This window comes from Pongo pygmaeus, chromosome 1 (assembly GCF_028885625.2).
Source record: "Pongo pygmaeus isolate AG05252 chromosome 1, NHGRI_mPonPyg2-v2.0_pri, whole genome shotgun sequence".
Classification (NCBI taxonomy): Eukaryota; Metazoa; Chordata; class Mammalia; order Primates; family Hominidae; genus Pongo; species Pongo pygmaeus.
In genome coordinates this window covers 20,493,510-20,981,096 of record NC_072373.2, presented here as the reverse complement: position 1 = coordinate 20,981,096, position 487,587 = coordinate 20,493,510, and the positions used below count along the sequence as shown (strand labels likewise).

The 487,587-nt window shown below is 58.8% G+C and overlaps 2 protein-coding genes, 133 non-coding genes and 3 pseudogenes across 135 annotated transcripts; 4 read left to right on the top strand and 134 right to left on the bottom strand.

Annotated features, from left to right (window-relative positions):
- Positions 1 to 8,096: 8,096 nt before the first annotated feature.
- Positions 8,097 to 8,216, bottom strand: LOC129022513 (5S ribosomal RNA; annotated as a pseudogene).
- A 2,149-nt stretch (positions 8,217 to 10,365) lies between these two features.
- Positions 10,366 to 10,484, bottom strand: LOC129022427 (5S ribosomal RNA). Its single transcript, XR_008496419.1, has one exon. It is a non-coding gene; the product is annotated as a 5S ribosomal RNA (ribosomal RNA).
- A 2,205-nt stretch (positions 10,485 to 12,689) lies between these two features.
- LOC129022422 (5S ribosomal RNA) lies at positions 12,690 to 12,808 on the bottom strand. Its single transcript, XR_008496418.1, has one exon. It is a non-coding gene; the product is annotated as a 5S ribosomal RNA (ribosomal RNA).
- A 2,188-nt stretch (positions 12,809 to 14,996) lies between these two features.
- LOC129022263 (5S ribosomal RNA) lies at positions 14,997 to 15,115 on the bottom strand. Its single transcript, XR_008496326.1, has one exon. It is a non-coding gene; the product is annotated as a 5S ribosomal RNA (ribosomal RNA).
- Positions 15,116 to 17,291: 2,176 nt separating this feature from the next.
- Positions 17,292 to 17,410, bottom strand: LOC129022262 (5S ribosomal RNA). The gene has a single exon (XR_008496325.1). It is a non-coding gene; the product is annotated as a 5S ribosomal RNA (ribosomal RNA).
- A 2,195-nt stretch (positions 17,411 to 19,605) lies between these two features.
- Positions 19,606 to 19,724, bottom strand: LOC129022256 (5S ribosomal RNA). The gene has a single exon (XR_008496324.1). It is a non-coding gene; the product is annotated as a 5S ribosomal RNA (ribosomal RNA).
- A 2,177-nt stretch (positions 19,725 to 21,901) lies between these two features.
- LOC129022248 (5S ribosomal RNA) lies at positions 21,902 to 22,020 on the bottom strand. The gene has a single exon (XR_008496323.1). It is a non-coding gene; the product is annotated as a 5S ribosomal RNA (ribosomal RNA).
- Positions 22,021 to 24,177: 2,157 nt separating this feature from the next.
- Positions 24,178 to 24,296, bottom strand: LOC129022242 (5S ribosomal RNA). Its single transcript, XR_008496322.1, has one exon. It is a non-coding gene; the product is annotated as a 5S ribosomal RNA (ribosomal RNA).
- A 2,163-nt stretch (positions 24,297 to 26,459) lies between these two features.
- Positions 26,460 to 26,578, bottom strand: LOC129022220 (5S ribosomal RNA). Its single transcript, XR_008496308.1, has one exon. It is a non-coding gene; the product is annotated as a 5S ribosomal RNA (ribosomal RNA).
- A 2,193-nt stretch (positions 26,579 to 28,771) lies between these two features.
- On the bottom strand, positions 28,772 to 28,890 carry LOC129022401 (5S ribosomal RNA). Its single transcript, XR_008496405.1, has one exon. It is a non-coding gene; the product is annotated as a 5S ribosomal RNA (ribosomal RNA).
- A 2,153-nt stretch (positions 28,891 to 31,043) lies between these two features.
- Positions 31,044 to 31,162, bottom strand: LOC129022209 (5S ribosomal RNA). Its single transcript, XR_008496298.1, has one exon. It is a non-coding gene; the product is annotated as a 5S ribosomal RNA (ribosomal RNA).
- Positions 31,163 to 33,357: 2,195 nt separating this feature from the next.
- LOC129022198 (5S ribosomal RNA) lies at positions 33,358 to 33,476 on the bottom strand. Its single transcript, XR_008496290.1, has one exon. It is a non-coding gene; the product is annotated as a 5S ribosomal RNA (ribosomal RNA).
- Positions 33,477 to 35,631: 2,155 nt separating this feature from the next.
- On the bottom strand, positions 35,632 to 35,750 carry LOC129022187 (5S ribosomal RNA). The gene has a single exon (XR_008496281.1). It is a non-coding gene; the product is annotated as a 5S ribosomal RNA (ribosomal RNA).
- Positions 35,751 to 37,926: 2,176 nt separating this feature from the next.
- LOC129022328 (5S ribosomal RNA) lies at positions 37,927 to 38,045 on the bottom strand. The gene has a single exon (XR_008496370.1). It is a non-coding gene; the product is annotated as a 5S ribosomal RNA (ribosomal RNA).
- A 2,194-nt stretch (positions 38,046 to 40,239) lies between these two features.
- On the bottom strand, positions 40,240 to 40,358 carry LOC129022176 (5S ribosomal RNA). Its single transcript, XR_008496270.1, has one exon. It is a non-coding gene; the product is annotated as a 5S ribosomal RNA (ribosomal RNA).
- A 2,154-nt stretch (positions 40,359 to 42,512) lies between these two features.
- Positions 42,513 to 42,631, bottom strand: LOC129022324 (5S ribosomal RNA). The gene has a single exon (XR_008496366.1). It is a non-coding gene; the product is annotated as a 5S ribosomal RNA (ribosomal RNA).
- Positions 42,632 to 44,825: 2,194 nt separating this feature from the next.
- Positions 44,826 to 44,944, bottom strand: LOC129022165 (5S ribosomal RNA). The gene has a single exon (XR_008496259.1). It is a non-coding gene; the product is annotated as a 5S ribosomal RNA (ribosomal RNA).
- Positions 44,945 to 47,102: 2,158 nt separating this feature from the next.
- On the bottom strand, positions 47,103 to 47,221 carry LOC129022323 (5S ribosomal RNA). Its single transcript, XR_008496357.1, has one exon. It is a non-coding gene; the product is annotated as a 5S ribosomal RNA (ribosomal RNA).
- A 2,194-nt stretch (positions 47,222 to 49,415) lies between these two features.
- Positions 49,416 to 49,534, bottom strand: LOC129022154 (5S ribosomal RNA). The gene has a single exon (XR_008496248.1). It is a non-coding gene; the product is annotated as a 5S ribosomal RNA (ribosomal RNA).
- Positions 49,535 to 51,708: 2,174 nt separating this feature from the next.
- LOC129022147 (5S ribosomal RNA) lies at positions 51,709 to 51,827 on the bottom strand. Its single transcript, XR_008496242.1, has one exon. It is a non-coding gene; the product is annotated as a 5S ribosomal RNA (ribosomal RNA).
- Positions 51,828 to 53,983: 2,156 nt separating this feature from the next.
- Positions 53,984 to 54,102, bottom strand: LOC129022140 (5S ribosomal RNA). The gene has a single exon (XR_008496241.1). It is a non-coding gene; the product is annotated as a 5S ribosomal RNA (ribosomal RNA).
- A 2,161-nt stretch (positions 54,103 to 56,263) lies between these two features.
- Positions 56,264 to 56,382, bottom strand: LOC129022133 (5S ribosomal RNA). The gene has a single exon (XR_008496239.1). It is a non-coding gene; the product is annotated as a 5S ribosomal RNA (ribosomal RNA).
- A 2,198-nt stretch (positions 56,383 to 58,580) lies between these two features.
- LOC129022116 (5S ribosomal RNA) lies at positions 58,581 to 58,699 on the bottom strand. The gene has a single exon (XR_008496235.1). It is a non-coding gene; the product is annotated as a 5S ribosomal RNA (ribosomal RNA).
- Positions 58,700 to 60,857: 2,158 nt separating this feature from the next.
- Positions 60,858 to 60,976, bottom strand: LOC129022496 (5S ribosomal RNA). Its single transcript, XR_008496445.1, has one exon. It is a non-coding gene; the product is annotated as a 5S ribosomal RNA (ribosomal RNA).
- Positions 60,977 to 63,130: 2,154 nt separating this feature from the next.
- Positions 63,131 to 63,249, bottom strand: LOC129022317 (5S ribosomal RNA). Its single transcript, XR_008496355.1, has one exon. It is a non-coding gene; the product is annotated as a 5S ribosomal RNA (ribosomal RNA).
- Positions 63,250 to 65,443: 2,194 nt separating this feature from the next.
- On the bottom strand, positions 65,444 to 65,562 carry LOC129022108 (5S ribosomal RNA). The gene has a single exon (XR_008496230.1). It is a non-coding gene; the product is annotated as a 5S ribosomal RNA (ribosomal RNA).
- A 2,176-nt stretch (positions 65,563 to 67,738) lies between these two features.
- Positions 67,739 to 67,857, bottom strand: LOC129022104 (5S ribosomal RNA). Its single transcript, XR_008496225.1, has one exon. It is a non-coding gene; the product is annotated as a 5S ribosomal RNA (ribosomal RNA).
- Positions 67,858 to 70,015: 2,158 nt separating this feature from the next.
- On the bottom strand, positions 70,016 to 70,134 carry LOC129022389 (5S ribosomal RNA). Its single transcript, XR_008496400.1, has one exon. It is a non-coding gene; the product is annotated as a 5S ribosomal RNA (ribosomal RNA).
- A 2,194-nt stretch (positions 70,135 to 72,328) lies between these two features.
- LOC129022098 (5S ribosomal RNA) lies at positions 72,329 to 72,447 on the bottom strand. Its single transcript, XR_008496224.1, has one exon. It is a non-coding gene; the product is annotated as a 5S ribosomal RNA (ribosomal RNA).
- Positions 72,448 to 74,605: 2,158 nt separating this feature from the next.
- LOC129022386 (5S ribosomal RNA) lies at positions 74,606 to 74,724 on the bottom strand. The gene has a single exon (XR_008496399.1). It is a non-coding gene; the product is annotated as a 5S ribosomal RNA (ribosomal RNA).
- A 2,194-nt stretch (positions 74,725 to 76,918) lies between these two features.
- Positions 76,919 to 77,037, bottom strand: LOC129022279 (5S ribosomal RNA). Its single transcript, XR_008496333.1, has one exon. It is a non-coding gene; the product is annotated as a 5S ribosomal RNA (ribosomal RNA).
- Positions 77,038 to 79,211: 2,174 nt separating this feature from the next.
- LOC129022340 (5S ribosomal RNA) lies at positions 79,212 to 79,330 on the bottom strand. The gene has a single exon (XR_008496375.1). It is a non-coding gene; the product is annotated as a 5S ribosomal RNA (ribosomal RNA).
- A 2,154-nt stretch (positions 79,331 to 81,484) lies between these two features.
- On the bottom strand, positions 81,485 to 81,603 carry LOC129022313 (5S ribosomal RNA). The gene has a single exon (XR_008496354.1). It is a non-coding gene; the product is annotated as a 5S ribosomal RNA (ribosomal RNA).
- A 2,194-nt stretch (positions 81,604 to 83,797) lies between these two features.
- LOC129022092 (5S ribosomal RNA) lies at positions 83,798 to 83,916 on the bottom strand. Its single transcript, XR_008496222.1, has one exon. It is a non-coding gene; the product is annotated as a 5S ribosomal RNA (ribosomal RNA).
- A 2,176-nt stretch (positions 83,917 to 86,092) lies between these two features.
- Positions 86,093 to 86,211, bottom strand: LOC129022087 (5S ribosomal RNA). The gene has a single exon (XR_008496221.1). It is a non-coding gene; the product is annotated as a 5S ribosomal RNA (ribosomal RNA).
- A 2,158-nt stretch (positions 86,212 to 88,369) lies between these two features.
- Positions 88,370 to 88,488, bottom strand: LOC129022380 (5S ribosomal RNA). The gene has a single exon (XR_008496396.1). It is a non-coding gene; the product is annotated as a 5S ribosomal RNA (ribosomal RNA).
- Positions 88,489 to 90,682: 2,194 nt separating this feature from the next.
- Positions 90,683 to 90,801, bottom strand: LOC129022273 (5S ribosomal RNA). Its single transcript, XR_008496329.1, has one exon. It is a non-coding gene; the product is annotated as a 5S ribosomal RNA (ribosomal RNA).
- Positions 90,802 to 92,977: 2,176 nt separating this feature from the next.
- Positions 92,978 to 93,096, bottom strand: LOC129022083 (5S ribosomal RNA). Its single transcript, XR_008496220.1, has one exon. It is a non-coding gene; the product is annotated as a 5S ribosomal RNA (ribosomal RNA).
- A 2,154-nt stretch (positions 93,097 to 95,250) lies between these two features.
- On the bottom strand, positions 95,251 to 95,369 carry LOC129022335 (5S ribosomal RNA). The gene has a single exon (XR_008496374.1). It is a non-coding gene; the product is annotated as a 5S ribosomal RNA (ribosomal RNA).
- Positions 95,370 to 97,532: 2,163 nt separating this feature from the next.
- On the bottom strand, positions 97,533 to 97,651 carry LOC129022078 (5S ribosomal RNA). Its single transcript, XR_008496216.1, has one exon. It is a non-coding gene; the product is annotated as a 5S ribosomal RNA (ribosomal RNA).
- Positions 97,652 to 99,847: 2,196 nt separating this feature from the next.
- LOC129022075 (5S ribosomal RNA) lies at positions 99,848 to 99,966 on the bottom strand. The gene has a single exon (XR_008496215.1). It is a non-coding gene; the product is annotated as a 5S ribosomal RNA (ribosomal RNA).
- A 2,158-nt stretch (positions 99,967 to 102,124) lies between these two features.
- LOC129022490 (5S ribosomal RNA) lies at positions 102,125 to 102,243 on the bottom strand. Its single transcript, XR_008496443.1, has one exon. It is a non-coding gene; the product is annotated as a 5S ribosomal RNA (ribosomal RNA).
- Positions 102,244 to 104,416: 2,173 nt separating this feature from the next.
- LOC129022361 (5S ribosomal RNA) lies at positions 104,417 to 104,535 on the bottom strand. Its single transcript, XR_008496385.1, has one exon. It is a non-coding gene; the product is annotated as a 5S ribosomal RNA (ribosomal RNA).
- Positions 104,536 to 106,712: 2,177 nt separating this feature from the next.
- On the bottom strand, positions 106,713 to 106,831 carry LOC129022289 (5S ribosomal RNA). Its single transcript, XR_008496344.1, has one exon. It is a non-coding gene; the product is annotated as a 5S ribosomal RNA (ribosomal RNA).
- A 2,195-nt stretch (positions 106,832 to 109,026) lies between these two features.
- On the bottom strand, positions 109,027 to 109,145 carry LOC129022073 (5S ribosomal RNA). The gene has a single exon (XR_008496214.1). It is a non-coding gene; the product is annotated as a 5S ribosomal RNA (ribosomal RNA).
- Positions 109,146 to 111,308: 2,163 nt separating this feature from the next.
- On the bottom strand, positions 111,309 to 111,427 carry LOC129022063 (5S ribosomal RNA). Its single transcript, XR_008496209.1, has one exon. It is a non-coding gene; the product is annotated as a 5S ribosomal RNA (ribosomal RNA).
- Positions 111,428 to 113,602: 2,175 nt separating this feature from the next.
- LOC129022405 (5S ribosomal RNA) lies at positions 113,603 to 113,721 on the bottom strand. The gene has a single exon (XR_008496407.1). It is a non-coding gene; the product is annotated as a 5S ribosomal RNA (ribosomal RNA).
- A 2,176-nt stretch (positions 113,722 to 115,897) lies between these two features.
- LOC129022270 (5S ribosomal RNA) lies at positions 115,898 to 116,016 on the bottom strand. The gene has a single exon (XR_008496328.1). It is a non-coding gene; the product is annotated as a 5S ribosomal RNA (ribosomal RNA).
- Positions 116,017 to 118,185: 2,169 nt separating this feature from the next.
- On the bottom strand, positions 118,186 to 118,304 carry LOC129022280 (5S ribosomal RNA). Its single transcript, XR_008496335.1, has one exon. It is a non-coding gene; the product is annotated as a 5S ribosomal RNA (ribosomal RNA).
- A 2,174-nt stretch (positions 118,305 to 120,478) lies between these two features.
- On the bottom strand, positions 120,479 to 120,597 carry LOC129022395 (5S ribosomal RNA). Its single transcript, XR_008496402.1, has one exon. It is a non-coding gene; the product is annotated as a 5S ribosomal RNA (ribosomal RNA).
- A 2,174-nt stretch (positions 120,598 to 122,771) lies between these two features.
- Positions 122,772 to 122,890, bottom strand: LOC129022394 (5S ribosomal RNA). Its single transcript, XR_008496401.1, has one exon. It is a non-coding gene; the product is annotated as a 5S ribosomal RNA (ribosomal RNA).
- Positions 122,891 to 125,085: 2,195 nt separating this feature from the next.
- On the bottom strand, positions 125,086 to 125,204 carry LOC129022057 (5S ribosomal RNA). Its single transcript, XR_008496208.1, has one exon. It is a non-coding gene; the product is annotated as a 5S ribosomal RNA (ribosomal RNA).
- A 2,157-nt stretch (positions 125,205 to 127,361) lies between these two features.
- LOC129022050 (5S ribosomal RNA) lies at positions 127,362 to 127,480 on the bottom strand. The gene has a single exon (XR_008496204.1). It is a non-coding gene; the product is annotated as a 5S ribosomal RNA (ribosomal RNA).
- Positions 127,481 to 129,643: 2,163 nt separating this feature from the next.
- On the bottom strand, positions 129,644 to 129,762 carry LOC129022044 (5S ribosomal RNA). The gene has a single exon (XR_008496203.1). It is a non-coding gene; the product is annotated as a 5S ribosomal RNA (ribosomal RNA).
- A 2,194-nt stretch (positions 129,763 to 131,956) lies between these two features.
- Positions 131,957 to 132,075, bottom strand: LOC129022042 (5S ribosomal RNA). Its single transcript, XR_008496202.1, has one exon. It is a non-coding gene; the product is annotated as a 5S ribosomal RNA (ribosomal RNA).
- Positions 132,076 to 134,231: 2,156 nt separating this feature from the next.
- On the bottom strand, positions 134,232 to 134,350 carry LOC129024261 (5S ribosomal RNA). Its single transcript, XR_008497052.1, has one exon. It is a non-coding gene; the product is annotated as a 5S ribosomal RNA (ribosomal RNA).
- Positions 134,351 to 136,528: 2,178 nt separating this feature from the next.
- LOC129024191 (5S ribosomal RNA) lies at positions 136,529 to 136,647 on the bottom strand. Its single transcript, XR_008497040.1, has one exon. It is a non-coding gene; the product is annotated as a 5S ribosomal RNA (ribosomal RNA).
- Positions 136,648 to 138,815: 2,168 nt separating this feature from the next.
- Positions 138,816 to 138,934, bottom strand: LOC129024113 (5S ribosomal RNA). Its single transcript, XR_008497029.1, has one exon. It is a non-coding gene; the product is annotated as a 5S ribosomal RNA (ribosomal RNA).
- Positions 138,935 to 141,111: 2,177 nt separating this feature from the next.
- On the bottom strand, positions 141,112 to 141,230 carry LOC129024031 (5S ribosomal RNA). The gene has a single exon (XR_008497018.1). It is a non-coding gene; the product is annotated as a 5S ribosomal RNA (ribosomal RNA).
- Positions 141,231 to 143,398: 2,168 nt separating this feature from the next.
- LOC129023991 (5S ribosomal RNA) lies at positions 143,399 to 143,517 on the bottom strand. The gene has a single exon (XR_008497005.1). It is a non-coding gene; the product is annotated as a 5S ribosomal RNA (ribosomal RNA).
- Positions 143,518 to 145,673: 2,156 nt separating this feature from the next.
- On the bottom strand, positions 145,674 to 145,792 carry LOC129023942 (5S ribosomal RNA). The gene has a single exon (XR_008496982.1). It is a non-coding gene; the product is annotated as a 5S ribosomal RNA (ribosomal RNA).
- A 2,178-nt stretch (positions 145,793 to 147,970) lies between these two features.
- On the bottom strand, positions 147,971 to 148,089 carry LOC129023899 (5S ribosomal RNA). The gene has a single exon (XR_008496967.1). It is a non-coding gene; the product is annotated as a 5S ribosomal RNA (ribosomal RNA).
- A 2,168-nt stretch (positions 148,090 to 150,257) lies between these two features.
- Positions 150,258 to 150,376, bottom strand: LOC129023854 (5S ribosomal RNA). The gene has a single exon (XR_008496953.1). It is a non-coding gene; the product is annotated as a 5S ribosomal RNA (ribosomal RNA).
- A 2,177-nt stretch (positions 150,377 to 152,553) lies between these two features.
- LOC129023808 (5S ribosomal RNA) lies at positions 152,554 to 152,672 on the bottom strand. The gene has a single exon (XR_008496934.1). It is a non-coding gene; the product is annotated as a 5S ribosomal RNA (ribosomal RNA).
- A 2,168-nt stretch (positions 152,673 to 154,840) lies between these two features.
- LOC129022372 (5S ribosomal RNA) lies at positions 154,841 to 154,959 on the bottom strand. Its single transcript, XR_008496394.1, has one exon. It is a non-coding gene; the product is annotated as a 5S ribosomal RNA (ribosomal RNA).
- Positions 154,960 to 157,137: 2,178 nt separating this feature from the next.
- Positions 157,138 to 157,256, bottom strand: LOC129023727 (5S ribosomal RNA). Its single transcript, XR_008496882.1, has one exon. It is a non-coding gene; the product is annotated as a 5S ribosomal RNA (ribosomal RNA).
- A 2,157-nt stretch (positions 157,257 to 159,413) lies between these two features.
- Positions 159,414 to 159,532, bottom strand: LOC129023653 (5S ribosomal RNA). The gene has a single exon (XR_008496869.1). It is a non-coding gene; the product is annotated as a 5S ribosomal RNA (ribosomal RNA).
- Positions 159,533 to 161,695: 2,163 nt separating this feature from the next.
- On the bottom strand, positions 161,696 to 161,814 carry LOC129022499 (5S ribosomal RNA). Its single transcript, XR_008496449.1, has one exon. It is a non-coding gene; the product is annotated as a 5S ribosomal RNA (ribosomal RNA).
- Positions 161,815 to 164,006: 2,192 nt separating this feature from the next.
- Positions 164,007 to 164,125, bottom strand: LOC129023599 (5S ribosomal RNA). Its single transcript, XR_008496857.1, has one exon. It is a non-coding gene; the product is annotated as a 5S ribosomal RNA (ribosomal RNA).
- A 2,158-nt stretch (positions 164,126 to 166,283) lies between these two features.
- On the bottom strand, positions 166,284 to 166,402 carry LOC129022484 (5S ribosomal RNA). Its single transcript, XR_008496442.1, has one exon. It is a non-coding gene; the product is annotated as a 5S ribosomal RNA (ribosomal RNA).
- Positions 166,403 to 168,555: 2,153 nt separating this feature from the next.
- On the bottom strand, positions 168,556 to 168,674 carry LOC129022267 (5S ribosomal RNA). Its single transcript, XR_008496327.1, has one exon. It is a non-coding gene; the product is annotated as a 5S ribosomal RNA (ribosomal RNA).
- A 2,168-nt stretch (positions 168,675 to 170,842) lies between these two features.
- Positions 170,843 to 170,961, bottom strand: LOC129022365 (5S ribosomal RNA). Its single transcript, XR_008496391.1, has one exon. It is a non-coding gene; the product is annotated as a 5S ribosomal RNA (ribosomal RNA).
- Positions 170,962 to 173,140: 2,179 nt separating this feature from the next.
- LOC129023559 (5S ribosomal RNA) lies at positions 173,141 to 173,259 on the bottom strand. Its single transcript, XR_008496842.1, has one exon. It is a non-coding gene; the product is annotated as a 5S ribosomal RNA (ribosomal RNA).
- Positions 173,260 to 175,451: 2,192 nt separating this feature from the next.
- LOC129023521 (5S ribosomal RNA) lies at positions 175,452 to 175,570 on the bottom strand. The gene has a single exon (XR_008496828.1). It is a non-coding gene; the product is annotated as a 5S ribosomal RNA (ribosomal RNA).
- Positions 175,571 to 177,746: 2,176 nt separating this feature from the next.
- Positions 177,747 to 177,865, bottom strand: LOC129023482 (5S ribosomal RNA). Its single transcript, XR_008496814.1, has one exon. It is a non-coding gene; the product is annotated as a 5S ribosomal RNA (ribosomal RNA).
- A 2,172-nt stretch (positions 177,866 to 180,037) lies between these two features.
- LOC129023433 (5S ribosomal RNA) lies at positions 180,038 to 180,156 on the bottom strand. Its single transcript, XR_008496804.1, has one exon. It is a non-coding gene; the product is annotated as a 5S ribosomal RNA (ribosomal RNA).
- A 2,157-nt stretch (positions 180,157 to 182,313) lies between these two features.
- On the bottom strand, positions 182,314 to 182,432 carry LOC129023390 (5S ribosomal RNA). Its single transcript, XR_008496792.1, has one exon. It is a non-coding gene; the product is annotated as a 5S ribosomal RNA (ribosomal RNA).
- A 2,157-nt stretch (positions 182,433 to 184,589) lies between these two features.
- Positions 184,590 to 184,708, bottom strand: LOC129023339 (5S ribosomal RNA). The gene has a single exon (XR_008496773.1). It is a non-coding gene; the product is annotated as a 5S ribosomal RNA (ribosomal RNA).
- Positions 184,709 to 186,885: 2,177 nt separating this feature from the next.
- LOC129023285 (5S ribosomal RNA) lies at positions 186,886 to 187,004 on the bottom strand. The gene has a single exon (XR_008496755.1). It is a non-coding gene; the product is annotated as a 5S ribosomal RNA (ribosomal RNA).
- A 2,157-nt stretch (positions 187,005 to 189,161) lies between these two features.
- LOC129023233 (5S ribosomal RNA) lies at positions 189,162 to 189,280 on the bottom strand. Its single transcript, XR_008496726.1, has one exon. It is a non-coding gene; the product is annotated as a 5S ribosomal RNA (ribosomal RNA).
- Positions 189,281 to 191,441: 2,161 nt separating this feature from the next.
- On the bottom strand, positions 191,442 to 191,560 carry LOC129023195 (5S ribosomal RNA). Its single transcript, XR_008496702.1, has one exon. It is a non-coding gene; the product is annotated as a 5S ribosomal RNA (ribosomal RNA).
- A 2,176-nt stretch (positions 191,561 to 193,736) lies between these two features.
- Positions 193,737 to 193,855, bottom strand: LOC129023129 (5S ribosomal RNA). The gene has a single exon (XR_008496689.1). It is a non-coding gene; the product is annotated as a 5S ribosomal RNA (ribosomal RNA).
- Positions 193,856 to 196,032: 2,177 nt separating this feature from the next.
- Positions 196,033 to 196,151, bottom strand: LOC129022294 (5S ribosomal RNA). Its single transcript, XR_008496346.1, has one exon. It is a non-coding gene; the product is annotated as a 5S ribosomal RNA (ribosomal RNA).
- A 2,178-nt stretch (positions 196,152 to 198,329) lies between these two features.
- Positions 198,330 to 198,448, bottom strand: LOC129022288 (5S ribosomal RNA). Its single transcript, XR_008496343.1, has one exon. It is a non-coding gene; the product is annotated as a 5S ribosomal RNA (ribosomal RNA).
- A 2,163-nt stretch (positions 198,449 to 200,611) lies between these two features.
- Positions 200,612 to 200,730, bottom strand: LOC129023094 (5S ribosomal RNA). The gene has a single exon (XR_008496666.1). It is a non-coding gene; the product is annotated as a 5S ribosomal RNA (ribosomal RNA).
- A 2,196-nt stretch (positions 200,731 to 202,926) lies between these two features.
- LOC129023060 (5S ribosomal RNA) lies at positions 202,927 to 203,045 on the bottom strand. The gene has a single exon (XR_008496654.1). It is a non-coding gene; the product is annotated as a 5S ribosomal RNA (ribosomal RNA).
- A 2,157-nt stretch (positions 203,046 to 205,202) lies between these two features.
- On the bottom strand, positions 205,203 to 205,321 carry LOC129022480 (5S ribosomal RNA). Its single transcript, XR_008496441.1, has one exon. It is a non-coding gene; the product is annotated as a 5S ribosomal RNA (ribosomal RNA).
- A 2,171-nt stretch (positions 205,322 to 207,492) lies between these two features.
- LOC129022434 (5S ribosomal RNA) lies at positions 207,493 to 207,611 on the bottom strand. Its single transcript, XR_008496424.1, has one exon. It is a non-coding gene; the product is annotated as a 5S ribosomal RNA (ribosomal RNA).
- Positions 207,612 to 209,790: 2,179 nt separating this feature from the next.
- LOC129022308 (5S ribosomal RNA) lies at positions 209,791 to 209,909 on the bottom strand. The gene has a single exon (XR_008496351.1). It is a non-coding gene; the product is annotated as a 5S ribosomal RNA (ribosomal RNA).
- Positions 209,910 to 212,103: 2,194 nt separating this feature from the next.
- LOC129023009 (5S ribosomal RNA) lies at positions 212,104 to 212,222 on the bottom strand. The gene has a single exon (XR_008496626.1). It is a non-coding gene; the product is annotated as a 5S ribosomal RNA (ribosomal RNA).
- A 2,179-nt stretch (positions 212,223 to 214,401) lies between these two features.
- LOC129022305 (5S ribosomal RNA) lies at positions 214,402 to 214,520 on the bottom strand. The gene has a single exon (XR_008496350.1). It is a non-coding gene; the product is annotated as a 5S ribosomal RNA (ribosomal RNA).
- A 2,193-nt stretch (positions 214,521 to 216,713) lies between these two features.
- Positions 216,714 to 216,832, bottom strand: LOC129022416 (5S ribosomal RNA). Its single transcript, XR_008496415.1, has one exon. It is a non-coding gene; the product is annotated as a 5S ribosomal RNA (ribosomal RNA).
- Positions 216,833 to 219,011: 2,179 nt separating this feature from the next.
- On the bottom strand, positions 219,012 to 219,130 carry LOC129022955 (5S ribosomal RNA). Its single transcript, XR_008496614.1, has one exon. It is a non-coding gene; the product is annotated as a 5S ribosomal RNA (ribosomal RNA).
- A 2,173-nt stretch (positions 219,131 to 221,303) lies between these two features.
- Positions 221,304 to 221,422, bottom strand: LOC129022353 (5S ribosomal RNA). The gene has a single exon (XR_008496380.1). It is a non-coding gene; the product is annotated as a 5S ribosomal RNA (ribosomal RNA).
- A 2,179-nt stretch (positions 221,423 to 223,601) lies between these two features.
- On the bottom strand, positions 223,602 to 223,720 carry LOC129022912 (5S ribosomal RNA). Its single transcript, XR_008496596.1, has one exon. It is a non-coding gene; the product is annotated as a 5S ribosomal RNA (ribosomal RNA).
- A 2,179-nt stretch (positions 223,721 to 225,899) lies between these two features.
- LOC129022881 (5S ribosomal RNA) lies at positions 225,900 to 226,018 on the bottom strand. Its single transcript, XR_008496587.1, has one exon. It is a non-coding gene; the product is annotated as a 5S ribosomal RNA (ribosomal RNA).
- A 2,182-nt stretch (positions 226,019 to 228,200) lies between these two features.
- LOC129022836 (5S ribosomal RNA) lies at positions 228,201 to 228,319 on the bottom strand. The gene has a single exon (XR_008496577.1). It is a non-coding gene; the product is annotated as a 5S ribosomal RNA (ribosomal RNA).
- Positions 228,320 to 230,474: 2,155 nt separating this feature from the next.
- Positions 230,475 to 230,593, bottom strand: LOC129022784 (5S ribosomal RNA). The gene has a single exon (XR_008496560.1). It is a non-coding gene; the product is annotated as a 5S ribosomal RNA (ribosomal RNA).
- A 2,158-nt stretch (positions 230,594 to 232,751) lies between these two features.
- On the bottom strand, positions 232,752 to 232,870 carry LOC129022706 (5S ribosomal RNA). The gene has a single exon (XR_008496519.1). It is a non-coding gene; the product is annotated as a 5S ribosomal RNA (ribosomal RNA).
- Positions 232,871 to 235,036: 2,166 nt separating this feature from the next.
- Positions 235,037 to 235,155, bottom strand: LOC129022635 (5S ribosomal RNA). The gene has a single exon (XR_008496499.1). It is a non-coding gene; the product is annotated as a 5S ribosomal RNA (ribosomal RNA).
- Positions 235,156 to 237,308: 2,153 nt separating this feature from the next.
- Positions 237,309 to 237,427, bottom strand: LOC129022414 (5S ribosomal RNA). Its single transcript, XR_008496413.1, has one exon. It is a non-coding gene; the product is annotated as a 5S ribosomal RNA (ribosomal RNA).
- A 2,178-nt stretch (positions 237,428 to 239,605) lies between these two features.
- On the bottom strand, positions 239,606 to 239,724 carry LOC129022581 (5S ribosomal RNA). Its single transcript, XR_008496477.1, has one exon. It is a non-coding gene; the product is annotated as a 5S ribosomal RNA (ribosomal RNA).
- Positions 239,725 to 241,879: 2,155 nt separating this feature from the next.
- Positions 241,880 to 241,998, bottom strand: LOC129022541 (5S ribosomal RNA). The gene has a single exon (XR_008496461.1). It is a non-coding gene; the product is annotated as a 5S ribosomal RNA (ribosomal RNA).
- Positions 241,999 to 244,154: 2,156 nt separating this feature from the next.
- LOC129022540 (5S ribosomal RNA) lies at positions 244,155 to 244,273 on the bottom strand. The gene has a single exon (XR_008496460.1). It is a non-coding gene; the product is annotated as a 5S ribosomal RNA (ribosomal RNA).
- Positions 244,274 to 246,412: 2,139 nt separating this feature from the next.
- On the bottom strand, positions 246,413 to 246,531 carry LOC129022410 (5S ribosomal RNA). The gene has a single exon (XR_008496408.1). It is a non-coding gene; the product is annotated as a 5S ribosomal RNA (ribosomal RNA).
- A 2,159-nt stretch (positions 246,532 to 248,690) lies between these two features.
- Positions 248,691 to 248,809, bottom strand: LOC129022476 (5S ribosomal RNA). The gene has a single exon (XR_008496440.1). It is a non-coding gene; the product is annotated as a 5S ribosomal RNA (ribosomal RNA).
- Positions 248,810 to 250,986: 2,177 nt separating this feature from the next.
- LOC129022533 (5S ribosomal RNA) lies at positions 250,987 to 251,105 on the bottom strand. The gene has a single exon (XR_008496458.1). It is a non-coding gene; the product is annotated as a 5S ribosomal RNA (ribosomal RNA).
- A 2,153-nt stretch (positions 251,106 to 253,258) lies between these two features.
- Positions 253,259 to 253,377, bottom strand: LOC129022469 (5S ribosomal RNA). Its single transcript, XR_008496439.1, has one exon. It is a non-coding gene; the product is annotated as a 5S ribosomal RNA (ribosomal RNA).
- Positions 253,378 to 255,550: 2,173 nt separating this feature from the next.
- Positions 255,551 to 255,669, bottom strand: LOC129022518 (5S ribosomal RNA). The gene has a single exon (XR_008496455.1). It is a non-coding gene; the product is annotated as a 5S ribosomal RNA (ribosomal RNA).
- A 2,157-nt stretch (positions 255,670 to 257,826) lies between these two features.
- On the bottom strand, positions 257,827 to 257,945 carry LOC129022461 (5S ribosomal RNA). The gene has a single exon (XR_008496436.1). It is a non-coding gene; the product is annotated as a 5S ribosomal RNA (ribosomal RNA).
- Positions 257,946 to 260,122: 2,177 nt separating this feature from the next.
- Positions 260,123 to 260,241, bottom strand: LOC129022464 (5S ribosomal RNA). Its single transcript, XR_008496437.1, has one exon. It is a non-coding gene; the product is annotated as a 5S ribosomal RNA (ribosomal RNA).
- A 2,155-nt stretch (positions 260,242 to 262,396) lies between these two features.
- LOC129022455 (5S ribosomal RNA) lies at positions 262,397 to 262,515 on the bottom strand. The gene has a single exon (XR_008496434.1). It is a non-coding gene; the product is annotated as a 5S ribosomal RNA (ribosomal RNA).
- Positions 262,516 to 264,688: 2,173 nt separating this feature from the next.
- Positions 264,689 to 264,807, bottom strand: LOC129022419 (5S ribosomal RNA). Its single transcript, XR_008496416.1, has one exon. It is a non-coding gene; the product is annotated as a 5S ribosomal RNA (ribosomal RNA).
- Positions 264,808 to 266,989: 2,182 nt separating this feature from the next.
- On the bottom strand, positions 266,990 to 267,108 carry LOC129022374 (5S ribosomal RNA). The gene has a single exon (XR_008496395.1). It is a non-coding gene; the product is annotated as a 5S ribosomal RNA (ribosomal RNA).
- Positions 267,109 to 269,265: 2,157 nt separating this feature from the next.
- On the bottom strand, positions 269,266 to 269,384 carry LOC129022445 (5S ribosomal RNA). Its single transcript, XR_008496428.1, has one exon. It is a non-coding gene; the product is annotated as a 5S ribosomal RNA (ribosomal RNA).
- Positions 269,385 to 271,558: 2,174 nt separating this feature from the next.
- Positions 271,559 to 271,677, bottom strand: LOC129022287 (5S ribosomal RNA). The gene has a single exon (XR_008496342.1). It is a non-coding gene; the product is annotated as a 5S ribosomal RNA (ribosomal RNA).
- Positions 271,678 to 273,822: 2,145 nt separating this feature from the next.
- On the bottom strand, positions 273,823 to 273,941 carry LOC129022451 (5S ribosomal RNA). The gene has a single exon (XR_008496433.1). It is a non-coding gene; the product is annotated as a 5S ribosomal RNA (ribosomal RNA).
- Positions 273,942 to 276,114: 2,173 nt separating this feature from the next.
- LOC129022321 (5S ribosomal RNA) lies at positions 276,115 to 276,233 on the bottom strand. The gene has a single exon (XR_008496356.1). It is a non-coding gene; the product is annotated as a 5S ribosomal RNA (ribosomal RNA).
- Positions 276,234 to 278,415: 2,182 nt separating this feature from the next.
- On the bottom strand, positions 278,416 to 278,534 carry LOC129022284 (5S ribosomal RNA). Its single transcript, XR_008496341.1, has one exon. It is a non-coding gene; the product is annotated as a 5S ribosomal RNA (ribosomal RNA).
- A 2,157-nt stretch (positions 278,535 to 280,691) lies between these two features.
- Positions 280,692 to 280,810, bottom strand: LOC129022439 (5S ribosomal RNA). The gene has a single exon (XR_008496426.1). It is a non-coding gene; the product is annotated as a 5S ribosomal RNA (ribosomal RNA).
- Positions 280,811 to 282,984: 2,174 nt separating this feature from the next.
- Positions 282,985 to 283,103, bottom strand: LOC129022231 (5S ribosomal RNA). Its single transcript, XR_008496317.1, has one exon. It is a non-coding gene; the product is annotated as a 5S ribosomal RNA (ribosomal RNA).
- A 2,164-nt stretch (positions 283,104 to 285,267) lies between these two features.
- Positions 285,268 to 285,386, bottom strand: LOC129022124 (5S ribosomal RNA). Its single transcript, XR_008496236.1, has one exon. It is a non-coding gene; the product is annotated as a 5S ribosomal RNA (ribosomal RNA).
- Positions 285,387 to 287,568: 2,182 nt separating this feature from the next.
- Positions 287,569 to 287,687, bottom strand: LOC129022069 (5S ribosomal RNA). The gene has a single exon (XR_008496210.1). It is a non-coding gene; the product is annotated as a 5S ribosomal RNA (ribosomal RNA).
- A 2,139-nt stretch (positions 287,688 to 289,826) lies between these two features.
- Positions 289,827 to 289,945, bottom strand: LOC129023964 (5S ribosomal RNA). Its single transcript, XR_008496996.1, has one exon. It is a non-coding gene; the product is annotated as a 5S ribosomal RNA (ribosomal RNA).
- A 2,196-nt stretch (positions 289,946 to 292,141) lies between these two features.
- Positions 292,142 to 292,260, bottom strand: LOC129023455 (5S ribosomal RNA). Its single transcript, XR_008496808.1, has one exon. It is a non-coding gene; the product is annotated as a 5S ribosomal RNA (ribosomal RNA).
- Positions 292,261 to 294,456: 2,196 nt separating this feature from the next.
- LOC129022980 (5S ribosomal RNA) lies at positions 294,457 to 294,575 on the bottom strand. The gene has a single exon (XR_008496620.1). It is a non-coding gene; the product is annotated as a 5S ribosomal RNA (ribosomal RNA).
- Positions 294,576 to 296,771: 2,196 nt separating this feature from the next.
- LOC129022345 (5S ribosomal RNA) lies at positions 296,772 to 296,890 on the bottom strand. Its single transcript, XR_008496379.1, has one exon. It is a non-coding gene; the product is annotated as a 5S ribosomal RNA (ribosomal RNA).
- A 2,178-nt stretch (positions 296,891 to 299,068) lies between these two features.
- On the bottom strand, positions 299,069 to 299,187 carry LOC129022503 (5S ribosomal RNA). Its single transcript, XR_008496450.1, has one exon. It is a non-coding gene; the product is annotated as a 5S ribosomal RNA (ribosomal RNA).
- Positions 299,188 to 301,360: 2,173 nt separating this feature from the next.
- On the bottom strand, positions 301,361 to 301,479 carry LOC129022302 (5S ribosomal RNA). The gene has a single exon (XR_008496348.1). It is a non-coding gene; the product is annotated as a 5S ribosomal RNA (ribosomal RNA).
- A 2,194-nt stretch (positions 301,480 to 303,673) lies between these two features.
- LOC129022298 (5S ribosomal RNA) lies at positions 303,674 to 303,792 on the bottom strand. Its single transcript, XR_008496347.1, has one exon. It is a non-coding gene; the product is annotated as a 5S ribosomal RNA (ribosomal RNA).
- Positions 303,793 to 305,986: 2,194 nt separating this feature from the next.
- Positions 305,987 to 306,105, bottom strand: LOC129022429 (5S ribosomal RNA). The gene has a single exon (XR_008496423.1). It is a non-coding gene; the product is annotated as a 5S ribosomal RNA (ribosomal RNA).
- Positions 306,106 to 308,266: 2,161 nt separating this feature from the next.
- LOC129022448 (5S ribosomal RNA) lies at positions 308,267 to 308,385 on the bottom strand. The gene has a single exon (XR_008496431.1). It is a non-coding gene; the product is annotated as a 5S ribosomal RNA (ribosomal RNA).
- Positions 308,386 to 310,542: 2,157 nt separating this feature from the next.
- LOC129022537 (5S ribosomal RNA) lies at positions 310,543 to 310,661 on the bottom strand. The gene has a single exon (XR_008496459.1). It is a non-coding gene; the product is annotated as a 5S ribosomal RNA (ribosomal RNA).
- Positions 310,662 to 312,840: 2,179 nt separating this feature from the next.
- Positions 312,841 to 312,959, bottom strand: LOC129022006 (5S ribosomal RNA). Its single transcript, XR_008496191.1, has one exon. It is a non-coding gene; the product is annotated as a 5S ribosomal RNA (ribosomal RNA).
- A 3,996-nt stretch (positions 312,960 to 316,955) lies between these two features.
- On the top strand, positions 316,956 to 319,148 carry LOC129006812 (dual specificity protein phosphatase 5-like; annotated as a pseudogene).
- An 83-nt stretch (positions 319,149 to 319,231) lies between these two features.
- Positions 319,232 to 319,356, top strand: LOC129023896 (small nucleolar RNA SNORA51; annotated as a pseudogene).
- Positions 319,357 to 352,706: 33,350 nt separating this feature from the next.
- LOC129034019 (ferritin heavy chain-like) lies at positions 352,707 to 361,297 on the top strand. The gene is made up of 4 exons (XM_054483391.2): positions 352,707 to 352,729; positions 353,441 to 353,502; positions 354,357 to 354,399; positions 360,807 to 361,297. Exons 1-4 carry the CDS (start codon positions 352,707 to 352,709, stop codon positions 361,237 to 361,239), a joined length of 561 nt encoding a protein of 186 aa, XP_054339366.1. The 3' UTR covers positions 361,240 to 361,297.
- Positions 361,298 to 402,904: 41,607 nt separating this feature from the next.
- Positions 402,905 to 414,099, top strand: RHOU (ras homolog family member U). The gene is made up of 3 exons (XM_054448191.2): positions 402,905 to 403,461; positions 405,126 to 405,184; positions 410,706 to 414,099. Exons 1-3 carry the CDS (start codon positions 403,200 to 403,202, stop codon positions 411,159 to 411,161), a joined length of 777 nt encoding a protein of 258 aa, XP_054304166.1. The 5' UTR covers positions 402,905 to 403,199; the 3' UTR covers positions 411,162 to 414,099.
- Positions 414,100 to 487,587: the final 73,488 nt, after the last annotated feature.

Below are 487,587 nucleotides of genomic sequence, written 5' to 3'. Positions count from 1 at the left end.
GGTTGGCCACATCTCTGGAATTAGAATGCTTTCAGTCAGGCAGGAGACTCTCATTAGAATGCCTGGAGTTGGCCAGGAATCTTTCCCATTAGAATGCCTGGGTTCACCCAGGTTTCTTATTTATTAGAATACTTGGAAGTGCGCAGGTGTATTTACTATTAGAATGATTGGGGTTGCCCAGGTGTCTCTATCATTGGAATGCCTGGGGTCAGCCAGAAGTCTCTCCTGTTAGAATGCCTGGGGTTGTTCAGGTGTCTCTATCATTGCAATGCCTGCTGTCAGCCAGGAGTGTCTCCCATTAGAATGCCTGCCTTCGCCCAGGTGTCTCTATCATTAGAATGCCTGGAGTCATCCTGTTGTGTATCATTAAGATGCCTGCGGTCAGCCAAGATTCTCTCTTATTAGACTGCCTGGAGTCGCTCAGGTGTCTCTATCATTAAAATGTTTGTAGTCACCCAGTTGTCTCTATCATTACAATGCTCATGATCAGCCAGGTATGTCTCCCATTAGAATGTCTGGGGTCACCCAGGTTTCTCTATTACTACAATGCCTGTGGTCGGACAAAAGTTTCTCACATTAGATTGCCTGGGGTCATCCAAGTGTCTCTCTTATTAGTGTGCCCGAAGTCGCCCTGGAGTCTCTCCCATTAGAAAGCCTGGGGTCTCCCAGATGCCTCTATCATTTCAATCCCTGGGGTCTGCCAAAAGCCTCTCCCAAAAGAATGCCTGGGGTTGCTGAGGTGTCTCTATCATCAGAATGCTTGTGCTCAGCAAGCAGTCTCTCTCATTAGAATGTTTTGGGTGGCTTAAATGTCTCTATCATTACAATGACTAGGGTCAGACAGGCATCTCTTTAATTAGAATGCCTGTGGACACAGATGAGTCCCCATTATTATAATGCCTAAGGTTGCCCAGGTGTCTCCATCATTACAATGCCTAGGGTCGGCAAAGAGTTTCTCCCATTAGAATGCCTGGGGTGGCCCAGATGTCTCTATCATTAGAATGCCTGGGGTCAGCCAGGAGTCTCTCCCATTAGAATGCCTGGTGTCACCCAGGTGTCTGTATCATTAGAATGCCTGGCATTGGCCAGTAGTCTCTCCCACTAGAATGCCTGGGTTCACAGAAGTGTCTCTATCATTAGAATGCCTGGGGTTGTAGGGGTCGGGCAGACTCTCTTTCATTAGTATGCCTGGGGTCACCCAGTGTCTCTATCATTACAATGCCTGGGATGGGCTAGGAGTCTTTTCCATTGAAATACTTGGGGTGCCCTGGTGTCTATATCATTGGAATGCCCGGGGTCAGCCATGAGCCTCTCCCATTAGAATGTGTGGTGGCCCCGAAATGTCTCTGTCATTTGAATGCCCAGGGTAAGCCAAAAGTCTCTTTCCCATTAGAATGCCTGTGGTCTCCTGGGTTTCTCTATTATTAGAATGCCTGGGGTCAGCCGGAGTCTCTCCTATTAGAATGCCTGAGGTTGCCCAGGTGTCTCTATCATTAGAATGCTGGGGTCAGCCAGGAGTCCCTCCCATTAGAATGCCTGAAATCGCCCAGCTATTTCTATTATGAGAATGCCTAGTGTGGTCCAAGAGTCTCTCACATAAAATTCCTGTGGTCACCCAGGTGTCTCTGTCACTAGAATGCCTGGGGTTGCTAAGGTGTCTCTATCATTAGAAGGTTTGGAATCAGCCAGGAGTCTCTCCAATTAGAATCCCTGGAGTTGCCCAGGTGTCTCCTATTAGAATGCCTGTGTTATTTCAGGGGTCTCTATCATTAGAATGCCTGCAGTCAGCCAGGGGTCTCTCCCATTAGAATGCATGGGTCGCCCAGCTGTCTCTATCATTAGAACGCCTGGAGTCAACCAGGACTGTCTTCCATTAAACTGCCAGGGGTGGTCCAGATGGCTCTATCATGAGAATGCTTTGAGTTTTCCAGCAGTCTCTCTCATTAGAGTGCCTGGGGTTGCCTAGGTGTCTTTATTATTAGAACAACTAGGCAGGGGCGGAGTCTCTTCCCCTTAGAATGCCTGGGGTCGCCCAGGTGTCTTTATCATTAGACATAATATGTCTATCATTAGACATAAAATGCCTGGCGTTAGCCAGAAGTTTTTCCCATTAAAATGCCTGGGTTCTTGGAGGCGGAGGTTGCAGTGAGCCAAGATTGTGCCATTGCACTCCAGCCTGGGAGACAACAGCGAGACTTTGGGAAAAAAAGAAAGCCTGGCTTCATCCAGGTGTCTCTGTCATTAAAATGCCTTTGAATGGCCAGGAGTCTTTCCCATTAGAGTGCCTTGGTCGCCCAGTGTCTCTATCATTATGATTCCTGGGGTTGGCCAGGAGTTTCTCCCATTAGAATGCTTGGGGTTGCCCAGGTGTCTTTATCATTAGAATGCCTGGGGTGGTCCAGGTGTTGCTATCATTAGACTCCCTGGGGTCAGCAAAAAGTGTCTCCCATTAAAATGCCTGGGGTCACCCAGGTGTCTCTATTATTAAAATTCCTGCGATTGTCCGGGAGTCTCTCCCATTAGAATGCCTGCAGTCGCCCAGGTGTCTCTATTATTAGAATGCCTGGAGTCGCCCAGGAGTCTCTATCATTAAAATGCCTGTGGTCAGCCAGGAGTCTCTCCCATTAGAATGCCTGGGTCGCCCATGTGTCTCTATCATTACAATACCTGGAGTTGGCCAAGAGTCCTTCTCATTAGAATGCCTGAGGTCACTGAAGTGTCTGCATCATTAGAATGCTTGGGGTTGCCCAGGTGTCTATCATTACAATGTCTGCGGTCGGCCAGGAGTCTCCCCCATTAGAATGCCTGGATTTGCCCAGGTTTATCTATCATTAGAATGCCCGGAGTCACCCAGGTGTCTCTATCATTAGAATGCTGAAGTCGCCCAGGTGTCTCTATCATTAGAATGCCTGAGGTCGCCCCGTTGTCTTTATTATTAGATTGCCTAGGGTGGGCCAGAAGTCTCTCCCATTAGAATGCCTGTGTTTGCCCAGGTGTCTCTTTCATTAAAATGCATGGGGTTGGCCAGGGGTCTCTCCCATTAGGATGCCTGGGCTCTCCCAGATGTCTCTATCATTAGAATGTCTGTTGTCGGCCAGCAGTCTCTTCCATTAGAATGCCTGGGGTCGACCAGGTGTCTCTATCATTAGAATGCCTGCGGTCATCCAGGTGTGTTTATTCTGAGAATGCCTGGGTTCAGCCACGAGTCTCTCCCGGTAAAATGCCTGGAGTTGCCCTAGTGTCTCTGTCATTAGAATGCCTGGAGTCAGCCAGGAGTCTCTCTCTTTAAAATGCCTGGGGATGACCAGGTGTCTTTATTATTAGAATGCCTTTGGTCGGTTAGGACTTTCTCACATTATAATGCCTGAGTTTGCTCAGCTGTCTCTATCATTAGAATTACTAGAGTCAGCCAGTGGTCTCTCCCATTAGAATGCCTGGAGTTGCCAATTTTTCTCTATTAGAATTCCTGGGGTTGACCAGTAATCTCTCCTATTAGAATGCCTGGGATCGCCCATGTGTCTCTATCATTAGAATGCCTGGGGTTGCCCAGGTAACTTCATTACTAGAATGCCTAGGGTCATCCAGGGTTCTCTCCCATTGGAATTCCTGGTGTGGACCAGGTGTCTCTATCGTTACAATACCTGGGGTCATCCAGGAGTCTCTCCCATTAGAATGCCTGGGGTTGCCCAGGTGTCTATCATTACAATGCCTGGGGTCGGCTAGGAGTCTCTCCTATTAAAATGCCTGGGGTTGCCCAGTTGTCTTTATTATGAGAATGCCTTGAGTTGGCCAAAAGTTTTTCCCAATAGAATGCCTGGGGTGGCCAAAGCGTTTCCATCATTTGAATGCCTGGAATAGGTCAGGAGTCTCTCCCATTGGAAAGCCTGGGGCTGCCCAGGTGTGTCTATCATTCAAATGCCTGGGGATGCCCAGGTGTCTTTATCATAGGAATGCCTGGGATAGGCTAGGAGTTTCTCCCCTTAGAATGCCCAAGGTCGCCCAGCTGTCTTTATCATTAAAATGCCTGGGGTCGGCCAGGAGACTCTTCCATTAGAATGCTTGGGGTCACCAAGTTGTCTCTATCATTAGAATGGGTGAAGTAGGCCAGGAATGTCTTCCATTAGAATGCTTGAGATTTGCTTATGCATCTCTATCATTAGAATTCCAGTGATAAGCCAGAAGTCTCTTCCATTAGAATGCCTGGGGTTGCCCAGGTGTCTCTAACATTAGAATGGCTGGGTTCGGCCAGGAGTCTCTCCCATTAGAATGCCTGGGGTCCCCCAGGTATCTCTGTCTTCAGAATGCTTGGGGTCAGCCAGGAGTCTCTCCCATTAGAATGCCTGGGGTCCCCCAGGTATCTCTGTCTTCAGAATGGTTGGGGTCAGCCAGGAATCTTTCCCGTTAGAATGCCTGGGGTTGCCCAAGTGTCTCTAACATTCAAATGCCTCAGGTCGTCCAGGTGTCTCGATCAGTAGAATGCCTGGGCTTGGCCAGGAGTCTCTCCCATTAGAATCCCTGAGGTTGCCAAGGTGTCTTTATCATTAGAATGCCTTGGTTGCTCAGGTGTCTCTATTATTAGAATGCCTGGGGTTGGCCAGGAGTCTCTCTTATTAGAATGCCTGGAGTCATTTAGGTGTCTTCATTAAGAGATTTTATGGTGTGGGCCAGGAGTCTCTTCCATTAGAATGCCTGGTTTTGACCAGGTGTCTCCGTCATTAGAATGCCTTGGATTGTCTAGCGTCTCTATTATTAAAATGTGTGTTGTTAGCCAGGGGTCCCTCCTATTAGAACGCCTGGAGTTGCCCAGATGTCTCTATCATTAGAATGTTTGGAGTCTGCTAGAACTCTCTCTCATTAGAATGCCAGGGGTGGTCCAGCTGTCTCTATCATTACAATGCCTGGGTTCAGACAGGAGTGTCACCCATTAGAATGCTTAAAGTCGACCAGGTGTTGCTATCATTAAAATTCCCGGGGTCGCCCAGAAGTCTTCCCCATCAGAATGCCTGTTTTTGCCAAGGTGCCTCTATTATTAAAATACCTGGAGTTGGCCAGGAGTTGCCCCCATTAGGATTCCTGGGTTCACCCATGTGTCTCTATCATTAGAATAACTGGGATCAGCCAGGAGTCTCTCCCATTAAAATGTTTTTGGTCTCCCATGGGTCTCTACCATGAGAATGTCTAGGGTAGGCCAGGAGTCTCTCCCATCAGAATGCCTGGGGTTGCCCAGGTGTCTCTATCATTAGAATGCCTGGGGTTGGCTGGGTGTCTGTCCCCTTAGAATGCCTTGGGTCGTCCAGATGTCTCTATCATTACTATGCTTGGAGATGGCCAAAAGACTCTCCCACTGGAATGCCTGCAGTCGCCCAGGTATCTTTATCATTAGAATGCCTGTGGTCGGCCAGGGGCCTCTCTTTTCAGAATGCTTGGGGTCGCCCACGTGTCTCTATCATTACAATGACTGGGGTTGACCTGCAGTCTCTCCTATTAGAATGCCTGGAGTTGGCCATGGGTCTCTCTCATTAGAAAACAGGCAGTCAATCAGCTGTCTCTATTATTAGAATGACTGAGTTCGCTCCAGTGTCCCTATCATTAGAATGCATGGAATCGGCCAGAGGTCTCACCCATTTGAATACCTGGGGTCACCCAGGTGTGTCTATCATTAGAGTGGCTGTGGTCAGCTGAGTCTGTCCCATTAGAATGACTGGTGTTGCCCAGATGTCTGTATCATTAGAACGCCTGTTGTTGGTCAGTAGTCTCCCTCGTTAGAATGCCTGGGTTTGCAAAGTTGTCTCTTATTATAATTTCCAGGCTGTAGAAGAGTCTCTCCCATTAGAATGCCTGTGGTCTCCCAGGAGTCTCTATCATTAGAATGCCTGAGGTCGGCCAGGAGTTTCTCCCATTAGACTGCCTCAGGTCGCCCAGGTGTCTGTATCTTTAGAATGCCTAGGGTCAGCCAGAAGTCTCTCCCATTAGAATGCTTGGAAATACACGTGTCTCTGTCATTACAATGCCTGGGGTCTCCCAAATATCTCTGTCATTACAGTGTCTGGGTTAGGTCAGGATCTTTCTTATATGAATGCCCGTGGTCGCCCAAGTGTCCCTGTCATTAAAATGCCTGAAGTCGCCCAGGTGTCTCTACAATTAGAATGTCTGGGGTCAGCCAGAAGTGTCTTTCGTTAGAAAGCCTGGAGTCACCAAAGTGTCTCTATCATTAGAATGCCTGGCATCGGCCAGAAGTTTCTTTCATCAAAATGCCTGTGGTCGTCAAGGTGTCTGAATCACTGGAATGACTGGCGTTGGCCAGAAGTCTCTCTTATCAGAATGCCTGGGGTCTCCCAGGTGTCTCTGTTATTGGAAGACTTGAGGTCGGCCAAGAGCCTCTCCCATTAGAATGCCTGAAGTCTCCCAGGTGTCTCTAGCATTAGAAGGCCTGACATCAGTCAGGGGCCTCTCCCATTAGAATGCCTGGGGTCTCACAGGTGTCTCTATCATTAGAATGCATAGAAAGCCGGAAGTCTCTCCCATTAAAATAGCTGTCCCTTCTGTCGGTCTCTTTACCTTTTCCCCTCCCCTGTCTGCTTCGATCGCTGCCTCTCTCCCTCCCTCGGTTTCTATCTCTCCATTCATATCGTCCTAGCTCTTCTTGAAGTCGTGTGTGTGTGTGTGTGTGTGTGTGTGTGCGCGAGCTCTCGGGTGTGCCTGTGTGTGGGGGAGTGGATTTCCTCCTGGTGGTGGTGGGATGTGTGTGTGTGTGACGCGCGTGTGCCCGCGCGCGAGAGAGCACCCAGCTGTGTCTTTGTGTGGGGGAGTAGATTTGCTCCCGGTGGTGGTGGGGTGTGTCTGGGTTTCTCACAGCCCCTCTCACCCGGGATCAGGCCGCCGCCTCTAGTACCAGCCCGGGGAAAGCAGGGCCACAACCCGAACCACTACCGCCCACGCCCTCTTGCCCACCGACCGGGTATTGGTCTGGACAAGCGACAGTTGTGGGGGCGTTGTGAGAAAAAGCCCCGGCGCGGCTGGGCCGGCTATACGCCCTTGGGCCAATCCTGACGACTCTGGATGGTTGGGGCAAGAGGGGGCCTCGCAGGAGCCCCTGAGCGGCGAGGTATCCAAAACGATACCTCCGCGACAGGGCGGAGGAACGGAAGGGGTCCCAGGATCGTGGACCCTGGGCCCTGCCGCCTCGGAGCGCTCCCTCTTCCGAGAAGGCCCGATGTGGCGGAAGCTCAGGAGCTCGGGAGACAGGGGAAGGCCGCGGGCGAGCAGATCGGGGGTCAACGATCCGAGCCCCGCGGCCCCGTACTGGCGGTGACAGCTGGAATGCGGTCCGCATGGCTGGATAGGCTCTAGGGGAAGCCAGGCACGTCTTCTGGCGTCTACGACCATATCAACTTGAACGCGCCTGATCTCGGAAGCAAAGCAGGGTCGGCTCTGGTTAGTACTTGGATGGGAGACCGCCTAGGAACACCGGGTGCTGTAGGCTTTTTTTTTTTTTTCCTTTCTGATTTTTCTTTCCTTTTCTTCCAGACAGAAACTCGCTCTGACGCCAAGCTGGAGTACAGAGGAGCGATCTCGGCTAACTGCAAGCTCCTCCCGGGTTCACGCCCTTCTCCGGCCTCAGCCTCCCGAGTAGCTGGGACTACAGACGCTCGCCACCACGCCCGCCTAATTTTTTCTATTTTGCGTAGAGACGGGGTTGCACCTTGCTAGACGGAATGGTCTCGATCTCCTGACCTGGTGATCCACCCGCCTCGGCCTCCCAGAGTGCTGGGCTTACAGGCGGGAGCCACCGCGCCCGCCAGGCCTCTTGGAGGCTTTTTTGGCTTCCCCGCTGCCTCCCTTCCTCCTACAGTCGCCAGGCTTCCCAAATTCCTCTGACTCTGCTCCCGCGTTATAGACAACCTACACTACCAACACAACTAGGGACCTCCTACTTGGGGACCCAGCTACTCGGGAGGCTGAGGCCAGAGAAGGGCGTGAACGCGGGAGGCGGAGCTTGCAGTGAGCCGAGATGGCGCCGCTGCACTCCAGCCTGGGCGACAGAGCGAGACTCCGTGTGGAAGAAGTGGAAAGAAAAAGCAAAAAGCCAAAGAAAAAGCCTACAGCACCCGGTATTTGGAGGCGGTCTCCCATCCAAGTACTAACCAGGCCCGCCGCTGCTTAAGCTTCCGAGATCAGACGAGATCGGGCGCGTTCAGGGTGGTATGGCCGTAGACGCCGAGACAGGCGCCTGGCTGCCCCAAGAGCCCGGCCCAGCCATGCCCGCCGGATTGCAGCCGTCACCGCCTGCCCGGGGCCGCGGGGCTCGGATCGGGGACCCCCGAGCCGCTCGCCCGCGGCCTTCCCCCGGCTCCCCAGCTCCCGAGCTTCCACCACATGGGGCCCGCTCGGAACAGGGAGTGCTCCGAGGCGTCAGGGCCCAGGGCCCAAGATCCCGGGACCCCCTCCTGGTCCTCCGCCCTGCCGCGGAGGTGGCGTTTTGGATCCCTCGCCGCTCAGGCGCTCCCGCGAGGCCCCCTCTAGCCCCACCCACCCAGAGCCGTCAGGGCTGGCCAAGGGCGACCAGCCCGCCGGGCCGCGCGGGGCCTTTCTCTCCCAACGCCCCCAGCACGGTCGCGTGTCCCGACCAAGGCCCGTCCGGCCGGTGGGCAAGAGGGCGCGGGGGCGGGTAACGGGTCGAAGGGGGTGGCCCTGCTTTGCCCCGGGCTGCCACTAGAGGCGGCGGCCTGATCCCGGGTGAGAGGGGCTGAGAGAAACCCAGACACACCTCGCCACCACCAGGAGCAAATCCACTCCCCGACACACAGACACACCCGGGCGCGCTCGCACGCGCGGGCGCGCGCGCGCACGCACACAGAGAAACAGACACACACACAGACTCACCCACTCAGACGCACACACACACACAGACACACACACACGTACACACACACACGCGGCTTGAAGGAGAGCAAGGACGAGATGGATGGAGAGATAGAAACCGAGGGAGGGAGAGAGACAGCGATCGAGAGAGACAGGGGAGGGGGAGAGCGAAGGAGACAGACAGAGAGGCTGAGAAAGAGACAGGGACAGAGAAAGAGAGAGAGACAGAGAGACAGAGGGAAGACGACAGAAGTAGCGCGAGGTCCAGGGGAAAACCTAGAAGAGAGAGGCGGAGGGAGCTAGAGAGCGAGAGCGATAGAGCCTTGGAGAGGAAGCGCCCGTCTCCCGTAGGCAGCGCCCTTTTGAGCAGGCCGGGATAGGGTGGAGGGGGCTTGGGCTGCGCCAGAACACGGGGGCCAGGCGGTCCCTGTGAGAGGACCAACGGAGCGCTGAGACGGGCTTTTACTTGGCTGAATTGCTTGCTTTGGAGGTGGGTTTCGTAGGTTCCTTCCTTTCTTGGCACCACCCTGTGCTCTGGGTGCCTTGCGGCGGGCCCCGGGATTTGCAGAGTGCGCCCGCCCGCCCGTTTGGCGGGAGCCGTGGCACCGGGCGGGGCCGGAGGCCTGGGTCTCTGGCGTGTCCTCGGGACTGGTGTTGACACGAAGTGGGGGGCCGTTGGGAATCCGGGTGCACAGGGACTGTTTTCCTGGTGGCTGGCGAAGCAATGTCCTTCCCCCGGGTGAAGCAGCCCGTGCGTTCCGGAGCCGAGGTCTGGGCTGGCGCCTGTGGCACCCGCTGCCCCTGCCCGCCCCTTCCCCCGCTTTGGAAGGTTGCGACGACGGCGCGCCGCCCGGTGGGTGAATTGAATGGCCTGGGCGTTCCGGGAGCGGGAAGGCACCGCGAACGGCAGGGGACCCGCGCCTGCGGCTCTGGGGTCCGGCCCCCTGCCCTCCCAGGCTGGAGCCGGGCTCCTGGCGGGGCGGCGGCGAGGCGGAAGCGGTGGGATGCTGCTGCCCGGCGTGCAGTAGGGGCGGACCCCCAGGAGGAGGTCCCCGGCTTGGCTGCGGCGGACGTGTAGGTGGGCGATAAAGGGGGAGCCGAGTGAGGGGAGGTTGGGGAGCATGGCGACCGTAGGGGGAAGGGAGGCAGCGGGGAAGCCAAAAAAGCCTGCAGCAGGCCGGGCGGGCGCGGTGGCTCCCGCCTGTAATCCCAGCACTGTGGGTGGGAGGCCGAGGCGGGTGGATCACCAGGTGAGGAGGTGGAGACCATCCCGGCTAACAGGGTGAAACCCCGTCTTTACGCAAAATGCAAAAAAAATCAGCCGGGCGTGGTGGCGGGCGCCTGCAGTCCCAGCTACTCGGGAGGCTGGGGCCGGAGAAGGGCGTGAACCCGGGAGGCGGAGCTTGCAGTGAGCCGAGATGGCGCCGCTGCACTCCAGCCTGGGCGGCAGAGCGAGACTCCGTCTGGAAGAAGAGGAAAGAAAAAGCAAGAAGCCAATGAAAAAGCCTACAGCACCCGGTATTCCCAGGCGGTCTCCCATCCAAGTACTAACCAGGCCCGCCGCTGCTTAGCTTCCGAGATCGGACGAGATCGGGCGCGTTCAGGGTGGTATGGCCGTAGACGCCGAGACAGGCGCCTGGCTGCCCCAAGAGCCCGGGCCAGCCATGCCCGCCGGATTGCAGCCGTCACCGCCTGCCGGGGCCGCGGGGCTCCGATCGGGGACCCCCGAGCCGCTCGCCCGCGGCCTTCCCCCGGCTCCCCAGCTCCCGAGCTTCCACCACATGGGGCCCGCTCGGAACAGGGAGTGCTCCGAGGCCTCAGGGCCCAGGGCCCACGATCCCGGGACCCCCTCCTGGTCCTCCGCCCTGCCGCGGAGGTGGCGTTTTGGATCCCTCGCCGCTCAGGCGCTCCCGCGAGGCCTCCTCTTGCCCCACCCACCCAGAGCCGTCAGGGCTGGCCAAGGGCGACCAGCCGGCCGGGCCGCGCGGGGCCTTTCTCTCCCAACGCCCCCAGCACGGTCGCGTGTCCCGACCAAGGCCCGTCCGGCCGGTGGGCAAGAGGGCGCGGGGGCGGGTAGCGGGTCGGGGGAGTGGCCCTGCTTGGCCCCGGGCTGCCACTAGAGGCGGCGGCCTGAGCCCGGGTGAGAGGGGCTGAGAGAAACCCAGACACACCCCGCCACCACCAGGAGCAAATCCACTCCCCCACACACAGACACACCCGGGCGCGCTCGCACGCGCGGGCGCTCGCTCGCAGACGCACGCACGCGCGCGCACACACACACACACACACACAGACTCACCCACTCAGACACACACACACACACACACACACAGACTCACCCACTCAGACACACACACACACACACACACAGACACACACACACGTACACACACACACGCGGCTTGAAGGAGAGCAAGGACGAGATGGATGGAGAGATAGAAACCGAGGGAGGGAGAGAGACAGCGATCGAGAGAGACAGGGGAGGGGGAGAGCGAAGGAGACAGACAGAGAGGCTGAGAAAGAGAGAGGGACAGAGAAAGAGAGAGAGACAGAGAGACAGAGGGAAGACGACAGAAGTAGCGCGAGGTCCAGGGGAAAACCTAGAAGAGAGAGGCGGAGGGAGCTAGAGAGCGAGAGCGATAGAGCCTTCGAGAGGAAGCGCCCGGCTCCGGTAGGCAGCGCCCTTTTGAGCAGGCCGGGATAGGGTGGAGGGGGCTTGGGCTGCGCCAGAACACGGGGGCCAGGCGGTCCCTGTGAGAGGACCAACGGAGCGCTGAGACGGGCTTTTACTTGGCTGAATTGCTTGCTTTGGAGGTGGGTTTCGTAGGTTCCTTCCTTTCTTGGCACCACCCTGTGCTCTGGGTGCCTTGCGGCGGGCCCCGGGATTTGCAGAGTGCGCCCGCCCGCCCGTTTGGCGGGAGCCGTGGCACCGGGCGGGGCCGGAGGCCTGGGTCTCTGGCGTGTCCTCGGGACTGGTGTTGACACGAAGTGGGGGGCCGTTGGGAATCCGGGTGCACAGGGACTGTTTTCCTGGTGGCTGGCGAAGCAATGTCCTTCCCCCGGGTGAAGCAGCCCGTGCGTTCCGGAGCCGAGGTCTGGGCTGGCGCCTGTGGCACCCGCTGCCCCTGCCCGCCCCTTCCCCCGCTTTGGAAGGTTGCGACGACGGCGCGCCGCCCGGTGGGTGAATTGAATGGCCTGGGCGTTCCGGGAGCGGGAAGGCACCGCGAACGGCAGGGGACCCGCGCCTGCGGCTCTGGGGTCCGGCCCCCTGCCCTCCCAGGCTGGAGCCGGGCTCCTGGCGGGGCGGCGGCGAGGCGGAAGCGGTGGGATGCTGCTGCCCGGCGTGTAGTAGGGGCGGACCCCCAGGAGGAGGTCTCCGGCTGGGCTGCGGCGGAGGTGTAGGTGGGCGATAAAGGGGGAGCAGAGCGAGGGGAGGTTGGGGAGCATGGTGCCCGTAGGGGGAAGGGAGGCAGCGGGGAAGCCAAAAAAGCCTGCAGCAGGCCGGGCGGGCGCGGTGGCTCCCGCCTGTAATCCCAGCACTGTGGGTGGGAGGCCGAGGCGGGTGGATCACCAGGTGAGGAGGTAGAGACCATCCCGGCTAACAGGGTGAAACCCCGTCTCTATGCAAAATAGAAAAAAAATCAGCCGGGCGTGGTGGCGGGCGCCTGCAGTCCCAGCTACTCGGGAGGCTGGGGCCGGAGAAGGGCGTGAACCCGGGAGGCGGAGCTTGCAGTGAGCCGAGATGGCGCCGCTGCACTCCAGCCTGGGCGGCAGAGCGAGACTCCGTCTGGAAGAAGAGGAAAGAAAAAGCAAGAAGCCAATGAAAAAGCCTACAGCACCCGGTATTCCCAGGCGGTCTCCCATCCAAGTACTAACCAGGCCCGCCGCTGCTTAGCTTCCGAGATCGGACGAGATCGGGCGCGTTCAGGGTGGTATGGCCGTAGACGCCGAGACAGGCGCCTGGCTGCCCCAAGAGCCCGGCCCAGCCATGCCCGCCGGATTGCAGCCGTCACCGCCTGCCGGGGCCGCGGGGCTCCGATCGGGGACCCCCGAGCCGCTCGCCCGCGGCCTTCCCCCGGCTCCCCAGCTCCCGAGCTTCCACCACATGGGGCCCGCTCGGAACAGGGAGTGCTCCGAGGCCTCAGGGCCCAGGGCCCACGATCCCGGGACCCCCTCCTGGTCCTCCGCCCTGCCGCGGAGGTGGCGTTTTGGATCCCTCGCCGCTCAGGCGCTCCCGCGAGGCCTCCTCTTGCCCCACCCACCCAGAGCCGTCAGGGCTGGCCAAGGGCGACCAGCCGGCCGGGCCGCGCGGGGCCTTTCTCTCCCAACGCCCCCAGCACGGTCGCGTGTCCCGACCAAGGCCCGTCCGGCCGGTGGGCAAGAGGGCGCGGGGGCGGGTAGCGGGTCGGGGGAGTGGCCCTGCTTGGCCCCGGGCTGCCACTAGAGGCGGCGGCCTGAGCCCGGGTGAGAGGGGCTGAGAGAAACCCAGACACACCCCGCCACCACCAGGAGCAAATCCACTCCCCCACACACAGACACACCCGGGCGCGCTCGCACGCGCGGGCGCTCGCTCGCAGACGCACGCACGCGCGCGCACACACACACACACACACACAGACTCACCCACTCAGACACACACACACACACACACACACAGACTCACCCACTGAGACACACACACACACACACACACACAGACACACACACACGTACACACACACACGCGGCTTGAAGGAGAGCAAGGACGAGATGGATGGAGAGATAGAAACCGAGGGAGGGAGAGAGACAGCGATCGAGAGAGACAGGGGAGGCGGAGAGCGAAGGAGACAGACAGAGAGGCTGAGAAAGAGACAGGGACAGAGAAAGAGAGAGAGACAGAGAGACAGAGGGAAGACGACAGAAGTAGCGCGAGGTCCAGGGGAAAACCTAGAAGAGAGAGGCGGAGGGAGCTAGAGAGCGAGAGCGATAGAGCCTTCGAGAGGAAGCGCCCGGCTCCGGTAGGCAGCGCCCTTTTGAGCAGGCCGGGATAGGGTGGAGGGGGCTTGGGCTGCGCCAGAACACGGGGGCCAGGCGGTCCCTGTGAGAGGACCAACGGAGCGCTGAGACGGGCTTTTACTTGGCTGAATTGCTTGCTTTGGAGGTGGGTTTCGTAGGTTCCTTCCTTTCTTGGCACCACCCTGTGCTCTGGGTGCCTTGCGGCGGGCCCCGGGATTTGCAGAGTGCGCCCGCCCGCCCGTTTGGCGGGAGCCGTGGCACCGGGCGGGGCCGGAGGCCTGGGTCTCTGGCGTGTCCTCGGGACTGGTGTTGACACGAAGTGGGGGGCCGTTGGGAATCCGGGTGCACAGGGACTGTTTTCCTGGTGGCTGGCGAAGCAATGTCCTTCCCCCGGGTGAAGCAGCCCGTGCGTTCCGGAGCCGAGGTCTGGGCTGGCGCCTGTGGCACCCGCTGCCCCTGCCCGCCCCTTCCCCCGCTTTGGAAGGTTGCGACGACGGCGCGCCGCCCGGTGGGTGAATTGAATGGCCTGGGCGTTCCGGGAGCGGGAAGGCACCGCGAACGGCAGGGGACCCGCGCCTGCGGCTCTGGGGTCCGGCCCCCTGCCCTCCCAGGCTGGAGCCGGGCTCCTGGCGGGGCGGCGGCGAGGCGGAAGCGGTGGGATGCTGCTGCCCGGCGTGTAGTAGGGGCGGACCCCCAGGAGGAGGTCTCCGGCTGGGCTGCGGCGGAGGTGTAGGTGGGCGATAAAGGGGGAGCAGAGCGAGGGGAGGTTGGGGAGCATGGTGACCGTAGGGGGAAGGGAGGCAGCGGGGAAGCCAAAAAAGCCTGCAGCAGGCCGGGCGGGCGCGGTGGCTCCCGCCTGTAATCCCAGCACTGTGGGTGGGAGGCCGAGGCGGGTGGATCACCAGGTGAGGAGGTAGAGACCATCCCGGCTAACAGGGTGAAACCCCGTCTCTATGCAAAATAGAAAAAAAATCAGCCGGGCGTGGTGGCGGGCGCCTGCAGTCCCAGCTACTCGGGAGGCTGGGGCCGGAGAAGGGCGTGAACCCGGGAGGCGGAGCTTGCAGTGAGCCGAGATGGCGCCGCTGCACTCCAGCCTGGGCGGCAGAGCGAGACTCCGTCTGGAAGAAGAGGAAAGAGAAAGCCTACAGCACCCGGTATTCCCAGGCGGTCTCCCATCCAAGTACTAACCAGGCCCGACCCTGCTTAGCTTCCGAGATCAGACGAGATCGGGCGCGTTCAGGGTGGTATGGCCGTAGACGCCGAGACAGGCGCCTGGCTGCCCCAAGAGCCCGGCCCAGCCATGCCCGCCGGATTGCAGCCGTCACCGCCTGCCGGGGCCGCGGGGCTCGGATCGGGGACCCCCGAGCCGCTCGCCCGCGGCCTTCCCCCGGCTCCCCAGCTCCCGAGCTTCCACCACATGGGGCCCGCTCGGAACAGGGAGTGCTCCGAGGCGTCAGGGCCCAGGGCCCACGATCCCGGGACCCCCTCCTGGTCCTCCGCCCTGCCGCGGAGGTGGCGTTTTGGGTCCCTCGCCGCTCAGGCGCTCCCGCGAGGCCCCCTCTTGCCCCACCCACCCAGAGCCGTCAGGGCTGGCCAAGGGCGACCAGCCGGCCGGGCCTCGCGGGGCCTTTCTCTCCCAACGCCCCCAGCACGGTCGCGTGTCCCGACCAAGGCCCGGCCGGCCGGTGGGCAAGAGGGCGCGGGGGCGGGTAGCGGGTCGGGGGGGTGGCCCCGCTTTGCCCCGGGCTGCCACTAGAGGCGGCGGCCTGATCCCGGGTGAGAGGGGCTGAGAGAAACCCAGACACACCCCGGCACCACCAGGAGCAAATCCACTCCCCCACACACAGACACACCCGGGCGCGCTCGCACGCGCCGGCGCTCGCTCGCACACGCACGCACGCGCGCACACACACACACACACAGACTCACCCACGCAGACACACACACACACACACACACAGACTCACCCACTGAGACACACACACACACACACACACAGACACACACACGTACACACACACACGCGGCTTGAAGGAGAGCAAGGACGAGATGGATGGAGAGATAGAAACCGAGGGAGGGAGAGAGACAGCGATCGAGAGAGACAGGGGAGGGGGAGAGGGAAGGAGACAGACAGAGAGGCTGAGAAAGAGACAGGGACAGAGAAAGAGAGAGAGACAGAGAGACAGAGGGAAGACGACAGAAGTAGCGCGAGGTCCAGGGGGAAACCTAGAAGAGAGAGGCGGAGGGAGCTAGAGAGCGAGAGCGATAGAGCCTTCGAGAGGAAGCGCCCGGCTCCGGTAGGCAGCGCCCTTTTGAGCAGGCCGGGATAGGGTGGAGGGGGCTTGGGCTGCGCCAGAACACGGGGGCCAGGCGGTCCCTGTGAGAGGACCAACGGAGCGCTGAGACGGGCTTTTACTTGGCTGAATTGCTTGCTTTGGAGGTGGGTTTCGTAGGTTCCTTCCTTTCTTGGCACCACCCTGTGCTCTGGGTGCCTTGCGGCGGGCCCCGGGATTTGCAGAGTGCGCCCGCCCGCCCGTTTGGCGGGAGCCGTGGCACCGGGCGGGGCCGGAGGCCTGGGTCTCTGGCGTGTCCTCGGGACTGGTGTTGACACGAAGTGGGGGGCCGTTGGGAATCCGGGTGCACAGGGACTGTTTTCCTGGTGGCTGGCGAAGCAATGTCCTTCCCCCGGGTGAAGCAGCCCGTGCGTTCCGGAGCCGAGGTCTGGGCTGGCGCCTGTGGCACCCGCTGCCCCTGCCCGCCCCTTCCCCCGGTTTGGAAGGTTGCGACGACGGCGCGCCGCCCGGTGGGTGAATTGAATGGCCTGGGCGTTCCGGGAGCGGGAAGGCACCGCGAACGGCAGGGGACCCGCGCCTGCGGCTCTGGGCTCCGGCCCCCTGCCCTCCCAGGCTGGAGCCGGGCTCCTGGCGGGGCGGCGGCGAGGCGGAAGCGGTGGGATGCTGCTGCCCGGCGTGTAGTAGGGGCGGACCCCCAGGAGGAGGTCTCCGGCTGGGCTGCGGCGGAGGTGTAGGTGGGCGATAAAGGGGGAGCAGAGCGAGGGGAGGTTGGGGAGCATGGTGACCGTAGGGGGAAGGGAGGCAGCGGGGAAGCCAAAAAAGCCTGCAGCAGGCCGGGCATGCGCGGTGGCTCCCGCCTGTAATCCCAGCACTGTGGGTGGGAGGCCGAGGCGGGTGGATCACCAGGTGAGGAGGTAGAGACCATCACGGCTAACAGGGTGAGACGCCGTCTCTACGCAAAATAGAAAAAAAATCAGCCGGGCGTGGTGGCGGGCGCCTGCAGTCCCAGCTACTCGGGAGGCTGGGGCCGGAGAAGGGCGTGAACCCGGGAGGCGGAGCTTGCAGTGAGCCGAGATGGTGCCGCTGCACTCCAGCCTGGGCGGCAGAGCGAGACTCCGTCTGGAAGAAGAGGAAAGAGAAAGCCTACAGCACCCGGTATTCCCAGGCGGTCTCCCATCCAAGTACTAACCAGGCCCGACCCTGCTTAGCTTCCGAGATCAGACGAGATCGGGCGCGTTCAGGGTGGTATGGCCGTAGACGCCGAGACAGGCGCCTGGCTGCCCCAAGAGCCCGGCCCAGCCATGCCCGCCGGATTGCAGCCGTCACCGCCTGCCGGGGCCGCGGGGCTCGGATCGGGGACCCCCGAGCCGCTCGCCCGCGGCCTTCCCCCGGCTCCCCAGCTCCCGAGCTTCCACCACATGGGGCCCGCTCGGAACAGGGAGTGCTCCGAGGCGTCAGGGCCCAGGGCCCACGATCCCGGGACCCCCTCCTGGTCCTCCGCCCTGCCGCGGAGGTGGCGTTTTGGGTCCCTCGCCGCTCAGGCGCTCCCGCGAGGCCCCCTCTTGCCCCACCCACCCAGAGCCGTCAGGGCTGGCCAAGGGCGACCAGCCGGCCGGGCCTCGCGGGGCCTTTCTCTCCCAACGCCCCCAGCACGGTCGCGTGTCCCGACCAAGGCCCGGCCGGCCGGTGGGCAAGAGGGCGCGGGGGCGGGTAGCGGGTCGGGGGGGTGGCCCCGCTTTGCCCCGGGCTGCCACTAGAGGCGGCGGCCTGATCCCGGGTGAGAGGGGCTGAGAGAAACCCAGACACACCCCGGCACCACCAGGAGCAAATCCACTCCCCCACACACAGACACACCCGGGCGCGCTCGCACGCGCCGGCGCTCGCTCGCACACGCACGCACGCGCGCACACACACACACACACAGACTCACCCACGCAGACACACACACACACACACACACAGACTCACCCACTGAGACACACACACACACACACACACAGACACACACACGTACACACACACACGCGGCTTGAAGGAGAGCAAGGACGAGATGGATGGAGAGATAGAAACCGAGGGAGGGAGAGAGACAGCGATCGAGAGAGACAGGGGAGGGGGAGAGGGAAGGAGACAGACAGAGAGGCTGAGAAAGAGACAGGGACAGAGAAAGAGAGAGAGACAGAGAGACAGAGGGAAGACGACAGAAGTAGCGCGAGGTCCAGGGGGAAACCTAGAAGAGAGAGGCGGAGGGAGCTAGAGAGCGAGAGCGATAGAGCCTTCGAGAGGAAGCGCCCGGCTCCGGTAGGCAGCGCCCTTTTGAGCAGGCCGGGATAGGGTGGAGGGGGCTTGGGCTGCGCCAGAACACGGGGGCCAGGCGGTCCCTGTGAGAGGACCAACGGAGCGCTGAGACGGGCTTTTACTTGGCTGAATTGCTTGCTTTGGAGGTGGGTTTCGTAGGTTCCTTCCTTTCTTGGCACCACCCTGTGCTCTGGGTGCCTTGCGGCGGGCCCCGGGATTTGCAGAGTGCGCCCGCCCGCCCGTTTGGCGGGAGCCGTGGCACCGGGCGGGGCCGGAGGCCTGGGTCTCTGGCGTGTCCTCGGGACTGGTGTTGACACGAAGTGGGGGGCCGTTGGGAATCCGGGTGCACAGGGACTGTTTTCCTGGTGGCTGGCGAAGCAATGTCCTTCCCCCGGGTGAAGCAGCCCGTGCGTTCCGGAGCCGAGGTCTGGGCTGGCGCCTGTGGCACCCGCTGCCCCTGCCCGCCCCTTCCCCCGGTTTGGAAGGTTGCGACGACGGCGCGCCGCCCGGTGGGTGAATTGAATGGCCTGGGCGTTCCGGGAGCGGGAAGGCACCGCGAACGGCAGGGGACCCGCGCCTGCGGCTCTGGGCTCCGGCCCCCTGCCCTCCCAGGCTGGAGCCGGGCTCCTGGCGGGGCGGCGGCGAGGCGGAAGCGGTGGGATGCTGCTGCCCGGCGTGTAGTAGGGGCGGACCCCCAGGAGGAGGTCTCCGGCTGGGCTGCGGCGGAGGTGTAGGTGGGCGATAAAGGGGGAGCAGAGCGAGGGGAGGTTGGGGAGCATGGTGACCGTAGGGGGAAGGGAGGCAGCGGGGAAGCCAAAAAAGCCTGCAGCAGGCCGGGCATGCGCGGTGGCTCCCGCCTGTAATCCCAGCACTGTGGGTGGGAGGCCGAGGCGGGTGGATCACCAGGTGAGGAGGTAGAGACCATCACGGCTAACAGGGTGAGACGCCGTCTCTACGCAAAATAGAAAAAAAATCAGCCGGGCGTGGTGGCGGGCGCCTGCAGTCCCAGCTACTCGGGAGGCTGGGGCCGGAGAAGGGCGTGAACCCGGGAGGCGGAGCTTGCAGTGAGCCGAGATGGTGCCGCTGCACTCCAGCCTGGGCGGCAGAGCGAGACTCCGTCTGGAAGAAGAGGAAAGAAAAAGCAAAAAGCCAAAGAAAAAGCCTACAGCACCCGGTATTCCCAGGCGGTCTCCCATCCAAGTACTAACCAGGCCCGACCCTGCTTAGCTTCCGAGATCAGACGAGATCGGGCGCGTTCAGGGTGGTATGGCCGTAGACGCCGAGACAGGCGCCTGGCTGCCCCAAGAGCCCGGCCCAGCCATGCCCGCCGGATTGCAGCCGTCACCGCCAGCCCGGGGCCGCGGGGCTCGGATCGGGGACCCCCGAGCCCCTCGCCCGCGGCCTTCCCCCGGCTCCCCAGCTCCCGAGCTTCCACCACATGGGGCTCGCTCGGAACAGGGAGTGCTCCGAGGCGTCAGGGCCCAGGGCCCACGATCCCGGGACCCACTCCTGGTCCTCCGCCCTGCCGCGGAGGTGGCGTTTTGGGTCCCTCGCCGCTCAGGCGCTCCCGCGAGGCCCCCTCTTGCCCCACCCCCCCAGAGCCGTCAGGGCTGGCCAAGGGCGACCAGCCGGCCGGGCCGCGCGGGGCCTTTCTCTCCCAACGCCCCCAGCACGGTCGCGTGTCCCGACCAAGGCCCGTCCGGCCGGTGGGCAAGAGGGCGCGGGGGCGGGTAGCGGGTCGGGGGGGGTGGCCCCGCTTTGCCCCGGGCTGCCACTAGAGGCGGCGGCCTGATCCCGGGTGAGAGGGGCTGAGAGAAACCCAGACACACCCCGCCACCACCAGGAGCAAATCCACTCCCCCACACACAGACACAGCCGGGCGCGCTCGCACGCGCGGGCGCTCGCTCGCACACGCACGCACGCACGCGCGCGCGCACACGCGCACACACACACACACACACACAGACTCACCCACTCAGACGCACACACACACACACAGACACACACACACGTACACACACACACGCGGCTTGAAGGAGAGCAAGGACGAGATGGATGGAGAGATAGAAACCGAGGGAGGGAGAGAGACAGCGATCGAGAGAGACAGGGGAGGGGGAGAGGGAAGGAGACAGACAGAGAGGCTGAGAAAGAGACAGGGACAGAGAAAGAGAGAGAGACAGAGAGACAGAGGGAAGACGACAGAAGTAGCGCGAGGTCCAGGGGGAAACCTAGAAGAGAGAGGCGGAGGGAGCTAGAGAGCGAGAGCGATAGAGCCTTCGAGAGGAAGCGCCCGGCTCCGGTAGGCAGCGCCCTTTTGAGCAGGCCGGGATAGGGTGGAGGGGGCTTGGGCTGCGCCAGAACACGGGGGCCAGGCGGTCCCTGTGAGAGGACCAACGGAGCGCTGAGACGGGCTTTTACTTGGCTGAATTGCTTGCTTTGGAGGTGGGTTTCGTAGGTTCCTTCCTTTCTTGGCACCACCCTGTGCTCTGGGTGCCTTGCGGCGGGCCCCGGGATTTGCAGAGTGCGCCCGCCCGCCCGTTTGGCGGGAGCCGTGGCACCGGGCGGGGCCGGAGGCCTGGGTCTCTGGCGTGTCCTCGGGACTGGTGTTGACACGAAGTGGGGGGCCGTTGGGAATCCGGGTGCACAGGGACTGTTTTCCTGGTGGCTGGCGAAGCAATGTCCTTCCCCCGGGTGAAGCAGCCCGTGCGTTCCGGAGCCGAGGTCTGGGCTGGCGCCTGTGGCACCCGCTGCCCCTGCCCGCCCCTTCCCCCGGTTTGGAAGGTTGCGACGACGGCGCGCCGCCCGGTGGGTGAATTGAATGGCCTGGGCGTTCCGGGAGCGGGAAGGCACCGCGAACGGCAGGGGACCCGCGCCTGCGGCTCTGGGCTCCGGCCCCCTGCCCTCCCAGGCTGGAGCCGGGCTCCTGGCGGGGCGGCGGCGAGGCGGAAGCGGTGGGATGCTGCTGCCCGGCGTGTAGTAGGGGCGGACCCCCAGGAGGAGGTCTCCGGCTGGGCTGCGGCGGAGGTGTAGGTGGGCGATAAAGGGGGAGCAGAGCGAGGGGAGGTTGGGGAGCATGGTGACCGTAGGGGGAAGGGAGGCAGCGGGGAAGCCAAAAAAGCCTGCAGCAGGCCGGGCATGCGCGGTGGCTCCCGCCTGTAATCCCAGCACTGTGGGTGGGAGGCCGAGGCGGGTGGATCACCAGGTGAGGAGGTAGAGACCATCACGGCTAACAGGGTGAGACGCCGTCTCTACGCAAAATAGAAAAAAAATCAGCCGGGCGTGGTGGCGGGCGCCTGCAGTCCCAGCTACTCGGGAGGCTGGGGCCGGAGAAGGGCGTGAACCCGGGAGGCGGAGCTTGCAGTGAGCCGAGATGGTGCCGCTGCACTCCAGCCTGGGCGGCAGAGCGAGACTCCGTCTGGAAGAAGAGGAAAGAAAAAGCAAAAAGCCAAAGAAAAAGCCTACAGCACCCGGTATTCCCAGGCGGTCTCCCATCCAAGTACTAACCAGGCCCGACCCTGCTTAGCTTCCGAGATCAGACGAGATCGGGCGCGTTCAGGGTGGTATGGCCGTAGACGCCGAGACAGGCGCCTGGCTGCCCCAAGAGCCCGGCCCAGCCATGCCCGCCGGATTGCAGCCGTCACCGCCAGCCCGGGGCCGCGGGGCTCGGATCGGGGACCCCCGAGCCCCTCGCCCGCGGCCTTCCCCCGGCTCCCCAGCTCCCGAGCTTCCACCACATGGGGCTCGCTCGGAACAGGGAGTGCTCCGAGGCGTCAGGGCCCAGGGCCCACGATCCCGGGACCCACTCCTGGTCCTCCGCCCTGCCGCGGAGGTGGCGTTTTGGGTCCCTCGCCGCTCAGGCGCTCCCGCGAGGCCCCCTCTTGCCCCACCCCCCCAGAGCCGTCAGGGCTGGCCAAGGGCGACCAGCCGGCCGGGCCGCGCGGGGCCTTTCTCTCCCAACGCCCCCAGCACGGTCGCGTGTCCCGACCAAGGCCCGTCCGGCCGGTGGGCAAGAGGGCGCGGGGGCGGGTAGCGGGTCGGGGGGGGTGGCCCCGCTTTGCCCCGGGCTGCCACTAGAGGCGGCGGCCTGATCCCGGGTGAGAGGGGCTGAGAGAAACCCAGACACACCCCGCCACCACCAGGAGCAAATCCACTCCCCCACACACAGACACAGCCGGGCGCGCTCGCACGCGCGGGCGCTCGCTCGCACACGCACGCACGCACGCGCGCGCGCACACGCGCACACACACACACACACACACAGACTCACCCACTCAGACGCACACACACACACACAGACACACACACACGTACACACACACACGCGGCTTGAAGGAGAGCAAGGACGAGATGGATGGAGAGATAGAAACCGAGGGAGGGAGAGAGACAGCGATCGAGAGAGACAGGGGAGGGGGAGAGGGAAGGAGACAGACAGAGAGGCTGAGAAAGAGACAGGGACAGAGAAAGAGAGAGAGACAGAGAGACAGAGGGAAGACGACAGAAGTAGCGCGAGGTCCAGGGGGAAACCTAGAAGAGAGAGGCGGAGGGAGCTAGAGAGCGAGAGCGATAGAGCCTTCGAGAGGAAGCGCCCGGCTCCGGTAGGCAGCGCCCTTTTGAGCAGGCCGGGATAGGGTGGAGGGGGCTTGGGCTGCGCCAGAACACGGGGGCCAGGCGGTCCCTGTGAGAGGACCAACGGAGCGCTGAGACGGGCTTTTACTTGGCTGAATTGCTTGCTTTGGAGGTGGGTTTCGTAGGTTCCTTCCTTTCTTGGCACCACCCTGTGCTCTGGGTGCCTTGCGGCGGGCCCCGGGATTTGCAGAGTGCGCCCGCCCGCCCGTTTGGCGGGAGCCGTGGCACCGGGCGGGGCCGGAGGCCTGGGTCTCTGGCGTGTCCTCGGGACTGGTGTTGACACGAAGTGGGGGGCCGTTGGGAATCCGGGTGCACAGGGACTGTTTTCCTGGTGGCTGGCGAAGCAATGTCCTTCCCCCGGGTGAAGCAGCCCGTGCGTTCCGGAGCCGAGGTCTGGGCTGGCGCCTGTGGCACCCGCTGCCCCTGCCCGCCCCTTCCCCCGGTTTGGAAGGTTGCGACGACGGCGCGCCGCCCGGTGGGTGAATTGAATGGCCTGGGCGTTCCGGGAGCGGGAAGGCACCGCGAACGGCAGGGGACCCGCGCCTGCGGCTCTGGGCTCCGGCCCCCTGCCTCCCAGGCTGGAGCCGGGCTCCTGGCCGGGCGGCGGCGAGGCGGAAGCGGTGGGATGCTGCTGCCCGGCGTGTAGTAGGGGCGGACCCCCAGGAGGAGGTCTCCGGCTGGGCTGCGGCGGAGGTGTAGGTGGGCGATAAAGGGGGAGCAGAGCGAGGGGAGGTTGGGGAGCATGGTGACCGTAGGGGGAAGGGAGGCAGCGGGGAAGCCAAAAAAGCCTGCAGGAGGCCGGGCGGGCGCGGTGGCTCCCGCCTGTAATCCCAGCACTGTGGGTGGGAGGCCGAGGCGGGTGGATCACCAGGTGAGGAGGTAGAGACCATCCCGGCTAACAGGGTGAAACCCCGTCTCTACGCAAAATAGAAAAAAAATCAGCCGGGCGTGGTGGCGGGCGCCTGCAGTCCCAGCTACTCGGGAGGCTGGGGCCGGAGAAGGGCGTGAACCCGGGAGGCGGAGCTTGCAGTGAGCCGAGATGGCGCCGCTGCACTCCAGCCTGGGCGGCAGAGCGAGACTCCGTCTGGAAGAAGAGGAAAGAAAAAGCCTACAGCACCCGGTATTCCCAGGCGGTCTCCCATCCAAGTACTAACCAGGCCCGACCCTGCTTAGCTTCCGAGATCAGACGAGATCGGGCGCGTTCAGGGTGGTATGGCCGTAGACGCTGAGACAGGCGCCTGGCTGCCCCAAGAGCCCGGCCCAGCCATGCCCGGCGGATTGCAGCCATCACCGCCAGCCCGGGGCCGCGGGGCTCGGATAGGGGACCCCCGAGCCGCTCGCCCGCGGCCTTCCCCCGGCTCCCCAGCTCCCGAGCTTCCACCACATGGGGCTCGCTCGGAACAGGGAGTGCTCCGAGGCGTCAGGGCCCAGGGCCCACGATCCCGGGACCCCCTCCTGGTCCTCCGCCCTGCCGCGGAGGTGGCGTTTTGGGTCCCTCGCCGCTCAGGCGCTCCCGCGAGGCCCCCTCTTGCCCCACCCACCCAGAGCCGTCAGGGCTGGCCAAGGGCGACCAGCCGGCCGGGCCGCGCGGGGCCTTTCTCTCCCAACGCCCCCAGCACGGTCGCGTGTCCCGACCAAGGCCCGTCCGGCCGGTGGGCAAGAGGGCGCGGGGGCGGGTAGCGGGTCGGGGGGGTGGCCCCGCTTTGCCCCGGGCTGCCACTAGAGGCGGCGGCCTGATCCCGGGTGAGAGGGGCTGAGAGAAACCCAGACACACCCCGCCACCACCAGGAGCAAATCCACTCCCCCACACACAGACACAGCCGGGCGCGCTCGCACGCGCGGGCGCTCGCTCGCACACGCACGCACGCACGCGCGCGCGCACACGCACACACACACACACACACACACACACACAGACTCACCCACTCAGACGCGCACACACACACACAGACACACACACACGTACACACACACACGCGGCTTGAAGGAGAGCAAGGACGAGATGGATGGAGAGATAGAAACCGAGGGAGGGAGAGAGACAGCGATCGAGAGAGACAGGGGAGGGGGAGAGGGAAGGAGACAGACAGAGAGGCTGAGAAAGAGACAGGGACAGAGAAAGAGAGACAGACAGAGAGACAGAGGGAAGACGACAGAAGTAGCGCGAGGTCCAGGGGGAAACCTAGAAGAGAGAGGCGGAGGGAGCTAGAGAGCGAGAGCGATAGAGCCTTCGAGAGGAAGCGCCCGGCTCCGGTAGGCAGCGCCCTTTTGAGCAGGCCGGGATAGGGTGGAGGGGGCTTGGGCTGCGCCAGAACACGGGGGCCAGGCGGTCCCTGTGAGAGGACCAACGGAGCGCTGAGACGGGCTTTTACTTGGCTGAATTGCTTGCTTTGGAGGTGGGTTTCGTAGGTTCCTTCCTTTCTTGGCACCACCCTGTGCTCTGGGTGCCTTGCGGCGGGCCCCGGGATTTGCAGAGTGCGCCCGCCCGCCCGTTTGGCGGGAGCCGTGGCACCGGGCGGGGCCGGAGGCCTGGGTCTCTGGCGTGTCCTCGGGACTGGTGTTGACACGAAGTGGGGGGCCGTTGGGAATCCGGGTGCACAGGGACTGTTTTCCTGGTGGCTGGCGAAGCAATGTCCTTCCCCCGGGTGAAGCAGCCCGTGCGTTCCGGAGCCGAGGTCTGGGCTGGCGCCTGTGGCACCCGCTGCCCCTGCCCGCCCCTTCCCCCGGTTTGGAAGGTTGCGACGACGGCGCGCCGCCCGGTGGGTGAATTGAATGGCCTGGGCGTTCCGGGAGCGGGAAGGCACCGCGAACGGCAGGGGACCCGCGCCTGCGGCTCTGGGCTCCGGCCCCCTGCCCTCCCAGGCTGGAGCCGGGCTCCTGGCGGGGCGGCGGCGAGGCGGAAGCGGTGGGATGCTGCTGCCCGGCGTGTAATAGGGGCGGACCCCCAGGAGGAGGTCTCCGGCTGGGCTGCGGCGGAGGTGTAGGTGGGCGATAAAGGGGGAGCAGAGCGAGGGGAGGTTGGGGAGCATGGTGACCGTAGGGGGAAGGGAGGCAGCGGGGAAGCCAAAAAAGCCTGCAGGAGGCCGGGCGGGCGCGGTGGCTCCCGCCTGTAATCCCAGCACTGTGGGTGGGAGGCCGAGGCGGGTGGATCACCAGGTGAGGAGGTAGAGACCATCCCGGCTAACAGGGTGAAACCCCGTCTCTACGCAAAATAGAAAAAAAATCAGCCGGGCGTGGTGGCGGGCGCCTGCAGTCCCAGCTACTCGGGAGGCTGGGGCCGGAGAAGGGCGTGAACCCGGGAGGCGGAGCTTGCAGTGAGCCGAGATGGCGCCGCTGCACTCCAGCCTGGGCGGCAGAGCGAGACTCCGTCTGGAAGAAGAGGAAAGAAAAAGCCTACAGCACCCGGTATTCCCAGGCGGTCTCCCATCCAAGTACTAACCAGGCCCGACCCTGCTTAGCTTCCGAGATCAGACGAGATCGGGCGCGTTCAGGGTGGTATGGCCGTAGACGCCGAGACAGGCGCCTGGCTGCCCCAAGAGCCCGGCCCAGCCATGCCCGCCGGATTGCAGCCGTCACCGCCAGCCCGGGGCCGCGGGGCTCGGATCGGGGACCCCCGAGCCGCTCGCCCGCGGCCTTCCCCCGGCTCCCCAGCTCCCGAGCTTCCACCACATGGGGCCCGCTCGGAACAGGGAGTGCTCCGAGGCGTCAGGGCCCAGGGCCCACGATCCCGGGACCCCCTCCTGGTCCTCCGCCCTGCCGCGGAGGTGGCGTTTTGGGTCCCTCGCCGCTCAGGCGCTCCCGCGAGGCCCCCACTTGCCCCACCCACCCAGAGCCGTCAGGGCTGGCCAAGGGCGACCAGCCGGCCGGGCCTCGCGGGGCCTTTCTCTCCCAACGCCCCCAGCACGGTCGCGTGTCCCGACCAAGGCCCGGCCGGCCGGTGGGCAAGAGGGCGCGGGGGCGGGTAGCGGGTCGGGGGGGTGGCCCCGCTTTGCCCCGGGCTGCCACTAGAGGCGGCGGCCTGATCCCGGGTGAGAGGGGCTGAGAGAAACCCAGACACACCCCGGCACCACCAGGAGCAAATCCACTCCCCCACACACAGACACACCCGGGCGCGCTCGCACGCGCCGGCGCTCGCTCGCACACGCACGCACGCGCGCACACACACACACACACAGACTCACCCACGCAGACACACACACACACACACACAGACTCACCCACTGAGACACACACACACACACACACACAGACACACACACGTACACACACACACGCGGCTTGAAGGAGAGCAAGGACGAGATGGATGGAGAGATAGAAACCGAGGGAGGGAGAGAGACAGCGATCGAGAGAGACAGGGGAGGGGGAGAGGGAAGGAGACAGACAGAGAGGCTGAGAAAGAGACAGGGACAGAGAAAGAGAGAGAGACAGAGAGACAGAGGGAAGACGACAGAAGTAGCGCGAGGTCCAGGGGGAAACCTAGAAGAGAGAGGCGGAGGGAGCTAGAGAGCGAGAGCGATAGAGCCTTCGAGAGGAAGCGCCCGGCTCCGGTAGGCAGCGCCCTTTTGAGCAGGCCGGGATAGGGTGGAGGGGGCTTGGGCTGCGCCAGAACACGGGGGCCAGGCGGTCCCTGTGAGAGGACCAACGGAGCGCTGAGACGGGCTTTTACTTGGCTGAATTGCTTGCTTTGGAGGTGGGTTTCGTAGGTTCCTTCCTTTCTTGGCACCACCCTGTGCTCTGGGTGCCTTGCGGCGGGCCCCGGGATTTGCAGAGTGCGCCCGCCCGCCCGTTTGGCGGGAGCCGTGGCACCGGGCGGGGCCGGAGGCCTGGGTCTCTGGCGTGTCCTCGGGACTGGTGTTGACACGAAGTGGGGGGCCGTTGGGAATCCGGGTGCACAGGGACTGTTTTCCTGGTGGCTGGCGAAGCAATGTCCTTCCCCCGGGTGAAGCAGCCCGTGCGTTCCGGAGCCGAGGTCTGGGCTGGCGCCTGTGGCACCCGCTGCCCCTGCCCGCCCCTTCCCCCGGTTTGGAAGGTTGCGACGACGGCGCGCCGCCCGGTGGGTGAATTGAATGGCCTGGGCGTTCCGGGAGCGGGAAGGCACCGCGAACGGCAGGGGACCCGCGCCTGCGGCTCTGTGGTCCGGCCCCCTGCCTCCCAGGCTGGAGCCGGGCTCCTGGCCGGGCGGCGGCGAGGCGGAAGCGGTGGGATGCTGCTGCCCGGCGTGTAGTAGGGGCGGACCCCCAGGAGGAGGTCTCCGGCTGGGCTGCGGCGGAGGTGTAGGTGGGCGATAAAGGGGGAGCAGAGCGAGGGGAGGTTGGGGAGCATGGTGACCGTAGGGGGAAGGGAGGCAGCGGGGAAGCCAAAAAAGCCTGCAGGAGGCCGGGCGGGCGCGGTGGCTCCCGCCTGTAATCCCAGCACTGTGGGTGGGAGGCCGAGGCGGGTGGATCACCAGGTGAGGAGGTAGAGACCATCCCGGCTAACAGGGTGAAACCCCGTCTCTACGCAAAATAGAAAAAAAATCAGCCGGGCGTGGTGGCGGGCGCCTGCAGTCCCAGCTACTCGGGAGGCTGGGGCCGGAGAAGGGCGTGAACCCGGGAGGCGGAGCTTGCAGTGAGCCGAGATGGCGCCGCTGCACTCCAGCCTGGGCGGCAGAGCGAGACTCCGTCTGGAAGAAGAGGAAAGAAAAAGCAAAAAGCCAAAGAAAAAGCCTACAGCACCCGGTATTCCCAGGCGGTCTCCCATCCAAGTACTAACAAGGCCCGACCCTGCTTAGCTTCCGAGATCAGACGAGATCGGGCGCGTTCAGGGTGGTATGGCCGTAGACGCCGAGACAGGCGCCTGGCTGCCCCAAGAGCCCGGCCCAGCCATGCCCGCCGGATTGCAGCCGTCACCGCCAGCCCGGGGCCGCGGGGCTCGGATCGGGGACCCCCGAGCCGCTCGCCCGCGGCCTTCCCCCGGCTCCCCAGCTCCCGAGCTTCCACCACATGGGGCTCGCTCGGAACAGGGAGTGCTCCGAGGCGTCAGGGCCCAGGGCCCACGATCCCGGGACCCCCTCCTGGTCCTCGGCCCTGCCGCGGAGGTGGCGTTTTGGGTCCCTCGCCGCTCAGGCGCTCCCGCGAGGCCCCCTCTTGCCCCACCCACCCAGAGCCGTCAGGGCTGGCCAAGAGCGACCAGCAGGCCGGGCCGCGCGGGGCCTTTCTCTCCCAACGCCCCCAGCACGGTCGCGTGTCCCGACTAAGGCCCGTCCGGCCGGTGGGCAAGAGGGCGCGGGGGCGGGTACCGGTTCGGAGGGGTGGCCCCGCTTTGCCCCGGGCTGCCACTAGAGGCGACGGCCTGATCCCGGGTGAGAGGGGCTGAGAGAAACCCAGACACACCCCGCCACCACCAGGAGCAAATCCACTCCCCCACACACAGACACACCCGGGCGCGCTCGCACGCGCGGGCGCTCGCCCGCACACGCACGCATGCACGCGCGCGCGCACACGCACACACACACACACACACAGACTCACCCACTCAGACGCACACACACACACACAGACACACACACACGTACACACACACACGCGGCTTGAAGGAGAGCAAGGACGAGATGGATGGAGAGATAGAAACCGAGGGAGGGAGAGAGACAGCGATCGAGAGAGACAGGGGAGGGGGAGAGGGAAGGAGACAGACAGAGAGGCTGAGAAAGAGACAGGGACAGAGAAAGAGAGAGAGACAGAGAGACAGAGGGAAGACGACAGAAGTAGCGCGAGGTCCAGGGGGAAACCTAGAAGAGAGAGGCGGAGGGAGCTAGAGAGCGAGAGCGATAGAGCCTTCGAGAGGAAGCGCCCGGCTCCGGTAGGCAGCGCCCTTTTGAGCAGGCCGGGATAGGGTGGAGGGGGCTTGGGCTGCGCCAGAACACGGGGGCCAGGCGGTCCCTGTGAGAGGACCAACGGAGCGCTGAGACGGGCTTTTACTTGGCTGAATTGCTTGCTTTGGAGGTGGGTTTCGTAGGTTCCTTCCTTTCTTGGCACCACCCTGTGCTCTGGGTGCCTTGCGGCGGGCCCCGGGATTTGCAGAGTGCGCCCGCCCGCCCGTTTGGCGGGAGCCGTGGCACCGGGCGGGGCCGGAGGCCTGGGTCTCTGGCGTGTGCTCGGGACTGGTGTTGACACGAAGTGGGGGGCCGTTGGGAATCCGGGTGCACAGGGACTGTTTTCCTGGTGGCTGGCGAAGCAATGTCCTTCCCCCGGGTGAAGCAGCCCGTGCGTTCCGGAGCCGAGGTCTGGGCTGGCGCCTGTGGCACCCGCTGCCCCTGCCCGCCCCTTCCCCCGGTTTGGAAGGTTGCGACGACGGCGCGCCGCCCGGTGGGTGAATTGAATGGCCTGGGCGTTCCGGGAGCGGGAAGGCACCGCGAACGGCAGGGGACCCGCGCCTGCGGCTCTGGGGTCCGGCCCCCTGCCCTCCCAGGCTGGAGCCGGGCTCCTGGCGGGGCGGCGGCGAGGCGGAAGCGGTGGGATGCTGCTGCCCGGCGTGTAGTAGGGGCGGACCCCCAGGAGGAGGTCTCCGGCTGGGCTGCGGCGGAGGTGTAGGTGGGCGATAAAGGGGGAGCAGAGCGAGGGGAGGTTGGGGAGCATGGTGACCGTAGGGGGAAGGGAGGCAGCGGGGAAGCCAAAAAAGCCTGCAGCAGGCCGGGCGGGCGCGGTGGCTCCCGCCTGTAATCCCAGCACTGTGGGTGGGAGGCCGAGGCGGGTGGATCACCAGGTGAGGAGGTAGAGACGATCCCGGCTAACAGGGTGAAACGCCGTCTCTACGCAAAATAGAAAAAAAATCAGCCGGGCGTGGTGGCGGGCGCCTGCAGTCCCAGCTACTCGGGAGGCTGGGGCCGGAGAAGGGCGTGAACCCGGGAGGCGGAGCTTGCAGTGAGCCGAGATGGCGCCGCTGCACTCCAGCCTGGGCGGCAGAGCGAGACTCCGTCTGGAAGAAGAGGAAAGAAAAAGCCTACAGCACCCGGTATTCCCAGGCGGTCTCCCATCCAAGTACTAACCAGGCCCGACCCTGCTTAGCTTCCGAGATCAGACGAGATCGGGCGCGTTCAGGGTGGTATGGCCGTAGACGCCGAGACAGGCGCCTGGCTGCCCCAAGAGCCCGGCCCAGCCATGCCCGCCGGATTGCAGCCGTCACCGCCTGCCGGGGCCGCGGGGCTCGGATCGGGGACCCCCGAGCCGCTCGCCCGCGGCCTTCCCCCGGCTCCCCAGCTCCCGAGCTTCCACCACATGGGGCCCGCTCGGAACAGGGAGTGCTCCGAGGCGTCAGGGCCCAGGGCCCACGATCCCGGGACCCCCTCCTGGTCCTCCGCCCTGCCGCGGAGGTGGCGTTTTGGGTCCCTCGCCGCTCAGGCGCTCCCGCGAGGCCCCCTCTTGCCCCACCCACCCAGAGCCGTCAGGGCTGGCCAAGGGCGACCAGCCGGCCGGGCCTCGCGGGGCCTTTCTCTCCCAACGCCCCCAGCACGGTCGCGTGTCCCGACCAAGGCCCGGCCGGCCGGTGGGCAAGAGGGCGCGGGGGCGGGTAGCGGGTCGGGGGGGTGGCCCCGCTTTGCCCCGGGCTGCCACTAGAGGCGGCGGCCTGATCCCGGGTGAGAGGGGCTGAGAGAAACCCAGACACACCCCGGCACCACCAGGAGCAAATCCACTCCCCCACACACAGACACACCCGGGCGCGCTCGCACGCGCCGGCGCTCGCTCGCACACGCACGCACGCGCGCACACACACACACACACAGACTCACCCACGCAGACACACACACACACACACACACAGACTCACCCACTGAGACACACACACACACACACACACAGACACACACACGTACACACACACACGCGGCTTGAAGGAGAGCAAGGACGAGATGGATGGAGAGATAGAAACCGAGGGAGGGAGAGAGACAGCGATCGAGAGAGACAGGGGAGGGGGAGAGGGAAGGAGACAGACAGAGAGGCTGAGAAAGAGACAGGGACAGAGAAAGAGAGAGAGACAGAGAGACAGAGGGAAGACGACAGAAGTAGCGCGAGGTCCAGGGGGAAACCTAGAAGAGAGAGGCGGAGGGAGCTAGAGAGCGAGAGCGATAGAGCCTTCGAGAGGAAGCGCCCGGCTCCGGTAGGCAGCGCCCTTTTGAGCAGGCCGGGATAGGGTGGAGGGGGCTTGGGCTGCGCCAGAACACGGGGGCCAGGCGGTCCCTGTGAGAGGACCAACGGAGCGCTGAGACGGGCTTTTACTTGGCTGAATTGCTTGCTTTGGAGGTGGGTTTCGTAGGTTCCTTCCTTTCTTGGCACCACCCTGTGCTCTGGGTGCCTTGCGGCGGGCCCCGGGATTTGCAGAGTGCGCCCGCCCGCCCGTTTGGCGGGAGCCGTGGCACCGGGCGGGGCCGGAGGCCTGGGTCTCTGGCGTGTCCTCGGGACTGGTGTTGACACGAAGTGGGGGGCCGTTGGGAATCCGGGTGCACAGGGACTGTTTTCCTGGTGGCTGGCGAAGCAATGTCCTTCCCCCGGGTGAAGCAGCCCGTGCGTTCCGGAGCCGAGGTCTGGGCTGGCGCCTGTGGCACCCGCTGCCCCTGCCCGCCCCTTCCCCCGGTTTGGAAGGTTGCGACGACGGCGCGCCGCCCGGTGGGTGAATTGAATGGCCTGGGCGTTCCGGGAGCGGGAAGGCACCGCGAACGGCAGGGGACCCGCGCCTGCGGCTCTGGGGTCCGGCCCCCTGCCCTCCCAGGCTGGAGCCGGGCTCCTGGCGGGGCGGCGGCGAGGCGGAAGCGGTGGGATGCTGCTGCCCGGCGTGTAGTAGGGGCGGACCCCCAGGAGGAGGTCTCCGGCTGGGCTGCGGCGGAGGTGTAGGTGGGCGATAAAGGGGGAGCAGAGCGAGGGGAGGTTGGGGAGCATGGTGACCGTAGGGGGAAGGGAGGCAGCGGGGAAGCCAAAAAAGCCTGCAGCAGGCCGGGCATGCGCGGTGGCTCCCGCCTGTAATCCCAGCACTGTGGGTGGGAGGCCGAGGCGGGTGGATCACCAGGTGAGGAGGTAGAGACCATCACGGCTAACAGGGTGAGACGCCGTCTCTACGCAAAATAGAAAAAAAATCAGCCGGGCGTGGTGGCGGGCGCCTGCAGTCCCAGCTACTCGGGAGGCTGGGGCCGGAGAAGGGCGTGAACCCGGGAGGCGGAGCTTGCAGTGAGCCGAGATGGTGCCGCTGCACTCCAGCCTGGGCGGCAGAGCGAGACTCCGTCTGGAAGAAGAGGAAAGGAAAAGCAAAAAGCCAAAGAAAAAGCCTACAGCACCCGGTATTCCCAGGCGGTCTCCCATCCAAGTACTAACCAGGCCCGACCCTGCTTAGCTTCCGAGATCAGACGAGATCGGGCGCGTTCAGGGTGGTATGGCCGTAGACGCCGAGACAGGCGCCTGGCTGCCCCAAGAGCCCGGCCCAGCCATGCCCGCCGGATTGCAGCCGTCACCGCCAGCCCGGGGCCGCGGGGCTCGGATCGGGGACCCCCGAGCCCCTCGCCCGCGGCCTTCCCCCGGCTCCCCAGCTCCCGAGCTTCCACCACATGGGGCTCGCTCGGAACAGGGAGTGCTCCGAGGCGTCAGGGCCCAGGGCCCACGATCCCGGGACCCACTCCTGGTCCTCCGCCCTGCCGCGGAGGTGGCGTTTTGGGTCCCTCGCCGCTCAGGCGCTCCCGCGAGGCCCCCTCTTGCCCCACCCCCCCAGAGCCGTCAGGGCTGGCCAAGGGCGACCAGCCGGCCGGGCCGCGCGGGGCCTTTCTCTCCCAACGCCCCCAGCACGGTCGCGTGTCCCGACCAAGGCCCGTCCGGCCGGTGGGCAAGAGGGCGCGGGGGCGGGTAGCGGGTCGGGGGGGGTGGCCCCGCTTTGCCCCGGGCTGCCACTAGAGGCGGCGGCCTGATCCCGGGTGAGAGGGGCTGAGAGAAACCCAGACACACCCCGCCACCACCAGGAGCAAATCCACTCCCCCACACACAGACACACCCGGGCGCGCTCGCACGCGCGGGCGCTCGCTCGCACACGCACGCACGCACGCGCGCGCGCACACGCGCACACACACACACACACACAGACTCACCCACTCAGACGCACACACACACACACAGACACACACACACGTACACACACACACGCGGCTTGAAGGAGAGCAAGGACGAGATGGATGGAGAGATAGAAACCGAGGGAGGGAGAGAGACAGCGATCGAGAGAGACAGGGGAGGGGGAGAGGGAAGGAGACAGACAGAGAGGCTGAGAAAGAGACAGGGACAGAGAAAGAGAGAGAGACAGAGAGACAGAGGGAAGACGACAGAAGTAGCGCGAGGTCCAGGGGGAAACCTAGAAGAGAGAGGCGGAGGGAGCTAGAGAGCGAGAGCGATAGAGCCTTCGAGAGGAAGCGCCCGGCTCCGGTAGGCAGCGCCCTTTTGAGCAGGCCGGGATAGGGTGGAGGGGGCTTGGGCTGCGCCAGAACACGGGGGCCAGGCGGTCCCTGTGAGAGGACCAACGGAGCGCTGAGACGGGCTTTTACTTGGCTGAATTGCTTGCTTTGGAGGTGGGTTTCGTAGGTTCCTTCCTTTCTTGGCACCACCCTGTGCTCTGGGTGCCTTGCGGCGGGCCCCGGGATTTGCAGAGTGCGCCCGCCCGCCCGTTTGGCGGGAGCCGTGGCACCGGGCGGGGCCGGAGGCCTGGGTCTCTGGCGTGTCCTCGGGACTGGTGTTGACACGAAGTGGGGGGCCGTTGGGAATCCGGGTGCACAGGGACTGTTTTCCTGGTGGCTGGCGAAGCAATGTCCTTCCCCCGGGTGAAGCAGCCCGTGCGTTCCGGAGCCGAGGTCTGGGCTGGCGCCTGTGGCACCCGCTGCCCCTGCCCGCCCCTTCCCCCGGTTTGGAAGGTTGCGACGACGGCGCGCCGCCCGGTGGGTGAATTGAATGGCCTGGGCGTTCCGGGAGCGGGAAGGCACCGCGAACGGCAGGGGACCCGCGCCTGCGGCTCTGTGGTCCGGCCCCCTGCCTCCCAGGCTGGAGCCGGGCTCCTGGCCGGGCGGCGGCGAGGCGGAAGCGGTGGGATGCTGCTGCCCGGCGTGTAGTAGGGGCGGACCCCCAGGAGGAGGTCTCCGGCTGGGCTGCGGCGGAGGTGTAGGTGGGCGATAAAGGGGGAGCAGAGCGAGGGGAGGTTGGGGAGCATGGTGACCGTAGGGGGAAGGGAGGCAGCGGGGAAGCCAAAAAAGCCTGCAGGAGGCCGGGCGGGCGCGGTGGCTCCCGCCTGTAATCCCAGCACTGTGGGTGGGAGGCCGAGGCGGGTGGATCACCAGGTGAGGAGGTAGAGACCATCCCGGCTAACAGGGTGAAACCCCGTCTCTACGCAAAATAGAAAAAAAATCAGCCGGGCGTGGTGGCGGGCGCCTGCAGTCCCAGCTACTCGGGAGGCTGGGGCCGGAGAAGGGCGTGAACCCGGGAGGCGGAGCTTGCAGTGAGCCGAGATGGCGCCGCTGCACTCCAGCCTGGGCGGCAGAGCGAGACTCCGTCTGGAAGAAGAGGAAAGAAAAAGCCTACAGCACCCGGTATTCCCAGGCGGTCTCCCATCCAAGTACTAACCAGGCCCGACCCTGCTTAGCTTCCGAGATCAGACGAGATCGGGCGCGTTCAGGGTGGTATGGCCGTAGACGCCGAGACAGGCGCCTGGCTGCCCCAAGAGCCCGGCCCAGCCATGCCCGCCGGATTGCAGCCGTCACCGCCTGCCGGGGCCGCGGGGCTCGGATCGGGGACCCCCGAGCCGCTCGCCCGCGGCCTTCCCCCGGCTCCCCAGCTCCCGAGCTTCCACCACATGGGGCCCGCTCGGAACAGGGAGTGCTCCGAGGCGTCAGGGCCCAGGGCCCACGATCCCGGGACCCCCTCCTGGTCCTCCGCCCTGCCGCGGAGGTGGCGTTTTGGGTCCCTCGCCGCTCAGGCGCTCCCGCGAGGCCCCCTCTTGCCCCACCCACCCAGAGCCGTCAGGGCTGGCCAAGGGCGACCAGCCGGCCGGGCCTCGCGGGGCCTTTCTCTCCCAACGCCCCCAGCACGGTCGCGTGTCCCGACCAAGGCCCGGCCGGCCGGTGGGCAAGAGGGCGCGGGGGCGGGTAGCGGGTCGGGGGGGTGGCCCCGCTTTGCCCCGGGCTGCCACTAGAGGCGGCGGCCTGATCCCGGGTGAGAGGGGCTGAGAGAAACCCAGACACACCCCGGCACCACCAGGAGCAAATCCACTCCCCCACACACAGACACACCCGGGCGCGCTCGCACGCGCCGGCGCTCGCTCGCACACGCACGCACGCGCGCACACACACACACACACAGACTCACCCACGCAGACACACACACACACACACACACAGACTCACCCACTGAGACACACACACACACACACACACAGACACACACACGTACACACACACACGCGGCTTGAAGGAGAGCAAGGACGAGATGGATGGAGAGATAGAAACCGAGGGAGGGAGAGAGACAGCGATCGAGAGAGACAGGGGAGGGGGAGAGGGAAGGAGACAGACAGAGAGGCTGAGAAAGAGACAGGGACAGAGAAAGAGAGAGAGACAGAGAGACAGAGGGAAGACGACAGAAGTAGCGCGAGGTCCAGGGGGAAACCTAGAAGAGAGAGGCGGAGGGAGCTAGAGAGCGAGAGCGATAGAGCCTTCGAGAGGAAGCGCCCGGCTCCGGTAGGCAGCGCCCTTTTGAGCAGGCCGGGATAGGGTGGAGGGGGCTTGGGCTGCGCCAGAACACGGGGGCCAGGCGGTCCCTGTGAGAGGACCAACGGAGCGCTGAGACGGGCTTTTACTTGGCTGAATTGCTTGCTTTGGAGGTGGGTTTCGTAGGTTCCTCCCTTTCTTGGCACCACCCTGTGCTCTGGGTGCCTTGCGGCGGGCCCCGGGATTTGCAGAGTGCGCCCGCCCGCCCGTTTGGCGGGAGCCGTGGCACCGGGCGGGGCCGGAGGCCTGGGTCTCTGGCGTGTCCTCGGGACTGGTGTTGACACGAAGTGGGGGGCCGTTGGGAATCCGGGTGCACAGGGACTGTTTTCCTGGTGGCTGGCGAAGCAATGTCCTTCCCCCGGGTGAAGCAGCCCGTGCGTTCCGGAGCCGAGGTCTGGGCTGGCGCCTGTGGCACCCGCTGCCCCTGCCCGCCCCTTCCCCCGGTTTGGAAGGTTTTGACGACGGCGCGCCGCCCGGTGGGTGAATTGAATGGCCTGGGCGTTCCGGGAGCGGGAAGGCACCGCGAACGGCAGGGGACCCGCGCCTGCGGCTCTGGGGTCCGGCCCCCTGCCCTCCCAGGCTGGAGCCGGGCTCCTGGCGGGGCGGCGGCGAGGCGGAAGCGGTGGGATGCTGCTGCCCGGCGTGTAGTAGGGGCGGACCCCCAGGAGGAGGTCCCCGGCTGGGCTGCGGCGGAGGTGTAGGTGGGCGATAAAGGGGGAGCAGAGCGAGGGGAGGTTGGGGAGCATGGCGACCGTAGGGGGAAGGGAGGCAGCGGGGAAGCCAAAAAAGCCTGCAGGAGGCCGGGCGGGCGCGGTGGCTCCCGCCTGTAATCCCAGCACTGTGGGTGGGAGGCCGAGGCGGGTGGATCACCAGGTGAGGAGGTGGAGACCATCCCGGCTAACAGGGTGAAACCCCGTCTCTACGCAAAATAGAAAAAAAATCAGCCGGGCGTGGTGGCGGGCGCCTGCAGTCCCAGCTACTCGGGAGGCTGGGGCCGGAGAAGGGCGTGAACCCGGGAGGCGGAGCTTGCAGTGAGCCGAGATGGCGCCGCTGCACTCCAGCCTGGGCGGCAGAGCGAGACTCCGTCTGGAAGAAGAGGAAAGAAAAAGCCTACAGCACCCGGTATTCCCAGGCGGTCTCCCATCCAAGTACTAACCAGGCCCGACCCTGCTTACCTTCCGAGATCAGACGAGATCGGGCGCGTTCAGGGTGGTATGGCCGTAGACGCCGAGACAGGCGCCTGGCTGCCCCAAGAGCCCGGCCCAGCCATGCCCGCCGGATTGCAGCCGTCACCGGCAGCCCGGGGCCGCGGGGCTCGGATCGGGGACCCCCGAGCCCCTCGCCCGCGGCCTTCCCCCGGCTCCCCAGCTCCCGAGCTTCCACCACATGGGGCCCGCTCGGAACAGGGAGTGCTCCGAGGAGTCAGGGCCCATGGCCCACGATCCCGGGACCCCCTCCTGGTCCTCCGCCCTGCCGCGGAGGTGGCGTTTTGGATCCCTCGCCGCTCAGGCGCTCCCGCGAGGCCCCCTCTTGCCCCACCCACCCGGAGCCGTCAGGGCTGGCCAAGGGCGACCAGCCGGTCGGGCCGCGCGGGGCCTTTCTCTCCCAACGCCCCCAGCACGGTCGCGTGTCCCGACCAAGGCCCGTCCGGCCGGTGGGCAAGAGGGCGCGGGGGCGGGTAGCGGGTCGGGGGGCTGGCCCCGCTTTGCCCCGGGCTGCCACTAGAGGCGGCGGCCTGATCCCGGGTGAGAGGGGCTGAGAGAAACCCAGACACACCCCGCCACCACCAGGAGCAAATCCACTCCCCCACACACAGACACACCCGGGCGCGCTCGCACGCGCGGGCGCTCGCTCGCACACGCACGCACGCGCGCACACACACACACACAGACTCACCCACTCAGACACACACACACACACACACACAGACTCACCCACTGAGACGCACACACACACACACACGGACACACACACACGTACACACACACACGCGGCTTGAAGGAGAGCAAGGACGAGATGGATGGAGAGATAGAAACCGAGGGAGGGAGAGAGACAGCGATCGAGAGAGACAGGGGAGGGGGAGAGGGAAGGAGACAGACAGAGAGGCTGAGAAAGAGACAGGGACAGAGAAAGAGAGAGAGACAGAGAGACAGAGGGAAGACGACAGAAGTAGCGCGAGGTCCAGGGGGAAACCTAGAAGAGAGAGGCGGAGGGAGCTAGAGAGCGAGAGCGATAGAGCCTTCGAGAGGAAGCGCCCGGCTCCGGTAGGCAGCGCCCTTTTGAGCAGGCCGGGATAGGGTGGAGGGGGCTTGGGCTGCGCCAGAACACGGGGGCCAGGCGGTCCCTGTGAGAGGACCAACGGAGCGCTGAGACGGGCTTTTACTTGGCTGAATTGCTTGCTTTGGAGGTGGGTTTCGTAGGTTCCTTCCTTTCTTGGCACCACCCTGTGCTCTGGGTGCCTTGCGGCGGGCCCCGGGATTTGCAGAGTGCGCCCGCCCGCCCGTTTGGCGGGAGCCGTGGCACCGGGCGGGGCCGGAGGCCTGGGTCTCTGGCGTGTCCTCGGGAGTGGTGTTGACACGAAGTGGGGGGCCGTTGGGAATCCGGGTGCACAGGGACTGTTTTCCTGGTGGCTGGCGAAGCAATGTCCTTCCCCCGGGTGAAGCAGCCCGTGCGTTCCGGAGCCGAGGTCTGGGCTGGCGCCTGTGGCACCCGCTGCCCCTGCCCGCCCCTTCCCCCGGTTTGGAAGGTTGCGACGACGGCGCGCCGCCCGGTGGGTGAATTGAATGGCCTGGGCGTTCCGGGAGCGGGAAGGCACCGCGAACGGCAGGGGACCCGCGCCTGCGGCTCTGGGCTCCGGCCCCCTGCCCTCCCAGGCTGGAGCCGGGCTCCTGGCGGGGCGGCGGCGAGGCGGAAGCGGTGGGATGCTGCTGCCCGGCGTGTAGTAGGGGCGGACCCCCAGGAGGAGGTCTCCGGCTGGGCTGCGGTGGAGGTGTAGGTGGGCGATAAAGGGGGAGCAGAGCGAGGGGAGGTTGGGGAGCATGGTGACCGTAGGGGGAAGGGAGGCAGCGGGGAAGCCAAAAAAGCCTGCAGCAGGCCGGGCATGCGCGGTGGCTCCCGCCTGTAATCCCAGCACTGTGGGTGGGAGGCCGAGGCGGGTGGATCACCAGGTGAGGAGGTAGAGACCATCACGGCTAACAGGGTGAGACGCCGTCTCTACGCAAAATAGAAAAAAAATCAGCCGGGCGTGGTGGCGGGCGCCTGCAGTCCCAGCTACTCGGGAGGCTGGGGCCGGAGAAGGGCGTGAACCCGGGAGGCGGAGCTTGCAGTGAGCCGAGATGGTGCCGCTGCACTCCAGCCTGGGCGGCAGAGCGAGACTCCGTCTGGAAGAAGAGGAAAGAAAAAGCAAAAAGCCAAAGAAAAAGCCTACAGCACCCGGTATTCCCAGGCGGTCTCCCATCCAAGTACTAACCAGGCCCGACCCTGCTTAGCTTCCGAGATCAGACGAGATCGGGCGCGTTCAGGGTGGTATGGCCGTAGACGCCGAGACAGGCGCCTGGCTGCCCCAAGAGCCCGGCCCAGCCATGCCCGCCGGATTGCAGCCGTCACCGCCAGCCCGGGGCCGCGGGGCTCGGATCGGGGACCCCCGAGCCCCTCGCCCGCGGCCTTCCCCCGGCTCCCCAGCTCCCGAGCTTCCACCACATGGGGCTCGCTCGGAACAGGGAGTGCTCCGAGGCGTCAGGGCCCAGGGCCCACGATCCCGGGACCCACTCCTGGTCCTCCGCCCTGCCGCGGAGGTGGCGTTTTGGGTCCCTCGCCGCTCAGGCGCTCCCGCGAGGCCCCCTCTTGCCCCACCCCCCCAGAGCCGTCAGGGCTGGCCAAGGGCGACCAGCCGGCCGGGCCGCGCGGGGCCTTTCTCTCCCAACGCCCCCAGCACGGTCGCGTGTCCCGACCAAGGCCCGTCCGGCCGGTGGGCAAGAGGGCGCGGGGGCGGGTAGCGGGTCGGGGGGGGTGGCCCCGCTTTGCCCCGGGCTGCCACTAGAGGCGGCGGCCTGATCCCGGGTGAGAGGGGCTGAGAGAAACCCAGACACACCCCGCCACCACCAGGAGCAAATCCACTCCCCCACACACAGACACACCCGGGCGCGCTCGCACGCGCGGGCGCTCGCTCGCACACGCACGCACGCACGCGCGCGCGCACACGCGCACACACACACACACACAGACTCACCCACTCAGACGCACACACACACACACAGACACACACACACGTACACACACACACGCGGCTTGAAGGAGAGCAAGGACGAGATGGATGGAGAGATAGAAACCGAGGGAGGGAGAGAGACAGCGATCGAGAGAGACAGGGGAGGGGGAGAGGGAAGGAGACAGACAGAGAGGCTGAGAAAGAGACAGGGACAGAGAAAGAGAGAGAGACAGAGAGACAGAGGGAAGACGACAGAAGTAGCGCGAGGTCCAGGGGGAAACCTAGAAGAGAGAGGCGGAGGGAGCTAGAGAGCGAGAGCGATAGAGCCTTCGAGAGGAAGCGCCCGGCTCCGGTAGGCAGCGCCCTTTTGAGCAGGCCGGGATAGGGTGGAGGGGGCTTGGGCTGCGCCAGAACACGGGGGCCAGGCGGTCCCTGTGAGAGGACCAACGGAGCGCTGAGACGGGCTTTTACTTGGCTGAATTGCTTGCTTTGGAGGTGGGTTTCGTAGGTTCCTTCCTTTCTTGGCACCACCCTGTGCTCTGGGTGCCTTGCGGCGGGCCCCGGGATTTGCAGAGTGCGCCCGCCCGCCCGTTTGGCGGGAGCCGTGGCACCGGGCGGGGCCGGAGGCCTGGGTCTCTGGCGTGTCCTCGGGACTGGTGTTGACACGAAGTGGGGGGCCGTTGGGAATCCGGGTGCACAGGGACTGTTTTCCTGGTGGCTGGCGAAGCAATGTCCTTCCCCCGGGTGAAGCAGCCCGTGCGTTCCGGAGCCGAGGTCTGGGCTGGCGCCTGTGGCACCCGCTGCCCCTGCCCGCCCCTTCCCCCGGTTTGGAAGGTTTTGACGACGGCGCGCCGCCCGGTGGGTGAATTGAATGGCCTGGGCGTTCCGGGAGCGGGAAGGCACCGCGAACGGCAGGGGACCCGCGCCTGCGGCTCTGGGGTCCGGCCCCCTGCCCTCCCAGGCTGGAGCCGGGCTCCTGGCGGGGCGGCGGCGAGGCGGAAGCGGTGGGATGCTGCTGCCCGGCGTGTAGTAGGGGCGGACCCCCAGGAGGAGGTCCCCGGCTGGGCTGCGGCGGAGGTGTAGGTGGGCGATAAAGGGGGAGCAGAGCGAGGGGAGGTTGGGGAGCATGGCGACCGTAGGGGGAAGGGAGGCAGCGGGGAAGCCAAAAAAGCCTGCAGGAGGCCGGGCGGGCGCGGTGGCTCCCGCCTGTAATCCCAGCACTGTGGGTGGGAGCCCGAGGCGGGTGGATCACCAGGTGAGGAGGTGGAGACCATCCCGGCTAACAGGGTGAAACCCCGTCTCTACGCAAAATAGAAAAAAAATCAGCCGGGCGTGGTGGCGGGCGCCTGCAGTCCCAGCTACTCGGGAGGCTGGGGCCGGAGAAGGGCGTGAACCCGGGAGGCGGAGCTTGCAGTGAGCCGAGATGGCGCCGCTGCACTCCAGCCTGGGCGGCAGAGCGAGACTCCGTCTGGAAGAAGAGGAAAGAAAAAGCCTACAGCACCCGGTATTCCCAGGCGGTCTCCCATCCAAGTACTAACCAGGCCCGACCCTGCTTACCTTCCGAGATCAGACGAGATCGGGCGCGTTCAGGGTGGTATGGCCGTAGACGCCGAGACAGGCGCCTGGCTGCCCCAAGAGCCCGGCCCAGCCATGCCCGCCGGATTGCAGCCGTCACCGGCAGCCCGGGGCCGCGGGGCTCGGATCGGGGACCCCCGAGCCCCTCGCCCGCGGCCTTCCCCCGGCTCCCCAGCTCCCGAGCTTCCACCACATGGGGCCCGCTCGGAACAGGGAGTGCTCCGAGGAGTCAGGGCCCATGGCCCACGATCCCGGGACCCCCTCCTGGTCCTCCGCCCTGCCGCGGAGGTGGCGTTTTGGATCCCTCGCCGCTCAGGCGCTCCCGCGAGGCCCCCTCTTGCCCCACCCACCCGGAGCCGTCAGGGCTGGCCAAGGGCGACCAGCCGGTCGGGCCGCGCGGGGCCTTTCTCTCCCAACGCCCCCAGCACGGTCGCGTGTCCCGACCAAGGCCCGTCCGGCCGGTGGGCAAGAGGGCGCGGGGGCGGGTAGCGGGTCGGGGGGCTGGCCCCGCTTTGCCCCGGGCTGCCACTAGAGGCGGCGGCCTGATCCCGGGTGAGAGGGGCTGAGAGAAACCCAGACACACCCCGCCACCACCAGGAGCAAATCCACTCCCCCACACACAGACACACCCGGGCGCGCTCGCACGCGCGGGCGCTCGCTCGCACACGCACGCACGCGCGCACACACACACACACAGACTCACCCACTCAGACACACACACACACACACACACAGACTCACCCACTGAGACGCACACACACACACACACGGACACACACACACGTACACACACACACGCGGCTTGAAGGAGAGCAAGGACGAGATGGATGGAGAGATAGAAACCGAGGGAGGGAGAGAGACAGCGATCGAGAGAGACAGGGGAGGGGGAGAGGGAAGGAGACAGACAGAGAGGCTGAGAAAGAGACAGGGACAGAGAAAGAGAGAGAGACAGAGAGACAGAGGGAAGACGACAGAAGTAGCGCGAGGTCCAGGGGGAAACCTAGAAGAGAGAGGCGGAGGGAGCTAGAGAGCGAGAGCGATAGAGCCTTCGAGAGGAAGCGCCCGGCTCCGGTAGGCAGCGCCCTTTTGAGCAGGCCGGGATAGGGTGGAGGGGGCTTGGGCTGCGCCAGAACACGGGGGCCAGGCGGTCCCTGTGAGAGGACCAACGGAGCGCTGAGACGGGCTTTTACTTGGCTGAATTGCTTGCTTTGGAGGTGGGTTTCGTAGGTTCCTTCCTTTCTTGGCACCACCCTGTGCTCTGGGTGCCTTGCGGCGGGCCCCGGGATTTGCAGAGTGCGCCCGCCCGCCCGTTTGGCGGGAGCCGTGGCACCGGGCGGGGCCGGAGGCCTGGGTCTCTGGCGTGTCCTCGGGACTGGTGTTGACACGAAGTGGGGGGCCGTTGGGAATCCGGGTGCACAGGGACTGTTTTCCTGGTGGCTGGCGAAGCAATGTCCTTCCCCCGGGTGAAGCAGCCCGTGCGTTCCGGAGCCGAGGTCTGGGCTGGCGCCTGTGGCACCCGCTGCCCCTGCCCGCCCCTTCCCCCGGTTTGGAAGGTTGCGACGACGGCGCGCCGCCCGGTGGGTGAATTGAATGGCCTGGGCGTTCCGGGAGCGGGAAGGCACCGCGAACGGCAGGGGACCCGCGCCTGCGGCTCTGGGCTCCGGCCCCCTGCCCTCCCAGGCTGGAGCCGGGCTCCTGGCGGGGCGGCGGCGAGGCGGAAGCGGTGGGATGCTGCTGCCCGGCGTGTAGTAGGGGCGGACCCCCAGGAGGAGGTCTCCGGCTGGGCTGCGGCGGAGGTGTAGGTGGGCGATAAAGGGGGAGCAGAGCGAGGGGAGGTTGGGGAGCATGGTGACCGTAGGGGGAAGGGAGGCAGCGGGGAAGCCAAAAAAGCCTGCAGCAGGCCGGGCATGCGCGGTGGCTCCCGCCTGTAATCCCAGCACTGTGGGTGGGAGGCCGAGGCGGGTGGATCACCAGGTGAGGAGGTAGAGACCATCACGGCTAACAGGGTGAGACGCCGTCTCTACGCAAAATAGAAAAAAAATCAGCCGGGCGTGGTGGCGGGCGCCTGCAGTCCCAGCTACTCGGGAGGCTGGGGCCGGAGAAGGGCGTGAACCCGGGAGGCGGAGCTTGCAGTGAGCCGAGATGGTGCCGCTGCACTCCAGCCTGGGCGGCAGAGCGAGACTCCGTCTGGAAGAAGAGGAAAGAAAAAGCAAAAAGCCAAAGAAAAAGCCTACAGCACCCGGTATTCCCAGGCGGTCTCCCATCCAAGTACTAACCAGGCCCGACCCTGCTTAGCTTCCGAGATCAGACGAGATCGGGCGCGTTCAGGGTGGTATGGCCGTAGACGCCGAGACAGGCGCCTGGCTGCCCCAAGAGCCCGGCCCAGCCATGCCCGCCGGATTGCAGCCGTCACCGCCAGCCCGGGGCCGCGGGGCTCGGATCGGGGACCCCCGAACCCCTCGCCCGCGGCCTTCCCCCGGCTCCCCAGCTCCCGAGCTTCCACCACATGGGGCTCGCTCGGAACAGGGAGTGCTCCGAGGCGTCAGGGCCCAGGGCCCACGATCCCGGGACCCACTCCTGGTCCTCCGCCCTGCCGCGGAGGTGGCGTTTTGGGTCCCTCGCCGCTCAGGCGCTCCCGCGAGGCCCCCTCTTGCCCCACCCCCCCAGAGCCGTCAGGGCTGGCCAAGGGCGACCAGCCGGCCGGGCCGCGCGGGGCCTTTCTCTCCCAACGCCCCCAGCACGGTCGCGTGTCCCGACCAAGGCCCGTCCGGCCGGTGGGCAAGAGGGCGCGGGGGCGGGTAGCGGGTCGGGGGGGGTGGCCCCGCTTTGCCCCGGGCTGCCACTAGAGGCGGCGGCCTGATCCCGGGTGAGAGGGGCTGAGAGAAACCCAGACACACCCCGCCACCACCAGGAGCAAATCCACTCCCCCACACACAGACACACCCGGGCGCGCTCGCACGCGCGGGCGCTCGCTCGCACACGCACGCACGCACGCGCGCGCGCACACGCGCACACACACACACACACACACAGACTCACCCACTCAGACGCACACACACACACACAGACACACACACACGTACACACACACACGCGGCTTGAAGGAGAGCAAGGACGAGATGGATGGAGAGATAGAAACCGAGGGAGGGAGAGAGACAGCGATCGAGAGAGACAGGGGAGGGGGAGAGGGAAGGAGACAGACAGAGAGGCTGAGAAAGAGACAGGGACAGAGAAAGAGAGAGAGACAGAGAGACAGAGGGAAGACGACAGAAGTAGCGCGAGGTCCAGGGGGAAACCTAGAAGAGAGAGGCGGAGGGAGCTAGAGAGCGAGAGCGATAGAGCCTTCGAGAGGAAGCGCCCGGCTCCGGTAGGCAGCGCCCTTTTGAGCAGGCCGGGATAGGGTGGAGGGGGCTTGGGCTGCGCCAGAACACGGGGGCCAGGCGGTCCCTGTGAGAGGACCAACGGAGCGCTGAGACGGGCTTTTACTTGGCTGAATTGCTTGCTTTGGAGGTGGGTTTCGTAGGTTCCTTCCTTTCTTGGCACCACCCTGTGCTCTGGGTGCCTTGCGGCGGGCCCCGGGATTTGCAGAGTGCGCCCGCCCGCCCGTTTGGCGGGAGCCGTGGCACCGGGCGGGGCCGGAGGCCTGGGTCTCTGGCGTGTCCTCGGGAGTGGTGTTGACACGAAGTGGGGGGCCGTTGGGAATCCGGGTGCACAGGGACTGTTTTCCTGGTGGCTGGCGAAGCAATGTCCTTCCCCCGGGTGAAGCAGCCCGTGCGTTCCGGAGCCGAGGTCTGGGCTGGCGCCTGTGGCACCCGCTGCCCCTGCCCGCCCCTTCCCCCGGTTTGGAAGGTTTTGACGACGGCGCGCCGCCCGGTGGGTGAATTGAATGGCCTGGGCGTTCCGGGAGCGGGAAGGCACCGCGAACGGCAGGGGACCCGCGCCTGCGGCTCTGGGGTCCGGCCCCCTGCCCTCCCAGGCTGGAGCCGGGCTCCTGGCGGGGCGGCGGCGAGGCGGAAGCGGTGGGATGCTGCTGCCCGGCGTGTAGTAGGGGCGGACCCCCAGGAGGAGGTCCCCGGCTGGGCTGCGGCGGAGGTGTAGGTGGGCGATAAAGGGGGAGCAGAGCGAGGGGAGGTTGGGGAGCATGGCGACCGTAGGGGGAAGGGAGGCAGCGGGGAAGCCAAAAAAGCCTGCAGGAGGCCGGGCGGGCGCGGTGGCTCCCGCCTGTAATCCCAGCACTGTGGGTGGGAGGCCGAGGCGGGTGGATCACCAGGTGAGGAGGTGGAGACCATCCCGGCTAACAGGGTGAAACCCCGTCTCTACGCAAAATAGAAAAAAAATCAGCCGGGCGTGGTGGCGGGCGCCTGCAGTCCCAGCTACTCGGGAGGCTGGGGCCGGAGAAGGGCGTGAACCCGGGAGGCGGAGCTTGCAGTGAGCCGAGATGGCGCCGCTGCACTCCAGCCTGGGCGGCAGAGCGAGACTCCGTCTGGAAGAAGAGGAAAGAAAAAGCCTACAGCACCCGGTATTCCCAGGCGGTCTCCCATCCAAGTACTAACCAGGCCCGACCCTGCTTACCTTCCGAGATCAGACGAGATCGGGCGCGTTCAGGGTGGTATGGCCGTAGACGCCGAGACAGGCGCCTGGCTGCCCCAAGAGCCCGGCCCAGCCATGCCCGCCGGATTGCAGCCGTCACCGGCAGCCCGGGGCCGCGGGGCTCGGATCGGGGACCCCCGAGCCCCTCGCCCGCGGCCTTCCCCCGGCTCCCCAGCTCCCGAGCTTCCACCACATGGGGCCCGCTCGGAACAGGGAGTGCACCGAGGAGTCAGGGCCCATGGCCCACGATCCCGGGACCCCCTCCTGGTCCTCCGCCCTGCCGCGGAGGTGGCGTTTTGGATCCCTCGCCGCTCAGGCGCTCCCGCGAGGCCCCCTCTTGCCCCACCCACCCGGAGCCGTCAGGGCTGGCCAAGGGCGACCAGCCGGTCGGGCCGCGCGGGGCCTTTCTCTCCCAACGCCCCCAGCACGGTCGCGTGTCCCGACCAAGGCCCGTCCGGCCGGTGGGCAAGAGGGCGCGGGGGCGGGTAGCGGGTCGGGGGGCTGGCCCCGCTTTGCCCCGGGCTGCCACTAGAGGCGGCGGCCTGATCCCGGGTGAGAGGGGCTGAGAGAAACCCAGACACACCCCGCCACCACCAGGAGCAAATCCACTCCCCCACACACAGACACACCCGGGCGCGCTCGCACGCGCGGGCGCTCGCTCGCACACGCACGCACGCGCGCACACACACACACACAGACTCACCCACTCAGACACACACACACACACACACACAGACTCACCCACTGAGACGCACACACACACACACACGGACACACACACACGTACACACACACACGCGGCTTGAAGGAGAGCAAGGACGAGATGGATGGAGAGATAGAAACCGAGGGAGGGAGAGAGACAGCGATCGAGAGAGACAGGGGAGGGGGAGAGGGAAGGAGACAGACAGAGAGGCTGAGAAAGAGACAGGGACAGAGAAAGAGAGAGAGACAGAGAGACAGAGGGAAGACGACAGAAGTAGCGCGAGGTCCAGGGGGAAACCTAGAAGAGAGAGGCGGAGGGAGCTAGAGAGCGAGAGCGATAGAGCCTTCGAGAGGAAGCGCCCGGCTCCGGTAGGCAGCGCCCTTTTGAGCAGGCCGGGATAGGGTGGAGGGGGCTTGGGCTGCGCCAGAACACGGGGGCCAGGCGGTCCCTGTGAGAGGACCAACGGAGCGCTGAGACGGGCTTTTACTTGGCTGAATTGCTTGCTTTGGAGGTGGGTTTCGTAGGTTCCTTCCTTTCTTGGCACCACCCTGTGCTCTGGGTGCCTTGCGGCGGGCCCCGGGATTTGCAGAGTGCGCCCGCCCGCCCGTTTGGCGGGAGCCGTGGCACCGGGCGGGGCCGGAGGCCTGGGTCTCTGGCGTGTCCTCGGGACTGGTGTTGACACGAAGTGGGGGGCCGTTGGGAATCCGGGTGCACAGGGACTGTTTTCCTGGTGGCTGGCGAAGCAATGTCCTTCCCCCGGGTGAAGCAGCCCGTGCGTTCCGGAGCCGAGGTCTGGGCTGGCGCCTGTGGCACCCGCTGCCCCTGCCCGCCCCTTCCCCCGGTTTGGAAGGTTGCGACGACGGCGCGCCGCCCGGTGGGTGAATTGAATGGCCTGGGCGTTCCGGGAGCGGGAAGGCACCGCGAACGGCAGGGGACCCGCGCCTGCGGCTCTGGGCTCCGGCCCCCTGCCCTCCCAGGCTGGAGCCGGGCTCCTGGCGGGGCGGCGGCGAGGCGGAAGCGGTGGGATGCTGCTGCCCGGCGTGTAGTAGGGGCGGACCCCCAGGAGGAGGTCTCCGGCTGGGCTGCGGCGGAGGTGTAGGTGGGCGATAAAGGGGGAGCAGAGCGAGGGGAGGTTGGGGAGCATGGTGACCGTAGGGGGAAGGGAGGCAGCGGGGAAGCCAAAAAAGCCTGCAGCAGGCCGGGCATGCGCGGTGGCTCCCGCCTGTAATCCCAGCACTGTGGGTGGGAGGCCGAGGCGGGTGGATCACCAGGTGAGGAGGTAGAGACCATCACGGCTAACAGGGTGAGACGCCGTCTCTACGCAAAATAGAAAAAAAATCAGCCGGGCGTGGTGGCGGGCGCCTGCAGTCCCAGCTACTCGGGAGGCTGGGGCCGGAGAAGGGCGTGAACCCGGGAGGCGGAGCTTGCAGTGAGCCGAGATGGTGCCGCTGCACTCCAGCCTGGGCGGCAGAGCGAGACTCCGTCTGGAAGAAGAGGAAAGAAAAAGCAAAAAGCCAAAGAAAAAGCCTACAGCACCCGGTATTCCCAGGCGGTCTCCCATCCAAGTACTAACCAGGCCCGACCCTGCTTAGCTTCCGAGATCAGACGAGATCGGGCGCGTTCAGGGTGGTATGGCCGTAGACGCCGAGACAGGCGCCTGGCTGCCCCAAGAGCCCGGCCCAGCCATGCCCGCCAGATTGCAGCCGTCACCGCCAGCCCGGGGCCGCGGGGCTCGGATCGGGGACCCCCGAGCCCCTCGCCCGCGGCCTTCCCCCGGCTCCCCAGCTCCCGAGCTTCCACCACATGGGGCTCGCTCGGAACAGGGAGTGCTCCGAGGCGTCAGGGCCCAGGGCCCACGATCCCGGGACCCACTCCTGGTCCTCCGCCCTGCCGCGGAGGTGGCGTTTTGGGTCCCTCGCCGCTCAGGCGCTCCCGCGAGGCCCCCTCTTGCCCCACCCCCCCAGAGCCGTCAGGGCTGGCCAAGGGCGACCAGCCGGCCGGGCCGCGCGGGGCCTTTCTCTCCCAACGCCCCCAGCACGGTCGCGTGTCCCGACCAAGGCCCGTCCGGCCGGTGGGCAAGAGGGCGCGGGGGCGGGTAGCGGGTCGGGGGGGTGGCCCCGCTTTGCCCCGGGCTGCCACTAGAGGCGGCGGCCTGATCCCGGGTGAGAGGGGCTGAGAGAAACCCAGACACACCCCGCCACCACCAGGAGCAAATCCACTCCCCCACACACAGACACAGCCGGGCGCGCTCGCACGCGCGGGCGCTCGCTCGCACACGCACGCACGCACGCGCGCGCGCACACGCGCACACACACACACACACACAGACTCACCCACTCAGACGCACACACACACACACAGACACACACACACGTACACACACACACGCGGCTTGAAGGAGAGCAAGGACGAGATGGATGGAGAGATAGAAACCGAGGGAGGGAGAGAGACAGCGATCGAGAGAGACAGGGGAGGGGGAGAGGGAAGGAGACAGACAGAGAGGCTGAGAAAGAGACAGGGACAGAGAAAGAGAGAGAGACAGAGAGACAGAGGGAAGACGACAGAAGTAGCGCGAGGTCCAGGGGGAAACCTAGAAGAGAGAGGCGGAGGGAGCTAGAGAGCGAGAGCGATAGAGCCTTCGAGAGGAAGCGCCCGGCTCCGGTAGGCAGCGCCCTTTTGAGCAGGCCGGGATAGGGTGGAGGGGGCTTGGGCTGCGCCAGAACACGGGGGCCAGGCGGTCCCTGTGAGAGGACCAACGGAGCGCTGAGACGGGCTTTTACTTGGCTGAATTGCTTGCTTTGGAGGTGGGTTTCGTAGGTTCCTTCCTTTCTTGGCACCACCCTGTGCTCTGGGTGCCTTGCGGCGGGCCCCGGGATTTGCAGAGTGCGCCCGCCCGCCCGTTTGGCGGGAGCCGTGGCACCGGGCGGGGCCGGAGGCCTGGGTCTCTGGCGTGTCCTCGGGAGTGGTGTTGACACGAAGTGGGGGGCCGTTGGGAATCCGGGTGCACAGGGACTGTTTTCCTGGTGGCTGGCGAAGCAATGTCCTTCCCCCGGGTGAAGCAGCCCGTGCGTTCCGGAGCCGAGGTCTGGGCTGGTGCCTGTGGCACCCGCTGCCCCTGCCCGCCCCTTCCCCCGGTTTGGAAGGTTGCGACGACGGCGCGCCGCCCGGTGGGTGAATTGAATGGCCTGGGCGTTCCGGGAGCGGGAAGGCACCGCGAACGGCAGGGGACCCGCGCCTGCGGCTCTGGGCTCCGGCCCCCTGCCCTCCCAGGCTGGAGCCGGGCTCCTGGCGGGGCGGCGGCGAGGCGGAAGCGGTGGGATGCTGCTGCCCGGCGTGTAGTAGGGGCGGACCCCCAGGAGGAGGTCTCCGGCTGGGCTGCGGCGGAGGTGTAGGTGGGCGATAAAGGGGGAGCAGAGCGAGGGGAGGTTGGGGAGCATGGTGACCGTAGGGGGAAGGGAGGCAGCGGGGAAGCCAAAAAAGCCTGCAGCAGGCCGGGCATGCGCGGTGGCTCCCGCCTGTAATCCCAGCACTGTGGGTGGGAGGCCGAGGCGGGTGGATCACCAGGTGAGGAGGTAGAGACCATCACGGCTAACAGGGTGAGACGCCGTCTCTACGCAAAATAGAAAAAAAATCAGCCGGGCGTGGTGGCGGGCGCCTGCAGTCCCAGCTACTCGGGAGGCTGGGGCCGGAGAAGGGCGTGAACCCGGGAGGCGGAGCTTGCAGTGAGCCGAGATGGTGCCGCTGCACTCCAGCCTGGGCGGCAGAGCGAGACTCCGTCTGGAAGAAGAGGAAAGAAAAAGCAAAAAGCCAAAGAAAAAGCCTACAGCACCCGGTATTCCCAGGCGGTCTCCCATCCAAGTACTAACCAGGCCCGACCCTGCTTAGCTTCCGAGATCAGACGAGATCGGGCGCGTTCAGGGTGGTATGGCCGTAGACGCCGAGACAGGCGCCTGGCTGCCCCAAGAGCCCGGCCCAGCCATGCCCGCCGGATTGCAGCCGTCACCGCCAGCCCGGGGCCGCGGGGCTCGGATCGGGGACCCCCGAGCCCCTCGCCCGCGGCCTTCCCCCGGCTCCCCAGCTCCCGAGCTTCCACCACATGGGGCTCGCTCGGAACAGGGAGTGCTCCGAGGCGTCAGGGCCCAGGGCCCACGATCCCGGGACCCACTCCTGGTCCTCCGCCCTGCCGCGGAGGTGGCGTTTTGGGTCCCTCGCCGCTCAGGCGCTCCCGCGAGGCCCCCTCTTGCCCCACCCCCCCAGAGCCGTCAGGGCTGGCCAAGGGCGACCAGCCGGCCGGGCCGCGCGGGGCCTTTCTCTCCCAACGCCCCCAGCACGGTCGCGTGTCCCGACCAAGGCCCGTCCGGCCGGTGGGCAAGAGGGCGCGGGGGCGGGTAGCGGGTCGGGGGGGTGGCCCCGCTTTGCCCCGGGCTGCCACTAGAGGCGGCGGCCTGATCCCGGGTGAGAGGGGCTGAGAGAAACCCAGACACACCCCGCCACCACCAGGAGCAAATCCACTCCCCCACACACAGACACAGCCGGGCGCGCTCGCACGCGCGGGCGCTCGCTCGCACACGCACGCACGCACGCGCACGCGCACACGCGCACACACACACACACACACACAGACTCACCCACTCAGACGCACACACACACACACAGACACACACACACGTACACACACACACGCGGCTTGAAGGAGAGCAAGGACGAGATGGATGGAGAGATAGAAACCGAGGGAGGGAGAGAGACAGCGATCGAGAGAGACAGGGGAGGGGGAGAGGGAAGGAGACAGACAGAGAGGCTGAGAAAGAGACAGGGACAGAGAAAGAGAGAGAGACAGAGAGACAGAGGGAAGACGACAGAAGTAGCGCGAGGTCCAGGGGGAAACCTAGAAGAGAGAGGCGGAGGGAGCTAGAGAGCGAGAGCGATAGAGCCTTCGAGAGGAAGCGCCCGGCTCCGGTAGGCAGCGCCCTTTTGAGCAGGCCGGGATAGGGTGGAGGGGGCTTGGGCTGCGCCAGAACACGGGGGCCAGGCGGTCCCTGTGAGAGGACCAACGGAGCGCTGAGACGGGCTTTTACTTGGCTGAATTGCTTGCTTTGGAGGTGGGTTTCATAGGTTCCTTCCTTTCTTGGCACCACCCTGTGCTCTGGGTGCCTTGCGGCGGGCCCCGGGATTTGCAGAGTGCGCCCGCCCGCCCGTTTGGCGGGAGCCGTGGCACCGGGCGGGGCCGGAGGCCTGGGTCTCTGGCGTGTCCTCGGGACTGGTGTTGACACGAAGTGGGGGGCCGTTGGGAATCCGGGTGCACAGGGACTGTTTTCCTGGTGGCTGGCGAAGCAATGTCCTTCCCCCGGGTGAAGCAGCCCGTGTGTTCCGGAGCCGAGGTCTGGGCTGGCGCCTGTGGCACCCGCTGCCCCTGCCCGCCCCTTCCCCCGGTTTGGAAGGTTGCGACGACGGCGCGCCGCCCGGTGGGTGAATTGAATGGCCTGGGCGTTCCGGGAGCGGGAAGGCACCGCGAACGGCAGGGGACCCGCGCCTGCGGCTCTGTGGTCCGGCCCCCTGCCTCCCAGGCTGGAGCCGGGCTCCTGGCCGGGCGGCGGCGAGGCGGAAGCGGTGGGATGCTGCTGCCCGGCGTGTAGTAGGGGCGGACCCCCAGGAGGAGGTCTCCGGCTGGGCTGCGGCGGAGGTGTAGGTGGGCGATAAAGGGGGAGCAGAGCGAGGGGAGGTTGGGGAGCATGGTGACCGTAGGGGGAAGGGAGGCAGCGGGGAAGCCAAAAAAGCCTGCAGGAGGCCGGGCGGGCGCGGTGGCTCCCGCCTGTAATCCCAGCACTGTGGGTGGGAGGCCGAGGCGGGTGGATCACCAGGTGAGGAGGTAGAGACCATCCCGGCTAACAGGGTGAAACCCCGTCTCTACGCAAAATAGAAAAAAAATCAGCCGGGCGTGGTGGCGGGCGCCTGCAGTCCCAGCTACTCGGGAGGCTGGGGCCGGAGAAGGGCGTGAACCCGGGAGGCGGAGCTTGCAGTGAGCCGAGATGGCGCCGCTGCACTCCAGCCTGGGCGGCAGAGCGAGACTCCGTCTGGAAGAAGAGGAAAGAAAAAGCCTACAGCACCCGGTATTCCCAGGCGGTCTCCCATCCAAGTACTAACCAGGCCCGACCCTGCTTAGCTTCCGAGATCAGACGAGATCGGGCGCGTTCAGGGTGGTATGGCCGTAGACGCTGAGACAGGCGCCTGGCTGCCCCAAGAGCCCGGCCCAGCCATGCCCGGCGGATTGCAGCCATCACCGCCAGCCCGGGGCCGCGGGGCTCGGATAGGGGACCCCCGAGCCGCTCGCCCGCGGCCTTCCCCCGGCTCCCCAGCTCCCGAGCTTCCACTACATGGGGCTCGCTCGGAACAGGGAGTGCTCCGAGGCGTCAGGGCCCAGGGCCCACGATCCCAGGACCCCCTCCTGGTCCTCCGCCCTGCCGCGGAGGTGGCGTTTTGGGTCCCTCGCCGCTCAGGCGCTCCCGCGAGGCCCCCTCTTGCCCCACCCACCCAGAGCCGTCAGGGCTGGCCAAGGGCGACCAGCCGGCCGGGCCGCGCGGGGCCTTTCTCTCCCAACGCCCCCAGCACGGTCGCGTGTCCCGACCAAGGCCCGTCCGGCCGGTGGGCAAGAGGGCGCGGGGGCGGGTAGCGGGTCGGGGGGGTGGCCCCGCTTTGCCCCGGGCTGCCACTAGAGGCGGCGGCCTGATCCCGGGTGAGAGGGGCTGAGAGAAACCCAGACACACCCCGCCACCACCAGGAGCAAATCCACTCCCCCACACACAGACACAGCCGGGCGCGCTCGCACGCGCGGGCGCTCGCTCGCACACGCACGCACGCACGCGCGCGCGCACACGCACACACACACACACACACACACACACAGACTCACCCACTCAGACGCGCACACACACACACAGACACACACACACGTACACACACACACGCGGCTTGAAGGAGAGCAAGGACGAGATGGATGGAGAGATAGAAACCGAGGGAGGGAGAGAGACAGCGATCGAGAGAGACAGGGGAGGGGGAGAGGGAAGGAGACAGACAGAGAGGCTGAGAAAGAGACAGGGACAGAGAAAGAGAGACAGACAGAGAGACAGAGGGAAGACGACAGAAGTAGCGCGAGGTCCAGGGGGAAACCTAGAAGAGAGAGGCGGAGGGAGCTAGAGAGCGAGAGCGATAGAGCCTTCGAGAGGAAGCGCCCGGCTCCGGTAGGCAGCGCCCTTTTGAGCAGGCCGGGATAGGGTGGAGGGGGCTTGGGCTGCGCCAGAACACGGGGGCCAGGCGGTCCCTGTGAGAGGACCAACGGAGCGCTGAGACGGGCTTTTACTTGGCTGAATTGCTTGCTTTGGAGGTGGGTTTCGTAGGTTCCTTCCTTTCTTGGCACCACCCTGTGCTCTGGGTGCCTTGCGGCGGGCCCCGGGATTTGCAGAGTGCGCCCGCCCGCCCGTTTGGCGGGAGCCGTGGCACCGGGCGGGGCCGGAGGCCTGGGTCTCTGGCGTGTCCTCGGGACTGGTGTTGACACGAAGTGGGGGGCCGTTGGGAATCCGGGTGCACAGGGACTGTTTTCCTGGTGGCTGGCGAAGCAATGTCCTTCCCCCGGGTGAAGCAGCCCGTGCGTTCCGGAGCCGAGGTCTGGGCTGGCGCCTGTGGCACCCGCTGCCCCTGCCCGCCCCTTCCCCCGGTTTGGAAGGTTGCGACGACGGCGCGCCGCCCGGTGGGTGAATTGAATGGCCTGGGCGTTCCGGGAGCGGGAAGGCACCGCGAACGGCAGGGGACCCGCGCCTGCGGCTCTGGGCTCCGGCCCCCTGCCCTCCCAGGCTGGAGCCGGGCTCCTGGCGGGGCGGCGGCGAGGCGGAAGCGGTGGGATGCTGCTGCCCGGCGTGTAATAGGGGCGGACCCCCAGGAGGAGGTCTCCGGCTGGGCTGCGGCGGAGGTGTAGGTGGGCGATAAAGGGGGAGCAGAGCGAGGGGAGGTTGGGGAGCATGGTGACCGTAGGGGGAAGGGAGGCAGCGGGGAAGCCAAAAAAGCCTGCAGGAGGCCGGGCGGGCGCGGTGGCTCCCGCCTGTAATCCCAGCACTGTGGGTGGGAGGCCGAGGCGGGTGGATCACCAGGTGAGGAGGTAGAGACCATCCCGGCTAACAGGGTGAAACCCCGTCTCTACGCAAAATAGAAAAAAAATCAGCCGGGCGTGGTGGCGGGCGCCTGCAGTCCCAGCTACTCGGGAGGCTGGGGCCGGAGAAGGGCGTGAACCCGGGAGGCGGAGCTTGCAGTGAGCCGAGATGGCGCCGCTGCACTCCAGCCTGGGCGGCAGAGCGAGACTCCGTCTGGAAGAAGAGGAAAGAAAAAGCCTACAGCACCCGGTATTCCCAGGCGGTCTCCCATCCAAGTACTAACCAGGCCCGACCCTGCTTAGCTTCCGAGATCAGACGAGATCGGGCGCGTTCAGGGTGGTATGGCCGTAGACGCCGAGACAGGCGCCTGGCTGCCCCAAGAGCCCGGCCCAGCCATGCCCGCCGGATTGCAGCCGTCACCGCCAGCCCGGGGCCGCGGGGCTCGGATCGGGGACCCCCGAGCCGCTCGCCCGCGGCCTTCCCCCGGCTCCCCAGCTCCCGAGCTTCCACCACATGGGGCCCGCTCGGAACAGGGAGTGCTCCGAGGCGTCAGGGCCCAGGGCCCACGATCCCGGGACCCCCTCCTGGTCCTCCGCCCTGCCGCGGAGGTGGCGTTTTGGGTCCCTCGCCGCTCAGGCGCTCCCGCGAGGCCCCCACTTGCCCCACCCACCCAGAGCCGTCAGGGCTGGCCAAGGGCGACCAGCCGGCCGGGCCTCGCGGGGCCTTTCTCTCCCAACGCCCCCAGCACGGTCGCGTGTCCCGACCAAGGCCCGGCCGGCCGGTGGGCAAGAGGGCGCGGGGGCGGGTAGCGGGTCGGGGGGGTGGCCCCGCTTTGCCCCGGGCTGCCACTAGAGGCGGCGGCCTGATCCCGGGTGAGAGGGGCTGAGAGAAACCCAGACACACCCCGGCACCACCAGGAGCAAATCCACTCCCCCACACACAGACACACCCGGGCGCGCTCGCACGCGCCGGCGCTCGCTCGCACACGCACGCACGCGCGCACACACACACACACACAGACTCACCCACGCAGACACACACACACACACACACACAGACTCACCCACTGAGACACACGCACACACACACACACAGACACACACACACGTACACACACACACGCGGCTTGAAGGAGAGCAAGGACGAGATGGATGGAGAGATAGAAACCGAGGGAGGGAGAGAGACAGCGATCGAGAGAGACAGGGGAGGGGGAGAGGGAAGGAGACAGACAGAGAGGCTGAGAAAGAGACAGGGACAGAGAAAGAGAGACAGACAGAGAGACAGAGGGAAGACGACAGAAGTAGCGCGAGGTCCAGGGGGAAACCTAGAAGAGAGAGGCGGAGGGAGCTAGAGAGCGAGAGCGATAGAGCCTTCGAGAGGAAGCGCCCGGCTCCGGTAGGCAGCGCCCTTTTGAGCAGGCCGGGATAGGGTGGAGGGGGCTTGGGCTGCGCCAGAACACGGGGGCCAGGCGGTCCCTGTGAGAGGACCAACGGAGCGCTGAGACGGGCTTTTACTTGGCTGAATTGCTTGCTTTGGAGGTGGGTTTCGTAGGTTCCTTCCTTTCTTGGCACCACCCTGTGCTCTGGGTGCCTTGCGGCGGGCCCCGGGATTTGCAGAGTGCGCCCGCCCGCCCGTTTGGCGGGAGCCGTGGCACCGGGCGGGGCCGGAGGCCTGGGTCTCTGGCGTGTCCTCGGGACTGGTGTTGACACGAAGTGGGGGGCCGTTGGGAATCCGGGTGCACAGGGACTGTTTTCCTGGTGGCTGGCGAAGCAATGTCCTTCCCCCGGGTGAAGCAGCCCGTGCGTTCCGGAGCCGAGGTCTGGGCTGGCGCCTGTGGCACCCGCTGCCCCTGCCCGCCCCTTCCCCCGGTTTGGAAGGTTGCGACGACGGCGCGCCGCCCGGTGGGTGAATTGAATGGCCTGGGCGTTCCGGGAGCGGGAAGGCACCGCGAACGGCAGGGGACCCGCGCCTGCGGCTCTGGGCTCCGGCCCCCTGCCCTCCCAGGCTGGAGCCGGGCTCCTGGCGGGGCGGCGGCGAGGCGGAAGCGGTGGGATGCTGCTGCCCGGCGTGTAGTAGGGGCGGACCCCCAGGAGGAGGTCTCCGGCTGGGCTGCGGCGGAGGTGTAGGTGGGCGATAAAGGGGGAGCAGAGCGAGGGGAGGTTGGGGAGCATGGTGACCGTAGGGGGAAGGGAGGCAGCGGGGAAGCCAAAAAAGCCTGCAGCAGGCCGGGCATACGCGGTGGCTCCCGCCTGTAATCCCAGCACTGTGGGTGGGAGGCCGAGGCGGGTGGATCACCAGGTGAGGAGGTAGAGACCATCACGGCTAACAGGGTGAGACGCCGTCTCTACGCAAAATAGAAAAAAAATCAGCCGGGCGTGGTGGCGGGCGCCTGCAGTCCCAGCTACTCGGGAGGCTGGGGCCGGAGAAGGGCGTGAACCCGGGAGGCGGAGCTTGCAGTGAGCCGAGATGGTGCCGCTGCACTCCAGCCTGGGCGGCAGAGCGAGACTCCGTCTGGAAGAAGAGGAAAGAAAAAGCAAAAAGCCAAAGAAAAAGCCTACAGCACCCGGTATTCCCAGGCGGTCTCCCATCCAAGTACTAACCAGGCCCGACCCTGCTTAGCTTCCGAGATCAGACGAGATCGGGCGCGTTCAGGGTGGTATGGCCGTAGACGCCGAGACAGGCGCCTGGCTGCCCCAAGAGCCCGGCCCAGCCATGCCCGCCGGATTGCAGCCGTCACCGCCAGCCCGGGGCCGCGGGGCTCGGATCGGGGACCCCCGAGCCCCTCGCCCGCGGCCTTCCCCCGGCTCCCCAGCTCCCGAGCTTCCACCACATGGGGCTCGCTCGGAACAGGGAGTGCTCCGAGGCGTCAGGGCCCAGGGCCCACGATCCCGGGACCCACTCCTGGTCCTCCGCCCTGCCGCGGAGGTGGCGTTTTGGGTCCCTCGCCGCTCAGGCGCTCCCGCGAGGCCCCCTCTTGCCCCACCCCCCCAGAGCCGTCAGGGCTGGCCAAGGGCGACCAGCCGGCCGGGCCGCGCGGGGCCTTTCTCTCCCAACGCCCCCAGCACGGTCGCGTGTCCCGACCAAGGCCCGTCCGGCCGGTGGGCAAGAGGGCGCGGGGGCGGGTAGCGGGTCGGGGGGGGTGGCCCCGCTTTGCCCCGGGCTGCCACTAGAGGCGGCGGCCTGATCCCGGGTGAGAGGGGCTGAGAGAAACCCAGACACACCCCGCCACCACCAGGAGCAAATCCACTCCCCCACACACAGACACACCCGGGCGCGCTCGCACGCGCGGGCGCTCGCTCGCACACGCACGCACGCACGCGCGCGCGCACACGCGCACACACACACACACACACACAGACTCACCCACTCAGACGCACACACACACACACAGACACACACACACGTACACACACACACGCGGCTTGAAGGAGAGCAAGGACGAGATGGATGGAGAGATAGAAACCGAGGGAGGGAGAGAGACAGCGATCGAGAGAGACAGGGGAGGGGGAGAGGGAAGGAGACAGACAGAGAGGCTGAGAAAGAGACAGGGACAGAGAAAGAGAGAGAGACAGAGAGACAGAGGGAAGACGACAGAAGTAGCGCGAGGTCCAGGGGGAAACCTAGAAGAGAGAGGCGGAGGGAGCTAGAGAGCGAGAGCGATAGAGCCTTCGAGAGGAAGCGCCCGGCTCCGGTAGGCAGCGCCCTTTTGAGCAGGCCGGGATAGGGTGGAGGGGGCTTGGGCTGCGCCAGAACACGGGGGCCAGGCGGTCCCTGTGAGAGGACCAACGGAGCGCTGAGACGGGCTTTTACTTGGCTGAATTGCTTGCTTTGGAGGTGGGTTTCGTAGGTTCCTTCCTTTCTTGGCACCACCCTGTGCTCTGGGTGCCTTGCGGCGGGCCCCGGGATTTGCAGAGTGCGCCCGCCCGCCCGTTTGGCGGGAGCCGTGGCACCGGGCGGGGCCGGAGGCCTGGGTCTCTGGCGTGTCCTCGGGACTGGTGTTGACACGAAGTGGGGGGCCGTTGGGAATCCGGGTGCACAGGGACTGTTTTCCTGGTGGCTGGCGAAGCAATGTCCTTCCCCCGGGTGAAGCAGCCCGTGCGTTCCGGAGCCGAGGTCTGGGCTGGCGCCTGTGGCACCCGCTGCCCCTGCCCGCCCCTTCCCCCGGTTTGGAAGGTTTTGACGACGGCGCGCCGCCCGGTGGGTGAATTGAATGGCCTGGGCGTTCCGGGAGCGGGAAGGCACCGCGAACGGCAGGGGACCCGCGCCTGCGGCTCTGGGGTCCGGCCCCCTGCCCTCCCAGGCTGGAGCCGGGCTCCTGGCGGGGTGGCGGCGAGGCGGAAGCGGTGGGATGCTGCTGCCCGGCGTGTAGTAGGGGCGGACCCCCAGGAGGAGGTCTCCGGCTGGGCTGCGGCGGAGGTGTAGGTGGGCGATAAAGGGGGAGCAGAGCGAGGGGAGGTTGGGGAGCATGGTGACCGTAGGGGGAAGGGAGGCAGCGGGGAAGCCAAAAAAGCCTGCAGCAGGCCGGGCGGGCGCGGTGGCTCCCGCCTGTAATCCCAGCACTGTGGGTGGGAGGCCGAGGCGGGTGGATCACCAGGTGAGGAGGTAGAGACCATCCCGGCTAACAGGGTGAAACCCCGTCTCTATGCAAAATAGAAAAAAAATCAGCCGGGCGTGGTGGCGGGCGCCTGCAGTCCCAGCTACTCGGGAGGCTGGGGCCGGAGAAGGGCGTGAACCCGGGAGGCGGAGCTTGCAGTGAGCCGAGATGGCGCCGCTGCACTCCAGCCTGGGCGGCAGATCGAGACTCCGTCTGGAAGAAGAGGAAAGAAAAAGCCTACAGCACCCGGTATTCCCAGGCGGTCTCCCATCCAAGTACTAACAAGGCCCGACCCTGCTTAGCTTCCGAGATCAGACGAGATCAGGCGCGTTCAGGGTGGTATGGCCGTAGACGCCGACACAGGCGCCTGGCTGCCCCAAGAGCCCGGCCCAGCCATGCCCGCCGGATTGCAGCCGTCACCGCCTGCCGGGGCCGTGGGGCTCGGATCGGGGACCCCCGAGCCGCTCGCCCGCGGCCTTCCCCCGGCTCCCCAGCTCCCGAGCTTCCACCACATGGGGCCCGCTCGGAACAGGGAGTGCTCCGAGGCGTCAGGGCCCAGGGCCCACGATCCCGGGACCCCCTCCTGGTCCTCCCCCCTGCCGCGGAGGTGGCGTTTTGGGTCCCTCGCCGCTCAGGCGCTCCCGCGAGGCCCCCTCTTGCCCCACCCACCCAGAGCCGTCAGGGCTGGCCAAGGGCGACCAGCCGGCCGGGCCTCGCGGGGCCTTTCTCTCCCAACGCCCCCAGCACGGTCGCGTGTCCCGACCAAGGCCCGTCCGGCCGGTGGGCAAGAGGGCGCGGGGGCGGGTAGCGGGTCGGGGGGGTGGCCCCGCTTTGCCCCGGGCTGCCACTAGAGGCGGCGGCCTGATCCCGGGTGAGAGGGGCTGAGAGAAACCCAGACACACCCCGCCACCACCAGGAGCAAATCCACTCCCCCACACACAGACACACCCGGGCGCGCTCGCACGCGCGGGCGCTCGCTCGAACACGCACGCACGCACGCGCGCGCGCACACGCGCACACACACACACACACACAGACTCACCCACTCAGACGCACACACACACACACAGACACACACACACGTACACACACACACGCGGCTTGAAGGAGAGCAAGGACGAGATGGATGGAGAGATAGAAACCGAGGGAGGGAGAGAGACAGCGATCGAGAGAGACAGGGGAGGGGGAGAGGGAAGGAGACAGACAGAGAGGCTGAGAAAGAGACAGGGACAGAGAAAGAGAGACAGACAGAGAGACAGAGGGAAGACGACAGAAGTAGCGCGAGGTCCAGGGGGAAACCTAGAAGAGAGAGGCGGAGGGAGCTAGAGAGCGAGAGCGATAGAGCCTTCGAGAGGAAGCGCCCGGCTCCGGTAGGCAGCGCCCTTTTGAGCAGGCCGGGATAGGGTGGAGGGGGCTTGGGCTGCGCCAGAACACGGGGGCCAGGCGGTCCCTGTGAGAGGACCAACGGAGCGCTGAGACGGGCTTTTACTTGGCTGAATTGCTTGCTTTGGAGGTGGGTTTCGTAGGTTCCTTCCTTTCTTGGCACCACCCTGTGCTCTGGGTGCCTTGCGGCGGGCCCCGGGATTTGCAGAGTGCGCCCGCCCGCCCGTTTGGCGGGAGCCGTGGCACCGGGCGGGGCCGGAGGCCTGGGTCTCTGGCGTGTCCTCGGGACTGGTGTTGACACGAAGTGGGGGGCCGTTGGGAATCCGGGTGCACAGGGACTGTTTTCCTGGTGGCTGGCGAAGCAATGTCCTTCCCCCGGGTGAAGCAGCCCGTGCGTTCCGGAGCCGAGGTCTGGGCTGGCGCCTGTGGCACCCGCTGCCCCTGCCCGCCCCTTCCCCCGGTTTGGAAGGTTTTGACGACGGCGCGCCGCCCGGTGGGTGAATTGAATGGCCTGGGCGTTCCGGGAGCGGGAAGGCACCGCGAACGGCAGGGGACCCGCGCCTGCGGCTCTGGGGTCCGGCCCCCTGCCCTCCCAGGCTGGAGCCGGGCTCCTGGCGGGGCGGCGGCGAGGCGGAAGCGGTGGGATGCTGCTGCCCGGCGTGTAGTAGGGGCGGACCCCCAGGAGGAGGTCCCCGGCTGGGCTGCGGCGGAGGTGTAGGTGGGCGATAAAGGGGGAGCAGAGCGAGGGGAGGTTGGGGAGCATGGCGACCGTAGGGGGAAGGGAGGCAGCGGGGAAGCCAAAAAAGCCTGCAGGAGGCCGGGCGGGCGCGGTGGCTCCCGCCTGTAATCCCAGCACTGTGGGTGGGAGGCCGAGGCGGGTGGATCACCAGGTGAGGAGGTGGAGACCATCCCGGCTAACAGGGTGAAACCCCGTCTCTACGCAAAATAGAAAAAAAATCAGCCGGGCGTGGTGGCGGGCGCCTGCAGTCCCAGCTACTCGGGAGGCTGGGGCCGGAGAAGGGCGTGAACCCGGGAGGCGGAGCTTGCAGTGAGCCGAGATGGCGCCGCTGCACTCCAGCCTGGGCGGCAGAGCGAGACTCCGTCTGGAAGAAGAGGAAAGAAAAAGCCTACAGCACCCGGTATTCCCAGGCGGTCTCCCATCCAAGTACTAACCAGGCCCGACCCTGCTTACCTTCCGAGATCAGACGAGATCGGGCGCGTTCAGGGTGGTATGGCCGTAGACGCCGAGACAGGCGCCTGGCTGCCCCAAGAGCCCGGCCCAGCCATGCCCGCCGGATTGCAGCCGTCACCGGCAGCCCGGGGCCGCGGGGCTCGGATCGGGGACCCCCGAGCCCCTCGCCCGCGGCCTTCCCCCGGCTCCCCAGCTCCCGAGCTTCCACCACATGGGGCCCGCTCGGAACAGGGAGTGCTCCGAGGAGTCAGGGCCCATGGACCACGATCCCGGGACCCCCTCCTGGTCCTCCGCCCTGCCGCGGAGGTGGCGTTTTGGATCCCTCGCAGCTCAGGCGCTCCCGCGAGGCCCCCTCTTGCCCCACCCACCCGGAGCCGTCAGGGCTGGCCAAGGGCGACCAGCCGGTCGGGCCGCGCGGGGCCTTTCTCTCCCAACGCCCCCAGCACGGTCGCGTGTCCCGACCAAGGCCCGTCCGGCCGGTGGGCAAGAGGGCGCGGGGGCGGGTAGCGGGTCGGGGGGTTGGCCCCGCTTTGCCCCGGGCTGCCACTAGAGGCGGCGGCCTGATCCCGGGTGAGAGGGGCAGAGAGAAACCCAGACACACCCCGCCACCACCAGGAGCAAATCCACTCCCCCACACACAGACACACCCGGGCGCGCTCGCACGCGCGGGCGCTCGCTCGCACACGCACGCACGCGCGCACACACACACACACAGACTCACCCACTCAGACACACACACACACACACACACAGACTCACCCACTGAGACGCACACACACACACACACGGACACACACACACGTACACACACACACGCGGCTTGAAGGAGAGCAAGGACGAGATGGATGGAGAGATAGAAACCGAGGGAGGGAGAGAGACAGCGATCGAGAGAGACAGGGGAGGGGGAGAGGGAAGGAGACAGACAGAGAGGCTGAGAAAGAGACAGGGACAGAGAAAGAGAGAGAGACAGAGAGACAGAGGGAAGACGACAGAAGTAGCGCGAGGTCCAGGGGGAAACCTAGAAGAGAGAGGCGGAGGGAGCTAGAGAGCGAGAGCGATAGAGCCTTCGAGAGGAAGCGCCCGGCTCCGGTAGGCAGCGCCCTTTTGAGCAGGCCGGGATAGGGTGGAGGGGGCTTGGGCTGCGCCAGAACACGGGGGCCAGGCGGTCCCTGTGAGAGGACCAACGGAGCGCTGAGACGGGCTTTTACTTGGCTGAATTGCTTGCTTTGGAGGTGGGTTTCGTAGGTTCCTTCCTTTCTTGGCACCACCCTGTGCTCTGGGTGCCTTGCGGCGGGCCCCGGGATTTGCAGAGTGCGCCCGCCCGCCCGTTTGGCGGGAGCCGTGGCACCGGGCGGGGCCGGAGGCCTGGGTCTCTGGCGTGTCCTCGGGACTGGTGTTGACACGAAGTGGGGGGCCGTTGGGAATCCGGGTGCACAGGGACTGTTTTCCTGGTGGCTGGCGAAGCAATGTCCTTCCCCCGGGTGAAGCAGCCCGTGCGTTCCGGAGCCGAGGTCTGGGCTGGCGCCTGTGGCACCCGCTGCCCCTGCCCGCCCCTTCCCCCGGTTTGGAAGGTTGCGACGACGGCGCGCCGCCCGGTGGGTGAATTGAATGGCCTGGGCGTTCCGGGAGCGGGAAGGCACCGCGAACGGCAGGGGACCCGCGCCTGCGGCTCTGGGCTCCGGCCCCCTGCCCTCCCAGGCTGGAGCCGGGCTCCTGGCGGGGCGGCGGCGAGGCGGAAGCGGTGGGATGCTGCTGCCCGGCGTGTAGTAGGGGCGGACCCCCAGGAGGAGGTCTCCGGCTGGGCTGCGGCGGAGGTGTAGGTGGGCGATAAAGGGGGAGCAGAGCGAGGGGAGGTTGGGGAGCATGGTGACCGTAGGGGGAAGGGAGGCAGCGGGGAAGCCAAAAAAGCCTGCAGCAGGCCGGGCATGCGCGGTGGCTCCCGCCTGTAATCCCAGCACTGTGGGTGGGAGGCCGAGGCGGGTGGATCACCAGGTGAGGAGGTAGAGACCATCACGGCTAACAGGGTGAGACGCCGTCTCTACGCAAAATAGAAAAAAAATCAGCCGGGCGTGGTGGCGGGCGCCTGCAGTCCCAGCTACTCGGGAGGCTGGGGCCGGAGAAGGGCGTGAACCCGGGAGGCGGAGCTTGCAGTGAGCCGAGATGGTGCCGCTGCACTCCAGCCTGGGCGGCAGAGCGAGACTCCGTCTGGAAGAAGAGGAAAGAAAAAGCAAAAAGCCAAAGAAAAAGCCTACAGCACCCGGTATTCCCAGGCGGTCTCCCATCCAAGTACTAACCAGGCCCGACCCTGCTTAGCTTCCGAGATCAGACGAGATCGGGCGCGTTCAGGGTGGTATGGCCGTAGACGCCGAGACAGGCGCCTGGCTGCCCCAAGAGCCCGGCCCAGCCATGCCCGCCGGATTGCAGCCGTCACCGCCAGCCCGGGGCCGCGGGGCTCGGATCGGGGACCCCCGAGCCCCTCGCCCGCGGCCTTCCCCCGGCTCCCCAGCTCCCGAGCTTCCACCACATGGGGCTCGCTCGGAACAGGGAGTGCTCCGAGGCGTCAGGGCCCAGGGCCCACGATCCCGGGACCCACTCCTGGTCCTCCGCCCTGCCGCGGAGGTGGCGTTTTGGGTCCCTCGCCGCTCAGGCGCTCCCGCGAGGCCCCCTCTTGCCCCACCCCCCCAGAGCCGTCAGGGCTGGCCAAGGGCGACCAGCCGGCCGGGCCGCGCGGGGCCTTTCTCTCCCAACGCCCCCAGCACGGTCGCGTGTCCCGACCAAGGCCCGTCCGGCCGGTGGGCAAGAGGGCGCGGGGGCGGGTAGCGGGTCGGGGGGGTGGCCCCGCTTTGCCCCGGGCTGCCACTAGAGGCGGCGGCCTGATCCCGGGTGAGAGGGGCTGAGAGAAACCCAGACACACCCCGCCACCACCAGGAGCAAATCCACTCCCCCACACACAGACACAGCCGGGCGCGCTCGCACGCGCGGGCGCTCGCTCGCACACGCACGCACGCACGCGCGCGCGCACACGCGCACACACACACACACACACACAGACTCACCCACTCAGATGCACACACACACACACAGACACACACACACGTACACACACACACGCGGCTTGAAGGAGAGCAAGGACGAGATGGATGGAGAGATAGAAACCGAGGGAGGGAGAGAGACAGCGATCGAGAGAGACAGGGGAGGGGGAGAGGGAAGGAGACAGACAGAGAGGCTGAGAAAGAGACAGGGACAGAGAAAGAGAGAGAGACAGAGAGACAGAGGGAAGACGACAGAAGTAGCGCGAGGTCCAGGGGGAAACCTAGAAGAGAGAGGCGGAGGGAGCTAGAGAGCGAGAGCGATAGAGCCTTCGAGAGGAAGCGCCCGGCTCCGGTAGGCAGCGCCCTTTTGAGCAGGCCGGGATAGGGTGGAGGGGGCTTGGGCTGCGCCAGAACACGGGGGCCAGGCGGTCCCTGTGAGAGGACCAACGGAGCGCTGAGACGGGCTTTTACTTGGCTGAATTGCTTGCTTTGGAGGTGGGTTTCGTAGGTTCCTTCCTTTCTTGGCACCACCCTGTGCTCTGGGTGCCTTGCGGCGGGCCCCGGGATTTGCAGAGTGCGCCCGCCCGCCCGTTTGGCGGGAGCCGTGGCACCGGGCGGGGCCGGAGGCCTGGGTCTCTGGCGTGTCCTCGGGACTGGTGTTGACACGAAGTGGGGGGCCGTTGGGAATCCGGGTGCACAGGGACTGTTTTCCTGGTGGCTGGCGAAGCAATGTCCTTCCCCCGGGTGAAGCAGCCCGTGTGTTCCGGAGCCGAGGTCTGGGCTGGCGCCTGTGGCACCCGCTGCCCCTGCCCGCCCCTTCCCCCGGTTTGGAAGGTTGCGACGACGGCGCGCCGCCCGGTGGGTGAATTGAATGGCCTGGGCGTTCCGGGAGCGGGAAGGCACCGCGAACGGCAGGGGACCCGCGCCTGCGGCTCTGGGCTCCGGCCCCCTGCCCTCCCAGGCTGGAGCCGGGCTCCTGGCGGGGCGGCGGCGAGGCGGAAGCGGTGGGATGCTGCTGCCCGGCGTGTAGTAGGGGCGGACCCCCAGGAGGAGGTCTCCGGCTGGGCTGCGGCGGAGGTGTAGGTGGGCGATAAAGGGGGAGCAGAGCGAGGGGAGGTTGGGGAGCATGGTGACCGTAGGGGGAAGGGAGGCAGCGGGGAAGCCAAAAAAGCCTGCAGCAGGCCGGGCATGCGCGGTGGCTCCCGCCTGTAATCCCAGCACTGTGGGTGGGAGGCCGAGGCGGGTGGATCACCAGGTGAGGAGGTAGAGACCATCACGGCTAACAGGGTGAGACGCCGTCTCTACGCAAAATAGAAAAAAAATCAGCCGGGCGTGGTGGCGGGCGCCTGCAGTCCCAGCTACTCGGGAGGCTGGGGCCGGAGAAGGGCGTGAACCCGGGAGGCGGAGCTTGCAGTGAGCCGAGATGGTGCCGCTGCACTCCAGCCTGGGCGGCAGAGCGAGACTCCGTCTGGAAGAAGAGGAAAGAAAAAGCAAAAAGCCAAAGAAAAAGCCTACAGCACCCGGTATTCCCAGGCGGTCTCCCATCCAAGTACTAACCAGGCCCGACCCTGCTTAGCTTCCGAGATCAGACGAGATCGGGCGCGTTCAGGGTGGTATGGCCGTAGACGCCGAGACAGGCGCCTGGCTGCCCCAAGAGCCCGGCCCAGCCATGCCCGCCGGATTGCAGCCGTCACCGCCAGCCCGGGGCCGCGGGGCTCGGATCGGGGACCCCCGAGCCCCTCGCCCGCGGCCTTCCCCCGGCTCCCCAGCTCCCGAGCTTCCACCACATGGGGCTCGCTCGGAACAGGGAGTGCTCCGAGGCGTCAGGGCCCAGGGCCCACGATCCCGGGACCCACTCCTGGTCCTCCGCCCTGCCGCGGAGGTGGCGTTTTGGGTCCCTCGCCGCTCAGGCGCTCCCGCGAGGCCCCCTCTTGCCCCACTCCCCCAGAGCCGTCAGGGCTGGCCAAGGGCGACCAGCCGGCCGGGCCGCGCGGGGCCTTTCTCTCCCAACGCCCCCAGCACGGTCGCGTGTCCCGACCAAGGCCCGTCCGGGCGGTGGGCAAGAGGGCGCGGGGGCGGGTAGCGGGTCGGGGGGGGTGGCCCCGCTTTGCCCCGGGCTGCCACTAGAGGCGGCGGCCTGATCCCGGGTGAGAGGGGCTGAGAGAAACCCAGACACACCCCGCCACCACCAGGAGCAAATCCACTCCCCCACACACAGACACACCCGGGCGCGCTCGCACGCGCGGGCGCTCGCTCGCACACGCACGCACGCACGCGCGCGCGCACACGCGCACACACACACACACACACACAGACTCACCCACTCAGACGCACACACACACACACAGACACACACACACGTACACACACACACGCGGCTTGAAGGAGAGCAAGGACGAGATGGATGGAGAGATAGAAACCGAGGGAGGGAGAGAGACAGCGATCGAGAGAGACAGGGGAGGGGGAGAGGGAAGGAGACAGACAGAGAGGCTGAGAAAGAGACAGGGACAGAGAAAGAGAGAGAGACAGAGAGACAGAGGGAAGACGACAGAAGTAGCGCGAGGTCCAGGGGGAAACCTAGAAGAGAGAGGCGGAGGGAGCTAGAGAGCGAGAGCGATAGAGCCTTCGAGAGGAAGCGCCCGGCTCCGGTAGGCAGCGCCCTTTTGAGCAGGCCGGGATAGGGTGGAGGGGGCTTGGGCTGCGCCAGAACACGGGGGCCAGGCGGTCCCTGTGAGAGGACCAACGGAGCGCTGAGACGGGCTTTTACTTGGCTGAATTGCTTGCTTTGGAGGTGGGTTTCGTAGGTTCCTTCCTTTCTTGGCACCACCCTGTGCTCTGGGTGCCTTGCGGCGGGCCCCGGGATTTGCAGAGTGCGCCCGCCCGCCCGTTTGGCGGGAGCCGTGGCACCGGGCGGGGCCGGAGGCCTGGGTCTCTGGCGTGTCCTCGGGAGTGGTGTTGACACGAAGTGGGGGGCCGTTGGGAATCCGGGTGCACAGGGACTGTTTTCCTGGTGGCTGGCGAAGCAATGTCCTTCCCCCGGGTGAAGCAGCCCGTGCGTTCCGGAGCCGAGGTCTGGGCTGGCGCCTGTGGCACCCGCTGCCCCTGCCCGCCCCTTCCCCCGGTTTGGAAGGTTTTGACGACGGCGCGCCGCCCGGTGGGTGAATTGAATGGCCTGGGCGTTCCGGGAGCGGGAAGGCACCGCGAACGGCAGGGGACCCGCGCCTGCGGCTCTGGGGTCCGGCCCCCTGCCCTCCCAGGCTGGAGCCGGGCTCCTGGCGGGGTGGCGGCGAGGCGGAAGCGGTGGGATGCTGCTGCCCGGCGTGTAGTAGGGGCGGACCCCCAGGAGGAGGTCCCCGGCTGGGCTGCGGCGGAGGTGTAGGTGGGCGATAAAGGGGGAGCAGAGCGAGGGGAGGTTGGGGAGCATGGCGACCGTAGGGGGAAGGGAGGCAGCGGGGAAGCCAAAAAAGCCTGCAGGAGGCCGGGCGGGCGCGGTGGCTCCCGCCTGTAATCCCAGCACTGTGGGTGGGAGGCCGAGGCGGGTGGATCACCAGGTGAGGAGGTGGAGACCATCCCGGCTAACAGGGTGAAACCCCGTCTCTACGCAAAATAGAAAAAAAATCAGCCGGGCGTGGTGGCGGGCGCCTGCAGTCCCAGCTACTCGGGAGGCTGGGGCCGGAGAAGGGCGTGAACCCGGGAGGCGGAGCTTGCAGTGAGCCGAGATGGCGCCGCTGCACTCCAGCCTGGGCGGCAGAGCGAGACTCCGTCTGGAAGAAGAGGAAAGAAAAAGCCTACAGCACCCGGTATTCCCAGGCGGTCTCCCATCCAAGTACTAACCAGGCCCGACCCTGCTTACCTTCCGAGATCAGACGAGATCAGGCGCGTTCAGGGTGGTATGGCCGTAGACGCCGAGACAGGCGCCTGGCTGCCCCAAGAGCCCGGCCCAGCCATGCCCGCCGGATTGCAGCCGTCACCGGCAGCCCGGGGCCGCGGGGCTCGGATCGGGGACCCCCGAGCCCCTCGCCCGCGGCCTTCCCCCGGCTCCCCAGCTCCCGAGCTTCCACCACATGGGGCCCGCTCGGAACAGGGAGTGCTCCGAGGAGTCAGGGCCCATGGCCCACGATCCCGGGACCCCCTCCTGGTCCTCCGCCCTGCCGCGGAGGTGGCGTTTTGGATCCCTCGCCGCTCAGGCGCTCCCGCGAGGCCCCCTCTTGCCCCACCCACCCGGAGCCGTCAGGGCTGGCCAAGGGCGACCAGCCGGTCGGGCCGCGCGGGGCCTTTCTCTCCCAACGCCCCCAGCACGGTCGCGTGTCCCGACCAAAGCCCGTCCGGCCGGTGGGCAAGAGGGCGCGGGGGCGGGTAGCGGGTCGGGGGGCTGGCCCCGCTTTGCCCCGGGCTGCCACTAGAGGCGGCGGCCTGATCCCGGGTGAGAGGGGCTGAGAGAAACCCAGACACACCCCGCCACCACCAGGAGCAAATCCACTCCCCCACACACAGACACACCCGGGCGCGCTCGCACGCGCGGGCGCTCGCTCGCACACGCACGCACGCGCGCACACACACACACACAGACTCACCCACTCAGACACACACACACACACACACACAGACTCACCCACTGAGACGCACACACACACACACACGGACACACACACACGTACACGCACACACGCGGCTTGAAGGAGAGCAAGGACGAGATGGATGGAGAGATAGAAACCGAGGGAGGGAGAGAGACAGCGATCGAGAGAGACAGGGGAGGGGGAGAGGGAAGGAGACAGACAGAGAGGCTGAGAAAGAGACAGGGACAGAGAAAGAGAGAGAGACAGAGAGACAGAGGGAAGACGACAGAAGTAGCGCGAGGTCCAGGGGGAAACCTAGAAGAGAGAGGCGGAGGGAGCTAGAGAGCGAGAGCGATAGAGCCTTCGAGAGGAAGCGCCCGGCTCCGGTAGGCAGCGCCCTTTTGAGCAGGCCGGGATAGGGTGGAGGGGGCTTGGGCTGCGCCAGAACACGGGGGCCAGGCGGTCCCTGTGAGAGGACCAACGGAGCGCTGAGACGGGCTTTTACTTGGCTGAATTGCTTGCTTTGGAGGTGGGTTTCGTAGGTTCCTTCCTTTCTTGGCACCACCCTGTGCTCTGGGTGCCTTGCGGCGGGCCCCGGGATTTGCAGAGTGCGCCCGCCCGCCCGTTTGGCGGGAGCCGTGGCACCGGGCGGGGCCGGAGGCCTGGGTCTCTGGCGTGTCCTCGGGACTGGTGTTGACACGAAGTGGGGGGCCGTTGGGAATCCGGGTGCACAGGGACTGTTTTCCTGGTGGCTGGCGAAGCAATGTCCTTCCCCCGGGTGAAGCAGCCCGTGTGTTCCGGAGCCGAGGTCTGGGCTGGCGCCTGTGGCACCCGCTGCCCCTGCCCGCCCCTTCCCCCGGTTTGGAAGGTTGCGACGACGGCGCGCCGCCCGGTGGGTGAATTGAATGGCCTGGGCGTTCCGGGAGCGGGAAGGCACCGCGAACGGCAGGGGACCCGCGCCTGCGGCTCTGGGCTCCGGCCCCCTGCCCTCCCAGGCTGGAGCCGGGCTCCTGGCGGGGCGGCGGCGAGGCGGAAGCGGTGGGATGCTGCTGCCCGGCGTGTAGTAGGGGCGGACCCCCAGGAGGAGGTCTCCGGCTGGGCTGCGGCGGAGGTGTAGGTGGGCGATAAAGGGGGAGCAGAGCGAGGGGAGGTTGGGGAGCATGGTGACCGTAGGGGGAAGGGAGGCAGCGGGGAAGCCAAAAAAGCCTGCAGCAGGCCGGGCATGCGCGGTGGCTCCCGCCTGTAATCCCAGCACTGTGGGTGGGAGGCCGAGGCGGGTGGATCACCAGGTGAGGAGGTAGAGACCATCACGGCTAACAGGGTGAGACGCCGTCTCTACGCAAAATAGAAAAAAAATCAGCCGGGCGTGGTGGCGGGCGCCTGCAGTCCCAGCTACTCGGGAGGCTGGGGCCGGAGAAGGGCGTGAACCCGGGAGGCGGAGCTTGCAGTGAGCCGAGATGGTGCCGCTGCACTCCAGCCTGGGCGGCAGAGCGAGACTCCGTCTGGAAGAAGAGGAAAGAAAAAGCAAAAAGCCAAAGAAAAAGCCTACAGCACCCGGTATTCCCAGGCGGTCTCCCATCCAAGTACTAACCAGGCCCGACCCTGCTTAGCTTCCGAGATCAGACGAGATCGGGCGCGTTCAGGGTGGTATGGCCGTAGACGCCGAGACAGGCGCCTGGCTGCCCCAAGAGCCCGGCCCAGCCATGCCCGCCGGATTGCAGCCGTCACCGCCAGCCCGGGGCCGCGGGGCTCGGATCGGGGACCCCCGAGCCCCTCGCCCGCGGCCTTCCCCCGGCTCCCCAGCTCCCGAGCTTCCACCACATGGGGCTCGCTCGGAACAGGGAGTGCTCCGAGGCGTCAGGGCCCAGGGCCCACGATCCCGGGACCCACTCCTGGTCCTCCGCCCTGCCGCGGAGGTGGCGTTTTGGGTCCCTCGCCGCTCAGGCGCTCCCGCGAGGCCCCCTCTTGCCCCACTCCCCCAGAGCCGTCAGGGCTGGCCAAGGGCGACCAGCCGGCCGGGCCGCGCGGGGCCTTTCTCTCCCAACGCCCCCAGCACGGTCGCGTGTCCCGACCAAGGCCCGTCCGGGCGGTGGGCAAGAGGGCGCGGGGGCGGGTAGCGGGTCGGGGGGGGTGGCCCCGCTTTGCCCCGGGCTGCCACTAGAGGCGGCGGCCTGATCCCGGGTGAGAGGGGCTGAGAGAAACCCAGACACACCCCGCCACCACCAGGAGCAAATCCACTCCCCCACACACAGACACACCCGGGCGCGCTCGCACGCGCGGGCGCTCGCTCGCACACGCACGCACGCACGCGCGCGCGCACACGCGCACACACACACACACACACACAGACTCACCCACTCAGACGCACACACACACACACAGACACACACACACGTACACACACACACGCGGCTTGAAGGAGAGCAAGGACGAGATGGATGGAGAGATAGAAACCGAGGGAGGGAGAGAGACAGCGATCGAGAGAGACAGGGGAGGGGGAGAGGGAAGGAGACAGACAGAGAGGCTGAGAAAGAGACAGGGACAGAGAAAGAGAGAGAGACAGAGAGACAGAGGGAAGACGACAGAAGTAGCGCGAGGTCCAGGGGGAAACCTAGAAGAGAGAGGCGGAGGGAGCTAGAGAGCGAGAGCGATAGAGCCTTCGAGAGGAAGCGCCCGGCTCCGGTAGGCAGCGCCCTTTTGAGCAGGCCGGGATAGGGTGGAGGGGGCTTGGGCTGCGCCAGAACACGGGGGCCAGGCGGTCCCTGTGAGAGGACCAACGGAGCGCTGAGACGGGCTTTTACTTGGCTGAATTGCTTGCTTTGGAGGTGGGTTTCGTAGGTTCCTTCCTTTCTTGGCACCACCCTGTGCTCTGGGTGCCTTGCGGCGGGCCCCGGGATTTGCAGAGTGCGCCCGCCCGCCCGTTTGGCGGGAGCCGTGGCACCGGGCGGGGCCGGAGGCCTGGGTCTCTGGCGTGTCCTCGGGAGTGGTGTTGACACGAAGTGGGGGGCCGTTGGGAATCCGGGTGCACAGGGACTGTTTTCCTGGTGGCTGGCGAAGCAATGTCCTTCCCCCGGGTGAAGCAGCCCGTGCGTTCCGGAGCCGAGGTCTGGGCTGGCGCCTGTGGCACCCGCTGCCCCTGCCCGCCCCTTCCCCCGGTTTGGAAGGTTTTGACGACGGCGCGCCGCCCGGTGGGTGAATTGAATGGCCTGGGCGTTCCGGGAGCGGGAAGGCACCGCGAACGGCAGGGGACCCGCGCCTGCGGCTCTGGGGTCCGGCCCCCTGCCCTCCCAGGCTGGAGCCGGGCTCCTGGCGGGGTGGCGGCGAGGCGGAAGCGGTGGGATGCTGCTGCCCGGCGTGTAGTAGGGGCGGACCCCCAGGAGGAGGTCCCCGGCTGGGCTGCGGCGGAGGTGTAGGTGGGCGATAAAGGGGGAGCAGAGCGAGGGGAGGTTGGGGAGCATGGCGACCGTAGGGGGAAGGGAGGCAGCGGGGAAGCCAAAAAAGCCTGCAGGAGGCCGGGCGGGCGCGGTGGCTCCCGCCTGTAATCCCAGCACTGTGGGTGGGAGGCCGAGGCGGGTGGATCACCAGGTGAGGAGGTGGAGACCATCCCGGCTAACAGGGTGAAACCCCGTCTCTACGCAAAATAGAAAAAAAATCAGCCGGGCGTGGTGGCGGGCGCCTGCAGTCCCAGCTACTCGGGAGGCTGGGGCCGGAGAAGGGCGTGAACCCGGGAGGCGGAGCTTGCAGTGAGCCGAGATGGCGCCGCTGCACTCCAGCCTGGGCGGCAGAGCGAGACTCCGTCTGGAAGAAGAGGAAAGAAAAAGCCTACAGCACCCGGTATTCCCAGGCGGTCTCCCATCCAAGTACTAACCAGGCCCGACCCTGCTTACCTTCCGAGATCAGACGAGATCAGGCGCGTTCAGGGTGGTATGGCCGTAGACGCCGAGACAGGCGCCTGGCTGCCCCAAGAGCCCGGCCCAGCCATGCCCGCCGGATTGCAGCCGTCACCGGCAGCCCGGGGCCGCGGGGCTCGGATCGGGGACCCCCGAGCCCCTCGCCCGCGGCCTTCCCCCGGCTCCCCAGCTCCCGAGCTTCCACCACATGGGGCCCGCTCGGAACAGGGAGTGCTCCGAGGAGTCAGGGCCCATGGCCCACGATCCCGGGACCCCCTCCTGGTCCTCCGCCCTGCCGCGGAGGTGGCGTTTGGGATCCCTCGCCGCTCAGGCGCTCCCGCGAGGCCCCCTCTTGCCCCACCCACCCGGAGCCGTCAGGGCTGGCCAAGGGCGACCAGCCGGTCGGGCCGCGCGGGGCCTTTCTCTCCCAACGCCCCCAGCACGGTCGCGTGTCCCGACCAAAGCCCGTCCGGCCGGTGGGCAAGAGGGCGCGGGGGCGGGTAGCGGGTCGGGGGGCTGGCCCCGCTTTGCCCCGGGCTGCCACTAGAGGCGGCGGCCTGATCCCGGGTGAGAGGGGCTGAGAGAAACCCAGACACACCCCGCCACCACCAGGAGCAAATCCACTCCCCCACACACAGACACACCCGGGCGCGCTCGCACGCGCGGGCGCTCGCTCGCACACGCACGCACGCGCGCACACACACACACACAGACTCACCCACTCAGACACACACACACACACACACACAGACTCACCCACTGAGACGCACACACACACACACACGGACACACACACACGTACACGCACACACGCGGCTTGAAGGAGAGCAAGGACGAGATGGATGGAGAGATAGAAACCGAGGGAGGGAGAGAGACAGCGATCGAGAGAGACAGGGGAGGGGGAGAGGGAAGGAGACAGACAGAGAGGCTGAGAAAGAGACAGGGACAGAGAAAGAGAGAGAGACAGAGAGACAGAGGGAAGACGACAGAAGTAGCGCGAGGTCCAGGGGGAAACCTAGAAGAGAGAGGCGGAGGGAGCTAGAGAGCGAGAGCGATAGAGCCTTCGAGAGGAAGCGCCCGGCTCCGGTAGGCAGCGCCCTTTTGAGCAGGCCGGGATAGGGTGGAGGGGGCTTGGGCTGCGCCAGAACACGGGGGCCAGGCGGTCCCTGTGAGAGGACCAACGGAGCGCTGAGACGGGCTTTTACTTGGCTGAATTGCTTGCTTTGGAGGTGGGTTTCGTAGGTTCCTTCCTTTCTTGGCACCACCCTGTGCTCTGGGTGCCTTGCGGCGGGCCCCGGGATTTGCAGAGTGCGCCCGCCCGCCCGTTTGGCGGGAGCCGTGGCACCGGGCGGGGCCGGAGGCCTGGGTCTCTGGCGTGTCCTCGGGACTGGTGTTGACACGAAGTGGGGGGCCGTTGGGAATCCGGGTGCACAGGGACTGTTTTCCTGGTGGCTGGCGAAGCAATGTCCTTCCCCCGGGTGAAGCAGCCCGTGTGTTCCGGAGCCGAGGTCTGGGCTGGCGCCTGTGGCACCCGCTGCCCCTGCCCGCCCCTTCCCCCGGTTTGGAAGGTTGCGACGACGGCGCGCCGCCCGGTGGGTGAATTGAATGGCCTGGGCGTTCCGGGAGCGGGAAGGCACCGCGAACGGCAGGGGACCCGCGCCTGCGGCTCTGGGCTCCGGCCCCCTGCCCTCCCAGGCTGGAGCCGGGCTCCTGGCGGGGCGGCGGCGAGGCGGAAGCGGTGGGATGCTGCTGCCCGGCGTGTAGTAGGGGCGGACCCCCAGGAGGAGGTCTCCGGCTGGGCTGCGGCGGAGGTGTAGGTGGGCGATAAAGGGGGAGCAGAGCGAGGGGAGGTTGGGGAGCATGGTGACCGTAGGGGGAAGGGAGGCAGCGGGGAAGCCAAAAAAGCCTGCAGCAGGCCGGGCATGCGCGGTGGCTCCCGCCTGTAATCCCAGCACTGTGGGTGGGAGGCCGAGGCGGGTGGATCACCAGGTGAGGAGGTAGAGACCATCACGGCTAACAGGGTGAGACGCCGTCTCTACGCAAAATAGAAAAAAAATCAGCCGGGCGTGGTGGCGGGCGCCTGCAGTCCCAGCTACTCGGGAGGCTGGGGCCGGAGAAGGGCGTGAACCCGGGAGGCGGAGCTTGCAGTGAGCCGAGATGGTGCCGCTGCACTCCAGCCTGGGCGGCAGAGCGAGACTCCGTCTGGAAGAAGAGGAAAGAAAAAGCAAAAAGCCAAAGAAAAAGCCTACAGCACCCGGTATTCCCAGGCGGTCTCCCATCCAAGTACTAACCAGGCCCGACCCTGCTTAGCTTCCGAGATCAGACGAGATCGGGCGCGTTCAGGGTGGTATGGCTGTAGACGCCGAGACAGGCGCCTGGCTGCCCCAAGAGCCCGGCCCAGCCATGCCCGCCGGATTGCAGCCGTCACCGCCAGCCCGGGGCCGCGGGGCTCGGATCGGGGACCCCCGAGCCCCTCGCCCGCGGCCTTCCCCCGGCTCCCCAGCTCCCGAGCTTCCACCACATGGGGCTCGCTCGGAACAGGGAGTGCTCCGAGGCGTCAGGGCCCAGGGCCCACGATCCCGGGACCCACTCCTGGTCCTCCGCCCTGCCGCGGAGGTGGCGTTTTGGGTCCCTCGCCGCTCAGGCGCTCCCGCGAGGCCCCCTCTTGCCCCACCCCCCCAGAGCCGTCAGGGCTGGCCAAGGGCGACCAGCCGGCCGGGCCGCGCGGGGCCTTTCTCTCCCAACGCCCCCAGCACGGTCGCGTGTCCCGACCAAGGCCCGTCCGGCCGGTGGGCAAGAGGGCGCGGGGGCGGGTAGCGGGTCGGGGGGGTGGCCCCGCTTTGCCCTGGGCTGCCACTAGAGGCGGCGGCCTGATCCCGGGTGAGAGGGGCTGAGAGAAACCCAGACACACCCCGCCACCACCAGGAGCAAATCCACTCCCCCACACACAGACACAGCCGGGCGCGCTCGCACGCGCGGGCGCTCGCTCGCACACGCACGCACGCACGCGCGCGCGCACACGCGCACACACACACACACACACAGACTCACCCACTCAGACGCACACACACACACACAGACACACACACACGTACACACACACACGCGGCTTGAAGGAGAGCAAGGACGAGATGGATGGAGAGATAGAAACCGAGGGAGGGAGAGAGACAGCGATCGAGAGAGACAGGGGAGGGGGAGAGGGAAGGAGACAGACAGAGAGGCTGAGAAAGAGACAGGGACAGAGAAAGAGAGAGAGACAGAGAGACAGAGGGAAGACGACAGAAGTAGCGCGAGGTCCAGGGGGAAACCTAGAAGAGAGAGGCGGAGGGAGCTAGAGAGCGAGAGCGATAGAGCCTTCGAGAGGAAGCGCCCGGCTCCGGTAGGCAGCGCCCTTTTGAGCAGGCCGGGATAGGGTGGAGGGGGCTTGGGCTGCGCCAGAACACGGGGGCCAGGCGGTCCCTGTGAGAGGACCAACGGAGCGCTGAGACGGGCTTTTACTTGGCTGAATTGCTTGCTTTGGAGGTGGGTTTCGTAGGTTCCTTCCTTTCTTGGCACCACCCTGTGCTCTGGGTGCCTTGCGGCGGGCCCCGGGATTTGCAGAGTGCGCCCGCCCGCCCGTTTGGCGGGAGCCGTGGCACCGGGCGGGGCCGGAGGCCTGGGTCTCTGGCGTGTCCTCGGGACTGGTGTTGACACGAAGTGGGGGGCCGTTGGGAATCCGGGTGCACAGGGACTGTTTTCCTGGTGGCTGGCGAAGCAATGTCCTTCCCCCGGGTGAAGCAGCCCGTGCGTTCCGGAGCCGAGGTCTGGGCTGGCGCCTGTGGCACCCGCTGCCCCTGCCCGCCCCTTCCCCCGGTTTGGAAGGTTGCGACGACGGCGCGCCGCCCGGTGGGTGAATTGAATGGCCTGGGCGTTCCGGGAGCGGGAAGGCACCGCGAACGGCAGGGGACCCGCGCCTGCGGCTCTGGGCTCCGGCCCCCTGCCCTCCCAGGCTGGAGCCGGGCTCCTGGCGGGGCGGCGGCGAGGCGGAAGCGGTGGGATGCTGCTGCCCGGCGTGTAGTAGGGGCGGACCCCCAGGAGGAGGTCTCCGGCTGGGCTGCGGCGGAGGTGTAGGTGGGCGATAAAGGGGGAGCAGAGCGAGGGGAGGTTGGGGAGCATGGTGACCGTAGGGGGAAGGGAGGCAGCGGGGAAGCCAAAAAAGCCTGCAGCAGGCCGGGCATGCGCGGTGGCTCCCGCCTGTAATCCCAGCACTGTGGGTGGGAGGCCGAGGCGGGTGGATCACCAGGTGAGGAGGTAGAGACCATCACGGCTAACAGGGTGAGACGCCGTCTCTACGCAAAATAGAAAAAAAATCAGCCGGGCGTGGTGGCGGGCGCCTGCAGTCCCAGCTACTCGGGAGGCTGGGGCCGGAGAAGGGCGTGAACCCGGGAGGCGGAGCTTGCAGTGAGCCGAGATGGTGCCGCTGCACTCCAGCCTGGGCGGCAGAGCGAGACTCCGTCTGGAAGAAGAGGAAAGAAAAAGCAAAAAGCCAAAGAAAAAGCCTACAGCACCCGGTATTCCCAGGCGGTCTCCCATCCAAGTACTAACCAGGCCCGACCCTGCTTAGCTTCCGAGATCAGACGAGATCGGGCGAGTTCAGGGTGGTATGGCCGTAGACGCTGAGACAGGCGCCTGGCTGCCCCAAGAGCCCGGCCCAGCCATGCCCGCCGGATTGCAGCCGTCACCGCCTGCCGGGGCCGTGGGGCTCGGATCGGGGACCCCCGAGCCGCTCGCCCGCGGCCTTCCCCCGGCTCCCCAGCTCCCGAGCTTCCACCACATGGGGCCCGCTCGGAACAGGGAGTGCTCCGAGGCGTCAGGGCCCAGGGCCCACGATCCCGGGACCCCCTCCTGGTCCTCCCCCCTGCCGCGGAGGTGGCGTTTTGGGTCCCTCGCCGCTCAGGCGCTCCCGCGAGGCCCCCTCTTGCCCCACCCACCCAGAGCCGTCAGGGCTGGCCAAGGGCGACCAGCCGGCCGGGCCTCGCGGGGCCTTTCTCTCCCAACGCCCCCAGCACGGTCGCGTGTCCCGACCAAGGCCCGTCCGGCCGGTGGGCAAGAGGGCGCGGGGGCGGGTAGCGGGTCGGGGGGGTGGCCCCGCTTTGCCCCGGGCTGCCACTAGAGGCGGCGGCCTGATCCCGGGTGAGAGGGGCTGAGAGAAACCCAGACACACCCCGCCACCACCAGGAGCAAATCCACTCCCCCACACACAGACACACCCGGGCGCGCTCGCACGCGCGGGCGCTCGCTCGAACACGCACGCACGCACGCGCGCGCGCACACGCGCACACACACACACACACACAGACTCACCCACTCAGACGCACACACACACACACAGACACACACACACGTACACACACACACGCGGCTTGAAGGAGAGCAAGGACGAGATGGATGGAGAGATAGAAACCGAGGGAGGGAGAGAGACAGCGATCGAGAGAGACAGGGGAGGGGGAGAGGGAAGGAGACAGACAGAGAGGCTGAGAAAGAGACAGGGACAGAGAAAGAGAGACAGACAGAGAGACAGAGGGAAGACGACAGAAGTAGCGCGAGGTCCAGGGGGAAACCTAGAAGAGAGAGGCGGAGGGAGCTAGAGAGCGAGAGCGATAGAGCCTTCGAGAGGAAGCGCCCGGCTCCGGTAGGCAGCGCCCTTTTGAGCAGGCCGGGATAGGGTGGAGGGGGCTTGGGCTGCGCCAGAACACGGGGGCCAGGCGGTCCCTGTGAGAGGACCAACGGAGCGCTGAGACGGGCTTTTACTTGGCTGAATTGCTTGCTTTGGAGGTGGGTTTCGTAGGTTCCTTCCTTTCTTGGCACCACCCTGTGCTCTGGGTGCCTTGCGGCGGGCCCCGGGATTTGCAGAGTGCGCCCGCCCGCCCGTTTGGCGGGAGCCGTGGCACCGGGCGGGGCCGGAGGCCTGGGTCTCTGGCGTGTCCTCGGGACTGGTGTTGACACGAAGTGGGGGGCCGTTGGGAATCCGGGTGCACAGGGACTGTTTTCCTGGTGGCTGGCGAAGCAATGTCCTTCCCCCGGGTGAAGCAGCCCGTGCGTTCCGGAGCCGAGGTCTGGGCTGGCGCCTGTGGCACCCGCTGCCCCTGCCCGCCCCTTCCCCCGGTTTGGAAGGTTTTGACGACGGCGCGCCGCCCGGTGGGTGAATTGAATGGCCTGGGCGTTCCGGGAGCGGGAAGGCACCGCGAACGGCAGGGGACCCGCGCCTGCGGCTCTGGGGTCCGGCCCCCTGCCCTCCCAGGCTGGAGCCGGGCTCCTGGCGGGGCGGCGGCGAGGCGGAAGCGGTGGGATGCTGCTGCCCGGCGTGTAGTAGGGGCGGACCCCCAGGAGGAGGTCCCCGGCTGGGCTGCGGCGGAGGTGTAGGTGGGCGATAAAGGGGGAGCAGAGCGAGGGGAGGTTGGGGAGCATGGCGACCGTAGGGGGAAGGGAGGCAGCGGGGAAGCCAAAAAAGCCTGCAGCAGGCCGGGCGGGCGCGGTGGCTCCCGCCTGTAATCCCAGCACTGTGGGTGGGAGGCCGAGGCGGGTGGATCACCAGGTGAGGAGGTGGAGACCATCCCGGCTAACAGGGTGAAACCCCGTCTCTACGCAAAATAGAAAAAAAATCAGCCGGGCGTGGTGGCGGGCGCCTGCAGTCCCAGCTACTCGGGAGGCTGGGGCCGGAGAAGGGCGTGAACCCGGGAGGCGGAGCTTGCAGTGAGCCGAGATGGCGCCGCTGCACTCCAGCCTGGGCGGCAGAGCGAGACTCCGTCTGGAAGAAGAGGAAAGAAAAAGCCTACAGCACCCGGTATTCCCAGGCGGTCTCCCATCCAAGTACTAACCAGGCCCGACCCTGCTTACCTTCCGAGATCAGACGAGATCGGGCGCGTTCAGGGTGGTATGGCCGTAGACGCCGAGACAGGCGCCTGGCTGCCCCAAGAGCCCGGCCCAGCCATGCCCGCCGGATTGCAGCCGTCACCGGCAGCCCGGGGCCGCGGGGCTCGGATCGGGGACCCCCGAGCCCCTCGCCCGCGGCCTTCCCCCGGCTCCCCAGCTCCCGAGCTTCCACCACATGGGGCCCGCTCGGAACAGGGAGTGCTCCGAGGAGTCAGGGCCCATGGACCACGATCCCGGGACCCCCTCCTGGTCCTCCGCCCTGCCGCGGAGGTGGCGTTTTGGATCCCTCGCCGCTCAGGCGCTCCCGCGAGGCCCCCTCTTGCCCCACCCACCCGGAGCCGTCAGGGCTGGCCAAGGGCGACCAGCCGGTCGGGCCGCGCGGGGCCTTTCTCTCCCAACGCCCCCAGCACGGTCGCGTGTCCCGACCAAGGCCCGTCCGGCCGGTGGGCAAGAGGGCGCGGGGGCGGGTAGCGGGTCGGGGGGCTGGCCCCGCTTTGCCCCGGGCTGCCACTAGAGGCGGCGGCCTGATCCCGGGTGAGAGGGGCTGAGAGAAACCCAGACACACCCCGCCACCACCAGGAGCAAATCCACTCCCCCACACACAGACACACCCGGGCGCGCTCGCACGCGCGGGCGCTCGCTCGCACACGCACGCACGCGCGCACACACACACACACAGACTCACCCACTCAGACACACACACACACACACACACAGACTCACCCACTGAGACGCACACACACACACACACGGACACACACACACGTACACACACACACGCGGCTTGAAGGAGAGCAAGGACGAGATGGATGGAGAGATAGAAACCGAGGGAGGGAGAGAGACAGCGATCGAGAGAGACAGGGGAGGGGGAGAGGGAAGGAGACAGACAGAGAGGCTGAGAAAGAGACAGGGACAGAGAAAGAGAGAGAGACAGAGAGACAGAGGGAAGACGACAGAAGTAGCGCGAGGTCCAGGGGGAAACCTAGAAGAGAGAGGCGGAGGGAGCTAGAGAGCGAGAGCGATAGAGCCTTCGAGAGGAAGCGCCCGGCTCCGGTAGGCAGCGCCCTTTTGAGCAGGCCGGGATAGGGTGGAGGGGGCTTGGGCTGCGCCAGAACACGGGGGCCAGGCGGTCCCTGTGAGAGGACCAACGGAGCGCTGAGACGGGCTTTTACTTGGCTGAATTGCTTGCTTTGGAGGTGGGTTTCGTAGGTTCCTTCCTTTCTTGGCACCACCCTGTGCTCTGGGTGCCTTGCGGCGGGCCCCGGGATTTGCAGAGTGCGCCCGCCCGCCCGTTTGGCGGGAGCCGTGGCACCGGGCGGGGCCGGAGGCCTGGGTCTCTGGCGTGTCCTCGGGACTGGTGTTGACACGAAGTGGGGGGCCGTTGGGAATCCGGGTGCACAGGGACTGTTTTCCTGGTGGCTGGCGAAGCAATGTCCTTCCCCCGGGTGAAGCAGCCCGTGCGTTCCGGAGCCGAGGTCTGGGCTGGCGCCTGTGGCACCCGCTGCCCCTGCCCGCCCCTTCCCCCGGTTTGGAAGGTTGCGACGACGGCGCGCCGCCCGGTGGGTGAATTGAATTGCCTGGGCGTTCCGGGAGCGGGAAGGCACCGCGAACGGCAGGGGACCCGCGCCTGCGGCTCTGGGCTCCGGCCCCCTGCCCTCCCAGGCTGGAGCCGGGCTCCTGGCGGGGCGGCGGCGAGGCGGAAGCGGTGGGATGCTGCTGCCCGGCGTGTAGTAGGGGCGGACCCCCAGGAGGAGGTCTCCGGCTGGGCTGCGGCGGAGGTGTAGGTGGGCGATAAAGGGGGAGCAGAGCGAGGGGAGGTTGGGGAGCATGGTGACCGTAGGGGGAAGGGAGGCAGCGGGGAAGCCAAAAAAGCCTGCAGCAGGCCGGGCATGCGCGGTGGCTCCCGCCTGTAATCCCAGCACTGTGGGTGGGAGGCCGAGGCGGGTGGATCACCAGGTGAGGAGGTAGAGACCATCACGGCTAACAAGGTGAGACGCCGTCTCTACGCAAAATAGAAAAAAAATCAGCCGGGCGTGGTGGCGGGCGCCTGCAGTCCCAGCTACTCGGGAGGCTGGGGCCGGAGAAGGGCGTGAACCCGGGAGGCGGAGCTTGCAGTGAGCCGAGATGGTGCCGCTGCACTCCAGCCTGGGCGGCAGAGCGAGACTCCGTCTGGAAGAAGAGGAAAGAAAAAGCAAAAAGCCAAAGAAAAAGCCTACAGCACCCGGTATTCCCAGGCGGTCTCCCATCCAAGTACTAACCAGGCCCGACCCTGCTTAGCTTCCGAGATCAGACGAGATCGGGCGCGTTCAGGGTGGTATGGCCGTAGACGCTGAGACAGGCGCCTGGCTGCCCCAAGAGCCCGGCCCAGCCATGCCCGCCGGATTGCAGCCGTCACCGCCAGCCCGGGGCCGCGGGGCTCGGATCGGGGACCCCCGAGCCCCTCGCCCGCGGCCTTCCCCCGGCTCCCCAGCTCCCGAGCTTCCACCACATGGGGCTCGCTCGGAACAGGGAGTGCTCCGAGGCGTCAGGGCCCAGGGCCCACGATCCCGGGACCCACTCCTGGTCCTCCGCCCTGCCGCGGAGGTGGCGTTTTGGGTCCCTCGCCGCTCAGGCGCTCCCGCGAGGCCCCCTCTTGCCCCACCCCCCCAGAGCCGTCAGGGCTGGCCAAGGGCGACCAGCCGGCCGGGCCGCGCGGGGCCTTTCTCTCCCAACGCCCCCAGCACGGTCGCGTGTCCCGACCAAGGCCCGTCCGGCCGGTGGGCAAGAGGGCGCGGGGGCGGGTAGCGGGTCGGGGGGGTGGCCCCGCTTTGCCCCGGGCTGCCACTAGAGGCGGCGGCCTGATCCCGGGTGAGAGGGGCTGAGAGAAACCCAGACACACCCCGCCACCACCAGGAGCAAATCCACTCCCCCACACACAGACACACCCGGGCGCGCTCGCACGCGCGGGCGCTCGCTCGCACACGCACGCACGCACGCGCGCGCGCACACGCGCACACACACACACACACACACAGACTCACCCACTCAGATGCACACACACACACACAGACACACACACACGTACACACACACACGCGGCTTGAAGGAGAGCAAGGACGAGATGGATGGAGAGATAGAAACCGAGGGAGGGAGAGAGACAGCGATCGAGAGAGACAGGGGAGGGGGAGAGGGAAGGAGACAGACAGAGAGGCTGAGAAAGAGACAGGGACAGAGAAAGAGAGAGAGACAGAGAGACAGAGGGAAGACGACAGAAGTAGCGCGAGGTCCAGGGGGAAACCTAGAAGAGAGAGGCGGAGGGAGCTAGAGAGCGAGAGCGATAGAGCCTTCGAGAGGAAGCGCCCGGCTCCGGTAGGCAGCGCCCTTTTGAGCAGGCCGGGATAGGGTGGAGGGGGCTTGGGCTGCGCCAGAACACGGGGGCCAGGCGGTCCCTGTGAGAGGACCAACGGAGCGCTGAGACGGGCTTTTACTTGGCTGAATTGCTTGCTTTGGAGGTGGGTTTCGTAGGTTCCTTCCTTTCTTGGCACCACCCTGTGCTCTGGGTGCCTTGCGGCGGGCCCCGGGATTTGCAGAGTGCGCCCGCCCGCCCGTTTGGCGGGAGCCGTGGCACCGGGCGGGGCCGGAGGCCTGGGTCTCTGGCGTGTCCTCGGGACTGGTGTTGACACGAAGTGGGGGGCCGTTGGGAATCCGGGTGCACAGGGACTGTTTTCCTGGTGGCTGGCGAAGCAATGTCCTTCCCCCGGGTGAAGCAGCCCGTGCGTTCCGGAGCCGAGGTCTGGGCTGGCGCCTGTGGCACCCGCTGCCCCTGCCCGCCCCTTCCCCCGGTTTGGAAGGTTGCGACGACGGCGCGCCGCCCGGTGGGTGAATTGAATGGCCTGGGCGTTCCGGGAGCGGGAAGGCACCGCGAACGGCAGGGGACCCGCGCCTGCGGCTCTGGGCTCCGGCCCCCTGCCCTCCCAGGCTGGAGCCGGGCTCCTGGCGGGGCGGCGGCGAGGCGGAAGCGGTGGGATGCTGCTGCCCGGCGTGTAGTAGGGGCGGACCCCCAGGAGGAGGTCTCCGGCTGGGCTGCGGCGGAGGTGTAGGTGGGCGATAAAGGGGGAGCAGAGCGAGGGGAGGTTGGGGAGCATGGTGACCGTAGGGGGAAGGGAGGCAGCGGGGAAGCCAAAAAAGCCTGCAGCAGGCCGGGCATGCGCGGTGGCTCCCGCCTGTAATCCCAGCACTGTGGGTGGGAGGCCGAGGCGGGTGGATCACCAGGTGAGGAGGTAGAGACCATCACGGCTAACAGGGTGAGACGCCGTCTCTACGCAAAATAGAAAAAAAATCAGCCGGGCGTGGTGGCGGGCGCCTGCAGTCCCAGCTACTCGGGAGGCTGGGGCCGGAGAAGGGCGTGAACCCGGGAGGCGGAGCTTGCAGTGAGCCGAGATGGTGCCGCTGCACTCCAGCCTGGGCGGCAGAGCGAGACTCCGTCTGGAAGAAGAGGAAAGAAAAAGCAAAAAGCCAAAGAAAAAGCCTACAGCACCCGGTATTCCCAGGCGGTCTCCCATCCAAGTACTAACCAGGCCCGACCCTGCTTAGCTTCCGAGATCAGACGAGATCGGGCGCGTTCAGGGTGGTATGGCCGTAGACGCCGAGACAGGCGCCTGGCTGCCCCAAGAGCCCGGCCCAGCCATGCCCGCCGGATTGCAGCCGTCACCGCCAGCCCGGGGCCGCGGGGCTCGGATCGGGGACCCCCGAGCCCCTCGCCCGCGGCCTTCCCCCGGCTCCCCAGCTCCCGAGCTTCCACCACATGGGGCTCGCTCGGAACAGGGAGTGCTCCGAGGCGTCAGGGCCCAGGGCCCACGATCCCGGGACCCACTCCTGGTCCTCCGCCCTGCCGCGGAGGTGGCGTTTTGGGTCCCTCGCCGCTCAGGCGCTCCCGCGAGGCCCCCTCTTGCCCCACTCCCCCAGAGCCGTCAGGGCTGGCCAAGGGCGACCAGCCGGCCGGGCCGCGCGGGGCCTTTCTCTCCCAACGCCCCCAGCACGGTCGCGTGTCCCGACCAAGGCCCGTCCGGCCGGTGGGCAAGAGGGCGCGGGGGCGGGTAGCGGGTCGGGGGGGGTGGCCCCGCTTTGCCCCGGGCTGCCACTAGAGGCGGCGGCCTGATCCCGGGTGAGAGGGGCTGAGAGAAACCCAGACACACCCCGCCACCACCAGGAGCAAATCCACTCCCCCACACACAGACACACCCGGGCGCGCTCGCACGCGCGGGCGCTCGCTCGCACACGCACGCACGCACGCGCGCGCGCACACGCGCACACACACACACACACACACAGACTCACCCACTCAGACGCACACACACACACACAGACACACACACACGTACACACACACACGCGGCTTGAAGGAGAGCAAGGACGAGATGGATGGAGAGATAGAAACCGAGGGAGGGAGAGAGACAGCGATCGAGAGAGACAGGGGAGGGGGAGAGGGAAGGAGACAGACAGAGAGGCTGAGAAAGAGACAGGGACAGAGAAAGAGAGAGAGACAGAGAGACAGAGGGAAGACGACAGAAGTAGCGCGAGGTCCAGGGGGAAACCTAGAAGAGAGAGGCGGAGGGAGCTAGAGAGCGAGAGCGATAGAGCCTTCGAGAGGAAGCGCCCGGCTCCGGTAGGCAGCGCCCTTTTGAGCAGGCCGGGATAGGGTGGAGGGGGCTTGGGCTGCGCCAGAACACGGGGGCCAGGCGGTCCCTGTGAGAGGACCAACGGAGCGCTGAGACGGGCTTTTACTTGGCTGAATTGCTTGCTTTGGAGGTGGGTTTCGTAGGTTCCTTCCTTTCTTGGCACCACCCTGTGCTCTGGGTGCCTTGCGGCGGGCCCCGGGATTTGCAGAGTGCGCCCGCCCGCCCGTTTGGCGGGAGCCGTGGCACCGGGCGGGGCCGGAGGCCTGGGTCTCTGGCGTGTCCTCGGGAGTGGTGTTGACACGAAGTGGGGGGCCGTTGGGAATCCGGGTGCACAGGGACTGTTTTCCTGGTGGCTGGCGAAGCAATGTCCTTCCCCCGGGTGAAGCAGCCCGTGCGTTCCGGAGCCGAGGTCTGGGCTGGCGCCTGTGGCACCCGCTGCCCCTGCCCGCCCCTTCCCCCGGTTTGGAAGGTTTTGACGACGGCGCGCCGCCCGGTGGGTGAATTGAATGGCCTGGGCGTTCCGGGAGCGGGAAGGCACCGCGAACGGCAGGGGACCCGCGCCTGCGGCTCTGGGGTCCGGCCCCCTGCCCTCCCAGGCTGGAGCCGGGCTCCTGGCGGGGCGGCGGCGAGGCGGAAGCGGTGGGATGCTGCTGCCCGGCGTGTAGTAGGGGCGGACCCCCAGGAGGAGGTCCCCGGCTGGGCTGCGGCGGAGGTGTAGGTGGGCGATAAAGGGGGAGCAGAGCGAGGGGAGGTTGGGGAGCATGGCGACCGTAGGGGGAAGGGAGGCAGCGGGGAAGCCAAAAAAGCCTGCAGGAGGCCGGGCGGGCGCGGTGGCTCCCGCCTGTAATCCCAGCACTGTGGGTGGGAGGCCGAGGCGGGTGGATCACCAGGTGAGGAGGTGGAGACCATCCCGGCTAACAGGGTGAAACCCCGTCTCTACGCAAAATAGAAAAAAAATCAGCCGGGCGTGGTGGCGGGCGCCTGCAGTCCCAGCTACTCGGGAGGCTGGGGCCGGAGAAGGGCGTGAACCCGGGAGGCGGAGCTTGCAGTGAGCCGAGATGGTGCCGCTGCACTCCAGCCTGGGCGGCAGAGCGAGACTCCGTCTGGAAGAAGAGGAAAGAAAAAGCCTACAGCACCCGGTATTCCCAGGCGGTCTCCCATCCAAGTACTAACCAGGCCCGACCCTGCTTACCTTCCGAGATCAGACGAGATCAGGCGCGTTCAGGGTGGTATGGCCGTAGACGCCGAGACAGGCGCCTGGCTGCCCCAAGAGCCCGGCCCAGCCATGCCCGCCGGATTGCAGCCGTCACCGGCAGCCCGGGGCCGCGGGGCTCGGATCGGGGACCCCCGAGCCCCTCGCCCGCGGCCTTCCCCCGGCTCCCCAGCTCCCGAGCTTCCACCACATGGGGCCCGCTCGGAACAGGGAGTGCTCCGAGGAGTCAGGGCCCATGGCCCACGATCCCGGGACCCCCTCCTGGTCCTCCGCCCTGCCGCGGAGGTGGCGTTTTGGATCCCTCGCCGCTCAGGCGCTCCCGCGAGGCCCCCTCTTGCCCCACCCACCCGGAGCCGTCAGGGCTGGCCAAGGGCGACCAGCCGGTCGGGCCGCGCGGGGCCTTTCTCTCCCAACGCCCCCAGCACGGTCGCGTGTCCCGACCAAAGCCCGTCCGGCCGGTGGGCAAGAGGGCGCGGGGGCGGGTAGCGGGTCGGGGGGCTGGCCCCGCTTTGCCCCGGGCTGCCACTAGAGGCGGCGGCCTGATCCCGGGTGAGAGGGGCTGAGAGAAACCCAGACACACCCCGCCACCACCAGGAGCAAATCCACTCCCCCACACACAGACACACCCGGGCGCGCTCGCACGCGCGGGCACTCGCTCGCACACGCACGCACGCGCGCACACACACACACACAGACTCACCCACTCAGACACACACACACACACACACACAGACTCACCCACTGAGACGCACACACACACACACACGGACACACACACACGTACACGCACACACGCGGCTTGAAGGAGAGCAAGGACGAGATGGATGGAGAGATAGAAACCGAGGGAGGGAGAGAGACAGCGATCGAGAGAGACAGGGGAGGGGGAGAGGGAAGGAGACAGACAGAGAGGCTGAGAAAGAGACAGGGACAGAGAAAGAGAGAGAGACAGAGAGACAGAGGGAAGACGACAGAAGTAGCGCGAGGTCCAGGGGGAAACCTAGAAGAGAGAGGCGGAGGGAGCTAGAGAGCGAGAGCGATAGAGCCTTCGAGAGGAAGCGCCCGGCTCCGGTAGGCAGCGCCCTTTTGAGCAGGCCGGGATAGGGTGGAGGGGGCTTGGGCTGCGCCAGAACACGGGGGCCAGGCGGTCCCTGTGAGAGGACCAACGGAGCGCTGAGACGGGCTTTTACTTGGCTGAATTGCTTGCTTTGGAGGTGGGTTTCGTAGGTTCCTTCCTTTCTTGGCACCACCCTGTGCTCTGGGTGCCTTGCGGCGGGCCCCGGGATTTGCAGAGTGCGCCCGCCCGCCCGTTTGGCGGGAGCCGTGGCACCGGGCGGGGCCGGAGGCCTGGGTCTCTGGCGTGTCCTCGGGACTGGTGTTGACACGAAGTGGGGGGCCGTTGGGAATCCGGGTGCACAGGGACTGTTTTCCTGGTGGCTGGCGAAGCAATGTCCTTCCCCCGGGTGAAGCAGCCCGTGTGTTCCGGAGCCGAGGTCTGGGCTGGCGCCTGTGGCACCCGCTGCCCCTGCCCGCCCCTTCCCCCGGTTTGGAAGGTTGCGACGACGGCGCGCCGCCCGGTGGGTGAATTGAATGGCCTGGGCGTTCCGGGAGCGGGAAGGCACCGCGAACGGCAGGGGACCCGCGCCTGCGGCTCTGGGCTCCGGCCCCCTGCCCTCCCAGGCTGGAGCCGGGCTCCTGGCGGGGCGGCGGCGAGGCGGAAGCGGTGGGATGCTGCTGCCCGGCGTGTAGTAGGGGCGGACCCCCAGGAGGAGGTCTCCGGCTGGGCTGCGGCGGAGGTGTAGGTGGGCGATAAAGGGGGAGCAGAGCGAGGGGAGGTTGGGGAGCATGGTGACCGTAGGGGGAAGGGAGGCAGCGGGGAAGCCAAAAAAGCCTGCAGCAGGCCGGGCATGCGCGGTGGCTCCCGCCTGTAATCCCAGCACTGTGGGTGGGAGGCCGAGGCGGGTGGATCACCAGGTGAGGAGGTAGAGACCATCACGGCTAACAGGGTGAGACGCCGTCTCTACGCAAAATAGAAAAAAAATCAGCCGGGCGTGGTGGCGGGCGCCTGCAGTCCCAGCTACTCGGGAGGCTGGGGCCGGAGAAGGGCGTGAACCCGGGAGGCGGAGCTTGCAGTGAGCCGAGATGGTGCCGCTGCACTCCAGCCTGGGCGGCAGAGCGAGACTCCGTCTGGAAGAAGAGGAAAGAAAAAGCAAAAAGCCAAAGAAAAAGCCTACAGCACCCGGTATTCCCAGGCGGTCTCCCATCCAAGTACTAACCAGGCCCGACCCTGCTTAGCTTCCGAGATCAGACGAGATCGGGCGCGTTCAGGGTGGTATGGCTGTAGACGCCGAGACAGGCGCCTGGCTGCCCCAAGAGCCCGGCCCAGCCATGCCCGCCGGATTGCAGCCGTCACCGCCAGCCCGGGGCCGCGGGGCTCGGATCGGGGACCCCCGAGCCCCTCGCCCGCGGCCTTCCCCCGGCTCCCCAGCTCCCGAGCTTCCACCACATGGGGCTCGCTCGGAACAGGGAGTGCTCCGAGGCGTCAGGGCCCAGGGCCCACGATCCCGGGACCCACTCCTGGTCCTCCGCCCTGCCGCGGAGGTGGCGTTTTGGGTCCCTCGCCGCTCAGGCGCTCCCGCGAGGCCCCCTCTTGCCCCACCCCCCCAGAGCCGTCAGGGCTGGCCAAGGGCGACCAGCCGGCCGGGCCGCGCGGGGCCTTTCTCTCCCAACGCCCCCAGCACGGTCGCGTGTCCCGACCAAGGCCCGTCCGGCCGGTGGGCAAGAGGGCGCGGGGGCGGGTAGCGGGTCGGGGGGGTGGCCCTGCTTTGCCCTGGGCTGCCACTAGAGGCGGCGGCCTGATCCCGGGTGAGAGGGGCTGAGAGAAACCCAGACACACCCCGCCACCACCAGGAGCAAATCCACTCCCCCACACACAGACACAGCCGGGCGCGCTCGCACGCGCGGGCGCTCGCTCGCACACGCACGCACGCACGCGCGCGCGCACACGCGCACACACACACACACACACACAGACTCACCCACTCAGACGCACACACACACACACAGACACACACACACGTACACACACACACGCGGCTTGAAGGAGAGCAAGGACGAGATGGATGGAGAGATAGAAACCGAGGGAGGGAGAGAGACAGCGATCGAGAGAGACAGGGGAGGGGGAGAGGGAAGGAGACAGACAGAGAGGCTGAGAAAGAGACAGGGACAGAGAAAGAGAGAGAGACAGAGAGACAGAGGGAAGACGACAGAAGTAGCGCGAGGTCCAGGGGGAAACCTAGAAGAGAGAGGCGGAGGGAGCTAGAGAGCGAGAGCGATAGAGCCTTCGAGAGGAAGCGCCCGGCTCCAGTAGGCAGCGCCCTTTTGAGCAGGCCGGGATAGGGTGGAGGGGGCTTGGGCTGCGCCAGAACACGGGGGCCAGGCGGTCCCTGTGAGAGGACCAACGGAGCGCTGAGACGGGCTTTTACTTGGCTGAATTGCTTGCTTTGGAGGTGGGTTTCGTAGGTTCCTTCCTTTCTTGGCACCACCCTGTGCTCTGGGTGCCTTGCGGCGGGCCCCGGGATTTGCAGAGTGCGCCCGCCCGCCCGTTTGGCGGGAGCCGTGGCACCGGGCGGGGCCGGAGGCCTGGGTCTCTGGCGTGTCCTCGGGACTGGTGTTGACACGAAGTGGGGGGCCGTTGGGAATCCGGGTGCACAGGGACTGTTTTCCTGGTGGCTGGCGAAGCAATGTCCTTCCCCCGGGTGAAGCAGCCCGTGCGTTCCGGAGCCGAGGTCTGGGCTGGCGCCTGTGGCACCCGCTGCCCCTGCCCGCCCCTTCCCCCGGTTTGGAAGGTTGCGACGACGGCGCGCCGCCCGGTGGGTGAATTGAATGGCCTGGGCGTTCCGGGAGCGGGAAGGCACCGCGAACGGCAGGGGACCCGCGCCTGCGGCTCTGGGCTCCGGCCCCCTGCCCTCCCAGGCTGGAGCCGGGCTCCTGGCGGGGCGGCGGCGAGGCGGAAGCGGTGGGATGCTGCTGCCCGGCGTGTAGTAGGGGCGGACCCCCAGGAGGAGGTCTCCGGCTGGGCTGCGGCGGAGGTGTAGGTGGGCGATAAAGGGGGAGCAGAGCGAGGGGAGGTTGGGGAGCATGGTGACCGTAGGGGGAAGGGAGGCAGCGGGGAAGCCAAAAAAGCCTGCAGCAGGCCGGGCATGCGCGGTGGCTCCCGCCTGTAATCCCAGCACTGTGGGTGGGAGGCCGAGGCGGGTGGATCACCAGGTGAGGAGGTAGAGACCATCACGGCTAACAGGGTGAGACGCCGTCTCTACGCAAAATAGAAAAAAAATCAGCCGGGCGTGGTGGCGGGCGCCTGCAGTCCCAGCTACTCGGGAGGCTGGGGCCGGAGAAGGGCGTGAACCCGGGAGGCGGAGCTTGCAGTGAGCCGAGATGGTGCCGCTGCACTCCAGCCTGGGCGGCAGAGCGAGACTCCGTCTGGAAGAAGAGGAAAGAAAAAGCAAAAAGCCAAAGAAAAAGCCTACAGCACCCGGTATTCCCAGGCGGTCTCCCATCCAAGTACTAACCAGGCCCGACCCTGCTTAGCTTCCGAGATCAGACGAGATCGGGCGCGTTCAGGGTGGTATGGCCGTAGACGCCGAGACAGGCGCCTGGCTGTCCCAAGAGCCCGGCCCAGCCATGCCCGCCGGATTGCAGCCGTCACCGCCAGCCCGGGGCCGCGGGGCTCGGATCGGGGACCCCCGAGCCCCTCGCTCGCGGCCTTCCCCCGGCTCCCCAGCTCCCGAGCTTCCACCACATGGGGCTCGCTCGGAACAGGGAGTGCTCCGAGGCGTCAGGGCCCAGGGCCCACGATCCCGGGACCCACTCCTGGTCCTCCGCCCTGCCGCGGAGGTGGCGTTTTGGGTCCCTCGCCGCTCAGGCGCTCCCGCGAGGCCCCCTCTTGCCCCACCCCCCCAGAGCCGTCAGGGCTGGCCAAGGGCGACCAGCCGGCCGGGCCGCGCGGGGCCTTTCTCTCCCAACGCCCCCAGCACGGTCGCGTGTCCCGACCAAGGCCCGTCCGGCCGGTGGGCAAGAGGGCGCGGGGGCGGGTAGCGGGTCGGGGGGGTGGCCCCGCTTTGCCCCGGGCTGCCACTAGAGGCGGCGGCCTGATCCCGGGTGAGAGGGGCTGAGAGAAACCCAGACACACCCCGCCACCACCAGGAGCAAATCCACTCCCCCACACACAGACACACCCGGGCGCGCTCGCACGCGCGGGCGCTCGCTCGCACACGCACGCACGCACGCGCGCGCGCACACACGCACACACACACACACACACAGACTCACCCACTCAGACGCACACACACACACACAGACACACACACACGTACACACACACACGCGGCTTGAAGGAGAGCAAGGACGAGATGGATGGAGAGATAGAAACCGAGGGAGGGAGAGAGACAGCGATCGAGAGAGACAGGGGAGGGGGAGAGGGAAGGAGACAGACAGAGAGGCTGAGAAAGAGACAGGGACAGAGAAAGAGAGAGAGACAGAGAGACAGAGGGAAGACGACAGAAGTAGCGCGAGGTCCAGGGGGAAACCTAGAAGAGAGAGGCGGAGGGAGCTAGAGAGCGAGAGCGATAGAGCCTTCGAGAGGAAGCGCCCGGCTCCGGTAGGCAGCGCCCTTTTGAGCAGGCCGGGATAGGGTGGAGGGGGCTTGGGCTGCGCCAGAACACGGGGGCCAGGCGGTCCCTGTGAGAGGACCAACGGAGCGCTGAGACGGGCTTTTACTTGGCTGAATTGCTTGCTTTGGAGGTGGGTTTCGTAGGTTCCTTCCTTTCTTGGCACCACCCTGTGCTCTGGGTGCCTTGCGGCGGGCCCCGGGATTTGCAGAGTGCGCCCGCCCGCCCGTTTGGCGGGAGCCGTGGCACCGGGCGGGGCCGGAGGCCTGGGTCTCTGGCGTGTCCTCGGGACTGGTGTTGACACGAAGTGGGGGGCCGTTGGGAATCCGGGTGCACAGGGACTGTTTTCCTGGTGGCTGGCGAAGCAATGTCCTTCCCCCGGGTGAAGCAGCCCGTGCGTTCCGGAGCCGAGGTCTGGGCTGGCGCCTGTGGCACCCGCTGCCCCTGCCCGCCCCTTCCCCCGGTTTGGAAGGTTGCGACGACGGCGCGCCGCCCGGTGGGTGAATTGAATGGCCTGGGCGTTCCGGGAGCGGGAAGGCACCGCGAACGGCAGGGGACCCGCGCCTGCGGCTCTGTGGTCCGGCCCCCTGCCTCCCAGGCTGGAGCCGGGCTCCTGGCCGGGCGGCGGCGAGGCGGAAGCGGTGGGATGCTGCTGCCCGGCGTGTAGTAGGGGCGGACCCCCAGGAGGAGGTCTCCGGCTGGGCTGCGGCGGAGGTGTAGGTGGGCGATAAAGGGGGAGCAGAGCGAGGGGAGGTTGGGGAGCATGGTGACCGTAGGGGGAAGGGAGGCAGCGGGGAAGCCAAAAAAGCCTGCAGGAGGCCGGGCGGGCGCGGTGGCTCCCGCCTGTAATCCCAGCACTGTGGGTGGGAGGCCGAGGCGGGTGGATCACCAGGTGAGGAGGTAGAGACCATCCCGGCTAACAGGGTGAAACCCCGTCTCTACGCAAAATAGAAAAAAAATCAGCCGGGCGTGGTGGCGGGCGCCTGCAGTCCCAGCTACTCGGGAGGCTGGGGCCGGAGAAGGGCGTGAACCCGGGAGGCGGAGCTTGCAGTGAGCCGAGATGGCGCCGCTGCACTCCAGCCTGGGCGGCAGAGCGAGACTCCGTCTGGAAGAAGAGGAAAGAAAAAGCCTACAGCACCCGGTATTCCCAGGCGGTCTCCCATCCAAGTACTAACCAGGCCCGACCCTGCTTAGCTTCCGAGATCAGACGAGATCGGGCGAGTTCAGGGTGGTATGGCCGTAGACGCTGAGACAGGCGCCTGGCTGCCCCAAGAGCCCGGCCCAGCCATGCCCGGCGGATTGCAGCCATCACCGCCAGCCCGGGGCCGCGGGGCTCGGATAGGGGACCCCCGAGCCGCTCGCCCGCGGCCTTCCCCCGGCTCCCCAGCTCCCGAGCTTCCACTACATGGGGCTCGCTCGGAACAGGGAGTGCTCCGAGGCGTCAGGGCCCAGGGCCCACGATCCCGGGACCCCCTCCTGGTCCTCCGCCCTGCCGCGGAGGTGGCGTTTTGGGTCCCTCGCCGCTCAGGCGCTCCCGCGAGGCCCCCTCTTGCCCCACCCCCCCAGAGCCGTCAGGGCTGGCCAAGGGCGACCAGCCGGCCGGGCCGCGCGGGGCCTTTCTCTCCCAACGCCCCCAGCACGGTCGCGTGTCCCGACCAAGGCCCGTCCGGCCGGTGGGCAAGAGGGCGCGGGGGCGGGTAGCGGGTCGGGGGGGTGGCCCCGCTTTGCCCCGGGCTGCCACTAGAGGCGGCGGCCTGATCCCGGGTGAGAGGGGCTGAGAGAAACCCAGACACACCCCGCCACCACCAGGAGCAAATCCACTCCCCCACACACAGACACAGCCGGGCGCGCTCGCACGCGCGGGCGCTCGCTCGCACACGCACGCACGCACGCGCGCGCGCACACGCACACACACACACACACACACACACACACAGACTCACCCACTCAGACGCGCACACACACACACAGACACACACACACGTACACACACACACGCGGCTTGAAGGAGAGCAAGGACGAGATGGATGGAGAGATAGAAACCGAGGGAGGGAGAGAGACAGCGATCGAGAGAGACAGGGGAGGGGGAGAGGGAAGGAGACAGACAGAGAGGCTGAGAAAGAGACAGGGACAGAGAAAGAGAGACAGACAGAGAGACAGAGGGAAGACGACAGAAGTAGCGCGAGGTCCAGGGGGAAACCTAGAAGAGAGAGGCGGAGGGAGCTAGAGAGCGAGAGCGATAGAGCCTTCGAGAGGAAGCGCCCGGCTCCGGTAGGCAGCGCCCTTTTGAGCAGGCCGGGATAGGGTGGAGGGGGCTTGGGCTGCGCCAGAACACGGGGGCCAGGCGGTCCCTGTGAGAGGACCAACGGAGCGCTGAGACGGGCTTTTACTTGGCTGAATTGCTTGCTTTGGAGGTGGGTTTCGTAGGTTCCTTCCTTTCTTGGCACCACCCTGTGCTCTGGGTGCCTTGCGGCGGGCCCCGGGATTTGCAGAGTGCGCCCGCCCGCCCGTTTGGCGGGAGCCGTGGCACCGGGCGGGGCCGGAGGCCTGGGTCTCTGGCGTGTCCTCGGGACTGGTGTTGACACGAAGTGGGGGGCCGTTGGGAATCCGGGTGCACAGGGACTGTTTTCCTGGTGGCTGGCGAAGCAATGTCCTTCCCCCGGGTGAAGCAGCCCGTGCGTTCCGGAGCCGAGGTCTGGGCTGGCGCCTGTGGCACCCGCTGCCCCTGCCCGCCCCTTCCCCCGGTTTGGAAGGTTGCGACGACGGCGCGCCGCCCGGTGGGTGAATTGAATGGCCTGGGCGTTCCGGGAGCGGGAAGGCACCGCGAACGGCAGGGGACCCGCGCCTGCGGCTCTGGGCTCCGGCCCCCTGCCCTCCCAGGCTGGAGCCGGGCTCCTGGCGGGGCGGCGGCGAGGCGGAAGCGGTGGGATGCTGCTGCCCGGCGTGTAATAGGGGCGGACCCCCAGGAGGAGGTCTCCGGCTGGGCTGCGGCGGAGGTGTAGGTGGGCGATAAAGGGGGAGCAGAGCGAGGGGAGGTTGGGGAGCATGGTGACCGTAGGGGGAAGGGAGGCAGCGGGGAAGCCAAAAAAGCCTGCAGGAGGCCGGGCGGGCGCGGTGGCTCCCGCCTGTAATCCCAGCACTGTGGGTGGGAGGCCGAGGCGGGTGGATCACCAGGTGAGGAGGTAGAGACCATCCCGGCTAACAGGGTGAAACCCCGTCTCTACGCAAAATAGAAAAAAAATCAGCCGGGCGTGGTGGCGGGCGCCTGCAGTCCCAGCTACTCGGGAGGCTGGGGCCGGAGAAGGGCGTGAACCCGGGAGGCGGAGCTTGCAGTGAGCCGAGATGGCGCCGCTGCACTCCAGCCTGGGCGGCAGAGCGAGACTCCGTCTGGAAGAAGAGGAAAGAAAAAGCCTACAGCACCCGGTATTCCCAGGCGGTCTCCCATCCAAGTACTAACCAGGCCCGACCCTGCTTAGCTTCCGAGATCAGACGAGATCGGGCGCGTTCAGGGTGGTATGGCCGTAGACGCCGAGACAGGCGCCTGGCTGCCCCAAGAGCCCGGCCCAGCCATGCCCGCCGGATTGCAGCCGTCACCGCCAGCCCGGGGCCGCGGGGCTCGGATCGGGGACCCCCGAGCCGCTCGCCCGCGGCCTTCCCCCGGCTCCCCAGCTCCCGAGCTTCCACCACATGGGGCCCGCTCGGAACAGGGAGTGCTCCGAGGCGTCAGGGCCCAGGGCCCACGATCCCGGGACCCCCTCCTGGTCCTCCGCCCTGCCGCGGAGGTGGCGTTTTGGGTCCCTCGCCGCTCAGGCGCTCCCGCGATGCCCCCACTTGCCCCACCCACCCAGAGCCGTCAGGGCTGGCCAAGGGCGACCAGCCGGCCGGGCCTCGCGGGGCCTTTCTCTCCCAACGCCCCCAGCACGGTCGCGTGTCCCGACCAAGGCCCGGCCGGCCGGTGGGTAAGAGGGCGCGGGGGCGGGTAGCGGGTCGGGGGAGTGGCCCCGCTTTGCCCCGGGCTGCCACTAGAGGCGGCGGCCTGATCCCGGGTGAGAGGGGCTGAGAGAAACCCAGACACACCCCGGCACCACCAGGAGCAAATCCACTCCCCCACACACAGACACACCCGGGCGCGCTCGCACGCGCCGGCGCTCGCTCGCACACGCACGCACGCGCGCACACACACACACACACAGACTCACCCACGCAGACACACACACACACACACACACAGACTCACCCACTGAGACACACACACACACACACACACAGACACACACACGTACACACACACACGCGGCTTGAAGGAGAGCAAGGACGAGATGGATGGAGAGATAGAAACCGAGGGAGGGAGAGAGACAGCGATCGAGAGAGACAGGGGAGGGGGAGAGGGAAGGAGACAGACAGAGAGGCTGAGAAAGAGACAGGGACAGAGAAAGAGAGAGAGACAGAGAGACAGAGGGAAGACGACAGAAGTAGCGCGAGGTCCAGGGGGAAACCTAGAAGAGAGAGGCGGAGGGAGCTAGAGAGCGAGAGCGATAGAGCCTTCGAGAGGAAGCGCCCGGCTCCGGTAGGCAGCGCCCTTTTGAGCAGGCCGGGATAGGGTGGAGGGGGCTTGGGCTGCGCCAGAACACGGGGGCCAGGCGGTCCCTGTGAGAGGACCAACGGAGCGCTGAGACGGGCTTTTACTTGGCTGAATTGCTTGCTTTGGAGGTGGGTTTCGTAGGTTCCTTCCTTTCTTGGCACCACCCTGTGCTCTGGGTGCCTTGCGGCGGGCCCCGGGATTTGCAGAGTGCGCCCGCCCGCCCGTTTGGCGGGAGCCGTGGCACCGGGCGGGGCCGGAGGCCTGGGTCTCTGGCGTGTCCTCGGGACTGGTGTTGACACGAAGTGGGGGGCCGTTGGGAATCCGGGTGCACAGGGACTGTTTTCCTGGTGGCTGGCGAAGCAATGTCCTTCCCCCGGGTGAAGCAGCCCGTGCGTTCCGGAGCCGAGGTCTGGGCTGGCGCCTGTGGCACCCGCTGCCCCTGCCCGCCCCTTCCCCCGGTTTGGAAGGTTGCGACGACGGCGCGCCGCCCGGTGGGTGAATTGAATGGCCTGGGCGTTCCGGGAGCGGGAAGGCACCGCGAACGGCAGGGGACCCGCGCCTGCGGCTCTGGGGTCCGGCCCCCTGCCCTCCCAGGCTGGAGCCGGGCTCCTGGCGGGGCGGCGGCGAGGCGGAAGCGGTGGGATGCTGCTGCCCGGCGTGTAGTAGGGGCGGACCCCCAGGAGGAGGTCTCCGGCTGGGCTGCGGCGGAGGTGTAGGTGGGCGATAAAGGGGGAGCAGAGCGAGGGGAGGTTGGGGAGCATGGTGACCGTAGGGGGAAGGGAGGCAGCGGGGAAGCCAAAAAAGCCTGCAGCAGGCCGGGCATGCGCGGTGGCTCCCGCCTGTAATCCCAGCACTGTGGGTGGGAGGCCGAGGCGGGTGGATCACCAGGTGAGGAGGTAGAGACCATCACGGCTAACAGGGTGAGACGCCGTCTCTACGCAAAATAGAAAAAAAATCAGCCGGGCGTGGTGGCGGGCGCCTGCAGTCCCAACTACTCGGGAGGCTGGGGCCGGAGAAGGGCGTGAACCCGGGAGGCGGAGCTTGCAGTGAGCCGAGATGGTGCCGCTGCACTCCAGCCTGGGCGGCAGAGCGAGACTCCGTCTGGAAGAAGAGGAAAGAAAAAGCAAAAAGCCAAAGAAAAAGCCTACAGCACCCGGTATTCCCAGGCGGTCTCCCATCCAAGTACTAACCAGGCCCGACCCTGCTTAGCTTCCGAGATCAGACGAGATCGGGCGCGTTCAGGGTGGTATGGCCGTAGACGCCGAGACAGGCGCCTGGCTGCCCCAAGAGCCCGGCCCAGCCATGCCCGCCGGATTGCAGCCGTCACCGCCAGCCCGGGGCCGCGGGGCTCGGATCGGGGACCCCCGAGCCCCTCGCCCGCGGCCTTCCCCCGGCTCCCCAGCTCCCGAGCTTCCACCACATGGGGCTCGCTCGGAACAGGGAGTGCTCCGAGGCGTCAGGGCCCAGGGCCCACGATCCCGGGACCCACTCCTGGTCCTCCGCCCTGCCGCGGAGGTGGCGTTTTGGGTCCCTCGCCGCTCAGGCGCTCCCGCGAGGCCCCCTCTTGCCCCACCCCCCCAGAGCCGTCAGGGCTGGCCAAGGGCGACCAGCCGGCCGGGCCGCGCGGGGCCTTTCTCTCCCAACGCCCCCAGCACGGTCGCGTGTCCCGACCAAGGCCCGTCCGGCCGGTGGGCAAGAGGGCGCGGGGGCGGGTAGCGGGTCGGGGGGGGTGGCCCCGCTTTGCCCCGGGCTGCCACTAGAGGCGGCGGCCTGATCCCGGGTGAGAGGGGCTGAGAGAAACCCAGACACACCCCGCCACCACCAGGAGCAAATCCACTCCCCCACACACAGACACACCCGGGCGCGCTCGCACGCGCGGGCGCTCTCTCGCACACGCACGCACGCACGCGCGCGCGCACACGCGCACACACACACACACACACACAGACTCACCCACTCAGACGCACACACACACACACAGACACACACACACGTACACACACACACGCGGCTTGAAGGAGAGCAAGGACGAGATGGATGGAGAGATAGAAACCGAGGGAGGGAGAGAGACAGCGATCGAGAGAGACAGGGGAGGGGGAGAGGGAAGGAGACAGACAGAGAGGCTGAGAAAGAGACAGGGACAGAGAAAGAGAGAGAGACAGAGAGACAGAGGGAAGACGACAGAAGTAGCGCGAGGTCCAGGGGGAAACCTAGAAGAGAGAGGCGGAGGGAGCTAGAGAGCGAGAGCGATAGAGCCTTCGAGAGGAAGCGCCCGGCTCCGGTAGGCAGCGCCCTTTTGAGCAGGCCGGGATAGGGTGGAGGGGGCTTGGGCTGCGCCAGAACACGGGGGCCAGGCGGTCCCTGTGAGAGGACCAACGGAGCGCTGAGACGGGCTTTTACTTGGCTGAATTGCTTGCTTTGGAGGTGGGTTTCGTAGGTTCCTTCCTTTCTTGGCACCACCCTGTGCTCTGGGTGCCTTGCGGCGGGCCCCGGGATTTGCAGAGTGCGCCCGCCCGCCCGTTTGGCGGGAGCCGTGGCACCGGGCGGGGCCGGAGGCCTGGGTCTCTGGCGTGTCCTCGGGACTGGTGTTGACACGAAGTGGGGGGCCGTTGGGAATCCGGGTGCACAGGGACTGTTTTCCTGGTGGCTGGCGAAGCAATGTCCTTCCCCCGGGTGAAGCAGCCCGTGCGTTCCGGAGCCGAGGTCTGGGCTGGCGGCTGTGGCACCCGCTGCCCCTGCCCGCCCCTTCCCCCGCTTTGGAAGGTTGCGACGACGGCGCGCCGCCCGGTGGGTGAATTGAATGGCCTGGGCGTTCCGGGAGCGGGAAGGCACCGCGAACGGCAGGGGACCCGCGCCTGCGGCTCTGGGGTCCGGCCCCCTGCCCTCCCAGGCTGGAGCCGGGCTCCTGGCGGGGCGGCGGCGAGGCGGAAGCGGTGGGATGCTGCTGCCCGGCGTGTAGTAGGGGCGGACCCCCAGGAGGAGGTCTCCGGCTGGGCTGCGGCGGAGGTGTAGGTGGGCGATAAAGGGGGAGCAGAGCGAGGGGAGGTTGGGGAGCATGGTGACCGTAGGGGGAAGGGAGGCAGCGGGGAAGCCAAAAAAGCCTGCAGCAGGCCGGGCGGGCGCGGTGGCTCCCGCCTGTAATCCCAGCACTGTGGGTGGGAGGCCGAGGCGGGTGGATCACCAGGTGAGGAGGTAGAGACCATCCCGGCTAACAGGGTGAAACCCCGTCTCTATGCAAAATAGAAAAAAAATCAGCCGGGCGTGGTGGCGGGCGCCTGCAGTCCCAGCTACTCGGGAGGCTGGGGCCGGAGAAGGGCGTGAACCCGGGAGGCGGAGCTTGCAGTGAGCCGAGATGGCGCCGCTGCACTCCAGCCTGGGCGGCAGATCGAGACTCCGTCTGGAAGAAGAGGAAAGAAAAAGCCTACAGCACCCGGTATTCCCAGGCGGTCTCCCATCCAAGTACTAACAAGGCCCGACCCTGCTTAGCTTCCGAGATCAGACGAGATCAGGCGCGTTCAGGGTGGTATGGCCGTAGACGCCGACACAGGCGCCTGGCTGCCCCAAGAGCCCGGCCCAGCCATGCCCGCCGGATTGCAGCCGTCACCGCCTGCCGGGGCCGCGGGGCTCGGATCGGGGACCCCCGAGCCGCTCGCCCGCGGCCTTCCCCCGGCTCCCCAGCTCCCGAGCTTCCACCACATGGGGCCCGCTCGGAACAGGGAGTGCTCCGAGGCGTCAGGGCCCAGGGCCCACGATCCCAGGACCCCCTCCTGGTCCTCCCCCCTGCCGCGGAGGTGGCGTTTTGGGTCCCTCGCCGCTCAGGCGCTCCCGCGAGGCCCCCTCTTGCCCCACCCACCCAGAGCCGTCAGGGCTGGCCAAGGGCGACCAGCCGGCCGGGCCTCGCGTGGCCTTTCTCTCCCAACGCCCCCAGCACGGTCGCGTGTCCCGACCAAGGCCCGTCCGGCCGGTGGGCAAGAGGGCGCGGGGGCGGGTAGCGGGTCGGGGGGGTGGCCCCGCTTTGCCCCGGGCTGCCACTAGAGGCGGCGGCCTGATCCCGGGTGAGAGGGGCTGAGAGAAACCCAGACACACCCCGCCACCACCAGGAGCAAATCCACTCCCCCACACACAGACACACCCGGGCGCGCTCGCACGCGCGGGCGCTCGCTCGAACACGCACGCACGCACGCGCGCGCGCACACGCGCACACACACACACACACACAGACTCACCCACTCAGACGCACACACACACACACAGACACACACACACGTACACACACACACGCGGCTTGAAGGAGAGCAAGGACGAGATGGATGGAGAGATAGAAACCGAGGGAGGGAGAGAGACAGCGATCGAGAGAGACAGGGGAGGGGGAGAGGGAAGGAGACAGACAGAGAGGCTGAGAAAGAGACAGGGACAGAGAAAGAGAGAGAGACAGAGAGACAGAGGGAAGACGACAGAAGTAGCGCGAGGTCCAGGGGGAAACCTAGAAGAGAGAGGCGGAGGGAGCTAGAGAGCGAGAGCGATAGAGCCTTCGAGAGGAAGCGCCCGGCTCCGGTAGGCAGCGCCCTTTTGAGCAGGCCGGGATAGGGTGGAGGGGGCTTGGGCTGCGCCAGAACACGGGGGCCAGGCGGTCCCTGTGAGAGGACCAACGGAGCGCTGAGACGGGCTTTTACTTGGCTGAATTGCTTGCTTTGGAGGTGGGTTTCGTAGGTTCCTTCCTTTCTTGGCACCACCCTGTGCTCTGGGTGCCTTGCGGCGGGCCCCGGGATTTGCAGAGTGTGCCCGCCCGCCCGTTTGGCGGGAGCCGTGGCACCGGGCGGGGCCGGAGGCCTGGGTCTCTGGCGTGTCCTCGGGACTGGTGTTGACACGAAGTGGGGGGCCGTTGGGAATCCGGGTGCACAGGGACTGTTTTCCTGGTGGCTGGCGAAGCAATGTCCTTCCCCCGGGTGAAGCAGCCCGTGCGTTCCGGAGCCGAGGTCTGGGCTGGCGCCTGTGGCACCCGCTGCCCCTGCCCGCCCCTTCCCCCGGTTTGGAAGGTTGCGACGACGGCGCGCCGCCCGGTGGGTGAATTGAATGGCCTGGGCGTTCCGGGAGCGGGAAGGCACCGCGAACGGCAGGGGACCCGCGCCTGCAGCTCTGGGGTCCGGCCCCCTGCCCTCCCAGGCTGGAGCCGGGCTCCTGGCGGGGCGGCGGCGAGGCGGAAGCGGTGGGATGCTGCTGCCCGGCGTGTAGTAGGGGCGGACCCCCAGGAGGAGGTCCCCGGCTGGGCTGCGGCGGAGGTGTAGGTGGGCGATAAAGGGGGAGCAGAGCGAGGGGAGGTTGGGGAGCATGGCGACTGTAGGGGGAAGGGAGGCAGCGGGGAAGCCAAAAAAGCCTTCAGCAGGCCGGGCAGGCGCGGTGGCTCCCGCCTGTAATCCCAGCACTGTGGGTGGGAGGCCGAGGCGGGTGGATCACCAGGTGAGGAGGTGGAGACCATCCCGGCTAACAGGGTGAAACCCCGTCTCTACGCAAAATAGAAAAAAAATCAGCCGGGCGTGGTGGCGGGCGCCTGCAGTCCCAGCTACTCGGGAGGCTGGGGCCGGAGAAGGGCGTGAACCCGGGAGGCGGAGCTTGCAGTGAGCCGAGATGGCGCCGCTGCACTCCAGCCTGGGCGACACAGCGAGACTCCGTCTGGAAGAAGAGGAAAGAAAAAGCAAAAAGCCAAAGAAAAAGCCTACAGCACCCGGTATTCCCAGGCGGTCTCCCATCGAAGTACTAACCAGGCCCGACCCTGCTTACCTTCCGAGATCAGACGAGATCGGGCGCGTTCAGGGTGGTATGGCCGTAGACGCCGAGACAGGCGCCTGGCTGCCCCAAGAGCCCGGCCCAGCCATGCCCGCCGGATTGCAGCCGTCACCGGCAGCCCGGGGCCGCGGGGCTCGGATCAGGGACCCCCGAGCCCCTCGCCCGCGGCCTTCCCCCGGCTCCCCAGCTCCCGAGCTTCCACCACATGGGGCCCGCTCGGAACAGGGAGTGCTCCGAGGAGTCAGGGCCCATGGCCCACGATCCCGGGACCCCCTCCTGGTCCTCCGCCCTGCCGCGGAGGTGGCGTTTTGGATCCCTCGCGGCTCAGGCGCTCCCGCGAGGCCCCCTCTTGCCCCACCCACCCGGAGCCGTCAGGGCTGGCCAAGGGCGACCAGCCGGTCGGGCCGCGCGGGGCCTTTCTCTCCCAACGCCCCCAGCACGGTCGCGTGTCCCGACCAAGGCCCGTCCGGCCGGTGGGCAAGAGGGCGCGGGGGCGGGTAGCGGGTCGGGGGGCTGGCCCCGCTTTGCCCCGGGCTGCCACTAGAGGCGGCGGCCTGATCCCGGGTGAGAGGGGCTGAGAGAAACCCAGACACACCCCGCCACCACCAGGAGCAAATCCACTCCCCCACACACAGACACACCCGGGCGCGCTCGCACGCGCGGGCGCTCGCTCGCACACGCACGCACGCGCGCACACACACACACACACAGACTCACCCACTCAGACACACACACACACACACGCACAGACTCACCCACTGAGACACACACACACACACACACGGACACACACACACGTACACACACACTCGCGGCTTGAAGGAGAGCAAGGACGAGATGGATGGAGAGATAGAAACCGAGGGAGGGAGAGAGACAGCGATCGAGAGAGACAGGGGAGGGGGAGAGGGAAGGAGACAGACAGAGAGGCTGAGAAAGAGACAGGGACAGAGAAAGAGAGAGAGACAGAGAGACAGAGGGAAGACGACAGAAGTAGCGCGAGGTCCAGGGGGAAACCTAGAAGAGAGAGGCGGAGGGAGCTAGAGAGCGAGAGCGATAGAGCCTTCGAGAGGAAGCGCCCGGCTCCGGTAGGCAGCGCCCTTTTGAGCAGGCCGGGATAGGGTGGAGGGGGCTTGGGCTGCGCCAGAACACGGGGGCCAGGCGGTCCCTGTGAGAGGACCAACGGAGCGCTGAGACGGGCTTTTACTTGGCTGAATTGCTTGCTTTGGAGGTGGGTTTCATAGGTTCCTTCCTTTCTTGGCACCACCCTGTGCTCTGGGTGCCTTGCGGCGGGCCCCGGGATTTGCAGAGTGCGCCCGCCCGCCCGTTTGGCGGGAGCCGTGGCACCGGGCGGGGCCGGAGGCCTGGGCCTCTGGCGTGTCCTCGGGACTGGTGTTGACACGAAGTGGGGGGCCGTTGGGAATCCGGGTGCACAGGGACTGTTTTCCTGGTGGCTGGCGAAGCAATGTCCTTCCCCCGGGTGAAGCAGCCCGTGCGTTCCGGAGCCGAGGTCTGGGCTGGCGCCTGTGGCACCCGCTGCCCCTGCCCGCCCCTTCCCCCGGTTTGGAAGGTTGCGACGACGGCGCGCCGCCCGGTGGGTGAATTGAATGGCCTGGGCGTTCCGGGAGCGGGAAGGCACCGCGAACGGCAGGGGACCCGCGCCTGCGGCTCTGGGGTCCGGCCCCCTGCCCTCCCAGGCTGGAGCCGGGCTCCTGGCGGGGCGGCGGCGAGGCGGAAGCGGTGGGATGCTGCTGCCCGGCGTGTAGTAGGGGCGGACCCCCAGGAGGAGGTCTCCGGCTGGGCTGCGGCGGAGGTGTAGGTGGGCGATAAAGGGGGAGCAGAGCGAGGGGAGGTTGGGGAGCATGGTGACCGTAGGGGGAAGGGAGGCAGCGGGGAAGCCAAAAAAGCCTGCAGGAGGCCGGGCGGGCGCGGTGGCTCCCGCCTGTAATCCCAGCACTGTGGGTGGGAGGCCGAGGCGGGTGGATCACCAGGTGAGGAGGTAGAGACCATCCCGGCTAACAGGGTGAAACCCCGTCTCTACGCAAAATAGAAAAAAAATCAGCCGGGCGTGGTGGCGGGCGCCTGCAGTCCCAGCTACTCGGGAGGCTGGGGCCGGAGAAGGGCGTGAACCCGGGAGGCGGAGCTTGCAGTGAGCCGAGATGGCGCCGCTGCACTCCAGCCTGGGCGGCAGAGCGAGACTCCGTCTGGAAGAAGAGGAAAGAAAAAGCCTACAGCACCCGGTATTCCCAGGCGGTCTCCCATCGAAGTACTAACCAGGCCCGACCCCGCTTAGCTTCCGAGATCAGACGAGATCGGGCGCGTTCAGGGTGGTATGGCCGTAGACGCCGAGACAGGCGCCTGGCTGCCCCAAGAGCCCGGCCCAGCCATGCCCGCCGGATTGCAGCCGTCACCGCCTGCCGGGGCCGCGGGGCTCGGATCGGGGACCCCCGAGCCGCTCGCCCGCGGCCTTCCCCCGGCTCCCCAGCTCCCGAGCTTCCACCACATGGGGCCCGCTCGGAACAGGGAGTGCTCCGAGGCGTCAGGGCCCAGGGCCCACGATCCCGGGACCCCCTCCTGGTCCTCCGCCCTGCCGCGGAGGTGGCGTTTTGGGTCCCTCGCCGCTCAGGCGCTCCCGCGAGGCCCCCTCTTGCCCCACCCACCCAGAGCCGTCAGGGCTGGCCAAGGGCGACCAGCCGGCCGGGCCTCGCGGGGCCTTTCTCTCCCAACGCCCCCAGCACGGTCGCGTGTCCCGACCAAGGCCCGGCCGGCCGGTGGGCCAGAGGGCGCGGGGGCGGGTAGCGGGTCGGGGGGGTGGCCCCGCTTTGCCCCGGGCTGCCACTAGAGGCGGCGGCCTGATCCCGGGTGAGAGGGGCTGAGAGAAACCCAGACACACCCCGGCACCACCAGGAGCAAATCCACTCCCCCACACACAGACACACCCGGGCGCGCTCGCACGCGCCGGCGCTCGCTCGCACACGCACGCACGCGCGCACACACACACACACACAGACTCACCCACGCAGACACACACACACACACACACACAGACTCACCCACTGAGACACACACACACACACACACACAGACACACACACGTACACACACACACGCGGCTTGAAGGAGAGCAAGGACGAGATGGATGGAGAGATAGAAACCGAGGGAGGGAGAGAGACAGCGATCGAGAGAGACAGGGGAGGGGGAGAGGGAAGGAGACAGACAGAGAGGCTGAGAAAGAGACAGGGACAGAGAAAGAGAGAGAGACAGAGAGACAGAGGGAAGACGATAGAAGTAGCGCGAGGTCCAGGGGGAAACCTAGAAGAGAGAGGCGGAGGGAGCTAGAGAGCGAGAGCGATAGAGCCTTCGAGAGGAAGCGCCCGGCTCCGGTAGGCAGCGCCCTTTTGAGCAGGCCGGGATAGGGTGGAGGGGGCTTGGGCTGCGCCAGAACACGGGGGCCAGGCGGTCCCTGTGAGAGGACCAACGGAGCGCTGAGACGGGCTTTTACTTGGCTGAATTGCTTGCTTTGGAGGTGGGTTTCGTAGGTTCCTTCCTTTCTTGGCACCACCCTGTGCTCTGGGTGCCTTGCGGCGGGCCCCGGGATTTGCAGAGTGCGCCCGCCCGCCCGTTTGGCGGGAGCCGTGGCACCGGGCGGGGCCGGAGGCCTGGGTCTCTGGCGTGTCCTCGGGACTGGTGTTGACACGAAGTGGGGGGCCGTTGGGAATCCGGGTGCACAGGGACTGTTTTCCTGGTGGCTGGCGAAGCAATGTCCTTCCCCCGGGTGAAGCAGCCCGTGCGTTCCGGAGCCGAGGTCTGGGCTGGCGCCTGTGGCACCCGCTGCCCCTGCCCGCCCCTTCCCCCGGTTTGGAAGGTTGCGACGACGGCGCGCCGCCCGGTGGGTGAATTGAATGGCCTGGGCGTTCCGGGAGCGGGAAGGCACCGCGAACGGCAGGGGACCCGCGCCTGCGGCTCTGGGCTCCGGCCCCCTGCCCTCCCAGGCTGGAGCCGGGCTCCTGGCGGGGCGGCGGCGAGGCGGAAGCGGTGGGATGCTGCTGCCCGGCGTGTAGTAGGGGCGGACCCCCAGGAGGAGGTCTCCGGCTGGGCTGCGGCGGAGGTGTAGGTGGGCGATAAAGGGGGAGCAGAGCGAGGGGAGGTTGGGGAGCATGGTGACCGTAGGGGGAAGGGAGGCAGCGGGGAAGCCAAAAAAGCCTGCAGCAGGCCGGGCATGCGCGGTGGCTCCCGCCTGTAATCCCAGCACTGTGGGTGGGAGGCCGAGGCGGGTGGATCACCAGGTGAGGAGGTAGAGACCATCACGGCTAACAGGGTGAGACGCCGTCTCTACGCAAAATAGAAAAAAAATCAGCCGGGCGTGGTGGCGGGCGCCTGCAGTCCCAGCTACTCGGGAGGCTGGGGCCGGAGAAGGGCGTGAACCCGGGAGGCGGAGCTTGCAGTGAGCCGAGATGGTGCCGCTGCACTCCAGCCTGGGCGGCAGAGCGAGACTCCGTCTGGAAGAAGAGGAAAGAAAAAGCAAAAAGCCAAAGAAAAAGCCTACAGCACCCGGTATTCCCAGGCGGTCTCCCATCCAAGTACTAACCAGGCCCGACCCTGCTTAGCTTCCGAGATCAGACGAGATCGGGCGCGTTCAGGGTGGTATGGCCGTAGACGCCGAGACAGGCGCCTGGCTGCCCCAAGAGCCCGGCCCAGCCATGCCCGCCGGATTGCAGCCGTCACCGCCAGCCCGGGGCCGCGGGGCTCGGATCGGGGACCCCCGAGCCCCTCGCCCGCGGCCTTCCCCCGGCTCCCCAGCTCCCGAGCTTCCACCACATGGGGCTCGCTCGGAACAGGGAGTGCTCCGAGGCGTCAGGGCCCAGGGCCCACGATCCCGGGACCCACTCCTGGTCCTCCGCCCTGCCGCGGAGGTGGCGTTTTGGGTCCCTCGCCGCTCAGGCGCTCCCGCGAGGCCCCCTCTTGCCCCACCCACCCAGAGCCGTCAGGGCTGGCCAAGGGCGACCAGCCGGCCGGGCCGCGCGGGGCCTTTCTCTCCCAACGCCCCCAGCACGGTCGCGTGTCCCGACCAAGGCCCGTCCGGCCGGTGGGCAAGAGGGCGCGGGGGCGGGTAGCGGGTCGGGGGGGTGGCCCCGCTTTGCCCCGGGCTGCCACTAGAGGCGGCGGCCTGATCCCGGGTGAGAGGGGCTGAGAGAAACCCAGACACACCCCGCCACCACCAGGAGCAAATCCACTCCCCCACACACAGACACAGCCGGGCGCGCTCGCACGCGCGGGCGCTCGCTCGCACACGCACGCACGCACGCACGCGCGCACACGCACACACACACACACACACACACACACACAGACTCACCCACTCAGACGCGCACACACACACACAGACACACACACACGTACACACACACACGCGGCTTGAAGGAGAGCAAGGACGAGATGGATGGAGAGATAGAAACCGAGGGAGGGAGAGAGACAGCGATCGAGAGAGACAGGGGAGGGGGAGAGGGAAGGAGACAGACAGAGAGGCTGAGAAAGAGACAGGGACAGAGAAAGAGAGACAGACAGAGAGACAGAGGGAAGACGACAGAAGTAGCGCGAGGTCCAGGGGGAAACCTAGAAGAGAGAGGCGGAGGGAGCTAGAGAGCGAGAGCGATAGAGCCTTCGAGAGGAAGCGCCCGGCTCCGGTAGGCAGCGCCCTTTTGAGCAGGCCGGGATAGGGTGGAGGGGGCTTGGGCTGCGCCAGAACACGGGGGCCAGGCGGTCCCTGTGAGAGGACCAACGGAGCGCTGAGACGGGCTTTTACTTGGCTGAATTGCTTGCTTTGGAGGTGGGTTTCGTAGGTTCCTTCCTTTCTTGGCACCACCCTGTGCTCTGGGTGCCTTGCGGCGGGCCCCGGGATTTGCAGAGTGCGCCCGCCCGCCCGTTTGGCGGGAGCCGTGGCACCGGGCGGGGCCGGAGGCCTGGGTCTCTGGCGTGTCCTCGGGACTGGTGTTGACACGAAGTGGGGGGCCGTTGGGAATCCGGGTGCACAGGGACTGTTTTCCTGGTGGCTGGCGAAGCAATGTCCTTCCCCCGGGTGAAGCAGCCCGTGCGTTCCGGAGCCGAGGTCTGGGCTGGCGCCTGTGGCACCCGCTGCCCCTGCCCGCCCCTTCCCCCGGTTTGGAAGGTTGCGACGACGGCGCGCCGCCCGGTGGGTGAATTGAATGGCCTGGGCGTTCCGGGAGCGGGAAGGCACCGCGAACGGCAGGGGACCCGCGCCTGCGGCTCTGGGCTCCGGCCCCCTGCCCTCCCAGGCTGGAGCCGGGCTCCTGGCGGGGCGGCGGCGAGGCGGAAGCGGTGGGATGCTGCTGCCCGGCGTGTAATAGGGGCGGACCCCCAGGAGGAGGTCTCCGGCTGGGCTGCGGCGGAGGTGTAGGTGGGCGATAAAGGGGGAGCAGAGCGAGGGGAGGTTGGGGAGCATGGTGACCGTAGGGGGAAGGGAGGCAGCGGGGAAGCCAAAAAAGCCTGCAGGAGGCCGGGCGGGCGCGGTGGCTCCCGCCTGTAATCCCAGCACTGTGGGTGGGAGGCCGAGGCGGGTGGATCACCAGGTGAGGAGGTAGAGACCATCCCGGCTAACAGGGTGAAACCCCGTCTCTACGCAAAATAGAAAAAAAATCAGCCGGGCGTGGTGGCGGGCGCCTGCAGTCCCAGCTACTCGGGAGGCTGGGGCCGGAGAAGGGCGTGAACCCGGGAGGCGGAGCTTGCAGTGAGCCGAGATGGCGCCGCTGCACTCCAGCCTGGGCGGCAGAGCGAGACTCCGTCTGGAAGAAGAGGAAAGAAAAAGCCTACAGCACCCGGTATTCCCAGGCGGTCTCCCATCCAAGTACTAACCAGGCCCGACCCTGCTTAGCTTCCGAGATCAGACGAGATCGGGCGCGTTCAGGGTGGTATGGCCGTAGACGCCGAGACAGGCGCCTGGCTGCCCCAAGAGCCCGGCCCAGCCATGCCCGCCGGATTGCAGCCGTCACCGCCAGCCCGGGGCCGCGGGGCTCGGATCGGGGACCCCCGAGCCGCTCGCCCGCGGCCTTCCCCCGGCTCCCCAGCTCCCGAGCTTCCACCACATGGGGCCCGCTCGGAACAGGGAGTGCTCCGAGGCGTCAGGGCCCAGGGCCCACGATCCCGGGACCCCCTCCTGGTCCTCCGCCCTGCCGCGGAGGTGGCGTTTTGGGTCCCTCGCCGCTCAGGCGCTCCCGCGATGCCCCCACTTGCCCCACCCACCCAGAGCCGTCAGGGCTGGCCAAGGGCGACCAGCCGGCCGGGCCTCGCGGGGCCTTTCTCTCCCAACGCCCCCAGCACGGTCGCGTGTCCCGACCAAGGCCCGGCCGGCCGGTGGGTAAGAGGGCGCGGGGGCGGGTAGCGGGTCGGGGGAGTGGCCCCGCTTTGCCCCGGGCTGCCACTAGAGGCGGCGGCCTGATCCCGGGTGAGAGGGGCTGAGAGAAACCCAGACACACCCCGGCACCACCAGGAGCAAATCCACTCCCCCACACACAGACACACCCGGGCGCGCTCGCACGCGCCGGCGCTCGCTCGCACACGCACGCACGCGCGCACACACACACACACACAGACTCACCCACGCAGACACACACACACACACACGCAAAGACTCACCCACTGAGACACACACACACACACACGGACACACACACACGTACACACACACACGCGGCTTGAAGGAGAGCAAGGACGAGATGGATGGAGAGATAGAAACCGAGGGAGGGAGAGAGACAGCGATCGAGAGAGACAGGGGAGGGGGAGAGGGAAGGAGACAGACAGAGAGGCTGAGAAAGAGACAGGGACAGAGAAAGAGAGACAGACAGAGAGACAGAGTGAAGACGACAGAAGTAGCGCGAGGTCCAGGGGGAATCCTAGAAGAGAGAGGCGGAGGGAGCTAGAGAGCGAGAGCGATAGAGCCTTCGAGAGGAAGCGCCCGGCTCCGGTAGGCAGCGCCCTTTTGAGCAGGCCGGGATAGAGTGGAGGGGGCTTGGGCTGCGCCAGAACACGGGGGCCAGGCGGTCCCTGTGAGAGGACCAACGGAGCGCTGAGACGGGCTTTTACTTGGCTGAATTGCTTGCTTTGGAGGTGGGTTTCGTAGGTTCCTTCCTTTCTTGGCACCACCCTGTGCTCTGGGTGCCTTGCGGCGGGCCCCGGGATTTGCAGAGTGCGCCCGCCCGCCCGTTTGGCGGGAGCCGTGGCACCGGGCGGGGCCGGAGGCCTGGGTCTCTGGCGTGTCCTCGGGACTGGTGTTGACACGAAGTGGGGGGCCGTTGGGAATCCGGGTGCACAGGGACTGTTTTCCTGGTGGCTGGCGAAGCAATGTCCTTCCCCCGGGTGAAGCAGCCCGTGCGTTCCGGAGCCGAGGTCTGGGCTGGCGCCTGTGGCACCCGCTGCCCCTGACCGCCCCTTCCCCCGGTTTGGAAGGTTGCGACGACGGCGCGCCGCCCGGTGGGTGAATTGAATGGCCTGGGCGTTCCGGGAGCGGGAAGGCACCGCGAACGGCAGGGGACCCGCGCCTGCGGCTCTGGGGTCCGGCCCCCTGCCCTCCCAGGCTGGAGCCGGGCTCCTGGCGGGGCGGCGGCGAGGCGGAAGCGGTGGGATGCTGCTGCCCGGCGTGTAGTAGGGGCGGACCCCCAGGAGGAGGTCTCCGGCTGGGCTGCGGCGGAGGTGTAGGTGGGCGATAAAGGGGGAGCAGAGCGAGGGGAGGTTGGGGAGCATGGTGACCGTAGGGGGAAGGGAGGCAGCGGGGAAGCCAAAAAAGCCTGCAGCAGGCCGGGCGGGCGCGGTGGCTCCCGCCTGTAATCCCAGCACTGTGGGTGGGAGGCCGAGGCGGGTGGATCACCAGGTGAGGAGGTAGAGACGATCCCGGCTAACAGGGTGAAACGCCGTCTCTACGCAAAATAGAAAAAAAATCAGCCGGGCGTGGTGGCGGGCGCCTGCAGTCCCAGCTACTCGGGAGGCTGGGGCCGGAGAAGGGCGTGAACCCGGGAGGCGGAGCTTGCAGTGAGCCGAGATGGCGCCGCTGCACTCCAGCCTGGGCGGCAGAGCGAGACTCCGTCTGGAAGAAGAGGAAAGAAAAAGCCTACAGCACCCGGAATTCCCAGGCGGTCTCCCATCCAAGTACTAACCAGGCCCGACCCTGCTTAGCTTCCGAGATCAGACGAGATCGGGCGCGTTCAGGGTGCTATGGCCGTAGACGCCGAGACAGGCGCCTGGCTGCCCCAAGAGCCCGGCCCAGCCATGCCCGCCGGATTGCAGCCGTCACCGCCTGCCGGGGCCGCGGGGCTCGGATCGGGGACCCCCGAGCCGCTCGCCCGCGGCCTTCCCCCGGCTCCCCAGCTCCCGAGCTTCCACCACATGGGGCCCGCTCGGAACAGGGAGTGCTCCGAGGCGTCAGGGCCCAGGGCCCACGATCCCGGGACCCCCTCCTGGTCCTCCGCCCTGCCGCGGAGGTGGCGTTTTGGGTCCCTCGCCGCTCAGGCGCTCCCGCGAGGCCCCCTCTTGCCCCACCCACCCAGAGCCGTCAGGGCTGGCCAAGGGCGACCAGCCGGCCGGGCCTCGCGGGGCCTTTCTCTCCCAACGCCCCCAGCACGGTCGCGTGTCCCGACCAAGGCCCGGCCGGCCGGTGGGCAAGAGGGCGCGGGGGCGGGTAGCGGGTCGGGGGGGTGGCCCCGCTTTGCCCCGGGCTGCCACTAGAGGCGGCGGCCTGATCCCGGGTGAGAGGGGCTGAGAGAAACCCAGACACACCCCGGCACCACCAGGAGCAAATCCACTCCCCCACACACAGACACACCCGGGCGCGCTCGCACGCGCCGGCGCTCGCTCGCACACGCACGCACGCGCGCACACACACACACACACAGACTCACCCACGCAGACACACACACACACACACACACAGACTCACCCACTGAGACACACACACACACACACACACAGACACACACACGTACACACACACACGCGGCTTGAAGGAGAGCAAGGACGAGATGGATGGAGAGATAGAAACCGAGGGAGGGAGAGAGACAGCGATCGAGAGAGACAGGGGAGGGGGAGAGGGAAGGAGACAGACAGAGAGGCTGAGAAAGAGACAGGGACAGAGAAAGAGAGAGAGACAGAGAGACAGAGGGAAGACGACAGAAGTAGCGCGAGGTCCAGGGGGAAACCTAGAAGAGAGAGGCGGAGGGAGCTAGAGAGCGAGAGCGATAGAGCCTTCGAGAGGAAGCGCCCGGCTCCGGTAGGCAGCGCCCTTTTGAGCAGGCCGGGATAGGGTGGAGGGGGCTTGGGCTGCGCCAGAACACGGGGGCCAGGCGGTCCCTGTGAGAGGACCAACGGAGCGCTGAGACGGGCTTTTACTTGGCTGAATTGCTTGCTTTGGAGGTGGGTTTCGTAGGTTCCTTCCTTTCTTGGCACCACCCTGTGCTCTGGGTGCCTTGCGGCGGGCCCCGGGATTTGCAGAGTGCGCCCGCCCGCCCGTTTGGCGGGAGCCGTGGCACCGGGCGGGGCCGGAGGCCTGGGTCTCTGGCGTGTCCTCGGGACTGGTGTTGACACGAAGTGGGGGGCCGTTGGGAATCCGGGTGCACAGGGACTGTTTTCCTGGTGGCTGGCGAAGCAATGTCCTTCCCCCGGGTGAAGCAGCCCGTGCGTTCCGGAGCCGAGGTCTGGGCTGGCGCCTGTGGCACCCGCTGCCCCTGACCGCCCCTTCCCCCGGTTTGGAAGGTTGCGACGACGGCGCGCCGCCCGGTGGGTGAATTGAATGGCCTGGGCGTTCCGGGAGCGGGAAGGCACCGCGAACGGCAGGGGACCCGCGCCTGCGGCTCTGGGGTCCGGCCCCCTGCCCTCCCAGGCTGGAGCCGGGCTCCTGGCGGGGCGGCGGCGAGGCGGAAGCGGTGGGATGCTGCTGCCCGGCGTGTAGTAGGGGCGGACCCCCAGGAGGAGGTCTCCGGCTGGGCTGCGGCGGAGGTGTAGGTGGGCGATAAAGGGGGAGCAGAGCGAGGGGAGGTTCGGGAGCATGGCGACTGTAGGGGGAAGGGAGGCAGCGGGGAAGCCAAAAAAGCCTGCAGCAGGCCGGGCGGGCGCGGTGGCTCCCGCCTGTAATCCCAGCACTGTGGGTGGGAGGCCGAGGCGGGTGGATCACCAGGTGAGGAGGTGGAGACCATCCCGGCTAACAGGGTGAAACCCCGTCTCTACGCAAAATAGAAAAAAAATCAGCCGGGCGTGGTGGCGGGCGCCTGCAGTCCCAGCTACTCGGGAGGCTGGGGCCGGAGAAGGGCGTGAACCCGGGAGGCGGAGCTTGCAGTGAGCCGAGATGGCGCCGCTGCACTCCAGCCTGGGCGGCAGAGCGAGACTCCGTCTGGAAGAAGAGGAAAGAAAAAGCCTACAGCACCCGGAATTCCCAGGCGGTCTCCCATCCAAGTACTAACCAGGCCCGACCCTGCTTAGCTTCCGAGATCAGACGAGATCGGGCGCGTTCAGGGTGGTATGGCCGTAGACGCCGAGACAGGCGCCTGGCTGCCCCAAGAGCCCGGCCCAGCCATGCCCGCCGGATTGCAGCCGTCACCGCCTGCCGGGGCCGCGGGGCTCGGATCGGGGACCCCCGAGCCGCTCGCCCGCGGCCTTCCCCCGGCTCCCAAGCTCCCGAGCTTCCACCACATGGGGCCCGCTCGGAACAGGGAGTGCTCCGAGGCGTCAGGGCCCAGGGCCCAGGATCCCGGGACCCCCTCCTGGTCCTTCGCCCTGCCGCGGAGGTGGCGTTTTGGGTCCCTCGCCGCTCAGGCGCTCCCGCGAGGCCCCCTCTTGTCCCACTCACCCAGAGCCGTCAGGGCTGGCCAAGGGCGACCAGCCGGCCGGGCCTCGCGGGGCCTTTCTCTCCCAACGCCCCCAGCACGGTCGCGTGTCCCGACCAGGGCCCGGCCGGCCGGTGGGCAAGAGGGCGCGGGGGCGGGTAGCGGGTCGGGGGTGTGGCCCCGCTTTGCCCCGGGCTGCCACTAGAGGCGGCGGCCTGATCCCGGGTGAGAGGGGCTGAGAGAAACCCAGACACACCCCGGCACCACCAGGAGCAAATCCACTCCCCCACACACAGACACACCCGGGCGCGCTCGCACGCGCGGGCGCTCGCTCGCACACGCACGCACGCACGCGCGCGCGCACACGCACACACACACACACACAGACTCACCCACTCAGACGCACACACACACACACAGACACACACACACGTACACACACACACGCGGCTTGAAGGAGAGCAAGGACGAGATGGATGGAGAGATAGAAACCGAGGGAGGGAGAGAGACAGCGATCGAGAGAGACAGGGGAGGGGGAGAGGGAAGGAGACAGACAGAGAGGCTGAGAAAGAGACAGGGACAGAGAAAGAGAGAGAGACAGAGAGACAGAGGGAAGACGACAGAAGTAGCGCGAGGTCCAGGGGGAAACCTAGAAGAGAGAGGCGGAGGGAGCTAGAGAGCGAGAGCGATAGAGCCTTCGAGAGGAAGCGCCCGGCTCCGGTAGGCAGCGCCCTTTTGAGCAGGCCGGGATAGGGTGGAGGGGGCTTGGGCTGCGCCAGAACACGGGGGCCAGGCGGTCCCTGTGAGAGGACCAACGGAGCGCTGAGACGGGCTTTTACTTGGCTGAATTGCTTGCTTTGGAGGTGGGTTTCGTAGGTTCCTTCCTTTCTTGGCACCACCCTGTGCTCTGGGTGCCTTGCGGCGGGCCCCGGGATTTGCAGAGTGTGCCCGCCCGCCCGTTTGGCGGGAGCCGTGGCACCGGGCGGGGCCGGAGGCCTGGGTCTCTGGCGTGTCCTCGGGACTGGTGTTGACACGAAGTGGGGGGCCGTTGGGAATCCGGGTGCACAGGGACTGTTTTCCTGGTGGCTGGCGAAGCAATGTCCTTCCCCCGGGTGAAGCAGCCCGTGCGTTCCGGAGCCGAGGTCTGGGCTGGCGCCTGTGGCACCCGCTGCCCCTGCCCGCCCCTTCCCCCGGTTTGGAAGGTTGCGACGACGGCGCGCCGCCCGGTGGGTGAATTGAATGGCCTGGGCGTTCCGGGAGCGGGAAGGCACCGCGAACGGCAGGGGACCCGCGCCTGCAGCTCTGGGGTCCGGCCCCCTGCCCTCCCAGGCTGGAGCCGGGCTCCTGGCGGGGCGGCGGCGAGGCGGAAGCGGTGGGATGCTGCTGCCCGGCGTGTAGTAGGGGCGGACCCCCAGGAGGAGGTCCCCGGCTGGGCTGCGGCGGAGGTGTAGGTGGGCGATAAAGGGGGAGCAGAGCGAGGGGAGGTTGGGGAGCATGGCGACTGTAGGGGGAAGGGAGGCAGCGGGGAAGCCAAAAAAGCCTTCAGCAGGCCGGGCAGGCGCGGTGGCTCCCGCCTGTAATCCCAGCACTGTGGGTGGGAGGCCGAGGCGGGTGGATCACCAGGTGAGGAGGTGGAGACCATCCCGGCTAACAGGGTGAAACCCCGTCTCTACGCAAAATAGAAAAAAAATCAGCCGGGCGTGGTGGCGGGCGCCTGCAGTCCCAGCTACTCGGGAGGCTGGGGCCGGAGAAGGGCGTGAACCCGGGAGGCGGAGCTTGCAGTGAGCCGAGATGGCGCCGCTGCACTCCAGCCTGGGCGACACAGCGAGACTCCGTCTGGAAGAAGAGGAAAGAAAAAGCAAAAAGCCAAAGAAAAAGCCTACAGCACCCGGTATTCCCAGGCGGTCTCCCATCGAAGTACTAACCAGGCCCGACCCTGCTTAGCTTCCGAGATCAGACGAGATCGGGCGCGTTCAGGGTGGTATGGCCGTAGACGCCGAGACAGGCCCCTGGCTGCCCCAAGAGCCCGGCGCAGCCATGCCCGCCGGATTGCAGCCGTCACCGGCAGCCCGGGGCCGCGGGGCTCGGATCGGGGACCCCCGAGCCCCTCGCCCGCGGCCTTCCCCCGGCTCCCCAGCTCCCGAGCTTCCACCACATGGGGCCCGCTCGGAACAGGGAGTGCTCCGAGGAGTCAGGGCCCATGGCCCACGATCCCGGGACCCCCTCCTGGTCCTCCGCCCTGCCGCGGAGGTGGCGTTTTGGATCCCTCGCGGCTCAGGCGCTCCCGCGAGGCCCCCTCTTGCCCCACCCACCCGGAGCCGTCAGGGCTGGCAAAGGGCGACCAGCCGGTCGGGCCGCGCGGGGCCTTTCTCTCCCAACGCCCCCAGCACGGTCGCGTGTCCCGACCAAGGCCCGTCCGGCCGGTGGGCAAGAGGGCGCGGGGGCGGGTAGCGGGTCGGGGGGCTGGCCCCGCTTTGCCCCGGGCTGCCACTAGAGGCGGCGGCCTGATCCCGGGTGAGAGGGGCTGAGAGAAACCCAGACACACCCCGCCACCACCAGGAGCAAATCCACTCCCCCACACACAGACACACCCGGGTGCGCTCGCACGCGCGGGCGCTCGCTCGCACACGCACGCACGCGCGCACACACACACACACACAGACTCACCCACTCAGACACACACACACACACACGCAAAGACTCACCCACTGAGACACACACACACACACACGGACACACACACACGTACACACACACACGCGGCTTGAAGGAGAGCAAGGACGAGATGGATGGAGAGATAGAAACCGAGGGAGGGAGAGAGACAGCGATCGAGAGAGACAGGGGAGGGGGAGAGGGAAGGAGACAGACAGAGAGGCTGAGAAAGAGACAGGGACAGAGAAAGAGAGACAGACAGAGAGACAGAGTGAAGACGACAGAAGTAGCGCGAGGTCCAGGGGGAATCCTAGAAGAGAGAGGCGGAGGGAGCTAGAGAGCGAGAGCGATAGAGCCTTCGAGAGGAAGCGCCCGGCTCCGGTAGGCAGCGCCCTTTTGAGCAGGCCGGGATAGAGTGGAGGGGGCTTGGGCTGCGCCAGAACACGGGGGCCAGGCGGTCCCTGTGAGAGGACCAACGGAGCGCTGAGACGGGCTTTTACTTGGCTGAATTGCTTGCTTTGGAGGTGGGTTTCGTAGGTTCCTTCCTTTCTTGGCACCACCCTGTGCTCTGGGTGCCTTGCGGCGGGCCCCGGGATTTGCAGAGTGCGCCCGCCCGCCCGTTTGGCGGGAGCCGTGGCACCGGGCGGGGCCGGAGGCCTGGGTCTCTGGCGTGTCCTCGGGACTGGTGTTGACACGAAGTGGGGGGCCGTTGGGAATCCGGGTGCACAGGGACTGTTTTCCTGGTGGCTGGCGAAGCAATGTCCTTCCCCCGGGTGAAGCAGCCCGTGCGTTCCGGAGCCGAGGTCTGGGCTGGCGCCTGTGGCACCCGCTGCCCTGCCCGCCCCTTCCCCCGGTTTGGAAGGTTGCGACGACGGCGCGCCGCCCGGTGGGTGAATTGAATGGCCTGGGCGTTCCGGGAGCGGGAAGGCACCGCGAACGGCAGGGGACCCGCGCCTGCGGCTCTGGGGTCCGGCCCCCTGCCCTCCCAGGCTGGAGCCGGGCTCCTGGCGGGGCGGCGGCGAGGCGGAAGCGGTGGGATGCTGCTGCCCGGCGTGTAGTAGGGGCGGACCCCCAGGAGGAGGTCTCCGGCTGGGCTGCGGCGGAGGTGTAGGTGGGCGATAAAGGGGGAGCAGAGCGAGGGGAGGTTGGGGAGCATGGTGACCGTAGGGGGAAGGGAGGCAGCGGGGAAGCCAAAAAAGCCTGCAGGAGGCCGGGCGGGCGCGGTGGCTCCCGCCTGTAATCCCAGCACTGTGGGTGGGAGGCCGAGGCGGGTGGATCACCAGGTGAGGAGGTAGAGACCATCCCGGCTAACAGGGTGAAACCCCGTCTCTACGCAAAATAGAAAAAAAATCAGCCGGGCGTGGTGGCGGGCGCCTGCAGTCCCAGCTACTCGGGAGGCTGGGGCCGGAGAAGGGCGTGAACCCGGGAGGGGGAGCTTGCAGTGAGCCGAGATGGCGCCAATGCACTCCAGCCTGGGCGGCAGAGCGAGACTCCGTCTGGAAGAAGAGGAAAGAAAAAGCCTACAGCACCCGGTATTCCCAGGCGGTCTCCCATCCAAGTACTAACCAGGCCCGACCCTGCTTAGCTTCCGAGATCAGACGAGATCGGGCGCGTTCAGGGTGCTATGGCCGTAGACGCCGAGACAGGCGCCTGGCTGCCCCAAGAGCCCGGCCCAGCCATGCCCGCCGGATTGCAGCCGTCACCGCCTGCCGGGGCCGCGGGGCTCGGATCGGGGACCCCCGAGCCGCTCGCCCGCGGCCTTCCCCCGGCTCCCCAGCTCCCGAGCTTCCACCACATGGGGCCCGCTCGGAACAGGGAGTGCTCCGAGGCGTCAGGGCCCAGGGCCCACGATCCCGGGACCCCCTCCTGGTCCTCCGCCCTGCCGCGGAGGTGGCGTTTTGGGTCCCTCGCCGCTCAGGCGCTCCCGCGAGGCCCCCTCTTGCCCCACCCACCCAGAGCCGTCAGGGCTGGCCAAGGGCGACCAGCCGGCCGGGCCTCGCGGGGCCTTTCTCTCCCAACGCCCCCAGCACGGTCGCGTGTCCCGACCAAGGCCCGGCCGGCCGGTGGGCAAGAGGGCGCGGGGGCGGGTAGCGGGTCGGGGGGGTGGCCCCGCTTTGCCCCGGGCTGCCACTAGAGGCGGCGGCCTGATCCCGGGTGAGAGGGGCTGAGAGAAACCCAGACACACCCCGGCACCACCAGGAGCAAATCCACTCCCCCACACACAGACACACCCGGGTGCGCTCGCACGCGCCGGCGCTCGCTCGCACACGCACGCACGCGCGCACACACACACACACACAGACTCACCCACGCAGACACACACACACACACACACAGACTCACCCACTGAGACACACACACACACACACACACAGACACACACACGTACACACACACACGCGGCTTGAAGGAGAGCAAGGACGAGATGGATGGAGAGATAGAAACCGAGGGAGGGAGAGAGACAGCGATCGAGAGAGACAGGGGAGGGGGAGAGGGAAGGAGACAGACAGAGAGGCTGAGAAAGAGACAGGGACAGAGAAAGAGAGAGAGACAGAGAGACAGAGGGAAGACGACAGAAGTAGCGCGAGGTCCAGGGGGAAACCTAGAAGAGAGAGGCGGAGGGAGCTAGAGAGCGAGAGCGATAGAGCCTTCGAGAGGAAGCGCCCGGCTCCGGTAGGCAGCGCCCTTTTGAGCAGGCCGGGATAGGGTGGAGGGGGCTTGGGCTGCGCCAGAACACGGGGGCCAGGCGGTCCCTGTGAGAGGACCAACGGAGCGCTGAGACGGGCTTTTACTTGGCTGAATTGCTTGCTTTGGAGGTGGGTTTCGTAGGTTCCTTCCTTTCTTGGCACCACCCTGTGCTCTGGGTGCCTTGCGGCGGGCCCCGGGATTTGCAGAGTGCGCCCGCCCGCCCGTTTGGCGGGAGCCGTGGCACCGGGCGGGGCCGGAGGCCTGGGTCTCTGGCGTGTCCTCGGGACTGGTGTTGACACGAAGTGGGGGGCCGTTGGGAATCCGGGTGCACAGGGACTGTTTTCCTGGTGGCTGGCGAAGCAATGTCCTTCCCCCGGGTGAAGCAGCCCGTGCGTTCCGGAGCCGAGGTCTGGGCTGGCGCCTGTGGCACCCGCTGCCCCTGCCCGCCCCTTCCCCCGGTTTGGAAGGTTGCGACGACGGCGCGCCGCCCGGTGGGTGAATTGAATGGCCTGGGCGTTCCGGGAGCGGGAAGGCACCGCGAACGGCAGGGGACCCGCGCCTGCGGCTCTGGGGTCCGGCCCCCTGCCCTCCCAGGCTGGAGCCGGGCTCCTGGCGGGGCGGCGGCGAGGCGGAAGCGGTGGGATGCTGCTGCCCGGCGTGTAGTAGGGGCGGACCCCCAGGAGGAGGTCTCCGGCTGGGCTGCGGCGGAGGTGTAGGTGGGCGATAAAGGGGGAGCAGAGCGAGGGGAGGTTGGGGAGCATGGTGACCGTAGGGGGAAGGGAGGCAGCGGGGAAGCCAAAAAAGCCTGCAGGAGGCCGGGCGGGCGCGGTGGCTCCCGCCTGTAATCCCAGCACTGTGGGTGGGAGGCCGAGGCGGGTGGATCACCAGGTGAGGAGGTAGAGACCATCCCGGCTAACAGGGTGAAACCCCGTCTCTACGCAAAATAGAAAAAAAATCAGCCGGGCGTGGTGGCGGGCGCCTGCAGTCCCAGCTACTCGGGAGGCTGGGGCCGGAGAAGGGCGTGAACCCGGGAGGCGGAGCTTGCAGTGAGCCGAGATGGCGCCAATGCACTCCAGCCTGGGCGGCAGAGCGAGACTCCGTCTGGAAGAAGAGGAAAGAAAAAGCCTACAGCACCCGGTATTCCCAGGCGGTCTCCCATCCAAGTACTAACCAGGCCCGACCCTGCTTAGCTTCCGAGATCAGACGAGATCGGGCGCGTTCAGGGTGCTATGGCCGTAGACGCCGAGACAGGCGCCTGGCTGCCCCAAGAGCCCGGCCCAGCCATGCCCGCCGGATTGCAGCCGTCACCGCCTGCCGGGGCCGCGGGGCTCGGATCGGGGACCCCCGAGCCGCTCGCCCGCGGCCTTCCCCCGGCTCCCCAGCTCCCGAGCTTCCACCACATGGGGCCCGCTCGGAACAGGGAGTGCTCCGAGGCGTCAGGGCCCAGGGCCCACGATCCCGGGACCCCCTCCTGGTCCTCCGCCCTGCCGCGGAGGTGGCGTTTTGGGTCCCTCGCCGCTCAGGCGCTCCCGCGAGGCCCCCTCTTGCCCCACCCACCCAGAGCCGTCAGGGCTGGCCAAGGGCGACCAGCCGGCCGGGCCTCGCGGGGCCTTTCTCTCCCAACGCCCCCAGCACGGTCGCGTGTCCCGACCAAGGCCCGGCCGGCCGGTGGGCAAGAGGGCGCGGGGGCGGGTAGCGGGTCGGGGGGGTGGCCCCGCTTTGCCCCGGGCTGCCACTAGAGGCGGCGGCCTGATCCCGGGTGAGAGGGGCTGAGAGAAACCCAGACACACCCCGGCACCACCAGGAGCAAATCCACTCCCCCACACACAGACACACCCGGGCGCGCTCGCACGCGCCGGCGCTCGCTCGCACACGCACGCACGCGCGCACACACACACACACACAGACTCACCCACGCAGACACACACACACACACACACACAGACTCACCCACTGAGACACACACACACACACACACACAGACACACACACGTACACACACACACGCGGCTTGAAGGAGAGCAAGGACGAGATGGATGGAGAGATAGAAACCGAGGGAGGGAGAGAGACAGCGATCGAGAGAGACAGGGGAGGGGGAGAGGGAAGGAGACAGACAGAGAGGCTGAGAAAGAGACAGGGACAGAGAAAGAGAGAGAGACAGAGAGACAGAGGGAAGACGACAGAAGTAGCGCGAGGTCCAGGGGGAAAACTAGAAGAGAGAGGCGGAGGGAGCTAGAGAGCGAGAGCGATAGAGCCTTCGAGAGGAAGCGCCCGGCTCCGGTAGGCAGCGCCCTTTTGAGCAGGCCGGGATAGGGTGGAGGGGGCTTGGGCTGCGCCAGAACACGGGGGCCAGGCGGTCCCTGTGAGAGGACCAACGGAGCGCTGAGACGGGCTTTTACTTGGCTGAATTGCTTGCTTTGGAGGTGGGTTTCGTAGGTTCCTTCCTTTCTTGGCACCACCCTGTGCTCTGGGTGCCTTGCGGCGGGCCCCGGGATTTGCAGAGTGCGCCCGCCCGCCCGTTTGGCAGGAGCCGTGGCACCGGGCGGGGCCGGAGGCCTGGGTCTCTGGCGTGTCCTCGGGACTGGTGTTGACACGAAGTGGGGGGCCGTTGGGAATCCGGGTGCACAGGGACTGTTTTCCTGGTGGCTGGCGAAGCAATGTCCTTCCCCCGGGTGAAGCAGCCCGTGCGTTCCGGAGCCGAGGTCTGGGCTGGCGCCTGTGGCACCCGCTGCCCCTGCCCGCCCCTTCCCCCGGTTTGGAAGGTTGCGACGACGGCGCGCCGCCCGGTGGGTGAATTGAATGGCCTGGGCGTTCCGGGAGCGGGAAGGCACCGCGAACGGCAGGGGACCCGCGCCTGCGGCTCTGGGCTCCGGCCCCCTGCCCTCCCAGGCTGGAGCCGGGATCCTGGCGGGGCGGCGGCGAGGCGGAAGCGGTGGGATGCTGCTGCCCGGCGTGTAGTAGGGGCGGACCCCCAGGAGGAGGTCTCCGGCTGGGCTGCGGCGGAGGTGTAGGTGGGCGATAAAGGGGGAGCAGAGCGAGGGGAGGTTGGGGAGCATGGTGACCGTAGGGGGAAGGGAGGCAGCGGGGAAGCCAAAAAAGCCTGCAGCAGGCCGGGCATGCGCGGTGGCTCCCGCCTGTAATCCCAGCACTGTGGGTGGGAGGCCGAGGCGGGTGGATCACCAGGTGAGGAGGTAGAGACCATCACGGCTAACAGGGTGAGACGCCGTCTCTACGCAAAATAGAAAAAAAATCAGCCGGGCGTGGTGGCGGGCGCCTGCAGTCCCAGCTACTCGGGAGGCTGGGGCCGGAGAAGGGCGTGAACCCGGGAGGCGGAGCTTGCAGTGAGCCGAGATGGTGCCGCTGCACTCCAGCCTGGGCGGCAGAGCGAGACTCCGTCTGGAAGAAGAGGAAAGAAAAAGCAAAAAGCCAAAGAAAAAGCCTACAGCACCCGGTATTCCCAGGCGGTCTCCCATCCAAGTACTAACCAGGCCCGACCCTGCTTAGCTTCCGAGATCAGACGAGATCGGGCGCGTTCAGGGTGGTATGGCCGTAGACGCTGAGACAGGCGCCTGGCTGCCCCAAGAGCCCGGCCCAGCCATGCCCGCCGGATTGCAGCCGTCACCGCCAGCCCGGGGCCGCGGGGCTCGGATCGGGGACCCCCGAGCCCCTCGCCCGCGGCCTTCCCCCGGCTCCCCAGCTCCCGAGCTTCCACCACATGGGGCTCGCTCGGAACAGGGAGTGCTCCGAGGCGTCAGGGCCCAGGGCCCACGATCCCGGGACCCACTCCTGGTCCTCCGCCCTGCCGCGGAGGTGGCGTTTTGGGTCCCTCGCCGCTCAGGCGCTCCCGCGAGGCCCCCTCTTGCCCCACCCCCCCAGAGCCGTCAGGGCTGGCCAAGGGCGACCAGCCGGCCGGGCCGCGCGGGGCCTTTCTCTCCCAACGCCCCCAGCACGGTCGCGTGTCCCGACCAAGGCCCGTCCGGCCGGTGGGCAAGAGGGCGCGGGGGCGGGTAGCGGGTCGGGGGCGGTGGCCCCGCTTTGCCCCGGGCTGCCACTAGAGGCGGCGGCCTGATCCCGGGTGAGAGGGGCTGAGAGAAACCCAGACACACCCCGCCACCACCAGGAGCAAATCCACTCCCCCACACACAGACACACCCGGGCGCGCTCGCACGCGCGGGCGCTCGCTCGCACACGCACGCACGCACGCGCGCGCGCACACGCGCACACACACACACACACACACAGACTCACCCACTCAGACGCACACACACACACACAGACACACACACACGTACACACACACACGCGGCTTGAAGGAGAGCAAGGACGAGATGGATGGAGAGATAGAAACCGAGGGAGGGAGAGAGACAGCGATCGAGAGAGACAGGGGAGGGGGAGAGGGAAGGAGACAGACAGAGAGGCTGAGAAAGAGACAGGGACAGAGAAAGAGAGAGAGACAGAGAGACAGAGGGAAGACGACAGAAGTAGCGCGAGGTCCAGGGGGAAACCTAGAAGAGAGAGGCGGAGGGAGCTAGAGAGCGAGAGCGATAGAGCCTTCGAGAGGAAGCGCCCGGCTCCGGTAGGCAGCGCCCTTTTGAGCAGGCCGGGATAGGGTGGAGGGGGCTTGGGCTGCGCCAGAACACGGGGGCCAGGCGGTCCCTGTGAGAGGACCAACGGAGCGCTGAGACGGGCTTTTACTTGGCTGAATTGCTTGCTTTGGAGGTGGGTTTCGTAGGTTCCTTCCTTTCTTGGCACCACCCTGTGCTCTGGGTGCCTTGCGGCGGGCCCCGGGATTTGCAGAGTGCGCCCGCCCGCCCGTTTGGCGGGAGCCGTGGCACCGGGCGGGGCCGGAGGCCTGGGTCTCTGGCGTGTCCTCGGGACTGGTGTTGACACGAAGTGGGGGGCCGTTGGGAATCCGGGTGCACAGGGACTGTTTTCCTGGTGGCTGGCGAAGCAATGTCCTTCCCCCGGGTGAAGCAGCCCGTGCGTTCCGGAGCCGAGGTCTGGGCTGGCGCCTGTGGCACCCGCTGCCCCTGCCCGCCCCTTCCCCCGGTTTGGAAGGTTGCGACGACGGCGCGCCGCCCGGTGGGTGAATTGAATGGCCTGGGCGTTCCGGGAGCGGGAAGGCACCGCGAACGGCAGGGGACCCGCGCCTGCGGCTCTGTGGTCCGGCCCCCTGCCTCCCAGGCTGGAGCCGGGCTCCTGGCCGGGCGGCGGCGAGGCGGAAGCGGTGGGATGCTGCTGCCCGGCGTGTAGTAGGGGCGGACCCCCAGGAGGAGGTCTCCGGCTGGGCTGCGGCGGAGGTGTAGGTGGGCGATAAAGGGGGAGCAGAGCGAGGGGAGGTTGGGGAGCATGGTGACCGTAGGGGGAAGGGAGGCAGCGGGGAAGCCAAAAAAGCCTGCAGGAGGCCGGGCGGGCGCGGTGGCTCCCGCCTGTAATCCCAGCACTGTGGGTGGGAGGCCGAGGCGGGTGGATCACCAGGTGAGGAGGTAGAGACCATCCCGGCTAACAGGGTGAAACCCCGTCTCTACGCAAAATAGAAAAAAAATCAGCCGGGCGTGGTGGCGGGCGCCTGCAGTCCCAGCTACTCGGGAGGCTGGGGCCGGAGAAGGGCGTGAACCCGGGAGGCGGAGCTTGCAGTGAGCCGAGATGGCGCCGCTGCACTCCAGCCTGGGCGGCAGAGCGAGACTCCGTCTGGAAGAAGAGGAAAGAAAAAGCCTACAGCACCCGGTATTCCCAGGCGGTCTCCCATCCAAGTACTAACCAGGCCCGACCCTGCTTAGCTTCCGAGATCAGACGAGATCGGGCGCGTTCAGGGTGGTATGGCCGTAGACGCTGAGACAGGCGCCTGGCTGCCCCAAGAGCCCGGCCCAGCCATGCCCGCCGGATTGCAGCCATCACCGCCAGCCCGGGGCCGCGGGGCTCGGATAGGGGACCCCCGAGCCGCTCGCCCGCGGCCTTCCCCCGGCTCCCCAGCTCCCGAGCTTCCACCACATGGGGCTCGCTCGGAACAGGGAGTGCTCCGAGGCGTCAGGGCCCAGGGCCCACGATCCCGGGACCCCCTCCTGGTCCTCCGCCCTGCCGCGGAGGTGGCGTTTTGGGTCCCTCGCCGCTCAGGCGCTCCCGCGAGGCCCCCTCTTGCCCCACCCACCCAGAGCCGTCAGGGCTGGCCAAGGGCGACCAGCCGGCCGGGCCGCGCGGGGCCTTTCTCTCCCAACGCCCCCAGCACGGTCGCGTGTCCCGACCAAGGCCCGTCCGGCCGGTGGGCAAGAGGGCGCGGGGGCGGGTAGCGGGTCGGGGGGGTGGCCCCGCTTTGCCCCGGGCTGCCACTAGAGGCGGCGGCCTGATCCCGGGTGAGAGGGGCTGAGAGAAACCCAGACACACCCCGCCACCACCAGGAGCAAATCCACTCCCCCACACACAGACACACCCGGGCGCGCTCGCACGCGCGGGCGCTCGCTCGCACACGCACGCACGCACGCGCGCGCGCACACGCACACACACACACACACACACACACACACAGACTCACCCACTCAGACGCGCACACACACACACAGACACACACACACGTACACACACACACGCGGCTTGAAGGAGAGCAAGGACGAGATGGATGGAGAGATAGAAACCGAGGGAGGGAGAGAGACAGCGATCGAGAGAGACAGGGGAGGGGGAGAGGGAAGGAGACAGACAGAGAGGCTGAGAAAGAGACAGGGACAGAGAAAGAGAGAGAGACAGAGAGACAGAGGGAAGACGACAGAAGTAGCGCGAGGTCCAGGGGGAAACCTAGAAGAGAGAGGCGGAGGGAGCTAGAGAGCGAGAGCGATAGAGCCTTCGAGAGGAAGCGCCCGGCTCCGGTAGGCAGCGCCCTTTTGAGCAGGCCGGGATAGGGTGGAGGGGGCTTGGGCTGCGCCAGAACACGGGGGCCAGGCGGTCCCTGTGAGAGGACCAACGGAGCGCTGAGACGGGCTTTTACTTGGCTGAATTGCTTGCTTTGGAGGTGGGTTTCGTAGGTTCCTTCCTTTCTTGGCACCACCCTGTGCTCTGGGTGCCTTGCGGCGGGCCCCGGGATTTGCAGAGTGCGCCCGCCCGCCCGTTTGGCGGGAGCCGTGGCACCGGGCGGGGCCGGAGGCCTGGGTCTCTGGCGTGTCCTCGGGACTGGTGTTGACACGAAGTGGGGGGCCGTTGGGAATCCGGGTGCACAGGGACTGTTTTCCTGGTGGCTGGCGAAGCAATGTCCTTCCCCCGGGTGAAGCAGCCCGTGCGTTCCGGAGCCGAGGTCTGGGCTGGCGCCTGTGGCACCCGCTGCCCCTGCCCGCCCCTTCCCCCGGTTTGGAAGGTTGCGACGACGGCGCGCCGCCCGGTGGGTGAATTGAATGGCCTGGGCGTTCCGGGAGCGGGAAGGCACCGCGAACGGCAGGGGACCCGCGCCTGCGGCTCTGGGCTCCGGCCCCCTGCCCTCCCAGGCTGGAGCCGGGCTCCTGGCGGGGCGGCGGCGAGGCGGAAGCGGTGGGATGCTGCTGCCCGGCGTGTAATAGGGGCGGACCCCCAGGAGGAGGTCTCCGGCTGGGCTGCGGCGGAGGTGTAGGTGGGCGATAAAGGGGGAGCAGAGCGAGGGGAGGTTGGGGAGCATGGTGACCGTAGGGGGAAGGGAGGCAGCGGGGAAGCCAAAAAAGCCTGCAGGAGGCCGGGCGGGCGCGGTGGCTCCCGCCTGTAATCCCAGCACTGTGGGTGGGAGGCCGAGGCGGGTGGATCACCAGGTGAGGAGGTAGAGACCATCCCGGCTAACAGGGTGAAACCCCGTCTCTACGCAAAATAGAAAAAAAATCAGCCGGGCGTGGTGGCGGGCGCCTGCAGTCCCAGCTACTCGGGAGGCTGGGGCCGGAGAAGGGCGTGAACCCGGGAGGCGGAGCTTGCAGTGAGCCGAGATGGCGCCGCTGCACTCCAGCCTGGGCGGCAGAGCGAGACTCCGTCTGGAAGAAGAGGAAAGAAAAAGCCTACAGCACCCGGTATTCCCAGGCGGTCTCCCATCCAAGTACTAACCAGGCCCGACCCTGCTTAGCTTCCGAGATCAGACGAGATCGGGCGCGTTCAGGGTGGTATGGCCGTAGACGCCGAGACAGGCGCCTGGCTGCCCCAAGAGCCCGGCCCAGCCATGCCCGCCGGATTGCAGCCGTCACCGCCAGCCCGGGGCCGCGGGGCTCGGATCGGGGACCCCCGAGCCGCTCGCCCGCGGCCTTCCCCCGGCTCCCCAGCTCCCGAGCTTCCACCACATGGGGCCCGCTCGGAACAGGGAGTGCTCCGAGGCGTCAGGGCCCAGGGCCCACGATCCCGGGACCCCCTCCTGGTCCTCCGCCCTGCCGCGGAGGTGGCGTTTTGGGTCCCTCGCCGCTCAGGCGCTCCCGCGAGGCCCCCACTTGCCCCACCCACCCAGAGCCGTCAGGGCTGGCCAAGGGCGACCAGCCGGCCGGGCCTCGCGGGGCCTTTCTCTCCCAACGCCCCCAGCACGGTCGCGTGTCCCGACCAAGGCCCGGCCGGCCGTTGGGCAAGAGGGCGCGGGGGCGGGTAGCGGGTCGGGGGGGTGGCCCCGCTTTGCCCCGGGCTGCCACTAGAGGCGGCGGCCTGATCCCGGGTGAGAGGGGCTGAGAGAAACCCAGACACACCCCGGCACCACCAGGAGCAAATCCACTCCCCCACACACAGACACACCCGGGCGCGCTCGCACGCGCCGGCGCTCGCTCGCACACGCACGCACGCGCGCACACACACACACACACAGACTCACCCACGCAGACACACACACACACACACAGACTCACCCACTGAGACACACGCACACACACACACACAGACACACACACACGTACACACACACACGCGGCTTGAAGGAGAGCAAGGACGAGATGGATGGAGAGATAGAAACCGAGGGAGGGAGAGAGACAGCGATCGAGAGAGACAGGGGAGGGGGAGAGGGAAGGAGACAGACAGAGAGGCTGAGAAAGAGACAGGGACAGAGAAAGAGAGAGAGACAGAGAGACAGAGGGAAGACGACAGAAGTAGCGCGAGGTCCAGGGGGAAACCTAGAAGAGAGAGGCGGAGGGAGCTAGAGAGCGAGAGCGATAGAGCCTTCGAGAGGAAGCGCCCGGCTCCGGTAGGCAGCGCCCTTTTGAGCAGGCCAGGATAGGGTGGAGGGGGCTTGGGCTGCGCCAGAACACGGGGGCCAGGCGGTCCCTGTGAGAGGACCAACGGAGCGCTGAGACGGGCTTTTACTTGGCTGAATTGCTTGCTTTGGAGGTGGGTTTCGTAGGTTCCTTCCTTTCTTGGCACCACCCTGTGCTCTGGGTGCCTTGCGGCGGGCCCCGGGATTTGCAGAGTGCGCCCGCCCGCCCGTTTGGCGGGAGCCGTGGCACCGGGCGGGGCCGGAGGCCTGGGTCTCTGGCGTGTCCTCGGGACTGGTGTTGACACGAAGTGGGGGGCCGTTGGGAATCCGGGTGCACAGGGACTGTTTTCCTGGTGGCTGGCGAAGCAATGTCCTTCCCCCGGGTGAAGCAGCCCGTGCGTTCCGGAGCCGAGGTCTGGGCTGGCGCCTGTGGCACCCGCTGCCCCTGCCCGCCCCTTCCCCCGGTTTGGAAGGTTGCGACGACGGCGCGCCGCCCGGTGGGTGAATTGAATGGCCTGGGCGTTCCGGGAGCGGGAAGGCACCGCGAACGGCAAGGGACCCGCGCCTGCGGCTCTGGGCTCCGGCCCCCTGCCCTCCCAGGCTGGAGCCGGGCTCCTGGCGGGGCGGCGGCGAGGCGGAAGCGGTGGGATGCTGCTGCCCGGCGTGTAGTAGGGGCGGACCCCCAGGAGGAGGTCTCCGGCTGGGCTGCGGCGGAGGTGTAGGTGGGCGATAAAGGGGGAGCAGAGCGAGGGGAGGTTGGGGAGCATGGTGACCGTAGGGGGAAGGGAGGCAGCGGGGAAGCCAAAAAAGCCTGCAGCAGGCCGGGCATGCGCGGTGGCTCCCGCCTGTAATCCCAGCACTGTGGGTGGGAGGCCGAGGCGGGTGGATCACCAGGTGAGGAGGTAGAGACCATCACGGCTAACAGGGTGAGACGCCGTCTCTACGCAAAATAGAAAAAAAATCAGCCGGGCGTGGTGGCGGGCGCCTGCAGTCCCAGCTACTCGGGAGGCTGGGGCCGGAGAAGGGCGTGAACCCGGGAGGCGGAGCTTGCAGTGAGCCGAGATGGTGCCGCTGCACTCCAGCCTGGGCGGCAGAGCGAGACTCCGTCTGGAAGAAGAGGAAAGAAAAAGCAAAAAGCCAAAGAAAAAGCCTACAGCACCCGGTATTCCCAGGCGGTCTCCCATCCAAGTACTAACCAGGCCCGACCCTGCTTAGCTTCCGAGATCAGACGAGATCGGGCGCGTTCAGGGTGGTATGGCCGTAGACGCCGAGACAGGCGCCTGGCTGCCCCAAGAGCCCGGCCCAGCCATGCCCGCCGGATTGCAGCCGTCACCGCCAGCCCGGGGCCGCGGGGCTCGGATCGGGGACCCCCGAGCCCCTCGCCCGCGGCCTTCCCCCGGCTCCCCAGCTCCCGAGCTTCCACCACATGGGGCTCGCTCGGAACAGGGAGTGCTCCGAGGCGTCAGGGCCCAGGGCCCACGATCCCGGGACCCACTCCTGGTCCTCCGCCCTGCCGCGGAGGTGGCGTTTTGGGTCCCTCGCCGCTCAGGCGCTCCCGCGAGGCCCCCTCTTGCCCCACCCCCCCAGAGCCGTCAGGGCTGGCCAAGGGCGACCAGCCGGCCGGGCCGCGCGGGGCCTTTCTCTCCCAACGCCCCCAGCACGGTCGCGTGTCCCGACCAAGGCCCGTCCGGCCGGTGGGCAAGAGGGCGCGGGGGCGGGTAGCGGGTCGGGGGGGGTGGCCCCGCTTTGCCCCGGGCTGCCACTAGAGGCGGCGGCCTGATCCCGGGTGAGAGGGGCTGAGAGAAACCCAGACACACCCCGCCACCACCAGGAGCAAATCCACTCCCCCACACACAGACACACCCGGGCGCGCTCGCACGCGCGGGCGCTCGCTCGCACACGCACGCACGCACGCGCGCGCGCACACGCGCACACACACACACACACACAGACTCACCCACTCAGACGCACACACACACACACAGACACACACACACGTACACACACACACGCGGCTTGAAGGAGAGCAAGGACGAGATGGATGGAGAGATAGAAACCGAGGGAGGGAGAGAGACAGCGATCGAGAGAGACAGGGGAGGGGGAGAGGGAAGGAGACAGACAGAGAGGCTGAGAAAGAGACAGGGACAGAGAAAGAGAGAGAGACAGAGAGACAGAGGGAAGACGACAGAAGTAGCGCGAGGTCCAGGGGGAAACCTAGAAGAGAGAGGCGGAGGGAGCTAGAGAGCGAGAGCGATAGAGCCTTCGAGAGGAAGCGCCCGGCTCCGGTAGGCAGCGCCCTTTTGAGCAGGCCGGGATAGGGTGGAGGGGGCTTGGGCTGCGCCAGAACACGGGGGCCAGGCGGTCCCTGTGAGAGGACCAACGGAGCGCTGAGACGGGCTTTTACTTGGCTGAATTGCTTGCTTTGGAGGTGGGTTTCGTAGGTTCCTTCCTTTCTTGGCACCACCCTGTGCTCTGGGTGCCTTGCGGCGGGCCCCGGGATTTGCAGAGTGCGCCCGCCCGCCCGTTTGGCGGGAGCCGTGGCACCGGGCGGGGCCGGAGGCCTGGGTCTCTGGCGTGTCCTCGGGACTGGTGTTGACACGAAGTGGGGGGCCGTTGGGAATCCGGGTGCACAGGGACTGTTTTCCTGGTGGCTGGCGAAGCAATGTCCTTCCCCCGGGTGAAGCAGCCCGTGCGTTCCGGAGCCGAGGTCTGGGCTGGCGCCTGTGGCACCCGCTGCCCCTGCCCGCCCCTTCCCCCGGTTTGGAAGGTTGCGACGACGGCGCGCCGCCCGGTGGGTGAATTGAATGGCCTGGGCGTTCCGGGAGCGGGAAGGCACCGCGAACGGCAGGGGACCCGCGCCTGCGGCTCTGGGGTCCGGCCCCCTGCCCTCCCAGGCTGGAGCCGGGCTCCTGGCGGGGCGGCGGCGAGGCGGAAGCGGTGGGATGCTGCTGCCCGGCGTGTAGTAGGGGCGGACCCCCAGGAGGAGGTCTCCGGCTGGGCTGCGGCGGAGGTGTAGGTGGGCGATAAAGGGGGAGCAGAGCGAGGGGAGGTTGGGGAGCATGGTGACCGTAGGGGGAAGGGAGGCAGCGGGGAAGCCAAAAAAGCCTGCAGCAGGCCGGGCGGGCGCGGTGGCTCCCGCCTGTAATCCCAGCACTGTGGGTGGGAGGCCGAGGCGGGTGGATCACCAGGTGAGGAGGTAGAGACCATCCCGGCTAACAGGGTGAAACCCCGTCTCTATGCAAAATAGAAAAAAAATCAGCCGGGCGTGGTGGCGGGCGCCTGCAGTCCCAGCTACTCGGGAGGCTGGGGCCGGAGAAGGGCGTGAACCCGGGAGGCGGAGCTTGCAGTGAGCCGAGATGGCGCCGCTGCACTCCAGCCTGGGCGGCAGAGCGAGACTCCGTCTGGAAGAAGAGGAAAGAAAAAGCCTACAGCACCCGGTATTCCCAGGCGGTCTCCCATCCAAGTACTAACCAGGCCCGACCCTGCTTAGCTTCCGAGATCAGACGAGATCGGGCGCGTTCAGGGTGGTATGGCCGTAGACGCCGAGACAGGCGCCTGGCTGCCCCAAGAGCCCGGCCCAGCCATGCCCGCCGGATTGCAGCCGTCACCGCCAGCCCGGGGCCGCGGGGCTCGGATCGGGGACCCCCGAGCCCCTCGCCCGCGGCCTTCCCCCGGCTCCCCAGCTCCCGAGCTTCCACCACATGGGGCTCGCTCGGAACAGGGAGTGCTCCGAGGCGTCAGGGCCCAGGGCCCACGATCCCGGGACCCACTCCTGGTCCTCCGCCCTGCCGCGGAGGTGGCGTTTTGGGTCCCTCGCCGCTCAGGCGCTCCCGCGAGGCCCCCTCTTGCCCCACCCCCCCAGAGCCGTCAGGGCTGGCCAAGGGCGACCAGCCGGCCGGGCCGCGCGGGGCCTTTCTCTCCCAACGCCCCCAGCACGGTCGCGTGTCCCGACCAAGGCCCGTCCGGCCGGTGGGCAAGAGGGCGCGGGGGCGGGTAGCGGGTCGGGGGGGGGTGGCCCCGCTTTGCCCCGGGCTGCCACTAGAGGCGGCGGCCTGATCCCGGGTGAGAGGGGCTGAGAGAAACCCAGACACACCCCGCCACCACCAGGAGCAAATCCACTCCCCCACACACAGACACACCCGGGCGCGCTCGCACGCGCGGGCGCTCGCTCGCACACGCACGCACGCACGCGCGCGCGCACACGCGCACACACACACACACACACACAGACTCACCCACTCAGACGCACACACACACACACAGACACACACACACGTACACACACACACGCGGCTTGAAGGAGAGCAAGGACGAGATGGATGGAGAGATAGAAACCGAGGGAGGGAGAGAGACAGCGATCGAGAGAGACAGGGGAGGGGGAGAGGGAAGGAGACAGACAGAGAGGCTGAGAAAGAGACAGGGACAGAGAAAGAGAGAGAGACAGAGAGACAGAGGGAAGACGACAGAAGTAGCGCGAGGTCCAGGGGGAAACCTAGAAGAGAGAGGCGGAGGGAGCTAGAGAGCGAGAGCGATAGAGCCTTCGAGAGGAAGCGCCCGGCTCCGGTAGGCAGCGCCCTTTTGAGCAGGCCGGGATAGGGTGGAGGGGGCTTGGGCTGCGCCAGAACACGGGGGCCAGGCGGTCCCTGTGAGAGGACCAACGGAGCGCTGAGACGGGCTTTTACTTGGCTGAATTGCTTGCTTTGGAGGTGGGTTTCGTAGGTTCCTTCCTTTCTTGGCACCACCCTGTGCTCTGGGTGCCTTGCGGCGGGCCCCGGGATTTGCAGAGTGCGCCCGCCCGCCCGTTTGGCGGGAGCCGTGGCACCGGGCGGGGCCGGAGGCCTGGGTCTCTGGCGTGTCCTCGGGACTGGTGTTGACACGAAGTGGGGGGCCGTTGGGAATCCGGGTGCACAGGGACTGTTTTCCTGGTGGCTGGCGAAGCAATGTCCTTCCCCCGGGTGAAGCAGCCCGTGCGTTCCGGAGCCGAGGTCTGGGCTGGCGCCTGTGGCACCCGCTGCCCCTGCCCGCCCCTTCCCCCGCTTTGGAAGGTTGCGACGACGGCGCGCCGCCCGGTGGGTGAATTGAATGGCCTGGGCGTTCCGGGAGCGGGAAGGCACCGCGAACGGCAGGGGACCCGCGCCTGCGGCTCTGGGGTCCGGCCCCCTGCCCTCCCAGGCTGGAGCCGGGCTCCTGGCGGGGCGGCGGCGAGGCGGAAGCGGTGGGATGCTGCTGCCCGGCGTGTAGTAGGGGCGGACCCCCAGGAGGAGGTCTCCGGCTGGGCTGCGGCGGAGGTGTAGGTGGGCGATAAAGGGGGAGCAGAGCGAGGGGAGGTTGGGGAGCATGGTGACCGTAGGGGGAAGGGAGGCAGCGGGGAAGCCAAAAAAGCCTGCAGCAGGCCGGGCGGGCGCGGTGGCTCCCGCCTGTAATCCCAGCACTGTGGGTGGGAGGCCGAGGCGGGTGGATCACCAGGTGAGGAGGTAGAGACCATCCCGGCTAACAGGGTGAAACCCCGTCTCTATGCAAAATAGAAAAAAAATCAGCCGGGCGTGGTGGCGGGCGCCTGCAGTCCCAGCTACTCGGGAGGCTGGGGCCGGAGAAGGGCGTGAACCCGGGAGGCGGAGCTTCCAGTGAGCCGAGATGGCGCCGCTGCACTCCAGCCTGGGCGGCAGAGCGAGACTCCGTCTGGAAGAAGAGGAAAGAAAAAGCAAAAAGCCAAAGAAAAAGCCTACAGCACCCGGTATTCCCAGGCGGTCTCCCATCCAAGTACTAACCAGGCCCGACCCTGCTTAGCTTCCGAGATCAGACGAGATCGGGCGCGTTCAGGGTGGTATGGCCGTAGACGCCGAGACAGGCGCCTGGCTGCCCCAAGAGCCCGGCCCAGCCATGCCCGCCGGATTGCAGCCGTCACCGCCAGCCCGGGGCCGCGGGGCTCGGATCGGGGACCCCCGAGCCGCTCGCCCGCGGCCTTCCCCCGGCTCCCCAGCTCCCGAGCTTCCACCACATGGGGCTCGCTCGGAACAGGGAGTGCTCCGAGGCGTCAGGGCCCAGGGCCCACGATCCCGGGACCCCCTCCTGGTCCTCGGCCCTGCCGCGGAGGTGGCGTTTTGGGTCCCTCGCCGCTCAGGCGCTCCCGCGAGGCCCCCTCTTGCCCCACCCACCCAGAGCCGTCAGGGCTGGCCAAGAGCGACCAGCAGGCCGGGCCGCGCGGGGCCTTTCTCTCCCAACGCCCCCAGCACGGTCGCGTGTCCCGACTAAGGCCCGTCCGGCCGGTGGGCAAGAGGGCGCGGGGGCGGGTACCGGGTCGGAGGGGTGGCCCCGCTTTGCCCCGGGCTGCCACTAGAGGCGACGGCCTGATCCCGGGTGAGAGGGGCTGAGAGAAACCCAGACACACCCCGCCACCACCAGGAGCAAATCCACTCCCCCACACACAGACACACCCGGGCGCGCTCGCACGCGCGGGCGCTCGCCCGCACACGCACGCATGCACGCGCGCGCGCACACGCACACACACACACACACACAGACTCACCTACTCAGACGCACACACACACACACAGACACACACACACGTACACACACACACGCGGCTTGAAGGAGAGCAAGGACGAGATGGATGGAGAGATAGAAACCGAGGGAGGGAGAGAGACAGCGATCGAGAGAGACAGGGGAGGGGGAGAGGGAAGGAGACAGAGAGGCTGAGAAAGAGACAGGGACAGAGAAAGAGAGAGAGACAGAGAGACAGAGGGAAGACGACAGAAGTAGCGCGAGGTCCAGGGGGAAACCTAGAAGAGAGAGGCGGAGGGAGCTAGAGAGCGAGAGCGATAGAGCCTTCGAGAGGAAGCGCCCGGCTCCGGTAGGCAGCGCCCTTTTGAGCAGGCCGGGATAGGGTGGAGGGGGCTTGGGCTGCGCCAGAACACGGGGGCCAGGCGGTCCCTGTGAGAGGACCAACGGAGCGCTGAGACGGGCTTTTACTTGGCTGAATTGCTTGCTTTGGAGGTGGGTTTGGTAGGTTCCTTCCTTTCTTGGCACCACCCTGTGCTCTGGGTGCCTTGCGGCGGGCCCCGGGATTTGCAGAGTGTGCCCGCCCGCCCGTTTGGCGGGAGCCGTGGCACCGGGCGGGGCCGGAGGCCTGGGTCTCTGGCGTGTCCTCGGGACTGGTGTTGACACGAAGTGGGGGGCCGTTGGGAATCCGGGTGCACAGGGACTGTTTTCCTGGTGGCTGGCGAAGCAATGTCCTTCCCCCGGGTGAAGCAGCCCGTGCGTTCCGGAGCCGAGGTCTGGGCTGGCGCCTGTGGCACCCGCTGCCCCTGCCCGCCCCTTCCCCCGGTTTGGAAGGTTGCGACGACGGCGCGCCGCCCGGTGGGTGAATTGAATGGCCTGGGCGTTCCGGGAGCGGGAAGGCACCGCGAACGGCAGGGGACCCGCGCCTGCGGCTCTGGGCTCCGGCCCCCTGCCCTCCCAGGCTGGAGCCGGGCTCCTGGCGGGGCGGCGGCGAGGCGGAAGCGGTGGGATGCTGCTGCCCGGCGTGTAGTAGGGGCGGACCCCCAGGAGGAGGTCTCCGGCTGGGCTGCGGCGGAGGTGTAGGTGGGCGATAAAGGGGGAGCAGAGCGAGGGGAGGTTGGGGAGCATGGTGACCGTAGGGGGAAGGGAGGCAGCGGGGAAGCCAAAAAAGCCTGCAGCAGGCCGGGCATGCGCGGTGGCTCCCGCCTGTAATCCCAGCACTGTGGGTGGGAGGCCGAGGCGGGTGGATCACCAGGTGAGGAGGTAGAGACCATCACGGCTAACAGGGTGAGACGCCGTCTCTACGCAAAATAGAAAAAAAATCAGCCGGGCGTGGTGGCGGGCGCCTGCAGTCCCAGCTACTCGGGAGGCTGGGGCCGGAGAAGGGCGTGAACCCGGGAGGCGGAGCTTGCAGTGAGCCGAGATGGTGCCGCTGCACTCCAGCCTGGGCGGCAGAGCGAGACTCCGTCTGGAAGAAGAGGAAAGAAAAAGCAAAAAGCCAAAGAAAAAGCCTACAGCACCCGGTATTCCCAGGCGGTCTCCCATCCAAGTACTAACCAGGCCCGACCCTGCTTAGCTTCCGAGATCAGACGAGATCGGGCGCGTTCAGGGTGGTATGGCCGTAGACGCCGAGACAGGCGCCTGGCTGCCCCAAGAGCCCGGCCCAGCCATGCCCGCCGGATTGCAGCCGTCACCGCCAGCCCGGGGCCGCGGGGCTCGGATCGGGGACCCCCGAGCCCCTCGCCCGCGGCCTTCCCCCGGCTCCCCAGCTCCCGAGCTTCCACCACATGGGGCTCGCTCGGAACAGGGAGTGCTCCGAGGCGTCAGGGCCCAGGGCCCACGATCCCGGGACCCACTCCTGGTCCTCCGCCCTGCCGCGGAGGTGGCGTTTTGGGTCCCTCGCCGCTCAGGCGCTCCCGCGAGGCCCCCTCTTGCCCCACCCCCCCAGAGCCGTCAGGGCTGGCCAAGGGCGACCAGCCGGCCGGGCCGCGCGGGGCCTTTCTCTCCCAACGCCCCCAGCACGGTCGCGTGTCCCGACCAAGGCCCGTCCGGCCGGTGGGCAAGAGGGCGCGGGGGCGGGTAGCGGGTCGGGGGGGGTGGCCCCGCTTTGCCCCGGGCTGCCACTAGAGGCGGCGGCCTGATCCCGGGTGAGAGGGGCTGAGAGAAACCCAGACACACCCCGCCACCACCAGGAGCAAATCCACTCCCCCACACACAGACACACCCGGGCGCGCTCGCACGCGCGGGCGCTCGCTCGCACACGCACGCACGCACGCGCGCGCGCACACGCGCACACACACACACACACACACAGACTCACCCACTCAGACGCACACACACACACACAGACACACACACACGTACACACACACACGCGGCTTGAAGGAGAGCAAGGACGAGATGGATGGAGAGATAGAAACCGAGGGAGGGAGAGAGACAGCGATCGAGAGAGACAGGGGAGGGGGAGAGGGAAGGAGACAGACAGAGAGGCTGAGAAAGAGACAGGGACAGAGAAAGAGAGAGAGACAGAGAGACAGAGGGAAGACGACAGAAGTAGCGCGAGGTCCAGGGGGAAACCTAGAAGAGAGAGGCGGAGGGAGCTAGAGAGCGAGAGCGATAGAGCCTTCGAGAGGAAGCGCCCGGCTCCGGTAGGCAGCGCCCTTTTGAGCAGGCCGGGATAGGGTGGAGGGGGCTTGGGCTGCGCCAGAACACGGGGGCCAGGCGGTCCCTGTGAGAGGACCAACGGAGCGCTGAGACGGGCTTTTACTTGGCTGAATTGCTTGCTTTGGAGGTGGGTTTCGTAGGTTCCTTCCTTTCTTGGCACCACCCTGTGCTCTGGGTGCCTTGCGGCGGGCCCCGGGATTTGCAGAGTGCGCCCGCCCGCCCGTTTGGCGGGAGCCGTGGCACCGGGCGGGGCCGGAGGCCTGGGTCTCTGGCGTGTCCTCGGGACTGGTGTTGACACGAAGTGGGGGGCCGTTGGGAATCCGGGTGCACAGGGACTGTTTTCCTGGTGGCTGGCGAAGCAATGTCCTTCCCCCGGGTGAAGCAGCCCGTGCGTTCCGGAGCCGAGGTCTGGGCTGGCGCCTGTGGCACCCGCTGCCCCTGCCCGCCCCTTCCCCCGCTTTGGAAGGTTGCGACGACGGCGCGCCGCCCGGTGGGTGAATTGAATGGCCTGGGCGTTCCGGGAGCGGGAAGGCACCGCGAACGGCAGGGGACCCGCGCCTGCGGCTCTGGGGTCCGGCCCCCTGCCCTCCCAGGCTGGAGCCGGGCTCCTGGCGGGGCGGCGGCGAGGCGGAAGCGGTGGGATGCTGCTGCCCGGCGTGTAGTAGGGGCGGACCCCCAGGAGGAGGTCTCCGGCTGGGCTGCGGCGGAGGTGTAGGTGGGCGATAAAGGGGGAGCAGAGCGAGGGGAGGTTGGGGAGCATGGTGACCGTAGGGGGAAGGGAGGCAGCGGGGAAGCCAAAAAAGCCTGCAGCAGGCCGGGCGGGCGCGGTGGCTCCCGCCTGTAATCCCAGCACTGTGGGTGGGAGGCCGAGGCGGGTGGATCACCAGGTGAGGAGGTAGAGACCATCCCGGCTAACAGGGTGAAACCCCGTCTCTATGCAAAATAGAAAAAAAATCAGCCGGGCGTGGTGGCGGGCGCCTGCAGTCCCAGCTACTCGGGAGGCTGGGGCCGGAGAAGGGCGTGAACCCGGGAGGCGGAGCTTCCAGTGAGCCGAGATGGCGCCGCTGCACTCCAGCCTGGGCGGCAGAGCGAGACTCCGTCTGGAAGAAGAGGAAAGAAAAAGCAAAAAGCCAAAGAAAAAGCCTACAGCACCCGGTATTCCCAGGCGGTCTCCCATCCAAGTACTAACCAGGCCCGACCCTGCTTAGCTTCCGAGATCAGACGAGATCGGGCGCGTTCAGGGTGGTATGGCCGTAGACGCCGAGACAGGCGCCTGGCTGCCCCAAGAGCCCGGCCCAGCCATGCCCGCCGGATTGCAGCCGTCACCGCCAGCCCGGGGCCGCGGGGCTCGGATCGGGGACCCCCGAGCCGCTCGCCCGCGGCCTTCCCCCGGCTCCCCAGCTCCCGAGCTTCCACCACATGGGGCTCGCTCGGAACAGGGAGTGCTCCGAGGCGTCAGGGCCCAGGGCCCACGATCCCGGGACCCCCTCCTGGTCCTCGGCCCTGCCGCGGAGGTGGCGTTTTGGGTCCCTCGCCGCTCAGGCGCTCCCGCGAGGCCCCCTCTTGCCCCACCCACCCAGAGCCGTCAGGGCTGGCCAAGAGCGACCAGCAGGCCGGGCCGCGCGGGGCCTTTCTCTCCCAACGCCCCCAGCACGGTCGCGTGTCCCGACTAAGGCCCGTCCGGCCGGTGGGCAAGAGGGCGCGGGGGCGGGTACCGGGTCGGAGGGGTGGCCCCGCTTTGCCCCGGGCTGCCACTAGAGGCGACGGCCTGATCCCGGGTGAGAGGGGCTGAGAGAAACCCAGACACACCCCGCCACCACCAGGAGCAAATCCACTCCCCCACACACAGACACACCCGGGCGCGCTCGCACGCGCGGGCGCTCGCCCGCACACGCACGCATGCACGCGCGCGCGCACACGCACACACACACACACACACAGACTCACCTACTCAGACGCACACACACACACACAGACACACACACACGTACACACACACACGCGGCTTGAAGGAGAGCAAGGACGAGATGGATGGAGAGATAGAAACCGAGGGAGGGAGAGAGACAGCGATCGAGAGAGACAGGGGAGGGGGAGAGGGAAGGAGACAGAGAGGCTGAGAAAGAGACAGGGACAGAGAAAGAGAGAGAGACAGAGAGACAGAGGGAAGACGACAGAAGTAGCGCGAGGTCCAGGGGGAAACCTAGAAGAGAGAGGCGGAGGGAGCTAGAGAGCGAGAGCGATAGAGCCTTCGAGAGGAAGCGCCCGGCTCCGGTAGGCAGCGCCCTTTTGAGCAGGCCGGGATAGGGTGGAGGGGGCTTGGGCTGCGCCAGAACACGGGGGCCAGGCGGTCCCTGTGAGAGGACCAACGGAGCGCTGAGACGGGCTTTTACTTGGCTGAATTGCTTGCTTTGGAGGTGGGTTTCGTAGGTTCCTTCCTTTCTTGGCACCACCCTGTGCTCTGGGTGCCTTGCGGCGGGCCCCGGGATTTGCAGAGTGCGCCCGCCCGCCCGTTTGGCGGGAGCCGTGGCACCGGGCGGGGCCGGAGGCCTGGGTCTCTGGCGTGTCCTCGGGACTGGTGTTGACACGAAGTGGGGGGCCGTTGGGAATCCGGGTGCACAGGGACTGTTTTCCTGGTGGCTGGCGAAGCAATGTCCTTCCCCCGGGTGAAGCAGCCCGTGCGTTCCGGAGCCGAGGTCTGGGCTGGCGCCTGTGGCACCCGCTGCCCCTGCCCGCCCCTTCCCCCGGTTTGGAAGGTTGCGACGACGGCGCGCCGCCCGGTGGGTGAATTGAATGGCCTGGGCGTTCCGGGAGCGGGAAGGCACCGCGAACGGCAGGGGACCCGCGCCTGCGGCTCTGGGCTCCGGCCCCCTGCCCTCCCAGGCTGGAGCCGGGCTCCTGGCGGGGCGGCGGCGAGGCGGAAGCGGTGGGATGCTGCTGCCCGGCGTGTAGTAGGGGCGGACCCCCAGGAGGAGGTCTCCGGCTGGGCTGCGGCGGAGGTGTAGGTGGGCGATAAAGGGGGAGCAGAGCGAGGGGAGGTTGGGGAGCATGGTGACCGTAGGGGGAAGGGAGGCAGCGGGGAAGCCAAAAAAGCCTGCAGCAGGCCGGGCATGCGCGGTGGCTCCCGCCTGTAATCCCAGCACTGTGGGTGGGAGGCCGAGGCGGGTGGATCACCAGGTGAGGAGGTAGAGACCATCACGGCTAACAGGGTGAGACGCCGTCTCTACGCAAAATAGAAAAAAAATCAGCCGGGCGTGGTGGCGGGCGCCTGCAGTCCCAGCTACTCGGGAGGCTGGGGCCGGAGAAGGGCGTGAACCCGGGAGGCGGAGCTTGCAGTGAGCCGAGATGGTGCCGCTGCACTCCAGCCTGGGCGGCAGAGCGAGACTCCGTCTGGAAGAAGAGGAAAGAAAAAGCAAAAAGCCAAAGAAAAAGCCTACAGCACCCGGTATTCCCAGGCGGTCTCCCATCCAAGTACTAACCAGGCCCGACCCTGCTTAGCTTCCGAGATCAGACGAGATCGGGCGCGTTCAGGGTGGTATGGCCGTAGACGCCGAGACAGGCGCCTGGCTGCCCCAAGAGCCCGGCCCAGCCATGCCCGCCGGATTGCAGCCGTCACCGCCAGCCCGGGGCCGCGGGGCTCGGATCGGGGACCCCCGAGCCCCTCGCCCGCGGCCTTCCCCCGGCTCCCCAGCTCCCGAGCTTCCACCACATGGGGCTCGCTCGGAACAGGGAGTGCTCCGAGGCGTCAGGGCCCAGGGCCCACGATCCCGGGACCCACTCCTGGTCCTCCGCCCTGCCGCGGAGGTGGCGTTTTGGGTCCCTCGCCGCTCAGGCGCTCCCGCGAGGCCCCCTCTTGCCCCACCCCCCCAGAGCCGTCAGGGCTGGCCAAGGGCGACCAGCCGGCCGGGCCGCGCGGGGCCTTTCTCTCCCAACGCCCCCAGCACGGTCGCGTGTCCCGACCAAGGCCCGTCCGGCCGGTGGGCAAGAGGGCGCGGGGGCGGGTAGCGGGTCGGGGGGGGTGGCCCCGCTTTGCCCCGGGCTGCCACTAGAGGCGGCGGCCTGATCCCGGGTGAGAGGGGCTGAGAGAAACCCAGACACACCCCGCCACCACCAGGAGCAAATCCACTCCCCCACACACAGACACACCCGGGCGCGCTCGCACGCGCGGGCGCTCGCTCGCACACGCACGCACGCACGCGCGCGCGCACACGCGCACACACACACACACACACAGACTCACCCACTCAGACGCACACACACACACACAGACACACACACACGTACACACACACACGCGGCTTGAAGGAGAGCAAGGACGAGATGGATGGAGAGATAGAAACCGAGGGAGGGAGAGAGACAGCGATCGAGAGAGACAGGGGAGGGGGAGAGGGAAGGAGACAGACAGAGAGGCTGAGAAAGAGACAGGGACAGAGAAAGAGAGAGAGACAGAGAGACAGAGGGAAGACGACAGAAGTAGCGCGAGGTCCAGGGGGAAACCTAGAAGAGAGAGGCGGAGGGAGCTAGAGAGCGAGAGCGATAGAGCCTTCGAGAGGAAGCGCCCGGCTCCGGTAGGCAGCGCCCTTTTGAGCAGGCCGGGATAGGGTGGAGGGGGCTTGGGCTGCGCCAGAACACGGGGGCCAGGCGGTCCCTGTGAGAGGACCAACGGAGCGCTGAGACGGGCTTTTACTTGGCTGAATTGCTTGCTTTGGAGGTGGGTTTCGTAGGTTCCTTCCTTTCTTGGCACCACCCTGTGCTCTGGGTGCCTTGCGGCGGGCCCCGGGATTTGCAGAGTGCGCCCGCCCGCCCGTTTGGCGGGAGCCGTGGCACCGGGCGGGGCCGGAGGCCTGGGTCTCTGGCGTGTCCTCGGGACTGGTGTTGACACGAAGTGGGGGGCCGTTGGGAATCCGGGTGCACAGGGACTGTTTTCCTGGTGGCTGGCGAAGCAATGTCCTTCCCCCGGGTGAAGCAGCCCGTGCGTTCCGGAGCCGAGGTCTGGGCTGGCGCCTGTGGCACCCGCTGCCCCTGCCCGCCCCTTCCCCCGGTTTGGAAGGTTGCGACGACGGCGCGCCGCCCGGTGGGTGAATTGAATGGCCTGGGCGTTCCGGGAGCGGGAAGGCACCGCGAACGGCAGGGGACCCGCGCCTGCGGCTCTGGGGTCCGGCCCCCTGCCCTCCCAGGCTGGAGCCGGGCTCCTGGCGGGGCGGCGGCGAGGCGGAAGCGGTGGGATGCTGCTGCCCGGCGTGTAGTAGGGGCGGACCCCCAGGAGGAGGTCTCCGGCTGGGCTGCGGCGGAGGTGTAGGTGGGCGATAAAGGGGGAGCAGAGCGAGGGGAGGTTGGGGAGCATGGTGACCGTAGGGGGAAGGGAGGCAGCGGGGAAGCCAAAAAAGCCTGCAGCAGGCCGGGCGGGCGCGGTGGCTCCCGCCTGTAATCCCAGCACTGTGGGTGGGAGGCCGAGGCGGGTGGATCACCAGGTGAGGAGGTAGAGACCATCCCGGCTAACAGGGTGAAACCCCGTCTCTATGCAAAATAGAAAAAAAATCAGCCGGGCGTGGTGGCGGGCGCCTGCAGTCCCAGCTACTCGGGAGGCTGGGGCCGGAGAAGGGCGTGAACCCGGGAGGCGGAGCTTGCAGTGAGCCGAGATGGCGCCGCTGCACTCCAGCCTGGGCGGCAGAGCGAGACTCCGTCTGGAAGAAGAGGAAAGAAAAAGCCTACAGCACCCGGTATTCCCAGGCGGTCTCCCATCCAAGTACTAACCAGGCCCGACCCTGCTTAGCTTCCGAGATCAGACGAGATCGGGCGCGTTCAGGGTGGTATGGCCGTAGACGCCGAGACAGGCGCCTGGCTGCCCCAAGAGCCCGGCCCAGCCATGCCCGCCGGATTGCAGCCGTCACCGCCAGCCCGGGGCCGCGGGGCTCGGATCGGGGACCCCCGAGCCCCTCGCCCGCGGCCTTCCCCCGGCTCCCCAGCTCCCGAGCTTCCACCACATGGGGCTCGCTCGGAACAGGGAGTGCTCCGAGGCGTCAGGGCCCAGGGCCCACGATCCCGGGACCCACTCCTGGTCCTCCGCCCTGCCGCGGAGGTGGCGTTTTGGGTCCCTCGCCGCTCAGGCGCTCCCGCGAGGCCCCCTCTTGCCCCACCCCCCCAGAGCCGTCAGGGCTGGCCAAGGGCGACCAGCCGGCCGGGCCGCGCGGGGCCTTTCTCTCCCAACGCCCCCAGCACGGTCGCGTGTCCCGACCAAGGCCCGTCCGGCCGGTGGGCAAGAGGGCGCGGGGGCGGGTAGCGGGTCGGGGGGGGGTGGCCCCGCTTTGCCCCGGGCTGCCACTAGAGGCGGCGGCCTGATCCCGGGTGAGAGGGGCTGAGAGAAACCCAGACACACCCCGCCACCACCAGGAGCAAATCCACTCCCCCACACACAGACACACCCGGGCGCGCTCGCACGCGCGGGCGCTCGCTCGCACACGCACGCACGCACGCGCGCGCGCACACGCGCACACACACACACACACACACAGACTCACCCACTCAGACGCACACACACACACACAGACACACACACACGTACACACACACACGCGGCTTGAAGGAGAGCAAGGACGAGATGGATGGAGAGATAGAAACCGAGGGAGGGAGAGAGACAGCGATCGAGAGAGACAGGGGAGGGGGAGAGGGAAGGAGACAGACAGAGAGGCTGAGAAAGAGACAGGGACAGAGAAAGAGAGAGAGACAGAGAGACAGAGGGAAGACGACAGAAGTAGCGCGAGGTCCAGGGGGAAACCTAGAAGAGAGAGGCGGAGGGAGCTAGAGAGCGAGAGCGATAGAGCCTTCGAGAGGAAGCGCCCGGCTCCGGTAGGCAGCGCCCTTTTGAGCAGGCCGGGATAGGGTGGAGGGGGCTTGGGCTGCGCCAGAACACGGGGGCCAGGCGGTCCCTGTGAGAGGACCAACGGAGCGCTGAGACGGGCTTTTACTTGGCTGAATTGCTTGCTTTGGAGGTGGGTTTCGTAGGTTCCTTCCTTTCTTGGCACCACCCTGTGCTCTGGGTGCCTTGCGGCGGGCCCCGGGATTTGCAGAGTGCGCCCGCCCGCCCGTTTGGCGGGAGCCGTGGCACCGGGCGGGGCCGGAGGCCTGGGTCTCTGGCGTGTCCTCGGGACTGGTGTTGACACGAAGTGGGGGGCCGTTGGGAATCCGGGTGCACAGGGACTGTTTTCCTGGTGGCTGGCGAAGCAATGTCCTTCCCCCGGGTGAAGCAGCCCGTGCGTTCCGGAGCCGAGGTCTGGGCTGGCGCCTGTGGCACCCGCTGCCCCTGCCCGCCCCTTCCCCCGCTTTGGAAGGTTGCGACGACGGCGCGCCGCCCGGTGGGTGAATTGAATGGCCTGGGCGTTCCGGGAGCGGGAAGGCACCGCGAACGGCAGGGGACCCGCGCCTGCGGCTCTGGGGTCCGGCCCCCTGCCCTCCCAGGCTGGAGCCGGGCTCCTGGCGGGGCGGCGGCGAGGCGGAAGCGGTGGGATGCTGCTGCCCGGCGTGTAGTAGGGGCGGACCCCCAGGAGGAGGTCTCCGGCTGGGCTGCGGCGGAGGTGTAGGTGGGCGATAAAGGGGGAGCAGAGCGAGGGGAGGTTGGGGAGCATGGTGACCGTAGGGGGAAGGGAGGCAGCGGGGAAGCCAAAAAAGCCTGCAGCAGGCCGGGCGGGCGCGGTGGCTCCCGCCTGTAATCCCAGCACTGTGGGTGGGAGGCCGAGGCGGGTGGATCACCAGGTGAGGAGGTAGAGACCATCCCGGCTAACAGGGTGAAACCCCGTCTCTATGCAAAATAGAAAAAAAATCAGCCGGGCGTGGTGGCGGGCGCCTGCAGTCCCAGCTACTCGGGAGGCTGGGGCCGGAGAAGGGCGTGAACCCGGGAGGCGGAGCTTCCAGTGAGCCGAGATGGCGCCGCTGCACTCCAGCCTGGGCGGCAGAGCGAGACTCCGTCTGGAAGAAGAGGAAAGAAAAAGCAAAAAGCCAAAGAAAAAGCCTACAGCACCCGGTATTCCCAGGCGGTCTCCCATCCAAGTACTAACCAGGCCCGACCCTGCTTAGCTTCCGAGATCAGACGAGATCGGGCGCGTTCAGGGTGGTATGGCCGTAGACGCCGAGACAGGCGCCTGGCTGCCCCAAGAGCCCGGCCCAGCCATGCCCGCCGGATTGCAGCCGTCACCGCCAGCCCGGGGCCGCGGGGCTCGGATCGGGGACCCCCGAGCCGCTCGCCCGCGGCCTTCCCCCGGCTCCCCAGCTCCCGAGCTTCCACCACATGGGGCTCGCTCGGAACAGGGAGTGCTCCGAGGCGTCAGGGCCCAGGGCCCACGATCCCGGGACCCCCTCCTGGTCCTCGGCCCTGCCGCGGAGGTGGCGTTTTGGGTCCCTCGCCGCTCAGGCGCTCCCGCGAGGCCCCCTCTTGCCCCACCCACCCAGAGCCGTCAGGGCTGGCCAAGAGCGACCAGCAGGCCGGGCCGCGCGGGGCCTTTCTCTCCCAACGCCCCCAGCACGGTCGCGTGTCCCGACTAAGGCCCGTCCGGCCGGTGGGCAAGAGGGCGCGGGGGCGGGTACCGGGTCGGAGGGGTGGCCCCGCTTTGCCCCGGGCTGCCACTAGAGGCGACGGCCTGATCCCGGGTGAGAGGGGCTGAGAGAAACCCAGACACACCCCGCCACCACCAGGAGCAAATCCACTCCCCCACACACAGACACACCCGGGCGCGCTCGCACGCGCGGGCGCTCGCCCGCACACGCACGCATGCACGCGCGCGCGCACACGCACACACACACACACACACAGACTCACCTACTCAGACGCACACACACACACACAGACACACACACACGTACACACACACACGCGGCTTGAAGGAGAGCAAGGACGAGATGGATGGAGAGATAGAAACCGAGGGAGGGAGAGAGACAGCGATCGAGAGAGACAGGGGAGGGGGAGAGGGAAGGAGACAGAGAGGCTGAGAAAGAGACAGGGACAGAGAAAGAGAGAGAGACAGAGAGACAGAGGGAAGACGACAGAAGTAGCGCGAGGTCCAGGGGGAAACCTAGAAGAGAGAGGCGGAGGGAGCTAGAGAGCGAGAGCGATAGAGCCTTCGAGAGGAAGCGCCCGGCTCCGGTAGGCAGCGCCCTTTTGAGCAGGCCGGGATAGGGTGGAGGGGGCTTGGGCTGCGCCAGAACACGGGGGCCAGGCGGTCCCTGTGAGAGGACCAACGGAGCGCTGAGACGGGCTTTTACTTGGCTGAATTGCTTGCTTTGGAGGTGGGTTTGGTAGGTTCCTTCCTTTCTTGGCACCACCCTGTGCTCTGGGTGCCTTGCGGCGGGCCCCGGGATTTGCAGAGTGCGCCCGCCCGCCCGTTTGGCGGGAGCCGTGGCACCGGGCGGGGCCGGAGGCCTGGGTCTCTGGCGTGTCCTCGGGACTGGTGTTGACACGAAGTGGGGGGCCGTTGGGAATCCGGGTGCACAGGGACTGTTTTCCTGGTGGCTGGCGAAGCAATGTCCTTCCCCCGGGTGAAGCAGCCCGTGCGTTCCGGAGCCGAGGTCTGGGCTGGCGCCTGTGGCACCCGCTGCCCCTGCCCGCCCCTTCCCCCGGTTTGGAAGGTTGCGACGACGGCGCGCCGCCCGGTGGGTGAATTGAATGGCCTGGGCGTTCCGGGAGCGGGAAGGCACCGCGAACGGCAGGGGACCCGCGCCTGCGGCTCTGGGCTCCGGCCCCCTGCCCTCCCAGGCTGGAGCCGGGCTCCTGGCGGGGCGGCGGCGAGGCGGAAGCGGTGGGATGCTGCTGCCCGGCGTGTAGTAGGGGCGGACCCCCAGGAGGAGGTCTCCGGCTGGGCTGCGGCGGAGGTGTAGGTGGGCGATAAAGGGGGAGCAGAGCGAGGGGAGGTTGGGGAGCATGGTGACCGTAGGGGGAAGGGAGGCAGCGGGGAAGCCAAAAAAGCCTGCAGCAGGCCGGGCATGCGCGGTGGCTCCCGCCTGTAATCCCAGCACTGTGGGTGGGAGGCCGAGGCGGGTGGATCACCAGGTGAGGAGGTAGAGACCATCACGGCTAACAGGGTGAGACGCCGTCTCTACGCAAAATAGAAAAAAAATCAGCCGGGCGTGGTGGCGGGCGCCTGCAGTCCCAGCTACTCGGGAGGCTGGGGCCGGAGAAGGGCGTGAACCCGGGAGGCGGAGCTTGCAGTGAGCCGAGATGGTGCCGCTGCACTCCAGCCTGGGCGGCAGAGCGAGACTCCGTCTGGAAGAAGAGGAAAGAAAAAGCAAAAAGCCAAAGAAAAAGCCTACAGCACCCGGTATTCCCAGGCGGTCTCCCATCCAAGTACTAACCAGGCCCGACCCTGCTTAGCTTCCGAGATCAGACGAGATCGGGCGCGTTCAGGGTGGTATGGCCGTAGACGCCGAGACAGGCGCCTGGCTGCCCCAAGAGCCCGGCCCAGCCATGCCCGCCGGATTGCAGCCGTCACCGCCAGCCCGGGGCCGCGGGGCTCGGATCGGGGACCCCCGAGCCCCTCGCCCGCGGCCTTCCCCCGGCTCCCCAGCTCCCGAGCTTCCACCACATGGGGCTCGCTCGGAACAGGGAGTGCTCCGAGGCGTCAGGGCCCAGGGCCCACGATCCCGGGACCCACTCCTGGTCCTCCGCCCTGCCGCGGAGGTGGCGTTTTGGGTCCCTCGCCGCTCAGGCGCTCCCGCGAGGCCCCCTCTTGCCCCACCCCCCCAGAGCCGTCAGGGCTGGCCAAGGGCGACCAGCCGGCCGGGCCGCGCGGGGCCTTTCTCTCCCAACGCCCCCAGCACGGTCGCGTGTCCCGACCAAGGCCCGTCCGGCCGGTGGGCAAGAGGGCGCGGGGGCGGGTAGCGGGTCGGGGGGGGTGGCCCCGCTTTGCCCCGGGCTGCCACTAGAGGCGGCGGCCTGATCCCGGGTGAGAGGGGCTGAGAGAAACCCAGACACACCCCGCCACCACCAGGAGCAAATCCACTCCCCCACACACAGACACACCCGGGCGCGCTCGCACGCGCGGGCGCTCGCTCGCACACGCACGCACGCACGCGCGCGCGCACACGCGCACACACACACACACACACACAGACTCACCCACTCAGACGCACACACACACACACAGACACACACACACGTACACACACACACGCGGCTTGAAGGAGAGCAAGGACGAGATGGATGGAGAGATAGAAACCGAGGGAGGGAGAGAGACAGCGATCGAGAGAGACAGGGGAGGGGGAGAGGGAAGGAGACAGACAGAGAGGCTGAGAAAGAGACAGGGACAGAGAAAGAGAGAGAGACAGAGAGACAGAGGGAAGACGACAGAAGTAGCGCGAGGTCCAGGGGGAAACCTAGAAGAGAGAGGCGGAGGGAGCTAGAGAGCGAGAGCGATAGAGCCTTCGAGAGGAAGCGCCCGGCTCCGGTAGGCAGCGCCCTTTTGAGCAGGCCGGGATAGGGTGGAGGGGGCTTGGGCTGCGCCAGAACACGGGGGCCAGGCGGTCCCTGTGAGAGGACCAACGGAGCGCTGAGACGGGCTTTTACTTGGCTGAATTGCTTGCTTTGGAGGTGGGTTTCGTAGGTTCCTTCCTTTCTTGGCACCACCCTGTGCTCTGGGTGCCTTGCGGCGGGCCCCGGGATTTGCAGAGTGCGCCCGCCCGCCCGTTTGGCGGGAGCCGTGGCACCGGGCGGGGCCGGAGGCCTGGGTCTCTGGCGTGTCCTCGGGACTGGTGTTGACACGAAGTGGGGGGCCGTTGGGAATCCGGGTGCACAGGGACTGTTTTCCTGGTGGCTGGCGAAGCAATGTCCTTCCCCCGGGTGAAGCAGCCCGTGCGTTCCGGAGCCGAGGTCTGGGCTGGCGCCTGTGGCACCCGCTGCCCCTGCCCGCCCCTTCCCCCGCTTTGGAAGGTTGCGACGACGGCGCGCCGCCCGGTGGGTGAATTGAATGGCCTGGGCGTTCCGGGAGCGGGAAGGCACCGCGAACGGCAGGGGACCCGCGCCTGCGGCTCTGGGGTCCGGCCCCCTGCCCTCCCAGGCTGGAGCCGGGCTCCTGGCGGGGCGGCGGCGAGGCGGAAGCGGTGGGATGCTGCTGCCCGGCGTGTAGTAGGGGCGGACCCCCAGGAGGAGGTCTCCGGCTGGGCTGCGGCGGAGGTGTAGGTGGGCGATAAAGGGGGAGCAGAGCGAGGGGAGGTTGGGGAGCATGGTGACCGTAGGGGGAAGGGAGGCAGCGGGGAAGCCAAAAAAGCCTGCAGCAGGCCGGGCGGGCGCGGTGGCTCCCGCCTGTAATCCCAGCACTGTGGGTGGGAGGCCGAGGCGGGTGGATCACCAGGTGAGGAGGTAGAGACCATCCCGGCTAACAGGGTGAAACCCCGTCTCTATGCAAAATAGAAAAAAAATCAGCCGGGCGTGGTGGCGGGCGCCTGCAGTCCCAGCTACTCGGGAGGCTGGGGCCGGAGAAGGGCGTGAACCCGGGAGGCGGAGCTTCCAGTGAGCCGAGATGGCGCCGCTGCACTCTAGCCTGGGCGGCAGAGCGAGACTCCGTCTGGAAGAAGAGGAAAGAAAAAGCAAAAAGCCAAAGAAAAAGCCTACAGCACCCGGTATTCCCAGGCGGTCTCCCATCCAAGTACTAACCAGGCCCGACCCTGCTTAGCTTCCGAGATCAGACGAGATCGGGCGCGTTCAGGGTGGTATGGCCGTAGACGCCGAGACAGGCGCCTGGCTGCCCCAAGAGCCCGGCCCAGCCATGCCCGCCGGATTGCAGCCGTCACCGCCAGCCCGGGGCCGCGGGGCTCGGATCGGGGACCCCCGAGCCGCTCGCCCGCGGCCTTCCCCCGGCTCCCCAGCTCCCGAGCTTCCACCACATGGGGCTCGCTCGGAACAGGGAGTGCTCCGAGGCGTCAGGGCCCAGGGCCCACGATCCCGGGACCCCCTCCTGGTCCTCGGCCCTGCCGCGGAGGTGGCGTTTTGGGTCCCTCGCCGCTCAGGCGCTCCCGCGAGGCCCCCTCTTGCCCCACCCACCCAGAGCCGTCAGGGCTGGCCAAGAGCGACCAGCAGGCCGGGCCGCGCGGGGCCTTTCTCTCCCAACGCCCCCAGCACGGTCGCGTGTCCCGACTAAGGCCCGTCCGGCCGGTGGGCAAGAGGGCGCGGGGGCGGGTACCGGGTCGGAGGGGTGGCCCCGCTTTGCCCCGGGCTGCCACTAGAGGCGACGGCCTGATCCCGGGTGAGAGGGGCTGAGAGAAACCCAGACACACCCCGCCACCACCAGGAGCAAATCCACTCCCCCACACACAGACACACCCGGGCGCGCTCGCACGCGCGGGCGCTCGCCCGCACACGCACGCATGCACGCGCGCGCGCACACGCACACACACACACACACACAGACTCACCTACTCAGACGCACACACACACACACAGACACACACACACGTACACACACACACGCGGCTTGAAGGAGAGCAAGGACGAGATGGATGGAGAGATAGAAACCGAGGGAGGGAGAGAGACAGCGATCGAGAGAGACAGGGGAGGGGGAGAGGGAAGGAGACAGAGAGGCTGAGAAAGAGACAGGGACAGAGAAAGAGAGAGAGACAGAGAGACAGAGGGAAGACGACAGAAGTAGCGCGAGGTCCAGGGGGAAACCTAGAAGAGAGAGGCGGAGGGAGCTAGAGAGCGAGAGCGATAGAGCCTTCGAGAGGAAGCGCCCGGCTCCGGTAGGCAGCGCCCTTTTGAGCAGGCCGGGATAGGGTGGAGGGGGCTTGGGCTGCGCCAGAACACGGGGGCCAGGCGGTCCCTGTGAGAGGACCAACGGAGCGCTGAGACGGGCTTTTACTTGGCTGAATTGCTTGCTTTGGAGGTGGGTTTCGTAGGTTCCTTCCTTTCTTGGCACCACCCTGTGCTCTGGGTGCCTTGCGGCGGGCCCCGGGATTTGCAGAGTGCGCCCGCCCGCCCGTTTGGCGGGAGCCGTGGCACCGGGCGGGGCCGGAGGCCTGGGTCTCTGGCGTGTCCTCGGGACTGGTGTTGACACGAAGTGGGGGGCCGTTGGGAATCCGGGTGCACAGGGACTGTTTTCCTGGTGGCTGGCGAAGCAATGTCCTTCCCCCGGGTGAAGCAGCCCGTGCGTTCCGGAGCCGAGGTCTGGGCTGGCGCCTGTGGCACCCGCTGCCCCTGCCCGCCCCTTCCCCCGGTTTGGAAGGTTGCGACGACGGCGCGCCGCCCGGTGGGTGAATTGAATGGCCTGGGCGTTCCGGGAGCGGGAAGGCACCGCGAACGGCAGGGGACCCGCGCCTGCGGCTCTGGGCTCCGGCCCCCTGCCCTCCCAGGCTGGAGCCGGGCTCCTGGCGGGGCGGCGGCGAGGCGGAAGCGGTGGGATGCTGCTGCCCGGCGTGTAGTAGGGGCGGACCCCCAGGAGGAGGTCTCCGGCTGGGCTGCGGCGGAGGTGTAGGTGGGCGATAAAGGGGGAGCAGAGCGAGGGGAGGTTGGGGAGCATGGTGACCGTAGGGGGAAGGGAGGCAGCGGGGAAGCCAAAAAAGCCTGCAGCAGGCCGGGCATGCGCGGTGGCTCCCGCCTGTAATCCCAGCACTGTGGGTGGGAGGCCGAGGCGGGTGGATCACCAGGTGAGGAGGTAGAGACCATCACGGCTAACAGGGTGAGACGCCGTCTCTACGCAAAATAGAAAAAAAATCAGCCGGGCGTGGTGGCGGGCGCCTGCAGTCCCAGCTACTCGGGAGGCTGGGGCCGGAGAAGGGCGTGAACCCGGGAGGCGGAGCTTGCAGTGAGCCGAGATGGTGCCGCTGCACTCCAGCCTGGGCGGCAGAGCGAGACTCCGTCTGGAAGAAGAGGAAAGAAAAAGCAAAAAGCCAAAGAAAAAGCCTACAGCACCCGGTATTCCCAGGCGGTCTCCCATCCAAGTACTAACCAGGCCCGACCCTGCTTAGCTTCTGAGATCAGACGAGATCGGGCGCGTTCAGGGTGGTATGGCCGTAGACGCCGAGACAGGCGCCTGGCTGCCCCAAGAGCCCGGCCCAGCCATGCCCGCCGGATTGCAGCCGTCACCGCCAGCCCGGGGCCGCGGGGCTCGGATCGGGGACCCCCGAGCCCCTCGCCCGCGGCCTTCCCCCGGCTCCCCAGCTCCCGAGCTTCCACCACATGGGGCTCGCTCGGAACAGGGAGTGCTCCGAGGCGTCAGGGCCCAGGGCCCACGATCCCGGGACCCACTCCTGGTCCTCCGCCCTGCCGCGGAGGTGGCGTTTTGGGTCCCTCGCCGCTCAGGCGCTCCCGCGAGGCCCCCTCTTGCCCCACCCCCCCAGAGCCGTCAGGGCTGGCCAAGGGCGACCAGCCGGCCGGGCCGCGCGGGGCCTTTCTCTCCCAACGCCCCCAGCACGGTCGCGTGTCCCGACCAAGGCCCGTCCGGCCGGTGGGCAAGAGGGCGCGGGGGCGGGTAGCGGGTCGGGGGGGGTGGCCCCGCTTTGCCCCGGGCTGCCACTAGAGGCGGCGGCCTGATCCCGGGTGAGAGGGGCTGAGAGAAACCCAGACACACCCCGCCACCACCAGGAGCAAATCCACTCCCCCACACACAGACACACCCGGGCGCGCTCGCACGCGCGGGCGCTCGCTCGCACACGCACGCACGCACGCGCGCGCGCACACGCGCACACACACACACACACACACACAGACTCACCCACTCAGACGCACACACACACACACAGACACACACACACGTACACACACACACGCGGCTTGAAGGAGAGCAAGGACGAGATGGATGGAGAGATAGAAACCGAGGGAGGGAGAGAGACAGCGATCGAGAGAGACAGGGGAGGGGGAGAGGGAAGGAGACAGACAGAGAGGCTGAGAAAGAGACAGGGACAGAGAAAGAGAGAGAGACAGAGAGACAGAGGGAAGACGACAGAAGTAGCGCGAGGTCCAGGGGGAAACCTAGAAGAGAGAGGCGGAGGGAGCTAGAGAGCGAGAGCGATAGAGCCTTCGAGAGGAAGCGCCCGGCTCCGGTAGGCAGCGCCCTTTTGAGCAGGCCGGGATAGGGTGGAGGGGGCTTGGGCTGCGCCAGAACACGGGGGCCAGGCGGTCCCTGTGAGAGGACCAACGGAGCGCTGAGACGGGCTTTTACTTGGCTGAATTGCTTGCTTTGGAGGTGGGTTTCGTAGGTTCCTTCCTTTCTTGGCACCACCCTGTGCTCTGGGTGCCTTGCGGCGGGCCCCGGGATTTGCAGAGTGCGCCCGCCCGCCCGTTTGGCGGGAGCCGTGGCACCGGGCGGGGCCGGAGGCCTGGGTCTCTGGCGTGTCCTCGGGACTGGTGTTGACACGAAGTGGGGGGCCGTTGGGAATCCGGGTGCACAGGGACTGTTTTCCTGGTGGCTGGCGAAGCAATGTCCTTCCCCCGGGTGAAGCAGCCCGTGCGTTCCGGAGCCGAGGTCTGGGCTGGCGCCTGTGGCACCCGCTGCCCCTGCCCGCCCCTTCCCCCGGTTTGGAAGGTTGCGACGACGGCGCACCGCCCGGTGGGTGAATTGAATGGCCTGGGCGTTCCGGGAGCGGGAAGGCACCGCGAACGGCAGGGGACCCGCGCCTGCGGCTCTGTGGTCCGGCCCCCTGCCTCCCAGGCTGGAGCCGGGCTCCTGGCCGGGCGGCGGCGAGGCGGAAGCGGTGGGATGCTGCTGCCCGGCGTGTAGTAGGGGCGGACCCCCAGGAGGAGGTCTCCGGCTGGGCTGCGGCGGAGGTGTAGGTGGGCGATAAAGGGGGAGCAGAGCGAGGGGAGGTTGGGGAGCATGGTGACCGTAGGGGGAAGGGAGGCAGCGGGGAAGCCAAAAAAGCCTGCAGGAGGCCGGGCGGGCGCGGTGGCTCCCGCCTGTAATCCCAGCACTGTGGGTGGGAGGCCGAGGCGGGTGGATCACCAGGTGAGGAGGTAGAGACCATCCCGGCTAACAGGGTGAAACCCCGTCTCTACGCAAAATAGAAAAAAAATCAGCCGGGCGTGGTGGCGGGCGCCTGCAGTCCCAGCTACTCGGGAGGCTGGGGCCGGAGAAGGGCGTGAACCCGGGAGGCGGAGCTTGCAGTGAGCCGAGATGGCGCCGCTGCACTCCAGCCTGGGCGGCAGAGCGAGACTCCGTCTGGAAGAAGAGGAAAGAAAAAGCAAAAAGCCAAAGAAAAAGCCTACAGCACCCGGTATTCCCAGGCGGTCTCCCATCCAAGTACTAACCAGGCCCGACCCTGCTTAGCTTCCGAGATCAGACGAGATCGGGCGCGTTCAGGGTGGTATGGCCGTAGACGCCGAGACAGGCGCCTGGCTGCCCCAAGAGCCCGGCCCAGCCATGCCCGCCGGATTGCAGCCGTCACCGCCAGCCCGGGGCCGCGGGGCTCGGATCGGGGACCCCCGAGCCCCTCGCCCGCGGCCTTCCCCCGGCTCCCCAGCTCCCGAGCTTCCACCACATGGGGCTCGCTCGGAACAGGGAGTGCTCCGAGGCGTCAGGGCCCAGGGCCCACGATCCCGGGACCCACTCCTGGTCCTCCGCCCTGCCGCGGAGGTGGCGTTTTGGGTCCCTCGCCGCTCAGGCGCTCCCGCGAGGCCCCCTCTTGCCCCACCCCCCCAGAGCCGTCAGGGCTGGCCAAGGGCGACCAGCCGGCCGGGCCGCGCGGGGCCTTTCTCTCCCAACGCCCCCAGCACGGTCGCGTGTCCCGACCAAGGCCCGTCCGGCCGGTGGGCAAGAGGGCGCGGGGGCGGGTAGCGGGTCGGGGGGGGTGGCCCCGCTTTGCCCCGGGCTGCCACTAGAGGCGGCGGCCTGATCCCGGGTGAGAGGGGCTGAGAGAAACCCAGACACACCCCGCCACCACCAGGAGCAAATCCACTCCCCCACACACAGACACACCCGGGCGCGCTCGCACGCGCGGGCGCTCGCTCGCACACGCACGCACGCACGCGCGCGCGCACACGCGCACACACACACACACACACACAGACTCACCCACTCAGACGCACACACACACACACAGACACACACACACGTACACACACACACGCGGCTTGAAGGAGAGCAAGGACGAGATGGATGGAGAGATAGAAACCGAGGGAGGGAGAGAGACAGCGATCGAGAGAGACAGGGGAGGGGGAGAGGGAAGGAGACAGACAGAGAGGCTGAGAAAGAGACAGGGACAGAGAAAGAGAGAGAGACAGAGAGACAGAGGGAAGACGACAGAAGTAGCGCGAGGTCCAGGGGGAAACCTAGAAGAGAGAGGCGGAGGGAGCTAGAGAGCGAGAGCGATAGAGCCTTCGAGAGGAAGCGCCCGGCTCCGGTAGGCAGCGCCCTTTTGAGCAGGCCGGGATAGGGTGGAGGGGGCTTGGGCTGCGCCAGAACACGGGGGCCAGGCGGTCCCTGTGAGAGGACCAACGGAGCGCTGAGACGGGCTTTTACTTGGCTGAATTGCTTGCTTTGGAGGTGGGTTTCGTAGGTTCCTTCCTTTCTTGGCACCACCCTGTGCTCTGGGTGCCTTGCGGCGGGCCCCGGGATTTGCAGAGTGCGCCCGCCCGCCCGTTTGGCGGGAGCCGTGGCACCGGGCGGGGCCGGAGGCCTGGGTCTCTGGCGTGTCCTCGGGACTGGTGTTGACACGAAGTGGGGGGCCGTTGGGAATCCGGGTGCACAGGGACTGTTTTCCTCGTGGCTGGCGAAGCAATGTCCTTCCCCCGGGTGAAGCAGCCCGTGCGTTCCGGAGCCGAGGTCTGGGCTGGCACCTGTGGCACCCGCTGCCCCTGCCCGCCCCTTCCCCCGGTTTGGAAGGTTGCGACGACGGCGCGCCGCCCGGTGGGTGAATTGAATGGCCTGGGCGTTCCGGGAGCGGGAAGGCACCGCGAACGGCAGGGGACCCGCGCCTGCGGCTCTGTGGTCCGGCCCCCTGCCTCCCAGGCTGGAGCCGGGCTCCTGGCCGGGCGGCGGCGAGGCGGAAGCGGTGGGATGCTGCTGCCCGGCGTGTAGTAGGGGCGGACCCCCAGGAGGAGGTCTCCGGCTGGGCTGCGGCGGAGGTGTAGGTGGGCGATAAAGGGGGAGCAGAGCGAGGGGAGGTTGGGGAGCATGGTGACCGTAGGGGGAAGGGAGGCAGCGGGGAAGCCAAAAAAGCCTGCAGGAGGCCGGGCGGGCGCGGTGGCTCCCGCCTGTAATCCCAGCACTGTGGGTGGGAGGCCGAGGCGGGTGGATCACCAGGTGAGGAGGTAGAGACCATCCCGGCTAACAGGGTGAAACCCCGTCTCTACGCAAAATAGAAAAAAAATCAGCCGGGCGTGGTGGCGGGCGCCTGCAGTCCCAGCTACTCGGGAGGCTGGGGCCGGAGAAGGGCGTGAACCCGGGAGGCGGAGCTTGCAGTGAGCCGAGATGGCGCCGCTGCACTCCAGCCTGGGCGGCAGAGCGAGACTCCGTCTGGAAGAAGAGGAAAGAAAAAGCCTACAGCACCCGGTATTCCCAGGCGGTCTCCCATCCAAGTACTAACCAGGCCCGACCCTGCTTAGCTTCCGAGATCAGACGAGATCGGGCGCGTTCAGGGTGGTATGGCCGTAGACGCTGAGACAGGCGCCTGGCTGCCCCAAGAGCCCGGCCCACCCATGCCCGGCGGATTGCAGCCATCACCGCCAGCCCGGGGCCGCGGGGCTCGGATAGGGGACCCCCGAGCCGCTCGCCCGCGGCCTTCCCCCGGCTCCCCAGCTCCCGAGCTTCCACCACATGGGGCTCGCTCGGAACAGGGAGTGCTCCGAGGCGTCAGGGGCCAGGGCCCACGATCCCGGGACCCCCTCCTGGTCCTCCGCCCTGCCGCGGAGGTGGCGTTTTGGGTCCCTCGCCGCTCAGGCGCTCCCGCGAGGCCCCCTCTTGCCCCACCCACCCAGAGCCGTCAGGGCTGGCCAAGGGCGACCAGCCGGCCGGGCCGCGCGGGGCCTTTCTCTCCCAACGCCCCCAGCACGGTCGCGTGTCCCGACCAAGGCCCGTCCGGCCGGTGGGCAAGAGGGCGCGGGGGCGGGTAGCGGGTCGGGGGGGTGGCCCCGCTTTGCCCCGGGCTGCCACTAGAGGCGGCGGCCTGATCCCGGGTGAGAGGGGCTGAGAGAAACCCAGACACACCCCGCCACCACCAGGAGCAAATCCACTCCCCCACACACAGACACAGCCGGGCGCGCTCGCACGCGCGGGCGCTCGCTCGCACACGCACGCACGGACGCGCGCGCGCACACGCACACACACACACACACACACACACACACAGACTCACCCACTCAGACGCGCACACACACACACAGACACACACACACGTACACACACACACGCGGCTTGAAGGAGAGCAAGGACGAGATGGATGGAGAGATAGAAACCGAGGGAGGGAGAGAGACAGCGATCGAGAGAGACAGGGGAGGGGGAGAGGGAAGGAGACAGACAGAGAGGCTGAGAAAGAGACAGGGACAGAGAAAGAGAGACAGACAGAGAGACAGAGGGAAGACGACAGAAGTAGCGCGAGGTCCAGGGGGAAACCTAGAAGAGAGAGGCGGAGGGAGCTAGAGAGCGAGAGCGATAGAGCCTTCGAGAGGAAGCGCCCGGCTCCGGTAGGCAGCGCCCTTTTGAGCAGGCCGGGATAGGGTGGAGGGGGCTTGGGCTGCGCCAGAACACGGGGGCCAGGCGGTCCCTGTGAGAGGACCAACGGAGCGCTGAGACGGGCTTTTACTTGGCTGAATTGCTTGCTTTGGAGGTGGGTTTCGTAGGTTCCTTCCTTTCTTGGCACCACCCTGTGCTCTGGGTGCCTTGCGGCGGGCCCCGGGATTTGCAGAGTGCGCCCGCCCGCCCGTTTGGCGGGAGCCGTGGCACCGGGCGGGGCCGGAGGCCTGGGTCTCTGGCGTGTCCTCGGGAGTGGTGTTGACACGAAGTGGGGGGCCGTTGGGAATCCGGGTGCACAGGGACTGTTTTCCTGGTGGCTGGCGAAGCAATGTCCTTCCCCCGGGTGAAGCAGCCCGTGCGTTCCGGAGCCGAGGTCTGGGCTGGCGCCTGTGGCACCCGCTGCCCCTGCCCGCCCCTTCCCCCGGTTTGGAAGGTTTTGACGACGGCGCGCCGCCCGGTGGGTGAATTGAATGGCCTGGGCGTTCCGGGAGCGGGAAGGCACCGCGAACGGCAGGGGACCCGCGCCTGCGGCTCTGGGGTCCGGCCCCCTGCCCTCCCAGGCTGGAGCCGGGCTCCTGGCGGGGCGGCGGCGAGGCGGAAGCGGTGGGATGCTGCTGCCCGGCGTGTAGTAGGGGCGGACCCCCAGGAGGAGGTCCCCGGCTGGGCTGCGGCGGAGGTGTAGGTGGGCGATAAAGGGGGAGCAGAGCGAGGGGAGGTTGGGGAGCATGGCGACCGTAGGGGGAAGGGAGGCAGCGGGGAAGCCAAAAAAGCCTGCAGGAGGCCGGGCGGGCGCGGTGGCTCCCGCCTGTAATCCCAGCACTGTGGGTGGGAGGCCGAGGCGGGTGGATCACCAGGTGAGGAGGTGGAGACCATCCCGGCTAACAGGGTGAAACCCCGTCTCTACGCAAAATAGAAAAAAAATCAGCCGGGCGTGGTGGCGGGCGCCTGCAGTCCCAGCTACTCGGGAGGCTGGGGCCGGAGAAGGGCGTGAACCCGGGAGGCGGAGCTTGCAGTGAGCCGAGATGGCGCCGCTGCACTCCAGCCTGGGCGGCAGAGCGAGACTCCGTCTGGAAGAAGAGGAAAGAAAAAGCCTACAGCACCCGGTATTCCCAGGCGGTCTCCCATCCAAGTACTAACCAGGCCGGACCCTGCTTACCTTCCGAGATCAGACGAGATCGGGCGCGTTCAGGGTGGTATGGCCGTAGACGCCGAGACAGGCGCCTGGCTGCCCCAAGAGCCCGGCCCAGCCATGCCCGCCGGATTGCAGCCGTCACCGGCAGCCCGGGGCCGCGGGGCTCGGATCGGGGACCCCCGAGCCCCTCGCCCGCGGCCTTCCCCCGGCTCCCCAGCTCCCGAGCTTCCACCACATGGGGCCCGCTCGGAACAGGGAGTGCTCCGAGGAGTCAGGGCCCATGGCCCACGATCCCGGGACCCCCTCCTGGTCCTCCGCCCTGCCGCGGAGGTGGCGTTTTGGATCCCTCGCCGCTCAGGCGCTCCCGCGAGGCCCACTCTTGCCCCACCCACCCGGAGCCGTCAGGGCTGGCCAAGGCCGACCAGCCGGTCGGGCCGCGCGGGGCCTTTCTCTCCCAACGCCCACAGCACGGTCGCGTGTCCCGACCAAGGCCCGTCCGGCCGGTGGGCAAGAGGGCGCGGGGGCGGGTAGCGGGTCGGGGGGCTGGCCCCGCTTTGCCCCGGGCTGCCACTAGAGGCGGCGGCCTGATCCCGGGTGAGAGGGGCTGAGAGAAACCCAGACACACCCCGCCACCACCAGGAGCAAATCCACTCCCCCACACACAGACACACCCGGGCGCGCTCGCACGCGCGGGCGCTCGCTCGCACACGCACGCACGCGCGCACACACACACACACAGACTCACCCACTCAGACACACACACACACACACACAGACTCACCCACTGAGACGCACACACACACACACACGGACACACACACACGTACACACACACACGCGGCTTGAAGGAGAGCAAGGACGAGATGGATGGAGAGATAGAAACCGAGGGAGGGAGAGAGACAGCGATCGAGAGAGACAGGGGAGGGGGAGAGGGAAGGAGACAGACAGAGAGGCTGAGAAAGAGACAGGGACAGAGAAAGAGAGAGAGACAGAGAGACAGAGGGAAGACGACAGAAGTAGCGCGAGGTCCAGGGGGAAACCTAGAAGAGAGAGGCGGAGGGAGCTAGAGAGCGAGAGCGATAGAGCCTTCGAGAGGAAGCGCCCGGCTCCGGTAGGCAGCGCCCTTTTGAGCAGGCCGGGATAGGGTGGAGGGGGCTTGGGCTGCGCCAGAACACGGGGGCCAGGCGGTCCCTGTGAGAGGACCAACGGAGCGCTGAGACGGGCTTTTACTTGGCTGAATTGCTTGCTTTGGAGGTGGGTTTCGTAGGTTCCTTCCTTTCTTGGCACCACCCTGTGCTCTGGGTGCCTTGCGGCGGGCCCCGGGATTTGCAGAGTGCGCCCGCCCGCCCGTTTGGCGGGAGCCGTGGCACCGGGCGGGGCCGGAGGCCTGGGTCTCTGGCGTGTCCTCGGGACTGGTGTTGACACGAAGTGGGGGGCCGTTGGGAATCCGGGTGCACAGGGACTGTTTTCCTGGTGGCTGGCGAAGCAATGTCCTTCCCCCGGGTGAAGCAGCCCGTGCGTTCCGGAGCCGAGGTCTGGGCTGGCGCCTGTGGCACCCGCTGCCCCTGCCCGCCCCTTCCCCCGGTTTGGAAGGTTGCGACGACGGCGCGCCGCCCGGTGGGTGAATTGAATGGCCTGGGCGTTCCGGGAGCGGGAAGGCACCGCGAACGGCAGGGGACCCGCGCCTGCGGCTCTGGGCTCCGGCCCCCTGCCCTCCCAGGCTGGAGCCGGGCTCCTGGCGGGGCGGCGGCGAGGCGGAAGCGGTGGGATGCTGCTGCCCGGCGTGTAGTAGGGGCGGACCCCCAGGAGGAGGTCTCCGGCTGGGCTGCGGCGGAGGTGTAGGTGGGCGATAAAGGGGGAGCAGAGCGAGGGGAGGTTGGGGAGCATGGTGACCGTAGGGGGAAGGGAGGCAGCGGGGAAGCCAAAAAAGCCTGCAGCAGGCCGGGCATGCGCGGTGGCTCCCGCCTGTAATCCCAGCACTGTGGGTGGGAGGCCGAGGCGGGTGGATCACCAGGTGAGGAGGTAGAGACCATCACGGCTAACAGGGTGAGACGCCGTCTCTACGCAAAATAGAAAAAAAATCAGCCGGGCGTGGTGGCGGGCGCCTGCAGTCCCAGCTACTCGGGAGGCTGGGGCCGGAGAAGGGCGTGAACCCGGGAGGCGGAGCTTGCAGTGAGCCGAGATGGTGCCGCTGCACTCCAGCCTGGGCGGCAGAGCGAGACTCCGTCTGGAAGAAGAGGAAAGAAAAAGCAAAAAGCCAAAGAAAAAGCCTACAGCACCCGGTATTCCCAGGCGGTCTCCCATCCAAGTACTAACCAGGCCCGACCCTGCTTAGCTTCCGAGATCAGACGAGATCGGGCGCGTTCAGGGTGGTATGGCCGTAGACGCTGAGACAGGCGCCTGGCTGCCCCAAGAGCCCGGCCCAGCCATGCCCGCCGGATTGCAGCCGTCACCGCCAGCCCGGGGCCGCGGGGCTCGGATCGGGGACCCCCGAGCCCCTCGCCCGCGGCCTTCCCCCGGCTCCCCAGCTCCCGAGCTTCCACCACATGGGGCTCGCTCGGAACAGGGAGTGCTCCGAGGCGTCAGGGCCCAGGGCCCACGATCCCGGGACCCACTCCTGGTCCTCCGCCCTGCCGCGGAGGTGGCGTTTTGGGTCCCTCGCCGCTCAGGCGCTCCCGCGAGGCCCCCTCTTGCCCCACCCCCCCAGAGCCGTCAGGGCTGGCCAAGGGCGACCAGCCGGCCGGGCCGCGCGGGGCCTTTCTCTCCCAACGCCCCCAGCACGGTCGCGTGTCCCGACCAAGGCCCGTCCGGCCGGTGGGCAAGAGGGCGCGGGGGCGGGTAGCGGGTCGGGGGGGGTGGCCCCGCTTTGCCCCGGGCTGCCACTAGAGGCGGCGGCCTGATCCCGGGTGAGAGGGGCTGAGAGAAACCCAGACACACCCCGCCACCACCAGGAGCAAATCCACTCCCCCACACACAGACACACCCGGGCGCGCTCGCACGCGCGGGCGCTCTCTCGCACACGCACGCACGCACGCGCGCGCGCACACGCGCACACACACACACACACACACAGACTCACCCACTCAGACGCACACACACACACACAGACACACACACACGTACACACACACACGCGGCTTGAAGGAGAGCAAGGACGAGATGGATGGAGAGATAGAAACCGAGGGAGGGAGAGAGACAGCGATCGAGAGAGACAGGGGAGGGGGAGAGGGAAGGAGACAGACAGAGAGGCTGAGAAAGAGACAGGGACAGAGAAAGAGAGAGAGACAGAGAGACAGAGGGAAGACGACAGAAGTAGCGCGAGGTCCAGGGGGAAACCTAGAAGAGAGAGGCGGAGGGAGCTAGAGAGCGAGAGCGATAGAGCCTTCGAGAGGAAGCACCCGGCTCCGGTAGGCAGCGCCCTTTTGAGCAGGCCGGGATAGGGTGGAGGGGGCTTGGGCTGCGCCAGAACACGGGGGCCAGGCGGTCCCTGTGAGAGGACCAACGGAGCGCTGAGACGGGCTTTTACTTGGCTGAATTGCTTGCTTTGGAGGTGGGTTTCGTAGGTTCCTTCCTTTCTTGGCACCACCCTGTGCTCTGGGTGCCTTGCGGCGGGCCCCGGGATTTGCAGAGTGCGCCCGCCCGCCCGTTTGGCGGGAGCCGTGGCACCGGGCGGGGCCGGAGGCCTGGGTCTCTGGCGTGTCCTCGGGACTGGTGTTGACACGAAGTGGGGGGCCGTTGGGAATCCGGGTGCACAGGGACTGTTTTCCTGGTGGCTGGCGAAGCAATGTCCTTCCCCCGGGTGAAGCAGCCCGTGCGTTCCGGAGCCGAGGTCTGGGCTGGCGCCTGTGGCACCCGCTGCCCCTGCCCGCCCCTTCCCCCGCTTTGGAAGGTTGCGACGACGGCGCGCCGCCCGGTGGGTGAATTGAATGGCCTGGGCGTTCCGGGAGCGGGAAGGCACCGCGAACGGCAGGGGACCCGCGCCTGCGGCTCTGGGGTCCGGCCCCCTGCCCTCCCAGGCTGGAGCCGGGCTCCTGGCGGGGCGGCGGCGAGGCGGAAGCGGTGGGATGCTGCTGCCCGGCGTGTAGTAGGGGCGGACCCCCAGGAGGAGGTCTCCGGCTGGGCTGCGGCGGAGGTGTAGGTGGGCGATAAAGGGGGAGCAGAGCGAGGGGAGGTTGGGGAGCATGGTGACCGTAGGGGGAAGGGAGGCAGCGGGGAAGCCAAAAAAGCCTGCAGCAGGCCGGGCGGGCGCGGTGGCTCCCGCCTGTAATCCCAGCACTGTGGGTGGGAGGCCGAGGCGGGTGGATCACCAGGTGAGGAGGTAGAGACCATCCCGGCTAACAGGGTGAAACCCCGTCTCTATGCAAAATAGAAAAAAAATCAGCCGGGCGTGGTGGCGGGCGCCTGCAGTCCCAGCTACTCGGGAGGCTGGGGCCGGAGAAGGGCGTGAACCCGGGAGGCGGAGCTTGCAGTGAGCCGAGATGGCGCCGCTGCACTCCAGCCTGGGCGGCAGATCGAGACTCCGTCTGGAAGAAGAGGAAAGAAAAAGCCTACAGCACCCGGTATTCCCAGGCGGTCTCCCATCCAAGTACTAACAAGGCCCGACCCTGCTTAGCTTCCGAGATCAGACGAGATCAGGCGCGTTCAGGGTGGTATGGCCGTAGACGCCGACACAGGCGCCTGGCTGCCCCAAGAGCCCGGCCCAGCCATGCCCGCCGGATTGCAGCCGTCACCGCCTGCCGGGGCCGCGGGGCTCGGATCGGGGACCCCCGAGCCGCTCGCCCGCGGCCTTCCCCCGGCTCCCCAGCTCCCGAGCTTCCACCACATGGGGCCCGCTCGGAACAGGGAGTGCTCCGAGGCGTCAGGGCTCAGGGCCCACGATCCCAGGACCCCCTCCTGGTCCTCCCCCCTGCCGCGGAGGTGGCGTTTTGGGTCCCTCGCCGCTCAGGCGCTCCCGCGAGGCCCCCTCTTGCCCCACCCACCCAGAGCCGTCAGGGCTGGCCAAGGGCGACCAGCCGGCCGGGCCTCGCGGGGCCTTTCTCTCCCAAAGCCCCCAGCACGGTCGCGTGTCCCGACCAAGGCCCGTCCGGCCGGTGGGCAAGAGGGCGCGGGGGCGGGTAGCGGGTCGGGGGGGTGGCCCCGCTTTGCCCCGGGCTGCCACTAGAGGCGGCGGCCTGATCCCGGGTGAGAGGGGCTGAGAGAAACCCAGACACACCCCGCCACCACCAGGAGCAAATCCACTCCCCCACACACAGACACACCCGGGCGCGCTCGCACGCGCGGGCGCTCGCTCGAACACGCACGCACGCACGCGCGCGCGCACACGCGCACACACACACACACACACAGACTCACCCACTCAGACGCACACACACACACACAGACACACACACACGTACACACACACACGCGGCTTGAAGGAGAGCAAGGACGAGATGGATGGAGAGATAGAAACCGAGGGAGGGAGAGAGACAGCGATCGAGAGAGACAGGGGAGGGGGAGAGGGAAGGAGACAGACAGAGAGGCTGAGAAAGAGACAGGGACAGAGAAAGAGAGAGAGACAGAGAGACAGAGGGAAGACGACAGAAGTAGCGCGAGGTCCAGGGGGAAACCTAGAAGAGAGAGGCGGAGGGAGCTAGAGAGCGAGAGCGATAGAGCCTTCGAGAGGAAGCGCCCGGCTCCAGTAGGCAGCGCCCTTTTGAGCAGGCCGGGATAGGGTGGAGGGGGCTTGGGCTGCGCCAGAACACGGGGGCCAGGCGGTCCCTGTGAGAGGACCAACGGAGCGCTGAGACGGGCTTTTACTTGGCTGAATTGCTTGCTTTGGAGGTGGGTTTCGTAGGTTCCTTCCTTTCTTGGCACCACCCTGTGCTCTGGGTGCCTTGCGGCGGGCCCCGGGATTTGCAGAGTGCGCCCGCCCGCCCGTTTGGCGGGAGCCGTGGCACCGGGCGGGGCCGGAGGCCTGGGTCTCTGGCGTGTCCTCGGGACTGGTGTTGACACGAAGTGGGGGGCCGTTGGGAATCCGGGTGCACAGGTACTGTTTTCCTGGTGGCTGGCGAAGCAATGTCCTTCCCCCGGGTGAAGCAGCCCGTGCGTTCCGGAGCCGAGGTCTGGGCTGGCGCCTGTGGCACCCGCTGCCCCTGACCGCCCCTTCCCCCGGTTTGGAAGGTTGCGACGACGGCGCGCCGCCCGGTGGGTGAATTGAATGGCCTGGGCGTTCCGGGAGCGGGAAGGCACCGCGAACGGCAGGGGACCCGTGCCTGCGGCTCTGGGGTCCGGCCCCCTGCCCTCCCAGGCTGGAGCCGGGCTCCTGGCGGGGCGGCGGCGAGGCGGAAGCGGTGGGATGCTGCTGCCCGGCGTGTAGTAGGGGCGGACCCCCAGGAGGAGGTCTCCGGCTGGGCTGCGGCGGAGGTGTAGGTGGGCGATAAAGGGGGAGCAGAGCGAGGGGAGGTTCGGGAGCATGGCGACTGTAGGGGGAAGGGAGGCAGCGGGGAAGCCAAAAAAGCCTGCAGCAGGCCGGGCGGGCGCGGTGGCTCCCGCCTGTAATCCCAGCACTGTGGGTGGGAGGCCGAGGCGGGTGGATCACCAGGTGAGAGGTGGAGACCATCCCGGCTAACAGGGTGAAACCCCGTCTCTACGCAAAATAGAAAAAAAATCAGCCGGGCGTGGTGGCGGGCGCCTGCAGTCCCAGCTACTCGGGAGGCTGGGGCCGGAGAAGGGCGTGAACCCGGGAGGCGGAGCTTGCAGTGAGCCGAGATGGCGCCGCTGCACTCCAGCCTGGGCGGCAGAGCGAGACTCCGTCTGGAAGAAGAGGAAAGAAAAAGCCTACAGCACCCGGAATTCCCAGGCGGTCTCCCATCCAAGTACTAACCAGGCCCGACCCTGCTTAGCTTCCGAGATCAGACGAGATCGGGCGCGTTCAGGGTGGTATGGCCGTAGACGCCGAGACAGGCGCCTGGCTGCCCCAAGAGCCCGGCCCAGCCATGCCCGCCGGATTGCAGCCGTCACCGCCTGCCGGGGCCGCGGGGCTCGGATCGGGGACCCCCGAGCCGCTCGCCCGCGGCCTTCCCCCGGCTCCCCAGCTCCCGAGCTTCCACCACATGGGGCCCGCTCGGAACAGGGAGTGCTCCGAGGCGTCAGGGCCCAGGGCCCAGGATCCCGGGACCCCCTCCTGGTCCTTCGCCCTGCCGCGGAGGTGGCGTTTTGGGTCCCTCGCCGCTCAGGCGCTCCCGCGAGGCCCCCTCTTGTCCCACCCACCCAGAGCCGTCAGGGCTGGCCAAGGGCGACCAGCCGGCCGGGCCTCGCGGGGCCTTTCTCTCCCAACGCCCCCAGCACGGTCGCGTGTCCCGACCAGGGCCCGGCCGGCCGGTGGGCAAGAGGGCGCGGGGGCGGGTAGCGGGTCGGGGGGGTGGCCCCGCTTTGCCCCGGGCTGCCACTAGAGGCGGCGGCCTGATCCCGGGTGAGAGGGGCTGAGAGAAACCCAGACACACCCCGGCACCACCAGGAGCAAATCCACTCCCCCACACACAGACACACCCGGGCGCGCTCGCACGCGCGAGCGCTCGCTCGCACACGCACGCACGCACGCGCGCGCGCACACGCACACACACACACACACAGACTCACCCACTCAGACGCACACACACACACACAGACACACACACACGTACACACACACACGCGGCTTGAAGGAGAGCAAGGACGAGATGGATGGAGAGATAGAAACCGAGGGAGGGAGAGAGACAGCGATCGAGAGAGACAGGGGAGGGGGAGAGGGAAGGAGACAGACAGAGAGGCTGAGAAAGAGACAGGGACAGAGAAAGAGAGAGAGACAGAGAGACAGAGGGAAGACGACAGAAGTAGCGCGAGGTCCAGGGGGAAACCTAGAAGAGAGAGGCGGAGGGAGCTAGAGAGCGAGAGCGATAGAGCCTTCGAGAGGAAGCGCCCGGCTCCGGTAGGCAGCGCCCTTTTGAGCAGGCCGGGATAGGGTGGAGGGGGCTTGGGCTGCGCCAGAACACGGGGGCCAGGCGGTCCCTGTGAGAGGACCAACGGAGCGCTGAGACGGGCTTTTACTTGGCTGAATTGCTTGCTTTGGAGGTGGGTTTCGTAGGTTCCTTCCTTTCTTGGCACCACCCTGTGCTCTGGGTGCCTTGCGGCGGGCCCCGGGATTTGCAGAGTGCGCCCGCCCGCCCGTTTGGCGGGAGCCGTGGCACCGGGCGGGGCCGGAGGCCTGGGTCTCTGGCGTGTCCTCGGGACTGGTGTTGACACGAAGTGGGGGGCCGTTGGGAATCCGGGTGCACAGGGACTGTTTTCCTGGTGGCTGGCGAAGCAATGTCCTTCCCCCGGGTGAAGCAGCCCGTGCGTTCCGGAGCCGAGGTCTGGGCTGGCGCCTGTGGCACCCGCTGCCCCTGCCCGCCCCTTCCCCCGGTTTGGAAGGTTGCGACGACGGCGCGCCGCCCGGTGGGTGAATTGAATGGCCTGGGCGTTCCGGGAGCGGGAAGGCACCGCGAACGGCAGGGGACCCGCGCCTGCAGCTCTGGGGTCCGGCCCCCTGCCCTCCCAGGCTGGAGCCGGGCTCCTGGCGGGGCGGCGGCGAGGCGGAAGCGGTGGGATGCTGCTGCCCGGCGTGTAGTAGGGGCGGACCCCCAGGAGGAGGTCCCCGGCTGGGCTGCGGCGGAGGTGTAGGTGGGCGATAAAGGGGGAGCAGAGCGAGGGGAGGTTGGGGAGCATGGCGACTGTAGGGGGAAGGGAGGCAGCGGGGAAGCCAAAAAAGCCTTCAGCAGGCCGGGCAGGCGCGGGGTCTCCCGCCTGTAATCCCAGCACTGTGGGTGGGAGGCCGAGGCGGGTGGATCACCAGGTGAGGAGGTGGAGACCATCCCGGCTAACAGGGTGAAACCCCGTCTCTACGCAAAATAGAAAAAAATCAGCCGGGCGTGGTGGCGGGCGCCTGCAGTCCCAGCTACTCGGGAGGCTGGGGCCGGAGAAGGGCGTGAACCCGGGAGGCGGAGCTTGCAGTGAGCCGAGATGGCGCCGCTGCACTCCAGCCTGGGCGACACAGCGAGACTCCGTCTGGAAGAAGAGGAAAGAAAAAGCAAAAAGCCAAAGAAAATGCCTACAGCACCCGGTATTCCCAGGCGGTCTCCCATCGAAGTACTAACCAGGCCCGACCCTGCTTACCTTCCGAGATCAGACGAGATCGGGCGCGTTCAGGGTGGTATGGCCGTAGACGCCGAGACAGGCGCCTGGCTGCCCCAAGAGCCCGGCCCAGCCATGCCCGCCGGATTGCAGCCGTCACCGGCAGCCCGGGGCCGCGGGGCTCGGATCGGGGACCCCCGAGCCCCTCGCCCGCGGCCTTCCCCCGGCTCCCCAGCTCCCGAGCTTCCACCACATGGGGCCCGCTCGGAACAGGGAGTGCTCCGAGGAGTCAGGGCCCATGGCCCACGATCCCGGGACCCCCTCCTGGTCCTCCTCCCTGCCGCGGAGGTGGCGTTTTGGATCCCTCGCGGCTCAGGCGCTCCCGCGAGGCCCCCTCTTGCCCCACACACCCGGAGCCGTCAGGGCTGGCCAAGGGCGACCAGCCGGTCGGGCCGCGCGGGGCCTTTCTCTCCCAACGCCCCCAGCACGGTCGCGTGTCCCGACCAAGGCCCGTCCGGCCGGTGGGCAAGAGGGCGCGGGGGCGGGTAGCGGGTCGGGGGGCTGGCCCCGCTTTGCCCCGGGCTGCCACTAGAGGCGGCGGCCTGATCCCGGGTGAGAGGGGCTGAGAGAAACCCAGACACACCCCGCCACCACCAGGAGCAAATCCACTCCCCCACACACAGACACACCCGGGCGCGCTCGCACGCGCGGGCGCTCGCTCGCACACGCACGCACGCGCGCACACACACACACACACACAGACTCACCCACTCAGACACACACACACACACACGCACAGACTCACCCACTGAGACACACACACACACACACACGGACACACACACACGTACACACACACACGCGGCTTGAAGGAGAGCAAGGACGAGATGGATGGAGAGATAGAAACCGAGGGAGGGAGAGAGACAGCGATCGAGAGAGACAGGGGAGGGGGAGAGGGAAGGAGACAGACAGAGAGGCTGAGAAAGAGACAGGGACAGAGAAAGAGAGAGAGACAGAGAGACAGAGGGAAGACGACAGAAGTAGCGCGAGGTCCAGGGGGAGACCTAGAAGAGAGAGGCGGAGGGAGCTAGAGAGCGAGAGCGATAGAGCCTTCGAGAGGAAGCGCCCGGCTCCGGTAGGCAGCGCCCTTTTGAGCAGGCCGGGATAGGGTGGAGGGGGCTTGGGCTGCGCCAGAACACGGGGGCCAGGCGGTCCCTGTGAGAGGACCAACGGAGCGCTGAGACGGGCTTTTACTTGGCTGAATTGCTTGCTTTGGAGGTGGGTTTCGTAGGTTCCTTCCTTTCTTGGCACCACCCTGTGCTCTGGGTGCCTTGCGGCGGGCCCCGGGATTTGCAGAGTGCGCCCGCCCGCCCGTTTGGCGGGAGCCGTGGCACCGGGCGGGGCCGGAGGCCTGGGTCTCTGGCGTGTCCTCGGGACTGGTGTTGACACGAAGTGGGGGGCCGTTGGGAATCCGGGTGCACAGGGACTGTTTTCCTGGTGGCTGGCGAAGCAATGTCCTTCCCCCGGGTGAAGCAGCCCGTGCGTTCCGGAGCCGAGGTCTGGGCTGGCGCCTGTGGCACCCGCTGCCCCTGCCCGCCCCTTCCCCCGGTTTGGAAGGTTGCGACGACGGCGCGCCGCCCGGTGGGTGAATTGAATGGCCTGGGCGTTCCGGGAGCGGGAAGGCACCGCGAACGGCAGGGGACCCGCGCCTGCGGCTCTGGGCTCCGGCCCCCTGCCCTCCCAGGCTGGAGCCGGGCTCCTGGCGGGGCGGCGGCGAGGCGGAAGCGGTGGGATGCTGCTGCCCGGCGTGTAATAGGGGCGGACCCCCAGGAGGAGGTCTCCGGCTGGGCTGCGGCGGAGGTGTAGGTGGGCGATAAAGGGGGAGCAGAGCGAGGGGAGGTTGGGGAGCATGGTGACCGTAGGGGGAAGGGAGGCAGCGGGGAAGCCAAAAAAGCCTGCAGGAGGCCGGGCGGGCGCGGTGGCTCCCGCCTGTAATCCCAGCACTGTGGGTGGGAGGCCGAGGCGGGTGGATCACCAGGTGAGGAGGTAGAGACCATCCCGGCTAACAGGGTGAAACCCCGTCTCTACGCAAAATAGAAAAAAAATCAGCCGGGCGTGGTGGCGGGCGCCTGCAGTCCCAGCTACTCGGGAGGCTGGGGCCGGAGAAGGGCGTGAACCCGGGAGGCGGAGCTTGCAGTGAGCCGAGATGGCGCCGCTGCACTCCAGCCTGGGCGGCAGAGCGAGACTCCGTCTGGAAGAAGAGGAAAGAAAAAGCCTACAGCACCCGGTATTCCCAGGCGGTCTCCCATCCAAGTACTAACCAGGCCCGACCCTGCTTAGCTTCCGAGATCAGACGAGATCGGGCGCGTTCAGGGTGGTATGGCCGTAGACGCCGAGACAGGCGCCTGGCTGCCCCAAGAGCCCGGCCCAGCCATGCCCGCCGGATTGCAGCCGTCACCGCCAGCCCGGGGCCGCGGGGCTCGGATCGGGGACCCCCGAGCCGCTCGCCCGCGGCCTTCCCCCGGCTCCCCAGCTCCCGAGCTTCCACCACATGGGGCCCGCTCGGAACAGGGAGTGCTCCGAGGCGTCAGGGCCCAGGGCCCACGATCCCGGGACCCCCTCCTGGTCCTCCGCCCTGCCGCGGAGGTGGCGTTTTGGGTCCCTCGCCGCTCAGGCGCTCCCGCGAGGCCCCCACTTGCCCCACCCACCCAGAGCCGTCAGGGCTGGCCAAGGGCGACCAGCCGGCCGGGCCTCGCGGGGCCTTTCTCTCCCAACGCCCCCAGCACGGTCGCGTGTCCCGACCAAGGCCCGGCCGGCCGGTGGGCAAGAGGGCGCGGGGGCGGGTAGCGGGTCGGGGGGGTGGCCCCGCTTTGCCCCGGGCTGCCACTAGAGGCGGCGGCCTGGTCCCGGGTGAGAGGGGCTGAGAGAAACCCAGACACACCCCGGCACCACCAGGAGCAAATCCACTCCCCCACACACAGACACACCCGGGCGCGCTCGCACGCGCCGGCGCTCGCTCGCACACGCACGCACGCGCGCACACACACACACACACAGACTCACCCACGCAGACACACACACACACACACACACAGACTCACCCACTGAGACACACACACACACACACAGACACACACACGTACACACACACACGCGGCTTGAAGGAGAGCAAGGACGAGATGGATGGAGAGATAGAAACCGAGGGAGGGAGAGAGACAGCGATCGAGAGAGACAGGGGAGGGGGAGAGGGAAGGAGACAGACAGAGAGGCTGAGAAAGAGACAGGGACAGAGAAAGAGAGAGAGACAGAGAGACAGAGGGAAGACGACAGAAGTAGCGCGAGGTCCAGGGGGAAACCTAGAAGAGAGAGGCGGAGGGAGCTAGAGAGCGAGAGCGATAGAGCCTTCGAGAGGAAGCGCCCGGCTCCGGTAGGCAGCGCCCTTTTGAGCAGGCCGGGATAGGGTGGAGGGGGCTTGGGCTGCGCCAGAACACGGGGGCCAGGCGGTCCCTGTGAGAGGACCAACGGAGCGCTGAGACGGGCTTTTACTTGGCTGAATTGCTTGCTTTGGAGGTGGGTTTCGTAGGTTCCTTCCTTTCTTGGCACCACGCTGTGCTCTGGGTGCCTTGCGGCGGGCCCCGGGATTTGCAGAGTGCGCCCGCCCGCCCGTTTGGCGGGAGCCGTGGCACCGGGCGGGGCCGGAGGCCTGGGTCTCTGGCGTGTCCTCGGGACTGGTGTTGACACGAAGTGGGGGGCCGTTGGGAATCCGGGTGCACAGGGACTGTTTTCCTGGTGGCTGGCGAAGCAATGTCCTTCCCCCGGGTGAAGCAGCCCGTGCGTTCCGGAGCCGAGGTCTGGGCTGGCGCCTGTGGCACCCGCTGCCCCTGCCCGCCCCTTCCCCCGGTTTGGAAGGTTGCGACGACGGCGCGCCGCCCGGTGGGTGAATTGAATGGCCTGGGCGTTCCGGGAGCGGGAAGGCACCGCGAACGGCAGGGGACCCGCGCCTGCGGCTCTGGGCTCCGGCCCCCTGCCCTCCCAGGCTGGAGCCGGGCTCCTGGCGGGGCGGCGGCGAGGCGGAAGCGGTGGGATGCTGCTGCCCGGCGTGTAGTAGGGGCGGACCCCCAGGAGGAGGTCTCCGGCTGGGCTGCGGCGGAGGTGTAGGTGGGCGATAAAGGGGGAGCAGAGCGAGGGGAGGTTGGGGAGCATGGTGACCGTAGGGGGAAGGGAGGCAGCGGGGAAGCCAAAAAAGCCTGCAGCAGGCCGGGCATGCGCGGTGGCTCCCGCCTGTAATCCCAGCACTGTGGGTGGGAGGCCGAGGCGGGTGGATCACCAGGTGAGGAGGTAGAGACCATCACGGCTAACAGGGTGAGACGCCGTCTCTACGCAAAATAGAAAAAAAATCAGCCGGGCGTGGTGGCGGGCGCCTGCAGTCCCAGCTACTCGGGAGGCTGGGGCCGGAGAAGGGCGTGAACCCGGGAGGCGGAGCTTGCAGTGAGCCGAGATGGTGCCGCTGCACTCCAGCCTGGGCGGCAGAGCGAGACTCCGTCTGGAAGAAGAGGAAAGAAAAAGCAAAAAGCCAAAGAAAAAGCCTACAGCACCCGGTATTCCCAGGCGGTCTCCCATCCAAGTACTAACCAGGCCCGACCCTGCTTAGCTTCCGAGATCAGACGAGATCGGGCGCGTTCAGGGTGGTATGGCCGTAGACGCCGAGACAGGCGCCTGGCTGCCCCAAGAGCCCGGCCCAGCCATGCCCGCCGGATTGCAGCCGTCACCGCCAGCCCGGGGCCGCGGGGCTCGGATCGGGGATCCCCGAGCCCCTCGCACGCGGCCTTCCCCCGGCTCCCCAGCTCCCGAGCTTCCACCACATGGGGCTCGCTCGGAACAGGGAGTGCTCCGAGGCGTCAGGGCCCAGGGCCCACGATCCCGGGACCCACTCCTGGTCCTCCGCCCTGCCGCGGAGGTGGCGTTTTGGGTCCCTCGCCGCTCAGGCGCTCCCGCGTGGCCCCCTCTTGCCCCAACCCCCAGAGCCGTCAGGGCTGGCCAAGGGCGACCAGCCGGCCGGGCCGCGCGGGGCCTTTCTCTCCCAACGCCCCCAGCACGGTCGCGTGTCCCGACCAAGGCCCGTCCGGCCGGTGGGCAAGAGGGCGCGGGGGCGGGTAGCGGGTCTGGGGGGGTGGCCCCGCTTTGCCCCGGGCTGCCACTAGAGGCGGCGGCCTGATCCCGGGTGAGAGGGGCTGAGAGAAACCCAGACACACCCCGCCACCACCAGGAGCAAATCCACTCCCCCACACACAGACACACCCGGGCGCGCTCGCACGCGCGGGCGCTCGCTCGCACACGCACGCACGCACGCGCGCGCGCACACGCGCACACACACACACACACACACAGACTCACCCACTCAGACGCACACACACACACACAGACACACACACACGTACACACACACACGCGGCTTGAAGGAGAGCAAGGACGAGATGGATGGAGAGATAGAAACCGAGGGAGGGAGAGAGACAGCGATCGAGAGAGACAGGGGAGGGGGAGAGGGAAGGAGACAGACAGAGAGGCTGAGAAAGAGACAGGGACAGAGAAAGAGAGAGAGACAGAGAGACAGAGGGAAGACGACAGAAGTAGCGCGAGGTCCAGGGGGAAACCTAGAAGAGAGAGGCGGAGGGAGCTAGAGAGCGAGAGCGATAGAGCCTTCGAGAGGAAGCGCCCGGCTCCGGTAGGCAGCGCCCTTTTGAGCAGGCCGGGATAGGGTGGAGGGGGCTTGGGCTGCGCCAGAACACGGGGGCCAGGCGGTCCCTGTGAGAGGACCAACGGAGCGCTGAGACGGGCTTTTACTTGGCTGAATTGCTTGCTTTGGAGGTGGGTTTCGTAGGTTCCTTCCTTTCTTGGCACCACCCTGTGCTCTGGGTGCCTTGCGGCGGGCCCCGGGATTTGCAGAGTGCGCCCGCCCGCCCGTTTGGCGGGAGCCGTGGCACCGGGCGGGGCCGGAGGCCTGGGTCTCTGGCGTGTCCTCGGGACTGGTGTTGACACGAAGTGGGGGGCCGTTGGGAATCCGGGTGCACAGGGACTGTTTTCCTGGTGGCTGGCGAAGCAATGTCCTTCCCCCGGGTGAAGCAGCCCGTGCGTTCCGGAGCCGAGGTCTGGGCTGGCGCCTGTGGCACCCGCTGCCCCTGCCCGCCCCTTCCCCCGCTTTGGAAGGTTGCGACGACGGCGCGCCGCCCGGTGGGTGAATTGAATGGCCTGGGCGTTCCGGGAGCGGGAAGGCACCGCGAACGGCAGGGGACACGCGCCTGCGGCTCTGGGGTCCGGCCCCCTGCCCTCCCAGGCTGGAGCCGGGCTCCTGGCGGGGCGGCGGCGAGGCGGAAGCGGTGGGATGCTGCTGCCCGGCGTGTAGTAGGGGCGGACCCCCAGGAGGAGGTCTCCGGCTGGGCTGCGGCGGAGGTGTAGGTGGGCGATAAAGGGAGAGCAGAGGGAGGGGAGGTTGGGGAGCATGGTGACCGTAGGGGGAAGGGAGGCAGCGGGGAAGCCAAAAAAGCCTGCAGCAGGCCGGCCGGGCGCGGTGGCTCCCGCCTGTAATCCCAGCACTGTGGGTGGGAGGCCGAGGCGGGTGGATCACCAGGTGAGGAGGTAGAGACCATCCCGGCTAACAGGGTGAAACCCCGTCTCTATGCAAAATAGAAAAAAAATCAGCCGGGCGTGGTGGCGGGCGCCTGCAGTCCCAGCTACTCGGGAGGCTGGGGCCGGAGAAGGGCGTGAACCCGGGAGGCGGAGCTTGCAGTGAGCCGAGATGGCGCCGCTGCACTCCAGCCTGGGCGGCAGAGCGAGACTCCGTCTGGAAGAAGAGGAAAGAAAAAGCAAAAAGCCAAAGAAAAAGCCTACAGCACCCGGTATTCCCAGGCGGTCTCCCATCCAAGTACTAACCAGGCCCGACCCTGCTTAGCTTCCGAGATCAGACGAGATCGGGCGCGTTCAGGGTGGTATGGCCGTAGACGCCGAGACAGGCGCCTGGCTGCCCCAAGAGCCCGGCCCAGCCATGCCCGCCGGATTGCAGCCGTCACCGCCAGCCCGGGGCCGCGGGGCTCGGATCGGGGACCCCCGAGCCGCTCGCCCGCGGCCTTCCCCCGGCTCCCCAGCTCCCGAGCTTCCACCACATGGGGCTCGCTCGGAACAGGGAGTGCTCCGAGGCGTCAGGGCCCAGGGCCCACGATCCCGGGACCCCCTCCTGGTCCTCGGCCCTGCCGCGGAGGTGGCGTTTTGGGTCCCTCGCCGCTCAGGCGCTCCCGCGAGGCCCCCTCTTGCCCCACCCACCCAGAGCCGTCAGGGCTGGCCAAGAGCGACCAGCAGGCCGGGCCGCGCGGGGCCTTTCTCTCCCAACGCCCCCAGCACGGTCGCGTGTCCCGACTAAGGCCCGTCCGGCCGGTGGGCAAGAGGGCGCGGGGGCGGGTACCGAGTCGGAGGGGTGGCCCCGCTTTGCCCCGGGCTGCCACTAGAGGCGACGGCCTGATCCCGGGTGAGAGGGGCTGAGAGAAACCCAGACACACCCCGCCACCACCAGGAGCAAATCCACTCCCCCACACACAGACACACCCGGGCGCGCTCGCACGCGCGGGCGCTCACCCGCACACGCACGCATGCACGCGCGCGCGCACACGCACACACACACACACACACAGACTCACCTACTCAGACGCACACACACACACACAGACACACACACACGTACACACACACACGCGGCTTGAAGGAGAGCAAGGACGAGATGGATGGAGAGATAGAAACCGAGGGAGGGAGAGAGACAGCGATCGAGAGAGACAGGGGAGGGGGAGAGGGAAGGAGACAGACAGAGAGGCTGAGAAAGAGACAGGGACAGAGAAAGAGAGAGAGACAGAGAGACAGAGGGAAGACGACAGAAGTAGCGCGAGGTCCAGGGGGAAACCTAGAAGAGAGAGGCGGAGGGAGCTAGAGAGCGAGAGCGATAGAGCCTTCGAGAGGAAGCGCCCGGCTCCGGTAGGCAGCGCCCTTTTGAGCAGGCCGGGATAGGGTGGAGGGGGCTTGGGCTGCGCCAGAACACGGGGGCCAGGCGGTCCCTGTGAGAGGACCAACGGAGCGCTGAGACGGGCTTTTACTTGGCTGAATTGCTTGCTTTGGAGGTGGGTTTCGTAGGTTCCTTCCTTTCTTGGCACCACCCTGTGCTCTGGGTGCCTTGCGGCGGGCCCCGGGATTTGCAGAGTGCGCCCGCCCGCCCGTTTGGCGGGAGCCGTGGCACCGGGCGGGGCCGGAGGCCTGGGTCTCTGGCGTGTCCTCGGGACTGGTGTTGACACGAAGTGGGGGGCCGTTGGGAATCCGGGTGCACAGGGACTGTTTTCCTGGTGGCTGGCGAAGCAATGTCCTTCCCCCGGGTGAAGCAGCCCGTGCGTTCCGGAGCCGAGGTCTGGGCTGGCGCCTGTGGCACCCGCTGCCCCTGCCCGCCCCTTCCCCCGGTTTGGAAGGTTGCGACGACGGCGCGCCGCCCGGTGGGTGAATTGAATGGCCTGGGCGTTCCGGGAGCGGGAAGGCACCGCGAACGGCAGGGGACCCGCGCCTGCGGCTCTGGGCTCCGGCCCCCTGCCCTCCCAGGCTGGAGCCGGGCTCCTGGCGGGGCGGCGGCGAGGCGGAAGCGGTGGGATGCTGCTGCCCGGCGTGTAGTAGGGGCGGACCCCCAGGAGGAGGTCTCCGGCTGGGCTGCGGCGGAGGTGTAGGTGGGCGATAAAGGGGGAGCAGAGCGAGGGGAGGTTGGGGAGCATGGTGACCGTAGGGGGAAGGGAGGCAGCGGGGAAGCCAAAAAAGCCTGCAGCAGGCCGGGCATGCGCGGTGGCTCCCGCCTGTAATCCCAGCACTGTGGGTGGGAGGCCGAGGCGGGTGGATCACCAGGTGAGGAGGTAGAGACCATCACGGCTAACAGGGTGAGACGCCGTCTCTACGCAAAATAGAAAAAAAATCAGCCGGGCGTGGTGGCGGGCGCCTGCAGTCCCAGCTACTCGGGAGGCTGGGGCCGGAGAAGGGCGTGAACCCGGGAGGCGGAGCTTGCAGTGAGCCGAGATGGTGCCGCTGCACTCCAGCCTGGGCGGCAGAGCGAGACTCCGTCTGGAAGAAGAGGAAAGAAAAAGCAAAAAGCCAAAGAAAAAGCCTACAGCACCCGGTATTCCCAGGCGGTCTCCCATCCAAGTACTAACCAGGCCCGACCCTGCTTAGCTTCCGAGATCAGACGAGATCGGGCGCGTTCAGGGTGGTATGGCCGTAGACGCCGAGACAGGCGCCTGGCTGCCCCAAGAGCCCGGCCCAGCCATGCCCGCCGGATTGCAGCCGTCACCGCCAGCCCGGGGCCGCGGGGCTCGGATCGGGGACCCCCGAGCCGCTCGCCCGCGGCCTTCCCCCGGCTCCCCAGCTCCCGAGCTTCCACCACATGGGGCTCGCTCGGAACAGGGAGTGCTCCGAGGCGTCAGGGCCCAGGGCCCACGATCCCGGGACCCACTCCTGGTCCTCCGCCCTGCCGCGGAGGTGGCGTTTTGGGTCCCTCGCCGCTCAGGCGCTCCCGCGAGGTCCCCTCTTGCCCCACCCCCCCAGAGCCGTCAGGGCTGGCCAAGGGCGACCAGCCGGCCGGGCCGCGCGGGGCCTTTCTCTCCCAACGCCCCCAGCACGGTCGCGTGTCCCGACCAAGGCCCGTCCGGCCGGTGGGCAAGAGGGCGCGGGGGCGGGTAGCGGGTCGGGGGGGGTGGCCCCGCTTTGCCCCGGGCTGCCACTAGAGGCGGCGGCCTGATCCCGGGTGAGAGGGGCTGAGAGAAACCCAGACACACCCCGCCACCACCAGGAGCAAATCCACTCCCCCACACACAGACACACCCGGGCGCGCTCGCACGCGCGGGCGCTCGCTCGCACACGCACGCACGCACGCGCGCGCGCACACGCGCACACACACACACACACACACAGACTCACCCACTCAGACGCACACACACACACACAGACACACACACACGTACACACACACACGCGGCTTGAAGGAGAGCAAGGACGAGATGGATGGAGAGATAGAAACCGAGGGAGGGAGAGAGACAGCGATCGAGAGAGACAGGGGAGGGGGAGAGGGAAGGAGACAGACAGAGAGGCTGAGAAAGAGACAGGGACAGAGAAAGAGAGAGAGACAGAGAGACAGAGGGAAGACGACAGAAGTAGCGCGAGGTCCAGGGGGAAACCTAGAAGAGAGAGGCGGAGGGAGCTAGAGAGCGAGAGCGATAGAGCCTTCGAGAGGAAGCGCCCGGCTCCGGTAGGCAGCGCCCTTTTGAGCAGGCCGGGATAGGGTGGAGGGGGCTTGGGCTGCGCCAGAACACGGGGGCCAGGCGGTCCCTGTGAGAGGACCAACGGAGCGCTGAGACGGGCTTTTACTTGGCTGAATTGCTTGCTTTGGAGGTGGGTTTCGTAGGTTCCTTCCTTTCTTGGCACCACCCTGTGCTCTGGGTGCCTTGCGGCGGGCCCCGGGATTTGCAGAGTGCGCCCGCCCGCCCGTTTGGCGGGAGCCGTGGCACCGGGCGGGGCCGGAGGCCTGGGTCTCTGGCGTGTCCTCGGGACTGGTGTTGACACGAAGTGGGGGGCCGTTGGGAATCCGGGTGCACAGGGACTGTTTTCCTGGTGGCTGGCGAAGCAATGTCCTTCCCCCGGGTGAAGCAGCCCGTGCGTTCCGGAGCCGAGGTCTGGGCTGGCGCCTGTGGCACCCGCTGCCCCTGCCCGCCCCTTCCCCCGGTTTGGAAGGTTGCGACGACGGCGCGCCGCCCGGTGGGTGAATTGAATGGCCTGGGCGTTCCGGGAGCGGGAAGGCACCGCGAACGGCAGGGGACCCGCGCCTGCGGCTCTGTGGTCCGGCCCCCTGCCTCCCAGGCTGGAGCCGGGCTCCTGGCCGGGCGGCGGCGAGGCGGAAGCGGTGGGATGCTGCTGCCCGGCGTGTAGTAGGGGCGGACCCCCAGGAGGAGGTCTCCGGCTGGGCTGCGGCGGAGGTGTAGGTGGGCGATAAAGGGGGAGCAGAGCGAGGGGAGGTTGGGGAGCATGGTGACCGTAGGGGGAAGGGAGGCAGCGGGGAAGCCAAAAAAGCCTGCAGGAGGCCGGGCGGGCGCGGTGGCTCCCGCCTGTAATCCCAGCACTGTGGGTGGGAGGCCGAGGCGGGTGGATCACCAGGTGAGGAGGTAGAGACCATCCCGGCTAACAGGGTGAAACCCCGTCTCTACGCAAAATAGAAAAAAAATCAGCCGGGCGTGGTGGCGGGCGCCTGCAGTCCCAGCTACTCGGGAGGCTGGGGCCGGAGAAGGGCGTGAACCCGGGAGGCGGAGCTTGCAGTGAGCCGAGATGGCGCCGCTGCACTCCAGCCTGGGCGGCAGAGCGAGACTCCGTCTGGAAGAAGAGGAAAGAAAAAGCCTACAGCACCCGGTATTCCCAGGCGGTCTCCCATCCAAGTACTAACCAGGCCCGACCCTGCTTAGCTTCCGAGATCAGACGAGATCGGGCGCGTTCAGGGTGGTATGGCCGTAGACGCCGAGACAGGCGCCTGGCTGCCCCAAGAGCCCGGCCCAGCCATGCCCGCCGGATTGCAGCCGTCACCGCCAGCCCGGGGCCGCGGGGCTCGGATCGGGGACCCCCGAGCCCCTCGCCCGCGGCCTTCCCCCGGCTCCCCAGCTCCCGAGCTTCCACCACATGGGGCTCGCTCGGAACAGGGAGTGCTCCGAGGCGTCAGGGCCCAGGGCCCACGATCCCGGGACCCACTCCTGGTCCTCCGCCCTGCCGCGGAGGTGGCGTTTTGGGTCCCTCGCCGCTCAGGCGCTCCCGCGAGGCCCCCTCTTGCCCCACCCCCCCAGAGCCGTCAGGGCTGGCCAAGGGCGACCAGCCGGCCGGGCCGCGCGGGGCCTTTCTCTCCCAACGCCCCCAGCACGGTCGCGTGTCCCGACCAAGGCCCGTCCGGCCGGTGGGCAAGAGGGCGCGAGGGCGGGTAGCGGGTCGGGGGGGGTGGCCCCGCTTTGCCCCGGGCTGCCACTAGAGGCGGCGGCCTGATCCCGGGTGAGAGGGGCTGAGAGAAACCCAGACACACCCCGCCACCACCAGGAGCAAATCCACTCCCCCACACACAGACACACCCGGGCGCGCTCGCACGCGCGGGCGCTCGCTCGCACACGCACGCACGCACGCGCGCGCGCACACGCGCACACACACACACACACACACAGACTCACCCACTCAGACGCACACACACACACACAGACACACACACACGTACACACACACACGCGGCTTGAAGGAGAGCAAGGACGAGATGGATGGAGAGATAGAAACCGAGGGAGGGAGAGAGACAGCGATCGAGAGAGACAGGGGAGGGGGAGAGGGAAGGAGACAGACAGAGAGGCTGAGAAAGAGACAGGGACAGAGAAAGAGAGAGAGACAGAGAGACAGAGGGAAGACGACAGAAGTAGCGCGAGGTCCAGGGGGAAACCTAGAAGAGAGAGGCGGAGGGAGCTAGAGAGCGAGAGCGATAGAGCCTTCGAGAGGAAGCGCCCGGCTCCGGTAGGCAGCGCCCTTTTGAGCAGGCCGGGATAGGGTGGAGGGGGCTTGGGCTGCGCCAGAACACGGGGGCCAGGCGGTCCCTGTGAGAGGACCAACGGAGCGCTGAGACGGGCTTTTACTTGGCTGAATTGCTTGCTTTGGAGGTGGGTTTCGTAGGTTCCTTCCTTTCTTGGCACCACCCTGTGCTCTGGGTGCCTTGCGGCGGGCCCCGGGATTTGCAGAGTGCGCCCGCCCGCCCGTTTGGCGGGAGCCGTGGCACCGGGCGGGGCCGGAGGCCTGGGTCTCTGGCGTGTCCTCGGGACTGGTGTTGACACGAAGTGGGGGGCCGTTGGGAATCCGGGTGCACAGGGACTGATTTCCTGGTGGCTGGCGAAGCAATGTCCTTCCCCCGGGTGAAGCAGCCCGTGCGTTCCGGAGCCGAGGTCTGGGCTGGCGCCTGTGGCACCCGCTGCCCCTGCCCGCCCCTTCCCCCGGTTTGGAAGGTTGCGACGACGGCGCGCCGCCCGGTGGGTGAATTGAATGGCCTGGGCGTTCCGGGAGCGGGAAGGCACCGCGAACCGCAGGGGACCCGCGCCTGCGGCTCTGTGGTCCGGCCCCCTGCCTCCCAGGCTGGAGCCGGGCTCCTGGCCGGGCGGCGGCGAGGCGGAAGCGGTGGGATGCTGCTGCCCGGCGTGTAGTAGGGGCGGACCCCCAGGAGGAGGTCTCCGGCTGGGCTGCGGCGGAGGTGTAGGTGGGCGATAAAGGGGGAGCAGAGCGAGGGGAGGTTGGGGAGCATGGTGACCGTAGGGGGAAGGGAGGCAGCGGGGAAGCCAAAAAAGCCTGCAGGAGGCCGGGCGGGCGCGGTGGCTCCCGCCTGTAATCCCAGCACTGTGGGTGGGAGGCCGAGGCGGGTGGATCACCAGGTGAGGAGGTAGAGACCATCCCGGCTAACAGGGTGAAACCCCGTCTCTACGCAAAATAGAAAAAAAATCAGCCGGGCGTGGTGGCGGGCGCCTGCAGTCCCAGCTACTCGGGAGGCTGGGGCCGGAGAAGGGCGTGAACCCGGGAGGCGGAGCTTGCAGTGAGCCGAGATGGCGCCGCTGCACTCCAGCCTGGGCGGCAGAGCGAGACTCCGTCTGGAAGAAGAGGAAAGAAAAAGCCTACAGCACCCGGTATTCCCAGGCGGTCTCCCATCCAAGTACTAACCAGGCCCGACCCTGCTTAGCTTCCGAGATCAGACGAGATCGGGCGCGTTCAGGGTGGTATGGCCGTAGACGCCGAGACAGGCGCCTGGCTGCCCCAAGAGCCCGGCCCAGCCATGCCCGCCGGATTGCAGCCGTCACCGCCAGCCCGGGGCCGCGGGGCTGGGATCGGGGACCCCCGAGCCCCTCGCCCGCGGCCTTCCCCCGGCTCCCCAGCTCCCGAGCTTCCACCACATGGGGCTCGCTCGGAACAGGGAGTGCTCCGAGGCGTCAGGGCCCAGGGCCCACGATCCCGGGACCCACTCCTGGTCCTCCGCCCTGCCGCGGAGGTGGCGTTTTGGGTCCCTCGCCGCTCAGGCGCTCCCGCGAGGCCCCCTCTTGCCCCACCCCCCAAGAGCCGTCAGGGCTGGCCAAGGGCGACCAGCCGGCCGGGCCGCGCGGGGCCTTTCTCTCCCAACGCCCCCAGCACGGTCGCGTGTCCCGACCAAGGCCCGTCCGGCCGGTGGGCAAGAGGGCGCGGGGGCGGGTAGCGGGTCGGGGGGGGTGGCCCCTCTTTGCCCCGGGCTGCCACTAGAGGCGGCGGCCTGATCCCGGGTGAGAGGGGCTGAGAGAAACCCAGACACACCCCGCCACCACCAGGAGCAAATCCACTCCCCCACACACAGACACACCCGGGCGCGCTCGCACGCGCGGGCGCTCGCTCACACACGCACGCACGCACGCGCGCGCGCACACGCGCACACACACACACACACACACAGACTCACCCACTCAGACGCACACACACACACACAGACACACACACACGTACACACACACACGCGGCTTGAAGGAGAGCAAGGACGAGATGGATGGAGAGATAGAAACCGAGGGAGGGAGAGAGACAGCGATCGAGAGAGACAGGGGAGGGGGAGAGGGAAGGAGACAGACAGAGAGGCTGAGAAAGAGACAGGGACAGAGAAAGAGAGAGAGACAGAGAGACAGAGGGAAGACGACAGAAGTAGCGCGAGGTCCAGGGGGAAACCTAGAAGAGAGAGGCGGAGGGAGCTAGAGAGCGAGAGCGATAGAGCCTTCGAGAGGAAGCGCCCGGCTCCGGTAGGCAGCGCCCTTTTGAGCAGGCCGGGATAGGGTGGAGGGGGCTTGGGCTGCGCCAGAACACGGGGGCCAGGCGGTCCCTGTGAGAGGACCAACGGAGCGCTGAGACGGGCTTTTACTTGGCTGAATTGCTTGCTTTGGAGGTGGGTTTCGTAGGTTCCTTCCTTTCTTGGCACCACCCTGTGCTCTGGGTGCCTTGCGGCGGGCCCCGGGATTTGCAGAGTGCGCCCGCCCGCCCGTTTGGCGGGAGCCGTGGCACCGGGCGGGGCCGGAGGCCTGGGTCTCTGGCGTGTCCTCGGGACTGGTGTTGACACGAAGTGGGGGGCCGTTGGGAATCCGGGTGCACAGGGACTGTTTTCCTGGTGGCTGGCGAAGCAATGTCCTTCCCCCGGGTGAAGCAGCCCGTGCGTTCCGGAGCCGAGGTCTGGGCTGGCGCCTGTGGCACCCGCTGCCCCTGCCCGCCCCTTCCCCCGGTTTGGAAGGTTGCGACGACGGCGCGCCGCCCGGTGGGTGAATTGAATGGCCTGGGCGTTCCGGGAGCGGGAAGGCACCGCGAACGGCAGGGGACCCGCGCCTGCGGCTCTGGGCTCCGGCCCCCTGCCCTCCCAGGCTGGAGCCGGGCTCCTGGCGGGGCGGTGGCGAGGCGGAAGCGGTGGGATGCTGCTGCCCGGCGTGTAGTAGGGGCGGACCCCCAGGAGGAGGTCTCCGGCTGGGCTGCGGCGGAGGTGTAGGTGGGCGATAAAGGGGGAGCAGAGCGAGGGGAGGTTGGGGAGCATGGTGACCGTAGGGGGAAGGGAGGCAGCGGGGAAGCCAAAAAAGCCTGCAGCAGGCCGGGCATGCGCGGTGGCTCCCGCCTGTAATCCCAGCACTGTGGGTGGGAGGCCGAGGCGGGTGGATCACCAGGTGAGGAGGTAGAGACCATCACGGCTAACAGGGTGAGACGCCGTCTCTACGCAAAATAGAAAAAAAATCAGCCGGGCGTGGTGGCGGGCGCCTGCAGTCCCAGCTACTCGGGAGGCTGGGGCCGGAGAAGGGCGTGAACCCGGGAGGCGGAGCTTGCAGTGAGCCGAGATGGTGCCGCTGCACTCCAGCCTGGGCGGCAGAGCGAGACTCCGTCTGGAAGAAGAGGAAAGAAAAAGCAAAAAGCCAAAGAAAAAGCCTACAGCACCCGGTATTCCCAGGCGGTCTCCCATCCAAGTACTAACCAGGCCCGACCCTGCTTAGCTTCCGAGATCAGACGAGATCGGGCGCGTTCAGGGTGGTATGGCCGTAGACGCCGAGACAGGCGCCTGGCTGCCCCAAGAGCCCGGCCCAGCCATGCCCGCCGGATTGCAGCCGTCACCGCCAGCCCGGGGCCGCGGGGCTCGGATCGGGGACCCCCGAGCCCCTCGCCCGCGGCCTTCCCCCGGCTCCCCAGCTCCCGAGCTTCCACCACATGGGGCTCGCTCGGAACAGGGAGTGCTCCGAGGCGTCAGGGCCCAGGGCCCACGATCCCGGGACCCACTCCTGGTCCTCCGCCCTGCCGCGGAGGTGGCGTTTTGGGTCCCTCGCCGCTCAGGCGCTCCCGCGAGGCCCCCTCTTGCCCCACCCACCCAGAGCCGTCAGGGCTGGCCAAGGGCGACCAGCCGGCCGGGCCGCGCGGGGCCTTTCTCTCCCAACGCCCCCAGCACGGTCGCGTGTCCCGACCAAGGCCCGTCCGGCCGGTGGGCAAGAGGGCGCGGGGGCGGGTAGCGGGTCGGGGGGGTGGCCCCGCTTTGCCCCGGGCTGCCACTAGAGGCGGCGGCCTGATCCCGGGTGAGAGGGGCTGAGAGAAACCCAGACACACCCCGCCACCACCAGGAGCAAATCCACTCCCCCACACACAGACACAGCCGGGCGCGCTCGCACGCGCGGGCGCTCGCTCGCACACGCACGCACGCACGCGCGCGCGCACACGCGCACACACACACACACACACACAGACTCACCCACTCAGACGCACACACACACACACAGACACACACACACGTACACACACACACGCGGCTTGAAGGAGAGCAAGGACGAGATGGATGGAGAGATAGAAACCGAGGGAGGGAGAGAGACAGCGATCGAGAGAGACAGGGGAGGGGGAGAGGGAAGGAGACAGACAGAGAGGCTGAGAAAGAGACAGGGACAGAGAAAGAGAGAGAGACAGAGAGACAGAGGGAAGACGACAGAAGTAGCACGAGGTCCAGGGGGAAACCTAGAAGAGAGAGGCGGAGGGAGCTAGAGAGCGAGAGCGATAGAGCCTTCGAGAGGAAGCGCCCGGCTCCGGTAGGCAGCGCCCTTTTGAGCAGGCCGGGATAGGGTGGAGGGGGCTTGGGCTGCGCCAGAACACGGGGGCCAGGCGGTCCCTGTGAGAGGACCAACGGAGCGCTGAGACGGGCTTTTACTTGGCTGAATTGCTTGCTTTGGAGGTGGGTTTCGTAGGTTCCTTCCTTTCTTGGCACCACCCTGTGCTCTGGGTGCCTTGCGGCGGGCCCCGGGATTTGCAGAGTGCGCCCGCCCGCCCGTTTGGCGGGAGCCGTGGCACCGGGCGGGGCCGGAGGCCTGGGTCTCTGGCTTGTCCTCGGGACTGGTGTTGACACGAAGTGGGGGGCCGTTGGGAATCCGGGTGCACAGGGACTGTTTTCCTGGTGGCTGGCGAAGCAATGTCCTTCCCCCGGGTGAAGCAGCCCGTGCGTTCCGGAGCCGAGGTCTGGGCTGGCGCCTGTGGCACCCGCTGCCCCTGCCCGCCCCTTCCCCCGGTTTGGAAGGTTGCGACGACGGTGCGCCGCCCGGTGGGTGAATTGAATGGCCTGGGCGTTCCGGGAGCGGGAAGGCACCGCGAACGGCAGGGGACCCGCGCCTGCGGCTCTGGGCTCCGGCCCCCTGCCCTCCCAGGCTGGAGCCGGGCTCCTGGCGGGGCGGCGGCGAGGCGGAAGCGGTGGGGTGCTGCTGCCCGGCGTGTAGTAGGGGCGGACCCCCAGGAGGAGGTCTCCGGCTGGGCTGCGGCGGAGGTGTAGGTGGGCGATAAAGGGGGAGCAGAGCGAGGGGAGGTTGGGGAGCATGGTGACCGTAGGGGGAAGGGAGGCAGCGGGGAAGCCAAAAAAGCCTGCAGCAGGCCGGGCATGCGCGGTGGCTCCCGCCTGTAATCCCAGCACTGTGGGTGGGAGGCCGAGGCGGGTGGATCACCAGGTGAGGAGGTAGAGACCATCACGGCTAACAGGGTGAGACGCCGTCTCTACGCAAAATAGAAAAAAAATCAGCCGGGCGTGGTGGCGGGCGCCTGCAGTCCCAGCTACTCGGGAGGCTGGGGCCGGAGAAGGGCGTGAACCCGGGAGGCGGAGCTTGCAGTGAGCCGAGATGGTGCCGCTGCACTCCAGCCTGGGCGGCAGAGCGAGACTCCGTCTGGAAGAAGAGGAAAGAAAAAGCCTACAGCACCCGGTATTCCCAGGCGGTCTCCCATCCAAGTACTAACCAGGCCCGACCCTGCTTAGCTTCCGAGATCAGACGAGATCGGGCGCGTTCAGGGTGGTATGGCCGTAGACGCTGAGACAGGCGCCTGGCTGCCCCAAGAGCCCGGCCCAGCCATGCCCGGCGGATTGCAGCCATCACCGCCAGCCCGGGGCCGCGGGGCTCGGATAGGGGACCCCCGAGCCGCTCGCCCGCGGCCTTCCCCCGGCTCCCCAGCTCCCGAGCTTCCACCACATGGGGCTCGCTCGGAACAGGGAGTGCTCCGAGGCGTCAGGGCCCAGGGCCCACGATCCCGGGACCCCCTCCTGGTCCTCCGCCCTGCCGCGGAGGTGGCGTTTTGGGTCCCTCGCCGCTCAGGCGCTCCCGCGAGGCCCCCTCTTGCCCCACCCACCCAGAGCCGTCAGGGCTGGCCAAGGGCGACCAGCCGGCCGGGCCGCGCGGGGCCTTTCTCTCCCAACGCCCCCAGCACGGTCGCGTGTCCCGACCAAGGCCCGTCCGGCCGGTGGGCAAGAGGGCGCGGGGGCGGGTAGCGGGTCGGGGGGGTGGCCCCGCTTTGCCCCGGGCTGCCACTAGAGGCGGCGGCCTGATCCCGGGTGAGAGGGGCTGAGAGAAACCCAGACACACCCCGCCACCACCAGGAGCAAATCCACTCCCCCACACACAGACACAGTCGGGCGCGCTCGCACGCGCGGGCGCTCGCTCGCACACGCACGCACGCACGCGCGCGCGCACACGCACACACACACACACACACACACACACAGACTCACCCACTCAGACGCGCACACACACACACAGACACACACACACGTACACACACACACGCGGCTTGAAGGAGAGCAAGGACGAGATGGATGGAGAGATAGAAACCGAGGGAGGGAGAGAGACAGCGATCGAGAGAGACAGGGGAGGGGGAGAGGGAAGGAGACAGACAGAGAGGCTGAGAAAGAGACAGGGACAGAGAAAGAGAGAGAGACAGAGAGACAGAGGGAAGACGACAGAAGTAGCGCGAGGTCCAGGGGGAAACCTAGAAGAGAGAGGCGGAGGGAGCTAGAGAGCGAGAGCGATAGAGCCTTCGAGAGGAAGCGCCCGGCTCCGGTAGGCAGCGCCCTTTTGAGCAGGCCGGGATAGGGTGGAGGGGGCTTGGGCTGCGCCAGAACACGGGGGCCAGGCGGTCCCTGTGAGAGGACCAACGGAGCGCTGAGACGGGCTTTTACTTGGCTGAATTGCTTGCTTTGGAGGTGGGTTTCGTAGGTTCCTTCCTTTCTTGGCACCACCCTGTGCTCTGGGTGCCTTGCGGCGGGCCCCGGGATTTGCAGAGTGCGCCCGCCCGCCCGTTTGGCGGGAGCCGTGGCACCGGGCGGGGCCGGAGGCCTGGGTCTCTGGCGTGTCCTCGGGACTGGTGTTGACACGAAGTGGGGGGCCGTTGGGAATCCGGGTGCACAGGGACTGTTTTCCTGGTGGCTGGCGAAGCAATGTCCTTCCCCCGGGTGAAGCAGCCCGTGCGTTCCGGAGCCGAGGTCTGGGCTGGCGCCTGTGGCACCCGCTGCCCCTGCCCGCCCCTTCCCCCGGTTTGGAAGGTTGCGACGACGGCGCGCCGCCCGGTGGGTGAATTGAATGGCCTGGGCGTTCCGGGAGCGGGAAGGCACCGCGAACGGCAGGGGACCCGCGCCTGCGGCTCTGGGCTCCGGCCCCCTGCCCTCCCAGGCTGGAGCCGGGCTCCTGGCGGGGCGGCGGCGAGGCGGAAGCGGTGGGATGCTGCTGCCCGGCGTGTAATAGGGGCGGACCCCCAGGAGGAGGTCTCCGGCTGGGCTGCGGCGGAGGTGTAGGTGGGCGATAAAGGGGGAGCAGAGCGAGGGGAGGTTGGGGAGCATGGTGACCGTAGGGGGAAGGGAGGCAGCGGGGAAGCCAAAAAAGCCTGCAGGAGGCCGGGCGGGCGCGGTGGCTCCCGCCTGTAATCCCAGCACTGTGGGTGGGAGGCCGAGGCGGGTGGATCACCAGGTGAGGAGGTAGAGACCATCCCGGCTAACAGGGTGAAACCCCGTCTCTACGCAAAATAGAAAAAAAATCAGCCGGGCGTGGTGGCGGGCGCCTGCAGTCCCAGCTACTCGGGAGGCTGGGGCCGGAGAAGGGCGTGAACCCGGGAGGCGGAGCTTGCAGTGAGCCGAGATGGCGCCGCTGCACTCCAGCCTGGGCGGCAGAGCGAGACTCCGTCTGGAAGAAGAGGAAAGAAAAAGCCTACAGCACCCGGTATTCCCAGGCGGTCTCCCATCCAAGTACTAACCAGGCCCGACCCTGCTTAGCTTCCGAGATCAGACGAGATCGGGCGCGTTCAGGGTGGTATGGCCGTAGACGCCGAGACAGGCGCCTGGCTGCCCCAAGAGCCCGGCCCAGCCATGCCCGCCGGATTGCAGCCGTCACCGCCAGCCCGGGGCCGCGGGGCTCGGATCGGGGACCCCCGAGCCGCTCGCCCGCGGCCTTCCCCCGGCTCCCCAGCTCCCGAGCTTCCACCACATGGGGCCCGCTCGGAACAGGGAGTGCTCCGAGGCGTCAGGGCCCAGGGCCCACGATCCCGGGACCCCCTCCTGGTCCTCCGCCCTGCCGCGGAGGTGGCGTTTTGGGTCCCTCGCCGCTCAGGCGCTCCCGCGAGGCCCCCACTTGCCCCACCCACCCAGAGCCGTCAGGGCTGGCCAAGGGCGACCAGCCGGCCGGGCCTCGCGGGGCCTTTCTCTCCCAACGCCCCCAGCACGGTCGCGTGTCCCGACCAAGGCCCGGCCGGCCGGTGGGCAAGAGGGCGCGGGGGCGGGTAGCGGGTCGGGGGGGTGGCCCCGCTTTGCCCCGGGCTGCCACTAGAGGCGGCGGCCTGATCCCGGGTGAGAGGGGCTGAGAGAAACCCAGACACACCCCGGCACCACCAGGAGCAAATCCACTCCCCCACACACAGACACACCCGGGCGCGCTCGCACGCGCCGGCGCTCGCTCGCACACGCACGCACGCGCGCACACACACACACACACAGACTCACCCACGCAGACACACACACACACACACACACAGACTCACCCACTGAGACACACACACACACACACACACAGACACACACACGTACACACACACACGCGGCTTGAAGGAGAGCAAGGACGAGATGGATGGAGAGATAGAAACCGAGGGAGGGAGAGAGACAGCGATCGAGAGAGACAGGGGAGGGGGAGAGGGAAGGAGACAGACAGAGAGGCTGAGAAAGAGACAGGGACAGAGAAAGAGAGAGAGACAGAGAGACAGAGGGAAGACGACAGAAGTAGCGCGAGGTCCAGGGGGAAACCTAGAAGAGAGAGGCGGAGGGAGCTAGAGAGCGAGAGCGATAGAGCCTTCGAGAGGAAGCGCCCGGCTCCGGTAGGCAGCGCCCTTTTGAGCAGGCCGGGATAGGGTGGAGGGGGCTTGGGCTGCGCCAGAACACGGGGGCCAGGCGGTCCCTGTGAGAGGACCAACGGAGCGCTGAGACGGGCTTTTACTTGGCTGAATTGCTTGCTTTGGAGGTGGGTTTCGTAGGTTCCTTCCTTTCTTGGCACCACCCTGTGCTCTGGGTGCCTTGCGGCGGGCCCCGGGATTTGCAGAGTGCGCCCGCCCGCCCGTTTGGCGGGAGCCGTGGCACCGGGCGGGGCCGGAGGCCTGGGTCTCTGGCGTGTCCTCGGGACTGGTGTAGACACGAAGTGGGGGGCCGTTGGGAATCCGGGTGCACAGGGACTGTTTTCCTGGTGGCTGGCGAAGCAATGTCCTTCCCCCGGGTGAAGCAGCCCGTGCGTTCCGGAGCCGAGGTCTGGGCTGGCGCCTGTGGCACCCGCTGCCCCTGCCCGCCCCTTCCCCCGGTTTGGAAGGTTGCGACGACGGCGCGCCGCCCGGTGGGTGAATTGAATGGCCTGGGCGTTCCGGGAGCGGGAAGGCACCGCGAACGGCAGGGGACCCGCGCCTGCGGCTCTGTGGTCCGGCCCCCTGCCTCCCAGGCTGGAGCCGGGCTCCTGGCCGGGCGGCGGCGAGGCGGAAGCGGTGGGATGCTGCTGCCCGGCGTGTAGTAGGGGCGGACCCCCAGGAGGAGGTCTCCGGCTGGGCTGCGGCGGAGGTGTAGGTGGGCGATAAAGGGGGAGCAGAGCGAGGGGAGGTTGGGGAGCATGGTGACCGTAGGGGGAAGGGAGGCAGCGGGGAAGCCAAAAAAGCCTGCAGGAGGCCGGGCGGGCGCGGTGGCTCCCGCCTGTAATCCCAGCACTGTGGGTGGGAGGCCGAGGCGGGTGGATCACCAGGTGAGGAGGTAGAGACCATCCCGGCTAACAGGGTGAAACCCCGTCTCTACGCAAAATAGAAAAAAAATCAGCCGGGCGTGGTGGCGGGCGCCTGCAGTCCCAGCTACTCGGGAGGCTGGGGCCGGAGAAGGGCGTGAACCCGGGAGGCGGAGCTTGCAGTGAGCCGAGATGGCGCCGCTGCACTCCAGCCTGGGCGGCAGAGCGAGACTCCGTCTGGAAGAAGAGGAAAGAAAAAGCCTACAGCACCCGGTATTCCCAGGCGGTCTCCCATCCAAGTACTAACCAGGCCCGACCCTGCTTAGCTTCCGAGATCAGACGAGATCGGGCGCGTTCAGGGTGGTATGGCCGTAGACGCCGAGACAGGCGCCTGGCTGCCCCAAGAGCCCGGCCCAGCCATGCCCGCCGGATTGCAGCCGTCACCGCCAGCCCGGGGCCGCGGGGCTCGGATCGGGGACCCCCGAGCCCCTCGCCCGCGGCCTTCCCCCGGCTCCCCAGCTCCCGAGCTTCCACCACATGGGGCTCGCTCGGAACAGGGAGTGCTCCGAGGCGTCAGGGCCCAGGGCCCACGATCCCGGGACCCACTCCTGGTCCTCCGCCCTGCCGCGGAGGTGGCGTTTTGGGTCCCTCGCCGCTCAGGCGCTCCCGCGAGGCACCCTCTTGCCCCACACCCCCAGAGCCGTCAGGGCGGGCCAAGGGCGACCAGCCGGCCGGGCCGCGCGGGGCCTTTCTCTCCCAACGCCCCCAGCACGGTCGCGTGTCCCGACCAAGGCCCGTCCGGCCGGTGGGCAAGAGGGCGCGGGGGCGGGTAGCGGGTCGGGGTGGGTGGCCCCGCTTTGCCCCGGGCTGCCACTAGAGGCGGCGGCCTGATCCCGGGTGAGAGGGGCTGAGAGAAACCCAGACACACCCCGCCACCACCAGGAGCAAATCCACTCCCCCACACACAGACACACCCGGGCGCGCTCGCACGCGCGGGCGCTCGCTCGCACACGCACGCACGCACGCGCGCGCGCACACGCGCACACACACACACACACACACAGACTCACCCACTCAGACGCACACACACACACACAGACACACACACACGTACACACACACACGCGGCTTGAAGGAGAGCAAGGACGAGATGGATGGAGAGATAGAAACCGAGGGAGGGAGAGAGACAGCGATCGAGAGAGACAGGGGAGGGGGAGAGGGAAGGAGACAGACAGAGAGGCTGAGAAAGAGACAGGGACAGAGAAAGAGAGAGAGACAGAGAGACAGAGGGAAGACGACAGAAGTAGCGCGAGGTCCAGGGGGAAACCTAGAAGAGAGAGGCGGAGGGAGCTAGAGAGCGAGAGCGATAGAGCCTTCGAGAGGAAGCGCCCGGCTCCGGTAGGCAGCGCCCTTTTGAGCAGGCCGGGATAGGGTGGAGGGGGCTTGGGCTGCGCCAGAACACGGGGGCCAGGCGGTCCCTGTGAGAGGACCAACGGAGCGCTGAGACGGGCTTTTACTTGGCTGAATTGCTTGCTTTGGAGGTGGGTTTCGTAGGTTCCTTCCTTTCTTGGCACCACCCTGTGCTCTGGGTGCCTTGCGGCGGGCCCCGGGATTTGCAGAGTGCGCCCGCCCGCCCGTTTGGCGGGAGCCGTGGCACCGGGCGGGGCCGGAGGCCTGGGTCTCTGGCGTGTCCTCGGGACTGGTGTTGACACGAAGTGGGGGGCCGTTGGGAATCCGGGTGCACAGGGACTGTTTTCCTGGTGGCTGGCGAAGCAATGTCCTTCCCCCGGGTGAAGCAGCCCGTGCGTTCCGGAGCCGAGGTCTGGGCTGGCGCCTGTGGCACCCGCTGCCCCTGCCCGCCCCTTCCCCCGGTTTGGAAGGTTGCGACGACGGCGCGCCGCCCGGTGGGTGAATTGAATGGCCTGGGCGTTCCGGGAGCGGGAAGGCACCGCGAACGGCAGGGGACCCGCGCCTGCGGCTCTGGGGTCCGGCCCCCTGCCCTCCCAGGCTGGAGCCGGGCTCCTGGCGGGGCGGCGGCGAGGCGGAAGCGGTGGGATGCTGCTGCCCGGCGTGTAGTAGGGGCGGACCCCCAGGAGGAGGTCTCCGGCTGGGCTGCGGCGGAGGTGTAGGTGGGCGATAAAGGGGGAGCAGAGCGAGGGGAGGTTGGGGAGCATGGTGACCGTAGGGGGAAGGGAGGCAGCGGGGAAGCCAAAAAAGCCTGCAGCAGGCCGGGCGGGCGCGGTGGCTCCCGCCTGTAATCCCAGCACTGTGGGTGGGAGGCCGAGGCGGGTGGATCACCAGGTGAGGAGGTGGAGACCAGCCCGGCTAACAGGGTGAAACCCCGTCTCTACGCAAAATAGAAAAAAAATCAGCCGGGCGTGGTGGCGGGCGCCTGCAGTCCCAGCTACTCGGGAGGCTGGGGCCGGAGAAGGGCGTGAACCCGGGATGCGGAGATTGCAGTGAGCCGAGATGGCGCCGCTGCACTCCAGCCTGGGCGGCAGAGCGAGACTCCGTCTGGAAGAAGAGGAAAGAAAAAGCAAAAAGCCAAAGGAAAAGCCTACAGCACCCGGTATTCCCAGGCGGACTCCCATCCAAGTACTAACCAGGCCCGACCCTGCTTAGCTTCCGAGATCAGACGAGATCGGGCGCGTTCAGGGTGGTATGGCCGTAGACGCCGAGACAGGCGCCTGGCTGCCCCAAGAGCCCGGCCCAGCCATGCCCGACGGATTGCAGCCGTCACCGCCAGCCCGGGGCCGCGGGGCTCGGATCGGGGACCCCCGAGCCGCTCGCCCGCGGCCTTCCCCCGGCTCCCCAGCTCCCGAACTTCCACCACATGGGGCTCACTCGGAACAGGGAGTGCTCCGAGGCGTCAGGGCCCAGGGCCCACGATCCTGGGACCCCCTCCTGGTCCTCCGCCCTGCCGCGGAGGTGGCGTTTTGGGTCCCTCACCGCTCAGGCGCTCCCGCGAGGCCCCCTCTTGCCCCACCCACCCAGAGCCGTCAGGGCTGGCCAAGGGCGACCAGCCGGCCGGGCCGCGCGGGGCCTTTCTCTCCCAACGCCCCCAGCACGGTCGCGTGTCCCGACCAAGGCCCGTCCGGCCGGTGGGCAAGAGGGCGCGGGGGCGGGTAGCGGGTCGGGGGGGTGGCCCCGCTTTGCCCCGGGCTGCCACTAGAGGCGGCGGCCTGATCCCGGGTGAGAGGGGCTGAGAGAAACCCAGACACACCCCGCCACCACCAGGAGCAAATCCACTCCCCCACACACAGACACACCCGGGCGCGCTCGCACGCGCGGGCGCTCGCTCGCACACGCACGCACGCGCGCACACACACACACACACACAGACTCACCCACTCAGACACACACACACACACACACACACAGACTCACCCACTGAGACACACACACACACACACAGACACACACACACGTACACACACACACGCGGCTTGAAGGAGAGCAAGGACGAGATGGATGGAGAGATAGAAACCGAGGGAGGGAGAGAGACAGCGATCGAGAGAGACAGGGGAGGGGGAGAGGGAAGGAGACAGACAGAGAGGCTGAGAAAGAGACAGGGACAGAGAAAGAGAGAGAGACAGAGAGACAGAGGGAAGACGACAGAAGTAGCGCGAGGTCCAGGGGGAAACCTAGAAGAGAGAGGCGGAGGGAGCTAGAGAGCGAGAGCGATGGAGCCTTCGAGAGGAAGCGCCCGGCTCCGGTAGGCAGCGCCCTTTTGAGCAGGCCGGGATAGGGTGGAGGGGGCTTGGGCTGCGCCAGAACACGGGGGCCAGGCGGTCCCTGTGAGAGGACCAACGGAGCGCTGAGACAGGCTTTTACTTGGCTGAATTGCTTGCTTTGGAGGTGGGTTTCGTAGGTTCCTTCCTTTCTTGGCACCACCCTGTGCTCTGGGTGCCTTGCGGCGGGCCCCGGGATTTGCAGAGTGCGCCCGCCTGCCCGTTTGGCGGGAGCCGTGGCACCGGGCGGGGCCGGAGGCCTGGGTCTCTGGCGTGTCCTCGGGACTGGTGTTGACACGAAGTGGGGGGCCGTTGGGAATCCGGGTGCACAGGGACTGTTTTCCTGGTGGCTGGTGAAGCAATGTCCTTCCCCCGGGTGAAGCAGCCCGTGCGTTCCGGAGCCGAGGTCTGGGCTGGCGCCTGTGGCACCCGCTGCCCCTGCCCGCCCCTTCCCCCGGTTTGGAAGGTTGCGACGACGGCGCGCCGCCCGGTGGGTGAATTGAATGGCCTGGGCGTTCCGGGAGCGGGAAGGCACCGCGAACGGCAGGGGACCCGCGCCTGCGGCTCTGGGGTCCGGCCCCCTGCCCTCCCAGGCTGGAGCCGGGCTCCTGGCGGGGCGGCGGCGAGGCGGAAGCGGTGGGATGCTGCTGCCCGGCGTGTAGTAGGGGCGGACCCCCAGGAGGAGGTCTCCGGCTGGGCTGCGGCGGAGGTGTAGGTGGGCGATAAAGGGGGAGCAGAGCGAGGGGAGGTTGGGGAGCATGGTGACCGTAGGGGGAAGGGAGGCAGCGGGGAAGCCAAAAAGCCTGCAGGAGGCCGGGCGGGCGCGGTGGCTCCCGCCTGTAATCCCAGCACTGTGGGTGGGAGGCCGAGGCGGGTGGATCACCAGGTGAGGAGGTAGAGACCATCCCGGCTAACAGGGTGAAACCCCGTCTCTACGCAAAATAGAAAAAAAATCAGCCGGGCGTGGTGGCGGGCGCCTGCAGTCCCAGCTACTCGGGAGGCTGGGGCCGGAGAAGGGCGTGAACCCGGGAGGCGGAGCTTGCAGTGAGCCGAGATGGCGCCGCTGCACTCCAGCCTGGGCGGCAGAGCGAGACTCCGTCTGGAAGAAGAGGAAAGAAAAAGCCTACAGCACCCGGTATTCCCAGGCGGTCTCCCATCCAAGTACTAACCAGGCCCGACCCTGCTTAGCTTCCGAGATCAGACGAGATCGGGCACGTTCAGGGTGGTATGGCCGTAGACGCCGAGACAGGCGCCTGGCTGCCCCAAGAGCCCGGCCCAGCCATGCCCGCCGGATTGCAGCCGTCACCGCCAGCCCGGGGCCGCGGGGCTCGGATCGGGGACCCCCGAGCCCCTCGCCCGCGGCCTTCCCCCGGCTCCCCAGCTCCCGAGCTTCCACCACATGGGGCTCGCTCGGAACAGGGAGTGCTCCGAGGCGTCAGGGCCCAGGGCTCACGATCCTGGGACCCCCTCCTGGTCCTCCGCCCTGCCGCGGAGGTGGCGTTTTGGGTCCCTCGCCGCTCAGGCGCTCCCGCGAGGCCCCCTCTTGCCCCACCCAACCAGAGCCGTCAGGGCTGGCCAAGGGCGACCAGCCGGCCGGGCCGCGCGGGGCCTTTCTCTCCCAACGCCCCCAGCACGGTCGCGTGTCCCGACCAAGGCCCGTCCGGCCGGTGGGCAAGAGGGCGCGGGGGCGGGTAGCGGGTCGGGGGGGTGGCCCCGCTTTGCCCCGGGCTGCCACTAGAGGCGGCGGCCTGATCCCGGGTGAGAGGGGCTGAGAGAAACCCAGACACACCCCGCCACCACCAGGAGCAAATCCACTCCCCCACACACAGACACAGCCGGGCGCGCTCGCACGCGCGGGCGCTCGCTGGCACACGCACGCACGCACGCGCGCGCGCACACGCACACACACACACACACACACACACACACAGACTCACCCACTCAGACGCGCACACACACACACAGACACACACACACGTACACACACACACGCGGCTTGAAGGAGAGCAAGGACGAGATGGATGGAGAGATAGAAACCGAGGGAGGGAGAGAGACAGCGATCGAGAGAGACAGGGGAGGGGGAGAGGGAAGGAGACAGACAGAGAGGCTGAGAAAGAGACAGGGACAGAGAAAGAGAGACAGACAGAGAGACAGAGGGAAGACGACAGAAGTAGCGTGAGGTCCAGGGGGAAACCTAGAAGAGAGAGGCGGAGGGAGCTAGAGAGCGAGAGCGATAGAGCCTTCGAGAGGAAGCGCCCGGCTCCGGAAGGCAGCGCCCTTTTGAGCAGGCCGGGATAGGTTGGAGGGGGCTTGGGCTGCGCCAGAACACGGGGGCCAGGCGGTCCCTGTGAGAGGACCAACGGAGCGCTGAGACGGGCTTTTACTTGGCTGAATTGCTTGCTTTGGAGGTGGGTTTCATAGGTTCCTTCCTTTCTTGGCACCACCCTGTGCTCTGGGTGCCTTGCGGCGGGCCCCGGGATTTGCAGAGTGCGCCCGCCCGCCCGTTTGGCGGGAGCCGTGGCACCGGGCGGGGCCGGAGGCCTGGGTCTCTGGCGTGTCCTCGGGACTGGTGTTGACACGAAGTGGGGGGCCGTTGGGAATCCGGGTGCACAGGGACTGTTTTCCTGGTGGCTGGCGAAGCAATGTCCTTCCCCCGGGTGAAGCAGCCCGTGCGTTCCGGAGCCGAGGTCTGGGCTGGCGCCTGTGGCACCCGCTGCCCCTGCCCGCCCCTTCCCCCGGTTTGGAAGGTTGCGACGACGGCGCGCTGCCCGGTGGGTGAATTGAATGGCCTGGGCGTTCCGGGAGCGGGAAGGCACCGCGAACGGCAGGGGACCCGCGCCTGCGGCTCTGGGGTCCGGCCCCCTGCCCTCCCAGGCTGGAGCCGGGCTCCTGGCGGGGCGGCGGCGAGGCGGAAGCGGTGGGATGCTGCTGCCCGGCGTGTAATAGGGGCGGACCCCCAGGAGGAGGTCTCCGGCTGGGCTGCGGCGGAGGTGTAGGTGGGCGATAAAGGGGGAGCAGAGCGAGGGGAGGTTGGGGAGCATGGTGACCGTAGGGGGAAGGGAGGCAGCGGGGAAGCCAAAAAAGCCTGCAGGAGGCCGGGCGGGCGCGGTGGCTCCCGCCTGTAATCCCAGCACTGTGGGTGGGAGGCCGAGGCGGGTGGATCACCAGGTGAGGAGGTAGAGACCATCCCGGCTAACAGGGTGAAACCCCGTCTCTACGCAAAATAGAAAAAAAATCAGCCGGGCGTGGTGGCGGGCGCCTGCAGTCCCAGCTACTCGGGAGGCTGGGGCCGGAGAAGGGCGTGAACCCGGGAGGCGGAGCTTGCAGTGAGCCGAGATGGCGCCGCTGCACTCCAGCCTGGGCGGCAGAGCGAGACTCCGTCTGGAAGAAGAGGAAAGAAAAAGCCTACAGCACCCGGTATTCCCAGGCGGTCTCCCATCCAAGTACTAACCAGGCCCGACCCTGCTTAGCTTCCGAGATCAGACGAGATCGGGCGCGTTCAGGGTGGTATGGCCGTAGACGCCGAGACAGGCGCCTGGCTGCCCCAAGAGCCCGGCCCAGCCATGCCCGCCGGATTGCAGCCGTCACCGCCAGCCCGGGGCCGCGGGGCTCGGATCGGGGACCCCCGAGGCCCTCGCCCGCGGCCTTCCCCCGGCTCCCCAGCTCCCGAGCTTCCACCACATGGGGCCCGCTCGGAACAGGGAGTGCTCCGAGGCGTCAGGGCCCATGGCCAACGATCCCGGGACCCCCTCCTGGTCCTCCGCCCTGCCGCGGAGGTGGCGTTTTGGATCCCTCGCCGCTCAGGCGCTCCCGCGAGGCCCCCTCTTGCCCCACCCACCCAGAGCCGTCAGGGCTGGCCAAGGGCGACCAGCCGGTCGGGCCGCGCGGGGCCTTTCTCTCCCAACGCCCCCAGCACGGTCGCGTGTCCCGACCAAGGCCCGTCCGGCCGGTGGGCAAGAGGGCGCGGGGGCGGGTAGCGGGTCGGGGGGGTGGCCCCGCTTTGCCCCGGGCTGCCACTAGAGGCGGCGGCCTGATCCCGGGTGAGAGGGGCTGAGAGAAACCCAGACACACCCCGCCACCACCAGGAGCAAATCCAATCCCCCACACACAGACACACCAGGGCGCGCTCGCACGCGCGGGCGCTCGCTCGCAGACGCACGCACGCGCGCACACACACACACACACACAGACTCACCCACTCAGACACACACACACACACACACAGACTCACCCACTGAGACACACACACACACACACACAGACACACACACACGTACACACACACACGCGGCTTGAAGGAGAGCAAGGACGAGATGGATGGAGAGATAGAAACCGAGGGAGGGAGAGAGACAGCGATCGAGAGAGACAGGGGAGGGGGAGAGGGAAGGAGACAGACAGAGAGGCTGAGAAAGAGACAGGGACAGAGAAAGAGAGAGAGACAGAGAGACAGAGGGAAGACGACAGAAGTAGCGCGAGGTCCAGGGGGAAACCTAGAAGAGAGAGGCGGAGGGAGCTAGAGAGCGAGAGCGATAGAGCCTTCGAGAGGAAGCGCCCGTCTCCGGTAGGCAGCGCCCTTTTGAGCAGGCCGGGATAGGGTGGAGGGGGCTTGGGCTGCGCCAGAACACGGGGGCCAGGCGGTCCCTGTGAGAGGACCAACGGAGCGCTGAGACGGGCTTTTACTTGGCTGAATTGCTTGCTTTGGAGGTGGGTTTCGTAGGTTCCTTCCTTTCTTGGCACCACCCTGTGCTCTGGGTGCCTTGCGGCGGGCCCCGGGATTTGCAGAGTGCGCCCGCCCGCCCGTTTGGCGGGAGCCGTGGCACCGGGCGGGGCCGGAGGCCTGGGTCTCTGGCGTGTCCTCGGGACTGGTGTTGACACGAAGTGGGGGGCCGTTGGGAATCCGGGTGCACAGGGACTGTTTTCCTGGTGGCTGGCGAAGCAATGTCCTTCCCCCGGGTGAAGCAGCCCGTGCGTTCCGGAGCCGAGGTCTGGGCTGGCGCCTGTGGCACCCGCTGCCCCTGCCCGCCCCTTCCCCCGGTTTGGAAGGTTGCGACGACGGCGCGCCGCCCGGTGGGTGAATTGAATGGCCTGGGCGTTCCGGGAGCGGGAAGGCACCGCGAACGGCAGGGGACCCGCGCCTGCGGCTCTGGGGTCCGGCCCCCTGCCCTCCCAGGCTGGAGCCGGGCTCCTGGCGGGGCGGCGGCGAGGCGGAAGCGGTGGGATGCTGCTGCCCGGCGTGTAGTAGGGGCGGACCCCCAGGAGGAGGTCTCCGGCTGGGCTGCGGCGGAGGTGTAGGTGGGCGATAAAGGGGGAGCAGAGCGAGGGGAGGTTGGGGAGCATGGTGACCGTAGGGGGAAGGGAGGCAGCGGGGAAGCCAAAAAAGCCTGCAGCAGGCCGGGCGGGCGCGGTGGCTCCCGCCTGTAATCCCAGCACTGTGGGTGGGAGGCCGAGGCGGGTGGATCACCAGGTGAGGAGGTGGAGACCAGCCCGGCTAACAGGGTGAAACCCCGTCTCTACGCAAAATAGAAAAAAAATCAGCCGGGCGTGGTGGCGGGCGCCTGCAGTCCCAGCTACTCGGGAGGCTGGGGCCGGAGAAGGGCGTGAACCCGGGATGCGGAGATTGCAGTGAGCCGAGATGGCGCCGCTGCACTCCAGCCTGGGCGGCAGAGCGAGACTCCGTCTGGAAGAAGAGGAAAGAAAAAGCAAAAAGCCAAAGGAAAAGCCTACAGCACCCGGTATTCCCAGGCGGTCTCCCATCCAAGTACTAACCAGGCCCGACCCTGCTTAGCTTCCGAGATCAGACGAGATCGGGCGCGTTCAGGGTGGTATGGCCGTAGACGCTGAGACAGGCGCCTGGCTGCCCCAAGAGCCCGGCCCAGCCATGCCCGCCGGATTGCAGCCGTCACCGCCAGCCCGGGGCCGCGGGGCTCGGATCGGGGACCCCCGAGCCCCTCGCCCGCGGCCTTCCCCCGGCTCCCCAGCTCCCGAGCTTCCACCACATGGGGCTCGCTCGGAACAGGGAGTGCTCCGAGGCGTCAGGGCCCAGGGCCCACGATCCCGGGACCCACTCCTGGTCCTCCGCCCTGCCGCGGAGGTGGCGTTTTGGGTCCCTCGCCGCTCAGGCGCTCCCGCGAGGCCACCTCTTGCCCCACCCCCCCAGAGCCGTCAGGGCTGGCCAAGGGCGACCAGCCGGCCGGGCCGCGCGGGGCCTTTCTCTCCCAACGCCCACAGCACGGTCGCGTGTCCCGACCAAGGCCCGTCCGGCCGGTGGGCAAGAGGGCGCGGGGGCGGGTAGCGGGTCGGGGGGGTGGCCCCGCTTTGCCCCGGGCTGCCACTAGAGGCGGCGGCCTGATCCCGGGTGAGAGGGGCTGAGAGAAACCCAGACACACCCCGCCACCACCAGGAGCAAATCCACTCCCCCACACACAGACACACCCGGGCGCGCTCGCACGCGCGGGCGCTCGCTCGCACACGCACGCACGCACGCGCGCACGCACACGCACACACACACACACACACACACAGATTCACCCACTCAGACGCACACACGCACACACAGACACACACACACGTACACACACACACGCGGTTTGAAGGAGAGCAAGGACGAGATGGATGGAGAGATAGAAACCGAGGGAGGGAGAGAGACAGCGATCGAGAGAGACAGGGGAGGGGGAGAGGGAAGGAGACAGACAGAGAGGCTGAGAAAGAGACAGGGACAGAGAAAGAGAGACAGACAGAGAGACAGAGGGAAGACGACAGAAGTAGCGCGAGGTCCAGGGGGAAACCTAGAAGAGAGAGGCGGAGGGAGCTAGAGAGCGAGAGCGATAGAGCCTTCGAGAGGAGGCGCCCGGCTCCGGTAGGCAGCGCCCTTTTGAGCAGGCCGGGATAGGGTGGAGGGGGCTTGGGCTGCGCCAGAACACGGGGGCCAGGCGGTCCCTGTGAGAGGACCAACGGAGCGCTGAGACGGGCTTTTACTTGGCTGAATTGCTTGCTTTGGAGGTGGGTTTCGTAGGTTCCTTCCTTTCTTGGCACCACCCTGTGCTCTGGGTGCCTTGCGGCGGGCCCCGGGATTTGCAGAGTGCGCCCGCCCGCCCGTTTGGCGGGAGCCGTGGCACCGGGAGGGGCCGGAGGCCTGGGTCTCTGGCGTGTCCTCAGGACTGGTGTTGACACGAAGTGGGGGGCCGTTGGGAATCCGGGTGCACAGGGACTGTTTTCCTGGTGGCTGGCGAAGCAATGTCCTTCCCCCGGGTGAAGCAGCCTGTGCGTTCCGGAGCCGAGGTCTGGGCTGGCGCCTGTGGCACCCGCTGCCCCTGCCCGCCCCTTCCCCCGGTTTGGAAGGTTGCGACGACGGCGCGCCGCCCGGTGGGTGAATTGAATGGCCTGGGCGTTCCGGGAGCGGGAAGGCACCGCGAACGGCAGGGGACCCGCGCCTGCGGCTCTGTGGTCCGGCCCCCTGCCCTCCCAGGCTGGAGCCGGGCTCCTGGCGGGGCGGCGGCGAGGCGGAAGCGGTGGGATGCTGCTGCCCGGCGTGTAATAGGGGCGGACCCCCAGGAGGAGGTCTCCGGCTGGGCTGCGGCGGAGGTGTAGGTGGGCGATAAAGGGGGAGCAGAGCGAGGGGAGGTTGGGGAGCATGGTGACCGTAGGGGGAAGGGAGGCAGCGGGGAAGCCAAAAAAGCCTGCAGGAGGCCGGGCGGGCGCGGTGGCTCCCGCCTGTAATCCCAGCACTGTGGGTGGGAGGCCGAGGCGGGTGGATCACCAGGTGAGGAGGTAGAGACCATCCCGGCTAACAGGGTGAAACCCCGTCTCTACGCAAAATAGAAAAAAAATCAGCCGGGCGTGGTGGCGGGCGCCTGCAGTCCCAGCTACTCGGGAGGCTGGGGCCGGAGAAGGGCGTGAACCCGGGAGGCGGAGCTTGCAGTGAGCCGAGATGGCGCCGCTGCACTCCAGCCTGGGCGGCAGAGCGAGACTCCGTCTGGAAGAAGAGGAAAGAAAAAGCCTACAGCACCCGGTATTCCCAGGCGGTCTCCCATCCAAGTACTAACAAGGCCCGACCCTGCTTAGCTTCCGAGATCAGACGAGATCAGGCGCGTTCAGGGTGGTATGGCCGTAGACGCCGACACAGGCGCCTGGCTGCCCCAAGAGCCCGGCCCAGCCATGCCCGCCGGATTGCAGCCGTCACCGCCTGCCGGGGCCGCGGGGCTCGGATCGGGGACCCCCGAGCCGCTCGCCCGCGGCCTTCCCCCGGCTCCCCAGCTCCCGAGCTTCCACCACATGGGGCCCGCTCGGAACAGGGAGTGCTCCGAGGCGTCAGGGCCCAGGGCCCACGATCCCGGGACCCCCTCCTGGTCCTCCCCCCTGCCGCGGAGGTGGCGTTTTGGGTCCCTCGCCGCTCAGGCGCTCCCGCGAGGCCCCCTCTTGCCCCACCCACCCAGAGCCGTCAGGGCTGGCCAAGGGCGACCAGCCGGCCGGGCCTCGCGGGGCCTTTCTCTCCCAACGCCCACAGCACGGTCGCGTGTCCCGACCAAGGCCCGTCCGGCCGGTGGGCAAGAGGGCGCGGGGGCGGGTAGCGGGTCGGGGGGGTGGCCCCGCTTTGCCCCGGGCTGCCACTAGAGGCGGCGGCCTGATCCCGGGTGAGAGGGGCTGAGAGAAACCCAGACACACCCCGCCACCACCAGGAGCAAATCCACTCCCCCACACACAGACACACCCGGGCGCGCTCGCACGCGCGGGCGCTCGCTCGAACACGCACGCACGCACGCGCGCGCGCACACGCGCACACACACACACACACAGACTCACCCACTCAGACGCACACACACACACACAGACACACACACACGTACACACACACACGCGGCTTGAAGGAGAGCAAGGACGAGATGGATGGAGAGATAGAAACCGAGGGAGGGAGAGAGACAGCGATCGAGAGAGACAGGGGAGGGGGAGAGGGAAGGAGACAGACAGAGAGGCTGAGAAAGAGACAGGGACAGAGAAAGAGAGAGAGACAGAGAGACAGAGGGAAGACGACAGAAGTAGCGCGAGGTCCAGGGGGAAACCTAGAAGAGAGAGGCGGAGGGAGCTAGAGAGCGAGAGCGATAGAGCCTTCGAGAGGAAGCGCCCGGCTCCGGTAGGCAGCGCCCTTTTGAGCAGGCCGGGATAGGGTGGAGGGGGCTTGGGCTGCGCCAGAACACGGGGGCCAGGCGGTCCCTGTGAGAGGACCAACGGAGCGCTGAGACGGGCTTTTACTTGGCTGAATTGCTTGCTTTGGAGGTGGGTTTCGTAGGTTCCTTCCTTTCTTGGCACCACCCTGTGCTCTGGGTGCCTTGCGGCGGGCCCCGGGATTTGCAGAGTGCGCCCGCCCGCCCGTTTGGCGGGAGCCGTGGCACCGGGCGGGGCCGGAGGCCTGGGTCTCTGGCGTGTCCTCGGGACTGGTGTTGACACGAAGTGGGGGGCCGTTGGGAATCCGGGTGCACAGGGACTGTTTTCCTGGTGGCTGGCGAAGCAATGTCCTTCCCCCGGGTGAAGCAGCCCGTGCGTTCCGGAGACGAGGTCTGGGCTGGCGCCTGTGGCACCCGCTGCCCCTGACCGCCCCTTCCCCCGGTTTGGAAGGTTGCGACGACGGCGCGCCGCCCGGTGGGTGAATTGAATGGCCTGGGCGTTCCGGGAGAGGGAAGGCACCGCGAACGGCAGGGGACCCGCGCCTGCGGCTCTGGGGTCCGGCCCCCTGCCCTCCCAGGCTGGAGCCGGGCTCCTGGCGGGGCGGCGGCGAGGCGGAAGCGGTGGGATGCTGCTGCCCGGCGTGTAGTAGGGGCGGACCCCCAGGAGGAGGTCCCCGGCTGGGCTGCGGCGGAGGTGTAGGTGGGCGATAAAGGGGGAGCAGAGCGAGGGGAGGTTGGGGAGCATGGCGACTGTAGGGGGAAGGGAGGCAGCGGGGAAGCCAAAAAAGCCTGCAGCAGGCCGGGCGGGCGCGGTGGCTCCCGCCTGTAATCCCAGCACTGTGGGTGGGAGGCCGAGGCGGGTGGATCACCAGGTGAGGAGGTGGAGACCATCCCGGCTAACAGGGTGAAACCCCGTCTCTACGCAAAATAGAAAAAAAATCAGCCGGGCGTGGTGGCGGGCGCCTGCAGTCCCAGCTACTCGGGAGGCTGGGGCCGGAGAAGGGCGTGAACCCGGGAGGCGGAGCTTGCAGTGAGCCGAGATGGCGCCGCTGCACTCCAGCCTGGGCGGCAGAGCGAGACTCCGTCTGGAAGAAGAGGAAAGAAAAAGCAAAAAGCCAAAGAAAAAGCCTACAGCACCCGGTATTCCCAGGCGGTCTCCCATCCAAGTACTAACCAGGCCCGACCCTGCTTAGCTTCCGAGATCAGACGAGATGGGGCGCGTTCAGGGTGGTATGGCCGTAGACGCCGAGACAGGCGCCTGGCTGCCCCAAGAGCCCGGCCCAGCCATGCCCGGCGGATTGCAGCCGTCACCGCCAGCCCGGGGCCGCGGGGCTCGGATCGGGGACCCCCGAGCCGCTCGCCCGCGGCCTTCCCCCGGCTCCCCAGCTCCCGAGCTTCCACCACATGGGGCTCGCTCGGAACAGGGAGTGCTCCGAGGCGTCAGGGCCCAGGGCCCACGATCCTGGGACCCCCTCCTGGTCCTCCGCCCTGCCGCGGAGGTGGCGTTTTGGGTCCCTCACCGCTCAGGCGCTCCCGCGAGGCCCCCTCTTGCCCCACCCACCCAGAGCCGTCAGGGCTGGCCAAGGGCGACCAGCCGGCCGGGCCGCGCGGGGCCTTTCTCTCCCAACGCCCCCAGCACGGTCGCGTGTCCCGACCAAGGCCCGTCCGGCCGGTGGGCAAGAGGGCGCGGGGGCGGGTAGCGGGTCGGGGGGGTGGCCCCGCTTTGCCCCGGGCTGCCACTAGAGGCGGCGGCCTGATCCCGGGTGAGAGGGGCTGAGAGAAACCCAGACACACCCCGCCACCACCAGGAGCAAATCCACTCCCCCACACACAGACACACCCGGGCGCGCTCGCACGCGCGGGCGCTCGCTCGCACACGCACGCACGCGCGCACACACACACACACACACAGACTCACCCACTCAGACACACACACACACACACACACAGACTCACCCACTGAGACACACACACACACACACACGGACACACACACACGTACACACACACACGCGGCTTGAAGGAGAGCAAGGACGAGATGGATGGAGAGATAGAAACCGAGGGAGGGAGAGAGACAGCGATCGAGAGAGACAGGGGAGGGGGAGAGGGAAGGAGACAGACAGAGAGGCTGAGAAAGAGACAGGGACAGAGAAAGAGAGACAGACAGAGAGACAGAGGGAAGACGACAGAAGTAGCGCGAGGTCCAGGGGGAAACCTAGAAGAGAGAGGCGGAGGGAGCTAGAGAGCGAGAGTGATAGAGCCTTCGAGAGGAAGCGCCCGGCTCCGGTAGGCAGCGCCCTTTTGAGCAGGCCGGGATAGGGTGGAGGGGGCTTGGGCTGCGCCAGAACACGGGGGCCAGGCGGTCCCTGTGAGAGGACCAACGGAGCGCTGAGACGGGCTTTTACTTGGCTGAATTGCTTGCTTTGGAGGTGGGTTTCGTAGGTTCCTTCCTTTCTTGGCACCACCCTGTGCTCTGGATGCCTTGCGGCGGGCCCCGGGATTTGCAGAGTGCGCCCGCCCGCCCGTTTGGCGGGAGCCGTGGCACCGGGCGGGGCCGGAGGCCTGGGTCTCTGGCGTGTCCTCGGGACTGGTGTTGACACGAAGTGGGGGGCCGTTGGGAATCCGGGTGCACAGGGACTGTTTTCCTGGTGGCTGGCGAAGCAATGTCCTTCCCCCGGGTGAAGCAGCCCGTGCGTTCCGGAGCCGAGGTCTGGGCTGGCGCCTGTGGCACCCGCTGCCCCTGCCCGCCCCTTCCCCCGGTTTGGAAGGTTTTGACGACGGCGCGCCGCCCGGTGGGTGAATTGAATGGCCTGGGCGTTCCGGGAGCGGGAAGGCACCGCGAACGGCAGGGGACCCGCGCCTGCGGCTCTGGGGTCCGGCCCCCTGCCCTCCCAGGCTGGAGCCGGGCTCCTGGCGGGGCGGCGGCGAGGCGGAAGCGGTGGGATGCTGCTGCCCGGCGTGTAATAGGGGCGGACCCCCAGGAGGAGGTCTCCGGCTGGGCTGCGGCGGAGGTGTAGGTGGGCGATAAAGGGGGAGCAGAGCGATTGGAGGTTGGGGAGCATGGCGACCGTAGGGGGAAGGGAGGCAGCGGGGAAGCCAAAAAAGCCTGCAGGAGGCCGGGCGGGCGCGGTGGCTCCCGCCTGTAATCCCAGCACTGTGGGTGGGAGGCCGAGGCGGGTGGATCACCAGGTGAGGAGGTGGAGACCATCCCGGCTAACAGGGTGAAACCCCGTCTCTACGCAAAATAGAAAAAAAATCAGCCGGGCGTGGTGGCGGGCGCCTGCAGTCCCAGCTACTCGGGAGGCTGGGGCCGGAGAAGGGCGTGAACCCGGGAGGCGGAGCTTGCAGTGAGCCGAGATGGCGCCGCTGCACTCCAGCCTGGGCGGCAGAGCGAGACTCCGTCTGGAAGAAGAGGAAAGAAAAAGCCTACAGCACCCGGTATTCCCAGGCGGTCTCCCATCCAAGTACTAACCAGGCCCGACCCTGCTTACCTTCCGAGATCAGACGAGATCGGGCGCGTTCAGGGTGGTATGGCCGTAGACGCCGAGACAGGCGCCTGGCTGCCCCAAGAGCCCGGCCCAGCCATGCCCGCCGGATTGCAGCCGTCACCGGCAGCCCGGGGCCGCGGGGCTCGGATCGGGGACCCCCGAGCCCCTCGCCCGCGGCCTTCCCCCGGCTCCCCAGCTCCCGAGCTTCCACCACATGGGGCCCGCTCGGAACAGGGAGTGCTCCGAGGAGTCAGGGCCCATGGCCCACGATCCCGGGACCCCCTCCTGGTCCTCCGCCCTGCCGCGGAGGTGGCGTTTTGGATCCCTCGCCGCTCAGGCGCTCCCGCGAGGCCCCCTCTTGCCACACCCACCCGGAGCCGTCAGGGCTGGCCAAGGGCGACCAGCCGGTCGGGCCGCGCGGGGCCTTTCTCTCCCAACGCCCCCAGCACGGTCGCGTGTCCCGACCAAGGCCCGTCCGGCCGGTGGGCAAGAGGGCGCGGGGGCGGGTAGCGGGTCGGGGGGCTGGCCCCGCTTCGCCCCGGGCTGCCACTAGAGGCGGCGGCCTGATCCCGGGTGAGAGGGGCTGAGAGAAACCCAGACACACCCCGCCACCACCAGGAGCAAATCCACTCCCCCACACACAGACACACCCGGGCGCGCTCGCACGCGCGGGCGCTCGCTCGCACACGCACGCACGCGCGCACACACACACACACAGACTCACCCACTCAGACACACACACACACACACACACAGACTCACCCACTGAGACGCACACACACACACACACGGACACACACACACGTACACACACACACGCGGCTTGAAGGAGAGCAAGGACGAGATGGATGGAGAGATAGAAACCGAGGGAGGGAGAGAGACAGCGATCGAGAGAGACAGGGGAGGGGGAGAGGGAAGGAGACAGACAGAGAGGCTGAGAAAGAGACAGGGACAGAGAAAGAGAGAGAGACAGAGAGACAGAGGGAAGACGACAGAAGTAGCGCGAGGTCCAGGGGGAAACCTAGAAGAGAGAGGCGGAGGGAGCTAGAGAGCGAGAGCGATAGAGCCTTCGAGAGGAAGCGCCCGGCTCCGGTAGGCAGCGCCCTTTTGAGCAGGCCGGGATAGGGTGGAGGGGGCTTGGGCTGCGCCAGAACACGGGGGCCAGGCGGTCCCTGTGAGAGGACCAACGGAGCGCTGAGACGGGCTTTTACTTGGCTGAATTGCTTGCTTTGGAGGTGGGTTTCGTAGGTTCCTTCCTTTCTTGGCACCACCCTGTGCTCTGGGTGCCTTGCGGCGGGCCCCGGGATTTGCAGAGTGCGCCCGCCCGCCCGTTTGGCGGGAGCCGTGGCACCGGGCGGGGCCGGAGGCCTGGGTCTCTGGCGTGTCCTCGGGACTGGTGTTGACACGAAGTGGGGGGCCGTTGGGAATCCGGGTGCACAGGGACTGTTTTCCTGGTGGCTGGCGAAGCAATGTCCTTCCCCCGGGTGAAGCAGCCCGTGCGTTCCGGAGCCGAGGTCTGGGCTGGCGCCTGTGGCACCCGCAGCCCCTGACCGCCCCTTCCCCCGGTTTGGAAGGTTGCGACGACGGCGCGCCGCCCGGTGGGTGAATTGAATGGCCTGGGCGTTCCGGGAGCGGGAAGGCACCGCGAACGGCAGGGGACCCGCGCCTGCGGCTCTGGGGTCCGGCCCCCTGCCCTCCCAGGCTGGAGCCGGGCTCCTGGCGGGGCGGCGGCGAGGCGGAAGCGGTGGGATGCTGCTGCCCGGCGTGTAGTAGGGGCGGACCCCCAGGAGGAGGTCCCCGGCTGGGCTGCGGCGGAGGTGTAGGTGGGCGATAAAGGGGGAGCAGAGCGAGGGGAGGTTGGGGAGCATGGCGACTGTAGGGGGAAGGGAGGCAGCGGGGAAGCCAAAAAAGCCTGCAGCAAGCCGGGCGGGCGCGGTGGCTCCCGCCTGTAATCCCAGCACTGTGGGTGGGAGGCCGAGGCGGGTGGATCACCAGGTGAGGAGGTGGAGACCATCCCGGCTAACAGGGTGAAAACCCCTCTCTACGCAAAATAGAAAAAAAATCAGCCGGGCGTGGTGGCGGGCGCCTGCAGTCCCAGCTACTCGGGAGGCTGGGGCCGGAGAAGGGCGTGAACCCGGGAGGCGGAGCTTGCAGTGAGCCGAGATGGCGCCGCTGCACTCCAGCCTGGGCGACAGAGCGAGACTCCGTCTGGAAGAAGAGGAAAGAAAAAGCAAAAAGCCAAAGAAAAAGCCTACAGCACCCGGTATTCCCAGGCGGTCTCCCATCCAAGTACTAACCAGGCCCGACCCTGCTTAGCTTCCGAGATCAGACGAGATCGGGCGCGTTCAGGGTGGTATGGCCGTAGACGCCGAGACAGGCGCCTGGCTGCCCCAAGAGCCCGGCCCAGCCATGCCCGCCGGATTGCAGCCGTCACCGCCAGCCCGGGGCCGCGGGGCTCGGATCGGGGACCCCCGAGCCCCTCGCCCGCGGCCTTCCCCCGGCTCCCCAGCTCCCGAGCTTCCACCACATGGGGCCCGCTCGGAACAGGGAGTGCTCCGAGGCGTCAGGGCCCATGGCCTACGATTCCGGGACCCCCTCCTGGTCCTCCGCCCTGGCGCGCAGGTGACGTTTTGGATCCCTCGCCGCTCAGGCGCTCCCGCGAGGCCCCCTCTTGCCTCACCCACCCGGAGCGGTCAGGGCTGGCCAAGGGCGACCAGCCGGTCGGGCCGCGCGGGGCCTTTCTCTCCCAACGCCCCCAGCACGGTCGCGTGTCCCGACCAAGGCCCGTCCGGCCGGTGGGCAAGAGGGCGCGGGGGCGGGTAGCGGGTCGGCGGGGTGGCCCCGCTTTGCCCCGGGCTGCCACTAGAGGCGGCGGCCTGATCCCGGGTGAGAGGGGCTGAGAGAAACCCAGACACACCCCGCCACCACCAGGAGCAAATCCACTCCCCCACACACAGACACACCCGGGCGCGCTCGCACGCGCGGGCGCTCGCTCGCACACGCACGCACGCGCGCACACACACACACACACACAGACTCACCCACTCAGACACACACACACACACACACACAGACTCACCCACTGAGACACACACACACACACACACAGACACACACACACGTACACACACACACGCGGCTTGAAGGAGAGCAAGGACGAGATGGATGGAGAGATAGAAACCGAGGGAGGGAGAGAGACAGCGATCGAGAGAGACAGGGGAGGGGGAGAGGGAAGGAGACAGACAGAGAGGCTGAGAAAGAGACAGGGACAGAGAAAGAGAGAGAGACAGAGAGACAGAGGGAAGACGACAGAAGTAGCGCGAGGTCCAGGGGGAAACCTAGAAGAGAGAGGCGGAGGGAGCTAGAGAGCGAGAGCGATAGAGCCTTCGAGAGGAAGCGCCCGGCTCCGGTAGGCAGCGCCCTTTTGAGCAGGCCGGGATAGGGTGGAGGGGGCTTGGGCTGCGCCAGAACACGGGGGCCAGGCGGTCCCTGTGAGAGGACCAACGGAGCGCTGAGACGGGCTTTTACTTGGCTGAATTGCTTGCTTTGGAGGTGGGTTTCGTAGGTTCCTTCCTTTCTTGGCACCACCCTGTGCTCTGGGTGCCTTGCGGCGGGCCCCGGGATTTGCAGAGTGCGCCCGCCCGCCCGTTTGGCGGGAGCCGTGGCACCGGGCGGGGCCGGAGGCCTGGGTCTCTGGCGTGTCCTCGGGACTGGTGTTGACACGAAGTGGGGGGCCGTTGGGAATCCGGGTGCACAGGGACTGTTTTCCTGGTGGCTGGCGAAGCAATGTCCTTCCCCCGGGTGAAGCAGCCCGTGCGTTCCGGAGCCGAGGTCTGGGCTGGCGCCTGTGGCACTCGCTGCCCCTGCCCGCCCCTTCCCCCGGTTTGGAAGGTTTTGACGTCGGCGCGCCGCCCGGTGGGTGAATGGAATGGCCTGGGCGTTCCGGGAGCGGGAAGGCACCGCGAACGGCAGGGGACCCGCGCCTGCGGCTCTGGGGTCCGGCCCCCTGCCCTCCCAGGCTGGAGCCGGGCTCCTGGCGGGGCGGCGGCGAGGCGGAAGCGGTGGGATGCTGCTGCCCGGCGTGTAGTAGGGGCGGACCCCCAGGAGGAGGTCCCCGGCTGGGCTGCGGCGGAGGTGTAGGTGGGCGATAAAGGGGGAGCAGAGCGAGGGGAGGTTGGGGAGCATGGCGACCGTAGGGGGAAGGGAGGCAGCGGGGAAGCCAAAAAAGCCTGCAGGAGGCCGGGCGGGCGCGGTGGCTCCCGCCTGTAATCCCAGCACTGTGGGTGGGAGGCCGAGGCGGGTGGATCACCAGGTGAGGAGGTGGAGACCATCCCGGCTAACAGGGTGAAACCCCGTCTCTACGCAAAATAGAAAAAAAATCAGCCGGGCGTGGTGGCGGGCGCCTGCAGTCCCAGCTACTCGGGAGGCTGGGGCCGGAGAAGGGCGTGAACCCGGGAGGCGGAGCTTGCAGTGAGCCGAGATGGCGCCGCTGCACTCCAGCCTGGGCGGCAGAGCGAGACTCCGTCTGGAAGAAGAGGAAAGAAAAAGCCTACAGCACCCGGTATTCCCAGGCGGTCTCCCATCCAAGTACTAACCAGGCCCGACCCTGCTTACCTTCCGAGATCAGACGAGATCGGGCGCGTTCAGGGTGGTATGGCCGTAGACGCCGAGACAGGCGCCTGGCTGCCCCAAGAGCCCGGCCCAGCCATGCCCGCCGGATTGCAGCCGTCACCGGCAGCCCGGGGCCGCGGGGCTCGGATCGGGGACCCCCGAGCCCCTCGCCCGCGGCCTTCCCCCGGCTCCCCAGCTCCCGAGCTTCCACCACATGGGGCCCGCTCGGAACAGGGAGTGCTCCGAGGAGTCAGGGCCCATGGCCCACGATCCCGGGACCCCCTCCTGGTCCTCCGCCCTGCCGCGGAGGTGGCGTTTTGGATCCCTCGCCGCTCAGGCGCTCCCGCGAGGCCCCCTCTTGCCCCACCCACCCGGAGCCGTCAGGGCTGGCCAAGGGCGACCAGCCGGTCGGGCCGCGCGGGGCCTTTCTCTCCCAACGCCCCCAGCACGGTCGCGTGTCCCGACCAAGGCCCGTCCGGCCGGTGGGCAAGAGGGCGCGGGGGCGGGTAGCGGGTCGGGGGGCTGGCCCCGCTTCGCCCCGGGCTGCCACTAGAGGCGGCGGCCTGATCCCGGGTGAGAGGGGCTGAGAGAAACCCAGACACACCCCGCCACCACCAGGAGCAAATCCACTCCCCCACACACAGACACACCCGGGCGCGCTCGCACGCGCGGGCGCTCGCTCGCACACGCACGCACGCGCGCACACACACACACACAGACTCACCCACTCAGACACACACACACACACACACACAGACTCACCCACTGAGACGCACACACACACACACACGGACACACACACACGTACACACACACACGCGGCTTGAAGGAGAGCAAGGACGAGATGGATGGAGAGATAGAAACCGAGGGAGGGAGAGAGACAGCGATCGAGAGAGACAGGGGAGGGGGAAAGGGAAGGAGACAGACAGAGAGGCTGAGAAAGAGACAGGGACAGAGAAAGAGAGAGAGACAGAGAGACAGAGGGAAGACGACAGAAGTAGCGCGAGGTCCAGGGGGAAACCTAGAAGAGAGAGGCGGAGGGAGCTAGAGAGCGAGAGCGATAGAGCCTTCGAGAGGAAGCGCCCGGCTCCGGTAGGCAGCGCCCTTTTGAGCAGGCCGGGATAGGGTGGAGGGGGCTTGGGCTGCGCCAGAACACGGGGGCCAGGCGGTCCCTGTGAGAGGACCAACGGAGCGCTGAGACGGGCTTTTACTTGGCTGAATTGCTTGCTTTGGAGGTGGGTTTCGTAGGTTCCTTCCTTTCTTGGCACCACCCTGTGCTCTGGGTGCCTTGCGGCGGGCCCCGGGATTTGCAGAGTGCGCCCGCCCGCCCGTTTGGCGGGAGCCGTGGCACCGGGCGGGGCCGGAGGCCTGGGTCTCTGGCGTGTCCTCGGGACTGGTGTTGACACGAAGTGGGGGGCCGTTGGGAATCCGGGTGCACAGGGACTGTTTTCCTGGTGGCTGGCGAAGCAATGTCCTTCCCCCGGGTGAAGCAGCCCGTGCGTTCCGGAGCCGAGGTCTGGGCTGGCGCCTGTGGCACCCGCAGCCCCTGACCGCCCCTTCCCCCGGTTTGGAAGGTTGCGACGACGGCGCGCCGCCCGGTGGGTGAATTGAATGGCCTGGGCGTTCCGGGAGCGGGAAGGCACCGCGAACGGCAGGGGACCCGCGCCTGCGGCTCTGCGGTCCGGCCCCCTGCCCTCCCAGGCTGGAGCCGGGCTCCTGGCGGGGCGGCGGCGAGGCGGAAGCGGTGGGATGCTGCTGCCCGGCGTGTAGTAGGGGCGGACCCCCAGGAGGAGGTCCCCGGCTGGGCTGCGGCGGAGGTGTAGGTGGGCGATAAAGGGGGAGCAGAGCGAGGGGAGGTTGGGGAGCATGGCGACTGTAGGGGGAAGGGAGGCAGCGGGGAAGCCAAAAATCCTGCAGCAAGCCGGGCGGGCGCGGTGGCTCCCGCCTGTAATCCCAGCACTGTGGGTGGGAGGCCGAGGCGGGTGGATCACCAGGTGAGGAGGTGGAGACCATCCCGGCTAACAGGGTGAAACCCCGTCTCTACGCAAAATAGAAAAAAAATCAGCCGGGCGTGGTGGCGGGCGCCTGCAGTCCCAGCTACTCGGGAGGCTGGGGCCGGAGAAGGGCGTGAACCCGGGAGGCGGAGCTTGCAGTGAGCCGAGATGGCGCCGCTGCACTCCAGCCTGGGCGACAGAGCGAGACTCCGTCTGGAAGAAGAGGAAAGAAAAAGCAAAAAGCCAAAGAAAAAGCCTACAGCACCCGGTATTCCCAGGCGGTCTTCCATCGAAGTACTAACCAGGCCCGACCCTGCTTACCTTCCGAGATCAGACGAGATCGGGCGCGTTCAGGGTGGTATGGCCGTAGACGCCGAGACAGGCGCCTGGCTGCCCCAAGAGCCCGGCCCAGCCATGCCCGCCGGATTGCAGCCGTCACCGGCAGCCCGGGGCCGCGGGGCTCGGATCGGGGACCCCCGAGCCCCTCGCCCGCGGCCTTCCCCCGGCTCCCCAGCTCCCGAGCTTCCACCACATGGGGCCCGCTCGGAACAGGGAGTGCTCCGAGGAGTCAGGGCCCATGGCCCACGATCCCGGGACCCCCTCCTGGGCCTCCGCCCTGCCGCGGAGGTGGCGTTTTGGATCCCTCGCCGCTCAGGCGCTCCCGCGAGGCCCCCTCTTGCCCCACCCACCCGGAGCCGTCAGGGCTGGCCAAGGGCGACCAGCCGGTCGGGCCGCGCGGGGCCTTTCTCTCCCAACGCCCCCAGCACGGTCGCGTGTCCCGACCAAGGCCCGGCCGGCCGGTGGGCAAGAGGGCGCGGGGGCGGGTAGCGGGTCGGGGGGCTGGCCCCGCTTCGCCCCGGGCTGCCACTAGAGGCGGCGGCCTGATCCCGGGTGAGAGGGGCTGAGAGAAACCCAGACACACCCCGCCACCACCAGGAGCAAATCCACTCCCCCACACACAGACACACCCGGGCGCGCTCGCACGCGCGGGCGCTCGCTCGCACACGCACGCACGCGCGCACACACACACACACACACAGACTCACCCACTCAGACACACACACACACACACACACAGACTCACCCACTGAGACACACACACACACACACACGGACACACACACACGTACACACACACACGCGGCTTGAAGGAGAGCAAGGACGAGATGGATGGAGAGATAGAAACCGAGGGAGGGAGAGAGACAGCGATCGAGAGAGACAGGGGAGGGGGAGAGGGAAGGAGACAGACAGAGAGGCTGAGAAAGAGACAGGGACAGAGAAAGAGAGAGAGACAGAGAGACAGAGGGAAGACGACAGAAGTAGCGCGAGGTCCAGGGGGAAACCTAGAAGAGAGAGGCGGAGGGAGCTAGAGAGCGAGAGCGATAGAGCCTTCGAGAGGAAGCGCCCGGCTCCGGTAGGCAGCGCCCTTTTGAGCAGGCCGGGATAGGGTGGAGGGGGCTTGGGCTGCGCCAGAACACGGGGGCCAGGCGGTCCCTGTGAGAGGACCAACGGAGCGCTGAGACGGGCTTTTACTTGGCTGAATTGCTTGCTTTGGAGGTGGGTTTCGTAGGTTCCTTCCTTTCTTGGCACCACCCTGTGCTCTGGGTGCCTTGCGGCGGGCCCCGGGATTTGCAGAGTGCGCCCGCCCGCCCGTTTGGCGGGAGCCGTGGCACCGGGCGGGGCCGGAGGCCTGGGTCTCTGGCGTGTCCTCGGGACTGGTGTTGACACGAAGTGGGGGGCCGTTGGGAATCCGGGTGCACAGGGACTGTTTTCCTGGTGGCTGGCGAAGCAATGTCCTTCCCCCGGGTGAAGCAGCCTGTGCGTTCCGGAGCCGAGGTCTGGGCTGGCGCCTGTGGCACCCGCTGCCCCTGCCCGCCCCTTCCCCCGGTTTGGAAGGTTGCGACGACGGCGCGCCGCCCGGTGGGTGAATTGAACGGCCTGGGCGTTCCGGGAGCGGGAAGGCACCGCGAACGGCAGGGGACCCGCGCCTGCGGCTCTGGGGTCCGGCCCCCTGCCCTCCCAGGCTGGAGCCGGGCTCCTGGCGGGGCGGCTGCGAGGCGGAAGCGGTGGGATGCTGCTGCCCGGCGTGTAGTAGGGGCGGACCCCCAGGAGGAGGTCTCCGGCTGGGCTGCGGCGGAGGTGTAGGTGGGCGATAAAGGGGGAGCAGAGCGAGGGGAGGTTGGGGAGCATGGTGACCGTAGGGGGAAGGGAGGCAGCGGGGAAGCCAAAAAAGCCTGCAGGAGGCCGGGCGGGCGCGGTGGCTCCCGCCTGTAATCCCAGCACTGTGGGTGGGAGGCCGAGGCGGGTGGATCACCAGGTGAGGAGGTAGAGACCATCCCGGCTAACAGGGTGAAACCCCGTCTCTACGCAAAATAGAAAAAAAATCAGCCGGGCGTGGTGGCGGGCGCCTGCAGTCCCAGCTACTCGGGAGGCTGGGGCCGGAGAAGGGCGTGAACCCGGGAGGCGGAGCTTGCAGTGAGCCGAGATGGCGCCGCTGCACTCCAGCCTGGGCGGCAGAGCGAGACTCCGTCTGGAAGAAGAGGAAAGAAAAAGCCTACAGCACCCGGTATTCCCAGGCGGTCTCCCATCCAAGTACTAACCAGGCCCGACCCTGCTTAGCTTCCGAGATCAGACGAGATCGGGCGCGTTCAGGGTGGTATGGCCGTAGACGCCGAGACAGGCGCCTGGCTGCCCCAAGAGCCCGGCCCAGCCATGCCCGCCGGATTGCAGCCGTCACCGCCTGCCGGGGCCGCGGGGCTCGGATCGGGGACCCCCGAGCCGCTCGCCCGCGGCCTTCCCCCGGCTCCCCAGCTCCCGAGCTTCCACCACATGGGGCCCGCTCGGAACAGGGAGTGCTCCGAGGCGTCAGGGCCCAGGGCCCAGGATCCCGGGACCCCCTCCTGGTCCTCCGCCCTGCCGCGGAGGTGGCGTTTTGGGTCCCTCGCCGCTCAGGCGCTCCCGCGAGGCCCCCTCTTGTCCCACCCACCCAGAGAGGTCAGGGCTGGCCAAGGGCGACCAGCCGGCCGGGCCTCGCGGGGCCTTTCTCTCCCAACGCCCCCAGCACGGTCGCGTGTCCCGACCAAGGCCCGGCCGGCCGGTGGGCAAGAGGGCGCGGGGGCGGGTAGCGGGTCGGGGGGGTGGCCCCGCTTTGCCCCGGGCTGCCACTAGAGGCGGCGGCCTGATCCCGGGTGAGAGGGGCTGAGAGAAACCCAGACACACCCCGGCACCACCAGGAGCAAATCCACTCCCCCACACACAGACACACCCGGGCGCGCTCGCACGCGCGGGCGCTCGCTCGCACACGCACGCACGCACGCGCGCGCGCACACGCACACACACACACACACACACAGACTCACCCACTCAGACGCACACACACACACACAGACACACACACACGTACACACACACACGCGGCTTGAAGGAGAGCAAGGACGAGATGGATGGAGAGATAGAAACCGAGGGAGGGAGAGAGACAGCGATCGAGAGAGACAGGGGAGGGGGAGAGGGAAGGAGACAGACAGAGAGGCTGAGAAAGAGACAGGGACAGAGAAAGAGAGAGAGACAGAGAGACAGAGGGAAGACGACAGAAGTAGCGCGAGGTCCAGGGGGAAACCTAGAAGAGAGAGGCGGAGGGAGCTAGAGAGCGAGAGCGATAGAGCCTTCGAGAGGAAGCGCCCGGCTCCGGTAGGCAGCGCCCTTTTGAGCAGGCCGGGATAGGGTGGAGGGGGCTTGGGCTGCGCCAGAACACGGGGGCCAGGCGGTCCCTGTGAGAGGACCAACGGAGCGCTGAGACGGGCTTTTACTTGGCTGAATTGCTTGCTTTGGAGGTGGGTTTCGTAGGTTCCTTCCTTTCTTGGCACCACCCTGTGCTCTGGGTGCCTTGCGGCGGGCCCCGGGATTTGCAGAGTGCGCCCGCCCGCCCGTTTGGCGGGAGCCGTGGCACCGGGCGGGGCCGGAGGCCTGGGTCTCTGGCGTGTCCTCGGGACTGGTGTTGACACGAAGTGGGGGGCCGTTGGGAATCCGGGTGCACAGGGACTGTTTTCCTGGTGGCTGGCGAAGCAATGTCCTTCCCCCGGGTGAAGCAGCCCGTGCGTTCCGGAGCCGAGGTCTGGGCTGGCGCCTGTGGCACCCGCTGCCCCTGCCCGCCCCTTCCCCCGGTTTGGAAGGTTTTGACGACGGCGCGCCGCCCGGTGGGTGAATTGAATGGCCTGGGCGTTCCGGGAGCGGGAAGGCACCGCGAACGGCAGGGGACCCGCGCCTGCGGCTCTGGGGTCCGGCCCCCTGCCCTCCCAGGCTGGAGCCGGGCTCCTGGCGGGGCGGCGGCGAGGCGGAAGCGGTGGGATGCTGCTGCCCGGCGTGTAGTAGGGGCGGACCCCCAGGAGGAGGTCCCCGGCTGGGCTGCGGCGGAGGTGTAGGTGGGCGATAAAGGGGGAGCAGAGCGAGGGGAGGTTGGGGAGCATGGCGACCGTAGGGGGAAGGGAGGCAGCGGGGAAGCCAAAAAAGCCTGCAGGAGGCCGGGCGGGCGCGGTGGCTCCCGCCTGTAATCCCAGCACTGTGGGTGGGAGGCCGAGGCGGGTGGATCACCAGGTGAGGAGGTGGAGACCATCCCAGCTAACAGGGTGAAACCCCGTCTCTACGCAAAATAGAAAAAAAATCAGCCGGGCGTGGTGGCGGGCGCCTGCAGTCCCAGCTACTCGGGAGGCTGGGGCCGGAGAAGGGCGTGAACCCGGGAGGCGGAGCTTGCAGTGAGCCGAGATGGCGCCGCTGCACTCCAGCCTGGGCGACAGAGCGAGACTCCGTCTGGAAGAAGAGGAAAGAAAAAGCAAAAAGCCAAAGAAAAAGCCTACAGCACCCGGTATTCCCAGGCGGTCTCCCATCGAAGTACTAACCAGGCCCGACCCTGCTTACCTTCCGAGATCAGACGAGATCGGGCGCGTTCAGGGTGGTATGGCCGTAGACGCCGAGACAGGCGCCTGGCTGCCCCAAGAGCCCGGCCCAGCCATGCCCGCCGGATTGCAGCCGTCACCGGCAGCCCGGGGCCGCGGGGCTCGGATCGGGGACCCCCGAGCCCCTCGCCCGCGGCCTTCCCCCGGCTCCCCAGCTCCCGAGCTTCCACCACATGGGGCCCGCTCGGAACAGGGAGTGCTCCGAGGAGTCAGGGCCCATGGCCCACGATCCCGGGACCCCCTCCTGGTCCTCCGCCCTGCCGCGGAGGTGGCGTTTTGGATCCCTCGCCGCTCAGGCGCTCCCGCGAGGCCCCCTCTTGCCCCACCCACCCGGAGCCGTCAGGGCTGGCCAAGGGCGACCAGCCGGTCGGGCCGCGCGGGGCCTTTCTCTCCCAACGCCCCCAGCACGGTCGCGTGTCCCGACCAAGGCCCGGCCGGCCGGTGGGCAAGAGGGCGCGGGGGCGGGTAGCGGGTCGGGGGGCTGGCCCCGCTTCGCCCCGGGCTGCCACTAGAGGCGGCGGCCTGATCCCGGGTGAGAGGGGCTGAGAGAAACCCAGACACACCCCGCCACCACCAGGAGCAAATCCACTCCCCCACACACAGACACACCCGGGCGCGCTCGCACGCGCGGGCGCTCGCTCGCACACGCACGCACGCGCGCACACACACACACACACACAGACTCACCCACTCAGACACACACACACACACACACACAGACTCACCCACTGAGACACACACACACACACACACGGACACACACACACGTACACACACACACGCGGCTTGAAGGAGAGCAAGGACGAGATGGATGGAGAGATAGAAACCGAGGGAGGGAGAGAGACAGCGATCGAGAGAGACAGGGGAGGGGGAGAGGGAAGGAGACAGACAGAGAGGCTGAGAAAGAGACAGGGACAGAGAAAGAGAGAGAGACAGAGAGACAGAGGGAAGACGACAGAAGTAGCGCGAGGTCCAGGGGGAAACCTAGAAGAGAGAGGCGGAGGGAGCTAGAGAGCGAGAGCGATAGAGCCTTCGAGAGGAAGCGCCCGGCTCCGGTAGGCAGCGCCCTTTTGAGCAGGCCGGGATAGGGTGGAGGGGGCTTGGGCTGCGCCAGAACACGGGGGCCAGGCGGTCCCTGTGAGAGGACCAACGGAGCGCTGAGACGGGCTTTTACTTGGCTGAATTGCTTGCTTTGGAGGTGGGTTTCGTAGGTTCCTTCCTTTCTTGGCACCACCCTGTGCTCTGGGTGCCTTGCGGCGGGCCCCGGGATTTGCAGAGTGCGCCCGCCCGCCCGTTTGGCGGGAGCCGTGGCACCGGGCGGGGCCGGAGGCCTGGGTCTCTGGCGTGTCCTCGGGACTGGTGTTGACACGAAGTGGGGGGCCGTTGGGAATCCGGGTGCACAGGGACTGTTTTCCTGGTGGCTGGCGAAGCAATGTCCTTCCCCCGGGTGAAGCAGCCCGTGCGTTCCGGAGCCGAGGTCTGGGCTGGCGCCTGTGGCACCCGCTGCCCCTGCCCGCCCCTTCCCCCGGTTTGGAAGGTTGCGACGACGGCGCGCCGCCCGGTGGGTGAATTGAATGGCCTGGGCGTTCCGGGAGCGGGAAGGCACCGCGAACGGCAGGGGACCCGCGCCTGCCGCTCTGGGGTCCGGCCCCCTGCCCTCCCAGGCTGGAGCCGGGCTCCTGGCGGGGCGGCTGCGAGGCGGAAGCGGTGGGATGCTGCTGCCCGGCGTGTAGTAGGGGCGGACCCCCAGGAGGAGGTCTCCGGCTGGGCTGCGGCGGAGGTGTAGGTGGGCGATAAAGGGGGAGCAGAGCGAGGGGAGGTTGGGGAGCATGGTGACCGTAGGGTGAAGGGAGGCAGCGGGGAAGCCAAAAAAGCCTGCAGGAGGCCGGGCGGGCGCGGTGGCTCCCGCCTGTAATCCCAGCACTGTGGGTGGGAGGCCGAGGCGGGTGGATCACCAGGTGAGGAGGTAGAGACCATCCCGGCTAACAGGGTGAAACCCCGTCTCTACGCAAAATAGAAAAAAAATCAGCCGGGCGTGGTGGCGGGCGCCTGCAGTCCCAGCTACTCGGGAGGCTGGGGCCGGAGAAGGGCGTGAACCCGGGAGGCGGAGCTTGCAGTGAGCCGAGATGGCGCCGCTGCACTCCAGCCTGGGCGGCAGAGCGAGACTCCGTCTGGAAGAAGAGGAAAGAAAAAGCCTACAGCACCCGGTATTCCCAGGCGGTCTCCCATCCAAGTACTAACCAGGCCCGACCCTGCTTAGCTTCCGAGATCAGACGAGATCGGGCGCGTTCAGGGTGGTATGGCCGTAGACGCCGAGACAGGCGCCTGGCTGCCCCAAGAGCCCGGCCCAGCCATGCCCGCCGGATTGCAGCCGTCACCGCCTGCCGGGGCCGCGGGGCTCGGATCGGGGACCCCCGAGCCGCTCGCCCGCGGCCTTCCCCCGGCTCCCCAGCTCCCGAGCTTCCACCACATGGGGCCCGCTCGGAACAGGGAGTGCTCCGAGGCGTCAGGGCCCAGGGCCCAGGATCCCGGGACCCCCTCCTGGTCCTCCGCCCTGCCGCGGAGGTGGCGTTTTGGGTCCCTCGCCGCTCAGGCGCTCCCGCGAGGCCCCCTCTTGTCCCACCCACCCAGAGCCGTCAGGGCTGGCCAAGGGCGACCAGCCGGCCGGGCCTCGCGGGGCCTTTCTCTCCCAACGCCCCCAGCACGGTCGCGTGTCCCGACCAAGGCCCGGCCGGCCGGTGGGCAAGAGGGCGCGGGGGCGGGTAGCGGGTCGGGGGGGTGGCCCCGCTTTGCCCCGGGCTGCCACTAGAGGCGGCGGCCTGATCCCGGGTGAGAGGGGCTGAGAGAAACCCAGACACACCCCGGCACCACCAGGAGCAAATCCACTCCCCCACACACAGACACAGCCGGGCGCGCTCGCACGCGCGGGCGCTCGCTCGCACACGCACGCACGCACGCGCGCGCGCACACGCGCACACACACACACACACACACACACAGATTCACCCACTCAGACGCACACACCCACACACAGACACACACACACGTACACACACACACGCGGCTTGAAGGAGAGCAAGGACGAGATGGATGGAGAGATAGAAACCGAGGGAGGGAGAGAGACAGCGATCGAGAGAGACAGGGGAGGGGGAGAGGGAAGGAGACAGACAGAGAGGCTGAGAAAGAGACAGGGACAGAGAAAGAGAGACAGACAGAGAGACAGAGGGAAGACGACAGAAGTAGCGCGAGGTCCAGGGGGAAACCTAGAAGAGAGAGGCGGAGGGAGCTAGAGAGCGAGAGCGATAGAGCCTTCGAGAGGAAGCGCCCGGCTCCGGTAGGCAGCGCCCTTTTGAGCAGGCCGGGATAGGGTGGAGGGGGCTTGGGCTGCGCCAGAACACGGGGGCCAGGCGGTCCCTGTGAGAGGACCAACGGAGCGCTGAGACGGGCTTTTACTTGGCTGAATTGCTTGCTTTGGAGGTGGGTTTCGTAGGTTCCTTCCTTTCTTCGCACCACCCTGTGCTCTGGGTGCCTTGCGGCGGGCCCCGGGATTTGCAGAGTGCGCCCGCCCGCCCGTTTGGCGGGAGCCGTGGCACCGGGCGGGGCCGGAGGCCTGGGTCTCTGGCGTGTCCTCGGGACTGGTGTTGACACGAAGTGGGGGGCCGTTGGGAATCCGGGTGCACAGGGACTGTTTTCCTGGTGGCTGGCGAAGCAATGTCCTTCCCCCGGGTGAAGCAGCCCGTGCGTTCCGGAGCCGAGGTCTGGGCTGGCGCCTGTGGCACCCGCAGCCCCTGACCGCCCCTTCCCCCGGTTTGGAAGGTTGCGACGACGGCGCGCCGCCCGGTGGGTGAATTGAATGGCCTGGGCGTTCCGGGAGCGGGAAGGCACCGCGAACGGCAGGGGACCCGCGCCTGCGGCTCTGGGGTCCGGCCCCCTGCCCTCCCAGGCTGGAGCCGGGCTCCTGGCGGGGCGGCGGCGAGGCGGAAGCGGTGGGATGCTGCTGCCCGGCGTGTAGTAGGGGCGGACCCCCAGGAGGAGGTCCCCGGCTGGGCTGCGGCGGAGGTGTAGGTGGGCGATAAAGGGGGAGCAGAGCGAGGGGAGGTTGGGGAGCATGGCGACCGTAGGGGGAAGGGAGGCAGCGGGGAAGCCAAAAAAGCCTGCAGCAGGCCGGGCGGGCGCGGTGGCTCCCGCCTGTAATCCCAGCACTGTGGGTGGGAGGCCGAGGCGGGTGGATCACCAGGTGAGGAGGTGGAGACCATCCCGGCTAACAGGGTGAAACCCCGTCTCTACGCAAAATAGAAAAAAAATCAGCCGGGCGTGGTGGCGGGCGCCTGCAGTCCCAGCTACTCGGGAGGCTGGGGCCGGAGAAGGGCGTGAACCCGGGAGGCGGAGCTTGCAGTGAGCCGAGATGGCGCCGCTGCACTCCAGCCTGGGCGACAGAGCGAGACTCCGTCTGGAAGAAGAGGAAAGAAAAAGCAAAAAGCCAAAGAAAAAGCCTACAGCACCCGGTATTCCCAGGCGGTCTCCCATCCAAGTACTAACCAGGCCCGACCCTGCTTAGCTTCCGAGATCAGACGAGATCGGGCGCGTTCAGGGTGGTATGGCCGTAGACGCCGAGACAGGCGCCTGGCTGCCCCAAGAGCCCGGCCCAGCCATGCCCGCCGGATTGCAGCCGTCACCGGCAGCCCGGGGCCGCGGGGCTCGGATCGGGGACCCCCGAGCCCCTCGCCCGCGGCCTTCCCCCGGCTCCCCAGCTCCCGAGCTTCCACCACATGGGGCCCGCTCGGAACAGGGAGTGCTCCGAGGAGTCAGGGCCCATGGCCCACGATCCCGGGACCCCCTCCTGGTCCTCCGCCCTGCCGCGGAGGTGGCGTTTTGGATCCCTCGCCGCTCAGGCGCTCCCGCGAGGCCCCCTCTTGCCCCACCCACCCGGAGCCGTCAGGGCTGGCCAAGGGCGACCAGCCGGTCGGGCCGCGCGGGGCCTTTCTCTCCCAACGCCCCCAGCACGGTCGCGTGTCCCGACCAAGGCCCGGCCGGCCGGTGGGCAAGAGGGCGCGGGGGCGGGTAGCGGGTCGGGGGGCTGGCCCCGCTTCGCCCCGGGCTGCCACTAGAGGCGGCGGCCTGATCCCGGGTGAGAGGGGCTGAGAGAAACCCAGACACACCCCGCCACCACCAGGAGCAAATCCACTCCCCCACACACAGACACACCCGGGCGCGCTCGCACGCGCGGGCGCTCGCTCGCACACGCACGCACGCGCGCGCGCGCGCTCACGCACACACACACACACACACACACACACACAGATTCACCCACTCAGACGCACACACCCACACACAGACCCACACACACGTACACACACACACGCGGCTTGAAGGAGAGCAAGGATGAGATGGATGGAGAGATAGAAACCGAGGGAGGGAGAGAGACAGCGATCGAGAGAGACAGGGGAGGGGGAGAGGGAAGGAGACAGACAGAGAGGCTGAGAAAGAGACAGGGACAGAGAAAGAGAGACAGACAGAGAGACAGAGGGAAGACGACAGAAGTAGCGCGAGGTCCAGGGGGAATCCTAGAAGAGAGAGGCGGAGGGAGCTAGAGAGCGAGAGCGATAGAGCCTTCGAGAGGAAGCGCCCGGCTCCGGTAGGCAGCGCCCTTTTGAGCAGGCCGGGATAGGGTGGAGGGGGCTTGGGCTGCGCCAGAACACGGGGGCCAGGCGGTCCCTGTGAGAGGACCAACGGAGCGCTGAGACGGGCTTTTACTTGGCTGAATTGCTTGCTTTGGAGGTGGGTTTCGTAGGTTCCTTCCTTTCTTGGCACCACCCTGTGCTCTGGGTGCCTTGCGGCGGGCCCCGGGATTTGCAGAGTGCGCCCGCCCGCCCGTTTGGCGGGAGCCGTGGCACCGGGCGGGGCCGGAGGCCTGGGTCTCTGGCGTGTCCTCGGGACTGGTGTTGACACGAAGTGGGGGGCCGTTGGGAATCCGGGTGCACAGGGACTGTTTTCCTGGTGGCTGGCGAAGCAATGTCCTTCCCCCGGGTGAAGCAGCCCGTGCGTTCCGGAGCCGAGGTCTGGGCTGGCGCCTGTGGCACCCGCTGCCCCTGCCCGCCCCTTCCCCCGGTTTGGAAGGTTGCGACGACGGCGCGCCGCCCGGTGGGTGAATTGAATGGCCTGGGCGTTCCGGGAGCGGGAAGGCACCGCGAACGGCAGGGGACCCGCGCCTGCGGCTCTGGGGTCCGGCCCCCTGCCCTCCCAGGCTGGAGCCGGGCTCCTGGCGGGGCGGCGGCGAGGCGGAAGCGGTGGGATGCTGCTGCCCGGCGTGTAATAGGGGCGGACCCCCAGGAGGAGGTCTCCGGCTGGGCTGCGGCGGAGGTGTAGGTGGGCGATAAAGGGGGAGCAGAGCGAGGGGAGGTTGGGGAGCATGGTGACCGTAGGGGGAAGGGAGGCAGCGGGGAAGCCAAAAAACCCTGCAGGAGGCCGGGCGGGCGCGGTGGCTCCCGCCTGTAATCCCAGCACTGTGGGTGGGAGGCCGAGGCGGGTGGATCACCAGGTGAGGAGGTAGAGACCATCCCGGCTAACAGGGTGAAACCCCGTCTCTACGCAAAATAGAAAAAAAATCAGCCGGGCGTGGTGGCGGGCGCCTGCAGTCCCAGCTACTCGGGAGGCTGGGGCCGGAGAAGGGCGTGAACCCGGGAGGCGGAGCTTGCAGTGAGCCGAGATGGCGCCGCTGCACTCCAGCCTGGGCGGCAGAGCGAGACTCCGTCTGGAAGAAGAGGAAAGAAAAAGCAAAAAGCCAAAGAAAAAGCCTACAGCACCCGGTATTCCCAGGCGGTCTCCCATCCAAGTACTAACCAGGCCCGACCCTGCTTAGCTTCCGAGATCAGACGAGATCGGGCGCGTTCAGGGTGGTATGGCCGTAGACGCCGAGACAGGCGCCTGGCTGCCCCAAGAGCCCGGCCCAGCCATGCCCGCCGGATTGCAGCCGTCACCGCCAGCCCGGGGCCGCGGGGCTCGGATCGGGGACCCCCGAGCCGCTCGCCCGCGGCCTTCCCCCGGCTCCCCAGCTCCCGAGCTTCCACCACATGGGGCTCGCTCGGAACAGGGAGTGCTCCGAGGCGTCAGGGCCCAGGGCCCACGATCCTGGGACCCCCTCCTTGTCCTCCGCCCTGCCGCGGAGGTGGCGTTTTGGGTCCCTCGCCGCTCAGGCGCTCCCGCGAGGCCCCCTCTTGCCCCACCCACCCAGAGCCGTCAGGGCTGTCCAAGGGCGACCAGCCGGCCGGGCCGCGCGGGGCCTTTCTCTCCCAACGCCCCCAGCACGGTCGCGTGTCCCGACCAAGGCCCGTCCGGCCGGTGGGCAAGAGGGCGCGGGGGCGGGTAGCGGGTCGGGGGGGTGGCCCCGCTTTGCCCCGGGCTGCCACTGGAGGCGGCGGCCTGATCCCGGGTGAGAGGGGCTGAGAGAAACCCAGACACACCCCGCCACCACCAGGAGCATATCCACTCCCCCACACACAGACACACACGGGCGCGCTCGCACGCGCGGGCGCTCTCTCGCACACGCACGCACGCACGCGCGCGCGCACACGCACACACACACACACACACACAGACTCACCCACTCAGACGCACACACACACACACAGACACACACACACGTACACACACACACGCGGCTTGAAGGAGAGCAAGGACGAGATGGATGGAGAGATAGAAACCGAGGGAGGGAGAGAGACAGCGATCGAGAGAGACAGGGGAGGGGGAGAGGGAAGGAGACAGACAGAGAGGCTGAGAAAGAGACAGGGACAGAGAAAGAGAGACAGACAGAGAGACAGAGGGAAGACGACAGAAGTAGCGCGAGGTCCAGGGGGAAACCTAGAAGAGAGAGGCGGAGGGAGCTAGAGAGCGAGAGCGATAGAGCCTTCGAGAGAAAGCGCCCGGCTCCGGTAGGCAGCGCCCTTTTGAGCAGGCCGGGATAGGGTGGAGGGGGCTTGGGCTGCGCCAGAACACGGGGGCCAGGCGGTCCCTGTGAGAGGACCAACGGAGCGCTGAGACGGGCTTTTACTTGGCTGAATTGCTTGCTTTGGAGGTGGGTTTCGTAGGTTCCTCCCTTTCTTGGCACCACCCTGTGCTCTGGGTGCCTTGCGGCGGGCCCCGGGATTTGCAGAGTGCGCCCGCCCGCCCGTTTGGCGGGAGCCGTGGCACCGGGCGGGGCCGGAGGCCTGGGTCTCTGGCGTGTCCTCGGGACTGGTGTTGACACGAAGTGGGGGGCCGTTGGGAATCCGGGTGCACAGGGACTGTTTTCCTGGTGGCTGGCGAAGCAATGTCCTTCCCCCGGGTGAAGCAGCCCGTGCGTTCCGGAGCCGAGGTCTGGGCTGGCGCCTGTGGCACCCGCTGCCCCTGCCCGCCCCTTCCCCCGGTTTGGAAGGTTGCGACGACGGCGCACCGCCCGGTGGGTGAATTGAATGGCCTGGGCGTTCCGGGAGCGGGAAGGCACCGCGAACGGCAGGGGACCCGCGCCTGCGGCTCTGGGGTCCGGCCCCCTGCCCTCCCAGGCTGGAGCCGGGCTCCTGGCGGGGCGGCGGCGAGGCGGAAGCGGTGGGATGCTGCTGCCCGGCGTGTAATAGGGGCGGACCCCCAGGAGGAGGTCTCCGGCTGGGCTGCGGCGGAGGTGTAGGTGGGCGATAAAGGGGGAGCAGAGCGAGGGGAAGTTGGGGAGCATGGTGACCGTAGGGGGAAGGGAGGCAGCGGGGAAGCCAAAAAAGCCTGCAGGAGGCCGGGCGGGCGCGGTGGCTCCCGCCTGTAATCCCAGCACTGTGGGTGGGAGGCCGAGGCGGGTGGATCACCAGGTGAGGAGGTAGAGACCATCCCGGCTAACAGGGTGAAACCCCGTCTCTACGCAAAATAGAAAAAAAATCAGCCGGGCGTGGTGGCGGGCGCCTGCAGTCCCAGCTACTCGGGAGGCTGGGGCCGGAGAAGGGCGTGAACCCGGGAGGCGGAGCTTGCAGTGAGCCGAGATGGCGCCGCTGCACTCCAGCCTGGGCGGCAGAGCGGGACTCCGTCTGGAAGAAGAGGAAAGAAAAAGCCTACAGCACCCGGTATTCCCAGGCGGTCTCCCATCCAAGTACTAACCAGGCCCGACCCTGCTTAGCTTCCGAGATCAGACGAGATCGGGCGCGTTCAGGGTGGTATGGCCGTAGACGCCGAGACAGGCGCCTGGCTGCCCCAAGAGCCCGGCCCAGCCATGCCCGGCGGATTGCAGCCGTCACCGCCAGCCCGGGGCCGCGGGGCTCGGATCGGGGACCCCCGAGCCGCTCGCCCGCGGCCTTCCCCCGGCTCCCCAGCTCCCGAGCTTCCACCACATGGGGCTCGCTCGGAACAGGGAGTGCTCCGAGGCGTCAGGGCCCAGGGCCCACGATCCTGGGACCCCCTCCTGGTCCTCCGCCCTGCCGCGGAGGTGGCGTTTTGGGTCCCTCACCGCTCAGGCGCTCCCGCGAGGCCCCCTCTTGCCCCACCCACCCAGAGCCGTCAGGGCTGGCCAAGGGCGACCAGCCGGCCGGGCCGCGCGGGGCCTTTCTCTCCCAACGCCCCCAGCACGGTCGCGTGTCCCGACCAAGGCCCGTCCGGCCGGTGGGCAAGAGGGCGCGGGGGCGGGTAGCGGGTCGGGGGGGTGGCCCCGCTTTGCCCCGGGCTGCCACTAGAGGCGGCGGCCTGATCCCCGGTGAGAGGGGCTGAGAGAAACCCAGACACACCCCGCCACCACCAGGCGCAAATCCACTCCCCCACACACAGACACACCCGGGCGCGCTCACACGCACGCACGCACGCGCGCGCGCGCACGCACACACACACACACACACACACACACAGATTCAGCCACTCAGACGCACACACACACACACAGACACACACACACGTACACACACACACGCGGCTTGAAGGAGAGCAAGGATGAGATGGATGGAGAGATAGAAACCGAGGGAGGGAGAGAGACAGCGATCGAGAGAGACAGGGGAGGGGGAGAGGGAAGGAGACAGACAGAGAGGCTGCGAAAGAGACAGGGACAGAGAAAGAGAGACAGACAGAGAGACAGAGGGAAGACGACAGAAGTAGCGCGAGGTCCAGGGGGAATCCTAGAAGAGAGAGGCGGAGGGAGCTAGAGAGCGAGAGCGATAGAGCCTTCGAGAGGAAGCGCCCGGCTCCGGTAGGCAGCGCCCTTTTGAGCAGGCCGGGATAGGGTGGAGGGGGCTTGGGCTGCGCCAGAACACGGGGGCCAGGCGGTCCCTGTGAGAGGACCAACGGAGCGCTGAGACGGGCTTTTACTTGGCTGAATTGCTTGCTTTGGAGGTGGGTTTCGTAGGTTCCTTCCTTTCTTGGCACCACCCTGTGCTCTGGGTGCCTTGCGGCGGGCCCCGGGATTTGCAGAGTGCGCCCGCCCGCCCGTTTGGCGGGAGCCGTGGCACCGGGCGGGGCCGGAGGCCTGGGTCTCTGGCGTGTCCTCGGGACTGGTGTTGACACGAAGTGGGGGGCCGTTGGGAATCCGGGTGCACAGGGACTGTTTTCCTGGTGGCTGGCGAAGCAATGTCCTTCCCCCGGGTGAAGCAGCCCGTGCGTTCCGGAGCCGAGGTCTGGGCTGGCGCCTGTGGCACCCGCTGCCCCTGCCCGCCCATTCCCCCGGTTTGGAAGGTTGCGACGACGGCGCGCCGCCCGGTGGGTGAATTGAATGGCCTGGGCGTTCCGGGAGCGGGAAGGCACCGCGAACGGCAGGGGACCCGCGCCTGCGGCTCTGGGGTCCGGCCCCCTGCCCTCCCAGGCTGGAGCCCGGCTCCTGGCGGGGCGGCGGCGAGGCGGAAGCGGTGGGATGCTGCTGCCCGGCGTGTAATAGGGGCGGACCCCCAGGAGGAGGTCTCCGGCTGGGCTGCGGCGGAGGTGTAGGTGGGCGATAAACGGGGAGCAGAGCGAGGGGAGGTTGGGGAGCATGGTGACCGTAGGGGGAAGGGAGGCAGCGGGGAAGCCAAAAAAGCCTGCAGGAGTCCGGGCGGGCGCGGTGGCTCCCGCCTGTAATCCCAGCACTGTGGGTGGGAGGCCGAGGCGGGTGGATCACCAGGTGAGGAGGTAGAGACCATCCCGGCTAACAGGGTGAAACCCCGTCTCTACGCAAAATAGAAAAAAAATCAGCCGGGCGTGGTGGCGGGCGCCTGCAGTCCCAGCTACTCGGGAGGCTGGGGCCGGAGAAGGGCGTGAACCCGGGAGGCGGAGCTTGCAGTGAGCCGAGATGGCGCCGCTGCACTCCAGCCTGGGCGGCAGAGCGAGACTCCGTCTGGAAGAAGAGGAAAGAAAAAGCAAAAAGCCAAAGAAAAAGCCTACAGCACCCGGTATTCCCAGGCGGTCTCCCATCCAAGTACTAACCAGGCCCGACCCTGCTTAGCTTCCGAGATCAGACGAGATCGGGCGCGTTCAGGGTGGTATGGCCGTAGACGCCGAGACAGGCGCCTGGCTGCCCCAAGAGCCCGGCCCAGCCATGCCCGCCGGATTGCAGCCGTCACCGCCAGCCCGGGGCAGCGGGGCTCGGATCGGGGACCCCCGAGCCGCTCGCCCGCGGCCTTCCCCCTTCTCCCCAGCTCCCGAGCTTCCACCACATGGGGCTCGCTCGGAACAGGGAGTGCTCCGAGGCGTCAGGGCCCAGGGCCCACGATCCTGGGACCCCCTCCTGGTCCTCCGCCCTGCCGCGGAGGTGGCGTTTTGGGTCCCTCGCCACTCAGGCGCTCCCGCGAGGCCCCCTCTTGCCCCACCCACCCAGAGCCGTCAGGGCTGTCCAAGGGCGACCAGCCGGCCGGGACGCGCGGGGCCTTTCTCTCCCAACGCCCCCAGCACGGTCGCGTGTCCCGACCAAGGCCCGTCCGGCCGGTGGGCAAGAGGGCGCGGGGGCGGGTAGCGGGTCGGGGGGGTGGCCCCGCTTTGCCCCGGGCTGCCACTAGAGGCGGCGGCCTGATCCCGGGTGAGAGGGGCTGAGAGAAACCCAGACACACCCCGCCACCACCAGGAGCAAATCCACTCCCCCACACACAGACACACACGGGCGCGCTCGCACGCGCGGGCGCTCTCTCGCACACGCACGCACGCACGCGCGCGCGCACACGCACACACACACACAGACTCACCCACTCAGACGCACACACACACACACAGACACACACACACGTACACACACACACGCGGCTTGAAGGAGAGCAAGGACGAGATGGATGGAGAGATAGAAACCGAGGGAGGGAGAGAGACAGCGATCGAGAGAGACAGGGGAGGGGGAGAGGGAAGGAGACAGACAGAGAGGCTGAGAAAGAGACAGGGACAGAGAAAGAGAGACAGACAGAGAGACAGAGGGAAGACGACAGAAGTAGCGCGAGGTCCAGGGGGAAACCTAGAAGAGAGAGGCGGAGGGAGCTAGAGAGCGAGAGCGATAGAGCCTTCGAGAGGAAGCGCCCGGCTCCGGTAGGCAGCGCCCTTTTGAGCAGGCCGGGATAGGGTGGAGGGGGCTTGGGCTGCGCCAGAACACGGGGGCCAGGCGGTCCCTGTGAGAGGACCAACGGAGCGCTGAGACGGGCTTTTACTTGGCTGAATTGCTTGCTTTGGAGGTGGGTTTCGTAGGTTCCTCCCTTTCTTGGCACCACCCTGTGCTCTGGGTGCCTTGCGGCGGGCCCCGGGATTTGCAGAGTGCGCCCGCCCGCCCGTTTGGCGGGAGCCGTGGCACCGGGCGGGGCCGGAGGCCTGGGTCTCTGGCGTGTCCTCGGGACTGGTGTTGACACGAAGTGGGGGGCCGTTGGGAATCCGGGTGCACAGGGACTGTTTTCCTGGTGGCTGGCGAAGCAATGTCCTTCCCCCGGGTGAAGCAGCCCGTGCGTTCCGGAGCCGAGGTCTGGGCTGGCGCCTGTGGCACCCGCTGCCCCTGCCCGCCCATTCCCCCGGTTTGGAAGGTTGCGACGACGGCGCGCCGCCCGGTGGGTGAATTGAATGGCCTGGGCGTTCCGGGAGCGGGAAGGCACCGCGAACGGCAGGGGACCCGCGCCTGCGGCTCTGGGGTCCGGCCCCCTGCCCTCCCAGGCTGGAGCCCGGCTCCTGGCGGGGCGGCGGCGAGGCGGAAGCGGTGGGATGCTGCTGCCCGGCGTGTAATAGGGGCGGACCCCCAGGAGGAGGTCTCCGGCTGGGCTGCGGCGGAGGTGTAGGTGGGCGATAAACGGGGAGCAGAGCGAGGGGAGGTTTGGGAGCATGGTGACCGTAGGGGGAGGGGAGGCAGCGGGGAAGCCAAAAAAGCCTGCAGGAGGCCGGGCGGGCGCGGTGGCTCCCGCCTGTAATCCCAGCACTGTGGGTGGGAGGCCGAGGCGGGTGGATCACCAGGTGAGGAGGTAGAGACCATCCCGGCTAACAGGGTGAAACCCCGTCTCTACGCAAAATAGAAAAAAAATCAGCCGGGCGTGGTGGCGGGCGCCTGCAGTCCCAGCTACTCGGGAGGCTGGGGCCGGAGAAGGGCGTGAACCCGGGAGGCGGAGCTTGCAGTGAGCCGAGATGGCGCCGCTGCACTCCAGCCTGGGCGGCAGAGCGAGACTCCGTCTGGAAGAAGAGGAAAGAAAAAGCAAAAAGCCAAAGAAAAAGCCTACAGCACCCGGTATTCCCAGGCGGTCTCCCATCCAAGTACTAACCAGGCCCGACCCTGCTTAGCTTCCGAGATCAGACGAGATCGGGCGCGTTCAGGGTGGTATGGCCGTAGACGCCGAGACAGGCGCCTGGCTGCCCCAAGAGCCCGGCCCAGCCATGCCCGCCGGATTGCAGCCGTCACCGCCAGCCCGGGGCAGCGGGGCTCGGATCGGGGACCCCCGAGCCGCTCGCCCGCGGCCTTCCCCCGGCTCCCCAGCTCCCGAGCTTCCACCACATGGGGCTCGCTCGGAACAGGGAGTGCTCCGAGGCGTCAGGGCCCAGGGCCCACGATCCTGGGACCCCCTCCTGGTCCTCCGCCCTGCCGCGGAGGTGTCGTTTTGGGTCCCTCGCCGCTCAGGCGCTCCCGCGAGGCCCCCTCTTGCCCCACCCACCCAGAGCCGTCAGGGCTGTCCAAGGGCGACCAGCCGGCCGGGCCGCGCGGGGCCTTTCTCTCCCAACGCCCCCAGCACGGTCGCGTGTCCCGACCAAGGCCCGTCCGGCCGGTGGGCAAGAGGGCGCGGGGGCGGGTAGCGGGTCGGGGGGGTGGCCCCGCTTTGCCCCGGGCTGCCACTAGAGGCGGCGGCCTGATCCCGGGTGAGAGGGGCTGAGAGAAACCCAGACACACCCCGCCACCACCAGGAGCAAATCCACTCCCCCACACACAGACACACACGGGCGCGCTCGCACGCGCGGGCGCTCTCTCGCACACGCACGCACGCACGCGCGCGCGCACACGCACACACACACACACACACAGACTCACCCACTCAGACGCACACACACACACACAGACACACACACACGTACACACACACACGCGGCTTGAAGGAGAGCAAGGACGAGATGGATGGAGAGATAGAAACCGAGGGAGGGAGAGAGACAGCGATCGAGAGAGACAGGGGAGGGGGAGAGGGAAGGAGACAGACAGAGAGGCTGAGAAAGAGACAGGGACAGAGAAAGAGAGACAGACAGAGAGACAGAGGGAAGACGACAGAAGTAGCGCGAGGTCCAGGGGGAAACCTAGAAGAGAGAGGCGGAGGGAGCTAGAGAGCGAGAGCGATAGAGCCTTCGAGAGGAAGCGCCCGGCTCCGGTAGGCAGCGCCCTTTTGAGCAGGCCGGGATAGGGTGGAGGGGGCTTGGGCTGCGCCAGAACACGGGGGCCAGGCGGTCCCTGTGAGAGGACCAACGGAGCGCTGAGACGGGCTTTTACTTGGCTGAATTGCTTGCTTTGGAGGTGGGTTTCGTAGGTTCCTCCCTTTCTTGGCACCACCCTGTGCTCTGGGTGCCTTGCGGCGGGCCCCGGGATTTGCAGAGTGCGCCCGCCCGCCCGTTTGGCGGGAGCCGTGGCACCGGGCGGGGCCGGAGGCCTGGGTCTCTGGCGTGTCCTCGGGACTGGTGTTGACACGAAGTGGGGGGCCGTTGGGAATCCGGGTGCACAGGGACTGTTTTCCTGGTGGCTGGCGAAGCAATGTCCTTCCCCCGGGTGAAGCAGCCCGTGCGTTCCGGAGCCGAGGTCTGGGCTGGCGCCTGTGGCACCCGCTGCCCCTGCCCGCCCATTCCCCCGGTTTGGAAGGTTGCGACGACGGCGCGCCGCCCGGTGGGTGAATTGAATGGCCTGGGCGTTCCGGGAGCGGGAAGGCACCGCGAACGGCAGGGGACCCGCGCCTGCGGCTCTGGGGTCCGGCCCCCTGCCCTCCCAGGCTGGAGCCCGGCTCCTGGCGGGGCGGCGGCGAGGCGGAAGCGGTGGGATGCTGCTGCCCGGCGTGTAATAGGGGCGGACCCCCAGGAGGAGGTCTCCGGCTGGGCTGCGGCGGAGGTGTAGGTGGGCGATAAAGGGGGAGCAGAGCGAGGGGAGGTTGGGGAGCATGGTGACCGTAGGGGGAAGGGAGGCAGCGGGGAAGCCAAAAAAGCCTGCAGGAGGCCGGGCGGGCGCGGTGGCTCCCGCCTGTAATCCCAGCACTGTGGGTGGGAGGCCGAGGCGGGTGGATCACCAGGTGAGGAGGTAGAGACCATCCCGGCTAACAGGGTGAAACCCCGTCTCTACGCAAAATAGAAAAAAAATCAGCCGGGCGTGGTGGCGGGCGCCTGCAGTCCCAGCTACTCGGGAGGCTGGGGCCGGAGAAGGGCGTGAACCCGGGAGGCGGAGCTTGCAGTGAGCCGAGATGGCGCCGCTGCACTCCAGCCTGGGCGGCAGAGCGAGACTCCGTCTGGAAGAAGAGGAAAGAAAAAGCCTACAGCACCCGGTATTCCCAGGCGGTCTCCCATCCAAGTACTAACCAGGCGCGACCCTGCTTAGCTTCCGAGATCAGACGAGATCGGGCGCGTTCAGGGTGGTATGGCCGTAGACGCCGAGACAGGCGCCTGGCTGCCCCAAGAGCCCGGCCCAGCCATGCCCGCCGGATTGCAGCCGTCACCGCCAGCCCGGGGCCGCGGGGCTCGGATCGGGGACCCCCGAGCCGCTCGCCCGCGGCCTTCCCCCGGCTCCCCAGCTCCCGAGCTTCCACCACATGGGGCTCGCTCGGAACAGGGAGTGCTCCGAGGCGTCAGGGCCCAGGGCCCACGATCCTGGGACCCCCTCCTGGTCCTCCGCCCTGCCGCGGAGGTGGCGTTTTGGGTCCCTCACCGCTCAGGCGCTCCCGCGAGGCCCCCTCTTGCCCCACCCACCCAGAGCCGTCAGGGCTGGCCAAGGGCGACCAGCCGGCCGGGCCGCGCGGGGCCTTTCTCTCCCAACGCCCCCAGCACGGTCGCGTGTCCCGACCAAGGCCCGTCCGGCCGGTGGGCAAGAGGGCGCGGGGGCGGGTAGCGGGTCGGGGGGGTGGCCCCGCTTTGCCCCGGGCTGCCACTAGAGGCGGCGGCCTGATCCCGGGTGAGAGGGGCTGAGAGAAACCCAGACACACCCCGCCACCACCAGGAGCAAATCCACTCCCCCACACACAGACACACCCGGGCGCGCTCGCACGCGCGGGCGCTCGCTCGCACACGCACGCCCGCACGCGCGCGCGCACACGCACACACACACACACACACACACACAGGTTCACCCACTCAGACGCACACACACACACACAGACACACACACACGTACACACACACACGCGGCTTGAAGGAGAGCAAGGATGAGATGGATGGAGAGATAGAAACCGAGGGAGGGAGAGAGACAGCGATCGAGAGAGACAGGGGAGGGGGAGAGGGAAGGAGACAGACAGAGAGGCTGAGAAAGAGACAGGGACAGAGAAAGAGAGACAGACAGAGAGACAGAGGGAAGACGACAGAAGTAGCGCGAGGTCCAGGGGGAATCCTAGAAGAGAGAGGCGGAGGGAGCTAGAGAGCGAGAGCGATAGAGCCTTCGAGAGGAAGCGCCCGGCTCCGGTAGGCAGCGCCCTTTTGAGCAGGCCGGGATAGGGTGGAGGGGGCATGGGCTGCGCCAGAACACGGGGGCCAGGCGGTCCCTGTGAGAGGACCAACGGAGCGCTGAGACGGGCTTTTACTTGGCTGAATTGCTTGCTTTGGAGGTGGGTTTCGTAGGTTCCTTCCTTTCTTGGCACCACCCTGTGCTCTGGGTGCCTTGCGGCGGGCCCCGGGATTTGCAGAGTGCGCCCACCCGCCCGTTTGGCGGGAGCCGTGGCACCGGGCGGGGCCGGAGGCCTGGGTCTCTGGCGTGTCCTCGGGACTGGTGTTGACACGAAGTGGGGGGCCGTTGGGAATCCGGGTGCACAGGGACTGTTTTCCTGGTGGCTGGCGAAGCAATGTCCTTCCCCCGGGTGAAGCAGCCCGTGCGTTCCGGAGCCGAGGTCTGGGCTGGCGCCTGTGGCACCCGCTGCCCCTGCCCGCCCCTTCCCCCGGTTTGGAAGGTTGCGACGACGGCGCGCCGCCCGGTGGGTGAATTGAATGGCCTGGGCGTTCCGGGAGCGGGAAGGCACCGCGAACGGCAGGGGACACGCGCCTGCGGCTCTGGGGTCCGGCCCCCTGCCCTCCCAGGCTGGAGCCGGGCTCCTGGCGGGGCGGCGGCGAGGCGGAAGCGGTGGGATGCTGCTGCCCGGCGTGTAATAGGGGCGGACCCCCAGGAGGAGGTCTCCGGCTGGGCTGCGGCGGAGGTGTAGGTGGGCGATAAAGGGGGAGCAGAGCGAGGGGAGGTTGGGGAGCATGGTGACCGTAGGGGGAAGGGAGGCAGCGGGGAAGCCAAAAAAGCCTGCAGGAGGCCGGGCGGGCGCGGTGGCTCCCGCCTGTAATCCCAGCACTGTGGGTGGGAGGCCGAGGCGGGTGGATCACCAGGTGAGGAGGTAGAGACCATCCCGGCTAACAGGGTGAAACCCCGTCTCTACGCAAAATAGAAAAAAAATCAGCCGGGCGTGGTGGCGGGCGCCTGCAGTCCCAGCTACTCGGGAGGCTGGGGCCGGAGAAGGGCGTGAACCCGGGAGGCGGAGCTTGCAGTGAGCCGAGATGGCGCCGCTGCACTCCAGCCTGGGCGGCAGAGCGAGACTCCGTCTGGAAGAAGAGGAAAGAAAAAGCAAAAAGCCAAAGAAAAAGCCTACAGCACCCGGTATTCCCAGGCGGTCTCCCATCCAAGTACTAACCAGGCCCGACCCTGCTTAGCTTCCGAGATCAGACGAGATCGGGCGCGTTCAGGGTGGTATGGCCGTAGACGCCGAGACAGGCGCCTGGCTGCCCCAAGAGCCCGGCCCAGCCATGCCCGCCGGATTGCAGCCGTCACCGCCAGCCCGGGGCCGCGGGGCTCGGATCGGGGACCCCCGAGCCGCTCGCCCGCGGCCTTCCCCCGGCTCCCCAGCTCCCGAGCTTCCACCACATGGGGCTCGCTCGGAACAGGGAGTGCTCCGAGGCGTCAGGGCCCAGGGCCCACGATCCTGGGACCCCCTCCTTGTCCTCCGCCCTGCCGCGGAGGTGGCGTTTTGGGTCCCTCGCCGCTCAGGCGCTCCCGCGAGGCCCCCTCTTGCCCCACCCACCCAGAGCCGTCAGGGCTGTCCAAGGGCGACCAGCCGGCCGGGCCGCGCGGGGCCTTTCTCTCCCAACGCCCCCAGCACGGTCGCGTGTCCCGACCAAGGCCCGTCCGGCCGGTGGGCAAGAGGGCGCGGGGGCGGGTAGCGGGTCGGGGGGGTGGCCCCGCTTTGCCCCGGGCTGCCACTGGAGGCGGCGGCCTGATCCCGGGTGAGAGGGGCTGAGAGAAACCCAGACACACCCCGCCACCACCAGGAGCATATCCACTCCCCCACACACAGACACACACGGGCGCGCTCGCACGCGCGGGCGCTCTCTCGCACACGCACGCACGCACGCGCGCGCGCACACGCACACACACACACACACACACAGACTCACCCACTCAGACGCACACACACACACACAGACACACACACACGTACACACACACACGCGGCTTGAAGGAGAGCAAGGACGAGATGGATGGAGAGATAGAAACCGAGGGAGGGAGAGAGACAGCGATCGAGAGAGACAGGGGAGGGGGAGAGGGAAGGAGACAGACAGAGAGGCTGAGAAAGAGACAGGGACAGAGAAAGAGAGACAGACAGAGAGACAGAGGGAAGACGACAGAAGTAGCGCGAGGTCCAGGGGGAAACCTAGAAGAGAGAGGCGGAGGGAGCTAGAGAGCGAGAGCGATAGAGCCTTCGAGAGGAAGCGCCCGGCTCCGGTAGGCAGCGCCCTTTTGAGCAGGCCGGGATAGGGTGGAGGGGGCTTGGGCTGCGCCAGAACACGGGGGCCAGGCGGTCCCTGTGAGAGGACCAACGGAGCGCTGAGACGGGCTTTTACTTGGCTGAATTGCTTGCTTTGGAGGTGGGTTTCGTAGGTTCCTCCCTTTCTTGGCACCACCCTGTGCTCTGGGTGCCTTGCGGCGGGCCCCGGGATTTGCAGAGTGCGCCCGCCCGCCCGTTTGGCGGGAGCCGTGGCACCGGGCGGGGCCGGAGGCCTGGGTCTCTGGCGTGTCCTCGGGACTGGTGTTGACACGAAGTGGGGGGCCGTTGGGAATCCGGGTGCACAGGGACTGTTTTCCTGGTGGCTGGCGAAGCAATGTCCTTCCCCCGGGTGAAGCAGCCCGTGCGTTCCGGAGCCGAGGTCTGGGCTGGCGCCTGTGGCACCCGCTGCCCCTGCCCGCCCCTTCCCCCGGTTTGGAAGGTTGCGACGACGGCGCACCGCCCGGTGGGTGAATTGAATGGCCTGGGCGTTCCGGGAGCGGGAAGGCACCGCGAACGGCAGGGGACCCGCGCCTGCGGCTCTGGGGTCCGGCCCCCTGCCCTCCCAGGCTGGAGCCGGGCTCCTGGCGGGGCGGCGGCGAGGCGGAAGCGGTGGGATGCTGCTGCCCGGCGTGTAATAGGGGCGGACCCCCAGGAGGAGGTCTCCGGCTGGGCTGCGGCGGAGGTGTAGGTGGGCGATAAAGGGGGAGCAGAGCGAGGGGAAGTTGGGGAGCATGGTGACCGTAGGGGGAAGGGAGGCAGCGGGGAAGCCAAAAAAGCCTGCAGGAGGCCGGGCGGGCGCGGTGGCTCCCGCCTGTAATCCCAGCACTGTGGGTGGGAGGCCGAGGCGGGTGGATCACCAGGTGAGGAGGTAGAGACCATCCCGGCTAACAGGGTGAAACCCCGTCTCTACGCAAAATAGAAAAAAAATCAGCCGGGCGTGGTGGCGGGCGCCTGCAGTCCCAGCTACTCGGGAGGCTGGGGCCGGAGAAGGGCGTGAACCCGGGAGGCGGAGCTTGCAGTGAGCCGAGATGGCGCCGCTGCACTCCAGCCTGGGCGGCAGAGCGGGACTCCGTCTGGAAGAAGAGGAAAGAAAAAGCCTACAGCACCCGGTATTCCCAGGCGGTCTCCCATCCAAGTACTAACCAGGCCCGACCCTGCTTAGCTTCCGAGATCAGACGAGATCGGGCGCGTTCAGGGTGGTATGGCCGTAGACGCCGAGACAGGCGCCTGGCTGCCCCAAGAGCCCGGCCCAGCCATGCCCGGCGGATTGCAGCCGTCACCGCCAGCCCGGGGCCGCGGGGCTCGGATCGGGGACCCCCGAGCCGCTCGCCCGCGGCCTTCCCCCGGCTCCCCAGCTCCCGAGCTTCCACCACATGGGGCTCGCTCGGAACAGGGAGTGCTCCGAGGCGTCAGGGCCCAGGGCCCACGATCCTGGGACCCCCTCCTGGTCCTCCGCCCTGCCGCGGAGGTGGCGTTTTGGGTCCCTCACCGCTCAGGCGCTCCCGCGAGGCCCCCTCTTGCCCCACCCACCCAGAGCCGTCAGGGCTGGCCAAGGGCGACCAGCCGGCCGGGCCGCGCGGGGCCTTTCTCTCCCAACGCCCCCAGCACGGTCGCGTGTCCCGACCAAGGCCCGTCCGGCCGGTGGGCAAGAGGGCGCGGGGGCGGGTAGCGGGTCGGGGGGGTGGCCCCGCTTTGCCCCGGGCTGCCACTAGAGGCGGCGGCCTGATCCCCGGTGAGAGGGGCTGAGAGAAACCCAGACACACCCCGCCACCACCAGGCGCAAATCCACTCCCCCACACACAGACACACCCGGGCGCGCTCACACGCACGCACGCACGCGCGCGCGCGCACGCACACACACACACACACACACACACAGATTCAGCCACTCAGACGCACACACACACACACAGACACACACACACGTACACACACACACGCGGCTTGAAGGAGAGCAAGGATGAGATGGATGGAGAGATAGAAACCGAGGGAGGGAGAGAGACAGCGATCGAGAGAGACAGGGGAGGGGGAGAGGGAAGGAGACAGACAGAGAGGCTGCGAAAGAGACAGGGACAGAGAAAGAGAGACAGACAGAGAGACAGAGGGAAGACGACAGAAGTAGCGCGAGGTCCAGGGGGAATCCTAGAAGAGAGAGGCGGAGGGAGCTAGAGAGCGAGAGCGATAGAGCCTTCGAGAGGAAGCGCCCGGCTCCGGTAGGCAGCGCCCTTTTGAGCAGGCCGGGATAGGGTGGAGGGGGCTTGGGCTGCGCCAGAACACGGGGGCCAGGCGGTCCCTGTGAGAGGACCAACGGAGCGCTGAGACGGGCTTTTACTTGGCTGAATTGCTTGCTTTGGAGGTGGGTTTCGTAGGTTCCTTCCTTTCTTGGCACCACCCTGTGCTCTGGGTGCCTTGCGGCGGGCCCCGGGATTTGCAGAGTGCGCCCGCCCGCCCGTTTGGCGGGAGCCGTGGCACCGGGCGGGGCCGGAGGCCTGGGTCTCTGGCGTGTCCTCGGGACTGGTGTTGACACGAAGTGGGGGGCCGTTGGGAATCCGGGTGCACAGGGACTGTTTTCCTGGTGGCTGGCGAAGCAATGTCCTTCCCCCGGGTGAAGCAGCCCGTGCGTTCCGGAGCCGAGGTCTGGGCTGGCGCCTGTGGCACCCGCTGCCCCTGCCCGCCCATTCCCCCGGTTTGGAAGGTTGCGACGACGGCGCGCCGCCCGGTGGGTGAATTGAATGGCCTGGGCGTTCCGGGAGCGGGAAGGCACCGCGAACGGCAGGGGACCCGCGCCTGCGGCTCTGGGGTCCGGCCCCCTGCCCTCCCAGGCTGGAGCCCGGCTCCTGGCGGGGCGGCGGCGAGGCGGAAGCGGTGGGATGCTGCTGCCCGGCGTGTAATAGGGGCGGACCCCCAGGAGGAGGTCTCCGGCTGGGCTGCGGCGGAGGTGTAGGTGGGCGATAAACGGGGAGCAGAGCGAGGGGAGGTTGGGGAGCATGGTGACCGTAGGGGGAAGGGAGGCAGCGGGGAAGCCAAAAAAGCCTGCAGGAGGCCGGGCGGGCGCGGTGGCTCCCGCCTGTAATCCCAGCACTGTGGGTGGGAGGCCGAGGCGGGTGGATCACCAGGTGAGGAGGTAGAGACCATCCCGGCTAACAGGGTGAAACCCCGTCTCTACGCAAAATAGAAAAAAAATCAGCCGGGCGTGGTGGCGGGCGCCTGCAGTCCCAGCTACTCGGGAGGCTGGGGCCGGAGAAGGGCGTGAACCCGGGAGGCGGAGCTTGCAGTGAGCCGAGATGGCGCCGCTGCACTCCAGCCTGGGCGGCAGAGCGAGACTCCGTCTGGAAGAAGAGGAAAGAAAAAGCAAAAAGCCAAAGAAAAAGCCTACAGCACCCGGTATTCCCAGGCGGTCTCCCATCCAAGTACTAACCAGGCCCGACCCTGCTTAGCTTCCGAGATCAGACGAGATCGGGCGCGTTCAGGGTGGTATGGCCGTAGACGCCGAGACAGGCGCCTGGCTGCCCCAAGAGCCCGGCCCAGCCATGCCCGCCGGATTGCAGCCGTCACCGCCAGCCCGGGGCAGCGGGGCTCGGATCGGGGACCCCCGAGCCGCTCGCCCGCGGCCTTCCCCCGGCTCCCCAGCTCCCGAGCTTCCACCACATGGGGCTCGCTCGGAACAGGGAGTGCTCCGAGGCGTCAGGGCCCAGGGCCCACGATCCTGGGACCCCCTCCTGGTCCTCCGCCCTGCCGCGGAGGTGGCGTTTTGGGTCCCTCGCCACTCAGGCGCTCCCGCGAGGCCCCCTCTTGCCCCACCCACCCAGAGCCGTCAGGGCTGTCCAAGGGCGACCAGCCGGCCGGGACGCGCGGGGCCTTTCTCTCCCAACGCCCCCAGCACGGTCGCGTGTCCCGACCACGGCCCGTCCGGCCGGTGGGCAAGAGGGCGCGGGGGCGGGTAGCGGGTCGGGGGGGTGGCCCCGCTTTGCCCCGGGCTGCCACTAGAGGCGGCGGCCTGATCCCGGGTGAGAGGGGCTGAGAGAAACCCAGACACACCCCGCCACCACCAGGAGCAAATCCACTCCCCCACACACAGACACACCCGGGCGCGCTCACACGCACGCACGCACGCGCGCGCGCGCACGCACACACACACACACACACACACACACAGATTCACCCACTCAGACGCACACACACACACACAGACACACACACACGTACACACACACACGCGGCTTGAAGGAGAGCAAGGATGAGATGGATGGAGAGATAGAAACCGAGGGAGGGAGAGAGACAGCGATCGAGAGAGACAGGGGAGGGGGAGAGGGAAGGAGACAGACAGAGAGGCTGAGAAAGAGACAGGGACAGAGAAAGAGAGACAGACAGAGAGACAGAGGGAAGACGACAGAAGTAGCGCGAGGTCCAGGAGGAATCCTAGAAGAGAGAGGCGGAGGGAGCTAGAGAGCGAGAGCGATAGAGCCTTCGAGAGGAAGCGCCCGGCTCCGGTAGGCAGCGCCCTTTTGAGCAGGCCGGGATAGGGTGGAGGGGGCTTGGGCTGCGCCAGAACACGGGGGCCAGGCGGTCCCTGTGAGAGGACCAACGGAGCGCTGAGACGGGCTTTTACTTGGCTGAATTGCTTGCTTTGGAGGTGGGTTTCGTAGGTTCCTTCCTTTCTTGGCACCACCCTGTGCTCTGGGTGCCTTGCGGCGGGCCCCGGGATTTGCAGAGTGCGCCCGCCCGCCCGTTTGGCGGGAGCCGTGGCACCGGGCGGGGCCGGAGGCCTGGGTCTCTGGCGTGTCCTCGGGACTGGTGTTGACACGAAGTGGGGGGCCGTTGGGAATCCGGGTGCACAGGGACTGTTTTCCTGGTGGCTGGCGAAGCAATGTCCTTCCCCCGGGTGAAGCAGCCCGTGCGTTCCGGAGCCGAGGTCTGGGCTGGCGCCTGTGGCACCCGCTGCCCCTGCCCGCCCCTTCCCCCGGTTTGGAAGGTTGCGACGACGGCGCGCCGCCCGGTGGGTGAATTGAATGGCCTGGGCGTTCCGGGAGCGGGAAGGCACCGCGAACGGCAGGGGACCCGCGCCTGCGGCTCTGGGGTCCGGCCCCCTGCCCTCCCAGGCTGGAGCCGGGCTCCTGGCGGGGCGGCGGCGAGGCGGAAGCGGTGGGATGCTGCTGCCCGGCGTGTAATAGGGGCGGACCCCCAGGAGGAGGTCTCCGGCTGGGCTGCGGCGGAGGTGTAGGTGGGCGATAAAGGGGGAGCAGAGCGAGGGGAGGTTGGGGAGCATGGTGACCGTAGGGGGAAGGGAGGCAGCGGGGAAGCCAAAAAAGCCTGCAGGAGGCCGGGCGGGCGCGGTGGCTCCCGCCTGTAATCCCAGCACTGTGGGTGGGAGGCCGAGGCGGGTGGATCACCAGGTGAGGAGGTAGAGACCATCCCGGCTAACAGGGTGAAACCCCGTCTCTACGCAAAATAGAAAAAAAATCAGCCGGGCGTGGTGGCGGGCGCCTGCAGTCCCAGCTACTCGGGAGGCTGGGGCCGGAGAAGGGCGTGAACCCGGGAGGCGGAGCTTGCAGTGAGCCGAGATGGCGCCGCTGCACTCCAGCCTGGGCGGCAGAGCGAGACTCCGTCTGGAAGAAGAGGAAAGAAAAAGCCTACAGCACCCGGTATTCCCAGGCGGTCTCCCATCCAAGTACTAACCAGGCGCGACCCTGCTTAGCTTCCGAGATCAGACGAGATCGGGCGCGTTCAGGGTGGTATGGCCGTAGACGCCGAGACAGGCGCCTGGCTGCCCCAAGAGCCCGGCCCAGCCATGCCCGCCGGATTGCAGCCGTCACCGCCAGCCCGGGGCCGCGGGGCTCGGATCGGGGACCCCCGAGCCGCTCGCCCGCGGCCTTCCCCCGGCTCCCCAGCTCCCGAGCTTCCACCACATGGGGCTCGCTCGGAACAGGGAGTGCTCCGAGGCGTCAGGGCCCAGGGCCCACGATCCTGGGACCCCCTCCTGGTAGTCCGCCCTGCCGCGGAGGTGGCGTTTTGGGTCCCTCACCGCTCAGGCGCTCCCGCGAGGCCCCCTCTTGCCCCACCCACCCAGAGCCGTCAGGGCTGGCCAAGGGCGACCAGCCGGCCGGGCCGCGCGGGGCCTTTCTCTCCCAACGCCCCCAGCACGGTCGCGTGTCCCGACCAAGGCCCGTCCGGCCGGTGGGCAAGAGGGCGCGGGGGCGGGTAGCGGGTCGGGGGGGTGGCCCCGCTTTGCCCCGGGCTGCCACTAGAGGCGGCGGCCTGATCCCGGGTGAGAGGGGCTGAGAGAAACCCAGACACACCCCGGCACCACCAGGAGCAAATCCACTCCCCCACACACAGACACACCCGGGCGCGTTCGCACGCGCGGGCGCTCGCTCGCACACGCACGCCCGCACGCGCGCGCGCACACGCACACACACACACACACACACACACAGGTTCACCCACTCAGACGCACACACACACACACGGACACACACACACGTACACACACACACGCGGCTTGAAGGAGAGCAAGGATGAGATGGATGGAGAGATAGAAACCGAGGGAGGGAGAGAGACAGCGATCGAGAGAGACAGGGGAGGGGGAGAGGGAAGGAGACAGACAGAGAGGCTGAGAAAGAGACAGGGACAGAGAAAGAGAGACAGACAGAGAGACAGAGGGAAGACGACAGAAGTAGCGCGAGGTCCAGGGGGAATCCTAGAAGAGAGAGGCGGAGGGAGCTAGAGAGCGAGAGCGATAGAGCCTTCGAGAGGAAGCGCCCGGCTCCGGTAGGCAGCGCCCTTTTGAGCAGGCCGGGATAGGGTGGAGGGGGCTTGGGCTGCGCCAGAACACGGGGGCCAGGCGGTCCCTGTGAGAGGACCAACGGAGCGCTGAGACGGGCTTTTACTTGGCTGAATTGCTTGCTTTGGAGGTGGGTTTCGTAGGTTCCTTCCTTTCTTGGCACCACCCTGTGCTCTGGGTGCCTTGCGGCGGGCCCCGGGATTTGCAGAGTGCGCCCGCCCGCCCGTTTGGCGGGAGCCGTGGCACCGGGCGGGGCCGGAGGCCTGGGTCTCTGGCGTGTCCTCGGGACTGGTGTTGACACGAAGTGGGGGGCCGTTGGGAATCCGGGTGCACAGGGACTGTTTTCCTGGTGGCTGGCGAAGCAATGTCCTTCCCCCGGGTGAAGCAGCCCGTGCGTTCCGGAGCCGAGGTCTGGGCTGGCGCCTGTGGCACCCGCTGCCCCTGCCCGCCCCTTCCCCCGGTTTGGAAGGTTGCGACGACGGCGCGCCGCCCGGTGGGTGAATTGAATGGCCTGGGCGTTCCGGGAGCGGGAAGGCACCGCGAACGGCAGGGGACCCGCGCCTGCGGCTCTGGGGTCCGGCCCCCTGCCCTCCCAGGCTGGAGCCGGGCTCCTGGCGGGGCGGCGGCGAGGCGGAAGCGGTGGGATGCTGCTGCCCGGCGTGTAATAGGGGCGGACCCCCAGGAGGAGGTCTCCGGCTGGGCTGCGGCGGAGGTGTAGGTGGGCGATAAAGGGGGAGCAGAGCGAGGGGAGGTTGGGGAGCATGGTGACCGTAGGGGGAAGGGAGGCAGCGGGGAAGCCAAAAAAGCCTGCAGGAGGCCGGGCGGGCGCGGTGGCTCCCGCCTGTAATCCCAGCACTGTGGGTGGGAGGCCGAGGCGGGTGGATCACCAGGTGAGGAGGTAGAGACCATCCCGGCTAACAGGGTGAAACCCCGTCTCTACGCAAAATAGAAAAAAAATCAGCCGGGCGTGGTGGCGGGCGCCTGCAGTCCCAGCTACTCGGGAGGCTGGGGCCGGAGAAGGGCGTGAACCCGGGAGGCGGAGCTTGCAGTGAGCCGAGATGGCGCCGCTGCACTCCAGCCTGGGCGGCAGAGCGAGACTCCGTCTGGAAGAAGAGGAAAGAAAAAGCCTACAGCACCCGGTATTCCCAGGCGGTCTCCCATCCAAGTACTAACAAGGCCCGACCCTGCTTAGCTTCCGAGATCAGACGAGATCAGGCGCGTTCAGGGTGGTATGGCCGTAGACGCCGACACAGGCGCCTGGCTGCCCCAAGAGCCCGGCCCAGCCATGCCCGCCGGATTGCAGCCGTCACCGCCTGCCGGGGCCGCGGGGCTCGGATCGGGGACCCCCGAGCCGCTCGCCCGCGGCCTTCCCCCGGCTCCCCAGCTCCCGAGCTTCCACCACATGGGGCCCGCTTGGAACAGGGAGTGCTCCGAGGCGTCAGCGCCCAGGGCCCACGATCCCGGGACCACCTCCTGGTCCTCCCCCCTGCCGCGGAGGTGGCGTTTTGGGTCCCTCGCCGCTCAGGCGCTCCCGCGAGGCCCCCTCTTGCCCCACCCACCCAGAGGCGTCAGGGCTGGCCAAGGGCGACCAGCCGGCCGGGCCTCGCGGGGCCTTTCTCTCCCAACGCCCCCAGCACGGTCGCGTGTCCCGACCAAGGCCCGTCCGGCCGGTGGGCAAGAGGGCGCGGGGGCGGGTAGCGGGTCGGGGGGGTGGCCCCGCTTTGCCCCGGGCTGCCACTAGAGGCGGCGGCCTGATCCCGGGTGAGAGGGGCTGAGAGAAACCCAGACACACCCCGCCACCACCAGGAGCAAATCCACTCCCCCACACACAGACACACACGGGCGCGCTCGCACGCGCGGGCGCTCTCTCGCACACGCACGCACGCACGCGCGCGCGCGCACGCACACACACACACACACACACACACAGATTCAGCCACTCAGACGCACACACACACACACAGACACACACACACGTACACACACACACGCGGCTTGAAGGAGAGCAAGGATGAGATGGATGGAGAGATAGAAACCGAGGGAGGGAGAGAGACAGCGATCGAGAGAGACAGGGGAGGGGGAGAGGGAAGGAGACAGACAGAGAGGCTGCGAAAGAGACAGGGACAGAGAAAGAGAGACAGACAGAGAGACAGAGGGAAGACGACAGAAGTAGCGCGAGGTCCAGGGGGAATCCTAGAAGAGAGAGGCGGAGGGAGCTAGAGAGCGAGAGCGATAGAGCCTTCGAGAGGAAGCGCCCGGCTCCGGTAGGCAGCGCCCTTTTGAGCAGGCCGGGATAGGGTGGAGGGGGCTTGGGCTGCGCCAGAACACGGGGGCCAGGCGGTCCCTGTGAGAGGACCAACGGAGCGCTGAGACGGGCTTTTACTTGGCTGAATTGCTTGCTTTGGAGGTGGGTTTCGTAGGTTCCTTCCTTTCTTGGCACCACCCTGTGCTCTGGGTGCCTTGCGGCGGGCCCCGGGATTTGCAGAGTGCGCCCGCCCGCCCGTTTGGCGGGAGCCGTGGCACCGGGCGGGGCCGGAGGCCTGGGTCTCTGGCGTGTCCTCGGGACTGGTGTTGACACGAAGTGGGGGGCCGTTGGGAATCCGGGTGCACAGGGACTGTTTTCCTGGTGGCTGGCGAAGCAATGTCCTTCCCCCGGGTGAAGCAGCCCGTGCGTTCCGGAGCCGAGGTCTGGGCTGGCGCCTGTGGCACCCGCTGCCCCTGCCCGCCCATTCCCCCGGTTTGGAAGGTTGCGACGACGGCGCGCCGCCCGGTGGGTGAATTGAATGGCCTGGGCGTTCCGGGAGCGGGAAGGCACCGCGAACGGCAGGGGACCCGCGCCTGCGGCTCTGGGGTCCGGCCCCCTGCCCTCCCAGGCTGGAGCCCGGCTCCTGGCGGGGCGGCGGCGAGGCGGAAGCGGTGGGATGCTGCTGCCCGGCGTGTAATAGGGGCGGACCCCCAGGAGGAGGTCTCCGGCTGGGCTGCGGCGGAGGTGTAGGTGGGCGATAAAGGGGGAGCAGAGCGAGGGGAGGTTGGGGAGCATGGTGACCGTAGGGGGAAGGGAGGCAGCGGGGAAGCCAAAAAAGCCTGCAGGAGGCCGGGCGGGCGCGGTGGCTCCCGCCTGTAATCCCAGCACTGTGGGTGGGAGGCCGAGGCGGGTGGATCACCAGGTGAGGAGGTAGAGACCATCCCGGCTAACAGGGTGAAACCCCGTCTCTACGCAAAATAGAAAAAAAATCAGCCGGGCGTGGTGGCGGGCGCCTGCAGTCCCAGCTACTCGGGAGGCTGGGGCCGGAGAAGGGCGTGAACCCGGGAGGCGGAGCTTGCAGTGAGCCGAGATGGCGCCGCTGCACTCCAGCCTGGGCGGCAGAGCGAGACTCCGTCTGGAAGAAGAGGAAAGAAAAAGCAAAAAGCCAAAGAAAAAGCCTACAGCACCCGGTATTCCCAGGCGGTCTCCCATCCAAGTACTAACCAGGCCCGACCCTGCTTAGCTTCCGAGATCAGACGAGATCGGGCGCGTTCAGGGTGGTATGGCCGTAGACGCCGAGACAGGCGCCTGGCTGCCCCAAGAGCCCGGCCCAGCCATGCCCGCCGGATTGCAGCCGTCACCGCCAGCCCGGGGCCGCGGGGCTCGGATCGGGGACCCCCGAGCCGCTCGCCCGCGGCCTTCCCCCGGCTCCCCAGCTCCCGAGCTTCCACCACATGGGGCTCGCTCGGAACAGGGAGTGCTCCGAGGCGTCAGGGCCCAGGGCCCACGATCCTGGGACCCCCTCCTGGTCCTCCGCCCTGCCGCGGAGGTGGCGTTTTGGGTCCCTCGCCGCTCAGGCGCTCCCGCGAGGCCCCCTCTTGCCCCACCCACCCAGAGCCGTCAGGGCTGGCCAAGGGCGACCAGCCGGCCGGGACGCGCGGGGCCTTTCTCTCCCAACGCCCCCAGCACGGTCGCGTGTCCCGACCATGGCCCGTCCGGCCGGTGGGCAAGAGGGCGCGGGGGCGGGTAGCGGGTCGGGGGGGTGGCCCCGCTTTGCCCCGGGCTGCCACTAGAGGCGGCGGCCTGATCCCGGGTGAGAGGGGCTGAGAGAAACCCAGACACACCCCGCCACCACCAGGAGCAAATCCACTCCCCCACACACAGACACACACGGGCGCGCTCGCACGCGCGGGCGCTCTCTCGCACACGCACGCACGCACGCGCGCGCGCACACGCACACACACACACACACACAGACTCACCCACTCAGACGCACACACACACACACAGACACACACACACGTACACACACACACGCGGCTTGAAGGAGAGCAAGGACGAGATGGATGGAGAGATAGAAACCGAGGGAGGGAGAGAGACAGCGATCGAGAGAGACAGGGGAGGGGGAGAGGGAAGGAGACAGACAGAGAGGCTGAGAAAGAGACAGGGACAGAGAAAGAGAGACAGACAGAGAGACAGAGGGAAGACGACAGAAGTAGCGCGAGGTCCAGGGGGAAACCTAGAAGAGAGAGGCGGAGGGAGCTAGAGAGCGAGAGCGATAGAGCCTTCGAGAGGAAGCGCCCGGCTCCGGTAGGCAGCGCCCTTTTGAGTAGGCCGGGATAGGGTGGAGGGGGCTTGGGCTGCGCCAGAACACGGGGGCCAGGCGGTCCCTGTGAGAGGACCAACGGAGCGCTGAGACGGGCTTTTACTTGGCTGAATTGCTTGCTTTGGAGGTGGGTTTCGTAGGTTCCTCCCTTTCTTGGCACCACCCTGTGCTCTGGGTGCCTTGCGGCGGGCCCCGGGATTTGCAGAGTGCGCCCGCCCGCCCGTTTGGCGGGAGCCGTGGCACCGGGCGGGGCCGGAGGCCTGGGTCTCTGGCGTGTCCTCGGGACTGGTGTTGACACGAAGTGGGGGGCCGTTGGGAATCCGGGTGCACAGGGACTGTTTTCCTGGTGGCTGGCGAAGCAATGTCCTTCCCCCGGGTGAAGCAGCCCGTGCGTTCCGGAGCCGAGGTCTGGGCTGGCGCCTGTGGCACCCGCTGCCCCTGCCCGCCCCTTCCCCCGGTTTGGAAGGTTGCGACGACGGCGCGCCGCCCGGTGGGTGAATTGAATGGCCTGGGCGTTCCGGGAGCGGGAAGGCACCGCGAACGGCAGGGGACCCGCGCCTGCGGCTCTGGGGTCCGGCCCCCTGCCCTCCCAGGCTGGAGCCGGGCTCCTGGCGGGGCGGCGGCGAGGCGGAAGCGGTGGGATGCTGCTGCCCGGCGTGTAATAGGGGCGGACCCCCAGGAGGAGGTCTCCGGCTGGGCTGCGGCGGAGGTGTAGGTGGGCGATAAAGGGGGAGCAGAGCGAGGGGAGGTTGGGGAGCATGGTGACCGTAGGGGGAAGGGAGGCAGCGGGGAAGCCAAAAAAGCCTGCAGGAGGCCGGGCGGGCGCGGTGGCTCCCGCCTGTAATCCCAGCACTGTGGGTGGGAGGCCGAGGCGGGTGGATCACCAGGTGAGGAGGTAGAGACCATCCCGGCTAACAGGGTGAAACCCCGTCTCTACGCAAAATAGAAAAAAAATCAGCCGGGCGTGGTGGCGGGCGCCTGCAGTCCCAGCTACTCGGGAGGCTGGGGCCGGAGAAGGGCGTGAACCCGGGAGGCGGAGCTTGCAGTGAGCCGAGATGGCGCCGCTGCACTCCAGCCTGGGCGGCAGAGCGAGACTCCGTCTGGAAGAAGAGGAAAGAAAAAGCCTACAGCACCCGGTATTCCCAGGCGGTCTCCCATCCAAGTACTAACAAGGCCCGACCCTGCTTAGCTTCCGAGATCAGACGAGATCAGGCGCGTTCAGGGTGGTATGGCCGTAGACGCCGACACAGGCGCCTGGCTGCCCCAAGAGCCCGGCCCAGCCATGCCCGCCGGATTGCAGCCGTCACCGCCTGCCGGGGCCGCGGGGCTCGGATCGGGGACCCCCGAGCCGCTCGCCCGCGGCCTTCCCCCGGCTCCCCAGCTCCCGAGCTTCCACCACATGGGGCCCGCTTGGAACAGGGAGTGCTCCGAGGCGTCAGCGCCCAGGGCCCACGATCCCGGGACCCCCTCCTGGTCCTCCCCCCTGCCGCGGAGGTGGCGTTTTGGGTCCCTCGCCGCTCAGGCGCTCCCGCGAGGCCCCCTCTTGCCCCACCCACCCAGAGCCGTCAGGGCTGGCCAAGGGCGACCAGCCGGCCGGGCCTCGCGGGGCCTTTCTCTCCCAACGCCCCCAGCACGGTCGCGTGTCCCGACCAAGGCCCGTCCGGCCGGTGGGCAAGAGGGCGCGGGGGCGGGTAGCGGGTCGGGGGGGTGGCCCCGCTTTGCCCCGGGCTGCCACTAGAGGCGGCGGCCTGATCCCGGGTGAGAGGGGCTGAGAGAAACCCAGACACACCCCGCCACCACCAGGAGCAAATCCACTCCCCCACACACAGACACACCCGGGCCCGCTCGCACGCGCGGGCGCTCGCTCGCACACGCACGCACGCACGCGCGCGCGCACACGCGCACACACACACACACACACAGACTCACCCACTCAGACGCACACACGCACACACAGACACACACACACGTACACACACACACGCGGCTTGAAGGAGAGCAAGGACGAGATGGATGGAGAGATAGAAACCGAGGGAGGGAGAGAGACAGCGATCGAGAGAGACAGGGGAGGGGGAGAGGGAAGGAGACAGACAGAGAGGCTGAGAAAGAGACAGGGACAGAGAAAGAGAGACAGACAGAGAGACAGAGGGAAGACGACAGAAGTAGCGCGAGGTCCAGGGGGAATCCTAGAAGAGACAGGCGGAGGGAGCTAGAGAGCGAGAGCGATAGAGCCTTCGAGAGGAAGCGCCCGGCTCCGGTAGGCAGCGCCCTTTTGAGTAGGCCGGGATAGGGTGGAGGGGGCTTGGGCTGCGCCAGAACACGGGGGCCAGGCGGTCCCTGTGAGAGGACCAACGGAGCGCTGAGACGGGCTTTTACTTGGCTGAATTGCTTGCTTTGGAGGTGGGTTTCGTAGGTTCCTTCCTTTCTTGGCACCACCCTGTGCTCTGGGTGCCTTGCGGCGGGCCCCGGGATTTGCAGAGTGCGCCCGCCCGCCCGTTTGGCGGGAGCCGTGGCACCGGGCGGGGCCGGAGGCCTGGGTCTCTGGCGTGTCCTCGGGACTGGTGTTGACACGAAGTGGGGGGCCGTTGGGAATCCGGGTGCACAGGGACTGTTTTCCTGGTGGCTGGCGAAGCAATGTCCTTCCCCCGGGTGAAGCAGCCCGTGCGTTCCGGAGCCGAGGTCTGGGCTGGCGCCTGTGGCACCCGCTGCCCCTGCCCGCCCCTTCCCCCGGTTTGGAAGGTTGCGACGACGGCGCGCCGCCCGGTGGGTGAATTGAATGGCCTGGGCGTTCCGGGAGCGGGAAGGCACCGCGAACGGCAGGGGACCCGCGCCTGCGGCTCTGGGGTCCGGCCCCCTGCCCTCCCAGGCTGGAGCCGGGCTCCTGGCGGGGCGGCGGCGAGGCGGAAGCGGTGGGATGCTGCTGCCCGGCGTGTAATAGGGGCGGACCCCCAGGAGGAGGTCTCCGGCTGGGCTGCGGCGGAGGTGTAGGTGGGCGATAAAGGGGGAGCAGAGCGAGGGGAGGTTGGGGAGCATGGTGACCGTAGGGGGAAGGGAGGCAGCGGGGAAGCCAAAAAAGCCTGCAGGAGGCCGGGCGGGCGCGGTGGCTCCCGCCTGTAATCCCAGCACTGTGGGTGGGAGGCCGAGGCGGGTGGATCACCAGGTGAGGAGGTAGAGACCATCCCGGCTAACAGGGTGAAACCCCGTCTCTACGCAAAATAGAAAAAAAATCAGCCGGGCGTGGTGGCGGGCGCCTGCAGTCCCAGCTACTCGGGAGGCTGGGGCCGGAGAAGGGCGTGAACCCGGGAGGCGGAGCTTGCAGTGAGCCGAGATGGCGCCGCTGCACTCCAGCCTGGGCGGCAGAGCGAGACTCCGTCTGGAAGAAGAGGAAAGAAAAAGCAAAAAGCCAAAGAAAAAGCCTACAGCACCCGGTATTCCCAGGCGGTCTCCCATCCAAGTACTAACCAGGCCCGACCCTGCTTAGCTTCCGAGATCAGACGAGATCGGGCGCGTTCAGGGTGGTATGGCCGTAGACGCCGAGACAGGCGCCTGGCTGCCCCAAGAGCCCGGCCCAGCCATGCCCGGCGGATTGCAGCCGTCACCGCCAGCCCGGGGCCGCGGGGCTCGGATCGGGGACCCCCGAGCCGCTCGCCCGCGGCCTTCCCCCGGCTCCCCAGCTCCCGAGCTTCCAACACATGGGGCTCGCTCGGAACAGGGAGTGCTCCGAGGCGTCAGGGCCCAGGGCCCACGATCCTGGGACCCCCTCCTGGTCCTCCGCCCTGCCGCGGAGGTGGCGTTTTGGGTCCCTCACCGCTCAGGCGCTCCCGCGAGGCCCCCTCTTGCCCCACCCACCCAGAGCCGTCAGGGCTGGCCAAGGGCGACCAGCCGGCCGGGCCGCGCGGGGCCTTTCTCTCCCAACGCCCCCAGCACGGTCGCGTGTCCCGACCAAGGCCCGTCCGGCCGGTGGGCAAGAGGGCGCGGGGGCGGGTAGCGGGTCGGGGGGGTGGCCCCGCTTTGCCCCGGGCTGCCACTAGAGGCGGCGGCCTGATCCCGGGTGAGAGGGGCTGAGAGAAACCCAGACACACCCCGCCACCACCAGGAGCAAATCCACTCCCCCACACACAGACACACACGGGCGCGCTCGCACGCGCGGGCGCTCTCTCGCACACGCACGCACGCACGCGCGCGCGCGCACACGCACACACACACACACACACACAGACTCACCCACTCAGACGCACACACACACACACAGACACACACACACGTACACACACACACGCGGCTTGAAGGAGAGCAAGGACGAGATGGATGGAGAGATAGAAACCGAGGGAGGGAGAGAGACAGCGATCGAGAGAGACAGGGGAGGGGGAGAGGGAAGGAGACAGACAGAGAGGCTGAGAAAGAGACAGGGACAGAGAAAGAGAGAGAGACAGAGAGACAGAGGGAAGACGACAGAAGTAGCGCGAGGTCCAGGGGGAAACCTAGAAGAGAGAGGCGGAGGGAGCTAGAGAGCGAGAGCGATAGAGCCTTCGAGAGGAAGCGCCCGGCTCCGGTAGGCAGCGCCCTTTTGAGCAGGCCGGGATAGGGTGGAGGGGGCTTGGGCTGCGCCAGAACACGGGGGCCAGGCCGTCCCTGTGAGAGGACCAACGGAGCGCTGAGACGGGCTTTTACTTGGCTGAATTGCTTGCTTTGGAGGTGGGTTTCGTAGGTTCCTTCCTTTCTTGGCACCACCCTGTGCTCTGGGTGCCTTGCGGCGGGCCCCGGGATTTGCAGAGTGCGCCCGCCCGCCCGTTTGGCGGGAGCCGTGGCACCGGGCGGGGCCGGAGGCCTGGGTCTCTGGCGTGTCCTCGGGACTGGTGTTGACACGAAGTGGGGGGCCGTTGGGAATCCGGGTGCACAGGGACTGTTTTCCTGGTGGCTGGCGAAGCAATGTCCTTCCCCCGGGTGAAGCAGCCCGTGCGTTCCGGAGCCGAGGTCTGGGCTGGCGCCTGTGGCACCCGCTGCCCCTGCCCGCCCCTTCCCCCGGTTTGGAAGGTTGCGACGACGGCGCGCCGCCCGGTGGGTGAATTGAATGGCCTGGGCGTTCCGGGAGCGGGAAGGCACCGCGAACGGCAGGGGACCCGCGCCTGCGGCTCTGGGGTCCGGCCCCCTGCCCTCCCAGGCTGGAGCCGGGCTCCTGGCGGGGCGGCGGCGAGGCGGAAGCGGTGGGATGCTGCTGCCCGGCGTGTAATAGGGGCGGACCCCCAGGAGGAGGTCTCCGGCTGGGCTGCGGCGGAGGTGTAGGTGGGCGATAAAGGGGGAGCAGAGCGAGGGGAGGTTGGGGAGCATGGTGACCGTAGGGGGAAGGGAGGCAGCGGGGAAGCCAAAAAAGCCTGCAGGAGGCCGGGCGGGCGCGGTGGCTCCCGCCTGTAATCCCAGCACTGTGGGTGGGAGGCCGAGGCGGGTGGATCACCAGGTGAGGAGGTAGAGACCATCCCGGCTAACAGGGTGAAACCCCGTCTCTACGCAAAATAGAAAAAAAATCAGCCGGGCGTGGTGGCGGGCGCCTGCAGTCCCAGCTACTCGGGAGGCTGGGGCCAGAGAAGGGCGTGAACCCGGGAGGCGGAGCTTGCAGTGAGCCGAGATGGCGCCGCTGCACTCCAGCCTGGGCGGCAGAGCGAGACTCCGTCTGGAAGAAGAGGAAAGAAAAAGCCTACAGCACCCGGTATTCCCAGGCGGTCTCCCATCCAAGTACTAACAAGGCCCGACCCTGCTTAGCTTCCGAGATCAGACGAGATCAGGCGCGTTCAGGGTGGTATGGCCGTAGACGCCGACACAGGCGCCTGGCTGCCCCAAGAGCCCGGCCCAGCCATGCCCGCCGGATTGCAGCCGTCACCGCCTGCCGGGGCCGCGGGGCTCGGATCGGGGACCCCCGAGCCGCTCGCCCGCGGCCTTCCCCCGGCTCCCCAGCTCCCGAGCTTCCACCACATGGGGCCCGCTTGGAACAGGGAGTGCTCCGAGGCGTCAGCGCCCAGGGCCCACGATCCCGGGACCACCTCCTGGTCCTCCCCCCTGCCGCGGAGGTGGCGTTTTGGGTCCCTCGCCGCTCAGGCGCTCCCGCGAGGCCCCCTCTTGCCCCACCCACCCAGAGGCGTCAGGGCTGGCCAAGGGCGACCAGCCGGCCGGGCCTCGCGGGGCCTTTCTCTCCCAACGCCCCCAGCACGGTCGCGTGTCCCGACCAAGGCCCGTCCGGCCGGTGGGCAAGAGGGCGCGGGGGCGGGTAGCGGGTCGGGGGGGTGGCCCCGCTTTGCCCCGGGCTGCCACTAGAGGCGGCGGCCTGATCCCGGGTGAGAGGGGCTGAGAGAAACCCAGACACACCCCGCCACCACCAGGAGCAAATCCACTCCCCCACACACAGACACACACGGGCGCGCTCGCACGCGCGGGCGCTCTCTCGCACACGCACGCACGCACGCGCGCGCGCGCACGCACACACACACACACACACACACACAGATTCAGCCACTCAGACGCACACACACACACACAGACACACACACACGTACACACACACACGCGGCTTGAAGGAGAGCAAGGATGAGATGGATGGAGAGATAGAAACCGAGGGAGGGAGAGAGACAGCGATCGAGAGAGACAGGGGAGGGGGAGAGGGAAGGAGACAGACAGAGAGGCTGCGAAAGAGACAGGGACAGAGAAAGAGAGACAGACAGAGAGACAGAGGGAAGACGACAGAAGTAGCGCGAGGTCCAGGGGGAATCCTAGAAGAGAGAGGCGGAGGGAGCTAGAGAGCGAGAGCGATAGAGCCTTCGAGAGGAAGCGCCCGGCTCCGGTAGGCAGCGCCCTTTTGAGCAGGCCGGGATAGGGTGGAGGGGGCTTGGGCTGCGCCAGAACACGGGGGCCAGGCGGTCCCTGTGAGAGGACCAACGGAGCGCTGAGACGGGCTTTTACTTGGCTGAATTGCTTGCTTTGGAGGTGGGTTTCGTAGGTTCCTTCCTTTCTTGGCACCACCCTGTGCTCTGGGTGCCTTGCGGCGGGCCCCGGGATTTGCAGAGTGCGCCCGCCCGCCCGTTTGGCGGGAGCCGTGGCACCGGGCGGGGCCGGAGGCCTGGGTCTCTGGCGTGTCCTCGGGACTGGTGTTGACACGAAGTGGGGGGCCGTTGGGAATCTGGGTGCACAGGGACTGTTTTCCTGGTGGCTGGCGAAGCAATGTCCTTCCCCCGGGTGAAGCAGCCTGTGCGTTCCGGAGCCGAGGTCTGGGCTGGCGCCTGTGGCACCCGCTGCCCCTGCCCGCCCATTCCCCCGGTTTGGAAGGTTGCGACGACGGCGCGCCGCCCTTTGGGTGAATTGAATGGCCTGGGCGTTCCGGGAGCGGGAAGGCACCGCGAACGGCAGGGGACCCGCGCCTGCGGCTCTGGGGTCCGGCCCCCTGCCCTCCCAGGCTGGAGCCCGGCTCCTGGCGGGGCGGCGGCGAGGCGGAAGCGGTGGGATGCTGCTGCCCGGCGTGTAATAGGGGCGGACCCCCAGGAGGAGGTCTCCGGCTGGGCTGCGGCGGAGGTGTAGGTGGGCGATAAAGGGGGAGCAGAGCGAGGGGAGGTTGGGGAGCATGGTGACCGTAGGGGGAAGGGAGGCAGCGGGGAAGCCAAAAAACCCTGCAGGAGGCCGGGCGGGCGCGGTGGCTCCCGCCTGTAATCCCAGCACTGTGGGTGGGAGGCCGAGGCGGGTGGATCACCAGGTGAGGAGGTAGAGACCATCCCGGCTAACAGGGTGAAACCCCGTCTCTACGCAAAATAGAAAAAAAATCAGCCGGGCGTGGTGGCGGGCGCCTGCAGTCCCAGCTACTCGGGAGGCTGGGGCCGGAGAAGGGCGTGAACCCGGGAGGCGGAGCTTGCAGTGAGCCGAGATGGCGCCGCTGCACTCCAGCCTGGGCGGCAGAGCGAGACTCCGTCTGGAAGAAGAGGAAAGAAAAAGCAAAAAGCCAAAGAAAAAGCCTACAGCACCCGGTATTCCCAGGCGGTCTCCCATCCAAGTACTAACCAGGCCCGACCCTGCTTAGCTTCCGAGATCAGACGAGATCGGGCGCGTTCAGGGTGGTATGGCCGTAGACGCCGAGACAGGCGCCTGGCTGCCCCAAGAGCCCGGCCCAGCCATGCCCGCCGGATTGCAGCCGTCACCGCCAGCCCGGGGCAGCGGGGCTCGGATCGGGGACCCCCGAGCCGCTCGCCCGCGGCCTTCCCCCGGCTCCCCAGCTCCCGAGCTTCCACCACATGGGGCTCGCTCGGAACAGGGAGTGCTCCGAGGCGTCAGGGCCCAGGGCCCACGATCCTGGGACCCCCTCCTGGTCCTCCGCCCTGCCGCGGAGGTGGCGTTTTGGGTCCCTCGCCGCTCAGGCGCTCCCGCGAGGCCCCCTCTTGCCCCACCCACCCAGAGCCGTCAGGGCTGGCCAAGGGCGACCAGCCGGCCGGGACGCGCGGGGCCTTTCTCTCCCAACGCCCCCAGCACGGTCGCGTGTCCCGACCAAGGCCCGTCCGGCCGGTGGGCAAGAGGGCGCGGGGGCGGGTAGCGGGTCGGGGGGGTGGCCCCGCTTTGCCCCGGGCTGCCACTAGAGGCGGCGGCCTGATCCCGGGTGAGAGGGGCTGAGAGAAACCCAGACACACCCCGCCACCACCAGGAGCAAATCCACTCCCCCACACACAGACACACACGGGCGCGCTCGCACGCGCGGGCGCTCTCTCGCACACGCACGCACGCACGCGCGCGCGCACACGCACACACACACACACACACACAGACTCACCCACTCAGACGCACACACACACACACAGACACACACACACGTACACACACACACGCGGCTTGAAGGAGAGCAAGGACGAGATGGATGGAGAGATAGAAACCGAGGGAGGGAGAGAGACAGCGATCGAGAGAGACAGGGGAGGGGGAGAGGGAAGGAGACAGACAGAGAGGCTGAGAAAGAGACAGGGACAGAGAAAGAGAGACAGACAGAGAGACAGAGGGAAGACGACAGAAGTAGCGCGAGGTCCAGGGGGAAACCTAGAAGAGAGAGGCGGAGGGAGCTAGAGAGCGAGAGCGATAGAGCCTTCGAGAGGAAGCGCCCGGCTCCGGTAGGCAGCGCCCTTTTGAGTAGGCCGGGATAGGGTGGAGGGGGCTTGGGCTGCGCCAGAACACGGGGGCCAGGCGGTCCCTGTGAGAGGACCAACGGAGCGCTGAGACGGGCTTTTACTTGGCTGAATTGCTTGCTTTGGAGGTGGGTTTCGTAGGTTCCTCCCTTTCTTGGCACCACCCTGTGCTCTGGGTGCCTTGCGGCGGGCCCCGGGATTTGCAGAGTGCGCCCGCCCGCCCGTTTGGCGGGAGCCGTGGCACCGGGCGGGGCCGGAGGCCTGGGTCTCTGGCGTGTCCTCGGGACTGGTGTTGACACGAAGTGGGGGGCCGTTGGGAATCCGGGTGCACAGGGACTGTTTTCCTGGTGGCTGGCGAAGCAATGTCCTTCCCCCGGGTGAAGCAGCCCGTGCGTTCCGGAGCCGAGGTCTGGGCTGGCGCCTGTGGCACCCGCTGCCCCTGCCCGCCCCTTCCCCCGGTTTGGAAGGTTGCGACGACGGCGCGCCGCCCGGTGGGTGAATTGAATGGCCTGGGCGTTCCGGGAGCGGGAAGGCACCGCGAACGGCAGGGGACCCGCGCCTGCGGCTCTGGGGTCCGGCCCCCTGCCCTCCCAGGCTGGAGCCGGGCTCCTGGCGGGGCGGCGGCGAGGCGGAAGCGGTGGGATGCTGCTGCCCGGCGTGTAATAGGGGCGGACCCCCAGGAGGAGGTCTCCGGCTGGGCTGCGGCGGAGGTGTAGGTGGGCGATAAAGGGGGAGCAGAGCGAGGGGAGGTTGGGGAGCATGGTGACCGTAGGGGGAAGGGAGGCAGCGGGGAAGCCAAAAAAGCCTGCAGGAGGCCGGGCGGGCGCGGTGGCTCCCGCCTGTAATCCCAGCACTGTGGGTGGGAGGCCGAGGCGGGTGGATCACCAGGTGAGGAGGTAGAGACCATCCCGGCTAACAGGGTGAAACCCCGTCTCTACGCAAAATAGAAAAAAAATCAGCCGGGCGTGGTGGCGGGCGCCTGCAGTCCCAGCTACTCGGGAGGCTGGGGCCGGAGAAGGGCGTGAACCCGGGAGGCGGAGCTTGCAGTGAGCCGAGATGGCGCCGCTGCACTCCAGCCTGGGCGGCAGAGCGAGACTCCGTCTGGAAGAAGAGGAAAGAAAAAGCCTACAGCACCCGGTATTCCCAGGCGGTCTCCCATCCAAGTACTAACAAGGCCCGACCCTGCTTAGCTTCCGAGATCAGACGAGATCAGGCGCGTTCAGGGTGGTATGGCCGTAGACGCCGACACAGGCGCCTGGCTGCCCCAAGAGCCCGGCCCAGCCATGCCCGCCGGATTGCAGCCGTCACCGCCTGCCGGGGCCGCGGGGCTCGGATCGGGGACCCCCGAGCCGCTCGCCCGCGGCCTTCCCCCGGCTCCCCAGCTCCCGAGCTTCCACCACATGGGGCCCGCTTGGAACAGGGAGTGCTCCGAGGCGTCAGCGCCCAGGGCCCACGATCCCGGGACCCCCTCCTGGTCCTCCCCCCTGCCGCGGAGGTGGCGTTTTGGGTCCCTCGCCGCTCAGGCGCTCCCGCGAGGCCCCCTCTTGCCCCACCCACCCAGAGCCGTCAGGGCTGGCCAAGGGCGACCAGCCGGCCGGGCCTCGCGGGGCCTTTCTCTCCCAACGCCCCCAGCACGGTCGCGTGTCCCGACCAAGGCCCGTCCGGCCGGTGGGCAAGAGGGCGCGGGGGCGGGTAGCGGGTCGGGGGGGTGGCCCCGCTTTGCCCCGGGCTGCCACTAGAGGCGGCGGCCTGATCCCGGGTGAGAGGGGCTGAGAGAAACCCAGACACACCCCGCCACCACCAGGAGCAAATCCACTCCCCCACACACAGACACACCCGGGCCCGCTCGCACGCGCGGGCGCTCGCTCGCACACGCACGCACGCACGCGCGCGCGCACACGCGCACACACACACACACACACAGACTCACCCACTCAGACGCACACACGCACACACAGACACACACACACGTACACACACACACGCGGCTTGAAGGAGAGCAAGGACGAGATGGATGGAGAGATAGAAACCGAGGGAGGGAGAGAGACAGCGATCGAGAGAGACAGGGGAGGGGGAGAGGGAAGGAGACAGACAGAGAGGCTGAGAAAGAGACAGGGACAGAGAAAGAGAGACAGACAGAGAGACAGAGGGAAGACGACAGAAGTAGCGCGAGGTCCAGGGGGAATCCTAGAAGAGACAGGCGGAGGGAGCTAGAGAGCGAGAGCGATAGAGCCTTCGAGAGGAAGCGCCCGGCTCCGGTAGGCAGCGCCCTTTTGAGTAGGCCGGGATAGGGTGGAGGGGGCTTGGGCTGCGCCAGAACACGGGGGCCAGGCGGTCCCTGTGAGAGGACCAACGGAGCGCTGAGACGGGCTTTTACTTGGCTGAATTGCTTGCTTTGGAGGTGGGTTTCGTAGGTTCCTTCCTTTCTTGGCACCACCCTGTGCTCTGGGTGCCTTGCGGCGGGCCCCGGGATTTGCAGAGTGCGCCCGCCCGCCCGTTTGGCGGGAGCCGTGGCACCGGGCGGGGCCGGAGGCCTGGGTCTCTGGCGTGTCCTCGGGACTGGTGTTGACACGAAGTGGGGGGCCGTTGGGAATCCGGGTGCACAGGGACTGTTTTCCTGGTGGCTGGCGAAGCAATGTCCTTCCCCCGGGTGAAGCAGCCCGTGCGTTCCGGAGCCGAGGTCTGGGCTGGCGCCTGTGGCACCCGCTGCCCCTGCCCGCCCCTTCCCCCGGTTTGGAAGGTTGCGACGACGGCGCGCCGCCCGGTGGGTGAATTGAATGGCCTGGGCGTTCCGGGAGCGGGAAGGCACCGCGAACGGCAGGGGACCCGCGCCTGCGGCTCTGGGGTCCGGCCCCCTGCCCTCCCAGGCTGGAGCCGGGCTCCTGGCGGGGCGGCGGCGAGGCGGAAGCGGTGGGATGCTGCTGCCCGGCGTGTAATAGGGGCGGACCCCCAGGAGGAGGTCTCCGGCTGGGCTGCGGCGGAGGTGTAGGTGGGCGATAAAGGGGGAGCAGAGCGAGGGGAGGTTGGGGAGCATGGTGACCGTAGGGGGAAGGGAGGCAGCGGGGAAGCCAAAAAAGCCTGCAGGAGGCCGGGCGGGCGCGGTGGCTCCCGCCTGTAATCCCAGCACTGTGGGTGGGAGGCCGAGGCGGGTGGATCACCAGGTGAGGAGGTAGAGACCATCCCGGCTAACAGGGTGAAACCCCGTCTCTACGCAAAATAGAAAAAAAATCAGCCGGGCGTGGTGGCGGGCGCCTGCAGTCCCAGCTACTCGGGAGGCTGGGGCCGGAGAAGGGCGTGAACCCGGGAGGCGGAGCTTGCAGTGAGCCGAGATGGCGCCGCTGCACTCCAGCCTGGGCGGCAGAGCGAGACTCCGTCTGGAAGAAGAGGAAAGAAAAAGCAAAAAGCCAAAGAAAAAGCCTACAGCACCCGGTATTCCCAGGCGGTCTCCCATCCAAGTACTAACCAGGCCCGACCCTGCTTAGCTTCCGAGATCAGACGAGATCGGGCGCGTTCAGGGTGGTATGGCCGTAGACGCCGAGACAGGCGCCTGGCTGCCCCAAGAGCCCGGCCCAGCCATGCCCGGCGGATTGCAGCCGTCACCGCCAGCCCGGGGCCGCGGGGCTCGGATCGGGGACCCCCGAGCCGCTCGCCCGCGGCCTTCCCCCGGCTCCCCAGCTCCCGAGCTTCCAACACATGGGGCTCGCTCGGAACAGGGAGTGCTCCGAGGCGTCAGGGCCCAGGGCCCACGATCCTGGGACCCCCTCCTGGTCCTCCGCCCTGCCGCGGAGGTGGCGTTTTGGGTCCCTCACCGCTCAGGCGCTCCCGCGAGGCCCCCTCTTGCCCCACCCACCCAGAGCCGTCAGGGCTGGCCAAGGGCGACCAGCCGGCCGGGCCGCGCGGGGCCTTTCTCTCCCAACGCCCCCAGCACGGTCGCGTGTCCCGACCAAGGCCCGTCCGGCCGGTGGGCAAGAGGGCGCGGGGGCGGGTAGCGGGTCGGGGGGGTGGCCCCGCTTTGCCCCGGGCTGCCACTAGAGGCGGCGGCCTGATCCCGGGTGAGAGGGGCTGAGAGAAACCCAGACACACCCCGCCACCACCAGGAGCAAATCCACTCCCCCACACACAGACACACCCGGGCGCGCTCGCACGCGCGGGCGCTCGCTCGCACACGCACGCACGCACGCGCGCGCGCACACGCACACACACACACACACACACACACACACAGATTCACCCACTCAGACGCACACACACACACACAGACACACACACACGTACACACACACACGCGGCTTGAAGGAGAGCAAGGACGAGATGGATGGAGAGATAGAAACCGAGGGAGGGAGAGAGACAGCGATCGAGAGAGACAGGGGAGGGGGAGAGGGAAGGAGACAGACAGAGAGGCTGAGAAAGAGACAGGGACAGAGAAAGAGAGACAGACAGAGAGACAGAGGGAAGACGACAGAAGTAGCGCGAGGTCCAGGGGGAATCCTAGAAGAGAGAGGCGGAGGGAGCTAGAGAGCGAGAGCGATAGAGCCTTCGAGAGGAAGCGCCCGGCTCCGGTAGGCAGCGCCCTTTTGAGCAGGCCGGGATAGGGTGGAGGGGGCTTGGGCTGCGCCAGAACACGGGGGCCAGGCGGTCCCTGTGAGAGGACCAACGGAGCGCTGAGACGGGCTTTTACTTGGCTGAATTGCTTGCTTTGGAGGTGGGTTTCGTAGGTTCCTTCCTTTCTTGGCACCACCCTGTGCTCTGGGTGCCTTGCGGCGGGCCCCGGGATTTGCAGAGTGCGCCCGCCCGCCCGTTTGGCGGGAGCCGTGGCACCGGGCGGGGCCGGAGGCCTGGGTCTCTGGCGTGTCCTCGGGACTGGTGTTGACACGAAGTGGGGGGCCGTTGGGAATCCGGGTGCACAGGGACTGTTTTCCTGGTGGCTGGCGAAGCAATGTCCTTCCCCCGGGTGAAGCAGCCCGTGCGTTCCGGAGCCGAGGTCTGGGCTGGCGCCTGTGGCACCCGCTGCCCCTGCCCGCCCCTTCCCCCGGTTTGGAAGGTTGCGACGACGGCGCGCCGCCCGGTGGGTGAATTGAATGGCCTGGGCGTTCCGGGAGCGGGAAGGCACCGCGAACGGCAGGGGACCCGCGCCTGCGGCTCTGGGGTCCGGCCCCCTGCCCTCCCAGGCTGGAGCCGGGCTCCTGGCGGGGCGGCGGCGAGGCGGAAGCGGTGGGATGCTGCTGCCCGGCGTGTAATAGGGGCGGACCCCCAGGAGGAGGTCTCCGGCTGGGCTGCGGCGGAGGTGTAGGTGGGCGATAAAGGGGGAGCAGAGCGAGGGGAGGTTGGGGAGCATGGTGACCGTAGGGGGAAGGGAGGCAGCGGGGAAGCCAAAAAAGCCTGCAGGAGGCCGGGCGGGCGCGGTGGCTCCCGCCTGTAATCCCAGCACTGTGGGTGGGAGGCCGAGGCGGGTGGATCACCAGGTGAGGAGGTAGAGACCATCCCGGCTAACAGGGTGAAACCCCGTCTCTACGCAAAATAGAAAAAAAATCAGCCGGGCGTGGTGGCGGGCGCCTGCAGTCCCAGCTACTCGGGAGGCTGGGGCCGGAGAAGGGCGTGAACCCGGGAGGCGGAGCTTGCAGTGAGCCGAGATGGCGCCGCTGCACTCCAGCCTGGGCGGCAGAGCGAGACTCCGTCTGGAAGAAGAGGAAAGAAAAAGCAAAAAGCCAAAGAAAAAGCCTACAGCACCCGGTATTCCCAGGCGGTCTCCCATCCAAGTACTAACCAGGCCCGACCCTGCTTAGCTTCCGAGATCAGACGAGATCGGGCGCGTTCAGGGTGGTATGGCCGTAGACGCCGAGACAGGCGCCTGGCTGCCCCAAGAGCCCGGCCCAGCCATGCCCGCCGGATTGCAGCCGTCACCGCCAGCCCGGGGCCGCGGGGCTCGGATCGGGGACCCCCGAGCCGCTCGCCCGCGGCCTTCCCCCGGCTCCCCAGCTCCCGAGCTTCCACCACATGGGGCTCGCTCGGAACAGGGAGTGCTCCGAGGCGTCAGGGCCCAGGGCCCACGATCCTGGGACCCCCTCCTGGTCCTCCGCCCTGCCGCGGAGGTGGCGTTTTGGGTCCCTCGCCGCTCAGGCGCTCCCGCGAGGCCCCCTCTTGCCCCACCCACCCAGAGCCGTCAGGGCTGTCCAAGGGCGACCAGCCGGCCGGGCCGCGCGGGGCCTTTCTCTCCCAACGCCCCCAGCACGGTCGCGTGTCCCGACCAAGGCCCGTCCGGCCGGTGGGCAAGAGGGCGCGGGGGCGGGTAGCGGGTCGGGGGGGTGGCCCCGCTTTGCCCCGGGCTGCCACTAGAGGCGGCGGCCTGATCCCGGGTGAGAGGGGCTGAGAGAAACCCAGACACACCCCGCCACCACCAGGAGCAAATCCACTCCCCCACACACAGACACACACGGGCGCGCTCGCACGCGCGGGCGCTCTCTCGCACACGCACGCACGCACGCGCGCGCGCGCACACGCACACACACACACACACACACAGACTCACCCACTCAGACGCACACACACACACACAGACACACACACACGTACACACACACACGCGGCTTGAAGGAGAGCAAGGACGAGATGGATGGAGAGATAGAAACCGAGGGAGGGAGAGAGACAGCGATCGAGAGAGACAGGGGAGGGGGAGAGGGAAGGAGACAGACAGAGAGGCTGAGAAAGAGACAGGGACAGAGAAAGAGAGACAGACAGAGAGACAGAGGGAAGACGACAGAAGTAGCGCGAGGTCCAGGGGGAAACCTAGAAGAGAGAGGCGGAGGGAGCTAGAGAGCGAGAGCGATAGAGCCTTCGAGAGGAAGCGCCCGGCTCCGGTAGGCAGCGCCCTTTTGAGCAGGCCGGGATAGGGTGGAGGGGGCTTGGGCTGCGCCAGAACACGGGGGCCAGGCCGTCCCTGTGAGAGGACCAACGGAGCGCTGAGACGGGCTTTTACTTGGCTGAATTGCTTGCTTTGGAGGTGGGTTTCGTAGGTTCCTCCCTTTCTTGGCACCACCCTGTGCTCTGGGTGCCTTGCGGCGGGCCCCGGGATTTGCAGAGTGCGCCCGCCCGCCCGTTTGGCGGGAGCCGTGGCACCGGGCGGGGCCGGAGGCCTGGGTCTCTGGCGTGTCCTCGGGACTGGTGTTGACACGAAGTGGGGGGCCGTTGGGAATCCGGGTGCACAGGGACTGTTTTCCTGGTGGCTGGCGAAGCAATGTCCTTCCCCCGGGTGAAGCAGCCCGTGCGTTCCGGAGCCGAGGTCTGGGCTGGCGCCTGTGGCACCCGCTGCCCCTGCCCGCCCCTTCCCCCGGTTTGGAAGGTTGCGACGACGGCGCGCCGCCCGGTGGGTGAATTGAATGGCCTGGGCGTTCCGGGAGCGGGAAGGCACCGCGAACGGCAGGGGACCCGCGCCTGCGGCTCTGGGGTCCGGCCCCCTGCCCTCCCAGGCTGGAGCCGGGCTCCTGGCGGGGCGGCGGCGAGGCGGAAGCGGTGGGATGCTGCTGCCCGGCGTGTAATAGGGGCGGACCCCCAGGAGGAGGTCTCCGGCTGGGCTGCGGCGGAGGTGTAGGTGGGCGATAAAGGGGGAGCAGAGCGAGGGGAGGTTGGGGAGCATGGTGACCGTAGGGGGAAGGGAGGCAGCGGGGAAGCCAAAAAAGCCTGCAGGAGGCCGGGCGGGCGCGGTGGCTCCCGCCTGTAATCCCAGCACTGTGGGTGGGAGGCCGAGGCGGGTGGATCACCAGGTGAGGAGGTAGAGACCATCCCGGCTAACAGGGTGAAACCCCGTCTCTACGCAAAATAGAAAAAAAATCAGCCGGGCGTGGTGGCGGGCGCCTGCAGTCCCAGCTACTCGGGAGGCTGGGGCCGGAGAAGGGCGTGAACCCGGGAGGCGGAGCTTGCAGTGAGCCGAGATGGCGCCGCTGCACTCCAGCCTGGGCGGCAGAGCGAGACTCCGTCTGGAAGAAGAGGAAAGAAAAAGCCTACAGCACCCGGTATTCCCCGGCGGAATCCCATCCAAGTACTAACCAGGCCCGACCCTGCTTAGCTTCCGAGATCAGACGAGATCGGGCGCGTTCAGGGTGGTATGGCCGTAGACGCCGAGACAGGCGCCTGGCTGCCCCAAGAGCCCGGCCCAGCCATGCCCGCCGGATTGCAGCCGTCACCGCCAGCCCGGGGCCGCGGGGCTCGGATCGGGGACCCCCGAGCCGCTCGCCCGCGGCCTTCCCCCGGCTCCCCAGCTCCCGAGCTTCCACCACATGGGGCTCGCTCGGAACAGGGAGTGCTCCGAGGCGTCAGGGCCCAGGGCCCACGATCCTGGGACCCCCTCCTGGTCCTCCGCCCTGCCGCGGAGGTGGCGTTTTGGGTCCCTCGCCGCTCAGGCGCTCCCGCGAGGCCCCCTCTTGCCCCACCCACCCAGAGCCGTCAGGGCTGTCCAAGGGCGACCAGCCGGCCGGGCCGCGCGGGGCCTTTCTCTCCCAACGCCCCCAGCACGGTCGCGTGTCCCGACCAAGGCCCGTCCGGCCGGTGGGCAAGAGGGCGCGGGGGCGGGTAGCGGGTCGGGGGGGTGGCCCCGCTTTGCCCCGGGCTGCCACTAGAGGCGGCGGCCTGATCCCGGGTGAGAGGGGCTGAGAGAAACCCAGACACACCCCGCCACCACCAGGAGCAAATCCACTCCCCCACACACAGACACACACGGGCGCGCTCGCAAGCGCGGGCGCTCTCTCGCACACGCACGCACGCACGCGCGCGCGCACACGCACACACACAAACACACACACAGACTCACCCACTCAGACGCACACACACACACACAGACACACACACACGTACACACACACACGCGGCTTGAAGGAGAGCAAGGACGAGATGGATGGAGAGATAGAAACCGAGGGAGGGAGAGAGACAGCGATCGAGAGAGACAGGGGAGGGGGAGAGGGAAGGAGACAGACAGAGAGGCTGAGAAAGAGACAGGGACAGAGAAAGAGAGACAGACAGAGAGACAGAGGGAAGACGACAGAAGTAGCGCGAGGTCCAGGGGGAAACCTAGAAGAGAGAGGCGGAGGGAGCTAGAGAGCGAGAGCGATAGAGCCTTCGAGAGGAAGCGCCCGGCTCCGGTAGGCAGCGCCCTTTTGAGCAGGCCAGGATAGGGTGGAGGGGGCTTGGGCTGCGCCAGAACACGGGGGCCAGGCGGTCCCTGTGAGAGGACCAACGGAGCGCTGAGACGGGCTTTTACTTGGCTGAATTGCTTGCTTTGGAGGTGGGTTTCGTAGGTTCCTCCCTTTCTTGGCACCACCCTGTGCTCTGGGTGCCTTGCGGCGGGCCCCGGGATTTGCAGAGTGCGCCCGCCCGCCCGTTTGGCGGGAGCCGTGGCACCGGGCGGGGCCGGAGGCCTGGGTCTCTGGCGTGTCCTCGGGACTGGTGTTGACACGAAGTGGGGGGCCGTTGGGAATCCGGGTGCACAGGGACTGTTTTCCTGGTGGCTGGCGAAGCAATGTCCTTCCCCCGGGTGAAGCAGCCCGTGCGTTCCGGAGCCGAGGTCTGGGCTGGCGCCTGTGGCACCCGCTGCCCCTGCCCGCCCCTTCCCCCGGTTTGGAAGGTTGCGACGACGGCGCGCCGCCCGGTGGGTGAATTGAATGGCCTGGGCGTTCCGGGAGCGGGAAGGCACCGCGAACGGCAGGGGACCCGCGCCTGCGGCTCTGGGGTCCGGCCCCCTGCCCTCCCAGGCTGGAGCCGGGCTCCTGGCGGGGCGGCGGCGAGGCGGAAGCGGTGGGATGCTGCTGCCCGGCGTGTAATAGGGGCGGACCCCCAGGAGGAGGTCTCCGGCTGGGCTGCGGCGGAGGTGTAGGTGGGCGATAAAGGGGGAGCAGAGCGAGGGGAAGTTGGGGAGCATGGTGACCGTAGGGGGAAGGGAGGCAGCGGGGAAGCCAAAAAAGCCTGCAGGAGGCCGGGCGGGCGCGGTGGCTCCCGCCTGTAATCCCAGCACTGTGGGTGGGAGGCCGAGGCGGGTGGATCACCAGGTGAGGAGGTAGAGACCATCCCGGCTAACAGGGTGAAACCCCGTCTCTACGCAAAATAGAAAAAAAATCAGCCGGGCGTGGTGGCGGGCGCCTGCAGTCCCAGCTACTCGGGAGGCTGGGGCCGGAGAAGGGCGTGAACCCGGGAGGCGGAGCTTGCAGTGAGCCGAGATGGCGCCGCTGCACTCCAGCCTGGGCGGCAGAGCGAGACTCCGTCTGGAAGAAGAGGAAAGAAAAAGCAAAAAGCCAAAGAAAAAGCCTACAGCACCCGGTATTCCCAGGCGGTCTCCCATCCAAGTACTAACCAGGCCCGACCCTGTTTAGCTTCCGAGATCAGACGAGATCGGGCGCGTTCAGGGTGGTATGGCCGTAGACACCAAGACAGGCGCCTGGCTGCCCCAAGAGCCCGGCCCAGCCATGCCCGGCGGATTGCAGCCGTCACCGCCAGCCCGGGGCCGCGGGGCTCGGATCGGGGACCCCCGAGCCGCTCGCCCGCGGCCTTCCCCCGGCTCCCCAGCTCCCGAGCTTCCACCACATGGGGCTCGCTCGGAACAGGGAGTGCTCCGAGGCGTCAGGGCCCAGGGCCCACGATCCTGGGACCCCCTCCTGGTCCTCCGCCCTGCCGCGGAGGTGGCGTTTTGGGTCCCTCACCGCTCAGGCGCTCCCGCGAGGCCCCCTCTTGCCCCACCCACCCAGAGCCGTCAGGGCTGGCCAAGGGCGACCAGCCGGCCGGGCCGCGCGGGGCCTTTCTCTCCCAACACCCCCAGCACGGTCGCGTGTCCCGACCAAGGCCCGTCCGGCCGGTGGGCAAGAGGGCGCGGGGGCGGGTAGCGGGTCGGGGGGGTGGCCCCGCTTTGCCCCGGGCTGCCACTAGAGGCGGCGGCCTGATCCCGGGTGAGAGGGGCTGAGAGAAACCCAGACACACCCCGCCACCACCAGGAGCAAATCCACTCCCCCACACACAGACACACCCGGGCGCGCTCACACGCACGCACGCACGCGCGCGCGCGCACGCACACACACACACACACACACACACACACACACAGATTCACCCACTCAGACGCACACACACACACACAGACACACACACACGTACACACACACACGCGGCTTGAAGGAGAGCAAGGATGAGATGGATGGAGAGATAGAAACCGAGGGAGGGAGAGAGACAGCGATCGAGAGAGACAGGGGAGGGGGAGAGGGAAGGAGACAGACAGAGAGGCTGAGAAAGAGACAGGGACAGAGAAAGAGAGACAGACAGAGAGACAGAGGGAAGACGACAGAAGTAGCGCGAGGTCCAGGAGGAATCCTAGAAGAGAGAGGCGGAGGGAGCTAGAGAGCGAGAGCGATAGAGCCTTCGAGAGGAAGCGCCCGGCTCCGGTAGGCAGCGCCCTTTTGAGCAGGCCGGGATAGGGTGGAGGGGGCTTGGGCTGCGCCAGAACACGGGGGCCAGGCGGTCCCTGTGAGAGGACCAACGGAGCGCTGAGACGGGCTTTTACTTGGCTGAATTGCTTGCTTTGGAGGTGGGTTTCGTAGGTTCCTTCCTTTCTTGGCACCACCCTGTGCTCTGGGTGCCTTGCGGCGGGCCCCGGGATTTGCAGAGTGCGCCCGCCCGCCCGTTTGGCGGGAGCCGTGGCACCGGGCGGGGCCGGAGGCCTGGGTCTCTGGCGTGTCCTCGGGACTGGTGTTGACACGAAGTGGGGGGCCGTTGGGAATCCGGGTGCACAGGGACTGTTTTCCTGGTGGCTGGCGAAGCAATGTCCTTCCCCCGGGTGAAGCAGCCCGTGCGTTCCGGAGCCGAGGTCTGGGCTGGCGCCTGTGGCACCCGCTGCCCCTGCCCGCCCCTTCCCCCGGTTTGGAAGGTTGCGACGACGGCGCGCCGCCCGGTGGGTGAATTGAATGGCCTGGGCGTTCCGGGAGCGGGAAGGCACCGCGAACGGCAGGGGACCCGCGCCTGCGGCTCTGGGGTCCGGCCCCCTGCCCTCCCAGGCTGGAGCCGGGCTCCTGGCGGGGCGGCGGCGAGGCGGAAGCGGTGGGATGCTGCTGCCCGGCGTGTAGTAGGGGCGGACCCCCAGGAGGAGGTCTCCGGCTGGGCTGCGGCGGAGGTGTAGGTGGGCGATAAAGGGGGAGCAGAGCGAGGGGAGGTTGGGGAGCATGGTGACCGTAGGGGGAAGGGAGGCAGCGGGGAAGCCAAAAAAGCCTGCAGGAGGCCGGGCGGGCGCGGTGGCTCCCGCCTGTAATCCCAGCACTGTGGGTGGGAGGCCGAGGCGGGTGGATCACCAGGTGAGGAGGTAGAGACCATCCCGGCTAACAGGGTGAAACCCCGTCTCTACGCAAAATAGAAAAAAAATCAGCCGGGCGTGGTGGCGGGCGCCTGCAGTCCCAGCTACTCGGGAGGCTGGGGCCGGAGAAGGGCGTGAACCCGGGAGGCGGAGCTTGCAGTGAGCCGAGATGGCGCCGCTGCACTCCAGCCTGGGCGGCAGAGCGAGACTCCGTCTGGAAGAAGAGGAAAGAAAAAGCCTACAGCACCCGGTATTCCCAGGCGGTCTCCCATCCAAGTACTAACAAGGCCCGACCCTGCTTAGCTTCCGAGATCAGACGAGATCAGGCGCGTTCAGGGTGGTATGGCCGTAGACGCCGACACAGGCGCCTGGCTGCCCCAAGAGCCCGGCCCAGCCATGCCCGCCGGATTGCAGCCGTCACCGCCTGCCGGGGCCGCGGGGCTCGGATCGGGGACCCCCGAGCCGCTCGCCCGCGGCCTTCCCCCGGCTCCCCAGCTCCCGAGCTTCCACCACATGGGGCCCGCTTGGAACAGGGAGTGCTCCGAGGCGTCAGCGCCCAGGGCCCACGATCCCGGGACCCCCTCCTGGTCCTCCCCCCTGCCGCGGAGGTGGCGTTTTGGGTCCCTCGCCGCTCAGGCGCTCCCGCGAGGCCCCCTCTTGCCCCACCCACCCAGAGCCGTCAGGGCTGGCCAAGGGCGACCAGCCGGCCGGGCCTCGCGGGGCCTTTCTCTCCCAACGCCCCCAGCACGGTCGCGTGTCCCGACCAAGGCCCGTCCGGCCGGTGGGCAAGAGGGCGCGGGGGCGGGTAGCGGGTCGGGGGGGTGGCCCCGCTTTGCCCCGGGCTGCCACTAGAGGCGGCGGCCTGATCCCGGGTGAGAGGGGCTGAGAGAAACCCAGACACACCCCGCCACCACCAGGAGCAAATCCACTCCCCCACACACAGACACACCCGGGCCCGCTCGCACGCGCGGGCGCTCGCTCGCACACGCACGCACGCACGCGCGCGCGCACACGCGCACACACACACACACACACAGACTCACCCACTCAGACGCACACACGCACACACAGACACACACACACGTACACACACACACGCGGCTTGAAGGAGAGCAAGGACGAGATGGATGGAGAGATAGAAACCGAGGGAGGGAGAGAGACAGCGATCGAGAGAGACAGGGGAGGGGGAGAGGGAAGGAGACAGACAGAGAGGCTGAGAAAGAGACAGGGACAGAGAAAGAGAGACAGACAGAGAGACAGAGGGAAGACGACAGAAGTAGCGCGAGGTCCAGGGGGAATCCTAGAAGAGACAGGCGGAGGGAGCTAGAGAGCGAGAGCGATAGAGCCTTCGAGAGGAAGCGCCCGGCTCCGGTAGGCAGCGCCCTTTTGAGTAGGCCGGGATAGGGTGGAGGGGGCTTGGGCTGCGCCAGAACACGGGGGCCAGGCGGTCCCTGTGAGAGGACCAACGGAGCGCTGAGACGGGCTTTTACTTGGCTGAATTGCTTGCTTTGGAGGTGGGTTTCGTAGGTTCCTTCCTTTCTTGGCACCACCCTGTGCTCTGGGTGCCTTGCGGCGGGCCCCGGGATTTGCAGAGTGCGCCCGCCCGCCCGTTTGGCGGGAGCCGTGGCACCGGGCGGGGCCGGAGGCCTGGGTCTCTGGCGTGTCCTCGGGACTGGTGTTGACACGAAGTGGGGGGCCGTTGGGAATCCGGGTGCACAGGGACTGTTTTCCTGGTGGCTGGCGAAGCAATGTCCTTCCCCCGGGTGAAGCAGCCCGTGCGTTCCGGAGCCGAGGTCTGGGCTGGCGCCTGTGGCACCCGCTGCCCCTGCCCGCCCCTTCCCCCGGTTTGGAAGGTTGCGACGACGGCGCGCCGCCCGGTGGGTGAATTGAATGGCCTGGGCGTTCCGGGAGCGGGAAGGCACCGCGAACGGCAGGGGACCCGCGCCTGCGGCTCTGGGGTCCGGCCCCCTGCCCTCCCAGGCTGGAGCCGGGCTCCTGGCGGGGCGGCGGCGAGGCGGAAGCGGTGGGATGCTGCTGCCCGGCGTGTAATAGGGGCGGACCCCCAGGAGGAGGTCTCCGGCTGGGCTGCGGCGGAGGTGTAGGTGGGCGATAAAGGGGGAGCAGAGCGAGGGGAGGTTGGGGAGCATGGTGACCGTAGGGGGAAGGGAGGCAGCGGGGAAGCCAAAAAAGCCTGCAGGAGGCCGGGCGGGCGCGGTGGCTCCCGCCTGTAATCCCAGCACTGTGGGTGGGAGGCCGAGGCGGGTGGATCACCAGGTGAGGAGGTAGAGACCATCCCGGCTAACAGGGTGAAACCCCGTCTCTACGCAAAATAGAAAAAAAATCAGCCGGGCGTGGTGGCGGGCGCCTGCAGTCCCAGCTACTCGGGAGGCTGGGGCCGGAGAAGGGCGTGAACCCGGGAGGCGGAGCTTGCAGTGAGCCGAGATGGCGCCGCTGCACTCCAGCCTGGGCGGCAGAGCGAGACTCCGTCTGGAAGAAGAGGAAAGAAAAAGCAAAAAGCCAAAGAAAAAGCCTACAGCACCCGGTATTCCCAGGCGGTCTCCCATCCAAGTACTAACCAGGCCCGACCCTGCTTAGCTTCCGAGATCAGACGAGATCGGGCGCGTTCAGGGTGGTATGGCCGTAGACGCCGAGACAGGCGCCTGGCTGCCCCAAGAGCCCGGCCCAGCCATGCCCGGCGGATTGCAGCCGTCACCGCCAGCCCGGGGCCGCGGGGCTCGGATCGGGGACCCCCGAGCCGCTCGCCCGCGGCCTTCCCCCGGCTCCCCAGCTCCCGAGCTTCCAACACATGGGGCTCGCTCGGAACAGGGAGTGCTCCGAGGCGTCAGGGCCCAGGGCCCACGATCCTGGGACCCCCTCCTGGTCCTCCGCCCTGCCGCGGAGGTGGCGTTTTGGGTCCCTCACCGCTCAGGCGCTCCCGCGAGGCCCCCTCTTGCCCCACCCACCCAGAGCCGTCAGGGCTGGCCAAGGGCGACCAGCCGGCCGGGCCGCGCGGGGCCTTTCTCTCCCAACGCCCCCAGCACGGTCGCGTGTCCCGACCAAGGCCCGTCCGGCCGGTGGGCAAGAGGGCGCGGGGGCGGGTAGCGGGTCGGGGGGGTGGCCCCGCTTTGCCCCGGGCTGCCACTAGAGGCGGCGGCCTGATCCCGGGTGAGAGGGGCTGAGAGAAACCCAGACACACCCCGCCACCACCAGGAGCAAATCCACTCCCCCACACACAGACACACCCGGGCGCGCTCGCACGCGCGGGCGCTCGCTCGCACACGCACGCACGCACGCGCGCGCGCACACGCACACACACACACACACACACACACACACAGATTCACCCACTCAGACGCACACACACACACACAGACACACACACACGTACACACACACACGCGGCTTGAAGGAGAGCAAGGACGAGATGGATGGAGAGATAGAAACCGAGGGAGGGAGAGAGACAGCGATCGAGAGAGACAGGGGAGGGGGAGAGGGAAGGAGACAGACAGAGAGGCTGAGAAAGAGACAGGGACAGAGAAAGAGAGACAGACAGAGAGACAGAGGGAAGACGATAGAAGTAGCGCGAGGTCCAGGGGGAATCCTAGAAGAGAGAGGCGGAGGGAGCTAGAGAGCGAGAGCGATAGAGCCTTCGAGAGGAAGCGCCCGGCTCCGGTAGGCAGCGCCCTTTTGAGCAGGCCGGGATAGGGTGGAGGGGGCTTGGGCTGCGCCAGAACACGGGGGCCAGGCGGTCCCTGTGAGAGGACCAACGGAGCGCTGAGACGGGCTTTTACTTGGCTGAATTGCTTGCTTTGGAGGTGGGTTTCGTAGGTTCCTTCCTTTCTTGGCACCACCCTGTGCTCTGGGTGCCTTGCGGCGGGCCCCGGGATTTGCAGAGTGCGCCCGCCCGCCCGTTTGGCGGGAGCCGTGGCACCGGGCGGGGCCGGAGGCCTGGGTCTCTGGCGTGTCCTCGGGACTGGTGTTGACACGAAGTGGGGGGCCGTTGGGAATCCGGGTGCACAGGGACTGTTTTCCTGGTGGCTGGCGAAGCAATGTCCTTCCCCCGGGTGAAGCAGCCCGTGCGTTCCGGAGCCGAGGTCTGGGCTGGCGCCTGTGGCACCCGCTGCCCCTGCCCGCCCCTTCCCCCGGTTTGGAAGGTTGCGACGACGGCGCGCCGCCCGGTGGGTGAATTGAATGGCCTGGGCGTTCCGGGAGCGGGAAGGCACCGCGAACGGCAGGGGACCCGCGCCTGCGGCTCTGGGGTCCGGCCCCCTGCCCTCCCAGGCTGGAGCCGGGCTCCTGGCGGGGCGGCGGCGAGGCGGAAGCGGTGGGATGCTGCTGCCCGGCGTGTAATAGGGGCGGACCCCCAGGAGGAGGTCTCCGGCTGGGCTGCGGCGGAGGTGTAGGTGGGCGATAAAGGGGGAGCAGAGCGAGGGGAGGTTGGGGAGCATGGTGACCGTAGGGGGAAGGGAGGCAGCGGGGAAGCCAAAAAAGCCTGCAGGAGGCCGGGCGGGCGCGGTGGCTCCCGCCTGTAATCCCAGCACTGTGGGTGGGAGGCCGAGGCGGGTGGATCACCAGGTGAGGAGGTAGAGACCATCCCGGCTAACAGGGTGAAACCCCGTCTCTACGCAAAATAGAAAAAAAATCAGCCGGGCGTGGTGGCGGGCGCCTGCAGTCCCAGCTACTCGGGAGGCTGGGGCCGGAGAAGGGCGTGAACCCGGGAGGCGGAGCTTGCAGTGAGCCGAGATGGCGCCGCTGCACTCCAGCCTGGGCGGCAGAGCGAGACTCCGTCTGGAAGAAGAGGAAAGAAAAAGCAAAAAGCCAAAGAAAAAGCCTACAGCACCCGGTATTCCCAGGCGGTCTCCCATCCAAGTACTAACCAGGCCCGACCCTGCTTAGCTTCCGAGATCAGACGAGATCGGGCGCGTTCAGGGTGGTATGGCCGTAGACGCCGAGACAGGCGCCTGGCTGCCCCAAGAGCCCGGCCCAGCCATGCCCGCCGGATTGCAGCCGTCACCGCCAGCCCGGGGCCGCGGGGCTCGGATCGGGGACCCCCGAGCCGCTCGCCCGCGGCCTTCCCCCGGCTCCCCAGCTCCCGAGCTTCCACGACATGGGGCTCGCTCGGAACAGGGAGTGCTCCGAGGCGTCAGGGCCCAGGGCCCACGATCCTGGGACCCCCTCCTGGTCCTCCGCCCTGCCGCGGAGGTGGCGTTTTGGGTCCCTCGCCGCTCAGGCGCTCCCGCGAGGCCCCCTCTTGCCCCACCCACCCAGAGCCGTCAGGGCTGTCCAAGGGCGACCAGCCGGCCGGGCCGCGCGGGGCCTTTCTCTCCCAACGCCCCCAGCACGGTCGCGTGTCCCGACCAAGGCCCGTCCGGCCGGTGGGCAAGAGGGCGCGGGGGCGGGTAGCGGGTCGGGGGGGTGGCCCCGCTTTGCCCCGGGCTGCCACTAGAGGCGGCGGCCTGATCCCGGGTGAGAGGGGCTGAGAGAAACCCAGACACACCCCGCCACCACCAGGAGCAAATCCACTCCCCCACACACAGACACACACGGGCGCGCTCGCACGCGCGGGCGCTCTCTCGCACACGCACGCACGCACGCGCGCGCGCGCACACGCACACACACACACACACACACAGACTCACCCACTCAGACGCACACACACACACACAGACACACACACACGTACACACACACACGCGGCTTGAAGGAGAGCAAGGACGAGATGGATGGAGAGATAGAAACCGAGGGAGGGAGAGAGACAGCGATCGAGAGAGACAGGGGAGGGGGAGAGGGAAGGAGACAGACAGAGAGGCTGAGAAAGAGACAGGGACAGAGAAAGAGAGACAGACAGAGAGACAGAGGGAAGACGACAGAAGTAGCGCGAGGTCCAGGGGGAAACCTAGAAGAGAGAGGCGGAGGGAGCTAGAGAGCGAGAGCGATAGAGCCTTCGAGAGGAAGCGCCCGGCTCCGGTAGGCAGCGCCCTTTTGAGCAGGCCGGGATAGGGTGGAGGGGGCTTGGGCTGCGCCAGAACACGGGGGCCAGGCCGTCCCTGTGAGAGGACCAACGGAGCGCTGAGACGGGCTTTTACTTGGCTGAATTGCTTGCTTTGGAGGTGGGTTTCGTAGGTTCCTCCCTTTCTTGGCACCACCCTGTGCTCTGGGTGCCTTGCGGCGGGCCCCGGGATTTGCAGAGTGCGCCCGCCCGCCCGTTTGGCGGGAGCCGTGGCACCGGGCGGGGCCGGAGGCCTGGGTCTCTGGCGTGTCCTCGGGACTGGTGTTGACACGAAGTGGGGGGCCGTTGGGAATCCGGGTGCACAGGGACTGTTTTCCTGGTGGCTGGCGAAGCAATGTCCTTCCCCCGGGTGAAGCAGCCCGTGCGTTCCGGAGCCGAGGTCTGGGCTGGCGCCTGTGGCACCCGCTGCCCCTGCCCGCCCCTTCCCCCGGTTTGGAAGGTTGCGACGACGGCGCGCCGCCCGGTGGGTGAATTGAATGGCCTGGGCGTTCCGGGAGCGGGAAGGCACCGCGAACGGCAGGGGACCCGCGCCTGCGGCTCTGGGGTCCGGCCCCCTGCCCTCCCAGGCTGGAGCCGGGCTCCTGGCGGGGCGGCGGCGAGGCGGAAGCGGTGGGATGCTGCTGCCCGGCGTGTAATAGGGGCGGACCCCCAGGAGGAGGTCTCCGGCTGGGCTGCGGCGGAGGTGTAGGTGGGCGATAAAGGGGGAGCAGAGCGAGGGGAGGTTGGGGAGCATGGTGACCGTAGGGGGAAGGGAGGCAGCGGGGAAGCCAAAAAAGCCTGCAGGAGGCCGGGCGGGCGCGGTGGCTCCCGCCTGTAATCCCAGCACTGTGGGTGGGAGGCCGAGGCGGGTGGATCACCAGGTGAGGAGGTAGAGACCATCCCGGCTAACAGGGTGAAACCCCGTCTCTACGCAAAATAGAAAAAAAATCAGCCGGGCGTGGTGGCGGGCGCCTGCAGTCCCAGCTACTCGGGAGGCTGGGGCCGGAGAAGGGCGTGAACCCGGGAGGCGGAGCTTGCAGTGAGCCGAGATGGCGCCGCTGCACTCCAGCCTGGGCGGCAGAGCGAGACTCCGTCTGGAAGAAGAGGAAAGAAAAAGCCTACAGCACCCGGTATTCCCCGGCGGAATCCCATCCAAGTACTAACCAGGCCCGACCCTGCTTAGCTTCCGAGATCAGACGAGATCGGGCGCGTTCAGGGTGGTATGGCCGTAGACGCCGAGACAGGCGCCTGGCTGCCCCAAGAGCCCGGCCCAGCCATGCCCGCCGGATTGCAGCCGTCACCGCCAGCCCGGGGCCGCGGGGCTCGGATCGGGGACCCCCGAGCCGCTCGCCCGCGGCCTTCCCCCGGCTCCCCAGCTCCCGAGCTTCCACCACATGGGGCTCGCTCGGAACAGGGAGTGCTCCGAGGCGTCAGGGCCCAGGGCCCACGATCCTGGGACCCCCTCCTGGTCCTCCGCCCTGCCGCGGAGGTGGCGTTTTGGGTCCCTCGCCGCTCAGGCGCTCCCGCGAGGCCCCCTCTTGCCCCACCCACCCAGAGCCGTCAGGGCTGTCCAAGGGCGAACAGCCGGCCGGGCCGCGCGGGGCCTTTCTCTCCCAACGCCCCCAGCACGGTCGCGTGTCCCGACCAAGGCCCGTCCGGCCGGTGGGCAAGAGGGCGCGGGGGCGGGTAGCGGGTCGGGGGGGTGGCCCCGCTTTGCCCCGGGCTGCCACTAGAGGCGGCGGCCTGATCCCGGGTGAGAGGGGCTGAGAGAAACCCAGACACACCCCGCCACCACCAGGAGCAAATCCACTCCCCCACACACAGACACACACGGGCGCGCTCGCAAGCGCGGGCGCTCTCTCGCACACGCACGCACGCACGCGCGCGCGCACACGCACACACACAAACACACACACAGACTCACCCACTCAGACGCACACACACACACACAGACACACACACACGTACACACACACACGCGGCTTGAAGGAGAGCAAGGACGAGATGGATGGAGAGATAGAAACCGAGGGAGGGAGAGAGACAGCGATCGAGAGAGACAGGGGAGGGGGAGAGGGAAGGAGACAGACAGAGAGGCTGAGAAAGAGACAGGGACAGAGAAAGAGAGACAGACAGAGAGACAGAGGGAAGACGACAGAAGTAGCGCGAGGTCCAGGGGGAAACCTAGAAGAGAGAGGCGGAGGGAGCTAGAGAGCGAGAGCGATAGAGCCTTCGAGAGGAAGCGCCCGGCTCCGGTAGGCAGCGCCCTTTTGAGCAGGCCAGGATAGGGTGGAGGGGGCTTGGGCTGCGCCAGAACACGGGGGCCAGGCGGTCCCTGTGAGAGGACCAACGGAGCGCTGAGACGGGCTTTTACTTGGCTGAATTGCTTGCTTTGGAGGTGGGTTTCGTAGGTTCCTCCCTTTCTTGGCACCACCCTGTGCTCTGGGTGCCTTGCGGCGGGCCCCGGGATTTGCAGAGTGCGCCCGCCCGCCCGTTTGGCGGGAGCCGTGGCACCGGGCGGGGCCGGAGGCCTGGGTCTCTGGCGTGTCCTCGGGACTGGTGTTGACACGAAGTGGGGGGCCGTTGGGAATCCGGGTGCACAGGGACTGTTTTCCTGGTGGCTGGCGAAGCAATGTCCTTCCCCCGGGTGAAGCAGCCCGTGCGTTCCGGAGCCGAGGTCTGGGCTGGCGCCTGTGGCACCCGCTGCCCCTGCCCGCCCCTTCCCCCGGTTTGGAAGGTTGCGACGACGGCGCGCCGCCCGGTGGGTGAATTGAATGGCCTGGGCGTTCCGGGAGCGGGAAGGCACCGCGAACGGCAGGGGACCCGCGCCTGCGGCTCTGGGGTCCGGCCCCCTGCCCTCCCAGGCTGGAGCCGGGCTCCTGGCGGGGCGGCGGCGAGGCGGAAGCGGTGGGATGCTGCTGCCCGGCGTGTAATAGGGGCGGACCCCCAGGAGGAGGTCTCCGGCTGGGCTGCGGCGGAGGTGTAGGTGGGCGATAAAGGGGGAGCAGAGCGAGGGGAAGTTGGGGAGCATGGTGACCGTAGGGGGAAGGGAGGCAGCGGGGAAGCCAAAAAAGCCTGCAGGAGGCCGGGCGGGCGCGGTGGCTCCCGCCTGTAATCCCAGCACTGTGGGTGGGAGGCCGAGGCGGGTGGATCACCAGGTGAGGAGGTAGAGACCATCCCGGCTAACAGGGTGAAACCCCGTCTCTACGCAAAATAGAAAAAAAATCAGCCGGGCGTGGTGGCGGGCGCCTGCAGTCCCAGCTACTCGGGAGGCTGGGGCCGGAGAAGGGCGTGAACCCGGGAGGCGGAGCTTGCAGTGAGCCGAGATGGCGCCGCTGCACTCCAGCCTGGGCGGCAGAGCGAGACTCCGTCTGGAAGAAGAGGAAAGAAAAAGCAAAAAGCCAAAGAAAAAGCCTACAGCACCCGGTATTCCCAGGCGGTCTCCCATCCAAGTACTAACCAGGCCCGACCCTGCTTAGCTTCCGAGATCAGACGAGATCGGGCGCGTTCAGGGTGGTATGGCCGTAGACACCAAGACAGGCGCCTGGCTGCCCCAAGAGCCCGGCCCAGCCATGCCCGGCGGATTGCAGCCGTCACCGCCAGCCCGGGGCCGCGGGGCTCGGATCGGGGACCCCCGAGCCGCTCGCCCGCGGCCTTCCCCCGGCTCCCCAGCTCCCGAGCTTCCACCACATGGGGCTCGCTCGGAACAGGGAGTGCTCCGAGGCGTCAGGGCCCAGGGCCCACGATCCTGGGACCCCCTCCTGGTCCTCCGCCCTGCCGCGGAGGTGGCGTTTTGGGTCCCTCACCGCTCAGGCGCTCCCGCGAGGCCCCCTCTTGCCCCACCCACCCAGAGCCGTCAGGGCTGGCCAAGGGCGACCAGCCGGCCGGGCCGCGCGGGGCCTTTCTCTCCCAACACCCCCAGCACGGTCGCGTGTCCCGACCAAGGCCCGTCCGGCCGGTGGGCAAGAGGGCGCGGGGGCGGGTAGCGGGTCGGGGGGGTGGCCCCGCTTTGCCCCGGGCTGCCACTAGAGGCGGCGGCCTGATCCCGGGTGAGAGGGGCTGAGAGAAACCCAGACACACCCCGCCACCACCAGGAGCAAATCCACTCCCCCACACACAGACACACCCGGGCGCGCTCACACGCACGCACGCACGCGCGCGCGCGCACGCACACACACACACACACACACACACACACACACAGATTCACCCACTCAGACGCACACACACACACACAGACACACACACACGTACACACACACACGCGGCTTGAAGGAGAGCAAGGATGAGATGGATGGAGAGATAGAAACCGAGGGAGGGAGAGAGACAGCGATCGAGAGAGACAGGGGAGGGGGAGAGGGAAGGAGACAGACAGAGAGGCTGAGAAAGAGACAGGGACAGAGAAAGAGAGACAGACAGAGAGACAGAGGGAAGACGACAGAAGTAGCGCGAGGTCCAGGAGGAATCCTAGAAGAGAGAGGCGGAGGGAGCTAGAGAGCGAGAGCGATAGAGCCTTCGAGAGGAAGCGCCCGGCTCCGGTAGGCAGCGCCCTTTTGAGCAGGCCGGGATAGGGTGGAGGGGGCTTGGGCTGCGCCAGAACACGGGGGCCAGGCGGTCCCTGTGAGAGGACCAACGGAGCGCTGAGACGGGCTTTTACTTGGCTGAATTGCTTGCTTTGGAGGTGGGTTTCGTAGGTTCCTTCCTTTCTTGGCACCACCCTGTGCTCTGGGTGCCTTGCGGCGGGCCCCGGGATTTGCAGAGTGCGCCCGCCCGCCCGTTTGGCGGGAGCCGTGGCACCGGGCGGGGCCGGAGGCCTGGGTCTCTGGCGTGTCCTCGGGACTGGTGTTGACACGAAGTGGGGGGCCGTTGGGAATCCGGGTGCACAGGGACTGTTTTCCTGGTGGCTGGCGAAGCAATGTCCTTCCCCCGGGTGAAGCAGCCCGTGCGTTCCGGAGCCGAGGTCTGGGCTGGCGCCTGTGGCACCCGCTGCCCCTGCCCGCCCCTTCCCCCGGTTTGGAAGGTTGCGACGACGGCGCGCCGCCCGGTGGGTGAATTGAATGGCCTGGGCGTTCCGGGAGCGGGAAGGCACCGCGAACGGCAGGGGACCCGCGCCTGCGGCTCTGGGGTCCGGCCCCCTGCCCTCCCAGGCTGGAGCCGGGCTCCTGGCGGGGCGGCGGCGAGGCGGAAGCGGTGGGATGCTGCTGCCCGGCGTGTAGTAGGGGCGGACCCCCAGGAGGAGGTCTCCGGCTGGGCTGCGGCGGAGGTGTAGGTGGGCGATAAAGGGGGAGCAGAGCGAGGGGAGGTTGGGGAGCATGGTGACCGTAGGGGGAAGGGAGGCAGCGGGGAAGCCAAAAAAGCCTGCAGGAGGCCGGGCGGGCGCGGTGGCTCCCGCCTGTAATCCCAGCACTGTGGGTGGGAGGCCGAGGCGGGTGGATCACCAGGTGAGGAGGTAGAGACCATCCCGGCTAACAGGGTGAAACCCCGTCTCTACGCAAAATAGAAAAAAAATCAGCCGGGCGTGGTGGCGGGCGCCTGCAGTCCCAGCTACTCGGGAGGCTGGGGCCGGAGAAGGGCGTGAACCCGGGAGGCGGAGCTTGCAGTGAGCCGAGATGGCGCCGCTGCACTCCAGCCTGGGCGGCAGAGCGAGACTCCGTCTGGAAGAAGAGGAAAGAAAAAGCAAAAAGCCAAAGAAAAAGCCTACAGCACCCGGTATTCCCAGGCGGTCTCCCATCCAAGTACTAACCAGGCCCGACCCTGCTTAGCTTCCGAGATCAGACGAGATCGGGCGCGTTCAGGGTGGTATGGCCGTAGACGCCGAGACAGGCGCCTGGCTGCCCCAAGAGCCCGGCCCAGCCATGCCCGGCGGATTGCAGCCGTCACCGCCAGCCCGGGGCCGCGGGGCTCGGATCGGGGACCCCCGAGCCGCTCGCCCGCGGCCTTCCCCCGGCTCCCCAGCTCCCGAGCTTCCACCACATGGGGCTCGCTCGGAACAGGGAGTGCTCCGAGGCGTCAGGGCCCAGGTCCCACGATCCTGGGACCCCCTCCTGGTCCTCCGCCCTGCCGCGGAGGTGGCGTTTTGGGTCCCTCACCGCTCAGGCGCTCCCGCGAGGCCCCCTCTTGCCCCACCCACCCAGAGCCGTCAGGGCTGGCCAAGGGCGACCAGCCGGCCGGGCCGCGCGGGGCCTTTCTCTCCCAACGCCCCCAGCACGGTCGCGTGTCCCGACCAAGGCCCGTCCGGCCGGTGGGCAAGAGGGCGCGGGGGCGGGTAGCGGGTCGTGGGGGTGGCCCTGCTTTGCCCCGGGCTGCCACTAGAGGCGGCGGCCTGATCCCGGGTGAGAGGGGCTGAGAGAAACCCAGACACACCCCGCCACCACCAGGAGCAAATCCACTCCCCCACACACAGACACACCCGGGCGCGCTCGCACGCGCGGGCGCTCGCTCGCACACGCACGCACGCACGCGCGCGCGCACACGCACACACACACACACACACACACACACACAGATTCACCCACTCAGACGCACACACACACACACAGACACACACACACGTACACACACACACGCGGCTTGAAGGAGAGCAAGGACGAGATGGATGGAGAGATAGAAACCGAGGGAGGGAGAGAGACAGCGATCGAGAGAGACAGGGGAGGGGGAGAGGGAAGGAGACAGACAGAGAGGCTGAGAAAGAGACAGGGACAGAGAAAGAGAGACAGACAGAGAGACAGAGGGAAGACGACAGAAGTAGCGCGAGGTCCAGGAGGAATCCTAGAAGAGAGAGGCGGAGGGAGCTAGAGAGCGAGAGCGATAGAGCCTTCGAGAGGAAGCGCCCGGCTCCGGTAGGCAGCGCCCTTTTGAGCAGGCCGGGATAGGGTGGAGGGGGCTTGGGCTGCGCCAGAACACGGGGGCCAGGCGGTCCCTGTGAGAGGACCAACGGAGCGCTGAGACGGGCTTTTACTTGGCTGAATTGCTTGCTTTGGAGGTGGGTTTCGTAGGTTCCTCCCTTTCTTGGCACCACCCTGTGCTCTGGGTGCCTTGCGGCGGGCCCCGGGATTTGCAGAGTGCGCCCGCCCGCCCGTTTGGCGGGAGCCGTGGCACCGGGCGGGGCCGGAGGCCTGGGTCTCTGGCGTGTCCTCGGGACTGGTGTTGACACGAAGTGGGGGGCCGTTGGGAATCCGGGTGCACAGGGACTGTTTTCCTGGTGGCTGGCGAAGCAATGTCCTTCCCCCGGGTGAAGCAGCCCGTGCGTTCCGGAGCCGAGGTCTGGGCTGGCGCCTGTGGCACCCGCTGCCCCTGCCCGCCCCTTCCCCCGGTTTGGAAGGTTGCGACGACGGCGCGCCGCCCGGTGGGTGAATTGAATGGCCTGGGCGTTCCGGGAGCGGGAAGGCACCGCGAACGGCAGGGGACCCGCGCCTGCGGCTCTGGGGTCCGGCCCCCTGCCCTCCCAGGCTGGAGCCGGGCTCCTGGCGGGGCGGCGGCGAGGCGGAAGCGGTGGGATGCTGCTGCCCGGCGCGTAATAGGGGCGGACCCCCAGGAGGAGGTCTCCGGCTGGGCTGCGGCGGAGGTGTAGGTGGGCGATAAAGGGGGAGCAGAGCGAGGGGAAGTTGGGGAGCATGGTGACCGTAGGGGGAAGGGAGGCAGCGGGGAAGCCAAAAAAGCCTGCAGGAGGCCGGGCGGGCGCGGTGGCTCCCGCCTGTAATCCCAGCACTGTGGGTGGGAGGCCGAGGCGGGTGGATCACCAGGTGAGGAGGTAGAGACCATCCCGGCTAACAGGGTGAAACCCCGTCTCTACGCAAAATAGAAAAAAAATCAGCCGGGCGTGGTGGCGGGCGCCTGCAGTCCCAGCTACTCGGGAGGCTGGGGCCGGAGAAGGGCGTGAACCCGGGAGGCGGAGCTTGCAGTGAGCCGAGATGGCGCCGCTGCACTCCAGCCTGGGCGGGAGAGCGAGACTCCGTCTGGAAGAAGAGGAAAGAAAAAGCAAAAAGCCAAAGAAAAAGCCTACAGCACCCGGTATTCCCAGGCGGTCTCCCATCCAAGTACTAACCAGGCCCGACCCTGCTTAGCTTCCGAGATCAGACGAGATCGGGCGCGTTCAGGGTGGTATGGCCGTAGACGCCGAGACAGGCGCCTGGCTGCCCCAAGAGCCCGGCCCAGCCATGCCCGGCGGATTGCAGCCGTCACCGCCAGCCCGGGGCCGCGGGGCTCGGATCGGGGACCCCCGAGCCGCTCGCCCGCGGCCTTCCCCCGGCTCCCCAGCTCCCGAGCTTCCACCACATGGGGCTCGCTCGGAACAGGGAGTGCTCCGAGGCGTCAGGGCCCAGGGCCCACGATCCTGGGACCCCCTCCTGGTCCTCCGCCCTGCCGCGGAGGTGGCGTTTTGGGTCCCTCACCGCTCAGGCGCTCCCGCGAGGCCCCCTCTTGCCCCACCCACCCAGAGCCGTCAGGGCTGGCCAAGGGCGACCAGCCGGCCGGGCCGCGCGGGGCCTTTCTCTCCCAACGCCCCCAGCACGGTCGCGTGTCCCGACCAAGGCCCGTCCGGCCGGTGGGCAAGAGGGCGCGGGGGCGGGTAGCGGGTCGGGGGGGTGGCCCCGCTTTGCCCCGGGCTGCCACTAGAGGCGGCGGCCTGATCCCGGGTGAGAGGGGCTGAGAGAAACCCAGACACACCCCGCCACCACCAGGAGCAAATCCACTCCCCCACACACAGACACACCCGGGCGCGCTCACACGCACGCACGCACGCGCGCGCGCGCACGCACACACACACACACACACACACACACAGATTCACCCACTCAGACGCACACACACACACACAGACACACACACACGTACACACACACACGCGGCTTGAAGGAGAGCAAGGATGAGATGGATGGAGAGATAGAAACCGAGGGAGGGAGAGAGACAGCGATCGAGAGAGACAGGGGAGGGGGAGAGGGAAGGAGATAGACAGAGAGGCTGAGAAAGAGACAGGGACAGAGAAAGAGAGACAGACAGAGAGACAGAGGGAAGACGACAGAAGTAGCGCGAGGTCCAGGAGGAATCCTAGAAGAGAGAGGCGGAGGGAGCTAGAGAGCGAGAGCGATAGAGCCTTCGAGAGGAAGCGCCCGGCTCCGGTAGGCAGCGCCCTTTTGAGCAGGCCGGGATAGGGTGGAGGGGGCTTGGGCTGCGCCAGAACACGGGGGCCAGGCGGTCCCTGTGAGAGGACCAACGGAGCGCTGAGACGGGCTTTTACTTGGCTGAATTGCTTGCTTTGGAGGTGGGTTTCGTAGGTTCCTTCCTTTCTTGGCACCACCCTGTGCTCTGGGTGCCTTGCGGCGGGCCCCGGGATTTGCAGAGTGCGCCCGCCCGCCCGTTTGGCGGGAGCCGTGGCACCGGGCGGGGCCGGAGGCCTGGGTCTCTGGCGTGTCCTCGGGACTGGTGTTGACACGAAGTGGGGGGCCGTTGGGAATCCGGGTGCACAGGGACTGTTTTCCTGGTGGCTGGCGAAGCAATGTCCTTCCCCCGGGTGAAGCAGCCCGTGCGTTCCGGAGCCGAGGTCTGGGCTGGCGCCTGTGGCACCCGCTGCCCCTGCCCGCCCCTTCCCCCGGTTTGGAAGGTTGCGACGACGGCGCGCCGTCCGGTGGGTGAATTGAATGGCCTGGGCGTTCCGGGAGCGGGAAGGCACCGCGAACGGCAGGGGACCCGCGCCTGCGGCTCTGGGGTCCGGCCCCCTGCCCTCCCAGGCTGGAGCCGGGCTCCTGGCGGGGCGGCGGCGAGGCGGAAGCGGTGGGATGCTGCTGCCCGGCGTGTAGTAGGGGCGGACCCCCAGGAGGAGGTCCCCGGCTGGGCTGCGGCGGAGGTGTAGGTGGGCGATAAAGGGGGAGCAGAGCGAGGGGAGGTTGGGGAGCATGGCGACTGTAGGGGGAAGGGAGGCAGCGGGGAAGCCAAAAAAGCCTGCAGCAGGCCGGGCGGGCGCGGTGGCTCCCGCCTGTAATCCCAGCACTGTGGGTGGGAGGCCGAGGCGGGTGGATCACCAGGTGAGGAGGTGGAGACCATCCCGGCTAACAGGGTGAAACCCCGTCTCTACGCAAAATAGAAAAAAAATCAGCCGGGCGTGGTGGCGGGCGCCTGCAGTCCCAGCTACTCGGGAGGCTGGGGCCGGAGAAGGGCGTGAACCCGGGAGGCGGAGCTTGCAGTGAGCCGAGATGGCGCCGCTGCACTCCAGCCTGGGCGGCAGAGCGAGACTCCGTCTGGAAGAAGAGGAAAGAAAAAGCCTACAGCACCCGGTATTCCCAGGCGGTCTCCCATCCAAGTACTAACCAGGCCCGACCCTGCTTAGCTTCCGAGATCAGACGAGATCGGGCGCGTTCAGGGTGGTATGGCCGTAGACGCCGAGACAGGCGCCTGGCTGCCCCAAGAGCCCGGCCCAGCCATGCCCGGCGGATTGCAGCGGTCACCGCCTGCCGGGGCCGCGGGGCTCGGATCGGGGACCCCCGAGCCGCTCGCCCGCGGCCTTCCCCCGGCTCCCCAGCTCCCGAGCTTCCACCACATGGGGCCCGCTCGGAACAGGGAGTGCTCCGAGGCGTCAGGGCCCATGGCCTACGATCCCGGGACCCCCTCCTGGTCCTCCGCCCTGCCGCGCAGGTGGCGTTTTGGATCCCTCGCCGCTCAGGCGCTCCCGCGAGGCCCCCTCTTGCCCCACCCACCCGGCGCGGTCAGGGCTGGCCAAGGGCGACCAGCCGGTCGGGCCGCGCGGGGCCTTTCTCTCCCAACGCCCCCAGCACGGTCGCGTGTCCCGACCAAGGCCCGTCCGGCCGGTGGGCAAGAGGGCGCGGGGGCGGGTAGCGGGTCGGGGGGGTGGCCCCGCTTTGCCCCGGGCTGCCACTAGAGGCGGCGGCCTGATCCCGGGTGAGAGGGGCTGAGAGAAACCCAGACACACCCCGCCACCACCAGGAGCAAATCCACTCCCCCACACACAGACACACCCGGGCGCGCTCGCACGCGCGGGCGCTCGCTCGCACACGCACGCACGCGCGCACACACACACACACACACAGACTCACCCACTCAGACACACACACACACACACACACAGACTCACCCACTGAGACACACACACACACACACACAGACACACACACACGTACACACACACACGCGGCTTGAAGGAGAGCAAGGACGAGATGGATGGAGAGATAGAAACCGAGGGAGGGAGAGAGACAGCGATCGAGAGAGACAGGGGAGGGGGAGAGGGAAGGAGACAGACAGAGAGGCTGAGAAAGAGACAGGGACAGAGAAAGAGAGAGAGACAGAGAGACAGAGGGAAGACGACAGAAGTAGCGCGAGGTCCAGGGGGAAACCTAGAAGAGAGAGGCGGAGGGAGCTAGAGAGCGAGAGCGATAGAGCCTTCGAGAGGAAGCGCCCGGCTCCGGTAGGCAGCGCCCTTTTGAGCAGGCCGGGATAGGGTGGAGGGGGCTTGGGCTGCGCCAGAACACGGGGGCCAGGCGGTCCCTGTGAGAGGACCAACGGAGCGCTGAGACGGGCTTTTACTTGGCTGAATTGCTTGCTTTGGAGGTGGGTTTCGTAGGTTCCTTCCTTTCTTGGCACCACCCTGTGCTCTGGGTGCCTTGCGGCGGGCCCCGGGATTTGCAGAGTGCGCCCGCCCGCCCGTTTGGCGGGAGCCGTGGCACCGGGCGGGGCCGGAGGCCTGGGTCTCTGGCGTGTCCTCGGGACTGGTGTTGACACGAAGTGGGGGGCCGTTGGGAATCCGGGTGCACAGGGACTGTTTTCCTGGTGGCTGGCGAAGCAATGTCCTTCCCCCGGGTGAAGCAGCCCGTGCGTTCCGGAGCCGAGGTCTGGGCTGGCGCCTGTGGCACCCGCTGCCCCTGCCCGCCCCTTCCCCCGGTTTGGAAGGTTGCGACGACGGCGCGCCGCCCGGTGGGTGAATTGAATGGCCTGGGGGTTCGGGAGCGGGAAGGCACCGCGAACGGCAGGGGACCCGCGCCTGCGGCTCTGGGCTCCGGCCCCCTGCCCTCCCAGGCTGGAGCCGGGCTCCTGGCGGGGCGGCGGCGAGGCAGAAGCGGTGGGATGCTGCTGCCCGGCGTGTAGTAGGGGCGGACCCCCAGGAGGAGGTCCCCGGCTGGGCTGCGGCGGAGGTGTAGGTGGGCGATAAAGGGGGAGCAGAGCGAGGGGAGGTTGGGGAGCATGGCGACTGTAGGGGGAAGGGAGGCAGCGGGGAAGCCAAAAAAGCCTGCAGCAGGCCGGGCGGGCGCGGTGGCTCCCGCCTGTAATCCCAGCACTGTGGGTGGGAGGCCGAGGCGGGTGGATCACCAGGTGAGGAGGTGGAGACCATCCCGGCTAACAGGGTGAAACCCCGTCTCTACGCAAAATAGAAAAAAAATCAGCCGGGCGTGGTGGCGGGCGCCTGCAGTCCCAGCTACTCGGGAGGCTGGGGCCGGAGAAGGGCGTGAACCCGGGAGGCGGAGCTTGCAGTGAGCCGAGATGGCGCCGCTGCACTCCAGCCTGGGCGACAGAGCGAGACTCCGTCTGGAAGAAGAGGAAAGAAAAAGCAAAAAGCCAAAGAAAAAGCCTACAGCACCCGGTATTCCCAGGCGGTCTCCCATCCAAGTACTAACCAGGCCCGACCCTGCTTAGCTTCCGAGATCAGACGAGATCGGGCGCGTTCAGGGTGGTATGGCCGTAGACGCCGAGACAGGCGCCTGGCTGCCCCAAGAGCCCGGCCCAGCCATGCCCGCCGGATTGCAGCCGTCACCGCCAGCCCGGGGCCGCGGGGCTCGGATCGGGGACCCCCGAGCCCCTCGCCCGCGGCCTTCCCCCGGCTCCCCAGCTCCCGAGCTTCCACCACATGGGGCCCGCTCGGAACAGGGAGTGCTCCGAGGCGTCAGGGCCCATGGCCAACGATCCCGGGACCCCCTCCTGGTCCTCCGCCCTGCCGCGGAGGTGGCGTTTTGGATCCCTCGCCGCTCAGGCGCTCCCGCGAGGCCCCCTCTTGCCCCACCCACCCAGAGCCGTCAGGGCTGGCCAAGGGCGACCAGCCGGTCGGGCCGCGCGGGGCCTTTCTCTCCCAACGCCCCCAGCACGGTCGCGTGTCCCGACCAAGGCCCGTCCGGCCGGTGGGCAAGAGGGCGCGGGGGCGGGTAGCGGGTCGGGGGGGTGGCCCCGCTTTGCCCCGGGCTGCCACTAGAGGCGGCGGCCTGATCCCGGGTGAGAGGGGCTGAGAGAAACCCAGACACACCCCGCCACCACCAGGAGCAAATCCAATCCCCCACACACAGACACACCAGGGCGCGCTCGCACGCGCGGGCGCTCGCTCGCACACGCACGCACGCGCGCACACACACACACACACACAGACTCACCCACTCAGACACACACACACACACACACAGACTCACCCACTGAGACACACACACACACACACACAGACACACACACACGTACACACACACACGCGGCTTGAAGGAGAGCAAGGACGAGATGGATGGAGAGATAGAAACCGAGGGAGGGAGAGAGACAGCGATCGAGAGAGACAGGGGAGGGGGAGAGGGAAGGAGACAGACAGAGAGGCTGAGAAAGAGACAGGGACAGAGAAAGAGAGAGAGACAGAGAGACAGAGGGAAGACGACAGAAGTAGCGCGAGGTCCAGGGGGAAACCTAGAAGAGAGAGGCGGAGGGAGCTAGAGAGCGAGAGCGATAGAGCCTTCGAGAGGAAGCGCCCGTCTCCGGTAGGCAGCGCCCTTTTGAGCAGGCCGGGATAGGGTGGAGGGGGCTTGGGCTGCGCCAGAACACGGGGGCCAGGCGGTCCCTGTGAGAGGACCAACGGAGCGCTGAGACGGGCTTTTACTTGGCTGAATTGCTTGCTTTGGAGGTGGGTTTCGTAGGTTCCTTCCTTTCTTGGCACCACCCTGTGCTCTGGGTGCCTTGCGGCGGGCCCCGGGATTTGCAGAGTGCGCCCGCCCGCCCGTTTGGCGGGAGCCGTGGCACCGGGCGGGGCCGGAGGCCTGGGTCTCTGGCGTGTCCTCGGGACTGGTGTTGACACGAAGTGGGGGGCCGTTGGGAATCCGGGTGCACAGGGACTGTTTTCCTGGTGGCTGGCGAAGCAATGTCCTTCCCCCGGGTGAAGCAGCCCGTGCGTTCCGGAGCCGAGGTCTGGGCTGGCGCCTGTGGCACCCGCTGCCCCTGCCCGCCCCTTCCCCCGGTTTGGAAGGTTGCGACGACGGCGCGCCGCCCGGTGGGTGAATTGAATGGCCTGGGCGTTCCGGGAGCGGGAAGGCACCGCGAACGGCAGGGGACCCGCGCCTGCGGCTCTGGGGTCCGGCCCCCTGCCCTCCCAGGCTGGAGCCGGGCTCCTGGCGGGGCGGCGGCGAGGCGGAAGCGGTGGGATGCTGCTGCCCGGCGTGTAGTAGGGGCGGACCCCCAGGAGGAGGTCTCCGGCTGGGCTGCGGCGGAGGTGTAGGTGGGCGATAAAGGGGGAGCAGAGCGAGGGGAGGTTGGGGAGCATGGTGACCGTAGGGGGAAGGGAGGCAGCGGGGAAGCCAAAAAAGCCTGCAGCAGGCCGGGCGGGCGCGGTGGCTCCCGCCTGTAATCCCAGCACTGTGGGTGGGAGGCCGAGGCGGGTGGATCACCAGGTGAGGAGGTGGAGACCAGCCCGGCTAACAGGGTGAAACCCCGTCTCTACGCAAAATAGAAAAAAAATCAGCCGGGCGTGGTGGCGGGCGCCTGCAGTCCCAGCTACTCGGGAGGCTGGGGCCGGAGAAGGGCGTGAACCCGGGAGGCGGAGCTTGCAGTGAGCCGAGATGGCGCCGCTGCACTCCAGCCTGGGCGACAGAGCGAGACTCCGTCTGGAAGAAGAGGAAAGAAAAAGCAAAAAGCTAAAGAAAAAGCCTACAGCACCCGGTATTCCCAGGCGGTCTCCCATCCAAGTACTAACCAGGCCCGACCCTGCTTAGCTTCCGAGATCAGACGAGATCGGGCGCGTTCAGGGTGGTATGGCCGTAGACGCCGAGACAGGCGCCTGGCTGCCCCAAGAGCCCGGCCCAGCCATGCCCGCCGGATTGCAGCCGTCACCGCCAGCCCGGGGCCGCGGGGCTCGGATCGGGGACCCCCGAGCCCCTCGCCCGCGGCCTTCCCCCGGCTCCCCAGCTCCCGAGCTTCCACCACATGGGGCCCGCTCGGAACAGGGAGTGCTCCGAGGCGTCAGGGCCCATGGCCAACGATCCCGGGACCCCCTCCTGGTCCTCCGCCCTGCCGCGGAGGTGGCGTTTTGGATCCCTCGCCGCTCAGGCGCTCCCGCGAGGCCCCCTCTTGCCCCACCCACCCAGAGCCGTCAGGGCTGGCCAAGGGCGACCAGCCGGTCGGGCCGCGCGGGGCCTTTCTCTCCCAACGCCCCCAGCACGGTCGCGTGTCCCGACCAAGGCCCGTCCGGCCGGTGGGCAAGAGGGCGCGGGGGCGGGTAGCGGGTCGGGGGGGTGGCCCCGCTTTGCCCCGGGCTGCCACTAGAGGCGGCGGCCTGATCCCGGGTGAGAGGGGCTGAGAGAAACCCAGACACACCCCGCCACCACCAGGAGCAAATCCAATCCCCCACACACAGACACACCAGGGCGCGCTCGCACGCGCGGGCGCTCGCTCGCTCACGCACGCACGCGCGCACACACACACACACACACAGACTCACCCACTCAGACACACACACACACACACACAGACTCACCCACTGAGACACACACACACACACACACAGACACACACACACGTACACACACACACGCGGCTTGAAGGAGAGCAAGGACGAGATGGATGGAGAGATAGAAACCGAGGGAGGGAGAGAGACAGCGATCGAGAGAGACAGGGGAGGGGGAGAGGGAAGGAGACAGACAGAGAGGCTGAGAAAGAGACAGGGACAGAGAAAGAGAGAGAGACAGAGAGACAGAGGGAAGACGACAGAAGTAGCGCGAGGTCCAGGGGGAAACCTAGAAGAGAGAGGCGGAGGGAGCTAGAGAGCGAGAGCGATAGAGCCTTCGAGAGGAAGCGCCCGTCTCCGGTAGGCAGCGCCCTTTTGAGCAGGCCGGGATAGGGTGGAGGGGGCTTGGGCTGCGCCAGAACACGGGGGCCAGGCGGTCCCTGTGAGAGGACCAACGGAGCGCTGAGACGGGCTTTTACTTGGCTGAATTGCTTGCTTTGGAGGTGGGTTTCGTAGGTTCCTTCCTTTCTTGGCACCACCCTGTGCTCTGGGTGCCTTGCGGCGGGCCCCGGGATTTGCAGAGTGCGCCCGCCCGCCCGTTTGGCGGGAGCCGTGGCACCGGGCGGGGCCGGAGGCCTGGGTCTCTGGCGTGTCCTCGGGACTGGTGTTGACACGAAGTGGGGGGCCGTTGGGAATCCGGGTGCACAGGGACTGTTTTCCTGGTGGCTGGCGAAGCAATGTCCTTCCCCCGGGTGAAGCAGCCCGTGCGTTCCGGAGCCGAGGTCTGGGCTGGCGCCTGTGGCACCCGCTGCCCCTGCCCGCCCCTTCCCCCGGTTTGGAAGGTTGCGACGACGGCGCGCCGCCCGGTGGGTGAATTGAATGGCCTGGGCGTTCCGGGAGCGGGAAGGCACCGCGAACGGCAGGGGACCCGCGCCTGCGGCTCTGGGGTCCGGCCCCCTGCCCTCCCAGGCTGGAGCCGGGCTCCTGGCGGGGCGGCGGCGAGGCGGAAGCGGTGGGATGCTGCTGCCCGGCGTGTAGTAGGGGCGGACCCCCAGGAGGAGGTCTCCGGCTGGGCTGCGGCGGAGGTGTAGGTGGGCGATAAAGGGGGAGCAGAGCGAGGGGAGGTTGGGGAGCATGGTGACCGTAGGGGGAAGGGAGGCAGCGGGGAAGCCAAAAAAGCCTGCAGCAGGCCGGGCGGGCGCGGTGGCTCCCGCCTGTAATCCCAGCACTGTGGGTGGGAGGCCGAGGCGGGTGGATCACCAGGTGAGGAGGTGGAGACCAGCCCGGCTAACAGGGTGAAACCCCGTCTCTACGCAAAATAGAAAAAAAATCAGCCGGGCGTGGTGGCGGGCGCCTGCAGTCCCAGCTACTCGGGAGGCTGGGGCCGGAGAAGGGCGTGAACCCGGGATGCGGAGATTGCAGTGAGCCGAGATGGCGCCGCTGCACTCCAGCCTGGGCGGCAGAGCGAGACTCCGTCTGGAAGAAGAGGAAAGAAAAAGCAAAAAGCCAAAGGAAAAGCCTACAGCACCCGGTATTCCCAGCCGGTCTCCCATCCAAGTACTAACCAGGCCCGACCCTGCTTAGCTTCCGAGATCAGACGAGATCGGGCGCGTTCAGGGTGGTATGGCCGTAGACGCCGAGACAGGCGCCTGGCTGCCCCAAGAGCCCGGCCCAGCCATGCCCGCCGGATTGCAGCCGTCACCGCCAGCCCGGGGCCGCGGGGCTCGGATCGGGGACCCCCGAGCCCCTCGCCCGCGGCCTTCCCCCGGCTCCCCAGCTCCCGAGCTTCCACCACATGGGGCTCGCTCGGAACAGGGAGTGCTCCGAGGCGTCAGGGCCCAGGGCCCACGATCCCGGGACACCCTCCTGGTCCTCCGCCCTGCCGCGGAGGTGGCGTTTTGGGTCCCTCGCCGCTCAGGCGCTCCCGCGAGGCCCCCTCTTGCCCCACCCACCCAGAGCCGTCAGGGCTGGCCAAGGGCGACCAGCCGGCCGGGCCGCGCGGGGCCTTTCTCTCCCAACGCCCCCAGCACGGTCGCGTGTCCCGACCAAGGCCCGTCCGGCCGGTGGGCAAGAGGGCGCGGGGGCGGGTAGCGGGTCGGGGGGGTGGCCCCGCTTTGCCCCGGGCTGCCACTAGAGGCGGCGGCCTGATCCCGGGTGAGAGGGGCTGAGAGAAACCCAGACACACCCCGCCACCACCAGGAGCAAATCCACTCCCCCACACACAGACACACCCGGGCGCGCTCGCACGCGCGGGCGCTCGCTCGCACACGCACGCACGCACGCGCGCGCGCACACGCACACACACACACACACACACACACAGATTCACCCACTCAGACGCACACACACACACACAGACACACACACACGTACACACACACACGCGGTTTGAAGGAGAGCAAGGACGAGATGGATGGAGAGATAGAAACCGAGGGAGGGAGAGAGACAGCGATCGAGAGAGACAGGGGAGGGGGAGAGGGAAGGAGACAGACAGAGAGGCTGAGAAAGAGACAGGGACAGAGAAAGAGAGAGAGACAGAGAGACAGAGGGAAGACGACAGAAGTAGCGCGAGGTCCAGGGGGAAACCTAGAAGAGAGAGGCGGAGGGAGCTAGAGAGCGAGAGCGATAGAGCCTTCGAGAGGAAGCGCCCGGCTCCGGTAGGCAGCGCCCTTTTGAGCAGGCCGGGATAGGGTGGAGGGGGCTTGGGCTGCGCCAGAACACGGGGGCCAGGCGGTCCCTGTGAGAGGACCAACGGAGCGCTGAGACGGGCTTTTACTTGGCTGAATTGCTTGCTTTGGAGGTGGGTTTCGTAGGTTCCTTCCTTTCTTGGCACCACCCTGTGCTCTGGGTGCCTTGCGGCGGGCCCCGGGATTTGCAGAGTGCGCCCGCCCGCCCGTTTGGCGGGAGCCGTGGCACCGGGCGGGGCCGGGGGCCTGGGTCTCTGGCGTGTCCTCAGGACTGGTGTTGACACGAAGTGGGGGGCCGTTGGGAATCCGGGTGCACAGGGACTGTTTTCCTGGTGGCTGGCGAAGCAATGTCCTTCCCCCGGGTGAAGCAGCCCGTGCGTTCCGGAGCCGAGGTCTGGGCTGGCGCCTGTGGCACCCGCTGCCCCTGCCCGCCCCTTCCCCCGGTTTGGAAGGTTGCGACGACGGCGCGCCGCCCGGTGGGTGAATTGAATGGCCTGGGCGTTCCGGGAGCGGGAAGGCACCGCGAACGGCAGGGGACCCGCGCCTGCGGCTCTGGGGTCCGGCCCCCTGCCCTCCCAGGCTGGAGCCGGGCTCCTGGCGGGGCGGCGGCGAGGCGGAAGCGGTGGGATGCTGCTGCCCGGCGTGTAATAGGGGCGGACCCCCAGGAGGAGGTCTCCGGCTGGGCTGCGGCGGAGGTGTAGGTGGGCGATAAAGGGGGAGCAGAGCGAGGGGAGGTTGGGGAGCATGGTGACCGTAGGGGGAAGGGAGGCAGCGGGGAAGCCAAAAAAGCCTGCAGCAGGCCGGGCGGGCGCGGTGGCTCCCGCCTGTAATCCCAGCACTGTGGGTGGGAGGCCGAGGCGGGTGGATCACCAGGTGAGGAGGTAGAGACCATCCCGGCTAACAGGGTGAAACCCCGTCTCTACGCAAAATAGAAAAAAAATCAGCCGGGCGTGGTGGCGGGCGCCTGCAGTCCCAGCTACTCGGGAGGCTGGGGCCGGAGAAGGGCGTGAACCCGGGAGGCGGAGCTTGCAGTGAGCCGAGATGGCGCCGCTGCACTCCAGCCTGGGCGGCAGAGCGAGACTCCGTCTGGAAGAAGAGGAAAGAAAAAGCAAAAAGCCAAAGAAAAAGCCTACAGCACCCGGTATTCCCAGGCGGTCTCCCATCCAAGTACTAACCAGGCCCGACCCTGCTTAGCTTCCGAGATCAGACGAGATGGGGCGCGTTCTGGGTGGTATGGCCGTAGACGCCGAGACAGGCGCCTGGCTGCCCCAAGAGCCCGGCCCAGCCATGCCCGGCGGATTGCAGCCGTCACCGCCAGACCGGGGCCGCGGGGCTCGGATCGGGGACCCCGAGCCGCTCGCCCGCGGCCTTCCCCCGGCTCCCCAGCTCCCGAGCTTCCACCACATGGGGCTCGCTCGGAACAGGGAGTGCTCCGAGGCGTCAGGGCCCAGGGCCCACGATCCTGGGACCCCCTCCTGGTCCTCCGCCCTGCCGCGGAGGTGGCGTTTTGGGTCCCTCGCCGCTCAGGCGCTCCCGCGAGTCCCCCTCTTGCCCCACCCACCCAGAGCCGTCAGGGCTGGCCAAGGGCGACCAGCCGGCCGGGCCGCGCGGGGCCTTTCTCTCCCAACGCCCCCAGCACGGTCGCGTGTCCCGACCAAGGCCCGTCCGGCCGGTGGGCAAGAGGGCGCGGGGGCGGGTAGCGGGTCGGGGGGGTGGCCCCGCTTTGCCCCGGGCTGCCACTAGAGGCGGCGGCCGGATCCCGGGTGAGAGGGGCTGAGAGAAACCCAGACACACCCCGCCACCACCAGGAGCAAATCCACTCCCCCACACACAGACACACCCGGGCGTGCTCGCACGCGCGGGCGCTCGCTCGCACACGCACGCACGCACGCGCGCGCGCACACGCACACACACACACACACACACAGATTCACCCACTCAGACGCACACACACACACACAGACACACACACACGTACACACACACACGCGGCTTGAAGGAGAGCAAGGACGAGATGGATGGAGAGATAGAAACCGAGGGAGGGAGAGAGACAGCGATCGAGAGAGACAGGGGAGGGGGAGAGGGAAGGAGACAGACAGAGAGGCTGAGAAAGAGACAGGGACAGAGAAAGAGAGACAGACAGAGAGACAGAGGGAAGACGACAGAAGTAGCGCGAGGTCCAGGGGGAATCCTAGAAGAGAGAGGCGGAGGGAGCTAGAGAGCGAGAGCGATAGAGCCTTCGAGAGGAAGCGCCCGTCTCCGGTAGGCAGCGCCCTTTTGAGCAGGCCGGGATAGGGTGGAGGGGGCTTGGGCTGCGCCAGAACACGGGGGCCAGGCGGTCCCTGTGAGAGGACCAACGGAGCGCTGAGACGGGCTTTTACTTGGCTGAATTGCTTGCTTTGGAGGTGGGTTTCGTAGGTTCCTTCCTTTCTTGGCACCACCCTGTGCTCTGGGTGCCTTGCGGCGGGCCCCGGGATTTGCAGAGTGCGCCCGCCCGCCCGTTTGGCGGGAGCCGTGGCACCGGGCGGGGCCGGAGGCCTGGGTCTCTGGCGTGTCCTCGGGACTGGTGTTGACACGAAGTGGGGGGCCGTTGGGAATCCGGGTGCACAGGGACTGTTTTCCTGGTGGCTGGCGAAGCAATGTCCTTCCCCCGGGTGAAGCAGCCCGTGCGTTCCGGAGCCGAGGTCTGGGCTGGCGCCTGTGGCACCCGCTGCCCCTGCCCGCCCCTTCCCCCGGTTTGGAAGGTTGCGACGACGGCGCGCCGCCCGGTGGGTGAATTGAATGGCCTGGGCGTTCCGGGAGCGGGAAGGCACCGCGAACGGCAGGGGACCCGCGCCTGCGGCTCTGGGGTCCGGCCCCCTGCCCTCCCAGGCTGGAGCCGGGCTCCTGGCGGGGCGGCGGCGAGGCGGAAGCGGTGGGATGCTGCTGCCCGGCGTGTAGTAGGGGCGGACCCCCAGGAGGAGGTCTCCGGCTGGGCTGCGGCGGAGGTGTAGGTGGGCGATAAAGGGGGAGCAGAGCGAGGGGAGGTTGGGGAGCATGGTGACCGTAGGGGGAAGGGAGGCAGCGGGGAAGCCAAAAAAGCCTGCAGCAGGCCGGGCGGGCGCGGTGGCTCCCGCCTGTAATCCCAGCACTGTGGGTGGGAGGCCGAGGCGGGTGGATCACCAGGTGAGGAGGTGGAGACCAGCCCGGCTAACAGGGTGAAACCCCGTCTCTACGCAAAATAGAAAAAAAATCAGCCGGGCGTGGTGGCGGGCGCCTGCAGTCCCAGCTACTCGGGAGGCTGGGGCCGGAGAAGGGCGTGAACCCGGGAGGCGGAGCTTGCAGTGAGCCGAGATGGCGCCGCTGCACTCCAGCCTGGGCGACAGAGCGAGACTCCGTCTGGAAGAAGAGGAAAGAAAAAGCAAAAAGCCAAAGAAAAAGCCTACAGCACCCGGTATTCCCAGGCGGTCTCCCATCCAAGTACTAACCAGGCCCGACCCTGCTTACCTTCCGAGATCAGACGAGATCGGGCGCGTTCAGGGTGGTATGGCCGTAGACGCCGAGACAGGCGCCTGGCTGCCCCAAGAGCCCGGCCCAGCCATGCCCGCCGGATTGCAGCCGTCACCGCCAGCCCGGGGCCGCGCGGCTCGGATCGGGGACCCCCGAGCCCCTCGCCCGCGGCCTTCCCCCGGCTCCCCAGCTCCCGAGCTTCCACCACATGGGGCCCGCTCGGAACAGGGAGTGCTCCGAGGCGTCAGGGCCCATGGCCAACGATCCCGGGACCCCCTCCTGGTCCTCCGCCCTGCCGCGGAGGTGGCGTTTTGGATCCCTCGCCGCTCAGGCGCTCCCGCGAGGCCCCCTCTTGCCCCACCCACCCAGAGCCGTCAGGGCTGGCCAAGGGCGACCAGCCGGTCGGGCCGCGCGGGGCCTTTCTCTCCCAACGCCCCCAGCACGGTCGCGTGTCCCGACCAAGGCCCGTCCGGCCGGTGGGCAAGAGGGCGCGGGGGCGGGTAGCGGGTCGGGGGGGTGGCCCCGCTTTGCCCCGGGCTGCCACTAGAGGCGGCGGCCTGATCCCGGGTGAGAGGGGCTGAGAGAAACCCAGACACACCCCGCCACCACCAGGAGCAAATCCAATCCCCCACACACAGACACACCAGGGCGCGCTCGCACGCGCGGGCGCTCGCTCGCACACGCACGCACGCGCGCACACACACACACACACACAGACTCACCCACTCAGACACACACACACACACACAGACTCACCCACTGAGACACACACACACACACACACAGACACACACACACGTACACACACACACGCGGCTTGAAGGAGAGCAAGGACGAGATGGATGGAGAGATAGAAACCGAGGGAGGGAGAGAGACAGCGATCGAGAGAGACAGGGGAGGGGGAGAGGGAAGGAGACAGACAGAGAGGCTGAGAAAGAGACAGGGACAGAGAAAGAGAGAGAGACAGAGAGACAGAGGGAAGACGACAGAAGTAGCGCGAGGTCCAGGGGGAAACCTAGAAGAGAGAGGCGGAGGGAGCTAGAGAGCGAGAGCGATAGAGCCTTCGAGAGGAAGCGCCCGTCTCCGGTAGGCAGCGCCCTTTTGAGCAGGCCGGGATAGGGTGGAGGGGGCTTGGGCTGCGCCAGAACACGGGGGCCAGGCGGTCCCTGTGAGAGGACCAACGGAGCGCTGAGACGGGCTTTTACTTGGCTGAATTGCTTGCTTTGGAGGTGGGTTTCGTAGGTTCCTTCCTTTCTTGGCACCACCCTGTGCTCTGGGTGCCTTGCGGCGGGCCCCGGGATTTGCAGAGTGCGCCCGCCCGCCCGTTTGGCGGGAGCCGTGGCACCGGGCGGGGCCGGAGGCCTGGGTCTCTGGCGTGTCCTCGGGACTGGTGTTGACACGAAGTGGGGGGCCGTTGGGAATCCGGGTGCACAGGGACTGTTTTCCTGGTGGCTGGCGAAGCAATGTCCTTCCCCCGGGTGAAGCAGCCCGTGCGTTCCGGAGCCGAGGTCTGGGCTGGCGCCTGTGGCACCCGCTGCCCCTGCCCGCCCCTTCCCCCGGTTTGGAAGGTTGCGACGACGGCGCGCCGCCCGGTGGGTGAATTGAATGGCCTGGGCGTTCCGGGAGCGGGAAGGCACCGCGAACGGCAGGGGACCCGCGCCTGCGGCTCTGGGGTCCGGCCCCCTGCCCTCCCAGGCTGGAGCCGGGCTCCTGGCGGGGCGGCGGCGAGGCGGAAGCGGTGGGATGCTGCTGCCCGGCGTGTAGTAGGGGCGGACCCCCAGGAGGAGGTCTCCGGCTGGGCTGCGGCGGAGGTGTAGGTGGGCGATAAAGGGGGAGCAGAGCGAGGGGAGGTTGGGGAGCATGGTGACCGTAGGGGGAAGGGAGGCAGCGGGGAAGCCAAAAAAGCCTGCAGCAGGCCGGGCGGGCGCGGTGGCTCCCGCCTGTAATCCCAGCACTGTGGGTGGGAGGCCGAGGCGGGTGGATCACCAGGTGAGGAGGTGGAGACCAGCCCGGCTAACAGGGTGAAACCCCGTCTCTACGCAAAATAGAAAAAAAATCAGCCGGGCGTGGTGGCGGGCGCCTGCAGTCCCAGCTACTCGGGAGGCTGGGGCCGGAGAAGGGCGTGAACCCGGGAGGCGGAGCTTGCAGTGAGCCGAGATGGCGCCGCTGCACTCCAGCCTGGGCGACAGAGCGAGACTCCGTCTGGAAGAAGAGGAAAGAAAAAGCAAAAAGCCAAAGAAAAAGCCTACAGCACCCGGTATTCCCAGGCGGTCTCCCATCCAAGTACTAACCAGGCCCGACCCTGCTTACCTTCCGAGATCAGACGAGATCGGGCGCGTTCAGGGTGGTATGGCCGTAGACGCCGAGACAGGCGCCTGGCTGCCCCAAGAGCCCGGCCCAGCCATGCCCGCCGGATTGCAGCCGTCACCGCCAGCCCGGGGCCGCGCGGCTCGGATCGGGGACCCCCGAGCCCCTCGCCCGCGGCCTTCCCCCGGCTCCCCAGCTCCCGAGCTTCCACCACATGGGGCCCGCTCGGAACAGGGAGTGCTCCGAGGCGTCAGGGCCCATGGCCAACGATCCCGGGACCCCCTCCTGGTCCTCCGCCCTGCCGCGGAGGTGGCGTTTTGGATCCCTCGCCGCTCAGGCGCTCCCGCGAGGCCCCCTCTTGCCCCACCCACCCAGAGCCGTCAGGGCTGGCCAAGGGCGACCAGCCGGTCGGGCCGCGCGGGGCCTTTCTCTCCCAACGCCCCCAGCACGGTCGCGTGTCCCGACCAAGGCCCGTCCGGCCGGTGGGCAAGAGGGCGCGGGGGCGGGTAGCGGGTCGGGGGGGTGGCCCCGCTTTGCCCCGGGCTGCCACTAGAGGCGGCGGCCTGATCCCGGGTGAGAGGGGCTGAGAGAAACCCAGACACACCCCGCCACCACCAGGAGCAAATCCAATCCCCCACACACAGACACACCAGGGCGCGCTCGCACGCGCGGGCGCTCGCTCGCACACGCACGCACGCGCGCACACACACACACACACACAGACTCACCCACTCAGACACACACACACACACACAGACTCACCCACTGAGACACACACACACACACACACAGACACACACACACGTACACACACACACGCGGCTTGAAGGAGAGCAAGGACGAGATGGATGGAGAGATAGAAACCGAGGGAGGGAGAGAGACAGCGATCGAGAGAGACAGGGGAGGGGGAGAGGGAAGGAGACAGACAGAGAGGCTGAGAAAGAGACAGGGACAGAGAAAGAGAGAGAGACAGAGAGACAGAGGGAAGACGACAGAAGTAGCGCGAGGTCCAGGGGGAAACCTAGAAGAGAGAGGCGGAGGGAGCTAGAGAGCGAGAGCGATAGAGCCTTCGAGAGGAAGCGCCCGTCTCCGGTAGGCAGCGCCCTTTTGAGCAGGCCGGGATAGGGTGGAGGGGGCTTGGGCTGCGCCAGAACACGGGGGCCAGGCGGTCCCTGTGAGAGGACCAACGGAGCGCTGAGACGGGCTTTTACTTGGCTGAATTGCTTGCTTTGGAGGTGGGTTTCGTAGGTTCCTTCCTTTCTTGGCACCACCCTGTGCTCTGGGTGCCTTGCGGCGGGCCCCGGGATTTGCAGAGTGCGCCCGCCCGCCCGTTTGGCGGGAGCCGTGGCACCGGGCGGGGCCGGGGGCCTGGGTCTCTGGCGTGTCCTCAGGACTGGTGTTGACACGAAGTGGGGGGCCGTTGGGAATCCGGGTGCACAGGGACTGTTTTCCTGGTGGCTGGAGAAGCAATGTCCTTCCCCCGGGTGAAGCAGCCCGTGCGTTCCGGAGCCGAGGTCTGGGCTGGCGCCTGTGGCACCCGCTGCCCCTGCCCGCCCCTTCCCCCGGTTTGGAAGGTTGCGACGACGGCGCGCCGCCCGGTGGGTGAATTGAATGGCCTGGGCGTTCCGGGAGCGGGAAGGCACCGCGAACGGCAGGGGACCCGCGCCTGCGGCTCTGTGGTCCGGCCCCCTTCCCTCCCAGGCTGGAGCCGGGCTCCTGGCGGGGCGGCGGCGAGGCGGAAGCGGTGGGATGCTGCTGCCCGGCGTGTAATAGGGGCGGACCCCCAGGAGGAGGTCTCCGGCTGGGCTGCGGCGGAGGTGTAGGTGGGCGATAAAGGGGGAGCAGAGCGAGGGGAGGTTGGGGAGCATGGTGACCGTAGGGGGAAGGGAGGCAGCGGGGAAGCCAAAAAAGCCTGCAGCAGGCCGGGCGGGCGCGGTGGCTCCCGCCTGTAATCCCAGCACTGTGGGTGGGAGGCCGAGGCGGGTGGATCACCAGGTGAGGAGGTAGAGACCATCCCGGCTAACAGGGTGAAACCCCGTCTCTACGCAAAATAGAAAAAAAATCAGCCGGGCGTGGTGGCGGGCGCCTGCAGTCCCAGCTACTCGGGAGGCTGGGGCCGGAGAAGGGCGTGAACCCGGGAGGCGGAGCTTGCAGTGAGCCGAGATGGCGCCGCTGCACTCCAGCCTGGGCGGCAGAGCGAGACTCCGTCTGGAAGAAGAGGAAAGAAAAAGCAAAAAGCCAAAGAAAAAGCCTACAGCACCCGGTATTCCCAGGCGGTCTCCCATCCAAGTACTAACCAGGCCCGACCCTGCTTAGCTTCCGAGATCAGACGAGATGGGGCGCGTTCAGGGTGGTATGGCCGTAGACGCCGAGACAGGCGCCTGGCTGCCCCAAGAGCCCGGCCCAGCCATGCCCGGCGGATTGCAGCCGTCACCGCCAGACCGGGGCCGCGGGGCTCGGATCGGGGACCCCCGAGCCGCTCGCCCGCGGCCTTCCCCCGGCTCCCCAGCTCCCGAGCTTCCACCACATGGGGCTCGCTCGGAACAGGGAGTGCTCCGAGGCGTCAGGGCCCAGGGCCCACGATCCTGGGACCCCCTCCTGGTCCTCCGCCCTGCCGCGGAGGTGGCGTTTTGGGTCCCTCGCCGCTCAGGCGCTCCCGCGAGTCCCCCTCTTGCCCCACCCACCCAGAGCCGTCAGGGCTGGCCAAGGGCGACCAGCCGGCCGGGCCGCGCGGGGCCTTTCTCTCCCAACGCCCCCAGCACGGTCGCGTGTCCCGACCAAGGCCCGTCCGGCCGGTGGGCAAGAGGGCGCGGGGGCGGGTAGCGGGTCGGGGGGGTGGCCCCGCTTTGCCCCGGGCTGCCACTAGAGGCGGCGGCCGGATCCCGGGTGAGAGGGGCTGAGAGAAACCCAGACACACCCCGCCACCACCAGGAGCAAATCCACTCCCCCACACACAGACACACCCGGGCGTGCTCGCACGCGCGGGCGCTCGCTCGCACACGCACGCACGCACGCGCGCGCGCACACGCACACACACACACACACACACACACACAGATTCACCCACTCAGACGCACACACACACACACAGACACACACACACGTACACACACACACGCGGCTTGAAGGAGAGCAAGGATGAGATGGATGGAGAGATAGAAACCGAGGGAGGGAGAGAGACAGCGATCGAGAGAGACAGGGGAGGGGGAGAGGGAAGGAGACAGACAGAGAGGCTGAGAAAGAGACAGGGACAGAGAAAGAGAGACAGACAGAGAGACAGAGGGAAGACGACAGAAGTAGCGCGAGGTCCAGGGGGAATCCTAGAAGAGAGAGGCGGAGGGAGCTAGAGAGCGAGAGCGATAGAGCCTTCGAGAGGAAGCGCCCGGCTCCGGTAGGCAGCGCCCTTTTGAGCAGGCCGGGATAGGGTGGAGGGGGCTTGGGCTGCGCCAGAACACGGGGGCCAGGCGGTCCCTGTGAGAGGACCAACGGAGCGCTGAGACGGGCTTTTACTTGGCTGAATTGCTTGCTTTGGAGGTGGGTTTCGTAGGTTCCTTCCTTTCTTGGCACCACCCTGTGCTCTGGGTGCCTTGCGGCGGGCCCCGGGATTTGCAGAGTGCGCCCGCCCGCCCGTTTGGCGGGAGCCGTGGCACCGGGCGGGGCCGGAGGCCTGGGTCTCTGGCGTGTCCTCGGGACTGGTGTTGACACGAAGTGGGGGGCCGTTGGGAATCCGGGTGCACAGGGACTGTTTTCCTGGTGGCTGGCGAAGCAATGTCCTTCCCCCGGGTGAAGCAGCCCGTGCGTTCCGGAGCCGAGGTCTGGGCTGGCGCCTGTGGCACCCGCTGCCCCTGCCCGCCCCTTCCCCCGGTTTGGAAGGTTGCGACGACGGCGCGCCGCCCGGTGGGTGAATTGAATGGCCTGGGCGTTCCGGGAGCGGGAAGGCACCGCGAACGGCAGGGGACCCGCGCCTGCGGCTCTGGGGTCCGGCCCCCTGCCCTCCCAGGCTGGAGCCGGGCTCCTGGCGGGGCGGCGGCGAGGCGGAAGCGGTGGGATGCTGCTGCCCGGCGTGTAATAGGGGCGGACCCCCAGGAGGAGGTCTCCGGCTGGGCTGCGGCGGAGGTGTAGGTGGGCGATAAAGGGGGAGCAGAGCGAGGGGAGGTTGGGGAGCATGGTGACCGTAGGGGGAAGGGAGGCAGCGGGGAAGCCAAAAAAGCCTGCAGGAGGCCGGGCGGGCGCGGTGGCTCCCGCCTGTAATCCCAGCACTGTGGGTGGGAGGCCGAGGCGGGTGGATCACCAGGTGAGGAGGTAGAGACCATCCCGGCTAACAGGGTGAAACCCCGTCTCTACGCAAAATAGAAAAAAAATCAGCCGGGCGTGGTGGCGGGCGCCTGCAGTCCCAGCTACTCGGGAGGCTGGGGCCGGAGAAGGGCGTGAACCCGGGAGGCGGAGCTTGCAGTGAGCCGAGATGGCGCCGCTGCACTCCAGCCTGGGCGGCAGAGCGAGACTCCGTCTGGAAGAAGAGGAAAGAAAAAGCCTACAGCACCCGGTATTCCCAGGCGGTCTCCCATCCAAGTACTAACAAGGCCCGACCCTGCTTAGCTTCCGAGATCAGACGAGATCAGGCGCGTTCAGGGTGGTATGGCCGTAGACGCCGAGACAGGCGCCTGGCTGCCCCAAGAGCCCGGCCCAGCCATGCCCGCCGGATTGCAGCGGTCACCGCCTGCCGGGGCCGCGGGGCTCGGATCGGGGACCCCCGAGCCGCTCGCCCGCGGCCTTCCCCCGGCTCCCCAGCTCCCGAGCTTCCACCACATGGGGCCCGCTCGGAACAGGGAGTGCTCCGAGGCGTCAGGGCCCAGGGCCCACGATCCCGGGACCCCCTCCTGGTCCTCCCCCCTGCCGCGGAGGTGGCGTTTTGGGTCCCTCGCCGCTCAGGCGCTCCCGCGAGGCCCCCTCTTGCCCCACCCACCCAGAGCCGTCAGGGCTGGCCAAGGGCGACCAGCCGGCCGGGCCTCGCGGGGCCTTTCTCTCCCAACGCCCCCAGCACGGTCGCGTGTCCCGACCAAGGCCCGTCCGGCCGGTGGGCAAGAGGGCGCGGGGGCGGGTAGCGGGTCGGGGGGGTGGCCCCGCTTTGCCCCGGGCTGCCACTAGAGGCGGCGGCCTGATCCCGGGTGAGAGGGGCTGAGAGAAACCCAGACACACCCCGCCACCACCAGGAGCAAATCCACTCCCCCACACACAGACACACCCGGGCGCGCTCGCACGCGCGGGCGCTCGCTCGAACACGCACGCACGCGCGCACACACACACACACACACAGACTCACCCACTCAGACGCACACACACACACACAGACACACACACACGTACACACACACACGCGGCTTGAAGGAGAGCAAGGACGAGATGGATGGAGAGATAGAAACCGAGGGAGGGAGAGAGACAGCGATCGAGAGAGACAGGGGAGGGGGAGAGGGAAGGAGACAGACAGAGAGGCTGAGAAAGAGACAGGGACAGAGAAAGAGAGAGAGACAGAGAGACAGAGGGAAGACGACAGAAGTAGCGCGAGGTCCAGGGGGAAACCTAGAAGAGAGAGGCGGAGGGAGCTAGAGAGCGAGAGCGATAGAGCCTTCGAGAGGAAGCGCCCGGCTCCGGTAGGCAGCGCCCTTTTGAGCAGGCCGGGATAGGGTGGAGGGGGCTTGGGCTGCGCCAGAACACGGGGGCCAGGCGGTCCCTGTGAGAGGACCAACGGAGCGCTGAGACGGGCTTTTACTTGGCTGAATTGCTTGCTTTGGAGGTGGGTTTCGTAGGTTCCTTCCTTTCTTGGCACCACCCTGTGCTCTGGGTGCCTTGCGGCGGGCCCCGGGATTTGCAGAGTGCGCCCGCCCGCCCGTTTGGCGGGAGCCGTGGCACCGGGCGGGGCCGGAGGCCTGGGTCTCTGGCGTGTCCTCGGGACTGGTGTTGACACGAAGTGGGGGGCCGTTGGGAATCCGGGTGCACAGGGACTGTTTTCCTGGTGGCTGGCGAAGCAATGTCCTTCCCCCGGGTGAAGCAGCCCGTGCGTTCCGGAGCCGAGGTCTGGGCTGGCGCCTGTGGCACCCGCTGCCCCTGCCCGCCCCTTCCCCCGGTTTGGAAGGTTGCGACGACGGCGCGCCGCCCGGTGGGTGAATTGAATGGCCTGGGCGTTCCGGGAGCGGGAAGGCACCGCGAACGGCAGGGGACCCGCGCCTGCGGCTCTGGGGTCCGGCCCCCTGCCCTCCCAGGCTGGAGCCGGGCTCCTGGCGGGGCGGCGGCGAGGCAGAAGCGGTGGGATGCTGCTGCCCGGCGTGTAGTAGGGGCGGACCCCCAGGAGGAGGTCCCCGGCTGGGCTGCGGCGGAGGTGTAGGTGGGCGATAAAGGGGGAGCAGAGCGAGGGGAGGTTGGGGAGCATGGCGACTGTAGGGGGAAGGGAGGCAGCGGGGAAGCCAAAAAAGCCTGCAGCAGGCCGGGCGGGCGCGGTGGCTCCCGCCTGTAATCCCAGCACTGTGGGTGGGAGGCCGAGGCGGGTGGATCACCAGGTGAGGAGGTGGAGACCATCCCGGCTAACAGGGTGAAACCCCGTCTCTACGCAAAATAGAAAAAAAATCAGCCGGGCGTGGTGGCGGGCGCCTGCAGTCCCAGCTACTCGGGAGGCTGGGGCCGGAGAAGGGCGTGAACCCGGGAGGCGGAGCTTGCAGTGAGCCGAGATGGCGCCGCTGCACTCCAGCCTGGGCGACAGAGCGAGACTCCGTCTGGAAGAAGAGGAAAGAAAAAGCAAAAAGCCAAAGAAAAAGCCTACAGCACCCGGTATTCCCAGGCGGTCTCCCATCCAAGTACTAACCAGGCCCGACCCTGCTTAGCTTCCGAGATCAGACGAGATCGGGCGCGTTCAGGGTGGTATGGCCGTAGACGCCGAGACAGGCACCTGGCTGCCCCAAGAGCCCGGCCCAGCCATGCCCGGCGGATTGCAGCCGTCACCGGCAGCCCGGGGCCGCGGGGCTCGGATCGGGGACCCCCGAGCCCCTCGCCCGCGGCCTTCCCCCGGCTCCCCAGCTCCCGAGCTTCCACCACATGGGGCCCGCTCGGAACAGGGAGTGCTCCGAGGCGTCAGGGCCCATGGCCTACGATTCCGGGACCCCCTCCTGGTCCTCCGCCCTGGCGCGCAGGTGACGTTTTGGATCCCTCGCCGCTCAGGCGCTCCCGCGAGGCCCCCTCTTGCCTCACCCACCCGGAGCGGTCAGGGCTGGCCAAGGGCGACCAGCCGGTCGGGCCGCGCGGGGCCTTTCTCTCCCAACGCCCCCAGCACGGTCGCGTGTCCCGACCAAGGCCCGTCCGGCCGGTGGGCAAGAGGGCGCGGGGGCGGGTAGCGGGTCGGGGGGGTGGCCCCGCTTTGCCCCGGGCTGCCACTAGAGGCGGCGGCCTGATCCCGGGTGAGAGGGGCTGAGAGAAACCCAGACACACCCCGCCACCACCAGGAGCAAATCCACTCCCCCACACACAGACACACCCGGGCGCGCTCGCACGCGCGGGCGCTCGCTCGCACACGCACGCACGCGCGCACACACACACACACACACAGACTCACCCACTCAGACACACACACACACACACACACAGACTCACCCACTGAGACACACACACACACACACACAGACACACACACACGTACACACACACACGCGGCTTGAAGGAGAGCAAGGACGAGATGGATGGAGAGATAGAAACCGAGGGAGGGAGAGAGACAGCGATCGAGAGAGACAGGGGAGGGGGAGAGGGAAGGAGACAGACAGAGAGGCTGAGAAAGAGACAGGGACAGAGAAAGAGAGAGAGACAGAGAGACAGAGGGAAGACGACAGAAGTAGCGCGAGGTCCAGGGGGAAACCTAGAAGAGAGAGGCGGAGGGAGCTAGAGAGCGAGAGCGATGGAGCCTTCGAGAGGAAGCGCCCGGCTCCGGTAGGCAGCGCCCTTTTGAGCAGGCCGGGATAGGGTGGAGGGGGCTTGGGCTGCGCCAGAACACGGGGGCCAGGCGGTCCCTGTGAGAGGACCAACGGAGCGCTGAGACAGGCTTTTACTTGGCTGAATTGCTTGCTTTGGAGGTGGGTTTCGTAGGTTCCTTCCTTTCTTGGCACCACCCTGTGCTCTGGGTGCCTTGCGGCGGGCCCCGGGATTTGCAGAGTGCGCCCGCCCGCCCGTTTGGCGGGAGCCGTGGCACCGGGCGGGGCCGGAGGCCTGGGTCTCTGGCGTGTCCTCGGGACTGGTGTTGACACGAAGTGGGGGGCCGTTGGGAATCCGGGTGCACAGGGACTGTTTTCCTGGTGGCTGGCGAAGCAATGTCCTTCCCCCGGGTGAAGCAGCCCGTGCGTTCCGGAGCCGAGGTCTGGGCTGGCGCCTGTGGCACCCGCTGCCCCTGCCCGCCCCTTCCCCCGGTTTGGAAGGTTGCGACGACGGCGCGCCGCCCGGTGGGTGAATTGAATGGCCTGGGCGTTCCGGGAGCGGGAAGGCACCGCGAACGGCAGGGGACCCGCGCCTGCGGCTCTGGGGTTCGGCCCCCTGCCCTCCCAGGCTGGAGCCGGGCTCCTGGCGGGGCGGCGGCGAGGCGGAAGCGGTGGGATGCTGCTGCCCGGCGTGTAGTAGGGGCGGACCCCCAGGAGGAGGTCTCCGGCTGGGCTGCGGCGGAGGTGTAGGTGGGCGATAAAGGGGGAGCAGAGCGAGGGGAGGTTGGGGAGCATGGTGACCGTAGGGGGAAGGGAGGCAGCGGGGAAGCCAAAAAAGCCTGCAGGAGTCCGGGCGGGCGCGGTGGCTCCCGCCTGTAATCCCAGCACTGTGGGTGGGAGGCCGAGGCGGGTGGATCACTAGGTGAGGAGGTAGAGACCATCCCGGCTAACAGGGTGAAACCCCGTCTCTACGCAAAATAGAAAAAAAATCAGCCGGGCGTGGTGGCGGGCGCCTGCAGTTCCAGCTACTCGGGAGGCTGGGGCCGGAGAAGGGCGTGAACCCGGGAGGCGGAGCTTGCAGTGAGCCGAGATGGCGCCGCTGCACTCCAGCCTGGGCGGCAGAGCGAGACTCCGTCTGGAAGAAGAGGAAAGAAAAAGCCTACAGCACCCGGTATTCCCAGGCGGTCTCCCATCCAAGTACTAACCAGGCCCGACCCTGCTTAGCTTCCGAGATCAGACGAGATCGGGCGCGTTCAGGGTGGTATGGCCGTAGACGCCGAGACAGGCGCCTGGCTGCCCCAAGAGCCCGGCCCAGCCATGCCCGGCGGATTGCAGCCGTCACCGCCTGCCGGGGCCGCGGGGCTCGGATCGGGGACCCCCGAGCCGCTCGCCCGCGGCCTTCCCCCGGCTCCCCAGCTCCCGAGCTTCCACCACATGGGGCCCGCTCGGAACAGGGAGTGCTCCGAGGCGTCAGGGCCCAGGGCCCACGATCCTGGGACCCCCTCCTGGTCCTCCGCCCTGCCGCGGAGGTGGCGTTTTGGATCCCTCGCCGCTCAGGCGCTCCCGCGAGGCCCCCTCTTGCCCCACCCTCCCGGAGCCGTCAGGGCTGGCCAAGGGCGACCAGCCGGCCGGGCCGCGCGGGGCCTTTCTCTCCCAACGCCCCCAGCACGGTCGCGTGTCCCGACCAAGGCCCGTCCGGCCGGTGGGCAAGAGGGCGCGGGGGCGGGTAGCGGGTCGGGGGGGTGGCCCCGCTTTGCCCCGGGCTGCCACTAGAGGCGGCGGCCTGATCCCGGGTGAGAGGGGCTGAGAGAAACCCAGACACACCCCGCCACCACCAGGAGCAAATCCACTCCCCCACACACAGACACACCCGGGCGCGCTCGCACGCGCGGGAGCTCGCACACACAGGCACGGACAGACACACACACACACACAGACTCACCCACACAGACACACACACACGCGACTTTAAGGAGAGCAAGGACAAGATGGATGGAGAGATAGAAACCGAGGGAGGGAGAGAGACAGCGATCGAGAGAGACAGGGGAGGGGGAGAGGGATGGAGACAGAGTGGCTGAGAAAGAGAGGGACAGAGCAAGGGAGAGAGAGAGACAGAGGGAAGAGGACAGAAGTAGGGCGAGGTCCAGGGGGAAACCTAGAAGAGGAGGCGGAGGGAGCTAGAGAGTGAGAGCGATAGAGCCTTCGAGAGGAAGCGCTCGGCTCCGGTAGGCAGCGCCCTTTTGAGCAGGCCGGGATAGGGTGGAGGGTGCTTGGGCTGCGCCAGAACACCGGGGCCAGGTGGTCAATGCGAGAGGACGAACGGCGCGTTGCGTCCTGCTTTTTCTTTGTTGAATTGCTTGCTTTGAAGGTGGGTTTCGTAGGCTCCTTACGTTTTTGGCACCTCACTGTGCTCTTGGTGCCGTGCAGTGGGCCCCTAGATTTGCAGATTGCGCCCGCCGGTTTGGCGGGAGTCATGTCACCGGGCGTTTCTGAGGTCGTGGGTCTCTGGCGTGTCCTCGGGACTGGAGTTGACACGAAGTGGGGGGCAATGAGAATCCGAGTGCACAGGGCCAGTTTTCCTGGTGGCTGGCGAAGCAATGTCCTTCCCCGTGTAAAGCAGCCCCTGCGTCCTGGTGCGGAGGTCTTGGCTGGCGCCCGTGGCACCTGGTGCCCCTGCCCGCCCCTTCCCCCTGTTTGGAAGGTTGCGATTGCGCCGATGAGTGAATTGAATCGCCTGGTCGTTCCGGTAACGGGAAGGCACCGGGAACGGCAGGGAATCCTGGCCTGCACCTACTTGATCTGAGGCGTCCCGCCCAGTGTCTGCTAGATCCGGTTTCATCGTGTTGTGCGACCCAGCCTGAATACTTGTGATGTTGTTGCCTGGCTGTGCTGCAGGGTAGCCCCCACTAAGCGGTCCCGGGCTGTGGCGTAGGCGTAGGTGTGCTGAAAAGGGGGAGCAGATTTACGGCCCGGTTGAGAAGTAAGGCGACCAAACGGTAAAGAGGGAGGAACTTGAAGTCTAAACAAGCCTGCGTCTCCTGGTTTTCTCAAGTGGCGTTTCATCTAAGTACCAGTCAGGCCCAGACTCTGCTGATCTTCATGACATCAGAGGAGACAGGACGCGTTCGGGGTGGTATGGCCTTAGACGCTGGTAGTGCCGACTGACTGCCCCAAGAGCGCGGCTCAGCCAGGCCCGTCCGACTCCATGCGCCACCTCCATTCCGGTGCCACGGGGATTTTATCCGGACCCGGGAGCTGCTCGCCGGAGGCCTGGCTGGTTTGCTCTCCGTGTCTAAGCACCGCTGCCCGCCGCCTTTCGCCTTCTGTTGGCCTCTTAGAGCCTTCCGTGATTGCTTGTGCCTAGGCCACTCGCTGGACCTCCGCAGCACCACCCTGTTTCCGCGCGGGAGTGCCAGAGGCCTTTTCCCCTGCCCAAGCTCCGGGATCTCCAGGCAGCCTCCATTCCGCCGACTCTCCAGGCCTTCCCTGGCTCCGGAGCTCCAGAGCGTCCATGACTTTGGGCGGCTCCGGACTTGGTGTGCTCTGAGGCGTCAAGGCCCAGGGCCCACAGTCCTGGGATCTTCTCTGGTCTTTTGCCTTGCGGCCGGGGGATTGTTTTGGATCCCTTGCTGCCCCTCTTGCAAGGCCCTCTCTTGCTTCACCCACCCAGAGCCGTTTCTTTAAATTTTCAACCATGTTCTGAACTGCAGCTTTACAGTTGAATATTTTCTTTCAGAATAATTTGATTCTGAACTCGGTTTTTCTTAACATATCTGAATTGTTTCATGTAAGCCGGCAATTTCACATACTTTTACTTTTTCTTTTTTTTAATTTTTATTTTTGAGACAGAGTCACATTATAATCTATTACTTCTACTAGAGATCTGTTTCTTCCTATTTAATGAATTATTGCTTTTCGTATAGTCTGAAATTTGTTTTTCCTCTCTTTCTTTCTCTTCCTCTCTCTCTCTCTCTTTCTCTCTTTCTTTCTTTCTGACGGATTCTCGCTCTGTTGGCCAGGCTGGAGTGCAGTGTTCGATCTCGGCTCACCGCAACCTCCGCTTCTGGGTTAAAGCCATTCTCTTGCCTCAGCCTCCCGAGTACCTTGTACTAAAGGCGCGCACCAACGTCGCCTGGCTAGTTTTTGTATTTTTAGCAGTCGCCTGGCTAGTTTTTGTATTTTTAGCAGTGACGTGGTTTCTGCACGTTGGCCAGTCCGGTCTCAAACTCCAGACCTCGGGTGATCTGCCTGCCTCGGCCTCTTAAAATACTAGGTTTACAGGTGTGAGCCACCGTGCCTGCCAGCTTTTACTTTTTCTAAAAGCCATGTATTACCCTGTTCAAGGTACTAGAGTACCTGTTTACATTCCTCTATAATATGGCGAACAGTACTAATTTGGGGCACACACTCTTCCTTTGTCTTATTGAATTCAAGTACCTTTTCGTCAGGTTTGACTTCCAGGTTCTCTAAATACGCTTTCTGGAGGCTGAAGCAATCATATTGCCGGAGATATTTCTTTACCTTTTTGATAACTGGTCTAAGAAACAAAGATTTTACATTTTATCAGGATAATTATCTGTGTTTCATGTTGCTTGTTTGTATTAGGTTTTTGATTACTTGACAAAACAGCACTTAAAAGGGTTAAGGGTTTTTAAAAAAATTCGTGTAACTTTCTGTATTTCATTTTGAAGTATTTGGATTATCATCCTGGTTAAATAAATGACTATTAATTCACAGTGACATTTGATACTGTTTTGATAAAGTGTTTTTAACCTTTTGATATCTTTGGCAAGCTTTCCCAGGATCACATCCTAAATTGTCTTTTCTTTTTTTACCTTGAATTAACTTGGAGTTCCAGAGGGCCCTGAAACTTTTCAAAGGTTTATAAAAGAGACATATTAAACTAAATCGGGCTCATTTGAAGATGATAAACTATATGAAAGACATTTTCAAATAAGTTACACTAGATCTTCTTTCAGTTATATTTTATGGGTGTGCTATTGATCTGAATGTTCCAAAATTGTGTAAAACTCCTAGAAATCTAAGATGTCATCAGTTGTAATTCTGCTTATGTTGTTTGCCACAAAATAACCAGTTTCTTGTCAATTTCTGGTTATAATAAACTTTCATCAGATTTTTAACCATAATTATTCTATTCTAAGTTTTTGTTATCCATAGTTATTGTTTTGAGTTTTCTCTAAAGGCATCTGCAATCAGATTCATAGAAAGAACTCTAACAAGTACTCTTGAATACAGATTTCTAATAACTTTAAGACCAATGGAAAGCAGAGCTGCACCGCGGTTGGGGCCTAGTTCCGTCAGCAGCCGCAGCCCCATGGGTCGCCCATGGGGACCCTGGCCTTGGGCACCTGCGGAGCACGTGACGCTGGGTCGCTGGGTCGCTGGGTCGCTGGCGCCAGTGTGCAAGATGCTCCGCAAGGAGGCAGCGGCCGGCTGGATGGTGCTTGGCTGCCGGCCCTACCTGGCCTTTACCGCCTTGAGCGTGCCTGGCTCATTCAACATCAACCTCTATTCAGTGGTGTGCGCCAGCCCGGGGCGGCTGTGGGGTCAGCGTGCTACTTGCTGCCAGATGCCTCGGAGCACGCTGCTGCTGCAGGAGGGCAGCATCCTGGTGGCCGTGATGGTGCTGAACTAAGGGAGCCGCCACGGGCAGAAGCTGTGTGAGGAGAGTGCCCGGCGGGTTGTTCTCACCTCACTGCTCGCCTGCCTGCCCTCCTGTTGGCGGGTCTACTTCCTCAAAGGGGGATATGAGACCTTCTTCCAGGGTTGCATGGATGTAAAACTCGTTTCACTCGTTTCAAAGTGAGAGAGCTCTCATCAGCCAGTGTGGAAAGCTAGTAGTGCTAAACATCAACTACAGGCCAGCTTATGATCAGTGTGGTCCAGTTGAAATCCTTTCCTTCCTCTACCTTGGAGGTGCCTACCATGCATCCAAGTGCAAGTTCCTCATCAAGCTACACGTCACAGCCCAGCTGCATGTCCCCTTGTGGACCTGCCTGTGAGGCTTGCAAGATCCACCTACATAGAAATGGATCCTTGTGGAAGAAGGCCACATGGCTGACATTGGCTCTCACTTTCAAGAAGCAATAGACTTCATTGACCGTGTCAGAGAAAAGGAAGGCAAGGTCCTGGTCCACTGTGAAGCTGGGTTCTCCTGTTCACCCACCATCTGCATGGCTTACCTCATAAAGACCAAGCAGTTCTGCCTGAAGGAGGCCTTCAATTATGTCAAGTGGAAGAGGAGCATGATCTCACCCAACTTTGGCTTCATGGGCCAGCTCCTGCAGTAGGAATTTGAAATCCTCCCTTCCACACCGAATGCCCAGCTTCCCTCCTACCAGGGGGAGGCAGCAGGCTCTTCATTGATAAGCGATTTGCAGACATTTAGCCCTGACTTGAAGGGTGTCTACTGCACATTCCCTGCCTCAGTGCTGGCCCCAGTGCCCACCCACTGGACAGTCTCAGACCTCAGCAGGAGCCCTGTGGCCACAGCCACATTCTGCTAAAACTGGGATAGAGGAACCAGCTGAGCCCCAAGAGCAGCTATGATTTTTGTTTTTAAGAATGGACATTTCACATCTGTGCAATACTGAAGACCTCACTTTGTCATCTTGCCCCAGTGACATAGTGAGAGGTCACCAGGCTTGCAAATGAACTTCACACAGACCTCAGGGTAGGTTCTCAGGATTGAAGGAAGGCCAAGCAATTACAGGAGCACAGCATGTGCTGACTACTGTACTTCCAGACCCCCTGCCCTCGCAGGACTGCCCAGTCCTTGCACCTCAAAGTTCACCTTTTCATTTCAAGCATAAGGCAATAAATACCTGCAGCAACATGGGAGAAAGAAGTTGCTGGACCAGCAGAAATGGCACTTATGAAGCCAATTCATTTGAAAGAAGCACAATTTCCACCTTATTTTTCGAACTTTGGCAGTCTCAATGTCTGTCTCCGTTGCTTCAGGAAATAAGCTGATCACCATCTAGTCGGGAAAGTAACCCTACAGGGTTTGTGGAGACATGATATCTATGCCAATTTGAACGCTGAAATGTTTTTTACATACCCTCTTGGGTCCAATGGAGGCAGTTGGTTGAAGTAGCAAGACGTTGGCCTTTCTTGGACTTGTATAAGTATGATACAAATATACACTTGAATAAGTATGACTGTTATTCATACTTGAACTTATCTCATTGCACCTCTTCTCAGCAGCTCTTCATTTGAGAAAATATTTTTTCAGATCATAGATCAAAAAATCATACCATCAAGGTGGCGGCAGCAGGTGCCAGGAGGAAAAGGGTACTTGCTGTGTATCCTGGGTCAGTAATGTTGAAAACTGTCTTCTTCAGCTTCCTGTCCTTCTATGTGTTGTGTCTCTTGTGACAGTTGTTTTGTCTTCAAGCCACTGACTTCTGGAATTTGCAGATTTTGCAATCCATGCAAATGTGAACAAAAGCTCTATGTTACTGACCATTGTTGTTGTTGTTTATAGTGCAAAATAAAAATAGCAAAAAGGAAAAAAGATCAATGGAGGCCTTTTGGTGCTTATCACAGGCTGTGCTCTTTCACTGACTGAATAGAAAGAGGAGGCAGAGTAAACCTATCCTATATACACCTCAGTCCAAGCCTGGTCTGTATTATGAATGGGGCAACATGGAAAAAGAAAATAAAATCAGCAGACCACATAAACATTTCCAGAACTTTCTTTTTTAAAAAAATTTTTATATTTCTCTTTTATTAACTACCAAGTGCTTAGGAAAAAAGATGTCCAGAACTTCTAATGAAGAAACTGATGAATTCATGAAATTGCTAATAAGATTTAGCAAAACAAAAAATTAATTACATGAGATTGAATAACTAATAATGTTTTCTTGACTTTTATTTAAAATACTGATGGCTCTTTACTTATATATTTTGTTTCCCAAATTTAAGAAAATATTTTCTCTTATGCTATCTAAAGTTTTCAGCAATTTGATAAAGCATACATTTGTGAACAAAAGTGAAAACATTTATTTTTTTCTTCCTACTAAGTACCTCCAAAATTTGGAAATGATTTCATGAATATACTTATTTTTAATGGAAATGTAATTATTTCCATAAGTTCAATAAGAATCACCTCTATAGCAAGATACAATTGGAAATATTGGTTACATTGTCATGACTTTGGAATGTCATATTTAAGGGGTTTATAGATACTGTAAACAAAGTCTAAAGTCTGTCTTGATTTGGCTACCTAGCCTCAAGGGTTTGTTGTTGTTATTTTTGAGACAAGGTCTCCCTCTGTCGCCCAGGCTGGAGTGCAGTGGGACGAGCGTGGCTCACTGTAACCTCTGCCCCCTGGGAGGGGGAATCCAGTGATTCTCATGCCTCAGCCTCATGAGTAGCTGGGAGTCAGGCTGGTGCCATCACGTCGGACTAATTTTTGTATCCTTTTTTTTTTTTTTGACGGAATTTTGCTCTTGTTGCCCAGGCTGGAGTGCAGTGGCGCAGTCTCGGCTCACCTCAACCTCCGCCTCCTAGGTTCAAGTGATTCTCCTGCCTCAGCCTTCCAAGTAGCTGGGATTACAGGCATGCGCCACCATGCCCAGCTAATTTTGTATTTTTAGTAGAGATGGGGTTTCTCCATGTTGGTCAGGCTGGTCTCGAACTCCCAACCTCAGGTGATCCACCTGCTTCGGCCTCCCAAAGTGCTGGGATTACAGGCATGAGCCACTGCACCCAGCCTTAATTTTTGTATTTTTAGTAGAGATGGGGTTTCACCATTTTGGCCAGGCTGGTCTCGAGCTCCTGGCCTCAAGCAATCTTCCCACCTTGGTCTCCCAAAGTGCTGGAATTACAGGTGTGAGCCACTGTGACCAGCCTCAAGAGGTTTTTAAATCTGAAATTACAATGTAGCCAGTTGTTTTTCTTGATATGCTTATGCAAGTGATTAGGCAAAATTTGATAAAACTGAACTCATTCTGCGAAACATTTTGTCTTTCTCTGATGATCTTTGGTAGAAATTGGGAAGACTGTGAAGAGAAAAGTAATGTTTCCAAAGAACAGCTGTAATACACCTGTTGCTAGAATATAGCCCTGTGCATTGTTTTTGAGTTTTTATTATTTGCCTGTAGAATGAACTGCATCCTAAATTTTTCTAGGTTCCCCCAATCCAGCTTTCTTCCATGTAAGTACCAAGAGTCGCTGTGTTCCTGAAGCCCTGTAAGTTGAAACTAGGTGGTTTTATTGTGTGTGTGTGTCAGAGTCTTGCTCTGTCACTCAGGCTGGAGTACAGTGGCCCAATCAGCTTACTGAAGCCTTGAACTCCTGGGTTCAAGTGTTTCTCTTGCCTCTACTTCCTAAGTACCTGGGAACTACAGGCATACATCACCATGACCAACTAATTTTTAATTTTTTTATAGATGATGTGTCTCTTTGTTGCCCAGGCTGGTCTCAAACTTCTGACTTCAAGCCACACTCCAACCTCAGCCTCCCAAAGTGTTGGGATTACAGCTTTGAACCACAATATCCAGCATAAATGGATTTTATAAGACAAATCTCATAGTTGATGTATGGGCCATACAGAAAGTTCACTGACCACCTGATGCCATAATCAGAGACATTAAAACTGCAAACCAGAACAAGAAGTTGATTGGCTTCATGATGTGGGCAGCTTTTCCCAAGATAATAGAACAAGACTCCCCATCACCGTAAGAATCTTGCTTCTTTTAATTTTTCTTTGCTTATGCCTACCTCTTTTACTTGGCATGATAATGACATAATTGAAATTTCACGATTGTAGCTACTGTGGGTAACTTGACAGAACCTGATCTAAGAAATCCTTTAGTGCACCTAGTAGGTAACTTTGGCAACATCCCCAGCACAGGTTTTTGTTTATATTGTACCATTGGTCTTTTTTATTTTTTTTAGATAGCATTCTTGGCTTTAATTCAACCCAGTCATGGGATACCAGACAATAAAATTGCTCCATATTAGTTTTTGGTTAAATAAGAAAATGCCTGTGTTATTGCTAATTCTATGTGCTGTACCTGAAAAATTTTTCTGGAGAAGTTGAGACCCAAATACACAAAATAAAAAAAAGTCCACATGGTTATAACAGACCTCACCTAGTTCCCTATAATGATTTGATTTATTCAGTTGATTGCATTTAATCCTAGGTTCATGGCTCAAAATCATTATGTAAACTGGGGTTATCATATTACTATTAACCTTGCTTTTTTTTTTTTTTTTTTTTTTTTGAGATGGAGTCTTGCTCTGTCACCCAGGCTGGAGTGCAGTGGTGCAATCTTGGCTCACTGCAACCTCCGCCTCATGGGTTCAAGCAATTCTCTGCCTCAGCCTCCCGAGTAGCTGGGATTACAGGTGGCCACCACCATACCCAGCTAATTTTGGTATTTTTAGTAGAGATGGAGTTTCACCATCTTGGCCAGGCTGGTCTTGAACTCCTGACCTTAAGATCCACCCGCCTTGGCCTCCCAAAGTGCTGGTATTACAGGCATAAGCCACTGCACCTGGCCTAACCTTGCTTTGTATTTTATTTTTAAAAAACTTTGTGCCCATGGCTTAACAAATTTATGCAAAAGTGCAACTCCTAAGAAAATAATTCTGGCCCAGAACTTTGGATGATAGCAAAGGCCTACGGAACAGACAAAATTGGGCTTAACAATGGACTCCAGGTGGACTTAGCCTGAGAGCCACTCCCTCTAGACCTCTCTTGTTGCTCAAATGTGGCAAAAAAGGGTTTTGCTAGTCGTGATTCATTTCCTTTGGATACAGGGCTAGACCAGACTAACAGCTCAGGACAGGTACATCTCAGCACTGAGGGACAATCAGAATCTAACTATAGTACGATTGGTTAGTGATGCTTTCAAAGAACAATCTTGATCAAAAAGGGGAAATGTAAAAGTTGTCAGAAACAAAATGAAGTCACTTGTGTTAAAACCTTGACAAATGGAGCTGGGGAAGGCCACAAAGAGAGGGTTCTCATACAAGTATGCCTAATGATAAAAACTATCACACAAAAGACTCTGCAAAAACTACAAACTTGCACAAAGACCACAGCCTTACATAAAAAAATACTGTGAGGACATCTGTCCAGCAACTGCCTGACAATCTTGGACTGGGGCCACCTGTGCTATTGAACTTTGTAGCCAATGATAATGATTTCAAAACAATTATGTAATTCTCCTCATTTTTCCTTAAAAAACTCCTGTCTTCTTTTACCTCCCTGAATATGCCTTCAATATTCACTTTGCAATGCTTAATCTCAAATAAATATCTTTTTTTTGTTGTTTTGTTTGGCTCTGTTGCCTAGGCTGAAGTACAGTGGCACAATCATGGCTCATTGCAGCCTTGACCTCCTGGCCTCAAGCAGTCCTTTCCCCATAGCCTCCTGAGTAGCTGGGACTACAGGCATGTGCCACCACACCTGGCTAATTTCATTTTCTTTTAGATTACTTCTCTATCTGTTATTTAGCTTTACACTTCGGTTTGTAACTCCACTTTTTGTTTTCTTTCTTTTTAAAAATTATGCTTTTCCAAAAAATACCATTCACTTTTTGTTTTCTACATGTTTTAAGAGACTAATGCATAAGAAACAATTTAGTCTATGTTTTTGGACCCATAATACATAAACATGTAATTGTGTGACATCAGTAACTGAAAGGGGGGATGGAGCTTTAAAAAAGAAGAGTTTTTACATGTTACTGAAGTTAAATTGGTATAAATTCAAATTTGAGTGTTAAAACTTTAAGATCCTAAATGCAATTCCTATGGGAACCACAAAAAGTAGCTATAGAATATATACAAAAGGAAATGAGAAAGGAATTAAAATTATTCACTACAAAAATAATCAAATGCAACAGAAGATGGTAATGCAGAAAATGAGCAGAAAACTATAATGCATATAAAAAACAAGTAGCAAAATGACAGAAGTAAGTTCTTCCTTATCAGTAATTATTTCAAATATAATTGGATTAAGCTCTTCAGTCAAAAGACGGAGATTGGCAGAATAAACAAAAACATAAAACCCAATTCTATGCTGTCTACAAGAGAGAAATTTTAGATTAAAAAACACAAATAGGTTGAAAGTGAAGAAATAGAAAAAAGAGGCTGGGAGTGGTGGCTCATGCCTGTAATCCCAGCACTTTGGGAAGCCGAGGCAGGTGGATCACCTGAGGTCAGGAGTTCAAGACCAGCCTGGCCAAGATGGTGAAACCCCATCTCTACTAAAAATACAAAAAATTAGCTGGGCGTGGTGGCAGGTGCCTGTAATCCCAGCTATTGGGGAGGCTGAGGCAGGAGAATCACTTCAACCCGGGAGGTGGAGGTTGCAGTGAGCGGAGATCACACCATTGCACTCCAGCGTAGGCAACAAGAGCAAAAAACTCTATCTCAAAAAAAAAAAAAAAAAGGAAAAAGAAAAAGAATAAAGAAAAAACATATTGCATGCAAATAGTGACCAAAAGAGAACAGTAGTGGCTGTACTAATATCAGACAAAACAGACTTCAAAATCAAATAGGTTTACATAAGACAAAGAAGGGTATATATATTAATAAAAGGTTTAAAATAACAAGAAAATATAACAATTGTAAACACTTATGCACCTAGTAACAGACCATTAAAATATATGACGCAAAACCTGATAGACTGAAGGGAGAAACAGACAGTTCTACAAAAGACAAACGGAGAGTTCAATACCCTACTGGTGATAATGGATAGAATGATCAGATAGAGGATAAGAAAACAAGGACTTGAACAACACAATAAATCAGCTAAATCTGGCAGACATGTATAGGACTCTTTATCCAGCAGCAGCAATATACACTTTTTTCTCGAGTGCACACAGGACATTCTCCAGTATAGACCATATGTCAGGCCACACTTTTAGTCTCAGTAAAATTTAAAAGATAGATAGCATATCAAATATCTTCTCTGACCACAACATAATAGAGTTAAAAATCAATAATAGAAGTAAAACTGATAAACTGACCTTTTTTCTTTTTGGAAATTAAACAACACACTGCTATGGTCTGAATGTCCCCCAAAATTTATATGTTGAAATTTAACTGCCAATATGATAGTATTGAGAGGTGGGCACTGGCCTGGGGTGGTGGCTCATGCTGTAATCCCAGCACTTTAGGAGGAGACAGGCAGATTGTTTGAGCCCAGGAGTTCAAGACCAGCCAGGGCAACATGGGAAAACCTTGTCTCTACAAAAAATACAAAAATTAGGTGGGCATGGTGGTGCAGGCCTCTAGTCCCAGCTACTCAGGAGGCTGAAACAGGAGGACTGGTTGAGCCTGGGAGGTCAAGGCTGCAGTGAGCCATGATCGGGCTACAGGCTACTGCACTCCAACGGGGGCAATAGAATGAGACCCTGTCTCAAAAAAAAGAAAAAAAAAAGGTAAAAAGGTGGATTCTTTAGGAGATGATTGTCTCATGAGGATAGAAGTCCTTATGGATGAAATTAGAGCCCTTATAAAAGGACTTGAAGGAGTGGGTTCATTCACTCCTGTCTCCTCCACGTGGGGACACAATGTTCCTCCCCTCTGAAAGATGCAGCAACGTTGTGCCATCTTGCAAGCAGAGATTGGGCCCTCGCTAGACACTGAATGGGCTGATGCCTTGATGTTGGACACCCCAGCCTTTAGAACTGAGAGAAATAAATGTCTGTTTTTTAAATAAATTATCCAATCTCAGGTATTTTGTTACAGCAACATGAACAGATTAAGATATATTCTTAAACAACCAATGGGTTAAAGATGAAACCACAAGAGAAATCAGAAAATACAGTTGACTGTTAGCATCCACAGGGGATTGGTTCCAGGACCCCATAAGTAGGCCAAAATCCACACAGAGTCAAGTCCTGCAGTTGGCCCTGTAAAACCTGGGTATTAAAAAAGTTAGGCCTCTGTATCCTCAGGTTTTGCACTCTGTGAATACTGTATTTTCAATCTGCCTTTGGTTCCAGATGCAGAATTCATGAAATCAGAGGACCAACTGTATTTATTGAAAACAATTCCTGTATAAATGTACCCTTGCAGTTCAGATCCATGTTGTTCAAGGCTCAGCTGTACTCAGAAATGAATGAAAATGAAAACACAGCATAGCAAAACTTTGGGATACAGTAAAAGCAGTGCTAACAGGGAAATTTATAGTGTGAAATGCTTACATTAAAAAAAAAAAAAAAAAAGCCGAGCGTCATGGCTCACGCCTGTAATCCCAGCACTTTGGGAGGCTGAGGTGGGCGGATCACCTGAGGTCAGGAGTTCCAGACTAGCCTGACCAACATGGAGAAACCCTGTCTCTACTAAAAATACAAAATTAGCTGGGCGTGGTGGCAGGTGCCTGTAATCCCAACTACTTGGGAGGCTGAGGCAGGAGAATCGCTTAAACCCGGGAGGCAGAGGTTGCAGTGAACCGAGATCGCACCATTGCACTCCAGCCTGGGCAACAAGAGCGAAACTCCGTCTCAAAAACAAAACAAAACAAAACAAAAAACACCAAAAAGATCTCCAATTAGCAACCTAAATTTACAATTTAGGCAACTAGAAAATAAAAAAATTAAACCCAACACTAGCAGAAGGAAGGAAATAAAGATTATTTCAGAAATAAATAACACAGAACATTTAAAAAAATGGAGAAAATCAACAAAACCAAAAGTTGGGTTTTTTTTTAAAGACAAAATTGACAAACTTTATAGACTGACTAAGAAAAAAAAAGACTCAAATTACTAAAATCAGAAATGGAATTGGGGATATTACTATCTGATCCAGTCAAAATGAAAAGGATTGGCAGGGTGAAGTGGCTCACACCTGTAATCCCAGCACTTTGGGAGGCCAAGGCAGGCGGATCACTTGAGGTCAGGAGTTCGAGACTAGCCTGGCCAGCATGGTGAAACCATCTCTACTAAAAATACAAAAAAAGTAGCTGGGTGTGGTCGCAGGTGCCTGTAATCCCAGCTACTTGGGAGGCTCAGGCAGGTGGATCACTTGAGCTCAGGAGTTCAAGACTAGCCTGAGAAATATGGTGAAACCTGGTCTCTACATAAAAAAAAAAAAAAAAAGAAAGAAAAAAAAAACAAGAAAGAAAGAAAAAGAAAAATCAGCCCATCTTGGTGGCAAAAGCCTGTTGTCCCAGCTATTCAGGAGGCTGAGGTAGGAGGATCACTTGAACCTGGGAGATGGAGGTTGTAGTGAGCCTAGATCACACCACTGCACTCCAGCCTGGGTGACAGATGAGACCCTGTCTCAAATAAATAAATGAATAGGATTGTAAGAGAGTGCTAAGAACAATTGTACACCAACGTATTGGATAACCTGGATGAAATGGACAAATTCCTAAGAATATGAACCCTACCAAGACTGAATCATGACAAAATCGAAAATCTGAATAGACTAGTAACTAGTAAGGAGACTGAATCAGTAACCAAAAATCTCCTGACCAAAAAATAAAAAATAAAAAAAAAATAAAAGCCTTGGACTTGACTTTTCTATCAAATATTTAGAGAACTAATATTAATCCTTCTTAATCCCTTCCAAAAACTTGAAGAGGAGGGAGTACTCCCTAACTCATTCTATGAGGCTACAATTGCCCTGATACCAAAGCAAGACAAAGATTTTACAAGAAAAACTGTAGAGTAATATCCCATATGAAGATTGATGTATAAAAATCCTCACCATATCCTAGGACTGTGAGGTGTAATTCATCATAGAAAAGGAAAGCCAAGCAGAAGCCTAAAACTATACCCCTAGTCTGACTGGGTGCGGTGGCTCACGCCTGTAATCCTAGCATTTTGGGAGGCTGAGGTGGGTGGATCACCTGAGGTTGGGAGTTTGAGACCAACCTAACCAACATGGAGAAACCCCATCTCTACTAAAAATACAAAATTAGCTGGGTGTGGTGGTCCATGCCTGTAATCCCAGCTAGTCAGGAGGCTGAGGCAGGAGAATTGCCTGAACCCAGGAGGCGGAGGTTGTGGTGAGCTGATATTGCACCATTGCACTCCAGCCTGGGCAACAACAGCAAAACTCTGTCTCAAAAAAAAAAAAAAAAGGAAAAATCTCCTTAAGCTGATGAGCAACTTCAGCAAAGTCTCAGGATACAAAATCAATGTGCAAAAAGTCCCAAGCATTCCTATACGCCAATAACAGACAAACAGAGAGCGAAATCATGAGTGAACTCCCATTCACAATTGCTACAAAGAGAATAAAATACCTAGGAATCCAACTTACAAGGGATGTGAAGGACCTCTTCAAGGAGAACTACAAACCACTGCTCACAAAATAAAGGAGGAAACAAACAAATGCAAGAACATTCCACGCTCATGGATAGGAAGAATCAATATCATGAAAATGGCCATACTGCACAAGGTAATTTATAGATTCAATGCCATCCCTATCAAGCTACAAATGATTTAACAGAATTGGAAAAAACTACTTTAAAGTTCATGGAACCAAAAAAGAGCCCTCATTGCCAAGACAATCCTAAGCAAAAAGAACAAAGCTGGAGGCATCATGCTACCTGACTTCAAACTAAACTACAAGGCTACAGTAACCAAAACAGCATGGTACTGGTCTCAAAACAGAGATATAGACCAATGGAACAGAGCAGAGCCCTCAGAAATAACACCACACATCTACAACCATCTGATCTTTGACAAACCTGGCAAAAACAATAATTGGGAAAAGGATTCCCTATTTAATAAATGATGCTGGGAAAACTGGCTAGCCATATGTAGAAAGCTGAAACTGGATCACTTCCTTACACCTTATACAAAAATTAATTCAAGATGGATTCAAGACTTAAACATTAGGCCTAAAACCATAAAAACCCTAGAAGAAAACCTAGGCAATACCATTCAGGACATAGGCATGGGCAAGGACTTCATGACTGAAACACCAAAAGCAATGGCAACAAAAGCCAAGATTGACAAATGGGGTCTAATTAAACTAAAGAGCTTCTGCACAGCAAAAGAAACTACCATCAGAGTGAACAGGTAATCAGAAAATTTTTGCAATCTACCCATCTGACAAAGGACTAATATCCAGAATCTACAAAGAACTTAAACAAATTTACAAGAAAAGAACAAACAACCCCATCAAAAAGTGGACAAAGTATATGAACAGACACTTCTCAAAAGAAGACATTTATGCAGCCAAAAGACACATCATCACTGGTCATCAGAGAAATGAAAATCAAAACCACAATGAGATACCATCTCACACCAGTTAGAATGGTGATCATTAAAAAGTCAGGAAACAATAGGTGCTGGAGAGGATGTGGAGAAATAGGAACACTTTTACACTGTTGGTGGGAGTGTAAACTAGCTCAACCATTGTGGAAGACAGTGTGGCAATTCCTCAAGGATCTAGAACTAGAAATACCATTTGACCCAGCGATCCCATTACTGGGTATATACCCAAAGGATTATAAATCATGCTTCTATAAAGACAAATGCACGTGAATGTTTATTGAGGCACTATTCACAATAGCAAAGACTTGGAACCAACCCAAATGTCCATCAATGATAGACTGGATTAAGAAAATGGGGCACATATACACCATGGAATACTATGCTGCCATAAAAAAGGATGAGTTCATGTCTTTTGCAGGGACATGGATGAAGCTGTAAACCATCATTCTGAGCAAACTATTACAAGGACAGAAAACCAAACACTGCATGTTCTCACTCATAGGTGGGAACTGAACAATGAGAACAGTTGGACACAGGGCGGGGAACATCACACACCGGGTCCTGTTGTAGGGTGGGGGGCTGGCGGAGGGATAGCGTTAGGAGAAATACCTAATGTAAATGACTAGTTAATGGATGCAGCAAACCAACATGGCACATGCATACCTATGTAACCAATCTGCATGTTCTGCACATTAAAAAAACTATATCCCTAGTCAAGAGAGAACAAGACAAAATGCTGCATCAAGGGGAATGGCAGAGATAAGTGACACCCTCAAGGGTCTAAAGAATGCAGCAATAGTGTTCCCATGATATTTCTGTTTAAATCACCATTCTGTCCCCTTGGGATCTGGCTGCTCTTGGTGGATGACTCTAGACCAGAGGTCCACAACTACAGATTCTGTTCCCAAATTGTCAGCTACCTGTTTTTGTATATGGTTTTAACTTTTGTAAACAATTGAGAAAAATAAAAAGAATGATATTTTGTAGTATTTGAAAATTATGTGAAATTCAAATTTCAATATTTATGAATAAAGTTTTATGACAGCGCAGTTGCAGTCATTCATTTATGTATCTTACGGCTGCTTTCGTGATCCAAAGATCAGAGTCGAATAGTCTGGACAGAGACTTTGTGTGTTCTTATTATTTCCCCTTGCTTTGGGCACATCACAAACCACAGTGAGGCAACTAGCACACTACAGTGTTTCAAGTGCTATACTTTTTGCCATGCTATGACATTTCATTTATTTATTGTATCACACTGTAACTGTGCCAAGAGAATACAATGTGTGTGCAAATTACCAGACTAGGCACTTATCACAATATTCTCAACTCATAGGAAAGCAATAATAAGGAAAATCAGATAAGTTAAGCATATTCTTACTATTGAGTTTAAGAAGAAAAAAGAAAAGTTAAAAAAAATTAAGCAGCAATATCTCAAAATAGCTGATATTATTTTTATTTATTTTTCTTTTCTTTCTTTTCTGTTTTTCTTTTTCTTTTTTCTTTCTTTCTTTTTTTTTTTTTTTTTTTTTTTTGAGACGGAGTTTCACTCTGTCCCCCAGGCTGGGGTGCAGTGGCATGATCTCAATTCACTGCAACCTCCGCCTCCCGAGATCAAGCGATTCTCCTGCCTCAGCCTCCCATGTAGCTGGGATTACGCGCGCGCGACACCACACCTGGCTAATTTTTGTGTTTTTAGTAGAGACGGGGCTTCACCATGTTGGCCAGGCTGGTCCCGAACTCCTGACCTCAAGTGATCCGCCCGCCTTGGCTTCTCAAAGTGCTGGGATTACAGGCGTGAGCCGCCACGCCCGGCCAACATAGCTGGATTTCTTTTTCTTCTCCCCTCCCCTCCCCTTCCCTCCCCTCCCCTCTCCTTCTCTTCTTACCTTCTGTCGCCCAGGCTGGAGAGCAGTGGCACTATCACGGCTCACTGCAGTCTTGACCTCTTGGGCTCGTGTGATCTCCCACTTCAGCCTACTGAGTAGCTGGGACTACAGATGTGTGCCACCACGCTCGGCTAATTTTTTGTATTTTTTTGTAGAGGCGAGGTTTCTCCATATTTCCCAGGCTGGTCTCGAACTCCCGGGCTCAAGCGATCTGCCCGCCTCGGCCTCCCAAAGTGTTGGGATTACAGGTGTGAGCCACTGCGCTCGGCCTGGATTTCTTCATAAAGATAAAATTGGAAATAAAATTGCAGCCCAAGTAAGTTTCCAAGTGGCTCATTTGTTCCTCAAATAAGGAAAGCCATTTGCGAATAGCAAATCAACAAATCATGTTTGTACTCATTTTCTAAGAAACGTATTCTGAGAAAATAATGTTTTTGAAGAATGTTAGCCTTTTTGCTAGGTGGGGTGGGACTTTGGGAACAAACCCAACAGTTTATTAAAACAAATAAAGCAAAAAACAAATTGTCCGGCAGAGGGCAGCATTACCCCACAGAGCCAAAACCTTTGCCAGGAGGAACCCGTGTTCGTTGCCAAGATTGACTGATTTTGAGACAGAGGTTTGTTCTTGTTGCCCAGGCTGGAGTGCAATGGCGCAATCTCAGCTCATTACAACCTCCGTCTCCCAGGTTCAAGCAATTCTCCTGCTTCAGCCTCCCGAGTAGCTGGGTTTACAGGCACCTGCCACCATGCCCGGCTAATTTTTTGTATTTTGGTAGAGATGGGGTTTCACCATGTTGGCCATTTTGGTCTGGAACTCCTGACCTCAGGTGATCCACCCGCCTCAGCCTCCCAAAGGGCTGGGATTACAGGTGTGAGCCACCGTGCCCGGCTTGCCAAGATTTGTTAACTAACATTTGTGGTGCCAGGCTGTTATGGTGATTTCTTCCTATTAGCTTATTTAATCTTCATGAAAACCCTTCAAGATAGGTACTATTTTATTCTCATTTTACAAATAAGAAAACTGAAACTCAGAATGGCTAAGTGACTTTTACCTGGTTCACATATCAATTAAGGTCAAGCCTTTGGCTCCAGGATCTGTGTTTTTATTGAAGTAAATGATTATAAAGTGCCTGCTATGCACCAGGCATGGTCTAAGCACTTCACATGTTTTAATTACTTTAATCTTTACGATAACCCCAAGATTTAGGTACTATTATTACCATCTCCACTGTACCAATAAAGAAACCAAGATAAAGAGGTGAAGGTGATCCTACGTTCCCAAGGGAACTCCCACTGTCAGGCTTGAGTCCACAGGAGAGGCTCTAGCTGCTCTACGTAGCAGCACTAGGGTGAAGGCAGTGAGGCTCCTACTGCTCTGGTTCTGGCTGGGTCACATATGTCAGGATGGGTTGCCAGCTCCCTCAATAAACCCCTACCTAGTCTTCTGAGTGACTCAAGTCAGGTATCTTTGGTAGAGTGGGGTGGGGAACAGTAATATATCTTTGAGTAGAGTGGGATGGGGAACACTAATATAAGTCCCAGAGTCCCAGGATTGAGAACCTGCAGTTCTGATGTCAGAGAGCAGAAGTTGGATGTCCTAGCTCCAGAAGAAAGAGCAAATTTGCCCTTCCCCTGTCTTTTTGTTCTGTTGAGACCTTCAAGGAATTGGAAGAATAATGCCTATCCACATTGGTGAGGACAGATCATTTTGACTCAGTCTAGTGGTTCAAATAGTAATACCTTCTACCCTGGGAGGAAGCAATCCCTCCAGGGTTAGCAAGGTCCCAAGATGTCAAAGCATCAAAAATACAGAATAAAAAGGCATAATTAACACAAGATGGACAAAAGCCTTCTTCACCCCAACATCTAGAAGCATTCTTTTTTTTTTTTTTTTTTTGACAGAACCTTGCTCTCACCAAGGCTGGAGTGTAGTGGTAGATCTCGGCTCACTGCAACCTCCGCCTCCCGGGTTCAAGTGATCCTCCCACCTCAGCCTCCCAAGTAGCTAGGATTACAGGCGTGCACCACCATGCCTGGCTAATTTTTTTGTATTTTTATTAGAAACAGGGTTTCACCATATTGGCCAGTCTGGTCTCGAACTCCTGACTTCAAGTGATCCATCCATCTTGGGCTTTCCAAGTGCTAGGATTACAGGTGTGAGTCACCGTGCCTGGCCTAAGAGCATTCTTTGTTAAAAATTTATTTTATTTTTTCCTAATTGACAAATAGTTGTTGTAAATAGTCATGAGGTACCTAGTGATGTTTTGATACAAATAATATCTGGTGATCAGATGCTAGTTATCAGATGATGGTAATCAGTGTATTCATCATTTCAAACGTTCATCATTTCTTTGTGTTGGGAACATTCAATATCCTCTTTCTCACTGTTTGAAACTATGTAGCATATTATTGTTAACTATAGTCATCCTACAGTGATATAGAACACTAGAACTAATTCTTCTTACCTATCTGTTTTTTTGTATCCTTTAACAAATCTCTCCCTATCCCTCTCTTCCTATCCTTCCCAGCCTCCAGTGTAAGAGCATTCTTGCTCAGGGTGGTGTGGCAGCCCGTTTGGAAGCCAGCAGGGAATGTGCAACCCTGTGACTGAAGACTTGAAAGTCCCCAATCCACAAGACTCAGGCTACTTGGGTACTAAGTAGGACTAAAACCAGAGAAAAAGTAGGCTGGAGCAAAATTTATTGTGCTTTTGGATAAATATCCAGCATTTCCTGTAAAACGTTACAGCAATTCCCTCATGGAATGTAACGAGACTAGAAAAGCCCTCCTGGAGGTTTCCCCACCTAGTTTTGTGGAATGTAACTCAGGTGGCTGACCCTGGGTCTGAGATTTGCATAGTGACTTTTAGCGCAAAACGTTCCTTTCTTGTGCCTCATCTAGCAAGGCAATTTAGCCTCACTTGTCTGTTATTATTATTATTTTTTAACTATCGAAAGCTCTCTAACAGAAGGAAATCTGAGCTGGCTCTGTTGGAAATAGCTTTCCTTGTAGTCAGGGTGAAATAAACTTCTGTCATGAGCTTGCTATCAGTTCACCTGAGAGATATGTTTTAACACCTAAATAGGTTCATTTAACCAACATGGAAGTGCTTCTTCTTTTCTGGACACTGCTCCAGATGCTGGGATTCAGAGACTGACCCCCTCCTTGGAGCAAGTGGTTAAATAACAGAAGACATAAAAATAATCAATAATCACAAAACATGTTACAGATGTTTAAAGAATAGTGGAAGCCCAGAGGAAGGGATCAGTAACTGCCTGGTGGCATCCAGGAAGAGCTCAAGGAACTAACATGTTGACAGAGTTTCGAAAGGCAGATAGACACGAGGAGGCAGATGCTGGAGGGGAAAAGGTGCAGAGGCATTGAATCTTAAACACACTGGCATCCACGCCAGAAGCAGTTGGGGATGTAGGATGCTGGGAACTTCACAGTTGCTTGGCCTGTGGGAGCCCCTCTCTCACCTTGTTCTTCTAGTTTCTGACTCCAGGCTTCTCTCTGGCCTGTACCTCCATTTATCCCTCCATGTTGGACTCGATTCTGGGAAATTGACCCATGTTTTCAATGACTACTTTTGATGTTACCTTTGATCAATACTATTTTTAAATAAAGCAATAAAGTGATAAATACAACCATATCTCTGGTTAAGAACTTATGAAAAGTTACTGGAGTAGGACTAGAGTCATACTTGACTCACCAAGATTTTTTTATTGTATTATTTAAAAATGATACAATAAAAACCATAATTGTGATATTGTCATAGAATAAAAAATAAAGATTTGGTCTTTGGTCCAGGTTCCTGGCACAGAGCTTCTAAAACTGGTGGAATTTCTGGAGTGACAGTCTTTTGTTATTTATAGTAAGCCTCTTCAACTGTATATGGGTTTATGCTGATGAGATAACTCCTGGTGGTTGCCAAGATAGCTTTAGGATGGGACCTGGTTGCCAGAGTGATTAGATGATTAGTCACCAATGGCTGATGATTTAATCAATCATGCCTATGTAATGGAAGCTCCATAAGACCCCAAAGCAATGGGGTTGAACAGCTTCCAGGTTAGTGGACGCATCCTCTTGCTGGGAGGATGCCACACCCCAGCTCCACTGGGACAGAAGCATCTGTGCTTGAGCATCTTCTGGACCTTGCTGTATATACCTTTGCACATGGCTGTTCATGTGTATCCTTTGTAATGGACTGGTAAATGTAAGTAAAATGCTGAGTTCTGTGAGCTCTTCTAGCAAATATCCAACCTAAAAAGAGGGTTGTGGAAACCCCCAATTTATAGCCAGTTGATGAGAAGGATGGATGGCCCCGAATTGCAATTGGCATGTGAAGTGGGGATGGTCTTGTGGGACTGAGCCTTTAACCTGTGAGTTTCAAGCTAACTCTGGGTAGATAGTGCCAGAGTTCAACTGTAGAACACTTAGCTGGTATCGGAGAAATGGTCGGTGAGGGCAAACCACCACACACATTTGGCATCAGAAGTGTTCTGTGGATGGAAACAGATCATAGTAGCAATAACACAGTGCTAAGATGTCATTGGTTGTGAGACACATCCTGATTTCACAGGCACTAAATTATAAAAAGAGCTTTGTCTTAGAATCGATAAAGTACACCATCTCGACAGCTGTGTCTGGCTGCTCACCCAGCCCTGCTACCACCTGCAGGCCTCTAGGTTGCTCATTTCTGATCTAACTTTGACCTCCCTGCTGTCCTTTCAGGCCTACCTGGAAGCCTTGAGCCAGCAGACTAGCTGCCTGTTCCGGCATAGTGTTACTTTTCTCCTCTTCTGATTTTCTGTCCTATCGCAGACATGACAAGGTTGGGGAACCCCAGGAACCCAGGCCAGCTGCAGAATCAGGCAAGTCAGGGACAGTTGGTGGCCTGAATGAAAAGGGGCAGGATGGGCCTTGATGGTGTCTGAGATCCCTCGATGTAGGAAGTGGGTGTCCCTGGAGGGCACTAAGCAGGGCAATGCCATGTTTGTGTGAAACTAGACAGCAGGGATTGGACAGGCAACAGGTGTTTTCTCTAGGCTTGTAAAAAACAGGAGTTAGGTAGTACACTGGACTTGAACTTCTACAAGGAACACCACAAGAACCCAGTCCCCCAACCCCTGGCTGTTCCTGCTAGCAGGGTCCTAGGGCTGCTGAAACATTTGCAGTGTGATTCTTACTGGTGGTTTCATCACAGGAGTTGGACAAGCAGCTTCCTCCCTCCACTTGTCATCACTTCTCAGCTTCCTCCAGGCCTCAGGCATTGCCTGGGTGATGCCGAGCCTGGGCCAGCAACACAGTCTTGGTGGTTCATGTTTCTTGCATTACAGCCTCTGTGCTTTTTTGGATGGAATGTTTAACTTGGAAAATAAAAGCTCTCACCTCCAAATTTTTTCTTGTGAGAGCCAGCACAGCTAAACCTAAGAATGTTCTTTCTGCAGGCTATAACTGAAGGACTGAGGTAATCCATGAGCTTTTATTAAGCCATGTCTCTGGTTAAGAACTTATGAAATGTTATTGGAATAGAACTAAAAGGCTTTAACTTGCTTGAGTAAAATTTTAACTTACATGTAGTCTCCTAATTCTTAGACTTATGGTGTGTCATGTCTACCTTACAGGTACTTTTTCTGAACCTGATAATAATGGCATGACTGTTCAGTATGGAGAAGAGTATAATTTCCTGAAAATTAATGGCATTTTAGCTACTTCATTGTGAAGCGCATTTCTGCCCAGAATTCTCTCAAAGTCATAGTGATGCTTCAAGGATGCAGTTTGCTCTTTGGTACACTTCAAACTGAAAATCATAAGGGTGCTGAGATAGTGATTAAAGAATGACCACCAGAATATAAACATGAAGTTCAGGTAACTAGTTGCTTTTGAAAACCTCCAGGCTCATTCACAGTAGTCAGTCAAGTGGGTTAAACATCAAGCCCTTATGGTGGTTCTGGCCTTGCTCTTGGCAATGGGATAAATAAAATTGCTGCTACTAAGAATCTCATGCAGAATAATAAGTAGATAAGTTAATGGAAGTACTGGTAAGGGCAGTAAAGAGGATGAAATCGAATCTTGTGGGGCTGATTTAAACGGGGCTGGGGGTCAGGAAAGACCTCTCTGAAGAAGTGAGAACAGATTCATTTATTTTAACTTAAATGTCAGTTAAAACCTGAGAACAGATCCTTGTCAAAAACGTGGCCCAGCCTAGATAATCATTAACACCACCCCCTTTCCTCAGCAGAGCTAGATTAGGGGCCTCTCCACTAGCTGGGCAGTTGTCCAGAGCACTAATAATTAAGGAGAACAGAAACATCAACTGGAGAAATTCAGCAAAATGTAAATCAGTCCTTCCAACAAATGATGAGAATGTCTCAATGGAAAAGAAAACTGAAGAGTGAACACCATCTCTTACCTCTCAAGGTCTCTCCTTTAGGATGGGTCAAGTGTTAGGAAAAGCCAACCTAAGAAGGATAAGAAGAGTAGCCACTTAACAGACCAGTTCTACATTCTTCTGGAACATTCTATGATGACTTACTTGGATGAGATCCTCCTACTTCCTCATTCCCAGAATAGATGTTGATATTGTTTGGCTCTGTGTCCCCACTCAAGTCTCAGGTCGAGTTGTGATTCTCAGTGTTGGAGCAGAGGCCTGGTGGGAGGTGACTGGATCATGGGGGCGGACTTCTCCCTTGCCATTCTCATGATAGTGAGTGAGTTCTCACAAGCTCTGGTGGTTTAAAAAGTGTGTGGCACTGCCCCCTTTACTCTCTTTCTCTTGCTCCACCGTGGGAAGAAATGCTTGCTTCCTCTTCACCTTCTGCCGTGATTGTAAGTTTCCTGAGGCCTCCCTAGCCATGCCTCCTGTAGAGCCTACAGAACTGTGAGTTGATTAAACATCTTTTCTTCATAAATTACCCAGTCTCAAGTTGTTGTTGTTGTTTTTTCAGATGTAGTCTCACTGCTGTTGTGCAGGCTGGAGTGCAGTGGCGTGATCTTGGCTCGCTGCAACCTCTACCTCCCGGGTTCAAGTGATTCTCCTTCCTCAGCCTCTCGAGTAGCTGGGATTACAGGCATGCATCACTATGCCCAGCTAATTTTTGTATTTTTAGTAGAGATAGGTTTTCGCCATGTTGGCAAGGCTGGTCTCAAACTCCTGACCTCAGGTGATCCACTCGCCTTGACCTCCCAAAGTTCTAGGATTACAGGTGTGAGCCACCATGCCTAGCCTCAAGTAATTCTTTATAGCAGTGTGAAAACAGACTAATACAGATGTCTTACAGTCTATTTCTTAAGAAATAAGGTGGTAATTTTTATTATTTTTAAATATGGAAAATGTGAATTTAAAAATATGACAATCGGTTGGGGGCGGTGGGTCATGCCTGTAATCCAAGCACTTTGGGAGGCCGGGGCAAATGGATTACGTTAGGTCAAGAGTTTGAGATCAGCCTGGCCAATGTGGTGAAACCCCGTCTCTACTAAAAGTACAAACATTAGCCAGGCATGGTCATGGGTGCCTGAAATCCCAGCTACTTGGGAGGCTGAGGCAGGAGAATCACTTGAACCTAGGAGGTGGAGGTTGCAGTGAGCTGAGGGCCACTGCACTCCAGCCTGGGTGACAGAACAAGACTCCGTCTCAAAAAAAAAAGAGAACTAAGTGAAAAGGATTGATGGAAATATTTTCAACTTTAACACTGTGATTTCTGACCAGTGGACACTAAGTGGTCATCAAATCCATATTTGCACCAGGTGTAGTCTTAGTGACTTATATGAATTTATTGCCATTTTTCAAAATAATATATATCTTGTGATTATACATTTATCTAGTTATATAACTGAGTTCTGTCCTTGTACATTCTTTTGAATAAATGTATATGCCAAAGAGAAAACTATCATGTAGGAGCCATCCATGTTTATGTAAGTGTGCACACTTACATACACACAAATTAAAAGAGGTTCTGAAACTTAAGTGAATGGAAATGATTGTGCTTACATATATGCCAAACATTCTTCTAGAAAACAGAGCAAAAAATCTAGGGCCTTCATTTTGGTATAATTGCATTTTCATATATATACACACATACATGTTTTTGAGACAGAGTTTTGCTCTTGTTGCCCAGGCTGGAGTGCAGTGGTGCAACCTCAGCTCACTGCAACTTCTGCCTCCCGGGTTCAAGCAATTCTTCCACCTCTGGCGTAGCTGGGATTACAGGTGCCCGCCACCAGACATGGCTGATTTTTTGTATTTTTAGTAGAACAGTGGTTTCAACATGTTGGCCAGGCCGGTCTCGAACTTCTGACGTCAGATGGTCCACCCGCTTTGGCCTCCCAAAGTGCTGGGATTACAGGCATGAGCCACTGTGCCCAGCTGCATTTTCATATTTTAAAAGAAAATTTTAATAGCACAAAGTTAAACCTCTGTAACTTAAATTTGAAGTCAGAATTTAGGTGGGTCAGCTTGATCTTTCCAGTTAAGTCAAAAGCTACTGATAAAAATGTGAGAATGAGATGTATTCCCTCAAAGATGATGATGCACATGCCCAAGGTTAATACTGCAGTAGTGGGGAGTGGAGAAATTAGTTTAAATTACCTGGATACACTATTTTCATAAATCACCTTTGCCATCACCTCAGGAAGTTCGAGTTTTTGCCCCGGGGGTATGACCCAAACTTGCGTTGCCATAACATCCAAGCCTTTTTCAGTGGTTTTGTCTTACTGTGTTACTACAGTTTCCCACTGCTTAGTATTACCCAGCAAGAGAGTACTGAGACAAAATCAATGAATTGGCTGGGTTTCAGGAAGATTACTTCTTACCCTCTGTGGGTAGCAGCAGCCTGATTTCCACCTGTAATTGGGATGAACTGCGACAGCTTATTCTTTACTTTTTTTCTAGTGGCACAAGTAACCCTAAATGGCTAGTCTCAACTTCCAATTTTATTTTCACTTGATTAAAAAAATTCATATTGAAGTATACATGCCCCAAATGCAAACGTTTTAAGCATAGAACCTGGCAAACTGGCAAACATACACACTTGTACTCATCACTCAGATCAAGAAATAGAACATTCTTAGTATCCCAGAAGCCGCATCTGATCACTTTTCCTAATCTTTTCTCCACAGGACACCACTAATCTAACTCCTTAAACCACACATTAGTTTTGTTTGTTCTTGATCTTTGTAAAATGGAATCACAGCATGCATTCTTTGTGATGGTTTTCTTTAGCTCAACATAATTTTGGTGAGATTCATTCATGTTTTTGCAGTTATAAGTTGGTTTATTTTCATAGCTGCTTGAATATACCCCAATTAATTTATCCATCCACTATGAGGGACATTAGGGGTGTGATATGGTTTGAATTGGTGTCCCTGCTCAAATCTCATGTTAAATTGTAATCCCCAGTATTGGCGGAGGGGCTGGTGGGAAGTGATTGGCTCATGGGGACGGATTTCCTCCCTGCTGTTCTTGTGATCATGAGAGAGTTTTCAAGAGTGCTGGTTGTTTAAACGTGTGTAGCACCTTCCCCTTCACTCTCTTCCTCCTGCTCTGGGCGTGTAAGACGTGCCTCCTTCCTCTTCACCTTCCACCATAATGTAAGTTTCCTGAGGCCTCTTCAGCCATGCTTCCTGTATAGCATGCACAATTGTGAGCCAATTAGACTTACTATCTTTATAAATTACCTAGTCTCAGGTAGTTCTTTATAGAAGTGCAAGAACAGACTAATACAGGGTGTTCACAGCTTTAGGTTATTCTAAATAGCATGTGTCTTTTGGAGCACATATGAATACATTTCTATTGAGCATATCCAGTGCTACAGCTGCTGGGTCATAGGAAATGTGCATGCTCTACTTTAGTAGATACTTCCAAAGAATTTGTCAAAAGTGATTGTACCAATTTATGCTTCCCATCATGATAGTTTTAGTTTTTCCACATTCTTGCCAACACTGGCTTTTGCATTTTAGTTACTCTGGTGGAACTATAGTGGAAGTGTTGTGGTTTTAACTTGCATTAATTTGATAACAATTGATATTGAGCTCCTTTTCATGCATGCATTGGCCATTTGAATATCCTCTTTTGTGAAGTTATATATCTTGGCCATTTTTCTATTACTTTGTCTTTTCTTATTAAGTCTTCCTTTGTCAAATATATACTGCAAACACATTCTCTTGTCATTTAGTTCTCTTAATGCAACCATTTGAGGTTCCTGATTTTAATTTAGTCTAATATACACATCTTTTCCTTAGTGTTTAGTACCTTTTTTTTTTTTTGAGACAGAGTTTCGCTATTGTCACCCAGGCTGGAGTGCAGTGGTGCAATTTCAGCTCACTGCAACCTCTGCCTCCCAGGTTCAAGTGATTCTCCAGCCTCAGCCTCCCGAGTAGCTGGGATTACAGGTGCCTGCCACCACGCCCAGCTAATTTTTGTTTTTTAGTAGAAACGGGGTTTCACCATGTTGGCCAGGCTGGTCTCAAACTCCTGACCTCCAGTGATCCACTTCCCTCGGCCTCCCAAAGTGCTGGGATTACAGGCATGAGCCACCACACCCCGGCTGTTTAGCACCTTTTGTACCCTCTAATAAATGATTTCCTACCTCAAGGTCATGACTATATACTCCTATATATATATATATATTTTTTTTTTTTTTTTTTTTGAGACAAGAGTCTCACTCTGTCGCCCAGGCTGGAGTGCGGTGGTGCGATCTTGGCTCACTGCAAGCTCCGCCTCCTGGGTTCACGCCATTCTCCTGCCTCAGCCTCCTGAGAAGCTGGGACTACAGGCGCCTGCCACCACGCCTGGCTAATTTTTTGTATTTTTAGTAAAGACGGAGTTTCACCGTGTTAGCCAGAATGGTCTCAATCTCCTGACCTCGTGATCTGCCCGTCTTGGCCTCCCAAAGTGCTGGGATTACAGGCGTGAGCCACCGCGCCCGGCCTTTTATATTATATTCTAAGAACCTTTATTGTTTTACTTTTCAAACTTAGATCTGCAATTCACAAGGATTGATATGTTTGCATGTGATTTAAGTAGGGTTCAAGTTTCATTTTCCTCCTTATTGATATGAAATTGAAGCAGCACTGTTTCTTGAAAAGATCATTCTTCCTCAGGGTTCTGCATTGTCTCCTATCACAGATCAAGTGTGCATATGAGCATGGGTCTGTTTATGGAATCTCTATTTTTTCCCATCAGTTTATTTTATATCCTTGTATTTATACCAGATAAATTTTAGTAGTGTTAGTCCTCGAACTATCTCCTCCTTCCTCTACATTTTTGTAGCTACTTTTGTTTATTTCCACAAATTTTAGATTGACTTTTAAATTTCCACACACAGACACAAAAACTATTGGGATTTTGTTTGAGATTGCATTGAATCTATAGATAAATTCGTCTTTCCCACAGTGACTCTTTTTCAATCCTCAGGCAAAGTATATACCTCCCCATCTGTTGCATTTATTTATGTTTTCTTTAATTTGCCTCAGTAATGTTTAATACACTTTTGTGTAGAGGTATTCCACATTTTTATTACATCTATTCTTGAGAATTTGATGTTTTTGAAAGGCTATTACAACAGATTTTTCTGTAATTTAATCTGTAATGCTCACTGCTGCTATAATGGATTTCATATATGAAAACTAAACAAAACTATTGGATTTCATATTGGTATAATGATTTTATATTCAGCGATCTTACGGGAGTTTATATGGTTGACCTAAAAGGAAGAAGCAGAGGAAAAATTAATATGGAGATTTTATTTGGACTAGGGTTTAGGGCTGCAGCGCAGGATACACTTTCAGGTTACCTTGGAGAGTGATCCAGAGAACAGAGGAGAAGCTTAAATTTTCAGGAAAAAAAAGGAAAAATTAGGAGAAGAGGCCATTACAAAAGTTATTCATCAGGAATTTTCATTGGTTTAGAGACATAGCATATACGGCATGTTATGGCTACTTGGTTTCAGTTAGTCTAGAGCCCATATAACAAGTGGCTTCAAGAGGTAATTATTTAGTTCCAAGGGGAGTGAGCTATGACTGCTGTAACCCCTCCTTTTTTTTTTTTTTAAAGTGACAGGGTCTCCTTGTGTTGCACCAGGCTGCCCTTGAACTCTTGACCTCAAGCAATCCTTTCACCTTGACCTTCCAAAGCACTGAGATTACAGGTGTGAGCCACAGTGCCTGAACCTCACTCTTATATTTTAAATGCCTCTCTGGGCCTGATAATTTAAAGGGGTTCACATTCCTCAGATTAAAAAATGTTTTTTGTTTGTTTGTTTGTTTTTTGTTTTTGCCCAGGCATGGTGGCTCATACCTATAATCCCAGCACTTTGGGTTTTGGGAGGCTGAGATGGGAGGACTGCTTGAGGCCAGGAGTTTGAGACCAGCCTGGTCAATATGGTGAGTCTCCATCTCAAAAAAAAAGTGTTTTTTATTTTCTCAATATGTAGATTCTTTTGGACTCTATCTCTGTATATATATTGTCACACACGTCCATGTGAGGAGACCACCAAACAGGCTTTGTGTGAGCAGCAAGGCTGTTTATTTCACCTGGCTGCAGGCAGCCTGAGTCTGAAAATAGAGTCAGCAAAGGGTGGTGGGATTATCATTAGTTCTTACAGGTTTTGGGATAGGCGGTGGAATTAGGAGCAATGTTTTGCAGGCAGGGGGTGGATCTCACAAAGTACATTCTCAAGGGTGGGGAGAATTACAAAGAACCTTCTCAATGGTGGGGGAGATTACAAAGAACCTTCTTAAGGGTGGGGGAGATTACAAAGTACGTTGATCAGTTAGGGTGGGGCAGAAACAAATCACAATGGTGGAATGTCATCAGTTAAGGCTATTTTCACTTCTTTTGTGAATCCTCAGTTGCTTCAGGCCATCTGGATGTATACGTGCAGGCCACAGGGGTTATGATGGCTTAGCTTGGGCTCAGAGGCCTGACATTCCTGTCTTCTTATATTAATGAGAAAAATAAATGAAATAGTGGTAAAGTGTTGGGGCGGTGAAAATTTTTTGGGGGTGGTATGGAGAGCTAATGGGCAATTTCTCAGGGCTGCTTCAAGCAGGATTGGGGTGGTGTGGGAACCTACAGTGGGAGAGATTCAACTGAAGAAAGATTTTGGGGTAAGGGGTGATATTGTGGGGTTGTTAGAAGGAGCATTTGTTGGATAGAATTATTGGTGATGGCCTGAATGTGGTTTTGTATGAATTGAGAAACTAAATGAAAGACACAAGGTCCAAATAAGAGAAAGAGAAAAACAGGTATTAAAGGATTAAGAATTGGGAGCACCCAGGACATCCAATTACAGAGTGTCAAAGGGGGTTCAGCATAATTATTTGCTTGGTTGGTGAGTTTTTGGGCTCTATCCTTGAGTTTTTTTTTATGTTGCATATACCAGGCCAGATTGATTTAGGTAAAAACAACACTCTTCATTTAAAAATATACAGTCCCCCCCCTTTTTTTTTTTTTAGCAGTGAGTAAGTCAGGGCCTCAGCGATTTTGGAGGAAAGAGAAATGCAAAACCAGCAATTGTTTGTTAAAGAAGGATTAGAAATGGCTAGGACAGAGTGAATTTGATAGTGTGGTGGAGATAGCTGGGGAGAGGTAGAAGGTGGCATAAGAATGGGAACAGAATAAGAGTGAGTATAAAAGTAAAGAATAGGACTTCATCAGGGTGAAAGTATTGGAGGGTACCTTGCCACTGAAGATCTTCCATCCAATTCAAGAGAGACTTAAGGGTGGCTATTTGAGGTAAAACCAGAAGCCACTAAATACCAAGAGCCGGAGAAACTGCTTGGGTGATTTGACTAATAAAGGCCGGCCCATTATTGGACAGTATAGAGGTGGGAAGGCCAAACTGAGGAATTATGTCTGACAAAAGGGAAGAAATGACTGTGGTGGCCTTCTCAGACCCTGTGGGAAAGGCCTCTACCCAGCTAGTGAAAGTGTCTACCCAGATCAAGAGGTATTTTAGTTTTCTGATTTGGGGCATGTGAGTAAAGTCAATTTGCCAGTCCTGGGCAGGGGCAAATCCCCGAGCTTGATGTGTAGGGAAGAGAGGGGGCTTGAACAATCCCTGAGGAGTAGTAGAATAGGAGATGGAACACTGAGAAGTGATTTCCTTAAGGATAGATTTCCATGATGGAAAGGAAATGAGAGGTTCTAAGAGGCGGGCTAGTGGCTTGTAACCTACATGGAAGAAGTTATGAAATGCTGACAGATTAGAATCGGCCTGTGAGGCTGGAAGGAGATATTTTCCTTGGTCCAAGAACCATTTGCCTTGTGTGGGAAGAGATTGACAGGTAGAAGTTTCAGTTGGTGAGTAGGTGGGAGTGACCAATGAGAAGGAGAAAAACTGGCCATGAGGGACAGAAGTTGGAAGGCTAGCTGCTTCTTTAGCTACCTTATCAGCATAAGCATTGCCCTGAGTGATGGGATCTGATGCCTTTTAATGGCCTTTGCAGTGAATGACTCCAGCTTCCTTTGGAAGTAAAGAGGCATTAATGATGGAGGACCCTCGAGTAGTGAGGAAACCTCTTTCAGCCCATAAAACAGCATGGTGGTGTAGGATATGGAAGGCATATTTAGAGTCAGTATAAATATTGATGCGTAGTCCTTTGCAAGAGTGAGGGCTTGAGTTAAGACAATGAGTTTGGCTTGCTGAGAGGTAGTGGAGGAGGGCAGAAAGTATATGCATCAGGTGTGAGGAAGAAAATAGATTTTGGAAGTTATGAGAACTGTAGAGAGTGAATTGAGCATAGTTTGTGATTTTGAGGGTCTCTAAAAACATTAAGGCAGTGGCAGCCACTGCATGCAGACATGAGGGCTAGGCTAAAACAGTAAGGTGAAGTTATTTGGACAGAAAGGCTATAGGGCGTGGTCCTGGCTCTTGTGTAAGAATTGCAACCACATAGCCCTGCACTTCGGCTGTGTGTAATGAAAAAGGTTGGGATGAGTTAGGGAGAACCAGTGTGGGAGCAGATTTTAGGGCTGTTTTTTAAGGAATGGACAGGGGAGTGGGGAAAGGATTTAGGATTTATAGGGTCAGCTAGGTTTATCTAGAACAGAATAATGGGTTGTGGAGGGAGGTATTGAGGATAGGAGAGTATATGGGTTTGGTACCATGGGGTGGATAGGCAAGATAATTTTGTTGATAAGGCGCAGATCCTGAACCAAAGTGTAAGGCTTGTCTGGTTTTTGGACAGGTAAAATGGGGGAATTGTAAGGAGAGTTTATAGGCTTTAAAAGGCCACGCTATAACAGGTAAGTGATAACAGGCTTTAATCCTTTTAAAGCATGCTGTGGGATGGGATACTGGGGTTGATCGGGGTAAGGGTGATTAGGTTTTAATGGGATGGTAAGGGGTGCATCATCCATCCCCAAGGAGGGAGTGGAGGTGGATTAAGGTGGGAAGATACAAGGAGAGGATGTGAAGGAGGCTTTGAAGTGGGGGAAAAGGGCAGTAATGAGGTGTGGCTGTAGCCTAGGAATAGTCAGGGAAGCAGGTAATTTAGTTAAAATGTCTCAACCTAATAAGGGAGCTGGGAAGGTGGGGATAACTAAAAAGGAGTGCATAAAAGAATAGTGTCCAAGTTGGCACCAGATTTGGGGAGTTTTAAGAGGTTAAGAAGCCTGGCGCTCAATACCCACAACAGTTATGGAGGCAAGGGAAACACACCCTTGAAAAGAAGGTAATGTGGAGTAGGTAGCCTCCGTATTGATTAATAAGGGGATGGACTTACCCTCCACTGTGAGAGTTACCCAAAGTGTCTGTGATGGTCCAGGAGGCTTCCGAGGTGAGCCGGCAGTGTCAGATCTGGAAGGAGTTGGCCAAGGAACACTGGGTTTGGGCTCCAGGGGCTTCAGGAGCAGCAGCAATGTGAGTCGGACAGTCTGACCTCCAGTGGGGGCCTGCACAGACAGGGCACGGCTCAGGAGGAATCCCAGGCCGTGGGCATTCTGAGGCCCAGTGGCCAGGCTTTTGGCATTTGAAACAAGGTCCACAAGGATGTTTTTAAGGAGCCTCTGGGAGCTGTGGCCTGGATGTTCTGAAATTTTTTTGTATGCTGGCGACGTGGTTATGGGTTGTCTTACAGCGGAGGCAAGTAGCTGTAACTCAGAAATGCATTGCTATCTGGCCACCTCCTCTCTACTATTGTACACCTTGAAGGTGAGGTTGATTAATTCCTGTTGTGGGGTTTGAAGGCCGGATTCCAATTTTTGAAGCTTTTTGCTAATGTCAGGAGCTGACTGGGTGGTAAAATGCATATTAAGAATAAGGCGGCCTTCTGGCCCCTCTGGGTCTAGGGCGGTAAAGCATCTAAGGGTTTCTGCTAAGCAGGCCATGAACTGGGCTGGGTTTTCATCTTTACCTTGGGTAGTTTCTTTAAGTTTGTCATAATTAACAGCTTTGTAAACTGCCTTTTTAAGCCCTTCAACTAGGCAAGAAACCATGTAATCTCACCTAGCTATACCTGGGGAATCTGCTTGATAGTTCCATTGGGGATCTTCTCAGGGAACTGCTCTAATGCCTTCCGGGAGGTATGACTCATGAAGCTGGTGGTTATCAGTGCGAGATTGGGCTAGAGAGAAGACTCTTTCCCATTCACCTGGGGAGAGGGTAGAAGTTAGAATGACATTTAAGTCACTCCAGGTTAAACTGTAGGATAGAGTTAGATATCAGAATTCCTGTATATATTTAGTGGTGTCTGATGAGAAAGAGCCTAAATGCTCGCTGATTTGGGAAAGGTCTGGTAGAGAAAAAGGCACATGTACTCTGACTATGCCTTCAGCTCCAGCCACCTCTCTAAGAGGAAATTGTTGGGCAGGAGGGGGAGGGCTAGTCGCAGAATGAAACTGTAAACCAGACCGGGTGTGGGAAGGGGAGTTAATATAAGGGTTATAGGGATGGGGAGCAGAGGCTGAAGAAGACTTGGAGCCTGATTCAGCCTGGCGGGGAGCGACCTGAGGAGGAGCAGTCTGGGGAGGAGGTGAGAAGTCAGATGGGTCAGTAGAAAAGGAAGATTCACAAGACTCAGCGACACTTGGGGTTGAGACTGAAGGGACAGGCAGGAGGGAAAGAAGGAGGATTTGGGATGAGTCGCATTGGGAACAGAGACTAGGGAGGGAACAAAGTGTGAAAAATACCTGGACGTAAGGCACCTCAGACCATTTGCCCATTTTTTGACAAAAATTATCTAGGTCTCGTAGGATGGAGAAATCAAAAGTGCCATTTTCTGGCCATTTAGTACCATTGTTGAGTTTGTATTGGGGCCAAGCAGTGTTACAGAAGAAAACAAGATGCTTAGATTTTAGGTCAGGCAAGAGTTGAAGAGGTTTTAAGTTCTTGAGAACACAGGCTAAGGGAGAAGAAGGAGAAATGGAGGGTGGAAGATTGCCCATAGTGAAGGAGGCAAGTTTAAAGAGAAGGGTACAGACATGGAGAAGGGGGGTGGGGAGCAGCCCTGGGCTGAAATGTGGGTGAGGAGCCAAAGCAGGTGTCTCCACAGTTGACTTGCCACCAAAGAATGTGGGTGAATGACCAAGGCAGGTGTCCCCGTGGTGATCAGACACCAATGGAGTGTGGGCGAATAATCAGGCAGGCATCCCTGCAATGATTAAACACCAAGGGAAGGCTGTCTTCCTAAGTCTGTGACTGGCGCCGGAGTTTTGGGTCCACGGATCAAATGTGTCTCCTTTGTCTCTACTAGAGAGGAAAAATAACTGGACTTGGAAGGACAGGGAGATTGAAGGGCAGGGAGAGAGGCTGGAGAAGAGAGTGAAAAGACTCTCTGATTTACCTGATTTGAAATTGGTGAGATGTTCCTTGGGCTGGTTGGTCTGAGGACCCGAGGTCATAGGTGGATCTCTTCACAGAGTGAGGGTGAGGACAGGGGACTGGTCTCCCAAAGGAGTCCCTCTGACCCGGGTCTTCGGCACCAAATGTCTCATGCTTCCATGTGAAGAGACCACCAAACAGGCTTTGTGTGAGCAATAAGGCTGTTTATTTCACCTGGGTGCAGGCGGGCTGAGTCCGAAAAGAGAGTCAGCAAAGAGTGGTGGGATTATCATTAGTTCTTACAGGTTTTGAGATAGGCAGTGGAATTAGGAGCAATGTTTTGCAGGCAGGGGGTGGATCTCACAAAGTACATTCTCAAGGGTGGGGAGAATTACAAAGAACCTTCTCAATGGTGGGGGAGATTGCAAAGAAACTTCTTAAGGGTGGTGGAGATTACAAAGTACATTAATCAGTTAGGGTGGGGCAGAAACAAATCATAATGGTGGAATGTCATCAGTTAAGGCTATTTTCACTTCTTTTGTGGATCTTCAGTTGCTTCAGGCCATCTGGATGTATACGTGCAGGTCACAGGGGATATGATGGCTTATCTTGGGCTCAGAGGCCTGATTTTATATATATATATATATATATACACACACACACACATATATGTACACACACATATATAATTATTAATTGTTAGTTAATTTTCTTGACTTACTGAACTGGCTGGGACCTCCAGTATAATATCAAGTAGAATGATGAAAATAGACTTCCTTGAGTCACTTTCAATTTCAGAAGGTAACATTTCACCATTAAGTTTTATGTTTGATTTAAAATTTTGTTTTATTTGTTTTTGTCAGAATAGGGAATTTCCTTTTATGTCTCATTTGCTAAGAGTTTTTTTTGTAAACATTAGTAGATGTTGAATTTCATCAAATGTTTTTAGTGAGTCTATTGAGATGGTCATATGATTTTTCTCCTTTATTCTGCTAATCACATAAATTATACTAATTTCAAATATTAAGCTATCCATGCATTTCTGAACTAAACTCAATTAGACATGGTGTAGTCTCCTTTTTCATATGTCACTAGATTCATTTTATTTATACTTTATGAAGGATTTTTCCATGTTTATGAGTGGAATTGTTCTGTATAGCAAAGGCCTTTGGTGGCCACACCACATCTTCATGGCTGACATCAGATTTTAGGTGCCCTGTGATGAGCAGCTGTGGTGGCTGACAGCTCAAGTACATGCAGAATATCTTCCGGAATTTCCCCTAAAACCTTCTTTGACACCTCAAGAACATCCTTGGCTAACACACAGCCCTGAAGTGTGAGAGAATCAAGGCCATACTCATGGTATTGACCTGGACTGGGGTCTTCTCTGAAGACTTGCCTGGGGAGAAAGCCCCTCTTGAGTTCAATCAGTGGCTGTTGGCAGGATTCCTCATGGGCTGCTGGACCAAGGACCTCAGTTACCCACTGGCTGTTGACCTGAGACTTCTCTCATTTGTCATGTCGGCCTCCCCAAATGGTGGCTTGCTTAATTAATGCATGCTAGTTGTTGGCAGCAGAAGTCACAGCTTTTGCAACCAAATCATGAAAGTGACATCCCATCACCTTTGCCATATGCTATTATTCAGAAACAAATCACTTGGTCTAGCCCATACCTAAAGGGAAAGAATTCCACGAAGGCATTGTTATGGGCTGAATTGTGTTGCCCTAAAACTCATATGTTGAAATCTTCATCCCCAGTACCTCCGAATATTATTGTATTTGGAGATAGGGACTTAAAGAGGTGATTGAAAGAGGAAAAAAAGTACCAGAAATGTAGAAGACCTCTAAACAGAAAGACAGCAGCCAGAGACCAAAGAAGCAGGAACTTCAAACTTCACCAGGACAACAGACACAGCTGGTACCTCAGCAGCACCATAGTCTTTGCTCAATAAAAAGCAGACTATGAGACTTAGAACTGATGTGTGCTTTAAGGGATTTTCAGTTGCACACATTTCAGGGGCTTTATATCTGTTGGCTTTTATTACTCATAGCTGAAACTGTTACTGGAAAGAGTATGGAAAGGGGTCCCAATCCAGACTCCAAGAAGGGGTTCTTGGATCTCACACAAGAAAGAATTCGAGGGGAAACCATAAAGTGCAAGCAAGTTTACTAAGAAAGTCAAGAAACAAGGCCTGGTGGGCTTGTAATTCCAGCACTTTGGGAGGCTGAGATGGGTGGTTCCCTTGAGCCCAGGAGTTGGAAACCAGCATGGGCAACATGATGAAACCCCATCTCTATAAAACCAAAAATTAGTCAGGCATGGTGGCTGGCACCTGTAGTCCCAGCTACCTGGAAGGCTGAGGTGGGAGGATTGCTTGAGCCTGGGAGGTAGAGGGCTGCAGTGAGCCGTGATTGCACCACTGTACTCCAGCCTAGGTGACACAGTGAGACCCCATCTCAAAAAAAAAAAAAAAAAAATTGATCCTCCTTAGAAAAGAAGTGAGGGCTGCTGGTTGACTATTTTTATGGTTATTTCTTGATTATATGCTAAACAAGGGGTAGATTTTTCATTAGTTTTCCAGGAAAGAAGCAGGAATTTCTCAGAACTGAAGGTGCCTCCACACTTTAGACTATATAGTTTAGACTACATAGGGTAACTCCCCGATGTTGCCATGGCATTTGTAAACTGTGCTGGCACTGGTGCAAGTGTCTTTTAGCATGGTAATTTATTATAATTAACATGTAATAAGCAGTGAGGACAACGAGGTATAATGGCCTCATTGTCTGGGGTGACACCTGAAGTTCTTTGTCTCACAGCCAAAGAAATCAAGGATGCAGATGCTCCAAGGATGAGGCTAGAGTAGAAGCTTTAATAAGCATAAGAAAGAGAGAAAGCTCTCTGCCATATAGGGGGGTCCCAAAAAGAGTTGCCATTTCACAGTTGGATACAGAGGCTTTTATAAGAAACCAATGAGGGCTAGGCATCTTATTTGCTGGGTGTCTTATCTGAATTTCTGGTAGCTCTATCCCATCCTCCTAGTGCACATGCAGGCCCCTAGCTTGAGTTACTCCATATTGCTTTGTTTCCCCTACTGAGCATGTGTCAGGGGAGGGAATTTTCCATTGTGGGCATGTCTGGACAAGTCTCCTGTGTAGCCTTTCTTATCTATGCATCTGTGGGCATGTCTTAGTCAAGCTCCCCTGTGCAAGTTCCCTTATCTGTGCCTGCAGGCTATTTTTTTGTTTGAAAGAACTCAACTGAGAACCCACCCTAACTGCCTGCCTGACCAGTTTCTGCTTCCTCCTCTCTCATTCCCCACCTTGGGAGTGGGGACCCCAACTGCTGTTGGGGAAGGTGGAAGATGACCACTCCTGGCTGCTTCCTGCTGAAAGGGGGCATTGCTGAGGTTACAACAGCTAGGGCTCTTCCTGAGGTCAGTCTAAGGGTCCCCAGAAGAATGGTGTGTCCATGCATGGTTCCATCTGCAGCACCATTTGGAGTTTAATAGTCTCTAGGTGAGTGGAAACAATTCGAATTATGGTATTGAGTATACAAGGTCCAAACATTAGTACAAAACACACATGCAAAAGGGGGCCTAATAAAAGAACTAACCAATTCCATAAAGAAAACTGGAATCCATTAAGGAGGGATTTTAGCCACCAGGGACTAGAGCCTGCACTTTCTATTAATCTGCCAATGATTCTAATTTGATCTTTAAGCATCTGTAGGTTCTCTTCTACTTGACTGGAGGTGTTGATTTAGAAGCAACATGTTTCATTTAAAAGTGCACAGGTACCCTCTACTTTAGCCATAAGAACACCTAAGAGCCTGTCTATTTTGCTCTACTACTGAGGCTAAAGAGTCTATGGATTTTTGTTGTGTGTCTATGGCTCCTACTGTTGCCTTCCACCCTCATTGCATCATAATGGAAATATTAAGTATTGATCTTTCAAGGAGAGGAATACCAGCAAACCAGAATATGCCTCTGGCTACAGAATCCCCTATCCACGGTTTTTCTAAGATAAGATTGTTGTGTGCATTTCCTCCCCAATCCTCTTTCAGTTAAATCTCCATATGAGGTCATGGAAATGATAGGTCTCTTTGTTTGGTTTATCCAAGATAGTGCACTCTCTAGAAAAGAGACTAGGTGAGGGATGTCCCCAGATGATGCTGCCATGTCAGTGGAATTTAAAAATAATAGGTCAGGGGCCACTGCCACTATGGTGCATGTTCCCTTCCAGTGCCTGGGGAGGATGAAGTGTAGCCAGGAGCCACAAAGGGAATACAGCTCTGTCCCTTAAAGGGATAGTTCTTTTTTGTTTTTTTGAGATGGAGGTCCACTCTTGCCACCCAGGCTGGAGCACAATGGTGCAATCTCAGCTCACTGCAAACTCTTCTTCCTGGGTTCAAGTGATTCTCCTACTTCAGCCTCCTAAGTAGCTGGGGTTATAAGTGTGGGCTGCCACACCTGGCTGATTTTTGTATTTTTAGTAAAGACAGGGTTTCACCATGTTAGTCAGGCTGGTCTCAAACTCTGGACCTCAGGTGATCCCCCCATCTCGGCCTCCCAAAGTACTGGGATGACAGGCGTGAGCCACTGCACCTGGCCTGTGTTTCTAAGCTGTGGCTTGTGAGAGATACAAGCAGATCTTTCTCATATCTTAGGAGCTTTCCCTTCTTACATATAATAGAAGCATCTTTGGGATAGGATTATCCATACTCAGGATAGCCACCCACGATGCTGTTTGGAATTTTACATGCTAAATGAGAAGGGTCCACCTGACAAATGGGGTTTTGAAAGATCAGGGCCACATTATGTCCTGGCCAATATCTCAGATAACCCTTGGAGCAGAGGCTCTCAATCCACATGTCTCCTGTTCACCCACAGATTTGTAGGCCACTACTACTGGCAAGCATCATACAAGCATTTGGAATTCCATGAGGGGGAATGTTTGGGAAGGACCATGTGTTATTTTTTACATTACAGTACCATGTGTCAAGGTGGTTACATAGAGCCTGCCGTTCCCATCAGGACTTCCAATGAGGAGGAAAGGCTAGATTCTGAAAGCCCCCCACATAGGGCTTCCAGTTTTCTTAGATCATCCCTACTGTGTTTTCTTCTCCAAACCTCTGAGCTTTCAGCAATTACAAGTGTGGTGTTACAATATTTGAGATCTCCTGGGTATGGTCCTTTTCCCATGGGTCACTTTCATTGCCATCTTGATTTTGGTGGGTTTTGGCAGCTTCTTTACCACATCCTGTTTTATCAGCAGGGTATTTATGACCTGTATCTTGTGATACCAGTCCTGCCCACCTCCTGTCTCATCCTATGACTAAGAATGCCTAACCTGGGAATGCAGCCCAGCAGGTCTCATCCTCATTTTACCCAGCCCCTATTCAAGATGGAGTTACTCTGGTTCCAACACCTCTGACAAAACTGCCTTTGTGAAAATTATAACAGTGAGAAAATTATGGCAGTGAAAGAGATCTGATCTAACCAACCCTCATCTTGTCTTTAACCTCCAAACTGCCCTTAATCATCCTGGGCCTGGGCCAGATTAACTTTAGGAGACTTTTGGTTTATAGTTTAAATGATAATAGCCCTTCCCCCCAAATCACCTGCCTTTGTAAAGCCAATGAGAGGTCACCAGTCTAGGAGGATGAGAGGAGCCTGAATTCTGGTAAAGGGTAGACATAAACCCAGGTCATGAGATATGTAAATTCCCCAATTACTCCTGCAGATCACATCACTATTGTAGAACCTACCGTTGACCTTTTAAGGTGTCTTTTTGGTTTTCATGCAGGTCTGATGACCGACGGTTCCACCTGGACCCGCCAACTGCTCCTGTTAGCCCCATCCAGAAACAACTCAGCAGGCATGAGAACCATTTCCCACACACCTATTGATTGCATCCCCAGCCAATCAACAGCATCCATTGCCTAGCCACTACTCCTTTCCCCCAAACTATCTTTGAGAAACCCTAGCCTCCAAATTATCTGGGAGACTGATTTGAGTAATAGAAGTCTGGTCTCCCATTTAGCCAGCTCCACGTTGTGAAGTTCTTTCTCTTGGGATTCCCCCCATCCCCTGATAAATGAACTCTATCTGGGCAGCAAGCAAGATGAACCCACTGGGCAGTTACGTAGCTGCTTGGTATGCAGCAACTTGGGTGGAGGCAAAAACACATAAATAAAGGGACTAAAAGGAAAATGATGCTTTTCTTCTATATTCTCATAATGTAGAAAGTAAGAAGTTGCTTGTTGTTTCAGAAGTTTAACCCCATTGCTCTTCGTTTTCGGGCCCACTCTGTGCTTGGGCACCACAAGTTAGCAACGGTTGTGAGCTGTCTTCCTGTAGTTCTGGACAAATGGAGTTTTTTTGGGTAGATGGGGAGTCCACTTCCCATCACATAAACATGAAATCCATGTTTCAGAAATGTTGCAATTTTAATGAGGTGACTTTATCTCACAATTAAAATACCTAACTTTAGGTAGAATAAAATGTATAAGGAGCCCTAGGACTATCGGTGGGATCTAATTCAACTGGATTGGGGTCCTTGTAAGAGGAAATTTGGACATGCAGACACCTGGGATGTATGTGCACAGAGTAAAGATCATGTGACGACAAAGAGAGAAGGTGGCCATCTGCAAGCCAAGGACAGAGGCTGTGGAAGAAACCAACCCTGCCAACACCTTGATCTTGGATTTACCTAGCCACTGCCCCCTTGATCTAGCTTTCAAAACAGTGACAAAATGAATTTCTGCTGTTTAAGCCACCCAGCCTGTGGTATTTTGTTATGGTAACCCTAGCAAACCCATGCAGGTGTGAATATGTGGGATCACAAGGGCCGTCTTAGAAGGCTATCTATCAGAGTGTGACTATTGGCACAGGTCACCGGCTAAAATCAAATTGATAAAATCCACATGTTGAGAGAGCTTCATTACTAAAGGGGCTACCAGCCTGGAAAAAAGATACCCCCATATAATCCTCTGTGAATAGGTAATGGGCTGAGAAACCCTACCATGTGTCTGAAGGGAAACTCCATGAATGACCACTCTTCTAGGTCACTGTGTGCACTGACACTTCTGCATAGCAAGGCGAAGTTTGGAACACCACCACCAAAGAGAACACCTTAAAATATTCTGGAGAGAAACAACATGCTAACTACAAAGGCTGAAGAATAAGATGGAAATTAGACTTCTTAACAGCAACACTAGAAACCAGAAAATGGAATCAAATTTTTCAAAATTTTAACTGGAAGTAATCTGGACTTAGAATTCTATAATTTTTCAAATATCTAATGAAAGTGTTATTCAAGTGACAGAATGAAAACAAAAAGACATTTTCAAATGTTCAAGGACAGAGTATAATATCCACAGACTGCTCTCCCCCAAACCCCCAAATAATTTCTAGATGACATACTTTAGCAAGAAAAGTGAATCAAAGGGGAAAAGTTGAGTAAAGGGGAAAAGGCAGATCAACAGAAACACAAATAAAAACCTCACAACATAGAAACAGAAAACCAGACCCACCACCATCCATCGTCATTGCCACTTATATAAATATCAGTAAACTTACTTGTAATTCTAAAGGGAGTATGGGAAGGGAGTTGGATGTCACTCAAATCTGACACTGAAATCTCAGATAAGACAAAGAGAGGTTGAGTCAGAGCAATGGATATGTGCAGGTGAGTGGAGTGAAGTAGCCCTGTGGTGCTTTGACTTCTCTCAAAGGCAAAAGGCAGCCCCACGAGCCCCATACTGTACATTTTCTGATTAAGCTCATTAGGAGAGGATGCTAACTGTTTCTCAACCACTAATTTCAGTAAGTGAATCAATCCTTGTTGAGTTGAATGCCCAGAAGAAATTGCCACCCTTGGGATCTGGGCTGGAGTCAACTACACCTGATGGACCTTGTATCAGTTAAGATTTTAACTTGGTTCTGAGTCACCGAAAACCCCATAGGCAGCCACTGAACTAATCATGGTTTGAAGGAGGCATTCTCTGATAGCCACAGAGGCAACCGGTCCACCTGCCTTCCACCCTATTGTCTTCCGGTCACAAGACAGGCATTTCATCCCTAGCATCCTGTTTGCATTCTGGAAAGGGAGAAGGAGAAATATGAAGTATATTTGGTGGTACTATTGTAGGAATAGCCAAATACGTCGGTGGAACTTACGTAGGAGATAGGATCAGGTTGATATTGAAATTTTACATATGATATATGTGGGATAAATTATCCAATCAGTGATGTTGGAACAACAAATTTTCCATTTGGGAAATATACTAAAATGATAGAGGAAAATGTTTTTGAGTTTTTGATTTAATGAATGCCTACTTAACGAAAAAAACCCCACAAAATCCATAAAGGAAAAATAGACAAATTTGCTGACAGCATAATTTTAAAAATTTCTGTGACAAGGACACTCTTTAACAAATTGTAATTGATGATGGCAAAATCCAAATTTTTCCAAAATATTTTTAAAGAGGTTTATTCTGAGCCAATATGAGTGACGGCAGCCAGAGTTGCACGGTTTCAGGAGGTCCTAAGAAACTGGGCGGTGGGGTTGGGCAAGATGGATTTCCCCAGGTTGACATTTTGAAAAGATGCCTGTGTCTGGCTGCCTGTGCGGCATGGGAGGGAGAGGGGTCAGGGTAGGTGTGCCTCCATGAGAACCAGATCCTTAGAAGACAATTGGAATGATGGGCCAGAAACTATGGACATGGAGAAAACTGAGGATCTATGGACTTGGAGAACGTAGAATCCCAGCGTATGCCTGTGGTTGAAGACTGGTTTTTGTTTGTTTGTTTCTTTATTTTTGAGATGGAGTCTTGCTCTGTCACCCAAGCTGGAGTGCAGTGGCATGATCTTGGTTCACTGCAACCTCCACCTCCCAGGTTCAAGCAATTCTCCTGCCTCAGCCTCCTGATAGCTGGGATTACAGGTGTGTGCCACCATGATGGTCTAATTTTTGTATTTTTAGTAGAGATAGGGTTTCACCATGATGGCCAGACTGGTCTTGAACTGCTGACCTCAGGTGATCCTCCCGCCTCAGCCTCCCGATGTGCTGAGATTACCCATGTGAGCCACTGTGCCTGGCCAGTTTGTTTGTTTTTTGAGACTGGGTCTCATGTGTCATCCAGGCTGGAGTGCAGTGGCAAGATCTGGCACACTGCAACCTCCACCTCCTGGGCTCAAGTGATCATCCCACCGCAGCCCCCTGAGTAGCTGGGACTACAGGCGTGCACCACCATGCCCAGCTAATTTTTGTATTTTTTGTAGAAATGGTGTTTTGCCATGTTGGCCAGGCTAGTTTTGAACTCCTGGGCTCAAGTAATCCACGTGTCTCAGCCTAAGTATTGGGATTACAGGCGTGATCTACTGTACCTTGCTGACATAACTGTTAATATTAGTCCTTTTCACTCTCAGAATCATTCCTGTTTGGGTGCTAGATTTTGCAGCCACCCCCACAAGGCAGGAAAAAACATGCAGGCTCTGGTAATAGAGTAGTTGTGAGGGTGAGGGAGAAGGAGCTGCAAGGATGACTTCCAGTTTCTGGCTTGCAGACCAAAAGGGAACGTGGTGCTGTTACAGGAAAGGGTCCCGATAATAGCTCAGACCCTAAGAGAGGGTTCTTGATCTCGTGTAAGAAAGAATTCAGGACGACTTTGTAAAGTGAAAGCAAGTTTATTAGGAAAGTGGAGGAATAAAAGAATGGCTACTCCATAGACAGAGCAGACCAGCTACTCCATAGACAGAGCAGACCAGCTACCCCATAGACAGAGCAGACCAGCTACCCCATAGACAGAGCAGACCAGCTACTCCGAGAGCTGCTGGTTGCCTATTTCTGTGGTTATTTTTTGATGATATTCTAAACAAGGGGTGGATTATTTATGCCTCTCGTTTTTAGGCTATATAGGGTAACTTCGTGACATTGCCATGACATTTGTAAACTGCCATAGCACTGGTGGGAGTGTAGCAGTGAGGATGACCAGAGGTCACTCTCATTGCCATCTTGGTTTTGGTGGGTTTTGGCTGGCTTCTTTGCTGCAGTCTGTTCTATCAGCAAGGTCTTTATGACCTGTATCTTGTGCTGACTTCTTATGTCATCCTGTGACTTAGAATGCCTTAAGTGTCTGGGAATGCAGCCCAGTAGGCCTCAGCCTTATTTTACCCAGCCCCTATTAAGATGGAGTTGCTCTGGTTCCAATGCCTCTGACAGTAGGAATTTGAGAATGAGTTTTAACAAATACTTGGTAACTGAAACTCAGAGTGAGAGACTAGAAAGAGAGAAAATGCTGTAAAGAGAAATGACCACAAAGGGAAATTAAGAGAAACAAAACTGGAACCAAATGGAGCACCATTCTCTGGACGGTTGATTCTGTGAAAAATTAAAATGGGAATCTATTGAGTGTTTGGAGCTAAAGAATGATAGGATACTGCTCTGAGAATTTACTGGGGAATTTGAGAGTTTTAGAAGATAACTAAAGTATTCAGAGACTCATGAAATGACTGTATGTCAATATATATCTTCCTGTTAAAATTATATATAGGTTAAAAGTATTTCTGTTAATCAAAATTAATCTTCTTATTGACTTACATTCTAATTGAAAAACCACTTTGTTCTCCTTTTGTGAAACCCTTAATCAGTAGCATTTGACACTCAGAACTTTTTGTCTACCGACTCCTTTCTCTTCAAGAGTTAATCTAGTGCAACCCTTAATTATCCCCAGAGCTATTATTAAAAGAATCTGTAAATGGAAGCATTTTTAAAGCCAAGAATCTTAGTAATTTTATTCTGATCAGAGTTTGTAAGATCAGAGTTTTACACTTTGACATCTTATTATATGAAGATGAAATAAAACCATTAAGAGGAAACACAATGTAAGTTAGTGATCAGACTTTTGTATTAGTCTATTGACCCCAAAATCTCACTTGCTTATAGGGTTGTGTTATATTTGAGTTTTAGTTACAATTTTGCTACTTATTAGATTTAGATGAATTTGTTAAATCTCCCTTATCTTCAACTTCTTCATGAATAAAATAAAAATAACTAACTCATGAGGTTTCTATGATATTTAAATGAAACAATAGCTATATAGTGATTAGTACTTTGCAGTTACTCAATGTGTTTTATTAACTAATATTATTATAAAAAAGAGTTTCTGTTTGAGGAGGTGAAATATTTTGGAAATAGTGGTGATAGTTGTACAACATTATGAATATAATTAATGCCATTGAATTGTATGTGTAAAATTGCTAAAATGGCAATAAAAACAATAAAAATATATAAAATACAATGATTACATATTTGCAGTTTAAAACCTATTATATTTAACAATATATTTCTGAATTTCAGTTTCAGAAATCCAGAGGAATACTCTCCAACACCATGAGACAACTGATATTTAGTGCAGGCCATGGTGAGCACTTGCCCTCTTTTAGTATTGGGTTGGTGCAAAACTCATTGCGGTTTTTGCCATGAAAAGCAATGGCTTTTTAAAGGTCTGGTCTGGCAACACAGTCAGCTCTTAAAATGTTAAATTCCTAACTTTTAAAGCCTCGATAATCCCAACCAAAAAGCAAGGGAGAATTTTTTTTTGAGAGGGAGTCTTGCTCTGTCGCTCAGGCTGGAGTGCAGTGGCATGATCTTGGCTAACTGCAACCTCCGCTTCCAGGGTTCAAGCGATTCTCCTGCCTCAGCCTCCCAGTAGCTGGGATTACAGGTGTGTACCACCATATCTGGCTGATTTTTGTATTTTTAGTAGAGAGGGGATTTCACCATGTTGGCCAGGCTGGTCTTGAACTCCTGAACTCAGGTGATCCACCCTTCTCAGCCTCCCAAAGTGCTGGGATTACAGGCATGAGCCACCGTGCCTGGCCTGCAAGGGAGAAGTTAAGGAATTATAAAAAATTATAGTGAGCTGACTAGTAGGGGATAGCGTGCACAAAACTCATTTTCCACTATTTGAGTGAACCATTGTTTACTCCTCTGAAAGCACCTGTGGGCTTCACTGGCCTGCTCCACTCACCGGCACTGCCTCCACCCAGACTTGCAGGAGTGCTCACCCACCTCAGCGTGACTGTCCCTCCCCTCCGTACCCTTCTCTCTATTCCCCAGTTCCCAAGAGTTATCCCTTTCTTTTTTTTTTTTTGCAGGTTGGGGGGGGTACCAAATTTCTTTATTTGATGGAATGGTACAAATCAAAGAACTTAAGTGGATGTTTTGGTACAACTTATAGAAGAGGTAAAGGAAACCCCAACATGTATGCACTGCCTTGAAGAACTTTGCCAAATACTTTCTTCACCAATCTCATGAGGAGAGGGAACATGCTGAGAAACTGATGAAGCTTCAGAACCAACAAGGTGACCGAATCTTCCTTCAGGATATCAAGAAACCAGATTGTGATGACTGGGAGAGCGGGCTGAATGCGATGGAGTGTGCATTACATTTGGAAAAAAATGTGAATCAGTCACTACTGGAACTACACAAACTGGCCACTGACAAAAATGACCCCCATTTGTGTGACTTCATTGAGACACATTACCTGAATGAGCAGGTGAAAGCCATCAAAGAATTGGGTGACCACGTGACCAACTTGTGCAAGATGGGAGCACCTGAATCTGGCTTGGCAGAATATCTCTTTGACAAGCACACCCTGGGAGACAGTGATAATGAAAGCTAAGCCTCAGGCTAATTTCCCCATAGCCGTGGGGTGGCTTCCCTGGTCACCAAGAGTTATCCCTTTCTAACACATTGTTCTCCTCCTCTCCCTCCTCTGCTCCATCTCCCTCCCTCCGTCCCTTTCTTCCTCCCGTCCTTCCTTCCTCTCTCCCTTCCTTCCTTCCTTCCTTCCTTTCTTCCTTTCTTTCATTTGAGTATTGTTTCCACCCCACCCTCACCCCACAAAATGTGAGCTGTACAAGAGCAAGGATTTTGTTTGTTTGTTGTTCACGGATGGGTCGCAGATGTCTAGGACAGTGCCTGGTTAACAGTACATGCTCCATGGAGATGAGCTATTGTGACTTGGGGTTTTCTGGAACTGTAGCTGGAACCAAACCTAACCTGTTACAGCTCTCCACTCATGCCTCCTACTGCCTTTTGAAGAAGGCCATGTTGTTAAGCTGCTGTCTAAAGGACATGAACATGAATTTTTTCTCTGTAGCTGACACAGGTTTCCCCCGAATCCTTCCACTGCCTCTTTCACGTGTGAAGAACAGCGGACATTTGTGAGCTGGCAGCCTATGGACTGAGAAATGTGGACTGCAGCCATAGAACGGAGCAGATTTCCAGGCCATTTGGGTTGCAAATCTCCCATTTTGACCTCCTTAGCATTGTGCTCTATTATTTAACTCCTCCTTCCATTCCTCCCATGTCTGCCTGCTGTCACTTAAGCAAGGGAGTCCACCCAGTGTGGGGAATCCTGTCTTTCCTGCAAACCTTCCTGCTGATTTGTGTTCTGGCCCAGGCTCATGAATTAGTTCTGCTGAGCCTGGCCATGGCCAGTTGTAAAGTGCTGTGTGTGCTGATACCCAAAGTCATGTACAAAACACCAAGAAGTCCCAAGATTGATACTGCCTTTCAATATTTGTACAAAATGGTGATTTTCTCTGCTTCCCTGGTCAAGCAGAATGAACAGGTCACCAGCACAGGTAGAATTCTCTCAGTGTCACTGTGGTCCTTGCAGGTCAGCTGGATTTGTCAGTTTAGCTGAGTGTGTCCAAAGACCTCAGCCTCCCTTCTGATTTTCAGACAGAAAGAGAAACAACTATAAAGCTACATATGGGTGTGTGAGATGAGACTGGCAGCAGTAAAGGTGGCACTTTGAAGAGGCTCTAGGGAGACAGAGTAGATAGTAATTTTAAAGTGACTTTGGGAAGAGGCGCCATTGACCTCTCCTCCTTCTCCGCCTGATCAGGCCCTTCAGAAGCTGCTTTTCCCTCACTTCCACCTCCCTCATCCCTGAGTAACCCACACATTTGGAGCTTCTCTTCCCACTATCTTCTAGCTTTTGTAGGTTTTTTCCATCTTATTCCAACATGAGAGGCAAAGGACCCTGAGTTTCTCAGACCAAAACCCTCGCAGAAGCCGAAGAGTCAAACAAAAGAGGTCATATGTATCTGTAGTAGAAGCCAGACAATGTGAAAGGGTAAATCCAAAGGCCATTGGAACCTCTGGATCCAGATAGGGCCCAGCAAATGCTGTAATAAAGTCAGCAGTGAGAAACATGACTGGGACATGACACTTCCATGACATCAGTAGCTGTAATCAAGCTGAATCTGCCTGTTGGTCCCTATGGAAACTGTCTGCTGACTGTAGTGCTGCTCTATTTTGTTGTCGTTTCAGGGCTACAAATGACTATGCAATCACTTGACTACTTTGTTATAAGCCAGGGGTCCCCAACTCCTGGGCTGAAGACAGGTGCTGGTCTGTGGTCTCTTAGGAACCAGGCTGCATAGCTGGAGGTGAGCAGTGGGTAAGCATTACCACCTGAGCTCCGCCTCCTGTCAGATCAGCAGTGATATTAGTCTCATAGGAGCTCGAACCCTATTGTGAACTGTGCATGTGAGGGATCTAGGTTGCTGGCTCTTAATGATAATCTAACTAATGCCTGATGATCTGAGATGGAACAGTTTCATACCGAAACCATCCCTACCACCCCCAGTTCGTGGAAAAATTGTCTTCCACGAAACTGGTCCCTGGCACCAAAAATGTTGGGAACCGCTGTTATAAGCCATCTGTGAACTATGAAATATTTGGGTCAGTCTCCTGAAACTGAAAATTTAATCAAGATTTCAGTGAGAACTTTCTCTTCCCACCCTTTCCAGTGTGCATAAAACCAGAATTTAAAAAAAATGTAATTGGAGCATGCAGAATCAATTCTTAATGCTGTTTCAATGTGTCCTTTCCCCCAAACAATACGCTTAAGATGTTTACTAAGCATTAAAGAGCTACCTCTCTGTACTATTTGCTGTAATTTTCTTTGATCAGACTGATTTTTATTTAAAAGATTAGTTTTTGTTTGTTTGTTTGTTTTTGTTTTTTACAGCAGGAGTGAAAGTTTATTAAAAAGCTTTAGAGAAGTAAGGAAAGGAAGGAAAGGAAGAAAAGGAAGGAAGGTACGCTTGAAAGAGGGCCAAATGGGCAACTTGAGAGACCAAATGCTGAAGATTAGTTTGTTTCTTTGTTTTTGAGATGCAGTTTTGCTCTTTCACCCAGACTGGAGTGCAGTGGTGTGATCTCGGCTCACTGCAACCTCCGCCTTCTGATTTCAAGCGATTCTTCTGCCTCAGTCTCTCGAGTAGCTGGGATTATAGGTGCCCACCACATTGCCTGACTAATTTTTTTACTTTTAGTAGAGACGCGGTCTCACCATGTTGGCCAGGCTGGTCTCGAACTCTTGACCTCATGATCTGACCTCCTCGGCCTCCCAGAGTGCTGGGATTACAGGCGTGAGCCACCGTGCATGGCGGAAGATTAGTTTTGAAAGAGTGTATCACATAGTGCTTAAGTACTGTGTTTTGTGCTTTTATGTTGTCATTTAATAGTGCCTTCAAATTAGGGAGGAAACGACTTAACTCAGTTACTTGTAAAAGTTTGGTTGTGAAAGGAAGCTAAATTAACTGTGAGGATTCAGCTTATAATTTTTTTTTAAATAGACTTTATTTTTCAGAACCTCTTTAGGTTCCCAGAAAATTGAACAGAAAGTGCAGAGAGTTCCCATATCCTCTCTTTCCAGGCCTCCCTCACTATCAGCATTTCCTACAGAGTGGTACATTTGTTACAATCAATAAATCTATATTGACACATCATTATCACCAGTCTGTAGTTTACATTAAGGTTCACTCTTAGTGTTGTACATTTTATGGGTTTTGACAAATGTGTAAGGACATGTTTCCACCACTACAGTATCACACAGAGGAGTTTCACTGGCCTAAAAGTCCTCTGTGCTCCACTTATTCATCCCTGCCTCCCTCCCTCCCTCCAACTCCTGGCAACCACTGATCTTTTTATTGTTTCCATAGTTTTGTCTTTTTCAGAATAGCATATAATTGGAATCTTATAGTGTGTGGCGTTTTCAGATTGGCTTCTTTCATGCATTTAAGGTTCTTCATGTCTTTTAGAGGCTCGATAGCTTATTTCCTTTTAGTGATGAATGATATTCTGGATGTACCACAGTTTACTTATCCATTCACCTACTGAAGGACATCTTAGTAATTTCCAAGTTTTGGCAATTATGAATAAAGCTTCTATGAATATCTATGTACAGATTTTGTGTGGACGTAAGTTTTGCAGGCTATAATTTTTCATCCTTAATCCTCAGTATCTAAGAACAGTGGGTAAAATTTGACCCAAGCAGTACAGCTATAAATCTAGTTTCTGCTATCCCCTCTCACCAAGGCAACTGTTTCAAATGTTAGCAAAGTCAATATGAAGGTTGAAAGAATCATGGGAGAAGTATTTAATCATATTATCCAAAGTTTATTGTACTTGGGAATGATTAGACTAAGAGTATCCATTAAGTACAGACTAAATGCAACCATGAACTTCCTCTTCGACTGCATGAGACCTTCAAAAATGCAGTGGTTGCTTTTAACCATAAATACTTTAGGCTGTAATTATGTACGAAGTAATGAGTAAATAGCTTGCATAAGCACTTTTACAAAGGGTAAAACAATTGGACCACAAGGTGGTGCCCAAGATATTTTAAATTCAGATCCTGGTGACAGGTGAGCACTGAAAACCCAAGACTGGAAGATGAGTAGAATTAAAGCCAACAGATACTTGGAGCAGAAAATCCAATGTGTGTTTTAATGAAATGTATACATTCTTCTAAAATATCATCTTTCAATGATCATTATTACAGGTTAAACATTTTAAAACTGCCCAAAGACTTTATGAAATCTTTTATTTTCTAGTTTTCTTCATATTATTCTTATTTGCCACCATGCCCTGGCCCAACTGTATTGCCATCAAAATATCACAGAAGACCCTCTGCCTTGACACTTGCCACCCACCTGTCCCTGCTCTGTGCTGAGTGAAGAACTTACTTGGCCACAGAGATTAGAGATCGACGGACTTTACTTTCTTGTGTTTCAGATGCTACTTTTCTGTTTTTTGTCTTGTTTTTCTTTTCTGGCGATTCTAAAATTTTTAAAAAATATTTTAAAATTAAGACAGGATCTTGCTATGTTACCCAGGCTGGTCTTGAACTCCTGGGCTCAAGCCATCCTCCCACCTTGGCCTCCCAAAGTGTTGGGATTACAGACGTGAGCCACCAGGTCTAGTCCTGAAATCATTTTTTACAATGTTTATGGATGTGCCCTGATTTAAGAAAATCTAGTATCATTAAAAATCAAAACTTCAAATAAAGCAATTAGGAAATGGGGATTTACATAACAAAATAGTTGTTGATAAAGTTGTTACTAAAGACCTTCTTTAAACTATCAAGCTCCCCAATATATTATTATATATAATTGCATTTATGAAAATTAGATTTATATATTGCTTTGCAGGGACACCCACCATACACACTGAGCAGATGCCCAAAACTGTACTGTAAGTCTTGGTTTTCATTAAGAAGGGTACAACAAGGGCCTTTTCAAAGGGAAAGTTTAACAAGATAAACAAGTATTCTCTTCGGTAATAATCCTATGGGTTATTAACCTATAACTTAAAAAGAGAAAGAAAACAATAAATAAAGGCTTTTCAATAAGAATAAACATTGTGAAAATAGGTACAAGAAAAGGTGTTTTTTATTTGCAATTTGTGTTGCTGACACCTGATTCCAGCCACTTGAGGTGACATAGCAGAGTTACAGCATGAACTGACTGCTGCCTATATGTCCTCATAATGCGTTTCCAGGCTGATAAAGCACTTCAAAGTTTTATCTTTGATCCTCAGATAGGATGCAAACTATTTGAAGTGTGGTAAAGGAAGATATTAACATACATTCAAGGAAAAAGACATTGACACCCAGCTGAAATATAGAAGTCCCATCATGTTAATAATTTTTTTTTTTTTTTGGACACAGACTCTCCCTCTGTTGCCTAGGCTGGAGTGCAGTGGCGTGATCTCAGCTCACTGCAACCTCCACCTCCTGGGTTCAAGCAATTCTTCTGCCTCAGTCTCCTGAGTAGCTGGGACTACAGGCACGCGCCACCACGGCCAGCTAATTTTTTGTATTTTTAGTAGAGATGGGCTTTCACCATATTGGCCAGGCTGGTCTCCAACTCCTGACCTCGTGATCGGCCCACCTTGGCCTCCCAAAGTGCTGGGATTACAGGCATGAGCCACCTCCCCCAGCACCTCATGTTAATAATTTTAAGCTAACTGACAATTGTGAAGCTAAAAGAAGATGATTTTTAAAGTTAACATTAACTATTACCAAGGTAGTATTCTTTCTTACCCAATAACAGGTGATGAATGAAATTAAAGTATTAGAATAATATTTTAGAGCTAGAAGGAACAAACTTTTCTATCAAAGATTTGACTTTATTTATAGAGATTGTCCATGTTCTACAAATTGGCTTAAATAAGATCTTAATTCTAGACAGTGCCAGAACCAGATCTCAAAATTTGCAGTTCAGTGTTTTTTTTTTTTTTTTTTCATCACTCCATGCCCATTTGAGTTGTCCAGGACAGACATTTCTTTCCATAAAGTATTTAATCAGCTATTGTTACAGCTCGGAGCAATATTATTTCTTTGTCGCTAGGTGACTTGTACATATTGTTTTTCAGCAATTGGAGTGGATACGGTTACATTTAATAATGAAACTAAGATTTCCAGACATAATATGCAGATACAGAGATAATTTTATTTCTAATCTGTGTTATGGTTAGAATAGTGGCCTGTTATTTGTCTTGCTTATTTTTTTCTTCAACTTTTATTTTAATTCTGGGGTACATGTGCATGATATGCAGGTTTGTTACATAGGTAAACGTGTGCCATGGTGGTTTGCTGCACAGGTCATCCCATCACTTAGGTATTTTGCCCTGAATCCATTAGCTATTCTTCCTGATGCTCTCCCTCCCCTCCCCTCAATAGGCCCCAGCTTGTGTTGTTCCCCCACAGGAGTCCATGTGTTCTCATTCGGCTCCCACTTATAAGTGGGAACATGCAGTGATTGGTTTTCTGTTCCTGCATTAGTTTGCTGAGTATAATGGCTTCCAACTCCATTCATATCCCTGCAAAGGACATGATCTCATTCCTTTTTATGGCTGCATAGTATTCTATGGTATATATGTACCACATTTTCTGTATCCAGTCTATCATTGATGGGCAGTTAGGTTGAGTCCATGTCTTTGCTATTGTGAACAGTGCTGCAGTGAATATACGCATGCATTTATCTTTTGATTTATATTCTTTTGGGTACATACCTAGTAATGGGATTGCTGGGTCAAATGGTATTTCTGCCTCTAGGTGTCTTACTTATTAAGTACAACATTATGATAATTATTTTACGCCTCCAAGATCATGTATAGAAACAATAGGAGGAATATAAATGGTAATGAATAGGCTTTATTTATTTATTTATTTTGAGACAAGGTATCACTTTATCACCCAGGCTGGAGTGCAGTGGCGGGATCTCTGCTCTCTGCAACCTCCACCTCCCTGTAGCTGAAACCACAGGCATGCACTATCACACCTGACTAATTTTTGTATTTTTGGTAGAGATGGGGTTTTGCTATGTTGCCCAGGCTGGTCTCAAACTCTTGAGCTCAAGCAATCCACCCACCTTGGCTTCTCAAAGTGCTGGGATTACAGATGTGAGTCACTGTGCCCAGCTAAGAGTAAGCGTTTGTGCCTAGAAAAAACAAAAACTGTTTTTTTCTCTGCTCTCATCCCACAATAATCAACACAGAAGACTTCTGGGACCAATCTCTCACATACCAGCAAACAATCAGTTCTGCAGTGGATACCATCTGGGTATCCTCCAATTCAATTCTGGTACTACCTGGAGATAGCATCAAATCCCTCAACCTCAGATTGAGGGCTCAGTCACACAAGACTGCCGCCCACTTTCAATGTCAACCACAAGCCCCAGGTTGTTTCGCCTGTGTTTCTATGACTTGGGGTTTCACCACCTCCCCCTTGAGTTTGGTTACTTTGCTAGCGTGGCTCACAGAACTCAGTTTACAGGTTCATTATAAAGACTATTACAAAGGATACAAATGAAAGGGTGTGAAGGGGGCGCAGGTATGAGGGAAGGGGCAGAGCTTTTATGCACTTCCAGGGTGTGTCACCCTCCATGTATTTGTTCAGCTATCCAGGAACTCTCTGAACCCAGTCCTTTGGGTTTTTATGGAGGATTCATTATGTGGGCGTGATTGATTAAACCCTCGGCCAATGATGACCAACTCAACCTTCAGCCCCTCTTCCCTCCCTGGAGATTGGGGGATGGGGCTGAGAGTACCAGCCCTCTAATCCTGCCTTGATCTTTCAGGTGACCAGTCCTGAAGCTACCTAGGGGCTGCCAGCCATCAGTCAACTCATTAGCATAAAAAGACACATCACTTTGGAGATTCTAAGGATTTTAGGAATTATATGCCAAGAGATGGCATATAAACCAAATATATGTTAATATTTAACAGTATCACAATTTGAAATTTAGGAAAATAGAGAGTAAAGAAAGCCTGTTTTGAACAAACTAATAGTAGTTTTGTTAGAATTTGGATAAATGTTTTCCCTGCTTTTCTCTTTCCCCCCTATTTTTTCTGCATTATTTTATGTATATGAAAGGTATACAATTAAAAAAAAACCCACAAAAACGAAGTCCCTTAGAAACATTTACTCTGAGGCTGCTTTACATCCAAGGAGAAGTAGAAGAAATTTACTCACACTCAGTAGAGATTTCCAAATATTAAATCTTGAGGGTTTTTTTTCCATTTCTTATTCATTAGCAGAACAGCTGAATCATGATGGTTGAGATAACTGATAAAATTTCTATTACTTTTCTTGTCTCCTTGGAAGGAAGGTGCTTTGTAAGGTATTATTTGTTTATGTTTAAGAACTTATTTATTTCTCCTCTTAGTAGTTTATTGTCTAACCAAGTGCTTTTAGATATCTTTCTTTTTGTTTTTTTGAGACAGAGTCTTGCTCTGTCACCCAGGCTGGAGTGCAGTGGTGCTATCATGGCTCAGTGCAGCCTTGACCTCTCAGGGCTCAAGCGTTCCTCCCATCTCAGCCTCCCTAGTAGCTGGGACTACAGGCATGCACCACCATGTCTGGCTAATTTTTGTGTATTTTGTAGAGGTGGGGTTTCACTGTGTGCTCAGGCTGGTCTCGAACTCCTAGGCTTAAGTGATCCACCCGCCTCAACCTGCCAAAGTGCTGGGATTACAGGCATGAGCCACCATGCCAGGCCATAGGTATATCTTTGATCATTCCCACAGTATGCCAAAAGCAATGACTGACATTATTGATGAGATTAATAAGTAAAGAAAGTTGGCATATAAGAAATAATAAACCTTAAGACATGAGAGAGTAAAAGTCCCCCTGAAGTTTGAATTCAGAGGTCTACATATTCCTGGTGTCAGTGCTCCCACCAGATCTGGCTAGATGGTTTGATGATCCTAGTTGGCTCAGGATCACATTGCCAGGCCACCAGTATTACTGAAAACACAGGACAGTTAGATGTAATAAAAACAAACGTTTCGACAGCCTTCAGCATGCTGAATATGCTGTGTTCTTGTCTTTCAAGAGACATGGCAACTGCTTGAAACACAGAGATGTGTCAACACTTTCATATTTACTTTAGGATTCAGAGCTCCCCCAGGAATGGCAAGTTGCATATCCTGTAATGAAATTTTATCTGTGTAAGGCACAAACGCCCTTAATATTCATTCCTTTTGTTTTCTTTTCTGCAAAGAGACAGGCACAGAGACCCAGAGGAAAGCTTGGCCTGGAGCCAGCACAGGATTCAGATGTGATGTGTGGTTTGGATTTTTAGAGAGCATTTTCAGCATCTGCTTGCTTGGTTGACCAATAGTGTTGGCCAACAATCAGTAAGGCCAAGTTGCCAGGACTTCTCTAGGGCAGTGCAGAGGAAGGAATTTAAAGGACAGAGAGATTAAAATGCTGAAATAGGTTTATTGTGCTGACTGGCAACCTCCTTGTCCCCAAATCCAGAGGGCATCCCCTTCTCTAAGATGCTGAGAAATGCACCGATGAGGGAAGACCCATATCCTTGAAGAGCTCTGTAGTCACTGTTATCAGGCCTGGTATTGGTGGAAGATGTTGCCATTGAAATGTGATCCCTGATTTTAGAGGACAATGAAATCCCAGGGACAGTAAAACCACCAAAGGCCAGGTGGGAAAATGATTCTCATGGGTAGTTAGAACTAAGTAGTAATCTGAATATTTTGTACCACAAGATTTTTGGGGTGACTAGTTTGTCACTGTATCCTTAGGAATGAAATAGGTGGGCAGCCTATGCTTGATCTATTTAACAGCAATCATTTAAGTTTTGTTCCAGTTATCTGTCATCTCAAAACTTAGGAGGTTGAAACAATGATTAATTGTAGTCTCAGACATTCTGTGGGTGGTTTGTTTTCTTTTTTATTTGGTAAAACATGCATAACATAAACTGACTATTGTAACATTTTTAAGTGTACAGTTTTACAGATCATGCATTTCTTTGAGTTTTTGTCATTCTAGTCAAAGGGAGACCATTTGACATTTTATGAATGGTTATATGAAAACATTTAAAACTTTTGAGAGAATACAGTGTACCAGAGAGACTACTATTATGACTATTAGGAAGATAATATCAAGAGTTTGAAGTATGTTCCTTAGCCAAGAACCCCATGAACAAAACCAACTAAAATTAAATAGATCAAAGAATGAGCTAAATACAAAGTCTACTTGTTTTAACAAAGCAGTCTGCTTGTTAATACCTTAGAACTAAATCTCTATAATACCTGATGTATTTATCTATGTGTAACCAGAAGTGTCAGTAACTGTGCAGATACTTTTCTGTTTAGCCAGCAAGTAATCTAGAGCAATTCTATTATTTACCACCATTTTAGTATGAGCATTTAAAGAAGTCTGTTGTGTAACCATAGTCTTTGCAGAAGAATCTATTATACAGCCTTGTAGAAATTTATGAGGGATACATTTCTAACTTTTGTCTCATTTACTCTAAACCATGGAAGAAAAGACCTAACAAATCATGCCCATCCAGAAGAGTGAGGGCCTTCTGACAATGTTCTCGTAGACGAAGGTTAAGAGGAGTGGACCAATGTTTTGTTTTTGTCTGATCATGAAGTAATGAAAGTACCATTAAATTTTTCCCCCACATTGGCCCCTTATCTTTCCTTTATTAAGGCATAAAGTTGTCCATGTATAAAGTTGACTGTAAAATCTTTCACAAGTAAAAGTATACCACATGAGTGTATACAAGACCCCCTTTCTTGTTTTATTGTTTATAGAGGCATAAGTAAGGAAAAAATTAAGAGATAAGAGTGTCATGATAGTAGAAAAGTTTTGTTGTAGTGTGAGTGGCAAGAGTGGTCTTTCTCTGATTTTGTTTTCCAGAAGACCCAGTCTCAGGGTTGTAAATCTTGAAGAGTTTGGTTATCCTCAGTCGGTGGACTATGAAAAGTTTTTTGTTTTTTTTTTTAACCTGGTGAAAATATACTCTGGCATAATGTATTAAAGCCTTACCGGGCTGGGTGTGGTGGCTCACACCTGTAACCTCAGCACTTTGGGAAGCTGAGGCAGGAGGCTGAGGTGGGAGGATTGCTTGAGGCCAGGAGTTCAAGACCAACCTGGGCAACAAGGGTGAGACCCAATTTCTACAAAAAATAAAAAAAAAATTAGTCAGGGTTGACGGTGTGTGCCTGTGGTCTCAGCTTCTTGGGAGGCTGAGGTGGGAGGATCACTCAAGCCCAGGAGGTTGAGACTGCAGTGAGCCATGATTCCACCACTGCATTCCAGCCTGGGTGACCGAGAGAGACCCTGTCTCAAAAAAAAAAAAAAAAAAAAAAAAAAGCCTGTAGCATTTAGTCATATAGAGTTTAGGAGCAGAAGATACATGAGATTCTGTTATTAGAAGCACAGGCCTTCAAGTGATTATTTCATAAGAGGCCAACTTATATTTTCCATGAGAAGAGGATCTGATTGTCATTAATCTGTAAAACCTTTGATCAAGGCAATCCGGTCAATTAAGTTAGCTTTGGCTAATGCAATTGTATCTGTAGTGCCTTATTTAACTGTTTTATAACATATCTAGTGAAACAAGTACCTTTATTGGTGGAGATTTTTCTAGGAATGTCCCATGAAGAAAAAACATGTCCTAATAACCTTTTAGTTACTATTATAGCATCAGTTTTCTTGCATGGGAAAGCTTCCATACTACCAGAAAACAGGCATTGAAAATGACAGTTGAATGAAATATCTCTATAAATCTTTGGTTGGCCTATCAGATAGCAGAATATACCTAAAGTTTTTATTCTCTTTCTAGAATTATAGGTTTAACGAACCAAATATTGATCTTAAGACCGTTTTAGTAATCTACAACAGTCACTAAAGTTATGTATATAATTTGGATAGTTTTATCTTTTTTTATAATGAGTCATGGATATAGAGCTTTATATGATGGAAGTTTTAAGGACTCAGGAAGAACCAGGTAGCCATCCAGGTTCTCCATGAGTCTATGCTTAACATTTGATTTATATCCTCTTAACTACCAATTTTGTTTCTGTAATTTAGGTGCAAAGCACTGTTTATTAGATAAGTTATCATAGGTAATTTGACTTGAACAATGGAGTTCATTTAAATTGCATATCTAAACAATTTTAGTACTGGCTGATTTAGCATGAAAATCTGGCAAAGTATTTTCTTGGTATTAAATTAACTTTTGTCTTGCTTGTGTTAGACTGGTTTCATAAACCAGTCAACCCCTTTGTTAGAGTTCTGGGAATTTCTTACCCAGTCTAAATGATACGATTCTAGTCCCGACAACTCTGTATTTAAGAATTTTTGTCAGAGTCCTTTTTATCTTTTTCATGAACTTCCTTGAAGGCACAGTACTTTAGGAGTTTATTTGCTTGTAAAGAGCTTTTAGAAACTTTATCAGAATTAAGCCATTAACTGTGAACATGATTAAGGTTGCAATTGACAAGAAAATTTAGTTATTTCTAAGGACATAATAACCATAATTATGACTGATAAAATATACCAAGACATATCAGAATTTTAGGAATATTATACGATTTTCAAACATATATTAAAATAATATATTCATAAAAATATAACTCAAAGAAAGTTAACTGCAGATCATTTCTTATTTGACAATGCTTTTCATATACTCTAACATATTAGGCTTGGCATGATGGCTTATGCTTGTAATCCTAGCACTTTGGGAGACCGAGGCCGGTGGATTGCTTGAGCCCGGGAGTTCAAGATCAGCCTGGGCAACAGAGCAGGACCCCATCTTTACAAAAAACACAAAAAAATTAGCTAGGTAGGGTGGTGTGCACCTGTAATCCCAGCTACCTGGGAGGCTGAGGTAGGAGGTTTGCATGAGCCTGGGAAGTTGAGGCTGCAGTGAGCTGTGACTGTGCCACTGCACTCTAGCCTGGGCAACAGGCTATTTCAAAAACAATTAAATAGATTAAGTAAGCATATTTATTTGTCTTTTGGATGCTGTATGGGCCCACTGTAGCATCCCAAATTTAGTTTGAGGTTTAAAGAGAGTTAATTTTAAATTTTAAATTTGATTTCAGGAAGGCTGTCAAATATGTCAAAGGTTTAAAACATTTAATCAAAGTATGACCACAGGTCACTGTAAAATAATAGCCATTTGTTAGTGATAATTAAAAGATTTTAAAAAGCAAAAACTTTTACTCTTTGATAAAGAGGAGACCCAGTCTTTCAAAAGATTAAAATATCTAATAAAGACAGCATTAGACAGAATCTGTCTCTCGTTTTCTCTTCTTGCTGTTTCATTTTTTTTTGAGATGTTTCTAAAAGTGAACAAAAATTTTTTATTATCTCTTATTATTACTTTACAAAAATCTTGTTTAAAAGAGAAAACCAAAGTTTACTTTTGTATTAATGAATTACCAATATTAAAGCTGATTTTAATAAAACCTTATAAACAAACTAATCTCAGTCAGCTTTTGATCATGCAGAGATTTCATAAATGTTTTATAATCTCTTACGAAATTTTAAAAATTCTTTTTCTTCCTGACTTTTTACATTATTTAGTTTTATTTATATCTTTTAAAATTATTTTATTATAAAATAATATTTAAGTAACTTCTAAACTGGACAAAATAATTTTTTCTCAACAGCTATGTATTTGTATTCTTTTACAGCTTTTTTCATCAAAGCATATCTTTTTTGTTAGTACACTTTGTATATAGAATTCTCGTATATATGTAGTTTTAATTACATATGTTAACTATAATTTTAACTCTTAGTCACTCTAATTTTCAGTAAAAGTCTAAAAAGTAATTCTGAACTGTTTTATATCAGTATTTATAGATGAAAACCATTTTATAATTTTTACATAGATATGTTTGCTCAAATTTTTGTTCATTAACAGATCTATATATATTTAGCATTTTTATATCACAGAAAAATAAGATGCCAAAGTATATAAACTTAAATTTATGTTTAATAATTAATGTTTTAGTATTTTTACATACTTGTAAAAAACTCAGACATTTTATGATTATCTGGTACTTAATTTAAAATAATATGGCTTTAAGATTTTAAATTACTGAAAAGAATATTAATACTATGACACAGGTACCCCTTCTAATGTTTTTCCCAGTCATCCTGGATGTCAAGTAGCCACATGACACCTAGGATGGCTATAAGGGGAGGTCCCATCTGGGTCCTAAATTTACATACTAGGTACAGAATTCAGGACAGAAGAGAGCTACGAAGATGATGCCTGGAGCATTCAACCCTTCACAGAATGGCCAGGAGGCACAGCTGGGCCAGGTAGAAAGGGGTCATTTTGAGCTTGACTGTGCCCTGTAGGTGGTGATATAGATGCTGAGGACATGTCCCCATATGTTACCAAGGTCACCTGTCTGGACCCCAGAATCCAGAGGCTCAGAAAAAAAAACATAAGCTCACAGTCAAATCAAGCAAATATCAAAAATGTAACAGAAGCAGAAGTTTTATGACCTTAAAGCTTGAAGCAGAGATAGCATAAACCTGTCTGACCAGTAGACTCAGGCATAAATGTCTATATTATATTTAAGTGACAATTCTGAAGTCATTTTTTATTTTATTTTACTAACAATTTAAAAACTACCTTCTTCACCAAATAGTATCACATATACATATAGACATATAGACACAAGCAGGTCTTATAGCTTCCATGAAGAATTCTCATTTGTCAGCTTTCAAATAGTTTTTCTTTTCCCCATTCATGCTATCAGTCTTAGAACTATCTGTTTTATTGCTCTAAGTAGTTGTTAGCTACTCCACAATCTGCCTTCTAAAGGGATGACTTAGGTGAAACAAGGTAGAAAATTCTCAAAAGCACAGAGCTGAGATTTTAGGCCTAAATATTGTACTATCAGTTGCTCAAACCAAGGGAAAAGGTTGTACATAAAGATCTGGTTAAGGCAGGATGGCCTGGAAAAGTACCTTAAACAAGGGCAAGACAGTGTATGTACATTTAAAACAACAGTAAGAGTTTCTAGTGACCCAGTCCTCCCTCTCAGACACCCTTTCAAATGGAAATTTCTTTTAGAGATATAAATTTCTTCTATAAAAGTGTTTTGGGGCCGGGCGTGGTGGCTCACGCCTGTAATCCCAGCACTTTGGGAGGCCAAGGGGGGCGGATCATGAGATCAGGAGATCAAGACCATCCTGGCTAACACAGTGAAACCCTGTCTTTACTAAAAATACAAAAAATTAGCCAGGCGTGGTGGTGGGCACCTGTAGTCCCAGCTACTTGGGAGGCTGAGGCAGAAGAATGGCGTGAACCCAGGAGGTGATGGTTGTAGTGAGCTGAGATCAAGCCACTGCACTCCAGACTGGGCAACAGGGCGAGACTCTGTCTCAGAAAAAAAAAAAAAGTGTTTTAAGATAGCCAGCTAAATGCCAGAAAGGTGTATTTTAGAGACTGTTTTAGTTTAATAGGTGGTCTTCTTAACTTAGCTAATTTTTCTTAGCTAAAATTACTGAGTTCAGGACGGAGCTCATTAAGAAACAGGGCAATTAAAGCATTCTCTATACCTGGACTCAGCATGGATAGCTTTGAAAAAGAATCAAGGCCATTTAACCTGAGGGCCTACTTTTTATAAACACTCTATCCAGGATAGCTTTCTTTTTGCCTTTGGTTGGGATATGTGTAAGGAAAATAAATCTTAGGACCCCCAAATCACTGAGTCAAGGGAAAAGTCAAGCTGGGACCTATGTCAGGCACCCCTGCCTCCCATTTCATTCCTAAATAAGATAGCTACAAAGACAAAAAGTGACATACATCCCTCACAATTTGCCCACAGGAAATTCCTGGTGGACAAAGGAAAGATAGAACTCCAAGTCTCCTTCTGAGGCTCACCTCAGACAAATGCATATCTGATTGCTTCCTCTGCCCTATTGTTTATGTAAAAATGAAGATTCACTGAACCAGACTATATTATGTATTCAGTGGAAGGCTCATCAAGGACTCAAAATAATGCAACCTTTTGTTTTATGACCTGGAAGCCCCCACCTCAAGTTGTCCTGCCTTACCAGACCAAACCAATGTACATCTTACACATATAGATTGATGTCTCATGTCTCCCTAAAATGTATAAAAGCAAGCTGTACCCCAACCACCTTGGGCACATGTCAGGACCCCCTGAGGTTGTGTCATGGTCATGCCCTTAATCTTGGCAAAATAAACTCTCTAAATTGATTGAGACCTGTCTCAGATATTTGGGGTTCACAAATAGTAACTAAGCCAAAAAGTTGGTAAATTTTCTTACCAATTAGTCACTTAAGTTTTTTTTTTTTTTTTTTTTTTTAAATAGAGTCTTGCCCTGTCACCCAGGCTGGAGTGCAGTGGTGTGATCTTGGCTCACTGCAACCTCTGCCTCCTGGATTCAAGCGATCCTCCTGCCTCAGCCTCCCAAGTAGCTGGGATTATAGGTGCGCACCACCACACTCAGCTAATTTTTTTTTTTTTTTTTTTTTTTTTTTTTTAGTAGCGATGGGGTGTCCCCATATTGGCCAGGCTCGTGTTGAACTCGACCTCAAGTTACCACCTGCCTTGGCCTGAGAGTGCTAGCATAACAGGGGTCAGCCACCGTTTCTGGTCAGTCACTTAAGCTTTTTATTTGCCTTTTATAAATAATTTTTTGTTTGCTTGTTTGTTTGTTTTGAGATGGAGCCTCACTCTGTTCCCCAGACTGGAGTGCAGTGGAGCGATCTCAGTTCACTGCAACTTTCACCTCCCGGGTTCGTGATTCTCCTGCCTCAGCCTCCCAAGTAGCTGAGACTGCAGGCACATGCCACCATGACCGCCTAATTTTTGTATTTTTACTAGAGATGGGGTTTCACCATGTTGGCCAGGCTGGTCTTGAACTCCTGACCTCAAGTGATCTGCCCACCTTGGCCTCCCAAAATGCTGGCATTATAGGCATGAGCCACCACCTCTGGCCAAGAGTTTTTTTTTTTTTTAAATGAGGGAATAAAAGTATTGAAATCTTTTTAGAAGTTTCTGCACATCAGTAGACATCCCTGGAAGAGCCTTCTTTAGGAGCCCTCATTTAAAAATGAACTTTGTGTATGTGTGAAATCTGTTACAATAACACACTTTTAAAAGTACAGTATTATTTATTTGGAATGTTCCACTGTAATTTTAAATTACCTTTAGTAAGATTTTGCCATTTCTGTAAGCATTTGCTGCTTTGCGGGCTCTTGGGGGCCTAATTCCTACACATCTAAGTGTAGGTGTAGCCAAAAGGTGATGTATTCAATTCTTCAGAAATTAAGCAATTAAGCATCTCATTTTTACATTGAATGCCTTTGGCTCTCAGATCCCCTTGATTGACTTAGCTAATGATTTTTTTCCCCTGCCTAAGTATGTAAGAAAAAGAAACAAAGGGGCTAAAATGCAAAAGTCCCTGCAAATTTCTCAAAGCTGGAGTTCACACTCCCTGCAGTATTGCCATTTACTGACAGTTTCTGCCTGACCTAGTCAGACATCTGAGGCCTCTATCTGGATCCAAGTCAGTTAATTATTAGATCCAATCTGATCCTGGACCCAGTCCAGTTTCTGTCATGGCTTCCAAACCCAGTTTGGATCAAAAATTTGCTCAAAGGCCAGGCGCGGTGGGTCACACCTATAATCCCAGCACTTTGGGAGGCCGAGATGGGAGGATCACCTGAGGTCAGGAGTTCGAGACCAGCCTGGCCAACATGGTGAAACCCAGTCTCTACTAAAAATACAAAAAATTAGCCAGGCATGATGGCACATGCCTGTAATGCCAGCTACTCAGGAGGCTGAGGCAGGAGAATTGCTTGAACCCAGGAGGCGGAGGTTGCAGTGAGTCGAGATTGCATCATTGAAATTCAGCTTGGACGAGAAGAGCAAAACTCAGTCTTAAAAAAAAAAAAGAAAGAAAGAAATTTTTTGCTCAAACTCAGATAACTCAAAACACAAATCTGTGGAACTTCAGAATCTGAGAGAGAATTCACCCATGATCCCCAGCTGCTGTGAGAGAGCAATGGATTCAATGGCCAGGGCAGGTACTTGACTTGGTCACTTGACGCTCTTGTTGGTCACTGGAGCCTCTACTTCAGATTCCACTTCTGACACCGTCTGTTAAAGAAATACTTTAGAGATATTAAATTTAATAGAGTTTAACTGAGCAAAGAATGATTCATGAATTGGGTCGCCCCCTGAACCGGAAGAGCTTCAGAGGGACTCTGGCACTACTTTGTGGTCAGTGAGGATTTATGGACAGAAAAAGGAAAGTGATGTACAGAAAATGGGTGAGATGCAGAAACAGCTAGATTGATTACAGCTTGGTATCTGACTTATTTGAACAGTTACCTGCCTATGATTGGCTGGAACTCAGTGATTGGTACAAGGGTAGGTTATGGTCTGTTTACACAGCCACATCTCATTAGGTTACAGTTCATTATGTATGGAGAAACCTTTAGGCCAAACTTACAAGGAGGCAGCTTTAGGCTGAACTTAATTTTGCATTATTTTACGTGTTTTTTGGTTTAATTCCTTTCTAGGTATTTTATCCTTTTTGTTGCTATTGTAAACGGGTTTTCTCTATCATCTTATTAGCTAACTAGTTATCGTTTGTTTATATGAAAACTAATAATTTCTATATGTTAGCATTGTAGCCTATTACTTTACTGAATTATTTTATTGTTCAGGTTAGTTTTATCATTGACTATCAAGAATTTTACTGGTACATGATCAAATCATCTGCAAATAGAAATGGTTTAGCTTCTTTTCAATTCTTATCTGTACAATCTGTTATTTCTTCCTATTATGTCACTAATTAATATCTCCAGTATGCTGTTGAACATGGTGGTGATAATGGGCATCCTTGCCTTGTTTCTAATCCTATTAGAAATGCTTCTAGTGCTTTAGTGTTTTTCCATTAAGCAGGATGCTGGCTTTGGGACCTTTAGGACATATATATATGTCCTATAGTGTGTGTGTATATATATATATAGTGTGTATATATATATACACACACACATATATATTTACAAAGAATATATATTTACTATATATATATATGTAGTGTGTGTGTGTGTGTGTGTGTGTATGTGTGTGTGTATAAAATACCCAAAGCTGGAGTTTGCATCTCCTGCAATGTTGCCATTTACTGCCAGGGTCTGCCTGACCTAGTCAGATATCTGAGTCTGACTATATATATATAAAGGTATCGATTAATTTCTTTTTTCTTCCTTTTTTTTTTTAACCGGGAATGGATGATGAATGTTGTGATATTTTAAAGTATATATTTGGTGTTTGACCCATTTCCTGGCATACAACTTCTAAAATTCTTGGAATTTCCAAAGTGATGTGTCTTTTTTATGCTATTGGGTTGACTGATGGCAGGCAACTCCTAGGTAGCTTCAGGTGGGGGCTGGTCACCAAAAAGACCAATGCAGGATTAGAGAGTTGGGATTTTCAGCCCCACTGCCCAGTCTCCAGGGAGGGGAGTTGCTGAAGGTTGAGATGATCACCAATGGCCAATGGTTTAATCAATCATGCTTATGTAATAAAGCCTCCATAAAACTCCAAAGGGACCGGGTTCAGATAGCTTGTGGATAGATGAACATGTGGTGGTTTCAGTGCCCAGGGAAGGCATGGAAGCTCTGCTCCCCTTGCCATTCTGTAATTCTTTGTACTATCCTTTTTTTGTTTTTGGCATGCACCAACACGCTCAGCTAATTTTTTTATTTCTACTTTTTGTAGAGATCGGGGGTCTCACTATGTTGCCTAGGCTGATCTCAAACTGTTGGCCTCAAGCAATCCTCCCACCTTGGCCTCCCAAAGTGCTAGGATTTACAGGTGTGAGCCACCACGCCCAGCCTGTAATATCTTTATAATAAACTGGAAAAACATAAGTAAGTTGTATGAGCCACTCTAGCAAATTAATCAAACCCAAGGAGAGGTCATACGATGCCTGTTTTATAGTCAGTCAGTCAGAAGCACGGGCAAAACAACCTGGTGCTTGCTACTGGCATTGGAAGTGGGAGCAGTCTTATAGAACTGACCCAACTGTGGGATCGGACCCTATCTCCAGGTGGATGCTGTTAGAACTGAATTGAAGGATACTCAGCTTGTGTCTGCTGTAGATTTGATTGCTTGCTTGCTGTGTGGAGAAACCCCCACACATTTGGTCATGGAAGTCTTCTTTGTTGATTGTAGTATGAGAGTAGAGGAAGACCAGTTTGAGTTTTTTGTACTCTCAGAAGATGTTAAATATTATAAAAGGTTTTATAGCCTCTATGGAGACAATCACATGATTTTTCTCCTCAGATCTATTAATATGGTGTATTAATTACATTAATGGTTTCCTAATATTCCTAATTTGCTGGGTTTTCAGCAAATCAACTTTGAATTGCTGGACTAATTGCCACTTGGCCATGGTGTATTATTTTCTTAATGCGATGTTGAATTCTGTTTACAAACAGTTTATTTTAAAATTTTGCATCAATTTTCATACATAATATTGGTTTGTAATTTTATTTTTTTCTGCTCTGTAACAAGTTCAGGAATCAATATTATACTTGCTTCACAAAAATAATTAGGAAAATATCCTTCATTGTTCTCTGGAACAATGTAGAGATTACCTTATCTTTGAAGTTTTGGTAGAATTTCCCTCTGAAATGATCTAGGTCTCGTGCATTTTGGAGGATAGTTCCTTGATAACTTCCTCCACATATTCTATAGATACTAATCTGTTTAAGCTATGTAAATTTCAACAAGTCAATTTTGGCTAACTGTATTTCCTTAGGACGTTATCCATTTCACCTAATTTTTCAGATTTATTTGCACAGAGTTTTCAAAATAGCCTCTTGTGATTTATTTTCTCTTGTTTCAATAGTTATTTCTCCTTATTTCTTATTTTGTATTTTTGAATTCCTTCTTTTTTTCTTAAGTTAGCTAATGGCTTGTTTATTTTGTTAATTATCTTTTTTTTTTTTTTTTTTTGAGACGGAGTCTCACTCTGTCACCCAGGCTGGAGTGCAATGGCGTGGTCTCAGCTCACTGCAACCTCCGCCTCCCGGGTTCAAGCGATTCTTCTGCCTCAGCCTCCTGAGTAGCTGAGACTACAGGCACATGCTACTGCACCTGGCTAATTTTTGTATTTTTAGTAGAGACGGGATATCACTATGTTGGCCAAGCTGGTCTCAAACTCCTGACCTTGTGATCTGCCTGCCTCGGCCTCCCAAAGTGCTGGGATTACAGGCGTGAGCCACCGCACCTGGCCAATTAACTTTAAACACCAGGAATTTGATTTGAAATAGATCTAACTAGATCTGGTTTTTTTTTTCCCGTCACACTAATTTCTTTTAGCTTCAATTTTTCTTTTGTTGTGTTTTCTTTCTTTTTTTTTCTGGCTTTCTGAGCTGGGAATTTAATTCATTTATTTAAAATCTTTTACTTTTATTGGTAAATGTGATTAAGGCTATGAATTTCCCTATGGTTATTGCTTTAAATAATCATATTTCAAATGTCTCATATATTCTGATACATTGTGTTTTAATTATCAATATGTTTTAGAAACTTTGTAATTTCATTTTATATTTCTGTTTTCATCCAAGAGTCCTTAGAGAAAGCTTTTACATTTCTAGGTGAAATGGGCTTTTTTTGCTTGCTTTTGTTGTCAATAATTTCTAGTTTTATTATACTGTGAACAAAGATTTGTTTTGATGGAATATTTGGTAATATTGGTAGAATATTTGGTAATATTTCTACTTTATGGAACTTACTGATATTTTCTTTGTGACCTGATATATAATCAATTTTGGGAATGATCTTTGTACCTTGAGAAGAAATTGTATTTTCTATTGTCAGGCTGAAAACTTTCACACACATTCTTAAGATATAACTTATTGATTATATTGTTTAGTTCTTCTATATCTTCATTTTAGTTCACTAGCTCTGTCTTATTCCCAGTGGTGTGCTAAAATTTCCCATTAGTAATGTGTTTTTATCTGTTTCTTGGCATCTCTTGTGATTATTATTTTATAAGTGTGGTGGATTTTTTTTGCATTATTTGATGTGATTCATAATAGAAATAGCTTCACAGTGATTTGTGACTTTTAGTTTTAAAAAGTATGAACTTTTTTTTTTTTTTTTTGAGACAAGGTCTCACTCTGTCACTTAGCCTGGAGTGCAGTGGCATGATCATGATTCACTGCAGTCAACATCTTAGGCTCAAGCAATCTTCCCACAGAAGACTCCCAAGTAGCTGGGACTACAGGTGTGCACCACCACACTCAGCTCATTAACAAAAATCTTTTTTGTAAATATGGGGGCCTTGCTTTGTTGCCCAGGCTGGTCTTGAACTCCTAGGCTCAAGCAATTCTCCTGCATTGGTCTTCCAAAGCGTTGGGATTACAGGCGTCAGCCACCACTCCAGGTGGACATTTTTTTAAAACAGCCCGTTTTACTTTCTCTCTGGAATGCTTCCCCACAACTTGCCCCCTTCCTGTGGATAATTCCTGCTTCTCTTTCCCACTGGGGTCCACTGTGGCTTCCCACAACTCAAGTTGTCTCTGTCTTATCTTTCTTATAATTAATATATACCTTCATTAAATTATTCTATATACATTAAGTTCCTATGATGTACCAGGCATGATTCCAAGTACTGAGGAAGAAGTTGTGAAAATAAAGCAAGGGACTTCCCTCAGGCAGCTCACCATCACCATTTATTGTCCTTTCCTAACATTTTACACACATTATAGTTTAATATTGTCTGCTATCACCTATAAGCTTCATGAGAAGATGGACGGTGTTTGTTTTGTGTACTGTTCAAATCCCAGCACTTATTACAGTGGTCACAACATAGTTGACATTCAGTAAGTATATATTAAATGAATCTACATCTGTCTCTATTTATTATTTTATTTTATGTATTTTATGTGTGTGTGTGTATATATACATATACATATATATGTATGTATATATGTATATATATTCCAGATTATTGGAAACTGGTCACAATCACGCATCAAAAAATACGTTTTTTTCAGTTTGACTATGAATTTTTTCTCACCCAGGCACAGTCTGAAATCCATCGTGACGAACTGTCACTAAGAAATAGAGAGCTCTTCATTTTCTATTCAGGAAAAATTCCAGTTCTCATTTTCACCTTTGACAAAGAGAGTTCATTTTTATTTTCCTCTCCAGGGATTAGAAAGTTTGGAACCAGGTGGCATTCTTGTGGGCATCCTGAAATGACACTGGCTGCTGTCCATTAGGAAGGCTGTGGTGAGGCCTTGCTATCAGTGCGGATGATAGGGCTGGAAGGAACTGAAGTCAAGAGTTAGTCTTTTCGGGCCACTGAAACAAAAGCATTCCCTTTCACTGGGAGGATTTTTAGAAGAACAAAGAATTTGAGATCTTTTAAACTGTCCAAAATGCCTATTTGATATATCTACTTTGAATGGATGCCTGGAACTGCTCTGTTTGCTTCTGTAATAACATCATGCGTCAATCTCCTGGCTACCAAGAAGTACAAAGCATTTTACAAGGATAAAGCCAGAAAGTCTTAGAACACAAACTATTCATAAGCAACAGATTCTCTAGAACTGAAATGACCTCTCATCCTCTTGGGCCCTGTGGTATGTTAGTATCACTTTAGTGTAAACATTCTCAGATGTTAGGGAGAATATCTAAGTAATTTGTGATCTACATACACTTCCTTAGAATATGTTTAGTTCTACTCTGGAGAGGGATGGGTAGGATGGGGAGGAGAAAGCCATATTTATCACTTACCACTCCAACTTACCTCATCATTACAAAACATTAATGCCAAGGTGAGCTACTATTACTGAATTATGCTGGAGGCATGCTCTCTGACATCTTGATGTAGGAAAAAGTTGAGAGTCAGCTTTAGTGGAATGATCTTACCATAAACAGATACCTTATTGGTGGCCAGTCATTTCAGTTAATGAGAGTAGCGCCCTACTTCCTTCTCAACCTAATCCAGTTATGTGTTTCTGGACACAGGAACTGTTCCATGGACAGCTCCCATGAATCCAGCCAATCATTTAAAAAGTTCATTCAAGATCAGAAGAACTGGATACAATAAAAAATTGGGGTAATTCCATGCCCTCCATTAGCACATTGGACCAGCAGGGTAGTGTCATGTCTGAATATAAAGGATAGGACATATATATCAATCATTTCATCTGGGCTGACTTCCTTTGAGAACATTGTCTGTTCTTATTCTACATAGTAAAGATAGATAACTCAGTATTTAAAAATAGGATTCCAGAAGACCATTTCCTTGGGGACACTTAAATTAGAGATAATAATGAGAACCTGGGGAGGTGACAAGAAGTGGTGATACCCTGAGTTCCCCCACATCCTGCAAAAAAGATGCATCCATTGGTTTCCAGTGAATGGGCTTAGGAGAAAGAACAGCTTTGAAACAGGGAGAATCAAGAAGTTTGCTTGTAGCCATGCTGGGAAGATGGTAGGATGATGCAAATAAGTTTCAAGGACAGATAGAATCTACAATTAAGGTTTGGACAGCTTGGGAAGTATATTAGTTATCTATCGCCACCTAACAAATTAGCCCAGAATGTAATGGCTGAAAACAAGTTTATGTAAGTTAGGAATTAGGGAGCAGTTTAATTGGGTGGTTCTGACTCATGAGACTCATGAATTCCAGGAGGCAGGATTATTGGGGCTGTCTTAGATATGCCCATTGCCAGCCTAGAAGAGTGTAGAAAAAGCTGAGCTTCAATAAGCATCAAAACTGCCTTTATCAACTGGATAAAGAAATGGGTTGAAACAAGTATCAGACAAGTAGAGGCCCAGAGTCTTAGGGAACTTTCTGAAAGGAGGGAAGCATATGCAGAATAAGTGCAAGGTGGTTTAAAGCTCAGATGCAGACTATGTGAGAGAAGTTAGAAAACTGTCTTTCTCATCCAGAAGCCTAGAGTCTAAGGTGTGAACCAGGAGGACCAGGTTGGTTGCAGACTGCTATAAACACTTCCGCCAGAACATGAACTGGGAATGTCCATGCAGGTGACCCTGGATGCTCACTGCAGGAGGGAGTGCATCTCTTACTAGGCAGGGAAGCAGGTTTTGAGAGGGAGTGAACTAAATCTGGTGTCAGCACCAATCCAAATCAGCCAGTTGAGAGATCAAAAGGAAATATGGCTTTAAAACAGAATATATCATCTAAAAGGTTTGAGATTTAATTTTATAAAGCCCTTTAATGGCATCTATTCTACAGCACCTACGTTGGAGGGGGTATATGAGAGTAGAAGGAGGAGGAGTGGAGTATCCTGATGGCTTCACCAGCCATGTCGATATTTGGTTACAGTTCAGATCAAGTCAGACTTAGAAAAACATCCTTATATATTCCTGTATCATTTTGCTTTCCTATCTATCCATTGGTTGATCAATCCATGTATTCATCAATCCATGCATTCATCCAATGTTTATTGATCATTTGCTTTGTGCCTTGATTCTCTAAAGAAACAATAAAAACTGTTGGATTTTCAATTTATAAAATCGTGTGTTTTCCAAAAGTCATTAGCACAATATTCTGTTTCTGGAGTATATTATCACACTAATCAAGGAAAAGAGAACTAATATTTACTGAGGCTCAAAATCACACAATTAATAATTGGGCTGGGTGTGGTGGCTCACGCCTGTAGTCCCAGCACTTTGGAAAGCTGAGGTTGGTGAATCACTTGAGGTCTGGAGTTCGAGACCAGCCTGGCCAACATGGTGAAACCCCATCTCTACTAAAAATATAAAAATTAGCCAGGAGTGGTGGTGCACACTTGTAATCCCAGCTACTTGGGAGGCTGAGGAGGGAGGATCACTTGAACCCTGGGGGTGGAGTTTGCAGTGAGCTGAGATCACACCACTGCACTCCAGCCTGCACTCCAGAACATGACTCTGTCTTAAAACAAAACAAAAAACATACAAGCAAACAACAACAACAACAAAAATGATAAAACTGCAACTGAATTCAGGTTGGCCAGTCCTTTTGATTTACCTTTAAATAATTTATCTTTTCTTAATTCAGTAGCTTTCTCTCCTGACCTGCACTGGTTATTGCTTGTTTTGAGAATACTATCATTGTTCCCAAGCAGACCTAAAATAATCCAAGAAAATTACATTAAAATATCACCATATCTTTTTAAAAAGTTAGACATAAGCACCCTTTTATGAACATTTATATTTGGTCTCACAGTATAATCATAAGAATTCCTATTAGAAGCCAGGCAAGGTGGCTCATGTCCATAATCCCAGGAACTTTGGAGGCTAAAGCAGGAGGATCACTTGAGGCCAGGAGTTTGAGACCAGCCTGGGCATCATAGCGAGACCTCGTCTCTACAGAAAATTAAAAGAAAAAAAAGGACTCCTATTAGATTATGGGCACTTCAGCACAGTTTTTTGTGTGTGTACAAACAACAAACATTTTAAAACAACAGAAAATTGATTATCAGATGTAATTTTCAATACATAATACATACTATCATAGCATAAGCATAGAAGAAGTACAAGTAAGATTATCTACATGGTTATGAGCTGAATTTTGAATTCATATATCCAAAATATATAAATTTTGTCTCCCCAAAATTCATATGTTGAAGTCCTAACTCCCAGTACCTCAGAATGTGACTTTATTTGGAAACAGGGTTTTTAGAGGCAGTTAAAACGGTCATTAGGGTGGGCCCTGATCCAATGTGACTGCTGTCCTCATGAGAAGAGGAAACTAGCACACAGACACACACAAAAGAAGGACCCTGTGAAGACATGAGAAGAAGGTGGAGACAAGGACAGAGGCCTCAGGAGAAACCAGCCCTGCCGAAATACTGATCTCAGAATTCTGGAGTCCAAAACTGTGAGAAAATGAATTTCTGTGGTTTAAAAACCACCCAGTCTACAGTGCTTTGTTACAGTGGCCCCAGCAAACTAATTTTACAGATGAAGGGATTTGAGGTCAGATAAATAAAATGACTTGCACAGGCAGGTGGCACTATCACGATCACATGTAGGCTCCTCTGACCACGAAGTCATCTCCCACCCCTGGCCCCGCACCCCTACCAGATGTTCCAGGGAAATAATAAATATTAACCAGCGCTTTCCTCTAAAGAAATCTCCACAGCCTTCCAAGGTTTGCACAGCAGTTGCCTCCCTGGTCATTTCTGGCCTCTGAACTCCCATTGTTGGCTTAGAATTTATCGCCTTGGGAGCAGCACTGTGGCTCACGCCTGTAATCCCAGCACTTTGGGAGGTCGAGATGGGTGGACTTGAGGTCAGGAGTTTGAGGCCAGCCTGGCCAACATGGTGAAACCCCATCTCTACTAAAAATACAAAAATTAGCCCGGCATGGTAGCAGGTGCCTGTAATCCCAGCCACTCAGGAGGCTGAAGCAGGAGAATCACTTGAACCTGGGAGGCGAAGGTTGCAGTGAGCTGAGATGGTGCCACTGCACTCCAGCCTGGGCAACACAGACTCCATCGCAAAAAAAATAAAAAATAGAATTCGTCGCCTTGTCTTTTGAAACAGTGACTAAAGAGCTTCACTCATGATTTAGAGGACTCAAGAGAATATTTTTCTTTCTAAAGCAGAAACAAGATATTTTAATACTTTTTAAAAGGAAATAGATGACTACAGTTTCATTATTAGTCAAAGCCAAGCCCTTGTCCCTTTTGTTCTAGTAAGCTTGGAACACACGTGCGCCTTATCAGGTAAAACTAACTCCAAGCAGGTCTGTTTACCGACACAACCAGATCCAGTGGGTGTGCTGGACAAAGAAAACCGGACTGTTTGGTTCAGAGCTGTGTCCTGAGGACACAACCCCATGACTACCCAGACTTTTGTTTTGTTTTGTTTTGTTTTGAGACGGAGTTTCGCTCTGGTTGCCCAAGCTGGAGGGCAGTGGCGGGATCTCGGCTCACTGCAACCTCCGCCACCCGGGTTCGAGAGATTCTCCTCCCTCAGCCTCCTAAGTAGCTGGGATTACAGGCATGCACTAATTTTGTATTTTGTATTTTTAGTAAAGATGGGGCTTCACCATGTTGGCCAGGCTGGCCTCGAACTCCTGACCTCAGGTGTTCCACCTGCCTCAGCCTCCCAAAGTGCTGGGATTACAGGCGTGAGCCACCACACCCGGCCTTTGTTTTCCACTGTAGTTGCGACTTCTTTCACTGAAATCCAACCCAGCACCAGAAACTAACGAAACAATTATTTGGCAAATAGGCAGAGCCTGGTGCCCTTACAATAGGGTGGCTACAGTGCCATGTCAGATTTTTTACTGGCCACACTGTAAACAAAGGAAACAAGAATTATTTCAAGTTCAGATGGGGTAAATGGCTAACTGCGGTAAGGTGCTAGGTACCTGTATAGATAAGCTCTTATTCCTATAGGCAGAGTTTTTGGCAGATAGCTTTTCTATTTCTTCCTTCCCAGTGTCTGATATTCGGCTTTACTTAATACTTTCTAGCTCTTAAAATGTCTGTTCTTTTCCTTTAACAAGGGAGTCCTAGAGCTCAGTCCTTAGGCCTCTTCTTTCCTTGGTCTTCACCCCCTCCTAGGCCCTCTCATCCTTCGTCCATATGCTGATGAAACTCTGAACTTACAACTCTCACCAGCACCTCCCTTGGAACTCCAGAGTTGTACGATCAATTGCCGGCCCAATATTTCCTCTTGGACATCTCCTAGGCAGCTCAAACTTCGTACGTACAAACTGAATTCCTAATCTTTCTCCCCAAACCTGCCATTTGCTGGAATCTTCCTTTTCTGTCAATGATAAGTTCGGTTTGTCAGGCCATCCATGGAGTTATCCTGACCTCCTTTTTTTTTTTTTTTTTTGAGATGGAGTCTCGCTCTGTCAGCAGGCCAGAGTGCAGTGGCGTGATCTCAGCTCACTGCAACCTCTGCCTCCCAGGTTCAAGCGATTCTCCTGCCTCAGCCTCCCCAGTAGCTGAGACTACAGGCACGTGCCACCACACCTGGCTAATTTTTCTATTTTTAGTAGAGACGGGGTTTCACCATGTTGGCCAGGATGGTCTCGATCTCCTGACTTCGTGATCTGCCCGCCTCAGCCTCCGAAAGTGCAGGGATTACAGGCATGAGCCACCATGCCCGGCCCTTGGCCTTCTCTTATACGTGTAAACTCAAGACCCAATGCTCCAGGTAGATCATGCTGCGTCTACCTTCAAGGCATGTTCAAAACCCAACCTCTTTGCACCACCGCCTCTGCTACTCCTGGTCCCAGCCCCTCTCCCCATTCCCGTTTCCCTAGTTATCTCTTTCTATCTGGCAGCCTGAGTTAGATGATGCTACTACTCAGCTCTATTTGATACCACTCCGATGAGTGGAAGAACACCAGTGTTCTTGGTCCTCATGCCAGTTTCGATAAAATGACACGGACACTTGAGTGGTTTTAAGGAGTGGAGGGTTTAATAGGCAAGAAAGAAGGAAAACAGAAGGAAGAAGTACAGAGACAGAGGGAGGGGGCTACAAAGCCGGGACAGGGGACCCCAAGTGGGGTGGAAACCAGCCAGGTATATATAGAGGCTGGAGGAAGCAGTGTCTGATTTGTATAGGGCTCATGGTTGGTTTGTCCTGGCATGTCATTCACGTAGCCCCTGAAGAAACTGGCCCTCCTCCCCCAGTCTTTTAATATGCAAATACAGGGCACCATGATGTTCTACACATGTGAGGATATGTGGGGGTGGCCATGTTGCCAGGCACATGTGGGCCAAGGGCAAGGAGGCTGTGAGAATCACCATGTTTGGGTGGACCCAGTTTCTAATGGCCTGCATTTGCATATCAAAGGTTGCCGTCCGGCTCTAAGAGCTGGGACTTTATGAGTGGGGCCTTTACAAGAAAGGTCTTTGGAGCTGCTTTAAAAGAAATGAAAACTTTTCCTCTCTTTCTGCCTGAAATAATTTCTTAACAACTCCTACCACATACTCCAATGGCTCCCAGGCTTCTGCAGAATTTACACCCTCTTGACCTTGACCTACATGCATTTTTGCCTTTTTTCCTTTCTTCTATGGCCTCACCTCCTGCCTTGTTAGGTTCACTAGGCTCCTTGCTGCTTCTCCAACACGCAGACAGTCAATTGCTGTTTTTGCCCTTGATGTTCCATTTGCCTGGAATGCTCTTTCTTAGACATCCATGGGACTTGCTCTCTTACATCTTTCAAAGTCTTTGCTCAAATATGGCCTGCATGAGGCCTTCCATGAGCACCTTCCCGCCTGTTTTTTTTTTTGTCTCTGTGACAGTCATCCTGGAACATGTTACATCATTTATTTATTTTGAATGTTGCACTGAAACATCAGCTTCATGGAGTGTCTGTGTGCTCATTGATGTATCCCCAACTACTCTTGGCCTCACATGTAGTGGGTGCTTAATAAATATTTGCGGAATGAGCAAATTAATGCAATTCCCGCTACACAATCTATCTTATTTAGATGGAAAAGTCCTACTGTCTGAGAAGAAAGGGTAAACCCATAGTGGCTTGAAAAAGTTCTTGTGTTCCCCACCATGTTTATTAAGGTATAACTGATAAATAAAAAATCCTATCTATTTATAACATACAATGCAATGGTTTGATATATGTTTACAAATGACATGATTACCACAATAATTATTGTCAAGCTAATTAACGTATTCATCACCTCACATACTTATCTTTCTTTTTGGTTAGAATTTTTTTTTGTAGAGATGGAGTCTTGCTATGTTGCCTTGGCTAGTCCCCAACTCATGGGCTCAAGTGATCCTCCCACCTCAGCCTCCCAAAGTGCTGGAATTACAGGCCTGAGTCACCAGGCCCAGCAAGGTGAGAACATTTAAGAGCTACTCTTTTAGCCATTTTCAAGTATACAATACATGATGATTAACTATAGTCACCAAGCTGTATGATAGATCTCTAGAACTTATTCCTCCTGCCTAATTGAAATTTTGTACCCTGAAAACGTTCTATCCAGTAAGTGTTGCTTTTGAAGTTCTGGCCTAAAGTAAGGTGAAGGTTTTCCTTATGCTAAATAGGTGTGGCATGGGTGCTCTTTCATTATGCAGGTCTCCACACTTGTAGGTAGTAAAGACACCCGTTGATACACAGAAGGCCTTCAACACAAATTGATCTGCTTCATTTTCTTTCCCAGAACAGAACAAAGTCACTTATTTGTCCTTGACTTCTTTCTTGCCTGGCAGTCTTTCTCTGACATTTATTTATTTTATTTTATTTTTCTGTCAAGACTACAGTAATAGGAACAAAAGGAAAAGAAAATTGGTATTTTTTATTCAACAAAATCCTTCCTGTTATTCATACTCATCTTCTGAGTTATTTCAGATTAATTAATTTGAAGGTGTCTTCTTGGAATATGTGCAGGAATTCACTCTGCACCCTGGAGTCCCAAAGGGCAGAGTTTCAAAATTTACAGGAACTTGAGCCCAAGAACATTTGGGCTTCCTCTATATTCCTAGGAAGGAATAGCCCAGAGGAATTTTTTACTCAGCGGTTCCCAAAGCTCATTCCCTGCTGTCCTTTAGAGGTACAGAGGTCTGGGATTCAGTTCCAGAACACAGATGGCTGTGTGGATGCTGCAATCCTGGGGGCTGTGGCCACAGCACCCTCCCCCTGGGCTTCTGCAGCCTCTCAAAGGGACTAGTGATGAGCAACCCTGAGCATCTCCCTTGAGCCTCTGTGGCCCACAGAGCCCATTAGAGCAGCAACAAGGGACGCCATCCAAAGGCTGTGAGAGTGCCAAAGAACAGAGCACTTCCCCAGGGGCTGAGCACTGTGGGCAGAACGATGGCAGCATCTTCAGATCTAGACAGGCCTTTCCATGGTCTTTGCCTAATGAAATCCTAAGGATGCTGCCGTCCATGACTATAGACAGCCACAACTATAAAATATTTTTAATGCTTTCAATTTTAAGACTTTCAAATTTTGACCAGTTAGAAAGCCATCTGAATTAACAAAATTTTAGAATTAGAGAAAACAAATTTTAAACATAAAGTAGTTGATTGTTTAACAAGTCCTGGAGTTAATAAAGGGACTCAATCAATGTTCACAGAATTACTTTAGTGAGTAGATAAAAAAATGATTTCAAATCAGCAGGCACATGCATAAAAACGATGTTTCAATGGGGTATGATAAATGTTCTACTTCTTAACTACTTAAGGTCCCCTTTACAATCTTCTTACTATCTTAATAAATATAAATAATAGCTAATAGGAGGAGTTTTAAAAACTTTTAAAAACTTCCAAATTATCATGGGTTTCTTCTCTCTTTTTTTCTCCTTCCTCCTTATGTTTTATTATTTATGCACACTGTTATTTTTCTCCCCTCTCCTAATCTACACTGGAAAACCTTGGAGTGTTTCCTTTGTCTTTCACTACTGGTCCGTACGTACTCATGTGTACTGTGTACCTCAGACTGAATTAGTGATCATGGGTGCTACACTGTTGTTCTGTCCAGTGACCATGCTGCTAAAGGCTATCAGTACAAACTTATTAAAACAACATCATTGCTCTGTTGTCTTGTGTAAGTCTAATGGTTTGATGGAAAGGTTATAGGGTGTGGTAAAAATCTCTGCTCTAAGGCCAGGCACAGTGGCTCAAGCCCATAATCCCAGCACTTTGGGAGGCTGAGGCAAGTGGATCATGAGGTCAGGAGTTTGAGACAGCCTGATCAACATGGTGAAACCCCATCTGTACTAAAAATACAAAAATTAGCCAGGCGTGGTGGCATGTGCGTGTAATCGCAGCTACTTAGGAGGCTGAGGCAGGAGAATTGCCTGAACTTGGGAGCCAGAGTTTGCAGTGAGCTGAGATCGTGCCACTGCAATCCAGCCTGGCCAAGAGAGTGAGACTCCATCTCAAAAAAAAAAAAAAAACAAAAAAAACAAAACAAAACAAAACAAAACTCTGCTCTAGAGATTGAGTCCTGATTCTGTTAGGAAACTCAATTTCTCTGAGCTGCCATCTTCTAATCTATAAAATTGGGGAAATAATAGCACATGTTTAGATTTTGTGAGGATTAAATATGGCAATGCATGTACAATCAATGTGGTTATAATTTGTTGTAGATTTGTGATCACCTGGAAGATGAGGGTGAGGAGGGTCTTTTTGAACCCAAGATTGTGCTAGTCTTCTCACCTGGGTCAGAGTAGGGTTGATTGCGTCCCCATCCAGAAGTCTGTGCTAAGGCATCTTCTGACTTTCTATTGCACTTTGCACATCCCCTTGCCCTCATCATACACTGTCTTGCATTACAGATATTTTACAGGTATCTTCTTTTTTACTAGAATTGTCAACTCCTTGACACTCTAAGCATGTCTGTGTTGATCACTATTGTTCACACTAAGTTCATGAGTCAGATGGGTCCATTAAATAATGTGGCTAACGACTACACCTCTGCTCTTCTAAAATCAAATACCTTTAATGATTTCAATGGTAGAATAAGTATTTACCTTTCAATACATTCTTCTGGGATGCATATGATAGAGAAAACAGTCCTCTTGATACAGTAGACACTCATTTCTTCTCTCTCTCTCTCTCGCTCTCTTTTTTTTTCTGGGACAGTGTTTCACTCTGTTGCCAAGGCTGAAGTACAGTGGCACGATCTCAGCTCACTGCAACCTCTCTGTCTCCTGGGTTGAGGTAATCCTCCCACCTCAGCCTCCTGAGTAGCTGGGACCACAGGCACATGACCCCATGCCCAGCTAATTTTTGTATTTTTTTGTAGAGACGACGTTTTACCATGTTGCCCAGGCTCGTTTCTTCTCAGACTGACAAGCAGATTTATATGGCATTTGGAAGTCCACACATTCATTCTGAGTCTTATATTGTTATTGCAAACCCAGCGATGAATTTTGACAACTACTAGAATATATGAAAATACCTTTCTTCTTCCCATTGTAGGACTGGGGGAGTGCTCATGTGCTCAGCTTGGAGGAGCTAGAAAAGGGAGAAGGCTGAAGTTTCTGGAGGGAAGTAGGACAGTCTCATGATTCTAGAATTGCTGGCCAGGGTGATTATGGTGGTTGAGAAATGATTACGTGGCTAGTTCTTATCTTCAGGGTGACTGAAAAATTAGGGGAGATCAGAGTTTTGCAATAGCTAAGAGGGGTTTCTAATGAGTTCTTATCATCTTTGAGAATTTGGGCAGCTGGGGAACATTTGGAAAGTTTCTGTGATGTGTGTTTGGGGAGGGAAGTTGGAAACATATCAGTTTCTCTGAAGGTCTGGGAAGGAGGCTTTTCTGTCCAAAGGGAGGGTCAGACAGCTGGGAAGACCAATTGGGATTGCCATAGCAGCTCCAGGTCCCAGGGAATGGAGATGGCCTTTCTCATCAAGGAGGAATGGCAGGGTTGCAACAGCTGAGAAGACCCAGAGAAGGGGATTTAACAGAGGAAAATAAACCAAGACTAATGCGGGAAAGGTGCCACCAGTGTAGGTCAGCCTGCCTAGAACAGCATCTGTTTTCCACGTTAGCAGCGAGTCTAGCCTTTTTCCTCTAGGCAAATTTACCTGCCATCCCTCTAAGGGCCCTCCCTGGTGCTTTCATTTTTCTTCCAGAACTGATGCATATAAATTGCCATTTATCTCTTGTGATAATTCTGCAGAACCAGTTCAGTTAGTTAAAAATATTAAAACACTTATAAATAGCCCTGGTGGAAGATGATACCCCCATTAAAAATAAATATTAGAGATGTAAATGATGTGCAGTACTTCATGTTCCTGGAAAAGCTTTGTATAAATAGGATTTTGGTACTCAAATCACATTTAAATTTTATTAGAGTGTTACTTAATTCAAAAAGTGTACAATATGTGATTAGCACTGTGCTAAGCTAAAGCAAACAATTCTTTGGAATGCAAATAACCATGAGTTCTATTTAATATGATTTATATGTTTGAATTTGTTTAATCTTTAAAATTTAAAAATATAACATGATTCACAAAAGTGAATGAAACAAATATATGGCCAATAATTACTATACAGTGCACACCTATAAAATCACCACTCAGATCAAGAAATTGCCTGAACATCAGAAGCTTCCCATGACCCCTTTCCTTCCCGAATGTAACAATTGCCCCCAATTACTCTGACATCTAGCACTGATGAGTTTTGTCAATTTCTTGTCTTTTCTTTTTTTTTTGTTTGGAGACTGAGTCTCACTCTGTCTCCCAGACTGGAGTGCAGTGGCGCTATCTTGCCTCACTGCAAACTCTGCCTCCTGGGTTCAAGCAATTCTTCTGCCTTAGTCTCCGAAGTAGCTGGGGCTACAGGTATGTGCCACCACGCTGGGCTAATTTTTATATTTTCAGTAGAGTCGGGTTTTCACCATATTGGCCAGGCTGTGCTCGAACTCCTGACCTCATGATCCACCTGCCTGGGCCTCTCAAAGTGCTGGGATTACAGGCGTGAGCCACCGTGCCTGGCCAAGTTTTGTCCATTTCTAAACTTTATATAAATCAAATAAGATAGTTTATACTCCTCTGTGTCTGGCTTCTTTCACTTCTCATTTAGTTGATGAGATTCATTCTTGTATGTTCACTCATTTTCTTGACTGAATAGTCGTATATCATGAATTTCCAAACTAACTCATCCATTTTACTGTTTTAGGCATTTATATGGTTTTTAGTTTTGAGCTCTTATAAAATTGCCGTTATACGAATTTGTTCACCCACAGAAATCCATGTGTTCACTCATAGAAATGCATGGGTACATATACAGACAGGAATGCACATGTTCATGTATAGAAATGCAGGGTATGCACACACAGAAATAAGTGTCACAGGTGGCATAGTTACAAGATGCAAGAAGACTGCATCCCTGAGTCTCCACTTGAAAGGGAGCTGCCTTGGAGAGCTACTAAATCTGCTGTGAATTTTGCATGACCAAAAAATTAACTCCTATGTTTCTAGACATTGAAATTTTGAGTTCACTTATTATTGCAGCATAGTATAGCCTAATCTGACTAGTATAAAACAACATAAACAGTTTCAGAAATAATTTTTACAATCAAAATTAAGGATTGATTTTTACATCTTAAACTTTCACGATACCAGTGGGAGAGCTTAATTTATCCATTCTAGTTATCAACAAGGTGATGGCAGGTGATAAAAGGACTTCTGGAGGCAGGGAAACTAGTATCAGCACATCCAACCAACCATGTGGTCTGAGCCCTTACCATGACACTAGTTGATGTTTGTGATTCCTGAAAGGAGCCACTGGTGGCCCATTTGGTGGTTTGGTGACATTTATATGATTTCCCCATCTTCTCTAGTGAAACATGTCAAGACATTTTCCTTGTCGTTTTCTTTTTCCTAGGATGACATCCCCAGCGGTAAACAAGAAACTATTGGTCAGGGCCCAGTCAGGAAATCAAATCCACTCCAAGGTACAGGGTTAAGGAAGCAGAGCTTTCACAAGTTCGGGAATTGCTGGGGAAGTTCAGAGGGAAACAGTGCCTAACCTTGTCCAGCTGAAACCCTTGTGCAGGACACTGGTGGGAACTTGGAGAAAAGCCAATAGTAAGTGATGCAGATGTGGCCCTTGGAGGCTGTGGAAGGGAAGCTTGAGGCATGAGGTGTAGGGACTGCAGCCTCTTTGGGACCCAGGGGCTGGGTGAGGGCTGAAGGCTGCTCTGGGTCAGCAGAGCCAGCAGTGAGATGATATCACTGCAAAGCGGAGGCTAGTGAGGACGTGCTGGGCACCACTGTGTCCATCCACTGGCATGTTTGACCATATGACCCTCCTCCACTTCCCTTCAGTCTTCTCAATTCTGAGAATCATGTCTCTGGACAACTTTAGCCCAGAACCATACAAAGAAGGGAATTCTGGGAGCAGACAACCATGCTGGCAATAGACAACCCAGCTTAGAATCTCCAGTTTTAGAGAAGTATTCTTCTGATGTCCTCTTATAGGGTATTAAAAAACTAGGGCACTGCTGAAGGAAAGAAATCAGATTAATGTGTCCAAGGCAAAGGGTTACCGTTTAAAGAGTGAATGAACACATACAGTTATATGACCTGCTAAAATGAAAGATCCAAAAAAACCGTGCTGTTCTGATTTGGTACTCAGTAAATGGTGAAATGTTATCAATAGCAGGAAAAACAGCTTTATATTTAATATGATGATGACAATGACACCTGGCAAGGAATATGTTGAGCAGATAAAAATTTATTTATTTCTTAAATATATCAAAAGATACAAAAGTGACGTGTACACAGTGGAAAGTCTATTAGGACCTTTTTTTAATACCATTTTAGTAAAAAACTACAAATTCACTATTAATTATTTGCTAGTGGAACAGTTAAAATAACTTGATGGAAAAAATCCTAGAAAATGTATTAGTACTGTGCTAGGGGAAGAGTTTTGTGAACCGGGGATCCTCCCTTTTAAGGGATTATGAGCAAGGGTAGGTGCTGTATAATCAGTAGATGATTTCACTAGATAAGGGCTGTGATAGGGACAAGCACAAATATATCCACATAAGGGGTCAGGGAACATTTCTGGACTTGGATGAAACACCAATTTGTTTGGTGTGGAGGTCTGCTTTCCTACGTTGCCTGTAGAAGATTCTTATGAATAGGGCAAGCGTTAGTTCCGAGCATTTTAGATAAGGCTGTAGGGGGCTGATTAAGTTGAGCCCAGAAAGATGGGCCCAAATGAGTGGGTGTGGGACAGTTCAACATAAAAAGGGGTAAAGCAAGAGAGGGAGGCTATGGAACACAAAAACGGCCAGACGGCCAGATGGAGAAGCAAAGCCAAGTTTTGTCAGGCCTGAAGCTTATCACATTTTGAGGACTTCATTAAGAAAAAGAACACAAAATTAAGTACAGAAAATTAGGCACAAAAATAAACATTCCTGGAGGAGGTGACACCTAAGCAGAGAAAGAGCAAGTTCATGGAAGAAGGAGGAAGGGGTTACAGACCTGTAGTTCGAGGAGAAGACACCTTCTCTGACATGTTGTTGGGGACCCAGGGGTGGGTTGCTGGAAGTCCTGGAGGAGGTGTTGGGGGTAGGTAGGGGGGATGAATGCTCACAGCTGGGCTGGAGGGCCTCAGAGAGACAAGATCTTAAGAACAGAAATCCTGCACCCAGTTTTCAGAATTTTCTAGGCCCACTGCACAATGAAGGCATTGTACTGTCTTGGTGAAAAACAAATGGGAATACATGAGGTGTAATGCATTTTTTGTCTTAAAACTGAGCAAAGACATGGTTTTCTATTAATAGCTGCAAGAAGTGGTCAAATTTCCTTCATTCATTCTAAAAATATTTTATAAAAGCATAAAAATACAACTGTCCATGTTTTGAGAGTCCATGTTTTACATTCTTTTCCTTTTCTTTCTTTCTTTTTTTTTTGCAGAACCATCAAGTTCAAAATATGTTTTACTTTCACTTACACATTTACCACTGCTTAAGTATTTATTAATCACCTCCTACTTGCCCCACGTGCTTCTAAGTGTGGGCGATAGGAATGAGCAACATTAAGTTTCTGATTTCATGGAGCTTGTAAGAGGAGACAGACAATAAGCAAATAAACAAACAAATATATCATACAACTTGAATGCACACACCTTGGAGGGCTTCTTGTAGCATTAGTTCTGAGCATTTTAGATAAGGCTGTAGGGGGCTGATTAAGTCGAGCCCAGAAACATGGACCCAAATGAGTGGGTGTGGGACAGTTCAACATAAAAAGGGGTAAAGTAAAGGCATTCTGTAAAGGGGTAAAGTGGTAGGCATTCTGTCATCTCTCTGCTTTTGGACTTGGATGAAATACCGAACTATTTGGCGTGGGGCCTGATTTCCTATGTTGCCTACAGAAGAGTCTCATGAATAGGGCAAACATTAGTTCCCAGCATTTTAGATAAGGATGCAGGGAGCTGATTAAGTTGTGTCCAGAAAAACGGGCCCAAATGAGTGGGTGTGGGATGATATTCAGCATGAGAGGGGGAAAAGCAAGAGGGGGAGGCACAGGACACAAAAACTGACAGCTGGCCAGATGGAGGGGCAAAGCCAAGTTTTGTAGGGCCTGAGGCTTATCACATTTGTGAGACTTCATTAAGAAAAAAAAATACAAAATTAAGAATAGAAAATTAGATACAAAAACAAATGTTTAAAGTGAGAAATGCATCACAATAAGTTACAAATTTTAAAAGGCTAACAAACACCATAAACTTAAACAAAATACATAAGACATGACATTTTAATAAACTGCTTGACACACTTCTATGACACTATTTACATTTTTCAGTTGCATACCCTTTGATCACTTCTTCAGTTTTGTAAGATATTTTCTACAGGAACAATAGGAAGTTACTTCACACACAGGTGAACTTGCTTTTTGTTGTACTACTACAGCCTCATGTCCTTACAAACAAGGGAATTCAGATTATTCATTTCATGTGATTTTTCTCCAAAAATGTATGATGCATTTATAAGTGTATCTGCTGCATTTAGAGTACAGGTACATTTCTGACAAGAAAGAACTTCTGTTTTGATCAGGTATAGTAGAGAGAGCCAAACCTTCTCTAACAATGTTGTGTTTTTTTCTGTTTGTTTCTTTTTGAGACAGTGTCTCACTCTTGCCCAGGCTAGAGTACACTGGCTGATCAAGGGCTCACTGGAGCCTCGACTTCCCAGGCTCAAGTGATCCTCCTACCTCAGCCTCTGGAGTATCTGGATTACAGGTGTGAGCCACCACACCCGGCTAATTTTTTTTATTTTTGGTAGAGACAGGGTTTTGCCATGTTGGCCAGGCTGGTCTCGAACTTGTGGCCTTAACCGGTCTGACTGCTTCAGCCCCCCATAGTGTTGGGATTACAGGCGTGAGCCATTGCACCAACCGATATTAGGTGCTTTATGATGGAAAGAATTGCCAGACTAGCTCCCAGCTCTGGCCATCTCAAGCTCTGCTACTCTTTTGCTACTGGAACCCTTCGTGTTGGGGAAAGACAGTTAAGGACACCGATGTGACTCTCACAGAGGGTCATAGGTATGTCAGTGGTAGCCATTCCTATACCTGGATGGCTAGCAACAACACATCTACATAGGAGAACTGTAAACCACATAAATATATCCTGTCATCACAGCCAGGGCGAGGGAGAGGCAAGCCAGGTACCTGAAGCTCAAAACTTAACATTGGCACTTGCCTGACCCTGAGAGTAAGGGCCCTCTAAATTTGTTGTTTTTTGATATTGCCTCTGAATGCTCAATTTGTCATAAATTTTGCATCCTTGACATCCCCCTTATCTCACCTTCATCCTGATTCTGTATCCCATTACACCCAAACAACCTGTTTGGGTCTCCCCAACTTCACTTTCTTTGGCTGATCCCCAAAATCTTCATGGCCTCTTCAAAGTCACTCAATATGAGGATAAGTTAGAGTTAAAAAAGACAGTGAACACAACTGGTGGTGATTAAAATACTTTTTTTTTTCAAAATTTACAGAAACATATTACCACGTGTGCACATTGCACACATCTTCCAATGTGAAAGTGTCCTTTGCAAGTCAGGGGTCTTGGATTCAAGCTTCTAACTTCTTGATAAATCCATCTCTGCATTCTGACCATGGCCATACGTTCAAGATTACATTTATCATGCTGACTTATTTTTGCCTCCAGGATTTTGGTTAGAAGCTCAGGCTCTGGGGCTAGACTATTTGGGTTTGGATCCTGGCACTGCCACTTACTAGCTCGTGGAATCCCAAAACGTTACTTAATATCTCTGTGCCTCAGGTGTTCTCATCTGTAAGTAATGTTAAGATTAAAAGAATTAGTTCTTGAAGAGTGCTTACAACAGTATCTGACACATTATGAAAGCTCAGTATTTGCTATTGTTATTTTTACTACCACTAGTATCAATATGTGTATTAATAATATGTGGCCCTTCTCACACCACACTGTACACCCCCAGGACTGTTGGTATTCTGACTTGGCTCAGAAGAGGCGTCCTTTTTCTGAATGGACTGTTGACCACATGTAGAAGGAAGGCAGAGAGAGAAATGAATCAAAGGGAAACGGAATATTTTTTCAGACATATTAATGTCTCCGAATTACCTTTAAGTAAATGAAGGAATTGGTGCTATAAAAAATTTCTGGAGCATATATGTATAAAGGTTCACGGCATGCTGAAAGACAAAGTCAAAGGAGCATTCACAATGGAGCTGGCATCCTTTTGCTTTAAAATGAGAAAAATCACACGATCAGCTGCAGTTAGACTTAAGGAAAAAAGCTGTCTGTTAATTCAATCTCATTCGCAGGACAGGCCTCCAGGACACTTCATTTTTCACCCTGGGTGGAGCCGTGGCCAGCCGGGGGCTCCACGGAGGAATGGGAGGCGGCTCAAGCTTCCCGGCTCGCGTGGGCGCCAGAAAGCGGAACCTCCCGGGCCAGTGGCGCGGTGGTCACCCTCTCGGGAGCTGGGGAGGAGGCTGCCGAGGCTGGCCCGGCTCCTTCGGGCGCCGCTCCCCGGACCGGGTGTACGGGGTCCCCCGGAACGTGTGTTCCAGGTCCTCCCGCGCCAGTGTTCGCAGTCCCCGCCTGCCTGGTCGCGGCGCCGCCTCGGGCGCTGGTGCAGGCGCGCGGCGCGCAGGCGGGGGGCGCTGTGGCCTTGGCGCGGGGACCGAGCCGCTCGGCCAGACCCGCCTCTTTTCCCTCCCCGCCCGCCCGCCCCCCACGCGTAGTGTCGCCGGGAAGCCGGGCGGAGACAGAGCGCTTGGGATCCACGGCGCTCGGACCGCTGTCCTCCAATCGCGCAGGGCAGAGCGGCTGGCGCCGCCAGAGCGCGGAGCCACGACCCTCCCCGGCCGCCTTTGTCTACTAGCCGTGCGGCCCGGAACCGCCACTCTCCGGGGCCGGGGACGCGCCCGCAGCTGTCGGTGACAGCTCCTCCCTACCGCAACCCTCCGGGGCGGAGGGGCGGTCGGGCCGGGCCCTGCTAGCCCGCGACCGCAAGCCCGCGCTCGCGGATCGATGCCCCCGCAGCAGGGGGACCCCGCGTTCCCCGACCGCTGCGAGGCGCCTCCGGTGCCGCCGCGTCGGGAGCGCGGTGGACGCGGGGGACGCGGGCCTGGGGAGCCTGGGGGCCGGGGGCGCGCGGGGGGTGCAGAGGGGCGCGGCGTCAAGTGCGTGCTGGTCGGCGACGGCGCGGTGGGCAAGACGAGCCTGGTGGTGAGCTACACCACCAACGGCTACCCCACCGAGTACATCCCCACTGCCTTCGACAACTTCTCCGGTGAGCGGGCCGGGGGGCCGGGGCCGGGGGCGCGTGGCCGCGGGTCCGTCCAGGGGAAGGAGGGTGGCACGAGGGTCGCGGGGTTCCCAAGGGGGCTGCAGGGCCCCGGGCGCGGCTCCAGCTGGGAAGCCGGACAAATGAGGAGTGCAGGACGTTTCTTGAGTCTCAGGGACTGGGCAAGCACGGAGCTAACACGAAAGGACCACGGCGGAATGGGCTTGGAAAGAGGAGGGCGGAGCGGCAGTCAGAGCCGTTGCCAAAAAAAAAAAAAAAATCTCACAATTCACAATTTAAGCAACAGATAAGCAGGAGTGAAACAGGTTGAGTTCAGGGTGCCCGGTCAGTTTGCTGCGTAGAGCAAAGTTTCCTGAGGGCGACGTCGCTGGCGCCGCTGCAGAGTTTCAATCGGAAGGTGACGCGCAGGTGCCTTTACCTGAGCGTCGCTCCTTTCCTTTTAGGCGGCTCAGCTCACAAGGGGCGTTTCCACTTTAAAGAGCCGCGGAGACGCCGGTAAAACACTTGATTTAGTGAAAAAGCGGCCCTCGTGAAGGCTTAGGTTTGGATGAAACCTGGAGAGTAAACACCATTTCTTTCTTCTGAGCCCCGCCACCTTCCCTGCCCACATGGGCTCGGATTCTGATTGTTGGTATCTTTTCAGGATCCCTTTAAGCTACTTAAAACTCCTATGTACCGGGTGCGATGTCATTTCTCTTGGTAGATACAAAGAGAAAGGAATTCTCTATCTTGATATTCAGGTCTTTTTGAAATTTAAGAAAATGTTAAACTTCACAGAAGCTAGTATGAAACACTTAACTGTCTTGCTTCTTAAAAAAAAAGTTGCTTCTCTGACCTTCCTTTCATCCCAAAGGTACCCTAGAGAAATGGGTGCTGTACTGGTGGGTTCCCACTGCAGGGTGTTGTTTCTTCCCCTCCCCCCACCCCACCCCTGCAGCTGACTAGTATAAATATTTAGAAACAATTAGAAAGTTGTGTAGAAAGAGACGAAACTGACTGCTTAATTAAAATAGAAACCTCCACAACATGTCCTGCAGGCCTTTTCACACTCCCGGAGTCCCTGGATCCCAGTGGAAAAGTGGGCATGGCTTTCTTTTTTCTTTTTTAATCCTCCTTTTGACCTGACATAGAGATAAGGAGTGCCCTCATTTTTTAAACAGGACAATGCGGGCAGCCTGTGTTTGCACATGTTCTCAAAACACACTAGAATTTTATGATAAACCCTGAAATTGGGGAACCTTTCTGAAGGGAAAACAGAATTATTTGTGAGGTTTTCCACTGATTTAAAACTGCAGGGTTGCTTCCCATTTACCCCCAGTGTTGTTTTTAGGTCCTTTGAAACAAGTGTGACGGGAAAATAAATCTTCCAGGACTGGGAGAAAAGCATAGGTCTTTCTAGGGGCACCATCAAAGGGTTCAGGGATTTGCTGCCTGGTTCACGGCAATGGAGTGACTTGCCAGCCCTGGGTTTGTATACAAAAATGCCTCCATAGGGCCTCCTTGTTTTCGGCTAGTCTTTAATTCATTAGAGGACCTAGAATAGGAGCAGAGGGGTTTGGAGTGAGAATGATAGTGAAAGCTAAAACTATTAGTATTCCGAAAGGGGTTAAAAGACACCTCCTGATTGTCATTTTGGTTTTGTTTTTAAGCGGTGGTGTCTGTGGATGGACGGCCGGTGAGACTCCAACTCTGTGACACTGCCGGACAGGTCAGTATCATGTTACAGCTCAGTGCTGGGAAAGGAAACAGCCTTTTAAAGATTTCCAAATAATCTTTGATTCCCTCAGTCAGTAACTGGGTCATTCTAAAGCCTCATGAAGTAGACCCACCCGTGCTGTTGGCCCTTCTCTGAGGGTGGGTAGGGGCCAGGTGTTGGCGGGCAGGAAGCAGAGGAAGATACCTCCAAACTAATAAAGCAGGGTTTGGCCCAGCTCTGCGTAGCCAGGCAAGGGAGGAAGCAGTGTCAAGAACAGCTCTTGTGGGAGTTTCTATTACTTACTCCCTGATTTTTATGAAAAAATTTCAGTGATGCTTTGTCGTCATTTCCCAAACTAAGTTAGTGATATCTTATAATCGTTCTGTTAAAGGCCAGTGAGTCAGATATTAAAGAAATTTGCTCAAGAAAAAGATGGAATTTACATCAGTAAGGGTTAATATTTCCCTTCCTGAGCTATGGTTTGACTCGCTAGGACCAGCCCCATCCCTTGAAGCACAGATACATTTGTCAGAGCAGTCCTAAGCTGGAGGGATGAACTAACTGGGCTTATTCTATCCAAATTGTGAACGCTGGTTCTTGTCTCGAGGGCCGGGCACTTGGAGGAAATAGCCAGGGAGTGTAGGGTTTCCTCTTTGTGTTCCCCAGAAGAAACCCCCTTGGTGGGTACTCGAGTCATTGAAGTCAGGCTGTGCCTTGTGAACACCCGGGGTACTTGATTTTGGCAAAGTGATAGTTAATGAACTTGTCTCTCTAGTATGTTCTAGAGTTCAGCAAAGTTCCAGGGGTACTTTGTAGGCAGGTGAAAGTGCCCCCTTCACTTTCTGAGGTGCCATCGCATGACTATCTATGTTTATGAAGGCATTGGCTTTCCACTGCCCCCCAGAGCCTCATCTACGCCAGAGCTTCCAAGTTGCTCACCTATTCTGGGACAGCAGATTCAGAGCTAAGGAGAGATCTTATTTTTTAAACCTGAAGATGACATAAGACCGGGGAGCCTTGATCGCCAAGGAACACTGGGCTGGTGCAGGCCACAGCTTGGGAGCACTTCAGCTTGGAAAAACCAAGCACTGTCCATATTGTATTGTCTGTAGAAAACAAAAATCAGGCTGGGTGTGGTGGCTCATGCTCTTTGGGAGGCTGAGGTGGGAGGATTGCATGAGGCCAGGAATTTGAGACCAGCCTGGGTAGCATAGCAAGACATCATCTCTACAAAATAAAAAAATTAGCCTGGTGTGGTGGCACTGCCTGTAATCCCAGCCACCAGCCACTCAGGAGGCTGAGGTGAGAGGATCGTTTGAACCCAGGTGTTTGAGGCTGTAGTGAGCTATGATGGTGCCACTGCAAGCCAGCCTGGGCGACAGAGCAAGATCCCGTCTCTTGGGGGTAAAAAAAAGAAAAATCAATACAGTCACTTCTAGCACTGAATCTTTCTGAATGCCATGGTGGTATTTATAATTCAAGCTTCATTTCCTTGTATGAGGTGAGAATGCTTTGCCTACCAGGGGGTCAGGTTTTCTGAGTTTTAAAACATGGGTGGCTGGGCGCGGTGGCTCACGCCTGTAATCCCAGCACTTTGGGAGGCTGAGACGGGTGGATCACGAGGTCAGGAGTTCAAGACCAGCCTGGCCAAGATGGTGAAACCCCGTCTCTACTAAAAATACAAAAATTAGCTGGGTGTGGTGGCAGGCGCCTGTAATCCCAGCTACTCAGGAGTCTGAGGCAGAGAGTTGCTTGAACCCCGGAGGCGGAGGTTGCAGTGAGCCGTGATCGCGTCACTGCCATGCAGCCTGGGTGACAGAGAGAGATTCCATCTCAAAAAAAATAAAACATGGGCAGAGGAACATTTCAGTAAACATAGCCATCTGACCTGCTGAAGTCAGACCCTGAGGATAAGACAGAAGTCAGGAAAATACAGGAAGTCCAAAGGCACAGTTAGCAGGGAGCCTTATGGGGTGGAGCAGAAGCTCAGTGCACCTACCTGCCCCAGGATGTCACTCAAATATCACTGTCCACTGGGCTCCCCGTAAGTGTTGGCTCTTCAAGCAGGATGCAGCTTCTTGAGCTGGGGTTTTATGCCCAGTGCCCAGCATAGTGCCTGGTACATAGCAGGGCTTAATCTCGTGGTTTTAGAATGGATGAACCAGAGGAGGACCAGGTGGTGGGGGTACAAACATAAGTTATGGGCCTGCCCCTTAATAGACTTACAGTGTGGAGGGAAGACAAATGGAAGCTTGTGAAGGAGCAAGCAAAGGGAAGAAAAGAGGCTCAGGCTTAGAGGTGCAGGCTGGTTGGGCCTGGCAGGAAAACCTCTGAGCAGAGTTTTGAAAGACAAATAGGAATTTTACCAGAAAAACTTTGCAAAAATGACTCTGAATCATCAAGGAAGAGTTAAATTGTTCCTGTTTAACAATCAGGGAAGCACAAGCATCACTTTAGAAGTATTTTTGCACAAAAAAGTTTATAATTAGAGAAAAACGAAGGTTTTAGTGCTACATTTGTAAGTTTCAGTTTATTTGGAAATTATTCTTCTGGCCTCTCAGCAATATTTTCAATGAGATTTACTGTATTTCTTAACCTTTGTGTACTGGTTAGAAGAGTATACCCAATTAAATAATGAATAAGACCACTATCTAAAAATTTGTAGAAAACCAACTTCAAAAACTATGAAAAATACACTGCTGGTAAGATAAGTCAGTTGTTTTTGTTTTTGTTTTCCTGATCCCCCATTTGTGAATTAGTCTTTGTTTAGACTACTAGCCAAGCTGGTCAAAGTGGTAGTTCTTTTCTACTCTCCCTAGTCCTGATCTGATAAAATACATTTTAGGGGACTTGCTGTGATACCTGCCAAGTTTCCTTATGGAGGAAGGAACACATACCTCTTCTAGGCAGTTGACATAAGAGCCTTGAGGGTTAAGTGACTCCACTGACTTCCACTTAAGATGGCTGGAAAATCAATGTGAGCACAGATAGGCTGGAACTTGGGGATGTGGAGCTGGAGTGTGGGTTTCCCACAGAAGTTGATGGGAGCAGAGTATGGATGGCTCTACATGCTGAAGAAATCACTTCTTGTACTTTTGGCTTTTCTTGTTAGGGAGGGTAGGTGAGTCTATAAGATGTCAAAAGGAGTTTTTAACACTGGTCTTACATCACTCAAGGGCAGATTGATCAGAGACAGACTGGAGACTTGAAGAAACATACCTTTGGCATAAGAGAAAAAAATATTGCTGAAATAGGAGTAGTTCACTGGAGAATTGCCAGTAGAAGCTGAAAATTCTTCAGCCTTTTGACCCATAAAGTACTTGGAAAAATCTTACACTGAAAAAAAAAATCAAGTTGCAGCTAGACCAGAGGGATGTAGAATCCAGTCTCGTCTCTCTGCCCCGCCCACCCTGATCAGACTCCTGTGCAGTGTCTGTACCACAGACCTGGCAAGCACATGCAAATTGCTTGGCCTCAGAACACCTTTTCTTAAGGGTGCATTCCAGTTGTCCTCATTGCACGTGTGTATTGCATTATTTCTAAGGTTTCAGGTCAGGCACTGAGCAGGAGGGTCTAATTTCTGTTTTATTTCTCAAGCCCCTTAGCCAGAATCTCAAGAGATCTGGGGAGATAGCTTTCCAAAGCCCACTCAGAAGGCCCAGCCCTTGTGCTTGCCTTTATTTTTCTCAGTAATGCAACCCCAGATACCAGGGCATGGCCAGGGGTGCAGCTACCTGAGGGGGCTGCCTTAATACTGGTCTCAGTTTTATGCTTCTTTCTTTGAGGCCCTCTAAGAACAGAGGGAGCATTCCATTAAAAGATCTTCATGACTGAGCCATAGTCTACCTGGCTGTGTTTCTGTGTTTATTTATTCATCACAAAGTTGGCATGAAGAAACTTAGGTCATTATTTTTCTTTTTAAAAATTTTTTTTAGAGAGAGAGGACTTGCTGTGTCACCCAGGCTGGTCTCAAACTCCAGGGCTCAAGTGATCCCCCTGCCTCAGCTTCCCAAGTAACTGTGACTATAGGCACGTGCCACCACATTTGGCTAAGTCATACTTTTTCGACTTTCGCTTACAGAAGCCTCACAAGTGACATTCTGAAATACCATATTGATTGCTGAGCATTTTAGCTGGTTGACTTTAATGTGATTAGTTGGTTGGTTGTCGTCCCGTAATTGAAACATGGAGCCTCAAATGAATAAAGTACATTCAAATAAATTACAGGTTTCTTTTATACCAAGAGAAAAAAGCCACAGATGGAGTATAATGTAGATGTAAATAGTACTTGGTAAATAATCGGAGTGTGTCAATTGAGTAATGAAAAACATGAATGGCATTGAACTTTTTCTTGTCACTGGGAAATTATTTACACCTAAGGATGGTTGGCATCAACAGATATACATTTTAAATAGGAAAGAGTAAATATTTTTCTACAAAAGAGTTGAGCAAAAGTTTTCAGTTAGCCGAATATGGTGCTACAGGGAACTATAGGATGTTTTCTATAAAGAAATGGTAATTTGGAGACCAACATCTGTCTGTTCACAACCAAATCCCCTCGCCTGCCACTGTGCCTTGAGTGTAGGTGATGTTCAGTGTGTCTGTTAAATGGATGACCATGGGACAGCATTGGCAGCACAACCGTTGGTTTATTTGTAATCAACTCTAACTTATCCTATCCACTTCTCTATACTTTAAGGGTAGGGTGGGCGTGCCTACTCTCCAGTTCTTATCTGTCCAAAGCACTGTACATGGAGGCCATGGGTATTGGCAAGGATAAAGGAAGTAGGAGAAAATGAAGGAAGGAGGGAGGAAGAGAAGATACAGCCAGAATGAGGCTGTATTAACCAGTGTCTGTAAGTGGCATTGAGGAGCACAAGTTTTCTGAGTCACTGATGACAATGGACTGACAAAGGTCCTCAACTCCATTTCTGTTCTGGCCTTGAGTCTGATTAGCATTACTCTGCGTTGCTGTGCATAGTGTGGGCAGAGCGTGTGCACAGTGCAGATGGGATGAAATCGGCATCACTCAGAGCTGTTGTGGGGAAAGGCAGGGCTGGATTGGTAAAGCGAGGAGCTGTGTTCGTAGACTGGGGTTGAGTGGGAGTCTTGAGGATCAATATGGGTGTGGTCTGAATTTTAGAAGAGTAGCTAAGTACCAAGAGTTGAGAGTAAGTTTGGGTTACACTCAGCTGAAGGCTTAAGTCCATTTTATTTCTAGAACCCACCTACTTTGAGCACTTTTTCTATGTTAAGCTGTAAGTAGGTCTTGAGTGTCGATGAACACGTTGAACATGTTTGGCAGTGTTCCGACCATAGCTGGCCCTGAAAGCAGATGGCTGCCACACCTTCGCTGGTGCACTGGCCCCGTTTGGGTAAACAGTAGGATCGTTTCAAGGATGCTGGCTCTTCCTTCTAGAACCAGTGGGTCTTCTATCACCTGCCAGATCCTTTCATGAAAAATGTGAAAGTGATCCTTTTACTGATGAGAATTCATGAAAACATAACTTTTGGGTACTTTGCTTGGTTGCAGGATGAATTTGACAAGCTGAGGCCTCTCTGCTACACCAACACAGACATCTTCCTACTCTGCTTCAGTGTCGTGAGCCCCTCATCCTTCCAGAACGTCAGTGAGAAATGGGTGCCAGAGATTCGATGCCACTGTCCCAAAGCCCCAATCATCCTAGTTGGAACGCAGTCGGATCTCAGAGAAGACGTCAAAGTCCTCATTGAGTTGGACAAATGCAAAGAAAAGCCAGTGCCTGAAGAGGCGGCTAAGCTGTGCGCCGAGGAAATCAAAGCCGCCTCCTACATCGAGTGTTCAGCCTTGACTCAAAAAAACCTCAAAGAGGTCTTTGATGCAGCCATCGTCGCTGGCATTCAATACTCGGACACTCAACAACAGCCAAAGAAGTCTAAAAGCAGGACTCCAGATAAAATGAAAAATCTCTCCAAGTCCTGGTGGAAGAAGTACTGCTGTTTCGTATGATGCTGGCAAGACACCCAGAAAGGCTATTTTCAGATGAAATCGATATTAGAAGCTATATTAGCTGAAACAACTCCTTTTACTGCATAGAACCTATATCGAGAGTGTGTGTATATGTATTATAGGAGGGGCTCTCAATTTTATGTATTTTTCTTGCCTTTAATTTTCTTGTTGTTTGTTTGAGCTTAGGGATGAGATACTTATGCAAGATATTTTTGAAGTAAATTAAACATTTTTCACATCTCTGGAAATTTAGAGTTCTAGACCTCTGGTTAATTTATATCTAATATGAAGAAGACACCTCTAATCTGGATGTCAAGAATGAAGTTCTGCTACATTATAATGTACAGAAGAGCAAAAGGGAGGAATGCTATGGTTAACCCTCTCTTGATTAAGGGCTACTTAATGCACAGTGCGTTATGTACACAGGTCAACCATGGTAACAACAGTTCTTAGCTTTGAAACTCCATGCAAACCATGACTTTTTTTGTAAGGAGCAAAAATCTGAGAAAAAAATGAGAGATCTCTGCCTACAAAACCTCAAACCCGTCACTTTTGTCAATTGCTAATACCCAGTTGCTTATGATTTAAAAACAACCAACAAAAACATCCCACTGACTGTATGGCACTCTGTAGTCAAAAAAGGGAACTTGCTTATTGGGACTTTTCTTTCTTAGACCAGTTGTGTTGACACATATGAGCATAGACAAAGTGCTACGCGGAGGAAAGCAAGTGTTGGTCAGTAGTTCTCATGTTTTAGGGAGTGGTTCCTGTGGAGATCAGAAAGTGACGTTTGCCTTCGGTACTGTAATACGTGCACAAAGCTGCCTCAATCCTAGGTAACGAGGGCAACAGGGAGCACCTATCTGGATTGTTTTTAAACTTCCATACCCAAGCTGTCTCTTCGGCAGGGAGGTGAATACTCTTGAAAGGCCAACAGCAAGTGTTTGTGGGACACAACACAGATCATTTTTTCTTAAGTCGGCCAAGATGTACTTCTCTGTGTGCACACCCATGCACACTCATGCACACAGATACATAGGTCTGTATGGCTGTATTTGCTGTTGATTCAGACTTTCACACAGTTAATGGAGAAAAGCATGGCCACAAAAACAGATGCTAGGAAGCTTGGCTTCCTCTTCTTGTTGACCCTTTTTTGAACCAACATCTTTTTTATTATATTCAGAGTATGTTTTTAAGTGTATCTTAATATATACATTTTTGAAGACATCTTAAATCTAAACAAAAAATAAAATGAACATCTCTTGAAACCTGCTAAAACAACCAGTTAAAGCCACAGATGGCTTTCAGGGCAGTAGCAGCAGAGGCCAGTGGACTCTGAGGACTCCTGAGGGGCGGGGCGTGTAGCCAGCCAGGTGCATGCCAGGACCATGGCCCCCATGCTTGGCTGCTTCCTGTGACAGTGAAATACATCCTTCAAGGTGGCAGCTGTTAGGGCTGAATCTTCTGGAGAAAAAAGTGCCATCTCAGGAGAATAGTTTTTACTCTGGTAGGAATGCTTCCGAGACACCACAAGGCAGCCTAAACACTCAGTTGCAGTGTCGGGCTTGCGGTGGGTGACCCAGAGCCACCAAAGTCACATTCACAACTAACGAGGGAAATCTGTAAAGCCAGTTAGATAGAAGAGTTTTATTTTTCTGTGGGTTTTGTGTTGTCTTTTTTATATTAAAAAGAAATCCAGTTTGTGTTTTTCTATAGAAAAAGTAAAAGATCAGGTTATACTTTAGGTTAGGGGTTCTATTTATTCCTGTTAGTAAATAAAATTAACAAATTTCTTTGTTTAACAAAAGATTAATCTTTAAACCACTAAAATACATAGACTGTTAACTATTGATTATTCAACACATTGGAATTGATGTCGGTCATAGTTTCCTGAAGCATTTAGTTACAACCTGAAGGAATAAAATGATTTGTGGAAATGCTTAAAATAGACCTAATTGAATACAGTCTCATCTTGCCACGCCTGGCTTACCTATCTGTGGAAAGCTAGGCTTCCCAGGCTGGGCTCTGCCTGTCTGGTGTCTGGAGGTGTGGGAGGGAAGATGAGTTATTTAACTGGTAAGCGATTTGAAACACTATTTTTATATTAAAGTAAATGGCATGGAGTATAGTGCAAATTCATTTTTAAGATAGAACACAAAACTTGAAAGAAGTTTTATGCATGTGACAGTGTATGGGGCTGCAGTTGGTCTCCCTGGAGGGGACTTCCACACCTCCTGCCTTTAGGCCACGGGTGGAAAGTGCTTAGTGAAGTACACCTGTGTGGCCCAGTTCTGAAAGCTTTATACAGTTGAATTTTAACTGGGGTTGATAACACCTTGGACTGTTAGTGTTAAAAATCTAGTGGGTTGACCTTTAAATGCAACAGTTTTTAAAATATATTGCTGCATTTCATAGAATAGTAAAGGTACGATTATACTTGAGATTTTCCTCCATTTTTATTTCTTCGTGAACATAGAGTTTGGGGCCAAAAATGTTTTTAAAATATGTGTTTGAGTTAAATATAAAGTTGGTTCACTTCAAAGCTAAAAAATTGTTAAACTTGCAGCTTGGTATTGCAGAGAAGATTTTATAAGAATTTTGCTTTAGAGAATGCCACTTTGGCTGAACTACAAGTGTAGGCCACCATTATAATTTAAAAATACAGCATACTTCAAAACTGTTTGTTATCTCTTGTTACCATGTATGTATAAATGGACCTTTTATAACCTTGTTCTTTGCTTGACAGACTCAAGAGAAACTACCCAGGTATTACACAAGCCAAAATGGGAGCAAGGCCTTCTCTCCAGACTATCGTAACCTGGTGCCTTACCAAGTTGTGCTTTTCTGTTTTCAAGTGTAAATGATGTTGAGCAGAATGTTGTACTTGAAAATGCTATAAATGAGATGGTATGAAATAAATTCTGACCTATGGATATAATGGCTCTTGCCTTTTCTATCAAAGAATTTTGTTGGAGGTGTTTAGCCACGTCTTGAAGCAGCACTAGTTGGGAAGCATCGTGGCTTACCCTGAGAGGTGTTTTGGGAATACATCTCCAACCAATTTGAAGTGCTTATTCATTCAGCATGGGGTTTTCTGAATTCTGGAGCTACAGTCTGACAATAAGCACCCGCTGACTACATGTTCCTCACAGATTATGTGCTAATGTCCCAGTGTGTTGGAGGGAGCACTATTCTTGGAGCCAAAAGTCCGGGCTCAGAGAAGCACTAGTGTGAGATGAAGCTGAGACAGCCAGCGATCTGAGTCTCAGTTTCCTCATCTGGAAACAGTACTGCCTTTCTCATCAGGCTATCTGAGTCCTGAACATGCAGAGGAGACATTCAAGATCTGTAAATCACCATGAAAGAGGTTAGAGTCCAAGGCACTGTGAGCCCTTACCAGCTGTAGAGCTGAGGACCAGGGTTCCCAGGTCCTGAGGGTGCCGAGAGGTGCTGCTGTGTTCTGTGTGATTTCTTCAGGTTCTTGAAGTCAGTCAGTCTTCCCATCATGCCGTGAGGATGCAGCCCTTTTACTGAGGGCTCCAGGAAATGGGACCCTGGGGAGACGACTATTCTGAGGGGCTGGAAGTCTTCTTGCTTTCACCCTCCAGCCTCAAGGTCATCCCGTGAAGGATGGAGCCATCCACTTTGCTCCACATGGCACTGCATAGGCCATGATATAACTTTTATGAGTACCCACCAGATGTTCAGCCACAATGAATGGGAAGACTGCATGGCATGCAACTGAAACTACTGTACCACCTAATTCCACACATGTCTGGGGAGTGCCAAAAGCACCCCAGGTGCTGGTTTCCTGGCCTCCGTAGGGCAGCTGACCCCAGCCCAGAGGGACTCAGAGGTTTCTCCACACCCAGTCCCAGTCTGTCTCCCATGTCCTGGCCTGGCCTTCCTGGGACACATGGAAAGAGCATCCAGCCACTGTAGGGGAGGTGACCATGTGCTTCACCGAGGCATTTATGGATTCAAAGAGTGAAGGAATGAGAAGCATCTGGGAGAAAAGTGTTCTAAAACGAAAGAAGGTTCAAAGGCCCCAAGGCAGAAGGGCAGCTAGTATGTCCCAGAGGCCAGTCTGAACAAGATAAAAGGAGTGCAGAAAGAGATAGGGAGATGATGTCAGGATGGTGATAATGGGAGGTGATAGTGGCAACCAGGGACATGGGGAGGAGTCAGGCTGCTTGGGCTTGAATTCTGGCTCTGCCACTTACTGGTTCTGATTCCTTAAGCTACTTAACCTTTTAACCCTTCTGAGTCTAAACAACTTTCTAACCTCTCAAGTGGATAAGCATGGCACCTACCCAATCAGCTGATGCTTTCATCCTCTGATCAAATGAGGTTATGGATGTAAAGTGCTAGTACACAGTAAGCACTCAATAAATGCTCACTCTGCATGGTCTTCCTAGTAGACCCCTTTCAATGATTCCTTTAATTTCCTTCACAGCAGGACCCTCAGTCCATCAGCTCAGGTCCCTGTGGGCAGCCCACTGAAATGACAATTGACTCCTAAGGGTTTCCATCTTCATTTCTATTAAATTTTATGAGGCTTACAGTTTTAATGGATAACACCACATTCATTTTTTTCATTTCCACTGATTTTTATAAAATCAGAGCAACATTATATAGATCACACTCCTTGTTGCCCAGGCTGGCTCTGTGGAACAAAGCTGCCGCGGCTGCTGCTGCTGACCTGGTGGAACTGCCGGGGGTGGGCCACCTCTCTGAAAACTGACAAGTGAATCCTGCAGAAGGTGAAGCAGAGAAGTCTGAATTTGGTGTACAAAGGTAGTTTAGGGAGTCAGTAGGCAAGGTTGCGACCCAGGCATCATGTGGAAGTCACGGATCTGCTGTGTTCCCCAGCCCTATGCTGGGCTGTCCCTCGACTCTTGTCATGCAAGAAGCTTTTGCTGCAGACTGGCACATTCTTACAGTTTTACAGTCATCATTTAACAACCCGAGTCACCCAACCACAGTTTCCCCTGTTATCTGGTACAATGTGCAATACTAAGTAAAACCAAGTCTTGAAGAGGCATAGCTTGCACATGAAAGATACATGTGGTTGGGAACCCAATATTTAACTTTAAAAAGGGAACATTCTGGAGCAGAAGATCCCATTGCCCTTTGCTACTTTCCTCCTAAATGTCCCACAGGTACTTCAAACTTAACTAATTGTATTAGCTTCCTTCAGCTGCTGTAAGTGGCTTAAAGCAACACAGATTTATTACATTATGGTCTGGAGGTGAGAAATCTGACATGGGTCTCATTGGGCTAAAACCAAGGGGTTGGCAGGGCTGTGTTGCTTTCTGGAGGCTCTAGAGGGGAATTGGCTTTCTTCCCTTGAATTTGGGTACCAAAAATGTTGATGTGAATATTTTACATTTTTACCTGGCTTTGCACAAGATGGAGAAACATTCCCCATATAACAGCTTCTAGCATTTCCTCTCAATCCAACAGCAAGAGGTATAACATCAATGTGGCATATGCTGATTGTCACTTTGGAAAACATTCCCATGAGGGCATGTATTCTTACAGTCCAAGCATGCTGTTTTGGGTGTATTCTTATAGTCCAAACTTAAAGCACAAACAGAACTTAGACATTCTAGTATATCCCTTAGTACACAAGCTTTTGGAAATATCACTTGCATTGATCACTTTTTGACAGTTGCTGGATAATAGCTGGTTCAGGGTTTCACTTTAAGACAAGTACCAGTATTTTAAGTGGCTGTTGCAAAAACAATTCATGTGCTTCAGGAGTAAATATAAGAACTGATTTTACCATGAAAATCAGAAAGATTGACCACTCTTTGCACTCCAGTTTGTTATGGACTTAGACTATACCAGACCCAGCTGGCTGAGTCAGAATTCTATTTTGAATCTGCTCAAGTATATCTACTAAGAGATACTCAATTGGAACTTAGAACTGATATATCTAAAGTGTCACCAACCACAGCAATATCAATTGAAATAGTTAGATTGGCTTAACTCATGTATTTATCAAAGGTTTTATTGGTTAAAAAACATACAGAAAAGTCATCTAGAATTCCCTAACTTCTCCCTACTCTGACTGTCTTCCCCCTGTGTCCCGTCTCTCTCCTGGCTCTTCCTGGGTTCCTATGTTTACTCTGAGATAAAATCTCAGAACAGACCATGAAGCCAGGAGGGCTGCACATAGGCTATTATTGTGCATTAATGATCTAAAACCAGACACAGTAACTGATGAGTGGATTTGCAATGCATTTAATTTATCTGCACAATTTACCTCCTTTGTTATTTTATTTCAGCCTAAGGGATGAGAACGAGGCGGAGTCGTTATATGAGTAATTATTGCCTTTGTGACAACAAAGCCTAATTATATGAGTAATTATTGCCTTTGTGACAACCTTAAATGATTTTTATGGTTGGCCCTTGTGTGGCTGAGAGCCTACCCAAAGTTAGACAGTCCTCCATGTCACCAGCCACATGGTTAATTGGCCCAGTTGTCCTACTCAGTGCTGCTTTCTTTACACTGGCTCCTTTTCTAAATCACTTCACCGTCAGTACCCCAAATCTGATCAGGTACTGCTGAAAGCCAAGTGTTTCTATTTCAAAATGGAAACAGTAGAAGGGGATCAATTATTAATCAAGCTAATAATTATTTAGGTGAAGCAATGAACATTTTTTCTTATAAAAATGTGATAGAGGAGACCAGGAAACAGTGAGGGTTTATAAGTGAAGGAATGTTTCAATAAATATTATAATACCTGAAATGAACCACATTCATTTATGGGGCATGAAAATTATTTCACCAATTACCCTAGCCTGTCTAAATCTCCTCTTGACCAAGTTGTGATGTAAATGAATAAATAAATATATCATCTCTTCTAACCTCACACTATATGTGTGGACATACATAGGATTGGTTGCTATTATCCTTAATTATTAGAAAGAGAAACAAAAAGACTAATTTGCTGAGGGACTTTGCCTGAGGTAGGTAGAACTATTACTCCTGGAGGATATTTTAAACCTTAATTCCCCTTCTCTCTTTCTGCTCTTGTATAGAGAGGATATAGAAGGACTCTTTAAAACCTCCAGTAGAGATACACCAGTTTAGTTATCTATCGCTGTGTAACAAGCCACCCCAATACTTAGTGGCTTAGAGCAACAGCTACTTATTCTTTCTCATGATCCTGTGGGTGGACGGGGCTCAGCCAAGCACTTCTTTTGTCTCAGGTGTACCTGTGTGGGTGAGAGATAATGTGCAGCTCAACTGGGGTGGACCATCTAAAGGCTCCCACCTTCAGAGCTCCCTGCCTGTGCCCTCTCATCTTCAGTAGTCTACCTCAAGTTTCTTTATAGTGTGGAGACGAGACTGACTTCGCGACAGAGTGTACCACGAGAGGCAGTTCCAGTGCGCAAGGGTTTACCAAGCCTCTGTTTACATCCTGCTTGTTAATGTTCATGGGTCAAAGCAAGACCTAAAACCAAGCCCAGAGACAATGTGTGTGGAGGTGGGGGAAGAAGTTGCGCAGGTACATGAGCCCTAGGTGGTATGTTTGCTTTGGCCTGCCAAGTGGATTAATGTGGGAAAGGGAGGCAATGGCTGCTAGGGCTGGTGCACTCCATTGCTCATGTCTATCTTGGGTGAAGAGAGGTGGATCATATATATTATTATGCAGGTGGAGAATACAACTGGTTTAGAAGTCAGGGCTTTTGGTGGTAAAAGGTGTATTGGTGACCTTTATTCTTTTAGTCAGTGTCTGACTATTCAAAGGGTGAGAAAACATGTTGTCTAAACTGCTGAATGTTGCTCCTTTAGGGGGAGAGTGCATGCTTACAGTGAAGGAAAATTGGCACCCTGCTGAATGAGCAGAGGCAGCTGGATGAGATAGAGGTTGGATGTTTCTTTAGATGGCAGACCTACATTGTAGCATGGACAGAATTCAGCTTTCATTTGGACTACTGGAACAACATAGCACCCAGGATATAGGAAGCCCTTTTTAAAAATGTGTATTAAAATTACTATGATTATCAGCATGATTCTCAGTAGTTGTGTTCCATACAGAACTGAAACTACTCTCTACCATCCATTACATAGTCATCTCCCAAAGTAGTAGAATTGGTTTACAGAAGGTGGTTTTATTCTCCGCACTGCCCCTCTCCCTGACCAAGGCATTTTCATGGGTAGTTGTGCAACAGGTACTATATGACCTGTTGCCATATGACAGATGCTATATGACACCATCTGTTTTTGACTGATACCGCTCTTCTGACATGCCCTGTCTGTCCACATTTTTGAGACATCAGTTTGCTTTTGTCTTGCATTCAATTTGTAATATGCCCACATTTGGGATTTAAATGAGAGTGACTGCTATGGGGCAGCATGTGCGCAATGACACCAGGACAGGCTGCATGGCACAGAGCTGAGAGGACCGTCCAGTATCACCAGGACCCCAGGAAGCCAGGATCCTCATCCTGTCCTTGTCACTGGCCAGCTCTATACATTTACAGGATAAGTTTAATTTCTTTGGCCTTTAATTTTTTCAACCTCACCAGGAGCTAAAGTCATGAAATCTCTACTGTTCCTTTTCTCCATTATTTTAAGATAATTAAAATTCTTTTCACCCTTGACCTCCACAGGTTTAGGATTTTTCATTTTAAGCAGTCAATATGACGTTAAGAAATTCATAGTTCTCACCAAACTCCAAGTAGAGAAAATTATGTCCTGAGATCCTTGGGCTAGGCATGGATCTGGAGACCTGGCCACGTGCTCGTGGTCAGAGGTGTGTCAGGAGTGTCTGTGCCAAGACTGGGAAGGAAAAGGCAGCTTTGGAGCTTAAGAGGATGGCAGAGTCCTTGATAAATAAAGGATTTTCCAGGAAGACAGAAAATCTCTCACTTTCTGATACACAAGGAGTTCAGTGAGTGGCATCTTCACTAATCAAAACCTGGTTAATATGAAAAAGAGAAAAAGAAAGTAAAAATTAGAAAAAGGATTCACATAGTACAAAATAGAGAAAATAATGAAGGTGATTAAAGAGGGTATGGGCCATGTGAGATTGTTTGTTGTTATCTCTATCAAGAAAAGCATTTGTGATGCACCTATCTGTGCCTGCCAATGTGATAATCAGCGCACAGAATCCTTGCCCTTCAAGTACTTACTCTGTCGCATATGGAAAGTCATCTAGAGATAAATGTGCTTCCCCTTGGAGTTGGGGTTCTCACTGGGATTTCCCAAGTTAATTAGTCTCTCTTGGGGAGCCAGAGTGATCACTTATTGACTCAAAAACAATTAACTTTTTAACAATTAAGCATAGCCTCCAACCACAAATATTCCACAATTTAGACAACAACATGATTATGGCAAAGATGTGCCAGTCCTTAAGTATTTGTTAATTAGGGACTTTTATCTTGCCAAGCCTCTGAAGAACTTGACAATTCGATACTTAACAAATGTTGGAAAAATTATTACTGTACATATGGCTTTTGTGGATGGTGAATAAAGAATGAATCACAGGAATTTTAGGAAGAAGTTACATTTGGAAGCCACCATTAACTACTTATATTAATACTTTCTAATTATAAAATAAATATATTCTCATTTTAAGATTATTAGAAAAACAGAAAAACTTGAAAAAGAGAGAAAAGCAATCATAGTTTCATCACCTAATGGCAGATGCTATTATAGTTTGCATTTTTTTAAAAACTTGATTTCTTTTTAGAGACAGGTTCTCACTATGTTGCCCAGGCTGGAGTGCAGTGGTTATTCACAGGCATATGTCTAAAGTTCACTACAGCCTTGAGCTCCTGGCTTCAAGCAATCCTCCCACCTCAGCTTCCTGAGTAGCTGGGATTGCAGGCGCACACAACGACACTGGCACATTTTGGCATTTTTAGTCTAGTACTTTCTTTTGTGCAACTGTGCTTCCTCCTCACTGTTCCCCTTCCCCTTGCCTACTTATTGTTAGACAAATTTTGTAGGTGTTACCCAGATAAAGCTGGGTCAGTCTGTTCTGCCTTTATGACTTTGATAAAATCAGCTTCAACTCCCCTTCCTATATCCTATGGGAAGTTCAGAGACCTCCTCAGGGTTTCTGGTGTGGACTTCTCACTTCTGCTGTAATGTCCATTTTGACTTTTTTTGTCTTGTAAATGTTCTTCAGTCTTTCATTGTAATCCGATCCAAACGAAGGACTGAACCCCTCTCTTTAGCTCTCTCATGTGTGAACATCAGCTTCATCCTTCCTCTGCAGAGTAGGAACAATGTGGTTTTGGGCATTGACTCCAGATCCAGCCTGAGTCAGTTGTGATAATTCCATTCCTCTGCCAAGAATCATTTTAGGAAACAGGTTTAAGCCAATCAGTGCATGGCATTTCCCTGCTGACAGTTCTCGGTTCAGGAGAGAGTACATTCACTAAATTATTCCAATCAGACTGAAGGAGGGGGGAGTTTAATTCCACAGTTAGATAAGAGACTCTCTCTCCTACTTGTCAAGAATATTGTCCCAGTTGGCAGCCGCTTGCCTCTGTAAGAATAGAGCTCTCAAATGGAGGACAGAGTGAGGAAATAAAAAAGCCTGAACTTCTGAGTCTCCACTTACATGAGCCAACAAAAATCTTTTATAGTTTAAGCTCTCTTGAGACAAACATCCTATTACTCGCTGCCAAAAGCATATTAACTTCTAAATAATCTTTCCTCCCTGTGTCTCACCCCCAATAATATTCACACAAATTAGCTGTGTGCTAGAAATTTGCTTGAGATAGGGGTTTATATCTCAGAAGCATAAAACATATAATTTAACATTGACTATTGAATATAACTTTTTCTTTAGTCACTTCTGTCTACATTTTTATTTCCTAAGACACGGAGTAATTTGATTTTAAGCAGATTTTTGCTTCAAAGGATCCACTGACCACGGTGACAGAAGCAATAACAGGGGTGTTTCAGGAACACGATCAGGATGTGTAAAAGCTGCTTTTGGAAAAGCACTGTAAGGAAATTATCTTGGAGATGACATGCAAATGGAGCCATCAGCTTGTAGGTAAAGGTGCCTGGGCTCCGAGTCTTCAGAATCTGCAAACTCTGAGTGGGTGTGCCTGTCCTCGGGGAAAAGGGCTCAGGGAGGTGGCTTTATTTCATGCTGAGGCCTTACTATGTTCCAGATTCCACCGGGGGCTTGGAGATAAAGAATTAAATATTTATTATCGCCGCTGTTCACAGGAGGCTCAGAATGAACTGGGCAGATGTCAAGCAGAGCAAGGGCAGAGTGGAGAGAGTAAGGCTCCGTCTTTCTGGTTCAAATCTGTGCTTTGCGACCCCTCAGGCCCCTGATCCATCGCAGCCGGGGTTCAGGAGCCAGCGCGTGTGTTGAAGTTTCTTGGCCCGCTCACCCGGCCCGCGGGGAGTCCTTCGTGGCTATGGGCTTTTCCGAGGCCCGGTCGCCCCGCCTGGTCTGCGTTTATTTTGGGTTAAAATTGCTCTGAGCCAGTCTGCTCCCCCAGCCTGTCTGAGGGAGGTCCAGGTAGACACCGCCTGCCGCGTCGTTTTCCTTTTGGGTGACTCCCGTCCGCCTCCATCACCTCACATAACTGCGTGGGGTAAAGTCGGTGGTGGGTTCAAGTGTTTTGTGCTCCCTCCGCCTCCCCCAACCCAGTGCAGCCCCGGATGCTGCGTCTTCATCCTGACCCTGGAATTCTGGGGAGCGCGCCATCTCCTGAGACTCCCTGCTCCTCGTGACCTCCCAGGTCAACCCGTGCTCCTCCCCAGTTCTCCCCACAGCGCTCATTGCCTTGGGAGACCCCCCAACCCTCGTGCTGGAGGAGGTGACCTGCACCTGTTTCGTGACCTCGGTGTTTCTTTTGCACAGATCGCTTCCCCTGGCTGGGCTGGCTGCGGTGCGTTTGCCTTCCCAGCACCACTGGAACTGTTCTTCCAGGCAGGGGCCTCTTTTCCCCCATATCTGTGAATGTGCACGGGGCTGGGTTGGGGACAGAAACCGACAGACTGAGGGACAGCTAGAAAGTCTGGAGGGAGAAGAATGAGATACAAGATAGAGGACAGGTTGGACTCAGAGACTAACAGTAGAGAAAAAGGGTGAACTAGCAGGAGATGCGGCAGAAGAGGACATGGATTGAAAAGGGCTCTCCAGAGACGACCGGGAGCAAAGCAGGGAGGGGGTACCTTGACCAGGGGTAGCAGAAGTGGTGTGGAAAAGGGAGAAACATCAGATAGAGTGAGGGGAATAAAAGAACTGGGACCACGAAAGGCAGAAAGACCTGGTGCCAGGAGGGAAAAAGAGCAATGTGATAGGGAAGGGACTTAGTAAGTGGAAGGAGCCATAGTTCAGGAAGGGGGTTGTGACAGGGAGAGTCAGTGGTGGGGGATGGGGGGACAGAGATGGGGAGAAAGATGCAGGAATACATGCAGTTAGGGGACAGTCAAAATTTGGGGAGAAAGAATGACAGGAAGTGAAACAGAGAGGTTGCAAATAGAATAGGGCCAAACACCCTGTAGGTGGAGGAAAAGAGAGATGTGAGAAACAAAATAATGAGCAGACATGGAGAGTGAGAAAATGCAGAAATGGATAAAAAAGAAAGAGAGAAGGAAAGAGATATCTAAGGAGAGAGAGAGAGAGAAATGACTTGGGCACTGTACACATGGACTCCAGGAAGATTAGGAGTGGTCAAGCCTTTGAGTCCAGATCCTCAGGGATGGGAGTTTATATTTCTGAAGGGCACACAGTAAATGCTGTTGGACCTTGAAGCTCTGGGGGAGATGACTCTGGGGCTGACGTGTGTGTCATTCAGTCCGTGGTCATGGGGATGGGGAGGACCCTCCACTGAGCTCTCACTCATCCCAGCTATGGAGAGGGGCTTGGGCTTGTCTCCTTAGACTGGAGAGTGGCCGTCCTCAGCACTGGAACTGATTATCAATGATGCATGAAGATCACTCTAAGAATTCTTTGTGTAGGGAGGAGGAGGAGGGGAATAAACTGAGATTTGTTCAGTCCTGCTCTGTGTCCTGCTGGGGGCCCCCAGGACCTCTCACCTAAACTGCATCACACCTGACAAGAAAAATATTCCTGAACATGTTTAAGAGATCAGAAAACAGAGGCTGCATACTTTAAAAACTTTATCTGTAGTGACACAGATTATAAGTGAAAGAGCAGGACTTTAAAATGAGATCTATTTGACTCTAAAATGTATGCCTTTTCCTCTAGATTATTATGGCTGCAGTTATATGCTAAAGAGGGGTAAATAAAATGAGAAGCAGCATAAGAAGAGAACATCAAAAACAAGTCAAGAGGTAAAAATTAGAATGGGTGAGGAAAGATCAAATACATTATTAAACTCAGACTAGGCTGGGTACAGTGGTTCACACCTGTAATCCCAGCACTTTGGGAGGCTGAGATGGGCAGATCATCTGAGGTCAGGAGTTTGAGACCAGCCTGGCCAACATGGTGAAAACCCTATCTCTACTAAAAATACAAAAAACAAAAACAAACAAACAAAAAGAAACCTCAAACCAAATGGATCTCAGACAAAGGATTTATATCAGTCAGAGTTTGGTGCAGGGAAGGAAACCACTTTAGGTATCTTAAGCGGAAAGATATTTAATACAGGGAACTAGGTGCTCACACAATAATTAGGAGGGTTGGAGGAGTGAGTACTAGTCTGGACTTTCAGGACTTACTCTCAGAACTTTATAGAATGGGTTCTTCTTTAGGGAGCCATTGGAGCCAGAATCTTGAAACTGTTTCTGCTTCAACTGCCTTTCAAATCCCAAGATCTCCTTAGAGAATCCTGGCTGCAAGGGAAATGCATCTTTTAGTCTTCCAGACTCTCCTGTACTTGAAGACCCTTCAGAGGAATGGAGCAGACCAATCATCAGCACCACCACAGACCTGTTGTTCCAGATATTTACCTAAACAGATAAAGTCATTCATATTTATTCCAGAGGCAAAATGTACTCAATTTCTGCTATGTTATCTCTCAAATTCTCTGTGTTCTTGGCATTTAAAGTTATTCTGCTTATATACAGGGAAAACCTGTATAGAAGTGCTTTCTTTAGAAATTAAGAACTTTCTCTTAAAGAAAAACAGGCTTTGTCTCAGGCTTGGAGTCCTAAGTAGGTAGCAAGAGCAGCCTATGAGGTCTTGGGGAGCAGGGAATGATCAGGGTTGGCATTACCCTGGAGAGCCGGACCCTGCTAAGCCCAATGGCAAGTGGGCGGTGGTTATAGGAGACCCCATTAATCCAAGGGGATGCTCCAGAATCTGCATTTAGGTCTTGGAGGCATTCCTGGAAGACCTTCAAGCAGGTGGCCTCTTCTTTTCACCCCACATTTTGCCAGGATCCCTGGAGAAAAAGACAGAACAGCTAGAGGTGGCTTCCCTCTCCATGTTCTGTGAACTTATTTTGTCACAAACAGCTCCTGCTGACCCTCCTTCCCATCTCCAGTGCTCCCAGGGCCTGCAGGAAGTGGCTCCTCCACACAACTGAGGTCCCCACTGCCCTGTCCATCCATAGTAGGTGTCAACTATATTGTACAAACAATTCACAAACATCGGATATTTTATCAGACCCCATTTTCTTATTTCCAGTGTTATAAGAAATTCAAATAGAGGCTGGCTTCTGCATAGACATGGTGAACTTTGGGCGGGTGGATTTTGTGAGACTCTGTTTCATGAGGCTAAGCTTTCCCTGGGCACAGCTTCTCAGAAGCCCTGAGCAGGGGAGAAAGCACTCACTGGAGTGAAGGGAGCACAGATTTGCACACCCTTAAGGTTTGTGACCTGTTAAGCTGTGGTTAGCCTGAGAATAAAACACTGCTTCAATTCCATGTAGAGCTGGCAAAATATTCAGTAAACAATTTTCCAAGAGCTCAACTAATTATGCAAGAGCCACGTAGCTCTGCTGCCCAGATGGGAGCAGCAGTTCCAGCTCTCGGTCACTGTGGGGAAATGGACTGTCAGAAGCAGAAAATTCTGTGACAGTGTGGTGGTTGGCAGCAGAGTGGGCAGCTAGCAGGAGATGGGTCCTGACTCTTCAGCTTGATCTGCTGAGCAGCGGCAAAGAGCATCTCTGCTGGCCTGCCAAATCATGAGGTGATTCTGGCCGAACTTGTCTCTGCAGACAGTTTCAAGAGGGATATGAGAGTCAGGATACCTGTGACTCCACAAGTTCACCAGATCAAAAGGCCCTGTGCCTATATGATGCCTGTACAGAGCATGCTGGATGTAGCTGATGATGGGCAGAGCTGTTGAAGCGAGGGGCAAGTGCAGTCCCGGAATGATAGGCTACAGTTTGTGACTTTATCAACATCAAGATCAGTAAGATGCAGCAGTTTTGCATTGCAGTTGCTCACTTCCACATTGGTTTTGGTTTCTTCCTACTGTTTTGTGCATCAGAGATTTAATTAGGGTCTAAATGCCTGTATAGGGAGATGATGTATGAGTGGTTAGAGGTCAGACAGACAAATCTCAAACCCATGGCTCTACCACTTAATTGCTGTAGGACTTGGACAGGATACTCAGCTTTTCTATGCCTTAGCTTCCTCAATGAAAAAAAAAATCCTTTCTTAAAGGACAACTGTAAGAATAAAACAGAGTAAAGAATCAGGAAGGAGTTCTAGATTAAAAAACAAAAAAAAAACAAAAACAAACAAACAAAAAAAAAACCTCTCATGTTTGTGAATAGTTGACGTGATTACCAGGTTTCTGAAAGCTTGCCAGATACTGGAAATTCAGAGGCTTAAAGCTGGCTAGGGTGTGGAGTCATGGGCTTAGTTCAAATCAGTTTAGAATTCTAGCTAGGCATGGGGTGCGATCTACAGATGAAGCAATATTGCTTCAGCAGAGACTCTCTCAGGTTCTTTCACAGCCAGAGGACCTCCAGGGGCTGACCCTGGAGCAGGGCACCGCCTTTCTCCCATGTTATTGTCTTCTAAAATGTCTTTTCTTCTTTTCTCTCTCTTTCTTGGATAGGTAGGTAGGTCTTTCCTTTGTTAACAGTACAGTTGACCCTTGAACCATGCTGGGATTAGAGGCACTGCTTCCCCCGCAATAGTCACGTATAACTACTGACCCCTCAAAAAAGCTACTCATAGCCTACAGTTGACCAGAAGCCTTGCTGATAACATAAACAGTTGATTAACATATATTTGGTATGCTATATATATCAGATATTATATTCTTATAATAAAATAAGCTAGAGAAAAGAAAAAGTCATTGAGAAAATCATAAGGAAGAGAAAATATATTTACTATTCATTAAATGGAAGTGGATCACCATAAAGGTCTTCATCTCATTGTCTTCATAATGAGTAGGATGAAGCAAGGAAGAAGAGAAGAGATTGTTCTTGCTGTCTCAGGGATGGCAAAGGTGGAGGAAGATTCAAGTATAAGTGAATCCTCGAAATTGGAAACTGTGTTGTTCCAAGGCCAACTGTAATCCAATCCAATTGTCTTTATTCCCTTCCCAGAAGTGCTGAGCACCATCACCAAGTGAACCTGTATTTGAGAGTGATATATATTGGGGAAACTTCCTCACTGTGGAGTTCTCTAGGGAGTGGGCAAAGAGATGGGGTAAGGGGTGTAAAAGGTTTATAGAGGGATGTGATGTCTGGGGAAGATAAAGGGAAGGAAGTAGGCTGGACAGGGCAACCTCTGGTGGTAACGCATGTGGGAGTCTCTTATCAGTCCAAGGAGAAGTCCAGAGCCAGGCTGCCATTCAGAGAAGTCCCACATCGGGCAGGGGTAACCAAGCCCTAGTACTTTGCACTGCTAGGTGACTGGCTGGGGGCTGCCAGGCTGGGAAGAGCATGGCCTCAGCTCAAATGGCTGCCTGGCAGCCATCTGCTCCTCCCACCTGGGCTGCAAGCTCTTCCCTAGAGGGAGATGGGGCTGCCATCCCAACTGAGTGAGCTCACAGCTCAGTGGTGACAACCATGATTGGGTATTAGCCTCCAGTATGTGCTTGACAGTGCTTAAAATAATTTTATTTAAGCCTTAAGGCTACTCTAAGTTAATTTTTTTTCTACATTTGAAAATTGAGAAAACTCAAGAGGTTAAGTTACTTGTCCAAGTTCAACAAATGGCTAGAAAAATGGCAGAGCCAGGGGATTTGAATGGATGAAATGGATGAAATGAAATGATTGTCAATGATTAGAAACTTGTCTTATATTCTTTAAAAAATAGAGGGCATGGGCCTGGCACGGTGGCTTACTGCTGTAATCCCAGCACTTTGGGAGGCTGAGGTGGGTGGATCACCTGAGGTCAGGAGTTCGAGATCAGCCTGACTAACATGGAGACACCCTGTCTCTACTAAAAATACAAAATTCACCAGGCATGGTGGTGCATGCCTGTAATCCCAGCTACTCGGGAGGCTGAGGCAGGAGAATCACTTGAACCCAGGAGGTAGAGGTTGCAGTGAGCCGAGATCAAGCCATTGCACTCTAGTCTGGGCAACAAGAGCGAAACTCCGTCTAAAAAAGAAAAAAAAGAGGCATAGAGGGTGTGCATTCAGCTTATCCAAACAATGTAGGGATTTTGGCTCTGGTCACAGTGTTTGTGGGTAGGGCAGGGGGAGGGACGAGAGATGGACTTTTGAACTAATCACATTATTATGTGACAGAGGTCATAACAATGTCTGGTTGTAGAAGGACCAGTTATCTTCATGGCCACTGCAGTCGGAATATTGGCCTCAACAATCCAACTCCTATTAACATTCAGAAAGTAAACACAGAGGAAGAGTCTGAACTGAGAGGGTCGGGGAGGAGGGAGTAAGGGATTACCCTTAAAAAAAAAGAAAAGGATGGACTACATTTTGAAATAAGATTGGTAAAATTCTTCCTGCAGAGTTAACAGTGATACATAAGAATTAGAGCCCACAACTTCAAAAACAGCTTTGAGTGGCAGAAAGTATCTTCCCCAGATGCCTTATTGAATTTGAATTTGCTAACCAGCTCAATCGCCTTTATGCAGTCAATTAGGGCAGATTTCTATGGCTAATGAAGATGAAAACAGTGAGTTCCCATATGTCAGCCAGGAACCGTCCCACTGGATTTGTGGGGTGCACGGCAGCATCTACCTCCATTCTCCTCCAAGTGGACAGACCCATTCTCCCTCAAAGGCACTTAGGCTTGTACTTGGATTTTAGAAAGCAATAACAATTTATAGTTAGCTTTGAATTTGATAAGATTCTAGGTAGTGTCTTCAGAATTCCATCTGATTAACCTAGCCAAGGCCTTTCAGATTTCAACAGTCCTTATCAGACCCGGAACTGGAAGACTGTCCCTTTTTTCATACATTTACAAAGCAAACAGAGCCCATTTTTTTGACAAGAGATGGGAGAGGAAGCTTCTCTCTCAGGACATCGAAGATGGAATTCTGATAGATCCTCAGAGAGCAAAAGGTGACCATTGAACCTTAATCGCGCCACTGGTTTTCATACAGTTTATCCTGCTATTACTACACATCCAATATTGAGAACCAGGATATCTATGGTATTGTGATCATTTCCCCTCACTTGAGCCTTGGCATAGGTATCCTGGTGTTGTAGATCTATGCCAAGGCTCAAGTAAGGGGAAATGATCACTTACTTCCCAGGGGCAGTATTTACTTAAACATCCCTCCAAGAAGAGCTAAATTGTTGAATTTGTACTCAAGACCCAGGGCTGCTCTAGGGAAGCGTGAGAACGTGGCATGGGATGAGCTGAGAGGTGCTGAATCCTGAACTTAAGGGTGATTCGAGAGGTGCCCTCCAATCTAGGGTTGCCATGCAATATTTGGGATATAGGCATACTAAAAAATTATTGGTTGTCTCTCTGAAATTCAAAGTTTTTTACTTTGTATTTTATCTATGTATTACCTGTCTTTATTTATATTTTAAAGTTCTGTATTCTATCTGGCATCCCTATTTTAATCACAATCTCCAAAACTAAAGAACAGAGCCAAAGTGTCAGTTCATATAAGCTAGACAGAAATGTAGATTCTAGTAACCAGGCAAGGGGATCAATTAGAGAGAACCAACAATGACAGATTAAAACAAGATATTTTGAGTTGTTGGAAGCAATAGAAGTTATTGACTGATTGAAACATGCAGTGCGCTATATAATAACATTTGGTGAAGGCAGGACAGTTAATAGAAATGAATGTCTAAGAGACAGGTACTGTTATTACTCCTATCTTTGCTGAAGAAATGGAGGCATGCAGAGTATAGGTAACCTACTCCAGGGAGCACAAGCAGTAGAATCAGAACTAGAACTGGAATTGGCCTCCTGTGGCCAAGCCTTGCAAACTTGATACTCCATTTAGGAGGGCTTTGCTCTTTTATTTGCTTATACAAATCTTAGGTGCTTAACATCAGAAACTCCCTTCTGAAGACAGTTTTTCTGTGTGCAGCTTAAGGACAGGTTGATGGAAAGAAAAATCAGAGTTATCAGATTCTCCTTTAATATTAGCTGATTAATAAAAGAAAGACATTGTTTTAGAAGAGTAAGTTTTAAATAATAGTAATATGTGGTTGTTTAAAAAAGCCAGAGTTCATGTGTACTCTCTTGTCAGTTACGATGCCTTCTATTTCAGGAACAACTGACTTCTAATCTGTTCCTGGATTCAGTAAGACCCTTGTTGAGTATGTCATGGGTGTCAAGCCCCGCACTAGACACTAGATACGGTCATGAAAAGATGCAGAGTGCACAGTGCCCGCTCTCTGAGAAATTATGGTTCCCTCATTGCATTTTGTGCAGACCTGGATTTTCTCTTTGCCCCTCCAGACCCCTGCTGACTCTGCTGTGTGGCCTGGAAGACTAACTTCTTCCCCCTTCATCTTTTAGATTTCTGTTTTTCATAGGGTTTGGTCCGTAGCAGGAACTGGGGAGATGGAAAAGGGTGGAGAGAGGCTGGGGGCTTCTTGCCTGCTCCTTCCCTAAGAGAAATCTGTTTCTCTTCTATAGTCTCAGATCCTGTGAGAAGCCCCTCTTCATAGCCAGAGCTCTGAGTTCTCATATTTGTCCCCTGCCTGCCACTTCCCAACAGGCTGAGGGGTGATAAAGGCCTCCCTTGTTGCTGATTCCTGAAGCTTTACCGTAGCTTGTCGGTCTCCTCAATCCTGTTCTGGTTTCTCTAGATAGTCTGTCAATTTAAGTCCATTCAGTGACCCCTTTGAGTGCGTCATCTCTTTCCAGCTGGGATGCTGACCGATAGAAGCATTGTAATCCCTCCAAAGTTACTGCTTTGCAGATGGTCTATAAATTCTGATGAAAAAAGAAATTCAATCCAAAGACAAAAAACTGAAGCAATGAAATACACTTGGGAGAAAGTAAAACTATAAAGACATGCATGCCGACTGTACCCCAAGGAGAAAAGAGGCCAGCACTGCCAGTACAGTTGACCCCTAAACAATGTGGGGTTTGGAGACCAACGCCTCCACACAGTGGAAAATCCATGTATGACTGCCCCAAAACTTAACTACTAATAGCCTACTGTTGACCAGAAGCCTTACCAATTAACACATATTTTGTATGTTGTATGCATTATATATTGTATTCTTACAATAAAGTAAGCCAGAGAAAAGAAAATATTATTAAAAAAATCAAAAAGAAGAGAAAATATATTTATTATTTATTAAGTGGAAGTGGATCATCATAAAGGTCTTCCTTTTCTTCGCCTTGATGTTGAGTAGGCTGAGGAGGAGGAGGAAGAAGAGGGGTTGGTCTTGGTGTCTCAGGGGTGGCAGAAGCAGAAGAGGCGATGGAGGTGGAAGGGGAGTCAGGAGAGGCCAGTGCAGTCTGTGTAGTTCGTATCGAAAAAATCTGTGTGTAAGTGGACCTATGCAGTTCAAACCCCTGTTGTTCAAAGATCAGCTGCATAGTGTGTTCCCATTCCGCCTACCAGAGTCCATCCCAAAAGAACTTCTTGTGTATGAATTATCAATGCATCATGTACTTGTGTAACCATGCAAACAGTATCCACTGCTAAACTACACAGTACACATTTCTATAAATATATTTTATATAAACATATACTCTATATACATCTCACATAAATAAGAGTTAGAAGAATTGATTAGGTTTAGTAAAGAGGAAAGGCGCCACCCAGGGCAAATGACTGCTGCATTTGCTCAGAGATTTCTCAGAGGACCAAACATACTTTGAGCTGTCGAAAGAGATATAAAGAATAAAGAAGGATGTTATGGGAAGAAGCTTTTGTTTCTGTGTAAGGAAAAACTTTACAACAGTGTGAGGTCCCAAAAGAATTTTGTGGATTAACTATATGTTGTTTGCTCATAAGAATCACTTGACTTTGGCTTTTGGTTATATAACCTATTTGGTTCTTTAAAGAAAATTTTATGAGCTTAATTATGTGGCAAAAACAGCTTAAAAAAAAAAAGACTTTCTGGGCAATCCCTAATAGCCCTCTTAATATAAGGCATGCCCGTTTCAGTCCCCTCATCTGCTGAAGGCTGGATTTAAGGGAGCCTTTTCTTTCTCTCTCTCTCTCTCTCTCTTTTTTTTTTTTTTTTTTTGAAACACTATCTTGCTTAGTCACCCAGGCTGGAGTGCAGTGGCACCATCATAGCTCAGTGCAGCCTTGACTTCTCGGGCTCAAGTGATCCTCCCACCTCAGTCTTCAGAGTAGCTGGCACTACAGGAGCCACCATGACCTGCTAATTTTTTGATTTTTTTGTAGAGACAGGATCTTGCTATGTTGCCTAGGCTGGTCTCTAACTCCTGAGCTCAAGTGATCTTCCTGCCTTAGCCTCCCAAAGTGCTGGGATTACAGATGTGAGCCACCACACCCAGCCTTATAGAGTCTTAATGGAAAATGACATCTTGCCAGAAAAATGTAGGCATTAGTAGTCTTTTGCAACTGATAAGTGTGTGCTATTAAACAAAAACATAGTTCATAATGTATTCATATATAAGTAAAGCTGCCAGAACACCGGCTCATAGTGCTATGTAAGTGCCTGCTAGTATTTTTATTGTTGTTGTTATTTTGCTTTGACAACATCTCATCACATTACAGTTTTAGTTCCAATGGGTCCTGTGTCACTCTTCCAGAGTGCGAGGTGCTCCGCCTGGGGCCTCTTCACTTTCAGGGACAGTTTGTCTCAATTCTCACCACCCCCACCCCATGGGAAGTCATACCTGGTCTCTACCACAGAGAGGAGCAGAGTCTTCAGGGCGTGGCTGGCCCAGCTTCCTGGTTTCTGCCCCTCAGTGGGGCCTTGTTGCCTCTCCTGCAGCGCCCAGCTTCCGTTCCACCTCGCAGGCTACAGCAGGGCACAGACAGCCACAAGTGGTCACACGCAGACCTTCTAAAGAACCTCACTCCTAGACAGAAGATAGAGATGAGGCTGGGGGAAAATTACCATTAGTCTCCAAAGAAAAAGGAAAGTGGGACTTTCTGTCTGCCAGTTATGGTAGATCATTGACGTGACCCAACAGCCAGTTACAAGTACTGTCACCAGTAACCTTAAACTAGAACAGACCATTAACACTACTCATTAGTGGTTTAAACTTTATGTAATAATTAAGTTGAATGCTTCTAATTTTGCAGTTTTTATTTTCTCAAAATATTTTCAAGTCTTTGTAAGATTCTCCTTGCTTATCACCTTCACATAGTATGAGGCTTATTTTTATTTTTGGTTCACATCAAAATGCAACTAATATTAATTTGTTATTGCAGTTATAATTTTTAGATACACAACTTATTGCAGTGGGAAAGATCTGAGAGATTCCTAAATAGAAGGAAACTCAGAAATCATTTTCCCAAAAAAATTGTAGAAACATTACCTTTTCAAAGATATTAATTTATATTTTTATCAGTTTAAAAAGCGAATTATGGGTGGTTAATGCCTGTAATCTTAGCATTTTTGGAGGCTCAGGCAGGAGGATCACTTGAGCCCGGGAGTTCAAGACCAGCCCGGGGAACATAGCGAGACCCTGTCTCTATAAAAAAGAAAGAAAAAAAAAAACTAGCTGGGCATGGTGGCACACACCTGTAGTCCCAGCTATTTTGGGGGACTGAGGCAGAAGGATCACTGAGTCCAGGAGGTCAAGGCTGCAGTGAGCCATGCACTCTAGCCTGGGCAACAGAGTGAGACTCTGTTTCTAAGAAAAAGAAAAAGAATTGCAAAATAGCATTTAACTGATCACTTTCGAGCTGCTGACTTTAACAAAGAAACTTGTCCCTTGTTTAAGTCTGATGAAAAAGTTTATCCATCAGCAAAAAACCCTTCAGGAGTAAAAATATAATATCAATTTATTTGGGTTCAATTCAACCAATATTTGTTAATCATTTATTATGTACCAGGTACATTTCAAGGCACTCTAAATTCCGAGATGACTAAGGTGGCCCTGACCTCAGAAGCTCACAATTTCTCCCTGTGACAGGAAGCTATATAAGGCACTCTAGTACAATGTGAGGATCTGCACTGGAACCTGGGGTATGGGGCCCTGACAGAGTGCCACAGAGGCTGTTGGCTTCTTCTGAAGGGAGCTTGGGCTTATTCGGTCCCATGTCTGTCCCCTGTGAGAGACTAGATACTGCTTGAGGACAAGGGCCATGTCTTTACGGCTCTTTATTCCTGCTGAAAGTTCAGGGATCAATTTATCTTTTTTATATAAAAGAAAGAGAAAAAGAGGGAGAGAGAGAGAAGGAGAAAGAGAAGAAGGATAAGGAGGAGAAGGAGAAAAGGAAGGAAGGAAGATGTTTTGGGCTGAATTGTGCACCCTCAAAATTCACACATTGAAGTCCTAACCACCAGTACCTCAGAATATGACTTTATCTGGAAACAGGATTTTTAAAGAGGTAATTAAGGTAAAATGAGGTCATATGGCTAGCTCCTGATCTAGTAGGACTGGTAAGAAGGGGAGATTAGGACACAGACACACACGATGGGAAGACCATGTGAGGACACAGGAGAAGGTGACCATCTGCAAACCAAGGAGGGAGGTCTCAGAAAAAAACCAAACTTGCCAACACCTTGATCTCACACTTCTAGTCTTGAGGACTGTGAGGAATACATTTTTGTTGTTTAAGCCACCGAGTCATTGGTGTTTATTATGGCAGCCCTGGCAAACTAATACAGAAAGAAGGAACATAAGAGGTCTTTCACGAGTCAAACATTAAAGAATGAATGTGATTTTTCCTAAATTGAAAAAGGAAGAAGGAATGATTAATTCTGCCTGGAATAGGACAAGTCAGTAAAGATTTCATAGAGGAGATGACATTTGAGCCAGATCTTGAAGAGGTGCCAGAACTTGCCACTTGGAGAAGGAGACAAGAGGTTAAGGCAGAACAGGAAGAGTAACCCTCTTACAAAGAATCGCAAGTACGTGGAAAACAGATCTAACAGGGATATCTGACGTGTGGATTTGAGATGAAAGACTCATGGGAAATAAGACTGGACAGATAGATGGGGAAGGACCAGACTATGGAAGACAAGTGGTAGAACAAGAAGGTAGTTTACATAGAAAAAAGAACTGATCTGGTCTTTAGTTTAGAAACAGATACCTAGAGGAGAAGAGAAGGGTGAAGAAAGAGCAGGAGATTAGTCAGGATCTGTCACCGCGGTGTAGACAGAAGGGGAGGAGGCTCTGAGCTCCTGAGAGGGGGGCATGGGAATGAAAAGGTGAGTGCCAGTGTCACATTGTGGGTGGAATCTCTAGAAATGATTGACCACAGCAGAAGCTGTGCTCACAATCACACTACGATTTTAAGCCAGGAAAGGGAAGATAACTGCACCAGGGGTAGAAATACAAAGTCAGGAGGAGGCCCTGGCTATGATTGAGGGGAGATGATTTTATTTTAGATTTGAAGTGTGAGAAGACTAATGTGTGTTGCAGTGATTAGGAGAGATCTGGAAGGAGAAGCTGCACTCTGGAAGAGGGTTTAGTGCCATCTGGACCCCAGTCTGTGGAGGCCATGTCATGTCAGAGCAGACCTCCCATGTATGGCTGTGTTCCAGCATTAGTCGTAAACCATTAATAGACACACTGGCCCTTTCACGGCCCCCACCCTCCTGACTACTGCCCTTCAGAATATAAACTTGCTTTACCCTTCCTTGGGGAAGGTAAGTTATGGTGCCATAAAAAATATCCCAAAGTCTCAACGGCTCAAACAATAAAGATTTATTTCTTGTTCACATTATACATCATGGTGTCATTGTCCTCCCTCTGGATCCAGGCCACGGAGCTGCTGTTTATAGTCATCATGGCATCAGGAAGAGAGAGCTTGGCAAAGCCTTCGTGTGCACTTAAAACTTTCATCCCAGAGAGGCCCAAGCGCTGAGAGACACACCTCCTGTGTGGCAGGATTCCGGACAGATACAAAGGCAGCATGGGTTAACTGTCCAGCCCTCAGAATGCGCTGTGCCGTACCGTACTCCCCTCATAAAGTGTGGGGCCTTCGCAATGGAGAAGCCAGGCAAACACCACATCAGCCCAGTGACCAAGGTCTACACGCATCTGTGATGAGACATGTTGGTAGCATGATCCTAATGGGATGTGATGAGAAGGGCGTCTCACCTCTGTGGTCTTCCCACCCCAACCCCATACCCTCAGTCTAATAATCATGGTGAAAACATCAGACAAACGCAAATTGAAGTATATTCTACAAAATACCTGCCCTGGATTCCTCAAAACTGTCAAAGTCATCGAAAATGAGGAAAGTCTGAGAAACTGCCACAGCCCAGAGGAGGCTAAAAAAAAGATGACAAACAAATGCGATGTGATGTCCTGGATGGGACCCCGGACAGAAAACAGACCTTAGGGGAAACCTAGTGAAATCTGAGTAACATGTGGACTTTAGTTAATGCACCAAAGTTGGTTCCTTAACTATGACAAAGGTAGCCAGAAAATGTAAGGTGTTACTAGTAGGAGGAACTGGGGGAGGGGCATGTGGAAACTCTGTATGCTGTCCTCGCAACTTTTCTTCAAATCAAAGTATTCTTAAGAAAAGTGTTTATATAAATTAAACAAAAAGAGGCGCATGCCATTTCCACTCACAAATTAACCCAAGAACTTGGAGCTCCTTGCTCACACCAGATTCTTCCTCTCAAGTACTGTCACTCAGTATCATGAGATTATGAAAATAAAGGAAGTCTATAGCTTGTGGCCAGGAGTGACCAAATACTAAATAAATTTTTCAACTGTAGTTAGACAGAGAAAGGAAATCAAGTGAAATGGTATGCACCAATATTCTGTAAAACAAAGCAAAACAGCAAAGAGGAAGAATATTTATTCAGGATTACCACTTCCAATTTCATTGACCTGTGGCCACACCTAACCCATGTGGCAGATGGTGGCAGTGTGCAGTCCCACCACGCATCTAGGAGATTTGTGGCTGTGCCCTCTTCCACCCTTTGGACCTGAAGCTTAGTGCCACTTCCCAGACTCCTGTGCCCTCGTGCGACTCGTTGGCTAGGATTTAGATTTTTTTTCTTTACTCATCCTGGGTGACTGTCTCCCTTGGTCCAATCTGATCCCTGGAACACCCTTAAACACAAAGTCCTTTTTTGTGTATCATGCTTCTACACTGCCTGCCTGGCCCCAGGAGCACCGTGGTCAGAGAGAATAACATCTGCATTACAACACAAAAGGTTATCAGAATGCAGTAGAATTGAGGCTAGTGAGGAGAGTGGAACGGAACAGACCTAGAACCATGCATGATCTGCAGGGGACACAGCAAGGGGCCTGGCTGGCTGGGCTAGAGGGTTTATGTTAGGGTGTACTAAGGAAACCGGAGGGAGATGTGGTGTTGGGTTGCGAACGGTCCCATAGAAGCTTGCGTTTCTCCGAGTGGAGAGATTCCACTGTGTCAGTGTTGGGTGCAGGTTGCCTTGTTCTCCACAGAGGAATCTGGTGACAGTGCTCAGGAGGGATGGTGGCAGACATCAGAAATCAAAATCTGAAAGCCAGAACCCATGTTCATTCAAATTACCATGAACATTCTGGAATGGAAAACAATAATAAAAAGAGGTCCAAAGGTGTGAGATGGAAGCTGTCAGTTTTAACTCCAATATGTACTTATCTCTTGTACACTATCTGTGGTTGAGATCCACAAGAAAGGGAGCTCCCAGAGGCATATGTTTAGATGTTTTGTTTACAAATAAACTGTCACAGCATAGAAGTTTTCCATCTCTCTCATCTGATTTTTTTTTCTTGGAGCAGTTTATAGTCCATATTTCCACTTCTCCTCTCAAAGTAACATACACCTTTGAATGGCTCACAGGGTCACTTCTGCCTTTAACAAATTAGCAGCTGGGCCGGGAGCCAAGATCATGCAATTTTGTGTTTCCAAGTGGCCTTGTTGCATCTGCTGGGCTAAATTACCAGTTTGTGGGGCCAGCGGGCCCCAGTATGTGTTGCTATGCTCCTGGGAGAGAGTCTTGTGTTTCTCTAGTGTCAGGTCTGTAGTCAGTATCGTTACATTCTCATTTCTTCAAATATTGCCACTGATTGGAATTGGTTTTATAAAATAGTCACTGAGTTGGATTCATTGCCACAAGAGTGCATTGACTTCTAGAGCAAATATAATAAAAGGTGAGTAGAAATTAGGTAATAAAGTAACAAGTGTTTGGGGAAAGTGCTGGCTGCCGGTGTCCTGCTCCTGGGTACCCAACACAGCATCTGTGAATTGCACTTATCCAAGCTGTCATCAATCTGCCTTCTCTCTGCTGAAAACCTGTCTGCTATTCTTATGAATTGCCAGCTAGGTAATAACTATATCTGTCCTAGGCACTTTACTCCTTTACAGAATTTTTTATACTGTCTGTGGGGTTCCTTTGCTAACACAGAACATGACAAGGTACAACAGTTAGGCACAGTGCATGATGTGAGGGTAAAGAGAAAGGCAGGCCGGGTGCGGTGGCTCTTGCCTGTAATCCCAGCACTTTGGGAGGCCGAGTCGGGTGGATCACGAGGTCAGGAGATCGAGACCATCCTAGCTAACACGGTGAAACCCCGTCTCTACTAAAAATACAAAAAATTTGCCGGGCGTGGTGGCAGGCGCCTATAGTCCCAGCTACTCAGGAGGCTGAGGCAGAGAATGGCGTGAACCCGGGAGGCGGAGCTTGCAGTGAGCCAAGATTGTGCCACTGCACTCCAGCCTGGGCAACAGAACAAGACTCCGTCTCAAAAAAAAAAAAAAAAAGGGGGGAAAGGCAATGTTGGCAGCCTACTGATAAGCTTCCAAATGTCTCATTTCTTTTTGCCGAGGCTTTTGATTTTGCTTTGTTTCAGAAAACATTAGCATGTAAAATTTGATTTGGCTCTCCTGCTCCCTAGATTAGAAGTTAATGAATTTCATTGGTATTTGATCTGGCCACAGGCTATTTCATTAGCTAAAGAAAAGTTTCATTAATTTTAGTGACCTCATAACTATACTGGATGGTAGACTCTGATGTGAGCAGGTAGTTACACTGTTCCTATTCAGTTTAATCTTTATATCTCCCTTGGAGATGGATGGCATGGCCCTGCTAATTTTCGCAGCTATATAAATATAGATTAAAAACAGCATCTAAGATTGGGTACTGTTATTGTTCTCCTGTCTGTTCTTAGGGTAATCAGGGGATGCTTCTTTGTGGGAGGGACTGCCTGGAGCAAAGGGACCCTCCCCGGGACTTGTGGGAGGGAAGCAGGCAAGAGACATTCAGATAAAGGCCATTAGGCACCTGGAGAATTTGACAGGCTATGATGATACAGACAAATCATGGTTCCCTTGCCATTTCTTTTGCATAAAGGAAAGAATTTTAGATCTATTACATGAATATGTTTAAAACACAAACAATTCATTGACCCTGCTGGTAGCTTTTAAGATAAGTGGAAGAAATTATTATCCCAAATGACATTTGAACTGTATAGTGAAAACCCAATTTTATCTATTGTTTTGTATTTAAAACATTCAGAATAATGACAGATATGCACAACAACATGGATGTACCTCACATGAAGTAGAGCAAAAGAATCCAGGCCCAGAAGATTATATATTATTATTCTATTTATGTAATAGTTATCTAAACAAAACAAAACAAAAACAGACAAAACCAATCTGTGGCATTAGAAGACCAGAGTGGTTATAGTTGGGGGTAGTGATGGGGGTTGGTTATAGTGGTTATAATTGGAGGTAATGATGGGGGGTGGTTATAGCGGTTAGAGTTGGGGGTAGTGATGTGGGGGCAGGAAAGGGCCATCTGGGGTGCTGAAGATGTTTTATTTTTGTTACTGAGTTTATTCACTTTGAAATAGGTCATTGCAAGTTGTATACTTTTTTTGTAAATAGTTTGCATTTCATTAAAAAGTTAAACAAATAAAAAGAGAATTCACACACACACACACACACACACACAAGACAGAGAGGGGGAGAGAGAGCAAGAGAGTGAGAAAGCTAGAGAGAGAGAATGTTTACATAAATGATCTCATTTAATTTCCTGACAACAACCTGTGAAGGAGGCTTGGGGGATGTGAGGGCCCCACCCCCTGAGATGCTGTGGGTCTTGGAGAACTAAGTGCTTTTGACCCACCTGTCTTCTAAAGAGGGTCCAGTGTGCTCCCTTCCCCTCCCCTGCACCTCACTGCCTGCTGGCGGGGCTCACCCATTGTAATGTGTGGGTAAAATCAGGGGAGATGGACGGAGCCAGAGCCCTCTTGATTCTGAGTCTAATATAGAGGAGAAGCGAAAGGCACATAGAATCCTGTACTCTGATTAGTAAGGAGAAAACCCAGATCAGAGGTCTGCAGTTTTTAAAAGCCAGTTAAACCCAGGAGGGTCCTCATAAGCCCTCATGTGCAAAGGGCTTCCAAACACACTTGGTTTATAAATTAACGGCTAAACAGGAACATGGATCCCCACTGATGGCTCCATGTGGGAGTCTGAGACCAGCAAGTACTAAGCGACCATCACGGATGCCTTGTGTATTTGTCTCCTATCACTTCTGTAACAAAATACCACAAATTTGGTGGCTTAAAACAACACAAATATATTATCTTTTGTGTGTGTTTTTTTTTCTTATTTTAGGGACAGGGTCTTTCTATGTTGCACAAGCTGGACTTAAACTCCTGGGCTCAAGCGATCCTCCTGCCTGCCTCAGCCCCTCTTCCCTAACCCCTGCCTCAGGAGCTGGGACTACAGGTACGAGCCACTGCGCCCAGCTACAGATGTGTTATCTGAAATGTGTTCTCATGGGTCTCACTGGACTACACTGAAGGTGTCAGCAGGACTGCATTCCTTTCTGGAGGCTCAAGAGGGGAGAATCTGTTTCCTTGAACATTCAGATCGTTGGTGGAATTCAGTTCTCTGTGATTGTAGGACTGAGGTCCCTATTTCCTTGCTGGCATCAGCGGGGTCATTCCCAGCTTCTAGAGGCCACCCCCATATTCCCTGACTCTAGCCTCTTCCTCCATCTTCAAAGCCAGCGGCAGTGAGTGGAGTCCCTCTCATGCTTTGAATCTCTCCCGTCTTCTCATCTCTCTGACATCAGCCAGTTCTCTCGTTTTAAGAGCTCATAGATTGTGCCCTCCTAGTTAATTCTGGATAACTGCCCCAACTTGAGATCTATAACCTTAACCACATCTGCAAAGCCCCCTTTGTTGTATAAAGTAAAGAGTTCCAGGGACCAGGGCATGGACATCTCTGGGGGCTGTTATTTGGCCTACCACATCTCAGAACACTATACGAAAGAGACTTTACCCGAAACATGAGCACACGCACATCTTGGGCCGGCCCTCCTGATTGTAGCTGTGGCGTTGAAGAATTTGCAGCAGGTAATGCAAAGCATTAGCAGACCTAGAGTGTGCTCTTTGTCTTACACCTTGGGTGTGAAACAATTCATTGCTGGTGTTAGAATGCAGATTCCACTGAGCCAGGAGAAACATGAGGAAGCCACCAAAGCAGTCCCATGTGTGTTTTTAAAAAGTTGCCATAGGGCCGGGCATGATGGCTCACGCCTGTAATCCCAGCGCTTTGGGAGGCCAAAGCAGGTGGATCACTTGAGGCTAGGAGTTCGAGACCAGCCTGGTCAACATGATAAAACCCTGTCTCTACTAAAAATACAAAAATTTGCTGGCATGATGGCACGCACCTGTAATCCCAGCTACTCAGGAGGCTGAGGCAAGAGAATTGCTTGAATCCAGGAGGTGGAGGTTGCAGTGAGCGAGATTGTGCCACTGCACTCCAGCCTGGGCAACAGAGTGAGACTCTGCCTCAAAAAAAAAAAAAAAAAAAGTTACCATAACCCACACAGTAGCATTGGCATCACTTTCAGGTGACAAGATGCGGGAGCTGTGTGCTAACATCACCATGAGAATGCTGGTGCTGTGGGAGTGCACCACCGACTGCGTGAAACCGACAGGGCCTCTGTCCACTCCTCCAGGACAATTGGTGCTGTCCCCATGGGTCAAGTGGTGACTGGTACTCTAGGTGCAGATCTGGTGGTCACTTTTTCCAAGTCAAAACAACGACCGAGGCAACTTCTATTGAAATGCTTTGCTTATGGCAAAGTTCTGCCTCATGACAGCATAGGCTTCAGCATCAGAAACCTGTCCATCAGCGATGTTCATTGCAGAAGAAATGGCTTCTCCCTCCTGTGGAAGCTTCCAACTTTGCTGCATAGGTGAGAACCCTGGGCCATCCAGGCCTAATCAGAGTTGGCCAACCCCCAGGCTGAGTGGCCATACTGCTCTGTTGTTTGCAAGGAGAAGTTTGATGTGACAAGAAGCTGGAAAAGGCACAACATCTGGAAGTCTGGTGATGATATTGCAGTTGGTGTGGTTCCTGCCAGGGTCACATGTGTAAAGAGCTTCTCAGACCAGAGATAGTTTTGCTGTCCAAGATATGACAGAGTCTGCAGCTGTGGGTGTCATAAAGACAGTTAACAAGAAGGCTGATGGAGGCAGCAAGGCAAAATGTCCATCCAGAAATCTGAGGTTAAAAGAATATTCCATCCCACATCTGTGCCCTAGTCTCAATCTGACCCAGAATTGACTCGGCACCATTTGTCCTGATGGACAATTTGAGTCATTTGTGTTCAAGAATAAAACATCAGCTATTGGTACAATGGACCATAAAAGCTTCAAAAGGAAAAGAATGTTTTGTGGACTAGTTGTTTCACAGTAATATTAAATTTTTAGATTTTAAAATCGATGTTTTAAAATGGAAACAACGTGACCAAAAATTGGCCTCAGAATTTTCAGCCCATTAAAACAAAATTTAATGTGGAAAAAATTTAAAAAGAAATACCGTAGGATAAAGATGAGAAAATCTTCTAGGAACTGGAACAAAAATACAAAGGCATTTTAAAAATAGGAGAAAAAGACAAAATTAAATGGTCTATCCACAAGGCCCAACATCCTACTAAAAGGAATTCCAAGTGAGAATGAGGGAAATGGAGGGAAGAGTTTGTCAAAGATGTCATTTAAGTAAAAATTTCAGAAATGAAAGACACAAGGCCTCAGGGTCTATCTACCACATGCCAGCACACGATGAGTGCAAAACACCAGCGGCAAGGTATGTCAGCATGTGTTCTCAGAGGCTGAGATAAAAAGATTTAAAAATGCTCCACAGAGGAAAACATAGCTCATATACAGAGAATGAAAATTCAAATGCTGTTGGACTTTTCAACAGTCCTGTTGGAAGCTTGGAAACTGAGCAGCAGGCCTTCAAATTTCTGAGGGAAAATGACATCTATCCTAGGATTCTATATGCAGTTAACTGGGTATAGTCAGATGGTATGACAAAGACAATTTCAGATAGGCAAGGTCTAAAAAACATGTATTTTCCATGCACACTTCTTAATAAACTTAATCAAAGGAAGAAGTAAATTGAGAAAAATGATTTGGGATTCAGGTCCCACACAGGAGAGAGTCACATGAAGTTCCCAGGTTGTGCTGGGTGGAGCCCCAGGTGTGTGGGGCAGGCCTGGGGAACAGCCTGTGCAGGTGGGTCAAGAAGATAGGAGGCTTCAGGAGGGATGTTTCCAAGAAAAAAAAAAAAAGGTGTATTATCTGATATCTTTGTCTGTATTTTATTCAGAGGAATTTTGTAGCTTTGTTTGAAGAATTTGATTAGGAATAAGTGATAGGTACATAGAAAACTACACAAACAAAAAGAACATACTATCTCTAGAAAAACAATGTTGTGCCGGTAACTAAATGTATTTATAGTATATTATATGGCTCAGCCTTGAGCCATATTCACATGGTAGTAAATAATGTAAACATTACATATTGATTGGGCCAAAATTTGTGACATAACTACGTTAAGAGGATGGGAGTGAGGAAGTAAGGTGGTGGGTGGGAAGGGGGATATGTTGACGTAAGAGCTAGATTCCAGTCTTATGTAATAGGAAGTCAGTAGATGATGCTTAAAATGTTAAAATGAAGAAAAAAACCCACAACCATATAAGTGTATCATTTAAAAATACAAAGGAAAAGTCCTAAGAAAATTCCTAAAAATTCCAAAGAAAAGCTAAAAGAGGCCAGATGTGGTGGCTTACAACTATAATCTCAGCACTTCTGGAGGCTGAGATGGGAGGATCACTTGAGGCCAGGAGTTCAAGATAGCAAGGGCAACATGGTGAGACACTCCCTCCCCACCCCCCCCTTCCCTGGTCTCTAAAAAAAAAAAATTAGCTGAGCATGGTGGCACATGCCAATAGTCATAGAGGCTGAAGCAAGAGGATTGCTTGAACCCAGGAAGTGAGCCGTTTTCACACCACTGCACTCCAACCTGGGCAACAGACTGAGACTCTGTCTCCAAAACAAAACAAAACAAAAGAGTCACCTCTGGGGGTTGGAATTCAGGGTAGAGGAACCGGTGTCAGGAAACTCCTTTTTTTAATTTCCAGGACTTGTGATATATTTGAATGTAAAAACCTTTATGTAAAAGCTGGGCTTGGTGGAGTGTTCCTTTAGTCTCAGCTACTCAGGAGGCTGAGGCAAGAGGATTCCTTGATCCCAGGAGTTCCAGATCAATCTGGGCAACATAGCATGACCACTGCCCACCCCTGCCTTCTGGCCCCATCTCATTTTTTTTAAGAGAAAAAAATTTCAAAAAACCTTTATATATGTATTTCTCTGATAAAAATATAACTTAAAAAATTTCAAGGAACATTAAACTTTGCCTGCTATTATAGCAGTTATGTCTCAATACCATAATGTAAGTCAGACTTGCATAATGCATGGCTGGTGGTGGCATTACACAGCAGACGCATGACTCTCCCTGGGACAGCCAAGGGTAAGGCCAAACAGAGCTGGCTCATGCTTTCCTTCCAGGTTTCCCCATGGACTTCCTTGAGTCCACTTTTTTATTCTCTCAGAATCACAGGGTTACTGAGAAAGAGTTGCTTAGATATGTATTGAGAGCCAAAAGTGACATATACTGAGGTCATTAATAATGTAGGGTGATTATCTGGAAAATTCTGAATAATTCAGCTAAAAACATGCAATATTTTAATGGCAGGGGCAGTTATTTGAACTGAGTTTCCTGATTTTGGTCTCCACCCTAATCAAATTTACTGGACATCACTGGACATTGACTTCTCCCTGCCTGGTAGCCCAGTTTGAGAGCTTTGCGATAGAGTTAGCGCCCAGCCCAGCCGGAATCCCCACATAGATTGACTGGAGTCCCTTTTGCTGATCTTAGAACTCACACTATCCACATGAGCATCTTTCTGAGTCCATCCTTTCCCTCTCTGTCATTCCCTTGCTTTAAGCACTATGCTAAGGGGCTGTCTGTATGAAGTTAGGAATCAGAATTCTGTGTATTTGCAGACACTGGAGGCTGACCCAAGCCAGACTACCCACCTGATCCAGCTTTCCTACATTTGTATGTGGCAGAATCTAGTTGTGATTTTAACTCCGTGATGAACTGTGTGACCTTGGGCAAGCCATTCAACCTCTCTCAGCTTTAGTTTCTTATACTTATGTCATGGGGTTTTTGGAAAGATTAATTTGGGGTTTAACCTGGCATGTTAACTGCTCAAAATATATGAGCCATTTTTGAACAGAAATAACTAGAGAAAGCCCCTGCAGTGATGTTGAGGGGACAGTCTTATCTCAATCAAGGCTTTGCTGGGCTTCTGAAGCATTTAACACAAATCCTATCTGATATAAATTGGAGAAGTTGGTCCCTCTAAAATCTAGATTTTGTGGTTCTCAAACTTCAGGAGATGTAAGACACACTTGGGGAGGTTGTAAAAATGCAGATTCCTTGGCTCCACTCCTAAGGGATCCTAATTCTGGAAGTCTGGAGTGTGGCCCCAGAATCTGCATTTTCACAAGCACTCGAGAAAAACCTAGTGCTTCGTCCATCTTATGGTGTTTCAAAAGATCTCCCCCTCCAGCCCCATGGGTAGAGAATCAGGGTGGAGTCCAATTAGGGAGTGATTGGTGTCCAAGGAAATGCTGAGCCCCCAGGGGACTAAGGGCCAGGTTGGGTGGCCCACCTAAGGAATAAGACAAAAGTAGGAGCCAAAAGCACACAAAACCAAACAAACGGAATAATGAAGAATAGAAAATGAACAGAAACGAAGCAAGTCTTTAAAAAATAGAGACAGGATCTTGCTCTATCACTCGGACTGAAGTGCGATGGCATGATCATAGCTCACGGGTCTCAAACTCCTGGTCTCAAGCTATCCTCCTGAGTAGCTAAGACTACAGATGTGTGCCACCATGCCTGACTAATTTAAATTTTAAAAAATAAAAATGAGGTCTTGCTACGTTACCCAGGCTGGTCTCAAACTCCTGGCCTCAAGTGATCTTTGAGCCTCGGCCTCCCAAAGTGTTGGGTTTACAGGGATGAGCCACTGAGACTGGCCAGAAGCAAGTCTTTTTACATGGTTGCATGGGCATGTCAAATGCACATAAAGGAATCAAGACAGAGTAAGATAGTTAAAAAATGACATGGGAGACAGGACTGTGAATGTCTGGTGTCCATAGCTCAGAATGTCCTGGGAAGAGGAGGGAAGGTGGGAAGAAGGGGACAGTAGATGACCTGATTCTGGGCCTTGGTGTCCCTATCTCGTGATGCAGGACCCTGCCCTGAGGTGGGGGGTCTCATGACAAGTGCCTCCTTAATTGAGGAAGGTCTTGGGCAGCAGCCTGGCAGACATAAGCCCTGAATCTCATGCTGTATTTCAAAATGGGAGGATTCTCCCAGGCAAATAAATAAGGGAGTTGTTAACATTGACAAGATGGCCCCATGCAGAGTCAGTTCCTCTCACAGGCTGCTTGTAGAATTAAACAAAAATAATAACCAAATTACAGAGACAAATTATAAAGAACAAAAAGGCTCTTTGCCTACTGGCTTCTGAAGTCTCCTTTCTCTTCTGTGTAAACTAATCTGATGAAATGAGCTGCTTTACTCTTTAAGTATGTCAACTCCCTGGGGATGTATCCCGCCAGGGGCAGGCTGTGTAAGATCCAGCCTCTTCGTACCACCACTTCAGCTGCGATAAGAAGGTGCTTAACTTGACGGGTGAAATAGAGCGAGAACAATGGTGATAGTCACCGCTTAGTTCTAAGTGTGCTTCTGTGCAATGATTTAAGCAGCACAGAAGAGGGGGAAGGGAGATTTAGATACATTTTATCTCTATCTTTAGTTCTGATAGGATATGGCTCACACATCCCAAACCCTAACCCTGCTTAATCTCCTTACTTGTGGGGAATTCAGCTACATCTAAATGCTTATGTGCTGCTGATGGTGGCAGGGGACATCTGTTTCAGAGGTACGTGCAGATCATCAGAAAATTATCTAATGACTCAGTGTCTCCCGGTAGAGGAAAACATTGGTCTAATTAGAAATCCTGGGCCAGAGCTTAAGTTTCAGATAGAAGACAGCATCCAGGGACAAGGAGGCTTTGTAATTACTCCCAGAATTCTTTTACGTAGGGGTGTGTGTGTGTGTGTGTGTGTGCACATGTGTGGTACGATGTGTGTGTGGACTGTGTGTGTGTATGGTTTGTGTGTTTGTGTGGTCTGTGTGTGTTTGTGTGTGTGGTCTGTGTGTGTGGTCTGTGTGTGGTGTGTGTGTGTGTCTGTGCGTATGTGTGGTCTGTATGGTCTGTATGTCTGTGTGTGGTCTGTGTGTGTGTGTGTGATCTGTGTGTTGTGTGTCTGTGTGCATGTGTGTGTATGTGTGGTCTGTGTGGTCTGTATGGTCTGTGCGTATGGTTGTGTGTCTGGTCTGTGTGCATGGTCTGTGTGTGTGTAGTCGGTGTGTATGTGGTTTGTGTGTGATCTGTGTGGTGTGTGTAGTGTGTGTGTGTGTAGTCTGTGTGTATGGTCTGAGTGTGTGTAGTCTGTGTGTATGTGGTCTGTGTGGTCTGTGTATAGTATGTGTGTGTGTATGTGGTCTGTGTGTATGGTCTGCGTGTGTGTAGTCTGTGTATGTGGTCTGTGTGTGTAGTGTGTGTCTGTGTGTGTGTGCAGTGTGTGTGTGTCGTCTGTGTGTATGATCTGTGTGTGTACATGGTCTGTGTGTGTGTGGTCTGTGTGTAGTGTGTGTGTGTGGTCTGTGTGTATGGTCTGGGTGTGTGTGTGGTCTGTATGTATGGTCTTTGTGTGTGTGTGGTCTGTATGTATGGTCTTTGTGTGTGTGTGGTCTGTGTGTGTAGTGTAGTGTGTGTGGTCCGTGTGTGGTGTTTGTGGTGTGTGATGTGTGTGGGAGTATGTTTATGGAGTGTGGTATATGTTTGCATGATGTGACAATGTAGCATGTGGGGCATGTGTGTGGTGTGGTGTAGGTGTAGGTGTGTGTGATGCATGGTGTATGTGTGTTGTTTGGGATGTGTGTGTGGCATGTGTGTGTGGTGTGTAGAGTGTACTGTGTGGTGTGTGTGTGTGTGTGTGATGTGTATGTGTGGTGTGTGTGTGGGTGTGTGTGTGGGTGTGGTGTGTGGGAAGAGGAGAGGTGTTGGAAGGTCACCTCCATAGGGATGATGCTGTGTTGTGATTCCTTTCAGAGCTCAACACTGAGTTGGCATTCAGCACCCTGGACTTTTGACTGTTGTTAGAGTCCAGGTGAGTCATCCAGCTTCAGAACACGGTGACTGCTTCCAAGGTTCTGGGCCCCTTAAGGATCTATTTCCTAAGAGATGTGGTAGCTCAGTTCTGTCCTGCAGATAAAGGGTGGGAAGGAAGAAGGGAAAGGATTATACTTTTTCCCACTCCTTTTACCCCATAACAGGGAGGGGATGTGTGTGAGGGCCTCCTGCCTCTTGTTTTCCGCCTCTGTTGAGTGGGTGAGGTCTTGCCTCCCTTTCTCGTGCACTCTTTTAGTGGTTTACAACCTGCAGTCTCTCTGCTCCGTGTCCACAGAGCCCAGGAAGCCAACAGCCAGGAGCAGCCTCTGGCATCAGAGGGAGTGGGTTCAAAGTCCAATTCTGCTACTTTCTAGCTGATAAACTGCTTAGCTCCCCGTCCATAAGTGGGCTTGACAGTAAGTGCTTATTACTTCCCAATGAGGGGGAGATGCACACAAGCATCTAATGTGGTGGGTGGTACTAGATTGCCATGATTACCTCTGCAGCCGCTTTTGGACGCTCAATGCAGCCACATTAGACACTGACCGAGGCCACCGCACACAGACCAGGTGCCGGGTATTGCGGGAACCAAGGAGCAAGCCAGCCAGTCCTGGGGCTCTGTCAGCATCTGGTCCACTGGAGAAGCAGGTACATCTCTGGGCCTCATTATGGTCCATCTCTGCTTGGACTTTACATCCTCCACCACCTCACACTCAGCACATTCCAAGCTGAGGATGTTGTAACCTCCCCAAGCCCGCTTCGCCCAGGCTTCCTGCTGTGTCATCAATATCTTCACTTTCCTAGGAACCCAGGCTCCACATGTGGCCTCAGTAACCCCTCCTCTACTTAACACTTTCTGTACCATCGGGAGACCCCAGGGATTCAGCCTTTCATGGAGTGTCTCCCTGCTTGTTGCAGTCCTCTTGCAACCCATCCTGCTGCAGATGTGATTTGTTTTAGCCTGGGGAAGAGCAGAGCTGCCTCCTATGCCAAATAACCCTTGCTAACACATGGCTTTTAACATGCTCCTCACCTGCCCCAACCGAATGGTCCACAGAAAGTTGTGGTTATCTCTCCTCCCTCCAGTCCCAGCACACTTTCCCTGCCTCATCCCTACTATTCCATGAACGAACCCCACATTTAAGGTAGGATTTTCTCCCTTGCTGTATCCAAGTCAGTCTAGACCTAGTGGCCCAGTTCTATTCACGGGCTGTCCCTGAATTTCCAAGGCCAATTCTTGCACTCTGTGACGAAACTGGTTGTAATCTCTCATACCCCAGGACACCAGCCTCTACCTTTATGATCTTCTAGACTCTGGAATTCAGGAATGACTTAAGGCCACTTAAAACCACACCCTCCCTTGCCCTCACCTTCCATCTCCTCCCAGGGCACCATATGGCAATTGTTCTACATTCCCTCCAAGATTCCTCCTCCAAAGCCTAGGCCCATATGAATTTTCACTTAGCTCCAGAATCCCCCTTCAGCCATGCATCCCCCAACCAGGTAAGTGCTCAGTGGCTAACTTCTGCTGAGTCCTGTGGCGGTGGCATCAACCCTGTTCCCCAGGCCTTCCTTGGTCATGCACCAACCTCCCATCTGAGGCACTCTGGTGCACAGCTCATATTTTGCATTCCCTTCCCTGTGGGCTAGGGCAGTGTTTCTCCCAGTTTACAAACTCAGGCTCCCTTTTAATAAGCCTAAGGCCCTCCCCTGCCGCACCATGGAAATGAGCGACGTAGTCTGTACAGGACTGTGTTGTAACCTCCTCTGCCTCCCTTGCAGGCACTCCTGTTGCTCCTTCCCAAGCCCCTGCTTCCCACCACACCAGTCAAGTCTGCACTCCCCTGGGGCTCTGTAGTTTTTTTTGTAGCATGTACCATAGTCGTGCTTAAATAATTATTGAACTACTTGTGATGAGTTGTTTAATGTGTCTGCTGCATCATAACATCAGCTCTGTGAAGTCAGGGGTTCAGTTTTGTTTGCCTTTGTATCACTAGCACCTGGCCTACCTACTCCAAGGAAAATCCAGCTCCCTAAAAATACCCTCCTACAACCTGTCAATAAGCTGAAGTTATTCATTGCTTACTGTGGTCTGGGAGAGCCCTGCCCTGATAGTCTGAATAGCAGCATCTCAGATGGGGCATCCAAGTTGGGGTACTTATGAGGCTTTGGGGTTGGGTTTTAGAGGTTGTTCAGTGCAGCAGGGGAGGGGTTTGTAGTATGAGTATTGGTGGATGCAGTAATGTGAGGGTTTTGAGGCAAGGGATTCAAAGAACCTTGAGGTATAAATAGTCACTGATGCTATCTATTGAAAAGTCTCATCGTTTAATGATCACTTGAATGAATTCTTCCAGAAAGTTCCTGAAACAAACAAAGTTATTTGCAGCTTTTATTTTCCTGGGCAAGTGTTTCATGTAAGAGCAAAGTCATGTTAATGTAGACAGTAAGCTTCAAGGGTGCAGATGATTTGCGTTCTCAGAGTGAATAGTTCCAGATGTTGCCCAGTCTCCCAAACTCCTAGAACTGCATGTGAAGTTTCAGGACAGCCAACGCCTGCCAGGTCGTGCATTATTTCTGAGCAGCCCCAAGGAAGGCTTGCATTTGAGTGTGAACCTCTGCTTCTCGCGCCCCTCCTGTCCTGTCCTGTCCCATCCCATAAGAGGGCCCTTTCTCTCAGCTGCAGTGTAGACAGTACTCTGGTACTGACGTCCCTGAAATGCTACAAAGCCAGTAAGGAAAGCTGGGTGGGTGTGGAGATGGAGAGTGCAACTTGGAGCTGAGTGTGTGGGGGACGTGGCTGCTCTGAGGCTTCCCCGTCAAGAGCCTCTGCCATGATGTAGCCACACCACGCATCACTGTTCAGCCTCCTCCTTAGCACCAGGGCCTACACTTTCTCGCAGCCTAGGCTGATAAAATAATAACCTTAGACAAATTTAACAGAGTTTAACTGAGCAAAGAACGATTCACAAGTTGGGAAGCCCCTGAACCAGGAGGAGTTCAGAGAGGCCCTGACACTGCCCTGTGATCAAAGATTATTCATAGACAGAAAAAGGAAAGTGATGTACAGAAAACAGAAGTGACGTATAGGAACAGCCAGATTGGTTACAGCCTGGTGTTTGCCTTATTTGATCCTGGTTTGAACAGTTGGTTGCCTTTGATTGACCAACACTCAGTGATTGGCACAAGAGTAGGTTACAGTTCATTTACATATCCAGTTAGGTTGCAGTTCATATGTACGGAGAAACCTTTAGGCCAAACCTAAAATATGTTGGGAGGTAGATTTAGGTGAAGCTTAACAAGGCCTCCCTATCTCACTCTCCCCATCACAAAAGCAAAACAAGAACTCCTGAGATCTTCAGATAGAGCAGAGTGATTTTGCTCCCTTTAGTCTTCTCTCATCTGTAATCTTCTGCAAAAACGAAATACCCGTTGACGTATTTCCCCAAAGAAAAAATAGTTCCCTCTGTAAAAGGAATTTTATTGTTATCTTAGACAGCAAACAATTCATTTTCCCCACCCCGCCCGCATAAATAGAAATTCCATCAGTGGTTGAAAATATTAGGTTGAATCATATGAAATACTCATTTTGTCAGTCAGAAATAGTCAAATAGCAACAATCTCATATCCCCCAGAGTAAAAAATATGTAAAATACTAAGATAATGAATTAATTTGAATATTCTAGGGAATTGTATTTCTATGACTGAACCCAAAGAATTCTAGCAATAAGACTGAAAATAATTTTTTATTGCCGTCGGTAAAAACCATAAGGACAAGGAATAATTTCATTACCCAGAAAGATGGTGTAATAATTGAAACTAATTATGGAGGAACCTGGTTATATTTCACCCACGGGCATCTCAGTGGGGAACTGTCTGTACTGGGAAATCAAACTGGAGTTGAAAACTGGTATCTGATTTCTACTTTAACCAGGGTTCATGGTGTTGGTTTGGAAGGCAGGCAGGGACTGAATCAGATTTGCAGATCCCCCGGTCAGAGGCAGAATGACAGCCTAACACAGACAGAGGACTTCCTATGAGCCCCAGTCCTGGACAGTGTTCTAAGTGCCTTGCCGGTAGTATTTATACTCCCTGAGGACACAGGCACAGAGCAGTAAAATGATTTGCTTGGGGTCCCACAGCAATAGACAGTGGAGCCTTCTAGCTGCAGGTCCCAGGCTCTTAGACACCATGCTCAACTGCTCTGTTCTTTCAGGGCACCCCACAAAGACACTTGCCCTGAAGGCCAGGGGGAGAGGGGAATGGTAGTGAGAAAAAAAGGTATTCAGTATTAATAAAAGAAACCATTTTCACAGTTACCTTTGAAATGGTAATTGGAAAATTATTTGGTCAGGTCAACATCCTTGCAGATGGAGCAGGCAGGAGGTTGCATGCTAGCAAGCATGGGGTAGGGTCAGGGAGTTCTTGATCACGCCATGAGAAACTGGCATGGCACTCAGCCGCCGTCTGGGGTAGACATGCCCCACTCCTTGGGAACCCAGATCTAGACAACTGCCAACTTTTCCAGAGAATTATGCAGCCTCCTTTTTACGTAGGATGTGTTTTACTGTAATGTACAATCCTATTTCCTCTTTGAGATGATCTGCCTGCTTCAGTCCCATTCTCCTCCTAGTATTCTTTTTCATTCTGGAATATGAATAAGAAATTGGATTTAGGAGCCAAAGTTCTCACTTGTAGCCCTAACCCTACCACCTATTCCTTGCGCTAGCTTTGAAGCATTCTTTTGGAGCATCAACAGAGGCTCAAATTTCTCCAATCCTAAGTACAACAGCACAGAAATGTCCGCTGTTGCTACTGTTTTATTTGTGGTCTTACCTTCTCTACCAGCATTAAGAACAATGAATCTGTCCTTGCTCTCCCCTCTTCATCACCTCCAGCTCAAGACCATCTACCCACAGTGCACTCAGTCATGGCACTCAACCTTGCTTGTCCAACGTCACCAGTGAGCTCCCTTTGGCCAGTCCAGGGGACGCCTCTCAGTCCTCTCTTCCACATTTGGCCTTGTCATTCACTCCTCTCCCCTGGCTTCTGACATGGCTTCCATCTCTGCTTCTACATTTCTGGCCATTTCTCCCTGGCCTTGAGTGTGGCATGAGCTCTCCTCACTGTACTGTCTTGTAGGACAATGGTGCCCATTCTCAGTTTAAGTTTCCATCTCGGATGTATCTTCCCTGAGTTTCATACTCACATTTCTAGCTGTGTCCTGAACCTCTTAAATGTCTCGTAGACCTGTCAAATGCAACATGTTCAAAACCCAAGTCACCATTTTCCCAAGACCCGCTCCTCCTTCGACATTACCTGCCTCCGTCAAAAGTGGCCCCAGACCATAAACTCAGGTCATCTAGAACCATTTCTTTTTTTTTTTTTAATTCTCACATTCACTCTTTACCTCCTAAATATTTTTCAGTCCAATTCCATCCCTTTCTCCCACCCTCCTGCTCCTGCCATCTCTCTCCTGTCTAGGGTATTTAGCCTCTTGACTGGTCTATCTCTTGTTTTACTCTGTTCAACTCCATTTTCCCAATAGTTAATCTGAGTGATGATGGCTGTATCTTAAATAAAATCTGCCAAGTTACACCCTTGCTGAAGCCTTAATGTTGTTCCTGAGCAAACTTTTTACTGTGGCAGCCCTGCCTGGTGCCGACTTGCCTGCTCAGCTGCCTTCTGTCCTCTGTGCTCCGCTGTGCTGCAGGCTGTTACCGCCATTTCCACAGCGCTCCAATGGGGCCCGCTCTGATCCTTTTGCTCTGGACTTTGTGTCTTGGGCGCCACGTGTTCTCAGGCCATCCTTGTCAAGTCATCTCCCCGGTCTTTTAGGTTGTGTCCTGGAGCCTCCTTGTCCAGGGCAGATTCTCCACTGCTCCCCCATCCTCCATCCACTCTTCAGCCCCACTGCCCAGCACAGCCTTTCTCACAGCCCCTGTTGCTCAGTGGCCAAATGACCTATTTATGAGTGTGTCTTTTTCAGACTGGACTACAAATACCAGCCAGACAGGGGATCTTGTCCTATTTATCCTTGCATTCTCAGTACTTTGAGTACAGTTGACCCTTGAACAACATGCGGGTTATGGCGGCCGACCCTCAGCACAGTCCCAGTATAACTTTTGATTCCCCAGAATTTTCATGACTAATAGCCTACTGCTGACCAAAGCCCTACCAATAACATAAACAGTTGACCAATTCATATATTTATGCATTCATGACATGCCTAACTTTTTCTTACTTTTTGCAATGCTTCTCTTTTTTGTTTTTAAAAAAACTTCCTAAATTATTTTTTATTTTTAAATTTTTTTCCCCTTGTCTATTTTTGCAATGTTTCTTTCTTTCTTTTTTGAGATGGCGTCTCACTCTGTCATCCAGGCTGGAGTGCAGTGGTGCGATCTCAGCTCACAGCAACCTCTACCTCCTGAGTTCAAACAATTCTTGTGCCCCAGCCTCTCGAGTAGCTGGGATTACAGGCGCGTGCCACCACGCCCAGCTAGTTTTTGTATTTCTAGTAGAGACAGCGTTTCACCATGTTGGCTGTGCTGCTCTCGAACTCCTGACTTCAAGTGATTTGCCCGCCTCAACCTCCCAAAGTGCCAGGATTACAGGCCTGAGCCACCACAGCCAGCCATATTTTTGCAGTGTTTCTAGGCTGCATGTTTTGTCTGCAAGTTCTTCCAAATTGTCAAAAATCTCCAAATAATTTTCCAATTACTTATTGGAAAAAATCCTCATGTAAGTGAACCCACACAGTTCAAACCCGTGTTGTTCAAGGGTCACCTGTACTTAGTAGACCTTCACTGTACCTTTATCGAGCTGTTGCTGAAGTGGACGATGTCCTTGGCAAGTCACCTACTTCTGAGCTTTGGCATATTACATATCAGGTGGGGATAACAGGACCGGCCCAGCTTATTCACAGGTTAGTGGGAAGATCATGTTAAATGACATGTGCAAAAGCCCTCTGTAAGCTATTTAACTTTATGCAATTATAAGATGAAATCGCCACTTTTAGCCTCTGAGGCAGTGTTTCCCTCCTCAGTTCTTCAATTCTTTCAAAATACAGTAAGGTGAGGTTCCCCTCCTGCTGGGGCGAAGGTAGACTGGAATGGTAAAGGAGGGGCACACTCCATTTGGCCCCTGGGATTCTTCTTCAGCCCCACTAGGCAGGTATACATCTCACAGAGTGAGTACCTGTGAGTCTTGGTTGCTGACAAAGAAAATCTGCACAATCCAGGGAGAGGTCTTTGACTTTTTTCCCTCCAAAGGGAAGCTGAAGAGGCCTGCTGAGAGGAGCTGAGCAGCTCCAGCTGGGTGTCCACACAAAGTCCTTAGTGCTGGCCATGTGGTATCATTCTCACTCTGGAAACTTAACCTGCATGATGGAGATTCTGGACACATTCGCATAGTGTTGCATTGGCAGGGTGTGGTTTGCTGCTGTGGTCACACTCTGGGGAGGTTGTCGCTGTCTGTGTCTCTATGCTTTAGAGTTTGGGAGAGAAAGGACATCTGTGTCCATGTGGTCCAGAGGCCGGGGGCTGAATGGCTGGAGAAAGCTGGGGTGGTTTCTGAGGCTGTGCACTGGCCTGTGCCGTGCCTTTTATCCCATCAGTGAGCCATGAAATAGCTGATTATGGCTCTTGACATCTTCCAAGAAGGCTTAGTGCCCAAGTTATGCCAAGACCTCTGTGGGCAGAAAAACACACACAACTCTGGAGACCTGCTCAACTCCCTGCGAGACAGAGCTGGCAGGAGGAAGATGAGGGGTGGACCCGAAAGCAAAAGACAAATGACCACCCCAGGCACCGGGCCGTGCAGCCTGTTGGCCGCAGACCTTATCTGTTTTGGGGGAAGTTTCTGCAGTAGTGGGGATATGAAAACGTGTGAACGTAGGAATGGTTATCTAGGCCTAGGCAGTGGTGGAAAACTATCATTGTTCTAAGGCAACATTAGAGACTCAAGAGAAGACTTGGGCGGGGACGGGAGAAATTATGCTCAAAATGAAGCTAGGAAATGAGGGCGAGCCTGCAGAAAATTGATTAGGCTAATCAGATCAGTAGAACTAAAATTAGAAAAGGAACAGAAGAAAAGTCCTTTGACCAGACAGGATTAGATGGGCTATCTAAAGTGGCAATGACAGTCATCTGTAAGTCTACATCCTGTTCTTAGATGCCAAAGCAGACCCAATGTTAGGACCGTGTGTGAGTGTGAGTGTGTGTGTGTGTGAGTGTGAGTGTATGTGTGTGTGTGTGTGTGTAGTACAGGTCTGTAGAGTAGCGAGATGGGAACCCAAAGAAAAGAGAAGCCCCCTTCCTCTGGAGCTCCTAATCTGGTCAGAGAAACAGAGAAACACTTGTTTACTGAATAGATGTATGAAAAAAGCTCTTTTATTTATTTATTTATTTAGACGGAGTCTTGCACCTGTTGTCCAGGCTGGAGTGCAATGGCACGATCTCCGCTCACTGCAACCTCTGCCTCCCAGGTTCAAGCGATTCTCCTGCCTCAGCCTCCCAAGTAGCTGGGATTACAGGCGCCTGCCACCACGCCCGGCTAATTTTTTGTATTTTTAGTAGAGACAGCATTTCACTATGTTGGCCAGGCTGGCCTTGAACTCCTGACCTCATGATCTGCCTGCCTCGGCCTCCCAAAGTGCTGGGATTACAGGTGTGAGCTACCGTGCCTGGCTGAAGAAAGCTCTTTATAAAGTAGCACAAACACACAGTTTAATATTTGTGTGCATGAGGAATCTATAACTACCAAAGAGAGGAAAGATACTCAAGCAATTCAGGTTCACTTAAATCCACTTTGTTTTCCTTTTGGCTCCATCTCCATCCATTCCCCTCTCCGGTGGCTGTGTCCCCACCTCTGTCCCCCAGCCTTGTCACTTGCTAGGATAAGGCACAGGGCCTCACTGGACTTTGTCTGCTCAGCTGTAAGTTAAGGGTGGTGAGAGGTAAAAATCTTCCAGCTCTGATGATCTGAGACCAACACTCGCTTTCTTCATTGACCTTCTGTTGGTCTATTTGGCATCATCCCTGATGTTCAGCCCTGGACAAATTGCAGGAATAATTTACTCCCTGATCTCTTGTTTAGCTGCCAGTAAAAGCTATGGAAACCTTTCTACGTGAGAGTGAAAAGTTCGTGAATTGGAGCTCTTGGGGAAGCTTTGAGCCATTGAGGCCTGTCTAACAAATAACATGCTCTCTTTCTTTCTGTTCTTAGTTGTCATCTTTGCTTATATCATATTCATTCATTTGACAAATATTTATTGAAGTGTTCACAATAAGTATTGTGAAGTGTTTGCAATGTGCCAGGTTCCACACCAACTACTAGGAGTTTGAAAGTTTATAAGAAACTATTATTGTTGTCAAGAAGCCCATTGTTTAGTGGGGCATATGGATGTGGAAATAACTACCCCTGCAGAGTGTGATAAGTGATTGGGGGTGACTGCAAACACAGGAACTCAGAAATGGAGATGAACCAGAAGGCCTTCAGCAGGGATACAAGGAAGGAGTGGCATGTGAGTGGAGTTCTGAGAGATGAGCAAGAATGTGCAGGTGGGAAAGGTAAGGAGGTGGGTATATGCCACGGTATAAAAGTGCTTGCAAGTTGTTGGGCAGGGGTTCAAGGTAAGAGCAGGAACCAGCAATAGACCAGGTAGAAGAGAGGAGAGGGTTGGTGTGTTTCAAGGACTTTGAGTGCCCTGCTTAGGAGTTCAGATTTCATCCCAGAAGCAACAGGACACCACCAACAATTTTAATGCACTTGAATTTTGGCACCTGTGTTGGAAGTGACTGATGTGGGAAGAGGCTGTAAAGGAGGGTGAGGGGTGGCCTTTGGAGGTCTTTGAGTGCCCCAGGCAGGAGACAGGAAAAGACAACGGAAATGGGGTGGAAGAGGCCAAGGACAAACAATAGGAGCTCCCTTTAACCTAGAATCTGCTAAGCAGGGTGGGTTAAAGGAGAGGTAAGAGAAAGAATGACTTTGAGGTTTCTAATGTGAACGGCTGAGTAAAAGGAAAAAGGAATTGTAGAAGTGGATGTTACCCCAACTGACATCTTAGAGTGCCCCATAAGAAGACCCTGGAGGCTTTGTCTCTGCAGAACATTTTTGTGCACTGTTTCCTTCTTGCACAGCCCTCCCTGGTGGCCCGGTTTTGTGTCTTGGTTGTGGTCTCCTGTCTGGTTTCTGCATCTCTGCTGAGGCCTTTCAAAGAAAGTTTAATCTGAACAATCCCATGACATTGGCACTGGGTGCTCTTGACTCCAAAGCGTTCGGCTTCTGCTCTGCTTCATCCTACTCTTCTTATTTCCTACCTCAGCTTTCAGAATTCTAGCCCAGGGGCCCTTCTTGTCCAGATTAATAGGGAGGGAAGAAGAGGAGAAAACTGTTTTTGACATGGTAGGCTAAAAGTGTCTGTGGGACATCCGTGCAGAGATTTCCAGTGGGCAGGTAGGAAAGAGTTCAGAGGAGAGGAAGGAACCATGTTTAGAAGCCGATGACATAGAAGAATGACCAAAATTGCTCAAAAAGACCATACATGGGACAGCTAAAAGAGAAGCAAAACTGAAAATTGACCTATAGGTAATGCCATTTGAGGTGGATATGACATGAAATGCCAGAGAAGAACAATGAGGAAAGACAATCACAAAAGTCATAGTGGACCAAGCGGGGAATGTGTGCTAGAGTCAGAGGAGGATTTTTGAAGAAGAAGTAGGAGGAATGAACATCTGTATAAAATTGTTGCACAGAAGTGATTTTATTTAAACATTAAACATTAAAACATTTACTAGCCTTCTACTATATGACAATTGCTATACCACGAATAGGGGTTATCAGAAGTAAAGAAGGTTCAGTCCCTGCCTGTAAGGATCCTCTTTTACCTTCTCTAGTAGAAGATAAAAACATAAATAGACAAGTGGAATAAATTGTAGGATACACAGGGAACTAAAAATCAAACATATTGAACAGGTGGGAACAGACTGTCATGGCTTCAGAGAGGTGATGACTTTCAAGACCAGACAGGAGCTACGTGCAGGTGTCCACAAGGTGAACCATCGGAGAGTTTCAGAGAGAGGAAGGACTAGGAGCTCCCACAGAGCTCCTAGTAAAGTAAGTATGGCCAAGGATGAAGGATAACGTAAGGAGCAGAGAGAGACGTGAGTTTGAAGAATGCTTATGATTCAGACTACTGAGGGCTTTGTAGTTTGGAGCAACAGGATTTTTGTTCATTTGTGAGTTTCCTGTGCCAAACCACAAATGGGGTGACTCAAAACAAGAGAAATTTATTTTCTCACAATTCTGAAAGTCAAAAGTCTTAAATCCAGGTGTGAGCAGGGCTGCATAGCCTCTGGGGGCTCTAGGGAAGAATCTGTTTCTAGCCTTTTCCATCTTCTGGTGGTTGTTGGCTTGTGGCCACAACACTTCAAACTATCCCTCTGTGATGACATCGCCTCCTTCTTTCACTATGATCTCCCCCTTCCTCCCTCTTATAAAGATACTTGTGATGGCATTTAGGGCCATGGTTCAAGATTATCTCCACATCTCAAGATTCTTAACTTAATCTCATTTGCACAACCCCTTTTTCCATATAAGGTAACATTTATAGGCTTCAGGGATTAAGACCTGCATATCTTTGGGGGCTGTAATTCAGCTTGCTACAGTCAGGGTTGGCAATTAGTTATACCTTCCTGGAAGTAAAAGACAGAATGGATTGGAGAGACCCATAACAGAGTCAAGAACATCATCACTTTGGAGATTACAGAAGACATACAGGTTAAGAGGTGACTGAGACCTGAACTAAAAGAGCAGTGGAGGCGGGGATGGAAGTGAGATCTCAGTGGAAAAGTTCCAGTCGGGTTGGGTGGTTCTCAGTGTCTCAGCGGAGTCCTGGGGACAGAAGCCCAACCACACAGATCGAAAGCGACAGCAGATTTCACTTCTTTTCAGTCATCTACTGGGTACTGAGCTAGTTGTCAAAGGCAATGATAAGCCAGCATGTGTCTGATAGCGTGGGAAGGAGCTCTGAAAACAGGACCAGATAGGAAAAGGAGGTGGGGAAACAGATTCTCTAATTCCTGAGCATCTTTGAAGAAATCCACTGTGGGCTGTGTCATTCTGTCTCTCTCCCACTGCAACCAGAAACCATCTAGTAGGTGGTGGAAGATATTAATTGACTAAAAATCCTTTGAAATTTTGAGGCATAAAAAATTCCATCTAAGAAATTTGCTTATACATAGGCCCTGAAATAGGCAATCTAGATCTCAAAGTCACTTGCAAGGTAGGAATGGAGGAACAGCTTTCTGCAAGCTCTGCTTTTTCCGCAGTCAGGTGACTTGGACTCACCAAGACCTCCAGCCAGTGCCACAGGCCAGGACTGAGCTGCCAGCACCCCCACCCCTCAAGATACCCTAAGGGTCCAGGGATTCCTAGACAGTACGGGAGTGCAAATACCAGACTTCTAGCTTCAAGGGACTCAAGCAGTAACCTTGGGGCCTGATAAGGCCATGTCATTTGTACCTAAAATCGTATAGCATTGCATCTCCATCACATACAGGCACAGGATAGCTGAGTTTCTGCAGGTTCATTGGCTTTTGTGTACCAAAGGGGTCACATGAATGGCAATTTGGTCGTATCTAGTCCTCGTCTTCTGCTCCTGCCTCCCAAATGATGCTGCCTCCTAGGAATGCTGCCTCCCCTGTCCTGGCTGCCAACTGGCCGGTGCGCTGAGTGAAGCTGCTGTTTTCCCAAACAGGCTGGCTCCTCCTGGGCACTGTCTGCCTCAGGCCCTCAGAGTGCCAGGGTAGGCTCTGTTTTGTGCAGGAGCCTTCACTCTGTGTCTCCTGGCACCAAAGCCACATCTGGTGAAACTTGGTGGCTTCTCTCCCTGCCTGTAGCCCTTCTCCATGTGGGGCTGAGATCTAAGTCCAGGGCCCAGAGCTGGAGGACCAGTGTCTGAACAGACACCAGGGATCCTCCCCATCCCATCCCCCAACCTGTTGTTAGCGGGTGCAAATTCCTCTTCCCCCCATCCTCCATACTCTTCTTCACTAGAAAAATGCTCTAATGCAAACTGGTTTCTGTGAGGCCCCCCTTAGTTTTGACTGATTCCAAGGCCAGTGCTATCCACTATGCGTTCTAAAAATTTTTATGTGAGCTCTTCCTATTTGTCAGCCAGTGTACTAGCTAGCAAAACTAACAAGTAACAAAGTGTACTAACAAAACAGACTTGACGCATAAGAAATATGCCTTGGTGGCTGGGAGCAGTGGCTCACGCCTGTAATCCCAGCACTTTGGGAGGCCGAGGTAGGTGGATCACAAGGTCAGGAGTTCGAGACCAGCCTGGCCAATATGGAGAAACCCCCGTCTCTACTAAAAAATACAAAAAAATTAGCCGGGTATGGCAGTGCACGCCTGTAATCCCAGCTACTCGGGAGACTGAGGCAGGGGAATTGCTTGAGCCCAGGAGGCAGAGGTTGCAGTGAGCGGAGATTGCGTCACTGCACTCCAGCCTGGGTGACAGAGGGAGACTCCGTCTCAAAAAAAAAAAAAGAAAGAAAGAAAGATGCCTTGGGTGTTCCAATGCACATGCACTTTCACTGATGAACTTATGAACTTATTCATAACTGTGTGCACTACTATGCTAGCTACAGGAGATGTTCTTTGCATGTGGGCCTATATTTGTAAATGAGTTGTTATCTATTTTTTAAAAAATAGGTCTAGAAAGGAATAATTCTTATTTCTCCCTCTACTTACTTTCTTAGGAACTAAAGTGCTTGATTTCTCTTTTTTTAAAATTTTTTTGTGAGACAGAGTCTTCCTCTGTTGCCCAGGCTGGAGTGCACTGGCATGATCTCAGCTCACTGCAACCTTCGCCTCCTGGGTTCAAGTGATTCTCCTGCTTCAGCCCCCTGAGCAGCTGGGATTACAGACATGCATCACCACGCCCAGCTAATTTTTGTATTTTTAGTAGATACGGGGTTTCATCATATTGGCCAGGCTGGTCTTGAACTCCTGACCTCAGACCTCCCAAAGTGCTGGGATCACAGGAGTGAGCCACTGCGCCTGGCCTGTCTTGTTTTAAGTTACCCCATTTGTGGTTTGGCACAGGAAACTCATAAATGAACAAAAACCCAGTTGCTCCAAACTATAAAGCCCTCAGTAGTCTGAACCATGAACATTCTTCAAACTCACATCTCTCTCTGCCCCTTACTTCCTCCCTCACCCATGGCCCTACTTACGTTGCCAGCTCTCTGCTTTCTGTAACCCCTCTGTCCTTTTTGAAGATAGGGAAGGACACCAACCTTGCCAACCATTCAGAAAGGGAATTTGGTAAAATATCATTTTAAATATGTAATCTTTATTATAAAAATGTAAAAATTATAGGGTAATTTTTAAGGTCTCTTTTTGCTATAAATATGAATCAATCATAAACCTGTGTCATGGGCATTTGGAGCTGAGCCTGGGTGCTGAGACTGCATGATCCAATACACTGAGCTGACAGGTGAGCTAGCTGGGGCTGTGCACATACCTGCAGGCAGACCCACATATATCCATGTGAGTCTGTGTACGTGGACATGCATGTATGTGTACACCAACACACACAGACTCTTGGTTACACAGATATATATACCTGTATCTGTAGATAAAGTTTTCACTAACCTGGTAGTGTTTTAGTGTGGAGTGAGAGGCTCATTTTGTAAAATTATAACCTTTTGTAGGAACAGCTCCAAGAAGAGGGAGATCCACGTGTGAGCGTGTGGCTGCAGGGAGATGTGTGTGAGAGACAGAGAAGGCGTGGACAGGTGAGCCAGATAAAGTTAACCCTAGGCCAAGGAGGAGCAAGGTGGAAAATCAAAGGGGATTTTGCAGCCACCTCTGTGAGCAGAGACTGTCAGGACAGAGGACACTGTCTTGCAGGGGACACTGATGGGCTGTTTATTGCCGTAGCATGAATTATATGAGACTTAGACCTCAGCAGCAAGGAAACAAAAGGTCAAATAACAGAAAGCGGGTTATGGGAAAGAGTGGAGTGCAGGCCTGTGGGAGTGAGTCTGTCTGGTCCATAGGGCCAAGGGTCAATACAGGCCTACCTGACTTGGAGGAGCCCAAGCTAGTGAGTCGGCTGTGGCCAGGCAGAGCCAGCCTGCACTCCAAGGTAGGCAGGGAGAAGCATGACCTCCAGCTTTGACGTCAGGCAGGGGTCTCAGCCTTCCCAGCTGGGATGATGAAAGAATGACTAAGCTTTCTTTAAAAGAGAAATCAAGGAAGGACTTTTAGAGCTGGATATCATTCTACCATGTTGCACTGATTTCTGAGATTCTATTTTATTTTGTAGCTTTTTAAAAAATTAACATTTGATCATTAAAAAAAGGCAAAGATACCCACTCTTATAGTCCGTGTTGACTTTGTGGACCTTACCTAAGGAATTGTACCTACCATCCTCCTCAACCCCTCCAATGCACACCCCCTTACGCACACACTCCCTGCCTTTCAATTGTACACGCAGCACGCAGCTCCTGCCCTTGACTCCCCTTGCCTGTTCTCTCTTCTCCTGTGGCGTGGTATCCAAACATACACTTAGTGTACTGCTTAAAAGGCAAGCTCCCATTTAGGGGTCGGCAAACTTTTTCTGTAGAGGGCCAGATAGTAAATGCGTTAGGCTTTCTGGGCCATGTGGTTTCTGTCTCAACTTCCCAACTCTGCTGTTGCAGCTTGAAAGCAGCTGTAGACAATAGGCAAAGGAATGAGCTTGGTGGTGTTCCAATAAAACTTCACTTAAGGACACTTAAACTTACACTTCACATGATTTTCACGTCCTGAAATATTCTTCCTTTGACTTTTTTTCTTCAACTATTAAATATGTAACAAACATTCTCGGTTGATGGACCATACCAAAACAGGTGGTGGGCCAGATTCGCCCCATGGATTTGGTCCAACCCCTGCTCTATTTTATCATAGTATGAAAAATCCCAAGGTGGCTGGGCATGGTGGCTTACACCTGCAGTCCCAGCAGTTTGAAGTGAGACTCTCTCCACCAAAAAAAAAAAAAAAAAAAATATATATATATATATATATATATGTATATATATTAGCCAGGTGTGGTGGCACATGCTTGTATTCTCAAACACTCAGGAGACTGAGGCAGGAGGACCACTTGAGCCCAGGAGTTTGAGGCTGTAGTGAGCTGTGTTCGCACCACTGTACTCCAGCCTGGGTGACAAAGCAAGACCCTGTCTCTTAGAAAAAATAAAAATAAGAACATTAAAAAATAAAAATTCCAAGGTGATAAACCTCACAGTGGTCAGGAAAGTTTCAGGTAAATGACAAAACTATATCCCTTCAGCTTAGCAGGCAGGTTTGAATTCTCTTTATAAGTTCTTCTTATTCTTTCTTTTTATCCCTCTCCCTTGTTTCCTCCCTTTCTCTTCTCCTTAATATTTCAAATTTATGCTTCCTTCTCCTGGAATCCTTTCTCTTGGTCTGTCTTCCAGGCACTCAGCCTGTGTTAATTTCCACAAGATGGTGGCCTGGCTGAGGACAGTTTCATCTCTTTCATCTTACCCAGCAGTCTTCTACACATCTCTGTCACCCTCTCCTTCTGCTATCTAATTTGCTGTTAGTGAACTCTGGGATCATTACAAAATTATATGTACAAAGCTCCCATTTTGTTGAAGGCATCTCCCTATAGTTTCCATCCTCTTGAATTTGGAAGGTTAAATTGGGGAGCTCAATGAGATAGAGGCAGGTAGGATAATGATATTAGATGTTGGACTCAATGAAGTACAGTAGTCCCTTCTTATCCATAGTTTGCTTTCCCTGGGGATATGGTTTGGATTTGTGTCCCCACCCAAATCTCATGTCAAATTGTGACCCCGAATTTTGGAGGTGGGGTCTCGTGGGAGTTGACTGGATCATGGGGGTGAATTTCCTCCTTGCTGTTCTTATGATACTGAGGGAGTTCTCATGAGATCTGGTTGTTTAAAAGCGTGTGTGTTGTACTTCCCCTCTTTCTCTCTTCCTCCCACTTCAGCCATGTAAGACGTGCTGGCTTCCCCTTTGCCTTCTGCAGTGATTGTAAGTTTTCTGAGGCCTCCCCAGTCATGCTTCCTGTACAGCCTGTGGAACTGTGAGCCAATTAAACCTCTTTTCTTTATAAACTACCTTGTCTCAGGTATTTCCTTGTAGCAGTGTGAGAATGGACTAATACACATGGTTTCTGTAACCCATGGTCAACCTTGGTCCAAAAATAGATGAGAAAAATATGAGATATTTCAAGAGAGAGAGAGAACACATTCACACAACTTTTGTTACAGTATATCATCATAATTGTTCCTCTTCTTCTTGTTGCCAGTCTCTTACAGTGCCTAATTTATAAATTAAATTTTATCATATATATGTAGTATATAGGGTTTGGTACTATCTGAAGTTTTGGGCATTCACTTGGGGTCTTGGAATGTATTCTCCATAAATTAATTGAGGGGGGACAACTGTATCTTGAATGTATCTCTTGATTTACATCATTCAGGTAACATCACAGAAGAAGATGGGACTTTTCCAGCTACAAAGGTGTTTATGATACCAAAATAAAGTCCAGGAGTCCCAGGGAAAATTCCAGGATTTTATCATGTCTTCCTGCATAATAACTTTGTCCTCCCCTAGTGAGCCTTGGCTCAGCAAATGACGCCTGTATCCACCCAGTTGTTCAAGCCAGAACACTGGCTGGAAGTTATGTTGATTCACCTTATTCACAGTAGTTATGTTCTATAAAGTCACCATGAACACTGAGTTAGTGAATACCAAACCATCGCTCCTAGAGGAAATAAAGGGTTAAGTTCCTGTGCACAAACTAGTCACAATTTTATCAACTGATCAATACATAACCTTGCTGTGTATTTGTTTCTGTCTAAAGATACCTTATTCAATACACATTGTTGATTCATTAACACTGAACTCACTGCACTATAATTAACACCTGAAGAAAGCTTATCTAACACTGGTATTTTCTCCATAGAGAAATCATAGCCTTTCTGCACTTTAGAACAAAAGACAGCATTTCAGCTCTGTTCTGAGAGGCCATTTAAAACAGCAAAATCACCAATAAAAAGCACAAAAAGGCAAAAATATATTGTGTAACTAAACAGACCTTGAAAAGGATACTTGATGCAGTGTGACAGCTGAAACAAGCAGGCAGGGTGCCACCTTGTTCCACCTCAGCTAGGAATGTGTGCATTGAGCAACTCAAATTTTTCAGGGCTCTGTGCATTTCTGCAAATGACCATGAAAGCACCATGAGTATTAATTTTAGGGTTACAAACAAATTGTAGTGAGTAGGTAAATTTGCAAATATGGAATCCACAAATAAGGAAGATTGACTGTATATTTGACCCCATTCCCGGTCACCAGTTTAATCAGTTTTACATCCTTTATATCTTTAAAATCGGTCCACTTCTTTTTATCTATACCTTCCACACCTCAGTCCATCCAAACAAACCACTTCTTCTGGGTTAACAGGTTGCAGTCAGCCCACATCAACTCTTGTACCTCTTTAGTCTATTTTTCACTGGTGGCAAAAGGGGAGGTTGGCAAAGAGGGCTGTGGAAAGAGATGGGGCATTTGTTGAAGAGAGAGGAAATTTAGGTTAAAGAAGATTTTAAGGAAGTAGCCTCCTTTTCTCCTTTATCTTGTGTGTGTGAGTGTGTGTGTGTGTTCTTTGTGACAACCTGCTCAGACCGGTTGAAAGCAGAAGACTCAATGTCACTTGAGTTATGTGTACAATATTAATCTATTTAACTGTCTCCATAACTCTATATGTAGATACTATTATTATGTCTTGTCTTAGTCAGCTCAGGCTGCTATAACAAACTAACATAAAATGGGTGGCTTAAATAAGAAACATTTATTGCTCACTGTTCTGGAGGCTGGGAAGTGGGAAGATCCAGGCACTGGCAGTTAATAATGTCTGGTGGGGGACTGCATCCTGGTTCGTAAATAGCCACCTAGAGCTCCATTTGAGATTGTGTCAAATTCAGAGAAAAGCATTCAACCAGAACTCAGTGTAATGGACTGGGCTGGATGGAGTAAGCCAATGGCCCTCAGACATTAATGGAGTCTCGAACTCATTGTTTCATGTACAATAAAGGAAAACTTCAGATTTGATTCAACAAAGAACATTAGTTTCCTTATACCGACTTGGGAATCATTCTCAAAATGTGATATTTTGTTTAGTTATGTGAATAAACATTATGTCTTCTGATGAAGGATAAATCTTAATATTTGGAGGGGAAAAAAGCTATCACACACTCTCACAACCCCCTACCAGCCTTTGGGCCTTGGGCTGAGGCCAGGGCAGCTGCCCTCAGGGCACAGCAGTGAGCCACTTGATCAGTTTATTCCCCCAGATAGGATTTTGTGCCTCTGGCTTTGAAGTGGAATAAGCACTTCCCATCTGACATGGAACTAGCAAACCAAGGGTCAGGCTTCGCCTGCTCAGAGGAATTAAAGTCGATTGAGAAACACAGCTCTGTTTCTTGCCAAGAGAATCTTGTCAAGAAACAGCTTTGAAGCTTTTTTCCTCTATCAGAGCTGGAGACTTTGGTACATGGGGTTATCATCACTGCGGCAGCCAACGCAGCCTCGCTTTGTCCCTAACCCTCGCATCCACACAGCAAAGAACACTTTGAACTGTGTTTTTTGCACGTCCGTGTGTGCCAAGATCTTGTGGGATCCCCTGTTTTTGGTACTAGGCCACTCTCCGATAAGGATGGAGACCTTGCCTCCCTGCTCCCACCAAACAGAGCTTTCTATTGCTGAGTTAGAGTGAATACAAGGCGATTAAAACTACGAGCTAATTTATGCTCTCTTGGGAGGAATTAAAGAGATGAAGCAACTGCTTTCTGGGGAGGAGAAGTGATGCGTATTTTTATCTTGCATCTCCTTTCACTCTCTAGTTTTGCCTTGTTCTCCACAAATCTGTGTTAAGGCCTCAGCACGTGCCAGGCACAGCCTCGTGGAGACAAAAGCAGCTCCATCTTGGATGCTCATCAGCCATGTTGACTCCCGATTAACCCCAGTTCAAGGAAGGCCTCTGAGATTTTTACTTTCATGTACTTACCTTAACTCCTGCCCTTATGTCAAAACAACCTTGATGTTATTGTAAACACACATTTCCCATACATCCTGCCCTTAGACAAATTCTATATGGTACATAGCCCTGGGTCGTAGGGGTAACGGAGCAGGGATCCACCATCTTGTCTTCTGGCTGCCTGAGATGTGGCCTCTGTTCATAAAGTCCCTATTGTTTCTTTCTGAGAAACTGGATTTGTCAGCCTCTGTTTTCAACTTCTCAGCTTCTTTGGCCTTTGGGGATAGTTTTGCATAGACCTACTCAGCAGGGCACAGCGACCCAAAGTGTGGCCGTGGCAGCATGGGGGACCATCCAGGCCCTCACAGAGGACACCCTTCCTCCTGGTGGTCTGGCTGCGGCTGCTGGACCTGGTGTTAGGAGATGGAAATTTAACACACAGCACCTTAACCATCCATGGCTTGCCTTTTCTTTCACAACTTGTCCTCAGGTACAGAGGTCTTCAGAACTTGGTTCCTTTCCAAAAGCAGAGCAGTGTTTTGACACAGGAAAATGCAAGGTCCTTTATGCCTGGAAGAAAGCAGCTTTCTCCTGCCTCCTCCTTGATGCGGTTCCCAGCCGCTGCCCCCAGGATGCTCACTCCCTTTTATGAGCTGAGGGAGGCAGACCTTAGGGCCTCCTCCAATAGTTAATATACATTTTTTATATTTTTAAAAATTAACCTATCATAGTTGTACATATTTGAGGGGATACATGTGATATTTTGATACATGTATACAACGTGTAATGATGAAATCAGGGTGACTGAGATATCCATCACTTCAAACATTTATCTTTTCTTTGTGTTGGAAACATTATAATTCTTTTAACTATTTTGAAATATACCATAAATCATGGTAAACTATAATTTCCCTACTGTACTGTTGAATACCAGAACTTATTCCCTCTATTTAACTGTATGTTTTTACCTGTTAACCAAGTTCTCTTCATCCTCCCCTCCCTGCTTCCCTTCCCAGCTTCTGGTAACCACCATTCTACTGTTAATCTCCATGAAATTCACTTTTTTAGATTTCACATAAGAGAGAGAAACATGTGATATTTGTCTTTCTGTGCCTGGCTTATTTCACTTAAATAATGACCTTCAGTTCCATTCATGTTGCTGCAAATGACAGGATTCTGTTCTTTTCAATGGCTGAATAATATTCCATTGTGTATATCAAATATTTCATCTTAACATAAAGTAAGCTGAAGTAAAGATAACTACCCTCAATCAGAGTCTAGAAATATGGCGACTGAGATTTGGGGGTGAGGAGAGCAGTGGAGGGTGGAAAGGTGTTGAGGTACCCTGTGCTTCGCCCACAGCTGGAGCTACACAGGCTGCCTTCTCTCCTTCCTCCTTAGGGTCTAGCACAGTCCTACCTGGCCAGATGCAAGGTCACATTGCTAGCAGATGCCCCCCTTCCTCCCTCTTTTCTTCCTCTTCACCCCTCTCATTCTTCACCCTAGTAGCCACTGTGGGTGCCCAAGTCCTGCCCGGGTGCCTCGTCTCCACCTCAGGTGAGGTGGACCTGCTGTGGAGGTGAGCGGGACCTGCTGTGGAGGTGAGCTTTCCCGCTCTTTGGCAGGAAGGAGAAAGCACTGAGCAAGGAGCTGACTGATGGGCATAGTTGCGAACATGCGTGCTGGTCTCAGGCTACTCTTTCTTTGTCTTCTTTGCCTGTCCCTGTGAGCCAACAGCCTTCACCACAGGTACTTGGGGTCAGCTGCAGGAGATTTCCTGGAACTCTGAACTTCCGGGCTTCAGTTTCTCTACCTGTCAAATGAGAAGGAACCTGTTTGAGTCTGTCTCACAGCAGGCTGGTGTCTGCACGGAGGCTCTGAGGAGCTCATGGTCATGAAATCTGAGGGCCCCAAACCCACAGACGGAGACAGAGGCACCGCTTCCTGGAAGGCACAGTGAGAGCTGTTAAAATGCTAAACGACCAGGTCAAGCCTCCATATCCCTCGAGAGGCATTTATGCATTTTACTGGAACACTCTGGCATGAAGCGTTCCCTGAAACAATTAAAAAGATAATGTACTCAGCCTGTGTTCTGTCTGTCTTTACTCTTTGTGCTTTTTCATGACGTTATCCATTCCCAGAACTTGGAGAGCCCCCTCTCCTCTTTCAGTTGACATTTGCTTGGCTGACTGACTCTCTTACTCGCTGTTTCCTTTCCTTTGGATGATTGACTTTTAGCATCATTTCAATGTCTATAACTAAATCAGCAAGGCTTCTAGGTCCAGCACTATAATTCTAAATTTCACTGCTACTACAAACATATCATGTCTGCCGACTGGACTAAGTGATTATAAGGCCCAATTAAACCCTAGATTTTGCTTTTAAGCCAGTTTCAAGTCAGGCATTTATTCACAGTTGTCTGTAATATCAGGCACTGTGCTAGGCAAATGCGGCAGAAAGTGGCTGAGAAATGGTGCTCATTCTCCCAGAATTCAGAAGGTTTTGGTGAGACAGACAGATAATAGTTAATGAATTTAACGATGACAATGCAATGATGATCAGTGATGAGCCGATGACTTGATAATGACAATGCATGTGATAAATACAATAGCAACGGTATCATAACGTGACGGGACAGTGAAGAGGAGAGAGTAGCCTAGGATAGGGCTGCACAGATAAGGTGATGTTTGCACCAGGCCTTAGAGGCTGAGGAATCTCAGCAGGGCAAGAAGAACTTCCAGAAAGCGGAGCGTCCGTTCATTCATTGAACAAATATCTATGGGGAGTTTGCAGTGTTGCCTAAACAAAAATCAGGAAACCTGACATGCGTGTTTTTGAAAAAAAATATTTATTACAGAAGTTTGTTTTTTTTTTTTGAGACAGAGTTTTGCTCTTGTTGCCCAGGCTGGACTGCATTGGTGCAATCTCAGCTCACTGTAACCTCTGCCTCCTGGGTTCAAGCGATTCTCCTGCCTCAGCCTCCTGAGTAGCTGGGATTACAGGCACTCACCACCATGCCTGGCTAATTTTGTGTTTTAAGTAGAGACAGGATTTCTCCATGTAGGTCAGGCTGGTCTTGAATTCCTGACCTCAGGTGATCCGCCCGCCTCGGCCTCTCAAAGTGCTGGGATTACAGGCATAAGCCACCATGCCTGGCCAGAAAATTTTAAACATACAAAAGTAGAAAGGCTAGTAAGATAAAGCCCCATATATACATCATCCAGTTTTAATCATGGTTCTTGTGGTCTCCATGCACTCACCCACTACAACTAGCCTCTGCTGTTTATTTCAAAGCAAGCCTCTGGCATCATATAATTTCATTCTTAATGTTTCACTAAAAGGATGGTTTAAGTTGCGGAAATGTCAGTAACATTAGTTGAACCTGGAGGCAAGATTTGTTGGGACAGAAAGGAGGAAGAAAAGTAGTGCTAGGACTGCCAGTTTCTCCCCAACATCCATTCATGTCCACCTTCTTATGGTCACAACTCCTGTATCATTTGGGTGGAAATATACCTAGCCTGCCTTATAGCAACTTATGGTCATGTAACTGAGTTCTGGCTAACATGATATAAGTGAAAATTGTTGAGAAGGACTTCTAGGAAGGGCTTCCTAAAAGGGGTACCAAAAGTCTAGAGAAGACTTCTACTCTTGTTATTTTTTATTTTTGCAAAGGTGGATCTGATGGCTGGAGCCCCAGCAGCCACCGTGGACCTGGCAGTAACCATGAAAATGGAAACCAAGTACTGAGGATGATGGAAAAGAAAGTGCCTGATAACTTCATGGAAACACTGCATCATCTTTGGGCTGTCTCATCCAGAATTTTGTATGATGGAAGAGACCATTGTGTATTTAAGCCACTATTATTTCGGTTTTCTAATATATACAGCTAATGCTCACCCTAACAGAAGATAAAATGAGCCTTTTTAGATAAGGATGTGTCCTGCACTGGACAGAGAGTTTCTAAGAAACGGATAGAAGATTCTCAAAATTCCTAGCCAATTGTCAAGGAGAAAATGAAACAACCAGTTAATAGCTCTCTCATCTCAGTTATTTAGAACTGGCCAGGATCAAGGTGTCACAATTTAACTGGTAGCAGCTACCAGTGCTAGTACCAGCAAAGGTGATGTAGCATCCTAGAAGAATAAAAGCACTTTTTTTTTTTTTTGAGACAGAGTCTCGCTCTGTCACCCAGGCTGGAGTGCAGTGGCACGAACTTGGCTCACTGCAAGCTCCGCCTCCTGGGTTCACGCCATTCTCCTGCCTCAGCCTCCCAAGTAACTGGGACTACAGGCACCCACCACCACACCTGGCTAATTTTTTCTATTTTTAGTAGAGATGGGGTTTCACTGTGTTAGCCAGGATGGTCTCGATCTCCTGACCTTGTGATCCGCCCGCCTTGGCCTCCCAAAGTGCTGGGATTACAGGCGTGAGCCACCGCGCCCAGCCAAGAGTGAAAGCATTTTTAAATTTTGCCTCTCCAGCTTCTTCTACTAACCAAATTTCGCATGGTCATTTCCTAATTAGACTCAAAGGAAACCAGCAGCTGCCAGAGGCGGTTTCTGCCGCCTCAAATTGAAAAGTTATAGATCAACTTAATGAGAGCTCCTGTCTCCAGTTATAGGTGCTGGCTGGAGGAAACGAAAGCTTAATTTGTGAGGAGGGCAAACAGCCACCCAGTGAGCATATAGGTGGTGAGAAGTTGCCGGGGCTCAGCCCAACGGCGGGGGGGAACCTTGGCCTGAATGCAAGGTTTTCATGATGCAGGTCTTCACCAGAGTGCTGTCCTTCCACTTAGAGCTCTTCAGACAGCTGGTTTTATTTTGACTTAAGCCTTCTGCGGTGGGTGATTTTATGTGTCAACTTTGCTGGTCCGTGGTGCCCAGATATTTGGGCAAACATCCATCTGGATGTTGCTTGTGAGGGTATTTTTTTAGATGAGACTGACATTTCAATCAGCAGACTTTGAGAAAAGCAGACACCTGCCATAATGTGGGTGGGCCTCAACCAATCAGATGAAGGGCTTAAAGGGAAAGACTGGGGTCCTCTGAAGAGGTAGGAATTCTGCCTCCAGACTGCCTTTGGACTCAAGACTGCAACATCGACTCCTGCTGGAATTTCCAGTCTGCCACCCCTCCCTACAGTTTATGAACTTACCAGGCCCCACAAGCATATAAGCCAGTTCTTTAAAATAAATCTCTCTCTATACATGTACACTCTATCAGCTCCATTTCTCTGAAAAGCTGTGACTAACACACCTTTGCATAAGAAAGAAAACTAAAATAATATTTTATTGACCTGATTGGGCTCTAATAGGAACAGGAACAGACCTGAGAGGACAGGTGGCTGTCAGTGCCCACAGCCAGTGTACAGCTTCTGCATACAGAAACTCTTAAAAATGCATGAGTTTGGCACAGAACTGTGGGAGCAGCCAATAGCTCTGTGACCCTGAGCAAGTCACTTCCCTTATCTAAGCCTCAGTCTTCTCATCTATACGATGAAGATAATATCTGTTTTATAAAGAAATATGTTCTTGTGGGAATTGGAAGATATAAAGTTTTTGACACAGTGCTTGGCACATGGAAAGGCTTACTAATTCCTAATAATTGCTCTGCAGGGATTTATACTTAAATGAAGTTTGCTTGAATGATGAGTGAGAACTGATAGGGGCTCCTGTAAAAAGATCCAAGGAGGTTAAGTTTGGCCAAGAGTTCTGAGATAAGGAAAAGGTTGGTCGAAAATGAAGTGGAAGAGAATGAGAAAGAAAAGGAAGAAGAGGAGGAAGACAGAATGATGGAGTGAAAGATACAAACACAGACCCAGCCGGAGCAGGGCGTTCCACCTGCACCACCTGCAGTGCAGTGGGGGATGAAAATGTTTAGGTCATCGAATCATTGATTCTGACCTGGAAGAGATGTTAAGAAATTATGCAGTGTAGCCTCTTCATGCAAGTTAAGTATTATTTTATTATTTCCATTTCGTAGAAAAGACAAAAGATGCACAGGAAATTAAGTGTGTTCGGAGTTATCCTAAAAGCAATGGAAAACTATCGAGGAATTTTAAGTAGGGCTATAACATGATCCAAGTAACATTTTAGGAAGGTCTGCCTGCTTGCATTGGAAACAGCAAGACAGAAAATAGGAAAGCCAGTTAGGGGCCCATGGTAAATATTGGAATAGTGATGATCTGAGTTAGAGAAGTATAGTGAGGAGATCAGAGTCATTTTAGAGGCATAATAAGGAGATATTGTCCAATGATGACCCAGCTGAGAAAATGACAACTGTATTCATTATGGGGCCTTGCTGACCCTGGGAGACTTCCAGCTATCAACAGGAAGTAAAGGACTCACCCAGGAGCACACCTTTCAAATGCAAACCAATCAATTCAGAGCTCCCGCTCCCAACCGCCTCCTATATGGAGCTCTCACACTCTGGGACACTATCCCTTGCCTTAATCACCTCAGGGTTAGGTACCAGACAACCAGGGACAGCCCCTATGCCCCACAGCCCTGAAATTATTCAAACTAGCCAATTCTAAACCTGCCTGCCCTGCCCTGCCGCACCCATTCCTTCTCTGTGTTGTGCTGTTAACTCCTGTTTCTAGGGAACTGTGAATATAAACTTCTTTCTTCATGACAATCATTTCTGTGCCTGTGTCTCTCACCACAGCAGCTTAAAACAAAGCCCACATGCCCTCATGACACTAATGAATTTGTAGAGGCCCTGCATCAGTCAGGAGTGTATTCAACTTAAGAAAATGGAGCATGTGACCAGAAGCCTGAGGAGGTAGGCACTGTGTTTGGTTCAGAGGCGTGGTGAGGTCAGGGCTGGCCTCTGGGCATCCTCTTGGAGTTTTTCCAGTGGTCAAAGGTGGCTGCTGCAGATGCTGGCAGGCAGGGGTGAAGCAGGTGAGGAATTTAGAACAATGCTGGAGGGAGGCAGCACTTTTGAAGGCTGCGAGTTCCTCAGCAGTAGCTTAGCAGCTTCATGGGGAGCTTGGGCTTATGTGCCGAAGGTGGGGAAGAGCCATTTGACATGAGAAAGTCAAGACCAGGAGGCTGACCTCGTTTCGGGCATCGTTCTTACACATGGTCAAGTCACTTAGCATAATGGCAGGAATGGGGGCAGGTAGGGAAGAGGGTGGAGGGAGAGGATGACTGTGAGTCAGGTGCCTTTGAGAAGAAGGGTGGTGATCAGAAGATCCATAGTTGACAATGACAAAGAGGGCTTAGAGGGTGACAGTCCTCAAGAGCATGCACCACAGTGGTGCAAGGACAGGAGAGCAGTGAGGGGAGGCCCAGTGAGGTTCTGGGCACAGGTCACCAGGACAAAGTCATTAGTGTGCTATTGGATGGGAGGGTGGGGACAGACGGTCCATGCAGGAACTTGGAGAGGAAGCACAAGGCCTCTCAGAATGCAGCCGTGGATTTGAGTCTTAGGGTCCAGGTTGGGGTGTCATCTTACAATGATACATTTAGATATTCTGAAATTTTAGGGGTTCCTTTTCCCAGGGGCAGGCATGTGCTGATGTCTTAGTCCATTTGGGCTGCTATGACAAAATACTATAGACTGGGTGGCTTATAAACAACAGAAAAAAAATTATTCCTCACTGTTCTGGAGGCTGGGAAGCCCCCAAGATCAAGGCATCAGCAGATTTGGTGTCTGGGGAGGACAGGTTGCCTGGTTCATTGATGTCATTTCCTCACTGTGTCCTCGCATGATAGAAGGAGCTCTCTGGGGCCTCTTTTATAAGGGCACTAAACCCATTCACAAGGGCTCCACGCTGATGACCTCTTAATCATCTCTCCAAGGCCCCACCTCCTAATACTATCACCTTGGAGTTTGAATTTCAACGTAAGACTCTTGAGGGTACATAAGCATTCAGACCACAGCATCTGGTCTTCTCCTTGTCTGTGTATAAGGAAAGGATGGCTTCATCCCTTTTATCTCTGGCCTCCCAGCTCTCAGCAGTTGTGCCTGCTGAGGGTGAGCATGTGAGGAGGACTGCATTGCAGAGCCTTCACTTGTTTCGGTTTACCTTGCTGGGCTGCCTTCTGTCTCAGTGCCTGCTTGAAACAAAAAAAACGGTGGCTGGGCTTTTCGAGCTGCAAACTGAAAGTGAAAAAAACGAAACAAAACACTTCTTGTTTTTTCTGCTTTGCTAAGAGACTCTTGGCCAAAAAACCTCCCCGCTTTCTCTGGGCTCTCTGTAAATCACAACCAGTGGTTCTTATTTCTGAGCCTTGGAAATGCGTGTTGGAGATGAATGGAGCTGCTGTTATCCCTGCATGAAAGATGGCGGCCCATAACTCCGCTTCAAGGTGTGTCGGGCATTGCACTAGGCAGGAAAGTCATTGACCTGGACAAGCGTCAGGGCCCCCGCTGCCACCTTTGTCCTTTCCGGGCCCTCCTTTTCCCACTCAGCTGGCTGGGAAGCCACAGGGGGCCAAAGGGAGGCCAAGTGAAATCGGAAGGTCCCTGGGGGATTGCAGAGTGAGGTGGGAGATTGATAGCGGGCGTGCGGTTACAGCTGGTCCATGTGGGGCCTGAGACACAGCAGAGGGGGTGGAGGAACCTTTTCTCCAGGGCAGCTGGATCTTAGGGGCCAATGGATGCCTCAGTGCCCTGGCAGAGGAGGCGGAGTGGGCACCCATTTGGTCACTGTGGGAGTTTTCTTGTGAATGGCTTCTTAGGAGGTGGGGCGGAAGAAGTGTTTCGAGGCCTGGGGGCCACATGCAGAGGTGCGCCGTTTTCTGGGGTTTCGCCTTGTGCATCCAGGGAAAGCACATCATAGGACAGCTGACAGCCGAGTTCTAAGGATCCAGGGAAGCCAAATCAGGGACTGGGATTCTCCCATAGGCTTACAAGCCGAGTCACCACTTTTCTCATTAGCCTTTTGGGCCTCCCTTTCTCCATCAACAGCCTGAACTCATCCTGCTGGGGACTGATGGGCTGGATGGGCCTGATCATGGGCCTCACTGGCAGAGGTCACCGGGACCTGCTCAGAAGAGGGTCGGGTTCCTTCTGACACAGTGCAGGGCTGGGGCAGAATTCAGTGCATTATTTGGTGTTCTTGAAGAAGACAATGGCAGGAAATAACAAGTACTGGTGAGGCTGTGGAGAAACTGGAACCTTTGCACACTGCTGGTAGGAATGAAAAATGGTGCAGCCACTGTGGAAAACAGCATGGTGATCCTCAAAATAATTAGACATAGGGCCGGGCGTGCTGGCTCACACCTGGAATCCCAGCACTTTGGGAGGCCGAGGCGGATGGATCACGTGAGGTCAGAAGTTTGAGACCAGGCTGACCAACATGGTGAAACCCCGCCTCTACTAAAAATACGAAAATTAGCCAGGCATGGTGGTAGGCCTGTAATCCCAGCTACTCAGGAGGCTGAGGTAGGAGAATAGCTTGAACCCACGAGGCGGAGGTTGCAGTGAGCTGAGATCGCGCCATTACACTCCAGCCTGGGAGACAGAGCGAGACTCCGTCTCAAAAAAAAACAAAAAGCAGACATAGAACTGCCATATGATTCAGCTATTCCACATCAGGGTATATATGCAAAAAATTCAAAGCAGGGACACAGAGAGATATTTGTACACCCATCATAGCAGCATTATGTACAATAGCTATGCAGGGAAGCAACACAAGTATCTATTGATTAATGAATGGATAAACAACATGATATGTCCATACATCAAAATATTATTCAGCCCCAAAAGGAAGAAAATGCTGACACATGGCTACAACATGGATGCAACTTAAGGACATTGTTAAATAAGCTAGACACAAATATTGTATGATTCCACTTTTATGACATACTTAGAGCAGTCAAATTCATAGATACAGGAAGTGGAATGGTGTTTGCTGGTGACTGAGGAAGGGGAAAGGGGAGGTATTGTTTAGTGGGGACAAAGTTTCTGACTGGGAAGATGAAAAAGTTCTGGAAATAAATTATGGTGATGGTTGCATAACAATGTGAATGTACTTAATGCTACTGAACTGTACACTTAAAAATGGTTAAAATGTTAAGTTTTGTTATGTATATTTTACCAGAATGTAGAAAAAGATAAGGTCTTTAAATAATAATTATTTAGCCTCAGACTAAGACACATAAAAAAGTGGAGTTTTGAGAGCAATTACATATGCATGAATGATTGCATTTTAACAATTGTGCAACAATCAAGAATATTGATAATAATTATATGACATCTAATCACAAAATTTAAGGTATTAATACATTCTATTCAGTTTGCCTGAGGTTGGCACCTGACTGAGGAAGTTTGCAGAGCATCAAGAATTTTAATGTCGCTGTTATGCTATTTAAGGAAACACAGTGTATTTTTTCATCTTTTTATCTATATATGCCATTGTTTAAAAACATATGATAAGTGTTTATGTTAATTTGTTGTTAGGTGAATTTATCTCTTTCTTATTATTAGCAAAACCATAAAACAACATATCAGGAAGTTTGGAAAATAAAAAAAAGCCCTCACAATTTGCCACCCTATTACAACTGATAGATGATCGATTTATTTAGGATAGAGAAAATCTGGGGTTTTTCATGAATTTTTTATTTAGTATTCAAATGTCTGAGATGTGAACAGTGACACAGTTAGGTCTTTAAATATTCAAGTTCATCCAGTCCTCAGACTCTCTCGCATGTGGTCAGTGCTATTCTGTTATTTTATTATTCTCTTGTACGAAGTGCCACTTAAACTATTTTTGCCAGTTGAATATTCTGTTGCTAGTGAAGTCATAAAATTGTGATTGCTTTTGTAGTTTTCTCACCTCAGGCTCCATGTTTCTTTAGGTGTGCAGGCTCATTAGTACAGGAGCCTAGCCTGTATCAGAGCCCAAAGTTCACAAAGGAACAGTCATAATGCAGCAGATTCACACATAAGGGGGAGAGCTGCAAACGCCTTCTGCATCCTGTGTTCTGAGAACTTTCTGGATGAAGGACATTACTTACTCATTCCCACTCAACTATAAACAAAAACATGGAGTTAATGGTCCATCATATTGGCTTGAACTGTCTGGAACTTAACACACCCCATTTCTGGCAAAAGGCTCCTGGGAAATTTCACTCCTAATGATTGAGGCTGTTAAAACCTGATTGTAGGATGAGATACCAAGCACAAAACCCAGGCTCCTCATTTAGGCTGGGAGATACCTTTGTTCCCCTGCAGTCCCCTGCTAGGGCGTGGGGCCCCTTAAGGGCAGTACCCTCCTCAGTGTCTAAAGCTTTCCATTTGTGTCAAGGAGATTTTTAACAACCCTAGCCAAGGATGTTAAATCATTGGTCTTCTGGGTGAGAACTTGGATTGTTAGTGGTAATTTCCCCCTATTAATCATACCTTTACCTTTGTTTCTAGGTAGAGCCTTGCTTCCTGAAAAGGGGTTAAATTTCTCTCTTCTTTCTGCTTCCCTTCCTCCAGTACCTCTTCAATCATTTCTATTGTCTAAACGAAGTCCGAGCAGTTAATGAGCTACAAGGAGTAGCATTTTACCTTATTTTAAAAATTTCAATAGCTTTTGGGGTACAAGTGGTTTTTGTTTACATGGGTGAATTATATAGTGGTGAGTTCTGAGATCTTAGCGCACCACTCACCCGAGTAGTGTACATTGTACCTACTATGAAGTTTTTAATCTCACATTCTCCTCCCGCCCTCCCCTTTCTGAGTCTCTAAAGGCCATTATATCACATACCCCTCCATATGTCTTTGCTTATTCATTGCCTAGCCCCCACTTATAAGTGAGAACATGCGGTTTTTGGTTTTCCATTCCTGAGTTACTTCACTTAGAATAATGGCCCTCAGCTCCATTCAAGTTGCTGTAAGGGACATTGTTTTGTTTCTTTCTATGGCTGAGTAGTATTCCGTGGTGTATCCAAGGAATAGCATTTTATAACTGTCCTACTCAAACAGGTAGGTGGTGGCCCTCATTGTGTAAGCCCCACCCGTAACATAGGTCAGATCGAGATGCTTCAGGCTGTGAAAGTGCTGAAACATCCAATATCAACCAAATTCATCTGGGAGAAACACTATAGTTTTTTTTGTTGTTGTTTGTTTTTTTTTTGATAGACAGTCTCACTCTGTTGCCCAGGCTGGAGTGCAGTGGCTTGATCTCAGCTCACTGCAGCCTCCACCTCCTGGGTTCAAGTGATTCTCCTGCCTCAGCCTCCTGAGAGGCTGGGATTACAGGCGTGTGCCACCACGCCTGGCTATTTTTTTTTTTTTTATGAGACAGAGTCTCACTGTGTTGCCCAGGCTGAAGTGCATGGTGCAATCTCAGCTCACTGCAATCTTCGCCTCCTGGGTTCAAGCGATTCTCCTGTCTCAACCTCCCGAGTAGCTGGGATTACAGGCATGCCCCACCATGCCCAGCTAATTTTTCTATTTTTAGCAGAGATGGGATTTCGCAATGATGGCCAGGCTGGTCTTGGACTCCTGACCTCAAATGATCTGCCCATCTCGGCCTCCCAAAGTGCTGGGATTACAGGTGTGAGCCACCAAGCCCAGCCTGTATTTTTAGTAGAGACGGGGTTTCACCATATTAGCCAGGCGGATCTCAAACTCCTGACCTCAAGTGATCTGCCTGCCTCAGCCTCCCAAAGTGCTGGGATTACAGGCATGAACTACTGCATCTGGCCAGATTATCAAAGCTTTATCAACATATATGATTTTAACTGAAAAGACCCATTATATGTTTCACGCCATATAGGCATAAGAATCTTCCTCAGCTTTTAGAAAGCTATTCAAGTTTTGTGAGGATTATGAGGGATGGTAGGATTCAGTCCAGTCCTGGATCCAGCACTTCTTCAAAGCATGCACAGACTTGGTCAGACCCCTTCCCTGTGTGAATAGAGAGCAATTCAGAATGCCCAAGGTCATGGTAAGGTTGATGGGTGAAATGAAGACCACACAGGGTCTGGAATACGGACACTGAGCCCTGCATCAAAGCATTTATAACTTGCCCCATGCTTTATGATGTTTTTCTGGATGCTTTTGCTCAAAAAGGATCACTTTGGTTTTGTTTTTGATGACTGCTTAGGGAGGATGTCTGGCCCAGTCAGAAGTCGAAAGTGAAAAATTTTTGCTAACTGGTTTGACCTAGTGGCATTCATTGAACAAAAACTATTACATGCTTTCTCTTCACTGTGATAGATGCTAAGAACAAAAAAAGGTAGAGAAGATATGTTCCTGATGACTTATAATCTTGAGGAAGACAGAGTCATGCCATGAGAAAGTGCCACAGTGATAGCATGTCCTGCAGAGAGTGGGGAAGGGAATGACAAGCTCTGGACCCTGAAAGCAGGGAAGCCCTCGCAGATGTGTTGCCCTGAGAGTGTGCCCTAAAGAAGGAGAGAAAATATCAGGTGGAAAAGGTGGGAAAGGATATTCCAGGCAGAAGGACCAGCTTATATAAATGCACATAGTGATGTAAGGTCAGGGTACATGCAAAGAAGTGTGAGTAGAATTGGCTGGACATGGTGGCTTATACCTGTAACCTCAGCACTTTGGAAGAATGAGACGGGAACATTTCTTGAGGCCAGGCGTTCAAGACCAGCCTGGGCAACATCACAGGGCCCCGTCTCTATTTTTTTAAAAGTTGTGTTAGGAACAGGGGCTGGGAAAGTGGACCTTGGTGGAAGCAAGAAGAGCCTTGTTATTTAGGAAGGGTTTCATACTTGCTAATAAACACATTACTATGGCTTATAGACAACAGAAACAAATAAATGACTTCAGGGGCTTGGCAATAAAGGATTGGCCCACTCAGTGAGGTAACAAAACTTGGTAGCACTGGTGCAGAACATCCAGTTGAATTCTCCTAGGCTTCTCCTAGGCAGCAGTTTTCCTACCTTGAGTTCTGCTAAGCATTAACATTAAAAAGAAAGAGGAAGAAAAATAAGATGTTTGGTTGAGAAAGAAGACAAGTGCATTCATAGAGATCTTAACTAAACTGGAGAAGTGAGAAGGCCAGGAGGTAGAGGGAGCTTGTCCCAGATGGCAGAAATGGTGCCTATTAATTAATCATCACCAAGTTAATTAAACATTTGGATGAACACAATGCGGGAATATTTGAGAATCTCAGCTGAAAGGGTTAATTAAAGCTCACCTCAGCTGCAAGAGTTGGCTTTGTTCCAGGTGAAGAATTATGGTTAGAGAAAGTGATAGTATACTTTTCACCTTCCAGTGTGACTGATTTCTATTTGGGGAAGCCAACAAAGAGAAGTAACATCATCAGGCCAATCTACCACTTTGTTTCTCAAATATAAACCTCTCTGTTCATGAAATTCTTAAAAGAAGAATTACAATGAGCAAACAAACATATGAGCAGATGCTCAATCTCACTTTCAACCAAAGCCATGCAAATGGCAATATCAAGAAAGAATCACTTTATGCCCATTAACTTTGCTAAAAACATGGTAATAGTAAGAGTTGGCAAGATTGATGGTGGCCAGTATTAGAGAGTATTCATTCAACAAAGTCATGTTGACCAAATTCTGTGTATCAGACCCTTGAAAGGCACTGATATGCAGAATAATAGAAACCCTTATTCACCTTTACCCAGTAATACCCTAAAGAAACAATTCTAAAGAAATAATCTTCACTTCTGCTCTACTCCAATGAAAAACTTGCACTAAATGTATACATAGATGAAGAGAGTCATTGCAACATTGCTAATTATAAATAATTATGGAAAGCAAAGTTACATAATTGTCCAATGATATAGAAATGTTTATTAAATTATTACATGATAGTTTATCCATTATATTTGTCAGTGCAGAATAGGTTATGGTTGCAATAACAAATAATTCCAGAAATTGCAGTCATCTAACACACCATTGATGACAGTGGCTGCTACCATCATGCTGGCTGCAGCAGGGAGGTGTGGGTGGAGCTGCATACTCCATGGAGCTCCCCAGGTGCCGCTGCAGCTGCCCAAACCACGACTGCAGACCCAGGCCTCCCGCTCTGTGGGCAGGGCTATAACTGCCCAAACTGCAGCTGTGCATCGGAGACTCCCTGTGCTCTTGCGGGAGGGCTGGGAGCGGGCAGGATCTGCCTTCCCGGGTGCAGCTGCCCTCCCAGGTGCAGGACCCGGTTGTCTCTGCAGCCTGAACCCTTGGGTGCCCCAGGAAGGACCCCCACACTTCTCCTGTAGAGCAGAGAGAGGCCAAGCAGCAGGAGCAGACACCCTGGAGCCTGGTTGCGGTGGAGGGTGGACCCCCCGGCGGCCCCCAGGCTGCTTCCAGTGCCTGCTCTAATCTCAGAGCAGGGGTTAGGGCCAAGGCCCAGGGGCCACGAATGGTAGTGGAAGGCAGATTGATTACTGGGCAGGATGGGGCGGGTCCCCAGTAAGTTCTCACCTTCAGGCCAGGAAGGGTCTGAAGGCTGGGGACCTGGTTGCCAGTCCCGCTGAGCGGAATGGGAACTTGTGGTGCCTCTTCCGGTCTGCCCATGGCTGCCCATGGACCGACTGGCACCCACTTCCTCCCCTCTGAGGTCCATAAAAGCCCTGGACTCAGCCAGAGCAGGGCAGAGGACAGCCAGAGGATGAAGACATTGGAGAGAAGACTGGATGGCCAGCAGCAGAGAGGAGTACCCTCTCTGCTGATAGCTGGAGATGACAGAACAACCATTTGCAGAGAGGAGCTACCCTCTCTGCTGAGAGCTGAGGAGACGACCTGCTGGCAGAGAGGAGCCACCTTCTCCAAGGCCTCCTCTCTGCTGAGAACTGAACACTTGACAGATTACCTGCCTACCGAGAGGAGCTGCCCACTGAGGGTCTCCTCTGAGCTGTTTTAACATTCAGTAAAGCTCATCTTGGTCTTGTTCAATTGTTCAATTGTCTGTGTACCTCTTCCTGGACACAGGACTCAGACAAACCTGCCATGGCCACAGAGGTTTCCAGCCAGAAAATTGACACCCCCAAGATCCTGAAACACCATGACCTTATCTCTTACTCATGTAATGTCCAGTGTAAGTTGATCAGCTAACAAGACAATCTCTCCTTAATGAGGTGAATCAGGGATTCAGGACACTCCATTTTGTGATGCCAGAATTTCAATGTATGGTTTTTAGGAAGGGGAAGAGAGGAAGTATGAAATCTCACACCCACTCTTAACTACTCTGACTAGAAGGGACATATCACTTCTGCTCACAGCCCATCGGGCAAAACTAGTCATATGGTCTCAAATCTAGCTGTTCTTTATATCTTTTATTCATTTTCTGTCTGGATTATTTGCTTTTGTTGTTGAGTTTTGAGAGGTTTTTTTTTCTTTTATTCCAGATACTAATCCTTCGTTGTATGTATGATTTGCCAGTATTTTCTCCCACTCTGTAGCTTGTCTTTTTTTTATCAAAAAAGATCTTTTTCAGGGCAAAAGTTTTAAATTCTGACAAAGTCCAAATTATCAATTTTTCCTTTTATGAATTGTGCTTTCAGTATCAAGTATAAGAAGTCTTTGTGTAGCCCTAGATCTCAGAGTTTCTCTTAGTAGTTTTTCTAAAAGTTTTATAGTTTTAAGTTTGACATTTAACTCTATGACTATTTTGAGTTAATTTTTTATAAGGTATGAGATTTAGGTTGAAGTTCATTTGTTTGCCTATGGATGTCCAGTTGCTCCAGCATCATTTGTTGAGAAAGGTATCTTTCCTTCATTGAATTGCTTTTGCATCTTGTCAAAACTAGTTGAGCGTATTTCTGTGGTCCTATATCTGAGTTCTCTATTCCGTTCCACTGATGCTTGTGTCTACCCCTTTGACAATACCTCACAGTTGTAAAATAGAGTAAATAGATTTCTCGCACTTCATTCATTTTCAAAATTGTTTTAGCTATTGTAGTTCGTTTGCATTTCCATATACATTTTAGAATAATCTTGTCTATGCCTACAAAACATTATTCCTGGGATTTTGATAGAAAATCTGTATATAAACTTGGTGAGAATGGACATCTTTACTGTGTTGAGTCTTCTGATCCATTAACATGATATGTCTCCCCATTTATTAGATCATCTTTGATTACTTTCATCAGTATTGTGTAGTTTTCAGTAACAAGTTCTACACATGTTTTATTAGATTTACACCTAAATATTTCATTTTTGGAACGATTGAAAATGGTATTTATTTTTAATTTCAGTGTATGTGGGTTCATTGCTACAATATAGAATTATAATTAATATTTGTATGTTTATATCTTGTAACTTTGCTAACATCTCTTATTGTAAAAGTTCCTTGGAATTTTCTACAAAAACACTGATATCATCTACAAATAAGGAATGTTTTATTTCTTCCTTTTTTTTTTTTTTTTTAACAATATGGTGTTTGCTTGACTTACTGCACTAGCTAGAACTTCTAACAGTATATTGAATATGGGTGGTGGGAGTGTACATCCTTGCCTTATTCTCAACCTTAAAGGAAAAGCATTTAGTCTTTCATTGTTAGGCATAATGTTAGCTATAGGGTTTGTTGTTCGTTTGTTTGTACATTTTTTTTAATCAAGTTGAAATTCTATTTCTATTTTCCTGAGAGTATCATGAAAGGATATTGAATTTTGTCGAGTGCTTTTTCTGCATCAATTGATATAATAACATGCAGTATTTTAATGCTATTCTGACACTAATAACCCAGAATTAGTGTAAACTTCATAGATTTATGGCACAGTCCCAATAAGACTGCTCTCACTTTAGATGCCACCATGAGTTCTGGGTTTCTCAGGCCATCCACACATCTGACTAATTGGTAGTGGCTCCTCCCACCTCTTCCAGTTTAATAAGTCACTAGAACAACAACTTGCAGAACTCAAGAAAGTGCTACACTTATGAATAAAGTTTTGTTATAAAAGATACATATTGGGACCAGCAAGAAGACGACATCCAGAAGGCAAGGTCTTGGAGGGTTATTAATACAGAGTTTCTGTGTTCACTTCCTAGAAAATCAAGATGTCTTACCCTCTTGGCACATCAATATGGTCACTAACTAGGATGCTCAATCAAGTTTTAGTGTCCAGAGTTTTTATTGGAGTTTCATTATGTCAGCATGATTGATGGAATTATTTGCCACATGACTGAACTCAAATTCCAGCTTCTCTGTCCTCCTTGAACATTGGGAGGTTGGGATGATATCACATGGCTCAAAGTTCCAAACCTCTAATCACATGTTTGTCTTTCTGGCATGGCCAGCCCCCAACCTGAAACTTTCTAGTGAGCATTTTTTTTAATGCTCACCGTGAGTTACCTCATTTGGATAAACTTGGGTATGGTCCCGCAATGAATAATGAAGGCATTCTTATCATCAGGGAAATTTCTGGTGATAAGAAGGGTGTAGAA

Coding starts and splice junctions, on each gene's coding strand:
- RHOU (XM_054448191.2), top strand. CDS start 403,200: ATGCCCCCGCAGCAGGGGGACCCCGCGTTCCCCGACCGCTGCGAGGCG. Junction 403,462..405,125: donor TGCCTTCGACAACTTCTCCG/GTGAGCGGGCCG, acceptor TTTGTTTTTAAG/CGGTGGTGTCTGTGGATGGA. Junction 405,185..410,705: donor TCTGTGACACTGCCGGACAG/GTCAGTATCATG, acceptor GCTTGGTTGCAG/GATGAATTTGACAAGCTGAG.
- LOC129034019 (XM_054483391.2), top strand. CDS start 352,707: ATGTCCCCAGATGATGCTGCCAT. Junction 353,503..354,356: donor GGAATTCCATGAGGGGGAAT/GTTTGGGAAGGA, acceptor GTTTTCATGCAG/GTCTGATGACCGACGGTTCC. Junction 354,400..360,806: donor TGGACCCGCCAACTGCTCCT/GTTAGCCCCATC, acceptor GAAGAGGTAAAG/GAAACCCCAACATGTATGCA.